Source organism: Notechis scutatus, chromosome 1 (assembly GCF_049901735.1).
Source record: "Notechis scutatus isolate UNSWTSFEM ecotype Mainland chromosome 1, rNotScu1.2, whole genome shotgun sequence".
Classification (NCBI taxonomy): Eukaryota; Metazoa; Chordata; class Lepidosauria; order Squamata; family Elapidae; genus Notechis; species Notechis scutatus.
In genome coordinates, this window is record NC_142009.1 from 312,042,105 (window position 1) to 312,618,820 (window position 576,716).

The 576,716-nt window shown below is 39.0% G+C and overlaps 8 protein-coding genes across 26 annotated transcripts; 2 read left to right on the forward strand and 6 right to left on the reverse strand.

The window, feature by feature from the left end:
• Positions 1-108,796: 108,796 nt before the first annotated feature.
• On the reverse strand, positions 108,797-333,572 carry BRF1 (BRF1 general transcription factor IIIB subunit). 5 transcript variants are annotated; one of them, XM_026670128.2, is made up of 18 exons: positions 333,229-333,564; positions 312,298-312,375; positions 291,405-291,578; positions 266,657-266,688; positions 248,578-248,650; positions 232,545-232,694; positions 229,455-229,548; positions 210,008-210,134; positions 208,230-208,269; positions 207,447-207,539; positions 202,770-203,021; positions 164,926-164,987; positions 164,535-164,616; positions 163,980-164,035; positions 156,558-156,814; positions 116,303-116,354; positions 114,057-114,225; positions 108,797-111,773 (listed from the first exon to the last, which is right to left on the reverse strand). In XM_026670128.2, the coding sequence occupies exons 1-18, from the start codon at positions 333,413-333,415 to the stop codon at positions 111,736-111,738; spliced, it is 2,016 nt and encodes a 671-aa protein (XP_026525913.1). In that variant the 5' UTR covers positions 333,416-333,564; the 3' UTR covers positions 108,797-111,735. The 5 variants fall into 5 exon arrangements, with proteins under 5 accessions (XP_026525913.1, XP_026525914.1, XP_087808408.1 ...); XM_026670129.2 differs by having other exon boundaries at positions 312,298-312,372; positions 333,229-333,415; XM_087952282.1 differs by lacking the exon at positions 248,578-248,650 and having other exon boundaries at positions 333,229-333,572.
• BTBD6 (BTB domain containing 6) lies at positions 240,340-245,710 on the forward strand. 10 transcript variants are annotated; one of them, XM_087952279.1, is made up of 6 exons: positions 240,340-240,547; positions 241,018-241,221; positions 242,430-242,721; positions 243,443-243,533; positions 244,034-244,152; positions 244,294-245,710. In XM_087952279.1, the coding sequence occupies exons 3-6, from the start codon at positions 242,519-242,521 to the stop codon at positions 245,345-245,347; spliced, it is 1,467 nt and encodes a 488-aa protein (XP_087808405.1). In that variant the 5' UTR covers positions 240,340-240,547; positions 241,018-241,221; positions 242,430-242,518; the 3' UTR covers positions 245,348-245,710. The 10 variants fall into 10 exon arrangements, with proteins under 10 accessions (XP_087808405.1, XP_087808407.1, XP_026525918.1 ...); XM_087952281.1 differs by having other exon boundaries at positions 244,315-245,710; XM_026670133.2 differs by lacking the exon at positions 241,018-241,221 and having other exon boundaries at positions 244,315-245,710.
• Positions 333,573-346,393: 12,821 nt separating the features above from the next.
• PPP1R36 (protein phosphatase 1 regulatory subunit 36) lies at positions 346,394-372,874 on the reverse strand. Of its 2 annotated transcripts, XM_026670141.2 has the most exons (11): positions 372,317-372,874; positions 371,379-371,443; positions 370,893-370,988; positions 369,170-369,288; positions 366,825-366,891; positions 361,498-361,596; positions 359,445-359,585; positions 348,696-348,738; positions 348,188-348,381; positions 347,502-347,696; positions 346,394-346,961 (listed from the first exon to the last, which is right to left on the reverse strand). In XM_026670141.2, exons 1-11 carry the CDS (start codon positions 372,362-372,364, stop codon positions 346,727-346,729), a joined length of 1,302 nt encoding a protein of 433 aa, XP_026525926.1. In that variant the 5' UTR covers positions 372,365-372,874; the 3' UTR covers positions 346,394-346,726. The 2 variants fall into 2 exon arrangements, with proteins under 2 accessions (XP_026525926.1, XP_087808415.1); XM_087952289.1 differs by lacking the exon at positions 370,893-370,988.
• A 12,944-nt stretch (positions 372,875-385,818) lies between these two features.
• HSPA2 (heat shock protein family A (Hsp70) member 2) lies at positions 385,819-388,284 on the reverse strand. Its single transcript, XM_026670140.2, has one exon. It carries the CDS (start codon positions 388,076-388,078, stop codon positions 386,171-386,173), a length of 1,908 nt encoding a protein of 635 aa, XP_026525925.1. The 5' UTR covers positions 388,079-388,284; the 3' UTR covers positions 385,819-386,170.
• Positions 388,285-400,500: 12,216 nt separating this feature from the next.
• Positions 400,501-411,071, reverse strand: ZBTB1 (zinc finger and BTB domain containing 1). The gene is made up of 2 exons (XM_026670134.2): positions 410,621-411,071; positions 400,501-403,459 (listed from the first exon to the last, which is right to left on the reverse strand). Exon 2 carries the CDS (start codon positions 403,438-403,440, stop codon positions 401,311-401,313), a length of 2,130 nt encoding a protein of 709 aa, XP_026525919.2. The 5' UTR covers positions 403,441-403,459; positions 410,621-411,071; the 3' UTR covers positions 400,501-401,310.
• A 4,025-nt stretch (positions 411,072-415,096) lies between these two features.
• ZBTB25 (zinc finger and BTB domain containing 25) lies at positions 415,097-428,791 on the forward strand. Of its 4 annotated transcripts, none has more exons than XM_087952286.1 (3): positions 415,097-415,207; positions 424,095-424,274; positions 425,953-428,791. In XM_087952286.1, the coding sequence occupies exons 2-3, from the start codon at positions 424,102-424,104 to the stop codon at positions 427,091-427,093; spliced, it is 1,314 nt and encodes a 437-aa protein (XP_087808412.1). In that variant the 5' UTR covers positions 415,097-415,207; positions 424,095-424,101; the 3' UTR covers positions 427,094-428,791. The 4 variants fall into 4 exon arrangements, with proteins under 4 accessions (XP_087808412.1, XP_087808414.1, XP_087808411.1 ...); XM_087952288.1 differs by having other exon boundaries at positions 415,131-415,207; positions 425,950-428,791; XM_087952285.1 differs by having other exon boundaries at positions 415,190-415,267; positions 425,950-428,791.
• A 12,422-nt stretch (positions 428,792-441,213) lies between these two features.
• AKAP5 (A-kinase anchoring protein 5) lies at positions 441,214-461,839 on the reverse strand. Of its 2 annotated transcripts, XM_087952270.1 has the most exons (3): positions 461,336-461,839; positions 460,186-460,361; positions 441,214-443,879 (listed from the first exon to the last, which is right to left on the reverse strand). In XM_087952270.1, the coding sequence occupies exon 3, from the start codon at positions 443,158-443,160 to the stop codon at positions 441,670-441,672; it is 1,491 nt and encodes a 496-aa protein (XP_087808396.1). In that variant the 5' UTR covers positions 443,161-443,879; positions 460,186-460,361; positions 461,336-461,839; the 3' UTR covers positions 441,214-441,669. The 2 variants fall into 2 exon arrangements, with proteins under 2 accessions (XP_087808396.1, XP_087808397.1); XM_087952271.1 differs by lacking the exon at positions 460,186-460,361.
• Positions 461,840-471,252: 9,413 nt separating this feature from the next.
• Positions 471,253-539,253, reverse strand: MTHFD1 (methylenetetrahydrofolate dehydrogenase, cyclohydrolase and formyltetrahydrofolate synthetase 1). The gene is made up of 28 exons (XM_087952290.1): positions 539,171-539,253; positions 526,489-526,573; positions 524,154-524,213; positions 522,700-522,753; positions 521,410-521,546; positions 520,551-520,651; positions 519,772-519,908; positions 518,412-518,523; positions 514,027-514,154; positions 511,743-511,840; positions 510,858-511,031; positions 510,154-510,290; positions 508,949-508,995; positions 503,580-503,687; positions 503,393-503,467; positions 501,699-501,801; positions 498,483-498,559; positions 497,809-497,949; positions 497,260-497,328; positions 494,906-495,017; positions 493,544-493,683; positions 490,181-490,222; positions 486,532-486,632; positions 483,625-483,802; positions 479,633-479,740; positions 478,445-478,597; positions 474,889-474,995; positions 471,253-471,540 (listed from the first exon to the last, which is right to left on the reverse strand). Exons 1-27 carry the CDS (start codon positions 539,209-539,211, stop codon positions 474,906-474,908), a joined length of 2,808 nt encoding a protein of 935 aa, XP_087808416.1. The 5' UTR covers positions 539,212-539,253; the 3' UTR covers positions 471,253-471,540; positions 474,889-474,905.
• Positions 539,254-576,716: the final 37,463 nt, after the last annotated feature.

The window sequence follows — 576,716 nt, forward strand, 5'->3', positions numbered from 1 at the left end:
GACATGGTAAATGTGATAAAACATTTTTGCCAATATTTCCCCACCCACTAGAGGAGATATGCTCTTCTACCCTGTCCTTTTTTTTCAACCCAACACCATTTCCTTTCCTTATTATGACAGGGTTTCATGAAATGTCTCTGTGTTTTCCCCTCAGGGCAGTCTTGAATACCTGGCAGGTCCCAACTCCAACTTATATTGTTTAACAGCTGTGATTTTGGCCCATTCTGTGATTCTCCTGGATTCACAGCTGAGCCACACTGTTGTGTATTATGAAGAAAGAATCCTAGGTTTTATTTAACAAAGAACATCCTTTTTTCACCAAATCTTTGAATGTATAAGATTTTTGTGTAAGTAAAATGAGTGAGTCACTACAGGCTCATCATTAATCCAGCAGAAGAGAGTTAAAATATATATGCTGTTACTTCTGATAGCTATTAATGGAACTTGTTTTTTTTACCACAACTGAATGACCAGGCTTCAAAGATTTATTTATAAATAATAAGTTGTCAGGGGAGATATATTTTGCTTTATTTTCAAGAGAAAGTGATGCATTGGAATAAAAATGGATTTATTTAATTAAGATTAAATAAGTAAGATATTCTCTGATAGCTCTTAATGAATTAAATAAATAAGATATTGTCTGATAGCTCTTTGCTCATTAGAACAAAATGATGATTTTTTTAAACAATTTGTGTATTGATAAAATATGATATACCAGAAAAAGAGATTTTCCTTTTATTGAAATACTAGACAAGGTGTTAATTTACTGAAATTGCTTATACCTGCCTGGTGGAAGGGGAGTCATTTCTCTTTTTCTTACTTTCTTTTTCTTTTCTGGCATTGGAATGGACCTTGGAGGTGTTCTAGTCCAATCCCTTGCTCAAGCAGGATAATCTATTCCATTTCAAATTAATGGCTATCCAACCTCTTCTTTAAAATGTTGAGGGATGGAGTATCACAACTTCTGGAGGCAAGCTGTTCCATGGATTAATTGCTTTGTCAGGAAATTTCTCCTTAGTTCTAGGTTGGCTCTCTCTTTGATAAGCTTCCATCCTTTACTTCTCGCCTTGCCCTCAGGTGTTCTGGAGAATAGGTCAACAACCTTTTCTCTGTGTCAGCCCCTCAAATATTGGAAGACTGCTATCATTTTTGCTTCTTTACCTTTTTACATATTTTAGTTTTTATTCATCTTTTATCTTTGCATTTGTAAACTTTAATACAATTATTATTGAACTAATCCACCAGGAGTCACTTTATGTGTTACAGTGAAAAGAGAAAAAAAGAAACACAAGCAAGAAATAAACCTCAAACTTCCCATTTTCTTCTGGCAGAAACCCAAAGGTCCCATATAGTTTACATACATTCTCTAGTTAACACAACCTGAGGTAACACCCACTTAACAGCTTTACTGAAAGACATGAGGGAAAGTATGTTCGTCACTGGATGCCATTGTACCAACCAAAAAGTTATCAATCCTGAAGCAAGACATCAACCAGGAGACCAAAGGTATCCAGCTGAATGTTCTCTGCATTTACAATCCATGTCAAGAAGAACCCCAGAGGCAAAGTCCTCTTTCAGCTGTTAAATCCTGGCCACAGAGAACAATATAAATGCCTACACGATCCCAAATTAAATAAATGTTGTTAGGAAGGATGCCATAAATCCCAAAGAATAATAACTCAGCTTTGTTATTGGGATCTTCAAGTGAGACAAAGGTACATTTTGGATATAAAAAAACAGTAAATAAAAACCAATTTTGATGCAGTCACTTTCCAAACTATCCTAGAATTTCAGACGTATATATTAGTGTCCGAATGACTATTTATTCCATCATTTAGGTCCTTAAAATGGCATTGTGCCACAGTGTTTGGAAAACCAGATCAGGATCCAGATAAAAATAGAATTCTTTATTGGCCAAGTGTGATTGGACACACAAGGAATTTGTCTTGATGCATATGCTCTCAGTGTACATAAAAGAAAAGATACATTCATTTAAAGTCAAGAATCATAAGATATAACACTTAATAATAGTCATAGGGTGCAATAAGCAATCAAATCATACTAGGAAACAGTCAATATAAATCGTAAGGATACAAGCGACAAAGTTACAGTCATACAAACACAAGTGGGAGGGCATGGATGATAAGGAGTGATGAGAAGCGGTATATAAATCTAGTAATAGTAGTGCAGACTTTGTATATAATTGGACAGTGTTGAAGGAATTATTTGTTTAGCAGAGTGATGGCGTTCAGGAAAAAAACTGTCCTTGTGTCTAGTTGTTCTGGTGTGCAGTGCTCTATAGCATCATTTTGAGGGAAGGAGTTGAAACAGTTTATGTCTGGGATGTGAGGGGTCTGTAAATATTTTCACAGCCTTCTTTTTGACTCGTGCAGTATACAGGTCCTCAATTGAAGATATCAAGATTAAAGATACCAAGGAGAAACAGATTCCCCCTAGCCATGAAGTTCTTTGTTGGTCTTGGGCCAGTCATTTACTGTCAAGCTTACCAATCTCAGAGGTTTGGTATGAGAATAAAAAAAAGGCAACAATTTAAGTCTTCCTGAGTCTTCTGGAGAAAGTGAAGATTAAAATGTAATCAATATCACAACCTTCAAACCTATTTTGGATGAAATATCAGTAATAAATCAGGTATGGGAAAATACATCAGTACAGTAAATATATACTACCACAGCACCAGATAAATACTGTAGGTAGGCAGAATCCAATGACAAGTGTTTATTTGTAAAACATTATTTCCAGTCCTTTAATGTTTATGGTAGTTTGCTGAATCTGCTCCAGCTTTTCATTTAATATTTCTGTTACTGCTTTCCAAGACTGTGCTGTGATGGCTTTTTAGTTGCTATTTATTCATTAGATTTTTATCTTGCCTTCATTACTTTTTAAATAATTCAAGGTGGTGAGCATACATAAGATTTCTCCCTCCTTCTGTTTTCCCCACAACAACCCTGTGAGGTGAGTTGGGTGGAAAAAGAATGACTGACCCAGTCACTCTGCTTAGACTTTCATGCCTAAGACAGGACTAGAACTCACACTCTCCTGGTTTCTAGTATTAGCTATACACTAAACTGGCTTACTATATTACAACATATGCTAGCTGTGGTGGTACATTGGTTAGAATGCAGTACTGCAGGCTAATTCTGCTGACTGCAGTTCAGCCATTTGATTATCACCAGCTCAAGATTGACTCAGCCTTCCATCCATCTGAGGTCAATAAAATGAGGACCCAGGTTATTGTTTGGGGTAATATGCTGACTCTGTAAACTGCTTAGAGAGGGCTGTAAAGCATGGTGAAGCAGTATGTGAATCTAAGTGCTACTGCTATTGCTATTGCTTGCTCATATGTTGAGTTGTTGATCCATTGAGACCTCTAGATCATTTTCATATGCACTGCTGCCAAGACAGCGCTCCCCAATCCTCGATTTATTAATGTTACCATTCCTATTCAGGTGTAGAACCAAAATCTATCACCGTTGAACATAATTCAGCTAGATTTGACCTAATGTTTAAGCCTAAATACATTCAGAATAATGGTTCTCTAGATGTCAGTCAATCTCCTTAGCTTGGTGTGATGTTCAAATTTAATATTCACTCATTCCATTCATCCTTCAACCTCACATTGAGGATATGATGCAAGACGTTATCAGATAATTTACTGAGATTAAGATACACTATATCCACAGCATTCTTTTGCTCTAGCAAATCAGTTGCTGTGTCATAAAGAGAGATAAGGCTAGTCTGACACACTTCCTCTTGACAAACTCATTCAGGTCCTGGGGTAATCATAACATTCTTTTCTAAATACTGACAGCCAGGCATAATGATTGCAATCTGTTCTAGAATTTCACCTACTACAAACATTAAGGTAACTGGTATATAGCATTCTGGGTGTTCTATCTACCTTTTTGATATTGGGAGTCATGTTTGTCTTTTCCAAACTACTGGTTCTTCACCAGTTCTCCAAGAGTTTTCAAAGTTCATGCATTGAGTCCTGAATAAAGATATGTCTCTTCTTCACAATTCTTGTGTTGGGAGCACTGCAGTGTTATTGTTATCACTGCCAAATCAAGCTGCAGTGCTACTGGGCAAAAATTGAGGGCAGAAGTCTCCTTTTGAGTAAAATAAGGAGGAAGGGGGTACCCGTATTAAGGGAAATAATACCAAATCCTATAGAATCTCCTAATTTGTGTGTATCATCTAAGTGAATTCAAGTTGGAGAAAATGTGAAGTAATATAAGCTCCCTGAAGTTAAATTTAGGGAAGTGAGAAAGAGTGATATTTGCAATAGTTGTCAAAGGTATCCAGAGAATAAAATGCCATATCCATCTTTATTCTGTGTCTAGGTTGTATTAGCTTGTTCTGAAAATCAGGATTCAAAACCATGAAAATGTTTAAGAAGCAGTTAACATATTGTACCAAAGTCTACTACAGCATGTGACTCCAAAAATCATCCAATGGGTTCTGCATTCATGTTAAAACATCTCAGCTTTCCTTTTCTGGCTTCAGCTGTAGGCAGTATATTGATTTTGTAGAATGACATTTAAAGGACAGCATGGTTTGCAATGTAAAGGACTATTTCACATTATCCCAGAGCATGAAAAGAAGATCCAGCATAAACAGGAGCACAATATACTGTGGTTTGTTGTATCCTGACCTTCTTCAAAGGCAGTTCAGGCACCCACTTACATATACATACAATCTTTTTCTTTTTCTTTTTTCTTTGCCATGTCCACCTGGACATGCAACTGCCTCTTTTTGTCCCAGGCATCAAGCAACTCTTCTCCAGGGGAGCCTACCCTGACCCTCAAGCTGGAGCATCCCATGTTTCCCTTTCCGCTGTAGGGATTCAATTCAGCCCTGTTGGGTCCTGGCAAAAAAATGAATGTCCTAATGAGACTCGCATCCCACCGTCAGATTTCGGACCAAAAAGGGTCCAGGAGGACTCTGGTTCCCTATCAGAGTATGGGCCCCTCCTTTGTAGGGAAACTCCCGCTGTCAGTTTGCAGACCAAAAAGGGATCCAGAAGGACTCCACTGCTTCCCGCAGTGAGTATGAGCACCTCCTTCCACTGGCTTTACTCCGCCATCAGTTTTCAGACTCACTAGAGTCCAGGAAGACCTCTGCTTGCTTCTCAGAGGTACAACAGGCCCATCCTATTTCAGGGCTTTGCTCAGTGACTTCCCAGCTGGTTGCCTAAGTTCATCACTCTCATTCACTTTTCCATTCCATTTTCACACACTCTCCTTTCCTAAACTGGAACACAGGAGGAGAAGGTGGGGTAGGAAGAGGAGGATTTTGAAGGTGGTGGTGGTGGTGATGATGGTAGTGGTGATGAAGAAGGTGGTGAGGATGATAATGATGATGACTGATGGTGATTGGGGGAATGCCATAGCCTTCAAAGAGAAACTGAGATACTGAGCTTTAAGCTTAAGAAACAGAAAATTGAAAGAAACATGACGGCATACTTGAAGAAGTAACTGCAAAGAGGAACAATAACCTACAGTACCATTCTCTTGTCTTTATTGTTTTAGGCTGCAGAAGACAGAAATACTAGATGAACTTCTTAATGATAAAAGAAACTTGGTAGTAGAACCAATTGCCTAGTGTCCTTAGAAATGATGGGTGGTCATTGCATGATGGTTTAAATGGCCCTTTCAACTTTATGATTCTACATCCTCTCTACCACCTTGTTACACTCGTAGTGAGATTTTTTTCATATTTATAGGTAGGATTATCCAAAACATTGGCTCCTACAATGCAATCTTGCACAAATCTAAACATACTGGTAAATCAAACTGAAATAATTGGGCGGGGAGAGGACATGTTAAAACTTGTTTCCTGACCATACCTGGCAAACCTGGCAGCAAATTTTTAAAATTCTGCAACTAGGTTATCATTTGTTTGGTTGAACTTATAAAGCATGTACACCAGCACACTGAATAGTTAACAAGTATATTTCCTCTATATTAGGATAAATTATCTGAGTTGTGTTGCAGTGAAACAATCCTTATAGACCAATTGTTGACTCTCCCTTCTTGGAGGTTTCCAAATAAGAGCTGAGGATGACCTGTAAGATCACTTCCAATGTATAGGTATATTCTATGTTTCCATTATTTAGAAATCCATGATTGACATTCAATGTTTAGTATCAGTGCTAAGTATGATGTCCAGGCCATTGTCAGAAGGACATTCATATCAATCTTCACCTCTGGCATATGTATATTGGCCATTACCTCTCTGTATAAAATCTAGATGGGATAAATCGGAAAAAGCATCTGATTCATTTTTTGGGGAAAGGATTAAATATTTCAGTTTTATTCCTCTTTTACAGTCCCCATTTCCAGGGGGATATGAAATAGAGGTGGAAGAATCTACTACCAGAAGGAAGAGTGGGCTTCTATCTTACAGGGAACATTTTTTGTTCTGTTTATTATTCTCTGGATGGTATAAAGCAGACAGAGTAACTCCACAAAACATCCATAACAAAGTCTTTTTTATTGGTTCATCAGGTATCCTCATAATTCACATTTGTGATGAAGTTCTTCTTAATGTCCAATCCTTTGCATATCTGTCTTGTAGTGTAGAAAGATAAAAAGATCAACCCCATGATGATTGAAGCATGGTATAGTATGATGGTTTCAGGCAAGAGTGAGGGACCCTTCCCCAACCCAGCAAGGGACAATATAGTGACCAATCAGGATTACAGATGTGGTCATGTGATATGGACTACATTTCCCAGGATACCTTTAACTACATTTACCATGATGCATTCCCTTAAGGAGACAGCTCACAATTCCTAAGTAACTATCCCAAATCCCATTAACTCTAAACTGTCTGGACAGCACAATTTTGGAACAATTCTTTCAAGATTCTTGAAGGGCTATCCAGTCCATATGTATAGTAGTTTATGCTGTAAAATTCCTTTGGTAATTTCTGATATACACTGCTCAAAAAAATAAAGGGAACACTTAAACAACACAATGTAACCCCAAGTCAATCACACTTCTGTGAAATCAAACTGTCCACTTAGGTAGCAACACTGATTGACAATCAATTTCACATGATGTTGTGCAAATGGAATAGACAACAGGTGGAAAGCATAGGCAGGTAGCAAGACATCCCCAATAAAGGAGTGGTTCTGCAGGTGATGACCACAGACCACTTCTCAGTTCCTATGCTTTCTGGCTGATGGTTTGGTCACTTTTGAATGCTGGTGGTGCTTTCACTCTATTGGTAGCATGAGACGGAGTCTACAACCCACAAAAATGGCTCAGGTAGTGCAGCTCATTTAGAATGGCACATCAATGCGAGCTGTGGCAAGAAGGTTTGCTGTGTCTGTCAGCGTAGTGTCCAGAGCATGGAGGCGCTACCGGGAGACAGGCCAGTACATCAGGAGATGTGGAGGAGGCCATAGGAGGGCAACAACCCAGCATCAGGACCGCTACCTCCGCCTTTGTGCAAGGAGGGACAGGAGGAGCAGTGCCAGAGCCCTGCAAAATGACTTCCAGGGGCCACAAATGTGCATGTGGCTGCTCAAACGGTCAGAAACAGACTCCATGAGGGTGGTATGAGGGCCTGATGTCCACAGGTGGGGGTTATGCTTACAGCCCAACACCATGCAGGACGTTTGGCATTTGCCAGAGAACACCAAGATTGGCAAATTTGCCACTGGCACCCTGTTCTCTTCACAGATGAAAGCAGGTTCACACTGAGCACATGTGACAGACGTGACAGGGTCTGGAGACGCCTGGAGAACATTCTGCTGCCTGCCACATCCTCCAGCATGACCGGTTTGGCAGTGGGTCAGTAATGGTGTGGGGTGGCATTTCTTTAGGGGGCCGCACAGCCCTCTATGTGCTTGCCAGAGGTAGCCTGACTGCCATTAGGTACCGAGATGAGATCCTCAGACCCCTTGTGAGACCTGGTGCAGTTGACCCTGGGTTCCTCCTAATGCACGACAATGCTAGACCTCATGTGGCTGGAGTGTGTCAGCAGTTCCTGCAAGACGAAGGCATTGATGCTATGGACTGGCCCGCCCGTTCCCCAGACCTGAATCCAATTGAGCACATCTGGGACATCATGTCTTGCTCCATCCACCAATGCCACATTGCACCAAAGACTGTCCAGGAGTTGGGGGATGCTTTAGTCCAGGTGTGGGAGGAGATCCCTCAGGAGACCATCCACCACCTCATCAGGATCATGCCCAGGCGTTGTAGGGAGGTCATGCAGGCACGTGGAGGCCACACACACTCCTGAGCCTCATTTTGACTTGTTTTAAGGACATTACATCAAAGTTGGATCAGCCTGTAGTGTTTTTTTCCACTTTAATTTTGAGTGTAACTCCACATCCAGACCTCCATGGGTTGCTAAATTTGATTTCCATTGATAATTTTTGTGTGATTTTGTTGTCAGCACATTCAGCTATGTAATGAACAAAGTATTTAATAAGAATATTTCATTCATTCAGATCTAGGATGTCTTATTTTTGTGTTCCCTTTATTTTTTTGAGCAGTGTAGATCACGCTCAGCACACTCCCAGGCAACTCCTAGATCCAGATCAAAGTGAGCACATACACACTCAGTAACAAAAACGTGGTGTTATTTATTAAGATAAAAGACAGTTAACTGGCAAAGTGGAGCAAACGGCAGAGGAAAACAGGGAGGGAGATATGAACAATAGGGAGGAGTTCACATCACCCATCCATTTATCTATATCAAAAGGTCTCAGAACTTTCCAAAGACACTGGAAACATAATTAGCATGGACAGCCTCATCTCGATCCAGCTTTAATCCTTTATGTATATAATGGAAGTAGAATAGAGTTGGAGAATAGGACAGGAAGGTGATCTCTCCTGCATTCTTCATCTTGAAGGAAACAGTTTGGATGGTGGATGAAGATGATTTCTCCAACAGTTTATTAAAGAATGATAAAAAATATATTGCTGTTCTATTTAAATGCTAGTACTGTATCTATCAATGCACTTTGAAACATGCACAACTTTTATGTGGATCTGTATCCTATTTAATCCACTTTCTGGTGATGCATAAATGGCTACCCTATCAGGATGCCTGTAGTCCTATCTTGTTTTAGGCATGACAGAATCCCAATTATCTATTTAGGACTGCATGCTTGATGCTGTTTGAAGACTGGAATACTCTGTCTAGTTTATGAGAAGTGACTATATTCCCAACTAAAATTCCTTTTCAAGGGGCACCTTCTATTCCACTCCCACACCTACACTAGAAACCTAAAGCTGCAGCTAACATAAATTGTTCTGTGATCAGCAGGAGTTCAGCTTAAAGCCCTAACTAGCTCTGTGCATATCAATAGTGGCATTCCATCTGCAGGGTGCCATCTGCACTCAGGAACGTCCAGAGAGCCAATGTTTAATTAATGCCACTGTAATTTGCTCAAATCTTAAAGGATCATAGGTCTGGTCTTCTTTAATTGCTGAGTGCTATTTAGCAGATTTTATCATCACCACATGATGCAGGTTGAAGACCAAGTCTAAGCTTTGACTGAGCTCTGTTCTTCATTCTGTGTAAACGTTCAGCTCATGGCAAAGACTACTCAGACTGTGCAACTTCATGGAAAATATAACCCTGCAAGTGCCTCTCCTGCACCTGACCAGGAAATAAATAAGGAACAGGCAATTCCTGTGTTCTCAGGCCTTTAAACTCTGGAAATTGTGATAAAAGCTCATTGCTGCCAATGAAACTCAATCAGCACTTCCTGGTGTGAGCTGACTTCACTCCTCAAAAAATAGCTGGTTTGTAATCCAGCAGTTAAACTAGAAATAAAGAACTGAATAAACCAGGCAAGATAAATGGGGTGAATCTAAATTGCATAATCATATAAAGCACATTATCATAATTTTTTTTGGATCAAGAAAAAAAGCATGTGCGCATGCACTCCTTGGTAGAGGTTACAGATACAAACATTTAGTCCAGAGTATGTTTGGTATCAGGTGAGAAACTTGGAAACTGAATAACAGAATAACAGAGTTGGAAGGGACCTTGGAGGTCTTCTAGTCCAACCCCCTCCTTAGGCAGGAAACCCTACACCACTTCAGACAAATGGTTATCCAACATCTTCTTAAAAACCTCCAGTGTTGGAGTATTCACAACTTCTGAGGCAAGTTGTTCCACTGATTAATTGTTCTGTCAGGAAATTTCTCCTTAGTTCTAGGTTGCTTCTCTGAGTTTTAGTCCTGCCTTCAGCTCAAAGGCAACTGGGTGAGTTTAAGCCAGTCACTCTCTCATGGTTCTCGTAGGAAAGAACCAATGGCAACCCATTTCTGAAAAACCTTATCATGGAAACAGGGACTAGTCCAGGCAATCTCCAGGAGTCAAACACTGATTCAAAAGTGGCCACACAGAGATGTTTTCTTCTGCAATAATAACTAGTAGCTCACTTGGTCATAATCCAACATTTAAATATATTGAAGTTCTGACTTTTTGGCTTCCAAGCAAAAAAAAAAAACAATGAACATTTTGAAATTGCAAGGGGCTTGGAGCCAATGCAAAGATGGCATTTCATTGGGATGGGATTGCTTATCACAATCACATTCTTTCCTTTTACAATTAAACACTATCTTTCCTGCTATATTTATGTAGGAGGAAAATGAAAACACAGGAAAAGGCAGCATGAGCCTTCACCTCAGGTTATTCATTGTCACAGCTTGTTTATAAGATCACATGATTTCTACAACAAAGAGAGGGAAACAACTACAAATTTCAAGCCTTTACCATTTTTTTCAGTGGATTTCCCTGTTGACAGATCTATTTATAAAAATATAACTTAAAAAAACACACACACCCATGCTATTTTCTGGGTCCAGAGAATGATTGAACAGCTCCAGAAACACAGATCTCCTGCTGACTTTCTCACAGTTTACAGTTACTTTATGCCAAAGATTATAGTAATTGGTTAAGCAAGAAAAAAATATATATGATGACATCATGTTGATGCCAAGCTTAAAACAGCTTGAGTGGTAGGAATTCTGGATGGCAAAAAACTAATCTGCTTAAAGGAGATGCTTTAAAGAAATGTGGCAACTGATGCATCCTGTGGCTTTGACTATAGACCAATTTATCTCATCCTGGTGTTTACAAAATATGTTAAACTACACGTTCTTAGAATTTCCTATAGGCATGGCCATGTTATTTGGAAATTATGGGAGATATAACTCCACCCCATTGAAGAATATCAGGAAAGTTGTTAAAAATTAGTTGGTTTACACAAGATATACATATAAAGACCTATCTATCTGGGATTTTGCCTAATGTCACATAATATCAATCAGTCATGTTTACTTAAGCAAGTTGCAGTTTAGCCTGATATGCAGATTCTGACTCTGTTAGAAAGCTTTGGAAATTTTCTTTAAACAAGAATCTTCCTAAAATGCATTGAGACTCACTGAGTTTCGTCACTGTTCATGTATCTCTGAGGTTTACCTCTTTCTTAACACCTAGTATTTCTCCAGCAACAAAAATTTCACCCTTAATTTTTCAAGCAATAAATATCTTGGGTGAAACCTTCAATTAGCATTTTAGTGTAAAATTTTACTTTTCTGTGTTCATCTTTCAAACGATTGAAAACTGCTTATCATCCTTTGTTTGAGTTTAGTCAGGATCAAAGGTGAACTCAAATAATCAATTGCAAATTGTATGAAAGAATTGATAATACACAAAAATCTGGCAGTACTGCAAACCTCTACAATGAGTAGTAGCTGAATCCTTCAGCCCCAAGCAGTAGAATGTAAGGGGGACCTCTCTATAGAGTGATGAGTTTGGGGAACTTAATTTTATCTATAAAGTTTTTTTTTAATTAGACCAACACCTATTATCTTCTTTCAGTTGGAAGAATGGGGATCAATATTCTAATGAAGGTAATTGCTAAATTGCTTCTATTAAGTCAAGATAAATATTCAAACCAACAGATTTCCTTAACCATGATGGTGATAATTCATCTAGAGAATCCATATTAATAAATAGAGCTAATTAATGAGCCAAGAACAAAACAGGGGTTAGAGCTGCTATTAAGGCCTACTTTGTGGCAGTAAGCAATGGTGAGATTCAATTTTTTTTACTACCAATTCTGTGTGCAAGGCTTGGTGGACATGGCATGACTTGGTGGGCATGGCTTGGTGGGTGTGGCAGGGGAAGGATACCGTAAAATCTCCATTCCCTCCCCACTCCTGGAGGTAGGTTAATGCAAAATCCCATTCCCTCCACACCCCACTAACCTGCTTTCCAGCTCCGTTCTCCTGTGCAGGGCAACAAAAGAAGACCCAGACGATCAGCTGGGACTCAGGAGGCAGAGAATAGATGGGGGTGGGGCCAGTCAGAGGTAGAATTTGCCTGTGCTCTGAACTACTCAAAATTTTCGCTACCAATTCTTTGAATACCACCTCTGAACAAGTAAGGACCCCAAAGCGTTAGTACTTTCCCACCTTTATTGCATCCATGGGTAGCTGTCCTGCAGCCCTGTTTTGGATAACACCAGCCCTTTTAGGTACGGTGGCTCAGAGAACCTCTTGCAGAGGTATATGAAATTATTTGTTCAGCATCTGTTGGACAGTCACTCGGATATGATCGCAGTTGGGTGCCGCCCTTGTTGCAATTTGGGAAGACATTCTCCCCCTCAAAGTGAGGTTAATCCAGTCCTATTAATTTTCCACTCCCTCAAGATCTGGCTCGGTCATCACGTCTGGGAATCCCAGGGAACCAGTGCAATTTTAAGGTGGCTCCATTAATGTAGTTAACATCTATTTTTTCTTGTGCCTTTAATAAAAAGCTAATGATCATGTTTTACATGCTTATTGTTTTATCAATTGTTGTATGGTGTCCAAAGTCTTTTTTAATGAAATTTGATAAATAAATAGCCTCTTGGATAATTCTGATCTAAATTGGAGGAGACCACAGTTTACTGGACAGCAGCTAATAGTAGGTACTCTGTACAAGTCAGGAGCTTTAATATTTTTAAAAAGTAGATTCAAACGGTGAGCTCTGCCTATGCTAAGCATGAAACCTATTTGATTAAATACTTTAATATAAGTTTATATAATTAAATTATACTTTTCAGAACTTTCTTTGATTCCACATCTACACAATCACAACCTCGTGGTTTTATTCTGTTTTTGTCCATTTTACTTATCAATCAACACTTTAACCAAGCTCACATTTTCTGCTTAATACTACGCTCCTACATGCTATTGTTAAAACTTGCGGAAATGTTAATTTAGACAGTAATGTGTTTTCATTGTACCAAATACATTTCCCTACCCCCACCCCTTATTCCTCGACTTTCTTCATGCATTAAATTAATTACCCTTCAGTAATGCTAAATTGAATTTCCTCCTATTCAAAATTATGATCTCATTTGAACAGAACATTGTTTGTATGCAGAGAAGTGAGTGAGTGATTCAAAAATCCATCCACAGTTATTTAATTTTATCTCTTTGGTACTCCTGTGGCTTGGTAACCTGCTCTGCATTAAAAGGACCTTAGATACTTTAGCTGCTGCTGCTGATGACATTTATTCCTTGTGGCCACCCTTTGTTTCCTGAATGGAGAGGCAGGGCTAGTTCAAAATATTTGGTTGCCTGGAGTAGTCTGGTTACATGGTTTTAAGGAAATACTCCTGCCCATGTGAAAAAGGCATACTATATTATCTAAGTTCATCTGGTTTTCCCAAGGAAAAAAAATTCCACCAGCATACATTTTGCAATCATCATACTAAATAATGGCTCATTAAAATTTTTATTGATACTCAAATTAGATCCTAGACATAGCTGCTTTGTCAACTAGATCTCATCTAGAGGAAGTTAGCTTACACCCATGGCTTGGACTCAGGTGTATTGCTGAAACTATCCCTCTATTCAGTTCATAAGCAGCCTTTACTCAGCGAGCAACCAACATTCCTCAAGCTCTTTTTTTAAGCTTCCAAAGACACAAACAAACCAAGTAAAGCAAGAGAAGAGCAGCAAATGATGCTTGTTTCACAATGTGTAAGACTCAAAGTTATCACAGAACCCCACAAAGGCCCCCTTCCCTTTAATCCAGGGGTGTCCAACCTTGGCAACTTTAAGACTTGTGGACTTCAACTCCCAGAATTCCTCAGCCAGCTGGCTGAGGAATTCTGGGAGTTGAAGTCCACAAGTCTTAAAGTTGCCAAGGTTGGACACCCCTGCTTTAATCAATAGTGAAAATAATGCAGTGACACTAAATCAAATTTACTTTCCCTAAATCAGCTTCCTCACTTTGCCTGCTGGGGAAGCTAACCCTCACTATAAAGGACAAACTCCTCTTCAACCAGATATAACAGCTCTTCCTACAAGCACAGCATAACATCAGGAATTGTTCTTCTGTCTTTGTCCAGAGCCTTCAAGAAAAGAGAGCAAAGAATTTTGGATACACTATAGAATTAGACAATTGGCAAAAACTTTGGGAAAGAAACTATAAATTGACGATGGCAACTACGTATAAGGAAAATCTGTATAAAATGTTCTATAGGTGGCACTTACCCCTGGCAAGGTTAACAAAAATGCTTAAAAATATGTCCACCAGATGTTGGAAATGTAATCAAATGCTGGGGACATATTATCACATGTGGTGGACATGTCCAAAAGCAAAAAAAAATTGGACAAAAGTATGGTTAGGGAAAAATGTTAAGGCAGCATAAGTCAGAACTATTTTTATTAGGCATAATACTAGAAAAATATGATAAAGGGGATGTATATTTAATATTACATGTTTTGACAGCAGCAAGAATTGTATTTGCACAATATTGGAAAAATGAGGAAACACCTACAGAAGAAGATATTTTTTTAAAAAAATATTAGACTGTGCAAAAATGGATAGACTAACACTGAAGATAAAAGAAAAAGAAGACACGGAATATTCTCAAACTTGGGACTTGTTTTATCAATGGTTGGATAATAGAGGTAGAAACCAAGAAGTGAAAAAGCATTATTATGTAAACAAATTGATCCAGACAGTACACTGTTCACCAAGCACCTATTGTATGTAAAGAGAAAATATATAAGTAATTTTTAAAGAAAAAAAGAAAGAAAAGAGAGATCCTCATACTGCACTTGCAAGTAATTTGGAAAATTTGACACTGTCTTTCCATTGCGTTCCTGATTCACAAATCTGATAGGTGCCTTTTTTCATTTGATTTTACTTCTGAATTTTTGAAAACTTCAATACCTGGAGTGAAATGGAAGAGAAGGTCAGGGGCATCTAACAAAGTGAAGAAAGCCATTTGATAGATTAATGGATTCTTTAGCCTGACTTGCACAAAAGACAGTAAAATAAAGAAATACTGGACTTCAAAAGGGGGGTTTAATTTTTACATGTTTCCCTTATGTTGAATGAAAGAAAAAGTAGCAAACTTTTCTCCAGAATATACTAATTTTCAATTTGCAGACACTTTTACATGAAGGAAGAAATATAATTCAGTTTGGTCATTTCTACCACTATTTGAAAGCAAACCATTGATTGTATCTTCTTAGCATGCCAAAAGTTTGTTCCTTGTTTCCTCTGTTTAACTCATCTTCAAGATTTTCCATTGCTTGTCAGCTATATTGTTTCACAATACTTTTGTTTTCTTTTTCCTTTTTTTAAAATAAATGTGGTATATGCATGTCTGCACAGGACGAGAGAAACAAAAATTCTTCAAATGAGCAGAGCAGTCAGACAACCATCAATATTCTGAACTAGGGGAAATCAATAAACAAGATAGAACACAATTCAGAAAACACGTTCTTTCCTGCACATGTGATATAATAACAGTTCAGCTTCAGGTTAAACATGTTAACTTCCCCTCAGAAAAGCTGACCAGGAAACAGATAACCTGGGCCTGCTGTTAGACACAGTGGGAAAAGGAGAAAAGCTAAGGGTGGCACAATGAATTACTTGAGGGTGAGCACAAGTACTTCATGGGTTGTTCTTATTTTTCAGACTTAAATAGAGTTAATACACAGTATGTATATTAGTGCATCATGGGAGGTTAAGTACATTATGCAAGATACTCAGAGAAGTGTTTCCTGGAAATTCTTAAGACACACATACAAGGAAGAGAACTACAGTCTTTAAAAACAGAAGGTCCCATGTTTAATCCTTTGTATATCTAGGGAAAGGATTCAGTTTCCATATGCCAAGAAAAATCTTCTGTGGAAAAGTCTGAAGAGCTATCAATAACGCATTGCACAAGATGAACTACAGACTTCCATATTAACAGCTCTTGCTTTGCATACTAATGTTTTTCAGATTACACCTGGAAGGCTAGGAACATTTCCTGGCTGAACTATACAGAGCTACAATCAATCAAGAGTAGAACTCCATTAGTAGTGGTGCCCTTCCTTACCCAACTTTATTTTTCTTGTTTAGTTCTTTTATTTAAAAATAAATGAAAAGTAAAGCCTACTCAAAGCAAGGTACCTCCTCAAACAATATATTTTATTTGAAGTGAACCCCTGACCCTCATTTCAGTCCCAATAACATTCCCAGAAAATACTAGGTAGCTACAATCTGATGCTTTGTCTGCAAGTAAAAATAAAATGGCGAGGAGGAGGAGGTGGAGGAAATAGCTCTTTCAGGCTTACCATATGATAGACATTTTGTGAAAGCATTCAATGTATGCTCTCAAAATGCCAAATCTAAAGATCAGGCCAAAAGGCCTACTCTTCATACGTATAGTGAGTCAACTGAACCAGTTTGGTGCAGTGGTGAAGGATCAAGCAAGGAGACAGTACGTTCTAGTCCCTCCTTAGGCACAAAGCCAGCTGGGCCACCTTGAGCTAGTCATTTTCACCCAGCAGTAGGAAGGAGAAAATGGCAAACACTTTCTGAAAAACCTTACCAAGGAAACTGTAGGGACGTGTCCAGGCAGTCTCTGAAAATCAGACATGATTGAATGGAAGGGAAAAAGTGAGTCAACAGACTGATTCAGCATGGTGTATCAACATGTGTCCCAACAGTAGGTAACACCTGGTTGACCTTGGGTTGAGAAGTTAAGCAAACCTGTGTCTGGTTAGATTTTGGGTGGAAGATTATAAAAGTATTGTGGAAACTTTAAAAAAAAATCCAGAAGAGTGAATTTGCAAACCACTGTATAGCAGCCAAAACAACTGGGCATGTTTATGATGTCCCCATGAATCAAGCTTGACTTGAAGGGTATTTTATCCACAACTGTTAGATTCTTCACCTTTGAGGTAAAATCAAAGATACATTGGTTTTTTTAAAAGAAAAAATAAATCACATTGGTCTTCCATTTGTCCTGTTTTAGCAACAGAATAGATAGAAACATAAATATCAGGTCTTCAACTTCACCTTCAACCACAACAATATACTAGCACACAATAGATACAAACTCAAGGTAAACCGCACCAAACTCAATTGCAGGAAATATGACTACAGCAACAGAGTAGTCAATGTCTGGAATACTTTACCTGACTCTGTGGTTTCTTTCCCAAACCCAGTGGTGGGATTCAAAAATTTTACTACTGGTTCTGTGGTAGGCGTGGCAGGGGAAGAATACTGTAAAATCTCCAGTCAAAGGTTCTCCAAACTACTCAAAATTCCCAATGATTCTCCAGGACTAGTGAGAATCTGCTGAATACCACCTGAGCCCAAACCCCAAAAACTTTAACCTTAGACTGTCTACTTTTGACCTCACCCCATTCCTAAGAGGTCTTTAAGGGGCGTGCATAAATGCACCAACGAGCCTACCGTCCCTGTCCTCATGTTCCCTTTATTCGTATCCATTTCATTTATTAATAATCATGTTTATACTTATATTGGTTATGTAATACATGCTCGACAAAATAAATAAATAAAATAAAAAATAAATAAAAATATATCCTGTATGTAGTTCCTTGAGTAGCTACTCCACGAATGGGTTTGATGTCATGGCTGCCACTATATCACACACCAATTTAAAACAAAACAAAGCTGGATAAATTTTTCCAACTCAAAAATTAAGAAAAACCACCACTGTATTTTGCCTCAAGATACTTGGTTGTACACTATCATTTCAGTTGTTTCCATCTGGAGGCTTCTTATTCTTATGCTAGACTGCAACTGTAACTAAGCCCAAGGTCAACCTTCTTTCTTCAGGCACCTGTGATAGCAACACATTCCCCTTCCTGATTTATAAAGCATATGTAAGTGTGACAGTTGCCCTTGGAGAATTACAGTATGTGGCAGTATTACAGTATGTGAGATAATCAACTGATAGGCCTGCTTGTTAAAATGTTATGTGGCAGTCCTTTGTTCACAGCCAGGCACAGCACACTTAGCAAGATCAAGCAGACCAATGACTGTTTCATTGTACTCCTTCAAAACACATCTGCTTGGCTTGGGATTATTTTACATGTTAACTTTTTTGCTCCCTCCCCGGTCCAAATGTAACAAATATTGCCAAATGGCAAAGTATAACAACTTAGATGTGGGCTTCCAAATCTACTTTCTGAAAAAAAATAGAATGTTTCCTCATCCTTTAATCCAAAAGTGTATTTGACTTGTTTGCAACATTAACAAGGGTTTTAAATCTAATGCACATCTTTTGAAGATGTTGTCTAAATCTTCCCAGATTCCTAGAGTTTAAAGGACTCTTGTTTGTTTTAATTTATTCGCTGCCCAACTCCAATGGACTCTTGGTATTCATCTAGACCAATCTTTTGCTTTGTATTGTGATTACCATTAAATAATCAGCGTTAATTTATGTGCACTTCACTGAAGAACCACATAATACTTTACCAAACATTGAAATCAATCTAAAAACCTGATTAAGAACTGAGTGAGATTAGATCAAAAATAAGAGCCTTCTTTCATTGCTGTAATGTTAGTAGATGTAGCGATCAACTCCTGAATATATTAATTAAATTGGGGGGCGAGGGGTATAGTAAGAGGTAAGGTCAATAATTTGCTCCCTAGCTATTGGAATTAAAACCTCAGACAGCTACTGATAATTTTATAAGTCAATTTAGTCTTCTCTTAAGACTATCCAAGTTGGTAGCCATTACTACATCATATCACAGAATATTGTACTTTTACTATGCACAGGTTTTTTTTTTTTTTTTCGTTTTTTTCTGTCCTGGTTCTCCAACTATTTAGTTCCACTGGTTGATCACAGGTATTATTGTTGTTGTTGTTGTTGGAAATGAGCTTCCCTATTTTTCTCTTTCTGCAAAAATTAATATACCACTTTCACATTTCTCTCCCCCTTTTTTTTTCAAATGAAAAGCTTGGGGGAGGAAGCCAGATAATAGCATTCAGCGGCTTAGTACACTCTAACTTTAACAAATTAAGCTCAATCTGTGACTCAGAGTGCCCCAGGAATCTAACAGTTCATCTGTGATCACAAGCTGTAAACCATATATACCAAAAAAGTAGAAGGCTGTTGTAACTATTTCCAAAACACTTCTTCAGTGCAAAAAGTAGAGTGAAAGAAATATGGAAGAGTTATCTTTCCTTTGTTATTCTCAAAAGAACAAAACCATCCATATTTATCCTTCCAGGACCCAGAATTATTACACTAATTATGTGCCTACAATCAAAATGTGAAATGTTCAGTCTTCCCTAAGCTGATTCTTTCCAGATGTGTTGAACGGCAATCCCACAATTTCCAATCACCATAATAACGGCTTCTGAAAATGTGATCATCACAATTTCATAAAAGTTTTCCACAAAGTGTTGTACCTCTGCTTCATTAAAAGTGTCAGTCTGTGCTCCCTCTAAATCCCAAGAAAGAAATACTCAGACTCCATGGTCTAGAGCAAAGTCATCCTTTTACTGGGAAATAAAGTGGAAACGACAGAGCCAATTCCGAAACTAAGAAATTGGCGGGTAGAACACATATACAAAGGAATAGAATTGCTCCCACCCCCCAAAAGTTCCAATGATTCTTCCAATTAAAACTTCTGAATATGATCATGTGGTCATCTCCAGGTGGTGATGAGGCTACTGTCAGTTGACCTTGACATATTTTGATAAAAGTTCGCAGTTGCGCAAAAGGGACAGAGGCTAGTGAAGAAATGGAAAGTTAAAGAAAAGAATCCCCCTCCCTTGCTAACCCAGCAAAGGAATGCAAAACACCTCCTGCCTTCTTCCCTCCAAGATTCCCCCTCCCACCGTTTCATGACAGCCGAAAGAAGTAAATTGGCATAGCAACAGAGATGCAATAGTTAGAAGACAGAATATACTTATTAGGAAGATATCTTGAGGCTGACAAAAAGGTTATTTACTGTTGTTCCCATCTTACTTATGAGAAAATCTAAGTCTCAAGACAAGATGACTATCTAGGAAAGTTCTGATATGCTTTTATTTTAGTTGTTGCTACTGGAGGATTTCCAGTGAGAATCTCAGCCTACAACTGCATCCCCATGTGGTTTATAATTCCACCAGGGACTAATATTGTCCACTGCAAAGGTACTCCAGAAGAAGAATATCTGGCATACACAATATGTTTAATATTTTCCACATTTGGTAATTACATAGATGTGGACAATCCATTAATAAGAGAAATATTTTTCAACCTGGGACATCTCCTTATCTAGCACCCTTACTTAGATGGCATCCCATATATCATCTTCATATGTTGAGCCTGAAGTTCTAAAAATGAAACAATGCTGTGAACATGTATAAGCTCATGCTTGCATTAGGGAAACAATGGAAGAGAATATCTGTAAGCTCAGATTTGAACTCTAGAGTCCCTGGTGCTGTCTGAGCTTGATTGTTTATTTGCAGGTCATTAACCCCCCCCCAGGTAATATCTTTATCTAGTTGCAAGCTAACAACCAAGCTCAGAAAGCACAAGAACTCCACGGTAAGGAAACGTGAAAGGACGACAGGTAATCCTCAATTTACAACCACAATTGAGCCCAAAATTTCTGTTGTTTTAATGAAACACTTGTTAAGTGAGTTTCGCCCCCATTTTACCACTTTTCTTGCCACAGTTGTTAAGTAAATCAATGCAGTTGATAAAGGAGTAACCTGGTTGTTATACGAACCTGGCTTCCCTGTTGACTTTGTGACTTTGCTCGTCAGAAGGTCCCAAAATGGGATTACGTGACCTTGGGACACAGCAGTGGTCATAAATATGAACCCGTTGCCAAGCATCTGAATTTTGATCACATGGTCACGGGGATGCTGCAATGCTCATAACTGTGAAAAACAGTCCTAAGTCACATTTTTCAGTGCCTTTGAATGGTCACTAAACAAACTGTTGTAAGTTGAGGACTACCTGTATTTGACTATAATCTTCCCAACTAAATTAGCAGCAACAGTAAAGTTTATTTACACTTATTGAGCAATCAAATGTAGCAGAATATAACACAACAAAAGCAACAGAGAATTAAAAATAAGAGTAAAGTAACAAATAAAATATCTGAATCAGTAAAGGGCAAAAGATTAATAAATTAACCTGTTAATATGATGTAGAGCAGGGTGGGCAAACCACGGCCTGCGGACACATCCGCCCGTTGGTCATTTTAATACGGCCCGCCTCTGAAAAAAAATATTCCCTCTGAAAAAAAATTGGGGCCGGCCAAAAGAGACCCGCGCCGTGCGCCAAAAATTGCACACACAACACGGAGCTGGGCAGCTGCTTCCTGCTAGCGGGGCCAAGGCCACCGCCCGGGAACGCCCACTGCTTTCCCAAGCCAGGGCTGGGCGGTGGCGTATTGCCCTGCACCGCGTGGCCCCGCCTGGCAGCGTGCTTCTCAGCTGGTCTCCTCCTCCTCGGCCATACAGAACAAACAGGCAGAGAAGGAGGAGACCAGCCGGCTGGTTGGGGGAAGCTTTCTGCGCCGAAAGAGGCAGCTACTAATCTCCGGCTTTGCTCCGCTTCTCCAATGGTCCGGCACCACCTGTTCTTCTTGTGCTGCAAAGAGGCGGCTAATTATCTCCGGCTCCGCTCTGCTTCTCCAACATCTGGCGCCACCCTGTTCTGTGTCAGGCCCAGCAAGTCCGAGCAGCCGGCGCACAGAACAGGGCAGCGCCGGATGTTGGAGAAGCAGAGCGGAGCCGGGATCATTAGCCGCCTCTTTCGCAGCACAAGAAGCCTCCCCAACTGGCCAGGTGCTCTCCTCCTTCTCTGCCTCCTTCTCTGCCTCTCCCCTCTTGCTCCTCACAGTTGCCCTGAGCTGGTGCGGTTCTTTACTTGGGCAGCCAGACACCCGCAGCAGTGCCCGCAGCAGCAACAGGCAGTTCTGCCCGGCTCTGCTCAGGTGTCCGGCTGGGGCTGTCAGGAGTTGCTACCGCCGGCGCAGCTCGCACGGCTCCAGTCCCGCGTTGCCTTGGGAAGGGAAAGGCAAAACCAGGAGCCACTGAGCCTGAACCTCCGGTGCCGCTGCTGCTGTTGCAAAGCACCGCCGCGGCTCTTCCTTTTTGCCTTTCCCTTCCCGAGGCAACGTGGGACTGGAGCCGCGTGGAACCCCTGATGTAGAGGGATTAATTCAGGCTGTACATGTCTTCATTTCTGGGTGCTAGACCTCAAATCCAGATATTTTTTTATTATCTTAGACTTGCAGCAGCAGCCTAATAAACAATCAGAACAGTTTTAAATATTCGATGATATTCTGCTATGTTAGATAGAAACTGAGAATGTATCTTCATGGCTACTAAGCAAAATTTGGCTACTGAATCTGTTATATGCAGTACAATGGAGTGAGCATGTGCAGAAATGTACATTCAGGAAACAAAACAATCACTTCATAAACGCATGGCATAACAAACCCATCAGGATTAGATTCAGCAGCCCATCTGCATTTAAAAAAATGAAAGGCCACTCTTTTGAAGACAGCAAAGTCCACATTTTGGACAGAGAGGGCCACTGGTTTGAAAGAGGGGTCAAAGAGGCCATCTATGTCAAAATGGAATAGCCCTCTTGCAACAGAGAGGGCGGGATATGACATCGGCTATCTCCAGTCTACAACACAGTCCTTTCAACAGTTCCAGGAAGGCTCCATCCATTTGAACCACTCAGGTGACCCTGATGACACAGATAAACCTCCAGGTGGCCTTAACAACTCACTAAAAGAATGCAAATGTTCAGCTGTCTGCAAGGAGTATAAATCCTTCCATTCCTCATCATCCAGTCAGAGCTAAAGAAGCTTCTTGGATGAGAAGTGAAATGTCTTCAAAAAAAACCAGAAAGTCCAGTTGTCTCTTGAAAAAAAACACCTTTGGGACTACTAAATCTGTTGTGTTACTCCAACAATCTACCAGAAAGAATGAGATTAATACCTTATCTGCTCTGCCTAATAGATCTTTTAGAAGAGGCTTTATTAAGGAAGTGTACAAGTCCCTATAGAAACTGAAATGTAATAGGGCACAGTATACTTCCTCTATTGCATCCCTGTTGAGTCAAAATATTCCCCACTTCTTTAGCACAAAACTACGCTGCTATAAAATTGGCTGTCTACTTCATCATGCCCATCCTGATTCAGTTGCAACACCCTGCTGGATCATGTTAACCTGTTTTAAAAGTGAGCCTGTTCCTATAGGCAAAGCAGTTGGTTTTGTTCTTGTGGCTGTTCCTGGCAATGGAAAACATTCACCAATCAGGGCATTGCAGCAAGAATGGGGTGAGTCTGATGTCACTGAACCATTCCACAATTTTGGAAGTCTAGACTCTTCTTAGACTCTTCTAAGTTGGTTTGGCTTGCTCTTCTCCCACACCCTATTAGGCATTTCACAAGTTCCAAATGATGTAAAATAAATACATCAATGAGTAAATAGCTTCTAATCGTAAATGTATGTTTTTACTGTACGTGTGTGTGTGTGTGTGTGTGTGTGTGTGTGTATATATACATACACACCAAAAAATCCTGAGCTGTGCCAAGCAGATTTTTTATTTGGTTGGTACAATTAGACACCCACAGAGAGATTGCAGGGAAGAATCACCCAAGTAATCAGGGATGTAGACACTGTCATGACTGTTCAACTAGCTAGCTCTTTAAGATCTGGATAATTGAAATTGATCGATCATTGCGCTGCCTTGTCTCTTAACTGGGAGAAAATTATTGAAACAAATGCGGAGACACTTGCAAATAATAGTCAAGAGCCCAGTTTATTTTCAGGGCAAAGCAAGAATGCTGCCTTTTATGACAGTCTTCACTGATGCCATTTTAAGATCATACTAAACTCTTCCTTTAATGGTGGCTTGCTCTTCCTTCCTTTAAGTTGACTGAAGCCTATAAAGGAGTTGATTTCAAAATAGGGAGGTGGGGACCTTTCTTTTTAAGTTAATGAATGGCAAATCATCATATATTTTAATCCATCAGTGCTGTGATGGGATAGGGTAGGCTTATGTGCCAAATTCCTTAAGAAGAATTTGATGCATAAATAATGACATAAAACAAATTAATTCAACAAGTGGTCAATTTTGTCTAATTAAGGTAGAAATCTGGATCACTGAGATTTATGGTGCCATCACAGGGCCTACACAAATAAGGGCTATAGAGAGTAATAGATATTCTGAAGCTAGAACCTACAATTATAGCAGAGTCTATGATCGTTGTCAACCAAAGGTAAGGATTTTTTAAAATGCCCAATTATTTGAAGTGATTACAACCTGCTTTAGATCATGTTTTCTCAAAAAGAAACCTCTCATTTCTAAACTACATAATTGTGGAGAAAATAATGAACAAATCCAAGGAACAACAGCAGAAGAGTATATGAAGGATTTTTATTCTTAATGTATTGTTATTTCTTAAAATCAGTAGAATGTGCTTTAGTCTACATCTCTCATTTTAGCATCAATGGTCACAAACAGAAAGAAATTGTGAATCTCCATCCAGCATGCAGTCACATATTAACAGTTCTCTAGAGTTCTGATAGTAATAGTTGGCTGAGATTGGCTTATTTCCAAAAAAATACGACAGAGTGGAATGATTAGTACTTTGGATGAAAGACCACTAAGAATTAAAAAGTCTTTGGGTTGGACAGGGAAGAGGGTAAAGCCAAACTGATGTTATATTGTTGTCCTGAAAATACAATGTTGTCAACAGAAGTCAAGTTCAGCCTAAGAAGGTCTTCACTTTCTACACAGAATATGACAGAATTCTGTGTAAGAATTTATACGGTGTTATTCTGGGGTCAAAATATTTTTGCAGTGGGAACTGGGGTTGGTCAGCCCTTACAGCATTCTTCAAGAGCTATAGTACATGGCTAGGTGGATCTAGGGACAAGAGGCAGCAGCAGAGTTGGTGTCAAGGATAACATACCATCCTTTTTCTTGCATCAGAATGTCTGATATGTAAATGTAAAGCCTTTCTTTCCTTTTCTATGTTTCTTTGGAGGAGGCAACAAGTTTTAATCTAGCGTCCTCTCAGCAATCTCAGCCCATTGCCCAATCTGGAAGGACAATAGTGCAAAAAGTTGATTCTCACAGTGATTGAATAGACAACATTGAAAGTGGTCTGCTGCAGGGTGCCTACAAGCCACTTGCTCCAGGATTACTATCTTGTGGCTTGCATGATGTCATAAGTATCATATTTTGACCTATCATTTGCCATCCAGTTCTACTTTCCATACCATTATTTTTCAGATGACTGGGGAAAGTTAATCTGTGAACAAGACCCATAACATTCAGCTGAATTTCCTTTCAAATAAACACTCAAAGTCCATTGGAATAACTGATATTTTTTCTGGTTTCTTTTTTCTGTCATGCACTAATTTATACCTATAAACTCAGCACTATCAGCCTCACAGAGAAAATAGTAGGAGGAAGGAATATCACGTGTGTTTGTTACCTTGAGTTATTTGAAAAATAATGAAGGTGGAAAATAAACAAATAATAAATATTAGTTTTAGGAACACAGACATAAAGATTAAACAGAAAGCAGTCAAATCATATTTCTGTTTCAATTACCAGAACTGTGGGATTGCAGTTCACAATTTGGATGGTTGCTCCATACAAGGTCTATGGAGATTCTCAGTAATCTAGATCATGGGTGTCTCAAAGGTTCTTTTCCAAAAAGCAACCAGACTTTCTTTATTTTTCCTTGAAGTTGTTTCGCAAACTAAACTGAACTGAACTGAACAAGCTTCTTGGATGAGAAGTGAAATGTCTTTAAGGAAAAACAAAGTCCAGTTGTCTTTTGAAAAAGCATCTCTGGGTTCTATACAAGGAATCTCCAATTAGCTGAGCCTTCTTGGGTCATTATATGAAAATGTCTCCTCATAAATATGCACAAATGTGATCCTCCAGCTGTTCTACCATGACAACTAGAGTGCTCATTGTCAAAAGCTTGAGTGGCATTATTAGGCTTGGATTCCATTACTTTTTACATCACAGCTTTCATTTATCAGCTTCAATATTTTATCAAGAGCAATATGTTTTATTTATTTTAAGCCTTAGCCCTATTTGCAGTTCATATTTTCCAGGCCAATGGATTTCATCGACATTTACCTATGATTTACCTTCCTTCTTTTACCTATGCACAGACTCCACAAAGCATATCAAGACAAGGGGGAACATCTTTCATCTTTCGTCTTTCATCTGAGGGAAGAGAAAAAGCAAGCATTTAACATTGTTACAAATATATGAAGCCAAAAAGTACTCATTTAAGTGTGTGGTTGATAAACTAAGGTTCCCAAACATATTTCTTTTCATTTATTAATGCAAACATTACATATCTACATAACTAGGGCTAAACTGAACCATGGATTTGAATTTAAATTGCATATTGCTCTTTAAAATATATTCTCAGGTTTTCTTTCTCAGAGAATGAGTTTGCAAGTGGCTAATGCAATCCAGCATTTCCAAAATCAGATGACATCTTTTCATTGTACAGCATCCCTAGATTTTATTAGCAGAATTGGGAACATGCATTTTGAGGACTTCTGCTTACATATTTCTTGAGATTTAATACAGGCAGTGAGTCAGAACATTGGAAAGAGAGAGACAATATCAAATTAATTTGTCTTCGTTAGAAGAAACAGTTGTCTTTTTCAAAAAAAATCCTGAAGCAACCACAATAACTTTATGTATGATTTTATTTGTTTTTTTGAACACTTCATCATGTGACATGTATGTGTTTTACACTTCAATACTCATTATATAAAATCATCAAGAATTGTGAAGACTTGAGTAATTACTTTTAGCAGCTATCAGCACAAGACAAACCAGATCCAATCGTATTAATTTATGTGGAAGTAAGGAGGCAAAAAGCAGAATATAATTAAAGAAAAGGCAGACCTTACAATACATTTAGGAGCCAAATGAAAGAAAATGCTGTCTTTTATGAAGTAGAATAGCAGAAATCCAACCAGCTGCCAAGCAGAAGTGCATTCACTCCTCATTCCAGTAATGTTGGCAGGTTTGGAAAAAATCTATTTCCAGTCTGCTGCTGAGGACACAGGGATTAGCTAAGGAAAGGGTCATCCTGAACATAACACCCTGGTATTCCTTAGAAGTCATGGGTATAGTTGAGTGAACCTCTGTGGAATGAATTAATGTTGCTTTAGTATTCTAAGTTTCTCCAAGTTTTGCCTGCCTATCTTCCTTAACTCCCTTCATTGCTTTGCCAGTGTGGCAATAGTGATTCAGCTTTAAAAAAAGGTCTATAGATGTGAGCAATCAATACAATTTATTCAGGATATCTTTAATCTTTCAGTCTGTGACCATAAATATCACAACATCACGCTTTCACCTTGTATCTTTGAGGCATCAGCAGCTCTTGCACCAGATGGAGTCCATGTTTCTCAACTGCTCGGCACATTTGGCATTTTGACAGTGTATCCCAAGTGCTCCCACAAAATGGCTACTATGGTGAACAAGCTTTGGTAGCCAAGGTTACCAAATTTACTAGGCCTGTGCAAATCAGCCTTGATTCAATTCAGATTAAATATTAATGTTTTTAAAAGGGCATAATTCAATTTAAAATAGCAGTTCCAGGTTGAAGGGCAATCCAATTCAGATTTGGGATTGGATTTGATTTTGTAGTGGACAGGCTATAATGGGGAAACATCAAAATGCCTAAAGAGGCTTCATTTTTGGGCCAAACTGGATGATAATAGGAGGGAATGTAGAGCCTTTAGTCAGCTTCACTGTGTTAAGGTTTAACTGGCCATCTTCAAGAGTTTTACTATAGTACGTTTTTTTAAAATATCTCCCAAAACATTTTTCAGGGCACAGACAGGAAAAAAGAGAAAAGCATACCCAAACAACTTCCAAATTGTACAGAACATGGCACACATTGATCTTGCAAAAAATATCAGATTCCAATTTAAACTGTTGTTTTCCACTTGCTTTTTTGAGGTGCCAGGCTGGTAACCTGGCTTTTTCTTGAGGCAGTGAAGAGGATAACATAGTGAGGTACAAGGCCAAAGAAACAGGGACACCATTGCTCATCTCAATCTCTAATTTTAAAGCAGTAAACATTTGGCCTTGTACTTGTTGGTATTAGCTAGCCACATATTCACTCATTATTAAAAGTTAAATCCGCTAGTCTTGTATCACCTTTAAAAGCTAGGTCAACCTTGAACTCACCATTAACAATCGCAGTAGTTGAGCTGAACTCCCACTTGCATTGGCCGACCTGGCACAGAAGTGTAACCGTCTGCTAGTATAAGAGAGAGAGTTCTACAATGAAGCTGAAGAGCCTGAGCAAGTAACATCCAAAGTGATCTTAGTTGTCTCACCTTAAAAGATATGGATTTGAACTTACAACATTATATTTCTGTAACAACCCCAGGAGCTGTGAAAAAGCCACTGAACCTGTGAACCTTTTGAAAGTCTACAAAGCACTTAAATCTCACCTTATTTGAAGTGTTACTTTAAAGCAGATCCTTGCCTTGACTTATGAATCTGCTTCTATGGGATAATTCAACTGGCCTTTCATTGAAAGTTGAAGCTTTCCTTCAACGTTTTGCATAGCCCTGTGAAATACCCATTTAATGAAAGGCAAAATGGTAAGCCCAGTGATGTCCCAGAATGCTTCCTATATGTCAAAACATTTTTATGTTTTTCTGTATTCATTCACCATTCACGATTTTTATTTTCTAAGAGTAGTTTACATATATCTGAAGTTCAGGGACATTCTTGAAAATAAAATAGAAAATGCTATTTGGAGTTGAAGCATGCAACTTCCTATTTAAATAATTTAAATGATTGATGATGATGATGATGATGATGATGATGATGATGATGATGATGACAATTTTAAAATTAAATAGAGATAAGGAGCTTGGTAGATGCAAAGTTATCAAGCCCTATTTTTTTACAAATCTTCAAGCATTTAAAGAATGCTTTCAGTTTCTCTTTTTCAGAGTCAGCACTTAATTTTTTCCTTATATATGCCTAACTGTGAGCATAAGTCACTTTAATACTTATTAACAACTTTACAGTAGTAAAAATTGCACTGAATGAATGAGAAGGGTGAGCATTTTCATCTGCCATATTCACTGTTTTCTTATTTTGAATCCCTTATCAAGTATACATAGATAGAAATAATGCATTCAATTTTTAGAAAAACAACATGTTTCTTTGGCTCACATAGAGATTGTATGAGTTTCTGTTTTGCTAAAGATTTCATGATCAAATCTTTGTCTCAGCAGACCTACACAGAACAGTTTGGTCCATTATCTAGCTGCTCAAGGAAAAGTCCAGTCCAAATTCCTTGAGTAGCATTTCAAGTGTCCTGTTGGGACTTTAATGATGAAGACAGAGGCCAGAGTCTGGCTCTTAATTTTAGCTACTAGTTGAAACTTGTCTTCTTACCTGAGGGTCTTGCCTCCCTGATGCTCTCAGGTAACTGTAAGTCTTTTTAGATAAATCCCCTTCTAAGCAAATTACAGACCTACGGTCTTTCTCCACAAGTACTAAAGTAGGACTATGAACAACCAATATAGCTTATTGATATATTACAAATATAGAATGTTATGTAGTGCAAAACTGACATAGGCAAAGCTCATAAATCATGGCTGTGAATAGGTCGTGGCCTGATAGTAGGCCACGGCCTGGGGGTTGGGGACCCGATCTAATATATTTTACATAGGATAATTTTATAATGTTCTAATATTATCTTGATTTTATCTATTTTATCTCTGTTCAGGATTAGGTCGCCTAGAATATATTAGTATAACTTTGACTTTTTATTATTTTGTGTAATTTTGATTATATTCCTACTGGATTTGTACATTTCTCCTACTTTGTCTTGTGATTTCCTAATAAGTACATTTCCTGCTGGTATGCTACCCAAAAAAGGGTGGCTCCTATGACTGAAGGAATCATTTCTCCTTCAAATAATTTAAGAAAAAAATGCTTAAAATTCTGTCAAAAAGGTTCTGAGTCCTTCAGAATATATGGCTCCTTTGTATGTAATGCATGTTCCTCCACTACCTCTTCTTAAAGTATTTGTTTGTTTGTTTTAATTTATATACTGCTGCTAACTAACTAACCAAAGCAACCCTGGCTGGCTTTAATTTAAAATTAATTAAACGATCTAGGAACTCGATGCTTCATCTCCTTCAGATTTTTGGGACCCAATCCACATGGTCCACAATTCTATTCAGTATAATAGATGTTATTTATTTATTATTTTCAAATGTCAATCAAATAATTCTAAATGCAAACACTGACATTCTATTTTTTTTTAAAGTGTCTGTAAAATTGTTTTTTTTAAAGTGAAAACAATACAACAGAAAAAGGAAAAAGAGGTTAGGATTTATTTCTTTACTTTTTCTGTTATTATTTTAAAAGCAATAAAAATAAATAAATATGTAATCCTAATGTGAACTGACAGTTTAAGATGAACAGATCAGAGATTACACTGTTGCTATCAGAAAAATCTCTGGAATATCCCTTCAAGTGCAATAAGCAACCTTTAGTGTAAGTGTGTTTACTTTCTTTGTAAAAGAAATGTCAGACTTCATTCTTCATATTTATAAAAGCTCTCAGACAATATGAATGTGTGATTGCAAGTTTTCTCAATGTATTTTCCAGGCATTAAAGTATCAGTGAAATTAAAATGTGCTGAAACAGAAATATTCAACACTCTATTTTATTATTCAAATTGCCAAAATTCAATGGATAGAAGCTGAGTTAATACTAGATTTCTTCTTAGTGAGGATGGTACTATCCTTCCTATCAATAAGAAATGAATGTCTAATATTTCAAATCCAAACTTAAATGTATCTTTATAAGATCGGTAAGGTAAAAATAATTTTAGTCCCTGACCTTTTTCATGTTCTCTCACTGTTAGTAGATCACTTTCTTCTTAAGCACTTTAAGAAACAGGAAGATTTAGGACTTTCTATTATTAGAGAAGTACTGTAGAGATGGAAGCCCTGTTACTACTAGATATATTTTGAAAAGAAATTATCATGCATCAGCATGTTTTCAACTATGTCACATTCAGTCATTTCTTCATAAGATATCTAAATCCAATCAGAAAAGACCATTAGCAACTTTTGAAGAAAAGTGTGCATATAGTTCATTTAATATCATGGAATCTCATCAATGTCAAATAAAATTATTATGTTAAGTATTACAGGTTATCTTAGAAGTCGTAATAAAGTCTGTCACATAATAAAGTATTTGAAGACGATGAATCTCACAAGAACTCTTTGTAAGATAAAATTCATTTAAATCTATTTCAAGAATATACTATCAAGATTATGCAAACGTGGCATTTCACTTCTCAAAAGCTATGCAATAAAAATCTTTCTTTTTGGGAAATGGGTACCTATCATGACCTTTGGTGTCAGTACCCAATTAGACTACACTTTCAACTAAAATATTTCAAAGGTACTAAGAAAATCAGTAACTAATCTTTTCTAATGAACCCTGCTATTGTTTTATACTCTGTATTTCCTAAAGTGTATAAATTGATTAAAAAAAAGAAAAGAAACTGAATAAATTTCAATTGTTAAATCTTTCATTGGATCAGCAATATTTAAAAGTTTTTTTAAAAATTCTAGCTGAATAGTGATGTGATGAAGAGCTTAGAAAAAATCAGTAATGAATGATACCAGAAATATAATGTTAACAATATTACAATAGCAATAGCAATTAGGCTTATATAGCACCCCATACTGCTTTACAGTACTCTTTGGGCCGTTTACAACATATAAACATTATTTGAATATTGCCCCCAACAATCTGGGTCCTCATTTTACCAACCTCTGAAGGATGGAAGGCTGTGTCAACCTTGAACCCCATCAGGATCAAACTCCAGGCTGTGGACAGAGTTTGCCTGCAATATTGCACTTTAACCACTGTGCCACCAGGGTTCGATAATAGATTATATTACTTTTTAATCTTTTAGAATCTAATAACAGCTCTTTGCAAATTCCATTTTGGACAGAAATACAGATATGGTATTTATAAAAATTTGAAGGTTATGTATGTATACATGGGTCTATTTTTGTCATTAGAGTCTCTCTCTTTTTGGAATCTGTTTTTTTTTTTTTTTCATTTTGCAAAAAACTTAAAAACTATAACATATTGCTGTTATCCAAATGTCCAGCTAGAACAAATCGATACTAACTTGAACATCTGAGGTTTAGTACTGAGAAAGCTTGCCATATTTGTAAATGACCTGTGGCAAAGCTGGGATGGTGAGTAGTGCATTTATTTTGTGCTCCTTGACCTCTCAGCAGCTTTCAGTATTATCAAGCAAAGTATCTTTCTGAGTTGGCTGTTTGAGTTAGAGGTTGGGAGCAGAGGTGGTATTCAACAGGTTCTGACCAGTTCTGGAGAACCGATAGCAGAAATTTTGAGTAGTTTGGAGTACCCTCTCTGACTGGCCCTGCCCTCATCTATTCTCTGCCTCCCAAGTCCCAGCCGATTGGCTGGGTCTTCTTTTGTTGCCCTGTACAGGAGAATGGAACTGGAAAGCAGGTTAGTGGGATGGGGAAAGAATGGGGATTTTACAGTATCCTTCCCCTGGAGTGGGGTGGGAATGGAGATTTTGCAGTAACCTTCCCCTGCCATGCCCACCAAGCCATGCCCACAGAACTGGTAGTAAAAAAAAAATGAATCCCACCACTGGTTGGGAGGACACTATTTTATGGCAGTCTTCTTCCTTACTCAGGGGCCATCCTCTTTCCTTTCCTTTTCAACATTTACACAAAATCACTGGGTAAAGTCATCTGCCATTTGTTATCATCAGTAATGCCCAATTATATCTTTCAACGCTGGACCAGCCAAATGAAGCTGTTTGAAGTTCTGTCCCCATGCCTGAAATCTGAATAGATTTGGATGGGGAAAAACAGTCTCCAACTCAATCGTACCAAGACTGAATGGCTGTGGATGTTTTTATTCTCCAGATCTGAAGATATTTCATCTTTGATTTTGGATAGGATGGTACTTCCACACTGAAGGGTGGTCTTCCACCCTTCAGTGCAACTTGGGGGGTGGTCTCCTGGACTCACAGCTCCTGTTCAATGAGCAAATGGTAGCTGTGATCAGGAAGGACTTTGCACAGCTCCATGTAATTGAGAGACCCTTCAGAAAAATCACTCATGCACCAATTGCCTCATAGTTGATTACTGCAATGTGCTACAAATGGGGCTTCCCTTGAAGACTATTATGTGGGAGGGGAAAGAAGCCAGATAAATCTACCAATCTCTTCATTTCACTCATCCTGAACTGAAACAGTCGACAACACCAATCACAGATCTCATTATGAAATAGGGCAGGACCTCACATTTTATACTTGCATCCTTTTATACTGACTCAAGGACTGATGGATAGTATTTTCAAAATGCCATCTGGCTGTGCTCTTAACCAAGAGAGGCTTGCAATCAGCAGTAACAGAAGTATAACATGCTAGGTGGAAAATTCAGAAACGTTTACAATGTTATTGCCAATACAAATAAGGAAAGGCATTCTTCCTGTACTGAGGAACCGTGTTAAGGATTTATTACTCATTTTGAAGCATTACATGGAAAACTGACTGTTGCCAGGAAAAAAAAATATGAAGAATCTTCAAAGACAGTTTGCAAATGTTTCTATTTCATAAGGCAAGTGAAAAAAGAACATTCCCAGAAATATTATTTTAAAACATGCACACAGCCCTGAGAAACTCTGGGGTTTCAGTATTGCTAGAATGCTAACAACATGATGGCTCAGCAGTTAAGACACTGGGCTTGCAGGCTGGAAAGCCAGGAGCCCAGATTCAAGACCTCAGCTCCACATGATGGGGTGAGCTCCTGTCCTAGCTCCAACTCCAGAATTAATTTTAAAGGCTTCTGGTTTGGTTCATTTATATAAAACTTCTACAGGAATTCAATTCAGACTCAAAACTAAAAGCAGCCTGCCAATTAGGAGAAAGAAGGGAAAGTATCCAAATCACATAAAAGAGAAAGTGTTGGAAAGAGGATGGCAATCCACAGCTACCTTTGATTGTTGCCTCACCTATTGCTCCATTTTAACCCAGCCATCAGGCAGTCAGCAGCAGTTTAACCCAGGCCTGGAGTGTTTGATGGGGAAAAAATGTTGCCTCGTGTCGTGCACATGTTGAGAATACATTTAGTGAATGAGATCTCAAGAATTCAACATAACCCCAATTAGCCTCTTTGACATCTACATGGACAACAAAGATTGCTGATAGGATACACATTTTAAATCTGTGCCAAAAATAGGTCTATGTGCAGACAACTCATTCAAAGGAAATGAAAAGCTCCAGAAGTGTGTTATTGTTAGAATAGAATAGAATTCTTTATTGGCCAAGTGTGATTGGACACACAAGGAATTTGTCTTGGTGTAAATGCTCTCAGTGTATATAAAAGAAAAGATACATTCGTCAAGGGTCAAAAATCATAAGGTACAACACTTAATAATCATCATAGGGTAAAATAAGCAATCAAATCATACTAGGAAACAGTCAATCTAAATCGTAAGGATACAAGTGACAAAGTTACAGTCATACAGTCACAAGGGAGGGGATGGGTGATAAGGAGTGATGAGAAGATTAATAGCAATAGTAGTGCAGACTTTGTAAATAGTTGGACAATGTTGAGGGAATTATTTGTTTAGCAGAGTGATGGCATTCGGGGGGAAACTGTCCTTGTGTCTAAATGTTCTGGTGTGCAGTGCTCTCTAATGTTGTTTTGAGGGTAGGAGTTGAAACAGTTTATGTCCAGGATGTGAGGGGTCTTTAAAAGATAGAAAAAAAGACATATGGAATGGAAATAAGAATTTCCCCAACCAAACTCCATTTCATAACTGGGGAGTATAGCCACATATATTGTATAAATCAGATAATTATTACAAAGTTTTAGCTACCATGATGTGTGAACCAGATCACTATATTTTTATTATCTAAATAGGATATCATCATATCTGTCTTCCCTGGTGAAACTCAGGCAGTCAGGAGATAAAATATGCATTCCTATTATCAAGAGGACTGATCTATAACTACAGTGGATGGTCCTTCTTCAGCCATTCCCCTGGGCTGAAGGACTGGACATCAACACCCATAATTCCAATTCACAAAGTCATCAAGAACCATCATATTGGGCTGTGCTATCACCGATCTCCCAAGGTTTAGACTGTATAGTTAGGTACCCACAACTCCTATGCTTAAGACAACTGTTATCTGCTTCCAACAATATCTTACCTAACTATCTACCTCTTGTGTTCCTTTTCAAGATTTCTGAAGTATTGTCCAAGGTTGAACTTCTTTATACAGACACAATCTCAATTTCATGCTCATTTTTGTGTTCTATTCCATATCTTATACTATTCTACATTTTCTATATGGTTTTTCCCCTCTTTTAATTTTCTCAATTTTATTTGGATTATCTCATCTCAATTCAAATCCTTATATTTATACTTTTGTCTGTTCTGTTTCAATTTCATATTATCTTTTATCATTAAACAAATGTTCTCCTGTAGTTACTAATTGGAGTATGACACCTTTATATCTTTTAATTATATCCATTCAACTCTTATTTAAACTTCAATATGTACCTTAAGGTTATGACCTTCAATATAATACATAATACATAACTTCCAATCAAATTCTGCTTGGTACATTCTTATAATGCACACTATATTCTTTTAAAAAAAGGATTATAAATATATGTAATTATAAACCCTCATTCCATTCCAGTTCAGTTCTATCATTAATAATCATTAAAGTCTTAACATCTTTAACATTTCTTTTCAATTAAATATCATACTTCCTTTAAGACACATATAATCTCCATAATTAATTTTTCCCTTATTTCTCTTCACATATGTTTTGTAAATCATTAAATATTCATTTTGTTACATTTATTTATTGACAAGCATTTCACTAAGTTACGATAACTATTTTATCAAACATTTTAATCATACATTGTTTCATATTTTCTGAAATTATTTCTAGTTCTAATATAACAATACTATCTTATGTACCTTTGCAGAATCCCATTTTCCATTAGATTTTCACCCATTATCTCTAAATAAGCACTGTTTCTCTATATTTTGTTTCTGTCCTTTATAACTTATTTTCCTTTCTTTCTTTCCTCTTTTCTTCTCCCTCCCCTTTTCACCCCCTTGTCTCTCTACTTCTAATTCTCTCTTCTGCATTTCCCTCTTCTGTTGCTTTCTGATTTTATACTTATTTTTCACTCTATTCCTTTTTTGGGTAGTTTTTCCCAATCTTAAACTTTCCATTCTCTTTCCCCCCTTTCCTTTTTTTCCCCCACCTAAGATAACTTGTTCATTAAAGATGGCTTCTTCTTTGTCCCAATCTTCTTGTTCTGCAGGCATTTCTTGTTGTTTCTCATAGTTCCAAATCTCCATTTCTAAGAACTGAAATACGAAGCCAAAAGAACCTCTCCCTTCTTGTGCATCTTCTTTGTACTTTTTAAGTTCCATTTTCAGTTCTTCTAAAAGTGGAGCCATTTTAAACAACCACCTGATTGATTTTAGTCATTTAGTCATTCAAATGCAATAACCAAGAATCCAGAGATCACCAAGTAATCCAAATAGTCCCAAGCTGTTTCTTCTTATTTCTTTTTTCACTTTCTCTTCCTGGGGTTTTACTATTTTGTTGCGATGTTTCAGTTAAGATGTATCTTTTGGAAGTCTTGTTGAGATTTTGCTGTAAATTCTTTTTAATTCTAGGCAGTCTCCTCCCTTCCAGATCCTGCCCTTTTACTCTTTTTCTCTCCTTTCCTGTTTTCAAAAGCTTTTAATTATCCAGAAATCTTTATTATCCCTTTGACTTTTTATTTTCAGCATTAAATGCCTATTAATGTCAAAGTGGATTTTTTTCCAATTTCAACCCGGGACCATGCTATTTTCAAAAAAGATGTTTTACTTGTATTTTGTGTGTGTGAAAACCCAAATAAAACTTTATTTTTAAAAAAGATTTCTGAAGTATTGATTTATTTTACAGCACACACTTCAACTTCACATGAAGCTATTAGGCTCTTTCCTCATCTTCCTTCTTATCAAAGTGGGATCCGTGCCCTTCAGAATTTTATTTTTCTGATAAGTCACAGAGTTACTTCTGATGTGCTAAAATCTGTTTCTTTTATTCCTTTCAAGAGAGATGAATAGAGTCACAGGTGCTTTGCTAATGCCTAAAGATCCATGGAATTGTAATAATTGAATTTGCTTAGACATGAATAGTGAGGTTCTCAAAGGAACTCTGCTTGCAGTTTCCCTGTTGTCACAAAATTTTTAGTATAGACTAAAAAGGAAGACTTTAAAAATAATTACATATAATTCTCATATTAGTACTACTACTAATAATAAAAGAAATTGTTAATGTGGTCATTTTAATCTGGAATGGAAAGAACTGCGGAAACTTAGCTCTCTGAAAGTTATTCTAAATCCCTTCACTGAATTTTCTAACTTCAATTAACATATAAGGGGAAAAATCTATAGCTAAAATATGAAATATAATATTGATTTTACTCACTACAGATAGTCTTCAGTTAATGACCAGGCACTTGATGATTTGAAGTTATGACAGGCTTCAAAAACAACTGATGGCCCCCCCCCCCCCCCCCCCCCCCCCCCCCCCCCCCCCCCCCCCCCCCCCCCCCCCCCCCCCCCCCCCCCCCCCCCCCCCCCCCCCCCCCCCCCCCCCCCCCCCCCCCCCCCCCCCCCCCCCCCCCCCCCCCCCCCCCCCCCCCCCCCCCCCCCCCCCCCCCCCCCCCCCCCCCCCCCCCCCCCCCCCCCCCCCCCCCCCCCCCCCCCCCCCCCCCCCCCCCCCCCCCCCCCCCCCCCCCCCCCCCCCCCCCCCCCCCCCCCCCCCCCCCCCCCCCCCCCCCCCCCCCCCCCCCCCCCCCCCCCCCCCCCCCCCCCCCCCCCCCCTCCCCCCCCCCCCCCCCCCCCCCCCCCCCCCCCCCCCCCCCCCCCCCCCCCCCCCCCCCCTTCAAAATTATGATATCTACACATGATCTCCATACATGATCATATTTTAGGCGCTTAGCAACCCGCTCACATTTACAACAGGATGCAGCAGTTCACTGTCACATCACCACAATTTACAGCAGTTTTTGCCATTTTCTGGCTGATTGGATATGCTGGATTTGCTTTTCAACCGCATGCTTAACAACCATGTGATTCACGTTAATAACCATTATAAAAATAGTTGTAGAATCAAGTCAAGTCATTTGCTGATTGCTTAACAATCAAAACAACCTACAATCAACATTCCTAACTCAATTGTAGTCATAAAATCAAAGACTATCCTTGATTATTACAAAGTTTACATCGATAATGTACACTAAGTACTCGAATATTAAAAGTACATTTCACAGTATTATTATTAATACTGCAGTTGTGCCAGCCTGTTACTTAGTTAAGTGTAAAATTGTTGTTATATGATGGCACAGTGGTTAGAGTGCAATATTGCAGGCTACTTCTGCTGACTGCCAGATACCTGCAATTTGGCAATTCGAATCTCACCAGGCTCAAGGTTAACTCATCCTTCCGAGGTGCGTAAAATGAGGACCCAGGTTGTTGGGGGCAATAAGCTGACTCTGTAAACCGCTTACAGAGCACCATGAAGCGGTATATAAGTCTAAGTGCTATTGCTATATTCCTTGAGACCCCTCCAAAGAATGAAACTTTTTAAGGCATTGATACATTTTTTAAAAAATCTAGCTAACATCATTTGGTGGGTTAAATAAAATGCCTGTTATGGTAAGGGAGGCTTTTCAAAGTAGTAATGAACATCCCACCATCCACTCTGGCCATATCTAGTTCAACTCCAGCCCCCAACACTCCCAACTATTACAGCTTACATCTGTCTTTTTCCCAGGCAGATGGGCACATACCCAAATATAATACTGGGTTGCAGCCATCCATAATATTTGTTTGCTTAAGAAAGCCTAGGAGACCTCTATGGCATCCAGAGGGATTCTTAAGCAGAAATGTGATGTTAACAGCTGCTGATTTTTATTTTTATTTTTTGCAACATCCAGCTTCCAATTTAACATCCAGTTTCCAATTTTAAAAATCTAGAACAAACAATAAAGTTAGTGATGTACAGAGAGCCTGATACAGATTAAAGGAGACCACAAGTCATTAGCAAATATTGGTACCACAATGCCAGCTTCTGTGCAATGGATTGAGTAGCAAATAGGACTGCATTGGGCCCTACATTCATGGAAGATATTTTATTCTATTTTTCTTTCTTTCCTAATAGCTGTCTGTTGATTGGAGAAATCCTTTTGCGTGCAGGAAAATTCTCACTTTCATTGCAATTATCATCCATGTTTGCCATAGTCTTTGCCTCATCAAGGTTGTATATATTCTATATATACTATTGTCTTGGTTTATTTGTTCTTTTCTTTTGTTTAGCAAATCAGTCTTTCATAAATGGCCTCAAATTCTGCAGTTATTTTTATGCATATAGGTACCTGAATCAGCAAGGCTGTCCATCTTACTGCTCATTCCAACTTCTAGATTATTTTTAAAAAATACTAATTCTAACATCAGCCCAGGGACATCCACCTTAATTGTTCGATTTGAAAACTGGATTTTTATTTATACTCATTTTCTATCCTTGATCTAGTTACCAATCCATGAGACTAGCTGACCTTTTATCCCTTGACTACTGAGTTTTTGCTTTTGAGACTTTGTTCAATGACATAAACAATTGCTTTCAGAAAAATCCCAATAATCCAATATCTACCCAAAGGCTTATTATCACCCTTAAAAAATCCAGATTGAACTCAGACAGTGGAAATTGTTCTGGTTTTTTCTTTAAGAAATGTTGGTCATCTGTATACTTTCTTTTTATCAATCCTCTCATTTTTGGAGGGTTTTTTAAAACTAAAACATGATCATACTAACCTTATTTGACAACCCAATATGTATGTTAAAAGGAACAGTATTTTGTTTACTTTTTCCAACTGGCCACATAATGTTTAGGACATTGACAAGATCTTGGACATTTTTTTAGGATTAAGCCCAGTATTTATGAGGAAAATAAACTGTGGGAGGTTGATTTAATTAAGTAAGTTTGAAGCAGAGCCTGAGACATATACAGCTGGAAATAGTTGTATTTACACAATAGTTCCCCATGACTAGCACTCTGAAGGACCAATGCAGTGTGAAGAACCAAATGATTCTCTGTATTATGCTGATGGGGGAGAATTTTGTATACCACCAATGTATTACGTCTCCATTCCCCCCCAAAGCTGAATATTAATTAGTTCTGGGTGTTGTTCAAACTCTGGTTATTAGTATTGCACTTTGATGAAGGGCTGAGAAGAACAAGAGCATTGTTGTTGTTTCTGAGTGAAGCCTTATAAAATTGTGTGAGGAAATAAATATATCTTTATCCCAACTAAACTGGCTGTTTCCATATAACGACCGGGGAATGCTTTGAGAACATACTAAGCAAGTGTAAAATATTTGCTAAGCCAAATGGAAAATTTAGAGAAGAACAGCAAAATATGATTTATGAACTTCCTTAACAAAAAGAAAGCTGATCCTTTGCATGGGGCTTGAAAGCTGAACACCACCACCAGAGGAACAAAGACATTGCTCCCCAAAGGAAGAAAATCAAAGTGCAGAACATAAAGATAAATCATTTCTCAGAGAAGTCAGTGTCTGAGAGAACAGATGGCATCATGGAGAGGAAAAACAGCCACAAAGCAAGGAAGAGAGTGGGGTGGTGGGAGATGCTCCTGCTCTTCCTGGCAGAAGAGAGACCAAGACAACAATTAACATTGTCAGCAAACACACTTTCAATGAACAAGGTTTGGGCTGCTATTAAAATGACTGAGCTGGGTAAATGCAGCCCATGTATCCTTTTCCCAATCAGAGGAACACATGTTGCTTTATTTGACCAAGCAATGAAACCATTCTGGATAAATAAGCAGAACGCTGCAGGCTGAATCAACAGGCCTTCAAAGAGCGAACAAGAGTCATTGGCACCAAAGATATTATATGTGTTAGGCCTGGGTTTATAAAGTAGCCTACCATCTGTGGCGGAGCATTTTCACAAGGGACGGGACTGCTAAGTGGGACTTCATGACAATAAGGGCAATGTATGTAAATGGAAAGGCTGGACTTTTCCTTTACATGCTTTTACATGGTGCATCGCATCAGTGATGGGATTCAAAAAATTTTACTACCGGTTCTGTGGGCGTGGCTTGGTGGACATGGCTTGGTGGGTGTGGCTTGGTGGGCATGGCAGGGGAAGGATACTGTAAAATCTCCATTCCCTCCCCACTCCAGGGAAAGGATCCCAGGGGTGGGATTCAATTTTTTTAACAACCGGTTCTGTGGGAGTGGCTTAGTTGGTGGGCATGGCTTGGTGGTCATGTGATTGGCTGGGTGTGGCCAACTCAACATCACTCACATCGAGGCACGGATCTCGACTGGCCTCTCATGATTGTGGGGATGCTGCAACAGTCGTAAGTGTGAAAAATGGTCATAAGTCACTTTTTTCAGTGTCATTGTAACTTTGAATAATCACTCCACACAATCAAAGTACCAGCAAAGGAAAAAAAAAACTCCAGAGACGTTCCTGAGACAGGAAGTCTAGTCCTGCCAAGAATATAATAAGGGTTAATGGAGAGGCAGTTTCTGTAAGCAACACCAGAATGTTTCCTTCCTGCCTTTCTTACAGGATTAGGCCAGTAATTCCTTCTAACAACCGGTTCTCCGAACTGCTTAGAATGTTAACAACCAGTTCTAGTGAATAGGTGTGAACCTGTGGAATCCCACCCCTGCTCCCCACCCCACTAACCTCCCCAATAAGCTCTGTTCTCCTGTGCAGGGCAATAAAAGAAGACCCAGTCTATCAGCTGGGACTTGGGAGGCAGAGAATAGATGGAGGTGGGCCCACTCAGAGGTGGCCGATTCTCCAAACTACTCAAAGTTGCCGCTACCAATTCTCCAGAACTGATCAAAACCTGCTGAATACTGCCTCTTCATCGCATCCTGAATATTGTTACCTTCCCCAACCCAATACCTTCCAGATGTGTCATACAGACTCACATAATCCCAGTAGGAAAAGGTCTGCTATAGTTTGGGTTAGTGTACTTATAGGCAATGTACCTCTACCTTTATCTCACTTTTCACAGTCTGTTCAACTAATAATTCAGCATTTTCTAAGATCTGGAAATCTACAACTCAGGAAAGAATCAAAGAATTGATGTACCAACTACTTTCTTCATACATAATTTCAGGTTTCGGGGCCAGAGAAATAAATTATTAAATATATATTCATAATACTATATTTAATAAATTTGTTTGAAAACAAATAATTAGAGCAGCTCTGGCTTTGTTCAGTCTACATCTTGGAACGCAGAATCTTGAAGTTCAGGGGTCTCCTACCTTGGCAACTTTAAGACTTGTGGATTTCAATTCCTCAGCCAGCTTGGAATTCTGGGAGTTGAAGTCCACAAGTCTTAAAGTTGCTAAGGTTGGAGACCCCTGTTGTAGGTCACTCAGAAGCCCATTCCAATTCAAACCCACCCCACACCCTCAAATCTCTGTTTGCTACTAGACTAGAGGAAAGTGATCTTCACTTTCACTTTATTCAACATCCTTTCTCAACCAAAATTTTAAGGTACCTGATTCTGAATCTGGGACTTCTACCTAGAAAGCTTGTGATTGGGTTCTATGCCTATATCTCATTCTTCTCTGATATGATAAGAATTTAGGAAACAGTGTACTTATACAAAGTGATATTGTTTTATCAGCCTTATGCTATTAACATTGATCCTCAATTTTTCAGGCAGGGGCCTTTTACAGGCCTTTCAAAGAAATTGGAAGTTGAACCTGGTTGTTGTTGTTTTTTAACAGATGCTATGCAGTACAATTCTTTTTTAACCTTGAATGTTGCTCCATCCAGATCCAGATGTCATATTTTCCACTGCATATTTTGCTATTTTTTCACATTTATGTATTTGTTATACATATCTTCCATATCTTTCCTGTATGGTGTTCAAGATAATCTACATGGCATCTCCTTCAGATTCTTTCCAACAGTTTAACCACTTGTCATTCTAGTTTTCAGTAACATAAAAGAACTCTTGTTGAATCAAAGTGAATTCCATATAATCACTTACTCTGTTTCCATCTGCAGCCAGATAACTATTTGAGGTTGCCCCTGCACCTGGAATTCAGGGATATAGTGAATTTATTCTTTAAAGTTTCATTTAGCTAATAGGATGAATAATCTGTTAGTCATAAATGTGCCTTATTTTAAGCAAGGCAATCTAGACTAATGGCTAGTTTAAAGTACCTTCCAAGGGTTTCTGCACAGCAATGACTTCCTTCTCGGTGGGTGGGAAGATCTTTAACTGCATGGCATGAAGAGAGAATCCTTTGAAAAATGATATACATATTTTTCCATGCATATAGTAGAAGGCACATTTATCAGAACTATTAAAAGAGGGGGGAAAGCGCAGACCATGACAGTTCAGAAAGCAATGAGTAATTTAGCACATCTGCAAGGCGTACTTAACAAAGTACGGTAACTTAACTCTGAGTGAATACACTTATTTTAACTGCTGTACTTTAGATTCACTAGTTTAGCTTTGATTTCTCATCTGAAATAAAGACATCTCATCAATCATCCATTAAAGGGCTTTTTAAAGACACCAGTCACTATAGGATCAGAGAAGAAATGGCCACCAGGCAGCAGCACAAATTGTCCCTCTGTAGAGATTCAATGGTCTCCAATGGAACTTGTGCTCCTATCTCAGGTATGAACTGGACTTTTAACCCCCAGTGACATCCTAAACATTGCACATTTTAGCATGAAAAGTGGGTGAGTGCAAACATGATGAAAACCGGCCCTTTAGGCTTTGTTGTAACTAAAGAAGCTTTTGCAGCAAGCAAGGAAAAGTAACTGCAGGCAATGGGATACAAAACCAAGGCTCCAACTTCATGTCAGTTTCTTTGTAAAAGAAAATCCATGACAAAGGGGAATCAAAGCTAGAGCAAGCTGGGGGCGGAATGAGTTTGGGGTGTGGCAACACTGCAAATAATCAGAGAGTTGCCATATATACAAAATCCAAAGGCAAAAGGTAAGATTGATGTAGGAGTGCAGTTTTCAATTGAGAAAATGTCATAATAAAGCCAATGAATATGTGTCGAAGAATGGTTGGTTCTAGTATCACAAATAAAAAAATTATTTTGTTACAGTAAAAGAAATTAAACATTGCATGATTCCTAGCTAGACTTCATTGCCTACTTCTAAGGATGCCCTGCTACCAGAAACTAAAGCCCCCTGTTTGTTTTCCTGGATTTTTAGTAGATTTCCTTTTATCGGAGGACCAGAAAAGAGGTTACTTCCTTCTTTTCCTCAGCTGAATACATTTTAGTTTCTATCATGCTGGATTTGTTGTTTTTTAAAAACCTTCTCTTTTGAGGCCTTGTTTATGTGCCAAGTACATGCCTGTAGGAAAGATATGTATTCAAACCTAGGAATGATAGAGGCTGGGAGTCAGTGCTTGTGGGTATAGGTCTGCATATCCATTTACTGCAGGTGTCTTGTCCCAAACTCAAATACCTTTCGTATTAATGATATTCCAATGATTCCTCCTGGTTCAGTTCTTCCTAAATCTGGAATAAAAAAAACTCTCCCACCTGCAAAGCACTCAGAACCATAATTAGGTGTTTATTTCCTTATACTGCCTCCTGTAGAAACTTCCAGGGATAGCTTCCTGGGTCAATTTTCTTGGAAGTGGACAGCATTCTAAAATAATTTTATTTTTAATTTAGATTAAGCATCAAGGACACATTCAGAAAATAATCATTCCAAGGTCGTAATCTATAAAGCAAGAGTCCCAGATGATGAATCTAATGGCCACCTTTGAAATTCTGAGAGTGTGATAAGGACAGTCTCCTCACAAAAATGGCTACTTGGGTGGACATTGCTGAGATAGCAATAGCACTTATATACCATTTCACAGTGCTTTACAGCCCTCTCTAAGCGGTTTACAGAGTCAGCATATGGTTCCCAACAATCTGGGTCCTTATTTTACTGACCTCGGAAGGATGGAAGGCTGAGTCAACCTTGAGCCTGGTGAGATTCGAACTGCCAAACTGCTGGCAGCTGGCTGGCAACAGAAGGAGCCTGCAATACTGCATTCTAACCACTGCACTGCCATGGCTTGTGATGCATTCAACCTAATGCAAGATGGTAATGCCGCTATCTCCAACCATATGTAGCTTTCCAACATGCTAGCTATCTCCTTGGCTTACTTCTGTCTCATTTCTAGGTGGATGAGGACACATTCGAAAATACCAGGCTGCAGCAGCTTTCCATTTTTACTTTCTAAGAATAGTTTAATAATTGATTTATTGGATGTATAGGCCGCTTCAAACTACCAGAGAGCCCTCAAAAAGGAAGCATTAAATGTCTAATTTTCTTTGTCACTACAAAAATAATCCATGATTAATGCCCCCATAAATATAAATGGTTAATTATTTTAATAAATGAAATATGTAACTCTATAGTATTGGTAGAAAAAAAATTTATGATCCACTGTGGCATCCAATAACATCTGCATGGCAGTTGCCTTTAATCCCCAGTGTCTAATACAGCCCACAATCAACAACACACTCCAAATGAGAACTGGAAAAGAACTCTATGACACATAACTGGAATGTGCAGAGAACAGCTTTTTAAATTAAGGAATTGTTTGTAGCATGGAAAGCTTGCTTTTGTTTTATCTTATGTTTTTGGCTTAACCAGAAACACAGAACAAAATGGCAATAGCTAAAAACATATAAACGATTCATTACCACTTTTATAAATTATACATTCATTCCCACAGCATGTTTTTTTAAATTGTGAAATTACTTGTTACTGTTGGTGTACAATTTTTGAAAAGGGAGACAGTTCTGGTGTTGAAAAACAAAATGGAGCTCAATCATTTTAATTGAAAATGATAAGATAAATATGAACAACAGTTGACCTCCTCGTTGTGGTTCTTTTGCATAAGCATAAAACACAAAGTTTCATGAGATGTGGATTTTCAGAATACACAGCTGGAATGGTAATGGCAACTATGAAAAAGGAAATTCATATTCATCATTATGTATACTACATTAAAAAAACTCTTAATCAAACAATAATACAGTTTTTTCAACACTCTTAAAACTGAATTTGAACCCAATTTCTGATAAAGGATAGATCAACTGTCCTACATTTTTTTTCTACCGCTCATTTAATCTGAAGAATATGCTTTAGAAATTGTTTGAAAGGCACAGAAAATCTTGGATAATTTATTACAAGGAAATGTGCCCAGTGGTGAAGTAGGGTTTGCATAAATGCCTCCCCCCACCTTTTTTTTTTTTCATTGTACAATGTTATTTGTGTGGTTTGCAGCCTCCTTGGCTTTTCCCTCTTCCATTAAAACTCACAGGAAGATTTCAGAAGAGAAGTTGACTCATGATGTAGCTTAATCTTACCTTTGATGATTTTGTGTTCCTGTTATATGGCCGGCACACTATTACCAACAGTAATATCATCTTTAGCCTCTTCTTCTACTATGAGAAGCCCAATAATTTTCTATTAAGTGTTCCTTACTCTTTCACATTTAAGTTAATCACCCTTAAAATGATAAGAAGACACAATTGGATATCACAATTTCTCATTCTATATATTATATATTATCATTATTAATAGCACTTTCATTTTTTTAATTTCATGTAAAAAATTGGTTTTGCTTCAAATACAGCCTCTGAAGCTGCTAAAACATCTGAGTCATAGTAGTTTGTTGAATTGCATATACTGCTAATGAATGGTTCAGATCAGTTACATTGAAACCATAGCCTCTCGGGAATCTTTGAAATAATCAGTATCAATTGATTTGAAGAATTTATCCCTTGCCTGTACAAGATTTAAAAAATAACATTTTTTCTGCTATCTTAAATTAGCATTGTTTCAAATTCTCATGTGACTCCAGATGAAAAATTAGCCACTTGCCTCTTAATAACAAAATATTTCTGGCAACTTTCAAAACTGGAAAATACTGTCTCTGATTACTATAGGTTGAGCCAATGAGGTTCACATATTTAATCTTTAAACTAGCCCAAAGGAGGTGTGATGCAAAGAAATCCCCAATTCATAAACATCTGGATATTAAAGTAAATAACTGAGGGATAAAGTTGAAAATCTAGTAAATTCAAGGCTGTTACTTTTCCAAAAATACTATGGAAAGACACCAGAAGTTGCAGCGATGCAACACCAGCAAGTTAAAGCTTAAGTGGTGGTGCTGTGCTTTCCCTCTACAAGTCTTACAGAACATCAGTTCGCTGTGGCCAAAGTGGAAACTACACTTCCAAAATATGACTGCTTCTAAGTTGATGCATGTCTGAACATCCTGTGTTTATATTGCTAATAGGGAAACCAGATGAAGAAGTGGATTACGGTATGTTGCTAAAACATCCAGTGTATTATGTAATTGTCCTTGATGATAAATTAAAGTTCTTTTATTGGTTTATTTCCAAATGATGCTAACTCCCATCCCACCTCATTTATACAACAATGCTCCCCTGCTACTTGATAATTTATTAGAGTGAATCCTATCCATTTCTTAAGGGATGTTTTCCTTATTCTTGACTTGCCATTTCTCTTCCTTAAATGTCTCTCCCCTCTCAATTTCTCTTCCTCCTCTTTGTACAAAATTAATGTATATGGATAGTGGTTGCCGTGGGGGGGGAGAGAGAGGCAGGCAAGCCGGCAGGCTTAAAGAAACAAAAGCTTACTGTGGTTATACAGAAAGCTATCGTTATGTTACCTTGGGAGGCAACTATTTTTCATTAGCTGAATGGTAATACTATATATGAAGGCGATTAATTTTAATAGACCTGAGACTGGTGAGGGGAAGATAAAGTTACGATTGAGAGCCTACTGGATTCGGGAGTAGGGGGGAGAGGGCAGAGACAGCAACAACAGCTCTATGTAGTTCAATGCTTGGCAATTGCACAGCTTCCCTATAAATTAGGGTTAAGTAGAAGTAAATTGAAGATATTTAAACATTAAGGTAGCCAGAGGTGAAGGTTAAGTGCATCCTTAGCCAAAAGGCATTCTGAGACATGGCATGATTTTAAAAAAGGCAACAAATACAGAGGATTCTATTAAAACAACCTCTAATTTGTTGTGCAGTCTTGGTCAAATATATCACCACGAAAACTGTAGGTTTTTATTAAGAGATTAATCCACCACAGCTTTAGCTGTATTGTTGTGCATTTCAGGGGAAGGTATATTATTTCAAAAGGTAAGGACAGATTGGCATTAAGCTACTCTTTTGGTAAACAGCTTATTAATAAAGAAAAGCTATCTAGGTCAGTCCACTTTTGTTCCTTAGAGCTTCCAAAGCTATTTTTATTTGAGTATTCTTCTCATAAGATTATACATTACAGGGCCAGGTTATCTGAAGGACCACCTTTCCTTAAGGAAATCTACCCATCCTGCCTGATCTGATAGGGTGAGCATGCTCCTAGTCCCTTCCGTTAAACATTGTCATCTTATAGGATCTAACAGATAACAGATAATCAGAGTTGGAAGGGACCTTGTAGGTCATCTAGTCCAAACCCCCCACACACACACAAGCAGGAGACCCTACACTAGGGGTGTGTTTCTACTGGTTCTGTCCACCTCTGCAGAACCGGTAGCTCTGAAGAGCAGCAGACATAGAACCAGTTCTATGTCTGCTGATGTTTTTGTTCACCCGCCCACCTGGGCTCTTACCTGACTTTTATTTCCTGTTTTTTCAACTTCAGCTGCCGTGCGAGGCATAGCTGCAGTTAAAAAAGCAGGAAAAAAGTGATTTTTCAAAGGCTGCTTCTCTGCATGCAGCATGCTGATGACGATTTACAGGCGCGTACCCGCAGCATGCAGGGAAGCACATCGTAAATCACCAAACCTCGTAAATCTCCAAACCGGTAGTTAACCCTGTCGGATCCCACCCCTGCCCTACACCATTTCTGACAAATGGCAGTCCAATCTCTTCTTCCCTGCCCTGTGGAAGACCCATCCCTCTGAAGTGGTACAGGCCTCTATCCTCCTAGCTCGCCAAAAAGCACTTATGTTCTGGCTTTTCCCCAAAGCACTGGGATAGGATGAGGCGGGCGAGAGGATTTAATGAGAATTTAGGAAGCTTAACTTTGATGCCAAGTTTTTAATATTTATGGCTTTAATTGATATATGCATTGTGTTGCTTGTATTAATATTGTTTTAATTGTTGATTAGGAACAGCCTAGATTTTGATATAAGATGGGTGACTATATAAATGTTTAAAATTAGATAGATAAGAGAAACAGAGATGAGAGTGATGATAGATAGATAGATAGATAGATAGATAGATAGATAGATAGATAGATAGATAGATAGATAGATAGATAGATTCTGGAAAGGATACAAACCTATTTCCTTGATATTCTTAGAGCTTGGTTATTTGCTTGCAGATGTTTCACTACCCAACTATGTGACAACTTCAGTGCCATTCATTATCTAGTTGGGCAATGAAAGGGCTGCAATCAAACAACAAGCTCAAAGGGCCCCAAGGACTCCACTGAATCAATAATCTCAGAACTAATGGTTTTGTAAAGGACTATGATAACTCATTTTTACTGATTTAATTAGCTGGTTGTCCAATGCAGTTACACTGAAACATGCCCTAGTGATTGACATCTTATTAACAGTCCCTTAAAATAGCATTTGTTAATCTCCGATTTCTTATTCCCGCCCGCACAGCAACTGCAAAAAAAAATTAATGAAATGTTTTTAAGACCTTTCATTTGGCTTTCAAATAAAGATTCTTTGAGTCTTACGAGATACTTTTATTTATCTCCCTGAACAATCAGCTGATCAAAACAACTCATTTCAGTGTAAGTGAAACTGCCTCAAAATGATACCTGTCAAAGCAGCTCTCCTTAGCCTACTATTCAAAGTGGCTAAGAGCCATTTATCATCCTTTAACTATGGAACCACAGCATAATCATACCTGCAATGTGTCAATCATCCCTCACTGAGGTAGCAGGCCTTTTCAGAAACACAGCCTCTCCACCTTATCAGCTGCTAGACTTCAGCAACAGGACCAAAGCTGACAGCTTCTTTCTTTCACGGAAAAAGGAGGCAGAGACGGGGGAGAGCCAACATCTGGCAGGGGACTGTAAATACTATACTGTGCTTCTGTTATACATAAAACAGGGAGGAAAAGAGGCCCCCAAAGTGTTATTTCCCCACCGGGGTGAAACAAGTGGCTTATTCAGTAGATTTTTCAAAGAACAAAGAAAAAGGATTAACTAGAGGAGACATTAACCATATAGTGCAGCAATGCAGCTCACCATAGTTTTTAACAGCCTAGTCATATGAGGACTAAAAACTAGAGGGGAAAATCCATAAAATCTATCATCAGGAAGTCCAGCTGGGACTTTGCACTTTTCTGAGGAAATGTGAGCTGTGAATCACCAACAGCTGCCTCCCTGGAAGTCTGCAAAATCACTTGATAAAGAAAAACCTTTTCCCACCCATGATTCTCTCTGAAGGCTACTTAGCGGGCAGCCAATGAAATGGTGTAACCCCTTTGTGGTTTTGCAACAGGCATTGGATCCTAGAGAGGCAGTTTGGCTCTTGCTCCACAAGGACAGGATGCAGCCATAGGGGAGAAGGATGCATTTCCCACCAGCCCCATCCCAATTTCATTTTTTGCTAGTAATTTGGTAACATAAGTACATGAGGAAACTGAGGAAATGAATAAATCACAATACATGGGATATTTCATCTGTTGGATGGAAATATGTAAATAAAGACCTTCTGGCATCTATTTCTTAATCACTGCAGTCTGAAGACTAGCAGTACATCCATGAACATCAGCTAACAGTCAGAAAACTCCTTAATCTCACAAGGACAGATTCAACTACAATTTCAGCTGGGAAATTGTGAGTATCCTAGACCAAGCCAAATTCCAAAATACAAGGGAATTCCTGAAAGATTGGCACTCAGACAAATCAACCTGATTTTTTAAATAAAGACTATGTTGCACTTCTTCAATGGTTAGATGGCCTAGACCAGAGGTCTCCAAACTTGGCAACTTTAAGACTTGTGGACTTCAACTCCTAGAATTCTCCAGCCAACTTTAAGACTTGTGGACTTCAACTCCTAAAATTCTACAGCTGGCTGGCTGGAGAATTCTGGGAGTTGAAGTCCACAAGTCTTAAAGTTGCCAAGTTTGGGGACCTCTGGCCTAGACACTGGTATTTGAACATAAATCTTTTTAACATTTATATTACTAGTCTAGGTGAAATGTTAATATATACTGCTAGTCCATGTGTGCTATGCCATACGCCAAGTAAATAAATAAATCTTTTTCCTGCTTTTCATCTCAAACTAGGTTAGTAGAGACAGTATGCTGCCAGGTAGCTACAGGTGAGCCATCTTCCTCAAGTGCTCATCCACCTGGCATCCCTTATGCTAGATGGGACTGAGGCTTCTGCAGCACCTGTCTTACTTTCTATTTTCTAAAGAAGTGAACTCTTTCATACCCACCACTCATTTCAGCATTATCTTGCAACTCACCAAGGTCATGGTGTTCAATTTAAATTGAATTCCTATTTTAAATGAAACATTCTGATAAACACCCCCCCAGCCCTAAATTTACCAAGGGGCTCTTATGAAATATGAATTCCTGCAACATAATCCTATATGCATTGAGTGTGAAATGTTGAAAATATGAAAACAGTGGAAGATACTGAAATGCAGTTCTTGCTGTGTCATTAATCACATGATCTATCAGCATAGTGTTTTGCAAAGACAGTCAGACTAATCTCTGTCCTGAAGAAGCTGCACTCTAACTTCGACATTCAATGGCGGGTACGAGGTTATGATTTTTTAAAAATGTCAAGATGCAGCCACAATGGTGCAATCCAAGCTCCACCTGTTAAAGGTTTTTTTTCTTCCACCACATCCTGCAAACCTGCAAACATTCTGAAAGGAAGTCAGGACAGGGGGGGTTGGACTAGATGACCTACAAGGTCCCTTTCAACTCTGATTATCTGTTAAATCTGATGCAAGGAAATTGAAAGAAGTTTGAGGCAAGATTAAATACAAAAATTGTATTTACTTCTGGATTTGTACTTGGCTAGATAAATGGTCCTTTAAGATTTCCCCATTCAGCTACAAATGGATGATAAAGGAAAACACCTCATTAGTTGAGACTTCCTTAGCCAAAAAACTTGGGCATTTCTTCCTTTCATCTTTGAACTCAGTGGCCCATCCCTTAAAGGTAAGTTTGAACAACAGTTGCCTTCTCTTTGTTTTTCCTCCCATTCTAATTCCAAAAGAAACTTCCCAGTGCAGGATTTCCTACCTTCTAAGCTCACCTGTTAATTTGCAACCCAGAGCCTTTGAACTTTAGTGCATTCCTTGCCCCAGGCTTGTATTCTTGCTTCTTCTGGCACAAGAGAAACAAAGGGATGGCTTGTATTGAGGTGCCCAGAGTCCATCCCCCCTTTCCTCCCAATCTATAAAGGAGCTTATTGATGGAATCTCACACACCAAAGACCAGCTTGTCATTAGGAACAATAGCAGGGACTTAAAAGCAAAGTCAGGAACTCTACAGTTCTTTGAAGTTAGGTAGAAAAATTGTCTCCATTGATGTTGATAATACAGGCATTGCTCCCTTATAAGGGAGTTCTACTGCTTCTGTGAATTATGCCCCGCCACCATACTATTAAACACATGCACACAAAACCCAATCTGTTCATTCAAGTAAATGTTATGTTAAATGAAAACTTAAATCCTCAGAGACCCAATTGAGACAAATTGGTTAAAAGATATTGAACATGCTAGGGCGCTAGGTAATTTTAACACAGTATGTCTTTTCATTTTCCAATATATAATTTAGCATTTTCAACCTTGGAAACTTTAAGATATGTGGACTAATTTTGAAGTCTTTGTATCTTAAAATTGCAAAACTTGAGAAACACTGGGCTATCCTACAGATCTGGTGTTTCTCAGTAATCTTTATTCAAGGGGGGAGGGAGTGCTATGATAGTCTATCTATGGTGGCAAAAATATCAGGAGTATGGTAGCATCTTTTCTAACCAAAAAGTACTACCAGACTGCTGATTTATTAGCCAAATATTAACCAGATTGGTCTATTGGGATCAGCCATGGTTGGGTCTTTCTGTGATCAAGACCTCCAGTGAAGTCAAGACCTCTAGAAGAGAGAGGGGAGAGGAGAGAGGAAGTTTTTGAAGTTTAACAGTTCCATTTCAAAGTTGAGGGATTTCCATGAATTTTTGTTTGTCACGTATTTCCTGCCCAAAATGGCAGGAGACTACATAAGCATGCAAATGTTCTATGTTGTAGCAGTTCAAAATTAACCAGCCAAAGTGTCTTTCTAAGAATGCTCTGTGGCTGCATTAGTCCCTGGGAAAAGGGTAACTGCTGTTGCAGAGAGGTGCTCCATTCATGTACTCCCCTTCTCCAATACACCTTTCGCCTTCGACTGCAAAGTATGCCACAAATATTCCAGTGACCTGAATTTGACAGCCTAGGTATCTGTGGGGAAGCAAGAGGAGGAAACTTCCATTGTGACAACAAAGTCCATGATTTATGCATTTGCATTTGATGTTGAGACATGCTTACAAAAGGATGGGGTGTGTACTGGGATTTCACAATGCAGGCAGCCTTCTTTTTTTCATCTTTGTGCTAGCTGCAAATGCTCGTGGTTCCTAGAGCCTGATTCATCCTTCTGGAGCTAGGCCTTTCAAAAACATTGAGTCACTGCTCTCAGCATCTCAGTGATCTTTGAGAGCTCTGTATTTTACACAATGATTAAAGACACAGGATGATTAAAGACCTCATCTTCTGGTGCACATGGTCACCCTCCCTCAACATACTTTGTGCTCTACTAGCAGAGACTGTAACCAATACAAAAGTTGGGTATAGTTTTAAGCCCATGGCCTTGCAAAAAAGCTTATCTTCTTCCCTCCTTGGACAACTGTGCATTAATCCATAAATATTTGTGCATGTCATTTCCAGAGAAGCAGCTGAAGGAGGACAGTAAAAGCAAGTAAGGGAAAGCTGATGCAATTCAAACCTACCTAGGCTTTCTTATCCATTTAATATCACTACAAAGCAGTAGCCTTCAAAAGGCCAAGAGAATTGGAGATAGGATTTTATCACCTGGTGGCCCTTATCATCCACAGGAAGGGGTGAGTTGGGTTTACACATTGTACTAAGTCACAATTTACTTAACCATCTTTTGATTGATAACCTGCTACTTCCTATTCTCTGATTTCATACAATATACTAAGTTGTGTGCCACAATGACAATATTTATGAAATTCACTGAGCCAAATCCAAACGTATAATTTTACCGCTTAGAGTCATGTTTGAATGATCTATTTCTTCATAAACCAACCTACTAGGAACAACCTACTAATGCTCTCTCCCCCACAAGAATTGTAACAAAGGCAAAAACTTTCATCCATCATAACTACTCCTGGAATCTATGGCCTATAAAATTTGATTTCCATAACAAGAAACATCTCTTGGCATGAGGGAGACAAACGTTTTATGTTTGAGAATCGCATTTCTCTTTTGCGATTAGGCCAAAAGCTATGGAGAGCAGGGCTAATGGGATTTTCAGGCTATTTTGGAGGCAGAGAGAAATTTTAGAAAGCTACAGGTGGTTTTGCTTTGTAATTTATTAAACTATGAACATGATGATCCTATTGTATGAATTATCATTATCATTTGGGGGTATTCACTTTCAGCAATAATGGTTGGAGGGAAACTCTAGGGCTAGGCCCTCAGAAGAGACTTGGGCAGACAGATATAACCCAGGGTTTTCCACTCTTCTCCATATTCTGATTAGATTTTGTTCTAAATTCAGCAGTTTTGATCTCCAATCCATGTATCTCAAGGATTCACAATAATCTACACTAAACTGAACAAGGCAATGGGAATTCTGATCAGAAAATATCTGTCTTAGATTTGACATTTCACAGGATTTAAACCATGGTACGGGGTAGCAGATTTCATCTTCTTGCCATGTGGTGCTTTTCCAATAAAGATCTTTCCATCACTCAAGTTATTTTTGGCTCATAGACAAATAGCACATTTGATTAAAACGCAATTTTGGAGCTGATGCTTTTCAATGGAAACATGAGAGAAAAAGTTACACCAACAATGACATATGCACATGGTGCCACCTGTCTAATTTAAACTGGCTTCCTCTGTTAACTTCTTTTTCAAAAAGTTGGATATTCTAATCATAAACCTCCCTCTCCAGTTTTTCAAATTGTGACAGATCTACAGCATAACTAGATCTTTGATAAGCCCGGTAGGCTTTTCAGGGCCAGGACTCTGCAAATACGCCCTAAAGCAGACCACAGAAGCTCTTTGTATGAAATATTTGCAGTATAAAAAAATATTTTCTTTTGAACCCATCTCAGATTCCAACAATGTAGTCAATATTCGAGTGCCTGCAAAAACGTTTTACCCATAAACCTATCCCTGCTACCCACATTTGAAAGAAGACATTCAGTCAGAAAACGGATCCTGCTTCTGCCTCTCATTTAGACTCTCCTCAGCAGGAGATGTAGGCAATAGCTTCCCAAATGGTGGGTCATGACCCATAAATTGGACTCCTGAATATGGCTCAGATTAATTCTTGAGGCTGTGGTTTGCAGGAATGCAGAAAAAATGGAGGAGGGGGGAAATAGGTAGCAGGGAGGAAATCACTCAAGAGGAAGGGCCATGAACCTTCTTATAGTCATTAAAGATCGACTGTGAGACTCAGGGAATTATTTGAAAACACCAAAGCTCAGAGGGAGAATCCATTACAGTTAGTGTTTAAGGCAGGAGCTGAGGAATTCTGGGAGTTGAAGTCCACAAGTCTTAAAGTTGCCAAGTTTGAGGACTCCTGATTTAAGGTGTCACAAGACCCTTAATTCATGTGCTCACCCATGTAGAAATCAACACCAACAGGGTTTATTCCTCCAATCTTGTGAGCATGGTGATTTTGTCAGGGCTCTGAAGCTAAGCAGGGTCAGGACTGGAGTGTTTGAAGGGCAGAATTGGGAATGCTCGGGCTAAATATAGGGATTCTATATCCCCAGGCATAATATGGAATTCTGCTCTGATTAAAAACTTCAAACTGCAGTCTTTCTCAGATGAAGATTTTTTTTCCTCTATGACTCTTTGGCTTATGGTTTGAGTTATACTTGCATTGCACTGATTTTGTTACATTGCCAACACATTAATTGGGAGGGGGTATTTGTTTGCTTTAATACATGCTTTCTGCTGGCCACAGCCCTAATGATATCCAAATAATGATAAACATTTTAGTCTCCTTGATTTGACTGGCATCAAGGCAAAATGCATACGTAGCAGAGGTGGGGAATGATGGCCCCTTTATGACTTGTGGACATCAACTCCCAAAATTCCCGAAGTTGGGAGCACAGCTGGTTCAGGAATTCTGGGAGTTGAAGTTCAGAATTCATAAAAGGGCATCGTTCCCCACCCGATACATAGGAACATCCCATTTTTAGCCATTCAGCAATTCTACATCATAACTGAGATAAAAAGCTGATTCAAAGTTATCAGTGCAGAAAATATTTTTGGCTGAGTAGGATCTACATCTTTGAAACCAGCAATGTAACCATGGGTGATACTGACAGTGGTGGGATTCATTTTTTTTTACTACCGGTTCTGTGGGCATGGCTTGGTGGGCGTGGTGTGGCTTGGTGGGTGTGGCTTGGTGGGCACGGCAAGGGGAGGATACTTTTCAAATCTCCATTCCCACCACACTTCAGGGGAAGGATACTGCAAAATCCCATTCCCTCCCTACCCCATTAACCTGTTTTCCAGCTCCGTTCTCCTGTGTAGGGCAACAAAAGAAGACCCAGCCGATCAGCTGGGACTCGGGAGGCAGAGAATAGATGGGGGTGGGGTCAGTCAGAGGTGGTATTTACTGGTTCTCCGAACTACTCAAAATTTCCGCAACCAGTTCTCCAGAACTGGTCAGAACCTGCTGAATACCACCACTGATGATACATAATCCTTTGAGGAAAGTTAAGTGTTGTGTCTTTTCTACTTACCCCCCCCCAAAAAAAAAAGGCAGGGTTGGGCGTTGTTTTTTCTCTTGCTGCTCACTTTACTGTAGTTCCTAGAAAAGCTACTCCAGTAGGTCTGCAAGTATACAAGCAACCCAGATTAATAGAGTCACAATACTGGTAGATGATCACAAGCATGCTTAATCAAATAATAATTCATAATACTACAGGAAGGTTAAAAAAACACAAGTATATGAACAAAGCTGTTTGCTGGCATATTTAATTCTGCCCAGTCAGGAACAGCACAGCACGAACAGATTTCAAATATGCCTTTGTGGTTTGCCAAACAAAATTGGCAAGTAGTAGAAAAGGTTGCATCCAAAGCCATTAAGAATGAAGGTCAGAAGTGACAGTGAAGAATTCAATCATCTGAAAGGGGGGAGAAAGTTTAGTAACTTGATTGCAACCAGATGAGGTAGAACAAATCAGCTTTTATATCTGTAGCAGTAAATATCCTTAAAGAAGTCTCATTTGAGAGCCCCTATCACTGTGTCAATCCAGCCTTCTTCAGTTATGTCAGCCTGTGGCCCTCAATGGTGGAATTCAATTTTTTTTACTACCGGTTCTGTGGGTGTGGCTTGGTGGGCATGGCAGGGGAAAGATACTGTAAAACAGGGGTCCCCAAACTTGGCAACTTTAAGACTTGTGGACTTCAATTCCCAGAATTTTCCAGCCAGCTGGCTGGAGAATTCTGGGAGTTGAAGTCCACAAGTCTTAAAGTTGTCAAGTTTGGAGAGCTCTGCTGTAAAATCTTCAGTCAGACGTGGTATTTGCTGGTTCTCTGAACTACTCAAAATTTCACTACCGGTTCTCCAGAACTGGTCAGAACCGGCTGAATACCACCTCTGCCTCCAGATGCTGTTGAACTACAAATGCCAACATTCTTCACCAAAATCCAGAATGGTTGCAGCTGCTACTAACATCTGCCTTACCTGAAACCTGAGTCATTCTGAAATGCCAGATTGTGTCATGGCTGCTACTTCAAGACACTTTGAATCAGACTGAGATTTTCCAGAGTGATGCAGTATCCCTCCTAAGTAACCAGAACCAACCTGGAGGCTTCCAATGCTCCTTTTCCGACATTTCCCTTCTCCAAATGTTCAATTGGCTTCATTGTAGGGGTAGGGAGACTGTGACATTCTCTTGTTGCTTGAGCAGTTGCCAGCATATTAGGAATCATGACAATATAAGAGAAGCTGGGAGTTTTAGTTCAGCAACATCCTGAATGTAACAGGTGTTCTGCTTCTGACACTGATCCTTCCTCCCAGATAGGATTAAAAGAACCTGTGACCCTCCAATTGTTGCTAAACTACAACTCCCAGCATTCTTCATTATTGGCCATGCTGAAATAGTGTTGTTGTTGAGGGTTATAATTTGGTAATATTTGGTTAATAATAATATGCTGTTCCTCTTTTAGATGCTACCAATCTTCAATAAATAATTTAATTTAATTAATTAAAATTAAATCTAGTAAGTAATATTCCAAGATCAAGTGGTATGGATTTAGGAGGAAAGAAAGAGGAAGGAAGAAAATTCTCTACCTGGAATGCAAGCGTATCATAACTTCACTTTCTCTGCTTAGTTTTAGACTGTGAGTGATCGTCGAATTCTGCACTCTTTACTATAGCCCTTGCTGCCCCATTTTCCAGACCACTGCTCCTGTTGTTTGCTGGGACACTTGCCATCTGTTTTATAATTGCACTGTGATCTGATTGTAAGACTCAGTGACCTTTCTAGACTTTTAATTAAAAGTTTCTTTCTTTTGTAAATTATCTTCATCGGTCTTCCTTTCAAATCCTATCTTTTATGAAGACTTGCTCTCTTTGACACCGAAGAGATGCAGGACAGAGATATATCAATTATGTAAAAGATAATAGCCAATCGGAAAATTATCTATTAATCCATAACTTAATGCCAAAAGGCTAGAGAGGATCTTCCCCCAGGCGATTCAAATGTAATAGGATTACGCTGATGAGACAGAATATTTTTCTCCTGCACGCAATACTGTTTATAACTACAGGTAGGCCTCAGTTTACAACAGTTCATTTAGTGACCATTCAAAGCTATAACGGAACTGAAAAAAAGTAACTTATGACCATTTTTTCACACAACTGTTGCAACAGCCCCAGTTGCAGTGTCCTGGATCACATGATTCCCTTTTGATCCTGGGATCATGTGATCCCTTTTGATCACCTTATGACAAGCAAAGTTGATGGGGGAGCCAGAATGAGGTACTAATACCACTCTATAAAGCCTTAGTAAGACCACACCTAGAGTACTGCATCCAGTTTTGGTCACCACATTATAAAAAAGATGTTGAGACTCTAGAAAAAGTACAGAGAAGAGCAACCAGGATGATTAGGGACCTGGAGGCTAAAACATACAAAGAACGGTTTCAGGAACTTGGCTAGTCTAGTAAAGAGAAGAACCAGGGGAGACATGATAGCAGTCTTCCAATATTTGAGGGGCTGCCACAGAGAGGAAGGGGTCAAGCTATTTTCTAAAGTGCCTGTAGGCCAGACAAGCAATAATGGATAGAAACTGAGTAAGGAGAGATTTAACCTGGAAATAAGGAGAAACTTTCTGACAGTGAGAACAATCAACCAATGGAACAGCTTGCCATCACTTGAGACCTTTAAAAAGAGATTGGACTCCCATCTGTCAGAAATAGTGTAGGATCTCCCGCTTGGGCGGGGGGTTGGACTAGATGACCTACAAGGTCCCTTCCAACTCTGATTATCTGTTATCTGAATCACTTAACAACTATGTTACTAATTTAACAAATGCAGTGATTCACTTAACAACTGTGGCAAGAAAGGGTAAAATGGGGCAACATTCATTGAAAAAATGTCTCACTTAGCAACGGAAATTTTTGGCTCACTTTGAGGTTGTAAGTTGAGAGCTGCCTATATTCAAAACAGGGGATAAATCTGTCACTTCATGGCAGGACCTATGACAAGCAGCTGCGAAAGAAGATGCCCATGGGGTGAGAATCAGAAAAGTCAACATGGAGGGTTCAACAATGTGTACAAAAAAACCTGCCCCTTTTTACATGTGTTGTGACACATGTTTCTGGTTCTTTTTTCTCTTCTTCAAACACAATTTGGATTGGTCTGCTCTTCAAAACAGGGTGACTATAAACAGAGAATTCTCCCATTTCTCTGGATCAATCTATTTATCAGCTGTGTAGTTATACACATTTTCTTTCACGTCCGCCACATACCCAAAAGCCTGCCAATGCTTTAAAAGTTTGACTTCAGTTATTTTTTTCTAACTTGGGAGTTTCCAAGCATCAGGTTTATTAGCTAATCTGCTTTTTGTGGTCTTAATATTTCATGTAGCATTCTTCTCAGGACTAGGTTCCAGGTTGTGTTTATAAAATGAAACAGTATGTCAGTTTGTGTATCAACTGTCTATTCAGCTACACCACACGTAATTAAAATAATCAGAAGATTAAAAAGTGCAGTTTCCTGCATGTGTATATAATACATTTAAACATTGGGAATATTTAATAGCTTTGCACTGAATTCTATTTTAAAAAATTCCACATTATAAGGAATGGGCTTGGCTGGTTTCTCAATTCTGAAGTGGGATTGATTGGGTGACCTGAGGTGCAGCCTATGAGGAGATCTTACATGGAGCCAATGAAAAGGCAAACTGCCAGCATCTCTGGCCAAAGTATTGGGTAGCAAATGATGAGAAGGACAGATTAGACTCAGATTGGACTCGGCTTCCTACATTCTACCCCAGGATAACACCTGCATCCCAGTAACCTAAAATTAGCAAGGAAGATGGCACAGTTACATGCCACACTGTGGATACTTATCCTATCACACTGGAGAGTGAAAGACATGCAATTTCCCCCGAGTTGGGGAGTGGAGGGTAAACATAGTCTTTATCGATAACCAGAAAGCCATGTAAATGGTTTGTTCCAAAATGCCTTCCTCCACAGCCCCTAAAATAGACAAAGTAAAAAAAGTGAAGGAGGTTAATGAAAAAGTAGAGAATGGAGTGGAGAAGAATCTGTAGAGATAAAGTACTTCTACAACAATTTTTAACATTACTTTTGTATTTATTTCTATAAACACTGAGGAGCCTTACATGCTGTGAAGAAAAGAACCTCCTCACAACATGGCGCCTTGCTATTATGAACTATATCTAGAGGAGACAATGGAGAAAGGATCCAATGGCTGAATTTTCTATATTTCTATATAAGTTCCCTTTATTTTATTGAAGTTCCTTGTAAACTTCAGGGAGGAGGAGGAAAAAACATAACCGGTAGTCCTCGACTTATGACTACAATTGAGCCCAAAATTTATGTTGCTCTGCGAGACATTTCTTAAGTGAGTTTTTGAGCCATTTTACGACTTTTCTTGCCACAGTTGCTAAGTGAATCATTGCAGTTGTGAAATTAGTTACATGGTTGTTAAGTGAATCTGGCTTCCGCATTGACTTTTCTTGTCAGAAGGTCGCAAAAGAGGATCACATGACCCCAGGACACTGCCACGCATCTGAATTTTGAACATGTGACCATAGGGATGCTGCACAAGTCATATGTGTGAAAAACAATCATGAGTCACTTTTTTCAATGCCCTTGTAACTTCAAACGGTCCCTAAATGAACTGTTATATGTTGAGGACTACCTGTATTATTATTAGGACTGGTTGCACAGTCAGCCAGATATTTATTTTTACTTTACTTTACTTTATTGTCATTGCACCTCGTACAACAAAATCAAACATCATCTTCAGTGTACATCATGACCTTGACCATGAAAATAAACACAAACACACATCCTTCACCCTCCAAACACTGAATCGAAAACTCCCAACATCGCACCAACATTGCACTATACAGTAGAATTCAAAAGAGCTCCTGCCCTGGGATAGAAGCAGTTTTTCAGCCTATTTGTCCTTGTTTTTATTATCCTGTACCGTCTGCCAGATGGTAATAGTTCAAAAAAAGGTGCCCAGGATGAGATGGATCTTTGAGAATGTTTTGAACTTTCTTAAGGCAGCGGGAGCTATAAAGCTCTTCCAAAGAGGGGAGAGGACAATCAATGATCTTCTGGGCAATGATGTTAACCCTCTGGAGTGCTTTCCTATCTGCCACTGTACAATTGGCAAACCATAAAGAGGTGCAGTAAGTTAAGATACTCTCTATGGTGCAGCAGTAGAAGGTCACCAGTAGTTTTTCATTCGGTTGTTGTTTTCTGAGAAGCCTCAGGTAATATAATCTCTGCTGGGTCCTTTTGACCAATGCTGCAATGTGAGCACCCCAGGTCAGGTCGTCTTTTATGGTAACACCCAGAAACTCAAAACTGGCCACTCAGTCTCCATTGATAAGCAAGGGCTGAAATGTCTGATCTGTTCCTTCTAAATTTAAACTGGGTTTGGCATTTTTGTCCATTTATTTGTTTATCTATTGAGTCCTTCCCATGGACCTTGGATAATCAGATATTGTTTGATGGTATTGTTGTTGTTATCGTTGTATTGTATCAAAGGATAAATCAATCCATGGAAGACAACTGTTTGGTGACCTTCACTCCAATGTATGGAAATGTAATGCAATATTTGGGAACTTTTTCTTGCGAATACTTCTACTTGTCACCATTACAATGTTTTCTTGTTAGAGAGGAAAAATGAATCCAAATGATACCCCATCCTTGGTATTACAATGCGCTCCTTCATCTGCAGAAGCTCTTTGCCAAGGGTGTGAACACGTGGACGTAGTCCTTTAACTTTTTTGCACATTCAGTACATCTTCCACAGCAACCTGATTCGTCAAATCATATAGTATATAATGATTCACTGCTATGCACAGCATTGCTACAGATGTGATGATTGAGCCCCAGCAAACACAACCCCAATGAAAATTTCTGAATATAAAAAGCAGCTGGAAAGAGCAGGGAAAAACAGGTGTAATTGCATTTTCAAATTACCCACCTCCTGCTGAAAAGCAAGCAGGTCATTTTGATTAAAAATGAATAAACAGGTACATGAGATTTTTCAGGGTGGTCTTAGAAATAATTTCACAATAGGCACAGATGGTTGAGACACAAACAGATTCTCTGAGATGCCCCCCCACCCTCCCTGCCCATCTTCTTTCCTTACAAGATAGTAAGAAAGCCTTTAAAAGGACTAAATTGTTTTTCGATTTCTTTTCAAGAAAGGCTTATGAGAGTAGAGCCCCACAGCCCAACCCATTACCTCTTATTTTGCCCTGTGGTCTGTTTAATGGTTAGAATGGTTGGGACTAATAAACAGCAATGCACCCCAAACTAAGAAAAATCCAGGTTATTTCAGTTTCACACAGACATTTATTAGAGAGCATTCTTTCTTCCAGGCATATCAGATCTGAAAGCAGCCTCTGAAGGCTTAAACAGCTTTTGTATTTCACATAAAATAATTATCCCTCCACCTCCCCCCAAAAAATAACAATTATGAAAAAAATTAATTTCAAAAATAAGCAAAAATTCTGCTTGCTTACCCCATAACTCAGACTAGAGACGGCTGGGTCCTAACCAGCTGATATCTCTAATTCATTTTCTTTCTATTGTGGCTTGAGGGGAAAGACTTTGTTTAAAAGATTGTTTGCAGAAAGCACTTGATTCAACTGTTGGCTCAGTAAAAAAAAAAAAAGGATCAGATAAGAAACAGTTTTACTTTGGAGAAACAAACATATGATTTTCCTCTTCAAAAATTACCTTTGAGTTTTGACAATTTGCATTATGGGGCAGGCTCCGTTAAGGCATGGAAGAATGTAGGCTGATGAGACCACAAGCTCATCTCTTCCAATAAGGACCAATTGGATGACACTGGAAGCTGCTACATAAACCTGAAGAAAGATGCTGTTGCTTTAATAAATCAAATGTAATTTTTACACCAGCAGCATCTTTTGCCAGGTATGTGCAAAAGCCAGCAAAAAGCTCACCAATAGACATGCATACATTACTATGGTTATTTATTAAATTTGTAAGTACCCAATGACTCTGGATAGTTGCAAAGTGGTGCATGTGAAATCCAAAATAATTCTTAGGAATGATTTTTAGATATTTATTATTTACTGCTTCTGAACCTGAGTAAGTAACCACTGACACACAACCCTTACTTACAACCATACATTTCCATCCAACTATTTACTAAGTCTGCATTACTATTACTATTAATCTTCTCATCCTTCCTATCACCCATCCCCTCCCACTTGTGACTGTAGGACTGTAACTTTGTTACTTGTATCCTTACAATTTATATTGACTGTTTCCCTAGTATGATTTGATTGCTTATTTGTACTCTATGACTATCATTTAGTGTTTATATACACTGAGAGCATATGCACCAAGACAAATTCTTTGTGTGTCTAATCACACTTGGCCAATAAAGAATTCATTCATTCATTAACCTGGCACTCTTGCAGCGTTATGCACGTGCACATCAGACATCACTTCAGAAAGAAAGCTGAAATGGCTTGACGTATCTCCTACTTCTCTCCGCCTCTGTAGCATTATGCGCATGCTTTCTACCACTGTTTCTGTCACAAACGCCAAATGGAAAATATTCTGCTCAGATCTTTCAAACCAGGCCTCTGTCTATCTCATGGGTTTACAACATTACTTGCTGGAGTATGGATCCAATTCAGTTAGATTTCTAGGAGATGTGACACTGTTTTCTATTAATCTGTGGCACCAAACAACAACTGTTTCTTTGGAAGTAAAACTGCCTGCATAATTCTGTTCCAGAATCAAAGAAGCCTTCCCCAGTCAACTGCTCTACTATGCTTTAAAAACTCATCTTTAAATAAATGGGGCAAACCCATTCTTCTGAGGCTTATATGCTTGCCAGACACTACAGTTTCTTCTCCTAAGTGTGATGTGCAAATGAAAGTATTTCCGATTTCAAAGGCAGGGTTGTATTTTTCGTTCCCAGGCTCCCTCCCTGTCTGCCCTGTTTTCTCTGTGAATTTCAAGGCTTCGGGGACTTGTTAAGGGAAAGATCAAACATACCCTCCATGTCAATGCATAATACATATATTTACCTCATAGGGATATTGAGGATTAATTAGCTCCTGATTGGAAACACTCTGAAGATGAAAAGCCGGTTTGCATTCTAAAGATTATAAATATTTTCCTTGTCTGTGAAAACCATTTTTCTAATGTGCTAAATTTAAATCATCAGTAAATGTAGGTTTTTGGATCAGTTTACAATAAAAATATATGGAAGGGCCTCTTAACGTTTTCCCACATGAGGACCATAGCAGCCCAATGGTCACTTTTTGCAATCCATCTTAATATTATCTTCCATTGTTTTGCCTCTGCTCCAGCCCCTGCCCCCCGCCCCCTGCATTTCACACCAGCCAAATCCAAACACATCCCAAAAAACTAGAACCCCACAAATATGATCTGAAAAGATTTTTAGGCCTTCTGGTTCATCCGCAGTGCAACTGGATCTAAAGCACGTCCACCTCTCAGTCCCTTTGGCCTTGCATCCTCCCTCATGCAAGATTCCAGTGGTGGCAGAGGTGGGATTCTACCAGTCCTCACCTATTCTCTAGAACCGGTTGTTAACATTCTAAGCAGTTTGGAGAACCGGTTGTTAGAAGAAATTACTGGCCTAATCCTGTAAGGAAGGCAGGAAAGAAACATTCTGGTGTTGCTTACAGAAACTGCCTCTCCATTAATCCTTATTACATTCTTGGCAGGACTAGACTTCCTATCTCAGGAACGTCTCTGGAGTTTTTTTCCCTTCCTTTGCTGGTACTTTGCTTGTGTGGAGTGACCATTCAAAGTTACAATGGCACTGAGAAAAGTGACATGACCATTTTTCACGCTTATGACTGTTGCAGCATCCCCATAGTCTTGAGAGGCCAGGCGAGGAAATGCGTGCCTCAATGTGAGTGATATTGAGTTGGTCATGCCCAGCCAATAACATGACTACCAAGCCATGTCTATCCAGTCACATGACCACCAAGCCATGCCCACCACCTAAGCCATGCCCACAGAACCAGTTGTTAAAAAATTTGAATCCCACCCCGAGTGGTGGGATTCACATTTTTTTTACTACCGGTTCTGTAGGCGTGGCTTGGTGGGTGTGGCAGGGGAAGGATACTGTAAAATCTCCAGTCAGAGGTGGTATTTGCCGGTTATCCGAACTACTCAAACTTTCCGCTACCGGTTCTCCAGAACTGGTCAGAACCTGCTGAATACCACCTCTGCCCTGGGCCAGTTTTCCTTACACATCTCAAAATCACAGAATATCTTTTCTTTTTTAAAAAAATGAGGAAGTATGGATTTGTAAAAAGGAAGACATAAAGGGCGATATCCAAATCAAATACGTTTTCATAATAACTGTTTATTTTTTCTTACATTTAGTGCAATGTATGAGCTTCCCCGTGATGGCATATTTCTTGAAGACCTGCAAAGAGATTTGTGAAAGAATAGCTTAGAGTGGGTGTAACATTCAGCCTATTTTGAGATTTCATCTTGATTGCAGGAAGAGCTGAAACTCTATTTTCACAAAGGTGTAATGAAGGTAGAGGAGTTCATATTCTCTGGGAACTGTCATTCATAATCTTCTAGTGATTTGTATTTGTTTGCTTCACATTTGAAAAGTGAACTTCCAACATCATTTTTTCCCCCATCATTTGTAGAGAGGTTACTTATAGAAGGAAGAACTAAACCCCACTCACACTCCCCTAAACTCTTTCAGTTCTTGGGATCAGTGGGCTACACTGCTGGCAAGAGCAAAAGGCAGACAGACAAAACTATTCTAATATAGTTTTCCTGTATTGAAGGTCCTGCAAGACTTTTTTTCTTCATAAAGCAAGTGATTTGTTTTTATTCTTGGTGGGGAGTTGCCTTTGATTCAGTGTTGACTCCTCCGACTGTCTGGACACATCCCTGTAGGTTTCTTGGCATGATTTTCAGAAGTGTTTTGCTATTGCCTCCTTCCTAGGGTGGAGAGAGGGACAGGCCTAAGATCACTCAGCTGGTTTGGGGCCTAAGGCAGGAAACAGAACTCCCAGTTTCTCTGTTTTTAGCCTAGTGCCTTTATCACTACATCAAACTAGATCTGTAAACAAGCCTACACTGGGTTTTTTTCTCTATATTTTAGATATAGAACTTACAATAAGTGGTGATGTAGAGAGACCCACATATGGTAGAATCTACAGGGCAGCAATGCAACTGCCTAATTTCCCTTCAAAATATATCTAAAGTGACCCTTTATGAATCAACAACAGATTTCAGGATAATATATTTTTTCATATTTATATTTGTAGGTGTGCCTTTAAAAGAATGGGTAAAAATTTAATAAAAAATATAATTCAAATAAAATAAAAGGTAAAATGAGAAAGAAGGTAATCCACTATATCCCATCAGCCTCTCGCTCTCTCTCCTATTATGATTAACCAGCCATTGATTACATAAGGGGGAGGGGGGAATGCCGTAAAGACTCTCAGTGAATAGCAGTGTGGTATGCATGTGAATGAGATCTTCTGGGTTATAAGAATGGCAAGATCCCTTATATTTTAATTGTATTCAGTTTATATTAGGATAAGATATTAGTTCTGGAAGGGGTAGACTTGCTCCAGAACTGGTGTGCAACCTGGGGATTCTCCTGGACTCTTGAATCCTGTTTGAAGAACAGGAATGACAATCATGGCTTTGAGACCCTACATTTGGTCACTCAGGGCATGGTCATTCCTTGCCTGGATTACTGCAATGCATGGGCCTACTCTTGAAGAGTATTCAGAAGCTACAGCTGGCTCAGAATGCGATTGTACAGACAGGCCCATGTAACATCTTTGTTACTGGCTGCCACTTTGCTTCTGGGTCCAATTCAAGGTGTTGGCTATTGCTTATAACGTCTTATGGCATGTGTCCGAGCTACTTGAGGATTCATCTCACCCCAATGGGATTGACCTGCCCCACTCGTACCAGCAGAAGGGGCATGCTGCACCCTACATCAGCTAAGCAATTCCAGAGAAGAGAGAAGAGAGAAAACATGCCTCCCAGATATACTTGGATGCCATTACTTGATAGAAGGAACCGGAGGCATGCTTGACTTTGACAGATCTTACAGAACAGGCAGATACCACAGGAAGGTGATTAAAGCATGAGTCACTCTGAGTAGTGTCTCCCAATCCAGGAATGGGTACGATTAGCACACCAGAAGAGTTGTGCAATGGCCCTTCTAGCCATAGCTGCCACCTGCCCCTCTTCACCTGCTCCACCTTGGAGCATCTTCCAATAGTGACATAACAAAGTGTAGGTTGGCATTGCAACAGCTGAGTCATAGGTCAGTCAATGTCTCCTGACCTTCAAATTGTGTCTCTTAAGGGAGAAAAGGACTGTGTCCTTCCAATGGGATGATTTTTGTGAAATAGAAAGAGAATAGAAAGAGAATAGAGAACAGATGGGAGAGCAGAAACAAACTAAAGGTTTAACTAAAGCTATAACTATGGTGTTAAATGGGTTCCCAAAGAGTTTTGTGTCCTGTAATACAAAGGCCCTTCATTTCAGGACATAGCAGAAGATTCATCATGTACAAAGTTAGACAGGTGTTCAGAAACCCATTACAATTGACTGTAGGAAAGGATCACTATCAAACTGGGGAAGTTCAGATTAAGGTATTGTCCTGTGCCATCAGTTATTTGTACTGTTGAATTATTTGGTAAGGAGAAGCTTTTCTTCCTGATAATGCAGAAATAATGCTAAAAATTCTACATTTCCTTCTGCAGAACTAGTCAAAACCACATCTAACAACAAAGATGTGGTTACTCCTACCTTATATTTCCTAGTTGTTGGAAAGTAAAAATCTAATAGTGCCAATAGAGGCTTTCTGCCATCTAGCATCAACAGGAGGATGTCTTTTCTTCATCACATTGGCTTCCCTTGTTAGGATGTTTGGGATTTAATATGTTTGATTTTGTTCCAAAAGCGACTCCAAAATAAGGGCTTCCAAATCCAAGTCTAAAAAGGCCATTTGTATATCCTATCCATCTTCACAAGCATGAAATCTGCAGAGACGGAACCATGTTTTTTTTTTCTGGTGCAACACCAACAGCTAATATTCATATAGCAAGCACTAGACTGGCCTAAATTAAGGCTTGAAATTCAGCATCTAGCAAATTAAGCATATTATGATTTAACTGTTCAGTCTGATATGTGAGGAAAGCAATTGTGGTTTCTTAACTTAGCTTTAGGTTTAGCGTGTTTTGTCAACTCAGACATCCAGGATGAAAGAGAAGGGTTTTGCAGCAACAAAACAAGAAAGCTATCCACAAAGAGTATGATTAGATTATTACATCTTGAAATTAAACAATGGATTTATACCTCATTTCCCCTCTTCACAGCCTAAAACTAAAATCAAACAAAAAAGACTAAGAAAAGATTGATTAAAGGTGGACCTCAGGCAGTTGGTTTTTATTTCTTATTTCTATATTTTATGAGGCATCAAATATCAACAATTCTGCAAATTGGGGTGTTAATTGGCAAACCATGCCTTAGTCCAGGGGTCTTCAAACTTGACAGCTTTAAGATTTGTGAACTTCAAGTGCCAAAATTCCTTCTCCAGTCATGTTAGCTCAGGAATTCTGGGAGTTGAAGTCCAAAAGTCTTAAACTTGCCAAGTTTGAAGACTCTTGCCTTAGTCTGTATATTTTACAATAAACCAAATTGATTTTTTAAAAAGAAGTCTTTAAATTCAGTAAGTACCCTTCTTCCTACCCCCATTTACTCTCCTGGCCATTACATCCACCTGAAACACTGAAGAAAACAAGACTGTAACAATCTGGCAGGTCTGGAAATAACTTAATTAGTCTCTCTTGGATTCCATTGCACTTTTTTCAGATCTGGTGACAATGACATCTCAAATCTGTTGTGATTATCCCAAGGTGGGAACAAAAAGGTCAGGCTTTTTAATGCTCCCTTGGTAAACCAACAATGGTGAAGAAATGTCATAATTAAATATTCTCTCCTAAATTTGAGAACTGAAACTGAAAACAAACCTACTTTGCTGTTTCATTAAAAAATAAATTTACAAAGAGAGGTTTTCTGGAAATTAATAATATGAATCCAATGTTATTGCTGGCTGTTTATCAGATAAAGATGATACATAGAGTCTTATATTGCATGGGAAGGTATTCTCCTTTCCTCCAAGAGCAGAGAGAGAACATTTTGCTAACATTGGAAACCTTGTGCCCCTGAAAAATGCCTCCAAATCTGATTGTTAGCTAAGTGACAGAAAGGAACAAAAGAAAGAATATATGGCATCTGGCAAGAGGCGTCAGGGATTAACTAAATCTAAAGTCCTATAGCTCCCACAACATTCCATGAAGCTAGTGTTGACTATCCCTTAGTCCTAACGCTGAAAAATATTACATTCTTTCTGGAATTTCAGCTCACATAAATTTCTTTATAGATGACCAGAGAGAAGGCAAAAGATGTGGACTTTGTTCTTCACGCCACATCCTTTTGGCTAAAGTTGTCCAAGGTGCTGGATTCTATAGACACTGGGCTGTTGGAGCTACTGTTCCATCAAATAACAATGCATGTCATTAATACCATTTGTTGCCACTGAATCCAAGGAATTTATGGCATTCTTCTTGCCATCTTAGAGACAGATGAAAGGAAATGCAGCTACAAGAGGATAGTTTTCCTTTGCTAAACCTTGATGACTGATTTCTGAATCAGAGCATTTTCGGTAATAGAACATTTGAACTATTTACATTTCCTTGGCCAGTCTCCAAAAAAAGAAAGCTCTTCAGCAGGGTTTCATCTGGTATAAAGGAAGCGAGAAAGAGGAGTGTCTGGGAACGGGCTGAATGTTAAAGGCAGTGCCTGCTGTTAATGAATCCATTGCCACAGGACATCTGAGCCCTTTTCACTAGTTTACACAATGCCAGTTTTGACTTTACTACTTAAAGAATACTTGATTGGGAAGAATCATTAACCTAAACTCTGAAGCTAAATATAGATCAGCACAGATAGAATCTGAGTTGGGATGTGACCTAACTTCCTCGTACACGTGTCTTATTTCTTCACCAGAAGATTTGGTGCCTTTTAAAAATCCAAAATCCACTCACCACCAACATACAAACTTAGAATCAAACAATATGTACATACATTTCTCCTTCCCATCACCCAGAACAGCAGAAGAGCCTTCCTGGACTAGACCAAGCCCAACTTTGCAGTCTTCTGTGATCAGCCACACACATTTGGAAAGCTCACTGGTATAGATAGGGGAGCTTCTCCATATTTGGCATTTAAGATCATATTGCCTGGGATTCAGAAAATCGTAAATTGTTATCAGAGGTGGTATTCAGCAGATTTTGACCAGTTCGGGAGAATTGGCAGCAGAAATTTTGAGTAGTTCAAAGAACTGGCAAATACTACCTCTGACTGGCCCCGCCCCCATCTATTCTCTACCTCCTGAGTCCCAGCTGATTGGCTGGGTCTTCTTTTGTTGCCCTGCACTGGAGAACAGAGCTGGAAAGCAGGTTAGTGGGGTGGAGAGGGAATGGGATTTTGCAGTAACCTTCCCTCAAGAGTGGGGAGGGAATGGGGATTTTGCAGTATTCTCCCCCAGTCACGCCCACCAAGCCATGCCCACCAAGCCACGCCCACTAAGCCATGCCACATCCACCAAGCCACAGAACCAGTAGTAAAAAAATGTTGAATCCCACCACTGATTGCTATCAAAATTAATGTTCATTAATAGCCTGATCCTTTATTAATTTATTTAGTTCCTGCTCATAACAATCCATTTTTCTCATTGTTGTCAAACCTGAGGACAGAGTATTCCTTAATGTAATTATGAGTTATGTAAAGAAACACATTCCAGTTCCATGAATGAACTCAAGTTGTTCCTATGTCAGAGAAGGAGAAAATCTTTATCTCTTTTCCCCTTATACCAAGCGTGTTTTTTATAAATTTTGATCACGATTTCCTGTGCCCAATTTGTTTCTATGCTAATAAATCTCTAGCTACAATACTCTTTCCTCAGGAGAAGCTGCTTTAGCCCCTGAATAGATTGGATATCTCTTTTGTTTTTCCTTTGCCCCTTTTTCAACTGTACACAAATGATAAGAAAGACTGTATATAACAGTTACAACACTGTAAAATTATACTGGCAGTCGTAGCTTCAGTTCCCCTCGCTGAGTTTTCCAAACATGGTATCTGCTTAAAAAAAACATGCAGACACACAGCGACTGCACACAGATAGTATTTTTTCCTGAGTTTCTCATTATGGCTTTGAGATCCCATTTCCTGTCATTTTCAACTCGTATTATTATCAGTGACATTTGATATGTGTGGGCGGGGGGAGGTGCATGCATGCATGGCAAACTGCATCATTTTACATTGAACTACCTTTCTCATTTTGAAGCTAAAATATCCACCTTGGAAAATTATTTGCATTTTATTTTTATTTTACTTTAGTAATTTTAACAAACTTGACCATCTCATTGCTCAGACAAGCTAATTGAATGTTTATCAATCTTGTTGACATTAAGATCCACACAAATTAACACTGCCAAAGTTGAGAAACACTGCTCTAAATCACTTATCTAGCATTGGTTGCAAGAGGATTTCCTGAGAGATCCTCGTTTGAAAACCGCCCACTGATTCTTACACTCTTTTGTAGCTAGTTACCAATCTAAGAGAGGTCCTGTCTTATTAACTCAGAATATAAAGAAACTCTGCATACAAATCAGCAATGTGTTTTAAGAATCCTCATTTGGACATCAGATTTATTTATCATTTGTGAAATGTCCATATAATTTATTTTCTTGATCTTGCCACTATTTTTTTCTTTCCTCCTTTAAAAGAGATGATAGGAAAAAAGGAGTTGCAATGGAACATGCCATTCTGAGATAGAATGTGACTGAGTTTTGGGGTATAACTTATCAGCTCAAACACAACCATTTGACCACACTAGCTGTTAGGTCTTGTGAAATTCCTGTTTCTCACATCCTTGCAAGCTGTAACTTCAGGGTTTAATTTGTGATGAAATAACTGGAAATTGCAGGGATGCCAAGAGAACTGAGATGTGCTAGTTCTTTCCTGCAAAATTCCATTAGCAGGTTAGAAAAGGGGGAAATATCTACCAACAAGAGGCAAAAAGGGGACAGGAGATTATTGCTATTTCAAATGTGAAAGAAAGGCCAGAACACGATGAACTTGATATAGCAGAAGATTAAACTGCTGTTTCCTTGTGAGAGCCTGAAAGGATTTCATTTAGCGATATAAGAAGTCCTTATGGAAGGCTTCCAAGAAGCTTATCACTAGCACTCTTCTTCATCCTAGAGACACCAGGGAATCAAATCGTCCAAGCTATAAAACAGAGGAAACCAAGGCCTGGATGAAGGACTTATCTCTGATGATTGGTGAAGAGATAGAACATGTAATGCAGAGATCTCCAAATTTAGCAACTTTAAGACTTGTATAGCTGGCTGGAGAATTCTGGGAGTTGAAGTCCACAAGTCTTAAAGGTGCCAAGTTTGGTGAGCCCTGGTGTAATGGAATGTGGGAATGACCTGAGGGAAAAAGGAGAAGGGATGCTGCCTAAGAAAGAAACAGAGAAGAGAGGCAGGAACCCCCAGTGGCTCAGTTAGAGGTGGGAAGTTTTGTACTTTTGTACTTCCAAGATTGATGTCAGACTTCAACTGGTAAACCAGACAGGAAACATGACTAGATGAGTTTAAACTATTTTATTGTAAAGCTACATTAACAGAGTCTTGCAAATCTGAAAGTACAAACTTTCCACTCCCACTTTTAACTGCTTGATCCATTAGGGCAGTTCCTTTCTAAGTTTATTTCTCTGACTGCTAAGCCTCTGGGGACTCCTTTCTCTCTTCTCTGATTGTCTCCTAGATGGCATCTCTTTCCCCTTTTCTCCAACTTAATTCCCCACATTCCATTTTACCTGCAGGTAGTAACGCCACTGCGTGAAATGGAGACACAGAGAAAACCTCAGCTCCTGAGGCCAACAGGTGAGGACAATGCAGTTCATTAAATCCCAATTGATTTTTTGACACAACAGCAGAGGAATGCATCTGTAAAACACATAAAACTCATATGTTACAAGAAAAAAGAAGGCATTCCTAAAAAACATGGGTCTGCAAAAAACTACCTAACATGTAGCTAGTTCAAGTCCTGATTAGGAAGCAAATCTGATAAGACTGTAGAATGGAAAGCTAGTAATGTAATACAGCTGCCTATTCTAAGAAGGGCCAGTCCATTGACTGGGACCATGAAAAAGTCTTGGATCCAAGGACAACGATGATTCACCACAAATGAATCGGACAGCACAAACCAGACAGAAATCATAATGAGTGTCTTTTGGGAGCAAAGTGAACATCTGTTGATCAAGTACAATCTGAATGATCTTGATGACTGAAGGTCTTGCTTTGCACTTTCTAGATGAGTAAGAAGGCAATTTGAATTTCCTTATAAATTGTGCCCTCTTTCATTGCATTGCTACCTATAACATTGACACACAGGCACAATTTACTGACTTCTCATTCAATGAGGATGATTCATTGGATAAATCACCTACATGAATAATCCAAAAAATAGATAAAAGACTACCATTTGGGCTTTAAAAATAGTCATGACACAGCATCTATAACCAGGAAGCCAAAGAGCAATAAGTAAGAGATGTTTAAAGTTAGTATTTTTATAACCTTAGAATTTTAGGAAATAGTTTCAGACCCCTCAAATGGGAACAGACTTGATGTATTAAAAATGTTTCTTTCTGATCAAGGTGAATTTTCTAATCAAGTCAATCAAGGTGAATTTTCTAATCAAGTCTATCAAGATCCATCCATGAAGTGACATTTGCTTGAGAGGTCAAAGAAATCAGTCTCAGACAGGGGTTTCAAACTCAATCATCGAGGGCCACTTCAGGGTTGTGTTTGATCTTGGGGAACAGGGGGCACGGCCAGGGGGCATTGTTGAGGTAATTCCCCGTTAGGAGAATGAGAGCATACAGGGAGATGTATAGAGAGTAGTGTTGGAATAATACACACATAGCACACAGATACACTGTACAGTAAATGTAGGTTTTTACTTTCAATAAAGGTTTAAGCAAAGTTCAAAACAAGCAGTCCAAAGTCATTCACAGGTAAGGCAGTCAGTGTACAGTCCAGAGATAATCCAATAACAAATTCCAGTATCAAAAAAAGTTCAGTAACAGACTTACATCAAATCCAAGAATAACAATCATTAGAAGGAATGGCAAAACTCTCCAACAGAAGGAAAAAGAGACTCACTGAGACACACTCTCTTCTGAGACAAAGACTAAGACTAAACAACCCAGGTTTCTGGCTCCATCTTATGGCCATTTGAGAAACCACACCCAATTACAGTTTTATGATTCTCTTAAAGATACAGTATTAAAATGTTTATCCTGGTTTATATATTTTCAACCCAAATAGCTGTTAGGTGACTTACATTCCTAACAGGCATGGCCAGCTCAACATCTATTTTCAGCCACAACAGCCTCCGGCAACCCTCTGCCAGTGAAAACAGAGCTGCGCACAGGCTGGTCCTTTGCTGTTTCCACAATGGCCCCGCAGGCTAGATATAAGCACCTGGCCCACAGGCCTTGAGTTTGACACCCCTGGTCTAAGAGAAGTCACATCATACCACACAACCCAAGCCTTACCTCTTATGTATGTGTGTTATCACACAAGACTAAATGGGGCAGGGCTTGCAGGACAGTAGCAGGATGCAGCTTTTCTCAGACTGACCCTCTTGATTCCCATGCAGATACATGGATGTCCTGGTGGGCACATTTTGATGAGAGCAGCAAGAGCATGTGTGCATCCTTGCCATTTTCTTAGTAAGCAGTTTGTCACTGCTTTTTTTCCAGAACAACGTAGCTACATAAAATGTCGTCTTCAGACATGAGATGCTGATATATATCAATTTACTTACCATTTGATTTTTTTTTCTGTGTGCACATACTATTTGAAAAATTATCTCTGAAACATCAGCTGGCTTTTGGAGAGTAACAACATACATCTCTGTTTGCCAGGTCTCAGCTTTGCCATCCCTTGAAATTCAGTGCATCATATTCCTTATTCTCATTGCCTGTTGCACTTTTCATCTCTACCAAACTTCAGTCTGAGGATTTTGATGGATTGCCATGTTGACATAAACACCTGGGTCCAAACATTTATGTCCTTCTGGCTGGAATCCCAGGTTCTGCTAATACTTGTTGACATCAATCTGTCCTTTCCTTGCACGGCACACTGAATTGCAGGTTGAAACAACAAACCAAGCAGCAGCTTGTTTTTGTCTTCCTTGCCCTGATAAATACTGAGACTGAGCAGAAGAAATGAGACATTGCTTCGCTTGTGCCAAGAACAGAAGGGCGATTCTAGGCTCAAGCAAAGGGTTAATTTAAGCAGAATGCCACTCAAGCTTGTCTCAGTAACTGAGGCTATGCTTCATGAAGAAACAACCCCAGGTTGGACTAGGACTTTCTAGATAGGGCTGGGAGGAACCTCTATTGGAATCCTGGAAAGCTACTGTTGGATTGTGTAGTCCATGGGTGCACAATCTCAGGCTCCATGGACCGAAAAAGCATGCACAAGTCCCAGAGCTTCTCTAAAAGTTGCCACCCAGTGTAACTGTAAGAGAGGTGTTCTTACAGTTATTACAAGCTTAGGTAGTTATCATATTAAATTAATAAATTAAATTCAAGCTCAAGTTTAAATTAACTGAAATATAACTTTTGTCCTGGCCCTACCAATTTCTTCATCCTGTTCACAAATTGGACTGCAACCCTGGCCAACTTTTCAGTGGCCAAATGCAACCCATATGTCAGTGTATGCTCCCTTCAAGATCCAAGAAAGAAATACTCAGACTCCATGAATTAGAGCAAAGTTCTCCTTTTACTGGAAATCAAAGTGGAAGCTACAGATTGAATTCTGAATCTGAAGAATTTGGCGCACAGATCACACATACAAAGGAATGGAATTGTTCCCACCCCCCAAAGTCCAAATGACTCTTCCAATTAAAAGTTCTGAATATGATCATGTGGGCATCTTCAGGTGGTGATGAGGCCTCTGTCCGTAGACCTTGACATATTTTGATAAAACTTCGCAGCTGCAAAGGAAAGAAAGCTAGCAAGGAAATAGAAAGTTAAAGACAAGAATTTATACACCCCTCCTCTTTCTTACCCACAGCACAAGAATGTAACACCTCCAGCTCTCTTCCCCTCCAAATCCCCCTCCCCGTTGCTAATGACAGCCTAAAGAAAGCAGTGAGCATAGCAGCAGAGAAGATGCAGAAAAGATGTAGAAGATATCTTGAGGCTGACACCATAGTCCAAAGAAATTATATCTCCCAGAGCATATACTGATATAGAGCTACTTTTTAGACTGCTTTCCCTCAGATTTTTCATTGATTTCCTGAGATATTTTCAGAACTGAATTCTGGAAGGATTTCCATCCTGAGCCTGCAGCTGTATAGTGGCACTTCTCATAGGTCTTCCATATTATGAGGCTCAAAGTAATTCAGAGAGAGGTATCCATCCAAATCCCACCCACAACAACCTTACTCATGAGAGTGTCCATGGAGATCACACAGGTCTACTTACAAACCTTCTGTGTCTACTTAGAAACCTTCTGTGATGGGAGCCTCACTCCAAGTAGGTCTCTGCTGCCATAAATATTGAGCCAAATCATCTTCTCTAAGCACAGAAAAAACAGCATTAAGTCATCCTTTCTTAGGGTCTATATTAAGCTGGCCTCTGGATGGATTTCTTTTGCTATTCTCAATAGGAAGTCTCTTTGCAAAAGTGGCTGGGTAGAGAGAGACACCATCTTAATTTTGCACAACTATTTGTGGCCTTGTTAAAAAAAATTCAAAAGGCAACTTCTTACATCCCAAAGCAGCCCTTTCCCGTTGTTTTGCCCTACAGCTTCCAACTTCTTTAGGTACCTGGCTTCAGGAGAAAGCAATTTGGAAACAAACTTCCAATCTGGAGGATGCCAAATTGGAGAAACCTCCAAAGCAATGCCATTTAGGGAATATCCTGGGGCAGTATTTTTAAAACTTTGCGACTTTAAAATATTTGGACTTCAACTCCCAGAATTCCCCAGCCAGCATCCCCATGCCAACAGATTTGGAAGACTTTCCCTATATTGGCACCAGGACATCCAGTTGGAAATAGGCAGCCCCATTACCACCCATCCTTCCTGTGAAACTGAAGCCAACCCCATCAAATCCACCATACTGCCACGTTACAGTGTCTCAAGTTGCCATATGATTCAGGAAGGACATGAGGCAGTGCTGTTATATCTAGTAAGAGTGTCCATGCCAGCTTGCTGTAAGACCCCTGTTTTCCCTGGTGATTCTGACCACATCCCTTAAGCTCCCTTGTCTGCATCAGTTCCTTTATTCCACATGTCTGTGTCATTTTCTGAAGAAACTATTTGTCCCTGTAGGCAAAATTGATAGATAGTTTCTCTACTCATCTCTTTGCTGTTCTTTTGCCCAGAGGCTGGGCTAGTTGTAATTCTGTGCCACGGTCATCCCAGTAATTAACAGTGCCTGCATTTTCTCTCTTACTCTTTCATTCCTCTTATCTCCCATTAAGCCATGGAGACAGAGGGAGATAAGTAGTAAGCAGTCTGGGTCATAGGCAGGGCAAGGCAGGGAGGAAGGAACAAGAGGAAAAATTGCTAAAGAGCAACTGATACATGACAAGGCTCCATTCAGATAGCCAGAGAGGCCCTTATAACCTTGTTTCACACATTACTCACTTATGAAACAGTTCTAACCCATTTCATTCCAAAGATCCAAGCCATTCCAAAGATCCTGTGCAAAATCCCCAATAAAAACCAGGTGGAATGTGCCAAAATGCAGCTGGGTTTATACAAAGAACAACACCTGGGAAGAGAGTCACCAAGAGGCGGTCAGACACAAGCAGCTGCCAAGCTCTCTAGAGTGCTACTTCCGTTCCAACGTGTGGTCCAAGGGGAGGGAGGATTAATCACTGGGGGGGGGGTTTCCCTCTCTGTATCACTTCTTGATTTTTTAAGAAAAGAAAATAGTGTGGACATGGGTTAAACACAAGCCTCGTTGTTTCCTCCCCCCCCCTCCCCGCCTCCTCCCAATTTCTTTCTAGGATTTTTAATGTGGAAGTTTGCACTTTGTTTCATAAACCTTCTCTCAGACTAATAAAAGGCAACTCATTGTCTTTCCAAGCAGGTAAAACAAGACAAAAGTTGCAACCAACAAACTTGTCTGGCAAAGCAGAAACTGCCGTTTTTCGCGTACTTCAAAACTTGCTCTTTCAGCGCCAGCCATCTGACAGGCAGCTCAAATCATCTTCTCTAAGCAAGGAAAGAGCCCAAGTTTGGCCACCTGACAAAACTCTCCCCTCCTCTCCTCCCTGCCCACGCACAACCCCTGGGAGAGTGGGGTGGTGACAGATGGCTGCACCCATACACACCTTTCGAACAGACAGCTGTCCTTCTTTGGACTTTTTGGTCAACCAATCAAGATACCTGAACTGAAGGGCCAGATCAGGACAATCCTGGTCAAACCCATTTGTATGATAAACCTATTAATAGGGATTTTATGGATAATCATCTGGGCATTTGTCTGTAGTCAAGACAGAATTTACAGAGATCCGGAAAGCTTGAAATAGCTTGTAAAATCATTGCCCATCAAAATTAAAATGACAACGTAAGAAAATTAGAACAAATATCTTTCCCCCACCAAAATAAAATGTATAATTTCATTATTTATTTAAAAAAGAAAAGAAAAAGAAAAAAGAATCAAATTTCTCCGTTTGAAAATCCCTTCAAATGGCATTCGGTTTTCTGGGTGATAAATATTTCATCTGAATAGATTGAGACAATGTTTGTAGTTGGGGATGATACCTTTTTTTCTTTTTCTTTTTTTCCTTTTTACATATGCATTATAGTTCAGGGGCTTGCTGACATTTTTTTTAACAGGGTAGCATTTTAAAAAACGTGTACCACCTTTTCCCAGTCCAAGGAAGACTCTACCTGTGTAATTTTGCCAGATCTGCAGCTCGTGTCAAAGATCATCACTGGAAGCTTTCAAAAAGAAACTGGACTGCCATCTGAAAGAAATGGTGTAAGGTCTCCTGTTTGGGGGGGGGGGTGGGCTAGATGACCTACAAGGTCCCTTCCAACTCTGTTAATTTGAACTATACTGATCCTGAGGGATGGTGTTGCACTTGCAAAGTGGCTAAGAGGAATAGCAATATCGGTGCCCCCCCTCTTGTCAGAGACAATATTTATTTATTGATTGATTGATTGATTGATTTGATTTGATTTGTCAATCGCTTACAAGATAATAGGTATAAAGATAAACATGAGTAAGAATACAGGAAATATGTACAAATAAATGGGGGCAATAGGACAGGGACAGTCGGCACGATTGTGCACTTATGCACACCCCTTACAGACCTCTTAGGAATGGGGTGAGGTCAATAGTGGATAGTTTAATGTTAAAGAAATGGGGGTTAGAAGATGTAACAACAGAGTCAGGTAGTGCATTCCAGGCATTGACCACTCTGTTGCTGAAGTCTTACTTTCTGCATTCAGGTTTGGAGCAGTTTACATTAAGTTTGTATCTGTTGCATGCTCTTGTGTTTGTTGAGGTTGAAGCTGAAGTAGTCATTGACTGGTAGGACATTGTAGCAGATAACTTCATGCACTACGCTTAAATCCAACCATAGGTGGCATAGTTCAAGTTTGTCCAAGCCCAAAATTTCAAGCCTGGTGATGCAGGGTATTCTGTTGCAAGTATCTTTTGTTTACATCTCATGTTTCAAAGACTGGGCCTTGAAAATCAATCAACAACACGAGTAGACTGTGAACTTTAGCATATTTGGAGGACACCAGCTTGGGCCAGGTTGCCCCACAGCGTCTGCTGTCAGAGATCAGAGCATCAGAATATCACTGCTAAGGGAGGAGAGGGGAGGCTGCCAAAAGAGGCCTATGAGTGAGATAATGAGCAGTCTTCCTCCAAGGCTCTTGATCAATTGCTTTTCTTTCTGTTTTTCATATATAACTCTCAAGTCGAGATAATTAGGCTGCATGACTAATAAGATAATAGTATATTTGCTGTACAGCTGACTCTTATCTGTCAAAGGGCTTCATAGATTTCAACCAGCAAATCTTCACAACACCCATTAGTGGGATAATAAAAATCAGGGCAGAAAAGAGGTTGTTCAACCTTTCCAAGATCTGGAATGCGTGTAAGTCTTGTATTCAGGGAGCTTCAGCTCCTCTAGATCTTTGTATGTAAAATTGCTAATGAAATTCAACATTCCTACATTACTGCTAAAGTGTGATCTCATATATTGATGATTTCTTTTCCAGAGAGCAGTCATTGCAGAACATGTTACTTAGAGTAGGGGTTCAGAATTATGGCCTACTGTTTCAAAGCTACCATGTCTCAAACATTCATTGCAAACTGATAAGTCTAGTGCAGAAGTGCATAGGCATTAATGCTGTTTCTGTCTGAACACATACATGTATTGGTATGCAGGGGTGGGATTCTACCAGTTTGCACCTATTATCTAGAACCGGTTGTTAACATTCTAAGCAGTTTGGAGAACCGGTTGTTAGAAGAAATTACTGGCCTAATCCTGTAAGGAAGGCAGGAAGGAAACATTCTGGTGTTGCTTACAGAAACTGCCCCTCCATTAACCCTTATTACATTCTTGGCAGGACTAGACTTCCTGTCTCAGGAACATCTCTGGAGTTTTTTTCCCCCTCCTTTGTTGGTACTTTGCTTGTGTGGAGTGACCATTCAAAGTTACAATGGCACTGAAAAAAGTGGCTTATGACCATTTTTCACACTTACAACTGTTGCAGCATCCCCACAGTCATGAGAAGCCAGGCGAGGAGATGCATGCCTCGATGTGAGTGATATTGAGTTGGCCACACCCAGCCAATAACATGACCACCAAGCCATGTCCACCTAGTCACATGACCACCAGAACATGCCCACCACCTAAGCTCCGCCCACAGAACCGGTTGTTAAAAAATTGAATCCCACCCCTGTTGGGATGTATGTATGCATCTGTGCAAAGGCAACTCTAACACATGCAATTAGAAAGATCCAAAATTTAAAGATGCATGTCATATTAATTTACCGTACCTGTGGATCTTTATAGCTCCCAGCAGCCTTCATTATTGGCTAGCTGATGGTACTTGAACATTTTTTTAAAAAAAAAAAGGTTTATTGCTTTACTAAGTCCTTTTGTACTGAAAAAACGTTAGCTCCAGTGTAAGGATACATCGGGTTGCTTTCATAGAGTGCATACAGTATTAAGGACATATTATTTCTACCTGGGGGGAATTTAAAAAGTATATCATGAAGTCATTTAGCATAAGTTCACTTTTCCTTAATTGTATGGTTGTAATTATTCAGCCATTTTGCAAAACTTAAATCCATCAAACCCATTTTTTTCTTGGAAACCTTTTTTTTTTAAATTACACCATCACAAGTTTCATCTTCACGTGACATTAAATCAGTCTTCCACGACCCAATGCTAATTTTTAATTCATCATTTTAATTGTGATGATCATGGTGACCTTTGTTGATGAAACTACATGTTTCAGGACAAGCAAAATACTTCATACAGCTCAGAAATTTCTGGAACTCTCAGGTGCAAGAGGTGATGATAACATTACAATCCATGGATCTTGTTTTTAAATTACACTAATGGAGAAATGAAATGCTACTAGTATCTGTTCTTCATCATGGCTAAATACTTCCGCAGGGTCTCCAGAGTTATAGTGACTGTTGTAAGGAATATAGGTATTTGATATTTTCATGTCCCATTTATACAGAGGTGTCTGCAGGGTATCATCCCCCCACCCAAAAAAAAACAAGCTGGCAGCCACAATGGTGCAATCCAGATTATGCTTTTTTTAAAAAATGTGCAACACACATCAAAAACAGGCATGGCTTTGACCACACCATTATGGTGGCCCTCTTGTTTTGTTTTGTTTTTTTAAAATATCCTGTAGACTCCCTAACACCCAGGTGTCAAACTCGTGGCATCACATTGCAGTCACATGATGTATCATGATGTTTTCCCCCTTCGCGGAGCTGGGGTGGGTGTGGCCTCCATGTGATGCATGGGCTGCCAGTTTGACACCCCTGCCCTAACATATACTTCTCAGAAACATCTGGTTGGTCACAGGGGGAAAGATGTGGAGCTAGATAAGCTTTTAGTCTTGCTTTACCAATTGTTTTGCATTTTCTCTCTCTTTCTCTAAAGATCAAAGCATCCTGCCCTGAACACAATCTGAACTGATGCTCTCTGATCAGTCAGAGTAAAGGGGTAGCTTTGATTAAGTCCTGTTGCAGTGCTTTCTCGGGATCGTACAGCAGGAGCAGCAAACTCAAATCCCTATGACAGTTCCCTGTGCAAGGCATACTGTGTCACTGCTTCCAGACCAATTGAGTTTTGAAGGGATGAAACATTTCCTTTCTCCCTTTGAAGATAACAGCTGAAATCCACGTGCTCCTAAGGCCAGTAGTCTCTTATCTCAATAAGCTTTTGAAAGACAAACTGAACCAGCTTTGCTTCAACCTGCCATCTGCACTTGCTGTTCCATTAAAGACAATGGAAAATAAGAAGAGGTAATGCAGATTTCCTTTGAACTTTGCATTGCACATGCAATACATTAGACTGACAAGCTGGGCCTCACAGACCCTTACACACTATTGAACACCCTTCCTCCAGGCAGAGCAAATTTCCATTTATATTTCTTTGGCATCAAAGATCTTAAAAAGGAAATGCACAATTATTCTGTTTTATTTTTTGAGTCTCCAGCCCTGATCCTCACAAAGATAAGATGTGAGCAGTATCTTTCTTCCTTTGAAATAAAAAAGATTGACCAATGAATTGGAGGGCACCAGAATGTCTGAAATGGACAAACATCATTCTATTTAAATTATGTTAACAGTCTTTAAAAAGCACACAAAAACCCACAAATAATATATTTCGCTGTGTTGCACTGATATACGTTGTCAAGGATGGCTTGCTTTAGCTCAACAGCAGTCTCCCAGTAATTCAACAACCACAGTTTTAAGTCTTAATTAGGTGATGAGCACTTTCACATAGAGTTACTTCCACTCCCCAATTCTTCAAAAATAGTTTGAAGAGACCTGCCAATCATCTCCACTCCTGCTGACCTCCTAATGGTGAGGGCATGCTGAGAACACAGTAAGAACACAATGAGCCACTCAGAGCTCTTCCTACAAATGACCAATAGGAGTCAGCAAAAAACACATTCAATCAATGCCCAACAGCTGGTTGCTGTTATTCTTAAAGCAATAAACTATTTCTAGCTCCAATCCACAGAAAGAGGGAAAACAATAAATTGCTAGCATCTGTATTTATGCCTACATTTTCATTATATGATATGTGTTTTTTCTGGTCATTTGCAATCAAAGCCGAACATTTGTAATAGGATGAAGCTATCTAGTGTTGGAAGTTAAAACTCACCTCTCTCCTAGGAAAATGAAATAGTTTAGGATATATTAAAAAGGCAGAATATTTATCCTAAAAGAGAAGTAGAAACTCAGAAAGGCAGAAACTCAGCCCCTCCCCTACCTTTGTCAAAGGTCCATTAAGGCCTGAGCCTGTTTATTCTACATAACAAAAATCTACCTCTTCCAGGTAGAGTCATAATAGGAATTGCCCAAAGCCCTTTCATTACATCATCATCCAGCAAAGCTCAACCAAGCCTGGGACTCAGGACAGCCTACAGAGTTGCCCCTGCATGGCCCCATGGGAGTCTGACAACCAATCAGAATACAAGCTCAAATTCAAATCCCAATAAAAGGTATAAATCAATCTCTCTCTCCACTCCATGTGCCTTTTTTTGCCCAGGAACTCATCCTGTCCACCATTAAACCTTCTTTCCAAGCAACTTCCATGAGTCCAGTGTCTTTTTCCCTACTTGGAACTGAACCCAGAGGGATATTTCTTCCAACACTAGCCACCAATTTATCATTCCAACTTTATTAAATTACCTATTGGGAGCTATGAGGGCAGCATGAGATCATAACAGCAATTTTGAAATCAGACACATTTCTGAAACACCTCTAATCATGATTATAAGCTACAGTGATGGTGAAAGAGGAAGAAAGGACTAAACAAAATACCTACATCTTAGTTGTAGAACCAGAACTTATATAGAGATATTTCCAGGCCATCACTGAAGTCCTTATAATGTCCTAATTACACAGTCCATCCAAATGGGACAGAAAAGATAGTTAAACTCTGAAGCAGCCGAGAACTTTGCACCTCCTTGCTAAAGAACAGAAAGAAACAGTTAAGACTCTATATTACGCATTATGTCAAGCCATCTTTCCCATTTGTGCAGCTGCTGTGGTAGCTGATGCTCAGGTGCTAAGAGGCAGACGGAATAGAGGGGGAGCTGGGGACATTGACTGTCAAAAATTCCATAAAGCTTTGTTTTTAGTTTTGTTTGCAATTTGGATTGCCCTACGGCCAAAATAAATGGGCTCATCTAACAATCTTGTGAGAGTGCAAAGAGTTGGAGCCAAACTGTATTGCACTGGATCTACATGTAGAATGCTTCCAAGTGACACAGGAACAGATTCACGCTTGAGTATCTATGGCATTCGAGTTGATGGCTCCGAAGATTCAAGAGCTGAGCCTCCTGAGCTATTATGATTTTGACCCCAATTTGGTACCTCCATGGATTCTAATGAAAACTAAATTGCTTCCCACAACAATGTTGAAATTTATCTCTCTTTTTTTGGTATTCTCTGTTTAGAATCATCTTCTAGTCCAACTTCCTGCTCAAGGCAGGAACCTTATACTGTCACAGTCAAATGGTTGTCCAGTCTATTTTTGAAAACCTCCAGCCAGATGGAGCAGCCAGAACTCCAGGAAACAAGCTACTCAATTGATTAATTATTCTCATTATCAGAAAATGTCTCCTTAACTTCTAGCTTCTAGCTCTCTCTTCTACCCATTATTTCTAGCTCTCTCTTCTACCCATTCTTATTGACCTCTGGTGCTTTAGATAATAAGTCAATCTTCTCTTTCTTGTAACACCATCTCAAGTATTAGAAGATAGTTCTTCTTTGGTAGATGCATTTTGCTAATTCAGGAATATCATTGGCTTACTAGACAAATTCATTTAGGGCTAGGTTATTAGAGGTGACTAATGTTGGTGACTATATCATTATTGTTATAGATACATCTTAGAGGAACTATTCTTTTTACTCTTTATGTTTTGAATCAGTAAATGCAGTGGAAGTAGAGGTAGCAAGCAAAGGACTCTCTTGCTTTCTGTTCACCTTTCCCAATTGAAGAGATAGATATTCTTGTGTTTTCTCTCTCAGTTTCCGTCCTACAGAAAAAACAGAATCCTTTCTACCTGCTCGCTTCTTCTTCCCACAGCATGTTGGCAGAATATTCAGAAATACCAGTTTACTATGGGAGAGGCAACTTCCTTAATAAACTTGATTGTCCTTTTGGATGTTAAGAACCTGTCTTTAGATAATCTCAAGGAACCCAGTTTTACTCCTACATATATACTGTGCTAATTATGGATCTCCTATCTATGGCCACCACCAGCCTCAAAATGCTTCTGAAGACACTCCTGAAGCATGGAGCTGGAGAGATACAATAAAAATGTCAGCAAGTACCATGGAGAGAGCATAAAGAAAAAATAAACACATTGCTGCACTCTCTTTTACTGTACAGTCATGGAGATTGGTGTGAAGGATGCCATAAAAAGGCAGCCATATTTCCTCATGACATCCACCTTGAAATATTCTGGTTGACATGGTAAGTCCTATTTGGTTTATAGGAAATTCCTTGTTTGGATTTATTTGGACTATATATGACATTCCATTAGGTAGGTTACAGTGAATATTCCCCACCTCAACCCTCATAGCCCGGGCTGATGAAAATCTACAAGGATCATTCTGGCTATTTGAGACTGTAGCCTGCAAAATTGGATCTACTGACTTCTCAGCTTCTAAAAGTTTGTAACTCAGCTCCCTGCTAAAAGGAAAATCGGGAAATAATTACAAATCAACTTCTCTTAGTTCTCGCTACACAGATTCTAGGCTGAATTAGCATCTAATTTCAGAGAGCTCCATGACTGAGATTATCAGTGAGTCATTTGTAATTATGTGCCAGACTGTATTAAAGCATGAAAATACAAAGGGGTTCTCATCAAACACTAAGAGAAGGAAAAAATTAAATTACATTTTGCAGGCAGGATAACAATTCAGGCTACATTTTAGATTCATGGCATATTAGAAATGCAAAAGACAAGGAGAAAAGAAGTGGGCCAGGGAGCTGTCAATGTGAAAGTTGTTGATACTCAGTCCAGATATACGAACAGGCAAATGGTAGGTTACTCAATCCATTGCTGGCAGCAGTGCCTAGTGGTCCCTTCTGTAAATGGGTTAAGAGGATTATGAAGGAATCCAATAGAATTGCTATAAAGCTGGTTCTCTGATATCCTGAACGCAGAGATGCAGTTCAGTTATCCATATTCATAATACATCCTTCTGCATCTAGGAAATGCCTGGAGATGCAGAATAGAGGCTTAAAGTGAAGAATTGACATTTCCTCTGCGGTAAAAGAAAATGAAATATTTAGACTATTTAGCTTAAGCAGAGGGAAATGATGATAGAAGTATATAAAATAATACATTGTGTAGAGAAAGTAGACCCCTTTATTTATTTATGAAACTATATTGTCACCCGATAAGAAAATTTGTGATTCTGGGTGGTGTACAATCAACAAACAGCAATGTAAACAAACAGACCAATATAGTTAAAAACAACACTCAAAATAATACCGTGTTTCTCCAACAATACGGCCTCCACCAATAGGAAGGCCCAGCATGATTTCTAGGCATGAGGTGAAATTGAGCCCCGCCCCCAAAATTTAGGCCTATTCAAACCATGCTTTTCCCCACCATTTCTCACTTCGTTCGTTAGAACTACACGAGGTGAAGAGAAATGGGCGGGGGAAGGGCAGGGGGGATGGGGAGAAAACTTGCCTTTAGGAGTGCCCTGCAGGTAGTCTAGGCTAGAATACCCCGATAGCCGATAGAAGCTCCCTGAAGGCAGAGTCCCCAGCCGCTTCGCGGCGTGGCATGGCTGCCCATGTCCCCTCGCCTTTCGGTCTCTTTCGGGTGATGGAAGCTCCCCAAGTGCAGTCACCAGCCACTTCGATCAGCCGGTAGAAGTGGCCTCGGGGCGAGCGTACAAACACACTCCCCTCGCCGTGAGGCCGCTTCTATCGGCAGACGAAAGCTCCCTTGAAGGCAGAGTCCCCAGCCGCTTCGGGACGAGGCAGGGCTGCCCATGTCCCCTCACCTTTAGGCAGTCTCTTTCGGGTGATGAAAGCTCCCCAAATGCAGTCACCAGCCACTTCGATCGGCCGGTAGACCCAGTTCTAAGGCAATATGCCTCCAAATATTACTTGTTGAAAAACACAAATGGGAAGGTTTTGTAGTATTGCTGTCATGTTTTTAGTTTTCCATGGGCAGGTCAAGCCCAAGAGGAAAGTCTGTTGCACTTCTAAAATTAGTATTATTCCATCTACAGAAGCCACTTGTACTAGGCAGAATAACCTTATTTCTACACAGATGATGGATCAATACCCTCTATGGAATTAAAGGCAGCAAAGAGCTTCTTTCTTCTGACAAGTTTTTTCCCTTTATGCATCCACCCAGCACCCGAGATGATATTCTGTTTTACTTATTGACATCTTGTTCACTGCTAGGAATACAACCCCTCCCTAAATAACTTTGCTGTCTTCAGGTAGGTGAAGGATTCCATCTTACTGCCAGTGTTAGAGGATTTCTGAACGTGGAACTGAAGGAAACAGTATTATTTGTTACCTTGGTTCTTCCTAATGCCTGATGCTAAAAAGCATCTAAATTCAGGGAGATGTCTCCCTAAGACTTGAAAAGGCTGGTGCAAGGTAAAATAAATTCTGTGTGGTAAAGGGAAAAAAATGAATGTATTATCATATAGATACAGACAACAGTACAGTACAGTACATCAAAGCCACGTCACTTCCATCATCAGAAGTCGCATGTAGCCCTGGCCTCTAAAACTCTTCAACATGGTTCCTATAAAATTTCTCACATTCCTCTGAGGCTGGGAGGTTGTCAATACACTCTTGTAAACACATACTGAATATACAGATCGTAGCAAAATCAGATATTTGAAAGAAGTACTAATTAATATGGCTTTCAGAAAGTCAGTGAGCTAATCAAGATCTGACAACAGAGAGAAAATTGTAAGAAGTCGATCAAGTGCACCACAGAACAGAACAGGTGGAGTTCTATAAATAAAGAATGAGTAAAAGCAGCAATCCTTAAAATATGAGATTCTGACATTATCAACTTCCTGACAGAAGGGATTTAAGAACACACCGAACTCAGCTGCCAAGTCGGTGATCCCGAAAAGGCTGTTCGGTGTCAGTTGAAATATGCCAGTTCTACTTTGTGGGTCCCAATTCAATTTAATCAAACTTTATAACAAATGTTGAATTGAAATAATTCCCAGAGGCACAATTAACACCTCAAGGTCACTCATGAATAAGTGCTTTATTATCTAATATACTTCAATCCTCTGGGCTTTGGTGCTTATATCAAAATCCCTGTTGTTTGTCAAAAGGACTTCAAAGAAAAGTTGGCCAAACAAATGAATATTCAATGTTTACTATACTTCAGAACTTATTCCCTACTACAGGAGATTCAATTAATGGGGGAAAAGAACCACTAGGAGAGTACCATTATTACTAGTGATTACTGTTTCAAATGCAGCATTTTGTACCCCTCTTCTGGGCATTTGGTTTTTCAGACTTCTGGATAGAACTTGCACTGGTTTTTTCATATAATTATTTACAATTCTAGTGTGCCCTTGTTCTGTGTAAATGAAGGTATAATAAAATGGTCCTATCCAAATTTCTTGTCCCATTCATGGATGGCAAATAAAAGAAAAGGCCATTTTCTGACCTTTAGCAGTTGACAACAACATTCTTTGGGGAATACTATCAACACATAGTATTACCTCAAATACTAGTTGAATATTATGGATCTTGACATAGGTTAGGCATTCTACATGCATTCTAGAGCAGGGGTCTCCAACCTTGGCCACTTTAAGCCTGGTGGACTTCAACTCCCAGAATTCCTTTGCTAGCTGGGGAATTCTGGGAGTTGAAGTCCACCAGGCTTAAAGTTGCCAAGGTTGGAGACCCCTGTTCTAGAGCAGAATCACAAAGTTCTACAGGCATTCTACAGGAGAACCACAACCGTAAATATTCATAAGTAACTTCAGTACATTAATAAAGGAATGGCAGGAATGTGACACTCTCCAGTCACAAATGATAAGCATCCCTCCACATAAAGGGGTTTCCCATTACTTAGGAGAATTGAGTAAAAAGTTCATGAACTTTCAACTCACCCTTCATTTATGGAAGTTTCCTGTAAAAATTCTAAAAATAAGACAGTTAATGTGGTAATACCTGACTTGACAAAGAAGCATTGATAAGTCCTTGATGTTCCAGTGAAGTATCTCCATAAAAAGCTAAGAAATATAACTGGCCAGAAGGAATGTCTGATCTCTTCCCCATCCTAGTTCCAAAACAGAGGTAACTCTGTGGTGCAAGACCTCCGTTTTAAAACAAAACCGTGAATCATACACAGAACTTTGTACACTACCGGCATGAACAAAAGGTTGATTGAGAATCACTGAGAATCAATAGCGGTGGACTTTAGCTAAGAGTTAGATAATTCAAGTCAACTTTCCTCATCCCAGTATTCTAAAAGTATAAAGATCCAAGAATTTACAGCAACAAGTTGGAGGAAATTAGTGTACATTGGCTTTACCTATCTTCTGCATATTTGAACTCAGCCTTGTCATTCACCCAAGTTATTGTGTAAATCAAAAATGTAACATAGAAGTAAAAAAATATTTAAAAATGCAAATACATTAAAGTATCAAAAAGCCTGCACTAGAACCATCCAAAGAGAACAGAAGGACTGGTAAAGTTCTAAAACTTCTCACCATTTGAAGAAATGGGATAAAATGTAACTAATAGACCTTACCAAGCAGCAGGTGTGGAAAGGGCTGCTGCCTTCGTTTATTTTCAATCAGGAAATTCCAGGAAAATTGAACAAAAGGAAGGATGCAATCCTACACCTGACGCCACTGGAACAAAAAGCCCCAGTGGCTACAACTTCTGCATCCACCTGCACATGTTCACACTGCAAACCTAACTGTAAAGATAGGGATGTATTTTTTTCTCTCTCTCTCATCGTAACTTTGTTTACATCCATACTGTAGATCTTCTGGCTGCAAAGTCCCCCCCAGTCCCTTTCTTTAGAGATAATCTCGTGCTTCTTTGTTTTTAAAAGCAGAAAGAATCAAACAGAATTAAGCCATAATACTCCAAGGGAAACAGGGAAATCTCTTTAAGATCTCCGGAGTCAATAATCTGCTGAAGTGTAACTTGAAAAGGTTGCAGTGCTTCTTTGGCCATCATGTTTAAAAAAGACTCCGGGAACAACCTGCCAGTTAATAGGGACCCTATTAAAGCTTTAATGCAGCATTCCATAATAAAACCAGCACTAAAGAGAGGGAGATGGATGGTGATCTTTCAGAGATCGGTACCCTCACTACAATTAGCAATTTCTTCCCCTAAATCTCAGCAATGTTCTCCTCCATTACTAATTAAAGAGACATAAGATGTTGGGCCCTTTGAACAGCTCATTATTCCTAAATGCATCTGCTTTATTCATAAAGCTTACTGACTGCACAGCTTAACTCTTATCACACGATTCTCAGGTTCAAAATCAAGAGTTTTATGTGCAATGTCAGCCTGTATTGTTAACACTTTGTCACTAAAGGTTCGCTGTTAAATGTAAGGAGATTCCAGGAGTTATATTCAGCAGAGTTCTTCCTGAATGATAAAAGCCTCAATGGTGGGCTTAATGATGTTAAAGGCCTTCATGGCTGCCTGAATAATAAAGGCCTTCATTGGTAAGAAAAGTAAGTTCCTGCACTCAGGCAGAAAAAAACAACATCCAAATGCATAGGTATAGAATAGATCCGTGATGGCGAACCTATGGCACATGTGCCAGAAGTGGTACATAGAGCCCTCTCTGTGGGCATGCGAGCCATTGCCCCAGCTCAGCTCTGCCGTGCATGCGCCAGCGCCTCCCACCGGCCAGCTGGTCTTTGGGTCTCTGCCGCGTATGTACGGAAGGCGGAGTGCATGCAGGGCAGGGTGGGTGAATGCACAGGGGACATGCACGCATGCATGGGGGATGTGCATGCATTGCGTTTTGGGGGTGCTCACACACACGCTTTGGGCACTTGGTGCCGAAGAGGTTATCCATCACTGGAATAGATGGCATCTGGCTCAACTGGTAACTGTGAGAGAGATCTAGGTGTCCTAAGGGACCACCACGTCAGAACCTTCCTCTTTACTCCACCCCCCCAACCCCCCCCCCCTCCCCCCCCCCCCTCCCCCCCCCCCCCCCCCTCCCCCCCCCCCCCCCCCCCCCCCCCCCCCCCCCCCCCCCCCCCCCTGAGCCAGCAGTGTGCTGCAGTTGCCCCCAAAATGTCCTAGGCTGCATCAAGAGGGTGATAGCATCAAGATAAGAAGTGATAGTACTGTTTTATACCAGACTGGAATACTGCACCCAGTTCTGGGCACCATAATATAAAAAAGACGTTTGAGACCTTGGAAAGGATGCAGGGAGGAGCAACAAAGATGATAAACAGCCTGTAGGCTATATTGTACAACAAACAGTTGAGAGGGCTAGATAGGTCTAGCCTATTGAAGAAAAGGATTAGGGGGAACATGATGACTCTCTTCTAATATTTGAGAGGCTCTCACAAAGAGGGGATTGATTTATTCTCTAAGGCGTCAGAGGGCAGGATAATAAGTAATGGTAGAAGCTTGATAAAGAGAGAGCCAACCCAGAAGTAAAGGAGAAATTTTCTGACAGTGATGGCAATAAATAAATGGAATAGCTTACCTCCTGGAGTTGTGGCTGTTCCATCATTGGAAGTTTTGAAATATAGACTGGACAACAATTTGACTGTGATGGTATAAGATTCCCGCCTTGAGCAGGAAGTTGGACTAGAACAGGGGTTTCAAACTCAAGGCTCGGGGGGCAGATCTGGCCCACGAGGTGCTTAGATCTGGCCCATGGGGCTGCCCTGGAAAGAGCAAAGAATCAGCCCATGGTGCCTTTGCCAGCAAAAACGGAGCTCGGGAGGGCCATTTTTGCTGGCAGGGGGTTGCAGGAGGCTGTGGGCAGCAAAAAGCAGAGCTTGGGAGCCCGTGTTTGCTTGCAGAGCGCTCAAGCCATCACAGGGGCCCCCAACATGAGTGATGTCGAGCTGGCAACGCCCACCCTGGCCACGGCCACCCCAGCCCCCCGAGGTCAAGCACAACCCTGATGCAGCCCTCAATGAAATCGAGTTTGACACCCTGGACTAGAAGATATCTGAGGTCCTTTCCAGCCTTATGATTCTATGAACTACAAAAATTATGCAGTTTATATTGACCTAGGCCAGAGACATGGACTGCTACTCTACGAGTAAATTCCTCTAGATTTAATGGGACTTGGTTCTACATTAGATTTGGGTCCATGGCATATGGACAGAACACCTGGCTCCATTTCTGGATGTTTGGCAGGACTAAGGGTGGTTCGGCCCAAGGTCCTGGACAGCTTCTACTGACAAGTATAATATTTTGTCTAGACAGCTGTCTTGATACACAACATCTCATTTTCTCTTATTTCCTTCATATTCTAGGGGATGTGTTTAACAACCTTTATTTGGCATTGATTCCATACTTCTGCAGAAGAGGTAGTCAGGATGGTATAGGTATTTTATCTCATCAGACAAAAGAATGGGGGAGTGCACTTTAATTTCAACAGATCACAACTGTGTCAGCTAAAAGTATCTTTTTTTCCCCTAGAGTGGCTACTTACTGAAAAAATATAAAGGCACTTTGGACAATTGCCCTTAAAGAATAAAGAGAAGTATCCTTTGACCATCTCTGCAACATCATTAGAAGAGAGGAACCTATCTTCCTCTGGTGTTGGCACTACACTTATTAACCAGACAAGATGACTGGCTCTACAACCTCAGCTCTACAACTTCAGCAATGTTAAAACTTAAAAAGATATATGTCTATGGAGATTCTCAATCATCTAGGGCGTGTTTGTCTCAAAAGTGCTTTTTCAAAAGGCAACTGGACCTTCTTGTGGGTTTTTCCCTTGAAAACATTTCACTTCTCATCCAAGAAGCTTCTTCAGTTCTGACTGAATGGTAGGGAACTGAAGAAGCTTCATGGATGAGAAGTGAAATGTTTTCAAGGGAAACCCCCCCCCAAGTAAGTCCAGTTGCCTTTTGAAAAAGCACTTTTGTGTTAAGATATGTAGACCTTAAACTTCCTGAATTCCCCCACTGGGCATGGTGAGGTTGAGACACACTGCTGTAGTGTATTTGGAGGAAATGATGAGAGTTCTACACCAACATATTTGAAGGAAACCACAGTACATTTTAGGTAATTGATGTAAGCTATGATGGTGCATGGATTGAATATTGGAACCTTAAGATAACTGGTTGTGGACTTCCGGTTCGCAGGGCTTCGGTGGCGGCAGGAATCAGCGATCGTGCACGGTTTCTGCTGCGCTCCCCGCTGGAGTGCCCCGATCCAGCCGGATTTGGGGGCTATAGTTACCCCATAGAGGTAACTGAAGATAGGGGAGATCCGGTAGGGGTCCGGGGGAATCACAACCCCCCTCCTCAGCTGGCTTAACTCCCTTTTCCGAAAGCGGTGGAGCGGCGGTCAGCAATGGCCGCCACAAAGAAGCTCTCATCCGGATAAGAATGTGCAGGAGGAAGCTGAGAAGTGAAAGTTTTGGCTGACCGGGATAACAAGCAACATTTAAAATACCCTGGAATTTAAATTTTATCAAAGATACATCGTTCCCAAAGAAGATCTGGAAAAGCAGCGAATGAAAGTAAAAAGGGAACATTTTTTTCTCTCACTCTCCTTCCTTACGATGACAGCAGATGAATGAGAAATTGGAAAAACCCGCTTTGGCATCAGCAGGTAATTAAACTGGAAAATTAAAGCCAAGGGGACAATAAAGATTTCTGAACATTTGAAAAAAAAAATTTGTTTTGCTGTAAGTGGGAAGGGAGAGGAAAAGAATTAATATTAAGATTTTGCTGGAGGAGGCTGCTTGGAATTTACAAGACTAGAGCTAAATTGTAACAAGACTTCTAAAAGATACATTTTAATTGGAACTTTGCAACTGAATTGTAACCCCAGGAAGAGAAAGTGTAAAAAGAAGAAAGTGTTAAATGAAACAGTCTGTGTGGTATTTGGATTGCTTGGTGACTTTGGGACTTTTGGAAATTATTATTTGAAAGATTAAAAACATTTGGGTTGATTAAAAAAAATTCTACAATGGCATTACTTGTCGATGAACTGAAAATGGAATTCAAAAAGTATAAAGAAGAGGAACAAGAAGGGAAGGGCTCTCTTGGCTCCGTCTTCCATTTCTTAGAAATTGCGATTTTGTGCTTATGAGAAACTATAAGAACAAGAAGATTGGGATGAAGAAGAAGCCATCTTTAATGAACAAGCAACTTTATCTGGGGAAGAAAAGGGAAAGGGGGGAAAGAGAATAGAGAATTTAAGACTTAAAAAAACAACCAAAAAAGGAAAAAATAAGGTGAAAAGTCGATACAATGTCAGAAAGCAACAGAAAAGAGGAATACAGAAGAGGGTGGAGATCAAGAGACAAGGGGGTAAAAAGGCTAGACTGGAGAAGCAAGGAAGGGGAAAAGGAAATAGAAGCTATAAAGGTTTGAAACAAGATGTAAAGAATCAGGATTTATTTAGAGATAATGGGTAAAAATATAACTAAAAAAGAGATTCTGCAAAAGTACATAAGACTGTATTGTTGTATTTGGATTTGAAATAATGTTAGAAAATTGGAACATTATATGATTATAAAATGGGATAAAATATTAAAAGAAATGTGTAAAATGTTTAAGACTTAAATGAATATTAATTTTAATGATAGAGTTTAATTGCTATGGATTATTGTATTAATTATATTACAAACTTATTATTTTTTCTTATTTTAAAATATAGTACGTAGCTTTAGAATGTACTAAGCAGAATCCGAATGAAAATTATGTATTATCTTAAGTGTTAAATTTAGGGGAAAGATATAAAGGCGTCATACTCCAATCAGTGATTACAGGAGAAATTTTGTGTTAATGAGAAAAGACAATAGATAGCTGAAACAGAACAGACAAAAGATATAAGTATAATGATTTAAATTGAGATGAAATAAATAAAACAGAATTAAGAGAGTGAAAAGAGGGGAGAAGCTATATAGAAAATGTAGAATGGTAAATAAGATATGAAATGGTATATAAAAGTGAGCATGAATTTGAATTTATGTCTGTGTAAAAAGATGTAACCCGGGACTAAGCCGCTTTCCAAAAAGAAGTTTTATGTTTTCATGTTTTGTGTTTTGTTTGTGTATGTTTGTTTATTGAAAATTAATAAATTAAAAAAAAAAGATAACTGGTTGTGAAAACTTCCATTAGGTTCATATCTCCTTTTACGGACTCTTCATGTACAGGTCCTTTTTTTTTTAGGTCACATGTGTAAACGATACATCTCTTTTTAAAGGGAAAACAATTTGTCATCATTATTATCAACATTAACTATTCTATGGTGAGAAGTGCTATTGGAAAGTGGTTTGAAGATAAAAGATGCGAAGCCTAGAAGATTTATTCCCCACATGGCTAAAATAGTAATGTTTTCCATGAGCAAGGCTTTACAGGAAGCATCAGCATATGATGCTGATTAAGGTATTTGGGGGCACCACACCCTTATAGCTGATATATTCATTTTGTGCATTTCAACAGATGTTTAATTCACTCTATCTCTCACTCTGACCACCACAACAGAGTGGAAGAAATTAGTTGCAGATGAATAGCATGCAAATATCAGAACATCAGATCACCATTGCACAATAATATTTTAGAAGATTTTTATTAGTCATGCTAATGCCTTGGTACTTCCTTCCTCCCCTAAGAAAACAAGAGCATTACATCAAGGTTTTCACTGTGCCATGATTACTTCTATCGCAGGCATTGAGAACCATAAGGGAGTTCAGTTTCCCATGGCTCCTGACACATAGAAAAGTTGCTGCAATAGAAACTACTGTATACGGTAAAATACATGCTTTTACTCCACCCTTATACCTAATTAAAGTTTTGGTTCACTGATCCTGGTATTATGAATATTTATGGCAGGTCTCCCAAAGCAAGAGGTTTTCCTAGCTTATTTACATTTGTCTTAGGCTGAAGATCAGACTTTCTTATTTGAATTAAGAAAGCAAGGGTGCTGATTTTGAGGAGTAATACTTGAATAACTGTCTGTGAATTATGTCTAAATTTTACAGCCTAAGATCTTGAGGCTGCTATTCTTAGTTATCCACTTACAAGCTTTGATCCTACCAGAATCCACAACTAGAAGCCCCAATGTATTAAAGAAAAATGACTCCATTTATATATATATCAATGGATGACAATCATGTTTAACATAATCTCTGCTTGCTGGTATAATCAGGTCACTGGAAAAATGCCATTTTGTGCATTGTTCAAGGGGGAAAAAATATCCAACTTCCCCAAAAATACAAATGTTCTTCACGGATCAGACATGCCTTCCTTGACAGTAGTAAAATAGCTATACAAGGAATCTTTGTACATCACTGAGTCACAAAAAAGTTAATAACCATTTTTAAAAAAATGAGCCAATGTATATCAATATTCTGCATATACCCCTAATAATTCATGGCTTATATGATTGTCTCTAGAAGATCCTATTTAGAACTACATAGAAATTATGTATTCCTTTAGCATGATTAGCATGATTCTGGGCAGCATAGAATAGCATTTAACCTTCCAGAATATTTTTGTTGATATATTAAACAAAAAAAAAACAAAACACATACCCCCTCCCCCCCAAACCAAAACAAAAAAAAACCACCCACCCCAAACCCCAAAAAAAAAAAAAAAAAAAAAACACTCCCCCAAACAAAAAAAAAAACCAAACTCAAACCACAAATACCAATAAACAAATAAAACCTCCATCCTCTTTACTTTTTTAAAAAAAAAAAAAAAAAAAAAAAAATAAAAACTTCTCTTACCTTCCCCCCCCCCCCCCCCCCCCCCCCCCCCCCCCCCCCCCCCCCCCCTCCCCCCCCCCCCCCCCCCCCCCCCCCCCCCCCCCCCCCCCCCCCCCCCCCCCCCCCCCCCCAACCCCACCCCCCCCCCCCCCCCCCCCCCCACCCCCCACCACACCAACACCCCCACTCCCTCCCACCCACACCCCCCCCCCCCCCCCCCCCCCCCCCCCCCCCCCCCCCCCCCCCCCCGATTCTGGGCATTAAAAATGAGAAGCATGTCATAGTTCAAAATTATTTTGCTAGGTGACATGAATGGACGGGTGAGAATGAGACAAGAAAATACAGAAAAAGTGATTGGGCCATTCAAAAAGCCAGGAATGAAGGCAAATGATGACTGTTGAGAATCTGCTTAGCAATATTCTGTTTTGAATATGTGGTTTAAGTGTAAGCCTAATTATGTGTACACAGTGCAAAAAAAAAAATCAATATAAAAATGAAAGCATGATTCATCTGAAAATATATAATGAAAGATTGAGATAATTAAGAGTATAAGGATGATGTGGGGTAATCCATGGTGGTGGGGAGTTAACTGTAAACATGGGGAAATGGACAGGAAAGAAAATAAAAAAAGAAACAGCAATAGCACTTAGACTTATATACCACTTTATAGTGCTTTACAGCCCTCTCTAAGTGGTTTTACAGAGTCAGCATATTGCCACAACAATCTGGGTCCTCATTTTACCCACCTCGGAAGGATGGAAGGCTGAGCCAACCTTGAGCCTGGTGGGATTTGAACAGCCGATAGTCAGCAGAAGTGACCTGCAGTACAGCACTCTAACCACTATGCCACAATGAAAGTAGAATGACTGCAGGAAGAGGCTATAACAATTGTGTATGAGAAAAGCACGTAACCGACAGTAGAATGAACAGAAAATATACATATGGTAAATGGATGTGGAAGATTGCTTGAAACATTATATAGTAGTGATTCTCAACCCTGGCCACTTGTGGATGGGTGGACTTCCACTTCTAGAATTCCCCAGCCAGCCATGCTGACTGGGGAATTCTTGGAATTGAAGTCCACCTATCTTCAAGTGACCAACATTGAGAAACACTGTTATATAGAACTATAGAGCACCACAGAAGAGCTATATCAGCAAACAGTATAACAAAGGCAGTTTGGTGGGATGCTAAAATGAAGGAAGCTGTGCGTTCGGAAAATGAATGTAAGAAAATGTTTGATTAAAAAAAAAGATGATCCAAAGAATGTAGTATAAAAGAGCAAGGAATGGTTTAAGATTTTAATACAAAGAAAATGTAATTTTGGTGGGGAAAAAACTTTTGGAAGTAGATGAAGAAGACTAATAAGGGGTCTCTGGCAGACTGAATGGAATTAAAAGTTGGAAGAATGTTGCTATTATTCTTCTATACAAAGAGAATGGTTGCAGAGTGAAAGCAAAAATTACAAGGGGAGAATTTGCTAAATGTGCTTGGGAACATGTTTGGCAGAACTCTCATTGAAAGAGGCGGCATAGAGCAAACTGAGTAAAAGTGCAATGTAATTTTATGCAGACCAGATGTTTGCTGTTCTTCAGATCAATTGGAAATATATGAACGTGAAATGTTTGTTCATTCAGAGAAATCATGGGATAAAGTGAATGGACTTGAATTATAGACTATTTTGTGTACATAGAGTAGATGGTTGGTTACCAAATGCAAGAACAGCAATATGTGATGGAAATAAAGCATGCATGAGAATAAATGGAATGCTTACTGCACTGAGCAGGGAAAAAGACAAGGATATGTGATGACCCCTTGATTGTTTGATGTGCTCATGGAGAATATATATATATATATATATATATATATATATATATATATATATATATATATATATATATATATATATATATGTTTTCTTAAGTTTTCATGGTACTTACATGTATGGTGTTCGGCTTGGTTCGGGTATTTTCCCACGTCATTGTAGTTGTTCTTTTAAAGTTGTAGCAACGTTTCAGCAGAATCTCATCTGCCATCATCAGGCTTCTGTATTGTGTCCGTCTGTGAGTCAGACTTTACAGTGGTTTCAGATTTAAATTTGGGGCAGCCTATTGCTGTGCCAGAATGGTTTTTTCTTCATCCTGATTGGTTGGGAGTCTTGGTCTGTGTTTATTGGTCTCGGAGTTTGCTGTGTTCTGCTTGATTGGTGTCTCTAATATCTTCTGTCTGTTTTTTGGCTCTTTTTGTATCTTGATTGGCTGGCAGCATTGTGTTACTTTAATGGAGGCCTTTAGTGCAGCTTGGCTTGGTGTTCGGCTTGGTTCGGGTATTTTCCCACGTCATTGTAGTTGTTCTTTTAAAGTTGTAGCAACGTTTCAGCAGAATCTCATCTGCCATCATCAGGCTTCTGTATTGTGTCCGTCTGTGAGTCAGACTTTTACAGACTTTTACTGTAAAGTCTGACTCACAGAGACACAATACGAAGCCGATGATGGCAGATGAGATTCTGCTGAACTTGCTACAACTTAAAGAACAACTACAATGACGTGGAAAATACCCTAACCAAGCCAACACCATACATAAGTACCCGCAAAACTTAAGAAAACATATATATATATATATATATATATATATATATATATATATATATATATATATATATATATATATATATGTATGGTGTTCGGCTTGGTTCGGGTATTTTCCCACGTCATTGTAGTTCTTTTAAAGTTGTAGCAACGTTTCAGCAGAATCTCATCTGCCATCATCAGGCTTCTGTATTGTGTCCGTCTGTGAGTCAGACTTTTACAGTAGTTTCAGATTTGAATTTGGGGCAGCCTATTGCTGTGCCAGAATGGTTTTTTCTTCATCCTGATTGGTTGGGAGTCTTGGTCTGTGTTTATTGGTCTCGGAGTTTGCTGTGTTCTGCTTGATTGGTGTCTCTAATATCTTCTGTCTGTTTTTTTGGCTCTTTTTGTATCTTGATTGGCTGGCAGCATTGTGTTGTTTTAATGGAGGCCTTTAGTGCAGCTTGGCTTCGGGTAAATGGACGGCTATCATTAGTTAGGAAGCTGGGTTTCATCTGGGTGCCTGGTTGGGGTGTGTTTGAGCTGGAGGTATCAGGGGGATCTGTTTGTGCCCAGGTGTTTGCCTGGCTTGTGGTGTGGAGATTTTTTTGTTTGTGAGTGCAGGCTTCCAAATGATTGACAGCCTGGTGGAATCATCTCTTCTGTTCATGCTTTCTGGTCTTTTTCAATCTCTATGGCTTCTCTGATGATTCTGTGATTAGGGTTTTCTATAGTGGCCAGGGTTTTGGTGCCATTGAAGTTGATGCTATGACCTGTGGCTTCCATGTGTTGGACTAGTGAGGAAGTGTGTTCCAGATTTTTGACTGCATTTTTGTGTTCATCCAGGCGGGTGCTTATTCTTCTATTGGTCTGTCCAATGTATGTGGCCGGGCATGATGCACAGGGGACTTCGATATGCCTTGGTTTTCCAGGTCAATTTTATCTTTGGGGTTGCTAAGGATGGCTGCTATTTTTCTGTCTGTTTTGAAGGCAGTCCTGATGTGATGTCTGTGTAGTACCTTACTAATTTTGTCTGTAGTACCTCTTATGTAGGGCAGGACAGCTGTTCCATAGGTCTGTTCATCTTCTGGGTCTCTATTATGTTTCAGTGTGTTTTTGTGGATCAAGCTGGTGATTTTGCTTTTGTGGAAGCCGTTGGCTGTCAGTACTTTAGTCAGGGTGCATAGTTCAGTCTTAATGTGTGTCTTGTCTGCCAGGCGTTTGGTTCTGGTAATTAGTGTTTTAGCCACGGAGTTTATCTGTGCTGGGTGGTGGTGGGATTGGGCGTTGAGGCAGCGGTTGGTGTGGGTTTTCTTCTGGTATATGGTGTGTCCTAGTGTGCCATCTGTTTTTTTGTAGATTAGTACATCTAGGAATGGTAGTTGTTTGTTTGTTTCTGTTTCCATGGTGAACTTGATTTTGGGGTGTGCGCTGTTTAGGTGTGTTAGGAAATTGTTTAGGTTTTCTTGTCCATGGGGCCAAATCACGAATGTGTCATCGATGTATCTTAACCATAGTTTGGGTTTGAGGGTGGCATTGGCCAGAAGCCTGATGATGGCAGATGAGATTCTGCTGAAACGTTGCTACAACTTTAAAAGAACTACAATGACGTGGGAAAATACCCGAACCAAGCCGAACACCATACATGTAAGTACCCGAAAACTTAAGAAAAATATATATATATATATATATATATATATATATATATATATATATATATATATATATATATATATATATATATATATATATATATATATGACAAATGCATGTGATAAAATTAAAGGTGGTGATTGAAGACATGTTCATGTATTGTTGTATTATTGGTTGAAAATCTAAATTTATTAATTCAATGTATATGACCACTCACTTGCCAAGCATGTCTGGCCAACTATCAAGTTTAAAGAACATGAAATTCAGGAAAATAAAACAAAAAGAAGTAAAAATATACTGTAAGGGAGACAATTCATACCCCTAACAGGCTCATATAATAATATCCTGGATTAGAGAAGAAAGCAGATCGTTAGAGATATCTTAAAGACCAGCCAACTAACATCATGGGGAATGCTGTTCCATAGAAAAGGTACTGATACATACAGAAGAATGCTTCTTCAGACTTATAAGGTGGCACTGTTGAACCGATGGGACCTGTAGCAGGGGTGGGCTTCAAAAATGTTAGCAAAGGGTTCTCTGCCCATTTGCTGGGTGGGCGTGGCCATGGTGGACTAGACCTAGTTGGCCTCCTGCACCACAGCAGGGTTGTTGTTTTTTTGCCTTCCCTGGGCTCCGGAGGCTTTCCTTGAGCCTCCGGGAGGGTGAAAACGGCCTCCCCAGCCTCCGGAGGCCCTCTGGAGGCCAGAAACGGGCCCATTTATGGCCTTCCCAAACTTCCGGAAGGCCCATTTTTCACCTTCTCAGAGCCTCCACACATGCCCTGCACTTACCTGCATCCAAAATGGGATGTGTGGGGACTCCTAGGAGAGGTGGGGTGGGCCAGCCCAGAATGGGATTTGGGGGTTCTTCAAACTGCACAGAATCTTAGCTAGGGGCTTGTCCCGAACCCCTGAAAACCCCCAGCAGCCCAGTGGAGTACACCAGATTTACTGGATCTTATATATTACACAGGGTTAACTACAGGTTCGGGATTTACGAGCTTCCCTGCCCGCTGTGAGCCACGTGCCTGTTAATCGTCATTAGCACGCTGCGTGCCAAGAAGCAGCCTTTGAAACAGCCCTCTTTTCTTGTTTTTTTTAACTGCAGCTGTGCCTCGTTCAGCAGCTGAAGTTGAAAAATCAGGAAATAAAGATCAGGTAAGAGCCCGGGTGGGCAGGTGGGCAAAAACATCAGCAGACATAGAACCGGTTCTATGTCTGCTGCTCTTCAGAGCTACTGGTTCTACAGAGGTGGACAGAACCGGTAGAAACCCACCCCTGCATGACACCAGATATACAGATATGATGTCATGACCATCAGCACTTTGAATTGCAACTGGATTCTCACTAGTAACCAGTGTAGTTCTTGCAGTAGAGATGTTACATGGGCCTACTAAGATGCATATTGGCCCATCTGTAACTTCTGAGTGATCTTTAATGGTAACCCCATGTAAAGTATGTTGCAATAATCCAAAGAGGGCATGAATGATTGTAAATATGGTCTCCTGATCCAGCAACAAGCACAATTGACCTAAAGATGAATTTGCACAAAGATCTTCCTAGGCATGATTGTTTATTTTATATATGGAAGTGAGAGTTGGGAATGTCAAGAGAAACAGAAGCTAAATACTATGGGAATGGAATTATTATGCATTATAAAGTAAGAAAAACATTACAAATGAATGGATACCTAATGCGAGTGATCAGTATGAAAAAAAGTTCATTGAAATGATTTCATTATTTAGAAATAATTAAAAGATGAATATGGGGCTGACTGAAGTTTATGAGATTCTTAGACAGCTGAAAATTTTAAAGGATAAAAAGAATTGTATGAAATGGTGTGTTGATATGATGGAAACAAGGGTAATTTTCAAAGCCAGATAAATTGTAGATGTAACTAACGATGTTGATGTACTGTAACTTATTTTTACCTATTTCATTTTGCTTATTGTACATCTTGAATTTGTCTATTTCTTACTTCTTTTCTACATTCAGTATAACAATGTTTATTTTGAAAAAGAACAGCAAAATGAATGCTTGGTTTTTTAAAAAAAATATTGATAGATCTGCAAGAGGATGTAGTAACATATGGCTTAAAATATCTATAAATAATGCATGTGTGTGAAACAAAGAATAGGAGTGTGGTTCGTGATGTAAATCACATCCTGGATGCCTGCAGAACTTTTTTGATTTTTTGGAATTTGTGCATACTAAATACAATGACCTTGTAAATGAAGCAACCACAATACATATATTTTTCAATGAACATTTCATAAAACAGCATGAAATGATGAACTCCCACACAATCTAAAGAGAATGCAAACATTACAGTTAAAATGAGTAGGAATACCAATGCTAATGTGCTCCTGCTTAAAGAATGTAACTTCCACGAAAAATAGCACGTAGGATGCAGATAAGATACCAAATGTGAATGTTTGATTGGATACAGATTCAAATACCTGCAAATGTTCGAGTCATAACCTACATTTGCCCTCTCTGTGCCGCTTGCTAAACCCTAGATTTCCATTTTCCTGGGATGCCGACATTACTTGCATGGCACACAATTAAGTGTTAACTGGTTGTGTACAGACATCCACTCATTGTGAAGGCTGGGTTCCAGAGAGTCATCTCAAAATGCTGAAGGAGGGCTTGCTACAAACAGGCATATGCAGCAAACACCTGGCTTACCACCTGCCTATTGGCTAAACTGCCAGATGACAGAAGAATTAAGGAGGCTCAGTGACAAAAGAATAAAGAAGGTTACAGGGTGTAGAAGCACAACTCAGCAGCTGGGATATTTTGCCTAATTGAATGCCTTAAACACGTGTACTCGGGAGGAAAGATACACGCATTTCACAATTTAAAACCAACAGTCCCTGAACTCCTATGTTTCATCTGAAATGAGACTATAATCCAAATTACTTCAAGAGGATTCCACAAAATGTTTCAGCATAATACCACAGTGGCAGATGAAGGTTAATGGTACCACGTGCCTTTCCCTGTTGTTTTTTTTGCCTAAGCAAGCACAGAATCAGAAAGTGGCATCTGTTTATTTGTGTGTATTCCCTGAGCTTAATTACTGTATATACTCGAGTATAAGCCTAGTTTTTCAGCCCATTTTTTGTGCTGAAAAATCCCCGGCTTATACTCGAGTCAGATTCCCTCTGAAAAAAAATGGTGTGGAGTCGCGCCCTCCGGCGGCAGCGACTCCCAACAGCCTCAGCCGGGAAGGGAAAGGCAAAAGCGCTTTGCCTTTCCCTTCCCGAGGCGGCGGACTGGGGCGCTCCGGCGGCAGCGACTCCCAACAGCCCAGCCGGGAAGGGAAAGGCAAAAAGCGCTTTGCCTTTCCCTTCCCGAGGCGGCGGGACTGGGGCCGCTCCGGCGGCAGCGACTCCCAACAGCCCCAGCCGGGAAGGGAAAGGCAAAAGCGCTTTGCCTTTCCCTTCCCGAGGCGGTGGGACTGGGGCCGCGCCGGCGGTAGTGACTCCTGACTCAGGGGGCCTCCGAGGGAGGGGAAGAGAGTGACTCCTGCCTCCCGCTGTCATCATCATCTTCTTTTGGGTTAGTGAATCAACTAAACCTTTCATGATAGTGAGATCGCTTTCCCAAATTAATTATTTTTATTTTTGAAATTTACCAGTAGCTGCTGCATTTCCCACCTCGGCTTATACTCGAGTCAATAAGTTTTCCCAGTTTTTTTGTGTAAAATTAGGTGCCTCGGCTTATATTCGGGTCGACTTATACTCGAGTATATACGGTATATCAAAGAGAAATAAATTATGGAAAAAAAAACTTAAGAAATTAAATGAATCATAACATTTGGTGCAGGTTGGAAAGGCCTTAAATATGTAAATATGTAAAGGTAAATTCACATATTTTTCTGCCCTCACAAGACAATGGTCTGCTCCCCAGATGTTGGAAGCAAAAACAGCACACACGTACACACATGTACACACAGACAGCATGGCCACATGAAGCAGCCATCTTCGGTATGTACAGTACATCTTCCATTATAGGACGGATGAATCTAATGTGAGTTGAACTGGCAGCCTCCTTGTGACCTCTTCATTATCTCCAGTTTATAAAAAAAAGAACTGAATTCAGGATAAAATTAGATAGGAGATTAAAGAAATTTTGGTAACTTTTTAAAAATACAAAGTAGTAGATCTTCGGGAAGGGGTTAAAAAAGAGCTGATTCAAATTGTAGGGGGAAGAAAGGGGAAAGCTAACTTCTTTCCTTGCTACAATCCTCATGAAAACTCTTGCTATTCCAGAGCTGCTATTTACACTGGAACAAAAAGTCCTAAAAGTGCCAGTTAAGGTCTCTCTCAAATGGAGTTTCAAAGAAGTGATTTGCATCAGGATCTCTACAAAAAAGAAAAGCTCCAGCTCTGTTCCTTGCCTGCTACCAATACCAATAATTAACTATTTGACTTCACAATAGCTATAGCAAATGCAAATATTGTCTCTAATTTTTACCTTTGTTTTGTGTTATTTACTTCTATCTCATTTTTATTATTTTACAAATCTCTCATGGTGTACACATATCTAGCACACCTTCCTCCTCCTATTTTCCCCACAACAACGACCCTATAAAGTGGGTTGGGCTGAGAGAGAGTGACTGGCCCAAAATCACCTGGCCAGGCTTTCATGCTAAGGCCGAACTTGAACTACGGTGTCCCACTTTCTAGCCTGGTGTTTTAACCACTAAGCCAAACTGCCTCTTCATCTACAAATATAGTATTATCCTATCTGAGCAAACATCTGAATAACAAAAAGGTAGTCGCAAAGAGACAAAAAAAACCTCCTGCCTTTTGCTGCCATTTAGCATTTGTCCATTTTTTTGCATCAAGTATTTGCATCCTAGATCACCTAATTCAGAAACTAATGTAGGAGGCAGCAAGACTGTAGTTCCAGCACAACAAAAATGCTTTAAACAAAAAGTTATCAGGCCACATACTCAAATGATTGGATTCTTAGTGCTGTTTCTCCCTTTCTTCATTCTTGGGAAAATTAAGCTTGGGGATTTTGGGGGGAGGGGATTAAGAAGGTATTACAATAACTCCAGTCTTTGTGAAGCATATACAGGGAAGGATAGAACAAATAGAAAGGATAGAAAGCAACCCCAAGTCCAAATTGAATGGCATAGTGGAATGCAATGCTTCCAAAGCCACCTTCTCATTTTTGTATGTTTAATTCTGTAGTGTAGGAGATGCAACATTACTACTTCTATTAGACCCAACATTAAAATGCTATTTGTGGGCAAATAGCAGATAGTGGATGAAAGTCAGAAGAGGGTTGCATTTGCTGCAAATACTGTTCATAAATATGTGTTACAAAAATGCTTCTTCTTTCAACTACATACTGTTTACCAACTTTGTCATTTTTCAACAAAGCACTGCGTATTACATTTAAATCCAATGAGTGAAAACATCTGAGATAATGAATGCTCATGTCAGAATTTTATAGTTTATTCTGTGAGTTGTTACTATATTATTGTATTTATTTGCTTCACTGTTTTCATTCTTTTAAATTTTTGTCGCTAATTGATTAAATAAATATTATTGATTGGCTCAGTTTAGGAAAATTATGCAGCTGAATAATTACACTAGTATGCAATGGGCAAAACTATTTAAGACCAATTCTTGGGTCTCTCATTTCTTTATCCTTCCAAAAAAAAAAAGATGAGAGGCTTGGATGGTAAGACAGATAGAGAACACAGAACAGTGATGGCTTCCAAGAACAAATTGCAAACAAGCATATATAAACATTCATTGAAACAACTTTTTTTATTAGAAAATTAAATAGGATAAAGGGTTTAATATTACAAGCCCCTACAAGAATGATTTCACTCCCAATTCTACTTCTTTTGTGACTTATTTTGCAACCCAACAAGAATAAAAATGCTTAAATGAGATTACAGTGACGCCCAACCCTTATCTGCTGAGACTCTGATTATGAAGTGCCTACTGCATGTTTATCCATGATGCCCCTGGCCCACCCCTTCCAGTTGTGTAACTTGCAATCCAGATCTGTGATTGAACTGGTTACAATGCATAGCCAACTTCATGGGATCAATCTGTGCTATGAGTAAGTCCACCTGAAAAAGATACTTGCCAGGCTGCATAGAGAACCCAACCACATAGATACAGTTGGGTGTCTGATGTGATTATTATGAAATTGATCTGGGACACAAACATTATTAAGTTACATCTGATTCCAAAATTATGGATTTCATATGTGTGTGTTTTTCCCTCTGCCAACACAATACCTTCTTTGAAGCAGTAGCAATTTCTATTCTAAGAAGTCTGAAAGAGCAGGGGTCTCCAACCTTGGCAACTTTAAGATTTATGGACTTCAACTCCCAGAATTCCTCAGCCAGCAAAGCTTAAATCCACCAGTCTTTAAAGTTGCCAAGGTTGGAGACCCCCTGTGATACAGAGACTTTCATTTTCTCAAATGCAGTGAGGAGGTGAAGTCACCGACCAGAGGTTTTCCCTCTTTTGGAACACCCCTTTGGAAACAAATGAACTCATTTGAGACAGAGATGCAAAAGCTGTGGCCCTCCAGATGGTGTTGGATGTCAGCCTCCAGCATCCCTCATCATTGGCCATGCTGGCTGGGGCTGCCAAAAGTTGTAGTTCAGCAACTTCTGGAGGGATACAGGTTTCTCATCTCTGCCATAAGGCAAAGCAGCAGCTGCTCAAGCTAATTGTTGGCAAACTCCTAATTCAATGCTTACAAAAAAGCATTTGTTTTGCTTGTTCCTCTAGCAATGAATAAATTATGTTACCATAACAATCTTTTTCAGAGTAAAACTGGACAAAGTATTATCGAAAAAAGAGCTGTAATTTTATAAATACTAATATAGTAATTCAGTGCCAAGATAACTGCCCTTCACACTGGACTAGCCTTATTTTTTTCTTATTGTACATATTGCTAACCTTTAACCAGCACCTTGAGTTTAATTTAATAAGGTGATAAATCTGTACCTGGCCCAAAACCATTGCAGACTGCAAGTATAGGAGTGTGCCAGTCTAAGTGTGAAGTGTCATTGATTGAAAGCTTCTTTGTGTAAAAAAAAAATGCCAGCATTTCTCTCTACTATGCTAAGTTGCCTATCTGGAAAGGATCATTTGCATGGAATGCCATTTCCTCATGGGAATTCCAATTTGCAAACTGAAGCAGTATAATTAAGACACAGTTCGCCATTTGAGATCCTGGTCTTGGAAACAAAGGGGAAAAAAATAGTTTCCATTTCATCCTTCAAGTGAAATAAAAGCACCATCTCACCTTGAGTTGGTGCAGTTAAGCATTGGCAAAAAGAGGTAGTTTGACTAATATAAAGATCAACTTGAAAACTGGGTGTCTTTCATTTAAACAGGAAAAACTATTTTCCATAAAGCTACTTAGTACTCTTATTTGTTCAACAAAAGATGAAAAGTGTCATTAATGCTTCTGCTTCTAATAACAAATAAATGTAGTGGTACAAAAAAATGTCAGAGGAATCAGAGCTAATTTATAGTCCAGGGAGGATGAGAACCATGAAAAAATCTGTCTTATACAATTTAAGTGGGGAAACCACTAGTCTGTTTTACATTTCTCAGGGTGCTTAGTTATACCAACTGATCAACTGATCAGCTAGTGATAGATGAGCCTCTTGCACTGTTGAGCTATAAATACATCCTTAATGACATTACATAATATAAAATTACATCAAAGAGAAGAAAACAGTTCAAATTACTTGTTTTAAAAAACAAAACAAAGACATTACCTTGGAGAGAAATCTGACACTTCTGCCAAGAGGACAGAAGTTGCCCTGAGATATCAACTTGTTTTTAAAATTAAAAAATAAAACCTGGGATGGGGCACAGAAAGCTTGTGAAATGGTCCTCAGTCAGCAAAAGAGTGTCGGATGTTAATCTGTTGAGTTTTCCTTCCTTCTGTCGTCAGCCTAGCCTTTGCTTGCCCCGTCTCGAATAGTAGCAGTGAAGGAAGACCTAGCTTAATTTTCTTGGAACACAAAATAACTCGCCTTGCAAAGAAGCTTTGAACAACAGCAACACCCATGAGGTCTCCATTCTAATACAGCAACTTTTTTGTAAGGAATTAAAAACAAGAAATATAACTGCTGTCTCACTCTGACATAGAGAATACAGGCAAGCAACGTTCTGATCCTAGGATAGTATTAACAAACAAACAAAGAATACATTTGAACTTGTTTCCAAAGGAAGCTGTCTGCCCATTTTGGTATGATTCACCACTTTTGAAGCATAAAAACATCGGATGTTATCGCAGGAACAAGTTTCTGCTATTGAGGATCCTATTGATGTAAATAGTGCAACTCAAAAATGTTCAAGTCTCAAATATATTCACACAAAAGTCTAGCATTCTGTAACAATTCTTCTTCTTTGTACACCTTCTTACAGCAATATATATTATTGAATCCAGGACATGGTAAGCCCAAAGGAAGTCTGGGTGGCCATTTGGCTCTTTCATCTCTGGAACTGATGCTTCAGGTAATCCTTTTCTTATGTCATGATCCAAATCAGAAACATTTCAAGTATTCTAAAGTGAAGCTCCAGTGCCTGCCTGTAGATCAAAGGACACTGACAGGAATCCATAGCAAACAGAACTTTTGTTTCCAAGGCAGGAAGAGTTGTTTTTACTACTATTGGCTTCTCCCATGATTTCCATTTGGAGACAGAAAGGTTTAATACCCATCATCATCTTCCATATCACAGCCATAATCTAAAAACAAAGGAAAATTATTAGATACAGTAACATCATCACAAGATAGTCTACCACAAGCTAGACAGTTCACTCTGGGCAGAGAAATAGTCCCTACCAGCATACTAAACAAATAAGCAGGGAAGTATAAAACCTACAAATAAATAAAATAGAAATATAGTCAACTAAAGCACTCGAAAAGAACCAAAGCTCAAAAAGTGGGTCACCTAAGTCACCAAGTGAATAAATTACTATAACTGGTAAAATACCAAATATATTAAAGGTGTAAAGGGTTCTAACAAAATGTTTTATTAGGAATATTTATGCTAACTAATTCCTAAGTATATTGGTCATTTACTTCACAGATTTATCTATTATCCCCAGCTATGTAATCTTACAAAAACTAATCCTACTTACCTGCTTTAGGAGCTCTTATGAAACCTCTTTTTTATTTTCATCCCATCTGATTGGGCGCCATCTTTTAGTTTTATGTTATTCAAATATATTTATTCCTTATGCTAACCTTATTTTTTTTTTTAAAATGCCCGAGTCAGTGTTTACTTCTAGAGATGGCCTGGACTACTTCCGGCAGTCTTCTTGGCGAGATTTTCAGAAGCAGCTTGCCACTGCTTTCTTACCAGAGCTCAGAGGGAATGACTGGCCAAGATCATCCAGCTGGATTTGTGCCTTAAGCAAACCTCACAGTCCCCCGGTTTCTCATCCAGTGCCTTTAACCACTACACCAAATTAACCTTTTATATAAAATTATTTCCCAAAATTACATTGGTTGCAGTGCCCCTGCAATTATCTGATCAAAATTTGGTAGCCCACCTATCCATACAACCACAGAAATGCTTCACCTCCCACTACCCATCTCTTTCCCCCCTCCCATCTCTGCCCTTTTGGCCATCCTACACTCTTCTGATGCTCCTACCTTGATTCCACTAGCTGAACTTTGTCATCTTCTTTCTCCTGCTGATGAGGTGCGCTCAGCCTGATCCTTCACAAGGCTGATGCTGGCTATGCAAGGCCTTCTTCCTGAGACTGTGCATGACCATCCTGTGAGGTTCAGAAGGCCTCACACAATTTACAGAAGGCCTCACACAATTTACAGAAGGACATGCATGACTCAGGGAAGGCCTTGAGTAGCCAATAGCTGCCTCACAAAGAGCAGCACGGAGAGAAAAAGATAACAGAGCTGGCAAAGTTCAAGGTGATAGGGTCTCTGAACTGGGATGACTGGCCATGCTGCGGGACTTGAAACCAAACTACTTTCTTGCAGCAAATACAGACATGCGAATATAGGGCACAGTGTTTTGGTAATGCAATTATAATTGTATATGCCAGAGGAAAAAGAGCTCCCTACAGTTTATGTACTTTCTTTCCACTCAAATCAAGGCAATGTGTTATGATTATTCTATAGTTCCTGCACAAAAGTTGAAATCAGCATCCACTGCTAACTTAAAGGTATTGAAAAACTTACACAGTAAATAATCAACACTCCACCCAGCCATCTCCCCATGACATTGTCAGATCTCACAATTAGTATATTCCACATCAAAGCATTGGCTATATGTACGTTTATGTTGTAATGAAAGCTTTAATACACAATCATATTGTAGTTCAAACAGAGGTATACCCTTAGTTCTCCTATTGAATATTATTTACTGGCTTTGGGGAGAACTTTTATGCTTGTTATTTATGCTTGAAAACCAGAGGCTATAATCCATTTATGAAAAAGCATTAAATGTTAATTTATAATCTATATCCTTGTTCACTTAATTAACTTTTAAAAGTCATTTGGAGTACAGAGTTAAGAATAGAAACCAGAGGTTCATATTCTACATTCCAATACATCTGTCAAGCAAGTTCTCTACAACAAAACCTGCCTCCCTTCCATTGTCATCCCAGTTGTAAAATATGATAAATATAACTAAAATAAATAAATTTGACCTGAACAGTCCCACAGGATTTTTCTATTAAATTTGTTGGCGAGAGACAGAGAAGAAGCAGATACAGAGATATTTTCATGTGAGACACCATTATAGACCCTTTGGGAAGTGAGGATCCTCTTTGTTTGGGGGGGCAGAAGTGGTATTCAACAGGTTCTGACTAGTTCTAGAGAACCGGTAGCGGAAATTTTGAGCAGTTCAGAAAACCAGGAAATACCACCTCTGACTGGAGATTTTACAGTATCCTTCCCCTGCCATGCCCACTAAGCCACGCCCACAGAACCAGTAATAAAAAAATTGGAATCCCACCACTGGGGGAGGGGGTGGCCATAAAGTACATTAAACAGCCTACCGTTTCCTCCCATTAGTTTAAGGGCGCTCACACAATGATCCTCTTCCTCTTCAATTTCTTCCTCTTCCACCTCCTCCTCATGATTATAAGACACTGGCCCAGTTTCCACCAGCACTGTTCCTGATTTTTCAACCTTTTCCGTTTCTGTCTGAGTACTTGGAAATACTGCCTATAAAGGAAGAAAAAATATTTTTCAAAATCCTCACCCTTTTCTTAAAAAATCTTTTTTTAAAAAAAAACCCAAAACCTTAAAGATCCAATTAAGAACTTGTTTTTGTCATTCCATCAAAGCTTCAACTTAAGAAAGTGATATCCCAGTCTTCTCCAAGCTTGTGCCAAGTAAATGTAGACTCCATTCTACTCAGTCAGAATAGCTACAGCCATATGGCTGGAAGATGATGGAAATTGTAATTCAACACATTTGGAGAGACATCAAGTACAGCAAAGCTATTATAGGTTTCTTGAGGAATATTACTGTTGTTTGTTATTCTGATATTTCAAAATACAGCTACAATGGTCTGAAGATAACCAAACATGCAAGAAAGCGAGCCTCTGTAAATTTAACTTTAGCCAAAGCAGTCTGATGCAAGAAATCTCCTTTATATAAGCAGAACATTAAAAATGATATGCATAGCTTCTAATGGATTAAACATTATTCAGCTGTAATTAGAAAGAGAATCAATAACTCATTATGCAATTTTGCATCAAACTGTTTAATTAGAAGGGCCTCTTTTCAATGGAACAATGCATGCTTTGAATGCAAAACATCTCAATTGCAATCCCTGGTATCAAAAGAAAATAGGACTAGGAAAGAACTTTCCGTGGGATTTTGGAAAGCCATATTTCAATTAGAATAGCAATAGAAATCAACTGGCAAACCCCTTGATGAAACAGAGCATCAACTAATGTAAAAGAAAATGCAGAATATGTTAGCCTTCAATTCCAGCCAGCAGTCATACATGATGAATATTGTAGTTCAACATCTGTCTTGATATCTCTAGAGTAAACCATACTGTACAAATCGTCTTTTTATGTTCAAAAGAACTCAGTCTACATTAAATTATTATACAATGCCAGCAATTTGGAAATCAACAGAACATTGCTGAGGTACATCACATTGTTCAAAAGAATCTCTACTACCAATAGGGAATCTGATCTCTATAGGCTGGCTAATGAGCAAAACGTAAAACTTTTCTCAGGAAAAAAAAAACCTGTTAGATGCAGAAAAGAAATAAAATTTTGCAAGCAGGTTCTGACATCAAATGTGAGTTTCCTCCACAAGAATCAAGACCATGCATGGTTTCTGGAGCTCCACAGACTGCAGCTCCCTATCGATAGCAGGGAAAAATATATATTCAATAACCAACGGATTCTAATGAAGACTCAGATATTGCTTATGGTTTGAAATAAATAGATGTTGTTTATTGTTCTGTACAACAATAGTACTTAAAAGCAGCCTATAATTTAACAAAAGTTTGCATGCATAAAATAAGATTAATTTTGTCATCTATCCTCACACTGAGGAATGAGCCATTTTGAGGCAGGGAGAGATACCGGTTCAAAATAGTGACATGCAATCACTACTAGTAGTTCCATGCTCCAACCACAGAATTTAAATCAAAATGTGACAAAGGCTGTTGCTGTAACTTTTGTGTACATTTAATATGTTACCATAAGAAATTACCTTTAAATTATAATGAAGTATGTCACCTAGTCAGCCTAGATATTATTGATTGACTTTCTTTACAGAAAAGATAATATGAGAATGAGTCTCAGATTGCTGTTGCTGACTGGGATTCACCCAAGACAAGGTCTTTTCCAAGAAAAATCCACATTGTCAGACTTGGACCATTTGCTGTGCTGTTACTTCCACTACACTTTCCATCCAAAACTGTGTAACTCCAGAGATTATTTGGGAGAAATTGCTTTGTTGGCCTGTCTAATACTGCATAGTTAAATTAATTTAGATTTTACTCTGTTGTGATATGTTGCATTATGCTATATTTTTGATTTAATGTCATTAGCCCCAAAACTTAGTTTATAAATAGATATATAAAGGGAAAAAAGATAGATTATAACAAAATCCAGAGTAATCATATCACTAGCCATATAAAACTGAAATGTGAACTCTGCTCTTCTGCTCTAGAATATCCTTAGCATAAAAGCTGAAGCTGATTCTGAAAAGAGAAGTGTGATGACAAAACTCTAGATTCTGAGAATGAAATAAAGTTCAGATCAATACATACCTCTTCTGTGGCCAGCTTTTTGGCTAGTTGGGTTGAAATCAAGGGTCTTAGTCTACACACAAACAAACAAACAAAAAGAGTGAAAAAATGTTAGGTTCTTGATACAGAGCAGAAAGAAACTTAATTTCTTTTATTTTGAAAATGCGACATATATAAGTGAATATACAGATCCAACATGCTGTACTCTTTTGATATCAGCAGTTTTTATGCAGAGCACAGATAAAAGAATAAGAAATGGTAATAAAAAAGAAATTGAAGACCAAAATATAAGAAAAAGGAGGACACAGTTTTAATATATTAACTCTCTGTACTGTATTGTTCTATCATTGGTCTCATTGAATCCATACATTGCCCTTTGCTCTTTAAACTTCTTACCACTCTTTTTTAACAATCCCATCAACTCTACCCAATGCCTATTTTCTTAATTTCTCCTTACTTTTAACCAACTCACTTTTCTTTCATTTATTTGTGTTGGAATTCATTCCCCATTTATTTGTGTTGGAATTCACTCCCCATTCATTCTTTTTTAAAGTCAAATCATCTCAACCTACTTTATCTTCACTAGTCAATAACTTCTGCTTCCAAACCATATTCAACCAGCGTCCATTCACTGATTCTATCTTTTCTTGCTTTACTGTACACACTTTATAAGTACCCCATCTCCACTGCATTTCCATTTTCCATTGATGTACCAAATTTTCAATAGTATTTAACAAAGTAGGCAGAAGCACACTCTACTCAGTCATTTTTTCTTTTTTTGATAAACTTGCTACATACTGCATATTATCCACTACTCTCTTACTAGCATTTATTGATATGTTTTAGAACAAATATTGGTTTCTCAGTATGTGAAATATTCTCTCCAGTTCAACTATCAAACATAATCAGTCTTGTACTTAATACATCACTTTCAGATCCATTCTTCTCATCATATAATCTAACAATAACTGCAAATTATTCAGATTCTTAACCGATCCGGTATGGATTTGTATGTGAGAGTGTACTGCTACATTAACATCTCAGACTAAATATTTTTTAATTGAAGATTCCATTTGTATTTTATTTTATTTACAAATATACTGAACTACTAAGTGGACATCACATATTCTTCCTGATTGCTAGCTCAATAAATATTACGCTTATTTTCAGGAATGCCTCAGCTCAATTGTATATCATTTACAGCATTCAACAACCAGCCTTCAATCCCATTTTCATGCAAAGCATTCTACTGTATAATTCAAGCTTATTACATTATCAACATTTGCTTTTTAGTTATGAAATGTGTAATAAACATTCTGATCTTCCAATGACCTGTTGTAAATTTCCTGCCTGGCACAAATTTTATTTGTTTTCTTGTTTGTATACTCTAAAATGGCTCCTGGTAGCTGACATCATTAAAATAAACATATTCATAAGACATATATATAAAATTAATACTAATTAAACTATGAACCAAGACCAGCATCCATAGTTCACGTGACATATAAAAACATTCTACTGTGTTAATAGCATTCCTGTACACCAGCAGAAAGGAGACAATTCACATACCCAGTGGGAAGTTATTTCAAACAACACACATGTATGTGTGTGTACATAAGCATGTACAAGGGGTCTGGAAAGGCCATCTCTTTTTGAAGGAAATGAATGAGGGGAGACTGAGGAGAATATTTGAAGGGGTGTCATTCAAAAGAGGCCATGGACTTATTCTCTACTGCCCCAGAAAATAAGAGCACAAATGAGTGAGCTAAAACTATAAAGTTCAGGTTAATGTCAACAGGAACTTAACAAATAATGCAAGTTATCAACCAGTGAAATAGCTACTAAATGAAATTATAAATTCTCCTTTATTGGAGATCTTCAAGCAGATTGGATGGTCTTCTGCCAGACATGTTTTAGTGAATCCTACACTGAGCAGGAGGATGAACTAAATAAGGTCCTTTCCACCTTCAAGATTTTATGATTCTATGAGGCAGTCTTTGGCTTCTATAAGGAAGGGAAGCCATAACGAATACAATACTTTGAAACCAGTACTTTGGATTGAATTTATTCAAAATGCTTCATATTTTTCTTCAAATTCAGTTCTGGTTCTTCCATTATCTCCACCTACGGCAACGTAAGATGCAAGTATTAACTACCTATTAACTACCTAGGCAGAATCACATCCGATACTTGTACAATCAGCACAGGGTCCCCCCAAGGCAGTGTGCTATCTCCACTTCTCTTCTCCCTATATACCAATGACTGCATCTCAAACGATCCATCTGTTAAAATACTGAAGTTTGCTGATGACACAACAGTGGTTGGTCTCATTCGAGACAACGAGGAATCTGCATACAGACAGGAGGTTATACAACTTGCTTCGTGGGGTAACCGGAACAATCTGGAACTGAACACACTCAAAACTGTAGAAATGGTGGTAGACTTTAGAAGAAACCCTCCCATACTACCACCTCTTAAAATACTAGACAACACAGTATCAACAGTAGAGACCTTCAAATTTCTAGGTTCTACTATATCACATGACCTAAAATGGACACCTAACATCAAAAACGTCATCAAAAAAGTACAACAAAGAATGTTCTTTCTGCGCCAACTCAGAAAGCTCAAACTGCCCAAGGAGCTGCTGATACAGTTCTACAGAGGAATTATTGAGTCTATCATCTGCACCTCTATAACTTGTCTGGTTTGGTTCTGCAACTCAACAGGACAGACAAAGACTTCAGAGGATAATTAGGACTGCAGAAAAAACAATTACTACCCACCTGCCTTCAATCGAGACCTGTATACTGCATGTGTCAAAAAGAGGACTGTGAAAATATTTACAGACCCCTCACATCCCAGAAACTGTTTCAACTCCTTCCCTCAAAACGACGCTATAGAGCACTGCACACCAGAATAACTAGACACAAGAACAGTTTTCCCCCTGAAAGCCATTACTCTGCTAAACAGGTAATTCCCTCAACACTGTCCAACTATTTATGAGGTGTGCACTACTATTGCTGTTAATCTTCTCATCACTCCTTATCACCCATCCCCTCCCACTTGTGATTGTAGGACTGTAACTTTGACGCTTGTAACCTTACAATTTATATTGACTGTTTCCTGGTATGATTTGATTGTTGATCGTACGCTATGACTATCATTAAGTGTTGTACATTATGATTCTTGATTCTTAATGAATGTATCTTTTCTTTATGTATACTGAGAGTATTTGCACCGAGACAAATTCCTTGTGTGTCCAATCACACTTGGCCAATAAAGAATTCTATTCTATTCTATTCTATTCTATTCTATTCTATTCTATTCTATTCTATTCTATTCTATTCTATTCTATTAATTCATGCCTTCATATGTACTCACTATAAAACTTAGAAGACCCCCAATTCATATTTTACAACATATTTATCATTAAATTTCTAACTTTCATTCACTGCATGTCATTCACAAGATCAGAGCTATTAGCAATAGCACTAAGACTTATATACCGCTTCACATTGCTTTACAGTCCTCTCTAAGCAGTTTTCAGAGTCAGCATGTCCTCAATCACATCCTCATTTCACCAATCTTGAAGGGATGGAAGGCTGAAATTACATTGGGTCTGGTGATATTTGAACTGCCAAATTTCAGGCAGCAGAACTAGCCTGCAGTACTGTACTCTACTGCGCCACCGTGGCTCTATTAGGTTTATTACATCTTTCATAATTTCATAGTCTCATTTCAATGTATCTATTTTCCCTTCTTTTTCTCCTTTTTAATTCATGCTCTTTTTATTCCTTTTACATTTCAAGTTGCAATCTTCCATATGACATACCTGGCAGCAGGTGGATCCACAGATATTGATCTCCACCACCTCTCATCTATTTGATTTAATCCAGCCTTTCACAGATTCACTTACATGAGATGGGTGGCCATACAAAACAAATCAAAATAAAACAATTTTGGCCAAAATATCACAACTGAAAATGTGATAATGTGGCTAACTATGGGCACATCAGCATGCCCATATTACATCTTCTCCATGAGCTGCACTGATTTCTGGTATACTTCCAGATGGAATTCTTGCTGCTAGTTGATACTTACAAAGCATTTTATGGCATGGGACTGAGTCATCTACAGGACCACTTCTCCGCAATTGTTTCTATCTGTCCCATCAGATCCACCAGAACAAGCATGCTATGGGTCTGTCAATTTAAGAAGTCATCTTGCTGGACCCAGAAAACAGGCCCTTGGAACACTATATCCTCCAAGAACATATTGGCTCTAGCCCTTCTGGCCTTTCAGAAAGCAGTGAGGACCTACCTACATGTGCTCCAGGGTGTGTGTGTGTGTATCCTTTTTTTTTACTTCATGCGTTTGTTTGGTCATTGTTAGCTGCTCGGTGTCACTATGAGATGGACAGCCACATAAATCTAAATAAATAAATAAATACTGTGTTGTCTGATTGGCCCAAGTACAATGTTGACCAAATCAGGCCTCCTGAAGACTGATTAGCTTCCTGGTGCTTTTATGTAGAAAAGTTATGTCACAACAAAATTGAAAGGCAGTCTTTGGACAGATCTATCACTATCATCACTAATTAGAACTTCCCTCTCACAATGGAGAACCAAGGTGAAATCATTTCCTCCCCTTTCAATCACTCAGAGGCAGTCCAGAAGGATGTGATGGTCAGTAATCCTGAAAGCCACTGAGAGTTCAAAGAGGACCAGGATTGCAATCTGTACTCCAAGAGTCATCCATAAGCACAACCAATGCAGCTTCTATACTGAACTTTGGCTTGAAGCCCAATAGTAAAGGATGTAAAACTCAAATATAAAACAATTTGTTGAACTACTAGCTTTACGTGCAGAACCTGTACAAAATGAAAAACAAAGAACAGAAAACAAAAGGATACTTTGACAAGAATTATTTATGAACAAAGGTCACATAACCACAGCTCAATAACAAATATCTCATAGTAATATCTTGGCATGTCACCCAGAAAAAAATCTTGTTTTAATGACAAAAGAACTGCATTATTCCTTTATAACATGAATAACAACAGTTTTTCAATAAAAATAGTCTCAGAATGGCATTACAATGAATAAAAATAACATTCCAGCAAATAGAAATATACACCAAAGGAAAAAAACCCCAACAATTCAATTCAAATACAGAATGTGACTAACAAAAAATATTCTCTTTTTATATAATGCCATACTACTGAGAATTAATAATTTGTACACTCAATTAAGTGTACCTGGCTCACAAAAACATAGATGGCACAAAAATACACTGCTCAAAAAAATAAAGGGAACACAAAAATAAGATATCCTAGATCTGAATGAATGAAATATTCTTATTAAATACTTTGTTCATTACATAGTTGAATGTGCTGACAGCAAAATCACACAAAATTTATCAATGGAAATCAAATTAAGCAACCCCTGGAGGTCTGGATTTGGAGTTACACTCAAAATTAAAGTGGCAAAAAACACTACAGGCTGATCCAACTTTGATGTAATGTCCTTAAAACAAGTCAAAATGAGGCTCAGTATTGTGTCTGGCCTCCAAGTGCCTATATGACCTCCCTACAACGCCTGGGCATGCTCCTGATGAGGTGGCGGATGGTCTCCTGAGGGATCTCCTCCCACATCTGGACTAAAGCATCCCCCAACTCCTGGACAGTCTGTGGTGCAACGTGGCGTTGGTGGATGGAGCGAGACATGATGTCCCAGATGTGCTCAATTGGATTCAGGTCTGGGGAACGGGCGGGGCCAGTCCATAGCATCAATGCCTTCGTCTTGCAGGAACTGCTGACACTCTCCAGCCACATGAGGTCTAGCATTGCCTTGCATTAGGAGGAACCCAGGGCCAACTGCACCAGCATATGGTTTCACAAGGGGTCTGAGGATCTCATCTCGGTACCTAATGGCAGTCAGGCTACCTCTGGCGAGCACATGGAGGGCTGTGCAGCCCCCTAAAGAAATTCCACCCCACACCATTACAGACCCACTGCCAAACCGGTCATGCTGGAGGATGTTGCAGGCAGCAGAACATTCTCCACGGCGTCTCCAGACCCTGTCACGTCTGTCACATGTGCTCAGTGTGAACCTGCTTTCATCTGTGAAGAGCACAGGGTGCCAGTGGTGAATTTGCCAATCTTGGTGTTCTCTGGCAAATGCCAAACGTCCTGCACGGTGTTGGGCTGTAAGCACAACCCCCACCTGTGGACGTCGGGCCCTCATACCACCCTCATGGAGTCTGTTTCTGACTGTTTGAGCAGCCACATGCACATTTGTGGCCCGCTGGAAGTCATTTTGCAGGGCTCTGGCAGTGCTCCTCCTGTCCCTCCTTGCACAAAGGTGGAGGTAGCTGTCCTGATGCTGGGTTGTTGCCCTCCTACGGCCTCCTCCAAGTCTCCTGATGTATTGGCCTGTCTCCTGGTAGCGCCTCCATGCTCTGGACACTACGCTGACACACACAGCAAACCTTCTTGGCACAGCTCACATTGATGTGCCATCCTGGATGAGCTGCACTACCTGAGCCACTTGTGTGGGTTGTAGACTCCGTCTCATGCTACCACTAGAGTAGTGGTAGCATTCAAAAGTGACCAAACCATCAGTGAGCACTGCCAGCATTCAAGTGAGCACAGCCAGCATTCAAAAGTGACCAAACCATCAGCCAGAAAGCATAGGAACTGAGAAGTGGTCTGTGGTCACCACTTGCAGAGCCACTCCTTTATTGGGGATGTCTTACTAACTGCCTATGCTTTCCACCTGTTGTCTATTCCATTTGCGCAACAGCATGTGAAATTGATTATCAGTCAGTGTTGCTACCTAAGTGGACAGTTTGATTTCACAGAAGTGTGATTGACACTTGGAGTTACATTGTGTTGTTTAAGTGTTCCCTTTATTTTTTTGAGCAGTGTATATTGCTCTTCAAAGTTCTACATGCAGAGGGTTGAAATGAAAAAGTGTTAACTTGATACCAAAATGACATAGAATCATTAGAATCATTTTTCAGTTATACTGAGGAGTTTTAGTTTATGTTTTCATAGATTTTAATATTTTCATTACAGTTCTTTTTATCTGCATAATTATTGTTAACGTTAGCCACTCTGAGTACTGCATTTAGTAGACAAGGAAGGATGTAAATTAAAAAAAAAATCCCTCTTTTCCTGGAGAGACAATTCCATGTGCAAAATGCCAAGATTAGCTAAACCATCTAACTTTAGAATATGGGGAGGAAAAACTGCAAGAAGCACCTCTGATAAACAAATTAATGTGAACCTATATACAACTTAGAATGTTATGTTTAAAAAGGTATATTTTAAAAATCTACAGCATAAATATGAGAAATACGCATGCCACATAAATACCCTTGGGGCTTGGTCCAAATCAGAGCTAATGATAGCATCAATAGTTTATATTCTCAGTCCATTCTCAACATGTGTTATACGTGAATAGCGTAAATGAATTTGTCAAGTTAATTTTGGCCTTCTAGGCATCCAGACGAGTGGCAGATGATAGCCAAACATTCCCACAACACAAACTTTGGCTAACTGCAACCTGAATATGTGAAGTGGCCTTTATTGTACAGCTACACCTGCTTCATCTTTCAAATCCATGCTACATGTAAAATACACAAAATCTGAAAGCAAAATTATATTTGTGTTTTGAAAATGAAAAAAAAAAGTAAAAGAGTTAGAAAAGGAAGTACTCAACAGTATGGCTACATGCTGCTTCCTTAAGGATTGCAAGTTTCTTTGCTTCCTCCCACATTCAAAAACAGAGAAGAGGAAGTCAGGTGAGTCACTAAATTGGCTGCTGTATTGTCTTAACTAAAAAAAAAAATCCAATTCTTCTGGAAAGTCTGGATTATTTTTGTTTTATTCAAACAGGAAAGTTTCTGTTAAACTTCCAAGGCATGTCTAGATAACTTTTTAAAGTATTGTTAGTCCTCTTCCATCCCAATTCTTCTTCACACTTGGGTTTCCTCCCAAGTCATTCTTCAGCATTTTAATGGGACTTGTAAGTAAGAAGTCACCACCTTATGGGAAATCAAGTCATAGCTACATTGTATCTGAATGATAAAATTTGGCAGGCTTGCGAGGAGGTTTTCATGAAAGCTGCATTAAAGTTCTTGAGTTGATTGCCTAAGGCAGTGGTTCCCAAAGTGGGCGGTACTGCCCCCTGGGGCGGTGGGATGCCTTAGGGGGCGGTAAGAGGCAAGGGGGCCGGCAGGGGGCTCTAAGACATGACAGGGGGGCGTTTGAGGTGCCGGCCCCGCAGGCTCACTGACTGCCGGCCACGCAGCCCATTGACTGTTTCATCGCTTCGTAGCCGGCGCCTCGAATGCGGAACCCGCACACAGTGAGTCTTGCCAAGCCTGGGGGGGAGAGGTGGGAGGTGGTGGAAAGAGGACGCCTTAAGCTTTCAGGCTGCCCTCTCCGGTGGAAGTGGTGGGAGCACGTCAGAAGGCCCGAAAGCAAAACCCTCCCAAGGCGCACAGTGAAAGGGGTAAGTGGTCCGGCGTTAGGGCCCCCTTCCCCGGAGAACAAGGGAGCATGCAGCACCCACCCAGCCTCCGCCTCTCCAGCCAGCCAGCTTGCGCGCAGGATGCGGGTGGGTGCAGCTGCGGCTCTCCAAGGCGCGTGGCTCGGTTCAGTTCAGCTCTACGTGGCCGTCCCGGACCTAGAACCTAGCCTCCCTCTGCAGCCCAGTTCTTCCAACTGAGCCCTGCGCTTGCTTGCTTGCTTGCTTAGTTTCCAAGCGAGCGTTCCCTCTGCCTCCACTGGTCTGGGCTGCTTCCACACGCCTTCCTCCTCCCGGGCGGAGCATAAAGATGGGCGGAACACTTCACTGAAGTTGGGAGTCTCTGAGCGTGTGCAGAGTACCTCCCCTTGTTTGGCCTGATGGAAGATGACCTTGGGTTGAAGCAAAGAGGGCGAGGTCGGCTGCATCGCTGCCCCGGGGAGGTTGGCATTGCAAAATTGGATGCCAAAGGGGGCTGGAGAAGGGGCAGGGGGCAGCTGCAGGGGGCTGGAGAAGGGGCAGAGGGGCATCTGCAGGGGGCTGCAGAAGGGGCAGAGGGGCATCTGCAGGGGGCTGCAGAAGGGGCAGGGGGTAGCTGCAGCAGGGGCTGCAGAAGGGGCAGAGGGGCAGCTGCATTAAGGAGCAGGAAGATCTTAGCCATGGTTTATTCATTGACTAAGCCGGAATCAAACAGCATGCTAAACTCTAAACCAGAATGGCTGGGTTGATATATTCAGCCCGTATTTCTCAACCTTGGCAACTTGTGTGGACTTCAATTCCCACTCTGGATTTGCTCTACTTTCCCAAAGTGCCACCGCTGTCGCATTCTTTCTGTCTGTCTGTCCGTCTGTCCATCCATCCATCAAACACACACACCATATAAAAAAATTTTTTTTTTGTTTTTTTTTTTTAAAAACAACACCCCAACAAAAAAAAAAAAAAAAAAAAAAAAAAAAAAAAAATAAAAAATAAAATAAATTTACATCTGATTGAAATGAGGCCTAGTTTAGACTGAGGCCCTTTTCCACATTGAAACATCTTTGCCAGCACATTGAAACATCTTTGGCTTCTATTAAAGGTTTTGTGGACAAAACATGGTCAAGACTATCAGGAAGCTCTCACATTTTGTTGAGGCTTTAAACAGGATCCATTGGACCAGATCTCCACCCTAAAAATTACTTTTTCCCAATGAATTATAGTGCCAATTCTGAAGAAGGCAAAACCAAAATGTACTGGTAAATTACAAGGAGAACACACACACACACACACACACACACACACACACACACACACACACACTCCCCCTTCTAACCCTGCTGGAGCAAGCGATTGGACTAGAATAGATATCTCATTATCTTTCTCCTCCCTCCCTCCCTCCTTTATTTCTTTTTCTTTCTGTCCTTTTCCTTCCACCACCCCCTCTTTCTTTGTCCCCCTTTCTTTCTTTTTCTTTCTTCTCTTTTCTCTCTCTCTCTCTCTCTCTCTCTCTCTCTCTCTCTCTCTCTCTCTCTCTCTCTCCTTCCCTCTCTCAGGCTCACCCCATTGACTTGACTTGCTTGGGCAGGTCACTCCAATGCAGTGGGCTCAATGGGGTGGACCTGTGGGGCCAGCACCCAGAACGTGGCAGTGTCGGCATGTTTGAAAAGTAGAGCAAAGCCAGAGGTCGGTAATTTTTGCTGCAAAGAATCACAAAAGCTTCTGGGTTGTGCACAAGAAGGGACACACATGTCAATGCAATTCAGCAACAAAAAATAATGAGATACAAATAAAACAAATCAACAAGAATCGGCAAAGCATCTCTGATTAGATTTTATTCACTGCTAGAATCTAATCAGAGATGCTTTGCCGACTCTAGTGCAATGACCTGCTCCAGCAGGGTTGGAAGGGAGTGTGTCACATGTATGTGTGTGCATGGCTGTCAAAACTCCAAAAATGGGTCAAGTATCTCTGGGGAGGCCAGTCATAAATTAGAACACTTGCTAAACAATCGGCCATTAAATGAGGACCACTTGTATTTGGTTTGCCAGTCACCTGGCCACGCCCACCCAGTCACATGACCACCAAATCACACCTACCCCATCATGTGACCAGCAAGCCATGCCCAGCAGCAAGCCACGCCAGCCAGTCACATGACCAGCAAGCCACGCCCACCCAGTCACGTGACCTTGCAAGCTACACCCTCAAATTAGGCCACGCCCACAGAAATTTGAATCCCACCCCTGGTTGGGGGGCACCGAGGATGAATTTGTAGCACCAAGGGGGCGGTGGACTAAAAAAGTTTGGGAACCACTGGCCTAAGGGAATCAAACAAGGCTATGCTTTTGTGTTTCCTATAAATATAAGAAATTACTTTTCTTTAGAATACTTGTTTCCTATCTTATAGGAAACATCCTTTTCTGGAGTGATATACTGTAGATTAACCAATGAAGATGACATCCGAACCTTCATTCTAGAGCAGGGGTCCCTAAACCCTGGGCCGCAGCCCACAGAACCTGGCCGAAGTGGCAGGCAAGTGCGTTCACACCTCCATTTGTGAGCAAAAAGGGTGGGCAGATGAGTGCATGCAGTTCCACTTGTGCAAGAGGCAGGCGCATGTGCCCACTGCTCGTGCAAATGGAGCTGTGCGTGCACATGCACGCTCGCCACTCATGCAGAATCATCTTCTCCCTCCCTCACCAATTTACAAAGCCAGAAAAGTTGGAGATTGCTCTTCTAGAGTGATCAAATAAATTGTGTTTATTCTTTCCTTATCTTAAATGCACTAGAAAACTCCATGGATATTTCAAAGGTTTATTTAGACAAAGGATGTGTGAGCATTTGAGATACGCATATATCTTGGAACCATGAATATGTAATGGGGTGATTTTGTAGGTGGTGATTACATCTGAATTTTTTCTGCCTTGTAATTACAGTAAACCACCCTTAACATACAAGGCAAGGAATTCAATACATTAAAAATATTTTTTAAACGTTGGAGCAGGCCACTTTAGATTTACTGCCATTTTATGATAAATGTACAGCTTCCATTAGTTACTTCTCTAATACTGCCATAGTATTGCACTCATTAGATATTAGGATTTTGTTTTATAAGACAGAAAGGCAAGTCCTTAAACATCAAATAATTAATAATAGTTTATTTTCAACAGGAAAGAAATATATACCCTGCCCAAAATGTGCCAGGAGGGGAAGATGAGATGCAAGAGTCACTAACCTCTTATTTCTGCTCTGCTAGTGATCTTATTGGTAAGACTGACTTGTCCTCTAGTGTTCTTTAAAATAATTTCAAAATACAGGTTGTATTTCTATGTCAATCTAACTGGGAAAATATTGGTGAAGTTTTGAAAATGCCAATAAGGAAGCAGAACAGAGAAGGCAAAATGTTAAAGTTCCAGGAATTCCCATGTGAAAAGAAAAGTAGGGCTGATATAAAACTGAAAGCAATGATCACTATCATCAATTGTATTTTGGTCAATTGTGGACATCTACTTCTAAAAAGAGCATGAAACTCACGGCCAGGGACTGAGCCAACTCTCTCAAAGGCTCTGATAGATTCCACTAAATCAAATGTGACTCAGAATCTAATCCAAACAGGTTCATATTCCCTTTCAATCACCAGACAAAACTGCTTATCAGAACCACTAAGTTGCTACCTATGGCAGAGAGTATTTGTTGCTAAGGATTGAACAGGATTGGTGCTTGCAGAGCTTGAAACAACCAAGTCAGAGGTGGGATACTACCGGTTCTGCCCGGTTTTGCCAAGCTGGTTGCTCTGAAGATCAGCTGAGACTGAACCGGTTCTCTCGGACGAGCTGCTGTTGGGCCCACCCGACCGCCCGGGCTCCCATACTGACCTTTATTTCCTGCTTTTGAAGTGCAGCTGCTTTGCACAGCACAGCAGATTGCTGTGCGTCAGCTATTGAAGACACAGGGAGAGTGCAGGAGTGCATGTGGTGAGTAGAAAAGCCTCTGTGCGTGTGCAAAGCGTGCCCAAGCCACCCCTTCCCAAATTGGCGGTGAACCACTTTGAAACCCACCACTGAACCCAGTTCATAGAGCATTAAGGACCCCACAAATTCCTACTATTCAGAATTCTGACCATGTCTTTCAAAATTGAAGATACTATAGAACTTGGTTCTGTAATATAAATACAGGATTTAATACTAGCTTCATGTTAATCTCTCTCCAGTGCCTTCTCTCTCTTAACAAATACCCTTTGCCCAGGGGTGGGATTCAAATTTTTAACAACCGGTTCTGTGGGCGTGGCTTAGGTGGTGGGTGTGGCTTGGTGGTCATGTGACTGGGTGGACATGGCTTGGTGGTCATGTTATTGGCTGGGTGCGGCCAACTCAATATCACTCACATCGAGGCACGCATCTCCTTGCTTGGCCTCTCATGACTGTGGGGATGTTGCAACAGTTGTAAGTGTGAAAAATGGTCATAAGTCACTTTTTTCAGTGCCATTGTAACTTTGAATGGTCATTCCACACAAGCAAAGTACCAGCAAAGAAGGGGAAAAAAACTCCAGAGAAGTTCCTGAGACAGGAAGTCTAGTCCTGCCAAAAATGTAATAAGGGTTAATGGAGAGGCAGTTTCTGTAAGCAACACCAGAATGTTTCCTTCCTGCCTTCCTTATAGGATTAGGCCAATAATTTCTTCTAACAACTGGTTCTCCAAACTGCTTAGAATGTTAACAACTGGTTCTAGAGAAGAGGTGCGAACTGGTAGAATCCCACCCCTGCCTTTGCCTGTTACCTGCCATTGCATAGCTTGGTATACTAAGTTCAGAGTGTACTAATTAACACCTGATTTAAAATGGATTTCAGAATATTTTTCAGGGCTATTCTGGTACACCTTCTCTTTCACATTTACCCTTCACTATCCCTGTTACCACAGAGCCATTTTCCTCAGTGTGAAATGTATAGCTCCTTAGACAGCAAACTTACAATCTACTTGTAAAAGGCAGTTCCAGCATAAATTGCTGGCAGGTTATCAGTAGCATTTGCACATCATTAAACATCAGTAAAAACATGTTAAAGGATTTTCATTTCAAAAGTAACAGTCATGCTTTTTCCAATTCATGTTATTATCAGAATATGTTGGTCCTGACATGGTAGAAGAAACTGCTGCCCCTGAGAATACCCTGAAGTAAATATTCTTCTTCCAATTAGGAGCAAGGTGTCGAACAGGCCCTCAGGACAACTAAATAAATGAAAAAGGAGTATGAGATGCTGGAGAAATATCAAAGCCTAAAGGAGGAACTAGAGGGCTAGTGGAAAGTAAAGGACAGGGAAGCAGTTCCAATGGTGGCCTGGGACTCCTAAACCAGGAGAATGACTCCAACAGATCTCATGAACGAGATCAAGAGTTCTCTGTTCTGAGGAGTGCAGTGCTAGGAACAGCTGCTCAGAACCCTCAAGCTCCCAGGTCTCAGGTAGAGGACCCAAGATGGAGGAAGACATGTACCATCCGGAGGGTCAAGAAAGCATTTTTTTTAATATTTTTAGTTAAAATGCAGTATTGCAGGCTAACTCTTCCCACTGTCAGGAGTTCGAGCCTGACTGGCTCAAGGTTGACTCAGCCTTCCATCGTTCCGAGGTCAGTAAAATGAGGACCCTGATTGTTGGGGGCAATGTGCTGACATTGGTAAAGTGCTCAGAGTGCTGTAGAGCACTATGGAGGGATATACAAGTCTAAGTGCTATTGCTATTACTATTTTTTTTAAAACAAAGTAACTAGAATGCAGAACTCTGAAAAATAGATTAATAAATAAATGCAACGATACTGAAAGAGTAAAGAGTGATTGGTAACTTCTTGTTTTATATGCCCATATACTTTTGAGTGTCCATGTGAACATAGAAAAGAACATAGAAAAGTTATAAAGAACCTGTGCAAATGTATTGTTGGCTTTCAGAATTAGCCAAATATATTTATTTTGAATGTTCACTCCTATACCTTGCTTACCCATTACAAACTCTCATGATGGATAGCAAACCAATAAAATCATAAGTTACATTACTGAAGTATGAGACAAAAGAAACCTCCCTGCTATCTATTTTCTCTATACTATGTGCAGTCCAAATGCTGGAATTTGTGCCCATAACAAAATTCTTTTTCCCCAGACTATTTCCCTCCCTAGCCAAACAAGCAATTAACTGATGTGGGGGAGGGGGGGGGGACGGGACCCTGTGCCTTTCACAGTCATCTTCTTTTGTCTTGCAAAGCAGCAGCAACCAAAGCAGGTTTTCTGAAGATTTCAGGGATTTGAAATATTAGAGTACCTGTGTATGTCAGAAATTTTGGATGGCAAGCTACCATATGGGAGTAGCAAAAAAAAAAAAAAAAAAAGGGTGACCCCTGCATGGTACAAATAGATATGGAAAACTTTATTCACACTTTTCTGTCATTTAGAGGTCACTCAGATTTCTACAGCACATGTATGGTAACATTAACAGTTTTACCAATTTATGCCTTCAGAAAAACAATACAAATTGTGTTTCTTTTTTATCCACAGTTCTCTCTTATATATCTCCTCATCTTTTGTTGTACATGAGATACAGGACAGTTTTCCTGGTGGCCTGTTCCTTTTTAATACTGTAAATGCCCTGACCTCTCTATAAGAGGGCAGCTTCTGTCACACCAGACATATGAAATAGCAAATTGCTGGCTGCCATGGCTACAAACATTGGCACCTTCTGCTGTTTCATTTCACCGGTGAGTGCTCAGATACTATAATACACCATGATTGAAAAAAAAGTGCAGTTGTTTTTTAGATTGGGGTGAGAGACTTAATGATTCAAAACTCAGAGCCTTTTATCCAATGTTATAATAGGCATGTGTTCTCACAGTTGACACAAGCCCCATATATAGTCACTTCGTTAATCAGAATTCTGCTTGAGGAGGGGATGTGCCTGTTGAAGACACTGACAAAATAATGTCTCATTGAGGGGAAAGGGCCACTTTTTAAATTAGAAATAATTGTGGGCTTCAACTAGTGCATCAATCGGCCGTTTGATGGCTACTTGAGTGCTGGCAAAAATATTGCTGATGATGTTGGTGAAAACTGGAGCAATTGGAGGAGCTGCAGGCAGTATGTTGTGCAAGTCTACAATACATAATTAAATTATACAATTTGAGCCAAAACTGGGCAAAAGTCATTAATTTTGGCTCTAAGAGGGGAAGTATACAAAATCAGGACATGCAGTAATTCTGAGCCACAGTAAACATGATCTAGCAATAAAAGTGAAACCTCTTATGATGATTTCCTAGTTTCTGTATCTTCCAGAAATCATTCTTGATCATTGAGACATTAGCTTTTCTTCTGGTATTTGGATGTACAGGTATTCCTTGATTTACGATCACAATTGAGCCTGGAATCTCAGTTGTTGAACGAAGTAGTTGTTAAGCAAAATGTCAGATGACAGTCCACATAGCTGCTGCACTTAATGATCACAATCCTAGCATTCCCAGATGCAGGTTATTAAGAGGACGGAGTCTCAGGTAAGACGTATGAGGTGCCAGGGGGAGGGGGAGAGAACCCAGAACAGCTCTGCTCAGGCGCTAAAAATCCTTCTTGCCAAAGCCAAGCAGGATTTTCAGCTCTTGTTGGAGAGACACATGTGTGTGGCCTGCACCATGCCTTCCCAACCTGTCTGAAGCACCCATGCTACTTGGATTTTGGCTCCCTCTTGTCTCTAGAGGTTGGCTGAAAAGAGCTGCTGCCAAAGGATGTCCACTCCTCTCCCTGCCCAATCTGAGCTCCGTTTCTGTATCCTGTGGGAGGATGTCGTAACTTCTCCATGCACAGAAGGGATCTCTTCAACGGGGTACATAAACAGAGCTCAAACGTCAGGATCTGAACTCTATTTCTCTACCCTCCCCCATGCGTACAAGGGAACTCTTATTGCATTTGCATGCGATGTCACAATATGTGTAGAAATAGGCAGAACTTGTATAATGACACCACAATACATGTCTTGTCAATCTGGCATTAACATAGTTAGGAGCAGGCATGTATTCTTTTGATAATGCCTCCCTGACAACAGCAGAAACAACCAATAGCCATTCTTCCCAGATAGATGGTAATCTTTCTCTTCAGACGTGACCCACCTATTATATACCATATTTTCTTCTTTTTTTGGTTGGATTGGACAGGAAAAAGATGACCCTGCTCTTTGAGTGCCTTGCCTCACTCTCAGCACCAGTGAGCAAAGAAGCAAGATGAGCTCAGTGCCCTAATCAGATTTTGCACTTCCCCATGGAATATCATAAAGAGTCATTTGACATAATATATTTGTCTTATTCCCTAAGGCCAGAAAAGGCCATTCAAGTCAATACAGAATGCAGACAGAATGCCCCTATTATGTTCTATTGCACATTTTCTTCTGCCATCTCAGCTTTTATCTACTTAGCAAGATATACTAAAAAAATTAAGTGTTATTGCAACCTGTTTTTTAATGCTACTTCCTTACTTAATATATCTTGCAATGCTCACTGTTGTATGTCCATCAAACTACAATTCACATTTAAAGATATATATTACCTATAAATATTCAGGAATCATTCCTAGCTACTAAATGAAATTCTGCTGCTTAATGAAAGGACTGATTGTTAGTGAAAATTAATATCACTGAACCCGACAAAGTTTACTAAAACATATGTATTCAGGCCTAAAGCTAAAAGCCATTATATTACTGTTACTGTATTTTTTAAAATGCAAAATCAGTGTAATTACCAATGTCCTTCCCAAAATAAAACAGATGACGAAAGTTACTGATGAAATTTAGGGAAAAAATCTAGTTGTATCAATAAATTAAAATATTTCAATTCCATACACAGTTTAGTTTAAGTTAATCACGAGCAGCAAAACTGTGTGAAATGCAGCTTTTTTATCAGAAACTTACAAACCAATCAGAAAATCACTTTTTTTCTTTTTTTAATGAAATAAAACTTTGAAACCAAAATAATTTTTCTCTGCTAAACATTTGCTTCCCATCAATTTATCATTAAATTTAAGCTTACTAGTTATAATATAAACTGATTAGATTTTTTAAAACTTACACACATAAACTGGTTGAACCAGCCTGAAAGTACTGTAATGTAAATGCACTTATCAACCAAGCTATTTTATTCTGAAAGCTGACAAATCTGGCATTCTCTTGACAAAATATAATGGTACCAATTTTGTCATCTTGTCTACTCACAGTTGAATCAGCTTAGCTCTTGTTTTGACTTCAATTGAGTTATACAAGATAATATCTAAGTTGCCTTCTAGCTTAACAAGTTAAAAAGACAAGTCAATATAACAGATTCTGACAAGGCTGAAGAGTGTATAAATTGAATTGCCAAAATGAACAAAAGCTGAGAAGGGAAAAAAAAGAAATAAGTAAACATTTTCATTTGCTTTTATTTTATAACTAAAAATTAGATCACACAGACACCATAAGAACCATCAGGCAGGACAAGGAAGTTAAATTACAACCCTTCACAATGCTAAGATTAAGAAGAGGGAAAGGGGGGGGGGGAGGAAGAAGAGTCGTGTTCAACATGCTTATCCCTTTTGAGAAAGGGTGATATACTTAATGCATGTTAAATGTGTTTCTAAATATATATTAATGTATATTAAAGTTCCAAGTTCCAACTAAAGTGTTAAAACCTGCTCTGCATTTTTTCAAAAGCTTTCTTTCTTTCTTTCTTTCTTTCTTTCTTTCTTTCTTTCTTTCTTTCTTTCTTTCTCTTTTCTTTCTCCCATCTCACAAAACAAGTGACTCATGGTGGCTTATAATAATACTCTTTCTTCTTTTTATGGTGTTTTTCAACTTTGTTGTTAGAAGTGGTAGAAGGCACTTCTAACAAAACATAGTTTATATATATTTATGTCACTTGGAAGCCACTCTGGCTACCCTTTCTTCCATCTGAAACTAAGTCACAAAAATTATTTCTTCCTTGGGATCAAATATGGAAAGCCAGGGAACAGTCAGACTATTAGAAAGTTGATTGTATAATAAAGAAAACCATATGCACACATATTTCTGGCCATCTCATAAAATATGTGTAAAAATTCACATTCTACTGATTTCTCTTTTCCTCTAAACTTGAATTTAAATGAATGGAAAAAAATATGTAAGAATATTTTTAAGAACCCAAAACAAAGACTAGTTCTCTCTTATTAAATTTAGATTTAAAATGGGAAATTCATCTTATATTTGCTAGGAATTATATTGGAGATAGACACATTTTTAAAATCTATTTTTGAAAGGAATATTTTTCCTCTTAGGCAGGGTGGGAAATTATTTTTACTACCAGTTCTGTGGGAGTGGCTAGGTGGGCGTGGCTATGTGACTGGATGGCTTCTTTTTTTTTGCATGCACACACACCGCACTCCGTTTTTTTGGCCTCCTGGGCCTCAGGGAAGCCTCCTGGGCGAAGCAGTAAGACAGTGAGCGGGATCCCGGTACAGCTGATTGTCAGAACAGCTGATCATAGGGAGGGGGAAAAAAGAAATGCCTTAAGTGACTGGGTGGGGGAGAATGCAGTCAGCAATGTTGGGCATGCGCACGAAGTCGTGCATGCGCAATAAGGACTGACTGGCAGGGAGGGGAGGGATGGGCAGAGGGACCAGCTAGAGGCACGATTTGCCAGTTCTCCAAACTATGCAGAATCTTAACAACCAGTTCTATAGAACTAGTCCAAACCGGTAGAATTCCACCCCTGCTTTTAGGTAAATAAATGTTGCAGGTCTTTTATTGAGTATATTAGGCCACAGGCCAAATGGTGGAATTGGAAATCACTTCACCAAGTCAGGTCTTTTGGATATAGTTGAAGCTGCCAGAAGGTTGGCAATTCTCAACTTTTCTTCTTTTTTAAGAATCCTTGAGCTAACATAGGAGATGCCTATAATTCCATTAAAGTCCAAATCTACCCAGCTATAGTACTGTCTTTGAGGCTGTTCTCCCTGTCTGAGTTCAGCTGGAAAAATTAAGCTGCCAGGTGATGCATAGAAGAGGGTGTTAAAAAGGTAAGCAAAAGACAAGGCACATGTTCTTCATCTCCCTAGCATGACACTCAAGAAAATGGTGCTGCTGCTGTCATAGGTATGTTGAGATTGAACAGGAATGATACCCCATTTATTAGGAAAATGAAATTTCCTAATGATCAAAACAAAGTTGGGTATTTTCTCACCTATTTATTGTTATTTTTATTTTCATAAGAATGAAAATTCATAGTGTATTAAATCTCAAACTGTTCTTGAAGGGAACAAAGACCATCCCACTGCAGAGCCAGACATTAATGACCTTCTTAAAACAGAGCAAGTTCTGGGTTACTCTGATCTTTGAGGGATAGTTAAACATAAAACACAGGAGCATAGCTAATATCCCTATGAGGAAAGAGAAGGTGGCCTGAAACATTGAGAAATGAAAGAATTTGGCATTAGCTCCATACACTGTTTAATATTTTAGAATCAAATAACAAGCTATATGCCCTGAATTATACTAAGAATTGCAATAGTTGCTTCCTAAATGCACAATAATCAAAATTAACATGTATAACCTTAATACTTCCTCTGATCAAGGTTAATGTTTGTTTTTCAAATAAGTATGTGTTTGATAAAGACTCATAAAAAGAAGATAATGAGGGGAAAGATGAAAAGGAAAAGGCATCTAATAATCATCTGTCTGCAGGAACATTCCACAGAGAGTGTAATTATCCAAAGGTGATTCAAAATTCATAGTTAGAGTTTTATCTTTAAAAGTACATGACAAAATGATGGTATAATCTTTCTGGCTAGCAGGTATCAATTTGAATGAGGCTTCCCTTGCTGGTATTCACATGCTTAATGTTGGCATACAAATAGAAATTAAGGTTAGGAAGTAAAAAATAAAAACCTATTTCCTCCTGTGTGTGTTATGCAACTCATTGAACAACTATATCCACCTAGTCATCTGGAACTCAGCAAAATCTTAAATTTGTTTTGTGATTATTCTGTATTCACACTTAATTATAAGGCATAAATAATTCCTTATTGCATATAAGCTGCATATGATTATAAGGCAATTCTCGTTTAAATGTCAAAGAGACTCCTCAAAATTTCCTAGCTATAGTCCTCTAATCAGACAAAGTAACATTGTGAAAAACCAACTTCATAATAATCAGATATTACTGCATGATGTTATGAAAGGATGCAAACAACGCTTTCAAAATATATTGTTAAAATGCCAAATTGTGCTAAATATTCTCCCAAATAAAACTATGAAATATAATAATAGTGTGACATCAGTAAAATGATAATATATTTAATAAGCACTCAGAACAAGTATCTACACAGGATAAATCACAATATCATCAAGCCCTAAGAGACATTTTGTCATCATGCATTCTTGTTTAGTCACATGGAATGGCACCACACTCCCAGGCCCAGGAACAAAACCCTCGGTCTTGAATTTCTTTTTTGGTAGGCAGAACTCCCCTAATCATTAAAAACTATGCATCCTATTTAATTTGGGCTCAGGGCTTCACCAGTGGTAGCATTCTTTTTTTACTTTGTCTTAATCCACACACAAGATTATGAAGCAACACTTACATTGCAGCTCTGTATTCTTTATTTAAAAATTCTGTATTTTCCTTAGAAGGCTATTACTGCCCCTCTAATTTTACTTTATCTTTAAAATGGGTGTCATTTTAGATTGGGAATATGGTAATAGAGGAAATATAATTATTGTTTACTAAATGTATATGCCACCAAACTTCCAGTGACTTGGGGCAACTTACAAATTATTTAAAACAAGACATTAAAAAGGACAAGACATAGTAAGAAAAGTAAAGTTGGCAGGAAAACAAATCAAGTGCTAACAAGAAAACAAACAGAATCAAAAGGGGAGTTTAGTTTACCATTGAATGAAGAACCAGATCTTGAGCAGAACCTCATTCTAGAAGGCAGGGACTGCCATAGAAAAGGTGCACTTCTGGATTATCAATAAATGGCATTATTTAACTGAAGGAAGGAACCTGGAACATGCCAATGTGCAGATCAAATTGGCCGGGCAGATAATTTCTGTTTAATCTGCCCAGGAAGGGATGGGGTGTGTGGAGGCATCTTAAATCTATCTGCTATTCAGGCAAGTTTGGGAAATCTTAAATGAGTGTGTTGCACTCTGATCCCAAATCATGGATGTAAGACTGGAGCCTTAAGAGTTTTATCTAATCTGGATCACTTGACTGACAACAACAACAACAACAACAACAACAACAACAACAACACTTTGATCCAAGGCTAAATGTGATTTCCAAGTTTCCTCTCTTTTCTCTGAAACCTGTCTTTGCTGTTCTGAATGCTCTTCCAACCTTCCTGAAGGTTTTTTCATTCTAATGAAAAATTCTGCTACATCAAAGAGCATTCCATCTGCATAATAAGACCTGGTTATGCCAGCAGGCCTGGGGGACCCAGAGTGGGATAGAGCCCATCAAATGGCTCATGTGATCTGCTGTCGTCGGGATGGGGGAGGGGAGTTGGGGGTGGTTTATTTATTTATTTATTCCAGATTTTATTCTATTGTACTTTATTAATTTATTTGATTTTTTTTGTTAGTTTTTACTGTTTTTTATTTTTTTATTTTAAATATGGTTTTACATTCTGTAAGTAGCCTTGAGTCACCATGGGCGAATAGGCGGCAATATAAATTGTTATGCTCACATAATTCGCCGATCCAACACACAGTCCTAAACGCTTGGGAAGCGTTTGACTAATCATTTGTGATACGAAACCCAGCATAGTTATCTTGTTTGCTGTGTACACTGTATAATAATAATAATAATAATAATAATAATAATAATAATAATAATAATAATAATAATATTTTGCTATTATTATTATTGTTGTTGTTGTTGTTATTATTATTACCCATAGGGTAATAATCCAAAGGACCGGAAGGGTCTTATCTGAATTGGGAAATATAGCTATATTGTGGGAAATGGCCTCTTGTATCATCAAAGTTCTTTCTAAATGGCCTAAGTCTCTTAAAGACAATTATCTACTTTTGCCAGTAAGAAATAAAACAATTTGGGCTCATTTTTTCACTGTAAAAAAATTAAAAAATGGTGTAATGGTGGTGTAATTCTGCCAGACTAAAGTTGAGCACACGCTTGATATTCAGCATACCCTGAAGGAATTTGTAAATGATGGTCAGACTAAGTAAGTCTTTAATCACATACTGCCTATGAGTGCATGACTATTTTTCACATACTGTCAGTGGGGGGGGGACCTTAGAAGAGGGGATGGAAGGATAGAATCTCCTGCAGCTGAGCTTGATTTTTACCTGCAACTGCTGAAAAAAGGTTAAAATAGAACAAATAATTTGTAGCTCTCATACAGTACTGAATTCTGATATATAATGGACATCCCTCCAAAAAACCTGACACATTTTGCCTAAGAAAGTTAAAATCAAAGATCAAAATTTTATACATGTTATGTACAATAAAACTGTAATATAGTGAAATACTCTGAGCCATTTGGAAACTTCTAATATGAAAGTGACTAGAGGAAGTCACATTCTAATAAATCCAGGTTTTTTTTTATAACCATCATGACTGAACAAAATATTTCAGCCTTTTTAAGGATTACTGAAGAATTGTCCACTAACAAAGTAAGTGTATTCCCTTCCACAGAGCAGCTCAAGCAACTAAGAAAGGAGACGGCATTAATACACGGCACCATGTATAATGAGAAGCTCAACATATATTATTGATTTCACTACATCCTCCACATAAGGGCAGATAAGGCTCATGGCATGGAATAATGCCTTGCCACCCATCAACACTCATAAGCTTAATGTCTGTTAAGTAAGGGTAAATAGTCTTCTGTGAGAAAAAGAGTGATATTTTACAAAAAATTAAGAATAGACATTGGTATATTTCAAAGGCCACCATTCCAAAACTGTGAGATTCTATTTTGGTTCTTCTGAAAATGGTTTAATTTCTTGTACAGATTTATCAGGTATCAGAGGCTGAGCCAACAGTCCTCAAAAGGCCACTTGATTAGCTAAATATCACCCTGGTTTTCCCAGGCTCGCTGGCAAAAGCATGTCTTCAGTCTTTCAAAAGGGTATCAAGGTGGGGGGGCAATTTTATTTCTGTGGGGATATTGTTTCACGGGAGAGAGATACCCTTCTTGGTCCCACTAGATCCGTAACGGCGAAGCTATGGCACATGTGCCACAGGTGGCATGTACAGCCATTTGTGCGGGCACGCGATCCCCAGCCAAACTTACCTACACTGTGCATGCATGCACCTCCCAGCTGATTTTTGGCCCGTTTGAGGCCTTTTTTCGGCTTCCCAGAGGCTCGAGGGAAGCCTCTGCAGCCTTTGGAGGCCAAAAAACAGGCCTGTTTTGTCACTTCCGGTATTTCCAGAAATATAGGAAGTGACGAAATGGGCCCATTTTTCAGTCTCCAAAAGCTGCAGAGGCTTCCCTCGAGCCACTGGGAGGCCGAAAATCAGCTGGGAGGTGCACGCATGTGCAGTGCAGGAAAGGGGCTGTGGGGAGGATCGTGCGCGCATGAGCGGGGGGTGTGGGGGGTCACGTGCATTGCCTTCTGGGTGCTGGCACACAAGCGCAATTTTCGGCACAGGAGCCCAAAAAGGTTAGCCACCACTGCACTAGATGGACCTCCATAAGAGTGGGCATCTGCAACATACCGCGTCTCCTTGCTCTTGTGGATTGGGCAGGTGTAATGGGAAAAGACAGTCCTTCAAATAACAATAACTAAATTGCCTCTAAGCTTGGACTTTTTTGTAGGCATAAAACTTGATTGTTTGGGCCTAAGCGAGGATGTAAGTACTTTTACAATGTTTACAAATCTAATTGCAGCTCTGCAAGTTTTTTGTGCACATAGAGAAAAAACTTTTATTTGCTCCTTACAAACATTTTCCAAGACTTTAAGCATTGTGATTTGGAAGGTTTTTCCTTGTCTTCTATTTGATAAAGTCATACAAATACCCAGGTTCAATCTGAATATAAATATTCCATGCTTCTCTTGGTAACATTTAGGGTTTGAAAGGGTAAATTTTAGTGGCTTATGAGGAAAGATAACACTTCCAAGATAAAAGAACCCTAACTGTTTCAACTGTTGTCCCCTTGCAATTAGTATTCAAAGTATGTGATTATGAAATTAATATACTAGCAGATAGTCCAATTTTTAATTAGTCTCATCTCCCTTTTAAAGCCACTTAAATTGATAGCTGTCACCATATCTGATGACAATAATTCCACACAAACTATGCTCTGTGTAAAATATTTTTTAAAACTCCTGCATTTATGATAAGGAACTGATCTTCATGATAAATCAACAATACTGGAATAGTAATACTAGCATAGTTCACTGGATTATTTCAAAGAGAAGATAATTAATACACAATACTTGGCATACATGAAATTATTACAGCCAAGTATCATTACAGACAAATACAAGCATTTGGGATCACTGATACCGTGTTTCTCATAAAATAAGGCCGGGTCTTATATGTTTTTGAGCCCCGAAAAAACGGCTAGGCCGTCTTTTCGGGGGTAACTTAATCTTCCCCCTTGCATCCTCATCTAGAGCGCCCCTCGGGCAGCCTTGCCACCAGCCGCTCCTAACAGGTGATCATGGTGGAGCGCAGAGAGCTCCCTACTCCCGCCAAACACCTTTGTTGCAGACCCGAGACCTTTGGTGCCCATCGCTGTTGCTTTCCCTTCTGTCCATGCCGCCGCCGCGTTTGGAGCTGCTGCTTCCGTGTTTGGAGCACCGCTGCTGTTTGTAGTGCCGCCGCCGTTTGGAGCACCGCCGCGTTTGGAGCACCGCCACCATTTGGAGCGCGTTTGGAGCGACGGTGGCGCTCCAAATGGTGGTGGTGCTCCAAAAGGCGGTGGTGCTCCAAACGCGGCGGTGCTCCAAACGCAGCGGCAGCTCCAAATGCAGAAGCGGCAGCTCCAAACGGCGGTGGTGCTTCCAACAGCGGCGGTGCTCCAAACGTGAAAGTGGAAGCTCCAAACGCGGCGGTGGCATGGGCAGAAGGGAAATCAACAGTGGCGGGTACTGAAGGTCTCGGGTCTGCAGCAAAGGTGCTTGGCAGGAGTAGGGAGCTCTCTGTACTCTGCCATGATAGCCCATTAGGAGCAGCTGGTGGCGAGGCATGGCTGCCCGCGGGGCGCTCCTAACAGCAAGTCCCCCGCCCTTCCCCCCATTTTGCATGTTTTAAAATAGGCCTAAATTTGGGGGGAGGGGCTTAATTTCATTTTATGCCTAGAAAACATGCTGGGTCTTCCTATTGGGGGAGGCCGTATTGTTGGAGAAACACAGCAGTATTATGATTATATGTGATTATTTTTTTCAGTCTCTTGAATACTTGGAATGTCTTCATATATATTACTGAAATGATACTGATTCTAAAAATTTTTAGTTTATATTACTTTTCCCAACACATACGTAATGAATTGTTTTTGGATGTGAACCCCATCAGATGTCAGATAATATTTTATTTTATGCTGAATAGCTAAAAAAGGATAATAGCACGAAGGACAAAAATGATATATTTTAATTGACAAATTCACTAGAGATGGAAAAGACAGTCAACATAGCCAGAGGCAGAATTTAGGAAAAAAAATCAAGAGACAATCTCCTTACAAAAAAAGCATCTGTTCTTGCCCACAGTAATTTTTATTACCATCAGAAGAAAAAAGAAATGCAATCAAACACCTGAAGCAAGTCCTTCTAAGGAAAAAGAAAACCACCATCTGGAATTTCCCAACTTCTAAAACAGGTAAAGATAGCTTTGTATCAGCTTAGTATCAAGGTTTTCTTAAAAAGAGAAGAAAAGCTGTATAAACTAATTCAGGCATTGTAGCAAATTCTTAAATCTTATACTTGCTTTGATGGTCTATGCTCTGATTATCTCCTGTTTTGGATACTCTAAATGTTGCTATGCGGAGCTGCCTTTGAAAGTGATCCATAAACTGCAATTGGTTCAGAATACAGCTGCAAGACTACTAATTGGGACATATTATTATCAGCATATTACTCCAGCATTGTGTTGTATTTGTTGGCTCCTGTTGTGTTTTTTTGGCCCCAGTTCAAAGTAATACTTTTCGGTGTTAAATTTTTTCAGAGCTTGAGATCTCAGTATTTGAAGAACCCATGTTGCTTCCCTACCTAGACCTTGAGATCTTCCATTTGTAGTCTGTGGAATGGAGGGTGAAAGAGTCCTTTGTAGTGGTATCCCAGCCTCAGACATAATCATCCCAGCCAGATCCATACAAATAGCTATTTTTGTCATCATGCCCCAGACAAAAACTTTTCCCCAACCCTTATAAATCACACCATAAATTTAAACTTCAGCTTTGATTTTTACTCCAGTGAAGCCAGATGATCAGTTCTATAGGGCTCCATTAAGAATTGGAATAACAATTTTGAGGTTTAAAGCACGTACTCACTCACAAGCATTATTCCCTAAAAAAAAAAAAAAATCTCTTCCAGAGAATTTTATAAATAGGAAGGCGGGAAGGAGTAACAGCTCAAGAAAAATATTGTTTTGCTTTGGCAAATCACTCTGGGTGATTTATAGGGTATGAATTAATTCCCTGCTTCTACATGATAGCCCCAGGTGTTATTTTTTAGCAAAAGCTTCTAGTCCTCCCAAAAGTCAAGAAAACTAATGAAGGATGTATGACAAAAATGTCATTGGGCTTAAGAAGTCTAGCTTTTTTTTCCAAATTCCATCAGATACAATTTCAGGTGGAAACATAATGTCCAACTGCAACTAGTAGCAGATTTTCAAGCTTTTTTCCTTAGTCTCTTTGAGCCTGCTTTGGTTTGTATTAAAAAGGTAGGTACTGTCATAGGAACAGATGGTGCTCAAGCAGGAAACTGGCTTTTAGAAAACCACAGAGATGTGGAGCATACGTCTGGTCAGCCATCCAAAAGCAGCAAAGATATGAAAGCTGCTGCCAGAAAACTCCTTGTTACAATAGAGAAAATGTAAGTAGGACAAACAGGGCCCAGTGGGAGAGAAATGTTAACAGCTCAACAACCTTTTTACTGCCTGAAATTCAACTTTAAGGACCATTTCTAAATGGCTGTTTTCACTTGGGATTCAGACACAGTTGTGAGACAGAAATGGCATTGATTGTTGTTCTTATGTGTGATCTATGCTAGGTCTTTCATGGAAGAACAGCCCTCTAGACCACACGTCTCCAAACTTGGCAACTTTAAGATTTGTGGACTTCAACTCCCAGAATTATGCTGGGTGAGGAATTCTGGGAGTTGAAGTCCACAAGTCTTACAGTTGCCAAGTTTGGGGACCCTTGCTCTAAATCCCGTTAAACCTTTCAGTACCATTAACCTTGACATTCTTATGAACCTTCTACAAGTCTTCAAAATGGAGGCATCATTTTATGCTGGTTCTGTTTTTACTTGAATGGGTCATTCCAGGTGGAAGTTGTTGAATCTATGGGAAATCCAGTGGCATCCAAAAGGGCTGAGTGGTGCCCCCCACCACCACACACACAGAGCATACTGTTTAAAAACTACACAAAACATTAGAAGAAATCATGGAATCATGAACTAGGCAACTATATGCTGTGAAGATCTGGACTGGGTAAAATAAACACAAATTAAGTTCAAGCTAGATGATAATAAGCATTCAATAACATTGGTATTGGTAGTTATTCTGGGAAGGGTTGTCTGTCCCCACCCCCCCCCCCCCCCCCCCCCCCCCCCCCCCCCCCCCCCCCCCCCCCCCCCCCCCCCCCCCCCCCCCCCCCCCCCCCCCCCCCCCCCCCCCCCCCCCCCCCCCCCCCCCCCCCCCCCCCCCCCCCCCCCCCCCCCCCCCGTTCCAAAGTGGTAGCTTGTGACTTAAGAGGTCTTTTTAAAAATTTCAAGATCTTCCTCAAGCCAAAGGAACCTTCTGTGAACTTTAGCTAACATGCCTGTTGTGACCCCACCAAGATCAGGATATTCTGACCACAATAATTTGTGACCTTATCAGCACTTGACTGGACTATTACAGTACACTCTCTATGACTATGTGACTGCTTTTGCAGCTAGTCCTGAAGCTACATCTGGTACAAAATACAGTGGCAAGAGTGTTGGTGAGATATTTATACATTAATTATTTAAAAGATGGGGTTTTCACAGGTGTTTGGTTAATCACTGTCAGAAAATGCAATAGATAGGTCTGCTCCAGCAAAATGGTATTTAGGTTCTTGAATCTTCTGTCACTGTCAAACTGTTTCCTTATAAATACTACTATGTTCTTCCACACAATTATTTATTACTTCAGCAAAAGAATTTCCAAGAACTAGGCTTACTAAAATAATTGTATGAATATTTTAAAAATCTACTCCTATTTCTCAACCAATTTTCCCACTGCCAAACAGTTAGTAAGGGTGCTGATGGAAAGAGTTGAAGGCAAAATAAATCTGCCACTTTTAATCAATCATAAACCACTGTGTCATCAATAAAGTTCCATTGTTATGAAAAAACACCTTTGGTAGCTCAGAAACAAAACTGATGAGACTCAATACCTGCATACTAATTGCTAATACTTCAGAAATAAAGGCCTTAAGACAAATACAGTGGGATGGATTGCTGTATGTTTTAAACTTACCATAATAATTTTCTTTAGAAACAATAAATGAAATCCCCTAAGTCAGGAAATGATTCTTGAGCTTCTAAAAATGTTCATAGTTATTTAAGAATTGTGGATAGTTCAGATCCGTGATGACGAACCGATGGCACGCGTGCTGGAAGTGACATGCAGAGCCATCTCTCCAGGCACGCCAGCCATTGCCCGTTGCTCTTCTGGGTTCCGGTATGTACATGTGCGTCAGCCAGCTGGTCTTTGAGCGCATGGAAGGGACGTAAACCGGAAGAGCAGCTTCCCAGCTGGTCTTCATGCACACATGTGCGATAGAAACTGGAAGACCAGGTGACCGGTGCGTATATGTGTGCCAGGTAGATGAGCTTCTGGTTTCCAACGCTCCCATGTGGCATGCCAGAGAGCTGCTCTTCCGGTTTCTGGTGCACGTGCCTTCATTTCAGCACAGTGCCAAAAAGATTTGCCACCACTGGTTTAGATTATTATTAAAACGAACTCTATATGCAATTGCTTGATTCTGCAACAGTCTTCTTTCCCTCAAGTATAATAAGGAGTTTCCAGTATGCTGCTTCAACCATTTCCATAAGCTCTCTGTAGGGCAACCAGACTGATCCTTTGGAACTTTTTTCTTTGAAAGGCATTGTCTCTTTTTAAAGGCTTTGCAGAGTGGCTTCAATAGCCTTCCCAGGGACATCTAGGTTTATGTGTGAACATGCAGAAAACAATTATATTGTACTTAGAAGAATAAAATTGGCCTGTCCTCTATTCTGGGGAAAAGATGCTTAAGATCTTCCCACTGGAGAAGTTAGGGGTGGAGACAATATTTTTCCCCTGTGGTTTCTGCACTTTGGAGTGTCCATTCTGCTGTCATTCAGGAGGTCATAAATAAAATCATTCCTCCTCCTCCACAAATATCTGACATGCAATTATTGCCAGTAGATTTAGGACAAGCACCAGTAGCTGTTGTTATTAGTATGTTATTAGCATGTTATTAAGCTACTCTTACTAATTATCATTTGCTGTTCTAGTTTATATTTCATTTGCAAATCCCTAGGTTAGGTGTTACCTAGCTGGCAAAAAAAAATGTCTGGAAGCAAAAAAAACTACAGTATTGCTAGTGGGTCTAGAAGATCAGTTACTTGTCAATTTTATTTGAGAACAAGAAAAATGCTTGTCTTAACTTCATGCAAAGTTATTCATGGGAGCCACTGTATTCGTAGGAGCTACATTAAGAAACTAAGAAGACCAAACACATCAAATTATAGGCAGAAGTCTTTTCACACTTTGGCTAGAAAGTGATAGAAGCTTGAGGGCAAGATTCAAATCAATCAAATTCCCTTCCAAAAGCTGTTAAAACAGATAATGAAAGGAAGAGTTAATTCTGAACAGTTGACCTTCCTAAGCAAAAGAGTCAAATATTTTTCAACTTTTGGAAGTGCCCAGGGCTTTTCACCATCTCGTTCTCTTTGGACAAGATATACTAATTGCTGCAAAGAACTGAACCCATATTTATTTATACATCTATATATAAAAAACTGAAATACCACTCACACATTGTCACAAAATCTCCAGGACCATAAAGACTACAAACTTGAAATTTGGCATTTATGTTCCTCTTGGCTTCTAGGTGCTCACTAAGAAAGGATTTTTTGAAATGACCATCAAAGCATTAGTATTTTGTATATTATTATTAACACGCTCTGATGCTAAGGAGTTCTATTCCCCTTCCCCACCTGAAAAGAAATCTGTTCCAAATGCAAAACACAAGCAGAGGAGAGGAGTTTCAGTTTTAGTTTCACAGCACCAAGCAGCTTTAGTACAGAACAGTTGAGTTAAGCCATGCCCAGGCTCCTTGCTATCTCCTTCTTGTACACAGCAAATTCTATTTCAGTTTTCATTCAACTCTCTCACACACTGACAGGACGCTAGTCAGATGCATACCAATGGATGCTGGTAGGCAGAGGCAGAATTTTTCCCCTTATTTTCCTCCTCAAAAACTAAGCCTGACCACATAGTTTCGTAGTGAAGCATGGGTATCGAGCTAGTACTGTATATGTTGAATTTAATTTTTCATAGATAGTTCAGGTTTATCCACTGGTCTTCTATAAATATAACTATGAATGCAGCAGATGAACTGGAATTTAATATAAAACTGGATACTAATCTAAAACTCTGAAATAAATCCATTGCTGGGTTGCCTTGATGTCAAGTACTACCTTCGGTTGCATTAGCACAAATATAAATCCAGAACACAGGAAATAATTTTTCTGAGAGCACCAAGGGCCCCTCATTTCAACACCAAGCTACATATATTCTCCTCTATCAGAAATTGTTCTAATCTACTCAATCCTGGTTAGATCATATTTGGAGTTCTGTATCCAGTTCTTGGCACCAGTCTGTCTATGTTCCAATGACCAGATGACTGCAAGGAATATAAATCTTTCCATTCGCCACCATTCAGTCAGAACTGAAAAAGCTTCTTGGATGAGAAGCAAAACAAAGAAAGTCCAATTTTGGGGGGAAAAACCCAGAAGAAAACAACACAAAGTTTATCTAGATCTGACTATAACTACAAACTAGTCCTCACTAAGACATATGTCAGCAATACAGCATTAGCAATAGCTCTTTTGGTGTCTGCAAGACTACCTGCCTCAGCTGGTTTTGTTTGATTTTGTTTTGTTTGGAGTCACCCCAGGGGCATTCAAAGAAAATTGAAGAAAAAAAAAAGGTCCCCTCCTTTGTTAAGTATAGCTAGAAAAAAGTCAAAGGGAACATGACATATTTGAGATTGTCTGAAGTTGGGAAACTTAAGGTTATCAGTTTGCCTTCTAATAAATGAGCATTTTATAACAAGACAACAATGGCAAGCATTGTATTGGAATATATTGTATAAGATATATTCTCCCAGTTTCAAATGTCTACCGACACAACATCCAAAGTATATGTCAGTACACTACTTATACTTCCTATCTAGTAGAATGCAGACAAAAGGATTTTGGCTTTCAAAAAGGTCTCAACATGAGATCTTAACTTACATAAAATAGCTGAATAATTTGGGGGTAAAAGTGGATGTTAGTAGCATACTGTCTCAAATGTATTAAAACTGACCAGTATTTTCCTACCATTAGCAGAGATCATTGTCTGTGACCCAGAGGTGGTATTCAGCAGGTTCTGACCAGTTCTGGAGAAATGGTAGTGGAAATTTTGAGTAGTTTGGAGAACCAGCAAATACCACCTCTGACTGGAGATTTTACAGTATCCTTCCCCTGCCATGGCCACCAAGTCACGCCCACAGAACCGGTAGTAAAACAATTTGAATCCCACCACTGCTGTGACCTAACTTTTATCGCAGCTAGTAACCTAGTCTATGACTTCTCTATCTTATTTGGGAATGGAAGTCAATATCTATAGGCCATTTTGTGACAAACATGACATTAAGAAAAATACAACCTGGAATCTATCTATATAAAAGCGAAATACCACTCACACATCATCACAAAATCTCCAGAACTGTAAAGCCTACAAACTTGAAATTTGCTATGTATATTGCTCTTGGCTTCTAGGTGCTCACTAAGAAAGGGTTTTTCGAAATGACCAACAGACATATTTCGTATATTATTAGTAACACACTCTGATGCTCAGGAGTTCTACTCCCCTTCCCCACCTGAAAAGAAATCTGTTCCAAATGCAAAACATAAGCAGAGGAATTTCAGTTTTAATTTCACAGCACCAAGCAGCTTTACTACAGAACACTTGAGCTAAGCCATGTCCAGGCTCCTTGCTGTCTCCTTGCTCACACAGCAAATACTGTTTGAGTTTCCAAACAGCCTTCAACTCTCTTACACATTGACAGGACACTAGCCAGATGAATACCGATGACACTGGTGGGCAGAGGCACAATCCCCCCCACCTTATTTCCCCCAAAAAAACTAAGCTTGATCACATAGTTTCATAGCGAAGCACGGGTATAGAGTTGTGTATAATAAATAAATGGTAAAAAGCATGAATCAAAAAAGGAAATAAAGAAAAATGATTATGTTGTGTATCTGCAAAGAAAAAAGAAGTCCTGTATGTAGGGGCTGAATGGAGATGATCTGATCTTGTGGAATGGAATTGATGAATACACACAGAGTGCTAAAGTTATAGATTTAATTCATAACTTATGAATTAGTGTCATCTAGGTTGTTATGGATATATATGGTTTGATTCATAGGTTGTTGATAATTGGGAGGCCTGGATATGTTTTTGAGGGAAAATGTACAACATTCTGAATGAATGGGGTCGATCCGGGGGGGACGGGAGTGGTGGTGGAGTGGGTGGACGAACAGTAAGTACTCTGTTATACAGATAGTCTTCAACTTACGACCACAATTGAGCCCAAAATTTATGTTGCTAAGTGAGACATTTGTTAAATAAATTCTGCCCCATTTTACGATCTTTCTTGCCACAGGTACTAAGTGAGTCACTGCACTTGTTAAGTGAGTAACAGGCTGTTAAGCGAATCTGGCTTCCTCATTGACTTTGCTTGTCAAAAAGTCACAAAAACCATTCACATCACCCCAGGACAATGCAACTGCTGTTCATATGAATCAGCTGCCAAGTAGTTGAATTTGGATCACATGACCATGGGGATGCTGCAATGGTCATAAGTGTGAAAAAGATCATAGGTCACTTTTTCAGTGCCATTGTAACTTCGAACAATCACTAAATGAACTGTTGTAAGTCGAGGACTACCTGTATAACATAAACAGATGGGTGGAAAAGTTTTGAGAGAAAAAAAAAGAATAAGAATGGTGAGTGGTGAATATTTTGAAAAGATTTGTTTCAAATATATGGTGCACAGTTCTGCTAAATACATGACCAAGGAAAGAATATTACTCTAAAAGTATAAGTTGTTTGATTGTTTATGATGACAGATTAAGAGAATTAGCGAAGGATATAATGGTGATGAATCATTTTGAACAGAACATTTTTGGCAACGTCAAGGATGAACTTTGGTTTAAAAAAGGAGTAAAAGAAATGAAACTACATGAACAACTTCAGGAAAAGAAAGGACATGTCCTATATAAAAATATTATCAGACAGATTAATCTTCAACCGTCAACACAATGCGGATGGAAAGAAAGCCCGTGGTACTTGCTTAGAAGAGAGTGAAAAGAATTATGTAACAAATGTGAGAACTCTGTAGAATTACATTAATGTGAAGTATGAAAAAGATGCTTGGTAGAATTATAGAGTAAAAGAGCCTTTGGATAAAAAAAAATGAATATATACCAGAATGACTGCTGCAAAAAAATTAGCATTCCAGAAATATACTGCATAAAATGTATAGTGAGAAAAAGGATAATTGCAAAGAATGTAGAAGAAGAGAACGAGAAACAGTTAAGATTAAAAGACATGGAGAAAGTACAGGATGGTTTTGATGGAAATAGGTAATAGAAGTGGTGAAGAAGACTCAACAAAGAGCCTCCAATATAATAAACAGAATTAAAAATAAAAATAACAAAGCAATTTGCAATAAAACTAAAATGAAAGTGAGCATGAAAAAGGATAGGATGTAGTTTCAGAACTTTACACCTCCTCTAAATACAGCAATTCTAAAATTGCTCAGAACATTGTTTTCTATTCATATATGCTCATCATCTTGAGTTACTTATAAAGTGATAAAAATGGGGTAAAACTCTTAAATAAATAAATCATACATTTATGAAAATACAAAGGATAGTAACCAAAACCCATGTCTAAAACTTATCTCTGATAAATAGAACAAGAACAGTGTTAAGCCTGATATTCAAATTTAGTCTTCTAATAAAATATTTCCTGATTTTTTCCCACATGAAGCCTCTCAAAGCCTATAATTCACACACAAAATAAGCTTCTGTTGTAAAACCTTCCAGTGTTTTTTGCAAATCTATTGCTTTTCTTCCTAGATTTTTACAAGATTAACACAATGCATTTATTCCTTTTATAATATTGCCTATCTTCATATATTGCTATTTTTATGTACCATGAAATACAGAAACCTTTTTTATACGATAGAGACTTCATCAATCCTTTGCTAACAGATTTATTTGATATAACAGATCAAAAACAATGTAATAAGGAATTCAGTTTAAGCAAAAAATATAATATGCAAAAATTTCACTAGAGATCACAGTCCATTTCCACCAGCTTGGAAAAACTCATGAAAAATTAAACATGGAATAGATATTAATTTTGCCCCATTTATAAAAAAAATGTCTTTTTAAACCATATATTTATAACATTTAGCCAATAACAATATCCCATGTTTCACAACCTGGGTAAGAGTTAAGACAAAAATAAAAATAATGGGGAATGAATTATGTTTAGCTACAGTACACATTGGCAGAAACTAGAAGGAAATGCTTAAAACAAAGCATTTTGTATGTGAAAATTATATTTGACCTTTTTTCTATTAGGCAATTCCAATTATATACAGCAAAAATATAATTAAAACACATTTACAGAGAATTGAATCTGCATAAACATATTCTGCCTTTGCCTTTCTCCCCCTCCCCCTCCCACAAGCATACCTCTCTTTATTAATCTCCAAATTTATGGGCATATCTGGTATTTTGTCAGAGTATCTCACATCATTTGCCTTTTTTAAATAAACAGATAATTGCATCTCACTTGTGATAAATCAAATCATATTGTATGTAATTAGCCTTTGATAACACACTGGAATTAAAAATTTTCCTTGATCCTTAAAATGTCATTTCTGAAGTCCCACAAATATTTCCAAACCAGCAAACACTTTCCAAAACATTTATTATTTCATTATTATATTGCACAATAGAATTTAAATGAGAGACTATGGTGGCAACAAGGATAGTTAGGTTAAATTGTACAAATTACACTTTATATACCCACTAGCAAAGCTGAAATTCAAAACACATTATTTTTTGTCTTTCTATGGCGGGGAATTGGGACTGGGCAACACAGTGTTGCATTGGTGCAGTTCAACCACCTTCCCTAGAAATAATCTTTGGCCCTCACCAATTATACTGAAAGCATAATTTGGAATTTACCATTACAAATGTTTATCTTGGTTTATATTCATAAAATTCTCTTTTTCAACTTCTCAAACTCAATTGTAGATGTCCAGGAAGCTAAGAACCATGGCTATCTCATGTAAACAGTGCTAAACTCTTATTAACACTAACAATGGAAGAGAAGGAAAAATCTGCATGACATAGACTATAATCAAGGTAATTCATTCTGCATGGCCCTGGCAAATAATCTACAAATTATGCATCACCATATGTATTGCATAGGATTCACTGACTAGCTTCAATAATGATAAAACAGATTTCCCAAAAAATCCTATCTTACTATGGATAAGTTATAAGCTAGAGAGTTTAGTCACTGACTCTCACAACCAAATTGAGTATTCTCATAGCTAAATTAGGGAGGATTACAACTCAGGATTGTTTCTGGACATCGCAGAGGTGCTTTGTCAAAAGGAAACTGGACTGTCTTGATGACATTTCGCTTCTCAAGAAGCTTCTTCAGTTCTGACTCATGAATTCAAATCAGCTTGGTAACAACCACCAGAAATCTCACTGGGAAACCCTGGGAAACTTTCAATTCCTGGTTAATTTAGCTATTCTTGTATCCAGGATTGGTGCCTCCTAGAAGTCAGAAATTAGTACAATTCTGGTTTTTCTACTGTTATGTGCAAACACAACAATTTTATCTGCAACATTAGATAAATGGAGAAAGCTTGATTTTTAGTTTAACAACCTGTACCTTACAGTTGGCTATTAGACATCCATCTTCTTCTGCCAGTTAAAAATTACTCAACATTTAAGGTTTCTAAACTAAATCCAAGAAGATTGTTAATCACTACAAATTATATAGTACTATCTGTGCTAACAATTTATGGATGGAGACACATGAGGAGTTTCACTGTCAAATGAGAAGTGGGACACATTTTTGTTCTTAATTGCACATAAATTACTGTGATTATTATATGGCTAAAATACATTTATCTATTAATACCTCAGAAGAACAAATCTGAACAAAGGAATTATGCATTACATCTTGAAATAATGCTGAACAAAGGAATGAATTAGTACCATGCATAAGGTATTGCAGTTACAATAACGAAAGAAAATAATAAAAAGACTGCTGTAAATCTTTAATACTAAGAAAATCAAAATAACCTTTAGACTTGAAATAGCTATTTTCTCATTGCAAGAACTTCAAATCTTTTTCAAGATGCTATGATGCTACCATCTCTCAGATCAGACCACTGGTTTGTTTAACTCAGTATGGTCCATTCTTGTCAGGTAGTGACTGTTCAGGTTTTCAACCAAACATTTCTTAATCATACTACAAAAGTATCCTTTTCAATTGTGATGCTAGAGACTGAATTTGGAGTGCTTTGCTGATAAATATGTATTTAAGTTCTGAACTATAATCTCCTTTGAGACAAGCTAACTCCAGATGTCTTCATCGATATATCAATACAGGCAGTGGTGGGATTCAAATTTTTTTACTACTGGTTCTGTGGGTGTGGCTTCATGGCCGTGGCAGGGGAAGGATACTGAAAGGTGGCATTTGCCAGTTCTCTGAACTACTCAAAATTTCTGCTACCGGTTTTCCAGAACTGGTCAGAACTTGCTGAATACCACCTCTGAATACAGGTTTCTCTGCAATAGTACAGAAACTGTCTATCACTGCTAATTGTTCATTCTGATGCAAAAAACACTCCCAATTTTCTCTGAATGTGTTTTACTATGTCATAACCTTAAAATCTATCTATCTATCTATCTATCTATCTATCTATCTATCTATCTATCTATCTATCTACCTACCTACCTACCTACCTACCTACCTATCATCTATCCATCCACCCACCCTTATCTACCTACCTATTTTTAAAATCATCCATTTCCTTCCATTGTCCTAGCACAGGGATGTCAAACTCGCGATTGTAAGATATTAGCTTACATATTAAGTTATTGTAAGATACAGGTTGTCATCAACTGACATACCACAACTTTCCCCCCTTTTGCTAAACCAGGGGAGGGCGTGGCCAGCACGTGACACATCTGGCCCGTGGGCCGCAAGTTTGATATCCCTATCCTAGCATTTAAAATAAGACGTCCATAGGCATCCATGTGGAGGAGCAAATGATGAAATATGACATCATGTTGCAAAACCTGTGACTTCCGTATGTGTTTGATGTTATGATGCAAGTACAAAATAGCCAACACTTTCTCTATTAAATCATAATGCACATTTCATTATTTTTTTTCATCATAATGGCTGACAACAGATACTTATGAAAACCACATTTTTTTTCCTTTTACCCTTTAGCAATAATGCATTGCATGGCAAAAATGCCAAATATTTAGAATCATTTTGCAGTACACCCAGAATCATTGAGGCCAAATGGACATAGAAATTTCCTGGACAATGGACAACAGTGACTTGAAACAGAAAAGTCCTGGATTCAGAGATTATTGCATTAGAGTGGAGCAGACTTTGTATCTCAAATAATGTGGCTCAGTTTACGGAGTGCTCTATTATGATTTAAAGCACCAAATGAGCAACAACAATAGCAGATTTTTGAGCGAACTCTCATGTCACTAATTCAGATATGAAAGACCCAGCAGCTGGGTTGCTTTCACAGTCTGTATTTTATTCATTGGAAATAAGCTATTTGTGGAAAAAAAACTTTGATTAGGGAAGGAGAAAACAATTCCATTTCTGATAGTAATATGAAATTTCCTGTGACAAGGGATTTGATAAAAATGCTTTCAAAAAGAGGCAGGTTATGTGTGCCTATAGCTATGGTTGTAAGGAAATCTGTCTTTAGTCAGTAAGCAGGAAGAAGAGTCAGTTGCACAATCCAGAAATAATAGGAGCGGGACTTAGGTAGAAAGTGAAGTTTCTATTACAGAAATTAGATTTAGGTGTGCAAGCACTTTGTATAATTATGTTATTGTAAATAGAGTGAAATTATCATTCAACTGAAAGTTTCAAGCCAGTTTATAAAGAATAAATAATAGCTGCTGCTAAATTATACATTACTATCTGGAACAATTCAATATGATACATGGATCATATTTGGGGCTGCTGACAGCTATTCAGAAATTGGATGGTGCTGGATGAATCCTGGAACCCTGGCACTGGAACAAATTCTAAGCCAGAAGTAACCTCTGCCCACTAGAGCCTTAACTGTCATTTTGCATCATGCTCTCCCTTTGCATCAATTTACTCAATAGCCCTGCCCTGGAGAGGAAGTCAATAAAGGTTTAGCTTTGATAAGAGATGGGAAACAGAGACAGATGAGCAGACACAGGGAAAGCAACAGATTCTTTACTGGGGCAAGATATCCTTCAGGACACTCACCTAGTATCACTAAGATGCTGCAAGGCCAATTAACTTTGTCTCTTTAAAGAATACTGTGCAATGGCCAGGAAGAAAGAGCACCGAACAAAATCAGCTCAGAACTTAGATATTAGTTTTATAGCCAGCAGAACATATGAAGAGAATAAGAAATGTGCAAATTGTCTGTAATGCCCATATATTTTAAATGCAATAAATGTCTAAATTGGAATTATTTTCCTGCTAGTACAACAGCTTCTTCCTTCACTCATATTTTTGGAAAATACAAGCAATGTTTACTAAAAAGCTTTATGTGCAAGTCAGTAATTAGCAACCAACAATTAGTATAAAAGTATATCTAAGAACTAAATCAAATCTTGCAAAATGTCACAACAGATAACAACTACTTATTTTTCATATTAACATGGAAAAGAATACATACATGCACTATCTCAGCATGCTTGCCATACCATCTAATATAAAACCTGATAATTTAGGAAAAGGGGAATGGCATAATACATCTGACAGTTCTATCAAGGAAACCACTGGCAGCTGAATTATGCATTTCTGGTAGATTCCTCCAGGCTGTGATGATTAATCCATGCTGATACTGCTAGCTGATATGACCTAGAGATTCATTCTGGCTCACATACCACAATAAAATGAACACTATTGCAATGTCAAAGAAACATTAACAATGCATCAGTTCTAGATGCATTGGCTACAATGCAAATTTCGATAAATAACTGTGGTACCTTTTCCCCACGGGGTTTACCGAATTGGCCACATTCCGATTCACAAGAGACTTTCTCCTTGATAACTTCTTGGTGCTGGTGCTGTCATCAGTGGTATCATCATCTTTCTTTGGTGTGCTACCTCCTTTGCTGTTGAGGTCCCTTAACACATTATAATTAATTTTACTTGAAATCTTCTTCTGTTCCAACATTTTTTCAATTGCTTCTCCTGCTGTGCTGGCCTGGATCAGCTCCCGTTTCTTTGCAGACTTCTTGGGCTTAATTAAAACATAAGGAATAGGAATTTTAGGGGGCAATCAGAATAATCTTGCTGAAATCAAAGTACAGGCTACAACTATGCCATTTTCAGATGACAAGTTATAGTGAATAGGAAGGGTAAGTGATTAGTTATAATAACGATTTGTCAAAAATTTAGTATGATATTAACAATTCTTTGTAGAACCACACTATATGGATCCAGAGCTGAATACTTGAGTAGGATCTTCTGAATTTTCTTTCCCTTAAAAATGATGCACTTAAATAAGTTTTGGCAATCAATATATATAACATGTAAGAATGCTAAGATTCTTTAAAATATGTTTTCCTTCAACATGTCAAGTACCATTTTTAAGAGTTTTGTTTTATTATGGCTGACAATATATATACTATATACCAATGTTAAGAAGTAGGCATTGGTAAGAAGATACACTGAAGTAAAATAGATTTTCCTCCAACAACTCAGACCCCATTTTTAAGAGTAGATCCTGGGGAAATAATTTAATTGTTATCCAAATTTGAACTACTATGCCCATGGGAAGTGACAATTGAGTTGGGAATCTAAATTTTTTTTTTTTTTTTTAGATCAAAATGAAGCAACTAAGTGAGAAATTACTGCTGCTTGTACTACAGTGCTTCCAGTTTTAGTCCTGAATTGGTTATGATGATTACATAGCTTATATGTTTTGACTGTATCTCTTCCAATAAAGCGAATGGAGTGATACTAAGTTTCAATAGAAGAGAATATATCTAGCTCAAGGTTGAATTATGAAAGAGTGACTCTGGAGTACTGATTCCACAATGCTAAATTTGCTGCTCTAAGATCAGAAGTTGTTTCTTTAAAAGCATTTTCTTTTTAAAATTTTATATACCTTTTCTTTCTTTTTCAAGTTCATTTTCTGTATTTTTGCATTTTTTACTCATTTAAAAATCTCTAATAAAATTATATTTAAAAAGATAGCAGAATTTGACATTTACTAGCTATTATATGTAAGCCAACCATAAAACCTTTACTATTGCCAATATTTTTGCACCTGTATAAAGGTTTTTTTTAAACGTGATATGATAATGGAACTATGAGTATCATATATAATAGATCTACCTGCCTAGGCCTAATACTATACTCCCTTCTGTTCAATAGTTCAGCGGTTGCCAAATTTTGGTGGTCCGCAGAAGAAATGGCCCCTGAAAGCAATTCATCTGGGCCACACAGTTCTCGCGCCTCCCAGCTTGAGGGACCCCGGAGTCAGGTCCCTGAGTTGCATGCGCCAACCAGCTCCCACATAAGGTGGCGACGGTGGCCACAACAGTCCCCTCCCCCAGCACCCACTGTTAGTTCTCCACGCTTTGAATTGTTCCTGCTTCTCTCACTTTCCTTTCCCCTCTGCCCCCCACACCCATGTGCAGGCAGGCAAGGAAAGGGAGACGGAGCCATGTGCAGCTCTCGGCTCCTCCAGCCCTCACTGCCTCTCCCAACATCGAAGCCTCGGAGATGCAGGCAAAGCCGCCGCAGCAGTAGCGCCCTGAGTTGCTTGCTTTTCCACTACTGTTCCTCTTCCTCCTTCTCTGGGTAGGGCAATTCTGAACTAACCAAGTATGCTAAGGCAACTCGGGCACTACCACTGCGGCGGCTTTGCCTGCGTCTCTGAGGCTTTGATGTCCCTCAAAGAGCTGGGACCTTGAAGCCTCAAAGAGCTGAGAGGCGCGAGAACTGCGAGTAGGAGCATTTGGTGATTTCGAAGAACTCCTAGAACACGGTAGATTGGCGTTTTGTAGGTCTCAGTGAAAGAGTGAGCTTCGTTTCGCCTCCTTTCCTCCCCTGGTATTGTAAGAGATGCTCTCTTTCTCTCCCCCCCCTCCCCTGCCCCCAAATAATCACTGGCTGTGGCTGGGTTTGACAGCAGCACTAAAGTGAGACAAAATGCCCCCAGGGACACCTTTCCTTGCCTGTCTCCAGGTGAACCTGGAAGAGCCCCCCGCCCAGCTTTTTCTCAGCTGCAGATCTGAGCTCTCTCAATCCTCCACCCGGGATCTGAAAGGAGCTCCCACTTTCTCCTCCTCCCCTCCCCCCAATTAATCACCGAGAGTGGCAGTCCTTCTGTAGGCAGATGCCTGCTGAGAAGCCCCTGGACATCTATATTCCCCTATATCCCTATATGCAGGGGTGAGAGGCTTCCAGTCTGGAATGTTTTATTTTGTTATCATTAAGCATTTACATTTTTGTTATAATTAAACGTGTGTATGTGTGTGTGTGTATGTATACGTATATACATACATACATACATACATACATACATACATACATACATACATACAACATTAAATTTATATTTAATATAAAAAAATATATTAAATATATTAGCTTTTTTTAAAAAAAATTGTATTAGTTTGTGGTCCCTGAGGTCCAAAATTGATGGTCGACCCTGCAATAGTTCATGTGCTCATCTATATTCCCTATATCCCTATATGCAGGGGTACTCCTGCATATAAAAACACAGGAACCTGCTGATGTTAGCTATGGAAACTTTTTATTGGTTGTATGAATTGGCCTTCTGGGATTCCAGCTGCAATTCTCTTATTGTATCTGAAAAAAATCCTAGTTATTTCTCAAGAGGCATTATTTATACAGCCTTGAACTGATACTATTTAGCATTTATAGTCCAACATGTGTGGACTAAAGTCTTGAGAAGGATAGCCACTCCGAAATGATTCCATGAAAATTGTAGTTCTATTGTTTTGTTTGCAGCCACATCATACTGCTGGCTTGTACTCAGTTTGCAATCAAGTACTTTGCCAAGAATTTAATCCATTTTAAATGGGTTCACTCAATTCACTGAACTAAATAGTAACCAAATGGGTTGGGTTTGCATAGTGTAGTATTCCACAATAAAAAGCAACCAAGCTTACAAATAAAGCTGTTATATCTTTAACTGACTGGATTAAGAGTGTTACATAAATGCAAGGACGATTTTTAAAAATGTTCCTTTAAGCTTAATACTGATACCAAAGATGAATCAGTCTCTCCCCCAAAATTAGGGCCATACTTGCCTGCTAAGTTGCTATTTTTCCTTTTTCCGACCATCAGCTGTTCTGCTGCACCGGGAGATTTAGATTAGCTAGAAAGCAGGAAATCGTTGGATTTCTTGCTTTCTAGGTAATCTTTAGATGAGCCGAATCTTCCTTAGGACTGAAGCAGTGCAGACTGAGCTAGCCGATGGCAGAAACACAGATCTCTAAGTGAATCTGTGATTCTGTGAACAACTCAATCTGCCTGCCTGCTTTGCCTGATTTTGGGTAAAAGTTGCTCTTTTTTGTAAAAAATTCAATATTTATATAAATATTTATAATATCTACATACAAGTCATATCCAGCCAGTCAAATGACCACCAAGCCACCCCCACAAATTAGGCCACACCCACAGAACCAGTTAGTGGTCCCCGGGATTTAAAATTATGAGTTTGGTGGTCTCTGAGGTCCAAAAGGTTGGCGACCCCTGATCTAAAGGGCTCAAGAAAATAAAATATTTAGTCAATTCTGGCATTACCCTTTGGGTATTATCCAATGTATATTATCTAATATTAAGTTGCCTTGAATCTAAAAACATCAGGACAGATATAGCCAAATCATTTACTGTATCAACTGAAAATTGGGGGGAGGGGGAATAAAGTAGCATTTCTGGATCCTTCCTTTAACATTTACCAAGCAAATTCTCACTTGACTTAATTTTCATTTTTAGATATCTTTAATTAAATATGAAATGAAATGAGAAGCCCGCAGCCTGCACAACTGTGAACCTTCAGCATCACTTATCTCTCAGTGCCTTTAGAACTGATACAGATATGATAGATATTCTTAGAAAATAAAAATGGCAGATCATCGCAATGCATGTCTTTGTACAGACATTGGTCCCAGTGTCTTATTTAGTTGTTCCATGTAACAAACTCATTTCTGCCTGTATATAATACCATCTTCAAAGGGATTTCCACACAGAACACATGTGCCGCAATCTGGTTGTGAAGGTATCAGGACACGTTAACTGTCACCTGCAATTTGTTGATTCACACTAACAAGCTGTAAACAGGAAAACATTGTGGCATTCCCACAATGAATTAGGCTGTATATTTGAAAAACAATATGGACTTGTAAGTGAAAATGTGATTTTAGTTTAGCTTGGTAAAAAACAGAGTAACTATGTCAAACGTGGACTATGCCTGCAGTTGCAGACTATTCTTCTTTCCCCTTCTTCATGCTAAAAAGTGATAGTCTTTTAGTTTGCAGTTCTTGACAAGGAAAGTCCACACACTCCTCCTTGGTTCTTCTAAATGCTGACAATTCCCCATGGCTCTGCTTCTTCATTTCTAAAATCTGGATTTGTCCCAGTTGCAGAAGAATTATTTTCAAGTGGTGCTTTTTATAAAATGTCAGTACAAAATAAATCACATTACTGCTACCCACAGACACACAAGCATAGAAGAAAAACTTACTGCAAATCTTTGTTCTGCTGATCTCAAAGGAAATATCAAACAGCACACTGCAGCCACTGCTGCAACATGAGACTCAAGGGATGCATAGATAGATCAAGTAAAAGCAAAGAACTATGTCCAAGGGCTCTCTGGGACTGCTATACTGTAGATCTCTGGGAGCTGCCAAGAATGCATAAGTTGAAAATCTGATGGAAAATAGGCCTGAATAAATGCAATCCCCCAAGAAATGATATGTGATACTCAAAGCAACTGCAATGTCAACTAGATGCATAATGCACTGAATTTAAATGCAGCAATAAAAATGGAGGAAGCCACTTTCAACAAATCAGTCATCAGGTTCAGTACTGTCTAGACTCTGACAGACAGTTTTTCTGAGTTATAGGTTCCTCTAAGTTATCAAACAGGCATCATTCCTATCCCTATCTGAAGATACTAGGAATCAAGCTTGTATTTTTTGCATGCAAAGCATGTACTCTGCTGTTGAGCTCTAGTCTCTGCTGCTGAATACAAAAATTGCAGGTGTGATAGGGATGCTGCTAGGATTTTATGAGGAAATGCAAAATGCAAAAACAGTAACTACCTGGCCAAAATGATGCTGCCAGTTTTTCAAAGAAGTTACATCAGTTCTGCATCTCCCTAGCCTTTTCATTTGCAAGACGGAACTCAGACCTTAGTGATGTCTCTATGCTACTAGGACTATGGAAGCACAGTTTAGCAAGCCAAGTTATAAATTTACTGAACATTAGGGTATCAGAATTAAAGCAGTAAATTACTGTTTGCGTTAACTATGCATTGTGTCTTCATTGGGTTTTTACCCTAGCATCATCTCCCTCATGAATACTCACATTTAGATGTATAGAAAAGTTTTATTTAAAGGGATAACATGATTAGTTTCATAATGGATTAACACAGAATAAAGTAGTATCTTAGAAAAAGAAGACTGGAATATGCAGCTACTGCCAAGAAGAGGAAATCAACCTTTCTTTCTTAATTATTGGGACAGAGTTTGGATACAGAATATTGTCACTACTGAAGAAAGGAGTGACTGTACAAATGACAACAACCCTGAACCTGCAACTGATCCAGCTTGAAAGAGGACCTCAGCATGTCAGGTAAAGGAGTGGGGCAATTTTGGACTGTAGTACAATGGACTGCTTTAATAACTGAAGAATCTTCCCTGACAATTTCTGTCCAAAAGAGGGAATGGAATTTCATTAATGGAAAGAGGAAACAAATGAACAACACAGGCTTCCCTGCTTTAATTAATGCAGATTAAAGAGTACTTTCTGAAGTATAAAAGTCTAACATAACTTCAACATATCTATTATAAATATTTATTCAATTTATCAAGGAGAAAATTTGGTATGAAAACAGATAACGACTAACATTCTTATTGTGTTTATCTGTTTGAACCCTCAAGTTAGCCCAAAGAGTGCATTATGCTGCAATAATTTTTGAATTGGAATGCCTAAAATCTGCTAACTTAAAGAAAGCATTACAAATCTAGGGCCCGTTGCTCCTGTGGAATTGAAATTTCCATGATGCTTGAATCAGTTTATTTACAAATATATGGCTCTTGCAGGATCCCCATGTTGACATGATCATGATTTCCAACATTCCTTGCCAGTTTCCTTAAAAGCAAAATGAATAAGGAAGTCAGCAAGAAGTCAGAAGTCGTTCCTGCTCCCACTGCTTTTTGCCTGCCAATAGTCATTTGTTTATCTGTTTGGGTAAAAAAAACAAAACAGTATGACTAACCTAAAATTTAATTCTACTCAAATCATACTGCACTAATTTTCTCTCAAAGGATGACCCAACAGGTCACAGGACTGGCTAGAAGCATTTACTGTTTTCTGTCTCTGGCAGCACTGAGCCACCATTGACTAATCTCAAGAAACGAAGCAGCTTCAGATGTAGTTAGAACCTCAGTGGGAGGTTAGCAGAAAAAGACAGGGCTCTTGGCTAGATTGGGAAATAAAAAAAATACCCTGAAAAAGGTCATGCATATCCACCGCTGTTAACTGCATGGATGCGGTTCACAAAAATGGAGCTCAATTTGAGGGTAATCTTATCGTAACATGTCTAGCTTTTTTAAAAAAACAGGACAAAGAAGCTTTGGAATACTTATTTTAAAAATAAATATATAATTAAGAAAGTTTGGATTACGTATCATTTGCTTTTAATGACATTAAAAGCATTACTGCAGTAAAAAAAACAAAAAAACACCAGGGGTTGATATATATGCACTACACATAAAACAGACACTAATATTGAATATTAGTGACAACAGGATTTTAACGAATATATATAAGATAGAGTGCACAAAAATATATGTTTCATATTTATTTTAAAAATAGAGGAAAAATAAATTGTAATATTACAATCTTAATACAAGCAGTCTGTTCTCACAGTAGCCAACCAATTAATTGTACAAGGAAGCCCTCCAGTTTCCCAGCAGCTGGTCTTCAGAAGCAGTCATACAAGCAATCAAGACTATGATCCCATGACTTTCATTTACTGGCCCAGCCCCTTTTTTGAAGCCAACCAAGCTGATAAGATTGAGTTCTTATTCTAAAATACATTAGTGTTTACAATGAAATACTTTCTATAGGTCTTATCCAACAAAATTAAACATTGTTCAAATATCTCTTTTGACATCATTGATTTCAAAAATATTACTTACCTTGTGTTCTTTATAGATACCAAGCTCCTTTTCCTTTGCTATCCTTGCTTCTTTTTCTTTAAAAAAAAAAGGATGGAAAGATGGAGCAACACAGACTTGATTTTCCTCCTTCTGTAGCAATGTCAAATCTAGAAGTGGTCAGTAATAGTGTCACAGGTGCCATAATACTTCTGACTTACCAAAATGAAAACAATGGAGCTAAGGATGCCTGGCGTTCATAGTTCTGAGGAGATCTTTCCTGAGGTTTGCAATGTTTTTATTTCATAATATAGTGGAAGTGGGGTACCTGTGCTAACTACAACATAACACACTCATGGCTCGTGTCTTTCTATTAAAGAATGTATTTAAGTCTGTGCTAAGTCTTCTTAAGATAATGTAACTATGATATACTTCAAACTGAACAGTTACAGTTAATGTTTTGAGCCCTGTAAGTTTGTTTACTGCTTTTGTTTACTTTGCACGCCTTCCAGCCTAAGAAATGATCTGTAAACACTGTCATAAGCAAATAAAAAGCATGCAAAACACATCAGAAATATTTTTATTTATTTTGCTTACCCTTTTGTTCCTTGAGATAATCTGCATTTTCCTTCATCCACAGTTCTGCTTTTATCCTGGCTTCTGAATCATTAAGTATGTACTAGAGATAAAGAGTAAAAGTGTTAAGACTTCTGCAGCAAATATATAGGAATTAGCACAATCACCTTCCTTCTCGTGTCCAACATTTTCTTCACCCAAACCAACTCATACTTTCCCAAAGACAACTCCTTCCTTTTATATTTAAAGATACTGATTTTAGAAACAGAATATAGAAAAACATTTATTTTTCTCAAGGGAAAAACAATAACATTAGTAAGTAGCCTTACTTAAAAAAAAAACCTCTGATAATTTTGAATGTATCCACGTAAGTATAGAAACAATTATGAGAGGGGGTTGGAAAGATTCTTACCATATCTATTTCACTGTCATCAATTCCACTTAGATCTAATTCACCATCTCCAGTATTTTCATCTAAACAGAAGTAAGGCAAATTTTAATTATGGTATGCATTCATTCCAAATCAACTCCAATTCAATCCCTGGCTTTAATCATCTCAGAAATACAGTCTTTCTGATAACTGGTTTGCTAACAAAGCAATCATTCAGCATATGGGGCCCATCCATATTAAAAAATGGAAGATAGATTTTTCCCCCCCTTAACCACACTTTTCTCTAGTTATTGTTTCTTGTGTGAATACAAACTGTCACCGAAGTTAATTATTGTGGAAAATAGGTACAAATAAGACTTGCCCCTCATCTCTTTAAACATTGTTGTTAATATAATTTAGTGATAAACACTCAATCAAATGTAAAGTGAAGAAATGAGAGGTTAGGAACTTTTAAATGCCCCAAAGTCAAGGACATGCAATATCTAAATAGTTGCTGCATTCATCCATGTGAATGATGAATGCCATTGAATAGCTGCACTAATCATCATAATATCTGTTTTGTATGCATGAATGTACACATGGGAAATTAGAGGGATAACTAGGTAAAAGGCTAGCAATTGGGGAGGTCACTTTGAGTGTTCCTCACCCTGCTAGCCCCCAAGCAGTCCACCCAAGATCCAGGAAAATGAATTATGGTTGCCAGTTAGAAACCAGCCCAGATTTACATTCCACAATAGGGTGTAAAAGCAGTAGCTTTCCAGCACAGATGTCCAGCTGTCTTTCTTTTCTAAGCCCTGTATACTGCATGTGTCAAAAAGAGGGCTGTGAAAATATTTACAGACCCCTCACATCCTGGACATGAACTGTTTCAACTCCTACCCTCAAAATGATGCTATAGAGCACTGCACACCAGAACAACTAGACACAAGGACAGTTTTTCCCCCGAATGCCATCATTCTGCTAAACAAAAAAATTCCCTCAACACTCAAACTATTTACTAAGTTTGCATTACTATTACTATTAATCCTCCCATCCTTCCTTTCATCCATCTCCTCCCACTTATGACTGTAGCCTTGTTTTTTGTATCCTAACAATTTTTATTAACTGTTTCCGAATATGATTTGATTGCTTATTGTACCCTATGACTATTATTAAGACTATTATTAACCTTATGATTCTTGACTCTTGACAAATATATCTTTTCTTTTATGTACACTGAGAGCTTATGCACCAAGACAAATTCCTTGTGTGTCCAATCACACTTGGCCAATAAAGAATTCAACAGAATTCAATTATATTCTATTCTGACAGCTCTTCTCTCTTACCTGCTGTTATTGTAAATAAGAGGGGCACATTGAATCCTATTGAATCATTGCCTATTGTTACTGAGTCTTATTAATCTTGAGAAAGACATGTTTCAAAAGTGCACTACAGTAGTTTTACTGTCAAGAAATATCATAATGCCATACAGATACAACCTAGCCTTGAAGGACAGGAAGCAGAAACTCTGGGTATTCAATGCATTTTGAAGAAGTAGCTGCAAACTAAAGCAATGGATTGGAACAGATAGGTAACAATACAGAAAGAAATGGGTACCAGAACTGGAAGAGGTCAACTTGCTTAGGATTCCATACATTTTCTCAGTAATTAGTCTAAATATAGCAATTTATTTAGTTCAAATACACAGTTCAAATAGTGTGGCAGTATTTTCAACTACCCAATAGTATTCTAATATTTATGTTATCTGAAACATTTTGCACCCATCTCCTGGGATATACACAGATGATACACATTTTCTGAAGGCAATTTTATGATCATATATTGACTGAAATGTTTCTGGAAAAGGTTATTAAAAGACATCTTTTAGTCATGAGTTCATTGACAATTCAGCAAACGAAGTCTTGTGCTGCAGTTATCTGTAGTTTTCTACTTCACAGTTTTCACACATGAGTAGAAATTAAAAAAATCCTAGCAGTTATTCATTCAAAATTGCAGTGACGTTCTCTCAGCTATTTAGTCAATATGCCTTTGTTGTTGACTTCACATAATTTGCCTTTGTATTTAGTAAGCACATAAATGCAATCTGTACTTCGCCCTTCAAAACACTTAAGCATGTGTTGTTCCAGGCAGTACTATTAGGCCATTCCATGTGGAATGTTTTGCATTATTCTTATGCCATGCAATCTGAGCTTGCAGATGGGTGAGGTCCCATTAAAAGGTAAGTGTTTATTTTTAGTAGAACTGATGTTGTTTAGACTGAGATACACACATTTTCATTTTCTATCTTATTCTGTCATAAATGGACAAATCTATATATATAAAAGTGAAATACCACTCACGCATCATCACAAAATCTCCAGAATCGTAAAGCCTACCTATTTGAAATTTGGCACATATGTTCCTCTTGGCTTCTAGGTGCTCACTAAGAAAGGATTTTTTTTAATGACCATCAAAGCATTAGTATTTCGTATATTATTATTAACACACTCTGATGCTAAGGAGTTCTACTCCCCCACCCCACCTGAAAAGAAATCTGTTCCAAATGCAAAACACAAGCAGAGGAGTTTCAGTTTCAGTGTTAGTTTCATAGCACCAAGCAGCTTTAGTATAGAACGGGTGAGCCAAGCCATGCCCAGGCTCCTTGCTGTCTCCTTCTTGCTCACACAGCAAATACTGTTTCAGTTTCCAAACAGCATTCAACTCTCTCACACACTGACAGGATGCTAGGCAGTTGAATACTGATAGATGCTGGTAGGCAGAAGCACAATTTTCCGCCCTTATTTTTCTCCCCAAAAACTAAGTCCAACCACATAGTTTTGTAGTGAAGCATGGGTATCGAGCTAGTTATATGATAAATTCCTACATACACATATGCAGCTTTGAACCATAGTGAAGATGGTCCACTGTATAGAATAAATACTCTCAAATATATTCTGGAAATTTCATTAAAAAGAAAAGTACCCGGTGCGTAAGAATTTAAAATTAGTCTCTAAACTAGACCATTTCCATGAACAGCAAATGCATTTTTGTGTCAACATTTTAATTTAAACTTGTCTTGGAATTTGTACTAATTGTTTCCCCTGTCAGGATCAAGAGACAGAGAACTCATTTACCAACTGCTGAATTGCAGAACAAGGAACTGATCCGAAATAAGCACAACCTTAACTCAGGAGAGGGAGGATATGGAGTAATTGAAGGCTACTGGTCCTGTCTACAAATAGCCATTCTTCATTTCATCTGACAGGCATTTATTAAGTGAAAAGTATACACGGGACTTTCAAATACCCAAATCTTCTGTCCCCTATAAACAAAGAAGTTGGACTATTAAATCAACATCCACTACAAGGGTCAAATCTGAGAAATTAAAACAGCTATTCTAACGCACCACAGTAAACTAAACTCCATTGCAATCATCAACAAAGCTAGCTAATCTGTCTTAACTGCCAAGAGGGCCATCTATGGTTCATGAAGCACCTTGCTCTAGAGTACAGGGGAAAGTTGATCCCAATTCTTGGCTCCTTTTTCAAATGAAAGACAATGGCATCCTCTTTCCAGTTAAACAAATATTCTAAATAATATTCTCTTCAATAACTCCCATGAAATGCATTGTTTACTACCCTTTTGGCCTGTGATCTTAAAACAGCAGAGAGTCTGGATCGTTTTGATGAAAATCATGACACATTTTGCTTTCTTCTTCTTCTTTTTTTTCTCCAGAGGACGCCAAAACCTGCAACAGTTATGGATTTGGGGTTTTTTGCCTGTTGGTTTTTTAAAAAAGAGATCCCTCTTCTGAATATGAATTCTGTAAGCAGATCAGATAGTGCCTTTATAGTTAAGGAGCAACTCTTTCCCTTTTCTGCCCATTTTAATCTCTCTGGTGGAACCAGCAGCTTTCGATCAAGTCTCCAACTCAATTATAGTCCTTGAAAGCGTCTGTCAGACTGTTATTGCCACCTCCCTGTTCCAAAATCTACAGAAACGGAACATTAAGGCTGAACGAGAAAAGAAAGGATCCATTCCTCAAAGACAGAATGTGCAGTTTTATTCAGCAAAGCTCCAGGTTTTATACCTTTTGCATGTTTTATGCAGGCCTTGGAAAGATTTTTGCTGTGACCTTGCAGACAACCCTGGTCAGGATACATAATACCAGCCTATTAAATGAACCACTGGTCAAATTCAATATAAAGGCAGTTTCACACATTCAAGCCTTGACTGGAAAAGTTGCACTGCTAACTACTGTTTTTGCTACAGCCTTGTTCTTCCATCTCTTATCTCTAGCCTGTGAAACACTGGTACAAAACAGGTTCAAAATCGCTTAATGGAAAGATGGCAGTACGTAGCAAGGCTTCCTCATGTTCCAAGTTTTAGGAAAATGGTCTCTTGGGCAGAAAAAAAAATGAAAAGCCTGTTCATTTGCTGAGGTCTTTGAGAATTACAGAAGGTCTATAAAGGACGTCTTTGACTTATGACCATTCATTCAGCAACTTTCCAAAGTTACAGTGGTGTTGAAAAAGGGAGTTAACTAGTTCTCAAGTGTACAACTGTTGTAGCAACACAATGGTCACATGATCAAAATCCAGACACTTTACAGCCCACAGGAGCACATACCTCCCCTCATCTATGCTCTTTTGGCCCCCTGTCCCAGCATCTACCACTCTAGCTGACCTTCTTGTTCCCACTGCTAACCAAGGCAACTGCTGGCCTCACAAGGTTTTCTTCCCCAGGGGATGGATACACAGCAGTTTCCTTGCAAGACCTGTAGAACATGGTCTCATATGGTCAGGACACCTTGTCAGTAGAGGGAGCAAGAAAACTGCAAAGCCTGAAGCAGCAAGGATCTCAGGGGGCGTGGGAGTGACAGCAGCTGTGGCTGAGACTGGACTGAACCATCTGTGGCTTTCTAAGGATGACAAGAAGTTCCCTTGCATCTTGCTACAGGGCTGGTCTGGGGCTAGGCTTCATGGATGTAGGAGAGAGACTGGCAAAGCCAGGGGAAAGATTTAAATGAAGCATCAGTTTAGAATCATTACGTAACCACAAAAGGCCAAATCCCCCCCTCCCCGGAATGCTATTAATGCTTATCTAGTTCTGTACAGGTGCTAACCATTAGTCTGAGGAGATTCCTGTGTAAAAGCTATAGTAATTAATTTAATTAGATTAAATTAAATTTAATTTTAATTTTAAATTAATCTAATTAATCATTTAATTAGAACCTTCATGTATGGACCTGTTGTGGTTGGAGGTTTTTTTTTTGCACCTCTCAATGCTGCACTGATGCTCAAGGGCTTCTTGCAGTCCAGAGCACCCCAAGATGCCCCTTTGCACTCTGAAAGGATTTGAACTCTACTGCAATTCACAGGTCTTGCAGCTCCAGAGCTGCAGTACACTAAGAAGCCGCTGAGCAGCAGTGTATTCTTTCCCCAACCTGCTTGTGTTCCATACCCAGGACCTCCTGCACCTCCTGCATACCCCTGCCTTCCTTATCTGGCACTCCTTCCACTTTCCACTTAACAACCTGCACCGTGTGGAATTACGCAGCAACAGGAACTGCTGCCCCTAAGTGATGCAGTTCTGTGATATCACACTTTATGACTGCATAGTTTAGCAATGGAAGTTCTGGTCCCAGTTGTGGTTGTAAGTTGAGTACTACCTGAAATTAGGCTAGCTGCTGCTATTCATTCTGTGGTTTTAGTATCTAATGTTTAAAATAGATTTCTGGTATGTTTTACTGTTCTTTGATAGACCTGGCATCAAAGGCCTAACTAGCCTCCTGCAGAGATTTCGCTGTCAACTAGAGAGGTCCTACGACATCTCTCATCTCCTAATGGCCTACCAGACTCTTTTCCCAGGGGAAGCCTCACAGCACTTGAAAAGGTAGAAATGCAAGCATCAAAAAAATAAAATGGGAAGCAGAAAGTGAGAAACCTTCCAGAGGTCTTTGTAATGATAGAGACAGCTCTAGGATAATTTTTTATTTCCCGGTGGAAAAAGCACTAGTTCACTTATAGTCTTCTATACTGGCTTGCAAAGAGTCTCACATACTTATTGGCTAATCCCAGACAGCATTAACTGGAAGGGACCTTCCAACTCCCTGCACAATGCACAGCATGGGTATGCTCTCCTATTTTCCAATCCTCTTACTTCTTTTCTGTATTCACTCTTCTCAGCACCAACGAAAGAGACATAAGAAAAGTATGGATCTGCTACTACAGAGAAACAAGAAAGCACTTCTGGAGAGAAATTTGGAAGAACTTCCTACTTTTAAATACTTCTCTATCTCACTGGTACTGGCAAGAAAGGAGGCCTACCAAGAAAGAGCATTGGGCGGAGACCTACTGATACTTTACCCTGCTCTATTCTATGTTCTTATTTTGGTAAATAACTCTGGCAAATAGCTTTGACGGACATGAAAAAGTTACCCAAACTAATATTTCAGAACGTTCTAACTATTTACTATTTTATTTTTATTACTGGGTAAGCACCTGAATGGCATCAGTTGTCCAGCCTGAGGTAGAGATGTACAACTAAGCCTACTGATGATACTGCACCCCCTTGTTGATGAGTGACTTTATCTACCAGCTTCATATAGATGTTGAATAGAAAGGGGTGACAGATCCAAGCCTTGAGGCACCTCACATGAAAGATTGATAATAACACACACATACATGAATTGCACTATATTTTGTTTCACTGTTTTAGTATTTTTAATGGTACATTCTCTCTCTTTTTCATATGCCATGCAGAGTCTTGTTATATTTTAATAAACAAACAAACCTAGGCTATATGTATACATTATTTGCCTATAAACATTCAAGAAAAATACTAGTGGAGTATATTATTGTATATTGAATACTTATTCAACTTTTCTTGTAGTATTTGGGATTATCTTGCTGCCACCTTGATTTTGTAAGGAGCACAGAGTTTCCTTTTAGACCCTGAGAACAATGGTGCTTTATTATATAATATGCTTTGCTTACATCCTGTAACTTTCATTGACGTCACCATTTTAAAAGGCCTATATCTATTTATATTTAAATTAAAAGAATAAAACACTATTTGAAATTATATTATCAAATTAGCACAACACTATCAACAGTTCATATCTCAAAACCTGGAAACAAATCTTGATCCAAATAAGCGTATTCCCTTACAACCAACCAGTAAATGAATTGGACGGAATCTTCTGGAGCTTGTATAATTTAGAACCATTCATTTTTCTTGTAATATTTAATCCTGTATTGTGCCATGAAATAAAATAGTGTTGCTATTTGATTCCCTAATGTTACAATGTTTAAAATACACTAGCAAGAAAGTCATGAAGTCACTATGACAAAAATTATTAACAAATAAGTATGGAATACTACATTTTTTCAAACTGTGAACGTTAGCCCTAGAAAACAATTATAAGTTGATAATAATTAGGTATTTTTCATAAGCCTTGAACCTTGCCTAAATTCGATAATGTTCAAGCTGAGGGGTGTTATGGAGAATTATCACAGCATCGGACAGATAAAACTACTCAAAACCTGAGCTGAGATGGCCCTAGCTGGTCAAGAGACAACTGGGGTTTCATTCTGTGAAGTCATCAGGGATTGGTTTGTTAAGTCTGCAACTCCACCGGAAGTGGATAGGGCTCCTGGTAGTGTTATTTCTCACTTGGATTGCTACCCTTTTTGGTTGGTTAAAACCAGTGGTGGGATTCAAATTTTTCTTACTACTGGTTATGTGGGTGTGGCTTGGTGGGTGTGACAGGGGAAGGATACTGTAAAATTTCCAGTCAGAGATAGTATTTGCCGGTTATCCGAACTACTCAAAATTTCTGCTACTGGTTCTCCAGAACTGGTCAGAACCTGCTGAATACCACCTCTGGTTAAAACCTCTGATGTGACAAGAGATTGGATTCAGTTAACGTTTTTTTGGTGAGGGAATGTTTTCATTTCCTCTAAAACAGGCAGCGGTGCACAATCTGTTCAGAAATCATTGATTGATCCAATTATTATCCACTGTAGTTGGGTTTTGGACCAGGGTTCAGCACAGTAACTGCACTAATCAAACTGATGGATGATCAGGACTGGGAGAGTACAGACGAACACTACACAGAAGCCTGATGATGGCAGATGAGATTCTGCCGAAACATTGCTACAACTTTAAAAGCACAACTATAATGATGTGGGAAAATACCCGAACAAAGCTGAATACCATACATATAAATACCCACGAAAACTGAAGAATATATATATATTTTTCTAAAAACCTCCAATACAGGAAACACAATGTTGCGAGCCAATCAAGATTAAAAAAGGTACAAAACAGACAGAAGATATTAGAAACACCAATCAAGCAGAACACAGCAAACTCCAAGACCAATAAACACAGACCAAGACTCCCACCCAATCAGGATGAAGAAAAAACCATTCTGGCACAGCAGTAGGCTAGCCCCTAATTTAAAACTGAAACGGCTGTGAAAGTCTGACTCACAGACGAACACAATACAGAAGCCTGATGATGGCTTCAATACAGAAGCCTGATGATGATGAGATTCTGCTGAAACGTTGCTACAACTTTAAAAGCACAACTATAATGATGTGGGAAAATACCCGAACAAAGCTGAATACCATACATGTAAGTACCCGCGAAAACTTTAGAAAACAAATACACACACACACACACACACACACACACACACACACATACATACATATGAGGTGAGGAAGTGCTAGCCAAAGGAATTATGATACAATTTTTAAAAATATTCATAAATACTATTATCAAATCATGTATCTCATCTTATACCTTGGTATTTTTGTTTCCTAAGCGAGTAACTTTGCACTTTACCAATTGTTTAAGATTTCTCAAAGGTAATATATAACTAATAATACATAATGATCAGTTTTTGTTGAGACCCTTGGATGAAAGTAACCTGACCATGAAGATTTAATCTCATCTACTTACTTGTTGAAGAAGATTATACCAAAACAGAATTGAATAGCTCCTTGGATTTTTTTTTTTAATTTGGTGGGGAGAAGTTGGTTACGTGTTAGCATTTTGCAATTTCAACTGAACAGCTGTTTTATTCAGTCTTTCCTTTATACTCTGAATGTGTCTAATGAAGTATTTTTTGTTATTGTTAGCATCCTTCTGTAACTTATTCTGAGCACATATTTTTGAACCCCAGCTCTATCGTTCTGAGTTATTGCTCAATACTCTTGTGAACTGTTTCATTTTCCATTTCCTATATGCATTACTTGTTGTGCTTTTCAGATCTGTTTCATGCCGGATATTATTCTTTTTTTGTAGAATGAGAGGCTGGATGGACGAGAATATCAACTGACCCCCCAAGCCCTTTTCTGAGATTTTTGTGTCCATGGTGATATAATTGTATATCTTTTCTACATCATTTGCTTCCACATGTATTAGCATGAAGAAATAATTATCCATGGAGCTGAAAACTTTTGGAAGATGTTCTGTCATGTCCCTGATCCTTGCTCCTGGCTGTTGATAATCTTCACAGACAAATGGGGTCAGTCAATAACTCATACTAACAAATCACCAACTTTCATGATTCTTCTTTGTCTTCTTAGAAGGCACAGTTGTAGCCTCTCTGCCCTTTAGGGATTGATCATCTTTTTTTCTTCCTTTGAACATTCAAAGTCTGTTTCATTAACAAGGACCTGAATATTGACATTCATGTGTTATACAGTATCTTCTAAAGAACTTGTCTGTGGATATCCTTCTGTTTTCAACTCCATGGATAATTAATTCTTCATGTTAACTGTTACTTGTGGGAGCAAATGATATTGCAGAAAAGATGTACAATTATATCACCATGGTCATGAAAATCATAGAAAATTGCTCCAGTTCTGGATTCTCTTCCATATGGAGAATTACTTCCTCTATTTATGTTGTTGTACTTCCTTGTTTGATTTCCTTTGTTTCATTTCTGAGCTACTTGTGAGCCTCCCAGAGTCTTGTATTGATATGGGCAATTATTATTATTATTATTATTATTATTATTATTATTATTATTATTATTATTATTATTATTATTATTATTATTTTGGGGGGGTTGTCTCAAATTTCCTGGAGATGTTTTATCTATAACAATTTTTAGGTGTTCCATGCATTTTCTTAAAGTTTAATCTTATTACAAATTTGTTAATGGACAATTTAAACTATAGGGCTTTTCTTAAGTTATGTAACATCAAAAGGCTTATTTTTGCTGCATAATTATTATGTTACCATTGCTATTTATGTTTGTTTAAAGCCTAAACATATGAAACAGACTTAGTTCAACAAAACCTATTTCCTTCCCTTATGTACTATTCTTTTTTTGCACATGGTGAAATTATATTCTTAGCAATTAAAAATCAAACCCACCAAGGTATTTAACATTACAGGGCAAGAACAGGCTTTGGTTGATTTAGTTTTACTCCACTTAAGTAACATTTTCCCACCACAAAATAGAATTAAATCCTGAGATCAGTTCTGATATACTAGGCAACTCCTTAATACCAATGTTAAAAGATAAGCAGGAAGGTCAAAAAAACCTACAACTCATCAAATGTGTAATGAAAAAATGAGAATCTGCCCTGTTTTATCTGTCTCAGGAATATATTTTATCTTGAAATATACAGAAAGCTAAATTGTCACCCCCCACCCCTTCTTTAATTTGTTTAATAAAGAGTCTTTCCCAATAAAATTTTGCCATGGCAACAAAATCAAGAGACTTGCAAACCTAAATAGTACCACTGTTGAAAATTTCACATACAGTATTCTAACTGCAACTTTAGTGTGCTTCATTACATGATTCCAGTCTTCCCCAAAACTGGCATCTTCTTAAAATTGCTACCGTGTATGTCAGGTGGATTAATGGGAATTGTAGTTCTAACATATTTGGCTGGCTAAGTTTATTGTAACATTTCAGAATCTTTAAGAGAAAGCTTAAAATAAACAATGATTACTTATCAACATACCAATTTTTGGAGACAAGTATAAAAGAAATGAGTGTAATAGATTGAAGATACTCCGAGAAAGTATAAATGAGGCAGAGAGAGGGAAAGATCACCAAACATGTCTTCTTGGTTGAAGATACTGGTACTGCAAATACCAGTAGACTACGTGTGTTATTATAACAGAAATTATACTTGTACCTCAATGATTAAATCTTCTTTGCCAATAATTTAAAACAATGTAACAGATTAATATAATATCTAGAAAAATCAGAGTATCTCTTTTACAAGAAAATGTTTTCATATCGTACATTTTTAAAAATGGAAGCAAATTAAGCTGATGCAAAAATAGAGAACAAAAGTGAGCCAAAATTGTTTCCATTTAAGTCAATTTCTGACATTTACACATTTGAAACTTGTTCATTTCAAGCAGTAATGAAAGCTGAACTGTGGCAACTCATTACTTATCTTTTTTGATGATGATGAGGAGGAGGAGGATGCAAAAATGAGGGGGCTTGCATTTTCAGAAAGGGGAAAAGGGATACTTGGGAGGCAAGAGCCCTCAGAAAAATGTCATGTTGGAGAATTTTGGGGGGGAAAGTGGTAATCACAAGGGTCATTCGTGCAGCTGGAAAAGAGATTGAAGAAAAGGCATCTAAAATCACATGCAAGCAGTGCAATGAAATAAATATAAATAGAACGTGAACTAAATCAAAAATGATATCCTCTTAAGGTGGATAAATATTTTAAAATCCCACTTCCTTTCAGTGGGCATATGATTCCACTCAAAAAGAGAGGAAGAATTGACTGTTTTGGGAGCAACAGGGCAAACAGCCTGGAGGCAGAAGTACGAGACCATGGGGGGGTTGCCAGTTCTACAAAAGGCCACCATCAAAGTTCCAGCTGGTTAAGACTTAACTGTGCAGGATTGAAGGGTTAAAAAGAAGGAACACTTCCAGTTGCATTTTTTTAGAAAGACAAAGAACTCAACTGTAAAACATCAACATATTGTACTAATTTTAAAATCTTCAAATGCATAAAAAGGAAGAAAAGATTTTATTCCCTCTCTGGTACCAAGATGGCTTAAGGCAGTGCTTTCTGCACTTTTTTTTTTCATTAACCAAAACCGCTTATCAGAAAATCCTTTTCATCCATTGTAACATGTCTCTGTTGAGACATTTAAATGTCTCTGTTGTCATTGGGTAATGGGTTTGTGTATTGTTACCCAGAGAAAAACTACTTTTACCCTACAGTATTTTGAGTAATTTATCCAGGTTTAGGAAGCATTGGCTTAATGGAAAGGAATATGAACTTCTACTGTACAAATCCACTCTGAGCCTGATGTACAGGCCTCCAGATATAAAGATGCCAGCACATTCAGGCAGGCCAAAAGAAGTAAATATTGTCAGACCTCAAAAATCTATGTAGAAAATCCCAAAGCTGTCACAAAAGCATCTCCATTTAGGCAGCATTTAGACATAGAAGAATTAACACAGGATTGAGTCAACTGTCCTCTGATGATAAAGAAAGCCAGGAAATAAATGGTTCAAAAATGTTGGCATTTGTTCCAAAAATATCAAGCACAAGATACTACAACCAAACCAGAACTTCGTATCTAGCCAGGTGTGATGACCCGAAGTCTCTCAAAATAACCCAAAACCCAAAACATACATTAAAGTCTGTTAAGGCCTTCAACTTAACTTTTTGTTTTATTAGGCACAGTTTAAAGTCACAAAAGTAAATAATGAGGCAAAAAGAAAACCAAAACAAACTGCATTGACGAGAAGAGTTCCGAAGCAAGCCAAGATAACTAATCATACATTCCAGGAAAATAACCAAGGAGAGTCCATGGGAAGAACGCCAGCAAAGATAAACCTCTTTCAAAGTAAACATTAAACTTTGACTCCAGCAATTCTGACTGCACAGTTACAAACTTATATACGTAGCTCCCAGCTGCAAGCCACGAGGAGGATCATGGTAATCTCCTCTTGAGTAGACCTTGCTTTTCCCTGATCCTCTCCTCCCTGCGTAACCTAGGATGGATAGGGGATGGGCCTGGATCCTCCTCTGATTGCTCAGCCGGCCTCTGCTCTTCCCCAGCCTTCTCCACCACCTCTGGAGCCATATTCCCACTCCCTGTTGGCTGTTCCTCCTCTTCCTCAGAGTCAGTCTCCACCAGGGGCATGACACTATTCCCCCCCGCAGAGCCCCCTCCCCAGGGACCAGGCGGACGAGGACGTTGAGGAAACCGAGCGTGAAAGTCCTGGACCAAATGAGGAGCATGAACATCAGTGGCATCGACCCAGGTGAAGTCCTCTGGTCCATAACCTTTCCATGCCACCAAATACTGAAATCGGCCTCGCAACTGGCGTGAATCTCAGATGCTATCCATTTCGTACTCCTCCTCTCCCAGAGGGGCTACTGGGGCTGGCTGTGATGGAGCCGGTCTATGCGGACTGTCGGCCGAGGCAGGGACTAACAGGGAACAATGAAAAACAGGATGGATACACATGGTCCGTGGCAGGGAGAGACGATAAACCACAGGATTGATCACCGCCTCGACCGGAAAAGGTTCCAAGTAACGGTGATCGAGCTTTTTCGATGGTCGCATCGTTGGTAAGTATCGAGTAGAGAGCCAAACCCGATCGCCTACCATTAAAGGCGGAACATCGCAATGATGTCAGTCTGCAAACCGTTTATAGTCCTCCTTGGCTCTCTCTAGTTGATTGCGGACCATGTGGGGCACGGCTTTTAACTCCTGCAAAAACATATCCACTGCCGGAACTGGGGAATCAGACGGGGCTAAAGGAAAAAGTTGTGGTTGAAACCCATAGTTAGCAAAGAAAGGGGACACACGGGTGGATGCATGTTGAGCATTGTTATAAGCAAATTCTGACACCGGCAGCACTTCCACCCAATTGTCTCGTTGGTTATTGCTGAAACAGCGGAGGTACTGCTCCAAAATAGCATTCACTCTCTCTGTCCCCGCATCAGTTTCGGGGTGATGAGCAGACGACAGACAGGCCTGAACTTGCAGTTTTGCGAGTAGGGTCTGCCAGAAGCGTGCTGTAAATTGTACCCCCTGATCTGATACCATGCGGTCTGGTAACCCATGCAACCGGAAAACATGGGAGATAAACAATTGAGCCGTTATCTTGGCCGATGGAAGACCCGCACACGGAATAAAGTGGGCCATTTTAGTCAACATATCCACCACCACCAAAATGGTTGTGGCACCATTCGATGGTGGTAACTCAACCATGAAATCCAATGAAACTGCCCCCCATGTCATTCTGGCATGGGCAAGGGCTGCAAGAGACCAGGGGGCGCACCAGGAGCATACTTGGCTTGGCAACAGATCCCACAGGATGGCACATATCCTGACACATCATGTTTAAGTCTCGGCCACCAAAATGTCCTAGAGATCAGGTGCAGTGTTTTGAACACCCCAAAGTGTCCCGCCGCCGGACTATCATGACATTGACATAGGATAAGGCCACGAAGAGGACCTCCAGGCACGTAAATGTGATCATGGAACCACAACAGGTCCCCAATATACGCCCAAGGAGTCTCTTGTCTCCCATTCTCATCCAATTCATCCACTCCAAACCCAGCACCACTGGAAAATGAGGCAATGTGGTAACATAGAACACAGTTTCCTCTACATGCTGCCCAATACGCATGCAAAGTGGTTTGGTTGCAGCAACCACAGGTCCCGAACGAAGGGGCCGACCATCAATCGTCTCTACCATTACTGGCGGGGACACCTGTTGCTGAAGAATGAACCACTGCTCTACAAAATGAGCATCCCTGAAATTGGCTGTGGCCTGAGTCGACCAAGGCTTGGATCTCCACCACTCCCACACCAGGCACGAACACACTTGCTATCAGCACAAGATGCTTCACCAATAACAATTGTGGTGGATATGTCAAAGGTGGCGAGGATGGCAAGGTTGGTGAAGATGGCGGGCCTAAGGACTTTACACCCCGACCTACAGGTCCCTGTAGGCCAAGCGATGCTTGTTTCCCGCCACTGCAGACGTCGCTGCTGTGGATGTCTTTTTTTTTAAAAAAAAAACAAGTTTTATTAATTTCAACAACAAACACATCATTACATATTTAAATCTTTTCCTGTATTTCCACAGAAATTTCCCCAATATTCTCATAAAACACAAACAAACACAAACAAACATATAAAAAATCTTTTAGTAAAGTACCTTGGCCCCAGTTACCTCTCTTTGTATGGGCAGCGCATTTCACTCTTCACCATTCTATCTTATTTAATCCATCTTAATTAAATCATTATATTTATATCTTTTGCCCATTCATTATCCCTCTATCTCTTCTTATAATAAAAAGAATTTCTCCTGAAATCACTAATCAGAGTATGATGCCTTTCTATCCTCCCCTAAGTTAGTAAAATTAACATTCAACATAACAAATACCCAATTCAGTTCTGCTTGGTACATTCTATCCACCAAAAATGTTTAAATACATTGTATCCTCCTTTCCTTCAATATTTTATTACATTTTAAAAATCAATCATTATTAAAGACTTCAACATTTTAATTTCTTATTAAATCTTAAACCATTCTAATTTACTATTTCAAATATAAATGTTACAATACCATCTTCTGTACCTAGCAGAATCTTTCTTACAGAAGTTTATATTTCATCCTTTGTCCCTAAAAAAATTCCTCTTCTCCCATCCAATTTTAAAACTTTGAGGCTTTTCTCCGCCTTTCCCTTTCTTTCTTCCCCCACCAAATCTTCCTACCCCTCCTTCTTCTTCTAACCTCTGCCTTGCTGGGATCCCTTCTCTGTTGTGTTCCCTTTTTCTCTTGTTTGCTATCATTATATTTACTTTGCATCATATTTTTCTCTTTCTCAAATGTTTTTTAAATCTTAAGTCCTTCATTTTCCTTGCTCTCTTCCTTCCTTCTTTCTTAGATAAGTTTTGAGATTCAATAAAGATGGCGTCTTCATCTTTTTCTTGTTGTTGTTCTTCTGTTTCCATCTGTTTCATTGTCTGTTGGTAATTAACCAGCGCCATTTCTAGAAATAGAAAAGCTTTTTCCATACCATCTTTGCAGGCTGCTTTTGTTTGCTCATATTCATCCCTCAGGTCCTCAGAAGGAAAAGCCATTATAAATAAATCTTTTCTTTTCTTTTTATTCCTCTTTCTTCTTACACCAACCAAATATTCAGAGAGAAAGGTAAAACAATCCCAAAGTCCACAATCCTCAATAAATCCAAGCAAGCCAAATTTCCCTTCCTCTTCCAGGGGTGGTATCAAACAAAGAAAAAAAAGAGAGTCCAAATCTGTATTTTAAAGCCTTTTTAAAATTATGTTTCTGTCCTCAAATCTTCAAGGCATCTCCTCCAACAAGATCCAGATTTATATATTTTCTTTGTCCTCTCCCTTCCGGCTTAATTCCGTCGGGAGGGAGAGTAAACTTTCCCTTCAGCACCTCAAAATTGCCGCTTTTTTTCTCTTGTGGAAAAAATCATCAAAAAACCATCTTTTCCAGGAATTAAATTAGATAAATCTCAAAGCCCTGGGTCGACCAAGAATAACTTTCACTTTTAATAACTTTCTTCTTCCTCCTGCGCATACTTGCCCGGCTGCCGACTTCTTTGTGGCGGCCATTACGGACCGCCGCTACACCGTCCTGGTAAAAGGGGTTCTGCCGGCTAGGGAGGGGGTCTGCAACACCCCAAACCCTTCCTCCGGATCCCCTTACCTTCAGCTACCCCTGCAGGGCAGCCTTGCTCCGCACCCGTCCGGATCGAGCCCCAAAACGGCTAGCGCGGCAGGGATCGCGCAGCTTCGCGAATCCCTACCACTGCGAAGCCGACAAACCGGAAACCCGCTGCTGTGGATGTCTTAACACAGGGGTGGGCAATTAATTTCTGTCGGGGGCCACATGGAAAATCAGATCTGCGTTCGAGGGCTGAACCAATTTTATAAAAGGCCATTATAAAGGGCCCATTATAAAATGCAGCAAATTATATATAAGAATCATTTACCACCATGAGTCTAGAATCTAGAAACTTTTTGGCTCGGGGGCCTCATTGACTTTTAAAATTTGACAGACGGGCTGGGTCAGCACAAGATACGATACATATAAAAAACTGCATTTGTTAACAGTTCCCCTTTTCAAAGCGAGGGGAGGAAAGAGTTTTGTTTTTTAAGCGGGAGAGACGCCTGCCGTACTCCGGGTAGGAAAAATAACTATTTTTTTCTCCGAGACACCCTCCAAAACTCAAGTTTGGCGTCATAGTTAAATTCGCACAGCATGGATAGATAGATAGATAGATAGATAGATAGATAGAAAGACAGATTCTTCCGCTACGAATAAACGACTGTGTGTGTGTGTGTGTGTGTGTGTGTGTGTGTGTGTATGAATGTACCCTCTCAGTTTACACAAGTTGGCCACTTATAAGATAAAAAATAAATAAACGCCCACCCCCCAAAACATAACTCCTCCGGTGCCCACGGATAAACTGTGAACCACCAATTAGTAGCAGGGCTGACCCTCCCTCTTGAACCAACGTCTAATTGGGGGGAGCAGACCGGCCTTCAGTCTCTTGCGAGAAACTGCTGACTAACCCTGCAAACTGCTTGCCGAGGTGAGGGGGGGCTTTCGCCTGCCTTTCCCCCTGCCCGCCCAGCGCCCATCCCGCTGCCGCTTTTGCTGTTAAACCGCGAGTCCTCCCAGGCGCTTGGAAAGCCCGCTTGGCAGAAAACATCTGCGCGCTTCTCCCAGGACCTGCCCGCTCCGCCCAGCCAGGACGTCCGCCACCGAGCACGCCTCGGTCCGGCTGCGAGGTCCCTGCACCGGCGTGCTGAGGCCGCCGCTGTTCTCTCCCATCTTACCGCAGGGGAAGGCCGTGGAGGGAGGTGTGAAGCGCCTGCTGGTGCTTGGGTCTAGGGGAATACGCATCACAACAGCGGGCGTTAGGGGAGGAAGGAGGCAGCGGCGGAGCTGCTGCTGCTGCTGCTGGCTGAGAGGCAAGGGAAAGGCGCGCCCAGGGCGCAGCGAGCCAGATGCCCAAGAGCGCACGGCAGGCCGCTCCGAAGCCAGGCGTGGGAGAAAACTGCCCCAGGCCCCCCCCGCGCAGGTCGGGCCCTCACCACCACTGCCAGTCCTGGCCGCTCTGGCCGCCAGTCGCTCCTTGGGGCGCAGCTCTTCCCGTGGCCCCGTTGTGCTTCTTGTGCTCCTCACTGCCGGCAGTGCTCGGGGCTCAGGCGCCTCGGTGGAGGGGGATTTCCCGGGACCAAGAGATCTGAGCCGGCTGCTGCAGCTTCGACGCGCCTCTTCCCGCTGCTCGGCTTCGCCGTCCCATGGCGCTGGGTTCCGGGGCGCAGCCCCAAGGTCTGCCGGCCGCAGTGGGGAGCCCGGAGCTGCTCAGCAGGCAGTTGGCTGAACCCCAGAGCGCTCCTTTGGCGCCACCTCCGCGCCCCTTCCAAATCAAACGCGGCTCAGGCGAAATCAAGTGGGGCTCCATCGGTGGTGGCCGCAAGGGCAACGCTCGGGGATCCTTCTCCCACAGTCACGCCGGAGGGGCGGGAAGGCGAGCCAGCAGCATCCCGCGCTCCTCCCGGCTCGGCGGCTTCTCTCCCCACGAAGGGACTGCGGCGAGACCTCAACAGGTTTCAGCTCTCTTCGCTCTGCCGGGCTCCTGCCCCCGTTTCCTGCTCCGCCTGACAAGCCCGCCAGGCGCCCTGCTTGCTCTCCGCCGCCCGCCCTCTGCCTCAACCGCCTCCTCTCGACGCGTCTGAAAGCAGCCAAAAAGTGGCCGCGGTTACATACGGACCAATCTTCAGCGGGCCGGATTAAAAAGACCAACGGGCCGGATGTGGCCCGCGGGCCGTAGTTTGCCCACCCCTGTCTTAACAGGACACTTGGCTGCAAAATAGCCTCGATTGCCACAATAGAGGCATAAACCATCACGACGACGTCTATCCTTTTCTACTTGAGTCAGGCAAGGGCGACCAGCCCCCAACTGCATGGGTTCCTCCAAAGGCACTTCTACCAAGGGCGCCGTCTTGCTGGAAACAGATACGGTCTCTGTCCGTCTTCGCACCTGTCGCTGCTGAAGTCTAGCATCGATACAAAGACACAGATGCATGAGCTCCTGAATGCGAGGGCATTCAGTGCGCGCCAACTCATCCAGGAGCTCCGACGACAAAACCTCCTGGAACTGGTCTAATAGTGCTGCCTCATTCCATTGTACATCCTGAGCAACCACCCGAAAACTAGCAATATAATCCATGAGTGAGCCACGCCCCTGCTTCAACTCTCTCAAACATCTGTTTGCTGTTTGGCTTCGAACAGGGTCCTCAAACATGGCCTGAAACAGACGGCAAAAGTCAGCGTAATTGTCCAACACCTGGTTGTGATGGGTCGACAGAGGTGTCGCCCAACGTGCTGCAGAGCCTGACAACAAACTAATCAAAAACCCCACCTTTTCCTGGTCAGTGGGAAAGTCCTCAGGCCGAAGACTCATGTAAAGCTGGCACTGCCCCAAAAATGCTGGAAATTGGGCCAGCGAACCATCAAATTTATCTGGCACTGGCACTGGGCATTTTCAATGTGGCCGGGCAGCTTGCATTTGGGCCACCTGTGCAGTCAAAAGAGCCACTTGCTGGCTTAACTGGGCAATCTTTGCTCTGAGCTGATCATGATCACCCCACAAAAAGCAAAAATAAGTTGAAAGGATGGCTGGAGTCAAAATGTGATGACCCGTAGTCTCTCAAAATAACCCCAAACCCAAAACATACATTAAAGTCCAGTAAGGCTTTCAACTTAACTTCACTGTTTTATTAGGCACAGTTTAAAGTCACAAAAGTAAATAATGAGGCGACTTCCTGTTTTGAGTTTCCCCAAAGACGGACCGCTGACCGCGATCGTGCGCGGCTTTGGTTCATGCTTCAGCGTCGGAGAGCCCCAATCCTTTGGATTCGAGGCAGAAGCTACCTCGTAGGGGTGCCGGGGGAAGGGGAGACCGTAGAGGGGAGTCACAAATCCCCTCCCCGGCTTGGCAATTGCTCCCTCCCGAAGACGCCTGAAGCGGTGGTCTAAAATGGCCACCCTGAAGGGGAAGATTAGACTGGAATAAGATTGTGCAGGAGAGAGAGAAAAAAGCGAACAGCAGGAGGAACGGGACGATATAATCAAATGGAAGATACCCCCAGGATTAACATTTCAAAGAATCTTTAAGAAAGGATCTAAGCGGCGAAGAGAAAGAAAAAAAAAGGTGTGAATTGCTTTTGATAGTGTCGGGGCTTTGAAACCACAAAAGGTAGAAGCTGGAGAAGAAACTATATAATCAACTTGGATAAGTATACTTTGATTTTATATTTGCACTAATAAAGCTGAACTATAGACTGTTAAAGAGGAAATTTAATATCAACGGGATTTGATCTTTTTCTTGTTGGAAAATTGTGGTTTAAAAAGCTCTGAATAATAGAGAAGAAAAAAGAAAAGAGTGGGTGAAGACTTAGCATAATAAAGAGTGCCATGTCAGTTAAACTCAACTCGTTTTTCTTTTTAAAAAACCTCTTGTTTCTTGAAATTGCATGGAAATTGATACAATAAAGCAAGAACTTTGAAAAACTGAAACATTGTAACAAAGAAAGAATTAGGAAGATTCTGCCTTCAGATTAGTTACTGATTCTGACATGAATTTGGCACTGGATTAACAGAGACTTAAAAATTTGAGAGGAAGAAAAGTTGACTGTTGGAAATAAACTTTAAAGATACTATTTGGATTAAATTGTGAATCAGAATGCTGTAAAATGGCGATTTCTCTTCTGGCATTAAAAATGGAACTTAGAAAAATGAAAGAAACACTACAAGAACGAGGTGAATCGCTGGGTTTTGATTTAAAATTTATTGAAAATGCAACAGCAGAATATGAACAACAAAGACAAAAGGCAGAAGAGGAGGTGGAGCAAATCATAGAAGAGACCATCTTTAGTGATCATCGAGAACCAAGAACTCTTGAAAGAAAAAAGAAAAGAGTTGGAAATAAATACAGCAGATTTAAGAAATTAAATAAAAAGGGGAAAATCCAAAAAAATTAAAAAAGGGAAAAAGAGTCAGCAGAAATTCAAAGGGCAAAAGGAAGCTATAAATAGAAAGAGGGATAAAAACTGGAGTGAAAGAACAAAGGAGAAAAGACGGAGAAAGAAGGGACAAGAAACAGGATTTGGAAACAAAGAAATATGGGAATTGTAAAAAAATGGGGAAATGGACACAGAGATAATGGGTGATTATTATATAGAAAGGGGATTCTGCAAGGTATTGAGGGGTAATATAAATAAATTTATAGTTACAAAATAGGGACATATAGACTGACACGATGGAAAAACAGAATTGTTATTTTTTGGATAATGGAATCTAATGCTCTTCCTCTTTATGTAGAGAGATAATTGTAACAAATAATGGAATAAGTATATTAGATATATTGAAAAAATTTTAAAATTGGAATGTTGGCTTTTCTTGGTTTAAATATGAATGGAATAATTAATGGAATATGTGTATTAAATATATGGAAATAAATGAAATGATATGGGAGGAGAGCTGAAATGGAATTAACTTTAGGGCTTAGGATTGTTTTACTGTTTGAATGAGTAGATTAATATGTCCTTTTTTTGTGGGGGGGGAATTTAATGAAATTTAAAAGGAGATAAATCATGCAGAATCTGATTTATATATGCTATGTAGTTTTAAAGGGATTATTAAGTTTAATGTTTTAGGTAATAATGTTAAATGTTTTAACGAGATTTAAAAGGGGTGAAAATAAATGAATTTATAACTTAGAGGTGGTGCACTTATATTGAGATTTCAGGGGGAAAACCAATTTATAGAAGAAGTGTCTTTTTTTAATTAGAATTTAAGATGAAATATACAAATGTGACAGTTAAAGTATAATGATTATGAAGTTATCATAAGTGAATTAAATAATGAGATAAATATTTGGAATAATACAATAAAATAGAAAATGTATAAAAGCACTGTTAAGATAAGAAATTGGATCTAAAAATTGAATATGTAACCATGGTCATATTTGTATGTATATGTGAAACCTGTAATCATGCTGTTCACTAAAAAGAGACGTTAAAATATGGAAAACTGAATAAAACTTGTTTTTTTTTAAAAAAAAAAGTAAATAATGAGGCAAAAAGAAAACCAAAACAAACTGCATTGACGAGAAGAGTTCCGAAGCAAGCCAAGATAACTAATCATACATTCCAGGAAAATAACCGAGGAGAGTCCATGAGAAGAATGCCAGCAAAGATAAACCTCTTTCAAAGTAAACATTAAACTTTGACTCCAGCAATTCTGACTGCACAGTTACTACAATACATTATATATATTATGTATATATACATAATACATACATTACATACATACAGTTACATACAAGTTATAACATAGCCACGAGGAGGATCATGGTAATCTCCTCTTGAGTAGACCTCGCTTTTCCCTGATCCTCTCCTCCCTGCGTGACCTAGGATGGATAGGGGATAGACCTGGATCCTCCTCTGATTGCTCAGCCGGCCTCTGCCCTTCCCCAGCCTCCTCCACCACCTCTGGAGCCACACTCCCACTCCCTGCTGGCTGTTCCTCCTCTTCCTCAGTGTCAGTCTCCACCAGGGGCATGACACCAGGCTTGGGAAGGAAAAGAGAGGTAGGAAATATAGAGGAGCCATAAATAAAACAGTCTAAGATTGCTAAGCACACAATCATTACAAACATCTATTTGTGAGACCACAAAAGTACAACTCTGAACCTCTGCTGAGGACAGGTTTCATTCTAAAAATACATCACTTCTAGATAGCTGACTTTGCTATGAAAAAAATGATGAGCATGGCCAGGATGGCACAAGCTGGTTACATTAATTGAGTGAGTGCAGTTGGAGAAAAGCTTTATTCCAAGAGTACAGTATTACAGTTGCACATGTGTTCTGCTTCAATATCTTCATCCTTCACCACACTAACTTTAACCATGACCTCAGAGTTTGATTAAAGAGTAATCCATTTAAGTCAGAGATTATGTGGCTTGTGTTACTGTGCTCTGCTCCATGGCATTTATGTCATCAAATTCTGTAGGGCAATCTGTAGCATGTTCAAACACTTATTTAACATCTCTGCAAAAAATAAAAAAAATGGCTAGCTTATTCCAGCATTGCCTCAGCTGCTCCCATCCACTAATAGCCACATTGATTTGGGATGCAGCAGAATGTAGCAGAATATTTTGGTCAATGTAAAAGAAAACTATTCTTCATAGAAAACAGGGAAATGCTCATGCCCAAGCAGCTGTATCTGTTGGTGGCAGCAGCAACGATATTACTAATGGAGTTTGGAAATGTAGAACACTGAAATGGAACAAATAATATTACATTTAGGCACTACTACTGTAATTTCTGCACTTTCTGGCTTTGACTCTATGGTACACACATTTTACTTCTCCTTTTCCTGAAAGATCCAGTTAGGTCAAAATGTTTGGTGTTTAATCCTGCTAGAAAAGTAGACTTGAATAAATGTATGCATACTAATCAATACACAGACGTATATTAACTATTTTAATTAATTAATTAATTAAACTATAATGTAGAGAGGATTGTAATAAGATAACCTGAGATCTGTTCAGTTGGTTGTCCAAGTACTACAAATGAGCAATTCTTCCAATATTCTTCTGTTTTCCTTTTATCAATAAACTTTACTTACATTTGATATATAATCAATAGAGGATGATTTCAAATACAAGTCTATCCTTTACTGCTGCTCTATGCACATTTGTAGCCATTGCACAGTACCTAAAACATTATTAGTTTAACTTTATTTCTAATTTATTTGCCTACATTTAGTTATTATTAAAATTAAGTGTAGTTAATTATTATATTATGATCACGTTTAATACTTTTCATCTTCTTCCCCATTTAAAATTAAACACAATTATGGAAAGAAGCAGTTCTGAGGGTTGTACCCAAGAATTTTCAGGGGCTACATGAGGCCTATTACTGCATAATAACCCATAATATGGTCTGCATACTTTTATATAGTATGATATTAATAGACCATCATGGCTTGCTTAACAATCCATAACTCTATTATCATGTCTTAAGAGTGGTATAAAAAACCAGTGTATCTCTTTAGCTCGATAACCCAAATTCAAAAAGAAATATAAGTTAAGCATTTGCTTATGTTTGACTCCAACACATTATTATTAAAAACACAAATTTTAGATGTTTGATAGTTATCAACACTAACAGCCACTGTTATTTCCCTTAATTTAAGATATTCTTGTATAAGAGCAAATTAATGTAATTCAATTTTCTGACAAGAAATCCCTTGATAATATAACCCTATTCATGTTTATATATAAATGAGTTCCAGCAAAATCCTTTGGACTTACTTCCAACCAATTAATATGTAAAACTGAAATCTCAGTTTACTATGGCTTGAATTAAAATGTTTTCTTCCATTTGAATCTACTACCAATTTATTTCAATGTTTTAAGAAGTGTTACAGCATCTCCTGCTCACCCATTTCTTTCCCTTTTGGTCATCTTATTTGTTAATTATCTATGGGTTGAATTTAAGACTATTGCTATCACTTCTATAGGAGGTGAAGTCCCAAAGCAGTTGCATGCTGTATTAATCATAGGGAAAATACATCACAATAAGTAGCCCAATCATAAATAAGCAATTTAAAGAGAATTCCATGTAAAACGCCTGCAAGAATACTGTTATTTTCATTACTGTAATTCAGTAGCAAAGCTTTTACCATAGCTACTATATAGGCAATGCTAAACTCTGTGGTAAATGACCTTTTTCTGATCAACTCATTTCCTTCTTAAAAATTCTGTGGAGACCTCATTATCAGCACAATTGCAATTTTAAAATCAGGCTACAAGAACACACTCTTCTTAACTTACAACAGACCCTTGGCTTCAGCTACAGAATCTTTTCCTAGCTTCAACTTCGCTCATATTAACAGCAGTGAAAAATAACTGACCATATGGATATCATGACTATGAATTCATTCACTTGACCCGTATATTTGTAATTGAATGAATAGGTTTCTATTTTGTGTTTGGACAGATTTTTGTTGCTTTGTAATTTCACTGGGATAAGTAACAGATAGTTCTGATGTTAGAAAATTAAATGTGTGTTATTGTTATTTTGCTTAAGTAAGAGAGTTAGGTGTATTCTGGAAGTCCTGACATACAGCTGCATACGTAAGATACGTTTTTCCACGTCTGTCTGTCTCTGTCTCTGCCTGCCTTATTGCCCATCTCACTGGAGATGACTCTAGGCAGCTTACAGACATACAATTAAAATACATTGTAAAACATTAAAAGAATAAATAGGGATCTTAAATTCAAAATTCAATTAAAATAAAACCGACCCAGATGCAAAGAGAGGGAGCAAAGAGTGCACTGTGAGGCAGTGGGGGCATCTACTCCGTTAGCCATCTCCAAATGCTACTCCTCCATTGGGGCACCAGGCCAATTGGCAGAGCGAAGTCTTCAAGACATTTCAAAAAGCCAAAACAGTGGGTGAGGTTCTCACCTTGGGGAGGAGCATGATGTTGCAGTGGTCAGAGACCACAGCAGTAAAGGCTCTTTTTCTGGATGCAGCCAGACAAAATTCAAAATTTGTTGGCTGGCAGGGTCCACAGCACACCTGCATTTCAATGCAGAATTTCTCCTTTAACATCTTAAGTTAATTTACAACTTAAATGCCTTCTTAGAAAAGGGAATGCTTGAAACACTAGCTGTAAAAAAGTCACATTTTAAAATGCCAAAATAGGTAGATTCCAGCTAATTGAGACTATTCATTTAAGTGAAGTCATTTCAAGAGTACATTCTGCTGCATTAAGATAGCATGAGATTGAATCAGACAAGCAACTGTTAACGCTGTAAAAAGAGAGGGGGAGCTGAAGACAGCTGCAGAAAGAACAAACTAAGAATGAGAAATTAGCAATTATGTGCCAGCAATATGCTAGCTCTCCATATTTAAATTACAGTTTAGGCTGAACTACAAAGACTATAATGGAAATGATATAATGAATTTACAGTCTTTGCTTGCTTTGCCCAAGGAATTGGTCATATAACTTGTATAATCCTAGAGTGTGTATATCTATATTTTATATAGATATAAAATTTCATCATCGTTCTAGCCATTTTGTATCCACTGAAGGATGAAGGCCTCTTCTACATGTTTCCAATCAATATGGTTTTGAGCTTTCCTTTACTCCCTTTTGTGGATGCTTTTTATCCTCTGCCAACCTGCATTGGACTAGCATGGCAGATTGTGGTCTATTTCTTCAACAGCAACAGCACTTAGACCTATATACCACTTCGTGGTGCTTCACAGCCTTCTCTAAGCAGTTTACATACAGTGTCAGCCTATTGCCCCCAACAATCTGGGTCCTCATTTTACTGACCTCAGAAGGATGGAAGGCTGAGTCAACACTGAGCTGGTGAGACTCGAACTGCCAAATTGCAGACAGTTGGTAGTCAGCAGAAGAAGCCTGCAGTACTGCATTCTAACCACTGTGCCACCAGGGCTTATACATGTCAATACAACCACTTTTATATAAAGCTCAAGGGCACAGTGTTTTTGAAACCAAGGGCCATTTTGAATAACAAGTCAATAACTGTACTCCAAAATATAAGTACAGGCAGTCCTTATTTAATTATCACTTGTTGAGCAACCATTCAAAATTACAATGGCACTGAACAAGGAGACGTGACACCACCTCACAGTTGCAGCTGTTGCAGCATCCCTATAGTCAGGTGACGGTTGTAAATCAAGGACTGTCTGTATTGATATGAGATAGTATAAGGGGAGATAACCCCCCCTCCCCCCAGGTAAGGTGCTCTGAACTCTCCGAGAAAAAGGAGGATAAAAATACTGGTCAAATAGATCAAGTGATCTTTGACTAATGTCAGAAATTAGAATTAGAATTTCTCCATATAAATGGCAACACAAACCACTTTCTGGAAATTACCTCAGATTAGAAGAAACTTTATCTCTCCTTCTCATCTCTGGCACATTTCTCTAATGTTCTACTTTTCCCAAACTGAACTCCTGGGGATTTCTGTCAGCTACATCACTATTTCTACAGTCTTAAATATGTAAAAGAAAAGAGTGTTTGGAAAAGCAATGCAAGTGCTTAGATTTGGTAGCCCCCTGGCTCCGTGCATTTATTTTCCTTAATGATTCCTGTATCTCTTTATGCCAAACCTTTGTTAACCACCATAATGACCTAGGAGGGAAGACATAAAAATTTTAGAAGATCATAAATGATAGTACAGTTACTTGGTTTCAAAATATATTTTACCATTTTTGAGCTATGGTGGTAGTTAGTGGTTAGAATGCAGTTTTGCAGATTAATTCTGCCGACTATCGGCAGTTCGATTCTCACCAGCTCAAGGATGACTCAGCCTTTCATCCTGCTGAGGTCGGTAAAATAAGGGCCCAGATTGTTGGGGGCAATATGCTGTCACTTAGAGAGGGCTGTAAAGTGCTATGAAGCAGTATATAAGTTTAAGTGATATTGTATTATTACTGTCAATAAACAGTATATTCACTTATTTTTCTTGTTAATATTAGCTAAAATAGTTCCCTGTAACACTCAGATATATTCAACATGCTCTCTCTTGCATCTAAATGGAGTTTTACATTAATTTGCATTTCTCTTAATTCCATCAAAACTTGATTGATCAACTGAATTATTAAAATGACCAAAAAGTTAAAAAGTACATTATCTGTAAGTTGGTAGTCACTGGGAGTTCATTGTAAAGAGAGAAGCAACTGCAGGAAAGGGAACTAAGCTTTTCCTAACTTTTCTTATCACATTTTCTTCTAAATTATTTTAATTGTTGAAAAACAGAATCAGCAGGGGGAAAAAAGATGGAGGTGTTATTTGAGACAAGAACATGGTGCAAAAAAGTAGGAATTAAACACCTCTCAACTACATTATATAAAACAAAAATCAAGCCTGTAAAATAATTATATGTCCAATTAAAGTTGAATACACTTTGAGGCACATCTAAAAATTATGTGATTGATATGCTACTCCAGAAAATATCCAATCTCTCATTACCATCTGCCTCTAAGTATCTCATTTTTCACCAGCATTGATAAATGGGTATCTCAGAATTTGCTAGCAATTTACACCAAATTCTCAATTGGCTAGAAAGATCTCTGAAAAATATGGAGAATGTGGCTTTAAAGAACACAAATCAGAAATCTATCACACTTTCACAATATCAGCAAAGAAATATATCCATGCTGGCACAGCAGCAATACATAATTAAAAACCTCACAACATTTATTTAATTGATAAAAATGTCAGTGTTCCAAAACCTATGTTCCATGCCTCATAACCTTGTCTTATCCTATTATATATTATTTTCTAATCAAAAATTAGAAAATGAAGGTTCTAAATGAATTTAGTTGCGAATATAACTAAAATAATATAGAAGTAGCATTAGCAGAGCTTAGCATCATGTACCCAGTAGTCCTAAAGAAGTCAAAGTCATAAAAAGGATCATCTAGGGCAAAGTGTAAATTGAGCGAAGACATGCTCAGGGCTCTTCCTAGCTCTGGATATTGGCCTATCATTTGTTATGCTAACTTCAAAGCAGTTAACTCCAGTAAAATTCTGTCTATGTTCTCTTGTATTATCTTTGCCAAGGGCAAGAATTGCAGCTTCTGAAAAGGGCTTAATAAATCTTCATCTACAACAGAAAGTACGATGGTGAGTCCTCTCTGTATCGGATGTAGTCCTGAAAGGCTGTTAGCCTGATATTTCACTCGAACAACAATAATCACTTAAGTAACATAACTACAGTGGGTTTTGTTTTTCACTTGAATTCATTGGAAATTCCATTAGATTGCCAAGGTTTCATTTTCTATAATGCTTCTGTAATAATCAAAAGCAATACGATTGCCTTTTATGGTTATTATAATAAGAGGCTTCTAGGTAAAGGAAACAGGAAGAAATGGGCAAAGGAGTAATTCTTTTTGCTTGTTCCTGATGACCGCTCATCCAAATAATTGACTGTTATAAGCTTCAAAGCTATGAACAAAGGAAGCAATCCATCCTCTGAACCAGAGCTCTTTCCCCTTGCCCCCTGTTCACTTATAGGTCAAGTTCTTCCAATCTCCATCTCCTTGATTATACACCTTTTGTATACAATGATAAAGTAGCCGATCAAGAAGACAGATGAATTTAAGGGGTTGTTGCATACGCAAGGGAAAAAAGACAAGATGATTCTACGTACACACATTTCAACTTCCAACAAAAAGTGAATAGAGGACAGGAGACTGTGACTTTGTACATTAGATGGCAGCAAGGCCCTGAAACCTCTGAATCCCAAAAGATGCCAAAAAAGGAAAAAAGCAATCCAGAAAAAACGCTATTGTATTTTATGTTAGCCAATATGTGAACCTGTTCCACAAACAAGCTTATGAAGAAAAAAAATACTTGGTTAAAAAAAAAACTATGGTTGTCAATATAGCACCATTATGTTCCAACATCCCCAAGTTTGATCAAATTAGATAGAACTCTGCCAAACTGATGAGTGACATCATCAATCATGATGTTGCATTAAAGATTTTTGGCAAAAGGAATAGAAACACACAGCTGTGTCCTTAAGGTGGCATACTGCCGATGTTGCTGTGTGTGAAACTACTAAATTCAGCTTTTTCAGCGTGGATAGTACAAAACTCTGCCACTTATTTTTATAATCATTAACTCACATTTCTACTTCATTTCCCAGCTACTTTTTCATAGTGCTTTAAAACGTAAGACACAATGCATAATAAAACATGACCAACCTATATAGCAAAAGTCAAATACCATCAAAGCCATAAAAGCAAATTCAATTTCCTATCTCAAATGTTTTTCCATGAAGGAGAAAATTCTTCTAAAAGGACCATTTCTTAAAGAAGAATACTTACCATAGCCTAGGTAATTAACTCCAGATATTGGATATCATTGTGCCTCACGTTCAAGTACACATGATCCCACTTGGCCTTTTGTACTTAGGCCATTCCAATGGGGCGAGTTAGTTCAAGACATAATGACTGGTCCAAGATTATCTAGTGAATGTAATAACTCTTTGGGATTTCCCAACCCAAGAGCACTCAAAACATCCTACTGAGTCTAAACATGAACTTTCATAATGGCATTACTCTCTGAGTATCTCACTCTTTAATCTACAAGATCAAACATGATGGCAAAGGTAATATCTTAAGAGTCCAAGGCCAAAACTATATAATCTATAAAATGTAAACCAACTCTCTGATTTGTGCTGAGAAACCAAATAATAACTACTACACTTATTATATTAAGAATAGAAATGATATAATCACTTTGGGCAGGTTTAATAGATAGCTTAGCTGCAGTTTACAATCTTGAAGGTTATTCCCATACTCCAAGCATTATAGTAACCTAAAATCATTAAATAAAAATGAGAGGGCATTGGCATCACTGTTATATTCCATTTACCTCTGGATCAAAATGCCTAACCAATGTCCCAATAGTTCACCTATCCGAATATCATATCATGTATCAAAACAAGATTGGCAGAAAATAAATCTAATAAAACACATACATACATACATACATACATACATACATACATACTGATTAGGAATCTAGGTTCATTCTACAAGTAATCCTCGGTTAACAATAGTAATTGGAAATATAATTTTTGTCACTCAGCAATGTAGTCATGAAGCATGATGTCACAAGATTGCAATTCAGAAATCCTGGAATTCCCTGTTTTCCCATTAATTAAATTCCACCATTTATTAAGTGTGAATCCACCCCAATCCAAGCAATTCCCCTTATAGCCCTGGGCCTCAGTAAAGTGAAGGACTCCCCCCATCTCTGCCTTTTGGTCACAGCTGGACAGCTGTGTGCACAGCTGGACAGCTGTGTGCACAGCTGGACTCCTCTGCATAGTTCCTCTACTTCAGCTACACCCACCTGATCTTTACCATCTTCTTCCCCCCAGTGTTGATCATACATGTCTAGCCTGGCCCTATGAGAGGCACCTTCTTTCCAAGACCATGCATCCCTTTCTCCAAATCATTGTATGCTGTTCCTGTAACCCTTCAAAGGCCGATACTTTCTGAAACCTCTTGCCTTTCCCCAAAACCACACATACCATCCTCCAAATTGTGTGCAACCTTCTTGCATCTTTCTCATAATTTAGAGAAATGTGTGTGCAGCCTTCTGGCAAAGCTTTGGAAGGCCTTAAAACCTTCCTAAGGATCTGAAGAACGGTGGTGTATGGCAGCTGGAGAACAATGTGCATAGCCTCAGGAAGAAGGCAACCAGAACTGCCTTGCTTAGGGCTAAGCTGGGCATGCCTTGTCAGCAGCGGAAGGAAGAGGATAGCAAACATCAGTGGAATACAGACTGGCTGCTATGCTGCAGGGCTTGAGGTGGTACTCCCTGGTGGCAGTGGTGATACTGGGGCTAAAGTAGGGTGACAGTCACGATGCCACCTCTGTCAAGGAATGCTGCTGATGAAGTTTCTTTGATGAGAAGTGGAACACTCTAAAAAAACAACAACCCAAGAAAGTCTTTTGGACTTGCCTTTTGGAAAAAGCACCTTTGGGACTGCAACCTGAACCTTATGCTATTCAAAGTACAAGTAGAAAAGGAACATGCATTGTCATTGCACAATTTACACATTTATTAAATAGTAATCACACTTAGACTTATATACCACTTCACAGTGCTTTTACAGTCCTCTCTAAGCGGTTTACAGGGTCAGCATATTGCCCCCAACAATCTGGGTCCTCATTTTAAGGATGGAAGGCTGAGTCAACCTTTTAAACAATAAAATTATACCAACTGCACTTTATGCCAACTAAACTGTGGATAAAGCAGACAGGGGATAGATGAGAGACGGTTTCTGCATTATTATGCCAGTTGCAAAAATTCACATCTCATTAAGAGCATAATAAAGGCTCAATCAAAGATACAATAGTCTATAAAGAAACTCAAATTTATGAGCTGTAAATACAAGGTTTGATTCAAAAGGTTTGTTTCTATCAAGATTTATCATCACCCAGTTCGAGAAACCTTTTCACATGGTATGAACACAGAATACACATTTAAAGCAAACTGAAAGTAATCTTCACAAACTAAAGCATTTTGACAAGTGGCAATGAGGAACACAAAAATAATGCACGCCTCAGTAAGTGTAAAGAAAGTTGTGATTATGGGTACTGTTATGAAAAATATGATGAATAAAGCCACATCTGAACACGTTTAAATAAAAAGACAACCTGAAGTACACAATAAACTAACTTTTCTTACCGATTTCCTTAAAATGAGCATAGGAAAATTATAAACTAAGTACTTGGAATTAACAATTCCCATCATTCTTGATTACTGGCTATGAGGCTAAAACTAATAGAAACTGTAGCTGAAGCTTCTGGAAGGAATTGAGGAAGAGTTCTCTTAATTTAGTCTGTTATGGTGCACTCCATGTGTATTGAACCACTGCCTCCAGAATTTTCAGCTAGAATGACTTCAAGAATTGTCAATTTTGGGGACCCCTGGTCTAACATACCAAAAGGCCACCAGATGAAGAAAGCTACTCCATAGTATACAAATGGCACAAAAAAAATCTCTATAGATTTATACTACTCTTAAACATTTATAATGGATGGTATGCAGCCTACCTGAGCCTCAGATCTGGAGCTTTTGAAGATCAAAAGGCACCTTTAATAAGGGTGAGGGTGTGGAGCAGGGATAGGAGTGTTAAAAGTGATGATAAAAGGACACAAAAATGAGATGGAAATTAATGGCTGCAGAAAACAACAGGTACCATATACTGATTCTGAAAGTGGAATCAAGATACAAGCACAGCTATTACACTCGATTAAACAAGATAGAATTTCTGCATCTGCAGTCAGCTAATCTGTCAATATGTCTGATTCAAATTAGATATATAAGAAAGAATTGAGCAATATAGTCCTCAGTCCCATTTGTTTGTGCATGTGCAGGAAACCTGACAACTCTTGCTAAAATTGTAAATATAATTTCTCACAATTCTGAGAGGAGGAAACATAAAAACGGAGTGTAAGCTCTGAAAGAGGCATAACTTACTTTGAAAATCATTTCATTCTAAACCAGGGATCTTCAAACTTGACAGCTTTAAGACTTGTGGACTTCAATTCCCAGAATTCCTCCTCCAGTCATGTTAGCTCAGGAATTCTGGGAATTGAAGTCCACAAGTCTTAAACTTGCCAAGTTTGAAGACCCTTGCTCTAAACAGAGGAAAAGCCTGTGCATGACTCAGGTTTATCTACTTTACACCATTGGCTTGTCTGTTGCTTTATTCTTCACAAATATTATGTTTCGATGTCTCTGATTCCAAAAATATTGGGACATCTTTTTGGCTCAGCATACAAATCTATATACTCCAGCATCCTGTTTTTGTCCTCTAGACAATCCGCTACTTTAATGAGGCCCAAATTAGATTTCTGTCTATTTGTAGGAGGTGTAGGGTACCTCTATGTACAACCGGAAAGCTATAATGAATTATAGGCAATCCCTAGTAGGCCATGATAAAAGTATCAGACAATAAAATTTACTATTATTTTTATTTATTACATTTATATGCCACCCATCTCCCCTATTGTGCAATTCTGGGCAGCTTACAGCTCATAAAAAGATAAATGGAAAGTCAATTAAAATATTGTTATATTTAAAATCCAATTTCTAATATTTCTCCTATTTCTTCTGAGCACATGGGCAAGTCCACCACATGTGAAATATATGTTCCTTGTGCATAGTTACATTTCCAACAGTTAGGTGGTAAGTTGGGGAACATCTTAGCCAGTCTCGCAGGAGGTAGGTGTCAGCGATGAACCATTTTATATAGGTTTTCTTTATACGAGACTGACATGGTTAATTTGTAATTTGTTTGCCAGATGTGTTCCCACTTATCTAATTCAATACTATGACCCACGTTTTTAGCCCAAATTATCATAGATTCTGTGACTGTTTCTTCTTTTAATTTGTAGTCCAAAAGATATTTATATGTTTTACTAATTGTTTTCTTTTCCTCTCCTAGCCATATTTTATCTAATACTTGTGGGATCATATTAAAGCCAAATTGTTCTCTATCTTTTTTATAATGGGTTTGTATTTGTGCAAAGGGCCACCATGCTATCTCCTTTCCTTGAATTTGTATTTGGTTCCTATTTTTAAGCTCTCCAGTATCATATAGTAAATCTTTATACCTAACAATATTTTCATAATCCAATAGATTTGGATATGTGACTGCTTCCAATGTAGATAGCCACAATGAAACCTTTGGGTAGTGGTTTTTTTTAATCTTTTCCCAGATATTAAACAACACATTTCTTACATGGTGCCTTTGGAAATATGAATGTTGTTTAGACTTTCCATCCCACATGAAGGCGTGCCAGCCAATTTGGAGATCAAAATCTTCTAATACTAATAACCTTCTATTTTCTAATTTAACCCAATCCTTAAGCCAATTTACTATAGCAGCATCATAATATAATTCAAAATCTGGAAGGCCAAATCCTCCTTTTTTCTTGGCATCGTGTAATAATTTATATTTAGATATACATTTGTTTAATTCTACAAAAAACTTCTTTTCCCACTTGACTGGCACTGTCTGAAACAGGAACAACAGTTTTGGCAAAATATTCATTTTTACTATCGAAATACGTCCCAATAGCGATAACTGCAATTTGGCCCAATTCTCTAAATCTTTAACTATTTGCGTTATTAACTTCTAATATAAATGCCATATCATCGGTGAATGCCTGAAGTTTATATTCTTCTTTTTTTAATTTTTAGTCCTCTAATCTCTTGATTTTGCCTAATTTGTGCTAAGAGAGTCTCTTCTGCCAATATATACAATAGAGGAGCTAGGGGGCAGCCTTGTCTTACTCCCTTATTTATCGTTATGATAACTGTATTTTCCCCATTTATTAATATTTTTGCGGTTTGCATATTATAAATTGTCTTAATAAATCCTATAAAATTTTCACCAAATTTCATGCCTATCAGTTGTTTAATAAGGAAGTTCCAATTCAGGTTGTCAAAAGCCTTCTGGGCGTCTAAGAATATCAATGCCATTGTCTTGGTTGAGTGTACTTCATAATATTCTAATATATCCATAATGGTTCTTGTATTTGTTTTTATTTGTCTATGGGGGAGGAAGCCATTCTGATCAGTGTGGATAATTCTATTTAATACTCTCTTTAATCTTTCCGCCAATATTGCAGCCATTATTTTGTAATCTACATTTAAAAGTGATATTGGTCTATAGTTTTGAATTTTTTGTGGGTCTGATTGTTCTTTATAGATAAGAGTAATATATGCTTCCAAACATGATTTAGGCATGTTAGCGTTCTCCAGGGATTCATTGTACAAGTCCACCAATATCTCCTCTATTGTTTCTTGGAATTCCTTATAGAATTCCGAAGGAATTCCATCTGGGCCAGGGGTCTTATTTGCTTTTTGTGTTCAAATTGCCTTTCTAATTTCTTCTATAGATATTTTATTATTCAAATTTTGTTTTTCTTTATCAGTAATTTCGGGCAAGTTCTTTTCATTCAAATATTGATCAATAGATTCTTCTGGTACTTCTTCCTGTTTATACAATTTCATAAAAAACTCCTTAGCAATTTCTTTCTTTTCCTGGGTCTGCGTACATAATTTCCCTTCCTGATCTTGGAGAGCTATGATCGTTCTCTTTTCTTGTTCTTTTTTAATTTTATGGGCTAACCACCTCCCCGACTTATTTGTGTTTTCAAAATAATTTTGTTTTGCTAATTTAATTTTTCAGGCCAAATCTTCCTGTACATTTAAATTTATTTTATGTTTTACCAGATCAATTTCTTTCTTAATGTTTGAATTGTTTGGGTCCTTTTGTCTACTTATTTCCAAATCTTTCAGTTTCTCCCTCCATATGTTTTGTTGCTGTCTTTTTTCTTTATTCTTTTTAATACTATAAGCAATAGTTAGACCTCTCACATAGGCTTTGGCCTTATCCCAAAGATTCTGTAGAGAGGTATGTTCTCTTTTGTTTATTTCAAAAAATACGTTCAATTCTTTCTTTATCATTTCTATATAATCTTTATCTTTTAATATGGTATTATTAAATGTCCATCTTTCAATTTTTCTCTTTCCTTTCCATTTAATTTGAATAGGATTATGGTCAGCCCATAGATTTGGCAAAATCTCGATCCTTCCAATATTCTCCATTAACCCAGGGTCCATCCATATCTGATCTACTCTGGACCAAGAGTGGTGGGGGTTCGAAAAAAAAGTATATTGTTTTTTATTTTGATTTAATTCTCTCCACACATCTTTCAAGTTAAGTTCTCTTACCATATTATTAAAAGAAGAAGGGAGTATTCTCCTTTCCTTTTTTGTTTTTTTGGAAGTTCTATAATCTTTATCTTTGTCTGGGACTGCATTATTTAAAACTTGAACCTGAAACTTTTCTGCTAAGTATGATAGATTTAAACATGGAGAAAAAATACCAATATTTAATTTTGCACATCATAACTGCGGCCAGAATAACCTACGCACAAAACTGGAAACTGTCTTTCATTCCTTTAGAGGATATGGTAATTAAAAAAATACATGAATGTGCTGAGATGGATAGCCTAACCAAATTGTTAAAAAATAAACAAGATAGTGACTATTATGAAATATGGAACATTTGGTATGATTGGTTAAAGAAAAGGTAATATTTGATATTTGGATAAGTTATGGAAATGACAGAAGATGTGCATTTAATTATAAACTATATAGAGAAATTAAAAGAAGGAAGGAGTTATTGTAACAAGGAAGATCACGTCAATGATAAAGATAAAGAAAAAAAACCATTGCTCAATATACGCTGTAAAATGCATGTATGTATGTATGTATGTATGTGTGTGTGTGTGTATATATATGTGTGTGTGTGTGTGTGTGTGTGTGTTGATTTGTCTGTTTTAAATGTATGTCAAATAATTTTTTTTCTAGAATAAAAAAAATTAAAAATAAAATAAAATAAAATATTATAACTATGGAAATTAAAATTTTAAAACTATGCAAAAAACCAGGACCAAGAGACGTACCAAATGGGGATGAGATCTTCTAATCCCATCAACCAGTGGTGAGCACCTCCCTTGTGGCCCCAAGCCAACTGGCCAAACCAAGTTTTAATACCCTTCAGGAAGGCCAAAAGGATGGGAACAGTTTTCACTTACAAGGGTAGAGTGTTCCACAGAAATGGGGCCACAGTGCAGATGCTAAACATTCTACCAACCAACCTCAAGGCCATATGAGAACCTACACATATCCCAGAGACATTCATGAGTCTTCAGATTGAAAGTGCATGCATATTGAAAGAACAGTAAAACACAGAAAATGTGAAGTATGAGGCACTGGTGATGTTATCTAGTTGGGCAATGAAAAGTCTGCAAGCAAACAACTAAGCTCAAAGAACATCAAAAATTCCTCAGTTCAATCCTGAGTGACATGCTTTATATTTTCTTCTGTTAGAACTAATTCTTTCCTTGCTAGGGTTTTAATCATTTTCAGGGAATGAAGAAAACCACATTTTATTCATTGTATGAAAACCACATATGTACAGTGTAAGCCAACAAATCTATTTTGAAAAGAATAAACACCAGCAATTAATGAAAACATGTCAAATAAAAAGAAAATCTATGGAACTAATTAAAAAACTGCAACATTTTTAGATGCTATAAAATGTGAACACTAGTGCCCTGAAAAACCCACAATTAATGTTCGCAAACTTTTTCAGGATCATAATTCAGTGATTATTCAAATGAATAATTTATCAATAAATTTATACTTACTGTGGTCTCGGTCTTTAGTCAATATACATTCTTTTATAGATTCTGTTATTCCAAGACTGGCTGCAGTAGGAAGAGGTCCAAGCAGTGATTCCAGAGCAGATGGCCTTACAGAAATTTCTTTTTCCTTTGATCTGTCTTTATCAAGCAGTTCATTATAAAAGTCCATGTTCAGATGATTTGCTGCTGCTGCCAGTTCTTCATCTTCTCCATCCTCATCTCCAAATATACTTGAAATAGTATCTTCCATGCAATCTTTAAGGACAGAGGATCAAATGTTATCAGATATGATAAAATTAAAAGTGCTCGATATGCTATTTATGAGTTTCTTAAGATTCCCAAGATTAGTTTTCTCCCTTTCAATAGTTTATTATCTGTGCTTGTCAAAGGATCAAAGTCATATCTTCAGAAAGGTCTTCAAAAGGTCTCATTTCTTCCGCCGATTAATGTGTCTAATCTCTATGCAGTACATCAGCAAACATATATGAATCTTTCCCAATGTGGTCCCCTCCAAATTAGAATATTCTGTCCAACCATGTTTTAATATTATTTCTTATCCCAGTTATACACTAATCGTTTTCTCTTTAAAATGTTTGACTTCCATTTTTATGAAACTTGATATCAAGTATAGTAACATATTCATAATATTTAACAAGATTGAGTAATACCACATACAATGTCAGTAGGAGTTTTGTCCTGGAAAAGAGTAATCCATGTGAGGGGATCCCAGAAATGATGTCCTTGCTGCAGACAGTACATTACCTAATGTAGCTTAGAGTGTTACATTTACTCCCTTGTCTAGGAGTGAGTTCAAATTAGAACCAATTTTCCAATTACACTTGGGAAAAAAACATATGGAATAACAACTGTAAAATACTGAAATCTCCTGAGTTTAATGTAGTGGATTTTATTCAAAATCACTGAGAAATGAACCAGGCTTGACATCACTTGAGCAATACTATATACTAAGTTGTTTGTTTGTTTGTTGTTTGTTTGATTGATTGATTTTTATCCCACCTTTATTGTTTTTTATAAATAATTCAGGGCAGAGAACATATTCATACTCATTTCTTCAATTTTTCCCACAGCAACAAATCTATGAAGTGGATTGGGCTGAAAGAGAGTATCTGACCAGAAATTACCCAGCTGGCTTTCATGCCTAAGGCAGGACTAGAATGCACAGTCTTCTGATTTCTTGCCTGATGCCTTAATCACTACACTAAACTGGTACCCAGATATCCAGCTTACTGTCTAATAATTTAATAACATGGATTGGTTCCTTCAAAAAAGTAGCAATTAATTACTTTTCCTTGGTGGGACCTCTAATTTGAAACTGCCATAAGAGTTCGCATTGGCTTCTTCTTATTAAGTCGGGGTCTCAAAATATATCTTTTCACTCAGGCTCTTGCTTTTACATTCTGCAGAAGTATATCCTCTTACCTTAATAGGCTTCTGGATGCTACTAACCACTTAGTCATCACTTAATATTAAACGGGCAGGGGACTTTTTAGGGCTGGCAGCCAAACTTTTTCTCATTTTCAATTTAGCTTCCAAGATCCACAAAAAACATTACAGTAACAGGACTAGAAGGCCGGGGGCTGGGAGGCTGGAAAGGTGATACATTTAAACTTATCCTTGCAATAGGAAAGAGTCATTTGTAGAGCTGACACTTTCATCAAAATGGCAATTAGTGCCAGGAGATGCAATACCACTTCTCCTTTGAAGATACAGACAGAGTTCCAGGGTTGAACGAACCCATGATAACTGGTGCGGAGCCTGCTTTATGAACATGACTGATGTTATTAGGAATTAATTCTTCTACATCTTGTAGGTGAATTATTGCACTTCGATAATGAAATACTATTCCAAGAATTGAAATCTAAACCATGTAGTTGGGGCCATTAAAGAAATAAGATTCAGCAACCAAGTACTCCTTAATTGTGCATAGTTTTAGCTCTCACTGACAGCCTCCCTCATCCTGACTTCCATTATTGCTAAAATAATTTTTAAAAAGGAAGAGCAACAGCCCCACCACTGAGCCAAGGTCAGCTCCCGAGATTCAAAAATATGAACTTTAGAAAATAGGGAAAACACAATTTAACATTATCAGAAAGGGATTGTTACTACATATTATATGCAAGTCAGCATAAATTTCAGAAATCTTGAAGGGTTTAGTATGTACATCAGCAGCACAGAATATATATTGGGAAAGTATCTTATTTATAGAATTATTTATTAAGAACAGTCTTAATAAATCAAGTATATATATTTAGTTGATACAATATATGTAAATATGAAAACAACACTAAAACAGCATTTAAAAACAATTACTAATAACTTCAAAATCCTAAATAACAAGAGACTGGCTTTAAGTCTTTCCTGACATTCAAAGGCACATGGAGTGGCTGGCAATGCTCTCACTATTTTTATGTCACTGCATGTTATAAGCCATAATAAGGATGAGAAAGTACATAAAGATAGAATAAACCTAAAATACAGTAAGTCTAAAACCAGCAACAGAGTTGAGGGAGGTATCTTCAAAGAACAGGCGGGCAGGCAATTACTGGAACGGTCGCTGAATTAGACTTTGGGTTCAGGAGTTAGGATCAACTCAAATCAAATTAAAGGTAGATCTTGAAACATGATAGCAGTTAGGACTGCAACTTCCATTCCTAAGCAATGCAGTCATAAAGTGTGATGTCATGTGACACAACACTTAGCAATGGCAATCCTGTTGCCATCATTAACCAGATTCCACTGTCCATTAGCCAATTTACCCACCCCAATCCAAGACATTTCAGGCTTGGTTCCTTTCAATTCTGAGCCTACCTTCCTTTCAACTCTTCCCAACTGCCTATTATTCCCACTCTATCTCTACCCTTTTCTCTGTCCTGCACCCTGCCTTGCAGGATGGCAAGCAGATCTAGCCACCCCAGCAGCATAATATGGTATGAGATTGCAGCCACTCTGGAAGCCTCAGTGATCCCAGGAGCATGGTGCAAAGCCACAGCCATTCCAGTCCAATCCTAGTCCCAGTTGCTCTCACCACCCTGAACTCTGAGACACCTGCATCCCTATGCTCTCCCTTCCCACCTGACTGTCTTCTTGTTCTGGCTGAAGGTAAGGTGTGCCCATGCTGGCCCTTCATCAGACAACAATTGACTATATGAGGTCATCTTCCACAGGACTCATGAGGAAACTCCCATGCACAATGAGGTACAAAGCCTCATGTGAAGGGCCACGTTGGGCATGAGGAGACAGCAAAGGGCCACAGGTGATGCAGAGTGTAGGGAGCCAACATAGATGACAGAGGAGATAGTGTCCCTGCAATCATAAATACAGGCAAAACTGCCAAGTGCCCACATTTCAATCAAATGACTGCAGGAGCACTGCAATCACTGTAACTTTGAGAAAAGGCTTTCATTCAGCACTGCCATAATTTCAACCAGTCACTGAACAAATGGTTTTAAGTCGAGGACCTCCTACAATAAAATAATACACAGATATTTTTCCCCAATGTTGTTAAATTGAAGTATTTTGTAATAAATAAAATTATACACTGTTCTCTTAAACGCTATAATTTCATATAAAACTGTTTGCATAGTATAGCTCAAGTGATTTCCCCAAGTAGCTGCTCAGGGACTTGGCATTCAGCCATTTAAAACTCACTCCATGCTTCCATCATTTTCAGCTTTCCAAATTTACTTTTTGTATTGGGACAATAACAATCTCTTCATCCAAAATAATTTTCACCCAGAAGTCTCCTGAATAATACCATAATCTGATCAGTTGAACTATAAAAAATAAAAATCTTGGCGTTTGATTTTTATTCACTTATTTTATTTATTTTTAAGTTGTGAAATCAAACATTGTATTGCCACAATTACATATTTATAGTATTTGTTAATTTGCAAAGCTGAGAGTCTGCCAAAAGGCTCAGGACAAAAATGAAGCTATTTATATATCATATTTGCATAATTCCATAGTTGCATAGTTGCAGTACCCTGCCCTCACCAACTCACACGCCTTCCCCGTCCCTTCCTCTAGCAGCTGTTGGAATTCCATTTTCAAGATACTTGGGAAGGAAATGGGCGTTCTCAGGTCAGATAGCCAGTACTAGCATAGATCACATTCAGTCTCCCTTTCCCATTAAATAACCTTCCACCAACTCACCTCTCCAATAGCTGGCAATGATGAAAATTTTAGTCCAATAAAGCTTGAGATTTGAGGTTGCAGGTGGCTATATTAAAATATTCATCCAGTGGTGGGCTGCTGCCGGTTCAGACCGGCTCGCCTGTACTGGTAGTTATGACCACTGGCTGGGCCAACCCACCCACCCCGGTGCTATCCTTTTCCTTATATCTGGCTTGCTTGCCCTGCCCATGCAAGCCCAGCTGTCTTCCATGCCTCATCCACTCTACTCACCACAGCTGCCGAGTGAAGAAAATCCCCTTGTTTTTGCAGCCACACGCAAAAACAAGGGGGAATGCACTCACATTTTTGGTGAACCAGTTGTTACAGTACATGCAGCCCACCTTGGATTCATCCTTTTTTACATTATCCCACTCTTGCCTTATTTTAAATCAATCTTGTGGAATGCATGCCTCTATTATCAAACTGCCATACAATCATTTTCCTATTTAAGCATACTCTTCATTAATGGATTTCAGATCAACTTACCATCCTTGCTATAATTTGCATAAACTCCCTTTGCTTTGGGCCGGCTATTTTCTAATTCATTCTCTATTTCATCTTGATAGCTTGTTATTTCACCTGCCAGAAACAGAAAAATCACTAGTAGGCAAAGGAAATTGGACATAATTGAAATGAGGGGAAAGAAAATAAACTTTAGTTATAGTCAAAGACCATCTGTCAGTTACATATAAAAAAGGACAATAAAAAAAGGAAAGAATGGAAAAATGAAACTCTCTAACATTTAAATCAATTTAGATTTAGTCTATTTCTTTAGCCTATTTAAAAAGCATGTCTGTCTTTCTTATGTTTACTTATTTAAAAACTTAAAATATATAGAAAGACTTTAAGAATCCTTCTAAGCAACACCTACCAGGATATGTATTATTAAGTCTGTGCAAGAGGCCATACAGAATGAGCAGTACATGTGTAATTGTCTCAATTTCCCACACCAAGTAAAGGTATAAATAATCTTGCACTGAGATGTTATTAGCTTTGTCTTCCATTAACATGGATGGCAGAACAGTTAATCTGACCAAAAAAAGGGCTCTCCAATGAGGCAAATACATAACATTAACTAGATAATTAGTTGGAATGAACAATCTTCCAGATAAACTAACACCATAATAGATGACAATGATACTCAGATTTTCCAACGATTAACATTAAACATGTTGATTCACCATTATTAAAGTGAAATCTGATATTGGGCTAAGCGTTTCTAATATCTTGCAATAGATTTATTCTAGGACAATAGAATGTATACCCCACCTTCTAATTCTTCAAGCTTTTTTGACAATTCCTTCTCAAGCTGAACAGGGAAAAGAGAAAAGAGATGTTAGAAATTTTTGTCCTGAGTATATTAGGCGGTATTATTACCTACTGATGTTGCTGGGCCTGTGCCGTTGGGGCTTCAGCCTTTTGAATATTTTCCTCAGCTCCAAATCTATTCCCCGAAGCCTTGAAAGTCCATTGTTGGCAATTATTTCCCCCCTTAAGTTTAATTGCCAGGCAGGTATATTTTCCAGGAGCAAGTCTACAGTTGAGAAGAGTTTGCCATTCATGTTCACTTGCTACATATTTTTATCAGAAAATGCTTTACTGATGTGGCAATTACCTTATGGTAAATGCATTTTGTATTCCTTCTTTGCTCATTTTGCAAAAATCCTTTTGAATGAACTCCAATTCTCTATGATGGCATTATTCCGTGTCAAAATATATTCAACAATGTTCAACAGGATAAAGTTCAGCTAAGGTCTGACAGAGATTTTTTAAAAACCTTCTATATATCACAAATAAAGACTAGAATTTGAACATCTATACCCAAAGTTCTATAGAAAATATTCTGGAGGGAAATTCAATCCAGCTCCAAGATTTATTTTTTAATAGCTGTAATAATTGGTACGCAAAATTAATAATTGTTCACAAATATCTATCTCAGAAAACTGACTCAATGACAGTCTGCATGTCTTGGCAAGCAACATTTTGGAACGACTCCAATGCAATTTGATCATAATTAATAGCAATGCTTATTTTAAACTGGACCAGTTAAAACACAGAATTTTAATGAACGCAGAACTTGGAAGCGAGGGGGAGTTGGAACTAATTATCAAGCAAATACCTTTCCAGCTGTGGCCTTTGCTAATTGGGGTAGAAGAATGAATGCGGCATACATAAGAGAAGAAATCTACATGCAATATAACAAGCTTACATATATCATAAGAAAAAATCCAACTCTTGTAAGTCAGAAGACATTTGTCACTACACTATGAGGTGAAGTATGCATTGATTAGAATTTGTGCAGTGCAAATAAACTTCAGTAAATCCACAGTAAACAATTGTGACAGTTTTTCATACAGGGTGAACATTTTTGCCCAATTCAGATTAATGATTTTTAATTTTATTCAACTGTGGATGATTCTCAGAGATTATTTGGACAAATCCTTGCAATTTTCTTGGCAAGATTTTTCAGAAGAGGTGTGTCACTGCCTTCTGTCCTAAAACTGAGAAAATGTAACTAGCCCAAGGTCACCCAGCTTTGTGTATATTTGTGTGTGTGTGTGTATTCACATTTGAAGCCAAAATGTAAGAAATTCTTGTACTATTATTTACTAATCAGAGCTCAGAGATACTTCAACTTCAATCATTCATTTCCAGTTCCGAATGCTGCTAGAATGATCTGACAGCTGTTTTGCAAAAGGCTCAAGTGCTTTAAGAGAAATTTTAGCAAAAAAGTAATAATTAACAGAGGTTATATTTTTTTAATGATCAAAATAAGTGGGAAAGGATTTAAACAGATTGTGATACTTTTTGTTTTTCAGAATGTTTTTGCTGAATTAGATTCTGATGCAGTGAGGCAACTGCAGACATTATTACCTAATTTACATACTGCATATGCTTATACTATATGTATGGGATTTTTGGTCACTTTGGGATTCAGATGTGAAAGAAGTGCAGGATAAAATTACGAAGATAGCATGGCAGAGCTTTTGTAACTCCTATTACAAAAGGAATTAAGAATTAGGGAAATGAACAACTGAAAGATTCACCTGTTGAATTTTTATCTTTCGTTGACCAGCTGTAAATGAAGGAGGATCACATTCCTCTTCCAGGTCAATGGTCATGAACTCATCTATTGTTAGCTGACTTGCAGGTGTATCTTCAAATTCTGTAAGTCTAAAAAGCATACATTAAACGATTAATGGACGACTGTTGCAATATACAAGCCAAAATTTATACACAAAATTTTTCACAATAAAACTATATACAAATATGAGATAAATCCATTTCCATATTGTGGAATCCTTGGTGCTTGATGAGATTGTTTACTTGCAGACATTTCATTTCATTGCTGTATTCCATTCCAGCAGAAATAATGACCATAGGCAAGCAAAATCTTCTTCCATTTGAAGGGTATATCAAAATGCAGGAACAAACTGCACATTTTGTCATTATTAAGCCTGTTTTACTTAAGAATCATTATAACCTAATTTTGCAAGCAAGTTTAACCTATGTTAAACTATCTAAGCCTGAAATGCAGTCTCCAGACTTTTAATCTTTTCTGAGTCTGAAGAACTCTGTTAGTATCTTTTTCAACTAACTTATTTTATTTAAAGACATAAAACTCCACACCTCACCTCACAAGATCCATAGAGTGGCTAGGCTGATATAGGATTTAAATTAGGATGAGGTGGGGAAGAAAGGAACCCTTGCTTATGCTGATGCAAATTACATTCAAGTTAGATTATAAGAACTCCATCATCTAACAACTATAACATGTTAAAAACTCATTATGTTAATTAACACTTTCTGAGATCGCCTGAAACTGATATATAGGAATCCAGAAATCTCTTATTTAATGCTGCTGTTCCAAAACAATCACTGAGAGTTCTGCCATTGGAAGACCACGAAGGCTGAAATGTTTGTTCTTTCTAGGAGAATTTAACCATTAGCTTATCAATTTGTCTACAATATTTATGTGAACCAACATAAGCATTACTTTAAAAATATGTATCTATCTTGAGGAAAAGATTCATTTTCACAAGACTAATTATTCTGCATAAACAGGGGTATTTCTTATTGTTCTCTTCAATATGTTTCATCTGGAGAATGTATTTTTAAATATTCTTACCTACTAAAGTAAATATTTTCCTGGGGATAATAATTCCCATATATTTAATAGCTTCTGGACATAATACCTATTTTTTGGTGCAACCACTGAATCGTTCTACTAATTGGCATAATATAGGTTTTACATTATGAAAATATATAGCTTTCTATTACAGTAGTAATACTTATATAACTCTTCTGTTAACACATAAAAGCACATACATTTACACACACACATAATATTAAAAACTAGTGTTTTATTAAGAAATGTTAATTAAAATTTTAATGATAATGTTAATTATTGTGTGTGTCCTTTTTTGGTTTCTTTAAAAGAAGAGAGTAGAGTTAAAATATAGAAATATAGGTTATAAAGACATTAATAAAAATGATTCAAAAGAGGAGAGGATTAGAGAGAAAGAGAAGAGGATTAGATGTCTTGGAATGTAATAAAATTGCTTCCAAGTAGATATGTATTTAACAGAAATTTTAGCATGGCAATAAGGCATATGACATTAGCAAATAAATTAAAAAAGAAAGCTTCACAGATTAAAATAACTCAGTTAAAGCATATTCAGAGAGAAATGTTAAAATAAATAAATATATAAAGTATATAGTTTTATGCTAACTGTATTCATTGTAGCATATACATTTAAATAAAATAAATGATTTTCTACACTCAATTACAGTTACTCCCAGCTAAGCTCATAGAAAATATTGCAACCATGTTCCAAAGAAATATAACAAGTAATTAAAATAAAGTGATATTACTGTAACTGTCTATCAAAATATTTCAAAACTAATTGCCCTCTATTTTCGTTCTTTTGTTTGACTCAGTACTATAGGATAATCACATCTCTGATTCATGTTACCAAGTGGTTAGTTATGATACTAAAAACTAACAGAGAGCTGAATCCTATCAACCAACTGTGTACTTTGAATAAAATCAAAAGACTTTTATAATTTATTTGCTCAAAAGATTAAGCAAATTAACTACTGATTATACAAATTTGGATCAAGATAGATTTACTAAAGGTAAACAAATAGCAGATTCTATTAAATTGTATTTTTAATGAGAAATGCACCAAAAATGCACTAGTCATTTTAACCTTAAATTTTAAAAACTTTTGATCAATTATAATGGCCCTATCTCACGGGTGTCAAACTCAAGGCCCAGGGGCCAGATCCAGCCTGCAGGGTGCTTAGATCTGGCCCACTGGGCTGCCCTCGAAACAGCGATGGACTGGCCCAAGGTGGCTCTGCCAGTGAAAATGGAGCTTAGGAAGGCCACAGGCGTCCTTCCCGAGCTCTGTTTTCGCTGGCAGAAGGTTGGGGGACATTGCAGATGAAAACAGAGCTCAGGAGCCTGTTTTCATTGGTAGAGTGCTCGGGCCACCACATGCGCCCCTGACACGAGTGATGTCAAGCCATGCCTACCTTGGCTCCCAAAGGTCAAACTCAACCCTGATGCGGCCCTCAATGAAATCAAGTTTGACATCCCTGCCCTATCTATTTCATCCAGTATATAAGTATCAAATGGGGGAAAAGTGATCTCATTTAATAGTTACATAATAAAATATCTAGTTTGGATTTAGATAAATGTTTGTAATTCAGAGTATTTCACAATGAGAGGTATAAGCAGAACTGTCCAGCTGCACCATAATTGTTCATTTAGATATAAATTAATTAATGTCTATGATTAATATAAAGCATTGTAAGTAATTATATAATGGGGAATTAAAATGTCCACTAAATTAATTAGATTAAATAAACTGAGTTACATCTTGTAATGTAAAGTTATATCTTGTGATCTCAATATAAAGTTGAGATCAATTTTTGTTTCTGGAACATATTGCTGATATCAAGATGTCTTTATTACCTAAAGTATCTGCTTTATTTATTTGCTTATTGGCAACTAATCTGTCTTCATCCATAATTGCTTCACAGCTTGGGCCAGCTGAAGAGAAGGCCATTTCCCATATGTTGTATAGCGGCCCCCAACCTTTTGGGCACCAGGGTCCAGTGTCATGGAGAGACCTTTTTTTGTAGACCGAAGGCGGCATCGTTTTGTGTGCTGCCTGCATCCCACCGATATGGCTTCGCTTGTTTGGGCAGCCCGATTTCTGCCATGCCATGGATCAGTGCCAGTCCACGGACCAGGGATTGGAGACCCCTGATATAGACCCTTTGGGAGGAAATTTCAAGGGCGGGGGGGGAATCTGTCCTGTAGATCCTGATGCCCAAATAAAGTTGTAATATTAGAAATGCAAGCAGTGTAGGGCTTTAAACATTTAGCCAATATCTTATAGTGCCTTGTGAGCAACTGGTAATCAGGCAGATGTTATCTGATTTCTTTATCTGATATAATTAACTGCACTTCTGGAAGCTTTTTAAGAGTAAGTCAATTTTCATTTAATAGAATTTAAACTGGAAGAAGTACAAGTTAAAGAAACAATGATTGCTTGGGTGGGAAATTTGGATATGGAATTGATTTAGAGAAGTGGCAAAAATTGTGGTCTCAGAATTATAAAATGACAATGTCAACTGCATATAAAGAAAATTTAGAAAATAAAGAAAAGGATAAATGTTGGAAATGTCATCAGATACCTGGCTCATATTACCATATGTGCTCGGATACAAAAAAATATTGGACTAAAATCCACACATGGTTGGAAAAAATGATAAAACAACACATAGACTTTAAACCAGAGATTTTTTTATTGGGAATTATACCGGAAATATACAATAAAGAATTGAAGTATTTGATTGAAAATGTTTTAACAGTAGCTAGAATTGTGTTTGCTAAAAATTGGAAAAACGATAAAATACCTATGCAGGGGGAAGTTATTAAGAAAATTATAGACTGTGCTGAAATGAGTAAATTGACATTTGAAATTATAGAACAAGAAGATAAACAATTTTATATGATATGGGATTTGTTTTATCAATAGTTGGACAAAAAGACATGGTAATGTAATAGATTTGTTGATTTTGTAATAGGTTTAATAGATAGATATAAAATATAATATAGACATATATAACCACTGGATGAAAGTATAACATAAATTTTAAAATAACATTTGAAATATCTCATATAAAGTGATAGAATAGTTTGGTCATGGATGATTAATAATTGATAAGCATACAAGCATATGTTAGCTTGACAATGTGGAAATTTATATAAATTGAGAAATGACTACAAAAGGATAGCACAAAAGATTTGTAGCCAACTGACACACTGTATATATATATATATATATAAGATGGAAGATGGTTTTTATGTTTTGTTTGTATATGTTTGTCTTAAAAAATAAAAACTTTTTTTTAAAAAAAAGAGTAAGTCCATTTTAATTTAGAGGGTGCAGCAGACGTATCTGGTTATATGACAGAAAATTCACTGATACAATGTTAGATACAGCCTACACAGATATAATCAGCATTGATACAATTCTGTAGATCAGTAATCTTATTATTATCTCATCTATCTCTGCTTAGAGTGTAGTTTTATGGAAGAAGAGCATGTCTTTATAGGACATGAAGGAATATATGTTCTGCATCTACCAAATTTTTTTATTAAAAAGGCAGAAGTCCTCACCATGCAAACTCATGATTTGCACTGAAGATCATAATAAATATTCACTGCTACATGCCATGAGGAAGAAATTCTTGGAAACCCATTTCTTCCTTTCTTAATGACTTTGTGACTGTAAAAAGCAAGATGATGTGGACTATTTCTTAAAAGGAATGAGCATAAAAATGAAAATACTGAGTATTGCCTCAAATATTTATATCTATGCAACAAACTGTTTGCTAAAGGAAAAAATTCCTGAAGGAAACTGTGAAAATAGCACTTACTCTATAGAAAGAGTCTGTTGCTCATGTCTTACTGGAAGAAAATTAAGAGGGAACCTACAGTAAACTGGATCATTCTCCATTGCACTGGCAAAAAGTGTACAATTCAACCAATGATACAATTTAAAATCATTTTACATATTTCAAGACACTACTTAATTTAGCAAAATAATTTTGATCTGCATCCAATGAAATTCATAGCCAGATACCAAATAAATCCATGTTATTTCCATTCATAAGCAACATTCTTTTCTTTTTGGTAACATCCCAAATTCCAAAGCCAGCCATCTGCTTGACAGCTGATTTAAGATCTATCTTAACTGACATATATCTACTAACCACCAATATTGTATGATTTTTTTTTTACACCCAGAGATATATAATATAACCTTATCTTGTTTGCTCTGTTTAATACAAAGCTCATGATAAATTTCAAAACTAGCCACACTACACAATAGGAAACTGAACAGCACTCTTTTCCACCCTTGAAAGTATCTTTGTTATTTTGTACAGTGCTTGCTAGGATCTGTAATTTACATGAACTCATTTACCTCTTCACAGGCCTAAAGCTGAAGCACTTGTCATTTTATATAAATGCATTATGCATTCTCCAGTGACTACAATACAGGCTAAGAATGTGTATAGCTTATAAAGTAATACTAGAGACTGAAAATGCCTTCAGTTCTTGGCTACAAGCTCATGCAACAGCACATTCAATGTACCCACCCTTACATACTATGCTGAGAAAATATTCATGGCTTGTGCTGAGAGGATTGGAAGGTAGAAATAACCACACTGTTACGTCCCAAGCAATATTTCAGAAACATAGTAACACTAATAGAATACAGGCATGAAGTAGCACATCTATATTCCAAACCAGAATGTTCTTGAGTGTCATCTTCCTCTCCTTATCTGGAATCGAGAGTTCATGCTGTCCTCCTGCTCCAAGCTCCCAAACTATAGACAGGTCCTTTCCCGTGTAGTAAAAGTTAAGGAACTCTATATGGACTCTACTCATCCAGCCTGAATCACTGGTTTCCCCTAAGCAGGACACAAGATAGAAATGTCCTTATCAAGCTAAGAGTTTGGTTGAATAGGCACAGTACAGGTAGTCCTCGACTTATGACCTTTTGTTTAACCATGGTCTATAATTACAATGACTTTGGGAAGGATAATTCATGGTGTGTAAAGCACTTCTGGCCAATGCAAAACACTGTACCACCACTCCTGTGGTCATGTGATTGTAATCTGGTTGCCTGGCAACTTGGTCCCACTTATGACTGGTTGCCAAGCACTCCGTAATGGTATGATCACCATCGGCAATCTTTTCTACTGGCTTCCCCAGCAAGGCAAAGTCAACCAAGCAGCTTGCAAAATGGAAGATTGCAAGCTGCTGCTGTCTATTGAAAGGATTCCTTCTCATCTCTGGGAGTTGGCTGAAAGAGCTGCCTACCAAGGGGAGCTAAACTCCTTCGGCGAGTTGCAGAAAATTATCTCAGATCCTAAAGACTTGATCCTTTATTCCACTAGAGGACTTATGTCCTACATATTGGAGGAGGGGAGCTGAACTCCTTCAACAGGCAACTCTTTCAGCTATCCCCCAGAGACAAGAGGGACCTGAAATCTGATCAGAGAGCAGAGAGCAGCGTGGTTAAGTTAAGGAACATGGGCCGCTTCAGACAGGGGGAGGAGGCCCTGGGAGGCCTGGTGCAGGCAGCACCCAAGGGTCTCTTTGCTCAGGGACTGAAAATCCTGCTTGGATTTCAGTGGAGGAGATTTTCAGCCTCTGAGTAGAGAGGCTACACAATAAGGAAATGAGCACACAGGAGGATGGGAGAAGCCCAGGGAAGTCCAGCACTAGCCACACATGAGTGTCTCAGGGCCTGAAAATCTTACATGGATTTCAGCAGAGAAGATGTTCAGCTCCTGAGCCTCCTGGTGCCTCTCTCCTTAGCCAACCCACATTCTTTAGCTGGGATTATGTCAATTTAACAATCTACTAGATTATTTAACAATTGCAACCAGAAATGCCAGGATTGCAGTCATTGAGTGAAGCACTCACATGGGCATCTTATTTAACAGCCACTTTGTGCAACAACTGGTCAAAAGTCGAGGACTGCTACGTGTCTACAGCTTATGATTTCTAGTTCCTGGTTCTTATCTCACAACTGCCTTTATCACAACTCTGCCATTGGTCAAAAGTGGATTCCCATATCTCTCATTTTCTTTATATACTGTAAACTTTCTTGACTCCATGTCACACTAAATTTCTGAGAGAGATTTAGAGACACTATTTAAAATATGAATCCCCTTTTTGTGACTCTTGAAGCCTCTTCTGGTAAAGAATACTTAAAAGTGACAACACTTTCCTGACACGCTGAGATGGCAGACACATGAAAATTAAAATGCAAGCCCTAAAATAGGCCTATCACAATTTAAAAACTGCAGGAAGTTTCTAGAACATTTCTCAGAAACTAATACACCCACGTGTGTGATGGAAGACCATGTGCCCACAGACTTCTCCAATGGTTGCCCACACTTGATTTAACTATACTATTTAAAGGCAACTATATGCTGAATGGAAATCAAAGATCATATTAAAACAAATTAAATGCCCCTCCTCTTATCAGCACTTGTACTGTTTGGGGTTAAAAACAAGATGGGTTTTTTGTGTGTGATCCATGAATACCAACTCCTGAGCTCTGTAATAAATAGGAATTACTATCTTTTCCCTTATTGAGATTGAACTCTTAAAGTGCTTGCAAAAGGCACATATTTTTACTAAACTGAATCTCAGAGGAGCGAACAGTTTGATTCACACGTAAGAGATCTGTCAATATTTAGCTACTTTTGATTCTCATTGTGGGAGGTGTAAATTTATTCCTATCATTGCTGTGTTGATTCATCTGACCATGTTGGATAATGGCAAATATGAGTCTAATACCCAGCAGTCTTTCTTATCAACCATCTTCTCACATCTTCTTATCAAACCATATATTTTCTATTTTGCCTTAGGAATCACCTTTTCACAATCTAGTCCAGAGTGTAAGGGCAACTTGTTCTTGTTCCTCCTTTCCTTCCAAACAAAAGGAACTATGTTATTCAACAAAGAAGCATTACAGTATAGATAACATATCCTCAAAGATCTTCAATACCCAACAGAGGTTCAGATTGCCCACAAAAAAATGGAACGCTTACAAATTGTCCACAAGCTCACGCAATGCCAGGTCAGTGGGCACATTTTTCTTTGTTTGAACTTCAATCTCTCTTATATTCTAGCTTGCAGAACAATTAGGCTGAAGATTTATCACAGAAGCTGCTAGAGTAGTGGTTCCCAAAGTGGGCAGGACCGCCACTTGGGGTGCGGTGGGATGACTTAGAGGGGTGCTAAGAGGCAAGGGGGCCAGCAGGGGGGCAGTAAGAGGCAGCAGGGGGGCGTTCAGGGCGCTGGCCCTGCAGGTTCACCCATTGACTTAGCACCGCTCCGGAGCCGGCACCTCCAATGCGGAAATGGTGGCATGTTACGTGCTGCAGCAGCCGCGTTCGATGCACCGCCCCCCTGCTGCCTCTCAGTGCCCCTCTGCCGGCCCCCTTGGGGATGCTAAAAGGCGGCAGGGGGGTATTAGAGGTGTCAGCCCTGCAGGTTCACCCACTGACTGTAGTTAATAAGGCTCCGGAGTCAGCGCCTCCAATACGGAAGCAGTGGCACGTTATATGCCGCCGCGTTTGACACGCTGTCCCCCTGCCACCTCTTAGCATCCCCAAGGGGGCCGGCAGAGAGGTGCTAAGAGGCGGCAAGGGGGCATTCAAGGCGCCGACCAGCCCTGCAGGTTCACCCATTGAGGCACTGGCTCCGGAGTCGATGTTTCCCAACATGCCTGCGGGGGAGGCACCTCGAATGCAGCGGTGTGGCATGGCTTTCCTCTACTTTTCCAACGCTGCACCACTGCCTGCCCTGGGCTTCCTCAACCCTGCCCTGTACTGGCTCCAGGAAGCAGGGAACAGCACCATCCTCAATGACATGAATGCCCTGGGAGGGAGGGCACTTGTGAGGCTGATCCCTGGCAGGAAGGGCAGCCTGTGAACTTGCTGTCAGGCACGGCAACTACAAAGAGGGGCGGGCTTGGTTGAGCGGGATCCTGGATATTGGGCATGTGGTCAAAGCCTTCCTACCTATCTACCAATCTATCTATCCATCCATCCATCCATCCAAAAAGCCTGTCTTTCTGTCTGTCTACCTACCTACCCACTTATCCATCCATCCATCCATCCATCCATCCATCTACCTACCTATGCATGCATCCATCCATCAATCCATCTATCAATCCATCTACCTTCCTACCTACCTACCTATCCATCCATACATCAATCCATCTATCTATCTTCCTACCTACCTACCAGTATATCTATCTATCTATCTATCTATCTATCTATCTATCTATCTATCTATCTATCTATCTATCTATCTATCTATCTATCTATCTATCTATCTATCTTCCTACCTACCTATCCATCCATCCATCCATCCATCCATCCATCCATCCAAAAGGTCTGCCTGCCTGCCTGCCTACCTACCTACTAATATATCTACCTACCTACCTATCTGTCTCTCTGTCTCTGTCTCTATCTATCCATCCATCCATACATCCATGTTCGAGGCGCCAGCTCCACAGGCACATCAGGAAAGTAGAGCAAAGCCAGTCTGGGAGGGAGGGAGGGAGAGAGAGAGAGTGAGAGAGGGAAGGAGTGAGAGGGAGAGAGAGAGAGAGAGAGCTGATGCATCAGATTGAAATGAGGCCTAGTTTAGACTGAGGCCCATTTCCACACTGAAACATCTTTGCCAGCACATTGAAACATCTTTGGCTTCTATTAAAGGTTTTGTGGACAAAACATGGTCAAAACTATCAGGAAGCTCTCACATTTTGTTGAGGCTTTAAACAGGATCCATTGGACCAGACCTCCACCCTAAAAATTACTTTTCCCCAATGAATTATAGTGCCAATTCTGAAGAAGGCAAAACCAAAATGTACTGGTAAATTACAAGGGAGAGCACACACACACACACACACACACACACACACACACACACACTCCCTAATCCTACTGGAGCAGGTGATTGGACTAGAATAGATATCTCATTATCTTTCTCCTCCCTCCCTCCCTCCCTCCCTCCCTCCCTCCTTCTTTATTTCTTTTTCTTTCTGTCCCTTCCTTCCATCCCCCCCTTTCTTTGTCCCCCTTTTCTTTCTTTCTTTCTTTCCCTTTTCTCTTTCTTTACTTCCTTCTCTCTTTCTCTCTCTCTTTTCTCTCTCTCACTCTTTCCCTCTCTCAGGCTCACCCCATTGACTTGGTGCACTGCTCCGCTTGGACTTGCTTGGGCAGGTCCCTCCAATGCAGTGGGTTCAATGGGGTGGACCTGCGGGGCCGGCACCTAGAATGCGGCAGTGCCGGCACGTTTGAAAAGTAGAGCAAAGCCAGAGGTCGGTAAATTTTGCTGCAAAGAATAACAAAAGCTTCTGGGCTGTGCACAAGAAGGGACACACATGTCAACGCAATTCAGCAACATAAAATAAAGAAATACAAATACAACAAGAATTGGCAAAGCTTCTCTGATTAGATTCTATTCACTACTAGAATCTAATCAGAGATGCTTTGCTGATTCTAGTCCAATGACCTGCTCCAGCAGGGTTGGAAGGGAGTGTATGTGTATGTGTGTGCATGGCTGTCAAAACTCCAAAAATAGGTCAAGTAGCTTTGGGGAGGCCAGTCATAAATTAGAACACTTGCTAAACAACCAGCCATTAAGTGAGGACCACTTGTATTTGGTTTGCCAGTCACCTGGCCACGCCCACCTAGTCACATGCCCACCAAACTACACCTACCCAGTCATGTGACCAAGCCACGCCCACCCAGTCACATGACCAGCAAGCCACACCCCCAAATTAGGCCACACCCACAGAAATTTGAATCCCACCCCTGGGTGGAGGGGCACCGAGGATGAGTTTGTAGCACTAAGGGGGCAGTGGACTGAAAAAGTTTGGGAACCACTGTGCTAGAGTATTTCTTACCCCCTTCATTATACACCCAAAAATGTTCTTTTTCTCTGACACCCATGAGTGACAAAAGAAATTATTTTTCTAATTCAACAATCCTACATAGTACAGCAAGATCCATGTTTGTGGGCTCGCAGAGATAACCTTCAGGAACACCTTTGTCCAGCTTTCCTTAAGGGAACAGTTATTGTGATTCTGGCAGAGCAGCCAGCCATCTAGACACTTCAAAATATTTAAAATGACCATGACTTGCCCAGTTGTGACCATGCCCAGTTGTGACTTTGACCATCTGAATTGTTATGTCCCCTTTCCTCCACATGTCCAAAGAAATGGTATCCATTTCTTTGGACAGTCTAACTGACTTATCAAATGTTATAAAACTGTTGGAGATAGGTAATCTCTTTTCTCAAAAAGCTTATTTTATTTCCAGTTATCGTGTTGCTGCAATGTCTACAAGAAAAAAATTGGTCACAGAATTATAGCTGTCAATTTGTGCCAATTTTTGGAGATAGAACAATCTTTGGAAAATGATATTTACACACACATTGGCTCTCCACTCATATCAACCAGGGAGTGACCCTAACTGTTTGAGAACATTTATTTTCTTAACAGGGATGTTTTTATCCACTGTTAATATATTATAATGTGTCAGTACTTTTTTTAAAATTGTAAATAGTGATGTCTATTGCTGGTCTAAGACCGTAATAAAATTATATTCCAATTCTATTTCCAGTTATCGCCTGCATTCTGCCTCAACTGATCATTCAGCAAGTTTTCCAGAACCCATAAACTCATTTCTGAGCAGCCCCCCCTCCCCCCAATTCATAGCATCTTTTTGGAAACTCTAGAAAACTCCAGCTACTCTTGCCCACCATCAATAATAAAGCAGAAAATCTGAGATTACAAATGCTGCCATAGAGCAAAACCTTCAATGCCATGTAAAGTACCAATCAGACAACTGACCTCACTTTTTACTTGTAGCTGATTTTGCTAATCACAACTCAGTTCATGCCTCCACTAAGATTTTACCAGTTCAGGATGCCCAGAGTTATCATCTACTTTTATTTGCTGAACATCTCTTTGCCTTCATTCATTCCAGGATCTTCAAGCCACCTAGGATCAACTGGATTGCACCAGATTTGCTACAAGCATCTCTGTCAGAAAAACCAAACCAAACAAACAAAAAACACCCACCCCACTATTGCTAAAAATCACATCTGGCTTTCTTTCTCCCCTCTACAGAATCATTTAAAAAGTTGAATGACAAGCTTATTAATCCATTCCTGTAACTGGGTAGATCAATTCTGCATCTTCCAGTCACAACTGAAACTACATGCATTTTTCCCTCATTCCCTAGAAAGAGTTTGCTCGCTACTTGTAAGAGGCAATCATTCTTTGGAAAAAAAAAATTGAGGGTGCTAACTATTGTGGGTTGCCTGACTGGCCAGGCAATCAGGTTTTGGCATTTGCCAGCAATTGTGACTCCAAGGGCTTCGTAAGATTGGGGGGGGGGGGATGCAGAAAGAGTGATTTGTACAAAGTAATGAAGGTGACTACTCCAATCCAAGATGGGAGGGAGAGTTCTAGAATGAGAGGAGCTCATGTTGACAAATAGTAAAGATAAAAATATCACTCCTTCCTTCTATCCAACCTCAATGGAAGGAGGGAGAGATCTCAAACTAGACAAATCTCTCCAGCTGAAGAGGAAATGGGAATTTTCCTTTCTATTATCCAGTCAGGATTGCTCTGAGAGAGAGATTTTAACAGCTCCATCAAAGAAATGGAAATGGAAGAAGGGAAAAAAATACCTTCTAGCCATCAAAAATCAAATTGACAGAAAGAAAGAAGTGCTGACACCTCCAGATTTAGAGAAACAAAAAGAAATAGATATGAAAATGGTGTGAGGAATGAAGCTATTAACACAAGAACTAAGAGTTCCTTAGCTACTGAGAATTATGTTATGTTCTGTTGTATGTTATGTTATATGTTGTGTTGTGTTATGTTACGTTAAACATCATATCAAGAGCAACTGCTTTCTCTTCGCTGATGATGTAAAGCTATTCAACACCACAGACAATACTGCAACCCTTCAAAAAGACCTTGACTATGTATCAGAATGGTCAAACAAATGGCAACTTCAAATCTCAACAAATAAATGCTCTGTCCTACATATTGGCAAAAAAAAAATCAGAAAATAAAATACAGGCTGAATAGTCAAGACCTTGTTGATGATCCAAACTCTGTCAAAGATCTTGGAGTACTCATCTCAAATGACCTAAGTGCTAGAGCCCACTGTAACTACATAGCCAAAAAGGCATTAAGAGTTGTTAACCTAATCTTACGTAGCTTTTTCTCTGGTAATATTACACTAATAACTAGAGCATACAAAACATTTGCTAGACCAATACTCAAATACAGCTCATCATTCTGGAATCCACATTACGTATCTAATATTAAGACAGTTGAAAAAGTCCAGAAATATTTCACAAGAAGAGTTCTCCACTCCTCTACTCGTTACAGAATACCTTATGCCATCAGACTCAAAATTCTAGACCTAGAAAACGTAGAACTACAAGACAAATGTCTTGTATGTCTTGAAAATAAAACTTGTTTAAAAAAAAAACAACACGTAGAACTACGCCGCCTTCGGTCCGATCTAAGTACAGTATATAGTATATAAAATCATACATTGCAATGTCCTATCTGTCAATGAATACTTCAGCTTCAACCATAACAACACAAGAAAAAACAATAGATACAAACTCAAGGTTAATCGTACCAAACTTGATTGTAGGAAATACGACTTCAGCAACAGAGTGGTCAATGTCTGGAATACTCTACCTGACTCTGTGGTTTTTTTCCCCAAACCCCAAAAACTTTAACCTTAGACTGTCTACTATTGACCTCACGCCTTTCCTAAGAGGTCTGTAGGGGGCGTGCATAAGCGCATCAACGTGCCTACTGTCCCTGTCCTATTGTTTCTTTTATATATATTTTTTATTTTTCTTATATGTATCCATGTATTCATAACTATGTTTTTACTTATACCTATTATCTTGTAAGCAATTGACAAATAAAAATAAATAAATAAATAAATAAAAAATGTTGATTCAGAAAAATGGAAGGATTGGAATTAGCATCTAGGAACACAACTTGTATGTGTGCATGTGCACATAAACCTCGATGCCAATCAAAGTAGGAAAATAGGGACATCTGTGTGATTTCATTCTTGTCTGAAAGTAAGAAACTAAACTATTTGTATCAGCCTTCTGCTGAGTGAAATTTCTTGTATGCCTGTGGAAAGCTCAGTACATAGGAAGCTGCTGTATATGGAGTAAGATCACTGATCCAACTAAAAGAGTATTGGTTCAAACAGGAGTCCTTCCTTAGACAGAGATGCCAATTACTGAATCAGGAGATTCTGAATTTAAAGTATATGATCAAGAGTTCCTCTCTGGTAGTCTATGCTGAGAAAAACAAATGAGAAGTCTATGCAGAATTTTTCCCAGATAAAATCTCAGGTAACTTGTCAGAGGCCTTCAGTTCCATAAACAGATTCTTGTAGAATTTAAGAGACTTACATGAAGCAAGTACTTATTAATTCAACCAACTTCTACTTAATGACATTTTAAGAATCTAAATGCTTCAAGAAAAAAATATTGAGCTCAGGGAAGCTTAGTGAAAAAGGTTTGTTTTGAATGTGCCCTTGATAAATGCAATATAATGTGAGGTTATTTGAGAAACATCAATCATGTTTTACGAATCTGTAATAAATACAGCTATAATTATAGAACCTGGAAAATAATTCAGCTGTCACGTTTACCTTGTCAAAGTAAATAACACTGTCAATTTAGTTGATGTGCATGACTTGAGTAAACATTTCAAAGCATAAATGTTGTATTCACGCTCCTTCATTGTAAACAACTGCTCAACTGAATGTGCTTCTTTTACAATTCAATACATTTGCTATCACTCAAATAAAATGAAAACTGTATACCAATAATCCTTCTGAATCAATTGGAAACTGCAAAATAACTTACTAGCTATAAGCTTTATTATTGCCTTAAATCAGCAGGTTTTAAGCTTAAATAAATTATAATGGTGGTTTTCAAAGATAATTTTTACTATGCCTTAACTTGCTCTGAGGCTTATAAATTCATAGAGGATAAGTCCACAAATCAATAGGTTGATCAGCTAAAAACCATTCAATTAGAATGACAAGCCTTTCAGTCTATCATGGCTGTAAGTCATGATAAGTCCAGAAGCAGCATGCTTCTAGTTAAGAATAATATAAAGAAGTGGGAGATAGTTATTTTCTTGATTCTGAGTTTTCAAAAGATATCTGGCCAGCTACTGGGAGAAGTACGATACAGAATTAGCTGGATCTAGATCTCCTAAAACTCCAAAGCCTCTCCAGAATAGTTCAGTTTTTAATAACACTTACACAAAACTAGCTGCGTAAGGGCTGATCATATTTCCAGAAGAGGCTGTTCTGTAATGCAGATGATGTACCAATTGAAAAGTATTTATGGTTCTCTATTTTCATAAACTGATTCTAGGATATATGAAGCAGGTACAAGACAATACTACCACAAAGAGCCTTTATAGGCTAAAATATTAATTTCACTTGGAAACATATAAGAAGTCTATGGTGAACTTGGAACATACATCATGTGTAGGCCAATCAATCCTTTGATTGCCAGATTCTGAATCAACTGTCATCTTTAAAGGCTATCAAATATAGAGGTAATCCTTAGCTTATGATAAATCACTTAATTCAGAGTAATCAAAGGTGATTTATGACCTGTTGCAACCCCCTCCAGTCACATGACTGCATTTTAGAAAGCAGCTCCCATTTACAATTGCTTGCGGTGTCTTGTGATCACAAGATCTGATTAAGATTTGTGACATTTTCTGCTGGTTTCTAGCTCCAAAAATTCCTATTTGGATTTGTACTTACAACCACAAGATTTGCTTAACTGCACTGTAAATGTGGTCATAAAATCAGGTTCAGTCACATGAGTTCCTCAATTTATGACTGTCATAAATTATTATTGAAATTCTGGTCCCAATTGCAGTTGTAAGTGGAGGACTACTTTTAAAGTATATTGTAGGACTCTAGATAAGTGATGATGAGAGTATGTTTTTAGAAATGTTCTAAAGTAACATAATCTTGATAGTACGAATGATACATTAGAAAATTGTAGTTTTCCCTCAAACTAATCTATCCACTATCACTATTCACTAATGCACAATGTGCAACTACCTTAGCTTCCTATTTTAATGTGAATTAACTTAGATGATCCAAATTCATTTTTTCTGACAAACATTTTAGCCTTTTTGTTGATAATTAAATATATACTTTCACTTCCCTTCATGTATGAATCATTTCCACCTCATAGATCAGAACACTTTGATTTCATATTTTTCCCATCCTTTTCCTTTTTCTTGGTTTCACAGGTGCATAACAAATATTTTTGCTTTCTTTTATTTCCTTTGATCATTCATATGCTTTTTCAAATATTCCTCTTACATTCTAAGTCACAATCTTGCATATGCATGTATTGTGGTCATCAGATGGATTCTAGATATAGAACTCTGCTTGCCATCATGATTTTGGTCAATTGAGACTTTCACATAAAATTATTTTAATATGATATAGTAGGTATAACAGTAGCTGTGTCAAATGCAGCATTTTTTGCCAATAATAAGGACAACACCAGCCAGTTTTGTCACATTTTGGCTGATACCACACAAAAAAATCCTCATGTCAAGTTTTATTCCAAACACGTCAATTACTATATGCAAGGTAGGATCTTGAATCCAGAGATGACTTACTAGTCAACTTCCAACTGCCTGCATTCCAGCAATGATACACACTCAAAATGCAAATCATTGTACATCATTTTAGAGCAAGACAAAGATATAAATCCAAGATGCCTAGTGTAACAATTTATGTCAATTTATATATAAAAAAAGACTGATCAATCGAATGCTAAGAAGAACAAATTTGAATGAAATTATTTGATCCATATCCCTCTTTAGTTGGCAGTTACATAAAACAGAATACAGGAGGTACTATACTGGATAAAAATTATAGGCAAATTCCCTAAAACCTTTGCCTATGACTTCATTGCATGGGATATTAAAGATGATATTCCTCATTATTTGCTCATCATGCCTCTTTAGCAGCCACTATTAAATATTTCGCTCCAATATCAAAAAGGGAAATGGGCTTGACCAACCGCCTAGAAAATGTGTTTCCTAAGAATAGGATGACCTTCGCAGCTGTGACAGTCTTTATTTGAGCAGCTGTTCAAAGCCATGTCAACTTTTTGATTCATGTAAGTAATGAGGGTTACATTTTGCAGATTTGTTTACTTCAGAAATTTTGTGATCCTTTTGCCATGTTTATTATAGGCTTTTTTATTCTCTCCCACATGGTTTATTTATACAAACTATGTTTGAGGTCTTATTTGTTATTTTTAATGTGTATTTTAAGTCAGTGATTTTTGCATTGTATGAGGCTATGACCTGTGGTTATAATAGTAAAAAAATACTATCAAAAGTAATATTGAAATACATTGATAAATAGCAATCATTTGCCTAAACCATTTTTATTAATTTCAATGATTTCTAGCAAAATTTAAACTTTACTTTGAAAACATAATAATTCAAAATGAATATGTTAATACTGGAATTATTTACTTTCTAGTAAACAGGAAAACAGGAAGTTTTCTGTTACAATGGAATTTAATTTCCCTGTAAATGTAAATTATTAAAGAGTAAAACTGGTGTTACAAAATGATTATGTTTGACAAGAAAAACAATAAGAAACTACATTTTGTATATAAAACAATAAAAATATCCTGACACCACTATCTTGCAATCCTAAATATGGAGCATCAAAAGGAATTTTTAGTCACAGAATACTTGTATTACACAAACCCAAATTATATTATTTCAGAAAGTTGATACATTTGCATAAGCTGTACTCTTGAAATTAAACAGTGCTGGGCTTAATAGAAACCTCTAATCCTCAGCAAACTGAATAGAGAATCAGATTCTATTCTATCTAGCTGCAAAAAGTAAATATATCCTATGGATTTTATTTAAATAATCCATAACACTAAAGTCTAAGTTTCCCATTTTTTAATGTTCAATTTATTACTTTAAATAATTAAAACTTAAATTAAATAAAATACTATCAAACAGTTAAATCTTTACATCTCTGTAGAAACCATGACATTTGAACAGCTGTCATAACCACTAGTACTTTGCAAAGATTTTGCAGGAAGCTCCTTTTCCCAAAGGATGTCATTCCCCATTTATTTCAAAATAGAAAGACACTTTATACATAGAAAAAGATACATTTCCAGAAGTAATTTATGGGAAAGCCTGCAGGTTCAGGTGCACCATCTATATGTGAGCTTTGGTTAGGAGCAACTGAATTAATTTCTTTTTTTAAGAGGTGATCTTTTGCAGATCCCATAAGCATTCAGAAAAAGACTAAAGAAATACATTCATTACTAAGCTTTGGGCCAACATAAACCCATAAAATTGGATTTACCAAGCTTCTGCTCTGTATTTTAATTACAATTATGACTGGGAAGAAGTATCTTTTAACAGGAAAGGAAACAGCCTATCTATAACAGACCAGATTATTATGTCATTGATTGCAACATAAACTTTAGTCATAGAAGGGAACATGGATGACTCACATCAGTTCCACAAACCAATTGCTTGCAGGTGGCTAATTCCAATGTAAATGTTTATGTTTAACTGTCATTTCAACACTACCTCCTCAATGAAATTTCAGCTTCTGAAATCCAACTGCTCTTCCAATTTCCAAAATATGAGGCAGAAGAACTGCTGTCAATATGTAGTCAATATTTGGATTCAGTTTCAGTTAAGACTCTCATGTGCAGTGTTGAATATATCCCAATATGACATTCTATGCAACTTTTTGACAAAAATCATGTAAAAATGAAATTCTATGTAAATCTGCTACACTTTAGTTATTTATTTGCTTGTTTGTTTCATTCAGATGCTGCCCAACTCCAAACTGACTCTAAGCAGTTCATAGGATAAAACAATATAAAACTGAAATGTACCTAAAACACTAAGCAGATGGTAAATCCAGTCAACACATAAAACAGATATTATATCACCCGGTGGAAGCTCCAGCCAGCCTATCGAAAGCCTAAAAAACAGTCTTCTAGAGGGCCATCCTGGTGAGAACCATCCAGATACCAGGGGGAACCTGTGGCAGTGGTAGACACCGTGACAGAGAAAATACTCTTCTTTGGCCCCAAATAATTTTAATCAATAAATAATTTTAATTTTAATCAATGATGGGGTTCTGTTTGTAAAAGATATCTTTCCAGAAAGGGAAAACAGATCCATTTTCCATGCAGCAAATAATAAATTTCAGAAATGCTCTAATCTCAAGTAAAATATAAAGCAAATTACATACTTGACTTACCTTTTCCTTAATGTTGATTCACCAACTTTAACCACCCTGATTACTTCTTTAACAGTGCGCCGAAAATCATGCATTCTTGCGGCAACAAGAAGAGCTAGAACATAAAAGCAGAATCACATCAAAAAAGCACCTGGGATGGAGGGAAGCAAAGGACTACATTAAATCATATAGGTGGCATTGAAAATCCTATTTCTCATATTAATTTTAAAAAACTGATGGATTGCAGAAAGATTAAACTGGAATTTTATGAAATTTACTTTGCATGCAGAAATATTACATCAACCCAAACAAATTTTGAAAATGCAGAATGGCATAATAATCAACCTCAACGAATATTTCACCTAGATAGACCAGCTCCTTGCAGACATACACATATATTCATGCACGCACCATTAGGAGAAAATATCCCAATACCACAATAGTACATGCATTTGTACTTGTACATATATTCCATTTTTACCATGCAGTATTTACACAATAAAATTATCTAATAAAAAGTAATCGCATAACATCATTCAGTGCTTTCAGTATTTCAGTTCAAGGTTCAGAGCTCCCTAACAGTGATTTTACACTAAGTTCTTAATGTATATTTTCCACAACACAGAAAAGATCCATAGTAGTGCAGTGGTTAGAATGCCGTATTGCAGGCTAACTCTGCATTCCACTAGCAGCAGTTTGCTTCTGACTGGCTCGAAGTTGACTCAGCCTTCCATCCTTCCAAGGTCAGTAAAATGAGAACCCAGATTGTTGGGGGTAATATGCTGACTCTGTAAACTGCCTAGAGAGGGCTGTAAAGCACTGTGAAGCAGTATATCAGTCTACATCCTCTTGCTATTTCTATATCCCAACAATTCCATTCAACTTCCACTAGGTGCAGGAAGAAAGATTAAAATAGTAACTGGTGGCTACCAACTAAAAAACATTTTTCTTGGGAATAAATAAAAGAAGGAAAAGAAATGGCTACACATCCTTTCTAACTCAAACCATTAATAGTTTAAATACTGTGTTCTACACTTGAAAAATTCAGAAGCCTAAATATATTATTTATTTAACATACTATTTTAAAGTAGTTTTATCCCCCCCTTTCTTGGCAGGTTGAGTTAGTCCTTGACTTATTACCACAATTGGGACTGAAATTGCCAAATCAGCACGGTTGTATCATGTGTCTTAGGACAGCAATTGTAGCACTCACAGACTTATGGATCATTAAAGGAGTACCCAACCTAATCTAAATCATTCTGGACTTGGTCCCTCTCAGCCCCAAGCCTCAAAAGGGAAGGACTGACTCGAAGTCTCCCCCTATATCTGGTCTTTGGCCACCCTGTACCCTACCTTTCAAGACAGCAAGCAGCCCCAAATTTGCATGGCTCTGGGACTATTACCATGACCCAGGAAGCGGCAGTCACACACTGTTCTCACCATTCTGCACTTCAACACCCCAGCTTATCTTCCCCATCTTCTTATTGTCACTGCTGACAAGGGAGGCTTGCCTTCCTTGTCCCTTGGCCCACAGGCGGAAAAAGCAAGCCAGCAAAAGGAAGCCCCTTCGTGCACAGTTGACAAAAACAAGCCCATTTGCACCATACTGCTGGGTTGGGTTGGGGTGAGTTTCCTGGCATGCTGAAGATCTATAGCTGTTTCTTGCTTGCTTCTGCTTCTTGTGGTATAGCAGAAAGCCCAGCACAGCAGCATGGCACATTGCTTTCACAGGCTTTATGCAGAAGGGTTTGCTTTTACCAGATTGCTTTTGCTGGTTTCGCAGTGGGGCTTGTGGGCATGAAAGACCTCATCAGCAGTGGGAAATGCCTCATCAGCAGTGGGAGCAAGAAAGAGCAAGGATAAGCTGGGGTGGCAGAGCACAGAAAAGCAGGGGGCCAAAAAGGTACAAATGGGGAGAGGGATGAGAGATAGGCAGGGGGGAGAAGTTGCAACACCCCTGTGGTCCAAAATGCAGTCTGGCTGCCACATATCCAAATTTTGATCATGTGACTGTGAGGGGGAGTGTTGCAAGAGCTGTAACTTCAGGCACAGGCCTTAGTTCCATTTTTTTTAGCACGGTTATAACTTCAAGCAGTTTATGAGCGAACAGTCGTAAGTGAGGGCTACCTGTAGTGGCTTACTTAATATCTGTGTAAAACAAGACAGGGCCAAGACTCACAAACTTATAATCAAAAGAAATAAGAGGTAGAGAAGAAAGAAGAGCCAAAGTAGAATCAGGGATAGGTTCTTAAAGTGGTCTGTTGTGGTAATCAGTTTGAAGGAGAGACGTCTGATACAACAAGTCTCTCAACAGTTCTGCCTGAGTTGTCCAACAGGTCCGGTCTTTCTCTCCGCTGTAGCAGGATGTCATGTGCAAAATAACAGGAAAATGGAAGTGTAGCACAATCCTTCTTCTACTTATATCTTCTGTGTTCCAAATGCCCTCTGTAATCCACTTTTCCCTTTTTTGCTTTAAGCCTACTTGCCTCTCAAGGACATCAGAGAAAGCAAAAACAGCTCTTGCAATTTACCAATTGAATTCTCTTCCCAAAGTAAGGAAATCTGTCTTAGGGTTTTGTCCCATGGATTTGCCTGTAGTATATACTTTGGTTCTAAAAGTTCTGATATATAGGCCATGAAAGTACTGTAGCTTGACCTACTTGCCCTCATCATGGCAAACTGGGCAGCAAACAAATTTAATAAATAAAGATAAAATAAAACCCTCTTTTGCACAGTCTTAATATATTTATACCAAAATATTGCTAAATTCGGTTAAACCATAAGATTTAGGTTCAGCATAACACACTGTTTTTGTGTTCTTTTATACAACTTTTATACAATGCCTTATAGATAATCTACACTTTCTATTTGTGGAATAGTATGACCTCTGTGATATTCCAGTTTGTGGCCAAGGTTAGATTAGTTCCTAAAGTTCATATCTAACTTGATTCATCTTGACATTAAATTTGTATGTACAGATTCGCCTAAAAGCATGACTTTTTAAGGGTGAACATATGCAACTGCTTCTTAGAAAATTAAATATACATAACACATTTCTTTGCCACTAGCTTTTGGCACTCTACACACGCCAATGCACGGGTTCTGCAATACCTGCACCACAAAGCCCTGATGGCCGTCGACCTGTGTGCATCCAGTCTCTCTTCATCTGCTGCAGGAGCCTTAAAGCTGTCATGGAGACTTCATGGTTCTTATCACCAAACTCGAGCATGTGTGCAAAACGAGGAATATATAAACACGGATCTGCCCAAAGCAAGATGAAAAAAGTTAGTTATTACCAACCATAACTTTTCCTCTTCTGTACAGAACCTGCTCAGATTTCTAACTCGACTTACAGAAAACACTTCACTGTCCTATTGTCTCTCCAGCTGTAGACAGGAGATTGTGTTTACTATTAGGAACAAATAGAATTGTTGTGCTTGTGGAAGCTCTTTGTTCTGGCAGAAATCTCTATTAATGTTTTGCTGATTATTTCTTCCCCTGGAACTCTCAGCACCATTTTTCCCATGGCTGCAATCAGATATACAAGGACTACTAGGAGAATGGGCATTATTCAAAATTCACCACCCTTTTCATTAGGACATGCCTGGCAACAAACAGCTTTCAGTGAACTGAAAGATACCAAATGTCACATGAGACACACACATACAGCAACCTCTCTTTAAAAAATGAACTGTAGAAGGTGAGATGTTTCGCATGTTTAATTTCTACTTCAGTAGAAATAGATACAAATGCTGCATTGCTGTTAGTCAAGTCAATTCTGGATGTTCTTGCAACACAGAACAGCAATAGAGCAATTAGTACTAGCTTGAAAAAGGGCTGCATATTTAAAATTTGAAAACCAAGTAGAATACATTGTGACACATGATTAAAAGATCACCTATCAAACTTGAGATATTGAACTATATATTTCCACATAAACTATAAAGTACAGAATAAATGCTGTAGGTCCAATCAATCAGTGTTGATAGCCCTTTAAGGGTAATCCCTATAATTATTATTTGACTTTATATTTCCAAATCCAAGTTCTGTCATAGATCAATGCAACAACTGGTGCAATAAATAATATGTACAATTATGCACACTTATCAACATCATTCCTGGTCCAAATGTATTGAGACCAAAACTCACTATACCTACAGAACTATGCTGTAAAATTATGATGACATGAAATATTGGGAATTGTAATCCCATACCAGCCTGGGAAGTACCTGGATGAGGAGACTAATACTAATGATTAATATCCTCATCCAGGAGTATGACAAGCAAGAGGAAAATCACCCCATGTGCAATCTAATATTACTTGAGACGTCATTGAAGATATCCCATTAGTTAAAAATTCCACATTAATAGATGAAATTATTTTGCTTCTATAAAAGTACAGTATTAAATTTCTCATCTCCAACGCTATTATAGATAGATGAAAGTTTCAGCCTGCTCCAATTATTAACACACAGACTAATTCTGCTTTCATATCTCCCTCTTTACTGAAGATTAATTTAAAGTCATCAACAGAACTAAGCCAAAAGAATAACTTCCAAAAATCAACCTAAGCTTTCATTAAAAAGTCAAATTGGTTGAGAGTTCTTCTATACTAAAAAGTATATCTTTTATGCCATGAAATTAACACCATTAGTGACAACTGATTTCTAGTCTCTGAAACCAGAACTATTTGAAGACAATTTTAAATGCAATGGATTATTTCTCTCAAAGATACAACTTTATGTGATGTATTACTCCATTTGGATTATGTGGATTAATGTCTTCTGAATGATTTGCAGGTACAGTGTAATCAACGTCTACCTAGATTATATAGCTGCTAAGTGCTACTTGTAATTTAAAGGATTTTATGCTACATTGCTATGCAGTGAACAGCATGGCTCCAATCTATAATTATTCCTCAATATTACAGAAAACGAAAACAAGATTTTAAGTTTGTTACTCTTATAACAAATAATGATTATTCCCCATCATAACAATTATATTCAATAGCCAAGACATTAAAATATATGCCAGAAGATAGAAGAAGCTATCAAGGTTATCAAAAGACAGCTTTGGCTATGATTATGAAATGACAGGAAACCATCAGTTTTCGATATCAAAGTGTCCTCTCATGTAGATGTCATATACTATTAGGGGAAGGGTGCTTGAGCTTAAGTTTCACATCATAAATAGCTGAAGCTATTATAATTTCACTTTGGAATTAAGCCATTTTACAATCCTAAAATAATGTATTCGAATCATAATGTTAACATGCCATCTAAAAATAATTTATACTGCCCACCTGCCAAAATAATGCAAGCTAACACACAATGGCTAAACTACAAACTGCCACTTAAGAGACAAAGTATGAAGCAGAATAGAAAACAAGTTATCAGTATTTCGCACATCAATTTCTCATTGCAAAACAATCATCTGGTAACTTGGCATAGGGTATGGATAGGGCTAAAATAGCTGAGTTGCAAAAAATCAGTATGAGGTAATAGTGGAAGAAAGAGATATAGCAAAGTCCTTTTCAGTGGTCTCATTTGAGATGGTGATGAGTCTGGTTGAATAACTGGCCCTGTGGTGCAGCCAGAACAATCTGGAGCTGGAACACACTTAAAACTGTAGAGATGAAAGTGGATTTTAGGAGGACCCTCCTATTCTATCACCAATGCCTTCCAACGCTGGCTGGATAAAAAAGTTGAAGATGAATTTAATAAAACTCAAACAAAAGATCGAATAACAACAGCAGAAAAGTCAAATGAGAAGGATTGAAAACTGGATATCTTCTGGAACTGAACAATGGCTTTTGACTCAACTATCTGACTATCTTGCATCTAATTACCAGTATAACTAAATAGCATAATGAACTATTGCATAAAGAAGATATCAGCAACTGATTAATACCTGGCAAAACTTATCTGAGTCAGAAAAAAAGGGGGGGGAAACATCAGGAAACTATAAACCAGTAACATGCTTGCCTATAATGTTTCAATTACTTACAGGAATAATAGCATACAGCTCCCAAGATTATTTGGAAGAAAATACCCTTCCAGTAAAATACAAAGGAAATAAAAAGAAAAGCAGCAGGACAAAAGATCAACTGCTGGTTGAGAAAATAATTTGGGAGAATTGTGAAAACTGAAAAACAAATCTACATATGGTTTAGATTGATTATAAAAGGAGTTTGATTCATAACCGCATAGTTGTATCATCAAATGTTTGGAAACAACTGGTGTCAGTAAAAACATCAGAACATTAAAAAAAAACTAATGTAATAATAGAAAACAGGTGGTTGGAAATGAAAAATATGGGCTTGTTAATATTAGGACAGGTATCTTCCAGGGAAACTCATTATCATCCTTTGTCATTGCTATCATCCCACTTCCAGGAATTTTGAAGAGAACAAATTTTGATTACTAAACAGCAAAGAATGCTAATAAAATACATGTTTGCTTTCTATGGATCTGGAGCTTTATGGAAAATGAGAAATTGAAATTCAGTCGTTGACAAACACTGTAATAGATCTGCTAAACTTCTAAAAATTACCTGTAAAAATCTATAAAAATTATCATGTGCCAGTAATAAAAAACTGGATAAGAAGTAATTGAAAAGGAACAGGTTAAAATATTATAGGATTTCTCACTAAAAACTAATAAAAGTCTTGGCATGTAATATACCTGACTTAACTGTGGTTGAAAAGAAGGAAGTTTGGATAATTAATGTGGAAATATGAGGACAGAATACAAAGAATTGGAGAAAACCACAAAATACCAAGTTCTGAAAATCAAAGTTGAAAGATTATAGTGGTGGCCCCAGTGGTTATCAGTACTCTGGGTACCATACCAAAAAGCCTTGGACTACAAAACCTGTGCATTGACAAAAATTTCCATCTGTCAGTTACAAAAGGTCACACTCCTTGAATCTGCACAAATAATACTCAGATACATTATAACATCCTAGGCTTTTGCCAAGAATTTGATGTGAATGAAGACCAACACCATAATAGTTGTTGCTGGGTATATAACAATTACACATTCTACAGCTCAAAAGTTCTAGATAGACTATAGAGTCTTCAACTTACAACCATTCATTTAGTGACCATTTGAAATTATAACAGCACTGAAAAAGCTGATTTATGACTGGTTTTCATACTTACGATTGTTGCAGCCATTTGTAAACTTCCCAGCAAGCCAAGGGGGAAACCAAATTTGCTTAATGACCATGTGATTCACCTAACAACCATGGCAAAAAGGATTTCAAAATGGGAAAGAACTCACTTAACTTTTGCCTTGCTTACCAATATAAATGTTGGGTTCAATTGTGGTTGTAAATCAAGGATATATTTAATAGACTTAGTTAGACTTCTGTTAGTTACTAGGAAGTTAGTTACTTCTGTTAGTTACTTAGTTGTCTTCTGTTAGTTACTATTAGAAGCACATAATAAAATTAAAATATTTTTTGTCAGATTATGAGCTTTTAGGTTCATGTAGGTAAACAATTTAATGTATTGAGCATTGCAGTATGATGTTGAGCAATTATCCAATTTAAAAAAAACACATCCCACTGGCTCTTCTCAGTGCCACTTGAAGAAAGGTATGTCTTTTGGGAAACTAACTCAAATCAAATGACCAAGCTTTGTTCTGTCTGTGATGGCGAACCTATGGCACGTGTGCCACAGGTGGCACATAGAGCCATTTGTATGGGCATGCAAGCTCCAGGTAAACTTACCTCACTGCACATATGTGCACATCCCAGCTGATTTTCGGGCCTTTTTCGTCCTGCCGCAGGCTTGAGGGATGCCTCTGCAGGCTTTGCAGGCCGAAAAATAGGCCTGTTTCATCACTTCCTGTATTTCCAGAAATACCGGAAGTGACTAAATGGGCCCATTTTTCAGCCTGCAAAGCCTGCAGAGGCATCCCTCAAGCCTCTGGCAGGCCGAAAAAGGACTCAAACGGGCCAAAAATCAGCTGGGAGGCGCAGTGTAAGTAAGGGGGTGAATTGCACACGCATGTGCAGGGGGCATGGGGGGCCTGCACACATTGCCTTCTGGGTGCTGGCACGTGAGACAGCGCATGCACAATTTTTGGCACAGGAGCCCAAAAAGGTTTGCCACCACTGTTCCATGTTCTCCAGTTTTTCATTGGAGATACAATTTCTCATTTTCTCTAATGTCAATTGTTAACTAATAAATTCAACCCCATGTCCTTAGCTGATGCCCTGTTCAGCAATTCCACAAATAAATAAAGGGCCTTGTCTGAAATTGATTTATAATTAATGAAACTTAAATAATGACAGCTAAGCATCAACATTGTTATGTACTATTTTTTATTTTCATATGTTCAGAAAGACTATGCATTTGCATGATCACCTATATAACATGAAATTTTTCAGACAACCAGAGGCAGTACATTTTTAAAAAAAAAAACCTAAATAATTATTAACTAGGAGAGTTGCATACATTAATATTTTTAGAGGAAATTAAAACATACTACTAAATCAAATGCTATATAAGTTAACCTTTTTAGGAAAAAGTTAGCATTCGGATTAAAAACAAATCCTGTACATTTTTGGCATAATATGTGTGTTAATTAGCAAGCCAAATGGCAGAAACTTGTCTCTGAGAGAAGATCCTGTTGCTCCATTTATATTTCTTAGCTGCGAGGGAATCTGGGTGAAGAGGAAGGTAAACATTCTTACAAAGAGAGTGTCAGAGACAGAGATATACAAAGGACTGTTATGTAACACTAAGGCCCCTGTTCAGATACAAGTAATAGAGAGTTTCCAACTGCATAAATCTGGTACAGCAAACCCATGAGAGGGCTGATCCCTAGATCTTTAGACACATGAGTTGGACTGTGCCTTCAAACTTGTTTTCATTCTTTATGCGTGAAGTGCCTTTCTTCATGCAAATGATGGGGAATTATTATTTCCTGCATTCTCTTGCATAGAATAACACTTCTTCCTCCTTGCTGAGCAAAACAACAATAAACGCTTCCTTCCTTTATGGAAAATACTAATCTGGGGACAGAACTATGCAGTGGGAGTTTTTCCTCTTTTACGACTCATCCATTTTTATAATTTTTCCTTCTGCAAGAAGGTCAGGGATAAACTGGTGATCTATAATGTAACAAGACAAGCAGTACAAGTTTTGTTGTTCGCCTTAATCCAGAAACATACAAATGGTAGGCTACAATACGTGGCACAGTTAGCTGACCTTGATAGAATTAAACGGGTTGGATGATTTAGTTCTTGGACGGGAGACCACCAGGATAGCAGCAAATCAGTTAAGCACTTATTCATGTGAATTATTCCAGTGCCTCAGGTCAAACAGACTCTAGATGGTATTTTTGCTGGGAGAACAAAATGTACATTTTGCACAATTATAGGGAATCAATGTCAATTACCAGGACTTCTTAAGAATAAAATCTACAGTAGGAAAATTACACCCATAACTGAATCTAATAAATGTTAATTTATTAATATATCTATAACATTTGCATTCTGTATACATTCTGTATACGAATAAAAACAATAATTCAGTAGCATTTTTTTGTTTTCACAGTATGTGCACATAAATTTTACAAACATTATCTTAGAAAATATTATCCTGTACAAATCTACCCAGCTTTCTGGAATAGTAATAATAGGAAATTTTAAGTATCCAGGCATCTATATATAAACTAACTGGGCCAGAACTACATGGTTTCTCAGTCATTTTGTTGATAGTGTCGTCTTTCAGAAGAATAAAAATATTGACTCTCTCAGAGCTGGTTCTAACCAATAAGAATAATAAGGGTTGATGAGATGAAAGCAATTACAGCTTTAGGAGGAAGTGATTATGTCAGATTGGAGTTCAAAGAGCTACAAAAAAATAAACACCTACATACACGTGCATTAGATTTGAAGAGAGCCATTTCAAGTCTTGGAGAAGCACTAATTAAGATTCTTTGGACAGAAATCCCGAGGCCAAAAGAAATGCAAGGGAATTTGGAATTTTTCAAATTAAGATACTGGGAGTATAGTCATACACCATTCCTGTCAGGAACAAAAGTGGAGACAACCTATAAAGTACCTTTTGAACCAGTAGAAATGTTAGGATCCTGCACTTTTGTGAGGAGGGTGAATTTACTCAACGCAGGAGTGACTATCAGAAAATCTAGTCCACTCCCCTGTTAATTTCTCTCCTTAGAAGACTATGGAGCCCCTTTGTGCATCTATCAACTTAGTAACATTAAGATGTGTGGACTTCAACATGGCTGCCTGGGGAATTCTAGGAGTTGATGTCCACACATCTTCATGTTGCCAAAGTTGGGAAACACTACTTTATATGATCTTTGCAAATTCATGGAGGACAGATGAAATGCCAAAGTATAGAAGGGCAAATCTTGAACTGAAACCCAGTCAACTCAATGTCAGTAAGAGTGTATCCTGGAACAAATTATTAGCAGTAATTTTTTTTTTTTTTAAAAAAATGCTTGTTGGGAGCCAGCTTTGTGAAGTTTCTTGCACCAAAGCTTCTACTACAACTAGTACAAAAAAAATAATTGCAGCTTTAAAACGATAACATTTATTTTGGCAGCAACTTCCTGGACAGTTTTTTATTTCTTCTGGATAAGGTTTTAAGATCTTAATTCACACACAAACACACACACCCCAAAAATATCAGTTTCCAAGCTGTTTCAAGACGTTAAGAACGAATTGAGACACGGGGCTCTCTCCGCATTCGAAGAATTTGGGCGAAAACTCTCCAGTTTTGGCCGACATCTTTGATAACTCCGCCTTGCTTTCAGGCCGATAAAGTTTGAAAAAAGCACTGGTTTGAGTTGATCCCCACCCCCCAAGCTTTTGCCCAAAGGGGAGGGAGTTCAAACGGAGCCAGCAGAAATGCCTGAAAAGGAGCATTGTGCGAGGGGGACGGCCAGAAGGAACATGGGCGCCCTCGCTAGGCCGCACAGGAAAGGCTCCTTCCTCTGATTTAACTGCTGCGCTAAGCTGGGATCGGCCAGGCTCTGCCTCCCGCCTAACGTTTTCATAATCATGGCTTCTGACTCCACGGACAAGCCTGCAGTGCAAACTTTCCCGACTGGGCTCGGGCAAAGGGACGCCTGGTGAGAGCGCGACCGGGCACCTACTGGGGAATTGCCGGGAGGGGGTGTGCAACTGGGGGGGAGGGATGCTAGGATCGGCGCCGCAGCGGAGTTTTTGAACTGCAGGATGGCTGACGCTCAACGCGGGCTGCCTCGAGCGATTCCTTAAAGACCTCTTCTCTTTCTCCCCTCCCCCCCGCCAAAAAAAATCCCTATTTTTGCAAACGCTTAAAGGCGCCCCTGGCTCAGTGGCATCGAAGCCGAAGCTAGGGCAGAATTCACACCGGCCGCGTTTATCGACGCCTACCCCCGATCGCCTTGGGAGCCAGCAACCGCAAAGAGACAAGCTCAGACGAGATCTCCCCGGGGTGGAAAGGAGGGGGGAAAGGAGGAATTTCCCAAGCAACCGAAAGAGGGTGGAAGTTGTAGGAATGAACCGGTACACCAATTTAAAGCAATAAATAATGATAAAACTTTCCTTCTTCTCGAAGGAATAGCGACCCTTTCTAAATGGATTTACTTCTGGAAGAGTTTCTGCCACTCCTTTTGGGAAAGGGCGGCTGTGGAAGGCAGGGCGGAAAGGAAGGTTTTTACGTTTGGCCGTCACTCCCAACTGCTCAAGCCGCAGCAGCTTCCCCCCCCCACTCCTTTTGCCTGCGCGCTCGCGCGTGCATTTATCTCCCCTCCATCCAACGGTGAGTGAATTTGGGTTTCCTGTAAATTTCCCAAATGGAGGAGGGGACTGGATTGATGGGAGAGGAGAGCGCGAGGGGGGGGAGGGCGTGTGGGCGGTTTCGAGAGAGCGAGCGAAGAATGACATATTGTCTAGCGAGAGAGGCCAGCCCTCCCCTCTTGTGCCCTTTCGCCATTGGAGCAGCCGCCGATGACGCGCAGCGCCTCTGCTGACTATTTGAGGTGGCGGCGGCGGCGGCTGCAGCAGCAACAACATCGGGAAAGAGGTGGTGGTCTAACAACAGTGGGGAGACGAGGAGGAAGCACGCACACGCGGACGGCCACGGGCGCCCGGTCCTGCAAAGCTGCGGCTCCTGCCGAGACTTTCGAAGTAGGGGAGGAAGGAGCTTCGCTAGGAGGCGAGGGAAACAAAAACAAAAAAAAGAAAGAAGCATCTCCAGCCCGGCGCTGGGGAGCACCAGGATCCCGGACTCCCGCGTGAGAGGAGGATGCTTCCCTCTTCTGCAGCTTGGCCTGGCGAGTCTCGCTTTTAAAAGCGAAAAGGGGGACGGGAAGGGACAAGGAAAACGTCCGCTCTCTCCTTCGTGCCCCTCGGCCTCTGGGATTTTATCGCTCAGGAGACGAAGGACTTGCAACCTGAATTGTGGAATAATATTAAGTAACCACAAGCGGAGATCTACAGTTGCTTCGCGGATGCTCGCCCTTCGCCCGGGAAACGGCCGAAAGCCGAGTTTCCCGCTTTCGCGTGTCCTCCAGCCTCACCAAGAACCTTGGCAGAAGTTTGCATTGCCCCGGGGTCAAAGCGCTGCTCTCGCCTCTTAAAGGGAAATCGGGATCGTGACAGCTCCCAGGACTTTCCGGAGCGGGATCCGGGCAAGTCCTGCCCCGGCGGCTTAAGCTTCGGAGACCCTTGCACCATCCCCAGCGTCCTTCCCTCCCCGCCGCCAGGTGAGCGATGAGTCATTAAAGCATCATCGCTGCGCCACCAGCCGGAACACAAAAGATGCTTTAGGCACCAACCCTTCGAACGAGGCGCTGTAGTTTGTTTTTGCTGCCCTTCAAAGGGGGTTTGTTTTGAATTCTCTCGAAGCGAGAGTGCGCTCGGCTGCTGATGGCCGCGGAGGGGGATCCCTCCCGCTGATGCCCCTGGACCATGGTTGCTTCCATGGACGGATCATGAAGTGTTTGACTTTCTTTCTTCTGCTTCCAGAGACCTTAAAGAAGTCCAAAAAGAGCGTCCGGGCCAACGGCAAAGGGGCAGCATGCTATGAGATATTGCCCCTGGGCCTCAAAAAGAAGATGGCTGCGGAACTTTACCCTGCCAGCGCCAATACCAATCTCGCAAACAGCAATAACGCCGCTGCCGCCGCCAACACCAAGAAAAACGCCCTTCAGTTCCAGCAGAGCGCGCAGCCCCCGCCGCCGCCGCCGCTGCAAAACCTCAACAACAACAACGTGGAGAGCGCTAACTGGCAGTCCTTCCACCCCACCCTGCGAGAGAGGTAAGCCCCGCTCGGGCAAGCAGCCCAGAGGAGGAAACGCGTTGTGAGGCTGAGGCGGCGGCGGCGGCAGGAGCCAGAGGAAGGGAGGGCAACTTAAAGGCAGAGATTGGGAGCGAAAAGAGACTCGGAGCGAAAAGCTTCGGCACTTGCTGCAAGAACCTGGGCGTGAACTTTGTGCTGGCTTTCTGAAAGGGCCAATGCTTTCCATTGCAATAACAGGCAATGGGATTCACCTGCCTGGTATAACCAAGGAGTTGCTCGTGGGGAGTTGAAGGGTTTCCAGAAATTGGGGAGGTTGATCCTGTCTTGCTCAGCAAATGGGAACTGATCTTGCCTAGGCTCAGAAGCTAAGCAAGGATAACCTCATTTCTATTTGGATATAAGACCCTTCAGGGGAATACCAGGGCTGTAGACTAGGAAGCCCAAAACATCTTGGAAGGCCTCTCCGTTAAAACTCTTTCTGTGGCGCTACCAAGAAAACTGCATGGTGCTCACGAAATCAAGAAAGTCAGTTGAGCATTTTGAGCATTTTTCTTGGTGCTACTTGTCCTGTTCTGGTCACAAGCCAATGCAGAAAAGAGCTATTGCAGTCATGATTGAAACAGTTCCCCCCAAAAAGGAGGGAAAGGGGTAGCCTACATTGATTGGGAGGGGAGAAGAGTATGGGATGGCGAGGGTAGAGGTATGGGGTTAATTATGGTTCCCTTTTGTAAATCTACAGAAACGCACTGATGTTCAACAGTGAACTTATGGCTGATGTGCATTTCATTGTGGGCCCAGTGGGGGCAGCAAAGAAAGTTCCTGCTCACAAGGTTGGTGGGATCTTTTCTATTTTTGCCATGTAGATGAACTGTACATTAAAAGATGCTTGTTCCCTTGTCCTCTTAACTCAGTGAGGACATTGTTGCACAAATGCAACAAAACAATTGCCTAGAAATATCAGAATATCAGCAGTTTAGCAATTCGGGTCTCGCTGGCTCAAGGTTGACTCAGCCACCTTTCTGAGGTGGGTAAAATTGAGGACCCAGATTGTTGGGGGCAATATGCTGACTCTGTAAACCACTTAGAGAGGGCTGTAAAAGCACTGTGAAGTGGTATATAAGTCTAAGTGATATTGCTATTGTTATATATTTCCTTGCAGTTTAAAGTCGCAGTAGTGAGAGGGGAGGAAAGGGATCCAAACTCTAATAATGGGTTTCCAAAAAATTGTGCTGGTATATTCTGATCTAAACCATTATAGCTAAGTGGAAGTAAAATTAATGTATTTGATTCTCTGTCTACCATTATCCCTGATTTTTAATTTTTAATGCAGTATGTATTGGCAGTGGGTAGTTCGGTCTTCTACGCAATGTTTTATGGAGATCTTGCAGAGGTCAAGTCTGAAATCCATATACCAGATGTAGAACCTGCTGCTTTCCTAATCTTATTAAAGTAAGTAGTAATTAAGACTAGTTACTAATTGCATGGCTTTTTAAACCAAAAATTTAAGGAACGTGATTGTAAAAGCTTAAAATCATCAAAAAAATGTTGAAAGCTGTAACTAAGAGTTGTGTATTTTTCTTTTTTAAAAAGGGAATCTTTTTATATTGATAGGTACATGTATAGTGATGAAATCGAGCTGGAAGCAGACACTGTGCTGGCTACTCTGTACGCGGCCAAGAAATACATTGTCCCTGCCTTAGCAAAAGCTTGCGTCAATTTTCTGGAGACTAGCTTAGAGGCCAAGAATGCTTGCGTTCTGCTGTCTCAGAGCAGGCTCTTTGAGGAACCAGAGCTGACACAACGCTGCTGGGAAGTCATTGATGCTCAAGCTGAAATGGCACTGAAATCGGAGGGCTTCTGTGAAATAGATCAACAGACGCTAGAAATCATTGTGATGCGGGAAGCACTAAACACCAAGGAGGTTGTGGTGTTTGAGGCAGTTCTGAACTGGGCTGAGGCTGAATGCAAGCGGCAAGGGCTGCCAATTACGCCAAGGAACAAGAGGAATGTATTAGGGAAAGCTTTATACTTGGTCCGGATTCCAACCATGACTTTGGAAGAGTTTGCCAATGGGGCTGCTCAGTCTGACATCCTGACCCTTGAGGAAAGACATAATATTTTCTTGTGGTATACTGCTGCAAATAAACCGAAGTTAGAATTTCCACTAACAAAGCGGAAAGGACTTGCACCTCAAAGGTGCCATCGATTTCAATCATCTGCATATCGCAGCAATCAATGGAGGTACCGGGGACGATGTGACAGTATCCAGTTTGCTGTAGATAAAAGGATATTTATAGCAGGATTGGGACTCTATGGGTCAAGTTCTGGAAAAGCTGAATACAGCGTCAAAATTGAACTGAAGAGGTTAGGCACTGTACTTGCCCAGAATCTGACAAAGTTTACATCCGATGGATCTAGTAATACTTTCTCAGTATGGTTTGAGCATCCTGTGCAGGTTGAGCAAGACACCTTTTACAATGTGAGTGCCATTCTAGATGGCAATGAGCTCAGCTATTTTGGACAAGAGGGGATGACTGAAGTACAGTGTGGAAAAGTGACATTCCAATTCCAGTGTTCCTCAGACAGCACCAATGGCACAGGAGTGCAAGGAGGACAAATACCTGAACTCATTTTTTACGCATGATGCATTTCACTTAGATTGTATTCCAGGGTTGTTCTGCATATTAATAGATACTCTGATCTGTCTGAAAGACTGCAGAGCAGATCAGAGTATTATAGTACTTACTTAACTATTTACCATCAGGCTATGAAACTAAGTGAAGGAATGCTCTTGAATTTAATCTTATTTTATTTATTCATAAGCTATTTGACTTAATTATTAAACTGAACTGCAGTATGCAGAGAAAGAAATGTTTAAAAAATTGCACATGATGTGCATTTATTTTGTATATAGACCACTAACGGCTGAGACTGACTCAACTAGAATGTTATAAGGTAGAGCAGTTTGAGAACCTGTTGAATATAAAACATTTTTACTTGTCCTAAATCCTTATGTGCTTTGCTCATTATTGTTCCTCTGGTACTTGAACCACATCAAGCAGAAATAGTAACACTATTTTTTAAGATGAAACCTAAGGTGCTATAATTCCACATCTATTTCTGTACGCAAAACCTCTTACTAAGACTGAAAACACATCTGAAACGAAGATTGTACTACAGAACAAACATTTATTTTTATGTAGCATTAGTTGGCAATGTTTGTCCCTAAAACATACTCAGTAAAATAAATATAATTTTCCAGGAGATGAATTTCTCTTGTGACAAACGTGTACAAAGAAAAGATACACCTAAAATTTCAAAATTCTGTAACACAGCTGCAGAATCTCTAGTATAATCGAATTGTTATATAGTGCTTTCCTCTTAACCAACAAAAGCCAGCTCACACTGGCTGTGTTCATAAATCATGATTAATCTACCCAGCACACACCAATCAAACTTTGTATCAATATAGCTGCCAGGCCCTTATTTGACTTATTTAACCATGTTGTGTGGAAAACTGCCTAAAAGTGTTTTCAAAATCTCAGTCCTAGATTTGTTTACAGAACGGTAAGCTAATAACTACGGGCAGGCAGCTATTTCCACTCACAATTTTTTTTTCACTACTCAGTTCCATGTGTCCAAATTGATTCATTACAGATCATGTAATGAAATGTTATAAGCACATTCACTTGATTTTCAACATCAGAATACTGCAGGAATCTACTCTGAACACCATGGCATTTACTTCTGAGTAAGTAAACTAAGGATCAAGCTGTTTAATTTAGTCTTCATAATTTAATAATCCCCCAGGAGGAGACTCAGCAATCTGTATATGTAACTATGGTGACAGTCCAAGAGGCAAGCAACAGAGCCATCACAAAGTGTTATCCTGCAGCTACTGCATTCTACAAAGGGTTTACTTAGTGTCCTTTCTGCCCCTGTTCATCCAGCAATGGAGACTTATGTTCATCAAGCCACAGGCACTTAACTGGACAATATATGAATTAGGGTAAGTCAGAAAGTAGTATCTGCCAAGATCTAAAAGAGCTTATGAGCTATGTAACCAAGGGGATTGAGGATTTGTTTTCCATGACACATTTCTACTATAGGAGGAAACCTCACAAACATTTAACAGAAATATGGATATATATCAGGAGTCCCCAAACTTAGCAACTTTTAAGACTTGTGGACTTTTAACTCCCAGAATTCTCCAGCCAGCATAGTTGGCTGGAGAATTCTGGGAGTTGAAGTCTACAAGTTGCCAAGTTTGGAGACCTCTGGTATATATAATTTCCAATATATTCCTCAGGTAATATCCTTTTTAATAAGCATCAATCTAAAGTTATGAGATAAAACCTTTTCAATCTCAATATTATGCTAAATTCATATATTAAAATGATATTAATATGATAATGTTTGTGATCCCATCTCTGAAAATTTAAAATTCCTGATAGAGTTATAAGGTCCACTTACACAGCCATAGTCTTTATTAAGTGGACTGAAAATGCATCTCTGAATAATATCCTAAACACATATGCTACTATGTGAATCCAACAGCATAATCATCTAACCAACATGCACACAACAAGCTAATTTAGGGGAACATCTTGCACAGCTTGCCAGCACTGTTGCTAGGAACATTAGTCAAAACATCCCTGGTTCAAATGTCTTCTCTGCCATTACTGCTCCATATGGTCACAGACAAGCCACTTTCTCAGGATAATGGTCTGTTTTAAGATTACTCAGATAATATACACAAAGTGCTTTAGACACTCTAAAATGGTAAATTATTCAGAATGTCAGGAATGAATTATTCTTTTTGTTAGCAGTAAATTTTGGCATTTCCTAACATATCACACCACTTTCCCAGTATCTTCAGAAATGACTTAATGAAAGTGTTCCATTCATTTCTGACATCCATGCTATAATGCTGTTACCACTGTTGATGCATCAAAGCTGTTAAGAACATTTTTATAGAGATTAATACCACACAGTAGACAATATGATACCAAGACAATGGTTGGCCATTTCTCTCTGTTTTCTGCAAAAGTAGCACGAGCACATTTCTTAAAATGTTCTTTGTGCATTTAAACTCTTAACTATAGAGCTCTTTACCCAAAATTCAATTTTTTTAAAAAATCATCTTTTTCAAAACAAATCATAATGACCTGGTCTGCATACAAGTCTAAGTTATAATGAATAGCTTAGAAAAGCTAACAGTATAGTATGTCTAAGCATTATGCATGAATCAGGTCACAGAATCAGTGGTATATATAACATCACTATTATAATTACTGTCTACAACTCATGATGTAGAAAGGATCATGTTTTGGATTTTGCAAAATTACAGAAGCAGCACTGCCCTTTTTTAAGGAGGCAGGCCTCAAATTCCTCTAAAGTAATTAAGCTCTTTATTATTCATTCACGTTTCCTTTTCTGCCTTTAATATTTTAAGTCCTCATCACATATAATCCTGGGAAATAATAAACTTTGTTTAAGCAGCTGTTGTCAAGTGCAATGCTCTATATTTGGGCTATGTTCCATGTTCATGCCTCTGCATGCTCTGAGTTCAAAGCACTTATTACCATCTTTATTTCTGTTGAATTAGTTCAAATGTATGTTTTCTTACAGTTACTTCAAAAGATGGATATAATTGGAAGAAGTCACACTGATAATAGAAGTAACTGTTTTTCAGTTTTAAGGTAAACTCGGAGCTTACATAGACAGCTTTCATTTCTAAGATTCCTCCAGTCTTAATTCTGAACTATCATTAAATATTAGTTAAACAACCCATTTAAGTGTTTTTTAAAAGCTGCCATGAAATGATGGCACAATGTAACTACATATCAAAAGCCAACCCTTATTTAAAAATACCTATAGCTGGAGCATTTATGCAGAGCTCTCGGGCCAACAGAAGGAAGGTTTTCCCCAGCACATAGACGTTCACCTGTATAAAGGGGAAAAATGATTCTTTGAATTAAGAAGCAGAAGAATACATCTGTCTTTAGATGAAACAGCCTGAAAATAATCATCTAATGTTTAAATAAGCATCAAAATGTTTTTAAATAAATCCCAAATTTCTCTGACACAGCCAATTACTTACCAAATTATTTAGCAGGGGAAAAAATCCATAATGGATTACATGTAATTTTGACTTTGTGCTACCAGAGGGAAAAACAGATTATGTTTATATAAAGTAGTGTAACCAATTTTCCCTGATCTCATTGGCCAGCAGTCCCTTCTTTTGAAAAGCTGCTTCTAAATCTTAGATGACCTTCCAGAACAAAATGGAAAACAGCACAGAATTCTGCAGTAAAGAGAAATCATGAAAACTGTATCGGAGTAGTTTCTATGGGAGTAGTTTAAAGCCTCTCCACAGTACTAATGCAAAACTACAAAAACAGTTTTGTATTCTACAAAAACAGATGCTTTGTCATTTTCCAAGATTCTTCACATATGTAAACTTCTATATTCTTTTAATGCCCTTTATTTTTCCTACACCTTTTTATTTAGGTTTACATACATATTTTAATTAGTTATGCAGCTGATTGGTTGGGTACTAACTAAATTATAACAGTTATGGTTTACTGACGTAAACAACCAATCCCCAAACAACTGAAAGTTTAATTGGTTTAATATTATTGGAACTGAAGAAGCATGGCTCCTAATTTCAAGACAGCTGGTAAGCAAGATACGAAAAGTGTGTCTTGATTATTCTACTTCAGTGGTCCAAATTCCAGGCTGTCTCTTTGAAATATATGGGAGAAAGAGGCTTCATCAATCCTGCAGATAAATATACAAAACTGCAACATAGCACTTATTCCAATATATGAAAGATAAATTTCTGAGATCAGGTGGAGGTGAAATTCCCTGTGAATTATAACCTAAACAAGAGCCATCCTGCCATAAACTGCTGCTGTTCCTGCAGTTTCAAAAATCTCTTCACCATCCCACGTGCAACGAAAGTAAAAATAAAAACAAGCAAATAAGCAGCCTTGCACTTTATCTTCAGAGCTGTCAAAGAGAAGTGCAAAGTAGATAAACGACTTCCCAGGGCTAAGGGAAGAGGTGTGAAATAGTCAACTAGTATTTCCCTTACAGTACCCAAACCTCATCATCTACCAATACATGTGATTCCCAATTTTATTTTCAGTTATTGGGACAATGAAAAAATAATAATCAAACAGCAGAAAGTGTAGAGAAAAGGTCAGTACACAGTGTCATCCAGAAAAACTGGATGCTAACAACTTCCTCAAAACTCTTCCACAAGTTCAGAATTTCAAAGTCGGCTTTTTCAATACGTCTGTGGACAGCAGGCTATGAATCATCTCATTCAAAAATTCTTGGTAGAAGCAACTACATTCTCCATGCTTGTTAATCATTTGTTCTTTACTGTATGCAGAACTATGCAATACATAAAATTCTATAAATTTACTGAAGATAAATTTTACTGCAGATTTTTTTCAACCAAAACCCTACAGCTTTAACACTGTTGCCAGGTTGTAGTTTTGTTCTTTTCACTGGGCAGCTATAGAAAACTGATCAACAATCTATGTTTTGTTTGAGAAGTCAAACAGACATCTGAACCAAATGCTGTACTACTCTCTTATTAAACTTATGCTCATTCTTTTCCATTTAAAGAAAGGAGTAATGCATATATTAATTAATGGATCAGTTTGGTGCAGTGACTATGATGCTGGCCTAGAATTATTGCCCTAGAAATGAGGAGACCAGTGGTGGTATTCTGCCGGTTCGGCTGAACTGGTAGCTCCAACGATCATCTGTGAACAATCCAGTTCACTCTGATGGGCCCTCTCACCCACCCAATCTCTATACTGACCTTTATTTCCTGCTTTTCAACCTCAGCTGCTTTGCGCGGTACAAACGATAGCCACGCATCAACTGTTGAAGACACAGGGAGAGTGCAGGATTGCAGGAGGTTAGTAGCAAACCGTCTGCAAGCACACATTTGGCATGTGCGTGCACAAAGCGCACCCACCAAGCCACGCCCATAGAAGCGGTGGTAAAAAAAATTTGAAACCCACCACTGGAGGAAACTATGAATTCTTGACTTTGACCAGCCTCTCTCTCTCTCTCTCTTATCCCAACCCACCTCGCAGGGTTGTTGTTGTGGGAAAAAAGAGGAGGTGGAAGGAATATTCGATATTTTCAACGCCTTGATTACTTTATAAAGTAACTTATACATAAAAACAAGCAAACAAACACTTCTATCATTCTCTACTCTCTACATAGCCTTTATTGTGGCAAGTTAAAACAACAATCCTCTTAGTTGCTTCAGCGTTAAGCCAGCAGAATGGAAGCAGGAGTCTTCATGGCCAATTTAAAATAAATTACAAAGACAGAGGAAAAGAAAATAAACGGAAAAGGGAGATACAGGTGAAATGATTATCGGTTATTAGCCTCCAGTATCTGTAAAATACAGTTTCAATTTAGGTACTCTATTATATCTCCCCAGGTATTTTAAATTCATCTATGTTCTTAAGAAATACCATATTATTCCAGTATCTCAAAGATTTCAGGGAGAAATTAGCTGGATTCACACATACATACAAATATAATACAATTAGTTGTTTGTGGGCTAATGAATCAACTCTTATATTGTTCAACAAATCAAGATCACAAATCCACAATTCCAAACCAGAGATTACAATACAATCAGAACTCCATAATTTAAAACTTAAAGCATAGGTTAGAATTTTTAATCTAAAGGCCAAAGATTTAGCGTTGCACATATAATCATCCTCAACACTCCCTTTTCCACAGAGCAGCTTTTTCAGATGCAAGGCAATGGCCGTAACTGCAGTCACAGTCAACTACAGTTAATGAAAATCCCAATGTACCAATGTTATCTACATTGTGATTTTGATTCTGGTTTGCTGATCATAAACTATGATTTCTCAATTTATATTTTATAGAAGTAATAGTTAAACTTCCTAGTATGATTTCAGATTATCTAAACTGACTAAGTTAGACATGGCAAAGTAAAACTTAGTTCATATACTCAAAAATATTATTATTAAGCATTTTATCTAATCTTTAGCTGAAAAAAGCTCAAGAGCTAAATTGAGAGATTAGATTGGATAAAACAGATCTGTCTGTCTGTCTACAAGTACTTCATGCCACTTCAAATGAAAAGAATCTAAGCAGGTTAGAAAAGTAATTTACCATATACAAGTAACTTACAACAGTTCATTTAGTAACCAAAGTCACAACAGCCCTTATGATCATTTTTCACACTTACGACCATTGCAGCTTTCCAGTCACATATAGATTAAAATTCAGATGCTTAGCAACTGATTCATATTTATGACGACTGTAGTGTTCTGGGGTCATGTGATCCCCTTTTGCCAACTTCTGACAAGCAAAGTCAATGGGGAAGCTGGATCCACTCAACCATGTCACTAACTTAACACCTGCAACTGGCATGTTACAGTGGCTCCTTTAGGATTTCCCAAAATGGCACCTCCCTTTTGAGAAATACAAACAATCCTAGGCAGGTATGGAGAACCTTTCAGTTACACAGTTCAAGAAGTCACCTTCCACAAAATTTAATTGTATTGTTTACATTGTTCGTTTATGTTCACTTGGTATTTGGGTTTTTAGAGATGTGTATATTAAGATTGTATTAAAGGGAGGTGTGATAGCAAAACCTGCTAAACCCTAACCATATCATACCTCCTCTTCTAGGAACTGGAATTGTACACCAGCCAAAACTAGGCAAAAATCTCTTCTGGCCACCGCGTTAATTTGGTCTTCAGCAGGAGCTATGATTCCAGGAGAATTTTCAGACTATAGATAACCAGCTACTTGGTAAATACAACTCCTTCAAAGTTATGGTGGAGAATCAATTTCTGCCTTGTTTGGGTTAACTTATAATTGGTCTGGGGCAGAAATGCACAACTGGGTATTATCTGCATAAACCCCTACCCATTGAATAACATCTCCTAGGGGCCTTGTGTAGTTGTCAAGTAAACTTAAAAAGAAAAGACATCTATGGACCTTTTTTATTTCTGCTTCTATTTTTGCAGCCTTAGCAACCTAAGAGAGCCTGTTGAGTTTAATGGTTACAGCACCAGAGCCTATGAGTTCTAAATCCCACTTTAGGCATGAAAGCCAGCTAGGTGGCGCTTCCTCAGCCCAACCCACCTCACAGGATTGTTGTGGGAAAAATAAGAGGAGTATTAAGCATGTTTGCTGCCTTGTGTTATTTATAAAATATAATAAAGGCAAGGTATAAATAACTAACTGAAAATTCTCCTGGAATCATAGCTCCTGCTGAAGACCAAATTAACTGAATAAAGTAAGCCTACCTACAGTGCTAAGATTAATAGTCCTCAAAATCTATATGGCTTTGCTACCTAAATTAAAATCTGTGTTCAATAGTACTTTCCATTTTCTTCTTTCTGGTTGTCTGTGGCTATATAGTTCAGAGATACTCTTCTCCTTTATTTTTTTCCTACTGTCAGACTGTAACCAGCCAGATGAGCAAATGGAAAGGAAGAAATAACCCAATCTACCATTTATTGTACCTTAAGTGGTTTAGTTCCAAGTAGTAACCAATGGAAGATTGTCATTTGCACCAAAGTGAGAATGTGATTAAGTGTCTAATATGTACCAAATAACCACATTGATGTATTTTTGATACCTTTTAAACTGTTTAATATTTGGCCTGACCCTATCATGAATCACTCCTAATATCTTTTAATAAATGGTTTTTACATAGTTTTTATTCAAGATCTGTTTTTACTTCATTTTATTTTACAATATTTTGTACTTTTAGTAAACTACACAAGGATTTTGCATGTGCATCTAAAAACAAAACAGAAATACTTTTAATTAATAAATCTACTGGGTGAATTACATAAAATAATACAAATACAATCAAATAAAACTGATAGGCAAAATGACACCACAAACCAACAGAATCTTTATTGCCTTTTTGGTACCAGCTGCTTCACTGCTCCATCTTTCTTTTTTCTTTCTTGTTGTAATAAAAACAAACTAAACAACAACAAAATATTATTAAAACTGACAGTTTCATTCAGGAGCAGACAAAAGAAATATTTCAGAGAAAAAATAATTATTAACAAGTGATAATCAGTTCAGAGGGTGATAGGCAGTTGAGAGGGTCAAACTGGTTTCTTAAGGAGGCATTTATAGATGCCATTTATAGATGTATTGAGGCTCACTGACTTCATTGTCAGTTAAGCCTTTTGAATTATTTCTTTAATACAACTATAGATTATGTACTCACACTACACAAAAATCAAGAAGCTGTCCAGAAAATGGGAGTTGCCCTTGTGTGGAAATCAACCTACAGTTGATTTTGAGCAGTTAGACTGCTCTTTATTCAGACTGCCACACTTCAAAATTGCATACATTCTCCAGCTCTCTCTTTTCAAATCTTAACTGTCAATTTAGAGCAGAATTTCTGCACAAAGAGACTATTTTCTACTCTTCAATGTTTGATTTTTTTTTGAGTCTCACCACCACCACATTCTATCTGCAAGCCTGTGCTTGTAAAAAATATATATCATGCAATAAGGATTTTTTTTTTCAAAATAAGGATATTTCAATTGTATTATACAAAGAAATATAAAAAGTGACAGATAAAAATTATATAAATGTGTGTAACTCAAAACTCATAGTGCCATTTTTAGTAAATTTTCCAATTTAACATTGTAACAAAGCAATTAAGGCTACCAATGATTACAAGCAGTAATAAAATTTAACCAGTTATAGAATTGGGAAACCTCTCAATGTCAGTTTGCTGTAATAAACAAAACTGCATTTATTTCTACCCATCCATTTCTGGAATAAAATAACAATAATAAAAAATTAATTTTAGATGCCCCCTGACTCCTAACCACTCAGAGCACTTTACAAATTGCTAAAAATATTCTAAAACAAGGAAAAATATAAAACCAAAAGAAAGTTAACAGAGGTGGCACAGAAAACAAAGCCAGATGGAAACAAGGGGAAAAAGAGGTGACACTAGCAGAGTTAAGACAGAAGTTTTCTGAATGTTTGATACGCTGAGCACAAAAGATTTTCCATCACTATGCTAGTATAGGAGCAAAAGGCTAAAGATCTTTTGCGTCCACACGCTCTAGCTTTGCTGCCCATTATCTTCTGGGGAGCCTATCACCTGACTTTTTACTCCTTATTCCCATTTATGAGAGACAGAGAAGGTTTTTATCATCAAGTTGGCTTTTCTGTCAAATGTACAGGAAAAAAGAAACATAAGAAACACAGGAACAAACTATGTGGTGTTTCTGCATATCCCTCTGCTGTTGAAGCATGGTAGATGGAATCATCTCTTTCTTCTCCCCTTCCCTTTGGGAGGCAGACCAATCTTACAAAAAGATAAATAAAATCAACCTTTGTTTAAAAAAAAGGAAAAGTAGGAATGCAAAAATCCCCTTTACCTTAGTCACAGGGAAAACATCCAACAGCAAAAGAAATAAAATATACAAAGCTATTCAAATCATAGCTTGCAATTTAAAAGAATCTTCCACAGAAAAGTCATATGGGCAGATCACAAAAAGATGCTGCTGTTTCTAATTTAGAGGCAAATTTGCTGTAAAAGGAAAGTATTATTTGGTTCTATTGTTTATTAGTATATTTACAATATTTGGAAGTTCTACCGTATAATAACAAATTTAGTTCATTTTACTATGTATTTACATTTCATATTAAAATGTTAAAAAAGAAGTTCCAAGTTAAATAAAACACACAATTACAGAGCTTATGCCGGGAAAATAAATAAAGGGTCAAAGTATTAACCTTTATACAATAAAATATAGATTAAAATTCTAAGTTTTCTGTGTAGGCTGTTTACTTTAAAGATAAACACATTCCTGAACTCCCCTACTTATTTTCCTGGGCTTTATAAAGTTTCTCATGGATTTAAACCTTTACTCAGAGTAAAATGTTCTCTTCTTTGACCAGCTCTGATACTCAGCTGCTACCTTTGTTCTAAAAGGGTCAACAATTTTCTGCCTAGCAGAAACAGAAGGGCTTGGGAGTAATCTCCCTGTATATGTAAACCCAAGCCACCCCTTTGAATGCATAGTGAAACAGAGATACCGCTAGTTATCAGTGGGGCAGGCCTACCATTTCACTAATGTGGCCAATTACAGATACCCGATAGTGATGAACTGCAACACTAGATAAAGTCTCCTTAGAATCAAGTTTGACTCCTAGTGACTCCATGGACAAAGCCATGGAGTTTTGCTGGCAAATGGTAATGGTTTGCAACTCCTTTCAAGATTAGTTTTTGCATGTGCTTATTTTTTAGTCTCTCCCTGTATTTTTCAACCTTGGCAACTTTAACATATGTGGACTTCAACTCCCAGAATTCCATAGCCAGCATTGCTGGGATGTCCCACAGATCTGGTATATCCTGGTGATTTTTATTTTTATCGAAGGAGATATTGTAAGAGGGAGTGCTTTGTTGGTCTGGCATGACAAAAAATATCAGAACTCTGCTAGTATTTTTTCCAACTGACCAATGTTATTCAAAGGCAGATGCTTGGGTGAGTCAGAAAAGGTACTACCAGACTCCTGATTTCTTAGCCAAGTATTAATTAGACTAAGCTTTTGGGATCTGCCATGGTTGGGCAGGTGCTCTAGCACTTTCTTATCCATATATTTATGAAAGCCCACACACAGTGGAGAAGCAAAAGGCTAATTTACTTGTTTTACTTAGTGCTAGAATGTATATTATCTGACATTACTAGAAGTCTTGGGAACTATGTATGAATATTTCACAATATTAGTGTGCTGGGAGTTTAAAAAGTGGAGTATGAGCAATTCATGGTGCTATTTAAAACTATCGACCAGAATCTTCATGCTCCTTGAGCCAACCTCATAACACTACTTATGATAAAACTTCAATGTCTTTCACCATTCTAGAGACTTAGATTTCTGGAGCCAAGGATATATATTAATAAGCTTCTGACTGACTGCTCAGGGCCTGCTTTTTCCGCACTAGGTATTTGCTATTTCCTATTCTCAACAATATCAGATACTCAATTTTGCCAGCATTTAGATCTGAGCACCTGACAACATAACAGAAGACGGGAATATCTCAGCTTTATTCTGTACTTCAATACTGGCCAAGTTTCAGTTGCTGGACAAAAAACAATGGAAATATTCCATTTTTTATTTCAAAACTGTTAAGCTACAAATAAAAAAAGTTACTTCTACTTTATCCTTGGTACTATCTAATAAGCAGAACTTAAGCTACACTAGGAGAAAGGACACCAGAAGACCTTTTGATTTAAATCTGGCTGTACCAAATGTTCAAGATTAACTTTACCGAAAAAACAGTATGACCAAGTGAAGAATACCTCACACACCCACTGTAACACCTGCTTGAGACTTTTCTTGTCACTGAATGGACAGGCAGATGGAAAGAAAAAAGACATAGAAAAGTTACTCCATTTGAAAAATATGCGTATTTTTAAAACAGAGATCAGTGTGGGCTAATTCAAATCATCTGCTGATTTTGATTTAAACTCTGCTCCACATCTGATCAGATAATTAGTCCATTTATCCCCACTGCTGTTTGCACTGAGTTCTTCTCACAATCACAATAAGGCACCATCCTCTAGCCTAGTTCCCGATCGATAAGGAGAGTAAGAGGTACCTGGTAATGTAGGAGATTCAATCTACCTCTGGATCAAGCACTGCAACTCATTTCCTACTTCACTGATCACTCTTCACCACTGCCCATGAATCTTCCTGCTTGACTTCACCATTGTCATCCCCTTCTACCGCCAGCTGTTTTTAAAACTATTTCTAATCACTGAGGTAGAGAAATGTTGCAGTTCAAGGACCATGGAAAATTCTTGGGAAACATGGCCGTTGGACTTGGCCTAATAATTCAAAAGCAAGTGAGCCAAGGAACAACTAACTGGTGGGGTGTAGCTCAGATAAGATGAACTACTAAAGATGGGGAGATAGTTCTTGTCTGAATGCTTTCCCATTACCTTATACTTTTTTACTCTAAACATGCAAACTCATAAAATTAGTTTGAATGTTGTTATCTTTTTTTAAAAATATACATCAATATTTTTAAATGGGTAAATCATAAAAAGAACATTTGCCTCTGCAATTTAAACAAATAGCCCAGGAAAAACTGTTCATGTCCTGATAATGACACAATGTGTTATGTATTAGCTAGTTAGCTAATACTATGACTGATCTGATTATTGGTTGATTGATTGATTGATTGATTTGAACAAGCAATAAATCATAAAATATTGGAAATAAAATAAATAATACTGCCATGTTATTTTTTTCAGCCAAAGCAAATTCCCCTACTTCAGAATACTTCTGATTCAATGAAAAGTGCATTCTAGTTTTCCAGTATAAAAATCTGGGAGCTAACAATAGGAACTGAATCAATTTAATATGTTCCACCAATTTATATGCCTTAGGAAATATGGACAATGAAAAAATAAACTTCATTTTCAAAGATTACTGGATTATTTTGTACTTTTGATAAGTAGTAACTAACTAGGCATCGGTCCCAAGATGGTAATACCTTATTTCCCTGAAAATAAGATTCACTCTTATATTTGGGGGGGCCCTCCAAAATAAGCACTAGGGCTTATTTTTGGGGAAACATGATTTTTGGGGTGATCAGCCTGGCTGTGGCATGCACACAAGAGGCAGCAAGCATGTGCGGACTAATGATATCTGGCAGCAGCTGCAGCCTGCCAGCCTCTTAGTCCACACACTCTGGGACTGCGCAGCCCACGCAGCACAGGTGAATTAATTCTCTGACCAAGCAACAGACCGAGACAGAGGCACAGGGGTAGGGGTTTGCAGGTGATCTGGACGCACCACACAGACCGTAGGAAAATAGAGTGTCAGTGGGCCAGAGCAGGGGGTGGTTGCAGGAGATTCATCTTCACACAGTAGCACCGGCAGCAAACGGAGGCAGAGGCATGGGGCGGAAGGCAGGTGATCACAACACATCAAGAGGGTCACAGGCAAGCCGAGAGGCATGAAGACAAGCCTCCTGCAGTCACCCACCTGCTCTAGTCCACTGACCTTCAGCTTTCCTGCAGCCTGAGTGGCATGTCCAGATCGTCTGCCTTCCTCCCGTACCTCTGCCTCCGTCTGCTACTGCTGCATCCGCACAAAGATATGTCTCCTGCAACTAGCTGCCACTCCAGCCCAACTTTTGGCTTTCCCATCCAGATTGCCTGCCTTCTCCCATGGCTCTGCCTCTGCCTGCTGATACCATCGTCTGTGCATGCTCACGGTCTCCTGTGCTGGCCATGCCCACACCCCTTCACTAGAGTTTATTTTTGGGATAGGTCCTATTTTTTGGGAAACACAATATTGTGTATACCAATCTGCTTGCAATTCTGCCAATGCAGCCTAAAAACATTAAAATGTAATGGATTGGGGTGCCACCTATACATTATCTTCCTGATCAATTCTTAATGTTAGATTTTAAAGGCGGTCTATGTCACAAACAATTCCAGTTAGATTCGTCGTTCATCTTTGGAAAGTTTGGGATAACCTGCTGTGCTTAATAAAAAAAGTGTTATGTACTACTGAATCAATTTCTTTGCTTTAAAAATAGTTGTACACCATTCTTCAAAAGCTCTAATGGATAAAGTGATTAACTTTAGATAACTTAGAAAGGCATGTTTTAATGATTCATTTAAAGTCAAGACAGAATTTATTCACCAGTAACAGAGTTTCCATCAATAATTAAATATCTAAATTCACAAAAATCTCTATAATTCCATTCCGTGTATTGGACATACTAGTTAGGGAGCCAAGCCTGCTCATTGACACCAGATCCTAACAGCCATCAAGCATCAGGACAGCTCACTAGAGCATTACTTGGTCAGCAAGTCAAGACATACAATAAAATAAATATTTTGATTATACCTGACTATATGCCATTGTATGTCCTCTCCTAGCAATTTTTATGTATATGTTAAATAGGAAATAAGAAAAGAGCATAATGCTCTGAGGAAGCCAACAAACTGCCAAGTGTAGCACACAGTATTCAGATAAATGAAAGAAAAACATGGTAAAAGAATGCCCAACTTCCCATCCCTAAAATTGGGCCGGGGTACCAGCAGTGATGATACCAAAAACTGTTGAGAAGTCAAAGAGGATCAGAACAATTGTACCACCTCTATCTTGATCTTGCTAGAGGTCATCCATAAACCTTATTATTATTTCAGTGCTCTATTCCATTCTGAAATCTGACTATAAAAAATGCAGGTAATTAATTTCTCCCAGGGTCCTCTGGAGTTAGAGAATCCTGTACCACCTTCCCAAAACGGAGAGGCTGAAAATTGGATGAAATCCAACGTTGATTTTTTTTAAGATAGAAGTGCATGGACACCTCTTTCAAGGAAGGATAGAAAACTCTGGTCACTCAAGGAACAACTTACTACTGTTTGGACCCAACCACACCATCATGGGCACGCTTACCAAGAGGGAAACAGATCTAGCCAGCAGATCGATACACTAATAGCTCTGAGGACCCTGTCCATTTCCCCAAGATATACAAGTTTAAACTCCTCCCAGATAACAAGACATGACCAGCCTCAGTTATTTCACTAAGACATGACAACTCAGATCAAACTTGTCAGATTTGAGCAATTTTATCTAGCTGATGCCTTATAAAATCCTTAAAGCAGTCATGAAAACATTTAGGCCTCTCCCTTTCTAAAAGACTGAGGAATAGCCTAAATAGGGGCAACTGAATGGTACACTGTGCACACTGTAAGAGAAAAATATAATTAAATTTTGCTGCTGTTTTCACCACACTAATTTCTGCACGTATCCAGTCAGACTTGCTCTCAGTTTTTCTCCACTGATATTCTAGCTCTCTCTTTTGCCACTTCTTTTCCAGATGTTCTTTGGTAAACAAGGGACACCATAAGATCAACAGAAAAAAGAGGTCATTCAGGAGCAATCCAAGGCCTTTATTATCATGTGACCACCAATGAGAGTTAGGTCACTGACCATCTGAATTAGGTTCATGCTCATATGGTGTCCATGGACTCCCTAGCTGGCTCAGAGTGAAGGTAGGTTGAGGTCTTCCATCAATATAAGCACAGAAACTTTGATCACCAGCCAGGCACAGACTTAAGTAGGGAAGAACAACAGAACAATCCCAACTAATCTCTTGAGCCCAAATTCACACATGATCTGATATTCAGTTATCTGGGGAGAAATGCTTCAACAAGTTTCCTACATCTGACAACAGCCATTCTATCCTCAGTTCCACAGCCCTAAAATCATGTCCAAAGACAATTCCAGAATGGGCAACATCCCCTTCTATACCCATTGTGATGACCCAGAGTGTAACACAAACGTAACCAAATCCAAAAGGTAAATAAATGTCCTTTAATGCCTCCAACTTGGCCCCACTGTTCAATAATTCTCAGTTGGAGAAAAAACGTACTCAAAAATAGTCTTCAAAAGAAAGCAATACAGTCCGAATTTAATGAGCAGATAGAGGTGAAATAAAAAACCAAAACAAACTACAATGATGAAATTTCCACAACGGAACAGGAGAAGTATTTACCAAATTCAAGGAGATAACAAGGCACAGTCTGTTGGAAGGACACCAACCAAGATAACCTCAAATCAAAATAAAACACACTTTGTCTCCAGCATTTGCCAGAACACAGGTCCAAACTCTTATGCAGTTCTGACACCTGCATTCCATGAAGAGGATCAAGGACCTCTCCTCCCGAGTAGACCATGTCTCTTCCTTATCCTCTCCTCCCTGCGTGCCTTAGGATGGATAGGGGATGGGCCTGGATCCTCCTCTGACTGCTCAGCTGGCCTCTGCCCTTCCCCAGCCTTCTCCACAACCTCCGGAGCCACACTTCCACTTCCTGTCGTTCCTCCTCTCCCTCAGAGTCAGTCTCCACCAGGGGCACGACACCCATCCAAGTCTTGATAATGCATGTCATATCTGCCCTCTGACTCACAATGAAATCATGGATGAAGTAAGCTTTATTGCAAGGAAATCTGGTAGCGTCTGTAGAGGCCTCCAAGGATCTGATTATGTGGCAGGAGGAGCACAAGGACTGAAAAGCTGTATCATGTGATACATCAAACCAGCCTTCTCCAAGAATGGCTTTTATCAGCTCTAACAACTCCACCTCAAACCACCTATGCCAAGGCTTTGGGGCCTGTACAAAACCAGTTTCACAAAGTCCCTACACATCAGCATCATCCACTTCACAGGAGACTCTGGAAGCTGTTTCTGCATAACATTCAACAGCTTCCCCAAGACTCTGATCTACCCATTCAGGTTTCTCAATCAAAAAAATAAAATAAAAGTAAGTCCAACAATGACATATTCTTAACATATTCATGATAACGTTAGGAATCACTAAATTGTTTTCAAGGTGTTTACAGAACAATTGCTTTAGTATTTGATCAGATTTTTCCCCTCTTTTTGAAGAAAAGAATATGTATCTCTTCCAGACACCTGGTACTTCAATCATTCTCTTAGGACTTTTTAAAGATAAGAATAGAGCTTCAGCCAGACCATCAGAGGGTTCATTTGGTATCCTAGAATGCAATTCATCTACCTCTTGAGATTTAAACTCTTTCCAAGTAAATAAATCTTTGACTATATTTCTCTCAAGTCTCAAGCTGGAAGTGTTTTTCATAAACACCCAGTGGAAGAGGTATCCTCTTAGAGAAAACCAATCAAAATGGGAACTGAATAATTCTGCTATCTGTTTTCTATTATCCTTTATGCCATTTTCTCTCAACAGCTCAGTTTCTTTCTTTTATTTTCCAATATGTTTGAAAAAAAACCTGTCATTTTGTTTACCAATTTCAGATCATTTTGAGTTTTAATTTTCTTGATAATATCTCTACAAATCTAAACTAATAATATGGATTCCTTCTGTTCCTCTTTCTTTCTCCTATTTGTGTGGTGTTTTTTTTAATTCACTAAATATCAGCTTCTTCTGTAATTTTCCATTTTTCTTTATTGGACTTGTGTGCAGTTTTGCTTTTAGTCTCTCCATTTTTCAGAAAGTTTTTACTCATTTTTTCCCATTAACTACTCCTGCCATATAATCCATTTTCTTCAATTTCAAGGTAGATATATGATTTCATTTCCTTTTAATTTCCCCGTAAAATCAAGAAGCGCAGTATTACACAATTCCTTTTACCCAAAGTTAATTCTCCAATTAATTCCAGTCTGATTACTGTGCCTTCCTTGTTGGTTATGATCACACCGGAAAAGGCTGGTTTCCCTACTGAAAAAGAAAAGCTGTTCTTTTTTATTATTCTGGAAAGATCACTGACTCTTTGTGGGACACCCAACAGATGTGGGGATAATTAACATCCCCTCACTACTTACTATATATGAAAGAGTTGTGATTTGCTTTTGGAAAGTATTATTTAAAATACTCTTTTTTAAAGAATTCTTGAAATTATTTTGGAATTCAGCTTTGGGCTTGTAATAAAATTCCACTGAGTAAACACTGACTTCATAAATTAAATAATTTATTTAAGAAAGTGATTCTTAAGCACAAACACTTCAAATGAATTATATTAACATATATTAAAATAAAGTTTGTAACTGGTGTAAATATGCATAATTATTTGTTTTCTGTCTGCATGTATTTTGATAATATGTGCTAATACAGAATACATCATTTCTCTATTATAAAGACTGACAGCTTGGTATCCAAATCTTCAGTTTGTTTGGTTTGTTCGTTTTCAATTTTATTTTCAGAAAAGGCATATGATTGAAAGAGGCCACAATAGATAAAGAATAATATATAGTTTATAATACATGATGAAGTTATATATTAGCTATTAATACAGTTCTGTGCTGAACACCTTTTTGAAAGAAAGATCCAAAAAGTTGAAAACTTTTGATAAGATTTAGCAGTACAAGTAGTCCTTGTCTAGCAAGCACATTGGAGCTGGGAACTCTGTCATTAAGTTAATTAGTCACTTAATGAAACCACAACTGTGGTTATGAAGCTTTTCTTTGTTTTACAAACCTATAAAAGTTGTAAATGTGAGAATCAATGCAGAGTTATTTTTTCATCACCGACATAACTAGTAATGGTTGCTAAATAAGGCACTTGCTAAGTGAGATTTACTCTAATCCAACATATCTAAGACCATAATAGATAAACCAGATATCATAAAGACAAGTTTTGTTGCAAATTATCCATTTAATAAGGATTTCTTATAATACATTATAAGCAAAGACCTTAAGGATATTTCACTCTTTCCCCATAAACCCAATATACTGCCAGCTAAAGTTACTTTTAGAATGCAACCGAATAGTCATATATATATATACATTTTTCTGAGTTCAGTTGGACTAAAGCTCATCCACTGTTTAAAAAAAAAAAGGAAATGTGTTGAAAGTATTGCAGATTTAGAGTCCTATTAAGTGAGTGAATATCAGTTTGGTCTAGTGGTTAAAGCACCAGATTAGAAACCAGGAGATTGTGAATTCTAGTCCTGCATGACAGCTGGCTGTGTAATTTTGGACCAGTCATTCGTTCTCAGCCCATTATGTCAGGCTCTGAGAGAAACCAGTCAGTCAATTTCTGTTGCAACCAACAGGTCAATACTTGATTGATCCAAAAACGGCATATGCAGGTGCATACCCCGCACCTGCACGAAAATGCTACGAAGAAAAAAGTGAACAGAGGATGCCAGTTATTTAAAGACAATTAGGATGAGGTAAAAGAAGAATCCTCAGCACTATACGTAAAATAAACAGAATGGTCATTTCAAACTTATGGGATACATTTGGACATTGGCTTCCTTGGGCAGTTAAGGCCTCCTCAGTGGAGGCATGAGGTTGGATTTGGATGGTGCCAACTGCTTTGGACCTGATTGTGATAGACAACTTTTGTCCAGTAGGCACTCAGGAGACTCTGGATGAAGCAGATTATCTGGACCCTTTTCAGGCAGGGTTCAGCACTGGGCTATAGCACTGAGATAGGACTGGTTGTGTCTGGATAATCTTTGGAGGGCTCAGGATGAGGGGGGAGGGGGAGATGAATCTGTCCTGGCTCTCTTGTAACTCTCAGTGGCATTTGATACCATTTACATGGTATTCTTCTAAACCAGCTCCAGCACACAGTTTTGTGGTGATTTTCTTCCCTCCTCTGTGGTTGGTTCCAGACAGTGCTGGGGAGTTGAGTCAAACTACAGGTCCTTGCACTGTAGGTTGCTTCAGGACTCACTTCTCTCACCCCTTCTTTATATGAGGTCACAGGCAAAGATCATCCATTTATGAGCTGAACTCCACAGTTTGTTCATACTGTACTGCTGCTGTGTGAATTTCCAGTTTCTTTCTGGGTAAAATTCAAGGGACTGGTTATCATCTTCAAAGCCCTGAACGTAGAGGGCCAGGCCATTTGCAAGACCATCTCTTCCTGAAGATATGTGCTCATTCTATCAGGGCAGATATGGAGCACACACTCTAGGTCTCATGCCTTAAATGTTGTCATCAGTGCACCTTTTCTCCTGGGATCCAATGGACTTTTTCGTCCTAGCCTTTTGGAAAGCCTTAAAGAGCTGGCTCTTCCCACAAGCACTGCGGTAGAGCGAGGTTGGAGTTCAGCAAAATGGAATGCTGATGTGTAGGGAAAAGTTTTCTTTGGGACAGCAAGAGTTTCTTTTATGGTTTTGTTGTTTTCTCATTGTTTTGTGAGCTGCCCAAAGTTATGGTACATGAGATGAACAGTCCAATAAGTGTAAATGAATAAATGTATAGTTATTAATATGCAATGCACAGGTAGTCCTCCACTTGTGATCACAATTGAGCCCACAGTTTCTGTTGCTAAGTGAGACAATTATTAAGAGATTTCTGTACCCATTTTACGACCTTTCTTGCCACATTGTGAAGTGAGTCACATGGTTGTTAAGCGAATCTGGATCCCCCATTGACCTTGCTTGTCTGAAGACCACACAAGGTGATCACATGATGCAAGGACATAGCATAATGAGTCAGCTGCCAAATGTCACCTGATCACATGACCATGGGGATGCTCCAACAATCGTAAGAATGAAAAACGGTCATAAGTCACTTTTTCAATGCCACTATAATTTTGAACGGTCACTAAGGACTACCTGTACTTGTCTATGCCAAGGGTCTCCAACCTCTGGTCCATTGATCAGTGCCAGTCCACAGCCTGTCGGCAACTGGCCCATGCAAGCAATGGGTGAGCATGTGAAGCTTCGTTTGAGCTTCACATGCAGGATCTAGATTGCACATGCGAAACCCCCACCACCACCACCACTTCCACCAGTCCATGAAGCCAGAAAGGTTGAGGACCGCTGCTTTTTGCTTCATCCTGCATATTTCAGTTAAATCATTCTCATGCAGATTACAAATTCATCAGAACATTATAATATATGTGGGGAAATCTTCTCTAACATTCCAGATGTTGTATTCTAGGATTTTCCATCCCAACATATCTGATGAGCCCCAAGTTAGGAAATTGTTACTTAAGAAATAATACATATATAATTTTGCCAGCATTCTTCTTTCAAGCCAACTACTGAAGTTTCTGCTAAAATAATTTCCCTCCAGCTTTACAGAGCTGAACACCTGCTTTTGCCAGTATTTTTTAAATCTACTTTTAAAATAAAATACATAAACATAAATCTGAACAGAGTATAAAGCCGCAGCATTGGCAGCCTAATTATTAGCATCACAATTATACTGTTGATCTGTTGTTTGTAAAATGGAGTGATATATATATACCAAACACCTGATTCTAATTGCACTAAATGAATCAATACTGCTAAATGGGAGAAAAAGGCAACAAAAGTTGCTTGAATAAAGCTGCTATGATAATCTCTCTGCTTTCAGTTTCTGGCATGCGTTAATGTTTTAACAGAATATTTAAACAAAAGCTGTTACAATTACCTGAAGGAGGTCGCTGAGATCAAGCAGCATATCTATTCCTGAGGTTAAGGAACTTAAGAGCAAACACATTCCTAATGTATAGTATTTGACTGTCAACAAGGAAAAGACAAAAAACATTTTATTCTGGAAGCACATAAAGCAGGACGTCTAAATATTCCAGTTCTTAGCAAAGAAATGGTGAGGATTTAAGAAGGAGAAGATGTACATTATTATTTAAGTTGGATTTTGTTCTTGGCTTCATATGAAAAACTTTGCTTAAGGTTTAAATGGTTATCTCAGCCAACAATGCATACAGATTTCAAAACCGAGCTAAACGTTAAGAGGCACAAAACCTCTGCCAAAGTTTAGCAGCCTCTGTGCCTAACATAGCAACTGTCACAAGGAATGGAGAATAAACCTTAATAAAACCCAGAACCCCAAACTTCATTTCTCCAATCTTTAACTAAAGCATGATTTTCCTCAAAGCCTTCTATAAAAATTGTTATGGACTGTCCCAAAATCAGGATCATGCTTGCTCTGTGAACCCAACTTCCAATTCAAACTCTGGTCTCTACTAGGTTCTAGAAAATTGTATATGTATGTTTAGTTCAACACATGCAGCATTATCTAGTAAATATTGTCAAAAGTGGGAACCAAATTTCCATTGTATCTCTATTTTTAATTATCACTGGGAAGCTCTGCCCTTTCTTCCTCTGCCCACATCTGTTCACCTGCAGTCCATTTTATTCTCAAAATCACTTCAGAAGCAGACTATTGCATTTCTGATTGAAGTACTAAGCTTATTTTCCTTTCAATCAATATTATATTGTACCTAGATGGTTGTTATCCTCCAGCAATCTTGGGTTTTGTTTATATTTATTTTAGTCACATTATTTTAATGAATAATTGTCACATAGTTTTTAGTTGCTGTTGGCTACACACAGCTCAGAGTCACATTCTTTGAGATGGGCAGCCATATAAATTTGCTAAATGAACAAATGTATGTAAATCATTCAGCTGAGTAAGCAACATACTGAATATTAGTTTAATTTAGTTCAGTAAATTGCCGAAATTCTTGTATTTTATTAGGTAGAAATGAGTTATCTATGATCATTTAACTAACAAATCCTTAATGAAATCAATAACATTTACATTAATTTATATAGTAAATCTTATTTTTTTCTAATACTGCAGATGAAGGAACAGAAGCAGATAGTGATTTATTTACTGCCATAACAGAAGTAAGTTTTAAGGAAAAATCTTCATAATTCACTGTTTAGTTCTCAATAAAAATACACTACACTACAAGAATATGACGTGCAGTTTTGGTACAAATGTGTGATATGCAGACTTTTGAAAAGTATGCATATATTGTGCTAAAGTAAAATGCAAAAATCTACTGCCGTGTTTCTCATATAATAAGGCCGGGTCTTATTTTTTTTTGAGCCCCGAAAAAATGGCTAGGCCGTCTTTTTGGGAGTGACTTAATTCCCCCCCCTTGCATCTTTGGGCGGACGGGCAGCCACAGCTTGGATGTTGACCTCGGTGTTGGTGGGGCACTTCGTATCGGGGTCAACGCAGGCAGCACCATATCCGGGTGTGCAACAAAAGTACTTCCTAACGGCAAGCCCCCCCACCATTGCCCCCCGTTTCGCATGTTTTAATATAGGCCTTAATATGGGGGGAGGGGCTTAATTTCATTTCATGCCTATAAAACATGCTGGGACTTCCTATTGGGGGAGGCCGTATTGTTGGAGAAACAGTGTAGTATTGTGAATCAGTCATACTTAGCTTAACATAAAAAAACAAAAACTACAGAGGCTGCATTGATTCTTTGGGTTCTTCTTATGTAAGCTACACAAGTTTACATGGCCTGTATAAGCATATCCAACACCAGGCAAGTTTTTTACATATACACACCCTTAGACCACTATTTTACCAGTAGAAGAAGAGGGTGTGGGTTTATTCAAAGAAAAGCTATATAAAGAATCTGTATATATAAAAGCCAGTTTCCAAATATGAATGACCTTGAAATAAAGGATGAAGCTATGCAAACAGCCAGAATGGACTTATGAGTCCAGTTTGTAATTCTGAGGTCAAAAGGTTGGATTTTTATGGTCTTTGAAGATGTCACTCTCTAGTTTCTGGATAAATTAATCATTTACTCACATACAACAAACCAAAGCACTGTGTTTTAGAGCTTAATTATTTTTCCTTGGAACCAGAGTTAAATTAAGTAAATATAACAACTCAGTTGTTAATTAAAGCTAACTGAAACTATGATTGTGGCTATGGTCTCACCAGGTTTTCTTTCCTTCCTGGACCTGCAAATGTCATAAATGGGAGGGTGAGGATTGGTAGTAAGGTTACTTTTTACATAGCTGCTAAACAAGGCAGTGACTAAATACAGACTACTTGTAGTTTACTCAGGCAACACTCATAGGACAATCAGAGGACAATTTTCATTAATTTGCTATCTCCTACATTTCCTAAAAACTTCTAGAACAAAATAGATACAGTAAAGGAGACTGCAGAAAGAACATAGAAAACTCATTTGCTTCCTCTACAAATGTAACCCTTTGCTGGGCTACAGAAACAAAATTGAAACCTTCAGTTCCATTCCTATAGCTCACCAAAAGATTTCAGAGAAACATAGAAAACTGATGGCAGGGGGGAAAAAACCTAGTGGTCATGGTCCGTCGAATCTGCCCTTTGAGTTGTTTTATTTTTAATTTATGTATTTATTATTTTTAATAGTTTATTTTAATTTTTTTATTTTTATTTTTATTGTTAAATTTTTGTCAGATGATGGACATGCGTTTATCCTAGCCATGTTTAAACTTGGTTACTGATGACTGACCCACTGCCTCCGCTTCCAAACTTCTACTACTCTTCCTATGAAATAATACTTTATTACTTTTAAACTTCCCTCTTGTCAGTGTGAGGTTATGTGCTTAGGTTCTTGATTTCCCCTCCTTACATGTGCTCCTGGAGCCTATAAAGGGTTTGCCTTTGTCCTTCTTTCACTCTGTCCAGTTAACAACTTGGGAGATTAACAACTCAACTAGGAATCCTCCGATTGTGATCATTGAGCAAAACAGTCATGTGGACATCTCACTTAATGACCACTTAACAATTGAGATTCCAGTCCCAATTGTTGTTGTAAATTGAGAACTACTGTGTTTCTCACAAAATAAGGCTGGGCCTTATTTTTTTTTGACCCCCGGAAAAAACGGCTAGGCCGTCTTTTCGGGGGTGACTTAATTCCCCCCCCCTTGCATCCTCGGGTGGGCGGGCGGTGACAGCTTGGATCAGCTGTGTGGGGCACTTCGTATCAGGAGACCTTCCGCCACCGTTCCTTTCCCTTCTCCCTTGCTGCCGCGTTTAGAGCAACGCCTCAGCGTTTGGCGCAGCCACGTGCGGCCAGCCAGGGCTCCTCCCTGCAACCGGAGCCCGGAGGAGACACTCGGCTTCAGGCGCTCCTGTCACCTCCTTCCCTTTGTCTTTGAAGGTAAAGCCAATTCTTTTAAAAACGATGCCCTACTACAACAAAGGCTCCCCTGCCCGAGAGGGCAGCCCAACCCCACGTGGGGAGGCGAATCTCCCAGGGCTGCAGCGCAGGATTGGCCCACCTCGGGAGAAGCGCCCAGCCGCCATCCCTGCCTGGCGCTGGGCAGAGCGCAAAGAGCTTCGCCTGGGGCGCCCAGCGCAGCTGACAGGCGGGCTCTCCTTCCCGGCGGCAGAGCTCTCACCAAGGTAGCGAGCGCCTCCCCGCCGGACCCTCCACTCATCCTGCCAGGGCCGCGCCGGAGCCGTGCGGGCTGGGCAGAGCCAGGAAAGCGAGCTGCGGGTGTGCGCCTGCCTCCCAAGCAAAAGAGCCGGGCCGACCTGAGCTTGGCTTCCTTCCCAAGTCCCTCCAGCCCAAACCCGAAGGGGCCACCGGGAGTGGCTGCCCAAGGCAGTGATAGCGCCCACCCGTCCGCGGACAGGGAGGCGAGGTGATGGCAGCGCTGCTTCCCTGGCCGGCAGAGAGAGCCCAAAGCCGCCCATCCTTTCCACCCCTTGCCCAGCCCGTCCCCATCCCCACGCATCTCCAAATGCGCCGGCAGCTCCAAACGCTGCAGCGGAACGGGCATCAGGCAGAGGTGCTGACTTGGCGGGGCTCAGCTCAGAGGAGGACGTGGCGTAGGCCGTCGCCTTGCCTCCCTGTCCAAGGATGGGTGGGCGCTATCACTGCCTTGGGCGGCCTCTCCCGATGGCCCCTTCGGGTTTGGGCTGGAGGGACCTGGGAAGGAAACCAAGCTTAGGTCGGCCTGGCTCTTTCGCTTGGCAGGCGGGCGCACACCCACAGCTCGCTTTCCCGGCTCTGCCCAGCCCGCACGGCTCTGGTGCGGCCCTGGCAGGATGAGCGGAGGGCCCGGCAGGGAGGCGCTTGCTGCCTTGGCGAAAGCTCTGCCGCCGGGAAGGAGGGCCCGCCTGTCAGCTGCGCTGGGCGCCCCAGGCGAAGCTCCTTGCACTCTGCCCGGCACCTGGCAGAGATGGTGGCTGGGTGCTTCTCCCGGGGTGGGGTGATCCTGCGCTGCGGCCCTGGGAGATTCGCCTCCCCACATGGGGTTGGGCTGCCCTTTCGGGCAAGGGAGGCTTTGTTGTAGTAGGGCGTCATTTTTAAAAGAATTGACTTTACCTTCGAAGGCAAAGGGAAGGCGGCGACAGGAGCGCCTGAAGCCGAGTGTCTCCGCCGGGCTCCGGTTGCAGGGAGGAGCCCTGGCTGGATGCACGTGGCTGCGCCAAACACCGCGACGTTGCTCTAAACGCCACGGCAGCAAGGGAGAGGGGAAAGCAACGGTGGCGGAGGGTCTCCCGATACGAAGTGCCTCACCAACGCTAAAGTCAACGCAGGCAGCACCATATCCGGGTATGCAACAAAAGTACTTCCTAACGGCAAGCCCCCCCCCCGCCATTCCCCCCCATTTCGCATGTTTAATATAGGCCTTAATTTGGGGGGAGGGGCTTAATTTGATTTTATGCCAATAAAACATGCTGGGCCTTCCTATTGGTAGAGGCCGTATTGTTAGAGAAACACGGTATCTATAATCTATCCTACTAAAGAATACAACACATTGGGTTCAGTTGAGTGTGGGTGGACTAAAAATGCAGTAATATCTATACAGGTAGTCATTTCTAGGCAGTAAGTCTTATAGGTCATAAGTCATCCCCACTGTAAGTTGAGGCAACCATGGAACCAGACCCAATTTTATAATATTTTTGCAGTGTTCATTAAACAAATATGCAATTATTAAGCAAATGCTGAATCCATTCTTCTGAATTGGCATTTATTGCCAGAAACTAGTAAAAACTAGCTCAATGTAATTTTAAATGTTTATTAGGTAACCAGTTTGTAACTCAAACATTACCTGCATAGCATTTAAAATATCTCATATATACATAGCATTTAAAATATCTCATATATACTTTCTTAATAATTTATATAATTAAAGGTAAAAGTAAAGTTTCTCCTCGCACATACGCGTTAGTTGTGTCCAACTCTAGAGGACGGTGCTCATCTCCATTACAAAACTGAAGAGCCAGCGTTGTCCGAAGACATCTCTGTGGTCATGTGGCCAGCATGACTAAATGCCGAAGGCGCACGGAACATTGTTACCATCCCACCAAAATGGTCCCTATTTTTCTACTTGTATTTTTATATGCTTTCGATATGCTGCTAGGTTGGCAGAAGCTGGGACAAGTAACAGGATGTCACTCTGTTACACGCAGCACTAGGGCTTCGAACCACCAAACTGCCGACCTTTCTGATCGACAAGCTCAGTGTCTTAGCCACTGAGCCACCACATCCCATAAAATTTATATAATTACCCGGTACCAGACTTCCCAGGCCTAGAGTCTGGCAAATGCAGAGACGAGCATATCAACAGCTGGACAATCAAACATTCTATTTCATTTTTTTTTCTTTTAAACAGTTTTTATTAGTTTATAATATAGCACACAAAGATAATACAAATGTAAATAGTAGAAAAAATAGGGAAGGGTAAAGGCAAGGAAAAAGTGAGGGAAAGAAAAGGGAGAAAAGTGGTGGGGAGGCATTGACTGTTGACTCCCTTTGGTGCAGTAGAATAAGGCATTAACATCAAACCTCAACTTTTTACTTTTACATAATAGTATAAACTAGCCATTTCTATAACAACAAATCTATCTAATCTTTAAAACCCAAAATCAAAGTTTCATTTTGTTCCATCTCAATCACAAAGTCCAGAAGCGGTTTCCAAGTAGAAATAACAGGGTTTTTTTTCCCTTTGATCAAAACAGTCAATTTAGCCACCTCTGCTAACTCCATCGATTTTTACAATCCTTCATCCATTGTGGGGATCGAGGTGACCTTCCATTTCTTGCATAAAGTAGTCTTGTTACCATCAACATACATAACATCAAAGTTCCGATTTTTTTTCAAAGTCTTTTTCCATTAAACCCAGAAGAAAAGTCTCTAGTTTTCTCTTTATATTCACTTTAAGAATTTTCTGTATCAAGATATGTATCCTACAGTCAAACATTTCAAACACCTCGAAAGAAATCTGCCACAGCAAACATGCAAACCCTAAGAATGAATAATGGCTTAGCACACTACTGCCTGATTAAATACAGCGCACAAAAGTTTTAATTTAATTCTTTTTATTGTGATGATTAGTCACACAGTCAGCCAGATGTTTAGACTGGATTTGGCATTATTTATAATTATGCCTTTTTTTTCATGATTATATATTTTACTGTTTCAATTTATGCTGTCATACCACACTTAAGACAACCAAATGTTCAAATATAAACTTTTCAAAACCTACAAAAATGGCTACAATTATTATTATAACTCAAAAGGGCTGAATGGAAAAGCTTAACTCCATTCTTAAAATTAATCACAGTACAGGCGAAATGCAGCTCCCAAGTGAGTAGAGTCCACATTTTGGAGGCAAGGCAAAATCTTATCAGTCATCAACTTCCTTTGAAGAAGATTCAGAGACCTATTAATAAATAAGAATAAGAAAAGTACAGACCACAAACATTTAATCCATGTTTAGTAATATCTGGCAATGTTTAGATATCCAAACTACGGAACAAAGGAAAAATGTGGGATCTGCTATTGCTGGCCTGGCCTGAGTGAGAGCAATTATCAGTAGGAAGCAGTTGTAAAAACACTCTTTCTGTTTGCAAGCTTTTTTAGTCTTGGGGTGGGAAAGAGAATGAAATGTTGGGAGAATTATGAATCACAGAAATAGTGATTTCATTCTCAAACACTTGATGAAAAAGGAAAGGTCACAAGGCTGGAGAAAGGCTTATTTGAGGTCTTTCCTCAGGCTGGAATGCAAAATACAAACCAACATTTGTCCCCCTTGATAGGATCCAGTTCAATATTATCCATACAAGCGCTGAGAGCCTCTTATACAGTCAAGCCCCTTTTGTTTGCAATATTATTCCTTTGGGCAAAGCCATTTGGCAACTATTTATAGATGGATATTTCATATCCATCACAAAAGAAACTATATAAAGAACAAAAGAACATTAAATACAGCAAAGTTTAGATCTAGTTATAAATGTTCAATTGGTTGTACTACAATGAAATGATCCTCAATACGAGCTACTGTGTCCAATTGCACTCAAATTAAAGCATGCAAGGTATTATTGTGTCAAAATAAAAATACTGGGAGCTGGCAGAAAGGAAAGGCAAGAAACCAATAGCAAAATTTTCAAGCTCTTTCCAGACCCAAATTCTGACTTAACCAGACACATCTGAACAAGAACTGAGTGATTGAAATAGCATTGATGAACTCGATGAAGTCAACTGTGACCAACAATAATTAATCTACAAGTATAAAAATATTCCCAGCCAATGCCAGAATCAAATATAATATGATTTTCAGTAAGTCAAATGGATCTAAAAGAGAAGCATAGCAAGTGGAAGGGGGAAAGAATTCATGCTTCATATTGGCTGAATCATTCAAAATTAGGTATTTTTATTTCATTTATATATCAAATTTGGGGACCCCTCCCATCTCATTCACATAGCAATACATTTAAGCACCAAAATACATGCAATACAAGTGTAATGGTAGAGTAGAGCATTGAACCTTTATTCTGAAGGTGGTCAATTCACTATTCATAGTCCCTTGCAGCTTTCCAGCTCCCATTTTGCAGCCCCCAGGTCAATTCTAGATTCCATTCCAAAATCAAACAGCTAAACATATGAATCCACCCTGACAAGAATAATTAAAAGATAAAATTATGTTATGTGCAAAATTACTTATGAAAAGGCAAAGGCTGCCAGCATTGAAAGTAGTGCCCAGAAAGACCTAGCATCTAAAATGAAAGATGCAAATAAGGCACTGGATTAAAGTAGCTTCTATTGAACAGACCATTCAGCTTGCCTACAGTAGTGGTTACAAAAGAAATGAGTGTCAAAATTAGACAAACAAAAGCAAAATCATATTTAATCCCAACATGGAAGATCCAGCTAGAAGCCAAAATAAAGAAATTAAAATCAGATGCAAGTAATTTAAAAAATACAAAAGTGAAAAAAATTGAAGAATGTAAGAATAAAGACAAGTTCAACAAAAAAAAATACTGGCGTGGCAACACAAAAATTGGAAGCCTTACAAATAGCTGTAAAAATAGAATACTATGAGACATGAATCATCCAATTTAAGCAAAATCAGCTATTTCAATCAGATAATAGACTCTACCGAAGTATAAATGGCAATATAAATTCTGAAAATGGAAAACAAAACAAAAAGGAAACAATCTAATTTTGGAAAGATGTATGGGAAACTCAAAAAAATCTGTAACAAAAATGCTGGATGATAAAAAAAAAAAAGTTGAAGATGAGCTTAATAAATATCAAATGGAAGAACTATTATAATAGAAATGGTTAAAAACTGAATTAACATTATTAAAAACTATCCTAGAAATAATCAATTGCATGGCTTTTGACTCAAATATCTGACCAGCTTATATCCAATTATAGCTAACCAGTATAATGAAATATTGCATAAAGGAGAAATAAGCTACCAGTTAATACCTAGCAAAACTGATCTGATTCAAATAGACCCAGCAAAAGGAATAATACCAGGAACTACATGTCTATAACATGTTTCCTACAAAGTTTAAATTACTCACAGGCATAATAGCAGAGAACATCCAAAATTATTTGGAAGAAAATATCTTTCCAGTAAAACAGAGGAAATAAAAGAAAAAGTATAGGGCAAAAGATCAACTTCTGATTGATAGAATGGTTCCAGACAATTACCAAAGCTAAAAAGCAATTTATTGATTGTAAAATGTGTTTAATTCATTATCACACTGTTGGATCATCAAATGTTTGGAAACAACTGATGCTGATACATTATGACACCCTATGTTCTTGGAAAGAACACGATGCATATGAAGGCCAACACCAGTTAAAGAACTGGCATCTCTGACTTCACATTTTTGTGAATGGATAAGAATACTTGGATGCCACCTGATTTTCAGTTATTCTCGGCTGCTCAGGACAATCAAAGAAATTACAATAAAATCAATAAAACACAAAGGGTAATGGTAAAAGATGGAAAATGTGAGGAAGTCAGAGGGGTTACTATCCTTTGCCAAATGTTGAGTCAAAATTGGGTCAATTATAATAGCAATTCTGTCATTTATAAAGCAATAATACTTGCAAGTGTTCAGAAAGTTTGATGTATATTATTTTTTTTGAAATCCTTGCAAAATCTTGGCAGATAAGTGGCACTGACCATTTTAGTCTGGAACCTAAGGAGGGTTGGGTTGGACTAGAGACCAATAGAGAACAAAAGGGAACATCAGGATTATAAACTGTACTGGGAAGTTGAAAAACAACCCAAAAGCAAGCAGTGGCAAATCACTTAGATCTTACTGCACAAAAATAACATGAATGAATCCATGAAGTCATCACAAATCAAACCTAACTGTATGGCATCTTTACTTCAACTTATAATTTCATGTGCCATAAACAATTCAGTTATTTTTCCCCCAATGAGAATTTTCTAATGACTTGAAATTTTAAAAGGCAAGTAGATGAATAGTTTTGTGCTTTTACAATCTGTACATGGACAATTGAGGGGGAAAAAACCTTGCTTAACAGGCAACAATCCTTTGCATATGTTGCTGGAAGTGTCACCGAATACATTATATGCTATTATCTTTTTTGTGGATCATAAAAACATATTACATGCAACAAGAAAGAGACAGCAATAGCACTAGACTTATATACCACTCCATAGTGCTTTAGAGAGCACTCTCTGAGCAGTTTACAAATGTCACCATAGTGCCCCCAATAATCTGGGTCCTCATATTACCGAAAGGACTGAAGGCTGAGTCAACTTTGAACCATTCGAACTCCTGGCTGTGTTAGCCTGGAATATTGCATTCTAGCCACTGCACCCCATCATAATCAGACTATATTAAAAGTATGTAGATTTTCTGTACACAAAAATCTATGAGAACTATAGCCTGGCATATTATATACAACTGATTTTTCAAGTTCTCTCACACATGTAATTGGCCATCTCTCTCTCTCTGTCTCTCTCTCTGTCTCTCTCTCTCTTTCACACACACACACACACACACACACATCCAATATAGGGTATGGTGCAATTTTATGTTTTCACAATAATTTCAAAGAAAATACTATTGCTATAGAAATTGTCAAGCAATCATCTAGGATTTTCTGGGGGCATAGAAAGAATAAACTAGATTGTTGAAAAAAGACCAGAAACTCTACAAGGACAGGAAAATAAGAAGAATTGTTTTAAAAAATAAGGAGATTAAAGAAAAAGGATGTTTTTAAGAATAGGAAGTACAGTAGGAGACAGGAGAGCTAGTACTAAATAATACCTTTAGTGAGAAATCACCCACTCATTGCTAAATTTATTTTATTCTGGGCCCTAGTTAATTGAAAAGATGATCTGCAATATGGTTTCTTTATTTACAAGATAAGCTCCAGTTTAAGAGCTACAGAATTAAGCTGTCAAGATAAAAGTTGTTGAATGAAGCATACTGAAGAGCGCTTCAAAGCTCAAGGCAGATTACTGCTCAGCTTCAGGCAGTGTTTCAGGTCTATTATTCTTGAAAATCATGTAGACAGACCTCTGCATCCAACATTTCCACCTACCATTTTTCATCTACTCTATACATCTAAATGTTAGTGGGTTATTGTTGGAAGAATTATCCTTCAGGGTTCAGTTCCAAGTGGGGAAAAAGACACTGGAAACATGGAGGCTGTTTGGAAAGATGGTTTAATGGTGGACAGGACCACATGCCCTGAATGACGAAAGAAGAAAAGGGTTGAGATACTGAGAGACCCTTAGTTTTATAACCTCTGTTGGGCCCCACCTTAATGTTTCCTGTTCCTGTGTAAGAAATGTATCTCATTGGTTGTCAGACTCCCAGGGGCGGGGGTCTTAACTAACTTTGTAGGCTTTGTCTGGACCACATAGCTTCACCTGAGTGTTGGCTGATACAATCTTCCCAGGCCAGGTGGTGAGATGGGTAGAAGCCTTTATTATGTAGAATACTCTGGCCTAGGCCTTAATGGCTCATTAGCAAAGATTTTTTTGGGGGGGGGGTTTGAGTTTCTGCCTCTCTGAGTTTCTACTTTACTCTTTTTAGGGGAAATATTCTGCCTTTTTAATATTTCCTAGGATATATCATTTTTCTAGGAGAGGGGTGAGTACTAACTTCCTACACTATCTTAAAACAAGATTCTAATATTCAAAAAATGTTTAAACTGCATTTAGTCAATCTTTTATAATGGCCTTTATTTAAAAGTATGTAACCAAAAGCCGTAATCCACTGTGATCAAAAATCTGTCTTACAATTATTGTATGGTTTGGTTATGTGGTAATAGCACTAGGAATAGCACTTAAACTTATATATGGTTTCACAGAGCTTTACAGCCCTCTCTTAAAACATTCTGGGTAAAGCATTCTGGGATTTACATTCTAGACCCTTTCCTCCTGCTATTGTGTGTCATCAGAAATTCTGTACCAATTGAAATCTGTCACCAAACTCTTCAAAAAATGATATATAGCCAAGACAGAATCCAACAATTACACAGCAGAAACACTATGATATCTAGTAAAGGCAGAGCAATTCTGCCACAGAACTAATTCCATTGTTTTCTGCTAGATTTTGCTCAGATCCAGAACACAAAGTGTATAAGTCTACACACTCCTATTAAAATGCCAAGTTTTGAGATGTAAAAAAATAATCAGATCAAGATAAATTATTTCAGATTCCCCCCCACTCCCCGCTTTAATACAACACAAGCTGTAGAATTCAATTGAGAAACAAACTGAAATCTTTTGGGGCGGTGGAAATAACAATAAAAAAAACTTAAAATAACATGGTTGCATAATACATTGCATAAAGGTACACACCCTTAAACTGATACTTTGTTGAAGTTTAACAGGGATGTGTAGATTTTTTATATTCATTGTAAAGTGGTAGAAATAACATCAACGGTAGCCCTATATCACTTTATATAATTAGACTAAGCCCTTTCACAGGCAAAGTCCATAAGATGTAATCCAAAGCATCTGGAGAGCAGTAGGATGGAAAAGGCCATTAAATGTAGTACCAAAGTGTACTTAAAACACCAAAGCAGGAGTCAGAGCCAGCGTTTGCAGACTCAGAGTGTTTGTGAGAGAGGAGGTTTGAGATTGCCCGTCTGTTTTTCTATAAACTCAATTCCACCGTTACAGTTCTACAGTCCACCAAGCAGATTTTGTTCTGCTCTTAAGAACAAAAACATAGCTTAAAAATAAACACAAAATTCGAAAAACTATTTTCTCTCTACAAGGTCATTATAGTTCAAGAGGGAAAAACAGTTAATCTCTATTTATAACAAAAATTAATTTTCCTTCTTCAAGCCCATTCATACCCATTTAACAAAAAAAAAAAAGAATTATGGCGTAACCAGCACAAGTTTGCAAGATTTTTTTAAACATAGTAAACAGGAAAAGCAGCAGTAAATACACCTCTTAACTTTATGTATTGTTAATCCTTATTACAATCCTTATTACAATTACAATTACAATCACTGACTAGAAGTCTACAAATAAAGAATCATTTTCAATTTCAAACAAAATAAGACAACATAAAATTACAATTAGGTCATCAGAGAATGTCTAATTTTACAGACAGTATAACAATTTATCCACATTCAAGGAAACAAGAATCATATTAGTCTGATAAAAGTAAATGCACATAACATAAATCAGAATTGTGTATTTTCCACACAGTGAGTTCTATCTTGTTGGCCTAAAAAAGGAACTTAGGAACATGTTGGTTCCAGTTGGGTTGGAAGGAACCTCAGAGATCTTCTAGTCCAACCCTCTCCTTAAGGCTGGAGACCTTACACCATCCCAGTCAAACGGCTGTCCAATTTTTGAAAACTTCCAATAATGGGGAACCCCCAACCCTGGGAGGAAAGTTATTTCATTGATTAATTGTTCTCACTATCAGTACAACACATTGCCTAAGTGCTCCGTTTGATTATAGCCTATCACCAGAATTGTCACTTTCGAGAATTGATAGTGTTGTAATTTTCAATCTTGAAATGTTGCTTGCTCTTAAACAAACATATTTAAAGTATTTCTTTCTTTAGGTGTTGTGACAGATTTTGTGTGCTCTGCAAAATTAAGGTTTGCTTTCTGTAACAATTTGCAAAGTCCAGAAAATGCAGAACATTACTTACTCGTTAAGTGTTTGTTTTAAGACTACAGATTGAACTTTTCTAGGATCCATTTGTACACATTTGGTAGAGAACCAGTAATTCATATAATCCAATTGGAGAGGGCCAAACTTGCATTTTAGCAAAGAGTCTTATTCTAAGACTCTTTTAAAAGGAATCATGCAAAGATGGATTCAAAAAAAATCAGCATGTAATCCAAATACAGTTCTACAAATTAAACTCTCCCACACCTAAAAAATCAGGAAATATTTTTTAATGTGGAGAGGACCTCACTACAATTAACCAACATCACTATTATTCAATTTTGCCCTACCTGATTATCAAAGACAGCTAAATATTCATATCCCCTTTTCATTCAGATCAAGAATGATTTATTAGACCTCTCACGTATAATTCTTTGCATGAATTTCTGTAATTATTGTCCAACAATTGTCATGCACTCAATGAGGGGCACAGCATATTTGATTGCCTCTTCTTTCAGCAGACTCAAAACTAAATCTCACCAACAGTTATCTGTCGGAAATTTTTCTAGCACACTTGCAGTAAACAATTTACACACTGAACTATAAAAGTTAGAAATTGATATTGGGCTCCTCCAAACTTCTCCAGTAAAGCCTCATGAGAGAAAAGGCTGGCAAGGTAGTAGGTTTTTGAACTGCTCCTGGCTAAGGCAAGTCTTGCCCCAACTGCTGCATTAACTGTACAATCAAGTTGTGCAGGTTTGTTATCTGAAAATATAAAATTGTTGCTGATGTTGTAATAATGCTTGAGCAAGCTATTCTGTGCACAGAGGTAAGTAAAATCAGGAAATGGACTCCACAAGGAATATTTCAACTCTATTTTATTGTTGCAAGGTACAATTACAGAATCTTAAAAGCCTAACTAAGATTTTCTCCCTCCTCTTTTTCATAAAAGAAAATCAAGGCAGGGCAATCTTGAGTTTCTACTTCACTTTCCCCTCCCTTTCAGGGTTATACTGGTATTTACCCAATGGCTGCTGAATACCTTCTGCAAGGCCATCTCTATACTCCTCTACACTGTAATAGCTCTATAAGCGGAAAGACTTCTTTATATGAGTATTAGGTACTATTTATTTATCCCAATGTACATGAGCACAGACATTCATATCTGAATCGGACTCTCCCAAAGAAAGCATCCCTAGTTGAAACCCTCAAACTAATTTACTGAAAGTGTAGCTGAATTTAAATATCTATTAAATGTTACAGTTCAAACCTTTAAGGGCCAGAGTCTTGATTAATTTTCTCAACAAAACCAACTGCAGTGACTATGTTTTTTGACTGATAACCAAATATATACTTCTATAGAATAAAGATAGCTTCAAACTTTTAGACCGCTTAATTTTCCAATGGCAGTCTCATTTCCAAGATAAAATGGGTTCATGATCAGGGTTGTTTTTTTTAAACCAAGAGACACTTAAGCATGCATTTACTAAAGATCTTCAAAAGAAATATACAGTCTCTACATAACGTTTGCATCTAGCAAAATAATAGCTGCCAGCAATATGTTGGGGAAAAGGCAGTCAAATCTTTTCTGCATACTGTCCTATTGCAAATCTGACTGTGATCCAGCACAAAGGCTGCAATTTATTTTGATGCAGCTTGTTCCAGAGAACAGTTACAAGAAACAATAGCTCCACATGTCTCTCCTAGCCCACAGCAAACATTCTGCCTTTATATGCTATAATTTCATGAGAATGATATGGCAGTTTGGATAGGAATAGACAACGTTTAAAGTGTGGGGGGGAGGTTGCAATGATCTCTTTGGAGCCCTAAAAGGGATCTATCTCATCAGCCTAAGAGAGAGACTTTACTTTCCCCTTTCTTGATTTCTTTTACTTTAAATACTATAGTAATTATAATATGATTTGCCTGACTGGCTTAGCAAAACCTTACATTTCTCACCTATTATTCTTCTCATGCATACATGTTCAGTCACATATTCTCATGCATATATATTCAGTAACCTCCCATTCCTCCTGATGAACTTACAGGATCAGCTTTGAAAGCTGTCGTTGCCTAGACATGGTATAAGGTACAGAAACAGAAAAACTGTAGCTCAAAAGCCCTCTCTAGTCACAGTTACTATACAAACTACTGTGGATAATGTCATTTTGGATACAGCTACATTTGTGTTGTCTCTTGCATTGATTTCTTTTGTCCCTCATTGTTAAGTGGAAAAAAAAACAGTGGATGAAGAACATGAATTGACATCCTGAATTCCATGAGAAAATAATAAAAGAAAATAATATTTATTCCTGGTACTATACAAACAGCAGAGCAAGTGGTAAAATCCCAGGGAATTCAATTTTTGAGGGCGGGAAGAGAAGATTACAGAACTAGAGAGCTGTAAAGGACTTTGGAGGTCTTTTAATCCAACCCCTGCTCAGGCAGGAAACCTTAGACCTGACAAATGGTTGTCCAATTTCTTTTTTAAAACCCCCAGTGTTGGAACATCCACAACTTCTGGAAGTAAGTCATTCCACTGATTAATTTTTCTAAATTGAGGAAATTTCTCCTTATTTCTAGGTAGGCTTTGTCCTTGATTAGTTTCTATCTATTGCTTCTTTTTCTCCCTTCAGGTGCTCTGGAGAATAGATTGACCTACTCTTCTTTTATTGTGTATATATTGTTTTACTTTTCATTGTAAGCCACCCCAAGTTAGCTTTAAAATGGGTAACTATGCAAATGTTTTAAATAAATCTGGACCAATAGAATACAGGTAGCTCAGAGTTGAACTATAAAGACCTTGGTGTTCTCTGAGTTTGATTGTTTGCCTTTAGACATTTCATTACCTAACTAAATAACATCATCAGTGCAAAAATCAATAACATTTTCTTACGGCTTAGAGAGATAAATTTCAAATGCACATTTTTATAATTTGTATATAATTTGTATATATTTGTGTGTATGTGTGTGTGTATTCTGCCAAAACGTTGCTACAACTTTAAAAGCACAACTATAATGACGTGGGAAAATACCTGAACAAAGCTGAATACCATACATGTAAGTACCGGCGAAAACACACACACACACACACACACACACACTGTGTGTGTGTGTTACTTATAACATTTGTATATTTAGCCTGTTTTTTAAGAGTTTTCTTTATCTATTTTAACATACAAAATCAAGGAAAAATAATGGAATAATAATATATTGGAACGCTTATTTAAAAGTCAGCTTTTAAAGGCAAAATTAAACCTTGACCTCATTAATCAGTATTTCCACTAAGTCAACAGAAAAATAATTCTCATGAGCAGAGAATGAATATATATTACCAATCCAAGATCATAAAACCAGGGTGGCACTGTCCTTCCTACATAAAAGAGTATTTTTACTATAGCCCATTGTAAATAAATCCATATAATATAATAATAATAAATTACACATTTTGGCATGTAAATGAGAAAAACATTCATGCCATTAAACCATATTATTGTTTCCAAAACCATACTGATAAATTATGATAGTCAGCCAAAACAAGGCAACAATTGGGGAAATCAAGTTTACTATGTCCCTTCCATTATTTTATACTTCTAACATAATGAAATCCTTTTTAAATAATCTCTAAGTCTCCAAACAACATTAAAAGTTGCTGAATTATTCTCATCAAGTATAAGAAACATAATTAACATTATTTATTTCATTATGATTTGTTAGTATGAGGCATTCCCATTTTCTAAAGTTCTTGAAACTTTATTGTGTAGTCATATCTCTTAACAAGACTCTTTAATTGTCTATAAAGAAATGATATAGTTTTGAAATAATCCAAAACATGTTTCAATGCTGATAATAATTCAAAAGTTTTAGATTCAGCAGCTCCTATTCTCCCTTTCATTGTCTGATTTGTCTGCAAGCCAACTCACAGTCTGATTTAATTTTAAAGAGCTACACCTTATTCACAGGAAAGAATGAAACTGATGAAATCAGCACAAAAACAACAGTAAATCTTTTCAAGTATTAATGCTTTTCCTCAATTCATACCTCTTCCTAAAAAAAAATAGTTTTAGTTTTTCAAGCAAGCTGGAATTCAAAGAAATAGAACTTCTGAGGTGCAGTTAGCTTCCTTTCTTCTCCTGATGACCCATCCATGAAGCAACAAAATTATGACATGAACATACAATAAGCAAATTAACACACTAATAAACTGGATGTTGAAAATATTTATACAGTTTGGTATTAATATTCTGTTGCAGATGCAATGCCGAGGTTGAACATAGGAAAGTAGGAAATATTAGCCTCACTATTACAGCTCTTATGTAAAGGTTGTTAGAGGGGAAAAAATAAAGCCAAATATCTTCCACTGTGCAAATCTTCCATTATTCAAAACAATTTTCCTAATCGTTCCCTCCCTTGCCACCCACATATTCAATGCAATTTCCCTTCCAAAACAAACATTAAACATGGAAAATAATATGACACCCAATTATGGTTTTAGTCACATATTGTTAAATAACTGGTGAAACTAGTAAAAAAAAACTAGATAGCTCTTCCAGATACTGAATGCTGCTTAGAAACTGTGGCAATTATCCAAACACCTTCTCGATTTTAATCAAGCTTAGAAACAGAAAAAAGTTCAAAACATTTGTATTAATACATGTGAAGCCTATAATCTATAGACTTCTATATCTATCAGAAATTTGAAAAGACCAAATTTGGAAACCATGCTAAACATCCAAAACAAGAAAGAATGTTGGATCTTAGTAGAAAAACTTACATTTATATTCAAATCCTATTTAAGCCACAAATAAATTATAATATAGTACTTGTAAGGACAGTTAAGTAGCAGCTTCTTTCTGACTTTTGTCCAATTTTGAAAGTTAAGCAGTGAGAAATGGGAGACTAACAAGCAAAAAACTGCCTTTGGACTGGCAGACTATAAAAACCATCCTAGAAGGAGGCGATGAGTGTGCCACGCAAACTTCATGACTCTGTCCATGTAGTCACTGGGAGATCAACTTGACTTTCCATTGTATATTACTATTCCATGGAAAGTGGAAGAATTTTGGATCAGTACTTCATCTTTACTTTTTCTATCATGTAACTTTTTCCCAGTTAGTAACAGTTGCTAGAGGTTGGGTGGCCCAGATCAGGGAAATAAGTGAAGGCTCTGGCTTAACCTGCTACTCCCTATGTCACTTGATTCCTTTGAACTGTCACCTGTGCTAGATCATTTATAGGACTATCATGTATTGTTGTTTCCTACAGTTTCTTGTTTGTAGAGCAGGAGTCCAGAAAGCAAACAACTTATAAATAAAAAGTTAAGTCCAGGCCTCTATCCAACCTGAACATCCATAAACTTTTATATACAACTATTAATCTTCCTTAAAATAGTAGAGGATCCTGACCACGGACCATGATTTTACTAACAGATTTAGCCCTAACTTCCAAGGTATTTTTATCTTTAAAAAATGCTGCATGGGGATAAACGAGAAAGAGATTTATTTGCTATCCTTAATCCCAAGAAGAAAGGCAAAAGGACAAGCACTTTTAAAATCTCATTGACACACATTTCAAAAATCTTCTGTCAACAGACTTTATACTTCCTAGCAGAATAACTACAGTATTAGTTCATCCTGTCTGAACCTCCACTGGAAGTTTTAAAAACAAATGGTCCTGGCTGCCTCCTTTACTTGTTTATGCCACAAAAAGCAGTAGCAAGTACTATCCTGCCAAGATCATAGCACAAGTTCCCGCATGTAATTCGCCCAACATGATGCAGAAGTAAAATTACAGGGTCAGAAAAAAGTCAGATTGCCATTCTTTAGTTAAAATCCAAATTTAAAAAAACAGTATGGCATGGAAGGGATTCTCAGTAATAGAAAGCAATTTCCTATATCCTTTTAACACCAGGTGATAGCCCAAAAATCCATTTCCAAAGAAAATAAAAGTCCCAGAATTAGAAAAGAATTTTTCTAAGATCATGGACACTTGTCACAATAGACAGCTCTGAGTGAGATGAAGCATATAAGGCAGTTTTCTTTTGTTCCAATATGAAGAATGTTCTAAGTAAATATCAGAGTGCCTGGGGAATGCAATAAACCTCCCGTTTGTGAATGATGAAAAGAAATTAAAGGTATACCAAAAGAAACACCATTCAAAATACCATACAAAGTGATGCCTATGGTTGCATAAGCACATTTCTGCTTACATAATAGCTTTTACCTCCTCCTTTTCCCTACAATCTCATGCATTCTGTTGAAATCTGTTTCAAAGAGTCCCTCAGCATTATTACACAGCAGACTCTGTCAGAGATAGGATTCACAGATGTGTTCTTTTGTTGATAAACAGATCTGTGTAGACGAAAACCGAGGCTTCTATTTTGCTGTACAGGAAGAAACATCTCAACTTATATGCAAGGCTGAGAACAAATGTAAACATAAAAACAATACTCAACATCCTTTAAAGAAAAACTCAGCTTAACTCCAGGAAAATACACAGGCAGCCTTCTTCTAGACAAGTGTTTCTTAACCTTGACAACTTTTATGGACTTCAGCTCCTGTAATTCCTCAGCCAGCATGTTCTAGACCACATTACTATGATTGAGACTGCTCCTAGTGAAGCCTTTGAAGTCAGCAAAAGAACTGTACAGAATTTTAGGCCAGAAGTCATCCACATTCAGAACAGTCAAATAACATGTAGATGGGAAATCCAATAGGATCAAGTCCCAGGCCAGGTTGAGGATCATCAAAATCCATTGTAGAGATAGTCAGGATCCAAAACCAACAGATCAACTGCTCAGTGGAAGACTCCTCCCAAAGCCTTACCTTGAGACAAGAAAAGTGATGGTGCTGAACCTGCTTTCTGAAAGTCTAGCAAAGAATTAAAAGTATTTCGTTCCCAAGATATTAAAGACACAGGCTATTCTAATTCAGTGGAGTATTGTCCCTTTGGTAGTACAAGCACCTTAGTAACAGTCTTTCAAGCCCTTAGTTTAATCACCTTTCACATCTAAGACCTTTCTCTTATTCTTAATATTCATGAATGATGACAAAGAAAGGAAGAAAGCAACATTCGGATTAAAAAAATATGGTTTAAGGAGAAAGAAAAATATTCTGAAGGCATGTAATAAATATACAAATTCATAGAAGTTATATTTGAGGTGCATGACGTATAGATATATATGGAATAAGCATATGACTTCTCATTTCTCATAGTAAGATGAATTATCAAGCATGATGATAGAAGAATCATAGGAACCTTTCAACAGACCAGACATTTGTCTAGTGTTGATTGCTGGTGAAGAGATGTTTTGGTCTTTTTATTCCCTTTTTGACTCTTCGATTGCCTCTTTTGAATGGTGTGTAGATGTTGTTTATCTCTATGAACAAACTTAACCATCGTTTCAACTGGGAAACTGTGAGCATCCTAGATCAAGCCAAGTCCAAAACCACTACAAAGTTCCTGGAAACTGGTATACAGACAAGTCAGCTATCAACAGGCACATAGAGATTGCATCAAGATGAATACTAGGCCAATAATTGAGAAGTAAACCATACCCCAATCAAAGAAATACTAACTCAAACAAGCAAGACAACAGTAAACAACAACCTAATCAAGGAAGCACCAAGACCATTCCCACCAATACTGACAGGACACTAATACGTAAAAAGAAAACAAACTCCATTCTCTTCTAGCACTGATTCATTACCTAGTTTGAAACCGCCAAGCTCAGAGAACTCCAAGGACCCCAGAGATCATCTGTATATTGCAAATATTCTCTTATGTCAGGATCACAGTCCACTCTGCTTAGCAACAGCTGTCCAAAACTTTTGCAAATATCTTGTCCACTACTTGATCTCTGATCTGTTTAATTTGAGATGCTAGAGGCTGAACCTGGAGGCTTTCAACATGAAAACCATTAAACTACCATTCCCCTCTCTATAGGTATGCTTCCACGTATCTAGCTGTCCAGAAAGAGGGATTGCTTCCCTAATTCCCTGAAAAATCTGGTTCTAATTAAATGACATATCCACAATAACAAAAGCAGCCAACATATTGGGAAAAAGCAAGGAAGCAGGAATATTAAGTGGAACTCTGTACGAGTCATTCTAATATATCCAGCTTGCCCATGTTCACAAAATTATCATCCATTCCACTAACTGTTTGAGTTTATGTAACAGAATCACATAAATCATTAAGCCAGATGGTCTCTCTCATGTGCTACCTCTTTCTGAGGACCAGATGTCAAGATAAATGCAAGGGGGAAACTGAAGCAATTTATGCCAATAAAGAGAGCATATATAACAGTTGCACCGCCAGACATATAAAAATATTTTTAAAATGATTAATGGCTCTCTTTTGAAAAGTCCCCCTGACAACTTCTGCAATGCTATCTCTTGTTAAAATAAGGCATATCTCTTTTAACTGAGGAAAAATGGTTGTTTGCCCCTCTTAGAAACCCTAACTAAAATATACTAGCTAACTGTAATTGCTACTTATATGGCATTTCAATTTATTATCCAAATTTTAAAAGTGGAAAAACCAGTCAAACCATAAACAAAAATACAGAATAAAAAAGCAAGAAAAATCTCTCACACCTGCAAAAATTATCTTGGGTAGATCAAAAGCTGACCTGCCACATGAAGAAGAGATCTTCCTCACAAGCAGCTAACATTTATGTTGGGCACTACATAAATCCAGACACCTGGCAACATGGCGGGTAAATAGAACCATGTGGAGTCTTACAGAACGAACTTGTAACATAATATAGGTGGCTATATGTACCCTGTGAAGTGCACATTTAATACTCTTTACAACACTACTGGCAATGAATATTCAAAACTGTTTCTATATTTCAAACGTTTTAAAGCAAAGCAGCAAAACAAATCTTAAATCAATGCATTCCACATTTTAAAATAAATGTAAAAACTGAATTGTTTCTAATGTGAAATGCATTCACTTAAGGAAAAATACTATCTTAAGGAACTGAATAGTGTTTTTCTCCAGAGAAGCTGATACAGTAATTTATAAGGTTTGCTGTAACAAGCTAGAAAGTCTACTTCAACAGGAGGGAGGGAGGGGGAGAGGGAAGGGAAGGAAGGAGGGAGGGGGAAGGGGGGGGGAGGGGAGGGGAGGGAGGGAGGGAGGGAGGGGAGGGAGGGAGGGAGGGAGGGAGGAGAGAGAGAGAGAGAGAGAGAGAGAGAGAGAGAGAGAGAGAGAGAGAGAGAGAGAGAGAGAGAGAGAGAGAGAGAGAGAGAGAGAGAGAGAGAGTGTTCTGTCAAGCTCCAATATATTAATAGTGGTCCAGGCATTCTTGCCATGTTACCAAGCTACTTTTTCAGCAGTCAGATAACAGATAATCAGAGTTGGAAAGGACCTTGTAGGTCATCTAGTTCAACCCCCCGCCCAAGCAGGAGACCCTACACCATTTCTGATAGATGGGAGTCCAATCTCTTCTTGAAAGTCTCAAGTGATGGCGCTCCCACAACTTCCAAGGGCAAGCTGTTCCATTGGATCTCCCTGTCAGAAAGTTTCTCCTTATTTCCAGGTTAAATCTCTCCTTGTTCAGTTTCCATCCATTATTCCTTGTCTGGCCTTGTGGTGCCTTGGAAAATAGCTTGACCACTTCCTCACTGTGGCAGCCTCTCAAATATTGGAAGACTGGTATCATGTCTATCCTGGTCCCTCCCCTGGCCATGACCAGTTCTTCATATGTTTTAATCTCCAGTCCCCTAATCATCCTGGTTGCTCTTCTCTACTTTTTCTAGAGTCTCAACATCTTTTTTACAGTGTGGTGACCAACAGTCTGAGGGACTCTGGCCTTAAGAGCCATATCTAACAACCCTGGGATGCATGAACTTGTGTGCAAGTTCAAGTATTTTGGGATGCCTTAGAATTCAAGTAGAGAGAAAAAGTATCTAACTCCAGAAATGGTGCAATCAATGGGAGGAAAATAGTTTTAAGCTACAACCCATCTGAAAATCAGGAGGGGTAAAAGGCCCCATATTCTGAATGGTTTGTTGGATCAAGTAGAATTTAAAAACCAGAAATTATTGACAATAGCCAAACCACCTAATTTTTTTCTACAAGTAGATGATCAGTAACATTTTTCCATGGATTATGTGATAAATCAAGAATAATGTAATAAATTCACTTTCTCCACACAACCACCATTAGTTTCTCTGTTCTATCCTCCTTAGTATATTTTTTTTATTTTCCCCAACTTCTGATGTGTTGGGTACAACAAATCTTTTTTTATCATTATTTTGTCCTCTATATTTCCTATAGTTCTTTATATTAATTTTGTATCTACCATTTCCTTTTCCTATTTGATTTTTTTTTCACCTTCAACTCAATGAGATTCCTGCAGGATTATTTTTTGCTTATTATATATATTTGTCTCAAATAACCCTGATGTCTTATCTGTCTGGACATCAGAATCTAATTTCACTATTAACAAGAATAATGTGGAAAAATGGAAACATACCGAGAAATCTAACAGAACAAGAAAATGCTACAGGAAAGTTAAGCTTATGAAATTAAAACAGAATAAAGTACAAACATTCAAAATAAACCCTTTGCTCAGCAGAAGCAGAGTTTTAACGCAAAGGACAAACTCTTGACTAGACTCCAGATCAATCACACTGTTTTTATAACTAGAATGCATTTGTCATTATTACATCTTTTATTTAATCATCCTTAACTATATTTATATAGGACAGGAACTGGTCATATGTTACCTAGTCAACAAGTCCCTTCAGAACTTGTGTGTCTCTCAGGATTTAGAATTATAATATTGTCAGAGATGTAGATTCTCCTGAAAAATAATCATGATTTTCCTAACTGCCATTACCTTTTCCTAACTGCCATTAAATTTAATAATTCCCATCAATTAATAATCTCCATCAACTGTATACATTTATCCAATTTGGAATGGTTTATTGCTTTAACAGATATGAAAATAATCTTCTATTCATCAAGTTCTAGAAATATGAAAGACATTTTAAAATGGTCTGATTGCCAAACAATGAAAGGATACGTGGAGTGCCTTCTGTCCTACACACCAAGTAGAGGCATGCTGCTATGACATGGGTCATCTTCCTCCCGCGGGTTAAGTGCTTGCTCACTGCCATTTTGAAAAAGTTGAAGGCTGTATCAAGACAATGCTGATTTAGTTGCAGCTGGTTCCCTAAATGATGGATCTGGCGTTTTCCTTTAAGAAATAACAACAAAAATTATAAACCATTTACAAAGCATTTTTATGATTTAAGAAAAACTAATAACTATATGCTTAGCTTATTCTTAACTGTGAAACAATATACTCCAAAGATTAGAAGAGTAATCTAAAAAATTACTAATTTATTATTTGATTTTTATCTCACCCTTATGACTTTATAAGTAACTCAAAGTGGTGAACATACATATATTCTTTCCTCTTCCTATTTCCTCCACAACAACCTGTGAGATGGCTGAGAGATAAATCACCAATCATGCCTAAGGTAAGACTAGAATTCATAGTCTCCTGATTTCTACACCAGCATCCTAATCACTATGAGATTAAAAACAAGCTAAAGGTTTAGCAGCAACAGCATTTCATTTGAAAATAACTGAACAGGCTGCAATATACTTCACAATCTCTAATAAAATATCCCATGCTTATTTGGATGCAAAATAAGTATTTTGATATAATGCATTGGGAAAGCACATATTGGTATTGCAAAACCCCAACCACAAATAGGACAAAACCACAGCTGGAGGAATCTGTCCTTATAAAAAGTGCGCTCTCTACAAGTTTTCCTTGTAGTGGTAGTGCTCTTTCCCTACTTTCATATTTTGGGGAGAGTTCATCTGCCAGATTATATAGAAGATTTGTGGCTTCTAGAAAAAGATGAACAGAGTTTCTTCCAAAGCAAAAGCTCATATTTCTCCACCTTGGCAAAATGTATTCAAACATCAAACTTCCAGAATAGTTTGTGGAATTGTGAGGTTTGAACTCCACACATCTTCAAGCTGCCAAGTTTGAAAAACAATTCTTGGGTGATTCAGAAGATGATACAGCGTGGCTGGTTGAAAGCACAGCACATTACTAGTAAATGTTATAGCTCTGTAAAAATGGAGCTACAATAAAAGAAGGGGTTAGATTCTCAAAAGTCATCCAAATAACTGAATATTTCCTGAAAATTGCGCTGAAATTTAAGATCAGGATGCCTATGATATGGAGCCTAGATATTTCTGGTCAATATTAGAACAAGGTTTAAGTGTCATTCCATACAAAAGTCCACTCCTAGTTTTCTACAACATAAAAACATAGAAAATCAACAGCAGAAAAAAATCTAGTGATCTATCGGTCTAAACTTTGAGTTTTTTTGTTTTAAGAAAACATCCTTAGTAACATATTGTGAAGCAGTATAGATCTGACCTCTTATTAAGGGAGGAGACAAGTAAGATAACCCAGGCCTAGAAAAGTGGGCAGCATGAAAAAGAAACTCAAAATAACCCTGCTTTGATTTTGCTTCATAGAGAGGCAGAGAGAAACTGACAGATTCTCAAGATTCTATTATTCTGTCTTATAATAATATAGGATATTCCTATAATATCTTGATCTTGCCTACCTCTAAGGACTGACACCTATGGATTAGTGGGGAGTGGGAGGGGCTTTCACTTGTTGCTAAACTATATCGAGTTTGAAATTCTGCTAACATATTACAAGTTATCCAAGTATGTTATCAGTTGATCCCACCTAACCTTCTGGCAAACTCTGGCTAAAAATGCATAAGGTGGAAGATCAGCAATGTTTTACAGTGTATTCTAATCAAACAGCTTGCTGAAATATTGATGTCTACTGTCAAGAACACTATTCATGTAGCTTTATGCTGAAAAAATGGCTTATGTCCTGAGAATTATAATTTGCTTCTGCTAAAATTAATTAATATCATGGGGAAAAATTCTTTGGTTCTTTATTCATTTCATTTGATTGGTATTGGGTTACATGTATACTGCATTTAATATCTTGTTTAACAAAACCTTATTTTTAAGCAATTGCTGCCTGTGAGCCTATGGATATAATTTTAATACATAATCAACAAAAAAGCTTAGTCATTCCAATGCACATTCTAAACTACTGCCAACTACTGAGAAATAATTCATTTGCTTTCTTTGGTAACTAATTAGTTTCATTTAATTCAACCAAGTTTTAACTGAATCACCTGGAGATTCTCTGTATATTTGTCTGTATACTAATCCTTTTCTAAGAGATCTTAGGAAAACCAGGCTCCATTGGTGCCATTTTCCAAATAAGACCAACACCAATAAGAAATGGCAATTCCCTATTCCCAAATGATAATTCTGGCATTTTTTTGAATTAAGTTAGGCATTGCTCACACATGTACCAAAGTTGCAGTAGGCTCTAAAATAAACAACTAATCAACTATTCTGAACTGTGTCAATCTGTAATTTAAATAAATTGTCTGAGTTAATAAACAATAACATGGTTAATTTCTTTATAATATAACATACAGCAGTATAACCACAATTTTTCTCATTCATATATCTTAAAATCAAAAGAATAATCTGTTTCTTATCTTAAGAAATTGTTCCTACTGGCCACAGAGCAGCTGTTTCTCTTAGGACTGTTAACATTTCCAAATTAATAGATGAAAACCTATTCCAAGTATGAAACAATATGAAACTAGTACAGAAACTGTAATGTGATCGCACAGATATATGTATTCTCGCATACAGCTGTGTTAGGAGGCTGCACTGAGCTGGAGCTTCCCACACAAAACTAATACATGAACTTACAAAGAAAATACACATGCTATGATTGCTATGTTACAGTCCACATACTGACTGCTTACTAATTCCTGTGCAGAAATATTTTCTCTCCACCAAGATGAACACAATACAGAAGCCTGATGATGGCAGATGAGATTCTGCTGAAACGTTGCTACAACTTTAAAAGCACAACTATAATGATGTGGGAAAATACCCAAACAAAGCTGAATACTATACATACATACATACATACATACATACATACATACATACATACATACATATATACATACATACAGGTCTAGGTGTGTAGGTGTGTTCGGGTCTTTTCCCGTGTAAGATTAAGAGTATCTTGGCGATGTTTCAGCGAGGTCCCACTTGCCATCCTCAGGCTGGTGCTTTCGGCTTTGTGCCAGTGCAAGCAGTGTGTGATTGGAGCCACCGTCTCTCTATAAATACTGGTATGGGGGACTGGTGTGCTGGGCTGGTTGGCTGCGCTGCTGCCTCTTGATTGGTTGATGGAATTGATGTTGGTATAATGGGCTGTGTGATGGCCTTGTGAGTTTTGTTGTGGAGATATCCTGGATCTCGTGCTGTAATCTCCTGGGTCGTTTGTTTTGTAGTTATCTTTTTTCCATTAGCCTTCTGTGTTGTAATGGCTTGGGTAATGGGCTGTGTGATGACCTTGTGAGTTTTATTGCTGTGGTATCCTTTGTCTTGTGCTGTGATTTCCTGGGTCGTTTGCTGTGTTGCAACTTCTTGAGTTCTTGTGGTGTAATTTCCTGAGTTTTCTGATGTGATATCCTGAGTGGGTAGCTGTGATGTAGCATTCTGGGTTTTGGTTTGGCTTCAAGTTTGGGGTCTGGGTCTGTGTTCTTGGTGTGTCAGCTTGCTTGGTTTTGAGGTCAGAGTTCTCCTGTTGGTTTGTCCAATGTATGTGGCCGGGCAATTGTTGCATAGTATTTCATAAACTCCTTGGTTTTCTAGCTGGATCTTGTCTTTGGGGTTTCTTAGGATGTTGGCTATGTTTTGGTCAGTGCCGAAGGCTGTCCTGATATTGTGTTTGTGGAGAATTTTGCTGATTTTGTCTGTGGTTCCTTTGATACCAGCTGTCGCACCCCCCGACCCCAAAACAAACAAGCTGACACACGCCAAGAACACAGACCCCAAACTCGAAGCCAGACCAAAACCCAGAATGCTACATCACAGCCACCTGCTCAGGATATCACATCAGAAAACTCAGGAAATTACACCACAAGAACTCAAGAAGTTGCAACACAGCAAACGACCCAGGAAATCACAGCACGACCAAGGATACCACAGCAATAAAACTCACAAGGTCATCACACAGCCCATTACCCAAGCCGTTACTACACAGGAGGCTAATGGAAAAGAGATCAAAACACAAACAACCCAGGAGATTACAATGCAGGACCCAGGATACCACAACAAAAGAACTTGCAAAGCCATCACACAACCCATTACCCAAGCCATTAAAACACGGGAGGCAAATGGAAAAAAGATAACTACAAAACAAACGACCCAGGAGATTACAGCACGAGATCCAGGATATCTCCACAACAAAACTCACAAGGCCATCACACAGCCCATTATACCAACATCAATTCCATCAACCAATCAAGAGGCAGCAGCGCAGCCAACCAGCCCAGAACACCAGCCCCCCACACCAGTATTTATAGAAAGATAGCAGCTCCGATCACACACTGCTTGCACTGGCACGAAGCCGAAAGCACCAGCCTGAGGATGGCAAGTGGGGCCTCGCTGAAACATCACCAAGATATTCTTAATCTTACATGGGAAAAGACCCGAACACACCTAGACCTACATACCTGTACCCGTGAAAATCTACGAAAACACACACACACACACACACACACACACACACCGTGTTTCTCACATAATAAGGCCGGGCCTTATTTTTTTTTGAGCCCCGAAAAAACGGCTAGGCCGTCTTTTCGGGGGGTGACTTAATTCCCCCCCTTGCATCCTCGCCAACAGCCGCTCCTAACGGGTGATCATGGCGAAGTGCAGAGAGCTCCCTACTCCCACCTTTGCTGCAGATACCTTTGGCACCCGCCGCTGTTGCTTTCCATTCTGCCCATTCCGCCACCACGTTTGGAGCTGGCGCTTCCGTATTTGGAGTGCCGCCGCCATTTGGAGCTCCAAACGCGGAAGTGGCAGCTCCAAACATGACGGCAGGCGATCTTTTTATTTTGGTCCGCGCGAAGTTCAGAGCGAGCAAGAGAGGGAGACTGCGATGCCTCCATCCGAGATGGCAACCTCACTAGTGGATCACAACGTGGCTGGAAGCCCGAATCGGCGGGATATAATGGCGATCTTTTTGGAGCGAGAGGAAAGGGAGAGAAGAGTTGCGAGGCGTAATTTGCAGGAGGAAGTGGGTGTACCCCACGGCAGGGAGCTCAAGGAAGAAGGGCCGGTAGGCAACGGAGAGCGTCCCGTAGCTCCGGAAGCAGCCTAGAGACGCGCCTGGGAAGAGGCGCAGATGCTGCCTCGTAGTCCCCAAACCAACTCCAAACGCGAACGTGTTCCAAACGCGAAGCCGGTCGCTAAAGAGCCAGAAAGCAGCAAGGGCGCCAGGTGGAAAGGACAGGGTCACGATCACACGGAGATGCCCAGAGAGCGGAGCGCACATAACTAAAGGCGGCGCACGCAGTTGGTTTGGGGACTACAAGGCAGCATCTGCGCCTCTTCCCGGGCACGTCTCTAGGCTGCTTCCGGAGCTACGGGACGCTCTCCGCTGCCTACCGGCCCTTCTTCCTTGGGCTCCCTGCCGTGGGGTACACCCACTTCCTCCTGCAAATTACGCCGCAACTCTTCTCTCCCTTTCCTCTTGCTCCAAAAAGATCGCCATCGTATCCCGCTGATTCGGGCTTCCAGCCACGTTGTGATCCACTAGTGAGGTTGCCATCTCGGATGGAGGCATCGCAGTCTCCCTCTCTTGCTCGCTCTGAACTTCGCGCGGACCAAAATAAAAAGATCGCCCGCCGTCATGTTTGGAGCTGCCACTTCCGCGTTTGGAGCTCCAAATGGCGGCGACACTCCAAACACGGAAGCGCCAGCTCCAAACGCGGCAGCGGAATGGGCAGAAGGGAAAGCAACAGCGGCGGGTGCCAAAGGTGTCTGCAGCAAAGGTGTTTGGTGGGAGTAGGAGCTCCCCTGCACTTCGCCATGATCGCCCGCTAGGAGCGGCTGGTGGCGAGGAATTCCTGCCCGCCGGGCGCTCCTAACGGCAAGTCTCCCGCCCTTCCCCCTTATTTTGCATATTTTAAGATAGGCCTAAATTTGGGGGGAGGGGCTTAATTTGATTTTATGCCCCAAAAACATGCTGGGCCTTCCTATTGGTGGAGGCCGTATTGTTGGAGAAACACGGTACATATATACATATAATACAATTATCAATAAATATATTTCACTATCAAAGTATAATGGTTTGTTCATATTAGGGTATGACATGTTCCAGAAGACTGAGATTTTGAAAACATTTAGCATTTAACCTAAGAGTCCTGCTACATTAGAATAGATATTTTTTAACTGATGTTTGTTGGCATAACTAGCAAGAAACTCAGGAATTCTGCCTTTCATACTTTCCCTGTTTATTTCTTCCTCCTTCAGCTCCTGTTCAACATTTATATGAAGCTACCGGGTGAGATCATCTGTCACCATGGACTGAAGTATCACCAATATGCTGATGATACTCAGCTATATATTGCAGCCTGTGGTGAGTTGTGATGCCGTTATACTGAAATTGAATGAAAGGTATTTACAACTGCTTTTCAGTTGCAGCCATCACAGTGATCATGTGGTCACAATTCAGAAGCTTGGCAACCCGCTCACAAATACAATGTGGTAGCTTTCTGTAGTCAGGTGATTGCCATTTGCAATGTTCACTGCCAGTTTCCAACAAGTAAAGTCAAGGGGGAAACTGGTAGGAGATTGCAAATAGTGGTCATGTGTCCACAGGATGCTGTGACTGTGTGGAATTTGTCTTATGATGGAGTTGGAGATGGTACTGAAAACTATCATCTTCCAAACTACCTTTCTGCTGTCAGGAAATGTTTATACCTGTCATCTAAACATAATCATTACCACTTCTGGCATTACTAGATACTTTATTAGATTTTATAACCTACTGCCAACTATAATTTGAGTAACTGAAAAATATGGTGCATCCTGTGTTCAGATACATGCCAAACCAGACTTGCTTAATTTGGAAGCCACACTTCTAGGGCTACTTATGAAAGGAATTTGAGGTCATCTAGCAATTTTCCTTTTTTGATTTTCAATACACTAGATAGATTTCAGGCCTATCTATCCCATCTGTTCCAAACAGCCAATAAACAAGACAAAACTGCAAATCTTTCCACTTGTATGGAACAAAGCCAAAGATAAACAACACAAAACTCTCTCCACTCACCAAATGGGGAGGTCATAAGCACTGTGCCTTTTACTTTCTCACATATGCACACACCTGGTAGAACAAGACAATTCTGGCCAAAATTTCAAGAAATGAACTCTTCTAGGCAAGTGCCAACAACATATATTGTTTCCTTTGTATACTTCCCTTACAAAAGGAAAATGTGCACGAGCACAAACATCTTTTATATGGAGTCTATGAAGCCTGACATAATATAGCCACAGTTAAGCCCTGTGTTTTGTAAAGCAACAATTTCAGGTGTATCATGGACCACTACTCCCATTATCCTACCAGCCAGGCTCACTAAGGATGATGGGACTTGTATTTCATTGTAGAGATAGTTCTTGAAATATGACTGTAATGGATATTGCCATTACAGTTGCATGTTGTGATGGTCGTTAGTGAAGTATCTCACCTAATGACTCCCCCTGCTCCTGTTTTACCCAATGAATCATTAAACAAATGCCCGGGTCTTTAAGTGGAGCATAGGATGCCTCAGGGTTTGGGGGTCCTTCGAGGCCTAGCACAGGCTCAAGCCTACCTCTTGGCCCTCCCAAGGCCTTCCCCCACACATCCTGAGACATCCTGTGCTCTGCTTCCTGCCTCTTGAGCCCCCACAGTACTTTTCCCATTCCCATCTTGTCTCAGGCTTTAGGCCTGATTCCCACCCAGCCAGGCCGAACATCCTCCTCCTCACATAGTTTTAGAAGAGCTCCAAGGCCTTCCAGAACACTAGAATGAATTGCTTCTTTCTGCAGCTGCATTGCATGGTTCCAAAAACAGCCAGCATTTCATCCCACCCACAAAATGGTGGCTGAGTTCAGGTTGCCGCGGTGTGGCCTAGGCACAAACCACTTCATTTTGGTGCCTTAATGAGGTCTACACAGCACTGCAGTATCCAGTAGCTTCTGCAGCCCTGTACAGATATTGTTAAGGCAGCCAAACAAAGCAGTTTGTCTGGAGGCTGCCATTTTGTCCCCAGCCACAAGCAAATGTAACAAAATGGCGACCATGTCAAGGCTACTTCCATGTGGCCCACGAACACCTGGCCTGCCCTCCTTCCCTAACAGGAGAACCAGAGAGATTCAAAAGGTAAGTACAATGGGTGATGGGCATCCTCTCATTAAGTGATCTGTAGTCAATGTTCATTAGTGGTCAGTGGTGATCTGTGAGCAGCAGTCAATGTTCATTGAGTGATCTGTCTTATCTCAAGGGCTACTATCTGGATAATGCCAAGTTAAGGAAAATAACTATCAGGCAACATGGTATCCATTTCTTCAAAGTCACCAGTTCCCTGATCCATTTCTTTATTTAGATTATTATTGTTTAAGTAGAAGCTACCATATTGTGAAGTAAATACCTACATAGGATAGCATCATTTTTATGTAGCAGAAAGCTTCCAGAACCTCTATAGGCCCCACCTCAGAAATAAAAAATAATAGGTGACTCTTCTGTACAGGGGAGTTTCCTATATTCCTATTTCCAGCCAGAACTTTAAAGTAAAGTACATCTGTCCAATGCAGGAAGAACAAAAATGTGGTGAAGTCAATGGGGGTTAATAGTTCTAGTTCTCACATTCAGGACACACCTGCCATCTAAACTTGCAACCTCAAAAACTTTGCTTCAGTTCATATTTACAGGAAATGTACAACAATTATGGAAACAAGTTTTTAAAAGCTCAAATATCTCCAAGTAAGTATAGGGAAAAGTTCAAAAAGAAAAGGGAAAAGATAGCTTTCTGAATCTCCCTCAACAATGAAGTTTCCTAATTCTCCATTTTACTATCATTAAGCCACCACTTTGAAACATTTTTATTGTCACAAGCTCTTTCATGAAATGAACTGTAACAAGTAATATTTTTACATGCTGATAAGGGGACTGGTTTATCAGGCTTTGCTGTGCCATTAGACTAGTTATTATTATTTTGAAATGATAGACTGTCTGGAATCAATCGAACCTAAAAGTAATCACAACTAAATATCGTTATAACTGTTATTATTTTAGTTGAATTTATATAGCTGTCCATCTCATAAAATGCGACTTTGGGAGATGCACAGCAATCAAATAACAAATATAAAAATAGACAATTTAAACATAAAATCCAGATTAAAATAAAAATTATTTTTTGAAAAAACATATCAACCCTTGGCAAATGGAGAATAAGAATCGGCACTTAGAAAAGGAGAAACTTGTGTTTTATTCTGTGATAGATTCTAAGAACTATCAAAAGAATGTTTGTTTATTTATTTATTTTTGTCAATTGCTTACAAGATAATAGGTATAAGTAAAAACATAGTTATGAATACATGGATACATATAAGAAAAATAAAAAAATAAAAGAAACAATAGGACAGGGATGGTAGGCACGTTGGTGTGCTTATGCACGCCCCCTACAGACCTCTTAGGAAAGGGGTGAGGTCAATAGTAGAAAGTCTAAGGTTAAAGTTTTTGGGGTTTGGGGAAGAAACCACAGAGTCAGGCAGAGTATTCCAGACATTGACTACTCTGTTGCTGGAGTCGTATTTCCTACGATCAAGTTTGGTGCGATTAACCTTGAGTTTGTATCTATTGTTTGCTCTTGTGTTGTTATGGTTGAAGCTGAAGTATTCATTGACAGGTAGGACATTGCAATGTATGATTTTATATACTATACTTAGATCGGACCAAAGGCGGCGTATTTCTAGGTTTTCTAGGTCTAGAATTTCAAGTCTGGTGGCACAAGGTATTCTGCAATGAGTAGAGGATAAATATAAGTTGTACTTGTTTATGAAGGAGAAAATATTAAGTTTCAAATTACTTTCCCAGAACTACCTCAGTTGTTGCTGCTAAGTATTGAGTCTGCCTGTCAATAAGACCATGTTCATCTATGACTTGGGGACAGATGAACAAGAGGATCTGCTACAGATATATGTTTCCAAGATCTGGCTTAGCAATGTTGTAGATATTAAACACTTGTGTCTTCCTAGGTTTCCATCAAAGAAGGAAAGGGGTCACTGCAATTATCTTTAGCAACAGCTTAGCTCTGACCAAGGTCCTTATTCTGGAGCTTGCAGTGTCACTATACTAGTATTCAAGTTCCCTCCATTATTACTGCTGCAGAATTTCAATTTCACCCTGCAATCTGTCAGTCTGGTTAAGGATTTCATAGCCACCTTGACAACTATAGACCCATCCCAGCCAGTTTCAGGACTGATTTTCATAAGCTGAGGCCTATTTGACCTAGTTTTTCTTTGGAGCAGTTGCTATGTAATATGAATATGGCGGACATTAATGAGTTATTTTCTATGGTCAGAACATTTCCTAGTTCAAGTGACCCTGGTTACCACCCAAAACTTCTCCAGGATAGCAAAAGCTATTTTCTCACGGGCACCTGATAAATCCAGAAAGGTTCCAGAGGATACTTAGGGATTTTCCCAGCAATCTGGCAGATAATTCTGTCAAGTTTTAAGGTCGGTCAAGCATTTAATAAGATTGCCCTCAATAGCCTTTTTGTGGATTCAAAGGCACTTTGGCTTACTGAAGAACTTCAGGAAATAGAGAAAAACAATGCCTGAAAACAGAATGTGAGCGTAAGAGCTCATGCCTGAGACTATACCATGCAGTTAAAGACAGTGAAACACTTGCAATTCTCCACCCTTACTACAACAGGGTATTGTCCAAAAACATCTTTATTTAAAACTATGCAAAACTTTCTTGACATGTTAACAGAAGCAGCTATCATCTAGCCACCATGATGCTTTTGCACAAACCTTTATTGATAAACCTGCCCAAGATAAAGCCTTATACTCTCATCTGGGATTATTTTCAGTTTATAGACTCTGATGAAATGGTTAGGAAGATCTAGATCCATCCTGGTTCCTTTGATGGCCTGGGGACATATGAAAAAAATAGGCTTGGTAAATAATCCATGGCTCTTTTTTAGAAGGGGGGTATTGTAACTAATGTCATTAAGAACATGTTGGTGTACCCTCTTTTTGAAAAATCAGTAAGATACTGCATAAGATTTCTATGAGAGATCATAAAACTGTAGATGGCAAACGTATGCCATTCCACAACCCATTCAAAGATGCTGCTCTTGCAACACGGTAGTAATAACATTATGCAAATATTACAGAAAGTAGATCCACTCTGCAATATTTTAGTCATATGCAAGCTTCTAAAATGTAACTGATTTCCAGTACTTGAATGTTAGGCAATCAAAGCAATGAATACTTACATAATGAAGCAAATTCCAGATATATTATAAATTTAGTATCTTTGTTTTCATACCATTACCCTGAAGAATTACATGCACATTTTTAGGAATATACCAGATACTCAGCTATTTAGCTTTGTAAATATGCTTATGAAAGGTATTACTGTATAACCTTACTAAAGTGTTTCAGGCAGACAAGGGCTGGATGGAGAAGTCTCAATATAAAGGAGAAAGTATCAATATTTTCACTCACCTACGCTGTATCTGCAGTTAAGCCCTATCAGGCTTAGACAGAAAGCCAATTTGGTGTAGTGGTGAAGGCTAGAAACCAGGAGATCAAGAGTTCTAAATCTCGCTTTAGGCAGAAAACCAGTTACTTTCTCACAGCCCTAGGAAGCAGGCAATGGCAAACCACTTCTGAAAAACTTTGCCAAGAAAACTGCAGGGACTTGTCCAGGCAGTTTCTGAGAATCGAACACAATTGAACAAAAGAAAAAAAAAGTACTTAAGTACAGTCTGATTTATAAAGATCTGTCACTATATAATTCATTATTTCAAAATAAATGTTTAAACATGCCATGACACTTAATCTTGAACTCCTTAGTTCCCATCTGGTAACAACCCACAGTGAAATCAGTATACGGCCATAAATGCTATGGGTTCATGTGCATATTCTTCCATTTTGTTTTTTCGTAGCCCCTTGTTTCACTGCTATCAGATTGAGATTAAATGTTACTAGATCTTTTTCCACAAATTTCATCCAAGATCTTTTTTTTTAAGCTGATCACTTTTCAAATGGGGCATGACTGGGCCAGCAATATGAAAACTGGTATGAGGCCAAGCAACATGTGTATCCAAACCACCATATTTGGTGTTCGATTAGCTATCATACATTGGTTGCAGCACCATTCTTTTAACTGTTTCATTTTTATTTTGCCATAGATTAAATCCTCTAATATTGCAATGGGCAGAAGGAGCTGCAACCAAGACAACGATCAGATAAAAGAAATCAGAGTCTGAAACAGAGTTATAAATTGAATAAGCATCTCAAGCAAGACTTAGTTGTCACCAAAATAAAGGAAGGGAGGGGAAAGCACATTCAGACTTGCTATTGTAATTTTGTATTCTGTTATTGTAATTTTATAATAAAACTAATATTAGCATGCTTGACTTTGGTTTCCTAGTCTCTTCTACATTAAATGGCTGGCACATATTCAGCACAAGCACCACATTTGAAAAACACTGAATTTTGTTATCATCCTGAAGCAAAATCCAAAATTTTGTACCATATTTCAGCAGCATGGGTTGTTTTATGATCAACAGAACAATGTATCTGAGTAGGAATGCCTACGTTGCTTTTTTGCTAGAGGCATCAGGTTAGTGATCCAAACAATGGGATCACCTGGCAAATTCCACTGTTGGTATCACCTGTAACAGTTAATTTTTATTCTTGGACAAATGAATCCAAGTATTTAAATTGCTCAATTTGCTCTAGTAGAATTAACATTTATGTAACCAGGATTCTGCTCTGTCATAATTTGCATGGCTAGTGGTCAGGAATGATAATTGTAGATCACAATATATCGAGGCCACTAGGTGGTTTATCCTATAATTTAGATTTATTCAGGAACTATAGTTCAGCAACAGGCACGTGCAGAGTTAAAACTGTATACATGAAATTTAAGATCACATAAAACACAGTTTCCTCAAGGGTATTTTATACTGCTGTTAACTGATTTTAAATACAGTTTCAACCAAACCTCATTTACTACTAAATTTGACAATACAGAGGCTATACATCTAATTCTCCACAGGGAAAAAAGCTCTTATGTTAATGGGCTTTAAAAAACTGCTTTATGATTTATAGCACTGATTTCATGCATAATACAAGAAATGAGCATCAATCATGATCAGTACACATGTAAGAAATAAACAGTAAAATTAGGATTTCTATGATGATACAGGTAATTCCCGACTTATGACTGTAGCCAAACCTGGAATTCTGTTCATACATTGCTTAACTCAAATTTATGACCACATCCTGGCTCTCATAGATGCAATCATTTTAAGCAACCACATGGGTCATTAAGTGGATGAAGGGAAAGAACTGCCTGCTGAAGAGATGCAGATAGTTCCCCTCCATGCCACTGTAGCGCTGAGCTAGAGAAAAGAAGCTCAGATCTTTGTAATGTAAGCTCTCAGCCCAGCACTGAAGTTCCCCTCCTGCTGGAGAGAGTCTGTCCCAGGGGAAGGATACTATAAAATCCCCATTCCCTCCACACCCCACTAACCTGCATTCCAGCTCTGTTCTCCTGTGCAGGGCAACAAAAGAAGACCCAGCCGATCACTCGGGAGGCAGATGGGGGCGGGGCCAGTCAGAGGTGGTATTTGCTGGTTTTCCAGAACTGGTCAGAACCTGCTGAATACCACCTCTGGAATCTGCCCTTCCAAATGAGCAAAACTGGGGTTGCTTCTATTTAAGAAGAGCAGCAAACTCAAGCCTATTGTTAATCTAGATTCTATGTGCCTTGTCTTTTGTCTTGAAATTTTATGTTATTTGATGACTCAACTATGATGCTTGGTCCCTTGCTTGACCCTTGTGCCTTATGGTTGTGATTTGGACTCTCTCTCAAGGCAAGCTTACTGGTCTTTGAGAGACTTCATTTCTCTTATCTCTATGCATTTCAGCATGTAACCTTTTCTTTGCCACTTACTAATTTCTGTGAAAACATCGTAGTAAAGTTTGTAAATCTCTGGGTGTGAGAAAGTCATTTCATGGCGTAAAGCAGCACAGTATCATGTCAGGAGAGAAAAAAATAAACATTGCAGAAAAATTACGGTATGAATTAAAACTGCTAGTGGATATATGTTATGAGAAACGAACTGGAATTTCTGATAATTTCCAGCACAAAAAAGTGGACAGGAAAGAGGGAGGGATATCTTTTAATGGTGGATTGCCTGACCTATAGACATAAGTTAAAGATTACTTTTTAATTATCTTCCATTCAAATGTCTTTCTCCTTAAACAGTATGACAACATAAAGATGAACTAAGACATATAGAATTTAGAAAACAGAAATCATGCAAATTCTAAGAGGAAAAAAGCATCTGTTTATTTACAGAAATTCTATCAGATGGAAGCAAAATATACAGGTAGACCTTGACTTATGACCACAATTAAACCCAAAATTTCTGTTGCTAGTTATTACGTACATTTGGCCCCATCTTACATTTTTTGCCAAAATTGTTAAGTGAATCTCTGCAGCTGTTAGTAATATGGTTGTTAAGTGAATCTAGATTCTGCACTGAATTTGCTTGTCAGAAGGTTACAAAAGGTGATCACATGACCCCAGGGCACTGCAACTGTCATAAATATGAGCCAGCATCTGAATTTTGATCATGTGACCATGGAAAGCTGCAACTGTTATAACTGTGAAAAGTGGTCATAAGTTGCTTTTTTCAGTGTCATAACTTTGAACAGTCACTAAACAAATGTTGTAAGTTGAGGACTACCTGTAATGCAAGTAATAAATATAAGTGCATCCTTTCCCCAGGATATTGGTATTTTACAAAGGCATATTTGACAAAAAAAATCTTCATTGTTTCCTGTAAATTTCAGTGTGCAATCTAAATGCTGATTTTTTGGTATCTTTCAAATAAGTTAATCAAACTGATCTGCCTGAGAACACATCCCTATGAGAACGCCAACATTCAATGCCAACAATGCCAACAAGATGATATTACAACATCAACTAAGTTTGACAACTGAATAGATTTATTATTATTTTTCAGCTGTGGTATAATCAAAATGGGGGAGGGAGAGTGATTTTTGCAATTGGGATGCTTGGCAGACTGATTGAGTATCATGACTAACTCAGCAGCCTCAATATAGTTGTTAAAAATGAAAGAAGAAAACACCAAATCCTACAACACCCCACACAATAGGGACCAAAGGTGGACCCTCTCCTTCCCAATCATTACAAACCGGAATCACCAAATGGAATTGTCTGGGAAAGAAACATAACAAATCTGACAGCAATAATCTCTGTAGATTTATTTCTTGACAGATAAAATATGGAAAAAAAATATGGGTAGAGAGCATGAAGTGGGAATACAAGGCTTAGCTGATGGAGAAATATTAGAAAATAAGAAAATCAAGGATTATAAAATAGAGTTTAAAGTCAGATAGGAAACAGAAATGATAAATCAAGAGATGAAAAAGGACTTGGATGAAGACTTATTTTCGAATTTACAAAAGGTTTCTAACTTCTTGAAACAATCTTTGAGATAGAAGAAGGAAAGTCTGCAGGGAGATTCAATCCTATGACAGCAATTTGATGGGCTAAAGATTAATCTTTTGAAGGAAAAATAAAGAAATCAGAATGAACCAGTTTGATCAGGGTTAAAATATGGAAAAAAAATTCATAAAATCCTTTTTGATATTTTTTTTGCCAATTTTTGGCCAGAAATTACAACAATTTTGGTGTTTTGAATGGAGGCAAAGGGGTATGGAAAGAAGTAAACCAGGTACAAGTAGTTCTTGGTTAACAACAGTAATTGGGACCAGAATTTCCATCACTAAGCAATGAGCTGTAAAGCACAAGGTCACATGGCTGTATGGCTTAGTGACCACAATCCTAGCAATAGCAATAGTACTTAGACTTATGTCAGAATATTCATGAACTGGCAGAGGCATGGTAAAAAAGTCAGCCAATGAATAGGCATAGCAATTAAGTCAGCCAATGAGGGCTGTTTGGAAACTGAAACTGGGAGGCGTCTAGCAGGTCTCTATATTAAACTCTGAGCTCTGAAGCTGCAGTCTTGTCTGCAACTCTGAATCAAAACTGAAACTGTTCTCTGCTGTGCTTGTGTTTTGATTGCAACTCTCTACCATGTTGGAAGAACCTACTTTGGTATTGTACATTTACTTAACATATTATTATGTATATAAAGAAGTTAATGAATCCTGCTGAATCAATCACCTTTGTGTGCTTTCTGGAATTGAATTTATGTTGCAAAAACTAACAACTTATATACCACTTTATAGTGTTTTACAGCCCTCTCTAAATCAAGGGTCGCTAACCTTTGAACCTAACGAACCACCCAGTCATACTTTTAAACCCCGCGGACCACTAATATGAATCCAGCATGCTACTCGCTGAAGTGCCTGGACTCGCACTGAAAGGATGGGGTCCTTCGGGAGCTTCTCTTCCTCCTTGCCAGAAGCGCTCACAAGCAAAGCACTCACTGCCCCTCTGGCACCCAACAAGCCTCCTCCTTCCCACTGGGTATGTGAGCAATTCTGGCAAAGAGGAAGAGGGGAATCAAACCTCCCCCTTGCAACATCTTTACCTGAGGGCATCGCTGGCAGCCGCTTCCTGCAGCTCAGGAGGTCCGTGCTCTTCCTGCTGCTGCTGGGCCTCCTCAATGGCAGGAGACAGCAGCCACAACACGGGGTTGCTAGGGAGACTGCAGGATTGCCCTACCTCCCCTCCAGCCATCTGATCTTCAGCACACTGTGGCCCACCAAAATTTTCTCACAGACCACCAGTGGGCCATGGCCCACCGGTTGGCGACCAGTACTCTAAATGGTTTACAGAGTCAGCATACTGCCCCCAACAATTTGGGTCCTCATTTTACCCACCTCGGAAAGATGGAAGGCTGAGTCAACCTTGAGCCTGGTGAGATTCAATCTGCCAAATTGCAGGCAGCCAGCAGTTAGCAGAAATAGTCTACGGTACTGCACTCTAACCACTATGCCACCAAGGCAGTCTTGTTTGCCATTTTAAAAGGGAATCACAAATTGTTAAGCAAGGACCTCCTTGTAACTTCAGTTTGCATTATCTTTTAGAGCTGTAAAAGCTTTAATAAAGAGTATTGTCTTTTTTAAAAAACCCACCAGGACTAGCTAACAGACTAACAGAATAATTTACTGACAAATAAGAGATATACCATCTTCATACTGGGTATAGCAAACTATCATGCCAGCTACATGCATATCATATCCTCAACTATCTATGTATCTAATAATAGTGTATCGTTCCCATCCACAACGTGCACTAGAGGATTTGCGCCTTCATCCTTCAAAAATTAATTGTTTCTAAACTATAATTTTTATGTGAATGATGCCTACCTTTCTTTCTTTTAAGGCCCTAATTCCCCATGACAATACAGGACCTATATCACTAGGAGTGGGATGCAAAATTCTCATATTATAACCTTTTAAAAAAAAACAAAAAAACCAAATGCTAATAAGGAGGAAAATTACAAAGGTGTTTTCAGAGTTCCAACCATTGTTGACTTAGCCAAAACGTGGGAAAAAATGTGGCTGCCAAGTACACTGTGCACAGAAACCAAAAGGATGTCCTTACATGCCCCAATATTGTATATGGTAATAGAAAACATTTTCAGCACCTGCACAATCTACTAGCACACAGCTTTTATTGCTGGAAAAAAAATTCCCAGAAACTGTGTGGCAGTGAGCCAGAAGTGAATTTGTTGCATATTAAAAGGATGCATTCCTTTCCATCAAGTGAAAGAGATTTACCAATCATGCACTGACAGTAAGGCAGCTGCAGATTTACCCAAAAGAGAAGCCCAATTCTCAGAGCAGTCAGCTCAACATTTTCAAATGCTTTATGAAGAAAGTGTTGTTGCTCTTCTTGTTGTTGCTTTACAGTGCGAGGTTTTAGTGAATCAAAATCTGATTTAAACCCAAACACCCCATTGCCACGGATTAGTCAGGCAAAAGTTGATGGACATGAGAGAGCCAAACAACAAGGCTCCAGGATTCATTCCGGTAGGTTAGAAGCCTTTGATAGGAGTCCTGAGAAATATATTTCTGAAACAAAGGATCTTCTGTGAAGTTGCCTTTTCATGAGCATGCCCTAAATAGCAAAAGTAATATTTCAGTCTGAGTACAGAACTGAAAGACAGGATTTTCACACCACTAGGGAAAGATTCAAAGACTCAAAATCAAAGTTTATATTCTTCATAAACCCAAAGAGTTCCACAAAAAAACGTCCAATTCAACTAGATGTCAACTCCAACCCTGACACTAGACTTATGTTAGTCCTTAAAACTCCCAAATAATATACCAATGTGTCTAAAAATCTACTTTATTTTCACAAATGATAGAAACCATAGGAAGACAACATAACAGACATAAAATTAGAACTAACATTTTGCTTTTGTCAATGGTTAACATGCTTTAATATATTTTCTGTATTTTATATGATTTATTTTTAAAACCACTGCAATCATGTAACTTTCAGCAATTTACAATGGAAAACATCCATAGCACAGAAATGCAATTATGCAATCATAACAAATATTTAAAACTACCTTAAAACTGAAGCACATAAATAACTTCTAAAGTACTATTTTCACTCATTAAAAAGGCTCTCTGCAAGAACTCCATTTTAACCTGCTACCAGAAGGCAAACAGCCTCAGTTCTGGTGATAAAATGGGGCCTTAATGGAGAAGCATCTTCTCCCAGCTTGGCTACTCTGATCATTTAATAGTGGGGAACTCCCAACAGTTTTTTTAGTGTATGGATTGTACCAGACGTATTAATTCTAGTTGAAGGAGGCGGTCCTGCAGGTATCTTAGTACCAAGTCATAAAATCAACAATTTAAATTGCTCTTAAAATAACGGACAGCTAATGCGGGACTCACAGCACAGATGAAATATGTTCTGGGTGTCTAACACCCATCAGCAAGTGGGTTTTTGAATTTTCGGTCAACAGAGGTTTCCAAATGTTATTTAAAAGCAAAGCCACATAGAACATGCTGTAGTAGTCCCACCAGGCAGTGATGAGTTATTGTTTCTAGGTCCTTGTTTTGATTTTAATACAGATTCAGCGGTACAAATTGAAATCTGTTGTTGTTTTTTTAAAAATCCACAGAGATGGCATAAAAAAGGTACTCAATAAACATGGGTTTTGCTGAATTATCACTCCAAAATTCCTCTCACTTATGAAAGTAATTAATGAAAAAAATCTAGTTTTATGAGAGAAAATTCAAGCAAATTACTGTATAGATCTTATTAGAAATAATTAATGAGAACATCAATGTTACATTAGAAAAGTAAGAGGCAATAACCTGAAAAGTGTGACAGCAAAGGCTATGTATTGAAATTAAATGCACAGTAAAATAAAACATTTGAAACAAAATTATGAATTTTAAAGCTAGCTTTCATTTTCTGTAATGAGATTTTATTTTAAATATAATACATGGCATATTCAAAATAAAAAGTAGGAGAATCCATTTAGTAATTGAATATGAACAATGACTGGAATGTAATATAATATAAAGCCATGGAATGGAATAGAATGGAATGGGAATTGGAATGGAATTGGAATAGAATGGCTCTGAATCAGCCACATTTGATTTAAATACCGTACAAAAGCCTGACTTTCTGACTGTCTAGTCCATGGGTGTCAAACTTGCGATGTCACATTGCCTTCACATGACGTTTTGTAACTTTCCCCTTCACGGAGCTGGGGTGGGCGTGGCTTGCAAATGATGCATCTGGCCTGGGGGTCACCAGTTTGACACCCCTGGCCTACTCAAAAACCATCTGCTTCCAGCTCCAACTTCTCAAATTAAGAAGAGAAAAGAACTGAAGAAAATTGCTCTCCAGCCTAAATTCAAGAACAGGTGTTTTTACCTCCAATCTAACCCAATGGATTGATTTTGTACTTTTCTACAGTACATTGCTTGCGATTGCAGAAAACTTGATTAGAAAATGAAAATTATAATTTTGATTTGAAAACTTCACAAATTCTGCCATAAATACCAAGCACATAGGTTCCTCTGAGTTTAAGAATAGAAGCACACATACTATTTTAGTTTGTAGTGGAAAAATGGTCTTTCATTCAAGCTTTAACAGTTCCACACTTATTTAGCTTCAACATTGCATTTCTAATGGGACAGACAAGCTGATGCCCTCTATTTCTTTTTTGTTTCATTTTGTATTCTTCCTCTTCTTCGCCACATTGAATGAAGAATTAGTCTAAAACATCTGGGAAGGTCTCAGACTGCCCACTCCACCACCTGGGAAAGACACTCTTATTGTGAAGCTACTGAGTGCAGCTGCCCTCCGTCAATCTGCTCTTGAAGGGTTATTATTCTACTTGAATTCAAGAGATCGAGATTTATGACTCAGCTAAACTAGGTCTATACTGAACTGGGGGGAAATGCTTCAATCCTAGAATTAAAGTACATTTGACATTTAAAGCAATTTACTTGCAAGCTATGGGGACAGAGATGTCAAACATGCCTCGCTTTTCTCCTTGCATTAATTACTATTTGCTGCCGCCAACTATGATTTTCAGTACAAATTTCTTCCAACTCAATTCACAATTAAAAGGGAATTGCATAAGCCACGCTCTAAAAAGATCTACTTCCTCTCTGATACACCCTCCAAAATCATAGTGGATAAAATTTAGCTCTAGGATAGCTTTCTTTAGCAAGGCTAAATAAAAATAAGAATTACAAGTTACCATTTTGCAAAGTCTGGGCCCGTGACTCCTTTCCCAAGTTGACATGAAATCCTCCAACAGTTTGAGTTTTTCCTGCTGCTACAAGAAAAAGAAAAGAAAAAGCTGTCAAATATAACATATTAATGGCAACATTTCAATACCTCTTGCCCAGACTCTCTTTTGCTAAGTATTTCAACCTAACAAACATCAACAGTCCTAGACTCTGAGGCTCCTCTTATGCGATTATGAACCTCAAGCTGCTGCTGCTCCTGCTTTTTTTCTTTTGGTATCTTTCTCAGCCTCTAAAGTTCAAGTTTTCAACTTATTTTTTGTAAATAAGCTGCATATATTATTCATATATAACATGTACATAGGCTGTTCAAAAACAATTTCAAAGATTCATATTATATTAGAGTTCTCAGAGTCATACTACGCACTAATTACTATAATGTTTAAGGCTCTAACACCCTTCCAAAATTAACCATCCCTGTTCTGTACTTGACCTTAATCTTTCTCTTCTCCCAATACCTCATCTCTACCAATTCTGATTTTAGCTTTTATTAATCCTAATCAGATCAGATTTATCAAGTCCAGCATTCCTATTTCTTGCGCTGACCAATCAGGTATCTCTGGAAATCCAATTAGTAGTATATGAAATCTATAGATACTTCTCAACAACTGGCATCAGTAGTGTACTACCTCTCAAGCATGGAAGGTTCCAACATAAGAGACACTGGTGGGCTTATCCTCTGATTTTAGATGTCATGGAATATGTCTAAAAAAATTCACTGAAGCTAATTATTGTACATTACCAATGCAATGCAAATGGTCTACAATGTTGTTTGGCCATTAATACATCCTTTTCTAATCTTAAACTAATGCCATTCTCCTATTTTCACCACCATGAAAAGCATGAACTCTTTTCGGATAATAATCATGAGCAACCCTAGCTGACAGTCTTTTCCTCTATCAGTAACAACGAAGGAAATAGTTCTTGCAAGGGTTTGCTTTAAAGATTTGTTACTTCTGTGATCACATCTATAGCCTTCTGTTGAGCTGAAATAATTAAGTCATGTTAATTTGTTGACAAATCTAGGTAAGAATACAAGTCCTCCCATCCAAGGTGAATATTATAATAACTACACTACTATGTATCTTATTTTAAGAATCAGAGGTAATGTGAAGTACTTTATAGTGTTTGGACATTACGTTTATTCATAAATACTAAACATTAGTAAATACTAAATGCATGAATGAGCTACATACTTGATGAGAGAAAAAGGCAGGGCAGTTTATACGACTCAACCATCTTGTCGGTATGATACCATTAGGAAACCAGCACTGTTACTGGAGGAGTGATTATGACAGAAATAAGAAAATAACCAATTAGTGGGTAACCAATTTTCTTCTATCAAAAACTGGGTCCAAAAACTACAATACTGCATTTAACAGGCTGACACTCTCAAGCACATGTATTCATAGATAAATAAATGTCCCTGATGAACGAATTATTTCTTTATATATGCTTTTGGTAAAAATATGTCAGGATCAATGGTGGGATTAAAAAAAATTAGGTTCTGTGGGCATGGCTTGGTGTGCATGGTGTGGCTTGGTGAGTGTGGCAGAGGAAGGATACTGCAAAATCCCATTCCCTCCCCACCCCACTAACCTGCTTTCCAGCTCCATTCTCCTGTGCAGGGCAACAAAAGGAGTCCCAGCTGATCAGCTGGGACTTGGGAGGCAGAGAATAGATGGGGGCAGGGCCAGTCAGAGGTGGTATTTGCCAGTTCTCTGAACTACTCAAAATTTCTGCTATTGGTTCTCCAGAACTGGTCAGAACCTGCTGAATACCACCCCTGGTCAGGATGGGGTTATTTTATAATCTTCTATAGAACCTATAAGAGTATGCACAGGATTAAAAAAGGTATTTTGCAAAGCACATTAGAGGAAGCAAAGTACCCCTTCTTGAAGTATTAAAGCAGCCACATTCTTTCAATGCTAGTGTGGTTGCTTTGAAGGGTTATTGCAGGTCATCTATATGTATGTGAATATGTAAATATATTTTACTAATTTCTAGGCGATTTGCAATTATTTGCAATTACTCATGCAAGCTGTCAATCCAGGCTTTCATCAGCATAGAAAACAAACCTCCTGAAACTCTCAGGCAATTCAGAATGGAGTTTTCATTTTATAATACTGCAAGTTTCTCTTTCTTTTGTCTTCTAAAGCAGTATTTTTCAACCTTGGCAACTTTAAGATGTGTGGACTTTTCAATGCTGTCCAGGAATTCTGGGAGTTGAAATCCACATATCTTAAAGTTGTCAAGATAGAAGAACACTGTGCTAATGCAAAGTATAAGAGTTATACATCTTATTTCTTTTATCAGTTGCCCATTGAAAAGATAAAATGTGTTCCACTGCTATGAACATCTGGCCTAGCTGACATCCAGCACATTGGGGCTCTTATCAAATCTATAACATTCAATAGACTGAAAATTGTTCTGTTTTTGACTGTTTTTAATGACCAAAGATAAGTTTATTCATTTTTGGTCAATCATCTAAACAAACTCCAATGCTAAGCAATGTTTTGTTTTGTTTTATGATAATATTAATAAGACTTTCATTTGATTTGTTTCATTATGGTTTTTGTCTAGTTCATTCATATTTGTTTATCACACTGAATGGACACTGACAGCAATAGAAATTGTAAATAAAGTTTCACATTTCTGTCATTTTACAATCAAATAAATTTCCTTTTCAAGAATAAGCCAAGGAAAATGAACATGTCAAAGTAACTATGGTAAACATTTAAAGGGAAAAAAGCAAGACAGTACATAGGTCTATCACTATATAAACCACTACAATATCTCATGTTTTTCATATTCTTAATATAGCCTGCTAAGATTGCAGAGAAATAGCATTAGTGCAACAAAAGCAACACTTTTCCGACACTATAAAGATTAATACATTCATTGATTGTTTACAAAATAAAATAATCAGTCTTTAGTTCATATGACTATCAGAATGCACATTTAATCAATTGTAAAATAACCATAGATTTCAGTAACTACACTGGGAAGCAATGAAAAATCAAAAGTATAGTGATCTTCCTTATCATCAATTGGCAGGCTTAAATCCAGGAAACCCTCTGGCACTCGCTCAACAGCTGTCTAACAAATTTTGACATCAACTCACAGTGGAAAGCCAAATTGGCTGCTGAATGCCCAGATACAGGAAATTACGTAGATGACCTTACACAAAAGGTGCCAGGTTTTGACCTTCTTCGCCAGCATTGGTCAACTCTGAACAGGATCTGTACCATGGTGTCTTCCAGGGCTCCTTGTTTAACTGGGGTCTTGTCTCAACCACTCATTGTGACTGTGGTGCTCCTCGACAAAATATCCATCACATTGTGTCCGAATTCCATCAAAAACTTACAACGGTCCAATGTCTGACTTTTTCAATATAGACCACCCTGTCCTTGAATGGCTGGACATTAACATTTGAACGACCATAAATCCATCTGTTTGCCATACACTAAATAAATAAAATCAAAATATGGCACAGTGCAATAGCCTTGGCAATTTACATAAACTGTAAATATGCTTTTTTCAGTCTCAGTCTACTGTTATAAAACTGTAATAGCCTGAAATTCTAGTTACTGACCAGTAAAATGCACTGCATGACCAATTTCATCCTTACTGAGGACTCTTCAAGTGTACTCTCCATGCTAGTTGTTCCATGTTCAACCCTTCAACAGGATTTGAATCCATAGGCCTTGCACTTGTTGACTCGACAGTTCATTTAACACATCTTGCTCTGGCTGTCAGTAGTTTGCAGGAAGGTTGGTCTTACAGATGTTGGTGTGAGGGCTTATTTAAAAAGTTATACTGTTCTTGCATATCTTCTATTCAACATGTTTTCAATTCATGTCACATAATTTCTCAGGGACCTGAACACACAACACATACATAATACCCTTCTTCCAGTCCCAAGAAGCCCCATTAAAAGGAAGGTGCTCAAATTCTTGATCTAATAAAATCAACTTTACAGTATGAAAGGGGATCAATGCAGGCCTAATTTAGAAGTCAGCATCACAATCACCAAAGTACCTTCTGCAGGATTTTAAGTAGGCCTTTATTGTTGTCATGAAGGTTATTAGGAGATTACTCCTGAGGCATGATACAATACTGACATCTAGAGGAAACCATAAGAGGCACGGTAAGAGGTCTAAGTATTTGTTATGGATTTTCACTAGCAAAATTCTTATATACATGCTCCTCCATTTCAAAGCAAGCAACATTATGCAGACCTTGGAAAGGAGTTTGAAGTAATATAAATAATAAAAACAGATACACAAAATACACTAAAACTACAAGAGAAAAAGAAATATAACTAAATCTAGTTTTTATAATACCTTTCTCTCCATGACCAACAAACTTGTTTTGTAGTGAATTGACTTTTGTATCCATTCATCATGCCTAATCTGAACTTGTTTTAACCACATATTTTAAGTATTCCATTCCCAGTTCATTTTCTCCTGGAACACTTAATTCTCACTTCCATATAACTTATTTATTTATTCATAAATAAATTTATATGGCTACCCGTTCTAATAAGAACTTCCACATAATAAAGTGAGTAGAAACAAACTGTAAAAAAAACCATTTTTATTTCCTTTGACAAATACTCATCCCTTCCAACTGATGCATTTTTATCTCTATATTTCTATCAAAGTATTTTCATGCATTTTGCTATCTTTAGTAAAATTTTACTAAAATGTTGTCTATTTACAATATTCCAAGTTTTTGCCATTAACATATCACTTGCTAATATTCAGTCCATTTTCCTAATCAGGCACAACTATTTTCAGATCCTCACCTACCCTCTTTGCATTATATAATATGTTTAATATTTGCTACAAATCATTTGGGTTCTTAGCAAATAATAAGGCATGCTCTGATACAACAGCACTTGCACATTTATATTCCCAATCAACACACATCTAATGTTATTACATGGTTTTCTTATACATTTGTCCATCAACAGTAAAAGGCAAAGAAAAATCATACTTATTTATCTTGCTCTTAGATCAATGTTGAAAAATTATGTGAGCATACCATTTATTCTCTCATTTGCTTTATTTTCATCATATGACATTCATGCATTCAATATTGCATGAAACTCTATTTCCATAATTCGTGCAAAGCTCCATTGTTCAAATGTATTCACTTCATCATTCACTTTTTCTAAATCAACAATCATACAATTAATTTTCTGCTTCACCTCTATATATTTCTCAATTACCTATTACCTGTAAGTGCAAACAAAAAAACCTATCCAGTAATGTGCTCAGTGTTGTTTCTAACATACATATACTGGTTTTTTTATATACCGTGTTTCTCACAAAATAAGGCCGGGCCTTATTTTTTTTGACCCCTGAAAAAACGGGTAGGCCGTCTTTTCGGGGGTGACTTAATTTCCTCCCCCACCTAGAGCGGCCCATACGCACGTACCTCACCGCGAGGCCACTTCTATCAGCCGACGAAAGCTCCCCGAAAGCAGAGTCCCCAGCTGCTTCAGGGCGTGGCGTGGCTGCCTGTGTCCCCTCACCTTTAGGCAGTCTCTTTCGGGCGATGGAAGCTCCCCAAATGCAGTCACCAGCTACTTCAATCGGCTGGTAGAAGCGGCCTTGGGGCGAGTGCACACACACACAGACACACTCTCCTTGCCGCGAGGCCGCTTCTTTCGGCAGACGAAAGCTCCCTTGAAGGCAGAGTCCCCAGCCGCTTCGGGGCGAGGCGTGGCACACACACTCCCCTCGCTGCGAGGCCGCTTCTACCGGCCGATTGAAGTAGCTGGTGACTGCATTTGGGGAGCTTCCATCACCTGAAAAAGACTGCCTAAAGGCGAGGGGACACTGGCAGCCACGCCTCACCCTGAAGCGGCTGGGGACTCTGCCTTCAAGGGAGCTTTTGTCTGCCGATAGAAGCGGCCTCGTGGCGAGGGGTGTGTGTGTGTGTGTGTGTGTGTGTGTGTGTGCACTCGCCCCGAGGCCGCTTCTACCGGCCGATCGAAGTGGCTGGTGACTGCATTTGGGGAGTTTCTATTGCCCGAAAGAGACTGCCTAAAGGCGAGGGGACATGGGCAGCCACGCCTCGCCCTGAAGCAGCTGGGGACTCTGCCTTCAAGGGAGCTTTCGTCTGCCGATAGAAGCGGCCTCGTGGCGAGGGGGTGTGTGTGTGTGTGTGTGTGTGTGTGCACTCGCCCCGAGGCCGCTTCTACCGGCCGATCAAAGTGGCTGGTGACTGCATTTGGGGAGTTTCTATTGCCCGAAAGAGACTGCCTAAAGGCGAGGGGACATGGGCAGCCACGCCTCGCCCTGAAGCGGCTGGGGACTCTGCCTTCAAGGGAGCTTTCATCTGCCGATAGAAGCGGCCTCATGGCGAGGGGTGTGTGTGTGTGTGTGTGTGCACTCGCCCGAGGCCGCTTCTACCGGCCGATCAAGTGGCTGGTGACTGCATTTGGGGAGTTTCTATTGCCCGAAGAGACTGCCTAAAGGCGAGGGGACATGGGCAGCCACGCCGCCTGAAGCGGCTGGGGACTCTGCCTTCAAGGGAGCTTTCATCTGCCGATAGAAGCGGCCTCGCAGCGGGAGTGTGTGTGTGCGCTCGCCCCAAGGTCGCTTTTACCGGCCGATCAAAGCTCCCTTGAAGGCAGAGTCCCCAGCCGTTTCGCGGCGAGGCGTGGCACACACACACTCCCCTCGCTGCGAGGCCGCTTCTACCGGCCGATTGAAGTAGCTGGTGACTGCATTTGGGGAGCTTCCATCGCCCGAAAGAGACTGCCCTAAAGGCAAGGGGACATGGGTAGCCACGCCACGACCTGAAGCGGCTGGGGACTCTGCCTTCAGGGAGCTTCTATCAGCTATCGGGGTATTCTAGCCTAGGTTTCCTGCAGGGCACTCCTAAAGGCAAGTTTTCTCCCCATCCCCCCGCCCTTCCCCCGCCCATTTCTCTTCACCTCGTGTAGTTCTAACAAACTATGTGAGTAATGGCGGGGAAAAGCATGGTTTGAATAGGCCTAAATTTGGGGGGCTTGGCTTAATTTCACCTCATGCCTAGAAATCATGCTGGACCTTCCTATTGGTGGAGGCCGTATGGTTGGAGAAACACGGTAAGTATTATAAAACAATAACACTGTTTTTATAAAATCCTAGGCTAGTGTAGCCATAATTCCTCAAAAATAGTCAGATTCCAGAAATTAAGCAGAAAATTAATTATCAATAATATCTTATACATTTGTTATATATTTGTCTTAAACATTTTGTTTGTTAAATTTATATGCTGTTCAATTCACACAACTCTGAACAGTTTACAACATCATAAAACAACAAAAATAACAAATTAGATTAAAAACATTAAAAACATCAAGTATTAACAATTAAAACATTAAAAGTGAACAAAAACTGGATTTAAAAGGGACTAAAACATTTAACGAGATAGAGGTGGGATTAATTTTTTTCTCCACAAATCTATTTATATGTGTTAAAATATTATTTCAGAAACATCAATGACTCACAAGACTAAATCATATCAACCAATTGACCCAAGTTTTTTACATTGCCAGCAACGAAAATCTGACATTCATCCTTTCCAATTCAGTCTTTCGGGCTGAGTATGTGTGCTTGTTTCTAGTAGATTCATAATCTTAAATCCAATGTAACTGATTTAACATTTTTGTGATGTGCATCTTTGTTGTATCCAGGCATACTTAGCAAATTACCTCACCTGGAGATGATTTATCATTACAAGCAACCATTTCTATATTAAACTAGCCCATAATAGGCCAATTCACCCTAATGAATATTAACTAGAGCCATAGTGGCACAGTGGTTAGAATGCAGTATTGCAGGCTAATTTACTGTAACTCACTTCCAAGAATTCAATCCTGACCGGCTCAAGATTGACTCAGCTTTCCAAGGTCGATAAAATGAGGACTCAGAATGTTGGGGGCAATATGTAAATTGCTTAGAGCAAGGGTGTCAAACTGAAGGCCCGGTGCTTAGATCTGGCCCACGAGGGCCAGATCTTTGCTGCTGAAAACAGCAAAGGTCAGCCTGTGGTGCCTCCGCCAGAGAAAACGGAGCTCAGGAGGGCCGCATTTGGTCCTCGTGAGCTCTGTTTTCGCTGGCAGAGGGTTGCAGGAGGCCATTGCATCTGGAAATGGAGCTCAGGAACCCATTTTCGTTGGCAGAGCCCTCGGGCCACCACAGGTGCTCCCAACACGTGATGTCGAACTAGCCATGGCCACCCTGGCCATACCCACCCCGGCTCCCCGAGGTCAAACACAACCCTGATGCGGCCCTCAATGAAATCGAGTTTGACACCCCTGGCTTAAAGAGTTCCGTGAAGCACTATGAAAGGGTATATAAGTCTAAGTGCTTGTGCTATTGTTATTTTGTCATTTATAAAACATGAAATCTTGCTATCCTGTTAAATGATTTCCCATTTTGAAGTTTATCAGAAACCTTTTTACACAAGAACTTAAAAAGACCAATTTTATTAATTTTTCAAGTGAAAGTTTACATATTTTTCATTTGATTAGTGAGAAATAATCAACCTTACTACCAAAATATTTACTTGCTTCATAGCTTTTTTATTCATTCCATCAAATATATGTAACAAGCCTAGAGGGGGAGTAAGTTCAATTCTTGCCCTCTTTTTATTAATGTTGAGATTGTATCATATTCCCAATGGATATAAAGGAAAATCCCTTTTTTATTACAATATCTCCAGCAATTCCTGGTTACATATTGTATGTAAAATTCTTACAGGAAATACATGACTGGTATTCCTGCACTGAAGCAGGTAAAAAAAAATTCTCCAGATCTCCGTAAATATGTTGTATTGATCTATCAAACTCCTTCTAGCTACTAACCTAAATCTGACTCCCAAACATATTTCAAGCGCAGTGTTTTATGTCTATCTATGTTTACTTCCAATGAGTGAGTAAATTTTCATGCTATATCTTTGGATTATACAAAACAGTCATTCTTTCTTAAAATCAGGCAGTGGCTGGTTAATCCCATTTTTTGTTAACTTTGTACAGGAGCACAGTTACAGCATTCTTCCAATTATCAGGCACAGATGCATTTTTTGCATAATTTATTCAATGTTGATGCCTCCCAACTCCAATCATCTCTGGGTAACTCACAATAATAAAAAAGCAACATAGAAACAACAAATTACAATATAGCACACAGGAGCAAATTACAAAAAGATAATGAAAACCCCCCGGCTGCTGCAAGATCCAGTGACATACAAGCATGGCCTTCCTAGGGAGGGACTCGTCTGGTGTCAGCCTCAAGAGCATCCATAGGTGCTACCAAGATCTCCGCCCATTACAGGCTGAGCTTTGTTGACGAGCTTTTACTCCTCCTCCTCTAAACGGGGACACCTCAAAGAAGGCGGTCCCTGGCTCTTTGCTGAAAGAAGGAGGAAGACTATCAACTATCCATTTCTCCTAACCTCTGCCTTTTTATGTAGCAACTCATAACAACTGAACTTGTATCAAAATATGTCAAGGTCACTGAAACAGTAGCCTCATCATCACCGAGTGACCACACGGACCAATTTAGAAGTTTTGGTTGGAAGCTCATTTGATCTCGGGAGGGAGAGCAATTCTATCCCTTGGTATAGCTTTACCCGCCAATATTTTAGTTTGAATTGATTCTGTTGCTACCATTCATTTTCCAGTAAAAGATAAATTCTGCTCTACACCATGGAGTCTGAGTATTTCTTTCTTGGGATTTAGAAGGAGCACAGTCTGACATTGGGTCGGAATATCCTCTGGTTCTCTTGCCACTTGTTGAAGGACTCGCCTACCAAAGGACGCTTCTGCTGAAGCGAATACATCGATTTTATAATGCCGAATAAAAGGTGATGGGCACGCCCAGGTAGCCGCTCGACAGATATCATTTATCGAAGCCTGGGTAGCCCAAGCTGCCGATGTAGCCGCACTCCTTGTAGAATGTGCGGTTATCCCACTGGGAACAGGGAGCGCCTGAGTTAAATAGGCCTTGGAGATTGTAGCTCTGATCCAACGGCCTACAGTAGACGGGGATACTTTGAAACCCAGCGTCTTTGGTTGGAATGACAGGAACAGTGATTCTGACTTTCTGAAAGGATGGGTGCGACTGATGTAAATACGAAGCGCCCGTCTGACATTGAGGGTATGCCACTGCCTTTCCCTTTCTCAAGAAGGCTTGGGGCAAAAGTTGGGAAGAATGAGTTCCTGTGACCTGTGAAAAGTTGAGTTAACCTTGGGAAGGAAGGAAGGATCTGGTCGCAGGACCACTCGATCAGCGTGGAAAACGCAAAGATCCTTTCTAACAGACAGAGCTGCTATTTCAGATATCCGTCGAGCAGATGTAATTGCAATGAGGAACACCACCTTGAACGTAAGGAATTGGAGTGATGCTTCCCTTAAAGGTTCGAAGGGAGGTTTAGTCAGAGCCGTGAGAACCTTGTTAAGGTCCCAGGTTGGGTACCTGTGTATTACTGGAGGATGTAAATTGGTGGCCCCTCTAAGGAATGCTCGAATATGAGGGTGGTGTGAAAGTGAGTCAGCGGAGTTGCCAGAAATAACCATTGATAAGGCTGCCACTTGCCTTCTCAAGGTATTGGGGGATAGGCCCCTGTCCAATCCTTCTTGCAAGAAGGCCAAAATTTGAGCCATCGATGGGGAGAGCGGATTGACGCGTGATTTGTGGCACCATTTGCAGAAAATGCTCCAGGTAGCATTATATATCCTGATGGTTGAAGAGCGTCTCGCTGCCAGGATGGTTTCAATGACCTGATTGGAGAGGCCTTCCTTTCTCAAACGTTCCTGCTCAACCTCCAGACGGCTAACTGAAGCCACTGAGGATTTGGATGTTGAAGAGGTCCCTGGGACAGGGAGATCTTGTCCGGTGGAATCCGCCAGGGAGAAGCCACTGACAGGTTGCGAAGGTCGGCAAACCACGGTCTTCTGGGCCAGTACGGGGCAACCAGGAGAAGTTCTGCCCTCTCGTGGACCAACCTTTGGATCAGTTTGGGGATTAACAGCAGTGGGGGAAACGCGTACAAAAGCCCCGTGGGCCAGGGGCAGCATAGGGCGTCGTGATTCTCTGCCCCCTTGGCGGGGTACCTCGAGAAAAACCTCGGTATTTGGGCGTTGAGTGGTGACGCAAATAGGTCCACTAGCGGGTGGCCGAATATCGCTGAGGCCTCCCTGAACAGGAGGGGATGTAGGCGCCATTCTGCCTGGTCTAAGGTGGCCCTGCTCAACCAGTCTGCCCGTACGCTTGAGGCCCCCGAGATGTAGTCTGCTCTGATGGACGAAAGGTTGGTCTCCGACCAGCGACAGAGACGCTCGGCCTCCCTCATGAGATGGATGGAATGAGTGCCCCCCTGCCGGTTGATATGGGCCTTGGTCGTAATGTTGTCCGTCAGGACCAGGACGTGGCGGCCGCGCACTTGAGGCAGGAAGGTGCGTAGGGCCAGGTATACTGTGTGAAGCTCCAGCCAGTTTATACTGCACCATTGCTCGGCTGCTGACCAGGTGCCCTGAGCTGAGAGCGAAAGGATATGAGCCCCCCATCCTGATAGGCTGGCGTCTGTCGTGAGGGTGACCCTTTGGGGTTCCTTGAAGAGATGTCCCTTGTTGATAGCGGGTCTGGTCCACCACAGAAGCGATGCGAGAACTCTTGGGGGGACCTTCACCACAGCTCTTGAATTGCCCCTTCCGGAACGCTGATATGGCAGGAGGAACCACTGCAGAGATCTGGTATGCAAGCGGGCCCAGGGAATAATGGATATGCATGAGACCAATTTGCCAAGTAATTTAGATAAATCCAGCAATGATGCCTTCCTCGCTCGCCTTATCACCCTGACTAATTTTTGAATGCTGAGGAATCTTTCAGGGGAAAGAAAGACTCTTTCTTTAACTGAGTCAATCAATGTTCCTAGGTGAGCGATTCGAGTGGAAGGAGAAAGCTGACTCTTCTCCCAATTTACTAGCAGGCCATGGGCCTGAAGAACCGAGAGAGTAGTTCTGGTGTCCCTTACGGCTTGGCCTTTGGAAAGAGAGAGGATGAGAATGTCATCCAGGTAACAGTGGATACGGATGGGGAAATTTATAAGGTGGGCCGCTAGGGCTGCCAGGACCTTGGTGAAAGTCCTCGGGGCTGAGGTAGGCCAAAGGGAAGAGCCACATACTGAAAATGGTGACCGTTGTAGCAAAAACAAAGAAATTTGACAGAGGAGGGGTGAATGGGAATGTGGAGATATGCTTCGGAGAGGTCAATGGAAGTGAACCAGTCTCCCTTTCTGATGCCCTGAAGAATAGACTGAAGGGTATGCATTTTAAACTTATGCCGGACAATGTAGCGATTAAGCCTCTTCAGGTCTAGGATAGGCCTCCACCCTCCGGAGTGCTTTGGAACTATGAAGAGGTGGGAGTAGAAACCCCTTCCCCGCTGAGAAGATGGGACGGGCTGAATGGCCCTGATTTCGGAGAGGTGCTTGATAGCGGATTCTATCAAGGCCCGCTTGGTGCAGTCCTTGGAAAGGGGGGAAACCATGAAATGCTCCGGGGGATTGGAACTCTAGGGATAGACCGAATCTGACGGTGTCCCTAACCCAAACATCAGAAGTGGATGATTCCCATTGCTCAGCAAAATATTTAATGTGTCCGCCAATGGGATAGGGGGTTAGGGACTTATCTGGGGCGCCGGGACGGCTTACCTCCTGCGCCCCGGAAAGGTCTCCTGTAGTTGGCCCCTCTCCTGTCCCCGGTGTCGGGGCTGTCTTGGTAGGCCGGACGAAAGGACGGGGCTCTCTGAAATCTTGGGGGGAAGGGTATCTGATAGGGGGTACGAAAGGAGGCCCTTCGAAAGGGCTGGGACCCTCTGGGCTCTGGCCTGCGAAAAAGAGATGGAAGATACTTCTTTTTATTCCGGCTTTCCATCAGCAAAGGTTCCAGGGCCGGACCAAATAGTTTGCCTCCCGAAAGGGGAGCCGAAACCAATTTAGATTTGTTCTTGATGTCTGCTTGCCAGTGCTTAAGCCAGAGCAAATGACGGGCTGTAACGTGTGAGGAGAAAGCCCGGGAGGAGAACTTGACGGCGTGGAAGGTGGCGTCGGATGCAAATTCCGCTGCTGCCGTAAGTTTGGCAATGTCCTGGTGTGCCCTGGTGTTAGATGGGGGGACATGCTGCTTTAACTGACGGAGCCATCTAATAGATGACCGAGTAAAAAAGGATGCGGCTGTGGCTGATCGAATGGCCCAGGCATCGGATAAATGTGCCCGGCGTAACGCCATCTCGGCCCGCTTGTCCTCTGGCTTCAGCGCTTCCAGAGTGTCGGTTGGAGTGGAGGATGATGCTAACCCTACTATGGGATCATCAACCTCGGGAACGTCTAACAGGGAGGAGAACTCCGCATCAAGATAAAAAAATCTCCTATCCTGACTGGAGGGAGCGGGGGGGGCTGTTGAACCCAGCTGCTTTGCTACCAAATCGGAGAAAATGGGTGGAGTGGGAATAACTTCCGCTTCCACAACCGGTTGTTTGAAAATAGAATCCTCTGGATCTCCAGAGGTGGCTGGGGAGGTATCTGAGGGTAGCTGGGACATCAGACCCAAGATGTTTTTTGCCTTGAACAACAAGGACTTGAACTGATGGGGTTTGAACAGGCCTACAAAGGCAGGCTGGTCAGGCGAAATACCCTCGTCCTCTGACATCTCTTCTTCCATCGGTTCCATCTCTAAGAGGGGTTCAGAATAGTGTAGGGACCCCCTGTCCGATTCTTCCTCTTTCCTGAAAGGTTCTAGACCCGTTTCCTCTTCCTCTTCCTCCTCCTCCTCCCCCACTGGGAAGGGGATCTCCCTCTGGGGAAGTACCTGACCCTGGTGAGGTTCCAGTCTAGGAAGGGATCTGTCAGAAACTGATTCGGCTTCGGGAACCATCGCTGGAAGGCCAGGCCTGGCCATTTGTTGGAGTCCCTCGGCGATCCCCTGGCGGATGGCTAGCTGCATCCATTCTCTAACCCTGTCCGGAATAGGGTCTGTGGATGGGTCCTCTGGTCCCAGGCCAGCAACAGTCGGTGTGAATGTAGCCTCAGGTGTCCGGATGGTCTAGAGGCTCCGAGTGGGTGAACTGCACCTGGAAAGAGATAACTGTTCTGGCAGAGAGGGAGGATGAGTAGAGGCAGAAGGGGTGGGAATAGGAGGTGCCAGGGGCACAGATTGAGAGTCTTTTGAACATTTGTCAAATTCCTTCTCCAAGGCTTTATGGCGCCTTAAGGCGTCCCTTTGAGAAGCCTTGGATGCCTCCCTGGTCTGTCTGCACACATGGTGTGTCTTAGACTTGGCCTTCAAAGAAGGTCCTCTGGGATTGTCCTCTGCCATAATAACAGCAAAAATACAGGCTGATAATGTTCAATGAGGCGGTTGGCTCGTCTAGGAGGTCGACCTTCAACAAAGGCCGGATAACCTACAGTTGAACCACGTCCCCCTTTTGGATAAAAAAAAAATTATAATAAAAATATTATTTATTAATTATTATTATTCTTGTTATTTATTTATTATTTATTTATTTATTTATTTTAATAGGGCTAAGACCAATTAAGGTCTAGCAGAACCATAGCCCTATGGTAATGCCAAATGGATACAAAAGAGCCAATCAAAAAAACCAATGAGTCCAAATGAACGCTGAGGCCGGATTTTATTAACAGTAAGAAACCAGAAAAAAAATTGGGCCTCCTGAGGCAGCCTCCCAATCAAATGGGAGGAACGACTTGTGCCTTACAACCTCGCCTCCGAGCCAGCTGCGGAACTAGCCAACAACACTGATCAAGAAGGCAACAGGGCACTGAGCCACAATACCTTCTGAATAACTAGGCTCTAAGCAGGCCTCCCGGTCCTGCTATGGGCTTCTAATTCAATGCAGCAACAAAAATAGAGATTCAAAATGGTGGCCGGCCACGAGGCGCATCCAAGATGGCGGCCGGGACCAACGTGACGCTCAGAAACGGAAAGAAACCCCTCGTATATGGAAAAAAAGGCTTAAATGAATCAACAGGTAAAACGGAGAGGGGCAGAAGGGAGGTGAGCTCACCTTCTAGATAAGGCGTTCTTGGGGGGAAGGATCAACAAAAGCGCTACTAATAGCGCTGTAAAAAGCCGCTGCCAAAGAGCAGGGATGGCTTAAAACGGCGGCTGGGAGCAGGGTGGGGGGGGGGCGCGAAAGGCTTCCAAAACCCCGTTTTCACCCCCTGAGGGGCGAAAAAACGCTCCTCTCAGTCAGCAAAGACCAACCAATAGCGCAGGGACCAAGGGGAAGGAAAAGAAGGCAAACCTGATTTAATTGAAAAATGTTTTCCTGAATCTGCCAAGGAAGAGCTGCTAACTGCTGCCTGTCTCTTGCGAGGCTGAGCTAAAACTGGGGAACGCTACGGAGGTGTCACGTGGAGGAGGAGGAGGAGGGTTCCTCAATTATAGCTCAGCATGTAAGAGCGGAGACTGGAGCACCTCCCACTCTGGATGCTCGCAGCAGCTCTATGGAGAATTAAAGAATTCACACAATCACACCAAAATCAAACCAGAAACATACTTGAATATCAACACATATACTTGCATTTTTCAACATTCCCATAGCATTTATTACTTCATCAGTCTTTTCTTGTGCACATGCATTTATAGCATTCATTTCAATTTTACTCTTCAACATATCTCTGCTGGTTCCCCTAATTCAGAACAAATTTTATCTCCACCACACTCTCTCTGCATTTTCTGTCACTTTTAAACACATTCCTCATTCTCTTTAGCTATTTTTTTGCCATTTTTTCTCTATATACAAGTATTTTTCCACCAATCCTTCTCTTAGAACCTTTTCCCAATCTACAACCTCTTTTGCTTTGACCTCTTAACCAATGTACAAGAATAGTGCTATTAATATATAAGCAATTTAAGTCACTTTTAAAGCTAACTTTCTAAAACTACAAGGAAGTAATTTAAATTCTGAATAAAAATGCATAATCAAAAATATAATCACAGTCATTTTTCTGTTTCATCAGAAATATCAATCTGCCAGATAAGCCACTGTAGTATGTCAGATGTGGTTTGTCAAGTTTTCTTAGAAACAAATATTTAGGGCAGAGATGCTATAAAGACAAATGTTTAAAACCTGGTCCTAAATTAGGAGTGATACTCATATGCAGCCCTTCCCAAACCCAAGAAATGGTATATTTAAAAAAAAATATTAAGCAAAATTAAAGATAGGATTGAAAGTAAGTTTGCCTCTTGGAAGCAAACAATTACTAGCCCCACTATTCACGTTTGTTCAATGCTTGAAAAATCACTATTTGTAGATATTTTAAGGGTGGAGACTGAAGTGGTTTTCCTCCCATATGCCTCCGGTTCCCATGCCCATTCTTAATATTGCTCAAAATAAGTTTAAAAAAAATCACCCTTATCTCTTTCAGTAACATCCTCTTATTATTCCTACATTCCAATGCCTTTAAGGTCAGGAGATTGAATTGCAACCTTTAATTCTGCAAATAATATTTTTACTTATAGCATATTGTGAGGAACTTTTTTCCCAAATACATTGCTGTTGAGAACAGAGCAATATGTGAAATACTAACAGTTATCTTAACAAGATATTAATATTACACTTTGCTTTATAACAGCTAGCAAAGATGTGATTTTTCCTGATAAAAGAGGTAAAGAAATACCTGATTTCCCTGAACAATACGCAATACTTTTTTCATTCAGAATCTTCTCCACTTCATTTTCAAACATTGCCCACATGTGTCAATATTGGACTATAATAAGGATCCAGAAGTCAATACAAATAATTTGTGCTCTTAAGATTTCACCTGCTTATCCTAGGTTGCAATCACAATGACATTAACAATTCAAGCAATCAATTCCAGCTAATGATGATAGCCATGAAAATTACATACATAAATAAAAATAAACAACTGATTTAATCTAAAACTTTCAACAGACATTGGAATAAAATTTTATATTTTCTTACAATCAAATGGTGTGATAATCATTTCTAACCTTCTCCCATTTGAAGACAACAAAAAATATTTAGGAAGACTGTAGCAATCAACTTCCATACTATTGCCAAGAAAACTAGATGTAATCACTATAAGTTAAGTTCATCTGGAAAATATATTTATCTTAATAATGATAGATTAATGTTATGATTTATTTATGTACTACATGTTTTGAAATAGAACACTCAAATACTTGGAGAAGACACAAAAATAGTTTTAGCATTTACCAAGCAGTAGGAAATTAAAATAAATTAGATTTAACTATGAGAACTATATAGATTGATTTATAAACAATTGTTCAGGGTTTTGTCTTTACACCCACCCATAAATATATAAATACATAAACAGTGCTAACTTATGGAAGTCAGCCTGGAACTCTGAAATACAATATCATATGGGAAAGATTATTTCTTTTTCAATAAAAGAAGTTATTCTAAATATGCAATAGATGGAGAGCTGAATCTAATCCAAGCAAATATCAACTACTTCTTTGAGCACACTTCATACAGCAGTGTTTCTAAACCATGGCAACTCTAAGACATATGGACTTCAACTCCCAGAACACCTCTGCCAGTTGCTAGCTAGGGAATTCGGGGAGTTGAAATCCACACTTCTTAGAGTTGCCAAGGTTGAGAAACACTGCTATATAGGGAGGACTTTGGGGAGGCAAAAAACAAAACAAAACTATTTCCCTTCTCTAAAATTATACTGCTTGCCTTTGTCATAGCAAAGAAAAAGCCAGAACTGGTAAAATAAATGTAAGTAATTCTAAATGGAAGCAGCTGCAAGTAATAAGCCAGTTCTGGCTATCCATGGAAAAGGTGCAAGGCAACCAAATCAGAACCAGCACACGTCCATATAAGTGGGAACACCTATAATTTTGTATCTTGCTATGAGAAAGATCTTCACCTGAGGAACCACAAATCAGAACATTCCCATCCAGCACCAAATAATACTATTAAATGATGCACCTTGAGAATCGGGAGACAGGAGAAAAAGGGATGTGGAAAATGGGAACAGCAGAAAATGATCTACTGAACTAATACAAATTATCTATAACTTAAGAGAAATTAACACACTACAACAATATTCATTAACAATGGCTGCGGGCATCAGAAGAGCAAGAACCACAACTTTCTGTTTCCCTCGATAGTCCAAAACAGTAAAAGAGGAAGTAAAGAAGAACTTAAGAGTAAGGAAGCATCTTGAAGCCCTCAGGCCACAACACAAAGAGCATCTCCCCAGTTTATACCATAATATAAGAGTGGGGGAGAATATAATAGCAATAGCACTTAGACTTATATATAGCTTCACAGTGCTTTACAGTCCTCTCTAAGCAGTTTATAGAGTTAGTATATTGCCCTCAACAATCTGGGTCTTCATTTTACCAACCTTGGAAGGATAGAAGGCTGATTCAACCTACAGCCTGTCAGGATCGAACTGCAATACTGCATTCTAACCACTGTGCCACCATGGCTCATAATAATGCATCAATGTACATCTTCTCTTATCATAGTTTGGACAACATATCTGCTACATATCTGCTCAGATATCATACATATCTGCTAAATAACAGAAGGATCATTGGGTTTTTTTATATTTTATAAAATTTTACATTGTATACATGCACATTTAATAATTTTTCATATCAGCTCAACATGGGTTTACACTTTTTTCCTTTACCAAGATGATAATTGTTGCATCTTTCAATTAAAATCATTCATCTCTACCAAGCAATTGTATTTAAGCTAGCATTAACTAGGAATGTTTTGTACCAAATGAACAGCTCCATTACAGCTGTAACTCAAAGACTACTTGTAGGCCAATTATAATGTTTCATTAACTTTTTTTTTCAGACAAAAAGTTTGTCTGAACTTAGGAATGTTCAAAGATTAAATGATTGGAGAAGTGTTTAGAAGAAAATGGCAACTGATTTGAATCTAAATATTTGTGTATGGGGCCTGACTTTTGGCAAATCCTGTATATACTTCATGGATGCTGAAAGAAATGCAGCTTTCACCAAAGATATACAATGCACTGAAAAAAGGAAGATCCTTTCCCTCTCCATAACTTTGCTTTGTATTTATTATCTCTCCCTTTTGATTTATTCAAAGTATTTGAATACACATCAATTTGCCACTCTTTCAAAACTAGTGTGCAGACTTTAAAACATATACTACCAATCAGACAAAATACAAGAAAACTCATAAGAATAATGTAATAATTATAAGCAATTTAATCACACCATCATGTAGTGGTGAAGCACTCCAAAACTGGTATAATAGCAAAGGTTTCCCAGCTGAACTCAAATGAGTTTCTACTACATGCTCAAGGCAGCCTCTGACAGTGAATGCAATTGTTGACCATTTCTGTATAATAGAAATATTCTCTCAAAGTGGTTCCAAGTTGTCTACAAGTTAGTATCAAAATCTTAGATGTTATCTAGAAGCAAATTAACAGCCAGTGCATTTATTTTATTATTTATGGTATTGCCTCTCCTTGCTGTTGACACTTGGGCCTCTCGTGACACAAACTTCTTTTTCAGAGAAATGCAATTCCGTCAGAGCAAGCAGCTTCTTATTTCATGAACCCAGAAACCCCCTTACTTATGGGATCCTTGTATTTCCAGATGCAGCTCACTTCTGCATCAAGTTACTAGTCAAGGGTCAGCAAAACCTCCTGATTCAGATGTGCCAGAGAAATATAGCTGAGACTTATCAGTCTATTGATATCTCTGTTCCAAAACTCTCAATGATTCCTTCCATATTCAGGATTAGATCCAAACTAGGATACCAGGGATATTTACATAATAATACCTGAGATTTACAATGCTCCATTTGTCTAAAGCTGTAGCTTAGACCCAATGGGTATTTCTCTCTCCATGGACTTAACTCATTAAAGTTGTTAATTAAAGTTCTAGATACACAACATGATGTGAAACTGGGGGGGGGGGGAGTTCAGTACAAAGAAACTACCCTCTGCCATACAACTTCAGCTGCTGTATTCATGTATGCAGGTGATCTAATAAGAGTAAAAAATCAAATGCATATCAACTATTTGTAGATAAGCTATAGCCATATTTTAATTTTATTTCTCTGCTAAGGTAATGTCACAAACTACACATCTTACAGGCTCCTACACTAAAGTCATTCTTCCAAAATCTACTAGTAGGTAGAGAGAGGAATGAATGAAAGGCAAATGGGACAAGAAGTTATTATGAGAAAGATTAGGAAAGGGGCAGATCTCAAGAGACAGATATACCCAACTTATTAGAAAAATCTATTTTCCATCTACAACAGCACAGGTGGGCATCTGAAAATATTTTTCCCCCACTCCTTTCTGAAGCAGGGCTTAACATTCTTCGGAATCTACAAAGTAGCCCCTTCCCCAGATTTGGTATAACAAGCCAGAGAAAGAACTCAAATAAAGAAGTTGTCAAGAGGACTGACCGGCTGCAAATACTGAGGCCAGAGAGTTTAAAGTGGAGACAAATGTATTTTCTTTATCAGATGTAAATGGCTGCAGAAGTTACAAGGCAGCGCCTCTTGGCATGAGAGCTGTCCCCATCAGCAGCACATAAATTGTCTTTTTACGGTATCATAGGCGATTTTGTCACTGCTCTGCTCTGCTTTGAAACTAAGCAAATTCTGTACGCGGCACAGGAGGAGGAAGCTGATGAGTTGTGATTCTCCCACGGCACCCACGTGTAATTCACTGCTCTCGGGAGCAACATCACGGCCGGCCGTAGCAGAGGCAGCATCCGGCTACTCCTCTTTCGGCTGCCCACCCACCCCAGCCAAGCCCGGCCCCGACTCCCGCTATACACACACACACACACACACCGTCGAGGGAGACGAACTGCCCGACTGCCGAAGAGCCTCCGCCGCTGTTCTCCACGAACTGCACCTCGGAGACGATGATGTTGTCTTCCAGCACCGAACCGCATCCGGTGCAGACGGCATCGCCCCGGGCTGAGTCTACTTCGATGTCGGAGCCGCCGCAGGCAGCGCACACCCGCCCGCCGGACATCTTGACGGGCGGTGCGGCGGCCGCAGGCAGGCAGGCAGGCAGGCGCGACTTCCCTGCAGCGGGCCGAGCCGCTCGCCCCGCTCAGCACACACTTGCCGGCGGTTTCTCGCGCTATTCCTCCTCCATGCAGGCCTGGCTCAGCCGCCCATTCGCTGCCGGAGGAGGAGGAGCCGCAGCCCCCAAAAACCGCTCTTTCTCGCGAGGCCTCGCTGCCTGCCACTGCGAGCCTCCATTTTCCGCTGCAGTGTATCCTGCTCCGCCTCTTGCGTGGTTGGGGATTCACCGGAGGCGCCTAGAACGCCGAACGTTGCAATTCACAAGAGTTGCTGCCGCTGCTACTTGCTCCGTCGCCCCTTTAGGATGCCTCTTCCTCCCCTTTCCCCACGCCGACGGGTGGTTTGGTGGCAAGAGGTTGAATTATGGAGAGCCAATAGTTCTCCCTCCGATTTCTGTTTTGGTCCAAAGGGCCGGGATGACCGAGGAATTTCCTCATTTACTTATAGGAGTCAGTTCAATAAAGCCAGAAACACAGAACCTGGAGTAGGTAAAAGACCCAGGTTCTTTAATCAATGATCACGTGAACTTGTACGTAGAGAAGATTAAGACATGAAGATATATATATGCATACACACACACACCTTATGAAGCCATCCTTAGCATTCCTATTGACAATATTGCAAGGCTTCTGAACCTGTAGATGTAAACTACAAGTCCCAGAATTCCCCAGTCAGCAGCAAGACTTGTGGAAGTTGTAGTCCACAAAAGTTGCCAAGTTTGAACCACAGTACATTACTGTATTGAATAAGTTATATATATATTTTTTATCTTTGTGAACTTATCTCAGATTTGCCCCTTTTTCAGGTTTGCCCTTTATTTTTTCCAATAAGAGATCGTCCCTGTAGTAATATTCCAATGCACTAGTGCTGGATGTGCCAGGGTTGTTTTTTTTTGACTACACAAAGAAGAGACTGAAGTCTGGAAATCAACCTCACTGTGTTTAAAGAAATGCGGAAGCTATTTAATTGTCTGGCACATTTAAATATATAAGTACTTTTAGTCAAAATATTATATAAGTATAACATATAACATTTCTGTTTTTATTTATATAAAATGACTGAAAATTCATGGAGAAAAGATACCTCTGCGTTGAAGATGTAATTGAAAATGACCCCTTGACACATAATATTGATAGACTGCTAAAATAATATTCAATAAATTATTTTCACTTGGACCACTTTATGTAATAATATTTGGGCATTTTCACAAGAAAACCATGCACCAATCTGAAAGAAGTCTGGAGTTTTGGGATCCTCCAGCATTGGCTGACTTTGAGAAATAAGCTAATTTATTTCCAGCTCAGGGCTTATGTTTTGGAACGCCCACCAAAAAACCCCTAGTGTTTTGTTTAATGTTAGTGCTCTTCGACGTTTGTAGATTGTTTCCCCAACTTGCCATGCTTTCCCAGATCCTTTTCCTTGCATCCCAGTTTTTCAAAGAGGAAGGTAGTTTGTTAGCTACTCTCCCTCATAAGAACTACTCTTGTGCAGCCATTACTTATTTCCATTTTTAATATACAAAAACATACTACAAAAAAGATGTTGAGACTTTGGAAAAAGTTCAGAGAAGAGCAACTAAGATGATCAAAGGCCTGGAGACGAAAACACATGAAGAACGACTGCAGGATTTGAGTGTGGCTAGCCTAAATAAAAGAAGAATTGGGGGTGACATGATAGCAGTATTCTAGTACTTGAGGGGCTGCACAAAGAAGAGGTGGACAAATTATTCTCCAAAGCACTGAAGGGAAGGACAAGAAACAATAGTTGGAAACTAATGAAAGAGAGAAGCAACCTGGAATTAAGGAGAAACTTTCTAACAAAGGACAATTAACCAGTGGAATAATGGTTCATGAAAGGTACCAGTATTATGATGTTTGTTTGTTTATTTATTTATTTGATTTGATTTGTCAATCACTTACAAAATAATAGGTATAAGTATAAACATGAGTAAGAATACAGAAAATAGGTACAATTAAATGGGGACAATAGGACAGGGACGGGAGGCACGATAGTGCATTTATGCACGCCCCTTACAGACCTCTTAGGAATGGGGTGAGGTCAATAGTGGATAGTTTGAGATTAAAGGAGTGGGGTTAGAGGATGTAACAACAGAGTCAGGTAGTGCATTCCAGGCACTGACCACTCTGTTGTTGAAGTCGTACTTTCTGCAATCGTTTGGAGCGGTTAACATTGAGCTTGTATCATTGCGTACTCTTGTATTGTTGCGGTTGAAGCTGAAGTAGTCATTGACTGGTAGGACATTGTAGCAGATAATTTTGTATACTACGCTTAAGTGCAACCGTAGGCAGCATAGTTCAAGATTGTCCAAGCCCAAAATTTCAAGCCTGGTGATATAGGGTATTCTGTTGCAAGCAGAGGAGTGTAATACTTTTCTAGTGAAATACTTCTGGACTTGCTCAATAGTATTAATATCTGATATACAGTGCGAATTCCAGACAGATGAGCTGTATTCGAGTATTGGTCTAGCAAAGGTTTTGGTAGGAAGTACGTAACCTGAACTATTACTTCAATATGCATAAGCTCCTACACCATTATTTTTTAATGCTGCATGGTGCTCCTTGAGAATGTGAATTGTTTTCATTTGAGGTCATTCAATGCATATTTTTTGACTTTGTATGGTAGCTAGGATTGATAAGCAAGTGCAAGAAGTCTGTTTTGACTGATTTTGTACTCTATGGGACACTGCCCCCACCCCCCCCCCCCCCCCCCAACCCCTGCCCGCCAAAACAATTCCTTTCCCCTTCTTTTGTCTCCCCCCCCCCCCCCTTTTGTTAAATTTTTTTCCCCAATTTCCCCCCCCCCCCCCCCCCCCCCACCCCCCCCCCCAAACCCACCCCCCCCCCCCCCCCCCCCCCCCCCCCCCCCCCCCCCCCCCCCCCCCCCCCCCCCCCCCCCCCCCCCCCCCCCCCCCCCCCCCCCCCCCCCCCCCCCCCCCCCCCCCCCCCCCCCCCCCCCCCCCCCCCCCCCCCCCCCCCCCCCCCCCCCCCCCCCCCCCCCCCCCCCCCCCCCCCCCCCCCCCCCCCCCCCCCCCCCCCCCCCCCCCCCCCCCCCCCCCCCCTCAAGTCTAAATCAATATAAAAGTGATTGCTAACATTTTGGGGAAACAAAAATCAATATGTTTAGCCTTGTTAGTAAGAAATATTCCAGACTTACTATTTTGTCTACTATGAATATGCTGACTTGAGGCAGGTTGCTTAGTTCCATCATAGGTTGGCATTCATACACTCCTGTTGCAATGGGAGATTTTAAAGTAGATATCCTATTTCCTTCTTTCTCCATCCCCAAGTCTGTAGAAAAGAAGTCCAACCTCTTGGCATTGGCAATTATGGAAATTATTCTGCAACCCACTTCTTGAAATTTGACCCAGACCAGAGGAAGCCAGCAAAATTCTATCCAGGAATTTCAGTTTAAATTCAAGTTGGCTTGTTTGTGGCTCGAAAGGATTTTTACAGAGGTATTCATTTAAAACACCAAAAATCAATACAATTATACTCCGGTAATAAATTGCTAACTAACTAGGGAAAGTGAATTGGGTCTTCAGCAGCTAATTGGTAGGGAAGGAAAGAAGCAAGCAATGCTTCTGCATATTCTCAGGAATTAGCATCCTCATTGTTTTATCTCACTGTAACAAAGTACTTAATAACAGAGTTTTTCACATTTTCAGATTTGCCCTTTATGTAGAGGACATCTTTTCAAACTGTACAAGTGAGAACCCCTTACAATTGATAACAAAAAGTGGTCACTCCAGACTATTAAGATAGCACCTGCTCAGTAATGATAGGAGGCAGACAGCAGAGGGAGCTAAATCCTTACTTTTTATCTCACTCAGAACACTTCTGTAAACAAAACCAACTTTTGAACTATGATAAATTAATTTAGAAAGGATTAAGTAAACATCAGGCATCATCTTGTGCTTCAGAAGCAGATCTGGGGGATGTACTGCAACAGCAGTTGCAATAATTGCTTACTGTATATGCCGGCGTATAAGACGACCCGGCGTATAAGCGACCCCCAGCATTTCCACTCAAAATATAGTTTATTATATACTCGCCCCCTCTTCCGCACGCCTTCCACTTTTGCACTTTTTTTTTTTTTTTTGAGGCACTTTTGTGCACCGTGGAAAGCGAATCCCGTGAAGCCGAAAGGAGCAGCCAGCCTTCTCCCAGCTCCCAAGGAAGCGAGGCTCGCACCGCCCAGGCTCCGCTGAGGTATCCGGCTGGGGCTGTCAGGAGTTGTTACCGCTGGCGCGGCTCCATTCCGCGTTGCCTCGGAAGGGAAAGGCAAAAAGGAAGAGCTGCGGCGGCGCTTTGCAATGGCAGCAGCGGCTCCTGGTTTTGCCTTTCCTTCCCGAGGCAACGCGGGACTGGAGCCGCGGACCGCGCCAGCGGTAACAACTCCTGACAGCCCCAGCCGGATACCTCAGCGGAGCTCGGCCGTTGCGAGCCTCAATAATTGCTTATGTTTATATTAAGATCCAAGGCTAGTTAATACTATTATAGAAATAAGGAAGAGGAAAGAAGGATCAAAACTGGGATGGGGGTGAGTCATCATTTCCACTCCCCCAACTGCCTGCCCAATGTTCATCTGAAAGCACCATACCAAAAACAATGAGAGAACAGAACTGCAGCTCCAAGCAGATCTTTTCCGTGTGGTAGCACTGGAATTAACAATGTTTTTTTAAAGGTAAAGTTTTCTCTTACCCAGTCATTTCTGACTCTAGGGGGCAGTGCTCATCTCCGTTTCCTAACCCAGAGAGCCAATATTGTAAGACGCTGCTTGTCTTTTTTATGTAACAGTCCCTAAATTTTTTGGGGGGGGGATTCAATTTTTTTTACTACCAGTTCTGTGGGCGTGGCTTGGTGGGCGTGGCAGGAAGATACTGTAAAATTCCCACCCCGCCCCACTAACCTGATTTCCAGCTCTGTTCTCCTGTGCAGGGCAACAAAAAAAGACCCAGCCAATCAGCTGGGACTCAAGAGGCAGAGAATCGATGCGGGCGGGGCCAGTCAGAGGTGGTATTCCAAACTACTCAAAATTTCCACAACCGGTTTTCCAGAACTGGTCAGAACCTGCTGAATACCACCTCTGAAAGGCATGAAAAGGACAATTGTATGATTGGTTAAAAGTTGCAACAGAGCAAACAAGCAGTCAATATTGAGGAGGGTAGGTTTTGCTTCCCATCTTCCATGGTGGGGACGGGGGTCTAAATTTTGAAACAATTCTACTAGAGTAACTGGGGATTAAGTTAAATTTAAAAAAATCTGGGATTTCATCCTTAGAATTTAGACTGTTCAGTTAGGGTTAGGGGTTAGTGTGATATAAGTATGTATGTAATTGGTGGCTCTGGAAAGGAGAGGGAAGGAAAGGGAGAGAGAAAGCACCTCATATTCATTCAAGCCAGGAAGAAAATAATCATAGAAAGGATTTTTTTAAAAAATGCTGGCCATAGGACTATGACCAGGCTCAAATTATTATACTTTGGACACATTATATGAAGACCCAGCTCTCTGGAGAAGGCTCTAATGCTGAGAAAAGTCGAAGGAAAGAGAAGAAGAGGGGAACTAGCAGTAAGATGAAGGGATTCAGTCACAGTGATGATGGGTACCCCTTTAGAAAACCATGTTAAGGACTGATTGGCATGAAGAATATGTGGTCGCTAAAAGTCCTAATTACTTTTATTAAGCAGCCTGTGATCAGTCAACCCAACACATATATAAGGAGTTTTTTGCTGAACCTTTCTCTGTTCACATTAAAAGCAGTTGGCTGTGAAACAAGGTAGGAGGAGAATGAAAGAATAACAGCAACACGCCTGTCACTATCCAAAGGCCTCTTCACATTGAACTGTATGCAGTCAGCGGTAGTGACAGGTCTCATTGCCAAGCTGTGTGGGGGTTGGCACTGGGGCAGGGCAGCATGGTTTCTTCCCACTTCAAGGACAAAAGGCAAGGCCCTTATATTGTTTTATCTGCTTCTCTTCTGACATCCAACCTCCAGAATTTAAAATGATATGAAATAGACAGATACAGGATGATACTAGGGCAGGAAGAATCCCAGAAGGAGGGAGGCAGATCCTGCCATGATTATGCAAATAGTTATGTGTGTTGGGGGAAGGGGGGACTTGAACTGACCAGCTTCTGGAAACAAGATCTCTTATTGGGATGGGGGGAGAGCCTGCAAATGACAAATACAGAAAAACCGGCAAATAAACAACTCTGCAATTTAACATCTCTCATTTTTCTCTAGACACCGGAGTGAGGAAAAGCAGAACTTCTGCATCTAAAAATCTCATTCATAAAACAGAAGAGCACATCAAATTCCTGTCCTTCCCCAAATAAAATAGTGGTACTTAGATGTCCTTTGTTTGGAAGCAGGAGTTTCTATGGGGAGAGATCAAAAAGGTAAAGAGGGCAGCTGCAACGGTGTGATTGAAGATCCACCTTTTTATGCATACTGTGCAACACATGGGCAAATGGGGTGGAGCATAGACCACCTGCCCTTACATAAACAAACATACAGCCCAGATGAGCTCCTAGTTAGACATTTGGGGATAAATTTTTATCTCTTCATTTACTCATCGATTTCTACATCTCACCTAAGCAACTGACTGTTTACAATAAAAAAGTATAATGTGAAAGTATAAATAGAAAATTCAACACAGAATTTAAGTTATTATGGTTAAAATATTAACGGTTCACAGGTTGAAAAGGAGGCGAGAACATCCTCATGACACCAACTGTCCCTGAGGTTGCATATTACTGTTTGACACCAATGCCAGTTAGCAAAGCCAGGCCAGAAGAGTGGGGGAGGGGCTGTCTATGGGGTAAAGGGTAGGAGCAATGACAGAGAAGGCTCTGGATCCTATCAGTTGAAATTCTTTAATTGATGGGATCTACAATGTATCCTCCCTACCTGACTGGGTAGGACACGACAATGTAATTAAGATGAGATGTTCCTCAAGTAACCAGCTCCCATGCCATGAAGCCATGTTGATGTCAAAACTGGGGGGAAAGGAAAGTGCAAAATGCTCGTAGAACAGGAAGTTGCTAAAAGAGAAGTAGCTGACTAGTAACTGGGTGGGTTACTAGTCAAGTAGCTGACTAGTAACTGGGTATGCCTCTGTCTGCCAATATGTCGTCTGATAATAAGTTACTTTAATGGGTTAACTTTAATTAAGAGGAAAAGCATAGTGTAAGCTGATGCATCTAATAGTCTGGGAATGAGCTGAAAACATTGCATGCCAGGTTATAATTCCACACTGGTGAAATGCAAGTAGGGAAAGATCTTAGATTCAGCCCTAATCAGGCGTCTGAATCTTCCAGACAGCAAACCATCTTCATAGGGGAGCAACAAAGATTCCACAATCTGGGAAGGTCTGGCAAGCACAGTCCTGCCCTCTGTCATGTATGTGAGTCCAATTGTATAAATGCATGCCCAAATAGTGTTCTGGTCTGACCTTAAAGAAACCCTTTTGAGGGGTGCAAAAAAGTTTCTCCAACCTAAATAGGAAAAGCATCTGCAGAGTCTGCAGAAATTCAGAAAATATGAAAGAAGGAATGCCTGGTATATTTATAAGTCCCAGAGATCTGCTTGTGTGTTTAAAATTCCAGTTCAGTTCTGAAGATAAATGAGAGCAATGATTGGGGAGGAGCTGCCTTGGTCTGCTTTGTAAAGATTTAGCAATTTTGCATAGTGGTAAAGTTAAAGCACAGATAATTATATTGGTATGTGTGTAATTTATAATGTAATATATAGTAGCATATACATGTAATATGGACAGTTTTCCCATTTTTTTCTCTAGTGTGCCCTGCAAGCATCAAATATCAAATGGAGGTATTAGTGAAGTTTGAATTTCTGCATTTAATCTATAAATCCCATATCACTTTATTTCTGGTGTATGTGGGGAGGGAGGGAGGGAAGAAAGGGGAAAGAGATGGAGATATTGAGATTTAACTGGGTTGGCTGATTCCATATTTTAAACTGTCTATGCACAGTATTGGTAATTAGATTTTAAAATGCCACTTTTTGGTCTACCAATTCATTCTAAACCAGAACTTTGAAGATGTGCAATGCACAAAATATGCAAAGAAGGGTGACGCCATGCTTTTATATTTTATTGCTTTTATAGTAATATATATAACATTATCAAAAGTTGTTCTTCTGTTTTATGACTCCTGAACAAAGCAGAAGACTCATATAAGCTTGTGAAAAGAATTTTACTCCTGACTCATTTTCTCCTGTTAGAAGGATGATTAATTCTCAGATGGAACCAGACCTCAGCAAGTTACATGCTTCTACAAGAATGGTATACCCATGTTAGGAGCTAAAACTTCACTTTCCCAGAGATAACATAGTTTGTCCCTGGGCAAAGCTTTAGTTTAGCTGAGGAACTTTGATAAACAGCTACTCTTGCCTTTATATATACAGAGCCACATTTTTATTATAAATTTTAAGCTTCTCTTTTTCCACTTTTGTCCACATTCTGAGCTGCCTATACTGCCTAGCAAATTTTAAATGATTTGGCAAAGACAAGAAAACTAACATTTTGCCAATTTCATATTGATTTCAGGAACAAGTCCTAGTTAGCAAATATTCCACAGCTGCAACCTCAACATCCTTTTCTAAGAGGTTGTAGATTAAATGCATTTATACATCTACAATGAAGCAGCCATTATTCTTTTCCCCCCAATATTAGTAATAACTTAACTAAGCCAACATGAATGTTTCATTCTATAGATTCCATCTTTGACTGACATTAAACAAAGATTGTGTGACAGAAACACTTTGACTAAATTTTTGGACTTTCTTGCATCCTCAACCATTTCTTTTTGCACCATCTTGTTTGTCCCAAAGCTGTGAAGAACATGATACTACACTCTCTTGCACAATTTTAATTAATGTCAGTCAAATTATTGATGAACTATAGATGTGCATCATTTTTTTCTCTGGAATAAACAGGATTGCTTTCATTTATTTGACACTTTAATCAATGAATTAGGGTAGATTCACTGCTTGAAGGGACAAAAAGTTGTTTTTATTGTATACTATCTATTATTCCAACTGGCACAGTTTTTCCATATTCTCTCTCTCCATTTCAAGTTGGGCATAGAGTTATAGATCAACACGTTAACCTTTGGAGTTCATCTATTGCCATCCATGTGTAATATGGATTTCATACACATCATACCATATCACGCACGTATATTTTTTGGAGTTGTGCTATTTAATGGCATCTTTAAAGTTGGGTCTACAACAAATTTACACATTTGATTTAATCTCCGAGACGTGTAATTCTTGATCTCATTATCCACTGTGTTGTTCAAAGCTTCTCTGCTTCTTATTTTCCATAATTAGCAGGTATAGATCATCACTGTAGAATTATGCCACTGGAGTGTGCATTTGCTATGGTATTTCCCATCTGTTGTAGGATAGGTTTTATGCTGTTAAAGCACAACATATACTATCACTTTTGGTCCTGATTTTTCACCTCCATTTCTGCATTGCCCAAAGCTGCCTTGAGGACCTACCTATTCAAGGCTAATCATGCTGTAAGACTGAGGAAAATGCCTGGAACTATTTGGCTGAGTTTGCACAATTTACTGAGCTACTAACAATCCTATTGCATTATATTTAGCAGATTGTGCAAGCTCAACCTGTATTTCTGGCTTTTAGTTCATTGAATTGTAAAGACCCCGAAAATTAGGTTGAGTAAATCATGGTTAAGTTAAACATGCTTTTATGCTATCCTGTTAATATAGTGTTACCATAACACTCCATCTTGGATTTTCTTTTCATCTCCTGATAGGATCAATTATTTCACACAAAATAGAATAGGCAAACAATGGCAGATCATAGAATGCAGCCCAAATACTATTATGCTCAGCTATTTTCTATAGCAGATGCCAGTTTAAAAAAAACCTTTGGTAGAGGCATCGGTATTCCTTGCATATTTTAGTAAGATTTCATCCATGCAGCTCTTTGTAAGAATTCATACATCATCTGGTCCATATTTCTTAGATCAACTCTTTAAGGCAGAATAGACAACTTGAATCCCTGAATCAAATGTCTTGCCTTCCTTGGTTTAAAGCCCTTCCTAACTCTGGCAATTGTAATTATCTGTTCTTTTGAAATCATAAAGCAAGGAATCCCAAAGGTATTTTTTTCAAGAGACAATTGAACTCTCTTTGTTTTTTACCTTGAAGACATTTTATTTCTCATCCAAGAAGCTTCTTCAGTTCTGACTGAATAGTGGGGAATGGAAGTCAAAACTGAAAAAGCTTCTTGGATGAGATGTGAAATGTCTCCAAGGAAAAAGAAAGTAAATCCAGTTGCCTCTTGAAAAAGCACCATTGGGACAACCATAACGGAGATGACTGAGAATCCCCACAGACACTAAAGCAAGGATGATAAAGGAAGGGGAGAGTGATCTATCCACTTTTGTTTGGTCCTACCCACCTCCAGCAGGCAGCCTCTACACAGTACCCCAGAAAAAACAGTGTGTTGAGCAAAAATACCTTCTTTACTTGATATGAGTGTTCTTAAATTGAGAACCAACTAGCATGGCCCTTAATATTTCCAGATTACAGGGTATTTTTAGCAGCTCACATTGGCACTGATATATTCCCAACATTAACTGGTCCTTCATGATTCTAAAGGCATCATTCTTCCTACATCTCTATATGCATCTTATAAAATCTGGAAGACAATCAGGATTTTCCTAGTATAGCTATTATAAGAAAACCAATACATTCTACATAGTGATTCTAGAGAATGTTTTTATGTCTCTTCAGAGAAAAATCAGCTGACACATCCATCCAGCACAAACTTATTTTGAAAAACATGAAAGAGGATTATTAATCTTTGCTAGTTGATTATCCAAGTAAGATTTTGTCAAATAGCTAATTAATCAGTTCATTCTGCATTTCTTTCACATTGTGTCATAGAGGATAGAAAGCAGATCTTTCTGTTAGGTCATTTGAAGCCAAAGGCCATTTTAGCTCCTTCTTTCTCGCAACTGACTCCAGCTATCATTTATAATTTATGAAATTTTCAAAATTGCTATCTGGATTTTTCTTTCCCTTTCCTGTGTATTCTTCACTCCATCGCATCTATTAAACTGGGACCCATGGATAGGAAATAGCCTTTTAAAAAATCTCTGTACATATAATTTGAAGAAAGTAGCTGTTTTATAAATTAGTGATGCAATGCATCTGAGATATACTTGAAGTTTTATTTAAATGTACTTTTTTCTACATTTATTAAAAACTATTATCTATTAAATGTACAGCACAGATGACTTAGAAAAATGCAATTCCCTCAACAGAAGGGAATATGTCTATGTAATTCCCACTGTTATAGTCTCCTAGAAAACCTGACTCTTTCCCAGGATTAGAATAGAGCGGTTGTTGAGCCCATCAGGTGTATTTTGTGGGAATGTTTCCAGACATGTATACTTTTCTGTTTATTACTGTCTTTTAAATCTGTGTCTATATTCTTTATAGTGTGTGATGGAATGTCGTAGGCTGGATTTCCAGAAAGGAGCAGTGCATTCCAGAAGAATAAGAGGCAGCTCAGTCCAGATAGTTGTGTGAGACAAATAGGGTGAAGACAACTCCTCCCTAATAGTTCTCAAATTATGTTTGATGTAGCTAGTAGAGTGCTTCAGTTTGGCAAGATCCTGTCTATAGTGTGGAACGATGAAGAAATCAACCTGAAGGGATCGCCATGTGTCTTTCTTGGTTTGGGGATTTGACAATAAGCCAAACAAAGTCACTCTAGAGTCAAACAGCCTTAAATTATCAATCAGTAAATGAAATAAGTAAATAAAGATAGCATTTACCAGGGGCAGGGTTTGTTTTATAAATAAACAATTATACTGAAATATAGGGTTTTATATATACTGAGTAGGAACATACATTCTGGGTATTATCAATTATGTTAGTAAACCAAATGCAAGGTTCCTTATATTTACAGGCCCAGTCAGTCTAAAATGGATTATGTTAACACATAGTTGTGTTGAACTATAGTTTAGCAAATAAAACCATTCCCTGCTTTCATATAACACTTTGATCTCTAAAATAATCAGTACAGATAATTTAGATTCCGTGATTAAAATGTCATTACCTAATGCCCCCCTTCTAACTCTGGGGTTTGAAACTAGTCTAGGATAAAATTAACTTTACAAGATTAAGCAAGCACACAAACAAAATCGCCATCCATAGAATCTGAGTAATGTAGGAATAACTGTCAGATCATGTCTACGATTGCCGTTTAGCTGCCTTTAGCATGCCAAAAGCAGCAGATAGGAGCCAACAAGGGGCACTATATCTGCAAATGATGTTCCAGCTGATCTTCCATATTTTAAATAAATTCATATTTTACTTCTTTGAGGGATTTGTAAAATGCAAGGCAAAGACTCCTTGGTTACAATATCATAGGTTTTGAACATCCACTCAATAAAAGAGTGTCTTGCTACATTTATATTGAACACAACAGAACAGAATAACAGAGTTAGAAGGGATGTTGAGGGTCTTCTAATCCAACCCCATGCTCAAGCAGGAGACCCTATACTATTCCAGACAAGGGGCTGTCCAGTCTCTTCCTCCACATTAAGAAGCAGTTTTATCTAAAGTAGGTATACTCTTAAAATAGGTATATTTGTGCCTATTTCTCTTATGATTTTAATATAGATACTTTTACCTGTTTGAAAACCATACTGCTTGATTAATTATACAATACATTCCATTGAACGATCTAACACATTTGCAAAACCAATCTGTCAACAGAAATTTTAAATGTACCTGATTGTGTTGTATTGAACTCAAGCAATTGAGTCAGTTGGACTAAATCAAACCATTGTTTAACAGACATAATTTACAAACTTAGTCTATATGAGTATCCAAAGTTCCAGTTTAAACTGCTTTATTAGTCATAAATAATTCATATATGACTAGAAATACCTTCAGATATTTGAATTACAAATACTTAAAGCTAGTTTACATTCCCAGCATTTTTGGCTGAATATCTATAGCAGTTAAACTGGTACAAACCAAAAGTGTTTATAGTATTTGTCCTCATGAGGATTTTTCATGTATTATTTTGGGCAGCACTTTGACACTTAATAGTATTAAACTTGCCATATTTTCTCAGGCATAAGTAATGGATAAAATCAAAAGCTAATTAGAAAATCGCCAAGAGATTTAATACATGGGCATTGTATCCCTCATACTAGCATGTATTACTGGGAATTTTCAATATAGTCTCCTTCAGTCGTAGCCCGTGAAATTGCCAGAGATTGGTGACTGGCACCGCTTTGAACAGCCCTACCAGAGCCTGTGGTTATTTCCTTTGACAATACTGAAGAGACACTTCTTTCGAGAGTCTCCCCATTTTCCTTCTCATCCTCTGTGCTCCCAATTGGTAAAAGTGTATGAGGGACAAACTTGGTGCGTTGAGATCCAATAATACCAATCCTGTTGCAGGAGAAAAGACAGGGATATTAAATACACTCAAGAGCTCAATATGCAATCTTCAACTCATTGGAGGAAAGCAACTGTAAATGTAGTAAAAGCAACTATAAATGTATATGAAAATAAAGCAAGTTAATTAGGTACTAGAGAGACAACAATAATCTTCTCATCACTCAAATAGGATTGGTAAAACTTTGTAAGATTTGTTTCATCACAATTGAAAACTGGATTGAATAAATAAAAATATAGCCACCTAAGGGATCTAAGCAAGGCTACAAACAATGGTGTAGTTGATAAGAACATTAGAATATGAGAGCCTGTGTGTGTTTCTTTTCCCGCTTTCTTGGATTTTATTTGTTTATTTTATATGTTTACTTTATTTATTTTTGACTATTTTTAGTTTGTTATGGCATGGAGTTTTCTTGTACTATGTTGTACTGGTATGTCGCCCAGAAACACATAGGTAGATATATAAATATGTTAAATAAAATTAAATAAACAGGTTGACACTACATAATGTGTGATACTGAAGTTATTTCTTACTTGGAGGGTGACACAATAGAAAACAACTCTGGTAAGTTTTCTGGGATGTAACGTGGGGCAGTTTTGCTGGGACGAAGATAATGGTCCTGAAACAGATATTGAGCACTGTCTTTAGCCAGAGGCAGCAAAGTACTAAGCACTGGTGATCGCTGATCCATGACACTTCTTATGGCTGGCTGCTTAACATCTGTTCTCCTTTAAGAACAAAAAATAGCAACATCAGAAAAAAGTAATGGGAGTTGTTAAATAAGAAGGCAAATATTTTTTTCCCTAAGAACATTGGAGTCAGACATGATAACATTGTCACATTCAACTAACAAGAGCAAAGCATATTTTTTCTACCCTGGAACAAATTTCAACATAGTTCAATATGAATTTGGAAAAACTGGGTGTGACAAGTATATAGTGGTTAGCTGACATGATATCTCCCTCCAATCCCTGATGTAGTTTTACAACTTTGAAGAAAGTGTAAGTTAAAGAAAGGATATTTAAGCAAACGTGCCTAAAATATTAAAAATAAACAAAAACCAATCTAAAATATGAAGACTGAAATGTTATGCTTGTGTGAGCAAGTATGCATGTATGAAACTCTAGCTATAACATATTTAATTTCTGTTATAAGCTCTTCCTATTAAAATTGACAAAATGGTAGGTTGGATCAGAGAGAAATAGAATTGAAGACTTACTTGCGAAAGGCAAATGTGGCTTTCATCAATTCTTCGGTAATATCCATTTTCATTTCCTTAGACTTGGATCTCTCTCTTAAAGCAGAATTGAACATATTTGACCGGAGCAATCTACCAACTTCTTGCTGGATTTCCTTGAGATTCTTTTGTCTGAATGTCACAAAAGCTACGTAGGATGCAAAGGTGTACAAGCACTAAAAGCAAACAGGAATATAATTCTTTTTCTACTTAAAGTACATTTACAAATAAAAATTACAATTATATTGAATGAACATAGGGAGGATTGCATTTTTAGTCTTTTCAGCATATAGAAACTAGTAAAAACTTCTTTTTAAGTTTAGGACATGTTGGTCATGAACAGCTTTTATTTTTCACTGACTTTCTGGTGACATATGTGATATATTACAGCTCAAAACCTGGTCCATCTGACTCCCCCCCCCCCAATATAATCACACAAAATTTAGATACAATTAATTTTAGCTTAGGGTGAATGTTAGCCCCTACTTACCTCAAAGAATTCCCTGTCTTTCCGAGATGATGATATTTTCTTTCTAAAACAAGGAAAAGAAGTAGCAAAGTATTAAGCATAAAACCCTCTCAATTTTCTGCAATTGCCTTGTACAAGAGTATATTACATAAGTGTTTCTTTTATGAAATCTTCAATGACAGCAATTGGTCCCAGAATTTCCATCACAAAACAACACAGTTGTAAAGCATAATGTCACATGACTGCACTACTTAGCAATGGAAACTGGCACTCCCAGTTGCCATCATTAAGCGAATCATTGTGAGTTACCAAGTGAGGACACCATGCCACCATTTGTGATCTTTTGCCAGCTTCCCCATTGATTTTGCTTGAAGGAAGCTGGCAAAAAAGATCATAAATGGCCATTGGGATGCTGCAGTGACCATAAGTGTGACAGCCAGTCATTACTACTACTCATTCAGCACCATCGTAAGTTTGAAGGGTCATTCAACAAAAGGACCACCTGTAATATGGTATCTACTGCATTGTTACATCTGAAAGCAAGATAAAGTTTTGATTGTCATATGCAAATGTAAACAGCCCCTTGTTTCCTATTCCATATGTTCATATCTGCACAAAGATATGAAACAAAGATATGAAACAAAGATTTTCTTTGGGGGAGAGAGAAATTATTCTAAAATATTGTTTCTATCTTAATATTTTTGAAGATTTATTCTAGGCTTTACATACTGTAACTTTTCCTTTACCCATCAGACACCTATGGAGGTTCTCAATCATCCAGATCATGGTTGTCCAAAAGGTGCTGACTAAAAGGAAACTGGACGTTCTTGGTTTTTTTCCTTAATAATGTTTCGCTTCTCATCCAAGATGAGAAGTAAAACATTTTCAAGGAAAAAAATCAGGGAAGTCCAACTGCCTTTTGAACAGCACCTTTGTGTTGCCCATCAGACCACTACAAAGATCCCTCACTTCCTCAGGTGATTTATTTCAAGTCGCCCTTCACTTTTAATTTTTCCCTTTCTGTAACTATGTGGTGGGAATGGATTGGGGTGTGGAAATAATTAAATCCCTGAAATCCATTCTTCAGAGCTAGACTTTCCAGCTGGGTCACTAAACAACCTTACTCATGTAGCTTCTTGCATGAATAGCGCTGGGTTGGGTTTCCACCGAGTCAGCATGGTTTTTTCAGCCTAATCAAGAAAAGGAAAAACACTCCCCAACCGCAAGCAATGAGGCTGGCTTAATCCAATGTTGCTGAATGTACACCTGGGTAATACTTACAGGTAAAAGGTGTGGCATCCATTTTGTATATTTACAAATAACTAGTTATACAATGTATGGGGGGGATAGAATGGGATCTGTTTTTTTAAAAAAAATGGTACATGGAAAATAGCACTGAATGCTCTGGAAAGGGCTTCAGTGTTGGATGAGACCCTGATTAGAATAAAATTATTGGGAAGAGAAGTTGCTGAAAGGAACAGGTTCAGTTCCTTTCACTTGCAGTATTTCCCATTCAGTTACCTTAATTATAACCACTAACTAGCGCTGAGTTTCCCACATTTTGATGTGGAAAATGTATTAATATTGTTTAAAATTCAACTCCTTCATTGTTTCTGACAGCTGAAACTATGCTCTATGAAGCTTTCAACACCACACCTAGTTTGGCTTTGCAAATTTGCTGTGGTGCCTCTCACAAATAATCAAGCAGATTTCTCATTCTAGACCAGTTCACACATGTAGCACAAACAATAGTGCAGTGAGATCATGAAATCTTAAGGTGACAAAACTAAATAGCATTGCTTCAGTCTCCTATCTAAATACACATTCACATATCCTTGCTGCAGATAAAAACACCACTGAAGAATCCTAACATACCTTCCCCAGGGTCCCTTAGAGACATGGACTTCAACTCTCAGAATTCCCCAGAGGGCATTGCCATTGCTAAGAATTCTAAGACCATATTTGGGAGAACAGAATGGGGATCCTAACATACTAGGCATGAACTGAGTTAAAATCTTCCTTCTCATCATTACCACCTCTTTAAAATCTGAAATGAAACTGTTCATTCTGCCATCTCATCTTGCAGTTTGTGTGCAACAAGCAATTTGGACACTTAAAATGGGTCTTCTAACCCTTATTCTATCCCTTGGCAATTCAACAAGACAGGATCAGCAAAGCTGTTGGCCATAAATTTCTTATAGCAGCCTAGACAAAAGGACAAAACGATCCGTAATAGACACATAGATGAGTAGACGTATAGACGAAAAATGAGCAATCAGCGATCTGGGTTATATGCAATCCTGAAAGTCAAGGTTTGCAGACCAAAGAGGCCTCTTTAACCATAATTACTGAAAAGTAACAACACAGATTTATATCAGTTCATGTGGGAAACACATGAATACTGCAGTTTTAAAATCTAAAGTCAACAAATCATGGGTAAAACAACAAAGAAAATCCCCAAATCCCCCTAATATAGCCATACCCATATGTGCAATGTGATTTCACCCAATAGGTCGTCCTCACTGTGCAAAAAATTGTAAGGTTGCTCATCCTTGTCTTTAGGAATAAATGATAGAAGGTCCAGATAAGGAAATAGGTAGAATTCCTTCTACATAAAGGAAAAATATCCATGAATGATAATGATGCAAGATAGAATTTGAGTCGATCACTGGGATAGAGATTTACTCTTCTGAGTTTTCAGACTCATACTGGGCTCCAGCATCAGTTCAAAAGCTCAAAAGAGTAAATCTCTGGTCCTGGTGACCAACCCAAATTCAAAGTTGCAAGAAAAATGCTGCTCAGGACGCCTGCATACTATTTCTATTTCTCAGTCTTCACGCAAAAAGAAACTATAGCTCAACCCACCAAAAACATAACTGTAAAAGACAGACCAGAAATAAAAGTTAAAATAAGCAAAAAAAAATAGTAAGAGAACACCTGTCTGATCTTGATGAACACAAATCACCGGGGCCTGATGGATTACATCCCAGAGTTCTAAAGGAGCTGGCGGAGGTCATCTCAGAGCCACTGCACCATATCTTTCAAAAAAAGAGCTGATGTGGTTCCCATCATCAAGGAAAAAAAAACAGACTCAGGAAACTATAGACCCATCAATACCTGGGAAGATACTGGAAAAGATAATTAAAAAAAACAGATCTACCAACATCTAGAAACAAGTAAAGTAATATTAGCAGTCAGCATGGGTTTGTTAAAAACAGATCATGCCAAACCAATCTTATTTCATTCTTCAACATAGTGACTAAATTAGTAGACCAGAAAAATACTGTGGACATAATATATTTAGATTTCAGCAAGGCATTTGATAAAGTAGACCACAACCTACTTCTTAGTAAGCTAGAAAAAAGTGGAATAGATAGCACCACCACTAAATGGACTCGCAACTGGCTGACAAACCGTACTCAACGAGTCATCCTTAATGGGTCTAAGTCTACATGGAGGGGTGTAAGCAGTGGGGTGCCACAAGATTCCGTCTTAGGCCCCGTACTCTTCAATATCTTCATTAACGACTTAAATGAGGGAATAGAAGGGGAACATACCAAATTTGCAAATGATACTAAGCTGGTAGGAATAGCTAACACCCAAGAAGATAGGTACACATATAGTACACATATAGACTGGGTGAAACCAGGCTCAATACCAGTGTGAGAGGGATCTTGGAGTCTTAGTGGACAACCAGCTAAATATGAGCCAGCAGTGTACAGCAGCAGCCAAAAAAAGCTAATGCACCCCTAAGTTGCATTAACAGAGGGATACAATCGAGATCAAGTAAGGTACTAATAACACTCTATAAAGCCTTAGTAAGACCACACCTAGAGTACTGCATCCAGTTTTGGTCACCACATTATAAAAAAAATGTTGAGACTCTAGAAAAAGTCCAGAGAAGAGCAACCAGGATGATTAGGGGACTGGAGACTAAAACATATGAAGAACTGGGCATGGCTAATCTAGTGAAGAGAAGGACCAGGGGAGACATGATACCAGTCTTCCAATATTTGAGGGGCTGCCAGAGAGAGGATTTTCCAAAGCACCTGTAGGCCAGACAAGGAATAATGGATGGAAACTGAACAAGGAGAGATTTAATCTGGAAATAAGGAGAAACTTTCTGACAGTGAACACAATCAATCAATGCCCTCGGAAGTTGTGGGAGCGTCATCACTTGAGATTTTCAAGAAGAGATTGGACTGCCATTTGTCAGAAATGGTAAAGGGTCTCCCGCTTGGGTGGGTGGGGGTTGGACTAGATGACCTATAAGGTCCCTTCCAACTCTGATTATCTGTTATCTGTTATCTATAATATGCTCTTGAATCTTCGTCTTTTATCATTTTGTCTTGGAGAGTAGTTTTGTTTTGTTTTGTTTTGTTTTTTGCTGCTTTCCCATGTGTCCTCTACTGCTCTCCTTGGTCTTTCTGCTGTCATTGGCCTTGCTGACAACATTTGATTTCTGCCCCAGGCTTACACTGGCTCAGAAGTTATCTTTCCTGCCAGACTAATCTTAATAAGAGAAGGAAAAATGCATGTGAATGCATTAGAAAGGAGCTTACTTCAGAGTATGCTTTTATTTTTACCCTCTTTTAGTAAAAATGAAGCAACCATTAGTACTTTAAAGATTAACACATCTATAAGTTTTCATGGACAGAAATCCACTTCAAGATAGTCACAAAAGATTATCCTGGAGTTAAGTGTTAGATATACCTAAACCAGTGGGGAAGGAAGGGAGATGAACTATAAATGGTGAGATTTATGAAAAATAACATGTAGAATATATAGGCAGTGATAATTTTCTCATTAATTGTGACCTTTCACAAAATAGTTGCTGAGCGATAACACAGAAGTTCTTTCAGAAGTATTACATATCATGTATTATTTAAAATAGCACATCATGGCTTGAATAATTAAGTTCAGGTTAAATATTTTCCAGACATTCATAAAAGTTAAGGAAACTAATGAAAGGGCCTTTTCCCAGTACCAAGCCCCAGTGCTAGTCCACACCCTTGAGCAGGTGGAAAATTGTCCTAACTTGATTTGCTATTTGCAATCTCTCATCTGTTTTTCCTCCCAGGTAATGATTTCACAAATGCTGAAGCAGCTTTTGAATGGTATGAAGAAAAAGGAGGAGGTCATCTAAGGAAGTCTAAAGTATGTTTCATTCATGGGTTGGGACCAGGTGAAAGCAGCGTTAAGGGATAAGCCCACATTTATGCTGTAATTAAGTGCAAATGAGGCTATAGCTAAACACACATTGTTGCTGGTGATATGCTGTCCAGAGCCAGATTCAGTAAGATGGGTGGTGATGTACATTTGCTGAATTTTTTTTGTTTTTGCTTAAGCAGATACAAGTAGTCCTCAACTTACTACAATTGAGCCCCAAATTTATGTTGCTGAATAAGAAATCTGTTAAGTGAGTTTTGCCCCATTTTATGATTTTTCTTGCTACATTCGTTAAATGAATCACTGCAGTTGTTTAGTTAGTTACACAGTTGTTAAGTGAATCTAGCTTTCTCACTGACTTTGCTTGTAAGGTTTCAAAAGGTGATCACGTGACCCTGGGACACGGCAACCGTCATAAATGGGAGTCAGTTGTCAAGAATCCAAATGTAAATCACATGACCGTAGGGATGCTGCAGCGATCATAAGAGTGAAAAAATGGTCATAAGCAGGGGTGGGCTTCAGCAGGTTCATACCGATTTGGCCGAACCGGATGTTAATTTTACATCTGGTTCGGTGAACAAGTAGTTCCGATGACTGGTTGGCCCCACCCACCGTCCCCCACCACACTCAGGACTCCCCATGCAGCCTGTTTTGGATCGCAGGTAAGTGCAGGGGCCGTGCGGAGGCTCGGGGAGAATGAAAAACGGGCCTCCCGGATGCTCCAGAAGGCTGGAAACAGGCCTATTTCTGGCCTCCAGAGAGCTTCCGGAGCCCAGGGAGGGCGAAATGGGCCCTCTGAGGCCCATTTTCATTCCCAGGGTGGTGCAGGAGGCCGACTAGACCACGCCCACCATGGCCACGCCCACTCAGTGATCAGGCAGAGAACCTGTTGTTAAATTATTTGAAGCCCACCCCTGGTCATAAGTCATTTTTTTCAGTGCCATATTGACTTTGAATGGTCAGTAAGTAAACTGTTGTAAGTCAAGGACTACCTGTAATAGAAATGCAATATGCACAATCCCAGTAGGTGGGGAAGCAGCACCTAGCCAACTTTGGCTAATCTCAGAAAGTTCAGCTGAATTGGACCTGTTTACTACTTAATTGGGAGACCAACAGGAGATCACAGTTCTGTAGGCTGTATTGGGAATCAAAGAGACTGTCTTGGAAGAAGATAATGGCAAATCAATCCCATATCCCAGCCAAGAATTGTATTGTATTCAATTAGCAGAAGTTGAATGTGACTTAAAAGAGACTTGTTTTTTTCAGTCTGATACATATGAAGAGTATGAACAACCTAGACAACTAACACTTTTTTTCCAAGTCCAAGGCTCTCACTACTGTAAACGTTTTTACAATCTGATAGCAAAATGCTGCTAATAAACATGCCTGCCTCTCTTTGGATCCTTACAATGCATTCATGATAAACAGGCTGCTGGCAGTTTCCCTCAGATCCTGACAGAAAAATCAGTGTTAAAGATTTTGGAGTTGTATTATGAAAAACAAGACAGGTAACCAAACTGAAAGGTTGCCTACCCCTAACTGGAAAGCTCATTACTCATTGATTATCAGAAATTTATCCTTCAAAGAATAATGGAAATGTTAGGCTTCAATCATTAATTTTATTAAGAAAATCACTGCTGTGTCGGTCCATTAAAAAAAATCACTGCTGTGTCGGTCCATTCGAGCTAGGTTCTGCCTTTTCAACTTCTCTGAAAATGCTTGACCAAATAACTCTGTTTTAATACTGCAAACGTTGGGTTTTTTTTTTCCTGCTTGTTTACCTGGATTTGAGGCTACCTGTCAGGAAACAATCCACATTTGTTGCCCAGAAAGCTTTTTTAGACAAGAAATGGTGGCAAAGCCAGACTGGCGTACTTATGGTCAAATAATATCTTTTAACTTTGGTGATCCTACCCTTAAGTTTAAGGAGGACAGAAGGACATGTCTGCCATTCATGTACATATTTACAATTGAAAGAAAGATTTAAAGCAGACAAAAAGAGTTATTGGTTTGATTTTGTGAAAAACGAATTGGAAATCCTACTGTGTGGTAGTCATGAACATATTATTGCTGAAGTTTATAAATTGTTATTGAATTTTAATTTAAAGAATGAACATGTAAAGCACTGCATATATTTCAGTGGTCAAGGAATGTTGGATATACACTGCTCAAAAAAATAAAGGGAACACAAAAATAAGACATCCTAGATCTGAATGAATGAAATATTAAATACTTTGTTCATTACATAGTTGAATGTGCTGACAACAAAATCACACAAAAATTATCAATGGAAATCAAATTTAGCAACCCATGGAGGTCTGGATGTGGAGTTACACTCAAAATTAAAGTGGAAAAAAACACTACAGGCTGATCCAACTTTGATGTAATGTCCTTAAAACAAGTCAAAATGAGGCTCAGTAGTGTGTGTGGCCTCCACGTGCCTGTATGATCTCCCTACAATGCCTGGGCATGCTCCTGATGAGGTGGCGGATGGTCTCCTGAGGGATCTCCTCCCACACCTGGACTAAAGCATCCCCCAACTCCTGGACAGTCTGTGGTGCAACGTGGCGTTGGTGGATGGAGCGAGACATGATGTCCCAGATATGCTCAATTGGATTCAGGTCTGGGGAACGGGCGGGCCAGTCCATAGCATCAATGCCTTCGTCTTGCAGGAACTGCTGACACACACCAGCCACATGAGGTCTAGCATTGTCGTGCATTAGGAAGAACCCAGGGCCAACTGCACCAGCATATGGTCTCACAAGGGGTCTGAGGATCTCATCTCGGTACCTAATGGCAGTCAGGCTACCTCTGACGAGCACATGGAGGGCTGTGCAGCCCCCTAAAGAAATGCCACCCCACACCATTACTGACCCACTGCCATGCTGGAGGATGTGGCAGGCAGCAGAACGTTCTCCAGGTGTCTCCAGACCCTGTCACATCTGTCACATGTGCTCAGTGTGAACTTGCTTTCACCTGTGAAGAGCACAGGGCGCCAGTGGCGAATTTGCCAATCTTGGTGTTCTCTGGCAAATGCCAAATGTCCTGCACGGTGTTGGGCTGTAAGCACAACCCCCACCTGTGGACGTCAGGCCCTCATACCACCCTCATAGAGTCTGTTTCTGACCGTTTGAACAGCCACATGCATATTTGTGGCCCGCTGGAGGTCATTTTGCAGGACTCTGGCAGTGCTCCTCCTGTCCTACCAGAGGTAGTGGTCCTGATGCTGGGTTGTTGCCCTCCTACGGCCTCCTCCACATCTCCTGATGTACTGGCCTGTCTCCTGGTAGCGCCTCCATGCTCTGGACACTATGCTGACAAACACAGCAAACCTTCTTGTACAACTCACATTGATGTGCCATCCTGAATGAGCTGTACTACCTGAGCCACTTGTGTGGGTTGTAGACTCCGTCTCATGCTACCACTAGAGTGAAAGCACCGCCAGCATTCAAAAGTGACCAAATCATCAGCCAGAAAGCATAGGAACTGAGAAGTGGTCTGTGGTCACCATCTGCAGAACCACTCCTTTATTGGGGATGTCTTGCTAACTGCCTATGCTTTCCACCTGTCTATTCCATTTGCACAACAGCATGTGAAATTGATTGTCAAATCAGTGTTGCTACCTAAGTGGACAGTTTGATTTCACAGACGTGTGATTGACTTGGAGTTACATTGTGTTATTTAAGTGTTCCCTTTATTTTTTTGAGCAGTGTAATTTCATGCTTTAACAATGGGAAAATATGTGGATGAAAGGTATAAAATTTACATTAAATTGTAACTTAACAGAAAAAAATTATATGATGATATATTGTTTGTATTTAACACCAGATAAGTTGTCAAGAATGTATAAAGGTATTTCAAATGAATGTTGGAAATATAAAAGTAAACAATGGACCTTTTATTGCTTATGATGGACATGTGACAGAGCAAAGAAATGTTGGAGTAGGATTGATATCTTAATACAGAAAATTCTCAAAGTGAATATAAAGATAAAACCAGAAACTTTTCTTTTGGATTTAATGGAAAAAGACTTTGGGGGGGGGGGATTCAAACTTTGATGCTGTGTATGTTGACGGCAGCAAGATTACTTTAGCACAAAAATGGAAGGAAACTTTGATTCCCACAATGGATGAATGGCTGCAGAAGTTGATGGAGTTAGCAGAGATGGCCAAACTGACTGCTTTGATTAAAGACAAAAATACAATTACTTTTGTGTCTACTTGGAAACTGCTTCTGGACTTTGTGCTCGAGGTGGAAAAAATGAAACTCTGGCTATGCATTTTACCCAATTAGGTTTGTTGTGTATAGAAATGACTAGTTTATACTACTATGTAAAAGTAAAAAGTAAAAAAGGTCTGATATTATTATGTTATTGTACTGCACCAAAGGGAATTGGAAGTCGTCTTTTCTTTCTTTTTCCCCCTTTTCCCACACTTTTCCTTTCCCTTTTCCCTCCCTTACCTTTTCTACCATTTTCTTTTGAATTTTTGAATCATATATGTGTGTGTGTGTGTGTGTGTGTGTATCTATGTATGTATATGTATATGTGTGTGTGTGTGTATGTGAGAGAGAAATACCACTCACGCATCATCACAAAATCTCCAGAACTGTAAAGCCTACAAACTTGAAATTTGGCATGTATGTTCCTCTTGGCTTCTAGGTGCTCACTAAGAAAGGATTTTTCAAAAATGACCATCAGAGCATTACTATTTCATATATTATTACTATTAACACGCTCTGATGCTAAGGAGTTCTACTCCCCCTCCCCACCTGAAAAGAAATCTGTTCCAAAAACACAAGCAGAGAAGATGAGTTTCAGTTTTAGTTTCACAGAACCAAGCAGCTTTACTACAGAACAATTGAGCTAAGCCACAGCCCAGGCTCCTTGCTGTCTCCTTCTTGCTCAGAGCAAATTCTGTTTCAGTTTCCAATCAGCCCTCAACTCTCTCACACTCTGATAGGACACTAGCCAGATAAATATTGATGGATGCTGGTAGGCAGAGGCAGAATTTCCCCCTCTTATTTTCCTCCCCAAAAACTAAGCTGCCTGTATATTTAAATAGTTTCATAGCGAAGCATGGGTATCGAGCTAGTAGTATTAATAAATAAATAAATTAAATTTATGACAACCCACATTGGTTGGCTGTGCATATTTCCTAGTAAGGGTCCCAAAAACTGAGACTTCACTTCTTGGTTAACAAAACTGCCTACTGTTATTTTGTCTCTTTACCATCCCTACTTCCACTCAGAAAATAGTTTATCTGCCTTCAATTCTCTATTGCCTATAGCCATTTATACACAGTGTATATGACATGACATCAAATTTAGATCATAACATGACATCACATTTAGAACATTAATTCAGAAAGTATATCCAGGGAAATAGTTCAGCATGCAATTATCCACACACATTCATGAAATGTGGTGATGGAGGTAATTTATAACCCTTGTGCACTGTCTTATCACTTTTTTGTTTCTTTCCACACAAAAAAATATTCATGAACAAAAGACAGAATAAGCACAGGTCTTCTGATGGGCAGTATAAGAAAACGTCCATTTGGAATCAGAGAAAGTATTTTTTAGGCACAATTATTTCCTTACTTTCCACAAGCCATGTGATGCTGATCAGACATTCCCAGTCCAAGGATAAGGACACAGTACATTTCAGCAAGGTGCTTTTTGGTCACTGCTAGCTTTATTTGGATTTCTTTCAATTCTTTTTTTTCTAGGATGCTGGGCTTTCTGTTTTGACCAAAAAATACAAAAATTAAAGGATTTTTTAATTTATTTCTGTCCTGGGGAACATTTTCTTGAAAGTATCTATACAAAACTGAATGCATATTGTTAGATAGGTGTGATAGAACAAGCAAAAGGTGAATTCAGCTACCCATTCTCTCCTTTTTTGACACCTTTTCTTTTCATCACTTTTTGATACTTTTTTCTGTCTCTGCACATGCGGCACACTGTAGAGAAAGAGATATATTGCTCTGAACAGTGTTCACCACTTCTCTGTCAGAAACTGATTCTGTTTTATATAAGCTAAAGTCTTTAAGATAATCCCCTAACATTCAACAATAAATTGACTTCTTGTAATGGTAGCTTAAGGAACACTGTTTGGTATCCAGAATTATTTCTGTTTGTGTATCTTAAAGTTGGAAGCCCAGAGTTAGACATAGGTACATGAGCTGGAGGACTTTCAGCCTTGCTTTAAGTTTAATATTGAATATTTCAGGAAAACAGCCAGTCATTATTACAGGTAGCCCTGGACTTACTTTATTTAGTGATTGTTCGAAATTACAACAGCACTGAAAAAAGTGACTTATGACTATTTTTCACACTTATGACCATGGCAGCATCCCCATGGTCATGAGATCAATATTCAGACATTTGGCAACTGACTTATATTTATGATGGTTGCAGTGTCCCAGGATCATGTAATCACTTTTTGTGTCTTTCTGACAAGCAAAGTTAATGGGGAAGCCAGATTCACTTAACAGCCATGTAACTAACTTACATGGCTGTTATTCACTTGGAAAATGGAGCAAAACTCACTTAACAAATTTCTCACTTAGAAACATTAATTTTGGGCTCAATTGTGGGCATAAGTTGAGGACTACCTGTAGTTATTTCAGTTTTGTACACTAGAAATACATATTCAGATCCAGATACTGCTTTGGCCAGCTTTAAACCAGGTTTGGGTAAACCATATCAATTTTCAAAGTTATGGTAGAAGAAACCTAAAAAGGACCAAAAGATAGGTAGACCATTAAGAGGTTACTACAAATAGCTGAGGAAAGAATGAGATCAGGAAGGGATGGGAACCTGAAAGCATTTACCTATTCTGTCTATTATATGACCTATTTCATAGCACTGTTGTCCATATTCTTTTGTCTTCTCTGACTGGAATTAATTAATTTTTTTGTCTTCTCTTGAATTAATACATCTTTCCCACATAATAAGATATTGGCACTGCAGAGAATTGAAATAGAGAACTTCCTAATATCATGTATTCCTTTAAGCACTGAGCCCTGGCCATCCCTCCCTAAACAAGGCAGGTCTTTATAAAAATAAAAATCAATTACAAGATCATCAAATTGTGGGCTAAGAAGAGTCTGTTCTGTAACCTACATTACTATGTACTACTTGCTATTTCCCCCGGTCATAAAGCAATATTACTGGAGCCACTGGAGCCAATTTGATGAGTAAAATGTATCTTTGTCTTTTCTCTGACTTCAGCAGGTATTTCAGATTCACAAAGGGCTAGAAACTTGTTTTTCAAGCTGATTTTCTCAGGAAAGAATTAATTTACACTTAGAAAGTCCTTGCTCCCATAAATTGATTAAATGTTCACTTTGACCTAAATCTACATTCTTGCTACAGAATTTGGAATCTTTGACATTGAGAAATACATGCAGATTTGTAAAATGGGACAAGATCATTGTATTCTGGGCAACCTGGTCACCAAATGCTAGACCTTCCGTTGATGGAGAAAGCTCTTTGCACAGTCTAGCAAAGATTAAACCAGCAAATCCTCTGAGTGCACAAAGTCTGAAGAAAGAGAATACCTTTGCCTTAGTACCAAGACTTTACCATACAATATTATGTACATAATGTGGTTATGGGAGTCTGTTTAGGAAAACATAAAAGTAGTTACCCCATAAAAGACTTGGGTTTCATCTCCAGGTTTATTTTTTCCAGATAAAAAGAAATATAGTACAACAAAGCCATGAGGAAATCATCCAACTGCTTACACCTAGAACAAAATTAAAAGTCACAAAATTAAAATTAAAAGTCAAAAGAAATTTTTACTTGGAACAGGGTACTATGATTTGGGAAATAACTTTTGCTTCAGGAGCAATGATTTTACCATCCTCTTTCATATCAATCATACCTTTTAATCTCACCAATTCAGTTATTTGGGCAAGGATACAAAACATCCAATGTGTATATCCAAAACACTTTTCAAATCACTTGACAGTTCTTAAAATCTCCATACTTGCTCTCTCCATGATCCTAAATTCAGCAAAAGCATACCCTTACTTTCAACTTTCTACCCTGCACCTCTTCCAGTCTGATATATCTCTCGGCCCTTATTGTTTCTTCATCCAGCATCACTCCTGCTCATCAAAAATCTGCCTTGCCTAAAGACTGAGATGCAACCTTCAAAGCTCTTCCAAAAGTTGGTACCAAATTCCAATTATTAAGAAGAGATTTTTAAAATAGAAATTTGAATCTGTCTTGAATTTAGTAGTTGTAAGCAGGTGACTATATATTGCATAAACCGTCTATCTGATGGAATAGAGGCAAGAAGAATGCTAGCTTGCAAAATAATATCTAGATTAAAGAGCCTAGCTTGCACATAATAGCCTAAATATAGTACATTTGGGGATAAAACTGGCCTGTGCTCTCCTTGCAGTATACTGCCTATCCTCACCACTAGCAATACTGTATGTGGTATGGTCATGACTAAAGCTAGTATTCTCATTCACTAAAAAAAGTTATGGCAAATTACCAAGGTCATAATGAGCAGCAGCAGGCTATATCTATAGCTCACCAGGTGATGTCCATAACTTATGGATAGCTGCAATCCAGAATGCAAGAAGAGAATAGTAGAAGGAATAGTGAATAGTGAAACTAAGAGCTCATGTTTACATTGTGGTAACCATGGCACAAAGAACCCCTGCTAACCATGTTTAAATTTATCTGTTGCCTTTGATTCATCCTGAGTCCACTATGGATGCATCTTTCATTTGCCTTTTTCTGGTCCAGTGTTAAAGAGATGTTTTCCCTCTTCTCCTGAAACAAACTTTGACACCTCTGTGTGCAATATGGTTGATGGCAGCATCAGTCAGGGATCTATCCAGCTCCCATTGGATGTTTTGGGCTTCTGAAGGCAATCGACTTCCTTCTGGCTCTGAATACTGCCTTCCAGAGCTGTTCTGCTTTCAGGGATAGGAGTCCAATTCTTTCAAAATAAGTTCTCCCCCACCCACCGCATCTAAGTTCTATGGAGCCGTTCCATGCAATCAATTACCTAGTGAAGAAAGAAATCTCTCTATATACTGTCTCCTGCCACAACTGCCAGACCTGACAACAGGTCCCCAGGCTGTCAGGGCTCAGAGAAATGGCAAGAGAAGTTAGGGACAAGCTGACTTCCCCATCAAATCAATAATCATGTATTATTATTATTACCTTTATTGCCAGAGTACAACATGTGTACAATGAGATTGGCTGAGCCTCTCTTCGTGCACCCCCCCCCAATGTACAATTCAGCGTAGAATTGTGCAATTGGGTGCCTATTGGAAGAACTGGATTCCCATTGCCGGCACCTGTCAGCCAGCCTGAAAGATTGATGACACCTGCTGTAGAGGGGGAGCACACTCCAGAGTCCTTGGGGTTGGGGTGGGGGCTATATTTAAATCTGAGTTTAGCACTCTTATGGAAAATTTCAATATTTAATAATAGTTTTAGAAACAGCTGACGGATGCAGTAATTGCAAGAAAGAGGGATCTTTCCATTGTAACTGCCCTACCCCATCATCTAAAACTGTTTTTAATCATATGTTCACTAGTCTCTGGAACAGCACTAAACCCTTGTTCAAAAGTAGAATCCAAACACCTGACAACTGCTAAAAGGGCCATGTAGCGAAATGAACTTTCTTGTTCTACTGTGCCACCCCAATAAGGTGTGTTGGCTCATCTCAGATCATCTGACAGGTATACTGGGTGGCTGAAGACTTTGGACTTCATTGCCCATTGGTTCAGATACAAGTGCTGTGTCTGATCTGTGGATAGGTTAGTTCTTAGTAAAGTGCCTCCTCCACGGTGGGGTTGGGATTGCCCAGTAAAGCAGAGATAGTACCATAGTACTATCTAGTACTCCTGCCTATATATTTAAAACTGTTTAAGTACAGGTTTACTGGTCTTTAAGAAGAGCTAAAGGTTCTTGTCTAAAAATAATGCCAGTATTGACTGGTCCAGGAGGCAGCAGAGAGGTGAGAGAGGGAAGAGCCCTTTTCTTTACATCACACCACCACCCCTGCCTGACAGGCCAGTGTTGAGATTTGCCCTGCTCCTTTTCTAAGGCCTTAAGGACTGGTTTTGTCAACAAGCTTGGGATCTAGATGTGGGACATAGGCTATGCAATGGTTATGTTGATTCTGTTTTATATCCATGTTATTTATGCTGGTAATGTGAATGTTCTTTTTATTATGTTTCACTGTATTTCTAACTTTTACTAGCTGTCTAGAGTAATGAATTTGAGATAGGCAGCCATCTAAATTGAATGAATGAATGAATGAAGCTACATTTATGTCAAAAGGAGCCCAACTGCCAGCTGATATACATGCGCCCGAAATACTGATGCCAAAGCAAAGCAAACCCATCAGTCTAATTTGTTTCCTATACAACCCTAGTTTCAACTCATGTTAACAAGTCTTTTTTTCCAAAATCACTGTGGATAGCAGTTTGCTATTACATGTCCAAAACATGTTGATCAGTCAAAATACTTTTTTAAACACCTTTAAAGATCTCTTTCTCTTGCAGAGAGTTTCTAGTTAGGCAAGGCACATTTTCCTGCTCCATGCAAATTGCAGGAGCATTACAGCCAAAAAGCAGTTGGATGTGAAGTCCAATCTGCTAGAATTCTCTCTGGAACAAAGAGAGATCTGAAGGTTGCTCATAGGCATTCCTCAACAACTGATTTTTGTGAACACACAGCAGAAATTGATGCCTCTGCAGCCGTTTGCCATCAGTTGAGAGTCATGGGTTCCATCATGCTCTGAGCTATAAATTCAGCTTTTCATGGACTTAAGGTTTCATGAAATCTCATCTTCTTAATCACTTTCCAATTTATTTTTTGTACAGCTTCTTTAAGACTAATAAACCTTCAGAACTGCAAACCTACAAGTTGCTGGTTGAGTTTTCCTTCAATCTGTTTCAAAAGAAAAGAAACTAAGTCTTATTAGTTTTGTAAGATGTTTTTTGTAACTGGCAATATACAGCAAAGTACTTTAGAGTTTAAAGAGTTCAAATGCTAACTAAGCCTTTGTGAAACTGATTTAAAGAAAGACTGAAATTAATTAGATCCTCTCCTGTGGGAAAAGTCCGTTTTGTTTACATTTTGCAAACAAGACTTTGAAGATCTAATACTAAAGCATATGACAGCAACTTTAAAGGAAATGTTTGATTTGTGGGCATATGAAGTGCTTCAGCTTTTCAACTCTGTACCGGAACTTAAAGTTGCTACTGAAGATGAACAAATTCCTTTGAAGACAATCAAAATGGTCTTTCAGATGGACTTAAAAATTACAAAAAAGAGATCAAAATACTGGATTTGCAAGTGGAACTGCATGAATATTTAAAATCCAAAAGAACATAAAAATAATGTACTTTAAAAGTGATGTGGGCTATCCTGTTATATTGAAGTATAAGAGATGTACTGGAATTACTTAATAGAAATTATGAATGGATTTGGATAAATATAATGAACTTCAGGAAAAAAAGGCAAAGAGGCTATAAAAAACAAGAGCTAGAATGTATCCACAGGACTTAAGAATGGCTGGGATTTTCAGATTGAATTGTTACTATTTTAGAAATATTCAATGATGTAATGGATTAGTTTGTAACATTTATGCTATCAATTTTTGAATATTTAAATAAGGGGTTATTCTGGTAATGTTTAAATTGAATAAATTAATGTTTAATAGCTTTCAACACCATTATTGTTTGTAATGTTTAATTGTTAAGAGAGGGATGAAGGGAATGTAGAGTAAACGGAAAGGGTTTTTATAAATTTAGAATATTTCAAATTTTATTGTTTTTTACTAGATCTCTGTTGATCAATAAGGGGAGATGAATATTTAAAGAGGGTTTTATAGAAAATGAGGTGAGATATAGAATTAAGATCTATTTGTATTTAATAGACAGCAATAAATTTTCCAGTATTGGTATGTTTGCTGATGATAAAGGGGAAAGTTTTTTCATCTTAATATCTTTTTGGGGGAGGGCCATTTTTCCTATCTATCCTTCCATCTAGAGAGAGGGGGGAGGGACAGGGAGAGAGGGAGGGACAGGGAGAGAGGGAAAGAGAGAGAGCCTTCACAATGGTCTCCTGGGATACTCCTGGGACACTCTGTTATCAATCTGGCCAGGAGCCAGACTGGAGTGTTGCTGATCAGGTAGCTTGGAGGGATGATGGCAAAGTGTTAGTAATCAGTTGTTCAATCATACACAGCTGTAGAAGATACAGCTATAGAAGAAGATGCTTGGTTCAAATGAGACCTTAATCACTTCTTAGAATAAAAAAACAACATTGGTCTTGGATCCAGTTGTGCCAACTCAGGTGTTATTTTGTTGGTTAAATGTGTAACCAACTTGACTCCCAACACCTCTAGGCAGTTTCTTATCTTGAGATCTTAGGAGCTTCCTAGTTTTCAAAGTACCACCTGGAGATTAAAATGGAAATTAACTCCTGAAGACATTTTGAGGGATGTTAGCGAAAGATGAAGAACAAACCTAAGTAAGCATCAGTGAGAGTTTTTTGCCAAAATAAGGGAAACAAACAATTATTTTTCTATTCTTATCATGCTTATAGGCACCCAACAATGCACTTCTTCCTGGGTAAAGTGAGACCAGAGAAACATCTGCAGCACCACTGTGAGCAATGTTGAAGGCATCAGTTGGATAAAGTTGCTTAGATCCATTCTGAGATGTACCCTGGCAATATAAGTCTATGGAATTGAGAGAAGAGTTCTGGATAGATTATCTGGAAAATGTTTAATTTTACTGATCCTAAGAAAGTTGAGAGGGTCTTGCCATCCAATTATTAAATCTATGTGCTTCCTGACTGGTCCAGGCATTGTGGGAGATGATGAATGGTTGGATCAAGCATTGGTGAATGAACCAATTTTCTTTAACTTACAACTTCTTGATTTGCTCTTAAATGAAAACACATCATGTAACAGAAACACTCAATATGTACCTCATAACTAAGGAGAAAGAAGAAACGTGAATGGAATCATCTTCATGTGCCAGAAATAAAGCAGCATCTGAAAATATTCACAAGGAAAGAAAAGTATAATGAGCCAATCTGCTTAATCCAACCTTTCCAAGTGCGAAATCTGTAGCAGAAATTTGGAAGCATCCACCAAGGACCTCCACTTTGCAAGAAGCAGAAATTTGAAAGCACTAACCAAGGTCCTTCATTTTGTAAGTAACCCAATCCAATGCTCAGAGCATTTTGGACCTGATTTTCTAGCACAATGTCACTGTTTACCTGCCTTCTTTAAACCAATGAAAAAATTTAAATGGGATGGAAAGCTGCATCATTTATAAAAGAACGCCGATACATACACAAAGATGATAAAATCTATAGGGTAAAGTCAGTTTATTACAGTATTAGAGCAATACACAACGATCTGATCTATAGGGCAGGAATTGGTCTCTTGCCCAAACACCCCCAAAAATTGCACCCGGGATGAACCTCATCTCCTTCAGATATGTCAAATTACACATATCATCATATCCAGGCACCAGGGCAATTAAAATCTTAATAGAAAGCTGGCTTATATAAATTGGTGTTTGGCTTTTTTTTACTATATCCAACCCTTCCTTCATAACAACTCAGGACAATCTACCTATTTTACTTCCTCAAAACACTGAAAAAATAAGCTCTGAAAAAATCATAGCTAGAGACACTTCACAGTTCCTAAAATATTTGGATGAACTGCAGTAAGGTCATTAAAATAGGAGCATCTTTCTTCTCCAAATCACTTGGAAGCTTGGAAAAAAAATAATTTGTTTTAATAAATATTCTGTTTGGATGATTTTCAAAGCATTTCTGAATTATTTTCCAAGGTGGACAGTCCTGGAAATAACTACTCCCAAATCAAAAACCTTTACAAGTAAATTGAAATTTGAACTAGGTTTAAGGCTGAACTTCTATCCTTTGGACCAAGTTACTTTTATTATAAATGCCTATTTCTGGTACACATCATAATGAAAGGTACAATTCTTTCTTTAAAAAAAGAAGAAAATATCTAATGAAATAATAAAATTGTACCCTATCGTTTCTATTTTTTTAAAATGAAATATATCAATTTGGAATATAAAGACACACTGTTTTCCCTAACATTTTCAAATGTAAAATTCTGGGGGAACTGCCTTATATGATTTTTGAGAATTAAAATTTTCATTAAGAAAAATCAGGGAAGTTAAATATGTGTGTAACAATTCAATTTTACCTTGATTCCTTGCAGGAGAAAAGAAACGAAGTATTTAAGGAAAGCATTATCATTAATTAAGGAATGTTCATATTCTATTTATTAATGCCAAGCTTTCCGTGAATCTGCTTTATGAAAGCATATGCTTTATCCCAATCATAAAAACAAGTAAAACCATAATGATACTGAAAAATCTGTGAAGAAGCGGATAAAGCAGTATGTAAAACAGTAGTTTTCTTTTATCCTCTGGTACTCTTATGCTCTTTAATCATAATTATTACAGGGCTGGCATCTTTCAGTTGAACTTCTGATCTCTGCATTTTCGCCACTGCACAGAAATGGGCAATCATCTTTTTAAATAGAGGACAACATTTCTACAGAAGTAATATAAACAAATATTTCAAACCATTTCAGATAGGGGTGGGCTTCAAAAATTTCAGCAACTGGTTCTCTGCCCTGTTGCTGAGTGGGCGTAGACATGGTGGGCACGGCCTAGTCGGCCTCCCGCACCACGGCGGGGGGGGGGGAGGTTGCCCTCCCCAGGCTCCGGAGGCTTTCCTTGAGCCTCTGGGAGACTGAAAATGGTCTCCCCCGGGCTCCAGAGGCTCTCCAGAGGCCGGAAACAGAGCTTCTGGGAGTCCCATTTCCCCCCTCCCTGAGCCTCCTTGAAGGCTCTGCACTTTCTTGGCATCCAAAACAGGTCATGTAGAGACTCCTGGGAGGGGAGGGGCAGGAGGGGCCAGCCAGGGTGGGATTTGCCGGTTCTCCAAACCAGCTATAACATTAGCTATGAGTTCTCCGTAGCAGCCCACACCTGATTTCAGATATGACAATGAGTGGAATAGTGAATAGTGTTAACAAGAAAACAAAACTCTTCAATTTAGGCTCAACTTCTGAGGTGTATATGGTCATATCCATGGAGTTTTCTTAGCAACTGTAGCATATATTAGTGATTTATCACTGCCTTTGTTCAGAATGTTTTTTCAACTTGCCAGTTCAGTCTATGGCCTTGAAATTTCTAAACAGTTTCCATCCAAATACAAACTGGCTTAGCCTGGCTTTGTTTCCAAGCCTAGTGATTCAAAATAAGCATTCCCTTACTCACACTTAACATCTTCTAGAGTTATAAGTTCAGACTGTGCTCTCTTGGTCGGCCGAGGGGATTTGTCTTCTCCAGAAGAAACACTCAAGGTAAACAGATTTCGAAAATAATGAGGACCTGACCTACAATTAAAAAAAAATAAGGCTTTGTTCTTGTACCTACTGTGTCTAAAGGCAAAACACACACAACAGTTCTACATAATTCAGGTACATAGAAAATTGAGTTAGTATTGGAATAGATTACCAAAAGTGAAAAAAGTCTGAGGCTAGTTTCTCCGTTTCAATTCATATCCTATTTATGCAAAACTTGCTTATAACGTATGGCCCAGTTCTCATTATTTAGTTGTAGAACTCTTTGCATCAATGAAAATGGAGAAAAACAAAGTTAGTAATCATTAGGATAAAAAGGAAAGATAGATAAATCTTGAACCACTAAAAATCATACAAAATTTTTTCCTGTTTCTTTATCTACCCAACAATGTCTTTTTCTGGATTTAGTTTACTCCAGATGTGGGTAATATTTTTCAACCTAGATCACATATTGCTTTTGTGCTTTCCTTCACAGAAGGAAAGCCACCTTCTGTGCCCCACCTTACCCCCAAAAAATCTGAAGAAATTGCATGTTTGTGTGCATGTAAGAGAGAGATAAACAGGTGCTTTAACTTTTATATGCTTTCCAAAAATCAAAACATGGGTTTAAAATATCAGATCTATTCACTCTAAGGGGCTATGATCAATAATCAACTCAAAGATTGGAATTGCTAGAAGCATTTTATATATATTAAGGCACATGATCAATGGCAGCCCAACATCAGGTTTTTTCACCTTGTCTCTCAATTCAGTAGAATTTCTCTGGCAGTAAAGTTCTAAAGAAGAGTACATTGGATCACATTAATGTAATACTATCTATAATATGAAAATGAGGGTATTGCTCTCCTTTTGAGAAATGGATGCAAGCTTTATACATTGTTATCAACATCAAGACATCTTTTGCATCTCTTCACATTTTTCAGTATATGTATTTACTTATTCCTTTACCATTACATCTTACTCTTACTATAAATCAATATCTTTTATCCTTACATCTCAATCTTCTCCATGGTATATTTACATATTTACATATTCCCTCATTCTTTTCCTAATTGCAATTTTATTTTATTTTTATTTCTAAACCACTCATACCAGGCATCCCAGGCCCTATAATAAATTGAATCTTCTCTCTCTTTTATTTTCATCGTTAGCCTATCCATCTCTATACAGTCTATTTTTTTTATAACCATGACTTCCGGTGGAACCCTTTTTTCCTTCAAGAGGGAAAAATAATTTGAATTCACAGCCAAAGTTATAGGCAAGTTTTATTTATTAGCCAACACAACATTTTTAATCACTACAGGTATAAATCCACTCAGAGCAAGATCACATACATCACCCTATATCAAGATTATTTGTCCAAATTGCATCTGTTACAAGTTGGATCAGCTCAAGATACCAGGCACAGAAAATTGAATTCATCTGCTATCTGAGATATCAGAAATATTTTCCATATATTTCTATTCTAGGCAATAATCACCCCCCAAAGTACAATCTTCTGCACCAACAACACCAGACAGTCCTTGTTCAGTATTTGAACCCAGGACCTCTCACATCCTAATTATTGCTCATCCACTGCCAAACCCACAAATCATTGCTGGATAGCCAAACTTTTGTTGGTTTTGAAACAATATCACCTTTCTAGTGGCTTTGCTCCAAGTTCCTGAAATTGGATAGTCTTGCCTTTCTTATTTTTCTCTTTACTGTCCTTAAGTTCTTCCTTAAGCTGGGCACTGCAATATAAAAAGTCAAATAATTATGTATGAGCAGAAAATTCATAACTAAAAATGAAATTAGTAGAATGTTCTGCATATTAGTATCTCAAATGGATTGGATTGAGCACTCATAAGTCCTAGTCAGCTTAAAGATATGGTGGCTGGAGATAAGAGGAGCAATGGTGGGTGCTATGTATTATGTGGGAATAATTGCTTGACTAATTTAAAATATTCGGTGCCACTACTACTTATTTTCTTACCAACCAGCTTGTCAGGTAATAAAGATATAATCCTACCAAAATTGAGAAGAATGACCCTTGATTTACATGGTTTGTAAATTAGAAGCAGTATAAAGCATGATAAATTTAAAAATAAAGGTAAAAGTCAGAGAGGCAATTGAATCCTTACCATGAAAATTCGAGTGTTCTAGAATCTTCTTTCCAGTACCACAAACCAGGGTTAATTATGGTCAACTGTAAATATTTAAAATAGACCACAGTTTAGAAATCAGTTAAACTCAGTAGCTGAGATGTCAAATTTGCAGCTGGAACTCAAATGAATTCAGATGCTAACACTCTGTAGACTATTTTATTTATATTCCACCTTTGTTATTTATCAGGTATTACTACTTATAAGGAAATTCAGGGAATCACCTGAAGTGTCAAGCCTTATAGGGGAAAGCTGCCTTATGTGCTAATTACCTTGAAGCACAGGACACATTCTCCTGAATTTTGTTCACATTATGCAACTATAATATCCCCTTAGTTTCCAAAAGGTGTTTTTTTTTTTTTTTTTTTGGGGGGGGGCTATTCAAAGGACAAACATTTCACTGCCAAATGCTCTTTATTTGAGCTGTACAAATTTAGACAGTAGCAAAGTGGTAGGACTTTCAATATCTTTAAAATCCTGTTCTGTTCACTAAATTAGAAAAAACAAATTATATCAGTACATGATGGAAAAGTCAGCTCCTTTAGTCTAAAGTATTTTATATTTTGCCTTTTCAAAAAAAAAGATACCAGCCTGGAGATAACTCTTAAAATGACTGTTCAAAAGCAAACTTTTAATTTCAATGATTCTTGTCTCAAAGGTGATTTTTCAAAAGGCAACTGGACTGGTTTTTGTTTGCCTTTTGGAAAAGCACCTTTGAGACAACTATGACCTGGATGACTGAGAATCTCCACAATCAGTGGGACTGAATGAAAGCAACAGATGTATATAGTTTTAATGAAAGATCCTAGCGCCACAAACTCAGACTCCTTTTTAAAAGTCCTGGGATGTGAAGGAATTCCCAAAGCCTCCTCCTAAGAAGTGCAGGTCCGAGGAGCAGCATTCAAAGTCTCACTTACCGGCAAGTAAACTCCTTTGGGCAGCTCCAAAAACTGTAGCTGGGACATGCTGCGGGGGTTGTTTACCGGAGTAGCCTGGCGACCGCTCTCTCGGCGCGTGCGAGCCGCCCCCACTCTCACCGCCCCCTCCCGCCCCGCGGGTCCTCTGGCGCTGCGGAAGAGCAAAACCGCCAGGCCGCGGGTGGCAGTTTGAATAGTTTTGAAAAGGGGCCCGGGGGGGGGCGGCGGAAGGCGAGAAGTCTCCTAAGAGTAAGATGCAAGGGGAAAAAATTACGAAAATGGCGGCGGCTGAACTAAATAGAACGTCGCCCTTCCCTTTCAGTTTGTGATTTTTGCTTCCCCCCCCCCAAAAAAACACACACACACACATATACACACTCGTCTGTAAGAGAGAATTTAGTGACTGAATCATCTCGGTGTAGATGAACTTCGGGACCGGCATGTTTTATTCTGGAAAAGCACTAGGCAACTTTGGGCCAATCGTTTCTCAGGCTAACCTCCCTCTCGCTGCGCGGATCAGCTTGGAAAAAGAAGCGCTGCCATGGGGCACCTCGAGTTTATTTTTTTTTTTTTATTTATTTATTTATTTATTTGATTTGCCAATTGTTTACAAGATAATAAGTATAAGCGTATACATAGTTGTGAATACATGAAATGGGTACATATAAGAAAAATAAAAGAATAAGAGAAACAATAGGACAGGGACGGTAGGCACGTTGGTGCGCTTATGCACGCCCCCTACAGACCTCTTAGGAAAGGGGTGAGGTCAATAGTAGACAGTCTAAGGTTAAAGTTTTTGGGGTTTGGGGAAGAGACTACAGAGTCGGGTAGAGTATTCCAGACGTTGACCACTCTGTTGCTGAAGTCGTATTTCCTGCAATCAAGTTTGGTGCGGTTTACTTTGAGTTTGTATCTATTGTGTGCTCTTGTGTTGTTATGGTTGAAGCTGAAGTATTCATTGACAGGTAGGACATTGCAATGTATGATTTTATATACCATGCTTAAGTCAAACCGAAGACGGCGTAATCAAGGTTTTCTAGTTCTAGAATTTCAAGTCTGGTGGCATAAGGTATTCTACAACTAGTAGAAGAGTGGAGAACTCTCCTTGTGAAATATTTCTGGACTTTCTCAATTGTGCTAATATCAGATACGTAATGAGGGTTCCAGACTGATGAACTGTATTCGAGTATTGGTCTAGCAAATGTTTTGTATGCTCTGTTTAGTAGTGTGATATTACCAGAGAAAAAGCTACGTAGGATTAGGTTAACAACTCTTAATGCCTTTTGGCTATGTAGTTGCAGTGGGCTCTAGCACTTAGATCATTAGAGGTGAGTATTCCAAGGTCCTTTACAGCAGGGATCCCCAACCTTTTCGACGCCGCGCCCGGTTCGGCGTCAGCTGGGTGCCGCGCCGGTTCCGGCGTCAGCTGGCGCCGCTTATCTTTTGAGAAAAATCACTTCCGTGACGTCACCGAAGTGATTTTTCGTCAAAAATGGCGGCGCCATGCTTGGTTGAGCTTTTCGGGTAGAAATGGCTTTCTACCCGGAAAAGCTCACCGAGCTGGCGCCGCCATCTTTTTGACAAAAATTGCTTTTTTACCAAAAAGATGGCGGCGCCCAGCAACCAGCGGCCCGGTAAGGCTTGTTCCGCGCCCGGTACCGGTCCGCGGACGGCGGTTGGGGACCCCTGCTTTACAGAGCTTGGGTCATCAACAAGTTCTTGACTATTCAGCTTGTATTTTATTTTCTGATTTTTTTGCCAATATGTAAGACAGAGCATTTATTTGTTGAGATTTGAAGTTGCCATTTGTTTGACCATTCAGATACATAGTCGAGATCTTTTGAAGGGTAGTAGTATTGTCTGTGGTATTGAACAGCTTTACATCATCAGCGAAAAGAACGCAATTGCTCTTAATATGATCGCAGAGGTCATTTATGTAGAGTATGAAGAGAGTTGGTCCTAGAACACTGCCCTGGGGGACACCACTATTGACAGGTACTGGATTTGATAGGACGCTCCCGATTTTGACCATTTGTTGTCTGTTTGACAGGAATGCTTCTATCCAGTTATTCAGTTGTCCAGAGATACCATAGGATTTTATTTTTAGGAGTAGTTTGTCGTGTACCACTGAATCAAAGGCTTTACAGAAGTCTATGTAGATTGCGTCTATTGCTTTGCCCTGGTCGAGTTGTGTCGTCCATATGTTTTTGTAGTGTAAGAGTTGCAGATTACAGGATAGTTTTTTCTGAAATGAAATTGTTTATTGGAGAGTAGGTTGTTTGTCTCTAAGTGGAGGATAATGGATTGGTTAATAATTGATTCCATGACTTTACAGGTGACGCAGCATAAGGAGATTGGCCTGTAATTTTCAACTAGGCTTGGGTCTCCCTTTTTGAAGATGGGGATGACTGTGGCTTGTGACCATAGGTTAGGCAAGGAGCTGGTTCTGAAAGATTTTTCAAAGATTATGCTTAGAGGTTTGGCTATGGCAGTGGATAGCTTTCTTAAGAAGTAGGCACATATTCCATCCGGTCCAATAGATAGAGATGGTTTTAGATTGCGTAGTGATTTTTCAACATTGTCTTCTGTGAAATCGATATTCCTTCAGGAAAGGCGAAAGGACGGGAGAAAACCCCAGAAAACAAAGACCTGCAAATAGAAGTCGCAAAAGGACTGTGACACAAGAAAGCAAAGATGATACTAATAGTGATAGGTGCCTTGAGTGCAATCCCAAATTATCTGCAATGCCATTTGAACACCAGTGGTGATCAACAGAATTGCCATTAGTAAATTGCAAAAGGTAGCTTTACTTTGAACAGCTGATATGCTGCGACATATCTTCAGCATCATCAAACATTCACTTATCCTAGGTCTTTAAAGACTCCACACTAGAATAAAAATGCCAAATACAGTCAAAACATCTGTCAGACTTTGTGACCAACCATAATAGATAACTTTAATGTTTTAACAATATTAAGCAACATCTTTAATATAATTAAACACCTGCCTGTCTCAGATTCTTTGGAAGGAGTGGTCTAATTCAATCTAAATGACTGTGTGATAAACTACAGTATAATAATGGTTGGACTCCCAGAACGCCCAGGCAGCTATTTTGAGAGCTGTGATCCAATGGTTTGTAGAGCTACTGTTCAAACAGATCCTGCACCTATTCAGCAACAAGCTTGATTGAGAAGAGAAAGTATAAAGGATATGTTAGAAAAAGCAGGATACACTTGACAGCTGATTTATTTCAAAATAAATTTATCTTAGGTATTGTAATTTGTGGATTGTGTTGTATTTTGGAGTGTTGTTTTCACTTTGCCTTCAGTGTATAGGTTTTCCCCATTTTGTAAACCTCATGTAGAAATGTGATGTGCACTGCTTTAACAAATATAGATTTGACAAATATAGATTTGATGCCAGATACTGTTCCTTGATGTGACAGGCACATACCAGTATTTACAGAGGATAATGTAGACTTGAGTAGTAGATATAAGTTAAAGAAGCAAGTAGTTGTCTAAAAAGTAATGAAGCCAGGCAAGAATGTGCCTGCTATTATCTTATGCTAAAAAGATACGAGTAAAGGGACACTGGTTTTGTGCAACCAGCCACCCCTCCTTTTTAATAAAGAAAAATCTGATTCTCAACCAGTGATATCTGACATCTTTTCCAGCCTGGAATCAAAACAGGGACAGGTTAGGAATTCTAATTCTAAGAGAGAATGACAAGAAATATCTTAAGGTTACCAAGTTGATTACTACAATATTCCAGGCCCTCAATTAATGTTCATGTTTTATTTTTTTAATATCATTAGAATTTAGTTACACAATCATACAGATGTATCAAAGCACATTCTTAACACCAATCAGTGTTAAAGCACTTGGATAAAAAACAAGTATTATTATAAAAAATAATGTGTTTTCTTCATAATCATGAACCTTAAATGTACCTTGCTACATATGCTTACAATCTACGACTGCAGAAGAGTTAGAAGGAATGCACATTACTTCAGTCAGAAGAAGGCAAAGTGATTTTAGACTAGAATTTGCCTATTTCTATTCCTAAATTTAAGTCATCATCTTAATGTTCATCACCATGTACATGCAGTATCTGTAAATTTTACAGATACTGTGCAGTATCTGTAAATTTTGCTCAAGCTTTCATTGCTCCTTTGTTTTTGTTCTTTGACTTTTCCTGAGAAGAGCACATTGTTCTTTTGTGTTTGCAGTTGTTATTGCTATTGCCAAAGATATTCTGGAGGTTTGGCAGCAACAATGCATATTTGTTAACAGGCAGAGAAACTGACAGGGAAACAAGTTAAACCTTGTAACTGTAATGAAAGCAAAATCCAAACAGAAAGGTTCCTTCAGCTGCTTCTGCTTGTTAAGACTACAGCATCATGTCAACTCATTAGATCAATAACTGTTAAGATTAATTGAATAAAAATGTGCTCCCAATTAAATATCCAACTAGATGCTTCTTGCACATATTTCCCGGAAGCTAGAGAAAGCTGTTAACTTTGATTCTGGAGGCAATATAGATTTAGTATTTAGTAGCCAAGTATAGTTTAATCTGTCAAAATTTATTTCCCCTTTTAAACTATTCTAACTTTGAGACTACCAATCCTCAGTAGAAAACTTCAGTTTTTAAATTTGCTTTATAAAGATGGTTGTTTTCAAGTATCCCATACAATACATTGCAAACCTTTATAAAGTCCAACTCCTAAGAGCTGTTCAACAATAGCATCACCCAAAGAGGTAGGTGGCTTTTCTTCACTTGATGTCTTCATGCTCTTGCTATGGCAGTTTGAAATTGGGAAAAATTTTAAGTAACAAAATAAAATAGTATATGGGCGTTACAAATTTAGACTATATGTGATATATCATATGTATGTATGTGTATATATACATATACATAAGAGAGATGTCTTTTATTTACTTCTTTTAACATATCATAACACCCAGATGCTAAAGATGACCAACTCCCCTTATTGGCAAAGAAGATATAAAAAGCTATTTTTATTTTCTGGCATACCTATAAACCATCTATTATGAACATTAAAAAGAATACCTGATTTAACTTTAGTTTCAGTAGGGATATATTAAAAAGTGAAACAGAGAAATAATTCTTAAAATTAGCTCTTCTGTTACCTGTATTTACCTTTTACCAGATAATTACTACTATGTGCTATTCTGTCAAAGATGGGCAAGCTTCCATCATAAAATATAACCACACTTTTGTCTCTTTAACCACATGCTGACAGTCCATACACCTCTTCATTTGAATCAAATAGATGCCCATGAAGATATCTCAATTTTGGATAAGAGAAGGCTAGTCCCAACTTCTCAGTTACCTCTTGGATGGATGGTGAAGTGTGAGGCCTAGCACTGTCAAATTGCAGTGAAAATTCCTTTTTGTGCTCCAAGCTTTGTTTAACAATTGTTTCAAAGTTTTCAGTGTTGCAGTGTTGAGTTGATCCTGGTGCCAGGTTCAGAGAAATCCATGTGAATAACACCACCTGCATGCCACAATGCTGCATGCTTTTTTTCCTGCCAAAGCCTGGGTTTTACCTCCCCACTCCACAGGTGAACTTTTGTAATGATATTCATTGGATATTCATTGTTGGATTATAATGTTTCGCTGCCTGACACAATGTTTTGAATAAATTATTTGCCTTGTTCTTCTAACAGGACACAATTGGAAAATTTCAACTCTTGAACTTTCATCTCTGCTATTAACATGCAAAAAATTCATCTTGTACAAAACATTCAGTAGTGAAGACATCAATAACATGACCCATATGTTCTTGTGAAAAGGCAAGCTTGAAAGCAGTTTCCCTTTGAGTAATCCATCAGTTGTTATTAGCCAGTTCATCAACCTGTTTCATGCAAAATGTGTTAGTCCTTGAAACAGGGCTGTCTACATTATTTTTGATCAAACAAATAAGTTCTTATCTATTACTTCCTTTTCATTTCTTGGCTCCATGCACAGTATTCATGTCAACAGTCATTCCCATAAACTACTTGCATTCAGCAGTAAATTTCAGTTGAAGCCCTTTCTCACAGAAGCTTCCATGAACTAAAGTGAAAGAACACATGCTAAAGACATCAATTTCTAGCATATCAGTCTGTTGGAGACTTATAACATTCAACATATTCAGCTGAACAAAATTATACCTCCTTATCAACAGACATTGGAAAGGACAGGAATAGATGGACCATTTATAACTTATCTGGTTAATAAGATGATGTCGGATCTGGCTTTGCAGAGAATATTCATTTAGAATTACCCTGCTGAACTGCACCCTGCTAAATTAGTTCCCAGTAAAGCAGCTGCCATTTATTTATTTATTTCTGTGCCGCTGATTACCTGCCAAATGCTGTCTTCTGTTCTCTAAAAGTAATTCCTAGCCTTAGGAATGGAACCTAAGAATTTTCCCTTACGAAACTCATTCTGAGTTACTGCTCTGTACTTTTCCATTTGATCAAATTGTCTATGCCCTTTGCTTTTTGGTTTGGAAGAGTAAAAGAGAAAGGTTTGTCAGGAAGTGAAATTCTCATAATTGGATTAAGGATGCAAGCCAAGGGTTTACTGTTCTGTGGTCAAATATAATTTGGAATGTTCACAGGGTATGATAAAAAAAAAATCCAGAATGGCAACTACAATAGTTCAAATTAAGCTCTGCCTGTTTTTAAGTACCGTATTTATCGGCGTATAACACGCACTTTTTCCCCCTGAAAATAGGGGGCAAATGATGTATGCGTGTTATACGCCGATATAATGTTAAGAAGCCTTCGGTGAATGCTGCTGGGATCGGGGATCAAGGACACAAATGAAAGAAGGGGAGGGAGGAAGCAACCGAAGCCTGTCCTTCTCTCTGGGTCAGCTCTCTCAGTCGCTCTCTCGCTCCTCCACCAGCACAGGAAGAAACTGCTTCAAAGAAGCGGGGGGGCTTTCCTGTCGCCTCTCCCCCCCCCCACCCCGTCCGCCCGCCCGCCCGCCCGCCCGCAGTGCTCCGTTCTGCCTGCCTGCCTGCCTTCGTTAATGGTTGAATCGGAACAGCTTCGGCTGAGTAAAAGAGGCGAATAGTTATTATTCTCAGCCGAAGCTGCTCCCAAACAACCAGAAACTAAGGCAGGCAGGCAGAATTTTTTAAATTTTTTTTCCTGAAATTTCCCCCTTAAAATGAAGATGCGTGTTATACGCCTGTGCGTGTTATACGCCGATAAATACGGTATGTCACACATGAAAGCATATTTTGTATTTTCAAATCATTTCTCTCATTACTGTCTTGCAACAGATATCCAGAGATTTTAAATTTAGAGAAGCCAACAGTGTTTAGCTTGCATCTTAAAGTATAACGTAAGCCATTTCACACTATAGAGATACTGTTTTGCAAGATTAACAAGACTGGCTCTCTTCAATCCTGCAGGCATGGGAAGGGCTTTACAGAATTTTTGAGTTGAATGGTGAATGACAACTTTGTTTTGTATCAGTCTTCAGCTCAGTAACCTCAGAAAGAACTTAAATTTAGAAAAACTGGAATAACCAGCTGGTCTTTATTTTCTTCTTTGTACAAGGTTTGCCATCCATTTTAACATTGTTGGGAATTTGTTTGTGTCTATCAAGAAATAACCTTTAATCATAAACATGCCATTTGGAGACACTGCTGAAATAGACTGTGTTCAAGCAAATTACTCAGCATTGTATCCTTAATTAAATTTTGACTTTTGCAAACTGTGTATCTTATGCCGAGTACTTTGGGCCTTTCTAATCCTTATTAATCTTTGATCACCACTCTTTACATAATTAAAAATACACACTTGGGAGATGAAGAGCTAAAAACAAAAGTAAATTCATCAAGATTACAGAAAAACTATATTACTTAGATGAGATTTTATCTCAAATCTAGTTTTATTTCATTGCCAATATCTCACTGTTCATAATTTTAACTGTTTGTGCATTTGCTGTAGAAATTGAGCATTAGGATTTTAGTATTTGCATAAAGCATGTATTCATTCAACCGCAAATGCCTATTGTAAGATTATCTACAAGTCTTTTTTAATGTGGTGCCTTCAAATAAGATGCCTTTCACATCCAACAGCCAGAATGGTTAAGAAATGTGTGAAAATGCTTCTTTTAGAATAGTAAAATGTAAGTGACGGTATATTAGTAGCATTGGTGGGATTCAAAAATTCTTACTACCCATTCTGTGGGTGTGGTGTGGCTTGGTGGGCGTGGCTTGGTGGGTGTGGCAGGGGAAGGTTACTGCAAAATCCCATTCCCTCCCCACCCCACTAACCTGCTTTCCAGCTCCGTTCTCCTGTGCAGGGCAACAAAAGGAGTCCCAGCAGATCACTTGGGAGACAGAGAATAGATGGGGGCGGGGTCAGTCAGAGGTGGTATTTGCCAATTTCCACTACCAACCGGTAGTGGTCCAGAACTGGTCAGAACCCGCTGAATACCACCTATGATTACTAAGCATTTTATTTACAGGGAAAGGTTAAAATGATATACAAAAGTGAAGGGCAATTGAGGCAAAGAGAATGTGAGGAAAGAAAAAGAACTCTTCCTTAGATTTGTCAAGATACACCTAAAATAAGTTTAAGACTTATTGCAATGAGTCTTTTGCATCAAAACTAAGAGATTGTCTGGAAACTTAAAAGTATTTATTTTGACCAAATGTATTGTTGACCACAATATTTATCAGTCATGTATAGCAGAGTTCCTCAATTAACATAAGCTTTTGTGGATCACATATGCATGACTGATAAAATATTTTGAAATACTTTACATTTTGCAAAGATTTGAATGTTATAGCAGTGTTTCTCAACAACTTTTAAGAAGTAAAGTGGAGATAGTGGCAGGAAACACAAATTTCAGGTGAAATGCGCTCCTTTAAAAATTACAAGTACTCCTTGCTTAACAACTGTCCTGTTTTGTGACTGTTTGAACTTACCATGGCACTGAAAAAGTAGCTTTACAGTCCTTGAACTTCTGACTGTTGCAACATCCCTGCAGTCAATTGATTGCAATTTGAGCGCTTCACAACAGCTCACATTTAAACAGTCACAGCATCCCACAATCATGAAATCACCACTTGTGAGCTTCACAGCTGGCTTCTGACAAAGTCAATGGAGAAGGCCAGCTTAATTACAGATGAATTGCTTAATGATTGTAGCAGAACTAATGTTGGAAATCAGATACTGTCACATAATTTTTCACTTAATGACCATTGATTAGTGATGGAGTTGCCTGTTCAAATTGTCAAGTCAACAATACAGAGTCAAGTGAGGACTCTGTACTGTTTACAAAAAGGCTTTCCAAATCTCAACCACAAGATCAAGATAGGCAAGGTACCCAAGAACAGGATTCTGGCTTTCTTAACTATGTATTATGTATAAAAGGAACAGCACACAATGATTTATTATTTTAGAAAATGTATATGGCCACCTGTCTTAAACAGCTAATTCTGGGCAACTAACTGACAATATATATCAATAAAAAGCCAATAAAATGGTGTAGAATATAGAGTAGTTAAGAATATTCTTTATACTGTAACCAAAATGCTTCAGAACAATTCATACACCAACAGGGATACTGGCTTCCACAACTCCTGAGGAATCAAATCTTGTCTACCAGAAGTGCAAGAATGTCATGAGAATATTTACCCAATATTCTATTTACCCAAATCTTTCATAGCAAGATTTTAAGATGGTCAGTTTAGAATTGTATCCAGGTGGCTTAATTGGATTTTGAACCTGGTTGAAACATAGCTTTACCTGACGGTACTTAAAAACATCATCTGGCTCATTTGTTGTTGTTTCAGCCTCAAATACTTCTATTTCAGCAATAACCAGTTTTTGATCTGGTCAGAAAAGGTTTTAAAAAACAGTAACAATTACTGGCATGCAAATATGATCAAGCTGGATCAAGCAGCAATTTCCAGGCATACATACAATTAAAGTTTCCTATTAATAGGGTGGACCCTGTGTTTGCTTTTTGCAGTTTAACAACCTGTTTATCCAAGAGTCATGTTACATAGCCACCTTGCTAGAACTGATCTGATCTATACATACACACCTTATGCATACAATAGTTCAAATCTGTTTAAGAATTCAGTGCAATTGATTTTTTTCCCAAAAGGAAACTAAGATAATAAACATGTCAGCTCATGAAGTAGGAATAGAAAGTATTGTAGAAGAGTTTGCAAAAAATGGCTATAAAAGTCAGATATTTTCTTACTTCTAGCAGGTTATGGATCAATATTCCTGTGTTTCTCTGTGGAGAGGAAACAGCTGACTTATCACAATAAGCTGTAATATCTTGAATATGCCACAATTGGCTTCTGATTTAGCACACTGCTCAACCCAACATCTACAGGACTCTCTTTTCTCTTACAGCCCTGCATAGAAGTGGACAGAGTTTTACAAAAACCTTCTGAAGAAAGAATCCTGCTTATTTCATACACATTAGTGAAAAGACACCATACTAGCTCTGTTGCTCCAAAGATAACTTATGAGGCTGCTGTGATAGAAAAAAAACATGCAGGAGCAGGTTAAGATTGAATATTGGAATTCTCTAAAATAAACACACCCCAAAAGCACTTTAATCCTTTTAATTGTAAAACTGCCAATGGTGGCTAAAAGTATAGTAATACCTTGCCATCAATACCCATTTGATTTCATTGTTATTGTATATACACAGAGCAGAGGTGTGCAAGCAGCTTGTCAGAGATGTGAATGGCTGTGGCTACTAGTTAAAATACATATTCTGTAACAAGCTTGAAGTTAGCCAACCTCACATGGCTGTTAGAATTGGGCACACTTTTGAACTAAAACAAATCACCCCAGGCCAGTAAAAAATTGCAGGGTAGTTTTTAAAAGAATAATCCTGTTTCCATATTGTGTTATACTATTCCAAGGAATTGAGAGTCCCAATATAATTTAATAAAACAAGTGAGAATGACAAATTCCAACCAAGTGTACCTATTGCATTTGAAGAACCAATTTAAAGTAGTGGTTAAGGCACCAGGTTACAAACTGGGAGGCCATGAGTTTTAGTCCTACCATAGCTATAAAGTCAGCTAGGTGACCTTGGGCCAGTCACTCTCAGCCCAAGGAAGATATGGTGGCAATAGCAAGCCACTTCTGAAATCTTGCCAAGAAAACTGAAGGGGACTTGACTCAGCAGTTGCCAAGAATTAACAATTTGAAAGAACACACACAAAATCTGCACCTGAAGATTCAAATATGCTGTACATAGGAAAAGACATTGATCTGCCAAATGTTCATGACACATGATCAACTTATCCCTGTATTTCCACTAAAAGAAACTGCATAAACATTGTTGTAAAGAGTACAGAATGAGGACTTGCTGCATTAAACAAACTTGCATTACCTACAAAATTGGGAAACTTTCTCTAAAATGTTCATTTTGCATCAGTTTAAATTTTCTATTTTGCTACTTCCAAGTGATTCTACAGTATGAGGTCTAATCCTTCAATTATCTAACATAGCAATACCTGCTATATATCTACCCTACAGGTGAAGCCTTTCTGCACTATTACAGAGGATCATAGATCTAAAAATTTTAAAATATGTCTTTTGATCTTTTTATGAGATAGCCAAATCCAAGGAAAGATAGGTTTCTTGTACATTTAATAGTGCTGAGAATGCTTTTCTCAGTCATGGCCACTTGCAACTGAAATAAACTTGCTTTTATTAATATTCCCTTATTCATATCCATATTAAATGGCACATGAATATAAATTGTTTTCAATAGGCCCAAATCAGCAGATACAAAAGCATTTAGCATGTTAAAGTATTCTATATTCTAAAAATGTTGGCCTTTAAATGAAAACTTTATTACTATTCTATGTGAATGAATGCATTTTAACCTGGTACTGAATTAATCCATGGGGGAGGTGTCAAAATGCACTGAACCAGAAACTCAGCAAGATTTGTTTACAGAACAGTCAGCCCACAAAAAAAAAACTATGACTGCCACTAACTAAATGTAGGTTAGACTTAGCTAATTTTTTTGCCAGTCTAAACATACTATATGAATAACATCTATAACCAGCTATTAGTTTAATTATAATAGAATATTAATTATACAGAGAAAAGAACTATGAATGTGTACAATATACCCTGCATAAATTTATATTGTTCCAAAACAGCAATTATCCACACCTACATACAAATAAATTTAAGCTGTTATATGATTTGAAAAAGGTATTGGGAATGATTTGTGGAACCCAAAATATTTAAAGATCTTTATTAATCTTCTCTCTCTCATACATTGTCTATCACTGAACAATTTACTCAGATGCTTCAGGCATTTTAGAAAAAATATTAGATTGCCAAATTTTAAAAGATAGCTAGTGTGATTAAGTGTTAAGCTCTAACAGCCAAGTTCAGTCACCTAGTTTCAGTAGAAAATTGTTAATCATGGAAGGGGACTTGCAATTCTGTTTACATTGAATTCCTAACAGCTCCAAATAGCTTGTTTGATCAAATGCTGTGGGAGTTGTAGCTCAGCAACACCTAAGAGCCGAAGTTTCTTATTCAACTTGAGCTATCCTAGCAGAACATTAATAATCTGAATAGATTGTTAAATATGGGTTGACCTCAATAAATAGCATTTTGATTTTCTCATTTGATGATAATCAGAACAATCACACCAAAGGTCTCAAATGGACACCAATTGTTAATAGTTCCTAAGCTGCAGCCCTGAGCACATTTTCTCATGAATTATATCCAAGCATGCATATCTTTTTAATGGTTTCTTAGGTATATGGAAAAGCTAGAATACCTGACTATATTTCAAAGATTTTATTAACCTCAGCTATTTCCCATGTGTTAGAATATCCATGTAAAATGTTATCCATTTAACTTGTCTTTCATCAAGCCACTCAGATCCACTTTCTAAAGCTCAGCTTGAGTTTTTGTCCTATATAATTGGTAACTTTTATGCTGACATGAGCTGTTCAACTGGTTAAGGCAGAAAAATTAATTAGAGAGAAGGTTCTGTATGTTAATGAATCTAGTCAGTCTCTGCTTTTGAAGTTTTTTTTTAAATGTTAAAGCAAGTAATATTTGGATTACAGGATTTAGCAGGCTAGTGCATAATTTTAATTAAAGCAGACTTAATTGCTGCTAATTGGCAAAGACAAAGATGGTACTTATGTCAGAATACATCTGCTAACTAACAAGTAGTGTCAGACTGAGCATGGCAATGTAATGCTAAACCCCCTTCTGCCTACCAAATTTCTGCTTAGCAGTAACTTATCTGTCACTATTATCAGACAGTGCATTCTGAACATTAATTCAAAACCCCATAAAAATATTCTACCTGCAATATCTTTTAACATCAGTACATGATAAAATATTTAACTTCTTGCCCATTATAGCTCTTACCGTCAAGTAAAAGCAACATGCAGTATTCCCTGCATCCTATTAAAAACTTACACTTAGAAAGAAAAGGGAGGAAAGGAAATATATGCTTCAAATAACTTTTATTAGCAAAATTTCAAAATAATCAGACCAAAAAGTTGCCAAAAATAACATAAGGCTTTTTTTTTTAATGTTTAACTCTTTTGAAATGTTCTTCCCTCAATCGTAATGCTCAAGTAGATATTTACAACATTGAACATAAAAACCAAATATCCACCAACTAGCATAGACATCTTAATACTAAGGCAAACATTATCTGCAACAAAATGAGCTGGCAATGCTTTCCAATAAAGTAGAGCAAGATAATACTTCCTCCCTTACACACCCCATGGGGAAAACGCCATGGGGAAAGAGTAGAGCAGATGGCAATTGCTCATACAGTCTAGTCCATGGTATCTTAATCTACTTCTTCAATAGTGGGGCCACCACCTGGAGCACCAGCACCTGCAGCTCCTGCACCCTGGTACAATTTGGCAATGATGGGGTTACAAAGCTTCTCTAGCTCCTTCTGCTTATGCTCAAATTCTTCTTTCTCAGCCATCTGGTTTCTGTCGAGCCAATTGATCACCTCTTGGCACTTTTCAAGCACCCTCTGCTTGTCTTGCTCACTAATCTTGCCTTTCAGCTTGTCATCCTCCACAGTCTGCTTGATGTTGTATGCATAGGATTCCAGGGCATTTTTGGAGACTACTCGTTCCCGGTTAGCCTCATCCTCTACCTTATAATGCTCTGCTTCTTGCACCATGCGATCAATGTCATCTTTGCTGAGGCGGCCTTTGTCATTAGTTATTGTAATCTTGTTCTCTTTTCCTGTGCTCTTGTCCACTGCAGTTACATTGAGGATACCATTTGCATCTATGTCGAATGTCACCTCAATTTGGGGCACACCACGAGGTGCAGGTGGAATACCTGTCAGGTCAAACTTGCCCAGCAGATTGTTGTCCTTGGTCATGGCTCTCTCACCTTCATATACTTGTACCAGCACACTACTCTGGTTGTCTGAATAGGTAGTGAAGGTCTGGGTTTGCTTGGTTGGAATAGTTGTGTTGCGCTTGATTAAGGCAGTCATCACACCACCAGCAGTCTCAATACCCAGAGAAAGTGGTGCTACATCAAGCAGCAGGAGGTCTTGCACATTTTCTGACTTGTCACCCATCAGAATAGCAGCCTGCACAGCAGCGCCATATGCCACAGCTTCATCAGGATTTATGCTTTTGTTTAGCTCTTTTCCATTAAAGAAATCTTGGAGCAACTTTTGGATCTTGGGAATACGAGTTGAGCCACCAACCAGAACAATTTCATTAATCTGTCCTTTGTCTAGCTTAGCATCACGAAGAGCCTTCTCCACGGGTTCAAGAGTACCACGGAAGAGATCAGCATTGAGCTCCTCAAAGCGAGCACGGGTAATGGATGTATAAAAATCAATGCCATCAAATAAGGAGTCAATCTCAATAGAAGCCTGGGTGGAGGAACTCAGGGTACGTTTGGCTCTCTCACAGGCTGTGCGGAGCCGTCGAACTGCTCGCTTATTGCCAGCAATGTCACGCTTATGCTTGCGCTTGAATTCCTCCACAAAGTGACTCACCATGCGATTGTCAAAGTCCTCCCCACCCAAGTGGGTATCTCCAGCAGTAGATTTCACTTCAAAGATGCCATCTTCAATGGTCAAAATGGAAACATCAAATGTGCCACCACCCAAGTCAAAGATCAGTACATTCTTCTCACCTGCTCTGCTCCCTTTTTTATCCAAACCATAGGCAATGGCAGCAGCCGTGGGCTCATTAATGATGCGCAATACGTTGAGACCTGTAATGGTACCTGCATCTTTGGTGGCTTGGCGTTGGGAGTCATTGAAGTATGCAGGTACAGTAATCACAGCACTCTGGACTTTGCGACCCAGGTAAGCCTCGGCTATTTCCTTCATTTTGGTCAATACCATCGAGGAAATTTCTTCAGGAAAGAAGTTCTTGGTGTCACCCTTGTACTCGACTTGCACCTTGGGCTTCCCGGCTTCACTCACCACACGGAAAGGCCAGTGCTTCATATCGGACTGCACCGTAGGGTCATCAAATTTGCGGCCAATGAGACGCTTGGCATCAAAGATGGTATTGTTAGGATTCATAGCCACTTGATTCTTGGCTGCATCTCCGATAAGCCGTTCAGTGTCCGTAAAGGCAACGTAGCTCGGTGTAGTGCGGTTGCCTTGATCGTTGGCGATAATCTCCACTTTCCCGTGCTGGAAAACTCCGACGCAGGAGTACGTGGTGCCCAAGTCAATGCCTATGGCAGGCGCTTTGGCCGACATGGTTGCAGGAACGCGATCAAGATATCCCTCTAAAACTTCGAAGATTTAAATGAAAGTTTTCTGAAGCTGACCGTTAAACACCAACAACGGACAACTTTTAGCGATCTGCCGTTGCGTTCGCCTCAGCTTCCTTTTATAGTCGCTGTGCGCCGGCTTCTGGAATCTGCCAGAAGCCAATCGCCCAATCACGTCATTCTTTACCGATCTCCAACCAATCCCTTTGTATGTCCTTGCCCCTTCTTCCGTCACAGTTAGAAAGTTCCAGAGGAGGCGCGCTCCGACTAGAAGGATTGATGTCACCAACGACCAATAAAGATTCGGGACGCTCTCCTTGGGCGGTCTCGAACCGCCTTTTGGGCGGCCGTTACACCCGTCACTCCAGTGACTCGAGTGGTTAAACTTGTTTTGTATGTTTAAGTTCCTTTCGGGGTTCAACCCTTCCTTTCGCTTCTAGCGGCGCCTGGAAGATTCGGGGTGCGGGGGCGATGTCTACCGGCTGGAGCAGGAAGGGGCCATTGAGGGGGAAAAAATTTCTCTGAGGAAAAAATCAGCTCCCTAGCGGGAAAATGACTGAACTATCGCAAACTTAATCATCTTTAGGCAAAGCAAACTTGAGCCGTCATGTCGAGACCCAGGGCCCAGTCGCAACATTGCTTGTGAGCATATACTGAGTTTGCTTCCCTTCATGCGCCGTTATTATTGACTGAACAGTTTTGGGTCTTCCTTTACATCAAACTAATGTATCAATCACAAACATATTGGTCTTTTTTAAAGCAAGATTCAAGCGGTTCAAGTTTTTTTTTTCAAATATAAAATAATTGTTTTTCAGCCCCTTCAGAATATAAAGAGAGCAAGTTCAAGTGCTGGTCTAGAAGGCTGGAGACAGTTTGTTCTGGGCTTCCCTTGCTGAGTGACTGAGCAGCAGCTCACTCTCCTAGCCCAACCCTCCCAGAGGGTTGTGTAGAGAAAATAGGCAGGGATATTTTGTTTTGAAATAGTTCACCAAACATGTACTTCAAAAAGGTGATAAAATATAATAATAGTGGATATAGGCACACTGGGTGCAATACTAAAAAAATTGGGCAGCATTTAGAAAATCTGCATTGGCAAAATATTTTTCTTTCAATTACAAAAGGCCATACTGCTTGGATCTGCACGAATACTACATGTATACAAATACTAATATGAATACTACATGAAGACATCCTAGGTTCTTGGGAAGAACTCAGTATTGACAGCTGTGATTTCACATTATAGTGCATATATAATAATAATAATAGATCTCAAGTTTACTGATAGTATCTTCAAAAGAAATAAGATTTTTCACACAGTTTAATTAAATGTACTAAATTCTGTACTACAAAGTGTGGCTGATGGCTTAAAACATAAAAGATACTGAAGAGAATTAGTAAATGAAAGACAAGAGGGGATTTTGCATATTGGATGGAAGCCAAGATAGCTAAATAAAACTTTGCTGTTCAAAGAGTGTATATTTCTGAGCCACATAGAAACGGGGAGTGCTTTTGTGTCCCTGGGGTGGGATTTCTGCACTTAGAACATTCTAAACAGGATTCACCCTCGTGTCTTCTAACTGGCACAAACATATCCTGGTAACCATTTTTATGACATGAACTCATGAAACTTTTCATCATAGGCAGCTTAAAGCCATGTTTAGCTGCTGTAGTTTTAAAGTAATATTTCTCTCTCTTTCACAACAGGAGTATTTGCCTAAGCATAATGTAACAGGTTTCATCAACAACGTGGTTGCTGATGGGGTCAGGGACTGAAACTCGCTTAGATCTCATCGATTGTTTTAGACTGCTGTGGGAATGTGCCCTTTATTTCAGTTACTGAGATCTGTTCTCCATTACTATTTTGATTAGGCTAAAAGGAAGAGTGTATATCTGGCATTTCAATGCCTCAGCAAAGATGAAACTCAGAATCAAGATCTATTTAACTACTATTCAACTATGGAATTAGAAAAACTATATACAAAATCCATCTTCCTTCACAGAAACATAATTTTAAAGTTCCTTAACCATTTTGTACACAAGTGAAAACCATTTGGAGTTAATTAAATCTCACAAGTCAGATAAATGGACACGTTGGCATGTAGCGCTAAAATATGGTCAAGACATGTACTTTTTCTAAAAATAATATGAGAGCAGCAAGGACCTGAAGTCAATGGAGTATTGAAGCTACAGTAAGTGGAGGGCAATTTAAAGTAAAGTTAAAGTAGCAGCACTGCAGATAAAGAAATGAGGAAAGAGAGAACAAACAATTGGGGCAATACAGTAATAACTTGTACCATGTAGGATTTAGAATGTTTTCTAGGTTATGTAAAACATGATCATCAAACATAAATAAAATACCTGTCTTTGAAGGAAGCCTTTGTTTGAGTTAACAATTACTATGAATAAACAATAGGGGAGAACCATTGTTTTCTTGTCTTTATACTGTACTCTATACTATATATACCCTATACTTTATTACTGTACCCTATAATCCTCTGGGCACCGAAGTCAGTCATTTAAATATGATTAAATATTATATTAAATAAACAGTTACTTAAAAATAAGCCAGCAGTGCGCTGCAACCACCAAAAAAGCCCTTTTGTGACTTGTGGACTTCAACTCCCAGAATTGCCAACATCGCTGACTCAGGAATTTTGGGAATTGAAGTCCACAAATCAAAAGGGCCATCATTCCCCACCCCTACCATAAGATAAGAATCGCCTCACAGTGAGATAGATGGCAAACACATTTAATAAATAAATAAAATTGTTTTATCAGTGGAATATGGAGTATGCAACTGACAAATCATATAGGAGAGGCAACTTTTGGAAGTAGTCTTGAAGGAATTTAGACCCTATCTTGCATATACTGTACAGCTTCTAAGGTGATGACTGCATGTTTAGTGTTTTTAGAACATTTTGAATACTAAGAGCAACCTCATTCTTTGTGGATTCTTATGTAAATAAATGGCAAAAGAAGAACCTTAAACTTTGCAAAAGAATATCAAATATTCGGAAAAGAAATCATAAAGAAAGTTGTCTCCCAAAACAACCAGTAAGGATGTAATATCCAGTGACAACATATTGTAATGTTTATTGGTCAGCCTCGGACTCTGCAAGTTTGCAAAAGTCACTGTACGCAGCCCGTTCCTGCATTCCAAGCGCCCAGGCCGAGCTGCAGCTGTCCCTCTCTCGCCAGCACCATCTCCAATAACAGCGGCAGCAGCGGGTGGTGGAGCTGCCTCCGTAACTTCCACAGTTTCCGCCGCTGCTGCCGCTGTTATTGGAGACGGCTGGAGCACCAAGGGTAGCAGCAGCAGAGACGCTCGCTCAGCTCTTCTCACGGCCATCCAGCTGCTCGGGATTAAACCAAAACGCAGCGCGCGGCACTCCCAGGTACCTCAAAATCTTTTTTTTTCCTGTTGTTACGGGGATGGGGAAAAGCAGGAGCGACTCAGATGCTGTTTTTGGAGACAGCGCTGGTGTGCGGGGGGGTGGAGAAATTAATTCACCCCCGAAAAGACGTCCTAGCTGTTTTTTCGGGGCTCAAAAAAAAAAAAAAATAAGGCCCGGCCTTATTTTGTGAGAAACACAGTAACTTCAAGATGGCAAACACACACAGTACTCCTTCCTCTTCCTACCTGTATTTATGTTTAGAACGGATAATGAAAGGCATAATGGCAAAGTGAAATTGCAAAGGAAATGGATAATAAAGAGAAGAGAAAGACTGAAGAGAACATTTAAAAAGCATATATGAACTGTATTTTATATTTGTAATTTCCATGTCTGTTTATAAATTCAGCTTAATGTCAAATTCTACAGTTGAACAAAGAGCTGGAGAGGAAAATAATTGTATGGTTTTTGGTTGCAGTGCAAAAACTTCTCTGATGATGAATTTCTAGTAAAACCAGAAAAGAAATGTGATTAGTTCTGTACAGTATGTGCTGAGAATGTATAAGAAAAAAGCATTAAAATGTCATTCTCTCTGAAAAGGGAGAAAAAGAAAATCTTTATCTAAGCAGATTCTTTAAACTTGTTTATTCTTTAAACAAGCGCTTCTTTCCATCACATAGAAGAAAGCATTCACATACACATTTCAGACCACAGGTGTCAAACTCGATTGCATCACGTGACATATCGTAACGTATCATGAAGTTTTTTCCTTTCCGGAGCTGGGGTGGGCATGGCCTGCACATGATGCATCTGGCCCACAGGCCTCCAGTTTGATACCCTGTTTTAGACCATAGTTAATTGATGTTATTTCACATGAAAGTGTATTGTTTTGTTACAAATATAGTCTCTCACTTCATATACTTAAGCCATATGTTGAATGTATCATAAGGAGAACAAAATCAGAAAATAGGAAAAGGGTGTTCCCAATTAAATAATTCTTTTAATTAATTTATGATCCTTTTTAATTTAAATTTTCATAAAAGGTGGTTCACAATCACAAATAAACAAAACCACACTACGGGTGTTTGAAATCATCAGAACAAGGTAAAGTTATATTTTAATTCTTTTGGGGAAGAAGTAATAAAATGACCTTACTAATTATTTCCCATATTATACCATTTTAAATTCACCTTGTGGAGGGAATTGCATGAATTTTAGTAGTAGTAATTTTTATTAGTCACAGACCAGAGCATTTAGTATATATTTTTATATATTGATCATTCTTGAATTTGCTTCAACTTTTTGTCTGTTATGCTAATGTGAAACAGAACTTCCTTGTATGCAATTAATCCAATTACCTTAAAATTGCTATTTTTTTTTCATTTTTGCAAAGCTATTATTAAATTTTCATACTAACCTGATAAAATAACTTCTGCCTGTGAGGGTTCTAAACAATTGATGGGATTTACAAACTTAACTGGGAGTAAATCCCATTATGTTTACTGAAACTTACTTTAAATAGGTTTGTATAGGATTTCAACTTAAAGTTTGGTATTAAAATTAGAATAGCATTTTTACACCTCATATTGGATGTTTTTAGCTCACATTTTAGCACATATGGGATGTTTTTAGCGCATATCCTTTAGAATAACCAAGGCTTTTCAAAACATGCTTGCATGCTGTGTTTATGATATGCAGAATGCCAATATACAATTTATCTCTGAATATCAGATGTTAGACACAGTGAAGGCGTGCAATCTCCAGCAATAAGAAAATCCCATATTGATAATTGTATTATACTAGGTTAGATGAATACTGATATATATGCAGCAGAATACAGTATATAGAATATACAGCAGTTTTTATGTTGTTACAACTTATTTTAATTTGATGACAATTATACCAACTTCATTAAACAAACAAGCATCTAGATTTTTTTTTCATGATACATTCTTTGGAGCTTTCCATTTCAATCAGCTCATTGTTCATTATCTGGACAATTTTCTTTGTGTATTATCTTTACTTGGGATTGCAATAAATTATGTATATATATTTACGATTAATTTTGTGCCTACTCTTTATGTACAGTAATTACACAAATAATGATAACAAAGTTAACATTTTCTTACTGCATATCATTTCCAAAGTAATTTCATTTTTGTTAATTATCCTAATAACTGACTGGTTATACAGTAAACTGGCAAAGTAAAAAACATAACTTACTAATAAGTGTCCTAAAAAGAATGTAGAAAAGGGAAAAAAAGACTGGGATTTGGCCATGGCGTCTCTGCTGTGATGCTGGACACTAGTGCTGGATTGAAGAACATTCACCTTCAAAAAAATCTAGTACTTATTTTCTTCAAGTATATAGTGATTCAGACTAGTCATGCTAACTTGCATCCATCTACATGAGAGTGGAAGGATAAATAAAGCCAGTGGTGGGCTTTGTTAATTAAATCTTGTAATGGGTCACTGTATTGTAAACTAATAAGCACTTTTTGTAAATTAACAGAAAGAAGGCTTGAATACCTGGAGGAGACTACAGTATTTCCAAAGCTGTCTATGTATGTCTGTCTGTCTTGCTTGGGCCATGATTGGGTACACTCAAGATTTTGTGTTTAATTAATAGGACCAGGACTATGGCAATTGTTAAATACTGATTTTTAATTATTGTGAAATTTTGAAAAAATAATACTTCAATAAGAATTGCTTTGCTTTTTATGAGCAAGGATGACACCATGTGGTAGCAACAGAAAGAAAGAAAGAAAAACCTCAGTGCTACTTTTCTCAACAAATGAATTAAAGTAATTAAAGAATCAAATTGGATTAATTTGAGCTTGACCCCCACTGTTAGTGGCATTTTTTTCACTTTTACAAAGAAGGAACAATTTATTAGGAATAGTATCCATAAATTTAATAAGTATTGTATCATATAGTATCATTTTCAACCTATAAGACAATTGTATATATAATTATGAGGTTTTCTTTTGGTTTATTTATTAAAGCTAATTGAATGATATATTTTAGATGAAATTGCCTTTAGGGCAATTTCCTGAAGGGTTTTTGATTGTAACCTAGAAAAATCAAATTATTTTGAAATAGTTGTATCCACCCATTTTCAGTTTCTTCTCCATTCATACTTTGTTATAATATCCATTATTTCATATTGCTGCAGGTTGAGCAGAATGTAGATGAACTCTACCAAAAAAAAAACCCAAAACTAAATTACTTCCAGAAGACTTGCATAATTGGTTATAGGCTAAACACTGCATTACATGTAACAAGATAATACTGTATATGCTACAGGTAGCTATATATATATAGCTATCTTTTAGCTAGTTTATTTATAAAGATTCTAGGAGTTTTATCATTTTATGAATTCCTCAGAGAAAAATCAGTGATGGATTTTCAGAAAGTTTATTAACCAATATCTGGGTAACCTAAGTACAGGTATTTTATGCCACTTAGGATTTGGTCAGCTGTTAAACTAATCAAATGTTCGTTGTAAAATTTGAAAAAAATAGTATATAAGTTAGTTGCCAAGTTGTCAGAGAAATTATGAATACAGATCTGTTGCCAAAACAAGGGACAAATAGAAACTGGGCCTCCTGCTCAAAAAGTGGGAGTTGAGAAGTCCATTACAATATATTAGACAAGCAAGAAAACGAAGCCCCAAAGAATTTGAAATACTGATTTTATAAATAGGGTTTATTCTTCAGACACAGTAGTCACTGGAATTATTTTGTCATGTCTTCCAATATTTTCTTCAATAAAAACTACTTATCAGAAAATCTTGGGATTCTCGGGAGCTTGCCTAATTGGTTCCAATCCTATCTGTAGGTTGAAGCTTGACACAGCATTACAAGAGGCTAGACATTTACTGAGTGAAATAATAAAAAAATAAGAAAAGACCTTGACCGCAACTACAACAACAGTTATTTAATGTTTTTCTATTAGAGAAACCTATTATTGTTCGTTAATGTTTTTACCTTAAATTGCAGCTAATATTATATAGGCTGGTTGAAATGTCAAAAAACCACCACCACCACCCCATCAAGCTCATTCTTTTCTGTCTGTGGTTTTATGCTATATCCCTTTGGAGAAATCCTGCTGTATATTAGTGTGATATGGCATTGGTTCAACCAGAGACCTGTGGCTGCTGCTTTTAATGTGAAGCACAGGCAAACAGTTGTCTAACAAAGGTGGACCTGCCATCTCTCATAATTCCACTAACTCCACTTGCTATTAATATTCAATATTGAATATTGCTCTAATATTCAATTAGATTCTGCTGCCAAACCTAGATACATTTTACAAACTATGTGATGGGACCTATCATAAACTTGACAATTTCCCACCTCATCACTGTAGACAGTCCACATTGATATTTATCATTTAAGAGTCTTAACAGTCATGATTACTTTTTCAGTTTAACATACTTTATATACACGGGTGGGATTCAAATTTTTTAGCTGAGTTGGTGGGTGTGGCTTAGTTGGTGGGTGTGGCTTGGTGTCCATGTTATTGGCTGGGCATGGCCAACTCAATATCACTCACATCAAGGCATGCATCTCCTCTCCTGGCTTCTCATGACTGTGGGGATGCTGCAACAGTTTTGTGTGAAAAATGGTCATAAGTCACCTTTTTCAGTGCCATTGTAACTTTGAATGGTCACTCCACACAAGCAAAGTACCAGCAAAGGAGGGGAAAAAAACTCCAGAGAAGTTCCTGCGACAGGAAGTTTAGTTCTTCCAAGAATATAATAAGGGTTAACGGAGAGGCAGTTTCTGTAAGCAACACCAGAATGTTTCCTTCCTGCCTTCCTTACAGGATTAGGCCAGTAATTTCTTCTAACAACTGGTTCTCCAAACTGCTTAGAATGTTAACAACCGGTTCTAGAGAATAGGTGTGAACTGGTAGAATCCCACCCGTTTATTTACCATCTTTAGTGTTTTCTCCACTGCTATAGGTAAGGAAATATACCAGTTGGGCAGCCACCTGGCAACTAATTTTGGGTGACTGATCCTTTCTGGATAGAGGTGTTTTAGAAGTCCTTCCAGAATTGTTGTGAACTATGCTAAACATCCGTTGTATAGTCTCCTGGATCTGGACTTGGTTGTGCTGTTCTGTGGAGATGACAATGAATCTTGTCTGGTAATTAGGGATGAATTTGATCTGTCTATACCAGTTGAAGCAGATAAGGTCCTTGGAATATTAAACTTTGCAACCTGTTAGATCTCCTTCCTTCCTGGTTAGTTACAGCTTCTCAGGAAATGACATGCACCTGGGTTCAAGGGATAGTAGATTCTTTGAGGGAAGGGCCTGCTCCATCTGCTGGCAGTATTTTAGAAGATGCAGCTGGTTTAAAATACAATGGCCTGGTTCCAGAATGGGGTATCTCATCATGCACTTAGAACTGGGGTGACATGATAGCAGTGTTCCAATATTTAAGGGACTGCCACAAAGAGAGGATAAACCTATTCTCCAAAGCATCTAAAAGCAGGACAAGAAGCAATGGATGTAAACTAATCAAGGAGAAATAAGGAGAAACTTCCTGACAGTGAAAACAATTAACGGCTTGCCTTCAGAAGTTCTGGATGCTCTGTCACTGGCAGCTTTTCAGACGACATTGGACAGTTATTTGTCTGAAATGGTATAGTATGGGCTGGACTATGAGACCTCCAAGTTCCCTTCCAACTTTGTGTTTCTGTGTTCTGTACTGAAGCAACTGCAGTTGCTATCTATCAATCAGTGGGCCTGATGTTTTATCTTTAGTATATAAATACTGTAACTCTGCAATGCTTTGAAGACAAATCTGCTTCAAGCAAAATGGGGATGTTTATTTTCCCAGGAAGAAAACTGGTATAGGCTGCATGATACTCTTTCAGAATTTTGGTATTTCTTAAAAAGATACTATATTATGCATTTGGGTAGGGTATTCTGGAAGCTTCCCCATTAATTGCTGAAAGAAATCTTTATGATTCACACAAAGTGTACAATCCAAAATCCAGCTTTTACCACCAGTCATTTAGAAGTAGGCACACCCATGAATTCTAAACTAACAATTATTTAGAATATACACTGAACTCAGATTATTTATTTTGAATAAAATTGAAGACTTCCATGACTCTGTAATCTAGTGATTACAATGTAAAATCATCATAGTTTTGTTTAGCAACAATATAGAAGATCTGCAATTTCCTTTTGAGATATTTTTGTGCTTTCTACTCTAGCCTACAGCCTTGGGATTTCCTAGTGATCTCTCATCCAAGTAGTAACCAGATGCAAACCTGCTTAATTTTCTTCAAAATCAGCAGCTAGAACATTTTTGAAAAATGAGTAAAACTATGTATTATATAAAGATCTGCTTAGTACATTGCAAAAAGTGTAAATGTTTGCCACATATGAGCCAACATAGCACATTCCTGAGTTATATACTTTGATTGCAGGCCTATTTCTTTCTAAGCTAGTTTCTACATCAAGCACAGCAGCTTTTTTTTTTTTTTTTTACATTTCATGCAATTGCAGCATAATTAGAGCAAACTATCGTTATCATATGGAAATATTGGAAGTAGTGCAATGGTACAGGATTCTTTGGTAGATTGCAACAGGCATTGGCAATGTGGCAGACAAGCTTCCCCTGGCTCCCAACACTTACACATACATACCAGACATACATACCAACCCCTTACACTTGCACTTTGGTTCTGTTTATCTGCCCTTTTTTTTTACATAGAAGGGACTTGGAATAATTGTACCAGTCCAGCCAAGGATGGAACAGGAAGTTTTCTTCCCTTTTATTGGATTAAAAAAGGGATGAAAATCCATATTTTTTCCTTCCAGCCTTTTATTGCTGCCTATGGAGGTAATTGCAACAAGTGGCCTTGAATAATCATGACACTATCACAAGTAATGGTGGCTATGTATCTGGGAATGTTTCCATGTTTCTTCGCAACTCTATCATCCCATATATGCATGTGCCTTGAGCTTCTGTCTCCCAAAGCATAATGTAGACTTACATCATTTGGCCCAAAAATGTGCCTATGGAAAAGTGATATGACCAAGGATTCTAGTCTTTACTGAAGATAAAAATGGGTTGGGTGGAGAAAACCACATCCTGCTCAGTAGGAGGATCTGGATGTGTTGGTGTTGAAGGAATAGCAGTCAAATGAGAGGAAGGACTGGTAATCTATTCTTATAACATAGTTGGGCAGTTAACTAACAAGGGTAGGATTGGTAATCCTTGCTGCCTGGAAAAGGGAGTTTGGGAATTATATGTTCTTGCCCTTAAAAAAATAAGATACATTATAAAGATTTTTTTTAATGTCCAGGATGATTCAGGCAGTTGTTTTCATTTAAGACACTCAGCTTATTCCTGAGTCCAGAATTTAGTCCAGTCCAGAATTTAGCATAAAAATAATTCTGCTGCTTTAAATTAAGGAACTTAATGCTTAAGAAATTATAAACAACAAGCACTAGGAAGGTTAAGCCAATCCACGGCACTCCAAATGCTGAACTACAATTCTCAGTATTTTTAGCATATTGGCTAATGTGGAATTGTCTTTCAGCAACATCTGGAACCCCTCAGGCTATCTCTAAACTAGGTATTTTTTAGTTTTAAAAAGTGAAGCTACAGGAGAGGGATTCAATCATCCTTAGTTTCAACGTGAATACAGGAAAGAAGGTGCATACAGTAGAAAAAGGAAAATGCAGTTGCTTCTCTAAGAAACCAAACCTGCATCTATTCCTCTCTTAACATGAAATTTACAGAATCATTTTTCAAAGTTGACAAGCACTGCAGGCTGACATTATTCCTGTCCATCCTCAGAAAACAGATAACAGATAATCAGAGTTGGAAGGGACCTTGTAGGTCATCCAGTCCAACCCCCCGCCCAAGTGGGAGACCCTACACCATTTCTGATAAATGGCAGTCCAATCTCTCCTTGAAAGTCTCAAGTGATGGCACTTCCACAACTTCTGAGGGCAAGCTGTTCCATTGGTTAATTGTTCTATCAGAAAGTTTCTCCTTATTTTCAGGTTAAATCTCTCCTTGTTCAGTTTCCATCCATTATTCCTTGTCTGGCCTACAGGAGCTTTAGAAAATAGCTTGACCCATTCCTCTCTGTGGCAGCCCCTCAAATATTGGAAGACCACTATCATGTATCCCCTGGTCCTTCTCTTTACTAGACTAGCCAAGCCCAGTTCCTGCAAATGTTCATTGTATGTTTTAGCCTCCAGTCATAATCTAATCATCCTGGTTGCTCTTCTCTGTACTTTTTCTAGAATCTCAACATCTTTTTTATAACGTGGTGACCAAAACTGGAGGCAGTACTCTAGATGTGGTCTTACTAAGGCTTTATAGATTGGTATTAGTACTTCCCTTGATCTTGATTGTATCCCTGTTAATACAATTTAGGATTGCATTAGCTTTTTTGGCTTCTGCTGCACACTGCTGGCTCATATTTAGCTGGTTCGCTCATATTTAGCTGGTTCAAACCAACTTCCAATTTCCAAAATTAGAATTCCAGAGTTTCCAGAATTGGAAAGGGTTGAAGAAATAGGAAAGCCACTAAAATTCATACAGATAAGAGAACTCCTTGACACAAGCATCCCATTTCTTTTCAGACTGTTGACTGCTTTTCTTTGTACTGTCTTTCCTCATATCTATTCCAAGTCTCCAAAAAGTTGATTCAAGATTGCTGGTAGGACAAATACAAGCTTCATGGAGAAGGTGCACATTAATCTAGCACCTCAGAATAGTTCTTGTCAATTAGAAAGATATTCTGTTTCTTAGGAATAAAACAGATTGCTGTCTAGACTACCAGGAAAAGCCAAGTAGAAAAAAAGAAAACATTTTTTTAAAAAAAAATGTATTTACACGAGGATAAACATGATTGCACATAATGGGTTGCACATTTACCCATTAAACTGAATTGATGTACACCTACTTTTGATTTCAAATGCACTTGTGACCCACCATAAAATATCTGGAAGGCAAAAGGTTCCTTACCTCTGGTTTAGATTATATTCCAGATATTTTATAAGTATGTTATGAGCACATTTATGGAAACTTCAGATCCTTTCAGCTGCAACACATCTTTAGAGCAGATTACAACAGTGTAAAATTATACAGGAAATACAAATATGTAAAATGATTCTGAAATATGGAACTCATGTGCAGTCCTCATTTCATCTCAAGATATAGTTGCAGAAGTAAAAAAAATGCACTCATTATGTTGGGTACATGAAATGCAAATAACAGGATATCAAAGATAACCTTATATTCTCATAACAGAAGCAAAAAAAACTTCCTGCAACTCAGTATGTCCATGAATGTCTATATAACTAAATATGGTGAATTCTGTTGTAGATAGTATCCAGTAATTATTTCTTGGCATTTAAGACTATCCTTGCGTATTTTAAAAACTATGTAATTTAAATTGTTCACAAGAAAAAAAGGAAAAAAATAAAACACACATAGAAATATAAAAGCAGACATCTTATGTTGATGGAACTGAGAAGCTGTTTAATAGAAGCCAGTGACTAGGGTAATACTACAGCGTGCTTTTAAAACTTGAGGGTTTAAAAATAATAGCTTGAATACTCTGGCAGAAAAAAACCAACAAAAAGTTAACAGAGACAAAAATAAAAATGCAATAATGAAACATTAGGTACTTTTTATGCTATGTACTGTAGTTTAAAACCCTATAATGAAGATAAAAACAGACATTTAAAAACTGGCTGATCAATTTTTTATGCACTACTGTTTGCTTTGCTTTGGTGTATTTACTTTTGTTCTAGGTCTTGTCAAACAAGCATTACGTGGTCATGTTCGTTTCAAATGCTTAGCATTATAATGAGATCGCATATCTTTTCTCAGATTAAATTTGGCTCCACAAACACCACATGTGTACAGATGAACATCCATGTGCTGTTCAAGTTGTTCATTATTTGGAAAAATCTGGAAACAGACTTGACAAATTGTCTCTCCAGGTGACAGATGGGATATCATATGCCGGACATGATCATGTTTTCGGAAGTTCCCTTGGTCACAAATGGAGCAGATATACCTGGCCATGCCTTTATGCATGTCATTGTGAAGGCGAAGCTGACGTTCTCTTAAAAACTGCTTCCCACATGTCTGACAAACAAATTGTTTTTCCTTGGTGTGCACAGTATAATGCTCTCGCAAATGACAACGCTGATAAAACCCTTTCCCACAAAGAGTACAGAAATGCTTGCGTCGGTGATCCCTTTCGTTCTCTTCCATAATTGCATTCTTAAACAGATCTTGTTCCAAACAACTGGACATATGTTCAACTACTAAATTCTCTGTTTCAAAACGTAATCCACAGTTAGGACATCGGAAAGGGCATGCTGAATCTCTGTAAAGTTGTTTTTTGGGGAGCGTGTTCATCTGAAAATGGCTGTCTCCAAACTCATCTAACATGTCTACATACATCATTTCTTGGTTTTCAGATTGTTCTTCAGGACTCTCTTCCAAGTCAATTTTCTCCTCCATGTTCCTCAAACCATTGGTGGTTAAGTCTTGTGGCTCTCCACAAGTCTGTGCATGATCCTGTAACTGCCGTCCTTTTACTAATATTTGGCCACATTTTCCACAGGCACATATATTTTCTATGTGTTTGGATAAGTAATGAGAAGACAAATCTTCTTCTGTGATTGTCAGGCCACACAGTTCACAAGATGCATTTTCCGTCACTTCCTTGACTTTATTTGCACTGACTTTATTTGCAAGGACTCTGGTACTTTTAATGTACTTCCTAGCCTGCTCATCAATAAGCATGTGGGGTTTTAAAAGAGCCTTTCTAACACTTCTATTTTCACTGATATCTTCCTCAATATAGTATCTATAAACAGGTTCATCATCATCTAGCTCTTCGTTATCAGTGGAATCATTGCCATTTGTTACTTTAACAATATTAAACTCCTTCAGGTCATCTGTAGGGTTATCATCTGGTTCCATTTTGACGATAATCCTTTTCCTTTCTGTGGCTCTACTTCGCTCTTCATTTAATGGCTCTGATGAGGCACTCCTGCTTTTTCCACTTGTTGTATTTGATGTTGTAGATGAAGAACTCTCAGCAGATTGGTTTGCACTTGCTTGATATTTCTCCAATTGGGAAACTGGCATTTTAGAAGTAGAGTCCCTTTCACTGCTGTCCTTCTCAGGCCCTAAATATCTGGAGTTCTGATAAGAATGCCTATTAGTGCATGACGTGATATGTTCATCTAACAACCTCTCACAGCTGAAACTGAAGCCACAACCATCACAGGTAAAACTTCTTCCAAAGCGCCGTGAGTTGGACGCTCTGTCTTTGGCACCTGAGAGTTTTGACACAGTGGTCCTTTTGCAACTCTCTAAAGGTTGCTCAGAGAAACTGTTTAATTGTAAAGCTTCATCATCAACCTCTCTGCTCTGGGAAGTACTCACAGTAGAACTTGGTGGCTCTGCACTCCACTTGTTTGCTTCGCTCCTGTTTTTAGCCAGGGTATCTTCATACATCCGAACACCAAAAATCATTTTGCTATTTTGAGTACTGGAAGCAGAAGAAGAGCACTGTAAACCAGAGGAGTTTGTATCTTGTATATCTTCCAGACATTCTGGCACATTGTAGAGCTGTAGGGAATTCATGGCTACTTTAAATTGCTCGAAGTTAGCCGGGGCTGTCATGATTTTCCCTAAATACATAAACTGTAAAATGAGATCAAAGCACTCAGCTGTAATCTTCATGTTGCTGAGGTTCAACTGTGCTGTGCTTTGCTGCTGGCTCATGAAAAACATCCTAAAATAAGAACTGCAAGCAGCCAAGACAGCCTTATGCGCCTGGAAGTAGATATCATCAATTGCAATACAGCAATCGCAAAGAAATCCCCATTCTCTTTGGTTGTTCAGTTGTTGAAGGACATAATTGCTATGGCTAGTCCTTGCCATCTTGTGCTTGAATCACAACCTGTATCAATAGAAAGGAAGAAAAGGACAAGCATTAGCTATGTTTAGAGAACAGACATAATCAGATTCCATCATACATCATATGACCCTAACTATTTACCACATTGCCGGAGATGACAAACAAAAGGATCCTCCATTTTGAACTTCAGTCTAGAAGACCTTTAGGATTACGGCTTGGAAGAATCCTTTGCCTTCTCATTCAAGGGAAGATCATTAAGAATTAAATAAGATCGCAATCCTACTATGTTTATGTAGAACCTAGATACACATTATACTTTACATTATGATGTTAACTACTTTGGGTAATGAAACATCTGCCAGAAAACAACCAAGCTCAGAGAGCATCAGGGACCCTTCATTTCAACCCTGAGCTTCAAATATTCTCCTTTATTGGGACTTCACATTATATTGACAGCATATAAAAAGTTACTATGCATAAGTGCACATTTTGTTTCTTGAGAATTTCCCAAGAGGCTGATTAAGAAAACTGGACTTCAGAAAACTAGAAATATGTACTCAGGGTCTCAAATATTTTCAATTGTATTCCTTCCTCTGTTGTTTTTTTTCCTTTAGCATCTACACTTTCATAGGCATGGGGGAGGGATGCCAAGGAAGATTAGGCAACAAGCAGAGAGATAAGAGACTTATCTAGAAGAAACTGATACTGCACTTTACCAGAAAGCCTTCAGATCTATACTAACAAAGTTTAGATTCAAATTTAAGTTAAATATATAGACAGTTCTCATTTCCAAAGATATATATGCAGAATAAATTATGCTGTATTAATTACAAAATTAAGAAGGCCAAGGGCTCCTGATCATAGAAAGGGCACAAATGTATATAAGACATTTTGGCCACAGCTGCCATCTGCTCCTGAAGCAGGAGCTGAGAATCCAAGAAGATCCCAGACTGAGCACCAGTCTTGAATGGAAAAGTATAACTTCATCCAAACTAAAAATGGAAAATTCCCAGAATTCCCTGTGGGGCCTTAAAACCCATACTCTGACTCAGTAAGATTAAGTTGGAATCAGTTTAATCGTACAAGACTTGCACAATGTATCTCAAGGTCAATGAGTAGCATATGAATGATACTGAATCTCAAACCAACAGATGAACTCATCTAGCAGTCTTATGCAAATTTTACATAGTTGGAGAACATCAAACCCTGTGGCACCACATCCTGGAAAGACTGAGGAGCAATCTCTCCCCATTCCCCTACCCATACCCCATCACCATCAACTACAATGGGCCATGAAGAAAAGAGAACCACTGTAAAACAATGAATCCTCCTCCCAAAATAATCTCCAAATCTTGCAGCTAGTCTGAAAGGATACCATGGTCAAAAGCCGCTGAGAGATCAAGGAACAGAAAGACACCACTCCCATTCCAGCTCTGCAAAAGGTCATAAAAATGTGACAGATCGTACCTCTGTATTAAATCGTTAAAAAATTCTTCCAAAACGGTTTATAATTATAAACAAACTGCTATAAACAAACATATTATTTAAAAATAAGCAAAAAAAACCTTGTAAAATCTTTCCCTTTAGAGCAGGGGTGTCAAACTTGATTTAATTGAGGGCCACATCAGGGTTATGTTTGATCTTGGGGAGTGTGTAATGTGTGTGTGTGTGTGTGGCCAGCATGAGCATGGCCAGCATGATGTCACTTGTGTCGGGAGTGCCTGTGGTGGCCCGAGCGCTCTGCCTGCAAAAACGAGCTTCTGAGCTCCATTTTCGGCTATGACAGCTTCTTGCAACCCCTTGCCAGCGAAAAAAGAGCTTGGGTAGTTGCACAGCCCTCACAAGCTCCGTTTTCGGCTGTAACGGCCTCCTGCAACCCTCTGCTAGCTAAAAGAGAGCTCGAAAGGGCCGCATGCAGCCCTTGTGAGCTCCGTTTTTTCTGGCAGAGGCACCATAGGTTGGTCCTTCGTTATTTCCAGGACAGCCCCGTGGGACAGATCTAAGCACCCCGCAAGCTGGATCCACCCTCTTGAGTTTGACACCCCTGCCTTAGAGCAATGTTGGTGATGTTCAACTGAGCAGTCTACTGAAATGGTTCTTTAATTTCTCAATTTTGAGATTTGGTCAAACGATATACACTGATACCCTGCTGGCTTTAACTAAACCAGCTTTCCCTAACCTAAGTTTATATTTAAGATTGGAATTCAAATCATGCTGACTGAGGTTGATAGTAATTGTAGCTAAAATATTTCTAGGGGTCCAAAATGGAGATGTTTCAATAGGCAATAATAAATTATTTGGGTCAGTGCATATCAGGTCTTGCAATCTCTAAGCACAAGAAAAAACTTTTGTTTGTTTTTCCAATCTCCTCAGCTTTTTCCACGCCTTCTTTCCCCTCTCTCTTACCATAATTGACTTCTCTATCCCTTCTCTCTTCAGAGTTATTTATAATTAGTGTTATATAACCCTGATAACGTCCTTAGAGCAGACTTTGTACGCTTAGCTGGACAATTCATATAATAAATGTGTTTCTGTGTGCGTATGCATCCCCTCTCCAAAATGTTTGTGTGTTTATGTACATTATGTCACACACACAGAGAGTGCGTGGTGTAATATATTGTAATTTCTGCAACTGAGTTGCATTGTTTTTAATGACAGAATTGGGGGTTGCAGAGAATATGGCTGAGTTATAATGGATAATAATGATGTCATAAGTGAAGAAGCAGGCATTTTAAGGTTGGGGTTTTTATTTTGCTTTTTATTTGTTCTTACTTTTAGAGTATTGGGGTTTTAAAGGTTTAGGGATATATATATATATATTTTTTCAGCTTTTTTCGGGTATTTTCCCACGTCATTGTAGTTGTGCTTTTAAAGTTGTAGCAACGTTTTGGCAGAATCTCATCTGCCATCATCAGGCTTCTGTATAGTGTTCATCTGTGAGTCAGACTTAAGCCTGATACAGAAGCCAGATGATGGCAGATGAGATTCTGCCGAAACGTTGCTACAACTTTAAAAGCACAACTACAATGACGTGGGAAAATACCAAAAAGCTGAATCATTATATATATATATATATATATATATATATATATATATATATATATATATATATATATATATATATATATATATATATATAAAAATAAATATAAATATAAATATATAAATATATAAATATATATATATAATGTTTCAATACACCAGTTTACACATTGCTTAAAGATATAATGTGCCATTATAAATTGGTGACAATATTGGAAAGCCACAAAAAATTAGACTATATGTGGCCCACAGTTGTACCTATGATTTAGTACATTCAATATACATGTGATACTAATTATAATTTGCCCTAAAAAGTGGGGGAAATTAATTTTATTAGTGGATGAAAAGAAAAGTAGAGTAGTATACAGATCTAGGGATGCCCTCAGTCAGAATAAGAACTGGAACATTTCTTCTTTGCTAAGGATACCCTTTACTGACTTTTAAATTTCCTTTGCTCTACTACTGGCAAAGCATTCAAGAAATTCCTTATAGTGACTGCAATATGTGGCGGAGGCTCTGCCCGAGCCACATAATGCAATGCCTTCATAATCTCCAAAATAGCCAGGTTCATGGCCAAAAGAAGGCATGACTAAATACTGATAACACACCAGTTTCTAACAGTGATAGAGAACTGGCTTGTTACAAAATGGGACTGGGGAAGAACTTGATAAATAGCATGGTATTAATTCGAGGTATTTAACAGTCCATGTTAGATATTTATAATACACTGAGATACAGTGAGACATTTTCACAAGTCATATATAACTTAATAAAAGAAAAAGCAACATGTCTTCCTGAACATCTGATGTTATTATCATTATATTTAAAGCTATAGGGCAGACTTCCCCAGCTTATTTGTTCCCCAAGTGTCTGAATTTCAACTACCAAAATTCTCAGCAATGGCTATATTGGTAAATGAATTATTGGAAGAGTTTCACATATTTAGAGGATATCCCATTTGGAAAAGCTGACTTACAAGTATCATGGGAGTCCAGAATCAGGTTGGTTAAAGTAAAGCACCACTGACTTCATAATCTTCAAGATGAATACGAAAAACCTATGATCAGATTTTCCAACAATTTTAAAGAAATCACTGGCAATGAGATAGGACAGGGATCCCCAACCTTTTTGATGCCGCGGCCCGGTACCGTCATCAGCTGGGCGCCGCGGCCCGGTACCGGCATCAACTGGGCGCCGCCATATTTTTCCGTGACCTCACCGGAAGCACTTTTGAAAAGATGGCGGGCGCTAGTGCTTCCGGTGAGCTTTTTGGGTAGAAATGGCTTTCTACCCGGAAAAGCTCACCGAGCGTTGCGCGCCATCTTTTTGATGAAACGTAGCCCGGTGAGCTTTCTACCCGAAAAGCTCACCGGAAGCACTTTTTTACCAAAAAAAGATGGCGGCGCCCAGCAACCAGCGGCCCGGTAAGAGTTGTTCCGCGGACCGGTATCGGTCCGCGGACCGGCGGTTGGGGACCCCTGAGATAGGAGACAACTGAGATAAATAAATAAATCTGTTATATGGTGCCTATCTTTTCCCTCCAACAAGTCTAATAGCAGAGCAGAAAAGAGAGAAATGTGCATTTTGATGTTGAAAATATTACTACCAGGAGTAAAGTTTCAAACATCCTACCTTCAATACCACTGCCTAACTCCAATTCCACTTGCCTTCTGTCTGCCTTTGCTCTGCAATAAACCATGGTGGCTACAATTACAGATTCATCATCATATCCTTATTGGCCCTTAGCTATTTACTGCAGCATTTCAGCTTGAACTGCTTGTCTATCCCACAGCACATTACATTTACACAAGACAATGTTTTTCATAGAAGGAAATTTGTATCTCCCTAAAATTGCACAGGGGACAAGAGATAATTTGTCCTGCAAAAAGAGACCTGGTAGGATCCAATGAATCACTTAATAAAATATTCTGAGCAAGCAACCTACTCTGTTCCTGCAGCTCTGTCTCATCTGATCTGCTCTCTAAACTTAGCTATCATCTTTGTAGGTCTCTTCTGCACTTCTTCCAGTCTGTCAACATCCTTTTAAGCATGGGTGGGGAAGAGCTGTGATATCTTATCTGAGGCTTCTGTTAATGCATACATACAAAGTTTTAAATTAATTGCAAGGAAACTGTCTGAAATAGTGTATTTCCACAAAAAAATCCCCATCTTTCCTATTTCCCCTTCTGCATCAGCTGCTTAAGCAGCAACAGCAGTTTGAGTTCATAAACTTCTGGTGACATCATAGACTATAGTTTGCCAAGAATTCAGTAGAGAACTGGACAAAGTCATACACATACCTATATATGTGGTAAGGAAGTCACAAAGAAAAATAAATTCTCCCTCTAAGAAATAATGCAGAGAGAAATGAGCGGTCTTTGTGCTACTTCTTTATCTTCTTTATGTGGTTTGGTGATGCCTTTCCTCATCTCCTTCATCCTCCCCTCCAACAATTCATGCAAGAAATAATAATAATTTTTTAAAAAAGAGATCTGGTCAGAATATTGGCAGTTACTTAATTGTGACAACTCAGGATGGCTTATTGAGCTACCTTGGCACTTGAAAGATTTCTCAGGCTTGAGTAACTTATAAAACTACATACCAACTAGAAGTCAAATGATCTAACTTTGTATGAGAAATTAAATATTCTTTAATATTTAATATTCTTTCAAGTTAGCTCAGAGTCCTCAATCTATTTATCCAATGATTTTGACCTTGTTTAAATTATCTTTGGATTGAAAAGAATTTCTTAGAAAGCTGTGATAATCTGTTTTTGAATTACATTAATATTAATATATTCATTTTGATTAATTTTTACTTCTGATTTCTAAAATAGACTTCTGTACAGTATTTATTTTTCTAGCCCATTGTTTATAGACATTGTATATTGTAATCTTAAATCCTTTATTGGATTTGCCAGTGCTGTTTTCTTAGATATGTATTAATCTATTGCGTTTCCTTCCTAGTCATGTTTGATGGTTATCATATAACCAAGTATTTTCTATCTTAAATGGTTAGATTTTCATAGAAATTCAAATACTGTGCAAAGGGATACATTTTAAAATATACATCACTGCCTCCTCACTTTCAGAACTGAGCTGTTGCAGACTCCCTTCAAGGCTATAATTACATTCCTCTACATTTGAACTCTGTACAGGAGTAATATGTATACATAGGGCAATCATGTCCAAATGTTAGCATGATGTCTTTCTTCATCTCCTCAGTTTTTGAAGACAGAAATGATTGAAACGTTTCTAATTTTCATTTCCAGAGAAAAACTTCGTCCAGTATTGAAGATCCAACAGTTGGGAATGAGGGATATTCTCCATGAAATGATGCCAAGATTTCATTTAAATTCAAAGACAAAAAAAAAACTAAAGCAGTTTCAAAATATATCTAAGTAGAGAAAAAGTACTCAATACGAATAACATAAAAGTTTAACCCGCTGCTATCTATGGCGTGCCAGGCAGCGTTCTTCCGATTTTTGCTGATTTATCTATTACTCTATAAACACCAACGAAGTGCATTAACTGCTGAGAAACCTGACCAAGTGTAGGGTTTTACAAATGGCAGCGTTGCAGTCAAGCAAGCGGCGACAGCAACGCTTCCACGTGCTGCAAGGCTCCACTCCTCTTCCCGACCCCAAGTACAACTTTCCTCAGCGCTGGGCGCTGTAAAGAAAACGTGCGCCCCGCTTCGCGCTTCTCCGGCAAGAAAGCCGATGGCGGTACGAGGCGCCAGCCACATGGTGCAATAATCAGGGGAGGAGAAGCAACAGCAGCCCTGAATCGCAGCTAGGAGTGGCTTCCGCTGGAAAGCCCCACCACAAGGCCGGGCGAACGGACGAGCTGGCGCCGCCTTTCCCTCTGGTGCTCGGCGCGCAACAGAGGGCCGACAACAAGAAAAAAATTCTCCGGCGCCTCGCTTTCCCAAAGGCGGGCGAAAGCAGAGGAATATCTTCAGCCATTTTTCCCCCTTCCAACTATCAACCACGCCGCTCCGCTCCCGTCGGGGAGCCTTCCCGCCACTCCTCCGCTCGGCCTCCCGAGGCCTGGAGCAGTCGCAGCGCCCAGCCCTCGACTCCCGTTGCCGCGCAACAGAGATCGCCTCCCGGGGCCTACCCCGTTCCTTGCGCTGGCGAGCCTCGCGTCCCCCTCTTACCTGCGGCCTAACCGCTGAGGAGGTCTTGGAGGGCCGCTGCAGCAGAGGAGAAGGGCCTCGGCTGTTCTGCCGGCGCGGCCGCCGCCTCCTCTGCTGCAGCAACAAAGGACTTCCGCCCCCGGCCGCGCCTGCTGCCGCTGCTCTCTTACTGCAGAAGAAACTCAGGGCTTTGCCGCGACCGCACTGAGCCGGACCCCTCCCCCAGGCTGGCGGCCAGCAAGCGGCGCCTGGCCCTGCTTGCTGCGGCTGGTGCGGTCGTGGCCAATGCAGAGGCACGACGCGGCCCATCGCTGTTTTCTCTGCCCTTTCCTAGGGACCACGGGGCAATCGGCCGGCCCTCGGCGTATCGGCAGGAAGCAGCCCGTTGTCTCCAGGCTCACACTCGAGCCGCCAAGACGGGAGGAGATCGTGGTTTCTGGCGCCTGGCATGATGCTTCTTCGCTTAGACCAGCAGTCAGGATTAGGGAAGGAAGATGCTTCGTCGTTTGCGCCTTTCCCAGGATGCGTCTTTTCATATTTAGTTAGAGCAAAGTGACGTTTCTCACGGTGCTTCACTAATTCCACTAGTTACTAAAAGCCTATTTTTGAGTTATACGAAAATATTATTGGGTCTGCACCTTGAACGATTCGTTGAACTAGTTCACTTACTAAATCACAATTGGTTGGGATCAAGCAGAATGGTACAGAATTAATTATGTTTAACAAAGTTTAACAGAGTAAACCAAACTTTACACTTTAGCATATACCATATGAACTAAGCATATTGATCCTGAATTTATTTCCTTCCGACTGAAAATGCTCAGGAGCCTCTGCCTTTCGGTAATAAATGTATATTCTGGCTCTCAAAGATGTTGCTTTTGGGTTGTTTTTCTCAACCCCATGTAAGAATAGTAAATGTAATGGGAATCTTTAAAAGGAAGAATAACACAAAAATTAATTGCATATAATGTTCTACTTTCTTTATATCTCATGCCAGCATACGTCGTAGTAGTTTCATCTGGTTTTATCCCCACAATCACTATGTGAACAAAGCTGGCCTGAGACTGACCTTAGATAATTCTTCCAAACTTACTTTTTACAAAAAATAATTGGCACGACCTTAGGCATAGAACTGTCTGAAAGTGGATCTCATTAATGGTATGTGATACTTCACTATTAATGTTGTCCTCTTACTCTTTACCACTAAGTTTGCTCAGGAGCTTTTGATGAAGGAACTCATCAAACTCAGGGAAGATGGTGAAGGATCTCACCTTTTTGATAACACAACATCTCTTGAGTAGTCTATTTGTTAAAAAATCTTGTCTATTTGTTTAAAAAAACCTAGTGAGATATACATTTATGGAAACCATAGTGGCTCTTTTTCAAGAAGGCTACAAGGCGGCTATGATTTTGCTATTCATTAATATTTACCATTACAGTACTTCCCTAGAGCAAATACTATACTAACAAGAATATTTATTATTCCAGTTCCTTTTTGAATATTGGAATCAAATTGATTATTTTTCAGTCCTCAGGAACAATCTCAAAATAAAAAATACACATTTTTCTTTTTAAAAAAAGGCAATACTATGAACTGGGAGATTTATTTATTTTTGGTTGATTAACCTGGCTTATAATTTTTAATCTTTTGTTACCTCCAACTTAATCCCCAATCAGTTTGATCTGATTCACCACCAAAAAACTCAGGTTTAGCACAGATCTGTCCTAAATCTTTAATAATGAAAACAGAAGTGCAGAATTCAAATCAGTTCCCTCTGCTGTTTCCTTATCCTCCTGCAGCACTCTGTTAAAACCCCAGCCTGAAATTAAATGTTTTTAATCAGTTACCTATTCTAAATTACTTGAAAGGTTTTTGTTGTTTGTTTTAATGTTTTTTGCCAGGAGCTCTTCAAAGTCAAAACATTTCCTCTCAAATATCTTAATTGCAGAAGCCAGTCTCCCGTGGATCATGTGCCAAAGTATAATCTGAGTCCAAATCAATTCCTTTGTTTCATCCCATTGTTCAATATTTTAATGCTTTGTTTGTCTGTAGTACCTATTTCTTCACTGACAAGATGGAGTTGACTATTTTGGTTAAGCATATAATTGGAAAATAAGATTCTCTTGAAACAAGAGTGTATAGCATGATGCATAAGAGCTGAACTCCTTTCATGCAACATCTGAAACTCCATCCAAACACAATGATAAAGAAACATTATTTGTGTCATAAGGCTTGGAACGTTTGGAAATTATAATTATTAAAATAGGCTGAAAAGACTTCCCTCTGAAGCCAAGGAAGAATTCCTCCCAAACTTCTTGGTTTGGCCCAAATGTGTGTTAAAAAGGACATTCCCCACTGTATTCAGTCTGCCCTACCACCAAGTTAAATGAGGTTTGTGGCCACTGAATAGTTTTTCCTTGGCCAACAGAATTCCAACAGCTTCAGATTGAACTGTGCATTTCTAGTTGTTAAGGCACCAAGCAAGAAACTTAGGAGACCATCTTAGCCATGAAAGCCAGCTGGGTGACTTTGGGCCAATCACTCTCTCAGCCCATCTCACTTTATAGAGTTATTGTTGTGGGGAAAGCGGAGGAAAGTGTGTTGGATATGTTCACACCTTAATTGTAAAAATAATAAAGGCATGAAATAAATAAAGATAAAACACAACCCAGCCAATGTTACTGTGTTAGCTATGATTACAGATGTTGTCCAGAAATTTAAGGCTGCACGGCATTTCCAAAAGTAGACAGCCAATTGCATTAGGTTAACCTCTATTTTAATGTTACAGTGAGACAAGGAAGCTCTTCAGATGGGAACTGTGTTACTTCACTTTCTTTGAAATGCTATAAGCCGGAAAGCTTAGGAGGGAGGTAGGGGGAGTTCTCTTGCTCAGTGTGGACATTGGGGCCTTGGCCTTCTGTCCTGTGAGCTTTCAAGCTGCACTCAACGTTTCATTTTCTTTAATGAAACTGCATCTGAATGGAAGGATTCTTTTCTGTTCCTCCTTAGAAGGTTGGGCCAGGGTCATCTGCCAGCTCCCCCACTGAAAAGTGGAATATACGGTAACAGAATAATGGAGTTGGAAGGGACCTTGGAGGTCTTCCAATCCAACCTCTGCTCAAGCAGGAAACCCTACCATTTCAGACAAATGGTTGTCCAATCTCTTCTTAAAAACTTCCAAAGTTGGAGTACCCAAAACTTCTGGAAGCAAGCCATTTCCCTCAATTAATTGTTCTGTCAGGAAATGTCTCCTCATTTCTAGGTTGGATCTCCTCTTGATTACTTTCCATCCATTGCTTTTCTCCTGTTTTCAGATACTTTGGATAACAGGCTGACCCCCTCTTTTTTGTGGCTGTCTCTTAGATTTATTTATTTATTTAGTCAATTGCTTACAAGATAATAGGTATAAGTAAAAACATAGTTATGAATACATGGATACATATAAGAAAAATAAAAGAAACAATAGGACAGGGACGGTAGGCACGTTGCTGCGCTTATGCACGCCCCCTACAGACCTCTTAGGAAAGGGGTGAGGTCAATAGTAGACAGTCTAAGGTTAAAGTTTTTGGGGTTTGGGGAAGAAACCACAGAGTCAGGTAGAGTATTCCAGACATTGACCACTCTGTTGCTGGTTGTATTTCCTGCAATCAAGTTTGGTGCGATTAACCTTGAGTTTGTATCTATTGTTTGCTCTTGTATTGTTATGGTTGAAGCTGAAGTATTCATTGACAGGTAGGACATTGCAATGTATGATTTTACATACTATACTTAGATTGGACCGAAGGCGGCGTAGTTCTAGATTTTCTAGGTCTAGAATTTCGAGTCTGGTGGCATAAGGTATTCTGCAATGAGTAGAGGAGTGGAGAACTCTTGTGAAATATTTGTGGACTTTCTCAACTGTGTTAATATCAGATACGTAATGTGGGTTCCAGACTGATGAACTGTATTCGAGTATTGGTCTAGCAAATATTTTGTATGCTCTAGTTATTAGTGTAATATTACCAGAGAAAAAGCTACGAAAGATTAGGATAACAACTCTTAATGCCTTTTTGGCTATGTAGTTACAGTGTGCTCTAGCACTTAGGTCATTAGAGGTGAGTACTCCAAGATCCTTGACAGAGTTTGGATCATCAACAAGGTCTTGACTATTCAGCCTGTATTTTATTTTCTGATTTTCTTTGCCAATATGTAGGACAGAGCATTTATTTGTTGAGATTTGAAGTTGCCATTTGTTTGACCATTGATATTGGAACAGTGCTGCTATCATGCAACACCCCCGCCCACAGTCCTTCTTTTCATTAAACTAGACTTGCTCCCTTTCAAAGACATAAAAAAGAGCTGCTACCCAGGAGAAGGACCCTAATCAGCCTAGAACGGTGTAATTCAGCTCTTGTCCTTTTTTTCAGCCAGCGGACACGACTTCCACCTTCTATTTTGGAAGCGAGGTTCGTCTTTTCCTTCTGCCTAGGAAAGTGTGACGGTGGCGGTGGGAGCGGAAGGCGATGGTCGCGGGCACGCGCGGCAGCGACAACGCGCCTCGCGTGTGCACGCCACCCCCAGTGTACCGCCGTCGCTTACCGCTTTCCTGTTGTCAAGGGCGGATCGGGGTAAGGAATCAAGCGGGCGAGGTACCGGCTGGTTGCACTGCTGGCGCCGGATTTCCCCGGGTGCGTTTGGGGGTCCCTAAAGAGAGGCGGATGCGCCGTCTCTTTGTGTAAACACTCCGCACCCTCCTCCCGCCTTAGTTTTCACCAGGGAGGCCGGAGAGGGGCTTTTCGGAGCCGAGAGCCACTTGCGGCCGCTGACCCCCTGGGCTAACGGAGCGCAGAAAGAGGGAACCGGACCCTCACGAGAGGCTGCAAGCTTGGCCGCCGGCTCGTCTCCGTCCACGCAGACACGTTCGTGCATTTGGCGTTGGCGGCGTTGTGGCGTTTGCAGACCTTGTGGGCGGCGGCAAGGCGGCCTGGAAAACCGAGCGGCGTCTTGCTGGAGGAGGGCGTCGCTTTCTCCGACTCCCACCCTCGGGGCTTTCCCCGAGCGAGCGAGGGAGGGAGGGAGTTTCAACCCTGCTCCTGCCGTGGCGGCTGTTTAAGAGGAGGCGGCGGCGGTTCCTTGGAGTCAGCCAAGTCGAGTCGAGCCAGTTTAGGTTGCGAACCAGCTGGTCACGAGTAGTTCAGTTCTCTCACCCGGAAGCTTGTTTGATTTTTATCGACTGAGGCTTCTCCAACTTGGCGCCCTCCAGATGAGGGGTCTGCGACTCCCATCCTTCCTTGCCAGGGAAGGTGGAGGGCGCCATGTTCCATTAGAACTGGAGAGGATAAAACACCAGGACTCTGGGAAAGGGGAAACTGCTCTCTAGCCGGCAGGTTTATGACATTAATTGGAAAATTGCTCTTAGATTCTGACTTTTAAGTTTACGTTAATATTTGTGCGTTGTATTTAAAAAACAAAACCCTTTCTGTATTGAAACTGTAGACTCCAGATAATTGTATTGGGGAGAGAGAAATGAACTTAATTTGGAAAAACCTGTAAAGATTCTTTCAGTAGGAATCTAGTGGTTTTATCCTGCTTATTATGCAATAGTGAGGGTACTTTTTTGTAGAGTTTTGTTTTCTTTTAAGCACTATACATGGGACAGATTTTTTTTTATCTTTTAAGAATCTGTCTCCCAGAATTGCATAAATAATTGCTTTATTGCTGTCCTGTACTTTGGTTCCTTTTCTTTTAGTTCATAATTCATATTTAGTTTTGTCACTAATTTACTTTTATTTTTGTAAATAATTTGTATTACAGTTTAAAAATGCAAAGACTAAAAACCTAATACAAGCTAAAAAAATACAAAAAGCAACAAGTAGAGGGAAAAGTGGGAGAAGGAAAAAAATAAAAGAAAAAGGGATTTTTTTTCTTTATAGGTTTTTTTCTTTCTTTTTACTGTAACTCAGAACCAAGTTACATTTATGTTGCTGAAGATGCTGACTAGATTCAGAGGATGCAAAAATATTGTGTAAACTAATTTGCCCAACTTCACAACTTCAACTTCGTGACTTAAGCATGGTTTGGCTGCTCATAAGTAAATGTATCATGCCAATATAGTTAATGAAAGGTGACATTTAAATGCTGACCTCATTTTTCAGGTTTCAGTCTCCCAAATGTTAAGGGTTAACAAGGGGAGTAGATTTCATTTTCCTCAGTGCCCTCCAGGATGTTTCTTACACTCCAGGCTGAATCATTTAAAAGTGCCATCCTGTTTATTCCTATTCAAAAGTATCATTGTATTTGTTGGCATTTGCCCCATGAAATGTACTAGGAATTTAATATATTTAATATATGCCTTTACCAAGATGCAGTACAAACAAAAAAAAATCCATAATAATTACCGGTACAAGGTATAATCTAACTAAATTATGTTAGAACCCAGCAAACAAATATTAACATCAAAACAACCAACACAACAATATATTTAAATAATGCCCTGCAATAACACTGAGTTTGTAGACATTAATAATCATTATAATTCTGGGCTCTGGTTTTAATGTTGCTGCCTATTTATTTATTTGATAGATTTGTGTTTATCAAGTCATCCATCTTTTTTTCCTGTAAGGTAGGTTGGATTGTAAGAAAGTGTATGGCTCAGAGTCACCCATGAATTTCCATAGCTTGGATGTGGATCTATGCTATAGATAACTATTATGCTATAGATCTTTCAATATGTTAAACAAGACTAGTGATATGGTAAAAATCTTGATCTGGTTCCCTAGACAAGATGTTCCATCTATAGCTCTGAAGATAATTTGCAATCACTCTAGCTTGAATAGTATCAAAAGGCCATAATAATTGGAGCATTTGCACAAGTACAGCCATTGTGCGAATTGTTCCTTCAGATAATCAGAGTTGGAAGGGACCTTATTGGTCATCTAGTCCAACTCCCTGTCCAAGTAGGAGACCCTACACCATTTCTGACAAATGGCAGTCCAATCTCTTCTTGAAAGTGTCAAGTGATAGCACTCCCACAACTTCCGAGGGCATTGGTTGTGCTCACTGTCAGAAAGTTTTTCCTTATTTCCAGGTTAAATCTGTCCTTATTCAGTTTCTATCCATTATTCCTTGTCTGGTCTACAGGCGCTTTAGAAAATAGCTTGACCCATTCCTCTCTGTGGCAGCCCCTCAAATATTGGAAGACCGCTATCATGTCTCCCCTGGTCCTTCTCTTCACTAGACTAGCCATGACCAGTTCCTGTAACCATTCTTCATATGTTTTAGTCTCCAGTCCCCTAATCATCCTGGTTGCTCTTCTCTGCACTTTTTCTAGAGTCTCAACGTCTTTTTTATAATGTGGTGAACAAAACTGGATGCAGTACTCTAGGTGTGGTCTTACTAAGGCTATAGAAGAGTGGTATTAGTACCTCACTTTGATCTCGATTGTATCCCTCTGTTAATGCAATTTAGGATTGCATTAGCTTTTTTGGCTGCTGCTGCACACTGCTGGCTCATATTTAGCTGATTGTCCACTAAGACTCCAAGATCCCTCTCACAGTTACTTCATAGTTACCTTCCATAGATCAATAGTCATTACATGTGGTTACTCTCATATTTTTGTCATTTCATGTATTGTATGTTACTGTTGCATGAGACCTCCTGGGTTCGGTTTATGGTCATTTACTCACATGCAGCCCTAGAAAATAGCTACACTCAAATCATCTTCAATTGAATGCTGATCCACAAATGGTTCTTTAGAATACATGGAGACCTGGTGAATTTAAAATAACAGCAAACTATACTGGTTACAATGTATATACCCATGATGGCGAACCTATGGCATGCATGCCACAGGTGGCACACAGAGCCATTTGTGCCGGCACGTGAGCTGCAGGCAAACTTACCTCACTGCGCATGAGCGCGCCTCACAGCTGATTTCAGCAGGTTTGAGGCCTTTTTTGGCCTTCCAGAGGCTTGAGGAAGGCTTCTGCTGGCTTCTACAGGCTTTACAGGGTGAAAACTAGGCCCGTTTCATCACTTCCTGTTTTTCCAGAAATACCGGAAGTGACAAAACGGACCTAGTTTTTGGCCTGCAAAGCTTACAGAAGTCTTCCTCAAGTCTCTGGGAGGCCGTAAAAGGCCTCAAACCGGCCAAAAATCAGCTGTGAGGCTCAGTGCAGGTAAAGGGGTGGGGGGGGATTGTGTGTGCATGCGTAGGGGGTATGGGGGGGCGAGCATTGCTTCTGGGTGCTGGCACCCGAGCGTGAGCGTGCAAACACACACACAATTAGGCTAAAGACCCTGATACAAGCAAATTGAAGGAGCCCCTATGGGATCACCACTGTCACCCGTCTTTGCAAACCTGTTCATGGAAGAATTCGAATCCAGAGCCCTGGCTAATGCCACCCACAAACCCAAACTATGGTTAAGATACATCGATGACACATTTGTGATTTGGCTCCTTGGAAAAGAAAACCTAAACAATTTCCTAACACACCTAAACAGCACACACCCCAAAGTCAAGTTCACCATGGAAACGGAAACAAACAAACAACTACCATTTCTAGATGTACTAATCTACGAAAAAAACAGATGGCACACTAGGACACACCATATACCAGAAGAAAACACACACTAACCGATACCTCAACGCCCAATCCCACCACCACCCAGCACAGATAAACTCCGTGGCCAAAACACTAATCACTAGAACCAAACGCCTGGCAGACAAGACACACATAAAGACTGAACTATGCACCCCGACTAAAGTACTGACAGCCAACGGCTTCCACAAAAGCAAAATCACCGGCTTGATCCAACAAAAACACACAGACATAATGGAGACCTAGAAGATGAACAGACCTATGGAACAGCTGTCCTGCCCTACATAAGAGGTACTACAGACAAAATCAGTAAGATACTACACAGGCATCACATCAAGACTGCCTTCAAAACAGACAGAAAAATAGCAGCCATCCTTAGAAACCCCAAAGATAAAATTGACCTGGAAAACCAGGGCATATTCGAAGTCCCCTGTGCATCATGCCCGGCCACATACATTGGACAGACCAATAGAAGAATAAGTACCCGCCTGGATGAACAAAAAAATGCAGTAAAAAAGCTGGAACACACTTCCTCACTAGTCCAACACATGAAAGCCACAGGTCATAGCATCAACTTCAATGGCACCAAAACCCTCGCCACTATAGAAAACCCCAGCCACAGAATTATCAGAGAAGCCATAGAGATTGAAAAAAGACCTGAAAGCATGAATAGAAGAGATGATTCCACCAGACTGTCAATCATTTGGAAGCCTGCACTCACAAACAAAAAAATCACACCACTAGCCAGGCAAACACCTGGGCACAAACTGATCCCCCCTGATACCTCCAGCTCAAACACACGCCAACCAGGCACCCAGATGAAACCTAGCTTCCTAACAAATGATAGCCGTCCATTTACTTGGAGCCAAGCTGCACTAAAAGCCTCCGATTCAGGAACACAAATCAAGACACACAAAAAAAGCCACAAAACAGACAGAAGATATTAGAAACACCAATCAAGCAGAACACAGCAAACTCCAAGACCAATAAACACAGACCAAGACTCCCAACCAATCAGGATGAAGAAAAAACCATTCTGGCACAGCAGTAGGCTAGCCCCAAATTTAAAACTGAAACCACTGTAAAAGTCTGACTCACAGACGAACACAATACAGAAGCCTGATGATAGCAGATGAGATTCTGCCGAAACATTGCTACAACTTTAAAAGCACAACTACAATGACGTGGGAAAATACCCGAACAAAGCTATATATATATATATGTATGTATGTATGTATGTATGTATGTATGTATGTATAAGTTCCCCCACACATGCATGCTAGTCGTTTCTGGCTCTAAGGGGCGGTGCTCATCTCCATTTCTAAGCCAAAGAGCCATCGCTGTCCGAAGACGTCTCTGTGGTCATGTGGCCAGCATGACTAAACGCTGAAGGCGCATGGAGCGCTGTTACCTTCCCACCAAAGTGGTCCCTATTTTTCTACTTGCATTTTTGTACGTCCTTTCAAACTGCTAGGTTGGCAGAAGTTGGGACAAGTAACGGGAGCTCACTCTGTCCAACCTTCTGACTGACAAGCTCAGCATCTTAGCCACTGAGCCACACCATCTCGTGTGTATGTGTGTGTGTGTGTATCACATGCCTTTCACATGTGTGTTGTGTATGTATCACACACACACACACAGCCACAGTTAGCCTCAACTCTGCTGGTAGGCACTAACTAGAGGAATGAAAGGTGCCACGTCTGGATCCAAAATCACTCCAAGAATGGGTGGTCTTTTATCTCCCAAAGTCCTTGCTTTGTTGAGTCACAAGACTGGCTGCTACTCTTACCTTGTTGATTTACAAGTCTGGTAGCTCTGATGGAATTTGGAGAGGGGTTTCCCAAGTGCTCAAACCCAATTTCTTTTGTCGGGTTTAGGTGACATTTTCCTTTGTTTCCTTAATGACTTGGTTCCGTATTTATTTCCTGAAGGGATCTTTTAGATAAGAGCCTGGTCCTGGTTGCTTACCTGCCTGCATCATTTTTAGGTATGGAAGCTTCAGCCTAATCTTAAACAACTCACTGTACATTGGGCTGTTTACATTCAGAAGCTTAGATCATGTGGCTGCCTGAATAGTTATTGACATATCTAAATTTACCCACGGAACAGTTCTATTCACGGAGAAGCATTGGCTGCTGGTTAACTTCTGAGGTACAATTCAAGGTTCTGGTTGTCACCTACATGATTTGACCTGGATATCTTCAAGAGCATCTAACTCCAAAGTGAATCTGCCCATCCAGTGAGATAAGAGAGGGCTTGTGGAGATCCTGCTCCCAAGGGGAGTCCATCTTCCGAGACCCTGAATTTTTGACTTTAGCCTTTTCACATCCAAACATCCTCTTGCAGTTGAGCTTTGGCTGGTCCATGAAAACATGGCCCCTTGAGAGAGCTTGTGGCAGGTGTTAAGGTCTGACTTCCTCCTGGTGAATGGCGCTGTTTCTGTTTTGAAATTACACATGTATAGAATATATGTATTCTATATATGTATAGAATAGGTGTGTGTATATGACATAAATCAAAGGCTATGAAAAAAGATCTTGCAAACTGTAAAAATAAGAATGCTTTTAACTTTTCTTCCTTTTTCTTTCTTTTTTCTTTCTTTTCTTTCTTTTCAATCTTCTTTCTTTTCTTCCTTCTTTTTTCTCTCTCGTTTATTTGTGTATGTATCATTGGTTGTTTTTAATTGTAAAAACTAATAAACTGTTTTTTTAAAAAAAAAGAAAAAAAGAAATTACACATTGAATTATACACTGTTTTAATTTTTTATGACTTTATATCAGTTAGATGTGCAGGAATGAAGTAGCACAGAAATCCAGCAAAGTAATATATACATTTCCTCTTTCAAGATCTCTCACTGTCAGAGTAGGAAATGTAGTAGTGGAAAACTTTTCCAGTCTCCAATATAAGTTTTCCTAATGGGGGAAAGGAAATAAAGGAATGGTGGCAGGGAGAGTTCCAGGAAAAGCTATAAATTACAAGGCTCCTATTCTTTCCCAGATCCTGACTTAACAGAAGGAAAGAAATGTAAAAATGTACTCAGCCAGAAGGGAATGCCCACATCCTTGTTTTTGTCCTCTGTTGGACAGCTCAGCCAACATTAGCTTGAATGGTATGTTACACCCAAATCTGTTGCCCAGTTATCCAGGTTAAGTCTTCCTATAATGGCCACCATTATATAATAATATATAATATATATAATGGCCACCATTATATGAAAAAAGATGTCACCCAGACCATCTCCTCCCTTAAAATCCTACCATCACCAGTTAGGGCAGAAGTGGACAATTTGTGGCCCCAGGGCTTCATCTGATCTCTTAATGTCCTTCATTGTGGTCCTCAAAACCTCCTCCTGCCTTGGAAATCATTAAGAAAATATTGGAATGTGCTGAAATGAGTAGATTGACATTTGAAATTAGAGAACAAGAGGATAAACAATTTTATAAAATTTGGGACCTTTTCTATCAATGGTTAGATAATAAAATACAATAATGAAATATGTAGAACTTTAGAAAATAATATATAAAGATGTATTTTTTCTTATTTTTTTATTATACCTACAAAATGTTTTTAGGATAGATTTGGAAAGATTATATGAATTGTTATAAAATAAATTAAGTAAACTATGGTTATCTCGCAAAATATGAAAAAATAAAATTATTGTCAAATGATTGATTAATAATGATACTAGGGCAGTGATCCCCAACCTTTTTACGCGCGCCTGGTACGCATCAGCTGCGCGCCATATTTTTGATGAAAAGTGCTTCCGGTGACCTCACGGAAGCACTTTCATCAAAAGATGCGGGCTGTGACTTTCCGGGTAGAAATGGCTTTCTACCGGAAAAGCTCACCAGCTCGCCACCATCTTTTTGATGAAGCGTGCTTCCGGTAAGCTTTCTACCCGGAAAAGCTCACGGAAGCACTTTCATCAAAAGATGGCGGCGCCACAAGCCAGCGCCCGGTAGGACCTGTTCGCGGACGTGCGTCCGCGGACGGGGTTGGGGACCCTGTACTAGGGTATTCAATTTTTGATTGATAATATGAGCTATTATGCAATGTAACTGTAACTGAAGACTATGAAATGGATGCACACAAAAAATTTGTAAACCAACTGGCACACTGCTTGTACACTTATGGAAGAAAGTTTGATGTTTTTATGTTTTGTTTGTTTATGTTTGTCTTTAAAAACTAATAAAATTTACAAAAAAACCAAAACCCTCCTCCTGCCTTAATGTTGGTAGATAGGAAATAAGAAAACTAAGCACTGCAATATTTCACCAATATTTAAATTTGTAAAATTGTCCCCATTCAAAAAAATGCTCATCCCAAAATGTATGGCTAAACATCTATGAAGATTCTCAGTCATCCAGGTCATAGTTGTCTCAAAGGTGGTTTTGAAAAAGCAACTGGACTGATTTTTTTATTTTATTTATTTATTTTTGAGGAAGAAGAAAAAGACGCCTTGCTTCTCATCCAGGAAGCTTCATCAGTTGCATTGGATGGTGGAGGAGATGGAAGGATACCTATTGTACTGGTGACTTCCCCACCATCCAGTACAACTGATGAAGCTTCTTGGATGGAAAGCAAAAAGTCTTTTTTTTTCCTCAAAAAAAACCCCCCACAAAAATATCCCAATCCAGTTGCCTTAAAAAAAAAAATCTTTGAGACAACTATGACCTGGATGATTGAGACTCTTCGTAGACATTTCCCCATTCAAAAGGAAGTACAAAACCCATATCACCCAGTTTACTTCGTTGCTTCAGTGAATATAATCCTAACTCTTCTTTGGCCTCTGAAAGATTGCCTGGGCCAAGATGGATACCTGATGTAATGTGTTTTGCAGTAGACTGCAGGCCTTCCTGCAGTTGCCTGCCCTGAAGTTAGCATGTTCCTTGAGATAATTTCTTTTGTCTCCTAGAAACACAATGGATACAGCAAGCCACAGCCTGATCCTCCTGCAACAACTCAACATGCAGCGAGAATTCGGCTTTCTTTGTGACTGCACAGTTGCAATTGGAGATGTCTACTTCAAAGCTCATCGAGCTGTCCTGGCTGCTTTTTCCAACTATTTTAAGATGATATTCATTCATCAGACAAGGTAAGCCAGTGTCCTTTTTTGAAGAACATTTAAGACTCATGTTGACTTTTTGATGGGAGCTTCAGAAATAATTGTTCTCATGTGATTTTTAGCATTTTATTTGCTGGCTTCTACATATATCATGGAAATTCCTGGTGGGCATGACTTCAAATAATGTATCTCTTTATCCTCCAAATGACTTGCAAAATAATCAGGAGCTCAGATAAAAGGGATCATTTTAGTGATGGACAAGATGATTTTCATTTTAATTATTATATTGGTTTAAAGGAGCATTTCTTAAACTTGGCAACTTTAGAATGTGTGAATGGGAAAATTCTGGGAAATAAAGTCCACACATCTTAAAATTGCCAAGTTTGGAAAATATTAATTTAAAGGATACATTTATATAACAGAAAACAGACTTACTATGAGAAGGTTCTGTTTCATAGCAGAAGAGTTATTGGAGGGTCCCACTGCTGGATGTGTCTTCTGCCATCCAGTCATAGGGCTGTGCGATTCTGTAATCACTTATGTTTTGGTTGCAATGAGAACAAGCATATCTGGTGTTTGTTTATTGCTTGGAAAATGTCAACTTCATAGAAAATCTTCCACAAGCTCAGTGTTCCTATTGGAGAGACTTGTCAACTTTTCTCTCTTCCTTTAACTGAAAACAGGGATGTTATCTTTGATTTAGTCTGGGAGGAAACTCAGCAAAAGGAGCAAGGAGGTGGTGAGAGAAGTTGGGCAGGGAGTTGTAACTTTTAAGAAATGTAAGCTTTCTTCTGTCCATCAGTGTACTAGGTGTGAATCTCCCACCCTCTTCACAATTACAAATAATCCTTTGTGGGCGCTAAATTTTATGAGTTGGGGTATCTGGCTTTTGAGACAAGAAGAAAAAGTAACCAAGCTTTCCTTTCTCATCTGTTACGTTCAGAGGACAGCACTGCTGTCACTCCTAGCAGCAGCACGTCACCACTCTTGAGTGAGGGAAACACTTCTAGTAGCTTCATTCCTGAGAGCTGTTAAGAGCAATGCAGGAATGGGGAGTAGTTTTCAAAACAACATACTTCCCTCATGGGTGTCACTAGGGAGAAGTCAGGATGGTGGCCGCAGTTTCCAGATAACACCGTTCTTGCAGTCTCAAGCCAGGAGGAATGCATAACAGCCATTTGTATGTAAGTTAGCCTAGAGCAGGGGTTGGCAACCTTAAACACTCAAAAGAGCCCCAAAGGTCCTAACCAGAAGCCCCCTGTTTAATTCTGGAGCCGACCGGAAGTCTGGTTTCCCCACCATATAGTCCTCTTAGCACAGCGTCCTTTTTCCTTTTACCAACCGGCGACAGGAAGCTGCAGCAGAGGGATGAAAGAGCCACATGTGGCTCCAGAGCCATGGGTTGCCGATCCCTGGCCTAGAGTATCTGCCAGCTTTTGTTCTTAGATATGCAGTGATGTTTTAACATATTTTCACAACCGAAACTTTTCCTAATATCTTTTACATTTTATGCATCTATATATGACTTTGGAATTCCATTTTATGCATTTATAGAAGGGCCTCCGAATCCTTTAAATTATATATCTTAATTAACATATTCATTCTTAAGGCTCCTTTGAGACATACTGAATATGCTTGTCTTCATCCTTCAATAAACAGAGATTTAACCATGATGTTCTTACTTAACTCTCACTTTTGTTTCAAGCAGTGAATGCATAAAGATTCAGCCCGCTGATATCCAACCTGACATATTCAGCTACTTGCTTCATATAATGTACACTGGCAAAGGACCTAAACAGATGGTCAGTCATACGCGACTAGAAGAAGGCATCCGTTTCCTGCATGCTGACTATCTTTCTCGCATGGCAATTGAAATGAACCAGATGCTTTCTCCAGAGGTTGTGCAGTCTTCAAACCTTTATGGGATTCAGATCTCAACCACACATAAGGCTGTGAAGGAGAATCTCCAAGCAAAGGAAAACTTAACCAATATTGGTAGTAGACCCGCTAATCAGGGAGATCATCCTCAGCTCCAGCTATCTCTGGCAATTGGGTTGGATGATGGGTCTTTGGACCAGCAGGTTTCCCATCCTTCTACCAAGACCGCTGGGAAACCACCAGAGGAGGCTACAAATCCACCTGTGACTATAAAACAAGAGAAGACTGACGCAGAGCCAGTTGTGTCTCAGAGTCACACATCATCCTCCCCAAATCTCAGGAGTCCAGCCTTTTCCAAAGAAAACCTCAAAGTTCATTTATGCCAGTACTGTGGGGAACATTTTGAATCCAGGAACAATTTATGTGAACACCTGTTTACTCATGTGTCAGGATCATTGCCCTTCAGGGTTCCCACCTCCATCCTGGAAAGCAATAACCTTAGCCAACTGCAGCCACTCAGTGAAAACTGTGAAGCTACTGAAAGCCACCGACTCAGTTCCTTCCTTCAGAAAGAAAATGAGCACTACTCAGAATATCCCAGCCACCCCAACCTAGAAGCACTGCCAATTGGCCAGCTGTCACTGGTGTCCAAGGATACAGAACCTGTGGAATTAAACTGTAATTTTTCCTTTTCACGGAAAAGAAAGATCAGCTGCACTATTTGTGGTCACAAATTTCTCCGAAAAAACCAGCTTCTTGAACACATGTATACGCACAAAGGTAAACACTTCAAATTTGCCCGATACCAGCGGGTTGGCAACACGGCAGCTGTCAAGTTTCAGCCATATGGTGACAATTGGATCCCAAGTGTGGTGAAAAGCGGCACTCTCTCACAAGCTCAGGTGGAGTCACAAAACGCATTGGATCCTGACCTCTCTCAAGAGAGCATTGATACTATACTTGTGGAATAGTTCTCTCCTTTCCATTCTCTTTGATCTGCAAGTTTGTAGCCTGGGCATTCATGCGTTCAGCCCTATTGTATGAATCCTGCTGAAAGAGTTTTTTGTTCTTCTGAAACACAGCATGGCAGACACCCTGTTGTATGTTCCTAGTTGGTGGGTCAGCTGTTTTCCAGAATATCCCAGTAATGTATGCCTTGAAGAATGCATTTGGAAAAAGCATATGATATAGCCAGAACTTTGTATATAAAATATGTAAAATATTTTGTACATAAAATATTGCTGGGAAATACAATCAGAGCCACCAAAAGAGTAAAGGCTTCACATGCAGGAACTTTTAGGTTCAGACTTATTGCTGGAACTTAAAAGACCATGAAATGCTATTCTCTGTCAACCTAAAGCTGTTTGTTTGCGGTACATGTTCTGCTCAGACCACTGTTGTGGAAGATATGATAGTCACAGATATTTTTAGTGATATCCATATAATGCTGGCATGACGCCTGTAGAGCTTTCCATGATACATCAGGTTGGGAGGACAATAAAAGGAAATTGCAGTACTCATAAAAGAAAATGTTTATTGTAAATCATATTTAAATTAAATATGTTTTAAATTAATATTCTGTTTAATGTTCTTCAGTTTAAAGAAGTGTGTCACTGATCAGTTTACTAGTTATGGAATTAGATTAAATAATTACAAGTACTGTAAAATAAAATATCTGTTCAGTTGCACTATTTCCTTTGCCAGGCTAGAAATTGTTACACACTGACATGTAATTTTAATAAAATGACTTTGTTATGAGCATGTGGGAGGTTGATCCAAGTCACAGCACTCAAGATACCTTCTGGGAATCTTCTATTTTTTTTATTAGCACAGCAAAGTAAAGGAAATTTTCAGTTTCAGTGTTTTATTGCAGCAACTTAGCCAGACAAACTAAATTGCTTTTCTGCCCCATTCCAACCTTACCTAGTGATAAGTAGCCAGGAAGCTACAATAATACTACAAAGCAAAGCAATATCAAAGAATGTGTATATAATTCCAAACATTTCTACTAATGTGATCAAGTACTTTCTACTTCTGATGAAGTTTACCCTGTTACCTGTGGGTCAAAATTATTTGCTAAATATGAACACTCTTACGTCTACATCAATGTTTATCAGTCTCGGCAACCTAAATTCTGAGGACTCCCAGTATTTCCCCAGCCAACTTGCTTTTAATTGTTAAGATTAAGTACTAGTTTACATTCTATCGCTATTTCTTACATCGAAGTAAAAGTAGGTTGATTACACTGGTTAGCATTCTCTCAAAATTACAAAACTCTGTCATTTATTTTGGCCATGGCATTTGGGGGAATTCACTGGAGAAAGCAATTATGTTTGGAAGAGTTAGGGGTAAAAGGAAACCAGGCCACCAAAGAACATATGTGAATCACATGGTTCATACCACAACATGTTCCATTACTTGCCCTCCTTGTGTCTACTATAGACACATATACTAGGGAGTGGGTGTTCCATTTTCTTTCTAGTACAATATGACTTAATTGATACTTAAAGCTGTTATGTATATTGGTTAAGGTGATAACCATAGAGTGGGCTATGACATTAACTGAAGGCATCTTGCTTTCTAAAGCATTACAGCATACACCAATTGATTCTGGTAATAATTCTGGGTTTTAAATTCTTCACTCATTATTAAAAATTAAAGAAAGAAACTCAGTAATTTTGTATTGCGGATTCTCATGTTTCTTTTCTATAACAGCTTGCACTTGATCATTGTGGTTTCCCAAGCACCTTCTGCAGAATTAAGGGTTAGTTTGGATGAAGGCTCTGACATAGAAATGAAAGTTACGATGGATTTATGGAGAGTTGGCAGTTTATAAATTTGACTAACCATTTCAGCAGAGGATTACATTGTCTTATCTCTGGATACAACATAACCTAGTGATAGAATGTATACTTTGCATACATACATTTCTAAGTTCTGTTCCTAAACTCCCCAGCTAAAAGGTTTGGTAAAAAGTAGGGGAGACTGGTAGAACCACTGACAAAGGAACAGTTTTTCCAGTGTGGTCTTTTGATCTGATATGCACAGGTAGTCCTCGGGTTACAAGCACTGTTCTGTTATTGTCATTCTGTATTAGTGACTGTTCAGAGTTACAACAGTGCTGAACAAGGGGGACTTAAGTCTGGTCCTTAGATTTCTGGCTGTTGTATCATCCCTGCAGTCACATGACTGAATTACAGGTACATAGTGCCCAGCTTGTAATTACAGTGTTTCAGCTAGCCACAATTGTGATTTCCAATGTTCACTGCTTGCTTCTCTCAAGCAAAGTCAATGGGGAAGCTGGCAGGAAGTCTAAAGTCACACCTGCTTTTTTGTCCAACTGCGCTCTGCAGAGCCTATCCAAACAACCCTTCTGCAGCATTTACACACCCGTTGAACTACTACTTCAAATCTGGGATTCCTGCCTCTACCTGCTTAACCCATGTGGTCCTGGGGTTACAATGTCATCTGGGAGTACTGAGATTTCTGTCGCTAAGTGATATGGTTCATGATGTCATGCATTATGACTGCATCACTTAGCAATGGAAATTCCAATTGCCATTCTAATCCAAGGACTAGCTGTATTCTACCTGTATTTCCTTAAAGTGAGCAGGAGCATAGATGATCACAGACATCTTTTTGTTAAAAAGAGCATGGTATTAGTATTTCCCCACACATACCTTTTAAGTTTTACTACAGATATCCTGCATTAGTTCATATACGCAAAAGAGTGGTATCTGCAAAGCAATATATAATTTTTAAAATATAAAATTACAGTTCATTGCAGAAATAGTGTCCTTGGAGAGATTTTTTAGAATTAAGACCTTTTTAGGATACAAGATCATGTTTGTTGCACTGGCCTAGTAGGAAGGCAAAGGTGCTGGGAGTGTCCCTCAGATTCTAGTTATCCTCTGACTACAGCTGTATAAGTGAAACTCGAAAAATTAGAATATCATGCAAAAGTTCATTTATTTCAGTAATGCAACTTAAAAGGTGAAACTAATATATGAGATAGACTCATTACATGCAAAGCAAGATAGTTCAAGCCATGATGTGTCATAATTGAGATGAGTATGGTTTACAGCTCATGAAAACCCCAAATCCACAATCTCAGAAAATTAGAATATTACATGCAATCAATAAAACAAGAATTGTACATAGAACAATATCGGACCTCTGAAAAGTATAAGCATCCATACATATACAGTACTGAGTTTGGGCCCCCTTTGCAGCAATTACTGCCTCAATGCGGCATGGCATGGAAGCTATCAGCCTATGGCACTGCTGAGGTGTTATGGAAGACCAGGATGCTTCATTAGCAGCCTTCAGCTCTTCTGCATTGTTCGGTCTCATATCTCTCATCTTTCTCTTGGCAATGCCCCATAGATTATGGGGTTCAGGTCAGGCGAGTTTGCTGGCCAATCAAGCAAAGTAATCCCACGGTCATTGAACCAGGTTTTGGTGCTTTTGGCAGTGTGGGCAGGTGCTAAGTCCTACTGGAAAATGAAGTCGGCATCCCCATAAAGCTCGTCTGCGGAAGGAAGCATGAAGTGCTCCAAAATCTCCTGGTAGACGGCTGCGTTGACCCTGGACTTAATGAAGCACAGTGGACCAACACCAGCAGATGACATGGCTCCCCAAATCAACACAGACTGTGGAAACTTCACACTGGACTTCAAGCATCTTGCAGTGTGTGACTCTCCATTCTTCCTCCAGACTCTGGGTCCTTGGTTGCCAAATGAGATGCAAAAGTTGCTCTCATCAGAAAAGAGGACTTTGGACCACTGAGCAACAGACCAGTTATGTTTTTCTTTAGCCCAGGTAAGATGCTTCTGACGTTTGTTCAGGAGCAGCTTGATAAGAGGAATACGACATTTGAAGCCCATGTCCAGGATCCGTCTGTGTGTGGTGGCTCTTGATGCACTGACTCCAGCCTCAGTCCACTCCTTGTGAAAGTCCCCAACACTTTTGAATGGCCTTTTCCTGACAATCCTCTCCAGGCTGGGGTCATCCCTGCTGCTTGTGCACCTTTTTCTTCCACACTTTTCCCTTCCACATAACTTTCTATTAATGTGCTGTGATACAGCACTTTGGGAACATCCAACTTCATTTGCAATTACCTTTTGAGGTTTTCCCTCCTTATGGAGGGTGTCAATGATGGTTTTCTGCACAACTGTCAGGTCAGCTGTCTTTCCCATGATTGTGATTCCTACTGAACCAGACTGAGAGACCATTTAAAGGCCCAGGAACCCTTTGCAGGTGTTATGGCTTAATTAGCTGATTAGAGTGGGACACTTTGAGCCTAGAATATTGAACCTTTTCACAATATTCTAATTTTCTGAGATTGTGGATTTGGGGTTTTCATGAGCTGTAAGCCATACTCATCTCAATTATGACACATCACAGCTTGAACTATCTTGCTTTGCATGTAATGAATCTATCTCATATATTAGTTTTACCTTTTAAGTTGCATTACTGAAATAAATGAACTTTTGCACGATATTCTAATTTTTCGAGTTTCACCTGTAAATACAAGACTTTTGCATCTTGCCTTCAATTTCATTTCAGCACAAACTTTCTCAGAATGATAGGACTTTGTTGGCCATTAGATGGCAGCCAAGTGCTAATAGAGAGCTATCTTGTGCTATGAAAAAATAGTTCTTGCCAGTTTTAAACTCCACCAATGATGTTTTCCTCTTTGTCCTCCACTGAATCATGTGCTTTCACTAAAATGTAACCTACCCCTCACTTCCTGTGTTATTTTGCAGCACAATAGATGTTGAAATTTATAAAGAAATAATTGTGTGTGTGTGTGTGTGTAAACCTACAAGTAGTCCTTGATTAACAATGGTAACTGGGACCAGAATTTCCATCACTAATCAGTGCAGTCATAAATCACAATGTCATATGACAGCATCACTTAGCAATGGCACCCCCAGCATTCTCCATAGCCATTGTTAAGCAAGGTTTGTAGGTTATTGACCTCCTTGCAACTTCTGCCAGCTTCCAATAACCAAGTCAGTGGGGAAGACAGCAGGGAATTCAAAGCCCTAAGCAGCTCACAAGTTGATGGGTAAGTGGTTGCTTCAGGGTGCAGGAGGGAATGCAAGAGAAAAGGTACAGCGTAAAGATGGCAGGGCTTGGGGTGGCTCTGGCACAAGCATGGTGGGGTGGGTGTACTTGCTGCTGGTGGAAGACACCAGAGTGATCTGTGACCTATGCCGGTTTCCCAATTGACTGATATTAGGAAGTCAGCAGGGAAGATTGCAAATGGAGATCATGTGTTCATGGAACACTGCAACTGTGTTGCCAAGTGGCAGCTGGTTGCCAAGTGCTCAGGCTGTGATCAGGTACCAAAGAGTGCTAGGGCAACTGGAACTTTGAGGACTGATTGTAACTACCACTCATTCAGCTCAGTCCCTATCTTCCAATGGAAGCTCCATTCCCTACTAGCACTGATGGTGTTACCTAATTTGGGTAACAAAACATATACAAGAAAACAGCCAAGCTCAGAGAGCACCAAGGATCCTTCACTGATGAACAAGAGGTTGTGAAACCAGAACTACCTTTGTGTATCTCACTACAGCTTATTTCTTGGTAACTCCAGGGACACCTCCATGCAGCTTCTGATATTGCTCCAGGTCAGCTGAGTGCTGCTAACGTCTCCAAAGCAGCCCACGAGAGTCTCTTCTGCATTTTTCTTCAACATGATGGGCTCCAGATGTGTTTGTCTATGGTTTTTGGGTGCTGGTGGCTAAGAATTCCAAGAGCTGTCATTCCAACCTACTTCAAAGCTGTCACTTCAACCTACTTCCAACCTACTAAGCCAAGCATCAATGGACCATGTTATGTTTAAGATTAGACTTAACCAAGGTTATTTGTTTTTGAAAGTTCATTTTCTTCAAGTAGCTCTTGCCTTCTTTCTACCTTGCAACTTTATTAGCTATTTTGCAAAGGTGGCTGCAGAGCTGCTTTGCTTTTTTCCTACTGTGTTCTTTGTGCTACCACAATACAGTTGAAAGGTGGGTGAATTGTTTGTTCCACCATCTCATTGCTCAGTTCGTTTTCAGGAATAACTCTTTAGTATGACACACAGCTTGAACACCTTTTAATCTTCACATACAAAAACCAGTGAGAATATTGGAATGCTGTCTGTGTGTATTGGTGTGTACCATGACATTTGAAACAATTTGAACAGAAAAATCATTACAAAGGACAATTTCCTCCTGTGTTCTATAACTTTTAGATTGTATCTTTTCTGAATGTGTAGTTATATAGATAAAAAAAATGTAGAAATGAAGCAAGCGGGAAAGTGGCTGAATTCAAACCACAGTGAACATATTATTCTTTTCAAATAACTGCACTTTCATATGCAATCATAAAAATTAAGAGGTACTTTGGGCATGTATTAAATTTGTATTCATTATCATTGGGCTGTGTATTGGTAAATTAGCTTAGCTTCATATCTTCCATTGCACTGATTTCCATTATTGTTATCCTTTTCATTCATATGGTAGTAATTATTACAGAGAAATTGTTATCACAAGCAGATATAGTACATCTATTTTTAAAATAGAGTGATAATATTAGGGCTGCAAACATCTAGACAACCACTAAATGACAGTAAAAAATACCTCCAATTTTCATCTAGCAAACATCACAATTTTGGCAACCCAGATTTGGTAACTGTTCTCGAGATTCTTCACTGCTTGTTGTGTGGAAATGCAAGATTTGCTTCACACCTGAACATACAGATTAATACCTTGGAGGCTCTGGCTATCATCCTTGAAAATCTGGAGGAGGTAATGGTCTTAATACTAGTGAAGGGTACCAGATTGAAGAAGATGGCTTCATTTAATAATCACCACAACTATTTTATTTGCCTCTGCCCTTGAAGCATATCTGGAAGCTTCAGCTGGTACAAAATACGGTGGCATGGGAAGTTATGTGTGCCCCTAGAATGGCACACATTATACCTCTGCTCTGCTAGCTGCATTGGTTGCTAATTTGCTTCTGGGTCCAATTCAACTTGCTGATATGGATTCCTAATTGGCATGGGGCTAGATTATCTGAGGGATTATATCTGCTCCTCCCATCATGTGCAGCAGAAAAGGTATGTTGGAGAGTTACATCTGGTGGGAATCCAGGGATGGGCCATTTTTGCAATAACATCCTCACTGGAATATCACTACCCTGCCTGAAGTTGGATCAACTCCATCTTTGATACCCTTCTACAAGTCCCTCAAAACATGGTTGTGACAAAAGGCTTGGGAATTTCAAAGTAAGGATGAAATAGTGAATGCAATGCAATGGTTCCATTGTCTATAAATTCAAATCCCCTCTCCTAATCTAGTAATGGGTACTGATCAATGTTTTTAATTGTAGATTTTCTTTATTGTACCCTACCCACAGTCATGTATTGTGAGATGAATGGGTATATAAATATGATGAATAAATACAACTTTGGAGGGAGACAAAGGCTGAATATCACTTTACAAACTGTAAAGACTTTTATTTGTTATAAGAATTAATCATCAAAATTTTATTTACGTGGCTTTATCAACTTGAAAAGACTAAGAGAGGGAACTTAATCCAGGGCAACAGGAAAGTTGTTGCTACAATAAAGTATTGTGTACAATTATCTTCTATGATGTGATGTGTCCAATCTTTGGAAAACAATGAACCCTCACAAGAGGATCATATCTTCAAAATTAAAATAATAGCTTTGGCCTTATTTACACTAGAAAGAAAATGAAATGGGACAGAGAGGGAATTTTAACAGCCAGCTGGTAGGTTGCTTAGATTTCTCCAATGCATCCTAAAATAATGTTGAACCATTTCTTACAGATTGCAAAACAAGAATATCAGTGGGTGAAGGTTAAATAAACCTAATTTACACTTCCCAATTTCAATATTTTAAAATCTATATTCCATTTACTCCTATATTGTAGCTGTAGGTAATTTATTACATTTAACAATCAGTAACATTTAAAAACCCATTAAAATTGAGCCGCTTAAAAACAGCAGAGTACAAGAGGGTTATGGCTTTTAATTTGCTTCTAACCTGTAGCAAGGATGGATTCAGCCTCGGGCCCAGATATAAAGAAAATGCCAGTGTGTCTCTGGGGAAACCCCCCCAAAAGATGTTCCAATGGCAAACTCTATGAGAATAATTTAAACCCAAACCATGGAATTGGTAATCGCACTGCTAGCTAATGAAATACATCTGTGAAAAACTCAAATAATACTGCCCTTTCCACCATAATGTTGCTGAGCTTCCCCCTTGACTCAAATGACACCCTATATTAAAATGCACTTTATTCCTGCATATTCCTATTTTTGGTTTGCAAATTGCAGCAGGGGTGGGGGAGTGGGTGGGAGGCAGGATTGGTTACTTCATTTTAATCGAATGAAGTAGAGGGAAGAGCTCCATTGTACTGAGTTTGGAAAGAAATGACTACACATATGCACACATTCTCTTTATGCTACAACCATGCCCCTGATTGTTTCCCATCCTAGTAGCTTATTTATAGTAAATTCACACAAAAGCCAAATTATATAGTTTATGAAATGTGTACTTTACCCCTAGCTGGGCAAAACTATGCTTTTGTAATTTATCCTTTCTACTCTAGTAAGCTTGTACTTTTGCTGAGTCGATTGAAAAAGTATCACAGACGGGTGACCATTAATTACTAAAACACCAACAATGTTGCTGTTGCATAGATAAATGAAGACAAATACATCTTGCAGCCATTGGCTGATTGGAAGAAAACTTCAAAATGCATAGAATTGATTTTTTTAAAAATGACTGCTAGTATTGGGGAATTTTTTAATGTGCTCTGAGCACTGCTGAGCAGTGCTTAAATTGTCCTCCTGCTAGCTAGCGACATTCAGCTGCTTCACTGTTTTAGACTCCGACTCAATGCAACATAAAAAGCAGCTGCTTTGTTCAACTATCTGGCCTCACTTAGTTTTTGTGTGAGCCAGTATTGGGATTTTGATCTATGCTTTTATATAATACTTCACTTTTACAGTATTAAATCACAGGGTAAGAGATGAAGGAATCCAGAGGAATTTGGGGAATCCAAGAGTAATTTACTCACAATAAAGACTTCACTGTTAGGATGCACGTTAGCTGAAACAGCATGGAATAGATAAGCAAATAGTGGCTGTTAGGGATAACATTGTTTACCCTAACTGGTTTGGGTAAAAATAATAAATAAGTTATCATGGTTTGTTGGTTAAAGTGTGTGTAACTTTAACTACAAGAATGTAATTAAGGGTGTGGTTGTAAAAGCACCATAAAAGAAGCAAGTCAATTGCAGCTCTCTCTCTCTGGCTTAATGATCCCTAATTACTGGATGGATTGATGACTGCGTTTTTCCTTACTGGAACGGAGGAGAGAAAGGAGTGTTGATTTCTCAATGGAGAGAAGAGATATTACGGACTGATTTATTGTAAGTGAACTGACATTGACTATTCAACACGGACTTTGCAAATTGAGTATCCTCGACTGGACTGACTGAAATGATACATGACTAATGGACCATTTATTTTGACTATGCTATAATTCCTAATGGAATAAACTATATTTTTGATAGCACAAGCGTATCTGCTTTTTACTGCGTGTTAACTAAAATACAAACTTATCTCACATATTTACCTGTCTGCCTATCTGACTACGCTACACATTCTGTTTAGTTTGTTTTCCTTAACACTCGTTGGGGAATTCAGGCTTAACAGTGGCAATGTTTATGCCTGTACAGTGGTACAATTTGGATGTGATAGAACTGCACACTGTATTGAGAAACTCAATACAGATAATGCTTCTGTAGATAATGAGGCAAACGCAACGCAAGTAGTCATTGGCCACAATTGAACCTGGAATTTTGGTCACTGGAGTCATAAGGCAAGTTACCATGTGACCGGACTCAATTTTACAACCATTTTTACGGTGCTCATTAAGCAAGTCACCACAGTCATTAAGTGAATCACATGGTTATAAGTCGAAATCCAGTTTATCCAATGTTTATTTATTGCCAGAAAATGGCAGAAACCATAGATAAACATGATCAATGAGGCTTTGGGATGCTGCAATAGATTATAAATGAGAGCCAGTTGCCAAATGCTCAAAAAGATGATCATGTAACCATTGAGTGGTGCAGCAGTTGTAACTTCCTGGTTAGGTCATAGGTGACTTTTGGTTCCTTCATAACTTCAAACATTTGTTAAATGGCCAGTCATAAGTTGAAGACTACCTCTGATAGGTTGCTAAGGAAATGCTACTATTAAATCTATGTCCAAAGATAGACTTTGGGAGGATTTTTCATTTACCTGGAAATGGTGAAATGAAACATGACAAAAATAAACGTGTATTATCCAAAGTGATTGCATTTCTTGAAATGTCTTCCCAAATGTGGGAGATTAACTACCTAAGCTTGCTTGAATGATCTTTCAGGGCCATTGGGAATGTTATTTCTTATGTCCTTGTGTGTCATTGCAGACTATCTCTACAGATCAATTTGGAGACTCTTAAGCTGTCTTCTTAGAATAAAGGTACCAACCCATATCTCAACAACCAAGTGGTGAAGGGCACTGGGGTATTTTCTTAGTATAATTCTGCCAACATATAAATAAGCTAAATACATAAAATACTTCCCATCTCAATTCTACTGCCATTATATACTGAAAGGGTTACAGACTGATCAAAGCAAGCTACTCCCTTTTGGGCTGTCCATGCTAATTATGCACAGGAGTTGTTTCCAATGGCTTTGGAAAATTCTAAGAGCTTTTGATATGCATAGATGGTTTCATCACAAAAACTGTTTTTGTTGTTCATATCTCTCTCCTTATTTTTATTTGCCTTTTGTTCCATTTTGCCAATTAATTGATTTTAATCCCTGCTGATCTTAATAAACAACATCAAACCATATTCTTGCTAGATGCACTGAGAAGTGCATGTGTTCATTGCAATCTGGAGAGAGAAGTTTACAGTGAGTGTGCGGAGTGCAAAACAAGCTGGAAATTACCCACAGGAATTTTCCAAGAGTTACTTTAATAGAAACAAAATGCACAACCTTGCGTTTATGGTACATATTCCTGTCTATATATTCCACTATAAAACAACTCTAGGGTCAGGATAGAAAGAGCTGCAGTCTTTTCCAGCTTCATATTTGTGCTGTAAGCATCCAATCACTAATAGATGGCAGGAAAGAATTAATTCATGTATTTCTTTGATTTATTAAGTCAGTTTCTGTAGCCACCCTCTCAAAACTGGCATGGTTGTCTAGTGGCCACAATATAATAGTCCTATACACCAGTGAGCTCTGTGGCTCATGTGGCTATATACAAAACAAATATTTCATGTGGGCCTACAGCCAGTTCATTTTTAAGGATTTTGTAATTTGTGAACCCAACATTTCTTCTCAAGAATTCCTCTGCTTTTCCTTAGTGGAATAGGGCCAGGGGAATACACAATAGGTTATCTAAGCCATAGTAAACTTCCCTTGAAAGCCATTTGCTTGTCTCACAAATGTGGATTTGGGTGTGTGCACATGTGCCTTTAAGTCAGTATTGACTCTTGGCAACAGCATGGACTAGTCCCAGTAGTTTTCTTGGCAAGATTTTAGAAATGGTTTGCCATTGCCTATTTCCTGGGGTTGAGATGGAGTGATTGGCCCAATGTCACCAAGCTGGCTTTGTACCTAAGGTGAGACTAGAATTCATCTCCCAGTGTCTAGCCTGATGCCATAAACAGATACACCAAACTGGCTGTCTCATCCAGCTTCAGACACACCTAACTCCTTAGATCTCAGTAGTAGTGACTGTACCTTCCCTTCCTGATGATACCATGAGATGCCTTCATCCAATTTATTTGGGTACTTGGGTAATCAATGCAACATGTGACACGTACAGAAAGCAAGTTTCATATATAGCCCACTCAGGATGATCTAGATACTTTTTTATTTTAAAGACTTATATTAAAAAAACAATCGCAAACAGCTACTTTTACAAAGTATGTTGATGTGGAAATGATGGAAATGCTATGAAATATGTCATGGAATGTCACCAAGTTCCTTCTTTGAAAGTCTTCCAGTACCTGATGAAGAATTAACTGGCTGATTGACTAAATGCTGTCAAGCCAGTGTCAACTCTTAATAACAACATAGATAGAATTTCTTGGATGATCTGGATAATTTGAAGGATCATCATCTAGTGGCCTTCCCCTCTTTCCCAAAATTACTACTGTAATTTTGCTTAGAAAGTTGGAGTTTTGTTTTATTTTTACTTTATTGTTGACAACTTTCATACTTCTCTGTTCTTTCATTCATCGCATTTTATAAACACGGCCTGATATTTCTTAATTTTATATTCACAGAAGTTGGCCGCACCGAGTTTTCTTTGCATGATAAAATGGGAATTAAGTTTCTGAAAACAACCTATTAAATTCAGTGTACTCCAAATATCTCCCAATGCACACCAGAGGATACAACAAAACCCTTGAATTTTGTAAACTAGAGTGAATTTTTGCTAAAACAGTTCCTTGATGTTTTCCTTATAAATTTTCAGCTTATTTCAGAGAGGTTGAGGAGATGCCTCAGTTGTAAATTGAAGAAAAATGAAGATTAGAACAAAAAAAGCACCAGAATCTCTTCTTCTTTCTCTACTACCCTTTTATTCACTTAACTTCTTTGTCATTCTTTACTATTCAGAGAAATACTTCAGACCTTATGCAAGGTTACCAATCTCTACTATTCAAAAAGGCAGGTATGTCTCTTAAGGCTGCCATGCAAGTCTGAAAAAAATGTATCTGCTTAAAATATGAACCATTCCATTAACTAAAGAATCAGTTTCCTTCTTCAAGCTGGTGAATGAGATTGAAAAAAGAGAGGTGGTGCTTTTATAAGATCCCAAAGACTTTCAATTTATATCAAAATAAATGTGTACAATCTAGGTGGGGAAAGCAGTCTTTCGCTAGAGCTCTGAACAAATCACTTGCCTTTTTCCATCACTCTACCCATCTTCCATTCTTACATGAAACTAGGGCAAGAACTATTTTAAGGCTTTTGTAGTCCTGAATCCCTAGTGGTAGATGGGAAGAGACTCACTGACCCAATTTGGAAGGGATCTCATGAGAGACAGAGAGTAAAGGAGGACAGAGCAGCCAGCTCTCCAGTTGACTCCAGTTGAAGCAAAGGGAATTGAACACAGTTGAATGTTCCTCAGGGTCTGGAATTAGAGCAGCCTCTGAAAGATTTAGACTTAGTGTGTTCTCTCCCCCTCTCCCCCTCTCCATCTCCCTCTCTTCTTCTGTCTTATTTAGATTGGCTTTAAGGCAGCCTCGCCCCCAAACTTGGCAACTTTAAGACTTGTGGGCTTCAACTCCCAGAATTCTCCAGTCAGCATAGCTGGAGAATTCTGGGAGTTGAAGCCCACAAGTCTTAAAGTTGCCAAGTTTGGAGACCTCTGATTTAAGGGAAGGTAGTTCACACTGCCATATACCCACTGTTTCACCTTAATTAGCTTATTATTTGAATTAAAGTATTTCACAATTGGTTCTCAGTGGAAAACACTTTTAGTGGCAAGGATTAAACTCTTAGTCATTATTTTAAAATTATATTAATAAAATCATTGTGGGCAGTAGTATCTTTTTATGTCTTTAAAACTTACCATAACAAATGTCTCTGAATAGAGTTTGTAAATTTCTCTGAAGAAATGTTTGCTTTTCTCTTGATGGGGCTGAGATTCTTTGATAAAGCGATCAGTAGGACTTCAGAAACACTCCAGTAGAAATGGGTAGCTTTTACATGGAAAAATATGCTTTTTGGGTACTGTTGCTCAATCTAATTTCTGCTTTAGATGGGGGTGTCACCAATTCCTGTTCCTTTCCTCAGCTCTTTTGGGGGAACCTTTAACAGCTTGATTTAGAACCATTTGTTCAATAAGTTGAGTTTCTCAGCCAGATTTCTCCAACCTACTGACCTCCAGATGTGGAACACCAGTTCCTATAATTTCAGTTAAAAATTAAGAAAGGCCAAACTTATCTGAAAAGCGGTGGGTTAAAAAAACTGCTCAATCATTGACAATAATATTTGAATAACTTGGTTATTGGAATAAATAAACTGAGAAGAAAGAAATGGCTGTCTTTCCTAGATCTACCATAGAGAGTAAACCATTAAGACATGTCACCATGCAGCAAAAGACCCTCCCCCCTTGTTTTTACAAGCTGTTTATACAATACAATATACATTCCATTATACCAACATGCAAAATTAAGTTAATCACAGATATTGCAAATATCTCAGGAATTTAAGACCCTCCCTAATCTCTCATGCTAAGTTTAAATACTTCAGGACATCTGGAACATTTCCTCACAGCATCAATACTGAACTGGTCATTAAAGATGGATCAAGCAGTGCTGGCAATGGACAAAGAAAATCCAAAGGGTACTTTCTTTCCAAGAACAAGCCAATTTGTTCAAATGCTTCTATTTGCCTCCCTTTGCTGATAGCAGGCCTGCTTCTAATTTACAAAGAGGACCCTGTGATCATAAAACACTGTTTTGTTTATTTTGCTCCAAAGCCATTTCATTGACAAGCTGCTCAACAGATGACTGAATAGCTGTCTTCACAAGCGAGGCAGCTGTTTCAATCAATAGCATTTCATATTGCTCTGAAGTCCAGTGTTCCTGGCTGTTGGTACCAAAGGAAGATGAGACCTGGGAGCCTGCTTGGTCTTCCTTTGTGTAGTTGCACCCTGAAGTAGAAGTTTTGTTTTTGCTAGGTTTTTTCTTCCCTTTTTGCTTGATGGCTTGGGGAAATGCAAACATTTCACAGGTAGGAGCTGATTCTTCTTCCTCATCCTGATCATCTTCAGCTTCAGTGATCATGATTACAATGCCAGCCCCAGGAATGGTAAACCGATTTTCTTCACTTTTCTCTTCCTCATCAAAACAAACCGGTATGTCTGAAGCCTCGTCTTCCATTACAGATGGGCTGCAATGCAACATCACTTCAATGGAATGACCTTCCTTAGCAGCAGCATCCTCGCTTTTGGCCACAACATCAGTGTCTACCACAAATGGCTGTGATTTGATCTCTTTGGTTCCTTCTCTTCCTATAAGTTGTTGTTCACTTTCAGGCAGATCCTGAGGAATGGGAGGACCGATCTCAACATTAAAACTGAACTTCTGATTTTCCAGGTCTTCAACATTTCCATAGAGGGTTCCATGATGTAACTGAAATATTTGCTTCTCTTCTTCAGTTACAAGTGCAGTTTCAGAATGGATTATTTCTGATGGAACTCCACAGTCAATATAACAATTGGGATCAGGAAACGTGTTCTCTCTATTAGAGAGTGCCGCATTTTCTATATTTGTCATGGCTCCACTGTCACTTTCTCCTTCCTGAAGACTTTTGCTGGGAGATTGTTTTGTATCAAGTGGAGCTTCCATAGCCACAATCTCTGGCTCTTTGTTACTTTTTTCATTCAGGATGTTTGCTGAATGAATACTTTCTTTTTTCTCACAATCGGGCTGTTCTATTATTTCAGAGTGGCTGGTCCTTTTTTTGCTTCTGGAGAGTCTTAGGCAGGGAATTTTAGAGCTAGAATTGGTATGTTCCTTAGGAAATCGTGTCCTGTCAGAATCTCCTATGTCCGCATCTACATGTACGCGAGAACAAGCCTGTGTTTGTTTCTTCAGAGAGGATTTGGATCTTCTCCTTAATGTCACTAGTCGTTTGAAAGCCAGCCAGGCCTCCCCTGAAGTCCAGAATGGACTTGATACCTCTGTTTCATTGTGCCCCATGTCAGAAGACTGGTTAGCAGCCCTTAAGCTAAGTGAATTGGATTCATGGTTCTCATCCTTCTCTTCTACCTTCTCACAAGACTTTTTCCTTTTCTTAAAGCAAAAGATAGAAGCCTTTTTGGCTGGACTGTCTGGGGCAATAATTGGATCAGTTGTATCTGAAGTTTCCAATCGTTGCTCAGTGTCCATCTGAATTCCTTTTGCTGAATGTTCCATATTTTGGGCTTCCATTCTAACTTCCAAAAAATTGGTTCCTTTGCTAATGTTTCATTGGAAAGACACAATTGAGGCTGATCTACAATAAAATAATATGACTTGTAGACCAGTTGAACAGTTATGGTTTCTTTTGGGGTTTTGTATTTTGAAGATGATATGTTACACCATTTTATTTGGAAGCACAATTCCCAATAGTTATTAGAGAAAGGAAATCACTATTAATCCTGTTCAGATGTATGTCAGTAAATAATTAATAAAATCAATTTATAATTCAAAATTGACCTCAAGGTGTTAGCTAAAGAAACAAAAGAAGAGGTGTTTTTTTAAACAGCTAACTGGTAACAGTGCTTTTTTCTTCTCTTTACTCTTCCTGAAGGAATTACACATGTATTTTATAGTCTTTTGATGTGGTGGTGATACTCCATCAAAAGTTCAACATTTTAAATGTTTTAAATAGGTTGAAAATCAACACACAAAGTGCCTCCTATTCCATTAGTGAGGGACACAAGAGACAACAGCCATTTGCAAATCCACATATGGCTTCCCAGTCAAAGATTTAGTTTGGAAACACATGCAGTGGAAAAGGCTTTTTTTGTTGATCAATTATGGGATGTAATTTCCCCATGACTTTGCACACTTGCTTTTTTACTGCCTTTCAATCCATTTTCCAGCTAGTGCTTCTTTGGTTGTAAATGTGACCATTTTCTTCCTCAGTGGGATGGCATTGCAGGCATCTGCAGGAGGGGAGGGAAAGGAAAAGGGGAAAAAATGAATAGCAGCATGCTAAATTCACCCACACAAACAAATCTTCCAAAGAATTAAGCTATTTTGTTAAGAAAGTGTTTACAATCTTGCCTAAATGGCTTCTCGCCCTGCATGATATCCACAAAGCAGGCGCCTCTTTATAGGAATGTAAGTAAGTGGAACACAGGAATATCCTGAATTTGAATTACCCTGTACAGCCAGGTTGATAAACTGAAGCTTCCAGATGTGCAAACAAGAAGAGGAAACAGTTGTAGCACTGTCACCAACTTATGAACTTCAAAAGAGATAAATAATGTGTCTTAGAATTTATATGTCGCTGAAATTGCCTCCAGTTTCAGGCAGATCTAGACAATACGGACAATAGTGAGGGACAATGAGACTAGCCATCCAACAGCATTGATTTATTAACTTCTTTGTACAGCTAGTCCTCAACTTATGACCACAATTGAGCCCAAAATGTATATTGCTAAGTGAAAAATTTGAAAGTGATTTTAGTCCCATTTTACGACTCTTCTGGCCACATTTGTGAAGTGAATCACTACAGTTGCTACATTAGCAATACCGTTGCTAAGTGAATCTGGCTTTCCCATTGACTTTGCTTGTCAGAAGGTGGCAAAAGGGGATCACATGACCCCAGGACATTGCAAACATCATAAATATGAACCAGTTGTCAAGCACCTGAATGTAAATCACGTGACCCTGGAAATGCTGCAACGGTCGTAAGTGTGAAAAATAGTCATAAGTCCCATAGTAACTTGGAAAAGTCACTGAATGAATTGTTGTAAGTCAAGGACTACCTGTATTTATTAAATGTATATGCCACCCATCTCATTATCCAAATCAACTCTATATACAGTTATAAATCAATGAGTACAATGAGGGCTTTGATCTCCAACTTGGATGGCACGCATTTATGTGGGATGGAAAGAGTAAACACCACTTGTACTTTCAAAGGCATTATATAAGGAGTGTGTTATTAACTATTTGGGAAAAGATTTAAAAAAGTACATTACTGTAAGGTCCCACTGTGGTTATCTACAATGGAGGCAATTACACATCCAAACGTTTTAGATTTTGATAATATTGTAAGATATAAAGATCTATTACATCAAACTGGAAAGTTAAAGGGTAGGAATCAAATACAAATTCAAGGAAAAGAGATAGCATGGTGGCCCTATGTGCAGATACAAACGCATTACAAAAAAGATAAAGAACAATTTGGTTTTAACATGACCTACCAAGAATTAGATAAAATTTGGCATGGAGAGGAAAAGAAATTGATTAGTAAAAAATATAAATATCTATTGGATTATAAATTAAAAGAAGAAACAGTCAAGGAGTGTATGATAATTTAGGCAAAAAATGTGGGCCACAGTATTGAATTAGACCAGTGGGAACATATTTGGGAAATAAATTACAAACTAACTATGTCAGCCTCGTACAAAGAGAATCTCTATAAAATGGTGTATCGTTGGCACTTGCCACCCGCAAGACTGGCTAAGATGTTCCCGAACTTCCCCCCAAACTGTTGGAAGTGTAACTGCGTCCAGGGAACATACTTTCATATGTGGTGGACATGTCCATATGCTCAGAAGTTTTGGAAAAATATCAAAAATTGGATTCTAAATATAATTAAACAAGAAGTAAAACTTGAACCTGAAACCTTTGATGGTCATTAAAAAAATTCACGAGTGTGCAGAGATGCTCAGCCTAACCAAATTATTAAAAAACAACAAAGATAGTGAATACTACAAAGTTTGGAACTGTTGGTACGAATGGTTAAAGAAAAAGCATCATTTGACAACTGAATAAGTTATGAAACTATGAAGGACATGCATTTAATCATAAAGTATTCTGTGAAATTAAAACATTAAAAGAACAAGGAAGGTATTGTAACAAGGTAGATCACATCATTGTTATGGGGTAAAAGAAAAAAAGAAAAGAAAAATGTAACCAATGCTCAATACCTGCTGCAAAATGTATATATACTTGTTTATATGTTTGTTTCTTTTTAAATGTTTTAAATATATGAAACTTAAATAAACTTTTAAAAATAAAAAATAAAAAAAATCAGTGAGTACAAAGAGTCTAGGTAGCATACAGACTAGCATAAAAACACAATATAAAACATATTAGAAGGCCACATATTTCACATTCCTTGTTTGCACATTATGCATATAGAACAGCCTGTAAGTAAGTCAGGCTTTTTGATAGCATCCCTTATTACAGTCTGCAATGGCACACTAGGGACTCAGGCAAAGAATCTTTTGGATTGGAAATGTTTGGGATTACATCTGCAGCCTGCAACGCACATTGTTTGCTACCCGTCATTCAGTTTTTACCTTTTTTTTTTTTCATTTAACTCCAAGCTGATGTTCGGTTTTTATCCTGCAATGCTGGATCATCAAGCTTTTCAGGGGCCTGTTACCTCCAATGAAAATAAATGTACGAGGTAACACGGCTTTTTGTTGGTTGATGAATCGATTGTTAAATTTTTAGTCTATTTTTCTTCTAGGAGTACAAGACACCTTAGCATCTCCCTTTGTTTTATCCCCACAATTACCCTGTGTAGTGGGTTTAGGCTAAGAGAACATTTGACTCGAAGTCAGCCAGTAATTTTCTACAGATGAAGATGGGCTTGGACCTGTGTCTCCTGAATTCTAGTCTTAAAACTTTATGTCAGTGTTCCAGAAAAACTCGACTCCAACAGATAACTCCAAACCAGACTTGTTCTCAAAGTTCCCTTTTATTAGAGTAGTAAACTGGCACATCTGGGAAATCCCCAATCTGAAAGTCTCGGGTTTCCCTCCAATGAGTAAAATATTATAAATCCACCCCCTGCCCCTCATCATTCCATCACATGCCTCAATCACCATCCGTCCCAACTTGAGATGTCCCCTCTACTACTCCTCAGCCAGGTGCAGGAACAACATGACCTTGACTCTAAAGAAGAATGCTATTATGTCTAACCACATACACTCCATGAAATTCCCCCTCCCATCTTCCCACACTCAAGAATGTGGCAGCACGGAAGCTTCTGGTGCTAATATAGATTCCAAAGGTGACACCTTAATTATTACAGTACATCACCCTGGATCTTGGTGCCTTGTCTTGAAACACCAAAATCTTGTGAAATTGGGTAAATCTGATTTTCACCATTCTCTGTTTGAGGGATAAAAGTTTGAGGCAATGCAGTAGCCCCAGGACAATGCATCTAATCTCCGCACTAGTTGTTTCCCCTTACTAAGCCCGATCCCCCAAAATGCCAGATGTAGTATACTATAGCACACTGGAGAACAATTACAGGGTGACTTTAGCTCAATCTCTGTTTCTCCACTCAATCTTTTCCAAAGGCCTGTTATTATGAGGCTAACATTGGAAGAAAGGTGCCATGTATATGCAGGCTTGAATTCTTGGAATAAAGGAGTGATATAAATTTAACAAAAGCAGAAATAAGTAAATACAGTAGTCCTCAATTTACAACAGTTCATTTAGTGACCATTCGAAGTTACAGCATCATTGAAAAATGTGAGTTATGACCATTTTTCACACTTACAACCATTGCAGCATCCCCATGGTCATGTGATCAGAATTGTCCTGGGATCATCTTTTGCGATTTTCTGACACAGTCAGTGGAGAAACCAGATTCATTTAACAACTGTGGCATAAAGGTCATAAAATGGGACAAAGTTCACTTAACAACTGTCTCACGTAACAACATAAATTTGGGCATCAATTGTGGTTATAAGTTGAGGACTACCTGAAAGTAAATAAAATAAATAAACAATCCTGCTGTTGGCTTGAACTTTTGCTCATGCACTTATAGCAGGGGTGTCAAACTTGACTTTATGAAGGGCTGCATCAGGGTTGTATTCAAACTCAGAGGGCCGGGGTTGGCGTAGCCAGGGAGGGTGTGGCCAGCTCAACGTCACTCGTATCGGGGGCGCCTTTGGTAGCCCAAGCGCTCTACCAGCGAAAACAGAGTCCTGAGCTCCATTTCTGGCCATGATGGCCTCCTGCAACCCGCTGCCAGTGAAAACGGAACTCGCTCCTTTTGCTGGCAGAGGTACTGTGGGCCAGTCTGCTGTTTCCAGGGCAGCCCCGTGGGCCAAATCTAAGTACCCCATGGGCCGGATCCGACCCACAGGCCTTGAGTTTGAAGACCCTGACTTATAGCATTCATCAAGGGTGCCTTGACCTTGCTGTTTACCCTTGGTTGCATAGTTCCTGGTTCACTCATTCACAAATTATGGAGGTCTCTTCTGCTTCTTAATATAAGGCAGACAGAGTAACTCCACAAAGCATCCATACAAAGTCTTTTTATTGGTTCATCAGGCATCCTCAAAATAACTCACGGTTATGACAAGATTCATCTCAATGTCCAATTCTCTGCATAGCTGACTTTCTGGTATAAAAGGATAGTTCTCCTTTTATTCCAATAATGGTGGAGCAAGGGGGTGAAGCAGCAGCATGATGCTGGATTCAGGCAAGAGTGAAGGAACCTCCCCCAACCCACCAAGGGTCAATTCAGTGACCAATCAGGATTACAGATGTGGCCACATGACATGGACTACATTTCCCAGGATACCTTAACTACATTTACCATGATGCATTCCCTTAAGGGGACAGCTTGCAATTCCTAACTATCTCAATTCCCATTACTATATACTGGCTGGACAGCACAAGGTCTGACTTAGTGCTTCAAGAAATTATTCTATCCAGGGATGGGCTTCAAACTTTTTAGCAAGGGGGTCTCTGCCTTAATGACTGTCTGGTTAGGCGTAGCTGGGTAGGTGTGGCTGAGTGGTCATGTGGCTGGATAGGTGTGGCTAGGTGGTCATGTGACTGGGTGGGTGTGGCCAACTTGATGTCGCTTCTTTGCTCTAATTACCTAAAAAAAGATATATACCAAAAAGTTGTTTATTATTTCATGCCTTTAATACTTAAATAAAATACTGGGTGAAACCAAGCTTAATAGCAGTGATTGTGAGAGGGATCTTGGAGTCTTAGTGGAGTTTCTGGTGAGTTATCTGATGTTCTCAATGGCTCTCCCTCACAAGCACTGAGTGGATTGTTTATCTAGCTTGCAACACTTTTACGAGGTGTGAAATGCTCTTGGCTGAACGCCCAGAAGTTCAATTAAACCTATTAAAAGCTCTCCCTAACTGTTTGTCTTTCTGAGGTTATTGGGGGCTCTCTGAGCCCTGCAGAGTCTTAGCTAGGGGCTCTCCCGAGCCCCTGCAAGCCCCCAGCAACCCACCCCTGATTCTGTCCTAGATAGCGATTCTCTACTCCTAGCTCCATGTGTTGGCATGGAGTACCTAATTTCTAAGAATCTTCACTACATACCAAATTGAATTTAAACTGCCTTTCTGATTCATTATGGGACTACCCAAGGCATGGCAAGCCAACAGTTTCATAGTGTGCTCCCCTACAATCTCTTTACACCAAACATTTTGACCTAATCTTCAACATAAAGGGTGTTACCATTTAGAAAAAGACAATATAAATTCTAGGAGGGATGCTTATTTATAGGCTCAGTTGCCTTTCCATAGCAACTGCAGCATGAATCATTAAGCCCCTGAAATACGCCCATTCGATGCATCTTTAGGCAATACCTTTGCCTGAAACGCTTCATCCAGAGCTATTAAGAGCCCCAAGATTCGGGAGGGGGGGGCACATAACTGGCATTTTAAAAGGTCCCTGAATTCAATCCTCAGCATTTTGAGCTGCATGTGTTAGAAATGTAAAACAATTCTGTCAATTAGAATTTCCTGCTCTCAAGGGATCCATGGAGAGATGAATGCTCACAGGAGTGAACTCAGGATATTCTTTATAATTCTCCCAAAATACAGTTGCTAATCTAATTTAAAAATATGGCTAAGACTTCCCCATCCCTCCCTTTATAAACAAAAATGTCCCACAGGTTGACAGCAAGTGGGATTCTCTTTTGACACTTTTTATCTCTTATGTACTTCAGGGAAACTCCATGTGATCATTCGGCATCAATATCACAAGATAGTTTAAGGAAGCATATTCCCCCCCTCTCAAAAAAGTAAACACACTTTTGCCACTAAAGCCAAGAATCCCAGTTCCTACTCAAGTCACTAAGATGGGTGGGTGTATTAATCAAATTGTATCAATCCAATCTAATCCATCATAGGTAGCCCTCAATTTACGAAAACAATTGAGCCCAATATTTCTGTTGTTAAGTGAGACATTCGTTAAGTGAATTTTGTCCCCATTTTATGTCCTTTCTTGCTACAGTTAAGTGACTCATTGCAGTTGATAAGTTAGTAACCCGGTTGTTAAGAGAATTTGGCTTCCCTAATGACTTTGCTTGTCAGACGGTCGCAAAAGGGGATCACATGAAGTTATGAGATGCTGCAACCGTCATAAATGTGACTCAGTTGACAAACTCCTGAATTTGGATGACGTGACTCTGGGGATGCCGCAACGGTTGTAAGTATGAAAAATGGTCATTTTTCACTGCCGTTGTAACTTTGAACAGTCACTAAATGAACTGTTGTAAGTCGAGGACTACCTGTATTTAAAACTAAGCCAAACTTCACTCTGTCCTTCACAGTTCTAGCCATTTTTTTCTCCTGTCTTTTTCTGTATATTGAGATGGTGCAGTTGGCTCAGCAGTTATAAATGCTGGGCTTGTCAGCTGAAAAGCTGGCAGCCCAGGTTCGAGACCCAAGCGCTATGCTATGGGGTGAGCTCCCCTCCTCGTCTCCTCTCCTGCCAACCTAGCAATTCGGAAGCATGCAAATGCAAGTAGATAAATAAATACCACTTTGGTGGGAAGATAACATGACCTCAGAAATATCTTCAGGCAACACTGGCTCAATGGCCTTTAAATGGAGAGCAGCACCGCCCCCTAGAGTTGGCAATGACTAGTGGGATAAAATCAGCAGGGCCTCCTCTTTTATACTTTTCCCATATTTATTGGGTTTTTTTAAAGAAAAAAAATCAGCAGGAATGGAACTCAGGGAAAAATGAGCTTTAAATTGATTATATCTGCACTCACCCACACATCTTTAACTTTCTTCTGGAATCTAAAAGAACTGTTGTCCTAACTGCTGATAACTATAGGCTAAATGAATGACTGAGCTTCCAATGGTAAAGACCACGTACAGGTCCAATATTATAGCAAAAGTCACAGCTGGCTTTTAAATAGATGAAAACTTAAATTGCCAAACAGTCGTGTATTTCAAACACCATTTGCTGTATTATATGATATATTTAAAAATATGTCAAAGCAATTATAGCAATTATAAAGCACTTATTGTAAGAGAAATGTATTTGTCACTAGGTATATACTATGTGCTCTGAATATCATTTTATCTGTCATCTAATTATCTGTCCATTCATCCAACCTTCCACCCATCATGTTGCTCAGGTAACATCAGGAATCTCTGTGGCTCAGTGATGGTATACATGCAAAGCATGCAGAAGGGCCCAGCTTTGAGTTTAGATCCTCCATTACAAACCTCTGTAGTACTGTATTCATTTTGAAGGAGACTGCTACCTAAGACCAAGAAGAATCCTTGTTCCCAGATGGGATTTGATTATTAGATCTGAGATAGGTGGGTGGATTGGTGGCATCCTTCTCTGTGGGTCACTGCAGCTAAGACAGCTGGAAACTGTAGTTTGGCCTCATTTGGAGGGTCACCCTGCCCCAAAGGTCTGACTATAAAACACACCCTTTCAAACAAGGGCTTTCGTACCTGCAGCCCAGACAAGATCTGGCTGGACTAACTGTGACCAGTTATTGTTACTAATGAAGCACATGTACCTAGGTTATTATTCACATTATCTTTGCACTCACAAAGTTTGTTGCATGGTATTAGGAAGGGAACAGAATCAGGAAGAACACTACAATGCTATGAGGTAGTGAGAAAAGGTTATGCAAAATACTTAGTCACAAAGTAAATGTACTATATTGCAAACATGCATTTGAATTAATGCTTCTTTATTTCATAGTCCATACAAGCAGGTCTACCCAATCCAACCATGACTGTGCACTGGCTACAATGAGAGAAGGTAGCAGCTTGTAATCATCTATTGTTATATCTATTAAGACAGCCAGTCTGGTGTAATGTTTAAGGTTAGACACAAATCCACCTGGGTGACCTTGGACCAGTCACTTTCTTCCATGTCTAGGATACAGGCAATGGCAAGGGGTTTGTCCTGGCAGTCATCAGGATACAAAGGTACATACAGAAGTCTATTAACCAAGTATATGCCTTTTTCATAAGCTTTTTTTATTTCAGTAAGACTTCAGTAAGTACTAAAGACTAGCAAAAGACTACTCAATGGCTTTCAAGAGTAGCTATTAGCTACACTTACCAACTCTGCTAAAGACTATCATTGGGATTCTGCCACTGATGTTCCATTAAAAAATTAGTCCACAGCATCAAAGTTTTCACTTCTAGCAAAAAGGAAAATTGTTCGTCATCAAAGGAGGTATTACAGAACTCAACACTCATTAAATTATTATCTGAAAGTTTTCAATCCCTTTTGTACAATCTAATGTCACTAATGGATTGTTTTTCTCATAGATAAATCTATTTTGGGGGCTGTTTTGTACACTACTAAGAAGAGAAACCTTTGTTCTATGCTAAATTTTCCACTGCTCAATTTTACTGAAGAATTCTGCTACTAACAGGAAAAATGTTTACTTTTCTACTCCTATAATGCCATGTATTACTTCATGTACTCCTATTATATCTCCTGTTTTTCCCTAACCTAAAAAGACCATCAGCCTTCCATTCTTCCAAGGTCAGTAAAATGAGAACCCAGATTGTTGAGCACAATATGCTGACCCCAGGGGTGGGATTCTACCAGTTTGCACCTATTCTCTAGAACCGGTTGTTAACATTCTAAGCAGTTCGGAGAACCGGTTGTTAGAATAAATTACTGGCCTAATCTTGTAAGGAAGGCAGGAAGGAAACATTCTGGTGTTGCTTACAGAAACTGCCTCTCCATTAACCCTTATTACATTCTTGGCAGGACTAGACTTCCTGTCTCAGGAACCTCTCTGGAGGTTTTTTTTCCTCCTTTGCTGGTACTTTGCTTGTGTGGAGTGACCATTCAAAGTTACAGTGGCACTGAAAAAAGTGACTTATGACCATTTTTCACACTTACAACTGTTGCAGCATCCACACAGTCATGAGAGGCCAGGCGAGGAGATGCGTGCCTCAATGTGAGTGATATTGAGTTGGCCACGCCCAGCCAATAACAAGACCACCAAGCCATTCCCACCAACTGAGCCACACCCACAGAATCGGTTGTTAAAATTTTTGAATCCCACCCCTGGCTGACCCTGTAAACCACATAGAGAGCGCTGTAAAGCAGTATGAAGCGGTATATGTCTAAGAGCTATTGCTATTATATACCCGATCCAAATTGCAAATTGTAGATTTATATAATTTTTAAAGTATCCAAATGCTTTCAGATACAGAATTTGCTCTTTCCTCTCATACCATAAGTATAAACCAGGATCAGGGGATCCAAAATCTTATTTGAAAATCCCCATCAGGAAAGCAGCATAAAAATGAAGGTGGGCAACCTTATGTGGATAATTTTACCCATGCATGGAGAATCTTTTTGAAATTCTTCCCAATTTATTTTAAAACTATGGAGGCACAATTTCAATTCAAGCACAACCCTTTTTCAAAGTATCCAATTCAATATTCAGTTGCACAGAAAGAAAACAAGCAACATAAATAAAATACATATGTGAACACATTCAGCAGTATATACTGTATATTTGGACTAATAGGAAGAAAGAAACAAAGGCTGGGGAAATTGGCCACACTGAAATAGCACGGTCAAGAATTGAAAAATCCTTCTTAAAATATGGGGAAAGCTTCATTTAAAAAAATCACACAATTTATTACCAGCCCAGAATTATTATCACTGACGTAAGTCACCTGTTACATTAAGCTATAGTGTGGTAATTTTACTTTGAACCCATCCATTATAAACCAAGCAACTATGAATCACTTAGCTAACATGATTTTGAAAATCCCAGGACCACTGACTGGCCCATTAGAATTTGAGACAAGTACTTAGATATATTAATGTTTTGAACTGAATTCAAGATTGTGCTTTGCTGCATTTCTGATGAAGAAACCCTTATAAATAACTCTCATTTTGGAAATTAAAATTTTCCCACCATCAGTTCTTCTAACATGACTCATAAAAAGAATTACTATTACCAAGGATGTACACATGCCCTGAACTTGAATGAATAGATCTGAAAGCTAAATCATACTCATAGACATAAATTTATGCCTTGTAGTTCCAGTGAAATATTTAGAGTCCGATATAACAGTGCTACATAGTTATATCAGCATTCCTTATCATTATAAGAGGTAGAATAAAAATTACTACAAATCTCATGTTTAAAAAAGTGAATATAAATGCACATTTTCAGAGTTCACTAGGAAACATCTGACATTCTGAAGAAACCTAAGGATTCTTAAGCTTTTTTCTCCCTTGAGTATTTAAATCTATTCGCCCTGTTTTTTTTTTTAAAAAAAACACTAGCTATTTGATGTTTGTAAACAATGTTTCAGCTTTAGCTAATAATATTCTTATGTACTCCTTTTCAATGCTGGTAGCTGGTTTCTATATATTGTTCAGTGCATCACACCCTTCTTCATATGCAATTCAGCAACAAAAATAGCAATTAGTACTATTACATATCAAGGCCTAGCATCAAGTTGTGAGTTAGATATCACACTCGGTCAACAGTTGAGTGTTGTGATAGGTTAGTTATGGTAATTAATCAAGGCTTACAATAGTATGGATATAAATGAAATGGTTTATACTAAATATGGTTTGGTATGATGTAGGGGTTAGATATGATTGGTACCCTTCTAGAATCTGATGGACCTTGAGATAACAATAAATTTATAAAGCTGAAGCAAGATAAAATAAGGAGCAATCAACCATAAAAGATGTCTTACTCTGATAATGTGAATTAAGCCATAATTTTTGTTAATATATGTTTCTTATTACTTACACTGCAGGCTATTTTTTGAACCTTTCCATTGAGTACTTTTAAATAGGGAAATCATAGTATTAAATCAGTTAGATGTCAGATATCCTAAGTAATTGGAAAGCAGACTGTGTTAAGATACAATTTTATGATAAATGCTTATACAAACTAAAGACAGAAAGCTCCATATGGAAGAGACATTCTCACTTTCCACACAGGTGGGAAGAACAGTTATATAATGCTCTCTGCTATGGCATGCATTATGCACCACTTAATCATATTAAAAATATACTCCTGGCTTCATTATGGTAATTACTTTTACTCATTCATTTATATATACTTTTAATAGGATTAATATTTTATCATATTCAAGATGGATTCCATTTAATTTTATTAGGTTGCAGGCAGCTTTCCTGCAGCAGCCTTAACAATGGGCACAAAGAACATCCATGAAGGGTATTTCTTCGGTCCTACCTTCTTAGATGGATATCTGGTTTGCTTTCTTTCCCTTTACTTCTGAATAGACAAGATTAATATTAGAGGCAAGGGCTTCTGCAAGGTACGGTTAAGAAAGTCAAGATGGCAGCTGCAGTCGAAGCTCCATCCATTTGTTATACGTACAGGTAACCCTCGACAGAGGTGGTATTCAGCAGGTTCTGACCAGCTCTGAAGAACTGGTAGTGGAAATTTTGAGTAGTTCGGAGAACCGGTATATACCACCTCTGGTCAGCCCTGCCCCCATCTATTATCTGCCTCCTGAGTCCCAGCTGATTGGCTGGGTCTTCTTTTGTTGCCCTGCATAGGAGAACGGAGCTGGAAAGCAGGTTGGTGGGGTAGGGAGGGAATGGGGATTTTGCAGTATCCTTCCTCTGCCATGCCCACCAAGCCATGCCCACAGAACTGGTAGTAAAAAAAAAAATTGAATCCCACCACTGGCCCTCGACCTATGACCACAATTGGGTCCAAGATTTATGTTGCTAAGTGAAATATTTATCAAGCGAGTTTTGTCCCATTTTATGCCACAGTTGCCTAAAGAGAATCATTTGCTGTTAAGTTAGTAACACAGTTGTTAAGTGGATCTGGCTTCCCCGTTGACTTTGCTTGTCAGAAGGTCACAAAAGGGGATCACACTGACACAACCGTCATAAATATGAGTCAGTTGCCAAGCATCTGAATTTTGATCATATGACCAAGGGGATTGCTGCAAGGGTCGTAAGTGTGAAAAATGGTCATAAGTCACTTTTTTCAGTGCCATTATAATGTTGAATGGTTACTAAACGAAGCGTTGTAACTCAAGGACTACCTGTATAATATGTGTAATATATGTAACAAACAGGCAAAGCTTCTATTGCTGGGACAGGGCCACTCTCTGGATTATTATTATTTTTTTGATCGTACTGAGCTGAGATTACATCTGAAGGCTCTGATCATTTTTTTCACTTTAATAGGTGTGATCACCTATAAATAATGAAAAACTATAAGGTTACTTCAGAGGTGGTATTCAGCAGTTCTGACAGGGTCTGGAGAATTGGTAGCGGAAATTTTGAGTAGTTCAGAGAACCGGCAAAAATCACCTCAGACTGGCCCCGCCCCCATCTATTCTCTGCCTCCCGAGTCTCAGCTGATTGGCTGAGTCTCCTTTTATTGCCCTGCACAGGAGAACGGAGCTGGAAAGCAGGTTAGTGGGGTGGGGAGGGAATGGAGGTTTTACAGTATCCTTCCCCTGCCACGCCCACCAAGCCACGCCCACCAAGCCACATCGCACCCACCAAGCCACGCCCACATAACCGGTAGTAAAAAAAATTGAATACCACCACTGGGTTGCGTGGATTTCCTTCTCAAGCAGTGAACAATTGCATATAAGAGTTCATGGCTGGCTTTTCCCATTTCACCCATGCCCCTCCCCGGGGAAAGCTCTCTCTGCACTGAAGCCCATCCTAGGATTGGGTTTCCATTCACTCAAGGGCCCCTGGCGTGGTACGCGCTTGTCCATAAGGCCTCTTCCTCCCAACACATGGATGGTGTAACTCTGCTGTCCTCCTTCAGTAGTGTTCACCGTAAGGCAGGAGGGGCCAGAGAGGGTCCACATGAGCCAACCCCTGGTCCAGGGGTGGGCTGCTGGGGGTTCACAGGGGTTGAGGCGATCCGCTAGCTAAGATTCTACACCAGGGGTCTCCAACCTTGGCAACTTTAAGCCTGGAGGACTTCAGCTCCCAGAATACCCCAGCCAGCAAAGCTGGCTGGGGCATTCTGGGAGTTGAAGTCCTCCAGGCTTAAAGTTGCCAAGGTTGGAGACCCTGTTCTCACAGTTTGGAGAACCTCCAAATCCCACCCTGGCTGGCCCTGCCCACCACTCCCCTATCCTCCCATGAGTCTCCACGCAGCCCGTTTTGGATGCAGGTAAGTGCAGGGCGCACATAGGCTCAGGGAAGGTGAAAAATGGGCCTCCCGGAAGTTTGGGAAGGCTGGAAACAGGCCCGTTTCTGGCTTCCAGAGAGCCTCCAGAGTACGGGAAGGCTGTTTTTGCCCTTCCAGAGGCTCGAAGAAAGCCTCCAGAGCCCGGGGAGGGCAAAAATGCTCCCCCGCCATGGTGCAGAAGGCTGACTAGGCCACGCCCACCATGGCCACGCTCGCTCAGCAACCAGGCAGAGAACCTGTTGCTAAAATGTTTGAAGCCCACTCCTGCCCTGGTCCCTGATGCATCAAGGCAGTTAGTACTAGAAAAAGGCCTTCTTGACATCTCTTGGAAGTACAGATTCTCTGCAGCAGCAGCAGCAGGAAAGATGAAGCTCTGCACTAGGCCTGCAACGAAAAGAAGCTGCTGCTTCTTCCAACTTTGCAAATCCTTGGACTGGGCAGAAAGGGACAGTGGCAGCAGCCAAAACTGTTCTTCCTTTCTGTCAAAGGCAAACAGCAATTGAAGATCACTTATTTTAGTAGACTTGTAATTCTTAACCGACAAAAATTGTACATTTTTGCCATCAAGAATTATTTATAGATATGAATTTGAATAATTATTTTGCTTATCAATAGTAAATAATTTATAAGATAAAACTGTTTGACTATTCAGTGGTAGTTTATTAATAATTAACCTAATAATGAAGAAGGGAAGGAAACATTTCAGTTGTTCTCAAAGATTGATAAATATTAAAAAGAAACGTGAAAGATTTACAAAGCTCATACCAGTACTAAAATGAATTTGAATAACTATTTTGTTTACTAATGTGTGTGTGTGTGTGTGTGTGTGTGTGTATATATATATATATAAATGTTTTTGCTATGTTGTTAGAATTTTTCTATGTTGTTAGAATTTTTCTTTTTACATTTTCAAGTAGTACCAAGCAGAGTCTGAATTATGAGATTTATATGATATAAAATAGATATTAGAAATTCGAATGTTATAATTTTAGAATGCACAAATTTAATGTTTAATGAGGTTTCGTATGATAATAGCAATAAGACTTAAAGGTGTTACACTCCGATTGGCAATCAAAGGGGGAATTTTGCTTTTTAAGAATGTTGGAACATATGAAATTGTAAACAAGACAGACGAAAGTGTAAGTATAATGAATAAAAAGATATAGAAATTTAGGTAAAAGAAATACAATTGAATAAGAAGGAAATGAGGTAAACATAAAAGAAAATTAAGAGAAGTAAAGGGAGAAATAGTGAGAAGTTGGAAAAAGAGTAATAAGATATGAAGTTGAATACATAAAACGAACATGTACATGAAATTGTGTCTGTATGGAAATGTGCTAACCCGGAACCATGCTGTACTCAAATAAGATGTTTTACTTGTTTTGTTAAAACTCAATGAAACTTTATTTTTTTAAAAAAGGATTATTTCTAGATAATTTCCCCAGAAGCTGCACAAACCTTATCTCAGAGAAGAGACCAGCATATTGTCTGTCTGTGTATGTGTGCATGTGTAATGAGATGTGGGTGCACAAAACATCTAATTTTGTATCAACAGTACTGTAAATTAAACATCACAGTTATGTGTCAGTTACATTATCTGTGCATTTCTTCTTCTTTTGCACCTAATCTGATCCACAATTCTGATTTATAATAGAGACACTAATGCTAATTTGCATATCCCACTTTGCCTTGGTGTGGTACAGGGCAGTTTGCTTACAAATGCATGACATCATCCTCAACCTGCATCTGGCCACCCGTTTTCCTTGTTTTTTTGTTTTTTGTTTGCTCAAAAATAATTTTCCAGTCTCTGGTGGCCCAAGCAGTTCTGTACGGTCAATGCCAGCCCTGCTGTCGGTTGGCTGTGCTGTGCATGCCTCATCCCTCTAATCATGGTCACTCTTGGCCATTTTTCCTGGGCTCTTAGATCAGTCCACAGGTGGACCATTCATGTTTGAATCTTTCTTGGGGGAGGGAAGGGTTTTTATTTAATCAGTTTGCTGATGGACCCGTGAAACTGTGAGCCTTAACTCTGAGTGTGTGTGCGTATGTATGTGTCTATGTCAGAACCTGTGTTTTAATCAGTCCCATGGAAGCATCCTAAAAGAAATGAAAGGGCAATGGAGGGACAGGAAGCTGAGGTCCGAATGGTGTGGAGGGGAAGGGCAGCAAAAGATTCTGCGTGCCAGAGAAAAAGAGAGTGTGGGTAAGCAAACAAAAAGAGCAAAAAAACACCAAAACTTTTTCCAAACACTCATAAAGAAGAGGCATGTGCACAAACACACTCCCCACATGCGTGTGTACTCTCTCTCTCTCTCTCTCACACACACACACGCCCTATTCTTCTCTCTTCTCTCTCAGTACTGATGTGCCTCTCAGTTCTCCTGGACCAGAATCCAATAACATTAACGGTTGAACCTTTTTTTTAATTGGGGCTTTTTGCCAAGCCATGTCCTGGCAGAAAGCAAGAACTGGATGAAATTGACAAGACTTTACCCTTCTAGCTCAAATGACAGCAAGGAGCTGACAACAGGGATGCCTCAGGCTATTTTTCCCATCAATTCACCTGTGGAGTTCATCCATTCATCATGAGCAAAGAACTCCTGCATTGGGTTGAACTCAACTTGATCAATATTATACTTCAAACTGTATTGGGTCTATGGCCAGGGGTGTTGGTTGCTCATGCAGATGAATATCCTCAAAAGTCTGCCCAATTGGTGCTTGCTTTCCAGGCATGGGTGGAAAGGATTGGGGGGGGGGAGCAGGGTGGTGCACCAATCAGGGGCCATGGTGGCTGTTGTCCAGACAGAACTCCTGGCTGGCTTTTTTTTTTTTTTAAACCAAACCTTGAATTCCAGCCAGCAGCTTCTTAAAACAGCTTCATTTCCAGCTGGTTTCAGCCCAGGAGACAACTTTGGTGGTTGGGTGGAGTTGTCCTACTCAAGCGAATATACATTTGTGAGGTCCTGTGGTTCAAAAACCTAGCCCTCTGCACCAGGTCCGAAGTAGGATAATGCAGAATCTTAAAAACAAAACAAAAACAAAACAAAAAAGAGGGACTTACTTCTAGTCACAAAAGTGTGCAGCCCAGCTACCCTACTGTTCCCCCACGAGCTGTATAGATAGGCTTTGGTGATTGCAGTTAAAGCGGAGCAGTTGTCTGCTTGGGACCTTTATTTGTTCCAAGGATCCCAGGCCAGCATAATGGTCCCCTCGGCTCCCATTTCTCAATCCAAAAACACTGAGGATGCCAAGCAGCGGTTCTGCTCTGCTCAAGGCACGATGCACATGCTCAAGGGAGGTGCCCTGCTAGGAGGAGGCCCAGCACCGGGGCATCGTTTCTAAACCCGCCCTCCCCCCCCCCCACCCGGCACGGCTGGTTCCCCTTTGAAACCCCTTTGCCCACACAACGCCTCCTCCGAAGCACGCTCAGCGGGGACTTTTCCCCTCGTTGCTCTCCCGTTCAAGAGAAAGGCTCCCTCAACTTCCCGGAGCGTGCAGAGTACTCAGAAGAGGCGGTGGGGAGGATGCTGCTTCCACTTTGGGGGGCTGGGGGGAGGGCAGAGCAAAGAGACCGCCGTCTCCTCTACCCACCCTCCCACCCACACCGAGCAGCTGTCCTTGTGTTGCGCGCGCTTAAAATGTCCTTGTGCACCGGGAAGATGGTGTGTGTGTGTGTGTGTGTGGGGGGTGCATTAGCAATACAGACACGCGTTGCAAAGGTCGCCGCTTAGCGCCCTTCGCCCTTTCCCGGTCCACCTGCATGCACGAAGAGAGCGCGGGTCCCAAGGCTGCAAGGAGCGACGATCGCACATCCTTTTATGGGATCGATGCTCACCTCCACCTTCCCGCTCTTCTTTCAAGGGGGCGACCTCCTCCCTCACTCCCCCCCCCCCAATCTCTCTCGGCTTTGCATTTCCCCGCTTCGGCTCTGGCCAGGGCACCGCGAAGGCTGGCTACCTCCTCCCCGCCCGCCCAGTCCCCGCCCGGGCTAACCTGCTCCCCTCGCCACAGCCCTTTCGCGGCTCCGATCGGCCGCCGCGCCTCCTGCCTCGGCGGGTCGAAGTCGGCGCTCGCCTCGGAGCGGCTGCAGCGGCGGCTTCCGTCCCTTCTTTTCCTCGCCGCGGCAGATCCTCCCACTTGACTCCCGGGGAGGGTGGAAGGAGCGGAGCCCGCCCGTCGCGGGAGCTCTGGCGATGCCAAGGAGTCGCCCCGAGAAGAAGGGAGGGTCCTGGCGGAGCTCAGGCGCAGCAGCAGCAGCAGCAGCGACGCCCTTTGTCGCCGATCGCCGCCGGCTGGCCCTCCAGGGTCATCGCCCTGCGGCGGATGGACGGGAGGCTTTCAAGAACGTGAAGATGCAGGCTGGGTGGCGCTGAAGGCGCGCTTTCTGGTGGCTGCCTGCAACGCTTTTCTCCACACGTGTACCTGTCATCTTTGTAGGCACCGCTCACTTGCCGTCTTTGCAGGTGATAATGGACTAAAAGCTGCCTGTCACGCTAGGTGTGCCTCCCAAAGGAACCCCTCCTGACCTGCACCGGCAGCGCTGGCTGGATTTTATCATTTTATCCGCTAGATGTTCAGCTGTTTTTTTTTTTTTTCCTGCAGGAGCCTGGAGAGGCATTCAGATCAACTCCCGAGTTCTCCTCTCAACCACCCGGGCCCTGTGCCTGGTCCAGAGCCAGTCCTATTCCAGCATCTTAAACCTTTCCATCACATTGGCCACACTCAGATGCCAGAGATACTAACTAAAGGAGGTTTGGGGAGTTGTAATCCCGCCCAGCTGAGAAGCAGCAGATGGCAGGAAGGCTGGATCTTTTGGGCAATGGCTTTGCTGAGTCACAAGCACAAATGTCCTAAGAAGGATGCCCAGACTCAAACCTGATATCTTGTATGTTCAACATTAGGACTTGCCTGTTGATACAGGGTTTCTTAGCCACCTGAGCATCACGTGAACCCAATATGGGTTACACTTAGCTACCACTCAAAGTTACAGCAGACCAGTGGTGGGATTCAATTTTTTTTTACTACCGGTTCTGTGGGCATGGCTTGGTGGGTGTGGCTTGGTGGACATGGCAGGGGAAGGATACTGTAAAATCCCCATTCCCTCCCTACTCCTGGGGGAAGGTTACTGCAAAATCCCCATTCCCTCCCCACCTCGCTAACCTGCTTTCCAGCTCCGTTCTCCAGTGCAGGGCAACAAAAGAAGACCCAGCCAATCAGCTGGGACTCGGGAGGCAGAGAATAGATGTGGGCGGGGACAGTCAGAGGTGGTATTTGCCAGTTCTCCGAACTACTCAAAATTTCCACTCCTGCTTCTCCAGAACTGGTCATAACCTGCTGAATACCACTTCTGCAACAGACCCCCACCTCAAAGATACTTACAGTGAACCTGGTTCTGAAGTTCCAATGGCCAGCCCACCACAATGGTTACATCAGTGTTGGTACCCCGGCATGGGGGAGAGGGGGAGACGGGGGAAAGGGGGTGGTTTTGTATGAGGGACAGGCACATGGGTGCCCATGGTTTCATTTGCAAGCAAGGCTGCAAACGTCGGTGTCTGTTGTGTGCATGAGTCAGGCTGCAGATAGACCATGGCCCTGTAGTGGGACATAGCCCACAGGTTGTGGACCACTGGGTTACATGACCACATGTTGGTTGCTTGGCAACTAGCCCACATTTATGGCTATTAGCAGCGTTCCACATTTTATGATATTTCTGCCCAAAACTGATATTTATTTCTGTTTTTTCTTGGCAAGACAACCCATAATGAACAATGGATTTGCTTTACAACCACTTTATAACTGTGGCGTTTGCTTAATGACCACTGCAGAAATGATTGTAATAAAGGTCTGATAATGTGCTTTACCAATTACAATATATGACCGTAATAGGCAAGCTCCATTAGAAGTCAAGGACTACCTATATCTGAGAAACAAAGATAACCCCCTGGCTTCTCTGTTCTATCAATATATGATAAAGTCCATTGCTAATCAGTGGGTTTTCATTGGTTATAAAGAGGTAAGGGCTATAATTGCAGCAAAGCCAACTTTCCTTGTAAAATGTCCAAGTTTTTAGACCTTCAACTTAAAGTATATTTTTTTTCTCCTGAAGCACAAAACTATATGCATGCGAGGCTCTTTGAATACAGAGTGATACAGCAAGATTCTAATTTTCTCATTCTAATCTTTGGAAATTTCAGAATTGGATACAATGACAAAATAGGAATCGGAAACACAAACCTAGGAGGTGAGTCTGATAATGACCCTTAAGAAAAATCATGGAAGCAGTAATTGAACACAAACCAGCTCTGTGGATGGTGCCCACTTTGTGGATCATGTCAATTGTTCAGCACCCATATGCCTTGGATAAGCAAATAAAATGTAGGTGGGATATGAGTTTGTGAATGCATTTAAAAAAAAACAACTCTGCTTAGAACTGGTTAACACCATTTCCCCTAGCATTCTCTATTCTTAATGTCACTCTTACCCACCTTCCCCCCCTCCCCGCAAACCCACACACCACACACGGACCTTTTACAGTGTGGAAGACTAACTTCTCTCTGAAAATTCTAAACAGGATAGTTTATGTCAGATCATGTAGCAATTCTCTGGGGTAGGTTTTTCATAGCACCTGATTATCACATCTCTGAACTGTAAAATAGGATTCCCCAGCTGACGGTCTATGCAATTTCTGTTATCTGACATTTATCCTGAAATAACCTGAAATGTAGCCAGGTTTTATGTGGTAGCACGCAAAATCAGGCAAAGGATAATTAACAACTAGTGATTTTATGCTACTATTTTGGCGTTTATACAGTACTGTTCTCATGATTAATTTTAATTCCATTCCTCTTTTGTCACATGTGTGTAGCTGAAGGAAGCTTCTTAGTATTCTGTTTTTAATGCTGGTTTTAGTTAACATTCTGTGTGTGTGTGTGTGTGTGTGTGTAGATAGATAGATGATAGATGATAGATAGATAGATAGATAGATAGATAGATAGATAGATAGATAGATAGATAGATAGATATTTGTTTTCTGAGGTTCTCGCGGGTATTTGTATGTCTTGCACATTCGTATGTCTTGCAAATCCCTTGCACCGCCTGCCCCACTACATACATTGGAGAAACTAACAGAAGAATAAGTGCACGTATTGAAGAACATAAGAACTCAATCAAAAAAGAAGAACCGACCTCTTCCCTGGTCCAACACCTCAAAGCCACAGGACATGAGATTGACTTTAAAAATACCAGAACTATCGCCAAAACCGAACACTTCAACAACAGAATAATCAGAGAAGCCATAGAGATAGAAAAACACCCACACAGCATGAATAAACGAGATGACACCTCCCGCCTACCAGCCATTTGGAAACCCGCCCTCATGAACAGACGAGTACCTAACATGAAGAATGACACCAGACCCACACCCACGAGGGCCACACAAGATGCCGCCACCACACTTCCATGTAGAAAGCAGACTCACACCCACACAGAAGATGAGACACGACCACGGACCAGAAGCCGCACTGCAGCTGCATCACTACCCACTTCAAACCCCTCCGACCCATACATGAAGCGAACTGATGCCCACCATGAAGATGCGGCATGACCACGAATGCGAAGCCAAACAGCAGGATCACAGCTCACCAGCTCAAATCCCCCAGCAACTAAGACTAACCTGAGCACAACCAAGCCCCCACCCGAACAGAACACACCTCCAGCCAATCAGAACATGGCCAACCCCCCAACCAATCAGAACACAACCAAAAACCCCAACCAATGAGAACACACCCCCACCCAATCAGAACACAGCCAAGCCCCCACCCAATCAAGTCACACCCTCACTAGCAGTTAAAAGGAAGAAGCAGCTGCAAGCTCACATCACTCTGAGAAGCACAGAGCCGAAGACACAAGCCTGAAGATGATGAATGAGACTTCATTGAAACGTTGCCTAGATACTTCCAATCTTACGCGGGAGAAAACCCAAATAACCAAAGATCCACATATATAGATATATAGATATAAATATGTATCTCCTAGATATTCTGATTGAAGGCAAATGGAGAAGTGGGAAGCTGTCGATGAGATGGTCAAATAATGCCATTGAGCCAATGAACATGAATCTGGGCAAACTTTGGGAGGCAGCATAGGACAGAGGAGCATGGCATGCTATGTATGATTCATGGGATCAAATAGAATTGGACATAACTTAGCAACTGAACAATAACAAATTCTGATTTTATCAATTCAGCTTTGCATATTCATATAAACAGTAGATTGCCTCTGTGCTGGTTAATGGCTGCAATAAAACCTTCCTATCACCTGCTGCAACATCTTAACTGGGAAAGCCAAAATACCTGACATTTTTCCTCAAGAGAAGCCCAGTTCCTTGTGTCTTCTTTTAAATGTAGCAAGGACTCATGCAGCAACAAAGTCTGGTTAAAACCAAATGGAACAAAATTCAGCCTAGACATCAAGAACTTTTTGACTGTAGCAACTGTGGGTTCTCCTTCCCTAGAGATCATCAGACAATGCCTGGGAGTTTATCTGTCAGAGATATGTGTGAATCCTGCCCTGAGCAGGGTGTTGGACAGATGACCTCTAGGATATCATCAAATTGTGATTTTATATAGGCTTCTGTAAGGACAGAATTCAGCTTTAGTCTTTGTATAAGACATGACTGAATCAATTGGATCACAGCTGATGCAGAGACATGAAAAAAATGGCACTGACTAGGCTTCAGTGAGCGAAAGTGTTTGCCTACTTCCAAAGGCAGAGCAATAAATCATGTAGACATAGAACAAGAAACTTGCTGGTGGCTCTGTGCCAAGACCTTCCATGATTTATTCCTCATGGCACATGAGCCATTCTATTACAGGATGATGAATTACTATGTTAAGAAACTATCAAACTAGCTGGCTCTACAAACACCAACTATATTATTTGAATATGTTTTAAAAGATCCAAAGGGAACATACAACATTTTGGAACTCTTTGTACTTAGACAAGCAAATAATTGCTACAGGAATTTCTGACATCTCAACAGTTAGTTATACACAGTAAGCTTTTCCTTCTCACAAGTACTCCTTCGTGTGACAGCCAATACTTTTTCCCCTATTGTTTTGTCATTGTTACAAAATTAAGTACATGGCAAAAAGCTTGGCTGCCAACTGGACATGAAAGCTGTAGGCAGCCTTGGTTCTCCCAGGGTTGTTTAGGATACAAGCCCTCCAAATTCATGTACAGCTGTAATATGCAGCATGCAAAAAGATTCACAGATCTGCTTCTTAAAATAGTTATATGGCAGCCACTCAATAAGCAACTGTGTGGCTACTAATCCATATGGCTGTTTAAGGTATCATGTGGAAGTGAGATAATATGAAACAAATAGTATTTTGCAAGCTATCAAAGAAAAAAAGGAAGTCTCCACCTAAAATCAGATCAAACTACCAGAAAATCGTGTCAAAAGATGGAAGGACAAAAGTGGAGGATGGATGTTTTGAGTTTAGTAATGTATAAAACTATCTTAAACCTCATTAGCATATCTATCTAATCACTATTGTTTGCTGTGTCAAACAACAATTCTCTGGGAAACCATTCAAAAATGCTTTTCTGTAATGCATTCTTTAGACTTTTAAATTGGTGATGCCAGGAGCTCAAATTATGCAAAATGGGCATAGCCTTGTCTGTCTACCTTGGCCTTGGGATACTTGTTAGATTTATTGAGGTAGCACTAAGTTAGGGAAAGAGAGGCTATGGTATACAGAAGTGAATTTTGAACAGTTTAAGAGAGAGGTGCAAGATAACATTAATAATCTCTTTAAAGGAAGAGTGATGCAATACATATGAATCCAAATATGCATCAAAATATGGCATATTTGGCTCTTTTGCTTTCCTTTCCACCAAGACTTCCTTCAAAACAAAGGATTTCACTTTAATTCCAGCCACTGTGGTGCATTGCAGATAAAATCTCTCCCCTTATCACCCCTCCTCAAATACCGGAAGCTCTGCCCAGAAAAGTAATGAAACTCACCAAGTTCCTCTACATTAATCACCAGTGTGCTCAAGAGCTTTTCAAGGACGCCAGTTGATTTCTCTTAATTACAAATCTGGCAGCAAATATATTTTAATTTACACATTCACAAGTAATCTGTATGTACATGGGCATGTGGGCATGACTATCCATATTTCAAAAATTATTCAGAAGAATTGGATCTTGCCTAGCTTAGCAGTGTTCTCCTATTTGTTAAAGAACCTTACTTTTTTCAGGCTTCTGCACAAGCATGGAAGAATAATGCTCCATATGCTGCTGCTGCTGCTTTAAGGAATCTGCTCATTGAAGCTAAGGCAATAAAGGTTGGCCTCCTTTCAGGAGCGTCCACAGAATGGACACCAAGTCAGAACATGATCTGTGATGGTGCGAATGAAGCTTTTGATATTTATGTACACTGCAAAAACAAGCAAGGGCTCAACTGCACCCCTGTGGCCACTAGTTTTGACTTTTTAGACCATGCTCTATGGAGTAGCAGAGAGATGCTACACTCATGTAACACCCAAGGTGCTTATTCTGAAGCACACACAGTTCTAATAGGACTGTGGAAGTCCCAAAAGTGCTTTTTTCAAGAGGCAATTGGACTTTCTTGTTTTTCTTTGAAGAAGTTTCACTTCTCATCCAAGAAGCTTCTTCAGCTCTGACCAGTTGCCTCTTGAAAAAGCACCTTTGGGACAACCACGACCTGGATGACTGAGAATCTCCATAGGACTATGGAATATTTTGCTACTGTATTTCATTTAGAAAAAATAAATGCAAAAACAGAATAAAACCAATTTCTTTGGGGATATTGAGGGACTATTCAAACATGATCCAGAGGAATCTCTCCATCTTCTAGGTCTTTGAGAGTGTTCCCATCTCCCCACAAATATAAACAGTGCCAACATAGCATCAAATGCAAAGTTTTTGGATTGATATCAGATTATTTTTTTAAATCAGACCTGATCAGAAATTTGCCTATAGTTAAGAAAACAAAAATAGCAAGAGTGTCAAAATGTGTACTATACCCAGCCAGCTATTTCTGTGGGCTTACAGCTTCCACCATAGTCAGCTATTATTATTCTGGCTGGGCACGATCAGACCTCTTCCTGAACATATCTAGAAGGCCAAACATCCTCCACGGCCTTAAAAGCAAGGATTTTCCATTGGAATCTATGTAACTGGACAGGCAGATGTAGACTTCTTTATCCAAAGTATCTATCTGCCTCTCTCCCATCATTTCTGCTATCTTGTAAGATCCAGCAGAATTAACACATTTTGGGTTCCATCCATTTGGCACTATCATCTGATTTCTGATCATATCCTTCTGTGCCTGTCCCTGGAATAGCATCCCCATAGCAGTTGAAACTGTCCTGATCCTGCAGTTCCTTAAACAATCCATGAAAACCTGTGTATTTCCCTAAACTCTGGGAAGGGTCAGGATGTATACACCTGGAGCATACTTTCTGTGTTAGCTATGCCATATGTTGTTCCCCTTGCTTTTGGGTTTGGGTTTTATGTATTGTGCTTGTTATTTTGTGTGCTGCTTGTAAGTTAACAGAATAATAGAGGGAGGAAGGGACCCTGGAGATCTTCTAGTCCAACCTCCTGTTCAAGCAGAAAACCCTATATGATTCCAGACACTGTTTGTCCAATCCCTTCTTAAAAACCTCCAGTGATGGACCATCCACAACTTCTCGAGACAAGTCATTCCAATGATTAATTGTTCTTACTGTCAGGAAATTTCTCCTTAATTCCAGATTGGATCTCTCTTTGATAAGCTTCCATCTATTACTTCTTGTCCTGCCCTCAGGTGCTTTAGATAATTGGTTGACCAAATATTGACCAATGGTTGATCAAATATTGGGAGATTGCTATCATGTCACTTCTAATCTTTTTCTTTGTTAGACAAGACATGCCCAGTTCCTATGAACCATTCATTGTATGCTTTAACCTCCAGCTCCCTAATAATCTTCATTGCTCTTCTCTGCACTCTTTCTCGAGCCTCAAAATGTCATTTGTATTGTGGTGATCAAAACTAGATGCAGTACTCCAAGTCTGGTCTTACCAAAACAGTATAAAATGGTACTAAGACTTTACATGATCTTGATACTATCCCCGTTGATGCAGTCTAGGACTGCATTGGCTTTTTTTGGCAGCTGCAGGACACTGCTGGCTTATATTTAAGTGGTTGTCCATTAGGACTCCTAGATCTCTCTCACAGTTACTGCTGTTGAGCCAGGTACCACCTATATCTGGGCATTTGGTTTTCCTTGCCAAAGTGTAAAACCTTATTTTTCTCACCACTGAATTGCATTTTAGATCTTGAGCCTATCTTCTAAAGTGCTGGTTATGCAAATCTAAATAAGGAATAGGAAAAATCTCAGGAAGGATAAAAAAACATACAAGAGATTTTTTGTAATTAGCAAAGAGAGGTGTCCTGTCCTAAATAGCTCATATAACACTACCAAAATTAAGCATAACATGGTCAAATCTGTTTGGTTAAACTATTTCTTTTAAAAATAGAAAATAGTATGTAGCATAAAGTAGAAAAGTATATAACTCATTCATTGGTGAACTTAAATTTAAAGTCTTTGATCAGAAAAGGCGCTTTCATTAACCCACCAGATTTTAAACAGAACAAAATATTTTTCAATAAAAGTGTATTTAAAACCTGTAGTTTACTTTCTCTGAGAAATCAGCACAGTATTTAGGTTAAACCTACTGAAAATGATGGGATATTACGGGCCACGGAAGCTCTGATGGAGGGAGGGATGGGTGTGCACATGTGTGCTTGTGTGTGTGCTTGTGTGTGTGCATGTGTGTGTGTGTGCGTGTGTGTGTGTGTGAGAGAGAGAGAGAGAGAGAGAGAGAGAGCGTCCTTTAACATGAAGTTATGAATATTTGCTGGCAAAAAATACATGTCTGCACAAGCAAAAAAGAAAATGGTGGGACTTTCTTCTCCTCCTCCTCCTCCTCCTCCTCCTCCTCAGTATTATTATTATTATTATTATTATTATTATTATTATTATTATTATTATTATTATTATTATATCTTTAGTGAGATTCACAGCCTTTGGGGCTGGTTGGTAGCTCAACAGCTCGAGTCCTAACCAAGGACCTAGGAATTGTTCAGGTAGCGTCGGAGGGATATAAACTGTTCCAAGTAGGGTGGTTTTTTGTAGAATCAAGGTATTCAGGTCTGATAAATTCAGAATTTCCAAATAGTGAGGTAGCCCTTTAGGTATTGCTTCAAGGGCTCCAATTACAGTTGGGATAACACAAAATTTCTTTTTCTAAAGTCGCTCAACTTCAATTTGTAAGTCCCGGTACTTTGTGATTTTTTCTTGCTGCTTGTCTTCAATTCGTGCATCACCAGGTATTGCAATGTCAATGAACCAAACCTTTTTCTTTTCAACTATTGTTGTTGTTATTGTTGTTATTATTATTACACAAAAATGACAGTATACACAGCAAAAGAGATAACTATGCTGGGTTTTGTATCACAAATCACTAGTCAAACACTTCCCAAGTGTTTAGGACTGCGTGATGTATCAGCGGATTATGTGGGCAGATCCCAGTAAGGTGGCCTTCTGCAGCTGACCAATGGTGACCTTGTCAGTGTCAATTGTTTTTAAGTGCTTGCCTAGGTCTTTAGGCACAGCACCCAGTGTGCCGAGTACCACTGGAACCACCTGCACTGGTTTATGCCAGAGTCTCTGCAGTTCGATTCTCAAGTCCTGATATCTGGTTGTTTTTTTATTATTATTATTATTATTATTATTATTATTATTATTATTATTATTATTAAATGCGTGATTCAAAGGAGGATTATGTTTTTGTTTAGTTGTTTACTCATGTGTAAATGTAATAGACTTAATAAAAATTGTATGATTCATACTTCAATTTTATTTAATTAGGTTGGACCCAAAGTTAAAGCCATATTTTTTTTAATAAGGAATACAGGCTTGCATTGTGAACTTCTTTAAAAATGTGTCAGTGTTAAAAATATAGACGTTCATTTGCCACAACTAAAAAGCATACCACCGTTTAAAAATACAGTATTAAGATGTGTTTAAAAATAACAACAACATAAGAGTATAATTGTTTCCAAAGACTTCTAGGAAGCATGGAGAGCTTATTCAATTTTTGTCAAAATAAGTTTCTCCAATATCTGCAAAAGAAAAGAAATTAAGTTATTTGTTTAACAAAACTAGAAGTCATAATAAATGAATCATACAAAATAAAGAGCCACGTTATAATCTGTTATGCTATAAAAATCAATGATAACATAATTTATTCAACATCTGGAAATAAAAAAGGAAAACATTTCCACATATGTTGTCCACAAATTATCTTATGTCTCCCTTAATATAAAACTTGGAGGATCCACATTGATTTAAACCATATCTTTATGGTTCATATCCTTAAACCAATGAATATCAAAGAAAAGATTACTAATATATCATGATAATGGAGATGCAGACAAGCTTTTAACAGCCGAGGCTCATATTTTTATTTCTATTGAGCTGATATGGCTGAGACTTCCAGTGTTCTGTTGAAAGAAGCCAGATTGAAAAGTGGTTTTGAGTGTGATTAGACCTAAATGAAGACTGACTTTTCTGTAATATTCTCACTGGAAAAAATGGGAAATCACATGCTTTTTCTTGAACAGGTGTCACCAAAGCTCAGTAATGTGATTTTTGTGACCTTCCTCCCCAAAGAGGAAGCCACAGACTGCCCAAAATGCAGAAGAACTTTTCTTTTCCACTACATAAAATAATAATTCTTCACATTGTTTGAACTACTTTTGCTGCTGAACTAACTTATCAACTCAGCTTATCTTGATGTATGTTTGGACTTTGGAGACACATTTTTGGCAAGCATAGTCCTTTCAGGAATTCCTGATTCCTTTCTCCTTCAAAACTTGGGTAATGCACGGGAAAATGAGCTAGTCTTGATTTGATGCTGGCAAATCAAAAACCCCTAGCTGAGGAAATGGAAGAAGGAGGGATATTGGAAGGGTGACCCTGATGCTTGAATGCTTGACAAAAATTGAGAGGAGACGAACAGGTATCCTGGACTTAAAAAACTGTTTTTAATAAATGCAGTAACATTCCACATCAGCAGAAGCTAATGGGAAAAAGAACTCAGCTTGGATGCAAATTCCTAAAGAAGGGGATACTAACAACAAATATTGCAAATGATTCTAATAAATGTGGCTGCACAAAACAACTAGCGAGGGCCTGAGAAAAAGAATATATAATAAGAAATGTAAAGAGGAACAAATCACAAAGAAAGGATAGAAGTAGGTAACTTGAGACTGCAGAACTGATTTCATGAAAATAAAAACTCAAAATTCACTGACATTAGTCAAAAATGGTGTGGAGACAATAACTTGATCCTTAACACCAAAAATAACTTGATCCTTAACACCAATAAGACCAAGGAGCTTATAGTGGACTATAGAAGGAATAGATCAGACACCCAACCCTTGCTTATCAATGGAGACAAAGTGGAGCAAGTGGCCAATTTTAAGTTTCTGGGCGTTACCATAAAAGAGGACCTCACCTGGGGTGCTCACATTGCAGCATTGGTCAAAGGGGCCCAGCAGAGATTATACTACCTGAGTCTTCTCAGAAAACAACAACTGGATGGAAAACTGCTGGTGACCTTCTACTGCTGCACCATAGAGAGTATCTTAACTTACTGCACCTGTGTATGGTTTGCCAATTGCACAGTAGCAGATAGGACAGCACTCCAGAGGGTTAACGTCATTGCCCAGAAGATCATTGGTCCTCCTCTCCCCTCTTTGGAAGAACTTTATAGCTTCCGCTACCTTAAGAAAGTTCAAAACATTCTTAAAGATCCATCTCATCCTGGGAACCCATTTTTTGAGCTATTACCAACTGACAGATGGTACAGGATAGTAAAAACAAGGACAAATTGGCTGAAAACAGCTTCTATCCCAAGGCAGTAAATATATTGAATTCTACATATAGTGCAATATTAATACAATATCAGGTTTTCAATTCAACTGTATAGAATGTGAAGGATGTCTGTTTGTGTTTTATTTTTATAGTTATAATGTACACTGATTATGGCATGTAATTTCATTGTACAAGTTGCAATGACAATAAAGTAAACTAAACTAAACTAAAATGGTAAGTATAATTTTAAAAAGTGTATTTAGGTATATCCTAAATAAAAGGAAAATAAAAGAATCAATATATCAAACTGTTCTGGGAAGATAAGATGCTAAGAGATAATAAAGAAATGGAAGAACTATTTTAATTCTATTTTGGTTCAGTTTTCTTTGACCTCAGGTCCCCCACATACTGCCACCCTCGCAAAAATATATTCCACTGAGAAAATCAAAATGGCAGCAGCGCTGATGTTCATGTCTGACAGAAACATGATCTTCAGGGAAAAATAAACCACATTCCAAACACAGAAAGAATGAAATCTGAATGAAGCCTTTTGAGAAATCTTAGAGAACTGATGAGAGTGACAGGTGACTGGAGTAGAACAAATGTCAGCCTGATGTTCAAAAAAAAAGAAAAAAAAAGTGGCAGTAAACTACAAACCAGTCAACCTACATCAATATTTAGAAGGATATTAGAGCAGATCATAAAAAGAGGTATATGCAAGCACCATAAAAACATGGATTTGTCAAGAACAAGATTTGCAATATCAATACATATCTTTTTTTAATTAACCTTCTTAAGAAATTATAAGAATACAATTCTTAGTAGACGTAGTTGACATGGTATATTTGGATTGTTGGAAAGCAGTTAATGATCAGCAAAATAGTTAAATATGGGCTGGATGGCACAATAGTTTAATAGCAGGCTTGAAAATAGTATTCAGACAGTATTCAATATAACTCATACTCAGCCAGCTTGGCCTCATCATATTGGAGACAGAATTGGATGCCAAGAAAAGAAAAATCAGTGCTTGGGGCCTCTTCTTTTCAGTAGTAATGACTTGAATAAAAGATTTATCTTAGAAGACAAAATTAAAATTATAGAAATAGAATGAAATTTACAGAATGCTTAATTCTGCACATCCCAACTTGAGTACTACGTACAGTTCTGGGCTCTACACCTTAAGAAGGATGCAGAAAAAAACTGAAACTGAAGGGGAACAAGGATGATAATCAGACTACAAAGCAAGTCTAGTGAAGAGAAACCGAAAGAACTTCATACTAAGCATTAACTTCAGACTTAACAGTAATGTCCAGCAATGCTTCTGGATCCCATATTGACCTCACCGCCATCCTTGGAAACAAAATGAGGGGCTAGCTACATCTTTCTGTTTTGTTTGTGCACCCAACTGTCTGCACTCATCCCAAAAGACAAGGTGGTACAGATCACTGATTGCTTTTTGATAAATGACTGTCTGATGATTAGCCATGGCAGTTGCTTTGTGGAAGTACTCATTAGCCCAGATCCTCTCAAAAGTCTGGGAACTCTTGGTTCACAGAGTAAAGCAACATCTACTGATGTTCTCAAATACTCACTTTTGGTTGTTGATGTCTTAGAATAGTCCGTTTACTTCCCCAGTCACAGGATCCAGATCAATGTCATAGAAACAAGGCCTGGTAGGAAGTCCTGGCATTGTGCTCATCTGGGAATAAAAAAAACAGCTGGTCTGAAACACATATTCCAAAATTACTTGGTCCTGGGGCCAAGAATCTAATCACTTCCTTGCTGGCTAGTACACCTTGAGCTCCCTGGAACTCTTGTTTTATACTGAAAAGCCCAGCAGAACAATTTAACTTATTTGATTTGGAATTCAATGCATCTGGAAAATGTTATCCACACACAATGCACATCTATGTCTGTGCTGTTATTTCATCATGACATCATAATTTGCTTTGGTTGACCTCCCCAAAAAAGTTGTAAGTTTTATTAGCACCATCCACCAAGTAGTGAGATAATTTTCAGGGATAGGTGGATTCATCAGTCAAACTACAATTGGGTTTGTTCTGAAAAGTTGCTTCTGATAGTCCTTTTCTCTTTCTTTCCACTTTTCCCTAGCGTAAGAGCCTATTTTAGAGGGTTAGGTCTTTGCATAATGGGTACAAAATACAATAATTTGAGCCTGGTTATTTGTGCTTCAGGTGAGGAATCTGAATTGATCAGTTCTATTACTCATGCTCATTACACCTTAAAAACTGTTCCTACTTGTTCTTACAACAGCATAAGAATTCATTCTAAATAATCTATGTTTCGTAATTTTGGCTTTTGGTCAAGTTCTCTGTCTACGAAGACTAATGTGGTAAATGCAATCTAGGGATGTGGTGGGAATACCATTAATTCCCACCCTGAGTTTTTTTGCCTACCAGAATGGAGACTTATCATTTCCAGAATTCCATTTACAGGACCACAAAAACCAGGATTTTGACCCTTGAATTCTGAAAGGTACTTCTGCAGGCAGCCAACGTGATTAGTTAATAGAAGGTTAGATTGATCACTTTTGCAGACCTCAGCCGCCGCCTGTGTCATTGCGAGGGCCATAAATCAATGAGAAGTTGCTATAACACACTCACAGGCTAGGCAGACAAATGACCTAACAATTTATTCATGTAAAATAAACTGGTATAAAAAGAAGAAATCCTCCACATAAATCTTTTTGTTGTTGTTGGATTTATAACTTCCAGACTATACCGAGTATAGATTACTTAATCCTTTCAACAAGAAAAATATTTACTTTCAAGATACGTTTGCTCTATCTCAACCACACATTTCATTAAACTTGAAATTATCATTTCTGCTTTGGCTAAGGCTACAATCATGTACACACTGAGTATAGGATATGTGTATAGAATATAAACATCTTAAAGGTCTGAGCAATTATTGGAGAGGGGAGCACTAGGGTGTTTTCCTACATAAATCTTTTCCTTGCAACACGACACCTTCAACTGTATGCCCCGCTCTTTCCCCTTTCTCTTAAAAAGCTAAACTAGGAAGGAGATTCAGTAATTTTTCACCCTATATTACTTTTCCTAGAAACTTGTCCCGTTACTTTAAATCCAGGATGGGATACTTATTTCAATGTCTTCATTGGAAATATGAGAAAGACATTTTTGTGACTGTTATACAAGGCAGCAGTTTTGTAAGTATGATTTTAGGAGCCATCAGGTGGTCCTCAACTTAAAACTATTCATTTAGCGACTGTTTAGTTACAACGCACTGAAAAAGTGGCTTACAATTGGTCATAACATCCCCTATACTCAAAATTCAGGCTCACGCCAATCACCCTCTATTTATGATGATTGCAATGTATCATGTGATCATCATTTGCAACTTTTCCAGTCAGCTTCCGATAAGCAAGGTCAATGGGGAAAGTTGGGTTTGTTTAATGACTGCATGATTCACTCTGCAACTGTTAAGTGATTCATTTAAACAACCGTGACAAAAACGGTGATGAAATTAGGCATGACTCACTAAAAAAACTGCCTTTCTTAGCAATGGAAATTCTGATTCCAATTGTGTCAAGTAACCTGCTTAAATTCTCAACCTTGTTTATTGTCATTGGGTCCCTTAGAGCAGTGGTTGCCAAATGATGGGCCGCAGCCCACTGGTGGTCCGCGAGAAAATTTTGGTGGTCCACAGAGAAAAGTCACCCCCAGAGCACCCCCCAAAGCAATTAATCCAGGCTGCGCAGGAACACAAGGCTGCCCCGCTCACATGGCCTGCAGAAACCCTCCCCACTCCTTACCTGGCAAACTTGCCTGCCTTAGGACTGAAAATTCGATTATTCAGTGCAGGTAGCTGATGGCAGAAACACAGATCTATGACTGAATCTATGATTCTGTGATCAACTCAATCCACCTGCCTGCTTTGCCTGATTTTGGGTAAAAGTTGCTCTTTTTTAAATAAAAAAATTCAATATTTATATACATGGTGTGTTGTGAGTTAATTTTATGAGTTTGCTTGCAAGCAAATTTTATGTGACAGGTAGCCAATGGCAGAAAGATAGATCTCTGAATCTGTGATTCTGTGAGCAATTCAATCTGCCTGCTTGCTTTGCCTGATTTTGGGTAAAAGTTGTTCTTTTTTTAATTATAAAAATTTAATATTTACATAAATATTTATAATATTTACATACAAGCCATGCCAGCCAGTCACATGACCAACAAGCCACACCCACAAATTAGCCCACGCCCAAGAACTGTTTGTTAAGAAATTTGAATCCCACCCCGCCTCTGTGTTCGTGTGTGTGTATGAGAGAGAGAGGGGAGAGAGAGATGTGAGATCAGATATCTCTCTCTCTCTCTCCTTCCCTCCCTCCTTCCCTCTCTTCCCCAATGTCAGCAAGCCATCATCAGTCAAAATTCATATTAGTGGTCCCTGGGATTTAAAATTATGAGCTTGGTGGTCCCTGAGGTCCAAAAGGTTGGCGACCCCTGCCTCAGAGAATGCTAAAAAAATCAGCTAGTACTATAGATTGACTTGTATAGAAGACTCAAAGCTTAATTAAAACTCAAGTCATTCAAATTTGAAGATGCCTACACAAGACAAAATGTTTTACTCCTCTGAACATTGCTACAATATGTGCTTTTCTATTTATACCAAAGAACATTTTTGGGGGCTGAAAAATATAACTTGGAAAGAAAATGTGTTTCTTTTTCCACTCCTTCCTTCCTCCTTTTCATGACCCTAAGCCAGTGATATTCCCCGTAACATAGGAGAAGCTAATCTAGATTCAGAAATGTTATAGCAGAACTGTGCTTAGCAGAAATCTATTTTTTTTAAAAAATCATACAAAACACACTGAAGGAAAGAAAGAGCTCCTTAATCATAAGGAACACAGGCCAAAAACAAGTCAATGGATAAAAAGTCAGCAAATAAATGCCATTTATTTCAGAGGTGGCCAACATGGTTCCTACAGGTACCAAATTGCCTATTGGACCTGAAATATTATTTTATAATTGAAATATATGAGTAATTGTATAGAATTTCATGCAGGTTTTTTTTTTTAATAGAGGGAGCTTGAAGCTAAATAATCCAATACTAACCCAATTGAATCCAATTTATATTAATTCAAGACTTCCAAGCCGTGACACTTACTGTTCCTACTAAGGGATAAAGGAATCCTGCACCCACGCTGGCTCGGACATCTCTTATGGGTAAGATGAATCCGGTGGGCACTCCTTTCTGTTCTGGGTCATGAGACAATGACAAATGGGTTTTAGCCATGCAGATGGGCAGGTTTCCAAACCCCTAGAAGACAAACAGAGAAGAGTCAATGATTGCAAAAGAAAGGACATACCTTGAAGAGTATGCCAGAAAAAAGTTACCAAATTATACAAAGTCACATCCATTTGGCTCTAGATTTTCTTAGTTTAAGCAGATCAATTGCACCATAAATTGATTCATCTGAGTCTGTTAGATTATCTCTGTCAATCACATGCACCTCTTTTCTAACTATCAAAGATCTTTAGTTTTAACATTAAAAAATAACGTTGAGTAGACATTTTGAAGTTGCATTTCCAATTTATTTGAAGGGTCCCTGCTTAAGGGGCAGGCTCTGCAAAGAAGTGACACAGATCTACTCTTACTCTTTCATTTCAACATTGTCTGCCCCCATTTAATGTTTGTGCCCCAGGTATTGAATATATAAAACATTTTGTAGATAGATCAGTCCAGCATTAAATATATATGGCAGCCAGGAAAAAAAATGCCATCACAGATGTCAATTTAAGCAAGAAACAGGGCCCTTCACACACTCTGGGATATCCAGTAAACTAAATATCCAGTGAAACTGCCAACTTTGAAAAGTGCAAAATGCATTTTAAATGGACCCACAGGAAATTAAGAAGAAAAATCCTTGTATGGCACATAGAAAGAATGCTTCCATATGAATTAATTTAAAATTGTTTGTATGATATATATAATACATAATTAACCACAAAAATCTGGACTGCCATCTGTCAGAAATGGTGTAGGGTCTCCTGCTTAGGCAGGGGATTGGACTAGATGACCTACAAGGTCCCATCCAACTCTGTTAATCTGTCTGTTAAATCCCTCCTACCCTTTTGTATCAAGACATGTTGAATATCATCTCATGAAAGTGCTGTATTAAAGCCATGTCAAATGCTGAAAGAAGTCTTCTCTTCCAAAAGGAAATTTTTCTAAAGAATTTCGCACTAGTTTTACTTCTTAAAAATGTAATTATTCCCAATTCTGCCTGCATACCCAGATAAAATCAGAAGATGCATTAAGTTTAGCCCAGACACAGGATGCCTGTAGGTGTACCTGTTTGGTATATTGAATGATTTTCAACTCAGCTTCTGGCAGCAGTTCAATGTCATTTGCCCCATAGATCTTCTGTGCAATAATTCTGATCTTCTCTACAACTGGCAGCTTGGAACACACAAAAAAAATGGGGAAAATATGTCAGGCTGAGTTTCTTTGATCCTCACAACATACTGAATTAAGACACAGCAACCCTTTGGACTGTAGACAATCACTGCAGTTCCATCAAACATCTTTTTTTCAGCAGAAAATGTATTGCAATATAATTGCAACAGGAAAATGGGAAGTTTGGAAGCAGACAAACTTGGCCAGAATCCTCCAGTCTGCTACTATCCGGATCTATTTAGATTTTCAGTTCCCCAAACTCCTAAATCAATATGAAAATATCAACACAACCAGGGGTCACTGGCTTGGGAAAATCATTTAGTCTGGAACAGAATATATGCCACTCCCACGGTTATTAGAAACTGCCTTTCCCTCCATAGCTATAGACATAGACTAGGCTGAAATATCACACTCAACCAAAACCAAACAAACGACATTATGGCTTACTGGGAATAAGTAGCTATGGCTTGGTTCAGATATCACACTCAATCACCACCAGCTATGATTTAACATGATATGTGAATTATATAGGCATAAGTTACTTAGGAGGAGTGACATGTTTGAAGCACACACAACGGAGTCTCCCAACTCACTTTGGTTTTTTCACTGCCACATGAAGTGACTCTTCCTGGAAGCCTGGCACTCAAGAGAAATCAGCCATCAACAGGCACATAGAGATAAACATCTACATATCATTCAAGAGAGATAATTTAAAAAGCCAAAAAAGAAACAACCCCCCAACCACTTCCTTGCCAGCAATCAACAGCCTGATAAACAGAGATTAACATCAAGATTAATATTAAACCGACACTCAAGAAGTGAACAATATCCCAACCAAGGGAGGCCAACTGAGATAAACAAACTAACACTAAACAACAGCCTAATCAAGGAATCACCAAGAACATTCCCACCTATACTGACAGGAAAAGCCACTAATATGTACAAAGAGAGCAAACCCCATTCCCTTCTAGCACTGATAATATTACCTAGTTGGGTAATGAAATGTCTACAAGAAAACAGCCAAGCTCAGAGAGTACTAAGGAGCCCACCACCTCTGAGCTATAAATATTCTCTGTTATCAGCCTCTTTCAGCATCTCTGTTATCAGCCTCTTTCATTTCAGGAAGTGTTGCTACTTTAGCAGATAAAAGTATCGTTGCTGTATTGGGGACTACATTGATTCCTGCACAACCAACCAGGAGTAGTCCAATTGGGCAGTGTTACTGTGGGGTGACAATTACCACATAAACCCATGAAAGCATGACATATGAATGTGCTTTCTTTTTCCTGACTGAGCAACAGTCAAAGCTGTAACATGGTGTGCTGGTTATGACTTAGTGTAGCCTATTCAACAATCTGTGGTTAAAACAACCATAGCTTAGCACAGGGGTGTCAAACACAAGGCCCGCGGGCTGGATCCGGCCTATGGGGTGTTTAGATCTGGCCCATGGGGCCCCCTTGGAAACAATGGACTGGCCCATGGGGCCTCTGCTAGAGAAACAGAGCTCTGCCAGAGAAAATGGAGCAAAAACGGCCTTCTGCAGCCCTCTGCAAGTGAAAACAGAGTAAAAATGGCCTCCTGCAGCCAGCCCTCTGCCAGCAAAAACAAAGCAAAAACAGTCTGCTATAGGCCTCTGCCAGAGAAAATGGAGCTCCTGGGCTTCATTTCCGCTAGCAGAGCACTCGGACTACCATAGGCGCCCCAACAGGAGTGACGTTGAGCTGGCCACGCCACCCTGGCCATGCCAACCCGGCCCTTGAGGTCGAACACAACCCTGATGTGGCCCTCAATAAAATTGAATTTGACACCCCTGGCTTAGCACAAAAGCTAAGATACACATAGACTCTGGGAGGAAAGATGAAGTTAATCTCTCCTCCCCAGGGCCTCTGGGATCTGTTTCTTTACTACTACTAAGTGATGGCAATTCTCCATACTTATTGACATCGTCTTTTTCCTGGAGGGTGGGGAATAATAAAATGTACACTGTGGCATACATATGTTTTATACACAGGTCATGTTGCATGCCCATACAAAAGGCAAAGAACTTTTGTCATTTTGATGAAACTTCTAGATCACGCCAATGAATACATGTTAAATGTAGCTTTATACAATTATAAGCCACAATAAGACATAGCCTTTTAAAATTACAACTCTTTCTCTATGCTTTTCCATCGAATAAGTCTCTCAAATCACTCCATGAAAGAAGAGGAAATAACAAGAAACATGACAGGAATGACAAGAAAGTTTCAAATTTATACAGGGCACTAAAATTCAGGGCTGGTAAGAAAGAAAAAATGTGGACAGAAACTTAATGACAGCTAAAACAGCTTGATTTCTAGTGAGTTTAAGTGTTCTTTCAAATCATCCATCATCAAGACACTAAGTTTTAAAACTATATTATTTTCCTCTTGAACATAAAAATCAAGTTCTGGCTACTGGGAACAGCTGCAGATGATGTTAGAAAATAATTTGATTGTGCTGCTGAGTCAAAGACCATGAAACCTGAATTAAATTTAGTTGAAGAGAGCCAGGATATTTGTCTGCATTTATAAATCTGGTTCAGCTAATATCCCCATGGAAGCCAAGACAAATATTTCTGTAACCAGCTGTGATAATCCTGCATATCTGGTCCTGTTGTTGTAACCCTGCTCAATATCCAAGATTCTTCACTTCCCGAAATTATTTATTTAAAATACTGCATTTCCTTCCAGAGGAGCCCAGCAAATAAAACAGGGCATTGTAGAACCTAGATAAGCAAAAGGACCTTTCCCCAGGGAGTTGTCTTCATCCCAGATTTTTACCCAGCTAAACTTTTTCAACATCTATTAACATATTTCACAGTTTTTAAGCTGCAAGTCTCAAATTTCCTTTGCTGTTCACAATCTTATTTTTAACGGGATTATCACATTTTTCTTAGCCTTCATTATGATTTTGGAGCCAAAGTTGACTCCAGCCGAAGGGCAAATCTTTCAGTGACGGGTACTGTAGAACAGAATAATCTTAAGGCAAAAACACTGATTTCTGCTAACTGCTGTAATTACTTGAAATGATGCGTTTAAAATGACATCCACCCCCAGAAGGCAGGGAAGGGGGAAAAAAAAGAGATCTTCCATTACTGTATTGTCATTTTCTCCATATTGTAACTATCAGATTTATCGGCGTATAACACGCACTTTTCCCCCTGAAAATAGGGGCAAATGATGTATGCGTGTTATACTCCGATATAATGTTAAAGCCTTCGGTGAATGCTGCTGGGATCGGGGATCAAGGACACAAATGAAAGAAGGGGAGGGAGGAAGCAACCAAGCCTGTCCTTCTCTCTGGGTCAGCTCTCTCAGTCGCTCTCTCGCTCCTCCACCAGCACAGGAAGAAACTGCTTCAAAGAAGCGGGGGCTTTTCCTGTCGCCGCAGCTTCCTGAAGCGCCCGTTTCTCCCCACCCCACCCCGTCCGCCCGCCCGCAGTGCTCCGTTCTGCCTGCCTGCCTGCCTTCGTTAATGGTTGAATCGGAACAGCTTCGGCTGAGTAAAAGAGGCGAATAGTTATTATTCTCAGCGAAGCTGCTCCCAAACAACCAGAAACTAAGGCAGGCAGGCAGAATTTTTTTAATTTTTTTTCCTGAAATTTCCCTCTTAAAATGAAGATGCGTGTTATACGCCTGTGCGTGTTATACGCCGATAAACACGGTATTTGTAAAAGAAATTGTCTTCCTTTCGAATGCTGAGTCGCATGTACATTAATGCATTAATACAATCAGCCAGCCAATCCATCTCACAGCATACCCATTCCTTTTTATACAAAGTTAAAAAAACAAGCCATCGTTTTCATCTATTTGTTTTGCATTTCGTTCCTTAACATTTCATTTCTCCTTATAAGATATAAGCTTTACCTCCACGTTGTACAAGAACTGGAAATGGCTTGGGGCCTGTGATGCCCTTTGCACGGCTTCTGCTAATGCCACAGCTCCTTTACCCCCATCAGCCCAGTGGGTGCATTTGACAGCATCCAAAGCACCAGCTTCCTTAGCCAACCGGATGACCAGCTGTAGTTCTGCCTCTGTATCTGATCTGCAAAGGCAAACATTACCAGGATTTCTATTAGAGTGCCAATATACCAATACTTAACCTTTCAAACGTTTCATTGGCCACAATTAATATACTGGATGTCAGCATTCCAGGGAAAATCCATTCTGTCAGTAACTCCAAGACACTCATCCTCTCAAAGTACTTTTATTAGAATACCACCTGGCACATTCTGTGGAATTCTGAAACTAAAAGTTTTCCCGGGTTCCCCAAAAGGTCCCAACCTACAAACCGTCCCCTTTCCCCTCATCATCACATCACATGAACCAATCCCAAGTAGATTCCAATTCTTTCTGCGCCACTCTCTTTAACCTTGAACTATCAAAAGAAATATATTTTGTCTACTAAGAGCTACTCAATTATCATCACCTCCCTCCCACTTTCTCCAGCTATACGGCAGCGATGAATTCCATAGCTGATACTGGAAATGACCTGCCTCCTATGCTGTACAAAACATATTTCCAGTTTCAGCATCACTGAAGTTCAGCAGCATGCAAGGACTACTGCCAACCATGGTTAGTTTGGAATTGTGATGGTTATGGTTAAAGCTAACCATAGCTGTTTCATCATTAATATTCAGTTGGACTGTCACTGTTGTCCTTTAAGAAGTCGCTGGTTGTTCTCAGGCACTGAGCCAAAAAGATAGACAAGGTGGCTATACAGCAATTGTGTACTTCTCTAGAGAGCCATGGAAATAATGTTGCAGAAACCATTAAAGCAAGTAACAGATCCAGAAGTAGCATATGTTAAGCAGGAAAGTACAACACAAGAAAGAGACTCAGACTTAGTAAAATTGGGGGGCGAGGGGGAAAAGAAGCTACAGATAAACTTGTAAGATTTTGTTATTGGAGCCTATTGTGATAAAAGTGTAGTCTTTTTGTTATAATTTCCTGATTTGGTTTACCTCATTCATTTGGTCCAAAGAGCAACATATTTTATTTTATTGTACTGTATTGTATTTATGATTATTTATTTATTATCTATGATATATCACACTGAGAACTTGTGCTTGTGCGTCTGTGTCCAATCATATCTATTTCTATTTCATTCCATCCCACCCTCCCACCCTATTTTTTTTTTTGTATTGGATATTTTTAACCCTTGCTACTAGTGTTGAACTGCCTATCAAGCAGGTGGTTATATTAACTGATTAAACAAATGCATTCAAAATAAAAGAGAAGAATTTGACAAGGGAAAAACACCTATGCAGAATGTTTAATCTTGGTGAAGATCATAGTGAAAGAAAAACACCAACCTCTTTGACAATTAAATACTCAACATTATAACTGAACACATTTCAGACTGAGTATAAAAGCTATATGGGAAGGGTAAAAAGAAAGCAAAACATGGCTAGGAGTCCTGCTGTATTTTTCAGGCCTGTAAAACTGCCCAAACTCTTCAAGGTGGGATGGGGAAACAAAGGAACTATTTCCTGTAGGAGAAAAGGGCTGCTTAAGCTTCTTTAGCTGAGGCGATATTCCAGATTTGTCCTTAAGGGAAGGAAAAACCAGTGAATAAACTGATATTCTCTTTTGTTGCAGAATGACACATGCAATTACTTGCCTGCTTCTCCCTTCTCTACACAAAGGAGTCACCACCACAAGGAGGTGCAAAAGTGTGTTGGGTATGCTGGGCTTGAGGACTTGAATCTAGAAGGGCGGGATTTCTGTAGCAAATACCATAGAAGCAATTCAGCTACACTGAACAGAAGATGAATAACATGAAATATTCCTTAATGGATGTAAGAGAAGCTGGGGAAGGCTTAATTTTTATTCTATTATTGCTTGCTGCAAATCAGTAAGCATTTCATCTTCATGCCATTCTGAGATCACCTCTCTCAAATCATCTGGCAAGCATGAAAACGCCTTGCCTGATAAGCCAAGGTTTATTTTTTCCAAGGTTGAGATGGAGATGGAGACATAACACAATAGAGTCATTGCAGCAAATCTCGTTACTGAAATCTGTGCAGTTTATTTACTTTATTCAAAAAAATGTATGATCTCTGGCTAGCTCACAACAATAGTAAAAACCCTGAACCATTAAATGTGAATATTACATTTGTATACAAATAACACAAAAACATATGCAAGAAGGACCAACAGATGGCTTAGGAGGGAGGTAGAAGATATATTCTATTTACCCCTACAAGTAACCTGACATGCGAATATTTACCACATTTCAAATCACCACCCACTCAGCTACCTGCATGTGTGAACCAGGGTTCTGAAAATCTGATCTGAGGGAAACACTTCAGTAATGAGGCTACTTGGCTCAACAGACCTTAGAAAAGATTATATTGTTTCCCAAAATAAATATATGTTAACATTTTATCTGCATTCATTTTTAAAAATGAGGACACGTTGACAGAGTGATAACAGTCCATCTCTTCTATCTTAGATTTTACTGCCCCGTTTTTCTGCATTGTTCAAGTACCAAGAACATCTCTACAAGCTGCCAGTGAATTGTACTTTTAATGTGAACAAAGGAGAAAATTACTAAATGAAGAATAATTACATCAAATCTATTTGTTGTGATTTACATTTAAGTCAAATTTCAATTAAATCAAATTTAATGTTCTAGCTTCATCCAATAATTTATGTGTTGAACCCTTTCTTGTTGAGTACATTTTAAAGAACATAGGTAGATGGCCCAATATAGACCCACCCTTTGTTGTACTATGGACTTCACTGAACTATAGGCTTTGTTGCACTTACTTGAATGCATTGACTGCCACCACTACTGGGACACCAAAAATTCTGGCATTTTCGATTTGCTTGCGCAGGTTACTGCAACCTTTTTCCAGAAGTGGAATATTCTATACATGACAAAGAGAATTCAAGGGATTAGTTCAGAGAAAAAATAAATGGTCAATCAACTGTTGAATGTTAAAGAAAGCTGGAATGAAAATGGTGTGTGTGTGTGTGTGTGAGAGAGAGAGAGAGAGAGAGAGAAAGAGAGAGAGAGAGAGAGAATGAATCTACATTATTTTACAAACTTCACTTTTCAATTCACAATAAAAAAAGGAAAAAAGACAGACTGAACAGAAATGAACAGGCTAAGTTGGATCAATTCTAACGAAAGACTGTTCGCATTCAACTGCAAAGTAGCTTCATTTAAGAAACTACAAAAAAGAAAGAAAGCATTCTTTTAAGAAGCAGAATGGCACAAAGAGGGGGGAAAGGTGAAGACCGTTCTCCATTTTCAGCTGGAAGGCACCACAGTATCCAACTCTCTGTTGAAGAGACTTTGCTTTTGCAGGATGGAGATTTAACAAAGACTGCTCCATGGATTGTTGAACATCCTTCTTCAAAATAGCTAGAAGCATCTTCAGATGAGTACTGCTGATGTAATAATGTTTAAAATCACATAACAATTGCCCTTGATCAAATGTACAAGCCTTTAGCAGTTTTAAGATTCTTCTAATATATATTTTATAAACAGATGTGGTAGAAGGATGGTTTTGCAAATATAGAACCATATGGAGAGGCACAGTGAATGCTCTCAGTGTAAACAAGATTTAGCTGTTTTCCATTCCCCATATTTCCTCATCTTATTTTTTCTGACTTACTATTTTTTATCCTTTTCTGCCCTTTAATAATGACTTAGTTTCCTATGAAGAGAAACATCATAACAAGTACCTTTGGATGTAATCCTTAGGTTATTTGCATTTATATCGGGAGCCTCGGTGGCACAGTGTTTAGAGTGCAGTACTGCAAGCTACTTCTGCTGACTGCTGGCTGCCTGTAATTTGGCAGTTTGAATCCCACCAGGCTCAAGGTTGACTCAGCCTTCCATCCTTCCAAGGTGGGTAAAATGAGGACCCAAACTGTTGGAGGCAATATGCTGACTCTGTAAACTGCTTAGAGAGGACCATAAAGCACTATAAAGTGGTATATAAGTCTAAGTGCTATTGCTATACAGCAAAATAGCAGAAAACTGTGCCTCCAAGAAATCAGTGGGGCAAACTCAGGGGGTTTTGGGGGCAGCAAAAAGCTAGGAGCAGGATCCATGCAGCCTGTTTCATGAGCTCCTTATAGTGCTTTGTAGAATATCCACTTATACATGGACTGCTATTTTAAACTCCCATTCTCCACAGTCACTAAGTGTTTATATAAATGGTCCTTGACTTACAATAGCTTATTTAGTGACTGTTCAAAGTTACAACAGCACTGAAAGGAGTGACCGTTTTTCACACATATGACTGCTGTAGTATCCCCATGTCATCACATGGTCAAAATTCGGACACTTGGCAACTGACCCATATTTGTGATGGTTGCAATGTCCCAGGGTTATGGGATCCCTTTTTGCAACTTTCTGACAAGCAAAGACAAGGGGGAAGCCAGATTCACTTAACAACTATGTAGTAACTTAACAACTGCAGTGATTCACTTAACAACTGTGGCAAGAAAGGTCATAAAATGGGGCAAAATTCACTTAACAGATGTCTCACATAGCAACAGAAATATTTGACTCAATTGTGTTCATAAGTCAAGGACTACTTATAGATACTAATTAAGAAATTCTATTTTGACAACAGTGGAGACTCCAGTCCAACTAATCTGGCAGGCGTCTAGTTGAACAGGTTCATTCCTTATTGTGATACCAATCGGGCAAAGCTTGCAATTAAGGCCTTCTTTACTGAAGTGTTCCCTGAGTTTCTCTACCAAACTCCATCTCCATTTTCTTAGCGTCTTGCGAAAGAATAAAGTTGAACAATGACTGATGACCTCCTTTTACTGGTCTACAATAGAAAGCATCCTCACATATTGCATTACAGTGTGCTATGCTGGCTTGACAGCCGTGGACAGAAAGATATTACAGAAGGTGGTGAGCACAGCACAAAACATCGTGGGCTGTTCCCGGATACCACTAGATGACTTTGCTAGGGCTCGCTGCCTTAGAAGAGTGAGGAAAATTCTTAGGGGCGACTCACATCCCGGTCAGCACTTCTTCACTCTCCTAACATCGGGTAGGAGATAGAAAAGCATAGCCAGCCGCACCAACAGGCTGAAGAACAGTTTTTATCCGTCAGCTGTGAGACGTCTGAACAGAAAATAACTTCATGTCAACATAGTATGATAGACTTGCAGGGCCGGCGCGTTTTGCAACAAAGTCACATAGTGTACTAAGACTGGGACTGGATTAGGGACTTCTGTCCTCACTGTGAGTTGTGTTGGGGTGGGGTGCACAAAGGGAGGCTCAGCCAATCTCATTGCACACATAACAATAAAGGTAATAATCTGAACTTGCCAAAGCCTCCTTACATTTTTGATGGCACAATTGTTTTACCCGTTGTTGTTGTTTTTTAAAAAAAAGCTTAGTTTGTGTCGTCTTTTTCCCTGCTCAAAATTTTATTTGTAGAGAGATAAAGCTTTAGCCTTGGTTTCAGCCTGCTGTTTTAAATTAATTCCTCTCCAAATACTTTAAGTGCACAAACACAGCAGGAAAGGGGTTACAAAAGGAATAGATATTAACATGAAAAATAAAGCCCTTGAACTGCTAGGTGGAAGGAAAAGTAGACTTAAATGCTGACCAAATCATTTATTTCATAAATGAAGCCAATGCAAATAATCAGTTCAATTCAGGAAGGAAACCGAGATAGCCGAAAAGGCCACGTGTGCCTATCAATCTGGAATACTGACAGTGTTCCATAGGTTATAGTGGCATGAGTTTTCATAGATAACCTGATTCCAGTTTCAAGAGAATAGGAAGAAACAGGTTGCCAAAGTTACAACCATCTCCTGTGAAAACTTTTTGCTGCTGAATGTTGCCAGCATAATTGAGGGATGATCTGGAAACTACAAAATAGAGAATTCGGAACCATAATTTCAATCAGTAAACCATAGCTTATTGAATCAATAAGTTGTTCAACTTTTTATACCACCCACAACTGCACATCTCTAGATGCTTTACAAATCAAAACAGTACGTTAAAAAAACACCAAAATAATTAAAGTAAATAATTGCCCGCAATTGATCAAATGGGAAGTAAAATATAGATGCTAATTTCCAAAGGCCAGTCAGAAAAACTATGCTTGTTGTATAATGAGTTCTGTGCTTGCACACTTAATTAATTTCCCATGATATGACAGATCCAAAGTCACTCATCTGGCTTTATGCCTAATGTGGGACTAGAACTCATGGTCTCCTGGTTTCTGGCCTGATGCTCTAACTACTACACCAAACTGAATCGTGTGTGTGTGTGTGTGTGTGTGTGTGTGTGTGTGAGAGAGAGAGAGGGGGGGGGGGAGGCAGGGAACAATAGCAGTATTGAGATTGCTTTGTTTTATTTTTTTGGCAAGGAACTATGAAATTCAAAAAATAAAATATACATTCAAAACACAATCAAAAGCACAATTATTACCTCCACAATGTATTCTTTGGGCAAAGGGACTCCAGCCATAACCTGAAAAGAATAAGAGCAAGACAATCAAGGAACAAAAATATATTCTCCTGGTATCTCAATTTTATATTTTTGTATTCCAAACTGAAATTAATTAGTAGATTTCTTCATGAATGGAGTTTGGGAAGGAATTATGAAATTCTTCTAGAGTGCATACCTATAATTCTAATAGAATATTTTCCCCATCTGCTTTATATGTATTCATATTACCATTGTTTCTTATTTGAATTTATATGAGAATTTAGAATGTATCTTTTCAATTCAATATATGGCCAAGAAAAAGTGTTCGGATGCAGCAAAATCCTCTATCCTCAAATTAAAAATCATCAGAGTGTTAATAATTAGCATAAGAATACAAGTAACTAACTCTCATCTTAGCCCTAGGGCCATCTGGTTTCCCTCTTCCTAAAAATGGAATGTCATATCCACCTCTGATAAGGAGAAACGTATTTCACAATTAAAGCAAATTACCACTCTCAATCACTATAGATAAAGGCAACAGAAACACTCCTAACAGTATTTCCACAGTGGGCCAATGTGACAAGGCAAAGTATTCTCCAATCCATTCATATATTGTGGAGCAGAAATTCATCTTCCCAGATTCTCTGCTTGGTGGAAGAAACAGACTGTTTGTCTTTTGCTTCTCTAATGAATTTGAGGTAAATTCTCTACATCCTGAATACATCCAGCTTGATCCAGATATCTTCCCTGGGCCGATCTGGGATTAGGAAATAGTTGAGAAATTATGCTCAATGAAATGACTGTAAGTATGAAGCAGGGAGCTAGTCTTAGAACCATCTTGATTTGATAGAAAATACATAGATCATTTTTGAGATCAATCCTAGTTCCCAAACATCATATAAAAAGCTATGATTATTAAAAGGCTGTTTTCAAGATAAGAATTGTAATGGAAATTTGTCTAATGGGCTTGAAGGTGTTAGTTCTTAAAGTCCTAAGTGCTAATGACAAGTCCCATGCAGGGAAACAGTGAATTGCTAGATCTGAGAGGAAGTTTTCCAAAGGAAATAGTGCCACTTGTCTATTCAGTCGAATGGAAACTAAGGAAGCTGCCTGTTTATCTGTCATATTTACTGCTAGCCCTCACTTCAGTCTTGCTTGTTGGAAGTCCGAGAGTGTCACATCTGTTTCCTTCAAACTGACTGATATATCTTAATGGGGCAGGTCTCTACTGCCAAATCTGGAATATCCATATTCAGGAATTGTCCAGTTCAATTTCTAGGCCCATACTGATAGCAACTCTGGATTGGTATGTACTGGCCTTCAAGACAGGAGGATCAAGTGTTTTGGGAACTGGGTGTCGTTTTCTTATATCACTTGGACAGCAGAACACCAACTGTTCAGTGCCCCTCTTGGTATATCCTACTGACATAAACTACAGGCTACAGTCTCTGAAGGCCACTCAGTCTGTTCTAATAATTTAAATGGATTTTGTTGTAATATCATCTCTTTACAGAATTTGGTGGGCTCTCTTGTAGGAGATGAACAGATTGAGTTGAAGGGTGGGGTTAAATGTGTCATTAGTTTGGAATAGCCACAAGAGACCCAAGTCCAGCCCCCTGTGAATTCTGCTGACCCTCATATAGCACCAATTGGATGTTAGTTGCTCAGATTCTTGAGTATAGGTGGCAGAATAAACTCTTCATGCTTTGAACTCAAATCCTGTTCCTGGTTATTTGTGTATGACACCCTACTCTTTTAGCCTGGTCTCTGTGGCCATCTGGTCTTTGAAACTGATTGCTAATCTGCCACATAGAAGAGACAGAAATCTTTTCCTGTGGGCTTCATTTCTAGCAACTGAGAATAAAGAGCAAAGCAAAACAACAGCTGCAGCTTTACTATTATTTATAGGAATGTATTTGGTTTGCAAAAGGTCCCACTGGGACAGTAGAAAGCATCCTAGGAGGTTAATTTGCTTCTGGTAAGTGGGTGTTTTGTGATTGTGGCAGCCATTTTGTGAATAGGCAAATCTCCCATGGCAACCATTTTCTAAACGAATCTACCAAAGGACCTCAAAATTTAGCATTCATTTTTCATGTAATGAAAATGCTATGGCCTAGAAAAAACATATCATTTTCTGCTTCCCTTAAAAGCAGTATGTAGTACGGTATCTTCTGAACTGGGAATCATGATATAGAAAAGTTATTCTGGTCAAATTTAAAAAATGCGTATTTCATCCAACCATCGCTAGTATTAAGTACAGGCTCTCTTTTATGCACAAAACATGCCACACTGGAAAAGCAGTACACAATTCTGAACTTCTAGAGAAGAACTTGAATGCATCTCCTTGAATAAGTGGAGGAACCACAAGACATTATGACTCCTTTCTATTTCTGTACATTATGCTAGGTAGCTTTTTGGGGCCCCCAAATGCAATTTACTCCAGGTGTTAGGCTATAGAAATTATTCCTACATATAAAAGCATACACATGTACATAGTCTTCCCCATCACAGCAAGGGAAGACCATGGTTGTATCCTCTTTCATATCATGATATTATGCTTCCCCTGTTTAATAGGCTCCAGGAATATAAAGAAGATGGAAAAAATGAGGATCAAAATATGCAGTAAAAGTGCAATTTGCCATTATCAGAATGCACTGGTGAAAGCTACTTTTTAATTTTACACTACACACACACACACACACACACACACACAAAGACAAATAACCAGTGAAAAGAAAAAGGGTGAAAATATGGGGTTTAAGAAATTACTGAGATGATCTGGGAGCACCATCAAGCAATAATTATTACTTCTGATCTTCCAAAATAACTGAAGTTCTCTGGGGTGAAGACAGCACTATTAAACCATTAGACATTTCTAAAACCACTACAAAAAGATAACCAATAGGACAATCACATAGCACAGAAAAATATAAAATTAAATATTCCAGTATAGAACTGGGCTTAAATTCCAACTAAATGCAGAATTATAACAATATTCAGAGAAGACGATTTCCCCCCAGCACAAATCCAGGCACCAGAAGTGTCTCATTGGAGAAGGCATTTTAAAGGAGATCCCTAAAACTGAGTTATTTTTCCCACTCCAGCCACTTCATTTGGCAGGATACTTGGCTTGCCTCCAAAAGGCCTCTGAAGATGACTGCAAGGCCCATTCAGGTTATCAAGTAATAAGACAAGGTGCCAAGAAATCGGGCAGTTATTATCTTCATCTACCAAAGAAATGACCAGGAATAAGTCTTTCAAGGTTGCTGATGGCAAATCTAGCCAATAGAATTTGGTTGTATTAGTTAAACCCAGCATCGATCATGGCTTACCGAATTCTCTAAGACGAGGATCAGCACTTACCGTGGGTCCTCCACCATGCATTTTCAGAGCTCGGATGGTGGCAACCAAGACTACCACATGAGGCTGCAAACTAGAATACCGACACTTGATGTCAAAGAATTTTTCCATGCCAATATCAGCTCCGAAGCCAGCTTCAGTCACTGCATGCAGAACAATGAAAGTCATTATTATGTACAATCTGCTTTCTTTCTTTCTTTCTTTCTTTCTTTCTTTCTTTCTTTCTTTCTTTCTTTCTTTCTTTCTTTCTTTCTTTCTTTCTTTCTTTCTTTCTTTCTTTCTTTCTTTCTTTCTTTCTTTCTTTCTTTCTTTCTTTCTTTCTTCCTTTCTTTTTTGCATAGCATTATTCTAAAAAATTTGTTCCCTGCAAACTCGGGGGATTTGTATTATTATAACCCCTCTGGAATTGAAAAATTAAATTACATTTTGGAGTTGCTTAAATGATTAAGATGACATGACTGGAGGTTTACAATTTAAAAACAAAAAAGAGCAACAGCAAATTAGCAAAACACTCAGAGAACCAAAGAAAGTCAAGGAAGAGGAATGTCTCTCCTTCCTCTTCCTCTTCCTCATTGCACAGCTCTAAGCAACAATCTATGCAAGCTAGGAGAGAGAACAGCTAAGGAAACAGCAATGCTAACAGATAAATTTTCATCTCTGCAGATCTCCTGTCATAGGCATCTCATGACTATAACTTCCTTTTGTCTGAATTGTAGAGTGAATATAGCAAGAATCCTTTCAAGATGGTAACTGAACAAATACCATGCTAAGTAATAATTGTGCAAAACATGTCAATAATTAGATGAGACTTTCTCTAGACTAAAGAATCCCCTCTCCCCCCAAAAAAGCTGGCGTTCCAGAAAAAAAAGGTAGCACAGACTTCATGACATTTTATTTCTCTCAGGAAATCTTTGGTTAACCTATAATTAACTTATGAGTGTTCTTTTACTTTTCTTCACAGTACCTATTGTAATTCATCTAATTTATTTAGCTGAGAAAATCAATGTCTCTTTTTAACTCTCTAATTCAGTTACTTTGCACATTCAATCCCATTTCTTTCTTTAAAAATAGGCAGTGAGAATATCAAGAGGTGGATTAAGTAACATCTTCTCTCTTAGTGGTCAGTTTTTACAGAGTCCACCAACAAGACATAATAGGAGTAGCAATTTCCTGATGTGCCTCATAGACATGGGACTTCTGAACGTGGAGAACTCTACAACCCTTATGACTAATGGCTCTTGAGAGTGGTTTTTGATGCATTTGCCTTCCCAATGTTTAAAAACACTTAAACCAATAGTCTTCACTACATCTTATACCATGTATTTTATTAAAAAAAACCATGCCTGACGATGAAAAGAGACTTACCAACAAACCCATCCTTGCCAACGACTTTCAGGGCAATCTTGTCTGCCAGGACCGATGAGTTCCCATGAGCAATGTTAGCAAATGGACCAGCATGGACAAACACTGGATTACCCTGACAGATATGAATAGAAACAGAGGGAAGAAAAAGGAGGGAGGGAGGGAGGGAGGGAGGGAGGGAAGGAAGGAAGGAAGGAAGGAAGGAAGGAAGGAAGGAAGGAAGGAAGGAAGGAAGGAAGGAAAATTAGCATCTTGTCATCTAAACCACACCAAACCAACTTCCAGTATTTAGGACATATTCCTGCACTCAGTAAAAGTTACTCGTATAGATAAGCATACATAGGACTGTAAAATTTTACAGCCTCTGGAAGACAAAAAAAAAAGCATCACTAGGAAAGTAATCTAACATCATGAGTAGTATAAGTGGACATTGTAGCAAAATACAGTACATTCAGTCTAGGGGAATCTTCTCCAACTTTTCTGGTCAAACAAGCATGGGGGAAGGAGTCTTCAGGAACGCTCCAAAAGCCATCTACTTTGGAAGTCTATAAACTCCCTGCATTTATATGGTCTTCCTTTTTTAAAAAAAAGAGACCAGTGGTATCTGAAATAAAGTGTTGAAGAATATCTGAATTTTGCTTTTAGCTAAAACTCTGCAAGGCAAACCAGAACATATACAAAAAGTAATCACCCGACATACATCATAAGACCCAATCATATGCACCAACACTGAAAAGGAATAGGCAGGTCTTGCTCGCTCAGTTTCTTTTTAATACATGTGTCACTCATCCAAAATATTAAAAAGTGGACAGGAAGAAACACAGAGGAGGGAGGGTAGGACAGAAGAAACAATAATACTATTTTTGTAATGGAAAAGGGATGAAATGTGGTGTTAGGGTTGTGCCATAATGTTAGAGGAGTGGGTGAAAGAACAAGGGCAAAAGCTTTATGAGTAGAAATTCATTGACAAGCAAAAGATGTTGGTGCATGCATGTACGTTTTTGGTTTATTGGTGCAAGAGATAGAAAACACTGATACCCGAAATTAGGAGGAGATGCAAAAAGCTGCAGAAAGTCTAATAAAAGTGGGAAAAATCCCTGACTGCACTGCCATGGAAAACAAGTAGTCTGTTTGGCATACAAAGACAACAACTTTGTGAAAGAACTTGTAAGTCAGGGGGGAAAAAACCCAAAGCTGTGCAAGAAAATGGCCTGTGAATTTTGTAGGCTTGAGGAAAAAAAGGCTCATTTTATGTATTAGCCCCTCAAATAAATGCTTCCCAATGTAGCTTGCGCAAAAGAAAGAAAACAGCTAAAAGATGGTGAATAAGCAGAATGGCGTAATTATGAGAGAAGCTAATAAAGGAACATAAAAACCGTGCTGCAGGGCAAGAGTAACACCAATCCTAGTTCACACTTTTGTTTCTCAAAAAGGCAAACCAAATGTCTCAGGTGTGCTGAGAAGTAGAAGATGCAGGAAAAGTTTTTCATCTCATTTCTCCTCTGCAATTGGTATTTGGAGGCACGCAGGCCCCTATCCAGAGATAACACTAAACTTCAAGACAAACAAGCTTTGGAAAGCCCACCCTCCATAAATTTATCTAATCCCTTTTAAAGCCAGTCAAGTAATCAGTGATAATGAATTCCACAGAGGATGGCAATGTAGGAGGAGTAGAGAAGAAACAGGACTGAGCAGCCAATTGTATGAGATATGGAAGATTTTGTTAGAAAGAAATCCCAAAAAAATATTGGCCGATACATAGACCTCTTTTACTCTTAAATTACAAAGAAAACTCCAAAAGGAAGGCCACAAGACACAAATCATCATCCCCTATGCTACACAGAATCCCAGAAGTTGATAAAGCTGGCATTATAAATAAACCAATGATTTAATCCAAAATTCTAACAAGCATTACAATAAATTCTCAAAAGTTCTCAAATCTCAAGAGAACACTGCATCTTATAAACTTTTCATGTCTCAAAAACCTACAAGATGCTCACATCTGAAATTTGGAGGAAGAATTATGTGAAATGTCGCAACCTTAACAGGTGTTTTTTTAAAAAAAATTAAATGCATTTTTGTAAAAAAGCTAAAAGCCTATTTAATTTCCAAATGAATTATTCAACTTTGTTTTACATTTACTTTTGGGAACCTATGGATAGAGCTGGGGATGTTTTATGTGTCATACTTCCTACAGATATCATATTGTTGTCCTCCCTTTTATCTGATAATCAGCAGAAACATCTAATGACAATGGTGATGGTGCAATAATCCATGTAAACCACTGGACTCTACTGTATTTTAATGTATGCCCCTATTTTCAATTAAAAAAAAACACCTGCGCAAACTATACTTACTTCCAAAGTCTGCATGAGATTGGGCTTAATAGCATCTTTCATCAAAACTGCCAAGGCACCACTCACTCCCTAAGGAAATAAGTAGGAAAAATTATTTAAGTAGCAGTTCTTGCACATTTTTTAGGTTTATGGCATTTCAAGCTAATAAGCCTACTCTTTATAATCATGACAAACCATTTTCTCAATTTTTTGTATAAAAGTAGTTCATGAAAGGCAAATTCAGCTGGCTATGTTTAAGCTTTACTTAGAATCTAGTTTGCTCCATGCTTTCAAAATTTACTGCCAGAAATTTGGAGGAAGGTAAATTTTAGTGTCTCAATTTTCAAGATCAATATTTAAAATTATTTACTAGATACACATTTAGAAATCCTGAATCGGACAAGGACCATTGAACCTAGCTTTGCAGGCATCCCAGCAATCAACATACACTGCTTGATATGACTGAAGCTGGCTACTTGTCATAGTTTTAAAGCACATATAATCTCAGAAATGAATGAATTGATTCTTCCAGAGTTGCATTTTCTTCCAAACAGAATCATGTTCAGTTACCAGATCTTCTGTGGTGATTGGAACTCCTTTTTTGCTGGAGGCGACCACCATTTTGCCCAGGCGTTCTCTCATATCCTCCAGGCTGTTTGTGAGTGCTAAAACTGCCATGATCTCACTAGCTACTGTAATGTCAAACTGGGCCTGCAAGGAAGGCAAAAAGCAAACAAGGTCAAAAATAGACATAACTGAACACAGCTGGAGCATTGGATTTAAAAAGACATAGACAGGACATAACACCTATAATTATGGAATCACAATCATTTAGAAACAGAATCAGTTCTAAGCATCTGTGGTAGCCTTTTCCAAATTCGGTGCTATCTGGCTGTTCAGAAGTACACTTCCTGGATCTCCTAATTAACAGTCACTGATCATGTGAAAAGCACCAGGGGGATGGCAGCCTTTTGAGCAATGACAGTTTAGGGCATTTCAAGAATGGTGTCATTCTGTACATGAAAGAGGGCTAAAACTCAAAGAGAAAATCTCAAATATGCCAAGTTTCTTCACACAAGCGCTATCATTGGTAGTAGAAGCCCTAAAATGAAGGCAATATGGGGATGGGTACATCTGGAACAGAGAGAAAGATGCACAAACCCTTAGCTCAAAATCAGTCCTCGGCTGGGATAAAAATACCTGCTATTCTAAAAGAATCTGAGTGAAAGAGAAAGGACACTTACTGTGCGTGTGTATCCCTTCTCAGATGGAGACTGCCCAATTGTAACGGTTCGCAGAAACCTGTCATTTGTATCCAGTACTATATAAAAGAAGGTGAGAAGACAAAAGGCTGACATGTGGAACTTAGCAACTTTTTATACATGTACTTTTTAAACTATTAATACCATCAAAGTTATCTCATTAGAATAAAGGCTATGAGAAATAAATTGCTAACATGGCAACCCACACTTTTTTTAAAAAAATTACCTCTTTATTATATTGATGTCTGGCCAATTCTTCAAGGGTTTAGGGTGACTTCCCTTGACATCTCCCTTGATTTTAACCCCCAAGTAGCAACTTGTGAAGTTGGTTGGGCTACGGAAGAGTCACTCGGTGAACTTCCATGACTGAGGGTAGACTTAAACTTAGACTTCCAATCATAGGCCAACACTTTGAGCAACAAACCACACTATTATTCATATTTTAAATATATATGTGGTTTTATATACTGTTATTTCAAGTCACCCAGATACAGAAGAAAATCTCAAAATAAGGCAATGGGAAACAGAATTTGCATAATATAAGTCAATCTTCATCAGCCTATACCCTTCATGTATGCTGAACTTTAAAAGCCATCATCTCCTAATAGCCAGGAGTGATGAAAACTGAAGTTCAGCATGCACAATTGCAGAAGGATGATCTATACTTTTCAATGGTATTTTCAGTACCATTGAAAGATGTGTGAAAGATAAAACTGGTCAATAGCCTTCTGCAATTTGCTCTTTTCCATTTGCATTGATTGTTTTATTTGACAGCAGGAATTCCATAGGAAGAAAAAAAATACATAGCTATTTTTGATTAAGCAATTTTCATACCAAGAAAATAGGCATAAAGTATTGTCTGTGTATAAACTTTATATGGAATACTAGTCATAGAATAAAACAAAACAAAAAAAATCCAAATTCAGTCTTTTGAGATTATGTTTCATATCTCATTCACTAGGAAATTGTATGCAATTAAATTCCCCTTAAAATATTGGGAAAAAGTAAGCTAATGTGAGATTGAGAGCAAGTATGGAAAAAGCTATAATCTGTTCTCAGCATGATGCTGATTAATAGGTCCAATTTTAAAAAAGTTTCATTGAACTGAAGAATGTCATGCAGTTTTTGATGGATGTATTGACACTATAAGGATTAAATTATTACCGGGCATCTTTGCATTGTTAACTTCTACAGAGAACTGCTTACATTATTTCTTCACAGACTATTCCTAGCATTCCTCCAAATGCTTTGGAATAATAGCATTCTGTTATTCTGCTATTTATTAAGGAAGCTCAACCTTTTCAATATCCCAGAACTTGAAAGAAGGTGCCAATGCTTTGGAATCACACTAGGTTTAATGAGTAGATTCATTAATGTAATGTTTCTCAACCATGACAACTTTAAGATGTATGGATTTCAACTCCCAGAATTCTCCAGTCAGCCATGAAAACCTACCATAAAGCATCATCATCATATTACCACCATCATCATTATTTTTTCATGCTCACAGAACCAAACCAAACGAAACCAAAACACCACACCACCTTGGGTTTCCTTAATGAATAGAAGACAACTATTTCACTCCCATAAGTGCAAAGCTCTACTAATTAAGACCAAGCTAATAAGAGTTTAATTACAAGATTCATCAAGAGCTATAAATTTGGCATAAAAACTACACAGGTTAAGAGACCTGTCCAGTCTACCTTTCATCTATTTTGTTTCCTGACATTCAAGTCAACTTTTAGCAACAAAATTCACAAAGAACATGATTTTAATTCTCTAATACATTGATCTGTGAAACAACAACCTACATTGACTCAAAAGTGGCATTGCTTACTGTGACCCAACCAGAAGGCAGCATGCTGAAAGTCACCTCAAACTATGTCAAGTCCTCTAGCAATTCCACAGGAATGCAAGACTGGGGAATAAGAGAAGGAGCTCATGTAAAGAGACCATAGCAACCTCCTCTCCTCTGCTGCAGAGGAAGCAATTAATTGGATCAAATTTGCATAACTCCAATAGAAGAGAATATATATAGTTCAGGATTGAACTGTGGAGTTCTTGGTGCTCTCTGAGCTTGGCTGTTTGCTTGCAAATGTTTTATTTCTCAACTAGTTAACATCAGCAGTGCAGCACTGATGATGTTACCTAGTTAGGTAATGAAACATCTGCAAATAAACACCCCAGCTCATGGAGCACCAAGACCTCTATCTGCATAATTTTCTACACCTTGTAGAATTGCACAACAATACCAGAATTCTGGTCAGGGAAGGTGAACTTTAGTGAGAATGACTGTCAAAGCTAATTTTACATTCCAAAAAGAGCTCCATGAAGACTCAACATGTTCTGAGAACAAAGAGTGCACACAGTTTGAGGATCTGTACAGGAATACACCAAACAGTACCATTCTGCTGTAATGTTCAAATTATGAGAAAGTCTATAAATGAATTATCTGATGATTAATAAGTTAAGAAATTGATTTATTATGAATATTTAAATTTTTTAATTTATCTGATAATGAAAGCTGTCCAAGCAGTTACATATATAAGTAAAAATAAAATAACTAACTCCCTTAGTTATATGCTTTGAGAAGATAGTTGTCAAAAGAAAAAGGGAGAATCATTTTGACCACAAATCCAAATGGCCAACGCATAATTCACACCAAGTGAAAATTTAGGGAATTACTCTAACAACAGAATAGATCAAACAATGAACTCATAAGAGGAGGATAACAAAATGAAGGAAAAGAGGCAACTAAATGCATAACTTCTGTTTCTATGCTGGAATATTCAGCACAGTCTTAGGCTTCTTTCAAAAGCAAATTCTAACTGCATTATGTTAAATGCAAATCTTCCCACTAATGCATAAAAAAACAGGATTTCCTGCCTGAAAGAGATAAATGACACTGACAGATCACCTATGGGGTAGGAAACAATGACTGAAGTCTTCTACCCTGAAGAAAGAAATCCCTTCTGCTGGCAATCCAGTTGCAAAAGCTTTCTCCAGGGTGAACACAGCACCTGCCTCTTAATTATTAAAATTGTCCAAAACTAAATGTATCTTTAAAATTAAGAGTGAAGGACTCAGCAGGTATTTTATACTTTGTTTAGATTTTAATCTCCATCCCCATAGACAGAGTCATATTTCTTCCAAACAGCTTTTCTCCTTTCCTTCTGGAGGTTACTTGTGCTGCAATACCTCGTTGCCATGTTATGCTATCTGGATCGATATCCAATCTCACAAATTTGCTTATTTCATCGTTTGTCAAAGTTGCTGGGTCCGTTTTCATAATATGTAATCTCTGAGGAAGAAAATTAGTGAGAGAGAAAGAGAAAGACATTGACATGTTACAGGAAGCTAGTCTTTAAGCAAAGTAATTAAAAAACCCTTTTTTTGCAAGTAACATAAGGGGATGCAGCTGAAATGCAAAAATCTATCTGGAAGTCTTAAAAGTAGAATTCAATAATTGCCTTTAGTTCAATTATTCACTAAAACCAGCAACAATTTTAAGAAAACAGCATTACCATCAAGAGATCAATGAGGAGAATTCTTAATTTTTATTTTGCTCCTTCAGTATCAGCAAAATACATAGGCAGAGAAAACCTACCCTCCCCTAAAATTCTTTTGATGAATGCAGGTGTTTCCCACTGTCTATAACACAGTGCAAAGGTAAAAGAAGAAAAGCTGCAACATTGGAATACCCAAAAGGCTTGGTTATGGCCTGCATAGAACCTTCAAAATTGTTACCAAATTGTAGCTTTTAATGAGAGAAAGGGGGAAAAGAATGAAATAGATGATTGAAATGTAATTGCATTAACTATATTTATTTTAATGAAATGTAAACTAAATTAAATCAGCTTTAGTTTTTATCCTGCCCATCAATTATGTTTTATCAAACTATGCTCAGCATGCCATTTAAAGGCCAAATGCACTCTTAGTTTAGGAAAGGATGTGTATCTCTGGGTAAAGCATCCAGAAAAGGTCATGGTTGTATCTATAAATCTATCACATCTGATTTAGATCATGCCATATTCAAGCCCAGAGGCATTACCCATCATACTAGGTGGGTACTGGTAGCAATCTTGGGCCACTTATGTTGGGCAACTGGAATGGGGAAGTCATCATTATCAATTTCTGACAAAAGAACTTAGGTGAACATTATGAGGAGAAATCAGCAACACTGGGAAAAATAGTATTATAGCTTCCCAGGCAACTACAATATGACTAAAACTGAAATAAACTCTTGGAAATACCTAATGGATAAAATATGGGGTCATCCTTGTAAAACTTGATTTCATATGAAATCAAAGTTACTGTCTGATATGAATTATGATTAACATCGCTTTGCCTATGCCTCATACTTTGGGAAGACCTTGTTCTGCATCAAAGAAGACATATTAAACTAGGGCACATTTGTCTGTACGCAAAAACATAAAACTCTGAATAATTTCAACAGAGGCTCTGGTATTCCTTTGAAGGAAAGGAAGTGAAGATATTGCTATAATTATTCAAAAAGTGTCAGGAAGTGATGCATACTCCTTTCTAATTTATTACATTTTTATATTAACTTGCTTATATTTTAAGAGGAAAAAAAAGTATTAAAATTCTGAGTATTTTGTATCCGTGCAGTATGCAGTGTGCAGTGCTCCCAATCCCCTTTTTGATAAAGCTGATAACGATATAACATCAGATTTAAAAAGTCTCACACAGAAAGATACCTGAGTATATTTCAAAAATTGGTAGGGATCAGGAAGCTAATGGGACAGACTACTTTAATAGGAAGGTAATGGGACAGACTACTGACATTTGCTCTATATATCAAATTCTATGCTTGTGAGCATTGAAGATAGTTTGAGAAGTACGAACAGGTTGGGGATTGCAAGAAAGCTCACCTGTAGTCTTCGAATCTGGACATCAGAGAAATTCCTAACACCGTCAACTAAAGGAACCAACCGTGAATAGAGTGCCTTAAAGAACAAAGCATGTAATTAAGGAGATATCGGCACACAATATATCTCAGCTGAACTGACTATTCACAAAGCACACTAGAAGAAGAAGTCATTAATTGCATCAAATTACCTGATCGGACTGTGTAGACTCATGGAAGATGCGGGCATCAATAGCGGCAGCAACCAAGTTATTGGCAGCAGTAATAGCATGGATGTCACCCGTGAGATGGAGATTAAACTGCAGGGAAAAAGAAAGCACGCAAAATATCCCAACCATTATCTCAAACTTTTGACTAAATCTAATTAAGTCCCCAGATCAAGACTACAAGATTCAGTGCAAGATTCAGTGGCAGAGGGTAGTTCTCTGATATGTGAATGCCTTCTCAGAGAAAAAGAGAGGCCTTCTTCTACATTTTTTTTTTTTGGTAGAACTTTCTGAAGGGAGAAAAATAAATTTCTCCCCATCCACTGAACAATTTTTCCACCCTAGCATGATATCCAACCTCCAAGTTGCTTCTAAGTTACTGAAATGTATTCATTCATTCACTCATTCTTTCAATTTCTATAGCTACCCATTTCAATCAATGAATCTGAGCAGCTTACAATTAAAAAGAATATTACAATTAAGACACTAAACATTTTAAAATTATAAAATACAATTAAATTGTTGCCACCAAAACTTATGTCAACCTCTCAAGAAACTGGCAGGGAATTCTTGTGTTTGTTATTGAAGATACCTGGAGTTTGATTAGATAAAGCATGAAGAGAATTTGTTATAAATTTAATTGATTATTTCATTCAAAGAGGAAAATATGTTTTCATTTGGATACCACTTCTGGAATTGTGCTTGTGAAGAAAAAAAATATGAAACTTTGACTTTGGTTTTGTTGATTAGAAAGATTTGATGTTATAGGACTGGCTAGTTATATATTAATGTGTAAAAGCAAAAAGTTGAGGTTGAAATGTGTTTATCTTGTACTGTGCTAAGAAGAGTTGGAAGTCAATGCCCCTTTTCTCCCCCCACTTTCCCCTTGTATCCCACACCTTCCTTTTCCCACTCCCTTTCGTTCCCTTAATTTCCTATCATATTCTTCTCTTCTTTGTATTTTATATAATTAAAACATAAAACATATTTTTGAAAAAAAAAAAAGAGAGAAAATTTGTTATAAACCTGGTTTCTCTACCCTAAACCAGCAGGTATGCCAAGGCTTCTTTTATTGTCATGGCTAGGAGGCATTCACAACAATTTAGCTTTTCCCCCCTCATCAATTTTCCCAGAGTTGTCCTCAAGTTATGGTCAAAGAAGTTTAGAAGATGATTGTTATGGTGTCGTTGAAGCGTCTCCTAAAGTACATAAAAATAGGCAGAGAACTTCAATCACACCATGATGGCTACTATCTTGACCACACTCTGCAGATACTCCCTGAATCTGCCTAATTTTCTAAGCCAGGTGCCTTGTGGCAGCCAATTCTATAAGTGTGTTTCAATGTACAAAGAATTACCATATATACTCGAGTATAAGCCGAGTTTTTCAGCCCATTTTTTGTGCTGAAACCCCCCCCCCGGCTTATACTCGAGTCAGATTCCCCTCTGAAAAAAAAATGGTGTGAAGCTCCGGAGCTGGGCAGCCGCTTCCGTGTTTCCTTTGCAACTTTTAAGCATGGGGGTAATCGGAAGCAGAAAAGTTCTTGCATCAGGATATATTGTTTTTTCTTTTTTTAACTGTTTTTTTTGGGGGGAAAGACCCACCGCCATGTGAGAATGCTCAGACATGAAATCTATCCGTCCAAAAATAAGTGTGTGTGTGTGTGTGGGATTTTTAACAGAGGGAAGATGTAGGGAGAAGGCAAAAGCGACGGAAGATCCTTCAGGGGAAACTGAGGGGGAGACTCACCCTTGGTCTAGATGAGCCCCCTTCCCGCCCCTAAGGAAGCAGAGGCAGCCAGCAAGGGCAGGCAAGCCCCACTTCACGGACTCTGTCCGTCCTCGCTCCACCCACCCACCCACCCAAAGTCACAAAGTCCCCAATCGCGCAGCCCAGAATCGCCCTCCCTCAGGGGGCAGCAAGGACGCCCGGTGTTTCCTGAGACAAGAAGCTCCGCCGTGCAATGAAAGCGCCCTGGCTCTAGGCTCGCGGGCTCAGAAAACAACACGAGCCGAGGTCGCCGGCTCCGCTCAGCTTCGTTTCCTCAGCCCCAGCTGCTTTCAGTCCGCTCGGGAGGAGGGGAGGAGGTGGTGGCAGCGGCTCGCGTTATTTTCTGAACTCTAGGCTCTAGGGCTCAGAAAACAACGTGAGCCGAGGTCGCTTCGGCTCCGCTCAGCTTCATTTCCTCCTCCTCCTCCCGAGCGGACTGAAAGCAGCTGGGGCTGAGGAACGAAAGTTGAGCGGAGCCGCAACCTCGGCTCGTGTTGTTTTCTGAGCCCTAGAGCCTAGAGCCAGGGCGCTATTGCACGGCGGAGCTTCTTGTCTCGGGAAACACCGGGCGTGCGTTGCTGCCCGAGGGAGGCCGATTCTGGGCTGCGCAATTGGGGGACTTCGTGGCTTTGGGTGGGTGGGTGGGTGGGAGCCAGGACGTTGACTTTAAGCGCTGCCGACCAAGTGTTTCACAAATACCAGTGGGACCTCTGTCCACCACCACCCCTCCCTCTTTTGCCTCCTTCCTTCTGATCAATCAGGTTTTCCCAGTATTTGCTCACAGCTGCGTGCTAGGCGTTGAACGCGGGATTTCTGATTCCCCTTACACGCGCGTGGATATGCAGCGGGCGTTTTCTTCCAAACGCCCCACGGGCAGAGAACACTGACTTTCATGATAGTGAGATCATTTCCCAAATTAATTGATTCACTAACCCAAAAGAAGAAGATGTTGATGACAGTGGGAGGCAGGGGTCACTCTCCCTTGCACGAAAAAAGCAGAGCCGTTCTTATGATCTCTCTCTCTCCCGTAATACAGTCAAGCCCTTTCCAGCATGCACGATCGCCCCGCCGCTTTGCACCTTGCAAATGCAAAAACCCCGGGATTTTGCATTTGCAAGGTACAAAGCTGCGGCGGCAGATCGCGCGTGCTGGAAAGGGCTTGACTGTATTACGAGGAAGAAGAGAGAGAGAGATCATAAGAACAGCTCTTGCTTTTTTCTTGCAAGGAGAGAGTGACTCCTGCCTCCCATTGTCATCATCATCTTCTTTTGGGTTAGTGAATCTATTAAACCTTTCATGATAGTGATATCGTTTCCCAAATTTCCCTTAAATCAGGGAAGAAATCACAAGAAACCTTTGGACTGAGAATAAGCCTGTTCCTACGATGCCATTTTTGTTCACTGCAGTGTGAAAAATGTGAAAAAACACACTTCTTTTTCTTGTTCTATCTTCTTGTTCCCTATTTACTGGTCTCTTTCAAAGAGGAAATTGTGAACATCAAACTTATTCTCAACTGTCCTAGTGAAAGTTTTTATTGGTATCTATTTTTATTTTTGAAGTTTACCAGTAGCTGCTGCATTTCCCACCCTCGGCTTATACTCGAGTCAATAAGTTTTCCCAGTTTTTTGTGGTAAAATTAGGTGCCTCAGCTTATATTCGGGTCGACTTATACTCGAGTATATACGGTACTTTCCCTTTGATATGCCAGACCAGTTTATCTGACTTGCCATACTTTAAGTGGCAAGTGTTACAAAATGCTAGTCCTTTATAAAGTGAGGAATACTCCACTTCTTTAACTTGTGGTCCAAATGTTTGGGGGGAAAGAACTTAATTTTATAATTCACAATACATCTAATATAAAAGGCATTTCTCTAATAAGCCCCAAAATTAAGCATCTACAGCAAGGTTGATATATGAGGAGAATTTAATTTGTTCCACGTTTAAACAAACTAATTTAATTTCTGATATCTGAATGCACACAGAAACTGAAACAATTATCCTGATTGCACATTTCTCTAAATTTTGTAATCAGTTCAAAAATGATGTTCATAGTCGAATGGATTTACGATTAAATGCATGCAGAACTGACAAGGACTGGAAATAATAGCTATCCCCAAGCTGAATATCTATGACTATTGGGAATCATACATCAGGATCAAAACATCTAATATAAGGAAAAAGAACCCCCATCACTCTAAATTTTTGAACAAGTACTGGTAGGTCTTGACATCCTGGAACACACATACGAGAAATAAATACCGTATTTGCCGGCGTATAAGACGACTGGGCGTATAAGACGACCCCCAACATTTCCACTCAAAATATAGAGTTTGTTATATACTCGCCGTATAAGACTACCCCTCTTCCACACACCTTCCACTTTTGCACTTTTTTTTTTTTTTTTGACGCACTTTTCTGCTTTGGACAATTTTGAAATGAGCTAATCCAATTTTGAACCAAGAATATGCCAATAGCTATGGAGTTTAGAAATGAGTTTTAAAAATATTTTTCATTGCTTACCATTAAGCGTAAAATATGTTGTAAATAAAATGAGAACACAGGAAACGTTCTCTTCTCAATACAGCTGATCTCTCTCTCTCTCTCTCTCTCACACACACACACACACCAAAACCCGGACACTGAAAAAGGCTGCCAAGGAACAGTATATTCAATGCCTTCTCTTTAATCAAGAAACAAGGAATTCCTTAGAATCTTTTTTTTCCCAAGTGGCCCTCTTTAAAAAAATATATGGAGGTAACACTTTCATTCAAAAAGTCTTCCAGTATTTGGAGTCGCTCAGACATATTGAAGTGAGGCAGGAGAGTAAGTGAAATTTGAAATGACCCAGCTACAGGTTTTCTTCCCCCTCCGCCCGAAGGCCATTATCTCCACATCAAAACGAACGAGGAGGCAAAGAAGCCAAACACGCTAAAAAGGATCTCTTTATTTTCCTACACAAGGTCACACCTACTTTTCCGCATTCAAAGGACAACCTCTCCTCACCACCACCACACACACACACACACCCCAATACCCGCAAACAATGTTCTGGGCATTAATCACCATTGCTACATTAACCTGGTAAATTTATACCCTGCCTCCCCAGTGTTGCTTTGACGGCAGGATTTCACACAGCGGGCGCTCGCTCGCTCTCTTCTCCGCTCTCCCACCGTTCGCACATGTTGGAAGCACCGTAAAACCTGATAACCCACCCGGGGGCTCCCCATCCTTAACCTACAGCCGCCCGCATGCAAAACCTGCGTGCAAAAAGAAAAAAAGAAAAAGAAAAGTACACCGCACGTGAGGATCTTGAATCCTCTCCTCCCCACACCGCTAAGGAAGGAAGAGGGGGAAAGGTTGCGCAGCGCGTGGCGAGTGACACCCGCCACACACACACACACACACACACCGCTCCCCCAGCCTCCTCCCGGCTGCAACTCAAGCTCGAAGTGGGAGTCGGAGTCCTCCCGGCGTATAAGGCGGCCCCCCACTTGGAGGCATGTTTTTCAGGGCAAAAAAGTCGTCTTATACGCTGGCAAATACGGTACTCAGTGTATTTATAAAGGAATAAATTTGAAATTTACCTCTTCCATAGGAACAACCTGAGAATAGCCACCTCCAGCTGCACCACCTATATAATGGGAAATATGAAACATGCCATGCATCAAATTGTGAATATTAAACAGTTTAACAGCTATTCATTGAAGAAAAAACCCTACTTATTTTAAAATTGATGCATTATCTTTAGCAAGGACCAAAGTCAAGTGATTGTACCTTCTTGCATTCTATTAACAGTAATAAAAATAGGTCAAGTACTTGTCTATAATCTACTTAATATCACTGTGCTAAAACATTACACTTAAATAATGGGTATTATCAGTGGTAGTATGCTGCTGGTTCGCCATTGGTTCTAGCAATCTGGTAGTGCCGGTCAGCTGTTGGCCCTGCCCACCCACAGCCGCCCTTTCCTGTCCTACATTTCCTTTGTTTGTTAGCTCATCTGATAGGCATAGCAAAACGGATTGTCACGCCTCAGCTGTATTACTCTCCAGCACTGACAGTAAGGTAAGTTTCATGCTTAAAATTGCCCGTTTTAGAATGCAGCACCCACCTACCCACAGAACCAGTAGTAAAATAGTTTGAATTCCACCACTGGGTATTATCATGATGGAAAAAATTCTACAGATGTTTCTGCTTGTGCATTCTAGCCAACCTCTTACAGGTAATCCTCATTTAGCAATCACAATTGGGAATAGTAACTCAGTTGTTAAGTTACTGTTAAGTGAAGTGGTCATTAAGTGAAAGAGTGACTGCACCTATAATCTTATTTCAGCTTTCCTTTGCTTTACAGACCTGCAAAGGTCTTAAATGTTGCAAAGTTATTTTTTCTATCAGCATAACTGAATAGTTGCTAAAAGAGGCAGTCATTAAATAAGGATTATCAATATTTCTCTCTGAGCCTTCCAAAGTTTATACCACCAGCAGAATAAAAGTAAGCAAACTTTTTGCTTGAAGTTTACAAAAGATTGGAAACACAGGATATGAGAGAGACTAGGCTGCTTCCTTCTGAGTAGAACAACAATTTGATATTGCTTCATTACACCAATTAACCTCATAGCACAATGCCACATTGCAATGGCTATCCAGGAACACAGGTCAGGTTTTTCTTATAATCTACTAGCTGCTTCAATGGAGATACCTTGGACTGAATTTGGATCCACTATACATACATTGTGTACAACTGGCAAGCTACAGCTTTGCCTCTTGCATGGAATGTTGCAATCTGTACCTTTAATTCCAAAAGTAGGCCCTTGAGAAGGCTGACGGACACAGGCAAAGGTATTCTGACCAAGGTGCGCACCCAAAGCCTGAACCAGCCCTATAGCTGTAGTACTCTTCCCTTCCCCCAGTGGTGTGGGAGTTATGCTAGATAAAAAGATTTAGAATACTTTTAAAAAACAGATAAAGGCACAATTCACTTAATTACAATATGTAGCAATACGTTAAGAGAGAGCAACTTGGCCATCAAAAGGTCTTTTTGTACATGCTTGCTCAGTTTAAAGGGACACATTTTCTGTAATAGTATAATTACATGTAATAGTATAATCATGAATGTTTAATTAAACATCAAATGCGTGTTCTCCTAAATTTGCCCTTCTCAACATTTTGGGAAAACTTCTGTTGATTTATGTTCAGATTGTATTCTGGAGTTGACAAATTGATAATTTTTATATTTGTCTCCTTGGGGCCCAGTTTCACCCTTGGTATATACCAGTGCTATGCTTTGGTGTATTTTAAAACTATGTTAGCTATTTAGGGAATTTTCCTTTGAATGCTAAAGACTTTAAATAACTGTAAATGCTTTTACAGACTTTTCATGGGAACCTGCTATTCTTTCCTCAAGTCAATTAACTCCCCCCCCAAAAAACAACAACAACAACAACCCAACCTTGCTAGCTTACTAGGGTGCAGAAATACCATAAGGCAACTTACCCTGTAACTACAATGTATTTTCCATCTGGTTGATCTTTGAGACGCTTCAGTGTTGACAGTGAGATTTTGGCTTTACATTGACCATACAACTCTACTTCATCTGAAATCAAGCCAATTTCTCTGGCCAGCTCACCAATGGGCTTAGGAGTACATGACCGTGAAACTTCGATGTCACTGAAAAACAACAGTTATATTGAGAAAGGAGAAGATAGCATTCTAATCTCTCATTAAATATCGGGAATATACAAGTCACACCTAAATTCGCCCTTTTTCTTTGGACTTTGAAAGTGCTCTTCTATGTGAAAACTTTCCCAAAGTTTAGAAAATAATATAGCAGGAAGAAGGATGGGTGAAAATCCTTTCCTGGATATGCTTGCTTTCCTACACATTTCAACAAACAAGTCCAGCTTTCTGCAGCCCACAACTACTCCTACTTCTGCAGCCCTGCAATCCACAGCTACTCTTCTTCCAAATGTCAATAGCTGTATAATTAGCAATGACAAATCTGGACTGAAGCACAAAAATGCCTTTAGGAAAAACATGAGGCCCCCCAAAATAAAACCCCCAAAGAGAGCTGACATTCCTAGAACTTTCCAGTAGTTGAGAAAGTATGTTGGATAAGAGAGAAGAAAATAGGCACAGTGCTCTGAAGGAGGCCTAAGAAAGGCGTGATATGAAAAGAAATATTCTATGTTGTAACACTTGAACGAATGTGCTATTGCTTTTCCTTTTCCTTTTGTCCATTTTCTCTATACCAGCAGAAACTCCAATTGAGGGTATAAAAAAGTTTCCTCCTGCTCTCTCTCTCACTGAGACACAGCAAGGCACAAATATAGACTTCCATTCATACCCTTTCTATACCAATTTTTATTACTTCTTTCTTACCTTGGAACAGGAGTTACAGGAGTGAGCAGTCTATATTGAATATTCCACTTGCCAGGTTGATGGTTCTCAAGAAAACGTTGAGCACTTTCTACTGTACTCTGAATTGGTGTTTTAAAAAGGAAAACAAAATAAAAATTAATTACTGTAACCAATAAGCCATCTGTTTTGCCTTCTTTAGAAAATCTAAGTTGCACAATAAAATCTGCAAAAGGCAGGAAGCAGCTCTATAGCCTTTAAATACAGCATTAGGTAAATATATGTGTACCTCATTTGCATTTTTGGTGCACAATTTATATTTACTCTTCAGAAAACTATTTCTGTATAACTTCCTAAACACTTCAATACACATCAAGATTCTAACTATGTTCCTTGTCCAGGTCTTTAATCTGCTGTGATAAACATTGCAAAGTGGCCTTGTTATCTTCTTTTTCTCAATTTAACCCAAACTTTCTCAGCTTGTGCCCTCCAGATGTGTTACAGTGGTAAATTTTAAGAAGACTTTTGCTTCCCTGTACTGAGAATTTTAGTAGGTGGGGCTGGTATATGTTTTACATTTGGAAAACAAATAAATCTGGAAGGCACCAGCTTAATGTAATATAAATGCTTTTTATTGTTTATCTGAGATACAGTGAGTTATATTATTCATTGTTTCTATTTTCTTTTCATATTATTGCATTGAACTTCTGGATTCAAATTCTTATTCAGCCTCAAAACTCCCTAACTAACTTTAGGTCAGACAAACTCATCCGAAAAACCAATTACATTCAAAAGGTGGCTTGTAAATAGAATGAGCAGAGAAAATATTCTGCATTCTACTTATATCCAGGAGGAAAAAAAGAGTAATAATAATTATTAAAGTTTTGAGATGCCTTTAATTATCATTTAAGAAAAGCAGAAAATAGAGAGTATTTTTGTTCAATCATTGCAACGAAAGCACAGGTGAGTGCGGGGAAAAAGGCTGAAATGGAGCAACTTCTGGCTCCTCCACTGATTTTGTTTGTGGGAAGCCAGCAGGGAATGTCAGAAATTGTGATCCTGTAGCTGCAGCTTACTGTGATGTCATTATTGCAAGCCAGGCCTTGTCCAATCAATGTAGAATTGAATGCTTTATTGTAATCAGTCAAGCTACATGCAAGTTGGCCTTCCTTTTCTTTCAGTTTTCCAAAATCACCTTGGCTATATATATGGACAGTGTTGAACAGCAATTCTATTTCAGGTGTGTTTTTCCATATAGGATCTCCCACTTGAACATCCTCAGCATTGACAAAATCACCATCAGTCAATTGCAGAAGGCAGCCGAGATGATACCTTTAGTATCATCGCAAACATCCATATTTGCCTATCTCAGGTTCCTGGGAGAGACTGGATAGGGGGTCAAAAATGCAAAATCCAGTTTGGACATCTGGCTGATTGTGCAATGAGTCACAATTGTCCTAGTTTCTAGATGGTATTACTTGATCAGGTATTATTTAGTCTTCATGTTCTTCAAGTTTTCTTTCATCCATTCTAGCTTGCTTGCATCTGATCTTTAGCAGGCTGTCTTATTTTCTGCCTGATTTTCATTTTGGTGATGCACTGTTTGGCTTTTTATTCTTGTCTGCTGATTTTGCCTCCAAGCTATTCAATTATAACTGCAGTAGTGCTGTACATTAGTTGGTTTGCTTATTTCTGATTCTGGATGTTGTTCTTTCCAGAACTGGTGCATTCTTTTCAAATATCCTTTCTCACTGGATTTCATTTGTAGTAGCGGATCATTATTTTCTTTGTTTTCAGTGTTTGCATATTTGCGATGGGTAACAACTTTTCTTCCTATAGTCCTGCAGCTGCTGGCACTGTTCAGCAACTATCCTGAGCTTATTTATCACCAGATGTCCAGAAACACCTACTGTGGTCCTTGTTGAACTGGGTGACGACCCATCCAATAAGGGTTTTGTAAATTATATCTCACCATATCATTTTTGGGACAGGCACTGTCCATCTAGCTCCTCTGATGAGACAGATTAGTTAAACCTCCGGCGTAGCTCTCATCCTCCTTGGAGTATGCATGCCCCCCTCCCCCAACAATGTCAAGTGAATGCCTCACTGGAGGATTATTATTATTATCCCTAATTATACTGCATGTAGAGCCTTATGAAAAAGACTGGTCATGATCTAAAGATATTCTGGGAAAACTAGATGATTTAAATCTGTGTAGGATGAAACAGAGAGCACTGCTAGGTACCTATACTACACAGAAACTCGGTGGAAAGTGAAAAAAGGCTCTTCCCCAACATGAGGTACTCACCTGCATCAGCATTGCAACGGTCATTGGTCCAACCCCACCGGGGACAGGGGTGATATAGGCTGCTCTCTCCTTTGCTGAAGCATAAGCTACATCTCCAACAACTCTTTTCCCACTGGCCTTTGTGTTATCTGTGAAGGAGAGATAAGAACACACTGGAGGAAAATGATACCCCCAAAACATATCAATCCTATGAGAGGCAACAGAAAATAAAGCTTTAGGTTAGCTCGCAATGACAAAAACTCCATCTACACCAATATTCTTCTTAGCATTGCTGAGTTAACACATTCTCAGCTAGTCCTTCTTTTTCAGATTTGTTTAAAAGCCGTTTTGTTAGCATGCTTGTGAATAAACATGACTGATCCAGGCTTGAGGGCAGAATTCTGGAAAACAATAGCTTTCTTCAAGAAGCGAGGTTTACTTCCAATGTCATGCATGTCTCATAATTGCAAATGGAGATACTTAAGTATCTGCCAGAAAACTAAAAGTTTCCAGATTACTGAAGAAAGGAAATGATGGGAGAGGAACAATAATCCTGCTCTAACATGGTGGAATTGGCATTTCAAAATAATATTTAACTCAAGATTTCAGCAGGTTTACTAAAGGTACTTTTTAATCAGGATTGAGAAGGAACTTTTTAGTTTCAGCAGTATAGAAGGCAACTTTTGAATTTATTAAAAACATCCTTACTGCTTCAGGCAACTGGGGGCAATTGTTTGGAAGATTAGCTGTTTTGTTATTGCACTAAGATGGGAAGAGATACTTTTGGCACTTTACTTGCTCCATCAGCCTCAGATGCTAAAGAAGAATAAGTGAGAATAGAAAAAAAAATATGACTGAAGGTGTGCCCGGTATAATGTTGCAGGATCCAATCTGGTTCAGTCACTAGAACTAGAGGTTTAATCTTCCAAGCTTTTGTATTTTTGCTGGAGCCCATCTTTACAGATTCCAGTAGAGAGAAGGCTCCAGAACAAGGCCAAAAAGCTTAGAAGACTAAACCAGTGACCAACCCAGATTGCATCCTGCAAAAAATATAGTGCAGCAGAGAGCAGCATTTCTTTACTGCACATTACAAAGACATGTAATGAAATAACCTGGATTCCACAGGATTCTTGGATTTCATTTAAGGAAAGACAAGGAATACAAATTAGAAACTCCAATGGCAAGGCAAGGCAAATTAAAATATTAGAGGTATTAATACTAAATTTAATACTAAAATTTAAAAGACACAGAGACAATGGTTAAAATTTAACTTAAGGAGAGGATTCTGCAAGGGTGCATGGGATAGCATTGTTATATTAGAAATAGAAAAGGGTTAGAAAATATGTTTAGATGATTAAAGTGATAGGAAAAATTTGTATTGATGTGTAATGGAATATTTGTTTGTAAAGAGAATAAAGCTCTCAAACTGAAAAGAAACATGGAAGATTTTTATCAGTTGACAAGATGAATTTGAATAAGAATAATAATTTTATTGACTACTGTTAATAACTATTGTTTTGTTTTTTATTTCAAGACAGTAATAAGTAAAATATGAAATATAGATGATTAAAGTGAAAGACAACTGATATTGCTAGGTAAAAGAAATATAAATATAAAAGATTGTTATTAATATTAATGGCAGAGCTGTATTTGAATAGAATAATTATTCCATTTACTATCGTTATACATATATACACAGATATATATACATATATACTTTTTTCATTTAAGAATTTAGTGTGTATTTTTAAGGGAATGTACCAAGCAGAATTCAATTGAAAATAGGTATGTGTTATAAAATAGAGGTTAAAAAATGAATGTTATAACTGTAAAGGTGTAACTTAAATTTTTAAACAAGATTTGAAAAAAAGATACAAAGATGTTACACTCCAGTCTAGTAATTACAGAGGAAAATTTGTTTTATGAGAAGAGATAATATGAAATTGTAAACAGGACAGACGAAAGTATAAAAACATTGATTAGAAAGATTTTAAAAATTAGAAAAAGATATGTAATTGAATTAAGAAAGGAATGAGATAATTTAAAATAAGGCTATAGGAAGTAAAGAAAGGGAAAAGCTATTGAAAAAAATTGCGAAAATAGTTATAAGATATGGATTAGAATGTATAAGATAAATATGTATTGAGTTTATGTCTGTATGGAGAAGTGATAACCCGGGGTCACGCTGTTCTCAAAAAAAAAGATATTTTATTTGTATTTGTATGTTTTTTGAAAACTTAAATAAAACTTTTATTTTAAAAAAAGAAAAATACCAGCCTAATGGCTGGTGTGGTTGCCATTCTGCCTGTCAGCATCACTCCCACCAAAACACTTTCCTTTGGCACCAAGGTATTCCTGGAACATTGAGAGCTGAAAGATACAGCAACTGTCTTTGGGAAGTCTGAAGTAGACTTTAAGCAAAAGTTTTGTGCCCCACTGAGTGAGTAGAGCCTATTCATCCTGGGCAGGGTTGAAAACGGTCTGAGGAACCAATATGTACTTTTTTAAGGCCTTAAAATCGGTCTACACCTGCTTTAAAGAAAAGAAATCTTACACATCTTAAATGTCTATGGAGATTCTCAGTCATCCAGGTCATGGTTACCCCAAAGCTGCTTTTTCAAGAGGCAACTGGACTTTCTGGGTTTTCTTCTGAAGATGTTTCGCTTCTCATCAAGAAGCTTCTTCAGCTCTGACAGGATGGTGGGGAATGGAAGGATTTATATTCCTTGCAGACAGCTGTCAGAGCTAAAAAAAGATTCTTGGATGAGAAGCGTAGCTTCTTCAAAGAAAAACCAGAAAGTCCAGTTGTCTCTTGAAAAAGCACCTTTGGGATACACATCTTAAAATTTGAAAAAGACTGTCTTAAAACCTCACATCCTCCTCCTCCTCCTCCTAAAAAAATGGGTAAAATATTTTGGGCTTGCTGGGTTTCTGATGTCCCCTAAGAGTTTTCTTTATCAGGCTTGGTATTATCAACATCATTTGTGGCCCATGAGCCTTAACTTACCACAAGCCCAAATTCAACATTTCCCCACCTCCCCCCATATGGGAATGAGTCAACTGGGGCTGTCTTCTTCAGAAATGACTCAGCTAGCTAGTGTTGCATCTTATGGGTTTTTTCTTATCCTCAAAGGCAGATGATGAAGTGAGCCACAATTGCTAAGAAACGTGAAGGAAATGAGCATCTTTATTAGATGCTTTGATTAGTTAAGTGCAATTACTGATAGATCACTTATAAAAGCAACCTTTCTAGAAGTGCAGCAAGTAGGAGGAGAGCAACTGTTTGACAGGTGTGACTAATCCTCTTAGTTTCTTAAACTGGAGCAGATGGGTAGAGAAGCTCCACTTTACTAAAGAAGAACCTTATGCAACCCAATCTCTGGTTTATTAATTAATTTCTCAGTAAGAAAGTAATGATTTCATCCAAAATCCTAACAAGATTGTCTATCCAACTGAACAAATCCTTGGCTAAAAGCTATTCATGGCTTGTTTGGTTTTGGCTAACTACTGTGAACCATGATATATGGCTTGCTTAGTGCATTGTCTAAACTTAGTGAATTTTTCAACAAACCATTTGTGAATATGGTTGCAGAGTTCCTTGGAGAAAGGGCAGGGTGTAAAAATCATACATAAATAGAAATACTATGAGAGAGACACTAAGAATTGCTGTTTGTTCTTTCTTGGATTTCATTTTGTGATGATTCAGAAAAGATTAACGTATACATTCATTCCTAGCATTGCATTTCCTCCATGTCTGTCTGTCCATCCATCCATCCATCTTTTTAGATAACAACTGTTATTTAAAAGCAGAGTGCTACAAAACTGCTTGTATTGTTGCTGCTACTTTGATGTTGGAATTCCTTTAGAGATTATATTACGTATGTATGTAAGCTGTTTTATGTAGCCACTGAGATAGAGGGTCTGGCAACCTGGTATCTTCTGGATGGTTCCGATTACATCTTACATAAAATCTGATCCACCTGGAGTTCAGAATACTTCCAGTGTCTGGAAGGCACCATTGCTATGCCTGACCTAATATTTCTATATTTGATTGGGAGACAACAAATTGAATACTGCAGGGATATTTATTAGGACAAATTTGCCAATACAACAATCTCCACCTGTAAGAGATCAAATGGCTATATATATTAAACAACACTATCTTCAAGTTTCTATAGCAGAATTTTATTTCCTCTTCTTCACTTTCTAATCCCTACTCTCCCCATATGGTGCACCCGCCTCAAGACCTCACAGACAGCGAGATCTACTTCCAAATGAAGATCTTTAATTGCCTGACTGAACCACTAATGAATGTAACCATTTTTTCTTACCTATATCCACATACACTTCTATGCTAATTAACATATGTTTACTAACAGTTTTTTAAAGTCATTTTTCAACATTACCTGGAATGTGATTGATCCCACAGTCGATCACTACTGAACCTGGTTTGATCCATTCACCTTTTACCATCTCAGCTTTGCCAGCTGCAACCACCAGGATATCTGCTTTACTGACCTGCAAGCACAATTTGTATTAACCTAGTTCCAAAAAGAAACTTTGGTCGTTAAATTGGTTCTCTTTCTTTCCTGCTGTGCCTCCCCCTCTTTAAAGTGATTTATCTATTTAACAATGTCCTATAATATGAATATAAATCCTTTTTGTTAATTAAAATAGGAATATACATGTATATGTGTGTGTGTGCTGTCTATATACACACACACACATATATATTTGTGTTGAGCAACATGTGGCTCCCTTCTCAGACATAAACATAAATACAAAAATAATTTCCCCAACATTTTGCAATTATCAGATATTTCATCTATCAGCAAGAGTTCATCTTTTTAGAACACACATGCAACTCAATAAAAGTGCATTCCCTCCCTGTCTAAAAAAATTATAGCATACCAAGGGAGAACCCTTGAATATTGTTTTTGACAGACTAATTTTCCATAAGATTTTTTTTGTTTGAAATGTCAGAAATGTTTATTTGTACATTTTGAGTTGTTTATTATTCTCACTTTTAACAGATATACATAATTAGATGGGCAAATTTTAGTTTTCCATTTAGTTGCATAATAATTCTGCACACTAATAGTTGCCCAATAATTGTGCACACATAGATATTCTAAGAAAGCCCAAACCTCACTTTTACTTTCTTAAATATTCAGGTTTGTGGTTTATTTATATTTTGGATTGACTGAGAGCGCTGTAGTTATTCAATAATAAAATTAATCCTCCAAAACACAACTTCCTTAATAACTATGCATACAGTGTACCTGTTTCCTCCCAAAATTCCATACTTCTTTGACAAGACAGCTTAATGCAAAATGCAGTTCATGCAAAACTGGCTTCTTGTGAATCTGCACAGACCAATGAACAGTGGCTCAACATGGTTGTATTTGTTTGTGCAGACTCTTCTTCCTGTATCTATGTTGAACTGGAAAATCACTATCCAAATATAAAGTACTAGTTTGAACATGGACTTAAAGAAGGAATCCTATATTGCAAACAGAGGCCTGCTACTTCCCAGTATTCTTTTCAAGAAGAAATGACAGATTTTCCTGGGATTTTCCATATAGAGACATGTACTTTAGTATGGAATTACATTTACTTCCCATGATCAGCTATCCTATTAAGAAATCCTGTGCAACTGGGAAAAGGAATCTGTTGGGGAGAGAAGATTGATGCATTCCCTGGCAAAAGACACACTTTGCATAGGCTAAACCTAGAATCATTATAGCTGCAGTTTCCCTGCCTTACTTCGTCAGCCAGCAATGCAGTCTTGGAATGGCAAGTGGTCACAGTTGCATGGTTCCAAAGCAGCAGATCATGCATAGGAGCTCCGACGATCTTACTGCGTCCAATCACTACTGCTTTTTTGCCTGCTACTTGAACACCTGAAATGCAGAACCCAGAATTTGCATTCACATCATAAAAGCTATGCTCTATTCAGTCTATGATTCATCTCTGGCTTACAAAAAGCAACTGCAAAGCCCCCAAATCATGCTTTTATTAAGGGTTGTATCTGTTAAGCTCCATGCAGTTGGGCAAGATCAAAGAAACAAGAACTACAGAGATTTCACTAAGGCAGGGGTCCCCAAACTTGGCAACTTTAAGACTTGTGGACTTCAACTCCCAGAATTATCCAGCCAGCTGTTGCCAAGTTGCCAAGTTTGGAGACCTCTGCACTAAGGTCTCTTTGATGCTAGTCTGGGGTAAATTCAGAATCTTGAAAAGAGTAATAGAGTTTTTCCAGTTGTATTTATATGAATTAAAGCAGAGTATCTTTGAATGCTTTGACATATTTCTTCCAACATTTTATTTAATTTTCACATTTCTGAACTGCCTATCCTCCTCACAGAGGGAATATTTCTCTTCACTTGAGCTAAGTTGCCAATTATGATAAAACATCAACATCCACTCAAGTGTTTCTTTCCATGTTTTCTTTCATTCCTTTTCTAGCTTCCCCATAATCGCTCATGGTACCTAAAGTGTACCCCTGGATCTTGTGAATCAAGACCTCTCCTTTCCCTGCTCACCTGTTTGCCTGATAAGTTCCATGCATCCTTTGGGTGTGCAAGGAATGAAGCAGTTGCTGAGGTCCCCACGTGACAGCTTCCCTGCATTTACACTGCTCAGGCTAAAAAGTAAAAAGCATAACAGCTGAATTAGTCCTTGAAATTTTATCTCCCCATCTAAACTTTTGCAAGGGAGGAACTACAAAAAACCTTGTGGAATACTAAATACTCATATCACTTAATTAGATAGACTGATAGTTCAACTTACTTTAATGCAACTTTTTTTGCTCCATGTTCATAACAAAATAAGCTGTTCTTTTTTTAAAACTACCTCCCTTGCAATAACAGCCAGTTTGCTGTAGTGGTTAAGGTATCAGGCTAGAAACTAGGAGACAGATTTCTAAGTTCCACCTTAGGCACAAAGTCAGCTATGTAATATTGGGCCAATCATTCTCAGCCCAAAGAAGAAGGCAATGACAAACAGAAGTTATTAAAGCTTAACTTTTGGTGATCTTCTGCCTGAATATTTACTTATACTAGTGAATTTTTCTTCCCGTGAGAATAAAGGCAAAGTGGAAATCTAACATATATACTAGCAACTGGACACTTTTAAAAGCAGCCATTTCCAAAGAAAATTATTTTGCTTTTCTTTAGTATGTTTTCCAGACATCTTAACTTTAAGATGTGCAGACTTCAACTCCCAGAATTTCCCAGCTGGCATTTGATGTTGAAGTCTACATATCTTGAAGTTGCCAAGTTGGAAAAACACTGCTTTAATGTATTCCTTCCCCAATTGGCCCTCCAGATGTTTTGGGACTATAATCAACAAGACAGTTTTATTCTCAAGTAAATTAACATGCATATTTTATAACAATCATACCCATCGACATCTTTCTCAGGTGCCACAGCATTAGTTATTTTTTCTGTGTTGATGGGCTTGTTCGAATCCAGAGGCAATTGCACTATAAACCCATGGATGGCAGGATCTTCATTCAAATTGTTAATGCATTTGAGCACCTGCATGTTAATAAGAATGGTGAAAAGAAGGGAAACAAGCCAGTTCAGAGGCAATGCTGACAAACCACAGAATACGCTTCCTAATTTCTTCAGCTACTCCTGCTGCCGGGAGGCATCAAGCATGAGGAATGTAGGGGGCACAGAAATACTTACCAGTTCTAACAAACTGGAATTATTCTCAATATTACCTCATAATTATGAATGTATCCAAATACAGTGTTAGGGCTAATCATACAACCTGCTAAACCATGGGTGTCCAAACTTTTGGCTTGCCTGGGCTGCATTAGATGAAGAGGAATTATCTTGGGTCTCTTATAAAATAGATAATATACCATAGTTAATGTATATAAATCACACAATGTTAAACATTTATGATTTTGTAGGGCTGGACTACTAGCTGTCCAGGGTCGCAGGCAGCCCGTGGACCATGGCTTGGATGTACCTGCACTAAACCAAAGTCAAACAAAAGTAGGTTATGTCACCCCAGCTATGGTTTGTAAACATTTCAGTTTATGGTAGTAATCCCAACCTTCCCAGCTCACATTTGGAATCTCTTGAAATATGGTTTTTATGGAGATCAGGATTCATTAATGAGATTATAAATGAATTATTCTTTGCCACTAGCTCTTGCCTATTAAGTACTCTGTCATTTTAGCTTATCTTTGCTTTTTTTTTTCTTTCCCTAAAAAAGTGGAGTATACTTCTAAACAATATCCAGACTTGTAGCCATCAACCTAATGATAATTCTGGAATCTATTAGAGATTCTTTAGGTTGGTATTATATGCTTTTCATTTATTATTTTTAATTAACTGAATCATTTAAAAATAAAGCAGCATACATAAGGTTTATGACTGAGTTCAATGTGTCCACATAGCCAACCATGGTTTATTGAAGAGTACATAAGTAGAAAATCATGATTTGACATGACATGCTATTTTTTAGCCATTGTTTCTGCCTGGTAATTTTTTTAAAGATCCCAAATTAAAAATGTTAAATTATAGATAACGTAGCTAATATTAGAAAGAAAACAATCATTTCAATAGAGGTTCAGGATACAGATTTCCAAGGGGCAACAGAAGACATACTATCAGGTGAGACTGATCTAATCATATGCAGCTGATGCATAAATGTCTTAAAGTGAACTGGATTTACCTCAGCTTCTGTAGCAGTGCCTGGCAGCTTGATGTGGTTGGCATTGATCCCGATCTGAGAAAGCAAAATGCCAAATAAATAACAGAGTTTATGAACAGATCAGATGGAGGTTAGTCTCATTTTGCAAGCTTTATAACGTTTCTCATATAGAGTTCAAAAGAGGAATATAGCAAGAGGTGAAAATGTTCATTGGAGAAAAGGACACCATCAGAGGGGATGGTTATAAAGAAAATAATAGATTATATAGAGATGGACAGGCTAACATTGAAATTAAGAGACAAAGAAGATTCAATATATTATAGAGCCTGGGATGCCTGGGATGCGTGGTTTAGAAATAAAAATAAAATAAAATGGCAATTAGGAAAAGAATAAGCAAGTATGTAAATATGTATATATGTTATAGAAAAGATTGAAGCGTAAGATGAAATATATTGATTTGTAACAAGAGTAAGATGCAATGGTAATGGAATAAGTAATCATAAATTGAAAAATGTAAGGAAATGTAAAAGATGTCTTGATGTTGATAACAATTAATATACTGTAATTTTATTTTATGTTTTTAAACTTTGGAATATCAATAAAATGCGTAAAAGAAACGAAAAGAAAATGTTCATTGGGCAAAGGCAGGAAAATGTATTCCTAGGTTGTCTAGGCAACCAGGCAACTTTCTTGTCACACTGCAAAGCAAGAGTTTCATCATCTGTCATGACAGTACAATGTGGGAAAATAAGAACTAATCATGTGTTCAATTCTGGTCTTGAAACAGAAATATAAACAAGTTTTTATATTTATAGGTATGTACATATCTATCTGTATATGTGTGTGTACTTCTTTACTATAGCTTTCCTTAAGCGTTTGTTTAGCAATTGCCCTTGTGCAAATTGGCAAATTAACCTTGGTTACCACAACAGTCCTCCATAACATACTACTTATCCTAACTTTGTACAGCTGAAGAGGACAATTGTCACAAAGTCTTCCCACCAGAAGGGAAGAACCTGCAGAGTTTCTACTACTACAGAAACAGTTTCCAATCTCCTTGATAGTGGTTATAATTATATTTTACCATGTATCTAAATTTACATCACATTTTTCTTCTTTCCATAAGCTATCCTTTTTAATCTTCAAACCCATAATTTTTCTCCTATTTTTAGCCCAAAAGGTTTCCAGTCACTAATGAATATAGTTGTTTATCTTTCTCTAATCAAACAATGTTGCCATCTTCTTGTCATCTTCGCCAAGCATTCCTCTATTGTAGGTAGCAGCAATCATATATAAAACTGATCGTCCACTGCTCTTTTGTAATTGACTATCCATTGATCCTAACAAGAAAAGTTATGGTTACAATTACACTTTACAATTGCAAACTATGTATCTCAATTTCTCTACTTGAAGCTAAATTCAGAAATAGGAACAAAATGTTTCATTGAATGTAATGCTATGAAAAGCAGAATTACCTCAGCGGCAGCCTTCAGCTTCATGCTAATGTAGAGATTTGAATCATCCCGGTCACCAACCTTTGGGGGAAATAAATCAGATTATTTTAAGAGCTATGGTACTGCAGTGGTTAGAGTGCCAAACTGCAGGCTACTTCTGCTGACTGCCAGCTGCCTGCAATTTGGCAGTTCGAATCTCACCAGGCTCAAGGTTGATTCATCCTTCCATTTCTTCCGAGGTGGGTAAAATGAGGACCCAGATTGCTGGGGACAATAAACTGACTCTGTAAACCACTTAGAGAGGGCTGTAAAAGCACTGTGAAGTGGTATATAAGTCTATGTGATATTGCTATAGGTCAGTGTTCCCCAATCCCTGAGTCAAGGCCGCATGACTAGCTGGCCAGTACACATGTGCAGCTCAATTTGTGCAAGTCAGTTCGCCTTTCTTCCCCTGCCCTCCGCTGGGCTGCCAAGCCTCAAAGGTTGGGGACCACTGTATATAGGCCTTTCAACTTTTTATCCATGCTGTTGAAGTTTTAAAGTTGAAGGGTTCTGATCATGACTTCAAAACCTTTTGCACAATTCTAAGATATATTTCTTTATCCCAGATAATTGTTTATTCTTCCAAGAAGCTGGATATTTCCAAAACAGAACAAAATGATACTAATAATATGTTGTATTGCTCCGAAATACCTTTTCATCTTAATCTGTTACTTTAGTGGTAGCTGGAAAACAATTTTGCATACAGTACAATGTAACAAATAACATGTGCAATTAATCTAATAAAAATGGTAATGTTTTCACATAAGCAAAATTCTTATCTATTTATTAAATTTTTATTCCACCTTTAATCCTTTTTAAGTAACAAGGTGGTGAGCCTAGCTAATACTCCTTCCTATTTTTCCCACAACTGTGAGGTGGTTGGGTTGAGAGATTGAGAGAAATAGCGGCCCAAAGTCACCCAGTGGTCTTCATGCCTAAGGTGGGACCAGAACTCAGTCTCCTGGTTTCTATGCCAGCACCTCAACCACTATACCTATTGCCCAAAGTTTTCTCCCAGTCAGATTTAATATTTAAGGGTCTTTTTGAGCAAAGCCAAATTATATTTTCACTGCTGCACTAGCTCAACTGGGATCTTGTATCTGCCTCCAAAGATACAGGCTTCATTCTTTCTTACATAATTTATCCCAGTCAACAGGGGAGAACTTTAGTGTGCTTAGCTGGAATCTGGCAGACTTTAAAACTTTCACTTAAATATGAATATATTCATATTTAATCTGCCTTTTAAGCTAATATGCAATTTTACAAGTGTGCTAGTAATGTATAATACAATGTCTTCCTTAAATGGAACACTCTGACTTTACAGACACATCCAAGTAGCATAAATACAAGATAAATCAAACAGAAATAAAATGTTTGACATCATGAAAGGCTTTTGGGATTCTTTCTCCTGTTTTAAACTGCATCTAAAATTCAACAGATGGCACAACATTGAATTCAAAGGGGGGGAAAAGGCACTCTGGAGCATTCACTTAGAATCTCCTGGCAACTTTTAAAATAGATGCAGCCTTTTCTGGAATCATGTAGCTGCTTTTGTGGCTACAGTGTAATCCTATCAGTTTAAGGACTTTCTGACAGATGCTACATGAGAATCCCTGCATGCTCTGAAGTTCCTTTTTCTCCTTTGAACCCAGAGTTTGCATATTTCCAGAAATATTCTCTCTCTGGATGCAGCTGCTATTCCCTATAAAGTTTTCATAGTTCACTGACATATTAAATTATGTTGTCAACAATTTGCTGTTATGTAGATCCTTCACAGTACAAAAAAAAGAGAGAGATCCATTTCAGTTGTTATTGACTGTAAGGGCTATGGATATGAATGGGACAGCTCTAACTAAGATGCTATAAAAACAACGATATACCAAAACTATTACAGATAGTCCTTGACTTACAATTATTCATTTAGTGTCCAAGTTACAATGCAGAAAAGTGACTTATACCTGGTCCTCCCAGTTATGACTGTTGCACCATCACAGGATCATGTATTTACGATGGGTGCAGTGTCTCAGGTTCACTTGATTGCCAGGTGTGACTTTCCTACCAGGTTTTGGCAGTTGTTAAGCAGATAAAGTCAAGGGGTGGGGGAAACCAGACTCACATAACAACCATGGGCTTTGCTTAACAGCCCTGGTGATCTGCTTAACAACTCCAACATAAAGATTGCAATATTGGGTGTGACTCACTTAACCACTTCACTTAGGGGCAGAAGTTCCACTCCCAATTGTGGTCATAAGTCAAAGACTACCTGTATATGCTTGGCTTAACTCTACAGTTTGACAACATATGTAGCCCTTACCTGCAGAATAGCAAGGCCTGGCCTGAAACCAGGAACTTTTACTTTCATTTCTGCAACTTGGTTCTTCAGTCGCTCCCTTACTTGGCTAGAAAGAACAGGTAGGAAAGAGAAAGTAAACATTAACAATTAATGATTAGATTAAAAAATTGGAAGTGGGATCTAGTTCCAAAGACAAACCCAAGATTTAAATTTGCACCATTTAGTTTTCCCGTTTTTAGTGCCCAGTTCATGTAATGTAAAACTGTGCTGCTGACCAGAATGAAGAAAGGGGAAGAAATCCATCAACTGCCAAGTAAAGATAATTGTACCACTTTCTTTTCTTTGCTCATAAAATGTCATGAAGTGTCACTCATTAATGGTGTGTGAGTCAACAGCCCAGTTGTGAAGGTATGCAGTTGCCTAAAATGAGGTGAAGTCCAACAAGGAACAATTATTAAAGGCAGTTTTAAAAACTGATATGCTTACTGGCCAGCTGAGAAATGTGTCGATAAAGGAGAATATTTGTAGCTCAGGGTTGAAATGAGGGGTCCTTGGTGCTCTCTGAGCTTGGTTATTTTCTTGCAGGCGTTTCATTACCCAAAGTAGGTAGCACCATCAGTGCTAGTAAGGAGTGGGGTTTGCTGAACGTAGTATGTAGTTAACTATGCAAAAGAGACAATTAACAAGCCAAAAAGGGAACACAACCTCCCCACCAGCAATCAGCACTCAGATGAGTATAGATTAACTCCAAAATTAACATCAGACCAACAATCAAGTAAACAATACCTCAATCAAGGAACTGCCAAACAAGCCAACAGTAAACAGCCCAAAGCATCTCTAAGGCCATGCCCACCAACACTGACAGAGCAAACCATTAGAACAGAGGTCTCCAAACTTGGCAACTTTTAAGACTTGTGGACTTTAACTTCCAGAATTCTTCAGCCAGCTATGCTGGCTGGGGAATTCTGGGAGTTGAAGTCCCCAAGTCTTAAAGGTGTCAAATTTGAGGACCCCTGTATTAGACTATAAACCCCATTCCTTACCACTGTGCTTACCTTAGCACTGATGACATGTTACTTAGAAATATTTGCAAGAAAAAAACCAAGCTCAGAGAGCACCAATGACCAGTAATGAACAATGTATGAACTGGATCTGAGATAGTTTCACAAGAAATATCAACAAAATATTACTGTCACTATTTATTATTTATCATATATGTCTGTTGATTTTACAAAGTTACATAATATCCTATGAGGTAAGTGCCAGACCCAAATGAGTTTTAACAATAACTGGGATTTGAGTTTATGCCTCATAGGCCTGGTTTCACATTCCAACCATCAATATTTTTCTTGTACAAAATATTGTGCAACAGTATTTCTTAGGTTAAATTATTAGGTGGAAATATTTCGTTTAGAGCAGGGATGGGCAATTGATTTTTCCAAGAGGTTACATGAGAAACAGGGATTGTTGTGGAAGGCCAAACATATAGGCTGAACTTAATTCTGCTCAACATTAATTTTATTGCTTTATAAAAAGTAGTAAACTATATGGTTTTGATTAGCTGCTACTGGTAAGAATAAGTGTTATATCTTATTTACATTTGATTAATAATTTCTGATTCCTCTCCAACAGTCCGGACATGGATAGACAAAGAGCTGGATGTAGACAAGGGGCTGTAAAATGCCCAGGTTTGTTTTAGAGTAAAGTCAAACTGAAGAAGAAAATCAAACTGACAAACCAGCTGCTACTATATATCATTTACTACCATGTACTGTACTCTAGTAAAATTAACAATCACACCTTTCAGTGCCACCTGGTGAACCCAGAGTGAAACTGCAAATAACATTTTTTTCCTTAACATTATTTCAAAGACCAGCAGAACTTAATAATTACCTGCTACAGACATTGCATTAAGCCAGGTTCTGTTTAACCATTATTTTTTCCTGAGGTAGAATTCGCTGAGTTTATTTGTGATGCAAAACCATAAACCATGCTTTGCAAAATACAAGGGCTACATCATATGTAATATCATCGCCCCCCCCCAAACCACTTTTTATTAATACAACACACGAAACAAGTTACTATTTGATTAAATACATTAGTTGTCAAGATGTGAGAAAGCAGCTTTCCAAATATCATAAAATGTTACTAGCAAGGATTCGAGGTCTGAAATGGTTGATGCTGCTTAAACAGAGCCCATGTCAGACTTCATACCAGTACAATGATAAGTCAACTCTGCATTCATAAAATTGCATCCTGCACCCAAAAGCAGAAACTTCAGAGACTTGACATAATAAAGGAAGCTGCATAGTTAGTCACAAAAGAAATCCTGCTTGTACATAGATTTGCCTGTTTGAGAACACAAAAATTAAACCCAATATGCATGATAGCCTGGGCTTGAACTCCTAATACTTTTCCTCTCACCCTTTGGAGTCAATGGACTTTTGGTCATTCTTTCCTCAGTTTTGAGAGTGAGAAGCAGCAGTTCAGAGCTCACGCAGTTGATCTCCTTGAGTCTTAATCTTTCCACATGGTGATTTTTTTTTTCAAAGCTAAATTTACCTAATTTCCTCAACTTTTTCCTGGTAGGACTTGATTTCTAGTTATCTTTGTCTTAATTTTCTCTTGAGGCTGGCATTTGAAATAATGCCAGTCATCCTTCTTATCTCCCATAATGTCTATAACAATGCTGTGGCATTTTCTCTTGCTTTTCACTGATGAAACTACAGATTAAGTCACAGGTTAATACGTACGTACGTACGTACGTACATACATACATACATACATACATACATACATACATACTGTCAACTCATAAAACATTTTGTATACACATTTTATAGTTGTCAACAAAAAGAAGGGGGGGAGTTTCAAACAGCAGGCAGCAGTGTGGAATTGAAAGTACATTCCATTCATATTTTCTTCAGAGACTGATTAGATCAGTGGTCGCCAACCAGTGGGCCAGGGACCACTGGTGGTCCATGAGAAAATTTTGGTGGTCTGCAGAGAAATGTCACCCCCAAAGCAATTAATCCAGGCTGCATGGGAACACAAGGCTGCCCCACCCACATGGCCCACGTGAACACGAGGCTTGCGTTGCTTGCATTGCGAACAACATGAAGTAGTGAGGGGAGGGGGGAAAGGGCAGAGGGGGGAACTTGCCTGGCCACTGGACTGCTTCTTTCTTCTGCTTTTGGCTGCACGCAAAGAAAGCAGCAAAAGTCTTTCTTTCTCTCCCTCAAATGAAATGAGTCTTTGGGATCCTGCAAGGCATCCTGTTTCAAGAAAGCTGCGCCGGCACAACAAGTTTCACAAAGACTCATTTCTGGCGGAGTTTGGGGGAGAGAAAGAAAGACTTCTGCTGCTTCTGCTGCTTTCCTTGCATGAAGCCAAAAGTCTCTCTCTCCCCCCCTGAGAATGAATCTGGAGATGGTATTCTACGATCTCAAATAAAGAACGATCGATTGGTAGGAAAACGGGGTGGGGAATTTTCCTGCAGACTTTTTTGGGGCTTTTCCCAGGGAAAACGTCAGCAAGCCACCATCAGTCAAAATTCATATTAGTGGTCCGCAGGATTTAAAATAATGAGTTTGGTGGTCCCTGAGGTCCAAAAGGTTGGCGACCCCTGGATTAGATGACTGAAGCTTCTGCCATGCAAAAATCTAATTGGAGAGCATGATTGATGACTCTTGATTATGGATGTGTTTCATTGGATGATACAACCAGAGGGGTGGGGGGAAAAGCAGGATCAAGGGTGACAGTGAATTACGTATCTCAGAGTCGGCTACGCTCAGGCAAATGCTGACACATACATACATATGTACATGTGTGTATGTAAAATAAACTGGGAACAAAGGTTAGAAGGGGAAAATGCAGTATTAAATGACAGAGTGGGTGATTTGGGGTGAACCAAAATAGGGTATTTTATCTATGATCTCCTTAAACTTTTCCTAATATTACAAATACTTGTTTTTCAAGGTAACCTTTGAGATAGTCCTGTAAGAAATTAACATCTCTTGTTAGCTTTAATTTCACAACACTTAGTTTATTGATTATGTGTGATCAAACCAGTGTTGACTCTTACTGACCAAACAGATTTAGTAATTTCCACTGGATAAAAGAGCTGAATGGACATCTCTTCTATCAGTTAATATTTCACCAAATCCCACTCCATGAATTCCATTTCATCCATTTCAGCTTGCTAAGAGCTAATTCCCTTCTACTTCTCATGTTGGTAGTCCATGACTCACAACCGTTCATTTCGTGACTGTTGAAAATTACAACGGCACTGAGAAAAGTGACTTATGACCATTTTTCAGTTACCACTGCAGGATCCCCATGATCACGTGATCAAAATTATGGATGTTTAGCAACTGGTTCACATTTCCGATGGTTGCAGTGTCCCTGAGTCACGTGATCACCTTTTGCGACCTTCTGACAAGCAAAGTCAATGGGGAAGCCAGATTCACTTAACAAACATGTTACTAACTTAAGAAACTGCAGTGATTCATTTAACAGCTGTGGCAAGAAAGGTTGTAAAGTGGGGCGAAACTCACTTAAGTCACTATTTACAGACCCCTCATATCCCAGACATAAACTGTTTCAACTCCTTCCCTCAAAACGGTGCTATAGAGCATTGCACACCAGAACAACTAGACACAAGGAGTTTTTCCCCGAAAGCCATCACTCTGCTAAACAAATAATTCCCTCAACACTGTCCAACTATTTGCAAAGTCTACACTATTACTATTAATCTTTTCATCACTCCTTATCACCCATCCCCTCCCACTTGTGACTCTATCACTGTAACTTTGTTGCTTGTATCCTTACCATTTATATTGACTGTTCCCTAGTATGACTTCATTGCTTATTGTACCCTATGACTATCATTAAGTGTTGTACCTTATGATTCTTGACTCTTGATGAATGTATCTTTTCTTTTATATATACTGAGAGTATTTGCACCAAGACAAATTCCTTGTGTGTCCAATCACACTTGGCCAATAAAGAATTCTATTCATTAACAAATGTCTCGCTTAACAGCAGAAATTTGGGGCTCCATTGTGGTCATAAGTTGACCTGTACTGCAGATCATAAAATAGCTTGTGTCACCCAAATATTTCTTCTCATAGGTACTAAGTAACAACATTTCTATTACTGCCTTCTGCTTCATAAACATACAGTTTAAAATGCAGTCCTAAGCTGGGTGTAAAAGGGCCTGATGAAATTAATTTGCAAATCAAGCAAATTAATGTAACATCCCTAATTTATGTTCCCAAATGAACAGAAAGGGAAAGGGTATGAGATGTTTGCCACATAATTCCCATAAGTGGCAAGTAAAGTAACTGTTTACTTATTTAAATATGTAGACTTTAGTTTAAGAAGCCTGGATTCACAATGGAATAAATGTAGTTAATGCCACTCTGCTCAATGGGTTTATTACATCTTAAACTTATAATTTAAATAATTTATCACATTGCAATTTACTCTTTTCTTCTTACAAGAATGTTAACGAGTTCAGTGATGGGATTCACACATCACAGTATAAGCCACAATAGCTTAGTTTAATTTAGCAAATTGCTTGAACATAGCCAATATGATTGATAATAGGGAACCCCAAACTTTATGACCACTGGAGACTTTTAGAATTTTGATAAGTTGTCACTTTTCTTCCAAATAATTGCTGAGGATCTTGCATGGATTTCCTGAGGCATCTAAGAAGTTAAAAGTGAGAAATTACCACAATTCTAGGTGCCATTCCCTCCAGTTCCCCTCTTTTAGGATAATCCTTCCTAATTCTGCTTACTTTTGTTCTTTTCCTGGGCAGATAGCACTCCCCCATCCAAACTAAGCAACGTTTACAAGTCAATTATCATTTTCATGTCCTAAGAAAACCTATGGTGCCCATAAGAGATCTTGAAAATAGAGGTTGGCTGACACTAATAGTGCCAGATTCCTTTCCTAACATAAAAAGGAAAGAAGGAAAATCTAACTGGGATAGGGAGCCTGGTGGGACACGGTTTAGGTTACTATACTATCTTGCAATCTATATACTACTTCTATTGTCTTGTCTGATTGCAATCTTCAATTGAACAAAATGGTGTATCACTGGGGAACAATTTTTGAACCAACATACCTCAAATGGGGTAACTTACAGAAATGTGTCCCAAATTTGGGACCCACAGCAAATTTGGGGCTCCTTCAAGTGTTGCCACATTGCTTCAATCACAAGTTTGTAATTTCCAGAGCTTTCCTACATTCAACTTCAATGGCAGGAAGTCAGAAGTAATTTCCACTCCCGCTGCTTTTCCCCCACCCATGGTTATTCTGTTTATTTGGGTAAGGAAAAATCTCTCAAACAAATATTCAACAATCATTGGATTGTCTAATTTTGTATAATAAAGAGCAACATAGATACATTTTCTTCTGTTAAAGTATGCCAGAAGGTAGCCAACTCTGGCTTATTGAAAAACCTGTGGCTAAACAAATCTTGTTTTAGCACAATCTGTGATTTAAGACAATGCTGCTTGAAGATTGCCCAGTGAATTCTGGAGTTGAGAAAGGATTTGCTCTCCACTCATCCCAAGCCCAGGCCCAAAGCAATCCACTATTCCACAATAGCTGAAATTCATTCTGTTTTTTTCCAATATGGGCCATGTTAAATGTTTGCAACAGCTTTCAATTCCAAAGGTCATTGAGAGAGCAGTTTCTTGTAGCTGCTTCATATGCCAATTGAGCTAGAAAGGAAAATTCCATGCAACATATAAAGAACCGAAACTTTTCCTTAAATTTCACAGATAGCCTGGTCACATGTAAGTGCTGATTAATCAGTTGCGCATGAGCCTTATGAATTCTATACTCATGATATCCTCCCCTAAAAAGCTTGGGAAGGATAGATATATCTAGATCCCTCCCTTTATGAAATCTGCCTGAAACAATCTCACACAATAACTTTTCCAGTTCTGTTGTTCTTGTGGCCTAAAAGAAGAATATTTATTTTTGTTCCCTAGCTTTCTCTTTTAGGTTCAATTCCCAAATCAATGCAATTTGGAAGTTTTAAAAACAGCTGCTAAATTGTAGCCTGGCAACATGGACAGTTCAGAAAAGTTTGTCATAATAAAACAGTTTATCTTTGGGGTGCAACGAGTCATTTCTTGCAACAGACGAACACAGCTGCATTTCTTGAATTTGTCAATAATTTACTGGTCACTCTTCCTCCCCACTTCCCCAGGCCCAGGGGTGGGCTTCAAAAAAATTAGCAACTGGTCCTTTGCTTGGTTGCTGGGTGGGCGTGCTCATGGTAGGCGTGGCCTAGTCAGCCTCCTGAACCATGGTGTGTGTGGCGGGGAGTGTTTTCTCAATCCCCAGACTCTGGAGGCTTTTTTTGAGCCTCCAGGAGGCCTGTTTTCCCCCCTCTCCAGGCTCCGGAGGCTCTCTGGGAGGCCCATTTTTTGCCCTCTGCGTGGGCCCTGCACTTACCGGGGATCCAAAATGGGCCGCATGGAGACTCCTGGGAGGGGTGGGGCAGGGTGGGCGGGGCCAACCAGTTGTTGCAACTACCGGTTCAACGAACCACATGTAAAATTAGCATCTGGTTTTCCCGAACTGGTGCCAACTGGTATCAACCCACCCCTGGATGGGCCATATACAGCCTCCAGGCATACTGAAGTACTTTCATAAACTTCAGGCAACAGAACCAGTGAGTTAGAATGAAGAAGATGTAACAGAGGACCACATGAGATCTTTTCACCCTATAATTCCTATGAAAAAAACACCTGGATTTGATGCAGCATCTGGCAATATAAAAATTCTCTAGAGTATGTTTGATCTATGAAAGCCCATTCAAACAAATAAGGCAATAGATGAATGGTTTCATATAATCCAACTGATTATGGACTGATTTGCCCGAATCGAAATATTGCAAAGAATGGTTTAATGTTTGGTGGGGTATGTGATTCTAGTCCATTACAATATATTATTTAATAAATCACAAACAAATTATGGTTTAGCACAATAGGTGGAGTCTTATTTTTTCAGTAACCTAATACTGAAAAATAATAGGAGTTTTCTATAATTGATGCACTGAGGGAAAACCAGCATCAGAATCCCAATTTATAGGATTGTGAGCATATCTAGAATGCAGAGAATATGTTCTTGGCAACCTGACCAGAGTTACCCACTTTACTAAAAGGCAAAAATGCACCATTTTTCTGGTCTCTGAGAATATTCTTTATTAGCTCAATTTACATTTGTTTTTTCAGTGAAAAAGGCAAGCACGCTTCTACACAAAGCAGTGAACTGTACTCAACCCATCATCATTTGTTTTCTAAAAAAAAATTCTGACAATATTCATGCAGTTGATGGTCTGGGACATGTTAGCTTCCAGTTTTGAATGAATAAATGAATCTACATGGGAGCCAGGAAAAGGAAAGATCGTGGAGTATGAATTATTTGTAAAAATAATAAAAGGTAGAATATAAACAAAGAAACAAACAAGAGCACCAAACAGCATCACATTGGCAGGTAGACCTTACATCAGTGATGACTAATCTTTTCCACATTGTGTGCTAAAAGTCAGGGGTGGGTTTCTACCAGTTCTGTCCACCTCTGTAGAACCAATAGCTCTGAAGAGCAGCAGACATAGAACCGGTTCTATGTCTGCTGATGTTTTTGCGCACACGCCCACCCGGGCTCTTACCTGATCTTTATTTACTGATTTTTCAACTTCAGCTGCTGAACGAGGCACAGCTGCAGTTAAAAAAGCAGGACAAGAAGGCTGTTTCATAGGCTGCTTCTCTGCACGCAGCGTGCTGATGACGATTTACAGGTGACAATTTACCGCAGCGTGCAGAGAAGCACATCATAAATCACCGAACCTCTTAAACCCCGAACCGGTAGTTAACCCTGTCGAATCCCACCCCTGCCAAAAGTGCATGCCTGCATCCATGATGCAATGCACGCATGGCTCCCCCCATGGACCTCCTGCAGCCGTATGCCTCTGCACATGTGTGCACGTCTCTGCGCAGCAGATACCCAACAATCATGCGCAGAGGGGCTCTTCCGGGTGACCTCTCATGTGCCAGCAGAAGTGGCTCTGCATGCCATCACAGCCTTACAGGATAAAATGATTCCATTTTAGATAAAACTGAAATTGGATAATATTATAGATTTTTCCCAATTGTGGAAAATTGTACTTCTTCTATAAGGTAGGAAAAAAATCCCTGGAAACTTAGTAATCCTAGTCAAAATACAAGAAGCCCCAAAGTAGCAGAATCGGTTTTCTTAACACTATGTCTGTTTGCGTGCAGAAAATGTGCTGCCTGAAGTGACAAAGCAGCTTCTCTTGATGTATTTCTTTTTAGTGATTTATTTAAAACAAAACTGGGACCTTTGCCAACCAGACACCTATACAGATGACTTTGAAAGCAGAGATCTGAAATTTGCAGCCTGCCTGATGTTGCTGGTCTGAATTCACTTCGGCCAAGCCAACGCAGCCAACAGATTTGGGAATTCAACATAAAGAAATAAAGATTCCCCACCTCTGTATTAAAACAATGAATGGATTTCAAAAGACAGCAAACATTTTGTATCATATGTATAATTTCAGGATCAAGATATAAAATGTTAATCAATCATAGAACTCTGAGTTAATAAGCAATAAAGAAAGATAGCAAATCAAAGATACGCTTAGAAAAAGACCCGATAGGCTCACCTTTCCCACAGTTTTAAAACTTAGTCCAACACTTAGTGGCACCCATGAGTATGATAGCGTCCATGATTAAATGGCATTTATCTAGAAATTAAGCACCATCTTTATGGGAATTGACCTGGGCTGGAAAGGCTTCCTTTTGAAAACAATAAAAAAATGATAGACCTACAATGCATAGAAATGTGCTATTGAGACATTTTGAGAGAATGCAGAATGCATACTCTTAAAAGTCCATTTTGTTTATATGCACATCTGAGAGCAACTCTGCATAGTGGGTAACTGAGGAAGGAGCCTGAATGAACTAATACTGCCTTAGTCATGAGGCCAGCTGGGTGACCCTGAACTAGTCCCCTCCCTCAGCCCAGGTAGGAGGCAATGGCAAGTTATTTCTGAAAGATCTTGCCAGGAACACTGCGTGGACTTGTTCAGGCAATCATCTAGGAATCGATACTGATTTGGAGGCACAAAAACAAAACAGTCTGTATGCATACAGCAGCACAGACGCTACCAGATTATTATTATTTTTAAACTGATTTCCATCACATACCTATCTGTTTCTTGGCAAGAAAGCAGAAGAGGTTGCTACTACATTCTTCCAGATGGTTTTTCAACTTCCAGTGCAACCCATAGCCCTTGGATTTCCTGGTGCTCTCCCACCTAAATATTAACTTGTTTAGTTTAGCTTTTTTGAGAACAACTAAGGCCTGTCAAGAATTGCCACCTACAATGTGACGTCTACTCCCAGGTATATTCATTTTGTTATTGAGCGATCAAGTATAGCATCCAAATGAAATAAGCTATGCATCCCTGACATCCAACTTGGACAGCTGCAGTTTTCTTTCTTTAAATGGACCTTGTTCTGCATTTTCTGGCAATTATAATCTGAAAGGAAAGCATCAAAATTCTGTGAACCTGGCAGTTTAGCACCACAGCAAAACCTATATAGGTTAACTCCTGCCAGAACCTGCTTATGCAAGCAATCAGTGTAATAGAACAAACTTGCACAATAATTAGAAATTCTCTTCCAAGAAACAGAGGAGGGGCAGAATCACAATTTGGAGTCAGAGAGTAGGCAATGGCTAACTGCCCAACCATTAAAGGCACAGAATGAAAGAAAAAACAGGCCTGTTTCTACTACCAGGCAGGTCATCTGTCAGTTCATTATCTCCTGTGCAAATCTTTCTGGATTTAGGGACAATTTAACATTAAAATCTTGTGCTGTGATTTTCTATGAAGCCCTTTTGCCCAACCAATCACTGCCGATGACAACTCTTCCAAGATGGCACTGACCACAATGCACACACACACACATATACAAATAAAAAGCATGCTTTCTTATTAGAACTCTTATAGTTATATGCAAATCTAGGCATGATTTATTACCAATTTTTCCTTTAATCCCATGACACTTTCACTCCACCCTTTTCCTTTAATGTTCCTTTAATACAAACTGGATGCAATTGTCCCAAATACCAAGATTGAAGCGCCTGTTGAAATCCTGCCTCCCTTACTGTGGTTCTACTCACAGGAGAATGGAGGAGCAAATTAGTTACCTTGTAATTTCAATACTGCTTCAGTTACTTTTCTTTCTAGAGCATTTTTACAGAAGGGAAAAAAAGGAGGAATCCTCAGAGAAGTCACTTGTATAATCAAAGTGACATATTGTGATTTTGATAGACCATATATTAGAGTAATGCATGATCCTCTCCCTACACACACACACACACACAATTTTATCAAATGACAACATACTGAACCATGAACCCAAAGCAGGCTAGGATGACACATCACTTAAATGTGTTGCCTAGTTTATGGTTCAGTGTTTTGTGAGAACACAGCCAACTGAGGGTCCTTTAACTAACTTCACAGATAGGTAGGGGGTGCTTGCATGTGCCCTAATACTCCGCCTTCTCAAATTCTGTACATAAAAGATCCAGCATGATTCTGTTTGCAAAGAGCAGGTGAGAAAAAAGAGCTGTCTAAGACATTCTAGAGTCTGAGCTCAAGAGAGTGAACAACTCAAGCTTACTAAAGCAGAGTAGCTAATGCTAGGCTAGAAATGATTAAGGTGTGAAAAACAATTTTTCATGTCCCTGTACCGTATGTGTATGCCTCAGTAGGAAGAGAAGCCAAAGCTGACCCACATTTTCTCAAAAGCAATGTTGGTTGGGTTCAATCATTATTGTAAACTGTAAAGTGGTTGGATTCTGGTGCAGAGCACTGTGATAATTCTAATAGTTATTCAACAGGCCACAATTAAGCAAACAGTGACATGATATGCACAAAAAAGTCAATGTGACTACCGTAGTTGAGCTTCCTCCCAACTAACTATTCCACAGGGACAAATCTCTTAATGTGCCTTCGAGACAGTCATCCGCACAATAATATTGCGAACAGGTTGGCTGTTGGAGGAGCAAAACCCAACTTGTCTCTGATAAAGCAGAGTGAATGCAGGGACTCCAAGCAAGTGCTGATCCCCACACCCTCTTTTTGAGAAACATCTGCAGGCAATTTTATTTATTTATTTGATTTATTTATTTGATTTGTCAATCGCTTACAACATAATAGGTGTAAGTATAAACATGAGTAAGAATACAGAAAATAGGTACGATTAAATGGGGACAATAGGACAGGGACGGGAGGCAGGATGGTGCACTTATGCACGCCCCAATCTCATTGAATTCAATGGGGTTTACCTCTAAGTAGAGATTAATGGAAGATCACACTGTGTTCGACTGGACTGTAACGTTAGGGTTCTTAGGATCGATTTTATCGTTCTGAGGAGCACATTCTTCATCATACCTATGTACTGGACAACAACCCAGGTATACCACATGACATGCTTACGATGTTGCCGCCCTGCCGAATCTGGAAAATCTCCTAACCCTAACCCCCCCCCCCTTTTTTTTTCTTTTTCTTTGCAGAAACAGATACCGATGTCAGCGTGAATCTCCAACCCCAAATCTGTGCACCGAGACGATGGAGGGAACTTACGCGGAAACGGTTTTCCCACTGATGATCTCCGCGGAAGGCATGGCGAATGTCCTGACAACAGCAGTTCTTGCGCTGAGAGAGGCTCCGATGGTGTCAGGCAGGGGTTCAAAAAACCCACGGGACCCTCCTCCTTCCGCGTGCTAACCCACGTGGCTACAAACTTTGCGCGACACTCCCGGGGCGCGAGTTCCCTCGGACAGCCAACCCAGGACGCCCTCCACGGTCCCCCGCCCTCCCCGCCTTCCGCCGGGGGAGGAGAAAGAGGAGGAGATGGACCCCGAGTAGCAGGAACTAACTTCTTCGGCGCGCGCGCGCGAAGATCCCGGACCACCCCTTTCTAGGGGCGATCCAGGAGGCGTCGTCCTTCCCAGTCGATCCCCGTCGCCCCCTGAGTAGGTGGAGCGATCGTTCCCCTCCTGAAAAAAGCGGGCTGAGAAAAGCAAAGCTTAAAGGAGGAAAGCTGTTTCTATTTGTCTATTTGTCTCTTGCGCACCTTTTAACCTAGAAGTAAACGAGCTGGTTACAGATGCTTTTGGGAGGCACGCTTTAAAAGCGGACAGACTTCACTTCTTCGGGAGCAGATTGCATAAAATTCACCACTTGGGGGATCAGATTGCACAATTTGTTTTGCAGATCCATCAGAAAAAAAGGACTTTAGAATTTCCCAGAATTCATGCTCGCGCTCTCCCCCCCTCTGTAAATGATACCGAAACCCTACGGGGAAAATTACCTTCACTTAAAAAATAAAGCCTTCTTTGAGTTTAATTATTGGTTTAATTACTGGTGATTGGTATGGATTTCTGTATATAACTTCCTCTGGCAATATCCCAGGAGGACGTACTGAATGGCAAACATAAATTTTGGTATTATACTGCCTGTTAAATTTCTTCCTAAAAGCATTCAGGCTGCAGTGGATGTGGACACATACAGGTAGCCTTCAACTTATGACTACAATTGAGTCCAAATTCAGCTAAGCAAGACAGTGGTTCAGTGAGTTTTGCCCCCTTTTATGACCATTCTTGCCACAGTTTTTAAGCTAATCACTGCAATTGTTAAGTTAGTAATGTGGTTGTTAAGTGAATCTGGCTTCCTCATTGACTTTGGTTCTCAGAAGGTCACAAAAGGTGATATTTATTTTTTATTTACTTATTTGTTGAATTTATATTGTCATCTATTCGCCCATGGCGACTTGAGGCGGCTTACAGAATGTAAGACCATATTTTGGAAACTTCCGGTTTGTCGGCTTCGCGAGCGGCAGGGATTTGCGAAGCTGCGCGATCCCTGCCGCGCTAGCCGCTTTTGGGGCTCCGACCCAGACGGGTGGAGCTAGGCCACCCTGCAGGGGCAGCTGAAGGTAGGGGGGATCCGGAGAGGGGTTTGGGGGTGTTGCAGACCCCCTCCCTGGCCGGTAGAACCCCCTTTTCCCAGGACGGTGCAGCGGCGGTCTGTAATGGCCGCCACAAAGAAGCTGGCAGCCGGGTAAGAATGCGCAGGAGGAAGTGGAGAAAGTGCTTGAAAGGAGAAAGTTTTTCTTGGCTCCTAGGACTCTAAGACATATTTAATAAAATTCCTGAAAAGTATGACTTTCTAAATAATACCTGCCAGAAGAGGAAAAAAGCGGCAGTTTGATGGTGCTGAAAGGATAGCTTACCCTCTTTTCCTACGGAATAAATAACTGGATATTAAGAAACCTATTTTTTTTAGGTGAAAATTGGTTTTAAGCGATGAGTGGGAAGAGAGAGGATTAAAAAGAAAATATTTGTATGCTAAGACTTTGTTGGAGGAGATGCCTTAAGGATTTGAAGACTAGAATATATTGCAATAAGATTTTAAACAGATTTGGACTTTCTTTCTCTTTGATTGATATTACCCCCAGAAGGAGAAAGTGAGAACTCTGCCTTGGTTTGGACTGACTGATAACTTTGGGACTGTTTTATTTTCTTTATTTTCTTTGGAATATTCTGGTTGTTGTAAGAAGAAAGAAGGGGAAAAGAAAAGAAAAGATTTATAATGGCTTTTTCTGTTGAGGAACTAAGAAAAGAATATGAACAAGCAAAAAAAAAATGGTAAAGATGGTGTGGAAGAAGCTTTCCTTTTTTTAGAAATGGCGCTTACTAACTATCAACAAACATTACAACAGATGAAGACAGCAGAGGAACAAGAAAGAAAGGAAGGAGCCATTTTTAATGAATCTCAGAATTTGATCAAGAAAGAAGGAAGAGAGAAAAGAAGAGAACTAAAGGACTTAAGATCTAAAAAAACATTTAAGAAAGGGAAAAATAAGGTGCAAAATCAATATGATGATAGTAAACAAAAGGGAAAAGGAACACGACAGAGAAGGGAAGCCAGTTAGGCAGAGGCTAGAAGAAGGGGGGGTAGAAAGGTTTGTTGGGAGAAGAAAGAAAGGGAAAAGGTGGAGAAAAGCTACAATGTTTTGAAATTAAATGAAAAAAAAGGAATTTTTTATGGATAATGGATAAAGTATAATTTTTTTAAAAAAGATTTTGCAAGGTACATAAGATGAGATGGTAGTATTGTAATGGTTTAAGAGTTGATAAGAGATTAAAATGTTAAAATGTTTAATAATGATTGGCTTTAAAATTTAATAATAGGGGAGGTTTAGAATACTGTTTTAATTAAAGAGTTTAATAAGATTATGGTATTGATGTTATTATAAAATTTTTATTATAGTATTTGTTTTTAATATTTGGATTTATTGTCTAATTATGTATTTAATTATTTTGGATGTACTAGTTAGATAGAATGTACCAAGCAAAATCGGATTGGGTATTGGATGTTATCTTAAAGGTTAATTTGATTAATTTAGGGGGTAGATAGAAAGGCATCATACTCTGATTAATGATTTCAGGAGAAACTTATTTTCTTCTTTTTTATAAGGAATGAGACAAAGGGACGATAAAAAATGGACAAAAGATACAAATATAATGATTCAAACTAAGATGATTAATTAAGATAGAATTAAGAAGAGTGAAATTTGTGGAGAAGTTAATATAGAAGACTTAGAATGGTAAATAAAATAAGTAATGATATGTAAGATGAGCATGAAGATAATTGAAGTCCATGAAGAGAGAGATACCTGGGTCCAAGTTACTTTCCAAAAAGATTTTTTTTATGTTTTGTGTGTTGTGTGTATATGTTTTTTTGGGGGGGAGAATTAGTAAAAGCTTGCAGAAATATAGAATGAGAATAATGGTAATTAAGTCAGAAAGAAATAGATGAAATAATAATAATGATATTGAATAAGAGTAAAGAGAAGTAAAGAGAAATTGAATAAGAGGTTTTTGTATGCTATATGGAAATGGTTTAAAACAGAATCATAATTTATCTGACTTGTTAAATTTACAATGAAAAAAGGTTTAAACATGTAATGAATAATGATAATTTGTGTGTTTTAAAAATTAATAAAACTTGTTTAAAAAAAAGAAAAGAATGTAAGACCATATTTTAAACAAAAAACAAAAACTAACAAAAAGAATCAAATAAATTAATAAAGTACAATAGAACAAAATCTGGAAAAAATAAAATAAAAAAATCACCCCCAACTACCCCCCACCCCAAAAACAGCAGATCACGTGAGCCTCTGGGTTTCCCAAGCCTGCTGGCAGAACCAGGTCTTCAGTGCCTTCTGGAAGAGTGCTAGAGTGGGGGCCATTCTAATTTCTGGGGGAATGATATTCCAGAGAGAGGGAGCCACCATGGAGAAGGCCCTTCTGGGTCCCACCAGGTGTATCTCCCTCAGGGGTGGGACCCGCAACATTCCCTGCCTCCTTGCTCTAATGGGTCAGGTAGATGTGACCGGCAAGAGATGTTTGCTCAGATAACCCAGAACCAAGCCATGAAGGGCTTTAAAGGTGACAACCAGCACCTTGAATTGCACCTGGAAGCAAATCAGCAACCAATGCAGCTCCTGCAGGAGAGGTGACGCATGTGCACACCTCTTTACCTAGGACACTGCAACCGTCATAATACATGCTAGTTGCCAAGTGTCCAAATTTTGATTATGTGACCATGGGAATGCTGCAGCAATTGTTAAGGATGAAAAATGGTCATAAATCACTTTTTTCAGTAGAGTTGTAACTTCAAATGGTCACTAAACAAATGGCTTTAAGCTAAGAATTACCTCTACACCAGGAGTGTCAAACTCAAAGCCCACGGGCCAGATGTGGCCTGCAAGGTGCTTAGATATAGCCCACGGGGACACCCTGAAAACATTGAAGGACTGGCCTGCAGTGCCTGTGCCAGTGCTGTTTTCACCGGCAGGGGGTTGCAGAAGGCCATCCTGGCCAAAAACAGACCTTGCAAGGGCCACATGTGGCCCTCTCAAGCTCTGTTTTCACTGGCAGGGGGTTGCAGGAGGCCATCCCTGCCGAAAACAGACATTGGGAGCCTGTTTTCACTGGCAAAGCACTCAGGCCACCATCCCCGACACGAGTTATGTCAAGCTGGCCATGCCCACCCTGGCCATGCCCCCGGCCATGCACACCCTGGCTCCCTGAGTTCAAACACAACCCTGATGCGGCCCTCAATGAAATCAAGTTTGACACCCCTGCTCTACATGTACTTTTGGCCTTTCAGTGGTTTCTAATTGTCAGTCCTTGGTTGGGCAATCTTCTACATCTCCTGAATATTTTGCACCCACTTCTATGTACTTGTTTTCCTTGATTGGGACTAATTAAGGGAGGTACTAATACCACTGTATAAAGCCTTAGTAAGACCACACCTAGAGTACTGCATCCAGTTTTGGTCACCACATTATAAAAAAGATGTTGAGACTCTAGAAAGTGTGCAGAGAAGAGCAACCAGGATGATTAGGGGACTGGAGACTAAAACATACGAAGAACGGTTACAGGAACTGGGCATGGCTAGTCTAGTGAAGAGAAGAACCAGGGGAGACATGATAGCGGTCTTCCAATATTTGAGGGGCTGCCAAAGAGAGAAAGAGCTCAAGCTATTTTCTAAAGCGCCTGTAGGCCAGACAAGGAATAATGGATGGAAACTGAAGAAGGAGAGATTTAGCCTGGAAATAAGGAGAAACTTTCTGACAGTAAGAACAATTAAACTGTTCTGTATTAGCATACTCCAAACCCTGAATCCTGATTGGTCCACATGGACCGCAACCTGATTGGCCAACTAAACAGCCATGATTGGCGCGCTAAGAATCAACCGCCATTGGCCGAGCTGATCGCGGGAGATTCAAAGCCCTGTCATTGGCCGCTGAGCCGCGAGCAATTCCTATATGAAGGGTCGCCGCGGCTCACAGCACTTGCACTGGTCTGTATACACAATAAAGAGCTGAATGATCACTTTTGGTCTCACGTCTCTGTGGGAACCGATCTACCCGATCTAACATAAGCAATGGAACAGCTTGCCCTTGGAAGTTGTGGGAGTGCCATCACTTGAGACTTTCAAGAAGAGATTGGACTGCCATTTGTCAGAAATGGTGTAGGGTCTCCCGCTTGGCGGGGGGTTGGACTAGGTGACTTACAAGGTCCCTTCCAACTCTGATTATCTGTTATCTGTTTTAATCATATGTAAACATTAATGGAGTTATTCTACCAAACTGATTCTGAGGGTGTCAGACTTGCACCCCTAAAGATTCTGTTAGAAGAAATATCCTTCTGGGTTCAGTTCCAAGTGGGGAAGAAAGACACTGGAAACATTGGAAAGATGGTTTACTGATAAACAAGATGGGTTCCTGGGCAGAAAAGTGAAGAGATGGTTTTATGCCCTCTGTTGGGCTTTGAATTTGAGCTTGTGTTCTGATTGGTTGTCAGACTCCCATGGGGCCATACAGGGGTATAACTTTGTTGTCTTTTGAGTCCCAGGGCTTGGTTGACTCTTGCTGGGTGATAGAATCTTAGAATAACAGAGTTGGAAGGGACTCTTGGAGGCCCGACAGTCTATTCCAAATATTAGTCTCCACCTAGGATCGAACTCGCAGCCTCCTGAGTGTGAGGTGAGAACTCTACCTTTAGGCCACTGGAGCTGCATGATACAATGAAAGGACTTTGGGCAATTCCTATTATGGCTTTGCCTGAAGGAGGTAGATCTTTTTAAACAAAAGTGTGTGCGGGGGGTGGGATGAGTTTCTGCCTCTCTGAGTTTCTATTTCTTTTAGGGGAAATATTCTGCCTTTTTAATATATCCTAAAACATTTCATTTTTCTAGGAGAGGGGTGGGTTTAACTTCCAACAGTTCTTTGATCTACAATTTGTTAATCAATTTGTGATCTTTCTCCTTAGAAACACAGTTCCTAAATGACATTTTGGATATTTGAGGAGGGAAATAATGAAACAAAATTTACTTGGTTGATACTTGTACAGATACGTTTGCCTGTTTTTCTTTCTTTGCACTTCGATACATTGTTTTTGGTCTGTCAAATGACTGGAAGATTGTATCCTGTCTCTGATCAGAGAAATAGGCCTACCCCCATCATATGATAAGCCATTGGTTTAACCAGGTTTATTAAATAAACCCCAGTATATCCATACAGATGTTAATAAAACTTTACCAACCACTGTGGCTGGTATGATGCTACACATTAAAAAAAAAATACCACAAGCCACCTAGTCCTTAAACATATTACTGATCTATATGGGAGACAATTTTCCTAGAGCTGTTACTTTATACTTCCTGTCCACCCCAAGCAGAATGACCATTGACCATGTGGATGATGACGATAGCACTTGTAGACCAATAATCTGGGGAAAGCTTCTAGACAGCAATGCTTATTGCAGAATTACACATAAAACTTGTGTTTGCATATTTAAGTTAAGTCTGCTTTATTAAACTAGTGTGAAGAAGAATTTGTTTTATTTGCTTCTCATTCAGATCAGATAAATAAATCAGGTTGGGTAGCCTAAAACAGAGATACATTTAGAATCTTGGTTTTCATATGCCTAAAAAGGTCTAAATATGTCACTCATTCAAGTTTGACAATAATGCCTTATTTCTATGAGAAAGGACTAAAGCTTAAGTATTATGTTGAGTTATTTACATTTTATTTGTTCACCTGTTTATCAAAGGGAAATAAAAGAAAATAAACAGATGATCTATGTGCACATTACAGTCTAATAAGTAAGGATTCCAGACCTAAATATGACAAAAATATTGGGCCAAAATGTTTGAATTCTGTGGATTAGTCCTACATGAATATAATACATTCATTGTGCATAAACAATGGATACAAATGCCATGCTTTGTCAAAAATCCATATCTGCCTCTCCCACTTTGCAACCTCAAATTATGTTTACAATGACTAGTATAATTATTTTACCGATGAACATCTGAGGATAGCTGAATGAACAAAGATATCTATTAATATCAAATGCATTTTAACAATTCAGAAGCCAAGCTCAGGAGAGACTAAGTTTGAGGTCATCTTGACTCTTTTAAAGATTCAAATGATTCAAAAAGAGTAGGTAAGTTTACAAATTGACATTTCAAAGAAAAGGAATGTCAATAGTTGGGTAGCTGATCTTTGACTGTAATAAACTTGAGTTGAGCTGAGTTGAATTGAGCTGGGTACTTGAATGGCTGGTTACTTTTATCTGCATTACAGTATTTTACAAGTTGTTTTCTCAGAGTGATGATTGGATAGATGAGGCATGTTTAGTCTAACTTTATCCATTTAAATCGCAGGTGTCAAACTTGTGGCATCACATTGTTGTTACATGATGTATCGCAATGTTTTTCCCCTTCAAGTGGGCATGGCCTGTGCATGATGCATCCGGCCTGCGAGCCACCAGTCTGACACCCATTCTAAATGATTAAAGGCAGTGGTGGGATTCTAAATTTTCTACTACCAGTTCTATGGACATGGCTTGGTGGGTGTGGCTTGGTGGGCATGGTAGGGGAAGGATACTGTAAATTCTCCATTCCCTCCCCACTCCTGTAAAATCCCATTCCCTCCCCACCCCACTAACCTGCTTTCCAGCTCTGTTCTCCTGTGCAGGGCAACCAAAAGAAGACCCAATTGATCAGCTGGGACTCAGCAGAGGATAGATGGGGGCGGGACCAATCAGAGGTGGTATTTGCCAGTTCTCTGAACTACTCAAAATTTCCATTACTGGTTCTCCAGAACTGGTCACAACCTGCTGTATACCACCTCTGATTAAAGGGCACGTTAGAGTATTTGAATAATTAGACGTTTTCAGTTGAAATGGAGGTTTGTGTGCAATCTAGTTCTCAATGAAGCATTAGGTAGTTTTGATGCAACCTAAATTAGTTGGCTGAAAAGTATGGGAATATGAAAGGACATCTATCACTGAATGGATATAGGCAAATCTTCACCAAATCAATTATCGCTATGGACCATTTCAGGTGAAATGTTAAATCATAATTTATAATACAGATTTGAGCCCAGGCAAAATTCTTCCTCCTTCACTGCAGACTCAATGATGTTTAATTCAAAAGTTGTTATTCCATTTCAGATTAACTACAGCAAGGTTGTATTTTCCAAAGGCCCCAATTTCAGATAAGAAGTTGACTTGTTACCCAACTATGCTACAGTATCACCCTCAAGGTCTGTATGGCCTTGATCCTCCTGGCCTTCAGGATAGAATTTAAGACCTGGCATACTCAATAAGCTCTCCTACATCTTCTGTGCTCATGCAGAGAAAGAAGTGTGCTTGGTCAAAATTTCAGGATGATTCGAGGGTTTTGATTGTCCAACTGCCCTAAATTCCTCAGCTGTAAGTTATGTTCTATTCATGAAAAAGCAAGTCCAAAGTTTACCATGATACTAGAATCTAATATTGTGTCATCAAGTAATGTCCTGATGCAACCGTGTTACATTTTGAGTAGTTTCTATCAATGCATACCTTTGGGTCAATAACCAACATGATCAGCAGATTGTTGCAATCGTTCGATTTAGAAATTAATTCTCTAAAAGTTTGCTTTGTTTTTGCATAACATAAAGAGAGAAAGGGGGCCCAGCCAAGAAAAAGAGAGGCAGAGTTCAATGTCTTTTAAAAGCTTTGCTCCAATCGTTGATTAACTTTTTACTTCTTGATTTAACATTAGGACTGGGTTTAGCAGATTAATTGTGAAATAAAATTAATTAGACTTATTTTGATGTATATGTATGCAGTGCATCTTTTAAAATACAAGAATTTATAAAGATGGGAGGCAGAGAGAATTCCTGGTCAGATATTCATGTTACCTTCTCATACCATAGAATGGGTCGCCAACCTTTTGGACCTCAGGGACCACCAAACTCATAATTTTAAATCCCAGGGACCACTAACCGGTTATGTGGGCATGGCCTAATTTGTGGGTGTAGCTTGGTGGTCATGTGACTGGCTGGGCATGGCTTGTATGTAAATATTATAAATATTTATATAAATATTGAATATTTTTATAAAAAAAGAGCAACTTTTACCCAAAATCAGGCAAAGCAGGCAGACAGATTGAGTTGCTCACAGAATCATTCAGAGATCTATCTATCTGCCATCAGCTAGCTCAGTCTCTCAAATTTGCTTGCTGTGAGTCTGAACCTTCAGTCCTAAGGGAGGTTTGGCTGTGGTTAAAAGCAGAGCCGAAGATCTAAAGACTAGCTAGAAAGCAAGAAATCCAACCATTTCCTGCTTCCTAGCTAATCTAAATCTCCTGGCACAGCAGAACAGATGATGGTCAGAAAAAGGAAAAATAGCAACTTAGTAGGCAAGTTTGCCCGGTAAGGAGTAAATGGGCGGGGAGTGTTCCTGCAGGCCATGAATATAGTTGAATGCATATTATGCACTTTAAGAAAGGAGACATTAATAAACTCAGAGCAGTCCTAAGTAGGAACCCACGGCAGGAGAAGCTAGTGAGGAAAGGAGTTCAAGTAACTCTAATAGTTAAGAAAATAATAAAATTAACAATTCCAGTGAAGGAAAAAATGATCTAGGACAGGAGAAATATAGACTGATAGAACATATATATTGGAAGGTACCTGGGGAATCCTTAATCCAACTCCCTACATATTTCTCAATATTTTTTTTTTAAAAGGAGATAAAAAGAGTGAGAGGCCATCAAAGAAGAAGATATGCAGATAACTGGAGTTACAAACATGTTCAGTGAAAATGACAGAATGCTAACAGATAATGTAATGAAGGAAAAAATGGTTGGTTGAATTTCAGAATGGTATAGAAAGGCCTTTTATTGCACATGGAGGAAAATTGTGCCTCCTGTCTTGTTCCCAGAACTTTTAGGATTATCTTGGGCCTTTTAGACAGGTGTGGCAAACTTCTATCCTGCCTCTTCAATGGTTCAATAACTGAGACTTGTTCTGGAATATACTTAATCTTGCTTTTTAAAAAATATTGGAATAATGTTAATCTGTCAATGTGATAACAGTAGAGGGTGCTCTTGTAATAAGAAAGACAAGCACCACCTTTGGATAGTTACAGCGCTGAGCAAACGAATCCATGGAACAGAAATCAGGGACAGGTGGTGAGGCTGGGCTCCTGCCCTTGATCTTTAGAATATAAACTTGGTGATTAATCAAGCAAAAGGAAAGGTTCCTTGGAAACAGCCTGTGATAAATCCCCAGCACCTGAAAATAGGTTGAAATACGAGCTGACACCTGGCCTTCTGTCTAACGGTGGAAAGGGGGAAAAAAGAGGGTGGGTAGGGAATGAAAACAAACTTTTTTTTTTTATTCCTGACAAATATCTAGCTTTATTCATTCAGGCATTCATTCACAAATCCATGGTTGATGGCTGCTGCGGTGGAGGAACTGCAGCCACCCTTCATTTTAGAGATGAAATAGTTCAGATAGGTCTACAAGTGCTTCACAGATACCCTGGAAAACAAATCCAGAGCAAATGTTTTATTTGATATCCACTAATCGACACACCCTTCCTTCCCCATGCACTTCAGATATGCTGGATAATGCCATGTTGCCTAACATGTTGTTTCAACATGCCCATTGGATATCAGGTTGGGATAAGCTGCTCTGGGTTTCAAAGAGAAGCTCTTTTTGATGGAATCCTTGATGTTCTCTGAGCTTGGCTGAATGGGTTAAACGTGATTTGTCTCTATGAGTCTATTGATGGCTGATTTGCCTGCCAGACAGATCTTTCCAGTTGCTTGATACTATTTTTTTTTTCATTTATAGGAACAAAGGAAGGAACGAAAAAGACCAGAATACATCCTCTTCAACACCCCGTCCCCCCATAAGTAGAGATTAACACCAAACAAGCAAACAGAAAACAATATCCTAATCAAGGAACTACCAAGGAGAAAACCACACCCTCACCAAGGGCAAGCTATTGTATATAATGTAAACAGGGAGCAAATCCCACACTTACTACCACGTTTCTCCTAAAATAAGACCCAACTGGAAAATAAGCCCTAGCATGATTTTTCAGGATGTTTGTAATATAAGCCCTACCCCAAAATAAGCCCCAGTTAAGATCATCAGCCAGACAGATGCATTTTAGTACCGTATTTTCCTGAAAATTTCCATAACCAGAAAATAAGCCTAGTGTATCTTTTGGAACAAAAAATTGATATAAGACCCGGTCTTATTTTTGGGAAAACATGGTAGCACCTATGATGTCACCTAATTGAGTAATGCAAGCAACCAAGTTTAGAGAGCACCAAGGACTCTACATGTATCCTTTGTATTCCTGAAGCCCACTAATTTGAGACCCACTAAGCTGTGCATTTTCTGCATTTCACCCCCACAGTTCCATTTAATTCTGATGATTTAAGATTTATGTAGCATTCTTCCTCACTTGATTTCAAGACAACTTACACAAAGCCATCAAGCTTTTTAGGGCTAAAATAACTGCATGAAATACAATCTAAAATAATAAAGCTGAGAATTCTGGAACAAAAGCTCAGCACCTACAGTATATCCAGTGGCAGCACTTAGAAATTTAATATAGTGAGAGCAAGATAAAAGAAGTATTAAACACTGTTGGATTGAAATCTCTGCTTCATTCCACCTTAATATTGGGAGGGAGGAGAGGGAGCTATAAACACAGAGAAATCCTATTGGATTTCACAAGAGAAAAACAGAATAACAGAACTGGAAGAGACTTTGAAGGTCTTTTAATTCAACCCCTTGCTTAAGCAGGAGACCCCATACCATCTGACATCCATAGGAGATGGAGGAGGGAAGGTAGGGTCAGTATGGCATCTGCATCCATTCAACTGAAACCCTGTCATTTTCTTATGTGTCTCACAATGTGCATAAAAAGAAAGAGGGGCTTCAGATTTAACAGATTTAACAGATTTAACATATAATCAGAGTTGGAAGGGACCTTGTAGGTCATCTAGTCCTAGTCTACCCCCCTGCCCAAGCGGGAGACCCTACACCATTTCTGACAAATGGCAGTCCAATCTCTTCTTGAAAGTCTCAACTGATGGCGCTCCCACAACTTCCAAGGGCAAGCTGTTCCATTGGTTGATTGTTCTCACTGTCAGAAAGTTTCTCCTTGTTTCCAGGTGAAATCTCTCCTTGTTCAGTTTCCATCCATTATTCCTTGTCTGGCCTACAGGAGCTTTAGAAAATCGCTTGACCCTTTCCTCCCTGTGGCAGCCCCTCAAATATTGGAAGACCGCTATCATGTCTCCCCTTGTCCTTCTCTTTACTAGACTAGCCAAGCCCAGTTCCTGCAACCTTTCGTTGTATGTTTTAGCTTCCAGTCCCCTAATCATCCTGGTTGCTCTTCTCTGTACTTCTTCTAGAGTCTCAACTTCTTTTTTATAATGTGGTGAACAAAACTGGATGCAGTACTCTAGGTGTGGTCTTACTAAGGCTTTATACAGTGGTATTAGTACTTCCCTTGATCTTGACTGTATCCCTCTGTTAATACAACTTAGGATTGCATTAGCTTTTTTGGCGGCAGCTGCACACTGCTGGCTCATATGTAGCTGGTTGTCCACTAAGACTCCAAGATCCCTCTCACAGTTACTGCTATTGAGCCTGGTTTCACCCAGTCTATATGTGTACTTTTGGTTTTTCTTGCCTAAGTGTAGGACTTTACTTTTCTCTATATTGAATTTCATTTTATTATATATGGCCCAGTGTTCTAGTCTGTCAAGATCCATCTGGATCTTGAGCCTATCTTCCTGGGAGTTAGCTATTCCTGCCAGCTTAGTATCATCTACAAATTTGGTAAGTTCCCCCTTCTATTCCCTCATCTAAGTCATTAATGAAGATATTGAAGAGTACTGGGCCTAAGACAGAACCTCGTGGCACCCCACTGCTTACTTCCCTCCATGTAGACTTAGACCCATTAAGGACTACTCGTTGAGTATGGTTTGCCAGCCAGTTGCGAATCCATCTAGTGGTGGTGCTATCTATTCCACTTTTTTCTAGCTTACTAAGAAGTAGGTTGTGGTCTACTTTATCAAATGCCTTGCTGAAATCTAAATATATCATGTCCACAGTATTTTGCTGGTCTACTAATTTAGTCACTGTGTTGAAGAATGAAATAAGATTGGTTTGGCATGATCTTTTTTTAACAAACCCGTGCTGACTGCTAGTTATTACTTTACTTGTTTCTAGATGTTGGCAGATGTTGGCAGATCTATATTTTAGAAAGTTTAGCATTTATGGTCCCAAATTCCTCTGAGAGATAAGGGTCATAGCACCCCATCTTCAAGTTCTCATCCTTCAACCACAATCTTGTGAGGTGGGTTGGATTGAGAGAGTAACAAGTCCCAAGTCACTAAGGCAACCGTGACTGAAGATGAATTGGATTACTCCTATCTTTGTCTAACACATTATCATTAACATCATTTTAAGCAATGGCTTAAGGCAGGGGTCCTCAAACTTGGCAACTTTAAGACTTGTGGACTTCAACTCCCAGAATTCCTCAGCCAGCTATGCTGGGAATTGAAGTCCACAAGTCTTAAAGTTGCCAAGTTTGGAGACCTCTGGCTTAAGGGTAGTAGTAGATCTGTATGAAGGAGAACAGCTTTCCTCAACTGGGGGCACTCTGAGTGTACTGGTCTAGAACAATGATCATTCCCAGCTAACATGACTATAGTTTAATATACAGGGGATTTGCCAGGTTTTAGGGATAATGAACTGCACTTCTTTCATCGAATTTTACATCACTAATTAAGAGGGCAAATAAACGAGAGCCAGGAAAACATCTGTCAGGGGTTGGATTTCCAAGAAAAGATGACCAGTGCTAATGTTGAAATCATTTTTTTCATTTCATTTTTTTTAAAAAAAACCTGCTTTTGATTTGAAGCCCTATTGCTGAAAGCTGTTTCCATGAGAACAGGAGCTGGGCCTAAACGCTAAATTGAAAATTGCTAATGCAAAGAGATGAAATACTGTAATATGATAAAGGAAAGTAAATTGGATGGTTCATTGAAATATGTACAGACCAGATTATATATTTTGCAAATCAGGTGCAATCCTTTTCCGTGATTTTATCAATTCAGGCTGCATATCGGTATGTATTTTAATGTGAAAAGAGACCTGTGTAAACAGAGAAAAAACAGAACTGTACACATAAAAAAGAGAACACGACCAAGTGAAAGAAATGTTACTTTTGGGGATGAGAAACTCTATTTGGGGAATCATTTCAAAATTTAATCTCCCAACTGTGGGCCTAAATTAACGCAATCCCTTGATTCCATGAAGTACCACAGTGAAATAAATGTTTGAGAAGAGAAAAGTGTCCGGCTTAGCTTTAAAAAGTTCCATATGTGATGTGGACTGTACTGTATGATTGGCTAAATAATAGATATAGAGTTGAATAGAGAAGACGACAGTAAGATAATATGGTAAAAGTTATAGTGGACAAAGATAGATTAAGCAATATAATGTATAGATCAGTGGTGGGATTCAATTTTTTTCACTACCGGTTTTGTGGGCGTGGCTTGGTGGGCGTGGCAGGGGAAGGATACTGGAAAATCTCCAGTCAGAGGTGGTATTTGGCGGTTCTCTGAACTACTCAAAATTTCCGGTACCATTTCTCCAGAACTGGTCAGAACCTGCTGAATATCACCTCTGCTATAGGTAGTTAATATTTATGTAAAAGTATGTATACTGTATAGATAGTTAAGATTTACATAAAAGTCTGTATACCGTCATGAAAGCATTGTAATGAATGGAAATGATTTGAATATAAGAAAAAATGTTTAATAAACATTATTTTTTAAAAAAAATGTTTCTCAAGGGAAATGTGTCTTTTGAAGTAAGGATTTTACAGACATTTAAAAACCAGTCAATTTACTCTTGCACAAGCTTTTATGAATCACTCATCAGATGCATGTGAAAACTTATGCAATAATGAAGGACTAACTTTTAAGATTAGTCCCTGCCCTCCACCAGTAATTTTTTTTTTCTTGAGTATTGTGGGATTTACCTTTTAACTGATGACTGCCTGGTTTGAGTGTCTGGTTTGATTGTTTAACAATATTGCGATTTTAATGGTATTTTTGATTCCATTCTCTGCCCCTTTGATGGGGAGGCCAAATAAACATCATGCTGATGTACCTGGTCTACTTATATTCCGGTGGCCATTTTCTTATTCCCAAAATTGTGAAAGGAAGCAATTGTTAAAGTGATCTGGACAGAAAAAGAGAGTCAGTCCCAAAGATACATACCAAGGACTTAGGTCCATCTTGATTCAAGAGTATTTTTCTCCCTCTAAGTAATGTGAGAGTTGTAGTTCTGTAAAGAATAGGAAGCAAATGGTAGCTAAAAACTCAACAATCTTTTAGAAAACTCTACAATTAATACACACTGTTCTGTGAATATAGTAATATAATATAATAATATAACAATATACTACACTACACTACACTACTATATCATATCCCGAGGCTTGCTTTTTTACCAATAGTTTTATATTATGTCTTGGATACACTCTCTCTTAGCCACTGTAAGTTCTTTGACTTGGACTATCCTTGCTACATAATGAAAAAAAGAAAAATGCATCTCTTTTATCAGAGTTTTTTAAAATTCGTAATTGTTTTTGACATTGATTTTTTTTTGGGGATTCTATTTTTTTAAATTTTTGTTAGCCTTGAGTACTAGCTGTCTTAGTATATATTAAAAGAATAACTAGGATCTGAGCTGGATTAGAAGCTTCACCTCTGTGGTAGAGGACATGTGCTCAATATGCAGAAAGTTCCAAGTTCAGTCTCTGGAATCTCTATGTTCTGGTAGGAGGTGATGGAAGAAACCTCTATTTGTGATCGTAGAGAACCAGCATTGTCGCACTAAATCCTATTGCAGTATTCTTCAACTTTAGCAACCTGAAGATGGGTGGACTTCAGCTCCCAGAATCCCCCAGTTTAGCATGAGTAGTGTGGGGATTCTGGGAGTTGAATCCACATGTCTTCAAGTCACCAAGGTTGAGAAACACTGCTCTGATGAGAACTTAATGGACAAAGGGACAGTTCTGCACAGCTTCCTATTCTCCCAAATTGTTAGGAAAACTAAAAAGGCAAGTCTTTTTTCCTACATATACAGCATTGCACCTTCATGGTTTTTCTCACCCAATATTATTGTCCTTCAATACTTCTTGAAACCTGTTGAAAAGCTTATACTGCTCCCACCTTCAAAAAGTCCCAGCAGAAAAAACAAAAACCTGAGCGCATGTCACATTTGCAGTTAGAGAATCTACAGCTTGTAATAGATGCAATTTCTTGCAATCACAAAATGTTCCTGACCTTTTGGTGGTCAAAAAGCAAATTTGCCTTTACTTATGTCAAGTAACATCAAATTTTCTTTCCTGTTGGCTCAGAAGAATAAAGTTATATGCCATTCAGGCTAATAGGAAATTTGAACAAAGTATTTGATTAGAAGAGCTTCATTTAATATTTTAATGGTCAAAGCTCTGCCTCAGTGTTCTTTTCAATATGTTTGTTGTCCCCCCCATACGTATATATGGATGCAAAGCAAACTCAATAAGAAAGGCAACTTTTAGAATAGTGGTGGTTTTAAACAGGGTATTGTGTAAATGTATACAAGAATGAAGCATGTAGGAAGTATGGCTGTGTCATTTTAATTGTTCCTTGAAGTGATCTAAATCAGTCTGAATGAATTCTTGGGTATAATTCTTTTATTTTCCTTTTTTCCTTACCTGTGTGGAAAGACAACTGAACATTCACATTACAAGCATTTCCCCTTATATATTCCCATTGCAAGCATTTCTCCTTATATGTGGTGTAGTACTGGATTGTTGACCCAATGAGTGGGGATAATGTAACACCCCTGAGCCAAAACTAAACTACACTTTGTTTTACTACAGTATGATCTGTAAACCGAGCATCTGTAGCTTGTCAGCCATTGTTTATGGATTAGCTGTATCCATCTGTGGTAAGTTATTCAACAAAACAAGTTTAAATAAGTCATGGTTTAATTTAACAATTAAATCCAAAGGTGTGAGTATTACTTGCTTTTAAAGTATTTTTTTCATTGTCATAACTCTCAGTTTGGCTTGGATTACACATCACTTAATTTTGTCTGTCCAAAATCCACTCGCTGAAATTAGTTTTTTTCAACACAGAGATATGTCACCTGAAGAAAACTCTAATCTCTCTCCTGCAATGTTCTCTTCTCCTGGCTAAACATATCAGTTCCTTTTTTCATTAGTGTTTCTATACCACTAAATATCCTCATTGCTCTCCTCCAAATCTATTTCAGTTTGTTTATAGATCTCAAAAAGAGCACTGCCCAGAACAGTACTAATGCAAGATCATAGCATGGAGATAGTTGGTTTACCTGCAATACACCACCTGGGGAATGCAGTGGTCCAAGAAAATACAGCATCCTGAAACAGATGAAGATTTTCCTCTCCCTGTGGCTAAGCCTCTATATTTGAAAGGTTCTTCAGTGATTGAAACCAGGCTTGTCCTTATTGTCCTTGCCCAAATGGGTTGAAGAAGCCCAGTTCTATTTTCCACTGCAGTGTTTGAACCAGTGATGTTCAGTGTTGGATTAGTGACCTAATTATGTAACAGATTTGGGCAATCAGAATTGGACTACATGCAGCCAACAGTGTGTGTCAATTCAGCTGTGGAATACACATTCAGCTGTGGAAGTCATAGCTAGTACAGGGTGAAATAAGTTTTAAAAACAAACTTGAATAATCTCAAATACACAGCTGTATGGTAGCTTCCCCAAAGTGATGTGCTTCAGATGTGATGAGCAACAGCTCTCATAGTCTCCAACCAGCCTGACCAAAGGCTAACAAACAAAACCAATGAACTAGATGGCATCACTAACAACAGCAACAAAAAAGAACACACGCATGTCGACAATCTATTAGGGAAAATACAGGGTGGAAAAATATATGGTAAATAATAGGGTGGCCTATGGACAAGTCACATTTTGCTTTATTGTGAATTGCTTAACCAAGTGTTCACCACGATTAATACTGCGTGGGTAGATAACCACTGTAAACCACTTAGAGAGGACTGTAAAAGCACTATAAAGTGCTGTAAAGTCTAAGTGCTATTGCTATATGACTCAAATATGGCATTTAAAATAATAAAAATATATAGCAATTGCAAGTACTGGTAATTGCTATATATATATTTATTATTTTAAATGCCATAGTAAGAGCTGAAAGTTATAAGCAAGCAACAAGCAACAAGAAGAAGGTTCCCTTATACATTTGAGGCCTTCCCCAACTGTTAACATCTTAGTATATGTTTATAGTCTATTTGAACTCATTTTGTTTTTATTTCTCTTTATTTAATTCTACTTTATTATACGCTTTGGTAAGCATTTATTTATTTGTTTGTTTTTAATTAATCAATCAATCTATATGCTGCCCAAATTTTATTTGCAACGCTGAACAGCTAACAGCAGATTAAAAACAAGTAAACAAACAAAACAACAAATTAAAAAAACATGTCACAACAGAGGCCAGCCACAATTATTCTCTTAAGATTCACAGGATGAGTTCATCCAGGGGTGGGTTTCTACTGGTTCTGTCCACCTCTGTAGAATCGGTAGCTCTGAAGAGCAGCAGACATAGAACCGGTTCTATGTCTGCTGATGTTTTTGCCCACCCGTCCATCCAGGCTCTTACCTGACTTTTATTTCCTGATTTTTTTCAACTTCAGCTGCCGTGCCAGGCAAAGCTGCAGTTAAAAAAGCAGGAAAAAATGGCTTTTTGAAAGGCTGCTTCTCTGGACGCAGCATGCTGATGATGATTTACAGGTGCGTGCCTGCAGCGTGCAGGGAAGCACATCGTAAATCACTGAACCTCGTAAATGACCGAACTGGTAGTTAACCCTGTTGGATCCCACCCCTGGGTTCATCCACACCTTGGACCAGTGCCTGGGTGAAGAACCTGCTTTTCAAGCCTTGGTCAAGGCCAGTAAGTTGGAGCTATCTGAAGTTCAGTGATGTGGTGTTTCATAGGACAGGCACAACCACCAAATACATATGCATCTAAAACATATAGAATGTTTTATCAACTGCTTCATACTTTTTAAAGTAAGAGAGGTACAATATAAATATTTACAATAAACAGCCATGTAATAAATGCATGTTATGCTGATTTGAAAATAAAACTTTTTTTGAATATAGAGAAAAAAGTTCCAACAAATATTGCAGATGGATACTAATAGGTTTTGCACACCGAAGAAGAAAATATCACTTCGAGAAGCAAGAAGAGTGCGAAGAAAAGAGACACTTCTTCCTTTCGCATTTGCTCCCGTTTCTCTCCTCTGCCAAAGTATATCATTAGCTTCTTTTTTTAGCAGCTCTTAAAAACTAATTAAATATGCTCACAGAGGGACAGCTTGAAGATGGGGTGGGGCACAGAAGGAGTGTGAACCACCAAGTGCTCCATAAAAACACTTCGTGAAATTGAGGACCGGCACCGTATTTAACAAATTGAAAAAAAGCTATTCATACCCTAAAGATAACTGAGAACTGCATAGGGAGAAAAGAAAAAAAGAACAAAGGCAGACTCTTCAGAAGAAATACATTGCAAGAAGTACAGCTTCACTTATCTACAGTTGACCAAAAAAATGAAGAGAAAAAAATAATAAAGGTGGATTAAAGCTTAAAAAAAAAAGTAGTGTTTTTCTGCGCCTTTAGTTAAAATATAGACTTGATGTAATAACTTTTTCTCCCTGATCTGATAACTTTCACTCCTTGATTACAATTAGAAAGTTTCATCAGAATAAGTGTCATTTTTACCATTACTACTGCTTTTTTTTTTTTTTAACAGATTGATAACTTTAGAGAAATGATAGGATTTTCTCATGGTTATAGTCATTATTTCAGATAAGGAGGTCCAGATGTCAAATAAATTAGCTGCTACCGACCTGGAAGTAATGGGGAACCAAAGTCTTCTTGCTGTTGTGTGTTTGGAACTAAGAATTGGCAATATTTGGTATGGTTGTCTTGTCCCTTCAAGAAAGGGCAGGAAAGAAAACCAAGTTTTCTTAGAAATTTGTCTCATAATCAACATGATCCCAGGTCTAACATATTCTGGGACTGAGGCACTCTAAGAGCAGAGATACAATACAGGCATGATTGCAATTCTTAAGGTCAGATATTTTTTGTAGGTTACTGTCTATGCACATGTAATAGAAAAAAATAATAATTGAGCATGAGATAACATCTGAATTACCTTAGATTGTTTGGATGTAGCTGTTGTGATTTCAGAGAAAGTTGACAGTCACTTTTTCTTATACCAAAAACTAGGTGTGCATAAGAGAGATTGCATAATTTTTTTCCTAAACGCTGAGCTCCCAGAACCATGTATTAAAACAACAAATTAAGGAAGGGTGTCCCCTTAGATAACCTGTGAAATGCTGTTGATTTTCTGACAATAAGGGGGAAGTAATAAACTATTATCCTTTCTTATACAGCTGGAGCCTGCCTTTATGCTTGTTATCAATACTGCTGAAAATGAGACAGTTTTGATTACTCATTCAAGCATAAAATAAGACACTACTAAATCCAGAAGTTTCCCAAGTAGCTGGATCACTTTATGCTTCTTCCATTTCTGATATTATTGAGTAGTTTAAAGCTGTTTTAGCCAAATCATTTTTTGACAAGATAAAATACCCCTCATTACTTCTAACATTTTCTAGACAGAAGAAATGATCCACATATTTGATTCCGAAATACATTGGGAGGTCAACAATACAAGCCAAGCAACATGATTGGTCCAAGTAATATATACTTAATAACATTTGTGATGCAATTTTAAAACAATTGAATTGTTTTAATTGTTGCTTCCCCAAATTCTTTGCACAGCTTGCACAGCACATTTTCAACAAATATTTATAAGTAAAATTTCAACTAAACATCAAAGAATTACCTCCCGTTTTCAAAAGAGGGAACCATAGCACTAAGTTTGGGTTTGAGAGAAAGAACTATTCTGTGGAGAGACTCATATGCTGTGAGGTCTCGATCCCTCGCTCCAGTAGAAGAGTTTTAAATCCAGAGTGCAACTCATCCCAAGAATCTTGGAATTTCTTGGAAGTCATGATCTCAAAAAGAGAGTCTCACGCTTCTGCCTGCCACTAAGCTTCCAAATGTGTTTACAGGAAAGACTAGATTTTGCCATCATTTTTACCATCTCAGAGAGTTTGATGTACTTGTATCTGATTGTCAAAAATAGGCCCCAACTTTAAATGGATTCCAGACAATATATGTGCTTATATGCATATTCATGAAAAACCATCAATGTTTTACCCATTTCTTCTCCCAAGGTGGGATTCATACAATACCCAGATATCTGCCCTGTTTTCCTTCATCAAGAAGTATCTTTTTCAGAAGTAAATTGCTGTTTTAGATTGAGAACTTTATTCACCTTGTAAGTAGTATGCTAAATGTTACACTTAAGCACAATAGCAACAGCACACTTATATACCACTTCACAGTGCTTTACAGCCCTCTCTAAGCTGTTTACAGTCAGCCTATTGCCCCAACAATCCAGGTCTTCCTTTTACTGTTCCTCAGAAGGGATGGAAGGCTGAGTCAACCTTGAGCCTGATGAGAATTGAACTGCTGAACTGCAGGCAGCTGGCAGTCAGCAGAAATAGCCTGCAGTACTACATTCTAACAGCTGTGCCACCACAGCTCTTATTCAAGGCTAATATTCAAGGCAAAATCAGGGCAAAATTCAATTCAATTAAGGGATTATTATTCTCTGTTTTACATACTTTCTTCCTTCTCTCACAGTAAAAAATAGAATTTAGCAACAACTTAGACTTCACTTTGGAGACCATACCCAAGATTTTCAAGAACTGCATGAAATCTTGGACGATTGAAGTAATGGATATCGTAATATGATTATATCTATTTGCTAGTCATGTTTGTGACTATATATTACTTGTTTTTCCCCCCACAGATCAACTACACTCTTGTTTCCTCCCACTCCACCAATTGTTTATTTTTTATTAGAAACATGGCATAGCCTTGTGATTTGCAGGTGACCATATTCAGTAGTTTGTTACAGATGGATTATGTATAAACAATTTTATCTGTGAAACTGAGAATAAACCTGATTATGCAATTTTGATTAAGCATCTAATAAAAGGAAAAGTTTGATATAGAAAACTATTAAAGCAGTCCTTTGTAAGGATTCCTATATGAGCGGTTTTTTTTTTAAAAAAAGGAGTAATTCAAGCTTCTCCCTTCTGATTAGAACCAGATATTTAAAGGACATAGACAATTACATCATTCAACCACAAAAGGATCTGATGGATGTGAGAACAATTCTTAATCTACAATTTTGATTTCGGGTTTAATATTCTATTTCTACACATGCCATAGCAGGTCAACCTATCAACAATATATTGTAATTGAAACCAGTTCAGGGCCAGTAAAATATAAAGATGGATGATGATGATGATCTCCATCAAAGCAAGGGACATTTTTTATCAGACATATTTGATTATATTATTTGCTTTCTTGTTTGGGGGGTTGCACTTGTGGTGATTACAAATACTGTTAAATAAATAAATAAACAAGCAAGCAAAACATGGTCCAAAAATTTCGTAAGCTGTAATCAGGAAAATGACCCAATTTCCTATAGATATTAATATGAAAAAAATAAGGTCCATTCAATGTGATGGGATTTACTTCCAGATAAGGATCATGGGGAGAGGTGGGGTCTTCTCCTAATCTAATAGCCACCCCCAGAGTGATGCCTCCCTCATTAGTACCCCAGACTAACTTATAGAGTTAGGCAGGGGTCGGCTTCAAAAATTTTATCAACGGGTTCTCTGCCTGGTTGCTGGGTGGGCGTGGCCATGGTGGGTGAGACCTAGTTGGCCCCCTGCATTGTGTGTGTGGTGTTTTTACCCTCCCTGGGCTCCAGAGGCTTTCCTCGAGCCTCTGGGAGGGTGAAAATGGCCTCCCCGGGCTCCAGAGGCTCCCCGGGCTCCAGAAACAGACCCATTTCCGGCCTTCCCAAACTTCCGGGAGGCCCCTCCCCGAGCCTCCACACATGCCCTGCACTTACCTGCATCCAAAACGGGCCACGTGGGGACTTCTGGGAGGAGTGGGGCAGGGCGGGCGAGGCCAGCCAGGAGTGGGATTTGGGGTCTGCACAGAATCTTAACTAGGGGCTTTCCCAAACCCCTGTGAACCCCCAGCAGCCCATCCCTGGAGTTAGGTCACTAGAGTCTTACAGAAGGTCAGGAGGGTGAGTATGGATCTCACTTCAGGATATTCCAAAGGGCAGGAGCCATGGCCAGAAAGGCTTTATTCCTGGATCTCGCAATGTGGAATTCCTGAATGGGTCCACAGCAGTCCCTTTCTGCTGGCAGAGGTGGGTTGGGCTAATACCATTGGGAGGAGATAGCCCAAATAGCCTAGACCCATGCCATGAAGAAGGGCTACAAGGTGATAACCAACACCTTGAATTGGACCCAGAAGCAAACCAGAAGCCAATGTAGTGGAACAGCAGCAGAACAGTGGTGGAGCATGAACCAATCTAGGGGCTCCAAAAACAGCCTTGCCATCACATTCTGCATAGCAGAGTGACCCTTTGCAGGTGCAATAAGAGTGGAGAAATAGTGATGTTTTGCCACTCCTACTGCAACAAGGTGGGCCTTAATAGCAGCTCTAAGTTGTGTCCGGTCAGAGCCATCTCTCATTTTCCTCCAGCAGCACTTTAAGCATTTCTTAACCCTTTTCAGAATCTGAAGCTCCTCCATGAACCACAGGGAGGGTCAGAAGCAATGGGTCAAGAGGGGCAAAAAAGACACGATCCTGTCCAAAGCCTTGATTCCAGGACATGACAGATTGTTGGGCAGGACCATACAGCAAAAGTCCCCAGCATTTCCTTCAATTTCCCCTGGAACCCATTTGGGCCCATTACTCACTAGAGGCAGACCATTCAGATGGATCCAGCCTCCCTGCCAAAGGGGGTTGGTGGCATAAGAGAATCTGAGAAGGACAGCAGGGCATGATCTGACCATGACCGGGGTGGGTGGGGGGTAGAGCCAAAGGTCCCCAACAAGTCATGTTGCCATTGCTCCAACAAGAAGATCATATCTGCTGTCTGACCATTGTTCTGATTTGGATCTGAGATGATCTGGGATAATCTGGTTGGTGGTATGCTACCGGTTCGGCCCAGTTCTGCCAAGCCAGTAGCAGCGATGAGCAGCAGAGACTGAACTGGTTCTCTCCATCACTCTGCTCTTGGGCCCACCCGCCCACCTGGGCTCCCATACTCACCTTTATCTTCTGCTTTTGAAGTGCAGCTGCTTTGCATGGGAGCTGCTGAAGTGGCAGGGAGAGTGCAGGCTTGCAGGAGGTGAGGTGGAATGCCTCTGTGCCTGCACAAACACCTCTTTGCCTGCACAAAGTGCTTGTTTGGTGTGCATGTGCACGCAAAGTGTGTGCACATGCACAAAACACGCCGACCAAGCCACGCCCACTGAACTGGTAGCAAAAGTTTTTAAATCCCACCATTGGATTTGGTCCATGGTTGTCATGATAATCATGAACAGCTAGGCAGTTTCTGAGACCAAGTCTAGGGATGGCAGATTAAAGTCCTCCAGGACCATAAGCCTGGGGAAACTTCACTGCCAGCCCCAAGATGGCCTCCAGCATTTCTGGCAAGGAGGTTACTATGCAGAGGGAGGCTGGTACAATAGAGACACTCCCAGATAATCCATTCATGGATGGAAAATCTCTGAATGACAGAAGAGATTCTTGGATGACTAATGCCATCCCACTTCCTCTTGTCCAGGGCTTGGTTTGTGCCAAATCCAAAACCCTAATACCACTCTATAAAGCCACACCTAGAGTGCTGCATCCAGTTTTGGTCACCACATTACAAAAAAGATGTTGAGACTCTAGAAAAAGTACAGAGAAGAGCAACCAGGATGATTAGGGGACTGGAGGCTAAAACACACAAAGAACGGTTACAGGATCTGGGCTTGGCTAGTCTAGTAAAGAGAAGGACCAGGGGAGACATGATAGCAGTCTTCCAATATTTGAGGGGCTCCCACAGAGAGGAGGGGATCAAGCTATTTTCCAAAGCACCCAAAGGCCAGACGAGGAATAATGGATGGAAACTGAACAAGGAAAGATTTAACCTGGAAATAAGGAGAAACTTTCTGACAGTGAGAACAATCAACCAATGGAACAGCTTGCCCTCGGAAGTTGTGGGAGCACCATCTCTTGAGACTTTCAAGAAGAGATTGAACTGCCATCTGTCAGAAATGGTGTAGGGTCTCCCACTTTGGCAGGGGGTTGGACTAGATGACCTACAAGGTCCCTTCTAACTCTGATTATCTGTTATCTGTTACCAGTCGGGCACATCTCTGAGAGGGGACCCCCCCCCTCATCTGGAGTCAGCCAGTCTCCTTATGCTGCGTCACCTGTAAAGTCATGGAATCAATTATTAACCAATCCATTATCCTCCACTTAGAGACAAACAACCTACTCTCTAATAAACAATTTGGTTTCAGAAAAAAACTATCCTGTAATCTGCAACTCTTACACTGAAAAAACATATGGAGTACACAACTCAATCAGGGCAAAGCAATAGACGTAATCTACATAGACTTCTGTAAAGCCTTTGATTCAGTGGTACACGACACCTTCTACACACCAATTCCGCCCGCATGACTTTCTACAATTTTGTAAACAACAAAGCCCCCCCCCCCCCCCCCCCCCCCCCCCCCCCCCCCCCCCCCCCGGGCCCCCGGCCCGGCCGGCCTAAAACACCCCCCCCCCCCCCCCCCCCCCCCCCCCCACCCCCCCCCCCCCCCCCCCACCCCATCCCCCCCCCCCCCCCCCCCAAACCCCCCCCCCCCCCCGCCCCCCCCCCCGCCCCCCCCCCCCCCCCCCGGGACCCCCCCCCCCCCCCCCCCCCCCCCCCCCCCCCCCCCCCCCCCCCCCCCCCCCCCCCCCCCCCCCCCCCCCCCCCCCGCCCCCCCCCCCCCCCCCGCGCCCCCCCGCCCCCACCCCCCCGCCCCCCCCCCCCCCCCCCCCCCCCCCCTCCCCCCCCCCCCCCCCCCCCCCCCCCCCCCCCCCCCCCCCCCCCCCCCCCCCCCCCCCCCCCCCCCCCCCCCCCCCCCCAAAGACTCAAGGTCCATCCCACCCCTGAAAGGACCTAATGGTAAAGACTGCAATGATGAGACTTAAAGCCAACCTCTTTAACACATTCTTTGGCTCAGTATTTGTAAACAGCAATAGATCGTGCCCAGTATTTCCTAGTAGAACCACAGACAACTACAATGATCTAATACATATCGATTTTACAAAAGACAATGTTGAAAAAGCACAATGCAATCTAAAACCCTTTCTATCTATTGGACCGGACGGAATATGTACCTACTTCTTAAAAAAGTTACCCATTGCCATAGCCGAACCTCTAAGCATAATCTTTGAAAAATCTTTCAGGACCAGCTCCTTGCCAAAACTATGCTCACAAGCCACGGTCATCCCCATCTTCAAAAAGGGAGACCCCAGCCTAGTTGAAAATTACAGACTCCTTATGCTGCATCACCTGTAAAGTCATGGAATCAATTATTAACCAATCCATCAAACTCCACTTAGAAACAAACAACCTACTCTCTAATAAACAATTTGGTTTTAGGAAAAACCTATCATGTAATCTGCAACTCTTACACTGCAAAAACATATGGACTACACAACTCGACCAGTGCAAAGCAATAGACGCAATCTACATAGACTTCGGTAAAGCCTTTGATTCAGTGGTACACGACAAACTACTCCTAAAACTAAAATCTTACGGTATCTCTGGACACCTGCATAACTGGATAGAAGCATTCCTGTCAACAGACAACAAATGGTCAAAATTGGGAGTGTCCTATCAAATTCTGTACCTGTCAACAGTGGTGTCCCCCAAGGCAGTGTTCTAGGACCAACTCTTTTCATACTCTACATAAATGACCTCTGTGATCATATCAAGAACAACTGCATTCTTTTCACTGATGATGTAAAGCTATCCAACACCACAGACAATACTGCTACCCTTCAAAAAGACCTTGACTATGTATCAGAATGGTCAAACAAATGGAAACTTCAAATCTCAACAAATAAATGCTCTGTCCTACATATTGGCAAAAAAAAATAAATCAGAAAATAAAATACAGGCTGAATAGTCAAGACCTGGTTGATGATCCAAACTCTGTCAAGGATCTTGGAGTACTCATCTCAAATGACCTAAGTGCTAGAGCCCACTGTAACTACATAGCCAAAAAGGCATTAAGAGTTTTTATCCTAATCTTTTGTAGCTTTTTCTCTGGTAATATTACACTAATAAATACAAAACATTTGCTAGACCAATACTCGAATACAGCTCATCAGTCTGGAACCACATTAGATATCTGATATTAACACAGTTGAAAAAATCCAGAAATATTTCACAAGAAGAGTTCTCTGCTCCTCTACTCATTGCAGAATACCTTATGCCATCAGACTTGAAACTCTAGACCTAGAAAACCTGGAACAACGCGGCCTCTGGTCCAATCTAAATATAGTATATAAAATCATACATTGCAATGTTCTACCTGCAAATGAATACTTCAACTTCAATCATAACAATACAAGAGCAAACAACAGATACAAACTCAAGGTTAATTGCACCAAACTTGACTGCAGAAAATACGACTTCAGCAACAGAGTGGTCAATGTTTGGAATACTCTACCTGACTCTGTGGTTTCTTCCCCAAACCCCCAAAACTTTAACCTTAGACTGTCTACTATTGACCTCACCCCCTTCCTAAGAGGCCTGCATAAGCATGCCTACCGTCCCTGTCCTATTGTTCTTTATTTTTCTTATAAGTATCTATCTCATGTATTCAAAAGTATATTTATTCTTATACCTGTATCTTGAAAGCGATTGACAAATCAAATAAATACTAAAAAAAACTAAAAAAATGCTTGCTCTTCTTCAGTAAGATCTTGGACAAGGAGAGCCTTATTATTGCCTGATCCAGCATTCATACTAGCAACTGAACAACAGGACTTTGAAGGATACATATGCTGTCTGGGGGCTAGGAGGGAGTTCAGGAGCCAGAACACACCACCAGTACTACCCTGTAATGGCCTGCCCTCTGACTATCATAACAACCCATGACAACCATCTTTTACACGTGTTGTCTTCTCAAGAACTTGCAAGGTGAACTTCCCCCTCCTCCTAACTCTCCTCCTTCCAGAACCACAGCAGATGGATGAGGAAGGGAGCCACTATGGCACTGTAGTTCTGGCTCTCAATGCCAAGAGGGCTCCCATGCCTCCATTCCACATGCGCACACCCACACATATATATGCATCCTCCCTCCTAAGCTGAACCTTGTCACTGGACAGCTGGAGGGAGGGCAGATTCATTCAGCACTCCACCGATGCTCACTCCAGGTGGAAGCCACTAGCATTCACCACCGGCACACTAGCTGCACCCAGGCACCCACCCTAGGAGCAGCCTTTCAACTGCTTCAGGGTCAGCTGTCTTTGGGTGGCTATGTTAGGGTTAGGGTTAGGTAACATATATTGGTAATATTTGCATTTCTCTCAATACTATGAAACATTCACTTCTCTGGATTTTCTGGTACAGTTCTTAGATCAAAAATATGCAAAAAATAGGCATGTTAGGGAAGAAACAGAAGAGTGGTGCGTTCGGGATAGGAAATGTATTTCTATTGGGAATATTGCTTGTAAGAAGTTATACTGGACAAAATGCACGCAAACATAAGGAGAAAATGCATAAAACATACTTGAACAATATATTAAAAAGGAACTGCAACTGGAGAGAGAAAGACATTTTACTGGTATTTTCTCATTATCTGTTGCTATGCTTTACCTGCCATTGTGCACAATTTTGTCACATTACAGCAGGCTGCCTGTCCTCATTCACTTCAGTGAGAAACAATCTTGGTGGCTTGGAAACTTTACTAAAAGGAGCATAGAAAGTCTGTTATGCTAATACATGTACAATTCAGGTATACCAATAGCACTTAAACTTGTATACACTTCATAGTGATTTATAGCACTCTCTAAGCACTTTACAGAATCAGAATATTGCCTCCAACAATCTGGGTTCTCAATTTTACCGATCTTGGAAGGATGGAAGGTTGAGTCAACCTTGAGCCGGTCATGATCGAACTCCTAGCAGTGGGCAGAGTTAGCCTGCAATACTGCATTCTAACCATTGCGCCACCCTGGCTCTTCCAACATATAGCTGAGCTTGCCCAACAATTTCATTTTCCATTCAACCACAGAGGTAGGTACTATTATGCCCTTTACCAAAGCAAATGAAAGAATATTAAACTGAAAGAAGATTCTTTGATGGTTAAACAGTGTCAATGTAGTAAGATATTTAGGTGGGGTAGGCTCAGTCTCCAGGATTAGAGAAAAAGTTTCACTTACAGTATTTTGCCATTCAGGGTCCAGAACGTATCATTTAAGGGGCACCTGGCGCAACTCATAGTATTCTTAAAGTGTTTCTGGTGTTTCTTCTTAAGAAACTAATGTTTCTTAAAGTGTGTGCCTAGGATCTCCATCCTGTGTGTGTGTGTGTGTGTGTGTGTGTGTGTGTGTATGTCTGTGAAAATCAAAATTATTTACCAGCCTATGTTGAAAAGTGATATAATATTAAAATCTTTTCGATAGATAGATAGAAAGAAAGAAAGAAAGAAAGAAAGAAAGAAAGAAAGAAAGAAAGAAAGAAAGAAAGAAAGAAAGAATTCTTTATTGGCCAAGTGTGATTGGACGCACAAGGAATTTGTCTTGGTGCAAATGCTTTCAGTGTACATAAAAGAAAAGATACATTCATCAAGAGTCAAGAATCATCAGGTACAACACTTAATGATAGTCATAGGGTACAATAAGCAATCAAATCATACTAGGAAACAGCCAGTATAAATTGTAAGGATACAAGCAACAAAGTTACAGTCATACAGTCACAAGCGGGAAGGGATGGGCGATAGGAGTGATGAGAAGATTAACAGTAATAGAAGTGCAGACTTGGTAAATAGTTGAACAGTGTTGAGGGAATTACTTGTTTAGCAGAGTGATAGCGTTCAGGAAAAAACTGTTCTTGTGTCTAGTTGTTCTGGTGTGCAGTGCTCTATAGCATCGTTTTGAGGGTAGGAGTTGAAACAGTTTATGTCCGGGATGTGAGGGGTCTGTAAATATTTTCACAGCCCTCTTTTTGACTCATGCAGTAGAACAGGTTCTCGATTGAAGGCAGGTTGGTAGTAATTGTTTTTTCTGCAACAATTGTGAGAAGCAATTGAATCAATTTCAAATTGTAATATGATAAATTTCAATAAATATAACCCATACACACAATAGTTCTTTTGGGGGCTTCCATAACTTTTAATATTATGGAGAGTTGAGAGAGAAAAGTTAAAAGAAACATCGGCCTAGAAAAAAATAACAGTATTGAAGTCAGCAGTATTGAAATTCAGCAGAAATTATTAGAGAAGTAAGGTCTATGGAAGAGCAGTTAAGCTTCAATCAAAAATGAAAGTTGTTCTCAAGCCTCCCTTTTATATAAAGTGATGAGGCAACATTAAAGATGTGCCTGGAAATTTGCCAATTGGATTGTATGGCTTCTGGAGAATAATTATTTGGATAAGGACCAAATTATACTCTGCATAAGAGATGATTTTTAAAATAGCATGAAACAGTTTGATGACAATAAGCAGAAAAACTGGCTTCTTTTGAGTCTGAAGGTACCTGTAGTCCTTCCCTGTGCTGCCTCCATGGCCTTTTCAGCCTCCTTGCCTGAATCATGAATGCAACTCCCAGATATTTCAAGCAATTAACTTACTCAGTGATTGTGTCCTGGGGGCTTTTGCAAATATTACAGTCTTTGTCTTTTGATAATTAATCAGAAGGTTATTTTTAACAGCACAGTATTCAATATTCTCCTGAGACCAATTGGTGACTGTAATAAAGCACACAGTGTTGTCTGGGTAAAATAGCATTGATGCACCGTTCCCACTATTTTAGGAGGTCGAGGATGTAAATCATGCAAGGATGTGACTAAGCAGTTAATATAAAAGGTGAACAGTAAAAGCTCTCAGAGAAAGGAATTAATAATTGTACAGCCAAGTAAAGTACAAGAAGGGGGGGTGGGTAATATTCAGGAGAGAAAGTGGTGAAGGAGTCATGATGGGAAATGAGAACTGAAAGTGGAAAAAGGGGAACACTTTCTGAAGGCTTAAGGGCTTCTCCAGACAGCCGGTTTAATGTCTTTTCTCCGGTCTACCAGGCAGCAAAGTAAACCAGCAGTGTCCCAAAGGTGCTTTTTCCAAAGGCAACTGGACTTTCTTTGCTTTTCTTTGAAGACATTTTCTTCTCATCCAAGAAGTTTCTTCAGGAAGGAGAAGGAGAAGGAGAAGGAGAAGGAGAAGGAGAAGGAGAAGAAGGAGAAGGAGGAGAAGGAGAAGGAGAAGGAGAAGGAGAAGGGGAGGGGGAGGGGGAGGAAGCAACTTATTGGATGAGAAGTGAAACATCTTCAAGGAAAAGCAAAGAAAGTCCAGTTGCCTTAAAAAAAAAGCACCTTTGGGACAACCATCCAAGTCATGGTTGTCCCAAAGGTGCTTTTTTAAAAAAGGCAAATGGACTTTCTTTGCTTTTCCTTGAAGATGGGACATTAAGCCAGCAGTGATTTGTTCAGCCTGCATAACCACTTTCAATTCTGTCTGAGCAACAATTCTGAGCAATTCTGTCTGAACTAACAATTTACTGTGGGGCAAGATAATACATAGTAAGTAATGTGGGTTGAGTTTAGGGGAGAAGGCAAGTTTTGACAGATGGCTACAGCAGTGGGTTTAGCCATGTCTCAGGATCCAGTTCACAGCTGGTGGGGATTTTGACTTCTGCCTTACTATATTGCAGGGCTGGGTTGATACAATATCTTACCAACCACTACTCCCTATATCACAGTTATTGTCACTCCACTTTTGGGGATCAGGTGGACAGGCAGCATATGGGACAGTGTAAGCAAAAAAAAAAAACCCTTCACAGGTAGTTCTCAACTTATGACCACAACTGAGACTACAATTTCTATCATAAGTTGAGTTGGACCCACCTTTATGACAAATTATGTTGGCCATGAAAGAAATTGCATGGTTGTTAAGCAAATCCAGCTTCCCCAATGGACTTTTTTGCTGGGAATCAGCAAAAAAGATAGCAAATCATGGTCGTGTGCAACTGATCATAAAAATTAGCTGGTTGTAGAGTGTGTGAATTGTGATAATGTGACCATGGTGCTGTGACAGTCATAAGTATGAATATAGGCCATAAGCCGCTTTTATGAAGCCAATGCTACTTTAAACTGTTGTTAAATCAATAAATTGAAAATTGGCTGTACCTGTCAGCCAGGAGTTACTCCTTCTGCTTGGTGTTTGTATATTTCTGCAGATGGAATGGCAGGTGGAATGAAGCAGTAGCAACATGCAGGATTGGAAATGAAGTTTTGGAATTATGATTGTTTAAATCTCTTTTTTACCTTTGTTTTCTAAATGTGAGCCTTTTCAACCAGCACGTGTTACTTAAAGCAATAAATGTGTGGCTCTTTTTCCTGTGCTTTTGGTAGAGGGGGATTCAGCTTTATGCTTCTCAGAATATGAGACAGCTTGTCCCTGGGCAGAGTACACACAATGGACAGCATTTTCTTTATCAGGTTGCAAACACATTATCACAGCATTGCCCTGCAAATGGCAGGGTCATTATTTTAATATATGGCAAGCTGAAAGTCATACTTGAAGAGATCCCGGCTCCTGCTATATCATCATCACCTTGATTGCCACAAGCATCATATATTGTATTTGCAGCAAGCCTTATAATGGGAGTAGATGAAAAAGACCAGAACACAACTTCCCCAGCAGCCAACATCAGATATGCAGGGATTAAACAAATCCCCCTTGTTATGTAAACCAGTGATCCCCAAACAATCAAGCAGAAAACAGTAGCTTAATCAAGGAACATTTGCCCCCAGTCCAAAATTCCACTATGGGCTAGGAAGGAGGAAAGCTGTGTCATGAAGACTTCCACTTTAAAAATGGTTAGCAGGGCATCTTTGACCAAAGGTCGGGGGATATGTGGATATAGTTTTAATGAAACTCATATGGAAACAATTATCATAGAGAATGGATGCCAGTTATTTTTGGAAACAAGGAAGATTCAAGCCTATTGTCCTTTCAGAATGTTGGAAGAGCTTCCAATGGTTAGTGGGGATATTCCCTGGTCGTTTGTTCATAACTCTGGTGCAGGAAAATAGATGTATTTACTAGATTAAGGGGCGTGCATAAGCGCACAATCGTGCCTACCATCCCTGTCCTATTGTCCCCAATTATTTGTACCTATTTCATGTATTTATACTTGTGTTTATTCTTATTTCTATTATATTGTAAGCATTTGAAAAATCAAATAAATAAATATTTATTTATTATTTGATCTATATGGCTGCCGATCTTGCAACAACACACAAAAGACAAATAATACAATGGTTGCTGAAGATAAGCCCAAGCAAAACAATCAATAGAAACCTCCCAATGAACCCTCTAATTCCCTGAACCTCAGGCCCAGGTCTTTGATACTTTAATCTTGGGAGTATGGTCTTTTGGAGGAAATGCACTGTGACAGAAAAGGCATGCTTTCTATTAGATGATATTCTCATTAGATGATATTCTTTAATTGAAAGTTCCCCAACTGTTAAGCTTTGTGGGATGGGTAAAAATAACAGCAAAGAAGCAGTCTTGCAAATAATCTAGCCTCCTGCCTTGTGTGGTGGTTAGTATGGTATCTTGATTGAAGATGAAGGAAGGGAAGCAACAGAAGCGTAGTTATATAATTTAAACACGAATGAAAAATCATTATAATATTCGCAATTGGAGAAGCAATACAATAATGAGTAAATTAGTCCCAAAGCCAAATCTGATCCAGAGGGTGCTGGTTTTAACTTCATAAAGCCCTTTGTGACCTCATTCTCAAGTATATTCAGGATTACCTTCTCTGATGGGGATTTTTTTTTTAATATATATATTTTTTAATAGAAATTAGTGGTCCTCCAATTTGAGGAGGTTGGCCAGACTGAACTCAAAAGCAATGTTTCTTGGATGTGGCTTCTGTTTATGGAATAACCTCTCCTCAAATCCATCCATCTGGTGAATATCAAATGATTTAAAAACAGTATTTATGATGTTTTTTTATTTCAGTCAAACACCAGGATAAGGTAAAATAAATAAGAAACACAGTCAATCATAGAAGAAGTTTCTCAATCCAGGCAAAGAGTTAGAATACAACAAAGTTTGTCACATAGCCAAATTTAATAGTGCAAAAGTAACAAGTTACTTAATTCACAACCTGAAACCACAACTCCCAATAGATATTACTGAAAGCTATGACTGCTTCACACTTAGATAGTACTAATTAAGTGTGATTTGGCTGTAAAACTATCTAGGCATGCAAGATGACTTTTCAGTAGTCCTTAAGGGGAATCCCAGTTTTTTTTTCCAAAGTAAGATTATTTTATATTCTAACATCATTTATATTGTAATAACACACTATAAAAGCAATAATATGTAATAACTCTTTCCTGTTCTGGACAACCTCAAAGATCTGTCAACATGGGAAGAAAAGACCATACTCCTAGAAAGTTTTAATAAATTCAGGACTGGCAACTGCAAGCTTATAAGGAGAAAAGAGGTATCATAGACAAGTAAGGGCAGGTCTTTACACGTGCAATATTTGAAGAGGTCCTGAGCTGAATACGTGTGATTTCTGGCCCTGTTCATAAAAGTTTTATGTCATGAGAAAAACCATTTTCTGAAAGATGAAAATGCAGAGATGTTGAAACAAAGTGGGTTCTTCTAAGCAACTCAAGTTCTTAGCAATCTAGGAAAAGAAAACATGTTGTAATCTCTCATCAGTCCTAAATTTTCTCAAAGCAAACCACTCCAAAGCTATGTTTATGCCAAGTAGTGTCACTGAACAATAAAGAAAGCTAAGTTTTCGATAGGTCTGGGTGCCTTATAAGCACCTCATCCACTTTATGTAATTCAGGTTTACTTCTTTATATACTCTTCAGGATCTCCCTTCTAACATTTCTAGTCTGAATGACACAAAACTTACTATAGCTGAAGAATTTACTCCTAAATAACTACCTATATACTGTATGAAGATGTTCGATCAAATATTGGGCTGGAAAGAAGCAGTAGATTGCCTTAAAAAAAAACAAACTTATTACCTCTTCATGCTAATTTTATAATTTTAATTCCAGGCTGGAGTTGGGAGAAGTATGAACTTTAAATCAGATGGAAAGAACTATTCAGAGTCTATTTTTTTTCAGTGGTACTCAGTGGTGAGCTGGGTGTCGACTTGAGGCAATTTGGAAGAAAAAAAATGACTTCTCAAATATTATTACTATATCTGAAGATAAGCAAACATATGGCAGCGTATTGTTTAATTTGTTCTGTGAAAATAAAGAATATCTCAGTAATTTGAAAGGGAAAAGAAATAGGGAGAAAATTCTCATTGGAAAAACATTGGACTTGGCTAATACTGAATGAAATTATATAGTTTCTGTAATGTATGTAATTCTACAGAAATGGTATGAATGCTGACCAGATCAGATTCTTTGATGGTTCCTGCCTATACTGCCAACACTGACTGATAGAGGCTTTCCAAGGTTACAAATCACCTTTTTTCAATTCACAGAAGAGGAACCATGCCCACTGTATTATTGTGTAATATTAAAATATACCGATTTGAACCCAGAACAGTATATAAAATTCTTCAACCTGCTTTCAGGCTGTGAATGTCTCATCTGGGAGCTGAACATTTTATTTTGCTTATTTTTTAAAAATTTATTCCAAAGATTTATAAAGATTTACACATTTTATCACCAACTATGGACAATTAAAAAAAATCTAAAAGTTTGAAAATCAGCTGAGTAATTTTAATCCAGTTCAGTTTTGGTCCACTGATGAAAGTTCTGGCTAGCCACAAATCTGCACCTTCAAGTGGAGGAAAGTCGTAAGAAACCTGTGGAGACTTAAAGCTTTGAGGTTCATTCACAGTTATTGTCCCTGTCTATTTTTGTAGATTTAACTATAAGGACGATATTGATGGTAGTGGAGATTAGGCTTATGAGGAAAAAATATTTCCAAATAATGTTAGCAGTATCAATAAAATTGATTATTCAAGTAATACTTATTCTAAAAATATTAAAATAATAGCAGAATTAAAAGAATCAACTCAAACCACCAGCAGCACATAAAACGAGTTACATCACAAAGCAGATAAAAGCAATTACTGCCTTTTATCTTAATACTGCCTGGGCTGTTATTTATAACTGCAGAATGATAGAGTTGAAAGGAGACATTTAGGCCAAAGTGCTCAATGTAGAAACCCAAATTAAAATATGTTAATTTGTTTTAAAGAGCCTTTCTGGCATGGAACCATGCCATCACCACCTCACTCTGATTTCATTGGCCTGTTTTGCCAGATCCAGCAGAGAAGGCATGTTATGAGTTCTGTGGCTTGGAAACTAACCAAGTCTAGCTTAGGCAGGCTCTAGGTAGTTGGGCAGGGGTTGGGTGGGCGCTTTCTGCAATGGTGCTCATGCTGTGGAATCTTCTCTCCTCCCCCCCCCCCCGAAGTGAGGTTGGCCTTGTCACTATTGAACTTCTGAAGATTCGTCAAGACCTGGTTATGCCAGCAGGTTTGGAGACCCCAGTACACGGGTGAATTAGTGCAGTTTTTTAACACAGTTTTTAAATTATTCTTTGTTTTAGTTCAGATTTTATACTTTTTAATATATTTATTTTAGTTATTTTTATATATTTGTATCCTGCCTTTATTCTGTTTTTAGCTCTTTTGTACGCTGCCTAGAATTGCTTGTTTGTGAGATAGGCAGCTATATAAATTGGCTTACTAAATATAATTGATGTCCCAGAAAATGAATAATTAACTGCCATTTGACCATACTCATGAAAGAGGAAATCCAACACTTGTCTGGGAAGTTGACTTCACTAGCAAACTATTTTTACTAATAGGAAGCTTTTAAACTTTGAACCAGAATTTGTCTCCCTGTAATATAAACATAATATTTTATGTCCTATACTCTGTAGTGATGGAAAACGG

Excerpts from the sequence above, each read along its gene's own strand:
- BTBD6 (XM_087952277.1), top strand. The coding sequence starts at position 242,360 with ATGCCCCTGGACCATGGTTGCTTCCATGGACGGATCATGAAGTGTTTG. Across the intron at positions 243,534-244,033 it reads AGAAAGTTCCTGCTCACAAG|TATGTATTGGCAGTGGGTAG; the intron begins GTTGGTGGGATC and ends TTTTTAATGCAG. Across the intron at positions 244,153-244,293 it reads GCTTTCCTAATCTTATTAAA|GGAATCTTTTTATATTGATA; the intron begins GTAAGTAGTAAT and ends TTTTTTAAAAAG.
- BRF1 (XM_026670128.2), bottom strand. The coding sequence starts at position 333,415 with ATGTCCGGCGGGCGGGTGTGCGCTGCCTGCGGCGGCTCCGACATCGAA. Across the intron at positions 164,036-164,534 it reads TTATCTCAAGGAACAAAAGG|AAAAAGAAGCAAGGATAGCA; the intron begins GTAAGCAAAATA and ends TTTTTTTTAAAG. Across the intron at positions 156,815-163,979 it reads GTATCTATAAAGAACACAAG|CCCAAGAAGTCTGCAAAGAA; the intron begins GTAAGTAATATT and ends GTTTTAATTAAG.
- PPP1R36 (XM_026670141.2), bottom strand. The coding sequence starts at position 372,364 with ATGTCCCAGCTACAGTTTTTGGAGCTGCCCAAAGGAGTTTACTTGCCG. Across the intron at positions 366,892-369,169 it reads AACTCTAGAAGATGTTAAGT|ATGCTGCTTTATTTCTGGCA; the intron begins GTGAGTAAGGGA and ends GAATATTTTCAG. Across the intron at positions 347,697-348,187 it reads GCCACATTTGCCTTTCGCAA|GAGAACAGATGTTAAGCAGC; the intron begins GTAAGTCTTCAA and ends TTGTTCTTAAAG.
- HSPA2 (XM_026670140.2), bottom strand. The coding sequence starts at position 388,078 with ATGTCGGCCAAAGCGCCTGCCATAGGCATTGACTTGGGCACCACGTAC.
- ZBTB1 (XM_026670134.2), bottom strand. The coding sequence starts at position 403,440 with ATGGCAAGGACTAGCCATAGCAATTATGTCCTTCAACAACTGAACAAC.
- ZBTB25 (XM_087952288.1), top strand. The coding sequence starts at position 424,102 with ATGGATACAGCAAGCCACAGCCTGATCCTCCTGCAACAACTCAACATG. Across the intron at positions 424,275-425,949 it reads ATATTCATTCATCAGACAAG|CAGTGAATGCATAAAGATTC; the intron begins GTAAGCCAGTGT and ends TTTTGTTTCAAG.
- AKAP5 (XM_087952271.1), bottom strand. The coding sequence starts at position 443,160 with ATGGAAGCCCAAAATATGGAACATTCAGCAAAAGGAATTCAGATGGAC.
- MTHFD1 (XM_087952290.1), bottom strand. The coding sequence starts at position 539,211 with ATGCCTTCCGCGGAGATCATCAGTGGGAAAACCGTTTCCGC. Across the intron at positions 508,996-510,153 it reads GCCTACTTTTGGAATTAAAG|GTGGTGCAGCTGGAGGTGGC; the intron begins GTACAGATTGCA and ends CCCATTATATAG. Across the intron at positions 498,560-501,698 it reads TAGCATAACATGGCAACGAG|TACTGGATACAAATGACAGG; the intron begins GTATTGCAGCAC and ends TCTTTTATATAG.